Raw genomic sequence first — 452,533 nt, forward strand, 5'->3', positions numbered from 1 at the left:
TTTCCTGGGCCCTTCCTACACGAAATATGATTAAGATGAAACACATGCCAGGCGAAAATATCACAGCAGGAACTGGATTTCGGATCGGAATTGGAGCTGGGCAGAGACCGAAGCAGAAAACCATCAAAACGCCGCAGGTGATTTAATTTCCATAAAAAAATACACAAAGCCCGCCGAAAAAAAAACCGACACAAAGCCCAGCGCACAACAATATAATTAAGAGCCTTAAGTGTGTTTAAATCAAAAGGAAGAAAAAACCAAATGGAGCTAGTTGGGGGCAGGCAGGATCTTCGAGGCAGGCAGCGGCAGATTGGCAGGCAGATGTTTCCTTAAACTTAAACTTAAATCCCCCATGGAGCGAACAAGCGAAATACGAAGATGAAACATGAGTTAAGCCAAAATTCGGCAAGCTGCAAAAAATATGAAATGTGCTACAAAGGATCTTAAGAGGCATATGGCTTAAGCTTAAATGAAGCTGAAGACCGGCAAGTATCTATCTTAAATAAGAACTATAGGAAGTATATAAGAAGTTTTTCTTTAAAACAGTAATTCAGTTAACATTAAATAATATATCAATTTTCCTTTAGTTCTTCATTAGTTGAAGCTAAAATTTTTAATAAATTGACAGCCTTAATGAACGTCTTATTGCCTTTCATTCTTCAAACTCTTTAAGGAGTTAAACTTCTAAAGAAACTAAAACAGCCTAGGCAATATTTTACGCAGACGCAGAGGTAAAAGATTTACATCACCATCATTAGCTAAATCTCTTTATTTACACAAACATCTTTCAGGCCAGGCAATGCCGGGACATATGAAGTGTTGGGGAAATATGCCCAAGAGGCACAAAGAACCATCCGAACCGCAGAAATTATAGCAGCCAATGGACCGCGACTGCGTATGCGATTATTTTGATGAGTCCGCCAGTCAGTTCGACTTACGCCGTAAATATTGGAGAAAAATATGGCACAAGAGCAGAGCGCCCAGCGGGAATACATGGGGTATCCACCGCCGAGGATCCGGATCCCCCAAACAGACGCAGTATCGCGACGAGAACAGAGGGGTCTGGCCCCAAAAGATATTCCAGCAACGCCAACAACTCGCATGCCCCGATGCCCCCAACTCACCAGCTACCCGCGAGTTGCGTGTGATGTGCGTGAAATGCAACTAAATCATGCCGCGAAATAATTCAGGGATTGCTGCTCTCACAAAGGAGAACTGTAACGTACAGTTGGAAAAATTTCGATAATAATATTAACAATGGATTTGCACACTAACATTCACTATTTCTGAAAATGCTGAATGCTTTAGATGCTGAAAAATAATATAAAATTCCAATTAAAACCTTATTAATTGAGCCAGTAGTTTAAAGTTAAATATGTCACTTAAACACAAAGATACCTTGTATCTAGATACCTATCTTATAGATGTTCTGTGATGCGGTTGAATGGGCATGTAAATAAGTAGGAATACTTATATTTAAATCTCTTTCTTTCTTAGCTTTTCAATTTTAGATAAAATTCTTAAGGCATTATACTTTCCTAATTCTGCACCGCTGATCTTGAAGTCCGATTTTCGCGAAGTGCAGGGAGCAAACCCAGAACAAGCTCCCCACCAGGCGGCAGATGGCCGGTCGAGCGGTTCTTGTTGTTGTTGATAACTTAAATGCCACATTTAGATACAGAAATTTCAGTAAAGTCGACGCATAAATCAAGCGGCAAGCGGCAGGCGGCGAACTGCAGTGGAATGGGGAGTTTGGGATGGAGTGGGGGGTGCAGTGAAGATCACCAGCGGCAGGAAGCAGGGGGCGTTGCTATAAAGATGGAGCAGGCAAGAGCTCGGCTCCTAAGGGGATCGACTTCTGCAGGGACAGCAACTCGATCGCCAGAAAGTCGGAGGCGGAGTTCTGGAACTGGAAGACGGAAGAAGAAAGGGCTGCCATTCAGATTCGACCATCTCGTGCGCTTAATTATTGTCATTTTTTCTGAAAGAGTCTTTATTTTCCGAGGGTAAAAATCGGAGACGAGCCGCTTAGTCACAGCTCTTTATCATCATTCGTCGCCCTCGTCGACGTCATTTGACACTTTTCTGACATTTTTATCATTTAAGTCACATTCAGACACATTTTTGTTTGTTTATTTTCGATCACTCCCCCGGCAGGGAAGTGCAACTGGAAGGAATATGGCTTGGATATGACAGCTTTTCAGGGCCATATAAAGATATTTTATTGTTGCCCAATTCCGTTCTGTGCGTTCTGCGTTTAATGAAAGTGTTGAGTTTTAGTTTTCGCTGCGCTTTTTTTTTTTTATTCTTTTAATTGTTTGTTTATAGTCAACGCATTCGAGGCGTGCTCGTTAAGAGGGCTCCCTCCATGATAAATTGCTTTGGATTTGGGAATGGATTTGGAAAACCCATTCAAAATACGCCATAAAACTGCCTCTCTTCGCCGTGCACATTTCGAATTGATTTAAGTTGTTGCCCGTTGTCGAAACACGGAAAATCTATAAAACATCCCAACTTACCTTAACAACTCTATTAAAAAACGGAAAAGTGAGCGCGCGCATAATACTTCTCCAAGTCAGCATTTCAAAACATTTCAATGAGTTCGCCTTTTAGTGCGAGTACTAAAGAGCCGGGCATTAGCAAATACAAAACGTGGAGCAAATCATCGGTGGGTTATTTAAATGAAGGCACACAGAGTAAACAAATGTAATCCAATAAAATTTAAGTACTCAGTGAAATGAGCAGCCAGGGAATGTTGATTTTGATGCCGCTGTGATTGCCATTCAATTCTCGAAATGAGTGGAGAGAAAAGCGTTAAGTTAACACAAAGTCAGGGAACAGAAAATGTTTTACACACACTTGAAAAATGTTAACAACCCAACTTCATCAGCTTAGGAAAAAGGTATTCTTATTTACACTACAAAATAAAATAACATTAAATTTCTCTTCGCATTTTCAGTGTCGGCTTAAAGTTTAGTTAACTCAATTTTATGTCTATAGATAGCAAAATGTACATTTATTTGCAATATTTCAAGCAAAGTAAACATGATGCCATTTTAGGATAAACATATGAGTAAAAGTTCGTTTTAAAATATATACAGTTTGTTTATCTTTGCTTTAATCTTTTGGCTAACACCATTTTATGAAAGCAAATAAATCCACATTAAATTACACATTTTTATGGCCAAATTCCTATCAGATTATCTCGACTTTGGCCAAAGCAAATTATTTTCTGGCAATTAACTGGCAAGAGACCAGACAGCTGATACTTTAACTGGCTTTAACCACCATTGAACAGCAAACTACAGCGAATTATGTCCACTTATAAATCAAATACCCTAACAACATGGCCACTATAATTACGTGAAATTTATAAAAAATTACATAATATTTACAAGATGTTATCGAACTTAACTATGGGGGAGAAGAACGAACGGAGATAGAACATAAGTTAATTTGTCTATTAGGAGCAGTTGGCAGCCAAATGCAGTGTTTTTTGTAAATGGCTCTAATCAGTCAGCCAAAAGGGTAAGCCTATAATTTGGTAATTACGACTACCAACGGGCCAAAAGGAAACTCGAGGAGATTACCCTCAACCAACGTCATACAAATGAAGGTAATAAGTCAAAAAACGGTTGCATTTTGGTTGCATAATTTTGGGTATTCGAACTTCTGTTCCTGACTTTCTTCCCGTTCCCGTTCCCATGGCCTGCGGGTATAATTAGCAAGGCCCAAATGTTGCTGCTGCCCGCTGTTCAAAGGTTCCCGGATCGATCCTCCAAAGTGGAAAAAATGCAGTAGCCCCTGGATTTCCTCTTTTCCAGTCATAGATGATGATGATGATGATCCAATGCGCCATAGAGACATCAACAGCTGTGGGATTTCTGACAATTTGATTTGTGGTTTTACGGAAACTATTTCACCGGCATACATATGTACCCACATATAGTATGTTCATATATTTTGTGCCGCTCCACAAAACGTGCCCACAAGTTGAATATTCATTTTAACAATTACGTTGCGAAAACCGGCAACATTGTTTTAGAAGAATGTTTCTAAAAACCAAGCCGCTGGACCCAAAAACCGTTGACTGACCGCAGCCGTCAGTGGCAGTTGAAACCACACCGAAATTGTCGTCCTTCTGGGCCAAAACGAAATTGATAATTGCCAAGCGAAATAAATACACTAAAAATATCATATGACAAAATATAAACATTAGGAGAAAATAATAAAATTGTGGTATAATATATTATATAATATATATAATAAATATTTCGAAAAACCCGCTTTGAATGTGAATAAAATATTTATAAACTAAATATGTTATGTTATATATTATGAATACTTTTTATTACCCTTTAATATTTCTAAGTGAATAATTTCGCGATATAACAACAGCTACGAAAGAACTTCAAAGGGCTCAAAGATTAAAGCTCATTTCCCTGGCCAACATTCGTATTTCCCCAAACGGCCACCATGACCTTTTTGGGCCAAAACCCTGTTTTTGGGTCACGCTCACGCACTTTGGCGCTTTATCTAGAAAACATTTGCGCTGCGCATTGGAAAATGAAAAGGAGGAAATTGGTTGGATTTTATTATTATTTTTTTTTTTTTGGGAGAATGAAGGAAAAACGTTTTTCAACCCACATATGCTGCTGTTGCTGCCAGCGTTCTCTGTGTCAAAATTACTGTTTAACTTTTATGGTGTTTTGTCGTATTTTGTCGCATTTCGCCAGCTATTTATACTTGGCTGCCAAAGCTTTTGCAGCTTATTTCTTTGGCATTTTTCGGCTGTTCCGGCGTCTGACACAAATGTGACATAGAATTTTTGGGGTGGCACTACCCATACCCTATACCCATCCATACCATCCTGCCATCCGGAGTTTTTCCCCCAATCCCCACAATATGGCGCTTGTCTTTGGCCAAGTTGTTTGCTCTGGTTGCATGGCGTGTTGTGTGTAATTGCTGCAATCTGTTTGGGGGCAGGGTCTCATTGGAAATATAGGGAAAAATATAAAGCTAGAGGTGTGGCACTCCGTGTACGGAGTTGGGGGTTTGGGAAATCGGGCGACACACATGTTGTCGGAACAGCTTTTAAATTGTTATTGATTGGCAAAGCGAAGCGAAACGAAAACGAAACAAACAGAACAAAGCTAAAAGTGTGACATGTTTTCGGTCTAAGTGGCTGGGAAAAGCAAAAACAAGCCAACGCAAAAACAAACAATTTAATATTGGAAATCGGGTTATGGAAATATATACATATACGATATGCGTATCTGAAAAGTTTCAGCAAGAGCTCCTAACTGTGTAAACACCATCAATCAATGTTATGTAGGTATTGGCTGCGGGTAGTTTTATCTTTCGATGGGAAATTTCTGTGTGTGAATCTTTAAAGAAATTTATGCAATAAATTCGGGAGACAGCAATTCTTCGAGTTGAAATCACTAAAAATAAATTTGATTTATTTTTAGACATTTTGTTATTCTTTATAAGGAAATGTTTCACCGTTTAATCTTCTTTGAAAGAGACAATGATACAAGTTTGACAACTTGCTCCATGCTGTCAAAATATACTTTAAAATTTCATAATTTATTTCATAAAAATCCCTATTTTTATAGTAATTAAGAAAAGCGCCATTTGTTAGCCTTCTGAATGTTTAAGTATACAAATTTCCTTATCGGGCAGCTGCGGTGCATATTACACATGTCATATGCCGAAGAAAAATTAACTGAACGAGCGGGCAGCAGAGGAGCTGGCCACCGAAATGCACTTTTCTCTTATCTAATTGCATTAAAAGTCGATAAATTAATAAATAGCAAGCAATAAATTTAGTAAAAACAAGCCATTAATAACACTTTGGTTGACACGGCCAACGAGAATCGTTGGCCCTGCGGCAACGGATCCGTTGGCCAGGTCGAGTCATCCACTGGCCGGTGGTTTTTGGGCTCCAGAGAGGTCAGAGGTCAGGGTGCAGAGTGCAGGGGTCGCAGTCCGCCGACATGTGCGCTGAAAAGTTGAAAAATCGAGCGCGGAATGTTTTTGTCACCGCCAAACTAGCGGAAATTCCTAAGAAAAATGCAGCAAGTAATTTAATTTTTCAGTTCAGTTTTTACAAAAGAAAGCCGAGGGCACAAATTCGTTGCACTTGGTTGCGTTTCGTCGTTTATCAAACAATTCATTTATCAAACAATACAGCCCACAATGTGATGAGGTGTGGGCGATTTGTGTGCGAGTGGATCTGCCGACAATAAAGCGTAATTAAATTTTTAAAACTATTTAAATCAACGCCGCCGAACAATTGGAATTTTCACTGTAAATTAAATTTGATGGGCCGCGCGAAGCATGCGGGCCTTGATTAAATCTGAATCAGAAACTGAATTCGAATACGAACTCGCACCAAAATCGAATCCTGTTAACGCGTGCCACTTTCCGCTTTCCAATAATCACTATTTTTATGTAATAAAAAAATAAAAAAAAACTTCTCTGCTGCGCATTTTACAGTCCAAACTGTTGTTTGGGTAATTTGTTTAATTGGAAAAATCGTAAAAAGTGAGGGAATTGCCGCACAAATTGATTTTTACGACATTGAGCAATTGACAATAACGGTGGCAAACTAACGGATAATTTACGATACACGGCCTAAGCCTTTTGGCATAGTTATGCCAAAAAGGGTTGACAATGGAAAATCTATAAATCCATGGAAAGTATGCTCCGTACGAGGGAATTCATTTAAATGCCCATATAGCACAATTTATGTGAGGAAGCGATCGGAAAGTCAACAATTAAATGGGCAACTTTAGGCTATCTTGTACCGCAACATAAGCCAACGAGCTCGAAAATATATTTCCTGTTCTCGAAATAAATGTACAAACATATATGTACATATATTTTATCCATACCACCACCACAAGGCCAATTAAATCAGCAGCAAAAGTCTCACACTTTTGGCCAAAAAGGAGCATTAGCCTGCGGCACGTACCGCACAATGGGCCACAATACTGCTCTTCCAGCAGGGCCAGTTAGCTAGTCGGCTTTTCCCTGTTTTCCACAGCTTTCCCAGGCCCAGTGCGTAGAGGCAATCATCAGCCTCCCGATTTTCCTACTTCTCCTGCATTTTGAAAGGGGGTTGTGGGCGGCAGCTTGAGAGACAACCACAAAAATGCACGCCATTCTCCGTGTGTGTGTGAAAATGTCAGAAAAAAAGAAGGAAAATAGAAAACTGAGGGAACAGAATGGAAAAGTGGTGAAATGTATTTGGTTAGAGCCACAGGGAAACGTGTCTCTAACTAACTTGCTGACTGACATGGGACTGAGTGACGCACCGAATGAACCACTGTCAGTTCGTCTGACTGACTGGGTGCACAGAGAAAAACTAGGTGGCTAAACGGAAGAATAAATATATTTTAGTAAAATATATGCACTCCGAAGGGAGTCTATGAACTTTTCTCTAGTAATGGTATCATTGATAATATTTTTTATATCCTTTAAATGAGAATAAGAGAAAACCTCAATGGCATAGAATCTGGTAATAAAATGAGGCTTATTATTGAAAAAGAACATGCTTTTACTATTTTTAACAGTGTAGTATGGTGCGTTTCCAGAAGATAAAACAAATAGCATTTGGACACGCAATATGGAATTTATGTTGGATAATGCCACAGCGACTCGTGCTGCTTTCGACTGCCGATGCAGAGATAAAGTTTCAAATTAGTTTTGTGGCTGGTAATTAAATTTAATTTTTTTATTAGGCCAAACCGCACGGCGAACAATGTGGAATGTGTGCTGGGGTTAAATAAAATGAAATGATGACACTTTTAAATCGAAATGGGAGTTTCACGAAGGAACGGGAGATGCTGTTCTGATGAAAGTTGATAAAGGCGAGTATTGCCATAAGTTTTCCAATTGCATGTCTCAAAATAATTAGTAATTTGCGGCCATTCATCAACATCAGCATACTCCTACTGCGAATTTGCATTTACACAAACCCAAAAAGCTTTCAGTCGAACCATCTTGATTGCCATTTGATTCGTGATCTTTCTCAAGTCAACTGTCAGTTTACTCGACTTGATGACTTTGGCCCCCAGTTTTCTGCCAAAGACTGATTGATTGATGATGCCTCCAGTGGAGGAGGGAAGGTGTGTTTTCTGCAACTTCTTGGAGCACTCCTCTTGAATTTAAAGAGGAGTGGACTGCTTTAAGGAGACCCCTCCTTATAAGCCAAGTATTTTGCCCTGGCAACCTGTTAACCCACTAAACAAAAACCCCAGAAAAGTAAAAAGTTCCCCCAGCATTATTGTAACAGAAAACTCTGACAGGAAAAACACTGGAAAAGCTTGCCAACAAGGTAAACACGTGAAGCAAACGGAGCGGCTAAAACAATATTGGCCAAAACAAAAAAGGAGCCACCCAAGAAAATAAAATCAGCTGGGTCTGATAGCTGGCAAAAATAAAAAAAAAAGCAAAGAAAAAGAGGCTAAAAACCCAATAAAGTAGCAAACAAATTGGGGCACATACATATCTTCCGGACCAGACATAATCCACCGGAATGCCGGGGTTATGACAAAGTGTCGGGAAATTCCGAAGATTCAACCTGAGAGGTAATTGAAATAAGCGTGGAAATTTGTTAGGCTCAGGGAAAAGCTCTTAGCTGGAAGCTGCTCTTGCCCTCCTTTTTTGGTTTTTGAAATATATTCGTGTCTATTAATTATGATTTTCAGGCAGGCTCTCCTCTAATGGCAGCCACCTGAATGGTGGGGGGTAACCCGGGTAATAAATTCAATTTAAATGAAGCGTAAAATTCAATCAGTTCGGTGGTTTGGATAGGCACTCGGGTTCAGATTCTGGCGGAGACGGAGACTCAGCTTCTGCGGCTGCGTCTGCGGCTTCTTAGGTGGTAAATTGTTCTCCACGATGCTCGGCCCTCGAGTTCTGCGAAATTTAAGGCAAACGCCACAATAAAGAAGTCAATTTATATACATTTTCCACTCCTCAGGTTCTGCGGTTCTCGGCGCTCTCAACAGAAATGCAATTTACGAACTGCTGCCCCGTCCTTGGTTCTTTGTTTTCCCTCCTCAAGTGGTTTTCATTCCCTGCCGCTCGCTTTTCTTTTGTGTAATAAAATTAAGGAAAAAATCTAGGTAGACAATGCCCGGGTACCATATGTTATGCGGTCGAGTGATGCGGTATTCTTGAGTACCAGCCACCCAGGCATCCCAAGCGGCATTCAATCAAAATGATGTTGTTTTAATTTAAGGGACAAGCGGGATTTGCGTTGAGAATTTTTAATAAATGCTTTTTACGACCATAAAGAATTGCTCTGCGGCTGCAGTGGAGTGTTGGCCGAGGGTCCTTGCTCTAATTTTATTGATGGTGTTTCATGTGCACTGGTTTGTGCCCGGCATTTGTAAACTGAAATTGCAGAATTTTCGGACAAGTCAGTTGGCTTGAGTTGGGTTTCTGGCTTAGTTGCATATGTTGCTCAGCAAAAATGGGTAAATGAGCCAGAAAGGGGCCTACAACTCCAGATTGTGGAAGGAAAACTCAGTTTGTTGAGTAAATTGAATCAATTAATCTCTTAGAAATGGTAAAATACGAACAAGAGAATAAATATGTAGTAATATTAAAATAAATACAAATTTATATAAATATATTTTAAATAAAAAAAAAAAAGAAAATAGTATATATTTTTGAAGAGATAAATCAACCGCATGAGTTTTGCAAAAATTGTTTTAAATTTAAGATGGAATGCCAAGCTAGTCCCCAAGGCTAGAACGCACCTCATCAGAAGCCTTACTTTGCCCCTGGCTTACCCATGAGATCCCAATGCGAACCCTCACATATCCCACAAAAGCTTTTCATTGATAAAGAACAACAAATGTAATGGCTGTCGAAACTTAAGCTTCAATTTGACGAGCCAACAAAGGGAACCTCAGGCGGTCCTTTCAAAGTGGTGGTCCCCAAAAAGGTTTCCACCAAGTCCCAAGCAAATAAGAAATATGCTTAGCTTGTCCTCGTGAACAGTGCAAGAAATTAGATATAATTCCTACTGAAAACAAGGATCATATTTAATTAAAACTAAAATGAAATTTAATTAAACACATTAAATGAATAGTATTTCACTATATACTTTTCTTATCCCACGCTTTAATTTCTTAACTATTTTTGCACAGTGTGTATCCTGCATTGATTTGAAAATTGCAAAGCGTTCGGCACGCGTATGTGTGTTTGAGGTTTTTGTTTGCTCAACGCTTTCGGTCGGGGAAAACCCCAACTATTTAGAAAATTGAGACACCTACGGGCAAGTCTATTAGTCGCCATGTAGGGGCGGCTGGCTCGGCTCGAAGCTGTAAAACAAAATATTTACACGCGCCGCAAACAGCACGCAAGCCAGCTGAGAACCCTCCATTGGGCCGGATCTGCTGGGTTTAGTTCCCTTCAGTCCAGGACATGGCAAGGACATGCGAACGAGACATTAAAGCCAACAAAACGCTACAGAATAGAACACAACCGAGTTGAAGGAGTCTTCTTAGGCAGCCTGCAAAACAACAAAAAAAAAAAAAAATGAAAACGCTTTTGCCTGCCTCGCTTACATTTAAACCGAGACAGACAAACCTTCGTCCTGGCGCAGGCACTCCATCCCATCAACAAAACAGTGATGCCATCCTTGCAATTGATTAAAAATATTGGGAAAACACAAAATCCATAAGTCTTAAATATTAGGAATTTAAATATAGCTCAGCGCGAACTTCTGTAATAACTGTCCTGACAATATAGTTCATTTTAATGTTGCCTTAGTGAATATTAGTCTTACTTAGTCAATAATAATTAAATCAATTATATATAAATTATTTATATACAATTTTCTATATTTTTTTTTTTCTATTTTTCTATAGATAGATTTATATTTTAAAGGAGTGATATTTAGTGAATACTTTGTTGTAAATACCCAGTAAATCGCTGGAAATGCCATCACTGTCACTCGAATTGAAGACAAACTGGCCTGGCACGTCTGCTCCGACGCTTTTAGTCTAAATAAAGGCATTTAAAAGATTTAGAGCAAATGAACCTAACCTCCAGCGATGCCGGTTACCAGTTCCCCAGTTCCCAGTTCCCCATTTTCCCAGTCCGCCATTAATGGGCTGCGGTTTTGGCATTTGGCAGTGCGTAGGGCGTGTCACATAAAAACAAAGGACACGCATGTCCTTCCATGTCCTGCCTGTCAGTCTGGTGCGTCCTCCTTCACTTGTGTGACATTTTTATGGCGAATTTAAGACACGCAACTTTTTGCCTTCCCTCCTTTCTTATTCTTATTTTTTTGTCTTTTTTTCGGGCTGTCTTCTGCTTGGTGATTTGTCGGGAGTCGTCGCTTTAATTTCCTGATTGTACATATATATTTTAAGGGATTTCGGGGTTCCTTCGCTGATGATGATGACAAAATGACGCAAATAAAATTCTTCTGTGCATTTTCTGATCACATCCTGCGGTCTGCGTGCACGTAATTGCTTAATTTTTTATGTTTTTCTGCTTTCCCCGCTCGACTTTTCGCCGTTTTCCCTTTGATTTCCGGACTCCGATTTTTATTTATTTTACGCTCTTGGCGTATTTTTATTGCCACCTCCGTTTTGTGCAGATTTTCTGTTAATTTTTGCGCTTGATTTTTATCTCCCAGCCGCTGTAGTTAATTAAGTTATTAAGTGCGCCAAGGGAAGGACGTCACCAGCAACTTTATTTTGTATTACATAAGATTGTGTATGGTAATATCTTGTCTCCGGCGGCACATATCTTTATATATATATACACTTTTATGGCCACTGCCAGGGGCCTAGATCAAGCCAGTTGATATTGAGTCGGCGACAAGCAGAAGGTGGCCCAGCTGCCAAGGCTTTTAGCTAATTAAGTCGAGGAGCAAACTCTTAACGATTGAAGCTTACGAGCATAATTAAATGGATTCACCTCATTGGGGAATTATAATAGGGCCATAAATAAGGTTTTTCAAGAAAGGAGTATAAACCATTTCAGATTGCATCTTGGGAAAAACTAAAAGGTTCGAAGCTATTTCAGTCTTTGTATCTAGATAGTCAGTAATATATTTGCACGGATATGCTTTATTATGATTATGATGATTTCATCTATATGACTTCTATGACACATATAAATTACTTTATGGAAACCTTTATTATCTGCTAAGACATTTAAACATGTTTTATGCAAATTATGCCTCATCATTTAATTCTGAGGTAATAATTGAAAAAGCTGTAAAGTGTTTTCTACAACACTATCAAGTTTTCAGCAAGCAATGTTCCTTACCCAACTCATTAAACGATTCTTTGCCAGCGAGCACAACCGTCACTAATACTTTTCAAATTCGCAGAAAAACCCTTCATCCAGTGGAGGTATATATACCCAGCTATTTGTCGTGTCCACGCTTCAACGCCTACTCCAAAGTTTTAGCGCAACCAATGCATATTAGCATTAGCATTTCGGACAAGACAATGTTGTGCCATTAAGTTGCTCTCGAGCACTCCATTGTTATGCATAAAGCTGGAAAACCTAGACGCGACGTTGTCATGCATAATTCAAAGTGTCCGTCAAGTTGTCATAAACTGCAGCAACAAAGGAAGCTGAGTAGTGAGCACAGAAAACTGAAGCTGCAACTTGGAGCTCAAAGGAAATTAGCAAGCCCGAAAACAGAGCAGCCAAATTTGGCAAAAGGAAAACTCCTCGGCAGCTGGGGAAAAACTTCACTGCTGCTGAAAATGAGGCGAGTGCGAAAAGAGCAACTCTGGGAAAGTTACTCGCAACTTATTGGCAATGTAAATATTTTGTTTTAATTTTCGTAGATGATAAAAACAACTTCTCATGCGGGCCAGACATATTTGAAACTTCGAAAGTGGCATTGTGACGGTAACACGAGATAGACAGACAGCTCTCGAAAGCGCAGTGATATAAAATAGAATTATGAAAACTAATTATAGGGGTCCCATCCGCCGGGGGTTGGTTGGTCGTCTGAGGTGAGTCCTCCTCAGTTTTTCCCGTCAAACAGTAGCCGATATGGCCTAGTCTCTTCTTCCTCGGCTGCCAACGCAAACGTTCAAGATAATTAACCACTTATGTTTAAACAAATTTTAAGTGCTGCACCCCGCGCCCCTTTTTTCCCAAACGGGGGAGTGGCACATCGACGTGGGAATAATCAGAAGCACTGTCAAGCTAAAAGGAAATTTGATATCTTTAGAAAAGCGAAAGGGGGAATACTCTTTTTTTCTAATATATAAATAATGGCATTACCCAAAGGTATATTATTATGAATTATAATTCAAATGGCTTCAAAATACGTTAAATTTCGAAAAAAAAAGAAACTGTTTTAATGTTTTGAAATATGATAATTTAACTTATGTATATTCGTATGAGCTTATAGATCATGCGTCGTAAATTATAATCAAATGTAATTTAAATTTTATATATAATAAAAATTTATGAACTTTTCTACTGTTAGCAGTTTCAAATCACCAGGCTTAAGGATGACAAAAGTTTCGCCGCATAATTTTTATAGGAAATCCGTGACCGTATCAATAAAGAATCCTCGATCTACTTCCGTTGTGCGTCGCCAACACAATTTAAAAGTAATAATACCCATTATTCCAGACCGTTCTGTTCAGGAACTCAGCCACTCGCTCTGTGCAGGAACTATCCTCTGCTGCATTGCGGCGAAGTTTAAGTGAAAAACTTTTCTGTTTTTCCTTTTTTGCGTCGAAAGTTTTGCAGCTTGGCCGAGGAAAATTGCAGCGGCTGCCATTACAACGGCCAGGGAAATCACAGTTGGCGGTTAGATGTTGGCTGCCCGGGAGGGTGAAAGTGGAGGAAAGGAAAGGAAATGGCAGCGGAACCAAGGAATGTTAACCGAAAACAAACAGCAAACAGCGCGGTGACATTGATTTTTACGTGCCCCTGGACCAAACATACAACAGGCCACAAATGGCAGCTCAAGCCATCATTAACACGCACAGAGCCCACTTCCATTCTCGGCCTACACTGGGAAAAAGTATGGGAACTAGGATTTTATTTAATTTCCTTCTCACTTTATGGTATAAGCCAACCTACTTTAAAGAATCGACTTGCTTCATTAACTTGCTTCAGATATATTTCAAAATTAGAATATTCCCTTTGCATATTTTAAGTATAGGTTTCATAAAGGCCTTACCTGATTTATTTAGAACTTTATGTAAGATTATTAAATTTTTACAAAAATGTACGTAAGCTACTTATAACTTGTATAAATGCTAATTACACATGATATTATTATCAACAGTTTCACTTAAAAAATTAAATGTTTAAATATACAGTTAATATAATATCCTAATAACATTTTCTTTCAATGTACGCACCTTGTAACTTATCAGACTAGAAAATCTCACAGTGTGGGCCTGAGCTTGGAGGCAAAACTTAAGCAGCTTAGCAGGGTTGCATGCAAACGGAAGCACATTGTAGCTGCTGCCTCCAAACACAGGACCGTAGAAAGGACATTACACTCAGGACCCACATCGAAGTGAAGCCGGGCAGCAAGAACTACAATGTTGTCAGACATTTAGACAATTGGACAGCTCTGGGGAGTGGTAATGGTACTACTGGAACTAGAAGGGGGTGGCAAGGAGTTCGGGGCTTGTTGCAATTAAAGCCAAAGTAGTTTTGCCTTTTTAAAATAGTTTCCTTTTTGGCAAAGACAACGTCTGGAGTGGCTTCTACATTGAGGAAAAAATGCAAGAGGAGGAGACCTACAAAAAGGAAGTGGCAGAAATGTAGCAATTACTTTAATTATTGGCGGCAGGAAATGGGTTGACAGACAGAGCGGAAACAGCCAAAAAAAAAAAGAGGTAAGGGGCTAAGGGAAAAGAAAAGATCTAGGATGGACCAATGAGGACCGAAAATGCGCAGTTGTTAAATAAATTATTTTTATTAACAAATGCATCTTTACAGCTTAAAAATCAAAAATGTTCGCTTCTTTTAATTGATTTGTGTAAGATTTAGAAAATATTTTATTTTCGAAAATTATAGAATTATTATCGAATATTGATCATCAATTATGAAATAGGTTTTTTATTATGAAAGGCACATTTTTTGTCTGTAGTTTCCACTGCAGCCCAGTAAGTCCTCTTAAGTTTCCTGATCCTTTCGCAATTTGCACGTTAGCTAGCACTGCCTTCATTCCATTTACTTGCCAATCCACCCACGCCCATTCAATTACATGCCAAGGCAATTCCGCAATCGCTGGGAAAAAGTGATTTTACTTTGATTTTTTGTCTGCCAGCGAATACATTTTGGCGCCTTCTCGCTGATTTGTAATCGCAGGACGAAGGACCTCTGCAGCAGTACACTCCACCACCCACTACTTAGTTTGTTCCTTTGTTCTTCTGTTAATGCTGATGTCACGTAAAAAATTGGAGTGACCACCCGCTGATAGCTTCCCGTACTATTTGTTATTTGTTATTTTATATACTATACCACCCAAGGTGTTCGTTTTGGCACGCCCAGTTTTCCGAAATGGGTTTCATTATTTTTTGTAAATTGCTCGCACGCGTTCAATGCAAAACTTTAAGCATGATAAATGAGTGCAATTGTTGTTGCCGTCTTGGTGTTGCTCCTGTCAGGCAATTAACTTCTGCTTTTCCACCAAGTGAAATTTGATTTTTTTATTGAATCGCATTTTCCACCACCGTGGAAATCTCATAAATAAAGCAGTCAATGATGGTCGGAGCTGAAAAGGTAGGTAGACAGTTAGGCAGCCCGCATCCCTCGCAGTAGCTGCATTTTTTATACCCGCTGACAGCACAAAAAATAGGGAATAAAATTGAGTCATTGTCAATAGTTCGTTTTGACAGGCTGAAACACACAGGAAGAAATCTAGATTAATTTGATATCCCAAAAAAATATTGATTATTTGTTAATAACTTTGAATGATTTAACGAGCTACAACAGCAGTTTCAGCTTTTCATAAAAAACATTTAAGAATGGATATTAATGGATATTAATATTGACAATTCTTACACATTGATTGACTTATACAAATTCTAGACTTTTTGTGGATAATAACATTATTCAGAACTTAATATTCCCCAATGAAAATATTGTAAACAATTGAGCCAAAAATTTAAACAAAATATTTAGGATTACTTAAGCAAGATTGCTTAAATACATTATATTGCTTAAATGTTGTTTTTTTTTTAAAACTTGTGTATATTTTTTCTCTGTGCAGCTAAAACTGATGGATATTAGGAGAATTATGAATGAAATATTCCCCAGCTCAAATGCGTAATTCTTTTGGCTAAGAACTGTCTATCTCAAACGCCGAAAGAGAAGCCCAATCAATGTCTTTCCCTTCAGCATTGAATTTACCTTTCAATTTTACCTTTACCTTTACCTTTAACCACTCGGTTGTCTGCGAAGTTTGACTTTGACATTTTCGTTGGCATTGTCGTCAGCCGGCATCCAATGTGCAGCCAATTTGTCCGGATTTTTTGTTGGTCGGGGTGAAAATACCGGAGATAAGCGGCTTAGCTGGCTTATAAATGGAAATTGCAGCCAAGTTGCGTTTCCTGTTTATATAAGATCATGATCACAATGCTGCTGATGACGTTGCATGCTGACGATTTGAAAAATCAGATTAATAACCTGAATTGCTCTTGAGCTCACACAGAGCACACAGAAAACGAGTGTCGAAGGCTTAAGCTCCCTTTTCCTTCAATTTCGATCCCGATAATTGGCTCACGTTCCAGGTAAATACTGAAAAGAGCATATGTGAACCTGGCCTGGAGATGCAGAAGGATGAGTTTTGGAGTACGGAGCTGAGCTTGAAACTTCGAGGTGTGGGAGTGGGTGTGTCTGCGTCTCTGAATTTTAATTAAAAAATTTTTCTCCCAGCTGCACTCTGACAATTTTGATTCCAACAAAGGTAAAAGTGAAGATAACGAAAGTTATTTGAACAAGCTGGATGGAAGCCTGAAGAGCAAAACTGCCAAAGTTGGTAATCGAAATGAAATCACGTTTGCTATTCAACTGGAAGAAATAGAGTTAGCAAGTGTAAGTCAGTAATTTCTATCATTAATATAAATTAATTTATAAAATAATTAAATGTTTAGACAAGTGATTGTTTAAGCGCAATTGATCTTAATTTGCATTTTAAATATTTTTTCCTTCATAGAATAATTTTGCATATTCGTTTATAGATGAGATTCTAATTACTTAAGTATGTTATAGTTGTCTGCTATCTTTATAGCAAAACCGATTGCAGTTCAAAACCCATCAGTATCAATTTCACTAATGAAACGTTTAGAAAACTAATCTAAATTAAAGCCCAATCACTCCCAAGGCCCAAACAACCACTTTAATTTAAACCGAAATTAAAGTTTTATTAGCAACTGGGGAACGGCAGGCGGGCACACTCTCTCTCTGCGCAAAGGCATTTAATCAATGGAAAACCAGCATCGATCTGAGAACTGACCCTCGAACCAGGCAGCTGGCTACGCTTCACTAAATTAAGAAATTAGTACCAAATAGAAAACAAATTAGGAAAGGGTCAGTTTTGAAGAAGCGGCGAAGGCCATAAATGCCCGGGGGATGAGCAAACATCGGTCATCCTCCCCCTGTTCCAACGCCCCAAACGAATGACAAAATCAAAGTGATGGTCAGTTTATGATGGTCCACTGGGCCCGCACATCCCACAAACGAGAGACTTCGTTGCGATGGACATAAAAACTGACCACTGTCCAATGTCGTCAGTCCGCCGAGGAAATAGGAAATAGTTACCCCACACCCATTATTTGGCCCGTCGTGTGTCCGCCTGTCAATCATGTGGCCCATGGGCGATAATTTAACTATTTCCCGATAATGAAAACGGTCCAGCAATTTCTGTTTGCCTAGGCAAAAATCGGAAAACCGAACGAAAAATCAAATGTACTTTTGCTGATTGCCTTGGGGACCTGTGAATTGGATTGGCCAAGGGAAAGAAGTGAGGGGTGCCTGCTGATGATGCCGCATATGTAATGCCATTGATTAACTTTCATGCCTAAATATATACGTTCTGCATAATTTGACGGGGCGACAAGTTGACTAAAATTGAGTTAGGCATCATGTAAAAATAGCTCGGGGAGTTGCCCAGCAGCAGGACAATCGATGCCAAATTGGGGAGCCCAGGACCTTCGTCCAATCAGGCAGTATATATTTATTAAAGTCTATTATTAAAAAAGTAGGTAGCAATATGGGTGGATACTGGATTGAAAGTAGCTCTCTTAAATTTATAAATTTTCTATGGCTTTTGTTGACCTTAAGTTTTATTTATTAAAATCATTTGAAAATCACTTCGAATATTCGAAAAATTAAATTTTATAATTTCTTTAAATCTTTACTATACACTTTACAAAAGTCTGTGGTTCATGCCACACTTTTAAAACATTTCCTACACAACTTCTTGCTCAAATTTAAAGAAAACATCACTTTGCAGTTGAATTGTACACAGATCAATTAATCTCAATTTGTCCGACTCCCCCATCGCAGAGTTTTCCCAATCATTTTTCATGCCTAGGTGCAAATATAGAACTACATCATCCATCTGGGATTTCGGGCTTAGTGGCGTGAGAAAAGTGGGAAAAGTGTAACTGAATACAAGGCCGCCAGCGGCAATTTCCACTTCACGTCCCCCAATGACAAACCATTAGCATGTTGGACTCAACCCCAAGTATCCCAAATGTGCCACCGATTTTCGTAGGGGCCTTCAAGTTGGATATGCTCAATCCTTTGGCTGTCAGCCTAAAAATAACATTTTCTTTAATTTGAGCCAGAGAAAGGCGAAGACTTTAAGCGCCTTTTTGACAATTTTCACGTCAACTACAAATCCCCCATTGACTGAGAGGAATCCCGGGAAGAGCCAGACGAAATTTACATAGCCGGAGTGGATCGGGTAGGTGGGTATGTACATATATGTATATAGTACGTATGTATATGCATTATATCTGGTGTGCCAGTGTACATATAAAAATAAACACAATTTTTGTCGCTCGACTTCATCTCTATCTCTGTGGCCCTCTGGAGGCATTCGTTGATATAAAAATATGAAGCGGAAAATCAGTGACAGCAGCACGGCGAGGATTCCTCCTTTTCCCAGGTCGGGTTGGGCTGGAAGTTCTGAAGTGGAGTTAAATTACTTTTGGGTGGGGGTAGCAAGTATCCATCCAACGGATCGGGCTGGAAAAGCGGTATCTACATGAGATACCGGCATGTGCAATGCATTTGGCTCCGAGTTCCACTGTTTTTCTCCTATTTTTATTTTTTGTGTTTTATTGGAAACTTATTCCCACAGTTCGTCCGACTGCCGGTCCAATCTGTCTGTTAGCTTGTCCGATTTGACTGGCAGCGAATGAAATATGGCTTTATGTGTAAAAAAAAAGAAAAGATCGAAAAATATACACGAAAATCAGCCAAAAAGGCTTGCTGATGGTCTAGCAAATTGCATTCTGATATTTGGCAACTTCTGTTGGCTATTGATTTTGCTCAATTGTTAAATTCCACAGCTTCAAGCGATGGATGATGTCTTGGGATCGCCACATCGCAATGAAATTTGCCCAACTTATGAATGCCCTACCCTTATATTCACTTTCTCCGCCGCTCATTGATTTATGGGAAAATCATGTTAATTTTACTGGGCATCAAACTTGATTATTATTATTATTGATGAACTCCCCAATTCTACACCCAGTTTGATGGCTTTTTATGACTTTGCCGCTGCAATTAAATGATTTCTAATTGCTGACAGAAAATGAAATCCCTCACAAATGATTTGTTGATTTATTGTGCCTTGAGACTTTGGCTCATAATTTGTCATATTTTCCCGGACGGCCTGTTTTTGATAAAGATTTATTATGACATTTCCATTTTTTTGTTGCGTAATTAATTATATCGGAGTTGTAAATACGCATAGAGTGAAATTGGCTTGAGCAATTTTTATGCTGGAAATTGATTGAGTTAATCAAATGAAAGTTGATAGGCTAATAAAATCGGGATTGGTTTGGGCTCTGGAAATTATTGGGGTAATTCTTAAAGATGTCTTAGGGCCTTTGTGCAGCCATTAAAAGCTATTAACGTCTTAATAATGAGTGAATGTATGTAAATTTGTGAATGACTTTCTATTGAATTTGTACTGGTTAACAGCTGTATACATTAATTACTAATAAATCATTTTTTAATAGTTTTGGAAGACATAAGAATAACTAATTTTGTATGGAAAATCAAATGTTCTATGAGGAATGAAAGATCGCATCAGCTTCAGTAATCAGTAATATAATGACCATATTGTACTAAAAAAATAGTGTTTAATCCATAATTATTTAAATTACATAAATTACAAAATTACGTATAAACCAAAAAACTATTTTGGTTTTCATCAGTAGCCGTGCATTAAAGAAAGCCATATTTCTTCAAATTATTTCGCCCTGCCTTGTAACAAATAAAAATAATTTCTTTGATGATAAATGGGCGCCCTATCGGCAATCCTGAAAGCCTTTTCTCGCTTTTATGAGCGCCTTGCCAGGATACTGCACGCATTCTTGGCCAAGACGTGTTGGCTTTATCGGGGCCCCACTCTCCGAGCCGCAGAGCCCACGATATTTATACGGTGAAGCTTAACACAAAGCGACCAAAACCGCCAGCAATTCGGGCGACCAACCAAAGCCAACACATTTCGGTGATTTACATTGATAAAGTTAATGGAATGGAATGCGTGCGCGCTCGCTGACTCGACTGCGATTTCGATTCCGGTTCCATAAGGCGATATATATACATATATGTACATATAGGTATATCTGGATATATGTGGCACGAGTGTGTGTGTGTGTGCAGAAATTTGCATTTCTTGTGAGGAACGCCGACAACGTCACACGCCAAACGGAAGTTGTATACAAAGAGTTGCACTTAAAAAGCAGCCAACAATGCTCCCATTTCCCATCCATTTTCAAGGAACTACACAGCGGAATTGTTGGTTATTTAAAAGTAATAATACATATCATAAGGTTAAAACTAGCCATTATATATCTGCATGTTTATTTAGGATAAAAGTTATGTAAATCTAAATAAAACATGATATTTTTCTTAAGTAAAGTTCTTATTTTAATATATTTTCATAGGGTAAGAACTGCCTTTACTTTTTGAATACCTTCTAACTGCATACATATACCAAATATAACCACCACCAATTTTTTTTCCAGTGCAGCTTTCAGCATGCATACGACAAGCAGGACATGCAATTTTTATGGCTTGTAAGCTAGCTACCATTTTGGCAATTGAAATGGGCCCGTTTCATGTTTTCTGAGGGTTAAGTAAAAGTGGGTTTTTCCTATTTGCTGGTTAGAGCGGAAATGAAAAGCGCCTAATCTAACAAATTTTCGTGCTAATTTAGGTCAAAGGCGGATTTGCATAAATTTCGCCCCGTATTGCAGGTGTTCACCTTTTGCCACCTTATCAAAGTCCATTAGAGCCGAGCCAGCCGACATAATTTGTGATGCCGACGTCAGGTGGTACTCCACCGTACTCCTTAACCTCCCCTCTAGAAAAAAAAGAAAAGTATTTTCTCGGTATTTAAGTCATACTGACACATGACAAATTCCACATGAAAATTCCAAAACAGCCCAGGAGGGAGCCATAGGAGCCGATGCCAGAAGTCATTAGCCCAAACACCCAGTTCTCCGCCCAAAAACTCACCAAGTGGGCATGGCCCAAATGGAATTTTGTCATAAACGTTGTACTTGTTTTTGCCCTCTTTTTTTGCCACTCTTGTGTTGCCGACACTAGTGGCATATTTTCGTGCAAAATTTCACGTTCATGCATATTTAAAGAGAGAGTTTTTGGGGAAAAATCACACGGAAATTTTGAATCGCATGGGTGCGGCCTATTTTTGATGCGGCCCCTTGGTTTATGAATATTTTATTAATGGATATTGCACTGTTTGCTAAACTGTTATCATTTTAAAAGGTGTCTAAGTTAAACAACGTTTAAAATATATTTTAAAAGAACTAAACAACTAGTTAATACTAAACATAGGTATCCAGTTCTACCTTTTCCAATGTGACCCACAGTTCTACTTGGCCTGATCAACTTGGCCCTCTGGCATGGAAATGCGCTAACTAAATAAGTCCAAAATTATAAATTACCATTGGATAGCCGGCACGAAAGCCAACTTCAGCTGATACCGGGCCTTCCCCATAATTTTGCACTTTTGCAGCTGTCCGAAAAAAGGGGGGACATCAATCAAATGTCACGGGGAGAGCATTTCAACTTAGCGCTGAGTTATTGTTTGAAACCATTTTGGTTCGTATAGTATTTCTTTGTATTTTACGATTCGGTTTTTGGGCGTGTCCTTGCCAGGCTTTTGGCCGCATTAAGTGCACAGTTGCGTGCACACACGCCCAACCCGTTCGAAGGTGTAAAAGGGGGCGTGGCTGGTCGGAGGTGACGCCACGGGGCGCCCGGTAAGCAATTTACCTCAAATTGTTGCCATTTGTTTGCCAGGCGCTTAGCAGCGAGCCTCAAACACACACACCAACACACACAATGTTGCATTATTACTTCTTGTGTGTTTAAATTGCTCATCAAGTTGTGCAAATTATGGAAATTGCCGTGCGTGAGCCAAGGCGACAGAATCGCTGGGAAACCGGGATAATAGCTGCTGGAATGACATGGAAAAGAATTTCTGCGAAAGGAATTTGTGCGCCAGTATTTGCATTTCAATCGATGCAGGACGAAAAGATACGCAATGCAATGGCAGCCACTTTTGTATAGAGATATTAGCTGCTGGCTTGTGGGAAAGCTGCTTTCAATTGGATCTATCATAAAAATACGAAAAATGCGACTTTCTTGCATTCTTATATTTTTTATAAGATGAATATTTTAGCCTATTGATTCAATTCAAATATATACATATTTTCTCTAACTTAGCTATAGCATTAAAATCCGTTTAATGGTAAAATAATTGTTCTTGCGCATCAAGAAAATACATACATTTTAATGACCAATGATTAAGAATTTAACAAGGACCTACAATTTCTTTCATTGCTCCATGCACTTTTCTTGTTGTTTTCTGTAATTTCTGGACGTTGAGTAAGAATTATAAAAGTGCTCCACCTTGAGCTTACCCGACCCAGCCTGGCCCCACTTGTATTTATCAATAATAATTTTTTTTGCCCGACCTGCCGTTAAGCGAATTGCACTTCAGGCCTTTGCCTCTTGGCCAAGTCCTTCACGGTTGAATGCACCCGTTTCTGTTTGGGCTTAACCTCGCCTGACCTACTCCAGAATGGAGCCGGAGCAGTTGGAAAAGCTATAGCAGAAGTCCGCAGATGGCTGCTCCGGGCAGAAGGAAAATGCAATTTCCTTTCTCCATTTTTCATATGCGCATTAAGCGCCTTTTCCACATTTCAATTTGCCGAGCGAGCTGACTGCACGGCGCATTTGTGCCTTTTGGCCTGGCCCACAACTATTGCCACCTGGGCCGGTAAGCATATAAAAATTAATATTTGAATGAGTAACCCGAGCGAAGCACTACTGTGGGTTATGATTCCAGGCTCTTGGCAGGATCCGAAGGCTTCTCAGGCCACCGGCAACCAGGAGAAGGAGCACTCTGGGCATATATATGACCGAAATGTGGCTGCTAAAAAATGCATGAGAAGTCAGTCTGTTGGAAAACTGGGTGAAAGCAACGCTTGCACTGGCACAAACAACTTTATTTCCACTTAAGTTGTAAATTATACGAGAGTCTCTGGCGCCACTTGGGCCACCCACTCGGGCATTTGGCATTGTCCTTGCCCTTTTGACATATTGTTTTCGCAATTGTGCGACCACAAAAGGGGGCAGACATTAAATTAGTCGAAGGCCGAGGCCATCAAACTGTCCAAAATACACATAAATTCAATCGGGGAAAATTCTCACGCATTCACCTGTGGCTGTGGCAATCACGTCCCCACCATAAGGTACATCCATGCCACATATACTTAACAAAAGCGAGTTTCCCCTTTTGAAAACGTGGGCACACAAAGAACCACAAACAAAAGGAATTGGAACTCGATGTCTCGCGGTGCTGCAGCCTCAGAAAAAAAAGTGTACAAAACTCGAACAAAAAGATGACACAAAACAAAAATAATTTCATTTCTACTCCTCGTTACCAATTTCTATTCTTCTTTTTTTCTCGCTTTGTACCAGTTTCCCCTTAAAAATGGGTTTGACATTGTCTATGCGCAAAGTGTTGGGCCAGTGGCTACAAAAAGCCTTCGAACACACGAATATCGTGTTAAGCACACGTCGATCTATTGTTTTCGAATTTTCCCCGGGCATAAGGATCGTGTTATAAAATTGATTATACACACTTGCCCCTAGTACAATAGAGCAGCCTATAAATATAATTTATTATATGATTTCTTTGAATATGCAAGGTAGTTTGTGGGAAGATTGTCCACAGAGAAATCTTTAATGCAGTGCTGTAAGCCCCAGAAAGGAGCGGAAATGTGTGGGTTGTATTCCAGTTTCAACTTCATTTAAATATACCAAATTTCTATCACTTCCTCTCAATTGAGGCCTGAAGCGAGCAAAGTATCCGGCCAAAGTTTTAATTCCATTAAGGGCTTTGCTCACCTTTTTAACCCATGGTATCTTTAAAGTATAACAAGCATAATTTGTATTAGCAAGAAGAAGGTGTGTAGGACATATATATTCTAAACTTAAGTTGGAAAAATAAGATTTTGATTAGATGAAATTAGAAAAGAAGCCAAATTATTTACCTTAGGGTTAAAATGAAAGTTTTCTTTATTAGTTCCATTTACTCCCCTGAACTTGCGTTGTATCTTCAAACTTTTTTCAAGTCCAACCCGAACCGAGCAATCATCGTCAAGTTTGGCCCCGGAATCCTGACAGTTTTTGCCAACCACTAAATGTCAAACTTTGTGAGGTCCCGAGTGAGTGAGACGGTGAGAGTGCCGAGTGAGCGGGACAGCAGCCACGTCCTGTCTCATATGTGACATTCAAGTGTCATCAAAGGAAACGTGATGGTTTGCATTTTTATGAGAATGACAGCTAAATGTGCGGAATCCCTGTTCCTATTTCCAATGACTTGAGTGACTTTCAATAACAGTGAAGAACACTGTGAGGCCTAAGATTTAGCATAATTAAATTTGGAAAAAGTTTTCTCAGTGCCTTTTTTGTATCCGGAGCAGACAAAGGATCTGCGCTGCCGGGAAATCAGCATAAAATAATTGAAAATGTGTACGGTTCTGGTTCTATTTGAATAAACGCAATTTGAATGCAAAAGCACGAAGTGCAAACAAGATGGCAGACGTGAAAGGATACACAGTATGGGTGGTTTTCGGGTGGAAGCTAGGATCCGGAACGTCAGGATGACAGTCTCCTCCTGTCTGCCGTTGATAGATGGATGGCACTGAATGGGGTTTCTAATGGACTCCTTTTTTCTGCGAGCGAGGTAAGGAAAAGTCAAAAGGTGGGTGGGTAATCTCCGTCTTTGGTCAACTTAAAGTGCCTTGAATCTCAGGTTCTTTGTGCCATGATATTCCCCGTACTTCCTGCATATCTCTAATCAGCCTCGTTTTCCGCCCCTTTAACCCTCGCTAAAATCCTAATCTAATCTCATTTGCCAGCAGCAGACATGAAAAGACCAGCTGTGGGTCTAGGCCTAAACCCTTTGTTCCCCTATCCAAATCGCACATTTTCCGCACTTTTCAGTTTCCACTCTTTGGCAATTCACAAATTTCCACACCTACGCACACAATTGAGTGTGCGGGCAAGTGCAAAGAGCACTGTAGCAACAGCAACAACAACAACAAAGAAATTGTTAATGCCATTTGACAGTTGACAATTATAGCAATTGTCATAGCATTTAACACGAGAGCTGAGCACTATACGAAATGCGGAAAGGGATGGATGAAAGAGTCCATTGTTGTGTGCACGGAGAAAAAAGAAATGGCAAATGAATAAATTATACGGAAAGAAAAACCTGTTTCAGCATTATTATCATTATGAAACAAATTAAATTTATGATATATAAATATTTAAATAAGTAAATAATTTATGTACAAGCTCTTTTATAATGAAATCTTCAGTTATACAAATTATCCAATATTTTTTCCTGTGTAAAACTAGGCACGGGGATAGAGAAAGCAAACGAGGGTTAAGCGACAGAGAGAGGCGGATGTTAACCCTTGGTGGGTCGGCCTCACCCCACGATTCCTTTTTGTCCTGTCACTCATTTACCCTTTTTTGCATGTCAGCGGGCATTAGTTGTCCTTGCTGTTGCTGCTCCTGATGTTGCTGTTGCTGTCCTTGGTGCCCTCGGACTCTGCTTATCTGCACCAAATTTGCACAGTCATTGTCAGGACTCGAGGTCCTGGACCGCCTGGCAACCCCTCTTGAACCTCCACTTTCAACAGACTATCCGTTCTTTTTTGCTCCTCCCTTTTGTTCGCACTTTTTGCCAACTTTGCATATGTGCAAATAATTTAGCATCCCAGCAATAGCAAAAACTTCAGCAAAAACCAACAACATCAGCAAGGACAATTGTGGATTTACTCGAGATTAGGGATCTTTGTTAGTTGGTCTGCTGGTCTGTTTGTTTGTCTACTCCTTTACTGGCCGAATAAAAATTATAGTTGCCCGGTTCGCAGAGGGTTTCAATGTTAGTTGCTTTGTTGAAGGACTTGCCACTGGTTTAGGACAAATACAATTGGAGTCCGGACCGAGTTTTTGGACCAACTCCAAGGGGCGATGAGCCAGTTAGTTGTCCGAAAGTGTGATGGAAGAAATGAGCTGATGATGGTTATGTGATGTGGCTGCCTCCACACCCACCAGTCTCAAGGGAAATATGAGAATTATCATTAAATTTAATAGCATTTGGCTTTCCTTTTTGTTAAGTACTTATTGAAATTTATATGGAATATATACATATTTGGAATAAGAGAGTATAGAAGAGATTTTGTTTACTTGGCAGTCATCATCAGCTTAAAAAAACTAGCTTCTTAAGTTGAGTTTCTAAATAATGCTGTAATTGGTTCACTTTTTCTATGTGTATACTTAAGAAGATACTCAAATGCAGATCCCTCTTAGCAGCCACCATCAGAAAATCCTTTGGCGCCCCTTTTGGCTTATTTTCCTTTATATCTCTCCTGTGGATATTCGCACCCTTTCCTTTTCAAGTTCATCATTCCGCAAGCCAAAATCGCACAAGAGCCCCCTCGAGGACATTTCCTTGGGCTCCCAAGGAAAGTCGTGTGAAGTCAAAAGTGTCTCATCGCTGCTTATCTATACTGCAGAAATTGGCTGCTCAAAGTTCGACGAGGCGGGCAAATATGAAAACTTTCGGCTCAGCCATGCGAAATTCCCTTTTTCCAAAGGCAATCTCTCATCTTTATCTGCACCGCACTGGGAGAGATGAATGCAGCTTTCAGGACCCTTCGCTCACATATGCGACTCAACACTCCAGCTTGTGCCAAATGCATAAAAATTCAGAGGGCGCGGCGTTGGCAGAAGATGAAGAACGGAGCTCCTTGACAGCAAAACTGCATTCAGAACAAGAAATAGAAAGCAGAACACAAGCTACACTGCGATAAAAATATACAAATTTTGGTTTAATTAATATTGTTCCGCTTCAAACTCAGCAAATTCAACTTTAAATGCATGCCAAAAACGCATAAACCTATCAAAACATTTAAGTCAAAAACAAATGTTCGCTTTCAACTTAATTGACTTTGCATCTTACGATTCTCTTCTCCAATGAAAAGCTTGATCTAACAATACTGAGCCCAGATTTAATGGCCAAATTCTTCTCCATGTAGCAGTGAAGTAGGTCAGTTAAGGGATTTTCCACACAGGGACTTAAAGCACATCCTTGCTTATTGTGCAAACAACAAAGTGTTCGTCCATTTCCAACACCCAGTGGTGTTCGGTGTTTGGTGCTTGGTGCTTGGTGCTCGGTGCTCGGGATTCTGGAATAATGGCCAAGCATTGTAACAACATTTCAAATGCAAAATCCCATTTTCCTTCTAATTGCTTTATCGCTCAACAAGCTGTTGTATGTGTTTCACTCACACCCTCTCATCGCTTCGCTCATTTCTCACTAGCTCACTGCTGACAGGCTGACAGGATAATACCAACACACTCTCACAATGCCGCCCGATTAATTAGGGTGGCTCGAATTATCGGTATAGGAAACTAGAAAAATAAAAGCAAAATATATACAACAGATCTTTAAAATTTTGTCAAATATGAAACATTGTTGTTCCAATATACATATTTTTTTATACATACTATTTTGACATAACAGTTATACAAACTTTATATTATAAACATTATTTACTTTTAAATTTATGTTAATATCAACTCCTTAAACTAGCTTAATATTAACAAAATATGTTTCGTTTTGAAGATAAAACTGCTAAACTGGTTACATAATTTGACACAGTTCGCAGTGCCTTGTACCATTATAAAATATCTCCGAAAACCTTATGTCGTATCGATCCACCCTAGCAGTAGTAAGCCCCTTTTTAAGCCCCCTAGTTTCTTGTTTACGTTTGTGCTCTGTCAAATATGTTCGAATTTTCTAACGATTACAACTACATTGGACGCCTGGCTCTGCTGACCTGATTTTCCATTTTTCGCTTAGCCGTTTTTGGAACATGTGCTCCTGTTGTTGTAAGACCCTTTTGGGAGCTAGCTGGCCCGGCTTTTGTTTGCCAAACGTCCCGGGGCTAAACGGATTTGTCCAACCTGCCATCGTCACCAGGAGTCAAGGGTACCGTACTGCAAATCCCTCGATCAAATTGTTTGTTAATTGCGAAAAATTTTCGAAAATTGCGCATATTCTGGTCGGAACGACCTTTCCCATCGGGTTCTGTACGTTTAGTATATCTAGTATATGAGGCGAGTGGGGGCGGATGAGGTGTTTGGCCTATTGATCCGATGTGGTTAATGGTCGCTCCGCTTTTCGTAACAGTTGTCAGCTGCAGTTTAGCTAATGTCGAAAGCAATTTCCTGGATAGAGGAAAATTGCCGGCGGAACAAGGCAATTGAAGATTCAAAGTATAGAACTGGGCTAATGCCTCTGAATTTTCAGATGACTGTTGTTAAGCCCAATAAAAGCAAAAGCCAATGCCATCAATTAACAAAAGCATTTCGGCACACTAGTTAGCCAGGCAAATTGCAGAATTTTACAATCAGTATGGCTAATATTCCATAAACTGGGTCTAATTAGTAAAACTATTTAACAACCTCTACGAAAAGAACTAAACATTAGACTAAAAGATATAGATAGATTTCCTTGCTTTCTAAACCCTTTACTTCCCCTCTTGTTTTCAAAGCATAATCTGTTTTTTAGATTAAATAAAATACCCCAAATAGATACCCCTACTATACTTTCATCAGCCAATTAAAAGCAATATTATCACCATAAGTAGCGGACATCTTTCAACATCTTCCCGCATTTGTTGAAATCATTAGACAGCCCCCATATATCTTATAACTAATTCAGACCTACACGAACTATGTATCTCAGCCAATAATTGAAATGTCAAATCCCTGCTAATGACAAATGTAAGAGCCAAAAAACTTGCCGAACCGCAACCGAGCAGAACGCGGTCAGAAATTAATAAATGACACAGATTTTAGCACTTTAGTAGTCTCGAGAACGAGGCACTCCAGAGACAAAACTGCTATAAAAACATAAGTGACAAGTGTGGCAGACACATGTGAATGAGATTTTCGGGACAACCGAAAAGCGGGAAAAGGCAGCCGAGAAATCTGAAATGTAGTGGGAATTTTGACACTTTTGACAGGCGAGCTGGGTCCTAAGTAAGCGGCCATTTGATAGCCTCATTAGTGGCAGAGCCACCGCAGAAGGAGCCCACCGAAAGTGGCTGTCAAAGTGCTTAAGAAGGCTCCGATTCCTTGAGCTGTTTGCGTAACAGAAAACCAAAAGGATATCGACCATGACGCACATGCGATACTCGACCCCCGCCAATATCCAGAGACCTATAAATACAGAACGAACCGAACAGAAGGTAGGCGTAGTGCCCCCAAAAAAAATATGGAAAAATTAAAACATAACCCAGAACCAAAACCGAAACACGAAACGCAAAGCAACACAGAAGTGGGATGGTCCCCCACAAATTCAGAGGCTGACACAAACTTGGCTCCTCGCTCGGGGGCATTTAGTCATATTGAAACATTAAAAGAGTCAACACCCCCACATGGAAAACTAACAAACAGAACTTGACCGTATGGCTTTGCGGTTTCTGGTTATAATAAACAAGTCAAGGGGCCTTCGCCACTGGCCAAATGAATAACGCACCGCAGGAAAGGAAATCTGGAGCACATGGGGGTTTACTGGGGAAACTGAAAATGCCCAGCAGGTTTTCCATTAAAAGGAAATAGCTGGATAGAATAGTTCAAGCTTAATGGTAAAATATGAATAACTCTCTGAAAATTGAAATAATTGTACATGTGCATTGAGAGTTAGCTGGTATTTAGGTCAACAAAAAAATAAGGCAAACTTAGAATTTTGAAATATTAATGGGATGCTCTGTAAATTGTAAAATGTAAAGGCCTCTGTGAGGCCTGTAAATTCCTTAAGCAGATTATCTTGGTGACGCAAAATGAATTATTGTCCTTTCCCCAGAGATTGCCACAAACCTTTATCCTTATCCGCATGTCGATATATCTTAAAACATATCCTTATCACCCAACCGCAACTAAACGATTGTAACACGATCAGTGCTATAATTTAGTTGCTGACTTGGCCTTTAGCTTTGGGCACATGGGTTGGGCCTGGGCCTCAGTAAATGCCCAGAGCAGCCATAAAAATGTCAAAAATTTCTATGTATTCATAAACACATGTGCCGCAAAAGGAGGCAACTCACAGTCGATGGCAAGCGACCCCAAGGAGAAACCCAAAACCCCAAAAACACGCCAACGCATTTCGACCACAAAGTTGTCGAGGACACTCCGCACTTCGCTCCCCATATATGTATGTATTTATATCCAAATATCTGTGTGTGTCTGCTTGTTAGTTTATATATGAAGTGTACATAACTTAAACATCCCAAAAACCAAATGTCCATATGTGCATTTAACATGCAAACTACGCCCCGATATGAAAGGCTCTTCGGTGGGAGAGGGCGGTTCTCAAATTTCCGGTCAAGCAAGTGAATCCTTACAGCCAAACGACGAGGAGCATTCCATATTTTTGTTCACTGCTTTTTTCCTTGCTTTATTTTTTTGGTTTCCTCTTCTTGCTCGACGCCCACAAAATTTCTGCTAAATTAAATTATAAATACGGGCAAAAAGTCGACGATAAAGTGGCCCGAAGGCAAAGAATCCGAGGTCGGGGCTTCCATTATGATTCATGGCCATGTCTGGACTACTGCTCCCCACACCCACATCCACATCCACTTCCTGCGTTAGTTAAAGCTTGCCAAAGGATGTCCCTCGCTTTTGGCCGGAGTGCGTGTCAAATTGGAGAGGCGAGCCATTCAATCCTTTGACAAGTCTGCATAGTTTTTGGCTCCGATATCCTTGATGTTGTGCTCGAGCATATTTGCCGGTCTGGATTTGTGTATTTTGTGGGTTGATTTGGGTAAGGCGATGGCCAATAGGGGTGTTTGGATAAGCATGATGTGGGTTGATTGTTTCCGGTCAGGTTGTTCATCGGTGTGGCTAAATCAAGTTATTAAAGTATAATATTTTGGACCAAACTACTGAGTCTCAGTAAAATTAAATATATAATTTAAGATTTGCATATATAATAATAACATATACAAACCATTTTGCAAAAATAGTATACAGCTTATTAATTCAATTGTCGATGTTTCCCTCATTCCAATTGTTTGGTTTAGTTAACCCAATTTGCCTGTCAATCAAAAACCAAGTCGGTTAATGGTATCGTGGTACGCCTACGGAATTGAACCCCTAATCCTTCCACTTCATTGTGTGTCACCGCAATCAACATTCAAACAACACCTCAGCACACCTCTGGCACCCACAAAATTTCGCCAGGAAGTGAACAATTTTCGCACCAATTAATCAAATTAAACGAGGACATTCAGCGACGGGGCAAAGGGATAAAAGGTTAACCTCTGACAGAGTTAATTGAAAATTTTGCGGTCGTAGGTTATCGCCAAAATAGGTTAGCCCCTAAAGCTGACAAATGGAAAAATGTCGTGGGTGCAGCTGCAAGGATTTTAAATGCAGCCCCAGGATTCCATTAGGGATCAGGATCAGGCTCACGCACTGCGGCAGGACAATTACGCAGACGATTAGGCACGCCGCTAAAATCCAGAGACAGCAGCACAGGAGCCGCCAACAAGGACCTTCCCAGGACACCCTCGCCCGCTCCTCTTTGGGATCTGCCAAGTTTTATCAGCTGCAAAACAGTTGCCATTGAAATGGCGCAGAAAGTCGTTAGATAGATGGCCCGAAAGCAAAACAAAAAATAAAGGAGCAGCCAAGGAGTCGAACAAAGCAAGGACCACAAAGCCATAACCCCAAGCCCGAAACCCGAACCACTTTCAATCCGCAGACCTATCCCATTGCCACGCCCCCGTCAGGACATCAGGAGCACCAGAACCTTAGATTCTGCTCTCGTTTATAGAAAAAACATTGCGAAAATTGCTTTACAACTGATTAAACATTGAGCGGAACGCACGGCACGTTTAAATTTGGGTTAAATAGATTATATGAACTGGAAGTGTTATGAAATGATGTGCTCCGCCAGCCATAGATGCATTCTACAGTCCTCGATACTCGCTCGATGATACCCTGCATGGTGGGATGTGGGGTAAGTACAGTTCTGTCAAATCGAAACTGTTTACGAGTTAAATTCAACTGGCTTAAAACAAAAGATACAAGTGAAATAATATTTTTCTATATTATAAGTTTGCAAGTTCACATGTTTCGCAAGAGTTTATTTTATATGAATAGATAGTAGAGGGTATCCGAAAATCGTTCCAACCATCCATTCCGCTTCATCATTTTCTCTATTTTATTTTGCTATTCTCGCACTGTTGCTCAGCGCAGCTCAACAGGACTCAGCCACAGGACTCTGCCCCAGATCCAGGACTTTGGTCCTTGGGCAAGGCTCGCAGCTGCGGCGCCTCTTTTCACGCTCGAAGGGTGCAAGTTAATGGCCGGATTCGATTTGCTCGTGTAGATGTTAACCACAGTTAAGGATTTTCGGGTTTTGGGTTACATTTACTTTGGTCATTTTTGCGTTGGGGAGTGGGAAATTGCTGGACCTGGGTTAATGCGACCTTGACTATTATCCGTCTTGGCAAATCCATTTCAATTCAATTAACCAACTCGATTCTTTTGCAAGACCAAACATAGATATATATGTGATTTCATCTAGCGCATGATTAATGAAGTCTTAAACCGCGAAACCGAAACCCATTTTTCCGGCCCGCTGAAAAGCGAAAGACGAACGGAATCTGGTTGGGTAAACTTTTAAATTCCCTCAACGTTTTGCCATTAATATCGCATTTATCAATATCACAGTTTTTCATTTCGCCGTCCGGTGGAACGTATTTTACTCTATCCACACATTTTACCGACTCCCCCGCTAAACTCCATTTTCTTCACGGGCTCTTGTGCAATTTTCCTCTTTGGCAGTGTTTGCGAGTCGCTGGAGGAAAATGGGAAAAACCCATTTCCATTATACAATGCCACATTTCTCTTTTCCGGTTTATACCGTTTAGATCGATTGCATTTTATAGTTTGTTTTAATGTTTTTTCTTCCTTCATCTTTTGTCCTTTGCGATTGCAAGGGCATCGGAGGCGAGACTACGAAGCCAGGATGCCACAGGACGAAATTGTCTCCAGCAGGAGGCCTCCTGCTCATTCTTATTTTATTTATTTTTTACTTTTTTTCGGACGCCGGAAGCGCTACAAAATATATATTCCCTCTCAAGTCGGTCTAGAAAAATTATTTTATTGCTTCCCTCGATTTTCCGTCTCCTGATTCATTTAAAGTGAATATAACTTCCGTTTTGCCCGCACACACAATGGCCCATTGTCCTGGCTTCTTGTCCGAGCATCAAAAGATTTTAAGTGTTTCTTTGCCCAATTTCTGCTTCAATTTCGTTTTATTCTTTTTTTGCTACAATTCAATTAGTCAGTGCTCTGTGTGTGTGAGGAGTCAAAAGTGGGAGCACTTTGCTTTTTGACCATTTCCTGTTATTTAGATACCTCAGCAAATGGCACAGATGTATTTAAAATGATATTAGCACGATTTACAATTCAATTTGTTACTTTTAAGTAGAAAACTCGATAGGATGAACGGAAATGCCTTTAAAAATGTTCAGTTTTTAAGATTTTCCTAACATATCTTTAAATCGCTGTTCTACCAAATTTATATTTTTTTACTTATCTGTAAACAAACCTCAAAACTCCCATATTTTCACATTTTCCTATCTCATACGTATCCGTAATCTGGAGCTTTCATGTCGACTCCATTAAATAAGCAAAAAACTCCTCTTATCTTGGGCAAAACTTTTCCTGACCCCAAACGCAATATTGTTTATGCCCGTCAATTATCTCCAACCCCACGAAGGACACAAAAACCGAGAAGAAGGAGCTGAAACGGCAGCAAAAAAATAGCAAACTAAGTAAATCTCTACCATTGCTAACAATAATCTGACATAATGTTTCAATTATGCGTCGTTTAGCATTATACGGATGTCCCAAATCCCCCACTTTCGCCATCCGAAGGAATAAACAAGGCCAACTGCCCCGGCTCCCGGAAAATGAAGAAGCATTTGAAGAGCTAAGCAAATCTTACTAGAATAAACATTTTAGCATTAAATTTACATAAGAAGCGACAATGAGCGAGGAGGCGTGGCACCAAAAGTGGAAAAGGCGGAAGGACCCGTCCACTCCACAGACATTTTCATAAACATCAGTAGCAGAATTTTCTTACTTTTTTCCTCGCTTCAGCTTGATGTGTTTTCGCGTATTTGCATAAACATTAGCAAAACAAATTTGCACATTTGACTCACGCCCCGCACCTCCTCCACCCCCTCTGCCATCAGTCCCAACCGACATATGCAAACAAGCCGCAAAACAGCAACAAAGTTCACGGGCGTCGTGAAAATGAAGTTAGAGCGCAAAAGAACGGAAGTCTTTAGGCCAACGACTCTGGAAAAAAAAACCAAACAAGGCGGAAACGGAAGTGCGTGCCACGGAGGCTGGTTGGTGCCGGCGGGGCGGGGAAGGGATAAGGAACTCCCGGGTGAGGAGCCAAATATGCTAAATCAGCCAGAAATGTTTATAATCATTCAAAAGATGAAGACCATGATGATGATGACAGCGGTGGGAAGGGGAAGCCTTCAAGGGAATTGGGCCACACAAACTACTCAATGCTCTGGCCAACTAAAATGAAGAATTTAGTCAGTACACTAAATTGTTAATAATTGTATATATAAATATGATTTATAAAACAGCTTTTACTAAGGTGAAAATATAAAATATATAGATTTAATATTTAATTAAGTTCTCTCTTCTCTTATTACATTTATCAATTTTAAGTTGATAAGAAAATGACATTACATTGAATTTGGCATACCCCTCATACCCTGTAAATAGCGCCAAACTAACTTGCGGCTGTCTAACGTCTATTTCTATCTGTCTATCTCCCATTTGCTCCCCAGTCGCCTTTCATCTGAGTTCTTCGCCCTCTGTTTGTTCACTTTCTTTTGCAACTTTAGCGCCGTTTTCTGTTTGCCTCTGTGGCAAATTTTGTGGCACTTTGGCGCCCAAAACTCGGAACAAATGACAGCCAAATATGCGTTTTATTGAATTTTATGTGCTGGGCTCTCTCAGACGGCGCTTTTTCGCACGGTGCCTCTCCAAGGATAACGCTCCTTGCTCGTTGGCCTGGCCAGACATTATTTCCTTACAGCTTTTTTGGCGCTTAGCCGGCTTTTGATTTCCTTTTTACTTCATTTTTATTTTGGTAGGAAGATCACGCTGCGAGAGTGTAAAATACGTTTTTCGAAATTTTTCGGTTTTGGCCGCCAAGTGAGCATGAAATGAGCCAAAGGACTTTTATTTTAGTCTTATTTAGTCGCGTCGTCGAGAGCCCTTGAACTTCATATTGGGGAACTTCATGACTTTTGGCACGGAACTTGGTAATAAATTTTGATCAACGGAAATTGCAGGATGCAATACGGAATTTGGCATTTTAAGTGGAAAAATTCTTGTAGTGCCATAGAAACTATTAAAGAAAGTGGCAGCGATGATCTCGAGATAAGGATTTAGCCAAACTCATTAATTTAATTTATGGGAAAATGACAAAATGTTTAAGCAACAAAGAATCATAACCTTTTGTACATAATTTTAAGTTTGTAAAATGCATAAGTACCTCTAAGCCCATTTAAATTAATTGCAAACACCAGCAATCCTTCAAAACTAACGCCACTTGACTTTGGCCAATCGAAATGGAACCTCAAAAACTAATTAGCACAAGTCAAAGGAAACCCAAAACATTTTCATTTCGACGTGTGTGTCCGGGCATCTTTTGGTAATATGTAATCAATTAATCAACGCCTGAAACGGCACCCACAGAAACCAAACTTCAACAAATTTCCAAATCCTTTCGACAGTTGACCGCATCTGGATGGAACTTTTCGAAAACAACAACGACGTCAGAATGAAATTGGGGTTTGGTTTGGTTTTTGGGGGGAAATGCATAAAATTTCAATTTTCTGTAGCATAAACAAGCCAAAAAGGCTTTGGCAGCCGAGGGAAAATGAAATCAAGCCCAGAGGCAAAATTTAATTGCGTTTAACCTGAAATCAAATTTTCAAGACGATGCTGACCAGGCCTAGATTCAATCAATCCACAGGACACACTAACTGGAGGCGAAAGGGACAAACAGCAAATCAAAAGGGTTCGTGTTTATCCAAATATTCATACACTGAGAGAAGTGATGAAATCTGCAGTAACAAAAATGCCACATATGTATAAATCAAACTATTGTCCTGAACTGTTTCAGTTTTCTCTCTCTGTACATGTATGCCTGGATATTCTTTTTCCCACAGTAGAAAGGATAATAAAATGCCTACGGGCAAACAAAAATAAACAAGATGCGTACGCCCGGTTGGATGCATCCTCAAAGGATGGATCCTTGAGGGAAGTCGAGGTGAAGGCTTGGACTTAGATTGTGGCATTGATTTCATTTTCAGCTGTCTATCAAAACTAAATGGACAAGAACATTCAACAGAATCCAGGAGCACCGGCAAGGATGCCCGGAAGGCACTGTTTGCTTTTTCTTTTTTATTATTATTATTTACTTTCATTTTGATTACATTCTGGCCTCCGGCAAAGTTTTGCCCATTCACTTTTCATTTGGTAAAGCCCCAAAGGGCTGCAGGAGTTAAGGATCAGCGTGAGAGTTCACCGAAAGTTTTGGCCAAACACTTTGAACAAATCATCGACTAATTTGCCCCGACTCACAGCGAAACTAAACGGCTAAAGTTTTTTTATGGCCAGCAAATAAAATTAGCCGCCTTATCAACAGGTGTGTGTAGCCCCTAACAGATGTCCCAAATTCTCGACCTTTGTCATATATTTGTGGTTCCAGGTAAGAGACTACATAAAAATGAAACCTCAATTCCTTGTAGAACCCCTTTCCCGAGCACGATGCTTATCGCCGCAGAACCAATTCCTTTATGCCCTTTCGGGAATCATAAAATTTTGGTATTAATAAACGCGCGCCTGTCAAAAGAAATCTAATGGATTTTTGGGTTTCGCCAGAGATAGAAATCTCTGGCCTGACATCTTTGGTGGATAGTTTATGGTTCGGCCTTTGCATCAGTGACTCACATATGATCGTTGAGGCACATCTCTAGGATGCTGAAAACAAATGGAGTCTGTGGATATTTGGTAGAAATACTTTCAACAGGTGATGCGGGCTAAAATAATAAGGAACCCTAAAGATGCAATCAAAATATACAAGTAGATAGATGATGTATTTCCATATGAAAACTAGTGTGGGAAAACGAAATACTTATAATGAAAACGAACACATCTCCATTACAATGGCATTAAATTCTTCCTCTTCTCATTTTATCGGCGCTCAAATATCAAAATAAATAAAAGTAAATACTCTGTATGATGTAATTGATTCAATTTCACAATTTAATAACCAATAAAAACTGTTATAACTACCAATAATTTGGTTACAATTAAAATGAAATACACAGTTAACCGCTTTATCTTACAATCGAAATAAATTTCGTTTGCGCAAAGCCCCTTTTTTTCTGTATCCTTTCCATTTATGTCCTGTTAAACACCAAAAACTGCAACATTTTTGGCCAGATTCGATATTCCAATTCAGCCCAGCCAAAGAACATTTTGAATAAAAATAAAGAACCCTTTTAGCAGAATATCCGAAACTATAAATTATCAAGCCATTGAAAGTATCGCCGTGAAAAAAGTCACTGCCATAAATCCCCAAAAGAGCGTTTTTCATTTACAACCCAAAACGTAACTCATGAATATTTCAACCAAAATGGAAAAGCCCCAAAAAAAAGTAAATATATATAGAGAGTGAATTGGAATACCGGACATGCAAAAAGTGCGACAGACGCCAGAATGTAAAATCAACAAATAAACAAAAATAATAGACATTTTTATTTAGAAGTGGTTTTCGTTGGTCTTTCCATCGTTATTTTGTATCGGAATGGGAGCAACAATCACAAAAGTAACCTCAAAAATTTCAATAAAGACCACAACAAAGCAATTTATAAAAATGCCACAGAAAGTAAGGGGGGTTCGAACAACAAATAAAAGCTCGAATAGAACAGAAATATTGGTGGGGGGGACACTTTTCCAGGAGCATGGAAGTCGTGGAGTGGGTTGGGGTACCCGGCACGACATTTTAACAAAACAATAGAAATCAATTGATTGCGTTGTGGGAAGCTTAGCACTTGATTTCCGTAGAGGGAGTGTGGAGGGGGTTGGATGGACAAAGGGAGTCGAGGTGGATATATTGCGTGAAAGCCAGAGGAGCTTTTCCGCTTTGCGTACAGTCAAACTTCTATATGTTGGATTTTCAATGAGTATCAACTATATATTTGATCGGTAAGCGGAAAGAGGAAAAGCATGTTCTGTAGTTACAAAATATATGAATATTATTATTATTGAATATAACATTTGCTTATATTTTTACATTTATAAGAACAAGGATCAAGTATCTTAATTTATGTAGCTTTAAATAAATTGATTTATTGTTTTATGTTTTATTTATTGTTTTATGTTTTATGACCTATTGTTTTATTACTTAGCATGCGTTCAATGCAAGCCAAACTGTAGTGCTGGTTGCCACTGTTATTGGAAATGGTGGTGCGGCTAAAATTCTATTTTTCCAATTTTTGCGCAATTTATTGCATTGTCAAGGGATTCGCAGGAGTCAGGAGGAAAACGAAAGCAAACGGGGGAGAAAAAAAAGCGAGACACATCGAAAAGGAAAAACAAGTGAGCCAAATGCCAAAACATAGTGCGGCTTGTTCGGTTTATTGGGGGATGCGGATTGGGGGATTGGGGATCTTTGGGGGGGGCTTTTGTCTGGGAGCCAGCGCAAAAGTAAACAAGGCCAAAAGCGGAAACGCAAGTGAAATAATACCACAGCAGCAGCTCGGCAGCAGCAACTAAACATCAATAAGCATTGACTAACTGGATTCGCATTCCGGGCACAAGGACAACAACAACAACAACAGCAGTAAGCGAAGGATACGGCTCCCCAACTGGGGAGCACTCCCCAGCTCCTTGGAGGACCCCACGGCATTAATAGCTCCAGATTAAATAATCGCTCCTCAAGCGGCGCACAAAGAAATGCAAGAAATTGAAAAGACACTGCTGGGACTTGATTTCGAATTGAATAAAATTAATTTTAATTGGGTCTGCATTTGTGGGTATTGCTTAGGGGGGAATAAATATCTGAAAAGGGTGCTGGATACCAGAGCAGTTGTAGTTTTCTGCGGCTGATTGGATTAATTGTGGGGGTTAAGAAGAAATATTTGCGGTCTCTTATATCAAACTTTAGTAGGGTACACATATATGAATCATATCCAAACTACAGGATTTCTGTTCTTCTTTGAAATTAATTAATTATGGAAATTAAATTTTTTAAAATAGCTTAATATTATTTTAGACAAGGAGTTGTAAATAACAAGAATGTTGAATAATGCTGAAGCAAGCAATTTCTCCAAAAAAGAAGACATCAAAAGCGCAATCCCCCAAACAATATCAACAACAAAGTCATCATCCACTGTCGTATCTCCATTATCTCTATCTGTATAACTCCGATAAAGATGCAACATTACATCGATTATACGGCGTGGCAAGAAAGGATCTTTTTAGAGCGAAGAATGCATCGAAGGACAAAGGGGCGGGCTAACAAAATGTCATGATTATGGCAAATTTTCGGAGCTCTTTGTGGCTTTTCAGTTGCGCTTTTCCCAATCCACACGACACAAACAGGACCGACGGATCGAGAATCCTTACAATTCCAAACTGACAATGTCCAGCATTGAGAATCATCGACTGCAAAATCTCAAATGTCATGGGCTGCGTACCGGGGACGGCCCGTTGCTCCCTCTAAACTGTAGGCAGGTTTCACAAATTAGAGGCTCTGGCTGCCCGCCGAGTGTCCTGCCAGGATGTCCCTTCAGGGGCGGTCTCTCCGCTCCGTCAGTCTTATCTCCTTTGTCCAGGTCGGCTAGTTTTATGGTTGACGCGCGCATCTTTTGACTCCGAGTTGACATCATTGTCCCAGGATTTGCAGCTGCATCTATATCGGCTGATGTCTTACTCCCTGTCAGCTTCCCTGGTAGCATTTCTCGAAAATATTTAAAAAGAAGTATGGCCCGAAAAAGGACTGCTTTTTTGCGCAATGTTTGTTTGTCGTTCCGATGTCCTTTTCTCGATCCTCCCGTAGGTGGTTACTAATTGGGTTATTGTCAAATATTTGATAAGATTAGGCGGCGGCAGCTGCTCCGCTCCAGCTCCAGCTCCTGACCAATTAATATTTCTCTTGGCGTAATCATGAGCTGGAAAATTTATAGTTCCGTGGAAGCGCCGGCCAACATTGTTATCCTTTCCTGTTCCCCATTCCCCGCACACAGAAGAACACAACAAGAAATGGGTTTCAAATGTAACCCTCGCACAAAAAATAAAAATTAGTGAATAAAAGTGGCTTAGTTTAAGTTTTACATATAGCATGTGCTTTAAATGTAATAATGATGCATTATAAAATACTTACAATATGTATACGTGTATTATCCTTAAGGAAAAAGCGGACTTAAAAATGTTAATTTACTATAGCAATGTATCATAATAATCAGCATCATAATAATATTTCCAATTCCAATCCTAGGAATATGTGTAACTTTTTGAGAACCCAATGCAAATTTTTCCGAGTGCTTTTGAATATTAAATGAAAACGAGATGGAAATGAAGGCCCACCGGCAGGCCGAGTTGGCGCCTTGGCGTCATCATAATTTAAATCGCGCCACGCGCACCGAGCGAAGGTACATAAGTATGGAAAATGGGGAAAACTATGCCCCGGGCACTTTGCGCCAACGTCAGACATAATTTTCCAGCGAAACCGAATGAAAATGAGCATTATCCGCGCGCAGGTCGTCGGTCCTTCTGCCGCATATAAAATCAGTTTTTACCTGTTGATCGGTTGGGATTCAAATTGGGAACGGGATTGGGATGGGGTTTTTTGGATTGGATTGGATCGGAGCCTGCGGATGGGAGGCGCCTGGCGGAAGGTTATGACAATTTTACACGCTAATTGGGCACCAAACATTTTGAATTTATGGAAATTTTATTACACTGGAGAACAGGGTTGTAAAGGAATTGGTTATTGGAATGCTTTTAACAAGGACAATATCCGCCTAATATCGAATACTATTGTGCTGCTAAGTGGAAATATATATATATAATATATATATAAATATAACTTGCAGTTATCTCTAAATAATTAAGTAAATGAATCAATATATTAAGAGCACTGAATATAGTTTTAGTTTTAATGCAATGCTTGTAACCATATATGTGAGCTAACGAAAACCATAGCACGTTGTCTAGTGTAACGCCTCTAAAATGTTATGCATTTCTTTGTTTTTTTTTTCTAACCCCTCAGTAATATCCAAGTAGTTCTTAGTCACACATGTGTCCCCAGAAGATAATAATTCTCGATTCCTTGTGGGCGCCTCCTTTCCTTTCCTCTCGATTTCGTTGGCAGCGCCTTATGACAGTTTTATGGTTTTGGTGTTGGGTGCCCCACGCTACTTTGGTTTAAATGCAGGCAACAAAATCAGAGGACGTAGAGGAAAACGGGGAAATTATGCATAATTTAATTTGTATATAATATATGCATTTTCCGAGCACATTTCGAAATTCCTAGAAGTTGGGCGACGGAAGCCGCTGGCGACAGGCTGCCAACTTCGCTCCCCAACTTCGACCCAATCAACAAAATGTGTATATTTCTGCTGGGGAAATTTATTCATGTTTCTCGTTTTTTATTGTGTTTTACTCGTAATTTGATTTTGATTTGGGAATTTTAATTAATAATCATGTTTTTCGGGTGGAAACGCTTTGAATTTTTGATGAAATATGGTTATGAATGCGCTGCGTGTGCCACGAACATGTAAGTGGAACCGAAATAAAAATATTATGTGGATGGGGCGACACCTAAAGAGGCACCAAACAATATAATAATAATTTCATGGCTTTTAGAACATCTAATTGGCCGAACAAAAATGTTATGCGCTATCAAGCTTTTTAATTGTTTAAATTATATTTAGCGTATTTTTGGAAATCGCTCAGGTGTGCATTTCATTGGTTTTGATATTATTAAGATAAGGTACTTATTAATATTACAATACAACTTAATTTTTAATTGCGTTAAAATAATTGTTCTATATCAAATTGGTTTCTTAAAATATTATATATTATAGAATTTAACATTTTTCCTTTAATAGTTTTTGGACAAATATATGGGATACACTAGCCCACAAACCAAAGAACACCTTTCAATGCCCGATTAGTTCTGAAATTCTTTTCCAAAAACTTTTCTTTCGAACTCCATTGTCGTCGACTTGAAAGCGGAACGCGTGTATTGCATTACCGGCAATGATAATGGAAAAAAGGAGGAAAATCTCAATTAGTGTGCACTCGAGAGCGTCCTGAAAGGAGCAGAAGACCAGAAGCTGAGTAGGAAATTTGCAAAAAAGATCAATTTTCCAGCGAAACGGAAAGCCGGGGCGCACATTTTAACAGGATAAGATGCGTTTAAGCAAATGAACGGACAAAAAGGACAAAGGACGTGAGTCCTGGCCGGACCCATTGAAGTTGCAGGCGAACAACAAAGCGAAATGGTCAAGCCACAAAAGGCAAACGGTGCGGAGCAGCTGGCCAAGATGTGAGCAGTAGAGATTAGCCAGGAGCAAGACGAAAAAAAGGAGCAGCAGATCCTGAACACAATGCCATTTGGCAGAAAGGAGGGGTAAAAGCGGAAGCAAAGTCTTAAGACTTTTACTCGCTGCTCGATTTGAAAAATCTCGAATTAATCCCATTTGGCGGAAAACATAACCAGTAGGCAGGGGCAGGCAGTATCGAAAAGCATGGCGAATGGAATAAATGCCGCTAAAAAACAGATGGGCATCCTGCAAGGATGCGGCATCCTGCTGCCAACTTTAGTACAAATTTCATGCTGGCTTTGGGAACAGAATGCCGACTCTCTCAACTCGCCGCCGACAGCGTTTTGGCAAGAACTGTTGACACATTCAGCTGTCCTTTGATGTCCTGGTGCTAATATGGTAAGCAGCAGGCATCCCGAAAAACCGGACCATCTCACAATTCACGCTGCGAGCAGAGAAATCCCTTAACACTCCAAACAGATTTGGCTGTCATCGCTGAGTTTTGTCCTGCGGCGCTTTAGCCAGAGAAAATTCGGTATGTTGAAAGCGCTTTACTTGGTCATTCCTTGGCTATGTGATGTGGGAACACGTCCATATCTTGTGTCGTTTCATCAGAAATCTACTCCCTGCCCAAACACTTGACCCACATCTTTGGGCACCGAACTACCTATTTTAAATTGCGTAATCTATACTTTGCCCCAAAGGCAGACTCACGATCGATTACTGAGATACAAAGGCGGCGACAGAGGGATTTTCTGCTACATTGAGTTACGTAAAAGGAGGGATCCCAAGATATTTCTTGAAAGGATCTCTAGGCAGATGCTCAACTTATGTGGGCTCAATCAATTGAAGATCCTCGCTATCCAAGCGGATCAATATCAACATTGAAATTTTTCAACTGGAAACCCCACACAAAAACAGAGAAGCGGCAACGGAGTATTAAACAGATTATTACAAATCAGTGAGTTCACATTAGGATGTTTTTAGTTGTGAAGGGATATAATATAATTTTAAAATTATATTTATATTTATTCCAAAAGGTATTATTATTTTATTACGTATTATATAATGTATTTTATTATATATTTCGTATTATAAAAGAATTATTACGCTTTTTTAGTATTTAATGAAAAACATAAAATAAATTATTTATATCTCCGTTGATTTTTAACAACCTAGCTAAACAGCTTTTTTCTAGCTAAAATTAAATTACTGCCGACTGTCAAAAATATAATTTGACTAAAGTGGAGTCAGAAGCGTGCCAGAGCATATTAAATAAAAATTGCACTTGCAATATATTAAAATATATATTTTCTTCTGATCTTCTGCCATGGGTCGTCGCAAGTCCAAACGCAAAGGAGCCCCAAGAAAGAAAAACATTCAGCCGCTGCCCATTCTTTTCGATTGTCCTTTCTGCAATCACAAGCAGTCCTGTGAAGCAAAACTGTGAGTAGTAATCAAAATTTGGTTTTGCTCCACTAATTTCATAATATTCATAGGGATAAGGTGAGAAAAATAGGAAGAGTTACCTGTACCGTGTGCCAGGAATTTTTTCAAACACAAATCAACTTTCTCACGGAGGCAATTGATGTATTCAACGATTGGATTGATGCTTGCGAGGAGGAAAACTAACGTTTAACTCTTTTTAATACGCTTTAAAAACATGTAAACACTTTTTGAAAACTTATAAGCAGTAAACCTTAAGCAAACTGCTCTTATACTTCAAATATACATGGAATTCTACTTATACGCGTGTATTATACATAATATTTTACATTCATACATTTCTGCTGCATACTTTTGAGCTGTGACCTTACATTTTATATAACTAAAATTAAATGAACAATAAACAAAATGTTTCAGGTTTTATTCACAATATTAAAACTAGTTAGGAAATGGGTGTCATTAAATGATTAACTGGTTCTGCACCGAAATAACGTTAAATTTTGATAAGACAAATGTACTTATATTTCCAAAATTCTATACTGTATTTAAATGAAAAGCATGACTGTAATTAAAATGCTCATAATAGTTTCTTTTTTTTCTAATAAAAAGCACTCATTTACCGATTTGGAAGGCATGTGTTTGGATTTGTATGCACCTTAATATTAATATTAAGTATATTCAATTAGTGTATCTCTAAGATATTTTACTGCCACCTAATTTGCAACCCAATTTACAGCATTGAAACGTGGTTCTACCAACACAAATCACCCAGCAAACCCCGAAAGCTCTGACCTTGAGCACCCAAACTCAATAGCTATGCTAATATTTTGTTAGTTGTTTCTATGTAGAATTTTGGGGCATTTCGTTGATCTTGGGGTAGTCAAACACTGTCTGCTGGGTCAGACGATTCGCAAGGCATTTGCCAAAATTTGGGTATATAAGCTGAAGCCAAAAGCTCACTCAGCATCGAAAGCATCTCAAGCTACAATCAATCATCAAATATGCAGTCCAACAAGGTTTTCTTCGTGTTCTTTGGTGAGTTGGGAAAAGGAAGCCGACGAAAAGGATACCAAATCATCCAAGTCTATCCAATTTAGGTATCATCGCCATGGTGATCGCCGCCAGTCTCTCCTCGGATGTTGTGGACAAGGGTGATGATGTGATCAGCGATCGTCGTTTCCGTTGGGAATTCTCGCAAGATTCCGATGAGTCTGCCAACGACTTGCAAGAGGATGATGATGATGATGATGATGAGGATGCCGCGGATGATGACAGCGCATCCGAAGAAATTTTGATCATCGAGTATCCTGAAGGCTACGAAAGCGGCTCCAATGAAAGCGCCTCCGATGAAAGCGTCTCCGAGGAAAGCGCCTCCAATGAATCTTAATCATTTAGTTAACAGTTTTTGTAATATTTGTTTTTATAAATAGTATTTGTTGTTATGGCGAAAAGTTTTAAATACATAAGATATTTGCGAACGTAATCTGATTTTGTATTTCCCCCCAAAAGATACCGATACTCATGAATCATCCAAAAAGCATGCCCCATATTAGTTATATTTTAGCGATGATTACAACGATGTTTTGTATAATTAATTTTATTTAACATAATTTAAAGTATGTTTAATTCAATTTTAATATGGTTTACATACAATATTTATAGTGTTATTTGCATTAATTTAAACATTTTAGTATTATGCATTTAAATATATTTAAGGTATATTTAAACTATGACTAAACATAAATTTTACATGATCTTTTTTTCACCTCGCTAGTGATGTCGTTCAATAATTTATTTGCAATTTCTACTTAGTTGAAACCAAATGTTTTGGAATGATGGGACACAGGCAACACAATTAATTAAAAACGCAAAACGCTTTTAGAACCAATATACATTTACATACATTTAATACAAAAATGGTTTTTAATTTAATGATCTTGTTTTAGGGGGGGGCTTCTTTCTGATCGAGTAATTTGGATTGCTCTAGAAAGAGATCAGAGCTAATCGGATTTAAAAACTTTCGTTATCCATTTGCGTTGGTTATTGAACAATCAGAAATTGCACATGATTATGTTTATGATTGCCTGCCGATGTTCTCTTGGTTAGGTTTGCCCTTCAAATGTTGCGTTTTGAGTCTTGTTTTCTCACGGCACACCCAGCTCTCCGATTCCTCGAAATTCCGATCCCGACCTTGCTTCCGCATCACACATTGCTGTCCGTGCCCACGGCGCCGGTGAAGGAGAAGGGCTGGGCGTTGTTCACAATCCCCGCTCGATCGTTGGTTTGGGCAGGTGTGTTTCCTCCGAAGGTTTGCTGAGCAGCTGCCCGCATGTCCTCGGCGGATGCTCTGTTGGAAAAGTAAAAGTATCACATTAGTCTTTAGAGTAAAAAACATTGGAATATGGTTTCCAAAATTATACAATTTACAAGTGCTCAACTAAAAACTGTGACTTTGCCTACATGGAACCAAGGGGTCGAAAGAACAGGCCGGATTTTTCTAAAAGCTTTTCTAAGACAACCAAAAAAAACTAAGGCAGCATAAATACAGTATACAAATCTTACATAAATACCGGAAACTACAGGAACTAATCTAAATCTATTTAATTCTTGGTGTGCACAAATAAATAAATACGTCATCGATCATTGACAAAATCTACGGAAAAATATACAATTTACAATCGTTAGCAATTACAAAAAGGAAAGCTCAAAATGTATTTGCCTGTAGTGATCTCTTGGACGCAGCAAAGTTATGAACTCGTTAACGTAAATCGTATATTGTTGTTAATCGCTGTTGGCCGCCGTTGGATGTAGTTGGCTTTAACGGCAGGATTTTGGACAGTTTTCAGGTGGCATGTACAAAGTGTTTGATATTTGATTCATGCGCGTTCAAATTCTAACGAAATATTTTACATGTTTTCATTTTTAGTGTTGCGTTCATTGATTAACAAAGTTCAACAAATTGATTACGACTCTCAGTTGCTGGCGAAGTCTAAATTGTAGTAAATTATCGCGATTTTCTTTTAAATAATTTATATTTAAAGTTATAATAAATAAATTATACAATAACTTATGCGTAAGTAAACAGTTTTTGGAATGCTTCTTGTGGTAAGAATGCCAATAGGCAACAACAAAAATAATTTAAAACGTTTTTCTCAGACTTTCAAAGTTAAACGATTGGAATAAACTCTTATAAATAACTTAGGTATACTAAAAAAAAAGCATATACTTCTAGCAAACAAGAAATCATACGAAACCCGAAAACGAAAACCTATTAACCAAGTAATTGTCTAAGAAGAAATCCGTCTAACAATGCATCAAATTGAAATGGACACTTTTCGGTTACAACATTTAAAAAATATAACTGGTAAATTCTCAACTTGTTGTATATATATATATATTCTATCTGTATGCTTGATTATGTTCAATTTCAAATTGTGACTATCCCGCGAGCAAATCGATTCCCAAATAACGTTTAACATTTAATTTTATGGTTTACATCGAAGCAAAGCATATAAAGTTAATACTTTCTGAGTTGTACATATTGCTCTAGGTTCTCGACATTCACTTGTCCATATCATCAGTGGCTTTCCATTAGCATTAGCTGTGTGTGAGTGTGTGTGGAAGCTGTGGTTAACTTATAGGTTCGGTTCCTCTTGCATTCGGTTAGCTTTCAAATATAGTTTCTCACTAAAAATATATGCTTGCTGCAGTTTGACATGTGAGTTACGTTATTGTTATCAGTAGTTTCTCTATGCATATTATATATATTTAACTGTAGTTCTTAACAACACCAACCGCTCGACGAAAGATATTAAAAAATTTGAATACGAATATAGTACGAATGTCATGCAAAACGGGGACGAATGACGGAAATGCATTTGCCCAATATACACTTTGATGACTAACACTCTCGGTTTCAACAGTAATGAGAATTTCGTTCAATTTTCTTTTGTATTTGGTGGGGTGTTCTGTATACTAGTTCTCTGATGCCCTACAATGCTGCTTTGTAGTGATTTTCCTTCTCACTTAGTTGCATTTATCCTCGGAACGAACACTAAAAACTAGGCGCCGTAAAATATTTGTTACTCGATCAATTCTTGCATTGTTCGCATTTCTAGTGGAGTATTTTGTGTGTGAATCTGTGTATCTGAGTATCTGTGTCTTTATCTGTATCTGAGTGTGGTTTTTCTTTTGGCAGTTACTAATGGCGCGGCTAGGAATTTATGTGGGGCGCCAGACATCGGGATCTTCCATGAGTGTGATATGCTGATCGCCGCCCATCTGCATCTGACCGCCCGCCTGACTGCCGGCCATCTGTGTGGGCGATGTGGCAGCGGCGGCCATGTCCTCTCGAGAAGCTCTACGTGTTAGTTTATAGTTATTTAAGCGTTTTCACAGTGGCAAGCACATCGTGGGAATATAGAGAAAACATTTGGTTTCGATTAGCAAAAATGGCTTAGCACAACTAACTAAATCGCTCGCTCCTCCGCACGCTTAGCAACTAAACTAACCCCCACATTCGATTAATCGAAGTCGTCTTTAAATTCAGAAATTCTCCATAAAGCTTGCTTTGAATACCAGGTTAAAGTTCTAGGAACAATACAATTATAATTATAGCTACTTCTTTTAAAATTCATAGGGCTTCGCTGTGATTTTCTGAATTTAACTGCGATTTTCCGAGATGCCTACCGCCCCGTACTCACTTCTTGCCTAACGCCATCATGCCGTAGACCACGCCAGTGCCAAAGATCAGCCCACTGCCGAATAAGCTGGCCAATCCGAAGCACAGAATAATGGGCGGAATGGCCATGCTGAAATGGAAAACATAAACTTTAGGAAATAATGCAATTTATAAAAAACAATTCATTGGTTACTCACGCAATGTAGAGCCCGGCACGGAAGTACAAGGGCTTGGAGTCCACCTTGTCCGCGATCACGTTCACCTGCTCAAAGCAGACGAAACAGCAGGGCGCCTCCAGGAGCATCACCACAAATCCTGCCACCATTTGAATGATGCCAGCCACCAGGCAGGATACGCTGAGCGTGATGATGGAGAACACATTCCACAGGCCGAAGAGAATGGCAACTGGAAGGCAGACAAAGGATAAGAGATGTTAGTTATGCAATTTTTAATCTACTATATAAGTATAGTGATTCCTGGGCTATTGACTGTTTCCATGTAGCTCAAGTCTCTTACTGCTAACTTCTATTGATATTTTATTATTTAATATAAATGAAACTAATTTTTATGTTTTTACATTCCTATAATATGATGAATACATGAAGAGGTCAAGCTACTTTTGTCATTTTCAATAAAAGGCGTATATCTTTATCGCCAAACACTGACCAAAAATTCCAATCTCATACTCCCACTAGACCCATTATGTCGGGCCAACTTCTGCGTATGGTAAAAACGCGGAAACGCAATCTAATCTACAACGCTGACTCATATTGTGCCAATTTCTAACTTTTTATGGCCTTCTCTTTTATTTAAAAATTCAAAACAAAAACGAGCCACAGAAGCGTGACAAACAGCATGAAAAACAGTTGGGCAAATGGTTAGTTGATAGTAAGTAGTTCACAGGTAGAATTCACTAAATTCCATTCGATATCGCTAGAGGGGCGTACAAGTGAATTACATTAAAATATTTTATCAGCTGCTTTTGGCCTATGATAAAAGCATAAACAAAGAGTAAACAGCACATACGACTATAATTCGCAGATAAACAAATGACTGGGGCGTGATAATTGGATAAAAGTGGCTGGAAAAAATGCTGCAAAAGATCACGAGGAAAAGTTGAATTCTAAAATTCTGAAAACATAAGAATGAATATAAAGATTCCACGATTTAGGTCACTTTTAATATTCAGCTTCGCAAGTTAGGTTTTTCCTTTTGCGAAATCCGATCTGGGTTTTGAGGTTATTGCGGTTCTGAAAGCCAGGCAAACTGACCCAACCTGGGGAAGAAGTCGTTGTGCTCCACGGACCGGCTAATAAAATTATTTATTAATCATAGACTTTGGTTTTATTTTACGCAAACAGAACCGGTTCGTTGTGGAAGCCGCACGAGTGAGTTTGTGATCCCTTAATTGAGGTATTCAGCTATTTATATTGATTTTAAGTGGATGGTGTTCATTTGTTGGGCAATTTCTCCATTTCACTAAGCGACAATCATTGCCAGAATATCCAACAACAAAAGATGCGTTTGTACAGAGAAAAAAAAAGATGTACAAATGTTTATTTGCATATATTTTTATTTTAAATTAATAAATAATTGCCTTTGATCTCTAAAAATTCCAAGAATAATATGCGTAAGTGTACGAAGTCTCTTATCAATGAGGCATATTGTTTCTGTGGAATTTTCAGTCATTTCAATAAATTGAAATTATTTATTGAATTATTTCATTTTTAAAATAAATTTCATTGGATCTGAATGTTAAAATGTTTAGTTTTCATCCTAAAAAATAGTTTAAATCTAAGTATTCTAATGAAATGAAACCCACAAGCATAATCAAAACCCCAACTGCGATGAAAAAGATTGACTTGAGCTTAATCAAAGTAGATCACGACTACTTAAAAGTTCATTGAACTGCATTTCTTATGCATTCAGAAAGGTGATGATGAAATTGCAAAATAGATGACCCAATTGAATTTAAGATTCGCATACACTTATTACGATGTTGCACTTATAACACGTGTGACAGCCTAAGGGTTAAGGTTAAATGAGTCCAGATAAAAAAGCAAATACGCAAGCGGGTAAAACAAAGTTAAAAATAGAGATGGAAAGAGGGAAGCTGATACAACAAAAGGCAGTGCGAATTTCGATTGAATGGGCACAGAGAATTACATTCGATGCGGAAAGAAAAAACAGAGCGCCAAACTTGACACAGAAAAGCTCCTATACACACATGCAATTTCCTACACACGAAATAAAAAGTTATCAAACGAAATTGTTAGATAAGAGGCTAATATTAAGTGCAGTAACTCCACTTAGTTAAGTGGTATGTATACCACAAAAAGCCCTTTTATGACTTTGTTTTGCCTTAAAATTATACGTTTCTTTCTGAATTCATTTGGAAATTCACACTATGAATTTGATGTAAGCATAATCTTTAGCTAGATATATAACTCGTGTTTTTTTTTCAGTGTGTGAATTTGTGTATCCTTTTTGTGTTGTCTTTCCCATGTTTCCTTTCTCCGCTCTCACTGCCTCTCACCTCTCACTCTCCCTCTCTTGCTTTTCCTTTATCAATGTCAGAGAGCGTGCGTACACACACGAACACAACTGCACACCTACACCTACGAATAGATAACAGCAACAACAACAAAGGGTGGTACACAAAAATCGATGCAACATATTTTTGGGCCGCCCAATGTCACGGATGTTTTTTCCAACATTTTAATGGGTTAGGCTAGTAGATAACTTAGTATATATCCTACGACTTACAGAAGGCGGCCACAATGCCCAGCCATCGACTTCCATATTTGAGATACCAGGGCTGCTCCGGTCCAATTGGATCTTGTTGATTCGGCCGTGCCAGCAGACCCGTTATCTTTTCCGCAAACGACTGATCCGGGAAATGGGCGGAAATGGGGAAAAATCGAAATGCAATTAGGAAAAATCGAAGCACAATTTTGTATTGTGACGCGGCGGCCGCTTTTTTTAACACGCACACATTGCCACGACAAAAACACACACACCAGTTAACGCGCGGTTCACATGCATACACACTCACACCGCTCACTGCGTCAGCATTTTATCACAATCATTTATCTCAGTCGATCAACAACTACCTACCATGGCTATTTGTTTAGTCAGTTAGCTAGGCTTAAACTAATTCGAACAATTACTATGTGCACTTTTCACGTCACACGGAACGAAAAAAATTCTGTTGTACTTTGCGTTCTGCTGCACGCGAACCGAACTAGTTCGCTATTCTGATGGCCGATAGGGGCTATCGATACTCGGAAGTTATCGGAGGCGAATGGAACTAGTTTCCTGGAATCCTAGATTCTCTGAATCTAAAATTTTTAAATGTATATATCATTTAGTCATCGAAGCTAAGCTTTTGCCTGCAAAACTACAATTAAATCATAATTATTTGTAATTTCATGTTTTGGGTTGCGAATATTCAAATAATTACGCAAATACCGTTTTAGTTAATGGAAAAACTAGAGCCCAAACTTATAAATTGGTTTTTTGTTCGATTATGATATTAAACCATATTTTCCGATTCTCATAGCAAATGTTAGGCACATTTTTTTACACTGTAAGCTATTATAAAAGAAAAGTCACTACGATCGTAGATCGTTCCACCTAATTCCTAAATCTGAACAACTATCTCTATTCAAATCAATCAAAATTAATTTAGTTTTAGATTTGTATAAAAATCGAAATTTAAATTTTAATAATCGATTAATTCAATAACTTATCGACATTAAGCAGCTCTGGTTTATATCGATGAATTAAAGATAAATCGAGAGTATCGGTTCGAAGAAATCATTGAGAACTTGGCCTTTTATTAATTTGTTTTTTAGAACTCCTCGAAAATATAAGCAAAATGACAGAAGCGGAAATTTGCAAACTATGCAAGGATAACCGTGCAATTGATATCGATCTCGAGAAGCCCCAATTCAAATCGGTCAATAAACTCTTGCAAATACTGTTCGATTGGTACAAAATTGATGTAAGTTTTGAGAGTGAGTCCCAACGGATGTTGCATGCAATGATAACCACGTTTTTTAGGCTGCTATCCTGGGGGAAAATTCCTGCATTTGCGAGCGCTGCTTTGGAGAGACTTTGCGCATAAGCGAATCCCTGGAGAAGTGGGGCACGGTTCACGAAGAGTTTCACCACAGGCCCATCGAAATAGACGACTCCACTGCATTTCAGGTCAATTTGGAAGTGCCATCAGACAAAGAAGAGGTGGAAACGGAAATGAATGATGAGGAGAATTCTCTTGATCAGCATATCGCGGAGCCACTGAAGGAAGACCACGATCCATTGGCAAAAAACGAGAATATGGAGATCGTACTGGAAGAATCTTTGAAAACCCCGTCCGAGGATTACTTTTGCGTGGGATTGGCACGCAATGGCTTGGCAGTCACCAAGTTCTTCAAGGACAAGACCCAATCCACCCGGATGCTGTGCACCTGTTGCGGCGATGTGCTCGAAATCCTGAGCCAAATCCGCATGCATTCTTGGAAACGCCGCCCAAATCCGGTCTACTATTGCCGCGAGTGTGGCTCAGAGTTCCGCAAAATACGCGAACTACTTGAGCACATGAAGACGATGGAACACAACGAGACCATGAGCAGCGGAAGGGATTTGGAATTTCTGTGCCTCAGATGCAACCAGATATTCCCACGCTATTTCGACGTTATCCGCCACGAGAAAATGGTTCACAATCTATCCGATTTCATCTGCGAGGAGTGCAACGTGCACTTCGCTAACAAAGGATCCTACAGGAGGCACATGAGAGGCCACGAAGTCGAATCCAAGCAGAATCGATTTTATGAGTGCCCATATAAGAACTGCACCTCACGTTATAGCGTGTCGCAATTAAGTTGCCATTGCCTCTTTGCTGGACTCAAAAGCAAAGTGCCGCCTGCCCAACAGGAACGACTCCTTCGGCGGGGCAAGTTTATGACGCTGGACCCCAAGGAACGGGTTGAACCCGATCGAAAGGCGCGCTACCGCGGGAATAACTTTAACACTAAGGCAGATTTCCCGGAAGACCCGACGGAATGTACCAACGGAGGACAGTTCATCAGCCTGCCCAAGAAAATGTCCCTGCAGAAGGGAAAGTACATCAATGTTTCGGACAATTGAAGTCCTTAGTTTCCAACTAGCAAATAATGGTAATCTTGAAAACTGATTAAATATGTACAAATCAATACTGTGAAAACAAAGCGGTTAAAAGATGCTTTTAACCCAGTAGAAATAAACAAATTAAGTTTTAAAACTTGGTACATCAATTTATTGCCGGAAATTTTTGGGGGGAAAACGTTGGAAATATATATTGCCACAAATAAGTTATTTAATAATCTTTTTACGTTACAATTGTTCTTGATTGAAGAGTTAACTTGAATTTTGTATTTGGTTGTTTTGGCTTTAAATTCTACAAATTGTATTTTTGATATCGTATGATTTTGAAGGAGGTGCTTACACTAGAATAGAATTGCTCAACCAAAGAATCTGGATTTCTTTCAACTTTATTTTCAGGAAATCTATTCTTGTGCATCCACGATCTCGCTTTTGTGTTGGACGTGTTTACAGATTTGTTTTTTGGTTTGTCTATGTTCGATACAATGGTTAAAATGCATAGCAAATTTAGCTTGGAGCCAGTACTCGGATCACTCCAATCGTCGGGCGGTTCTGACTTTCAGGTGTTGGCAAGATTTCAATATAGCGCAAGTCCTCACGCATCCAACATTCACTTAGATTAACTTAATGTGGTCGGTTGTTGTTCCAGGAGCCCTTTACTAAAGTTAATTAATGCTATGTCTATGGTTTTTCAAAAAAATGAAAGTAAAATATAATGTGTGTCGTCTGTGGATTGGTAAAATTGTAATGGGATTGCAGTTCATCAAATGAAGAGTAGATTTCTTTTCTGTTTGGGTTCATATTTAAAATGTTGCTCTTTTGAGTTTGTTTCTTTCGTTTACAACAAAATGTTACAATATTTAATTCTTGGGTTTGTTGAAATTTTCAAGCTGTGTAAACAACGCTGTTCTTGTAGTTTGATATTCATTGCTTGCTGGATAAGTTTGATGTTGTTTGTCACTTGGCCCAGACAAATGACCAAAGAAGTTGAGTTCGTTTTTGGTATTGAGAAGAAAGAAGGCATTAAATCAGGATAGAAGGACATTGTTATCAATTTCGTTGGGCATTTGTCTGTGGCGCCTGGAAACGGATCTTGAGTGTTTCCAATAAAAATAAAACTTTAAACTATAGGCTTTTAATAAAAATGAAGTATAATCCAAATCCAAATAAGGAGAGAAGTGTTTAAAACAGATTTGCAGCTCATTAAGTAAACATATAAAATAAAAGTTAATATGGCTTTTCAAAAAGCTTTAAAAGTCAATGGTAAAATATTTAAAGCAAATGCAAATTTCTTACTGTTTTTGGCCGATACGCTTAGAGAACTACTTTCGAATTGAACACAAAAGGCCGAGTTACAGGGAACTTCTTTTGATTTTCGGTGCTGTAAACCTATTGGCTCTGATTTTACCACCTTGGAGACATTGCTGGTCATTGCTTAGTCTAAAGATAAACGCTAATAGGCAACTGTTTCACACATTGGAGACTACGTTTGAAGGAGGAATTAGTTAACATGCTAACATGACATGCCTACGAATTATAGGAAACTTGGCCTGGCTGAAAACCATCACGAACTCTACGCGTAGTTATCAAAAGACTTAACATTTCTTAAAAGGCTTCTCTCCCCCGTAACTTACGCACTAGTGGCTCACAAAAATATATACTCCCGTTCTGGTTGTTTCGTAAAATTACAAGTCGCTCAAACACATTTACCTCCCATCGTATATATCATACAAATTTCTTATGATGAAAACGTTTTAGGCATTCAATTTTAAACTAATTTAAATTCGTTAAATGTTTTGTTTTCTCATGTTTAGCTTCACAATCCCCATTCCCAAGTGGTCAATCAAAAATTGACGGAACACTTTGCTGCTGAGATATGCCTGATATTGCCCCTGATTGTGGGAAAGTGGGTCTTCATTTTGAACGGTGTATGTGCGGGGGCATTCTTTTGATTGATTAAAATGGTGTTGTGGTTCGCTTATAAAAGTTTTTGTAGTTGCCAGCCGTTTGTTAAGATCACAATTGTGCTAAGAAATACTATATCACAATTTAATTATTTACATTGTTATTATTTGTATTCTTTCTTACACATCTTTCTCTCCTCTCTCGTCTAACTTTCATAGGTGGGGGCGGGCAGTAAGTAATACGGCCCGGAAATATTATTTGTTAATCATCGTGTTGTTCTCGCCCCGCAGAAGCATTTCATTGCCCCTGCCAAGAGTCAACTGTGGACTTTGAAATCGAAGCACAACGTTCTGTACTTGGGGCGGTTTAAAGCTACGCTTTAGTTAAGTTAGATTTAGTTTGTTGTTGGTTTCTCTAAAAATACGTTCAAACGGCGAGCACTCTGCTCGAAGTAGGCTAGGTTCACTAGGCTCACAGTAAACACTTTTTAGCTTATACAGAAGGGATTCTAACATAATTATACTCAATTTGTTCGCTCTCACTTGGATCTTAAAGTCGAACAGCGATTGTAGTGTTATTACAAAATATTACTTTACGTGTGCTGAGCGGAAGACTCTCGTTTATGTTTTACTTTTCTTTTATTCTTTTTGGTATGAAAATCTTGTTCTTTCTCGTATTAAAAATGTCCTATACAATTGATCGCATTCAATTTTCGAGTTTAGGTGTGCTTGTAGTTCCCTAACGTAGAATATATATATGTCTGGAAAAGCTTGATCTCCAGTACAGAGATCGAGAAACTTTACTTATGTACATAGTCTCCAAGGCCTAGGACTAGACATGATTAGTTGTCTATGTAGTGTCGGTAGTTGTAGTGTTAGTTTTATAACAAATGAACTTGTTAAATGCAATTGGCATGCTTTCATTTACTGGCAAGTCTCCAAAGTTTATGTTACCCAAAGCGCGAGTCCTTAAACGCCACAGAGCCTCCTATACTATTTGGTGTTCCCGGTAACCGGGCCTTTTGCGCGGAAATGCATTAATTGAGAGTTTTGAAAGGAAGTGTGTGTGATTGACTCAAAGAAAAGTTTAGCAAAACACATTTGCTATGAAGTTCTTGGTAAAGGAGAAATTCGTCCACGAATTAAAATTTGGCGTAAAGTCGATTCCCAGCTGCTGCTGCTGCTGCTGTTGCTGTTCTAGTTGCAACTGTTGCTGATGGTTCTGCTGAGGCTGCTGCGACTGTGCCCGCTTCAGAATCCTCAAATTTGTGCCGGAGGCCATGCGCTGCAGCCTGTGCATGTCCTGGGCATCCGGAGCTGATGTTGTTGCTCCTGTGGCACTGCCTGCTCCAAGGTTAAGCGACACTGAAGCAGGTCGTGGTCGTTGTTGCTGCTGCTGCTGCTCGTTATTTGGTGTCTTTTGAGCTGCCGCCGCTGCCGATAGCATGGCTATCAAATCCATGCCCGTTGTGGGCTGCTGTTGTCCCAGGATTTTGACTGGCTGCTGTGGATTGTACTGCTTATCACTCTGCGACTTGGTGCGCGATCGTTGTTGTTGTTGCTGCTGCTGCTGTTGTTGCTGCTGCTTTTGCGCCTTAGCTGCCTTAAGTTGTTGCTGCTTCTCCTTGCGTATTAAATCGAAGGAGCTGACAATCTGCTAAAGATTCTCGGTTTTATGTACCCATTTTACAATCAAACACTGAGATAACTCACCTTCTCATTGCTTGCCGATTGCTGCGCATCGTTCTGACTTTGGCTATGGAACAGTTGACGCTTCGAGGATACAGTACCTCCTACGACGGCGCCATTTGACGTCACTGGCGTTGCTGTTGTAGGTGGCGTTGCCTGATTGCTGCCCGCAGCCACATTTTGTTTATTGCGTTTCCCATTGCTATTGCATATGTTCATCGAGTTGATGGCAGCGGTGGCGGTGGCGGGAGCTGCCGATCCCGCTCCCGTTCCAGCGGTCCCCTTGCCATTGAGATTATTCAATTTAACGCCATCCAGGTCGCCCATGGACTTGTGTCTCTGGCGTCGCGATTCATTTCGCACTCCGGCGACGTCCTTCTTGCAACTCCCGTTCATATTGGTGGGCGAGGACGCTTTTGGCGATTGCTGGCCAGAGAATTTGCGGCGACGCGGCTCGATTCCAGCCTTCCGATCGTTCACCCACTTCTTCAGGCGCTTCACAAACGGCATAATCATGAAGAATGAGTTGGACGTCTTGCCCAACTTGGCCTTTGATATGGCATCGTTCTTGTTCACCGGCAGCGCATCGATGCGGAACCAGTCACAGCACTTGATCTCGTTGCGTGTGCGAGGCGCGAACTGCGTGTCCATCGGTATGTTTCGCACCACGTACAGCCGCGTGTACTGGTAGTTGATGAACGCCTCGATATAGTCGTTGGCATCGATTAGGTCCGTGATATCGAACCCGGTCTCCTCATAAACCTAAAAAATCAACGGAGATTAATAAATTTGTTTGTCAATAATCCATTTACAGTATTTCTATTTCTATTTCACTTTTTTTTCTTTTTAAAACCACACTAAATGCACTCATTGTGCACAATATTTTCAGAATTCCAATATATTCCCGACTTGCCTCTCTCGTTGCACAATGAGCTGGATCTTCGTTCTCATTGATCTTGCCCTTGGGAAATCCCCAAGAGTTGCGCGCGAAGTACGACTGCACTAGCAAGCAGTGATTGTGATCCTCGGACACCAGAATAGCGCCATAAGTGGGCACCGACAGCTTGTAGTTCTTCCACTCGTCCAGGATTTGATCCACGGTGCCAAAATGTTTGTTCAGAAAGGGAATGTGCTGGTGAAAGAGTAATATAATCTATATAACTCAACGAACATAAGCTATCAATATCCGAAACTCACTTGGAACAACTGCATGGCAAACTGCTTGATGCCCACCGAGGGCAGCTTTCGTTGCACGCACTTCGGGGTCTCGCCATCCTCGCCAGATTCGGGGGCACAAAAGAAATCCAAATAGAACCAATGGGCCAGTTCGATTTGGAAACACATACGTATTAGATTGTTTAGCTCCATGTCCGGAACATTGATTATAAATCGACTGGCCAGATCATCAAGTATATCGGACGGAATTTTCGATTTCTCTGGCAACTTAATGCTGGACGCCTTCGTGGTACTTGCTCTTGGTGTTACTGCTGCTGATGTGACAACTGCACCTGCTCCCGATGGCGCAGATGTGCCTGCGGCATCCTCCGAGGATGAGCTGCCGTAGGAGGAGTTTGTCGATGTCGATGAGTGGGTCGATGATATGGATGAATTCAGCCGTTGCTTCTGCTGCTGCTGCTGTTGATGTGGCTGTTGTGTGTATGGACGTTGCTGCTGCTGCGTCTGCTTCTTCCTTTCGATGGCAATGGGCGCTGTGGGCGTGGCGGTGAAAACAGCTCCAGTTTTTAGCAATTGGTTTAGTACATCATACTCGCTTTTAATATCGAGGTTTCGTCGTTGTGGTTGCTGCTGTTGCTGCTGTTTTTGTTGCTCGTGTTGTTTGCTATTGCTAGTGTGGCTATGGTTGTTGTTCTTGCTGTGCTGGTTATTGTTATTGTTGATATTTAGCACTTTTTGTAAAGTGAGCGACGCGAGCAACGCTAGATTGTTGACTTGAAATAGAGAGGGGAACAATTGATAGATAAGAACACGGCCATAAGAAACTGATAGTAATATAAACACCACGAGGTAATGAAACTACAAAAACAGCTGATATATGAATAGACAGTTATGTCGTTTTAGATAAAAGCAATGCAACTATGATGTGTTTTATATCTAAACCCTACCTTACAAGCTGTATATGTGTTGAATCTTTGTTAATGCGTAGTAAACGTAATAGGTTTGGTAAACAATGCTATCAAGATAACTACGTTTTATAAATACTTTTATTGTTTCTATTTATTTTCCACGAAAATGTTTGATACATTTTGTATGTATGTATGTTAAAGCGTATGTTATTTAAAGCTTTTAAAGCAATTTAAAAGAAATATATAGAAATAGAAAGCAAATGTTTGTGTTGTGGCCTAAGATAATCTTTAATGGAAACTTTTTAGATATATTTTCTGAAAGAAGTTACGTTATTTCGACTTCCTATCAGTTTTACCTTTAATGGTAAACATCTCGATTCGATAAGCACCCATTGTAAGAGCCTAAAAATAACCCTTTTCGACCATTGGTTGCCATGCTGTCTCGGAAACTGAGCCAAATGCTATTGGAGCACCTTGAGGAACTGCTGAGTAATCGCAATCCCCTGGCCAATGATCTACGTACATTTCTGCGCTGCCAATTGCGCAACAACAAACAGCGAGACAAGCGGCAAAACCACTACTATTACTAGGCTATTGCCGTCGTACTCCGTTCGCTTGGCCTCTAAAAAAACAATTGAAAGCAGAAAAAACACACGGGCAGTTCAGCGACCCCGTTGAAATGTGTTGCACCATGCACACGCACACTAGAGTTGGTGTGGGTGACTACTTGTGCAATGTGCACTCAGTGCTACAGTACGTACTCGATAGCGTGGACTGGGGGCATACAGTTGATTGAAAGTTCTGTCTTCAACGTCATCGGGAGTGGAAAATTTTACCAATTCTATATTACACATTACACAACAACTCGCACTAGTAACATTGACTATATTACCTTAATAATATTAATTTTTTCTTTGCACTTTTGATAGTGAATTCAAGGCCGCTCCAATTTTTACTTTTTTGATCTTACCAAATAATAAATTACCCTAGTTCTTAAGTTTTAGTCTTAAAAATATACGATTTGGTGATGTAAATGAATTAGGCAATTACAAAAAGAAACGAATAGATATATTTTGATTGAAGCCAAATACTGAAGTTTGTAATTACATATATTTGTATAATTTCAATATTCGGACTATATTTTATATAGATTATGAGTTTCTGGGTGAGTGATATTCTGTTTGTCTACTTCGCTTTTGATTATTAAGGATTTTGAACATAATAATCATAAAATATGGCTAGAACGTGAAGTTCTTTAACGAGAAAGTGTGACTGTTTCGAGTACCTACTGCACCCTATGCTTTGTATTTACATTTATTTTATTATTTATATAGTTTATTATAAACCCACTGGAACCGCTTATCATCTAAAGACCCGCCTACCGTTATCATCCTTGCTGCTACTGCTAACGCTAGCAGAGGCAGAGACGGTGGCAGAGGCAGAGGCTGTGACGACAGCGACGGCGTTATTAATCAGTGGTGCGATTTCCATAATATTTATTTCGATATCGGAGCTCCGTTTGTTTATGTAATACACTTTATTGGCTTTACTTTTTGTGTTTGTCTTTTTCGCAAAATATTTTTGTTTGTTTGTTAATTCACATTCGCGTCTCTCTCTCTACCCCTCTCTTTCGGTACGCTTGTGTATTTATGTGTGAGAGAGCGCAACTGTGTGTTTGTGTGTGAGAGAACGCAACTGTGTGTGGGTGTACGAATGTGAGTATGTGTGTGTAAGCGTTTTGTCACGTATTTTTACAACGGCGTTGCTTTTGTAGTAAATATGGCTGCCAAGTTTCGAAAATTTCTGCAATCGTCCGCTTTTGTCGCACGAATTTAAATTTCCAATGCAATTTTTGTACTTGTACTCTAGTTATTCCATCGGTAGCATTACATTCTAATGCTATTGTTCTCTCGATTTTCGCTCTCTTTCCCTCAACATGTTTTGCATTTGCATTTAATTCTGTTGTTGCTATTGCTGTTGTTTTTGTTGCTGTGTCGTCGTTTTTGTTATTGCTGTAGTCGTTGTTGTTATTGTTGTTTGTGTTCCACTCCATCCACAAAATAATTGAGTGCGCTCCACTTTGGTGCGAGGGAGACGGAAAATTCTTCGCACGCACACAGTCTCACGTTTTCCGTTTTCTTTTCTCGCCCAGTTCACGTACTTTCCACTTTCCAATTTCGAATTATTTGCTCGCAAAACTTATTCGCGATCAAAATTGCCTTTATTTACACGTTGCACTTAAAATGAGCTACTATTTTGCACTATTTAACGGGCTTTTCAACTGCTCCAAAACTCGCCTTCCTCTTCAGCGTCGCGTATAGAAATAGTATGAGTGGTGAGATAAAAAATACCAGCGTGCTGTTCACGAAGATACCAAAATATACCGTTTCTGTTGCGACCAGGGAAGCCAAATACAGTTGGCTCTGTCATAAATGTACTCATACAAAGCCTGCCTTATAATATTTACTTACTTAGGCAGGAATATTAAAAAGCATTCTACTAACGAAAATTTTAAGAGATTATTATAATGATTTCAATAATTCACAGTTTGATTCCCTTCTGTTGTACATATTATTATATAGCTCAGTGCTTATTTTATTGTAAATTATATAAAAATAATGATTACTTATTTTCATTTCGAAAAAAAAAAATGTGAAGTCGTATTTCATAAAGATCTTGTTAAAATTAGTTTACGTATAACGTTTACGATTTAATAACAATATCGATATAACGAAATGTCCATCAAAGTATCACATTATAAATAAGTGTATTCTCGAAAATATCGATACACTCATAATATTATGCATTTCTCACATCCCTAGTACCGTACCAATCGTTTCGTGTTTCGACTTTTCCAGGGCAACCAAAAAACGATTTTTCCGTGCTGAAAAGTGCAATTCGCGCAAGGAAAATCTTCGATGTGGTCCTTTTAAGCCATCAAGATTGCATTTTCGAAATTTTCCGCCTGCAGCTGGCCCTGGACGTGCTTTGTATCCGTGGAGAACAGAGACGCAAAGGTTGGGACACCAACATATACATCGAAATCTAAACCAACATCGCCCGCGTGTGTGTGTGTGTGTGTGGTGTGTGCTTGTGGGTGGACCAGGTTACCTATCAGATTTAAGGTGTTCCATTGAGTGACTGTTGTAAAAGCGAATGAACATTTATCACATGGATAAAATAGATTTCAGTTTTAAAAGAGAAGTTTCAAGTAACAATCTTTTAGCTTAAATAAAAAATAAATAAATATTCAAGAATTATTAATATATGTTTTATATCATGTATAAGAATGGTGGATTCTTAAACCTAACGTGTGGAACATATACCCTAAATAACACTCGTATTAGTGTTTAGTTGTATCTTTAGTCGAAAGGTCCACCTTAGTATCCGCAGATCCGAAGTTGTGCATGTGCGCGTGTTACACAGCATGTCTGTGTGTGGGTGGTGCAAAAGGGGCGGAGGACAAGAAAAATAAATCAGAATTTCCACATCCAGTGCCCAGAATATGACTTTATTTATATCAAAACTACAATTGCTTAAAATCCGCCAATTCGGAAAAGTCGCTTCAATAGGATATTAAACAGTTACAATCAAGTTCAATGCCACCCTTCTACGCCCTACCTACGCATTGATTTGATTTACTTTGACTTGAACATTAATCACTATTCTACTTTATATGTACTTACATTTCTGCCCACAGATAGACGCCGTGTGGGGTTGGGTTGCTTCCGGCCCGCTGCGCTTAGCAGCGAACAGAATGGGCGACCTGCCGGGCTCGGGATCCACCGCTCAACCACGGGATGCTGGTAAGGATTTGACAGGAGCTTGGTTTGGAATTGAGAAGAGAGCAAGCCAGGGGAATCTTGTGTGCCTCATGTGACTTTAAATACTTCATATTCGTTCAAAAGACTATGATCTTTCAGCTAAAGAATACTCTTAGAAAAGGCTTTTACTTCATAAAAAAGTATTTAAGCTCATTCACAATTCAAATTAATCGGTTTCATTAAGTTTATTTGTACTATTACAAAACATATGTTATTTTTTTACTCAAAATCATTTTGTATGCCAACAGCTGTCACCGGTACCGGTGGTAATTCCACGGCTGGTGGCGGCTCCTCCGTTGGATCTACGGCAGTGGACCGACCTCCGTCGCCCGCCCGCCTCTCTCACACGTCCGAGAAACATCCGAAGGTCACGCTCACGGAACTAAATATGCTACGGCGCCATCGGGAGCTCTGCGATGTGGTGCTCAACGTGGGCGGACGGAAGATCTTTGCCCACCGGGTCATTCTGTCCGCCTGCAGCTCCTACTTCTGTGCCATGTTCACTGGCGAACTGGAGGAATCGCGCCAGACTGAGGTCACCATACGCGACATCGATGAGAATGCCATGGAGCTGCTCATCGACTTTTGTTACACCGCCCACATCATTGTCGAGGAGTCGAATGTCCAGACCCTCCTACCCGCCGCCTGCCTGCTTCAACTGGTTGAGATTCAGGACATCTGCTGCGAGTTCCTCAAACGGCAGTTGGATCCCACCAACTGCCTGGGCATACGCGCCTTTGCCGACACACACTCCTGCCGGGAACTTTTACGGATCGCCGACAAATTTACGCAGCACAACTTCCAGGAGGTGATGGAGAGCGAGGAGTTCCTGCTGCTCCCCGTCGGCCAGCTGGTGGACATCATTTGCAGCGACGAGCTGAACGTGCGCTCCGAGGAGCAGGTCTTCAACGCGGTCATGTCCTGGCTCAAGTACAATGTCGCCGAGCGGCGACAACATCTGGCACAGGTGAGCTACTGTAAACCATATTTGATTACTACTTGTTCCGTTTGATAATTACTTTGGAAAACATAAACCTAAATTTCTAATTACTGCAACTAACAAATAAATAATGAAATCATATTTCCGAATATATTCAGGTGCTCCAACACGTCCGTCTGCCTCTGCTCTCGCCAAAGTTCCTGGTTGGCACGGTGGGCTCTGATCTCCTGGTGCGCAGCGACGAGGCCTGCCGGGATTTGGTGGATGAGGCCAAGAACTATCTGTTGCTCCCACAGGAGCGACCGCTGATGCAGGGTCCACGCACCAGACCGCGCAAACCAACTCGACGAGGGGAAGTCCTGTTCGCCGTGGGCGGATGGTGTTCCGGCGATGCGATTGCCTCCGTGGAGCGCTTCGATCCCCAGACGAACGACTGGAAAATGGTCGCTCCCATGAGCAAGCGACGCTGCGGAGTTGGCGTGGCCGTGTTGAATGATCTACTTTACGCCGTGGGCGGTCACGATGGCCAGAGCTATCTGAACAGCATCGAGCGTTATGATCCACAAACGAATCAATGGTCCTGCGACGTTGCGCCCACCACTTCCTGCCGCACCAGCGTGGGCGTGGCTGTGCTCGACGAATTCTTGTACGCGGTGGGTGGCCAGGATGGCGTTCAATGCTTGAACCACGTGGAGCGGTACGATCCGAAAGAGAACAAGTGGTCCAAAGTGGCACCGATGACAACAAGGCGACTGGGAGTGGCGGTAGCCGTGCTTGGAGGATTCCTCTACGCAATTGGTGGCTCCGATGGACAGTGTCCGTTGAACACCGTAGAGCGATATGATCCCAGGTAATTCATAAATAAAGCATGTTAAAATCTTTGGACGTACAAGTACAATCTCTAGCGCTTGTAACAAATGACCTTAATGTGCATTGCTCTTGAACGTAGTATTTGTTTGATTTACATTGCCCTGATTTTATCATTACAGACACAACAAATGGGTAGCCGTCAGCCCGATGTCCACGCGACGCAAGCACCTGGGCTGTGCTGTGTTCAACAACTACATTTACGCCGTCGGCGGGCGAGACGATTGCATGGAGCTCTCGTCCGCCGAGCGCTACAATCCACTGACCAATACCTGGAGCCCCATCGTGGCCATGACCTCCCGCCGCAGTGGGGTGAGTTTTTTTCATACCTTTCCTCGGCGAATAGTATTGTTATAAATGAAATCGTACCATTTTAGGTTGGCCTGGCCGTCGTCAATGGACAGCTGTATGCTGTGGGCGGCTTTGATGGTTCCGCCTATTTGAAAACCATCGAGGTCTACGACCCAGAGACGAACCAATGGCGTTTGTGCGGCTGCATGAACTACCGCCGACTGGGCGGCGGCGTGGGCGTGATGCGGGCCCCTCAGACTGAGAACTATATGTGGTGCGAAAATAGTTTTAAGCAACCGAATTCCTGAAACTAACTCAACTCCCATCCCTTCCATTGCTGATGAAATGTTGTCTTGTCTCTCTTTTCCCCCCCGAAAACATGCTAACAAATTCAGGATACGGAAAGATTCTGTTGTCTGATGGGAACAGCAGCCGACAACGTTGCCCTCGCAAACGTTGCCGCCGCCGCACTTCTACTAACAATATCCGCAATCGAAGCCAAATCTAATCGACTAAACAAAACACCTTTTCGCCCCATTGTCTACTAGCAGTATAATCGCTTTGTATTAATTGTTAATTGTTTATTTGGTAGAGCCTAAAGCGCATGTTTGTTAGACTTTTCCAAAATAGTATTAGAGTTAGCATTGCCCCGCTCCCACGTTCACCTGCAATCACTCATCCCCATCACTCCTGTGCGTAATTATATATATATGATTCTACTGTATGTTAAGCAAGTATAGTTTATAAATAACTTAATATCTAAATGTTGCCGGTGGTATTTCATGGAAATCGCTAGCTCCATAACCATGCCTTCTTTCGAAAAAAACAAAACAAAATCAAATATTAACCTAGAAACGAATTCGATTAGTTGTAAATCTTTAAACGAAGAGCTCTAAAGTCAAGTAACAAATTGGTATTAAAATAATTTAGACTTAAGGAGTGAATTCAAGAAAGTTTGTCCGAAATTAAACATCACAATGGTGCAATATTTCGATCGACCAACTAAATGCTGTTGTTTAGTCAAGTACTACACTTTAAATCATTGCAAACATCTTCAATAATACCACGACTATATGAAGTGAGCCGAATAATTGCAAAGAATGAATATTCAGCCTGTCAAGCTTAAAAAACCATTAAGGTAATCCACACACACACACTATGAAGAAGTTAGACCTAGCCCAAGATAATTCAATAGTAACAATTAACAATTACGCAGCCGTAAGATCAACTTTAAGCTAATAAATTTTAATATTGTTAATACTAGATCGTGTTAACCGGTAAGAGTTTTCGACCGGAATCAGGTCAAGTTTTAAGATGAATTATTGTTAAACCAAGTTTGACCATCGAGCTGAATGAACCAACTCGAATTAATTGCTTAGATACGGGAGTTAAAACACAACCTGACTCTCAATAACAACACATTTTGTTTGTTGCCTTTTACACCAACACTATTAAACAATTATTTATTCAAAATTATTATTTATTACACGCTTTCGTATCTCATTTAGTATATTTTAGGTGCACATTTATACACTGTTGTTAAATCGAGCAAAAGGGAATGATCTTTGCTTCCAAAATGATGAATAAGAATAGCATTTATAAAAAACCAAGCTTATTTATATTATAGCTTTAAGTCAATGGTCAACAATTATACAAAAATTCGCATACCACACATTATGCGTAGTTAAACAATAACACTTCGTAGTTGTATTGAGTGGAAAAAAGTGCTTAACGCAAATAATAGAAGTGTTAACCTAAGAGATGATCGTAAACCCGTGCTATGTATAAGAATATATAAAAATAAAAATATATCAAAATTAAGACACTTTTCTGGTTTCATTTAATACATTACAGCCAAGGGTGGAAATACAGTATATAAGGCTGGAATTATAAATTAAAAATAAATATCCAGAATTACTATTTTGTTGTTTACGTGTTAAGTTAATTTATAGATTTTAAATGTTTACCGTTAGGCGGTACTGGATCCCGTACCAATAGCCGATACGCGAACCCGATTCCTTTTGTTTTAGGCTTTAATTCCCACAAACTGATTTGAAGGCACTGTACATATTTTGATATTTTCAGCTTTTTATAAGAAGTCAATTACTATTTTATAAAAATAATTGAATTGAATGCATTTCATTGCGAACATTTCGATATTCACTGCCGTCCAGTGTGAACGCTTCGATACGTGTAGAAACTTCAGGCATTTCAGCAATCGATAAATTTAAATGTCTATTCGATAGTTGTACGTTGAACAGCTGTTTATTCTGGCGCTCTTTCATACGTTCGGTGAAATAGTTTTGTATTTCTGGCCGTAAATGATGTCCCAAATTCCGGATTTGGCCGGCGGAAATGGGCAACAGAAGCGAAAGATTCTAAGCGGCGGCGAATACAATCAGATTACCCGGTTTATCAGCGGCTTCCACGGCCTGGCCATCGACTGCGAGTTCGAGTTGAGGAATCGCTTCAGGGACGTGGAGCCAATGGCATTGACATGCATCCTGCAGTCGGAGATCATCAACCGGGTGCGGGGTCACTGGAAGCAGGATCAGCGCGGGAAAAGGCTTCTCAAAGCGTAAGACCACAATCTCGTGTTCTTTCCTGACACCATGACCAATAATAATCCAAATTGCTTGGATTCAGCTACGAGGAGCAGAAAAACTTATACGACAATGCCCTTCTGATTCGAATGGCTTGTGCCGAGGCACTGAACCCGGTGACTCTCTGCAGGATGTTGCTGCAGGAGAAGTACAAGACTCGGCATCGATCACACATCTCACAGCTTCTTAGGTATCCGCATCTTATCGACGATCCGAAGCTGGCGGCCAATGTGCAGCAGTGCATAGTCAGCGACAATCAAGACGGATCCATAACGGACCTGCGACGCCGCATAGTGGGCGAGGAGTACGAGCTTAAGCTTAAGAATCTGGCTAAGGAGGCGGGTATACATTTCTACGACGAGCAGGATTTGCGACGAATGGGATATGACAAGACGCCGGACATCAAGATGATCCTGCCCTTCCTTTACAAAGGCTCTGTGATCAACTGGATCGAGAGCAAGGCCAATTTTGGGGACACCAAGGGACACAAGTCCAACATCCAGCAGCAGTTGCAAAGCTACTGCAATCGGTAATATGAAAGAATACCTCCTATAACCAATCTAATTACATATGTATTATTGTCAGTTTTGGTCCTGGAATCATAATCTATTGGTTTGGTTACCACGAGGAAACGCCTGCGCTGCCGGATAACAACATTGGCATTACAGTACTAGCTGATTTTCCGGCAAAAGAGGATTTGGTTTTCATGCAACTCGCGCAAGAAGAATGCCCAGCTGAGACTCCGACAACGAAAGAGGACAGCAGTTCCGGAAGTCAACCTATTGTAGCCGAATGTCCAACCAAAGAACTGAAAGAACTTTAATGAAACTGAAAGTGCAGGGAAATAGTTAATTTACACTTTTTAACTATAGAACGAAATGTGCTTGTTAAAACAATGTACATAGAAAGCCTAAATTTTAATTGGGGATTTGCCAAATGTTAAGTAGAGTTGAAACAATCAAAGACAGGAATGCTTTGCATTTATACACTAAACATAAGATTAGACAATGCTTCTGTGCAGCAATAACTTTCCTTCTTAGTTTTAACAATTATGTCGTTTTTATTGTATTTATAAATTCTCATTTACATGATGTATTCAAAGGTTTATAGTACAAAAAGGTTGATTTTATTTCTGGCATAAATCGTATACAAAACTACGACATTGTTAGCATCGTTGTTCAAAATAGACCAAATCAAAGACAAAGCACAAGTAATTATTGTTACTCGAATTGCTAGTTGCCTTTCAGGGAAAATAAAAAATCAAAACAAACGTATTTATTTTACTATGTGGAAATTTGCTTTGTATTGTTGTGTTAGCCATATGTGTTATTTTCAAAGTATAAACCAAAAGTCAGCAGTGTGTATATAAAAAATTCAGCTGGGCCCTTAGCTTTGGAAACTATGTTCTAACTTTATGCGCCCCCTCCTTTCATCGGCTTATATGTTGATGTCTTGTCGGGGCTGTTGTAAAGTTATTGTTGCAAAAGTTTCGTACTGGTAGGAAATTCGTCGATTTCGATCAGCTTGATATATTTATATATGCACCCGGCCACATCGGTCATCAGACCTCCTTCAGCTCCTCGGGCATGTCGTTCTTGGGATGCTTGTTCTCGAAATGCTGCTTGTACGTCTTGGGATCGGGCATTTGCGACTGAAATGGAGAAGAAACTCGATTAGGTTTCACATAAGCCACAAAGTACGAGTAATTAATATTTAGAGGGCATTACTATAACTTGCATCTGAATCGAATTCTTTATTTTAAAGCTCCTGAGATCTCGAATGTTCATTAATCTTAAATGTTAGTAATTGTAAAGTAAAGTAACTTATTCAAAAGATATTATAAATCGAAAAATATAAGTAAAGATGTTCAACGATAAATGAGCCAAAATGAATTCTTCTTTCTCTCGTAATATGACTTTAGTTGCTATCGGTACTAGGATTAATTAATTAAATATTTAAAATAAGTACAGCAGATACTAAAACATGGTTTTCAAAAGTTCAATGTTAAAGTAAGCGAGTTCCTGCGTAATTCTTTGAGCTGTCTCCAAACCATTTGATTAACCCACTGCACTTGCTGACTTAGGGAGGTTTCACTGTAGCTGGCTCACCTTGCAAACGGCGCACACATAGACAAGTGCCTTCTGGGCCGCCTTCTTCTGATCGTTGGCGCTGTGTCCTTGTTGCTTCTTCAGTTTGGCCTGCTTCTCGGAGGCCTTCGCCTGCGACTGGATCTTCTGGTGTCCACGTGCCATTTCTTGCTGTTTAAGTGAAAATGGATGAGTTAGCAAATGTATGTATATGGTCTATGGGCTTCACGGGATTCGCAACAAAGGCGGCAGAGGCGCAGTCACTTTCACTTTCTCCCACACAGCTGAATAGGTTACTCTTGGGGTTACCAAACAGGAAGCACAGCTTCCGGTCAGTATACTATAGTTAAGATACCAATTATTTATGTTTTGGAAAATCTGACACGACACTGTACTGAAACAACAACAAAGCACCCCCACAAGTGAAAATGTGGATTGCGACCACGTTCTGCGCTCTTTTTGCGAACCCACCGCTGCTTACCTAATTAACCCGATTAAATTTGGTTGGCTGTACTAAATGCAGGTGTGATGCAGCCTTTGCAGTTACGTAAAATTCGTTGTTACAAATTGTTTTGATTTGTTACCCGAAATTATTAACGATTAACCGTAAATTTTTATCAATTTGTCGGGTTTTGTTTCGCTGCCAGGATTGAATGGGACCAGAGCTGAACTATATCCAAAACGTTAGGGCATAAATATCTGTGGGTTCGCGTCTTGGACGAACAGCTATCCTGACTCAAACCACTTAACGGTACTCATAGTAAATATTGCTATTTCTAATTATTTGTATAATTTTTTAAACATTTCAAAATTTTTATTTTTCGTAATAAAATTAAAAAGTATTTGTTATATGTTCGTAATTTAAAAATATCATTACCTAATCCCCCAACACAAAAAAGTATTATTTTTATCTTAAACTGGAAGCATATCAAAAAAATTTTTAATTAAATTCTCATATAAAAACATATTGTATAATTTTAACATTTTTTATTTATAAATTGTCAATTACATAATTTAGTTATAGTACAAAAAGATTTATTTCCTTTCATTTCTGGCATAATTCGTATAAAACTTTCACGTGTAAACAAAATCCAAAACGGAGCTCAGAGTATTTATGGTGTTTTTAGATATATTCCTGTGTTTTAGGGGCAATAAATATCAAAATTAAACAATTTCTATTCATTTTGTAAGGTAGGTAGGTGTCTTTGTATTGATTTAGCCACACATCGAACAATCGCATACTGTGTTAATTTCAATGTATAAAACAAAATCAAAAATCAGCAGTGTGTATACGAAAAAACTGGCATTTGTATATTATTATTACGACTATTATCCATCCTCTTGGCTTCGGCTTGATTGTGGGCTTTCTTCTTAGGGCTGATGCAAAGTTATTGTTGCAAATGTTTCGTACTGGTAGGCAACTCGTCCATCTCGTTCAGCTTGAAGTAAAATGATCATCAGACCTCCTTTAACTCCTCCGGCATGTCGTTCTTGGGATGCTTGTTCTCGAAGTGCTGTTTATACGTCTTGGGATCGGGCATTTGCGACTGAAATGGAGAAGGCATTCGATTAGTTTTCAATCTAAATTGTTATCTACATACATAAAGGAAGTAGGGGTGCAAATATTGAAACTTGAGAAAGGGTGATCATATATCAATGTGTTATCATCAGCAGTGCTTGGTCAGCACTTAATTTAATATGACGTCGGACAAACAGATTCATTACTCACTGGTAAATATTCATAGTGAACTAAATTAATTGATCTTATCTAGGTGAAAAGTAAAAGTAGTTAATGTTAATAGAGTAGGAAGTTATACACTCACAAACATTGGTAAAAGCGAACACTAGTGTTACAACAATATTACAAGTATTTCTGATTTTGAAAGTTCATTGAATTTAGGCGCGGAACACCACTTTTGTTACGATCTATTGTATTGAACTTCATCATACAGAAGTAAACCTTTTGGATGAAATGCAATGGGCACTTTCAAGCTCTAGTTTGTTCGCTTTACACAGGCTCCACTGTAGCTGGCTCACCTTGCAAACGGCGCACACATAGACAAGTGCCTTCTGGGCCGCCTTCTTCTGGTCGTTGGCGCTGTGTCCTTGTTGCTTCTTCAGTTTGGCCTGCTTCTCGGAGGCCTTCGCCTGCGACTGGATCTTCTGGTGTCCACGTGCCATTGCTTGCTGCATGCAAATTCAAATGCAAATAGAAGGGTTAGTACGAGTGGATTGCCAAAAGGTCATTAATCATCTGTGGCCCAAACGGGATTTGCAACAAAGGCGGCAGAAGCGCAGTGGCTTTCACTTTTTATCCCCACCCACTTAAACGTAATAGCAGGAATTACCAGTCACAAGAGAGGATTTTACTCGATCTGTGCACCTCTTTCGATAAGATATTAATAATGTTTTAATCAAATCTGTTGCGTTACTGTACTGCAACAACAAATCACCACCACCACTAAAAATGTGGATTGCGACCACGTTCTGCAAACACATTTCCACTTACCTAATTAAGCTGATTAAATTTGTGTGGCTGTTCTAAATGCAGGTGATGCACCTTCGAATTTGATTTGTAAAGTAAGTGCTTTGTTACCCGAAATTATTGACAACTTGTCTTAAAATACTTTAATTTGATGGGATTTGTTTTCTGGCAGGATTGAATGGGACCAGAGTGCAAATGTATCCAAAATGTTCGTCGAGAAACATATGTGGGTTTGAGTCTTTGATTGACACTTACCCTGACTCAAACCCCTTAAAAAACTGGCATTTTAAAAGTTGTAAGTTTTAAGAATAATCTAAGATTAAGATTATTCCTATGGTTATTGAACGTTTAGGAAACTTCTCTTTAAAATCTGTAGTAAAAGAGATAGTTCAATGAGTAAGTTCCCTAAAAATAAATTACCATTTACAAATAATTTAAAACTTTTATAATTAAGTGATTTGAAATCATTAATTCTTAATAAGTCTTTCAAAAACCACAACCATTAAAATTCGTAATTTAAATTGCTTATACAAAATTTATATTTATTTTGGTAGAAAACTTAACAAGTTACAAATAATTGCAATTACACCAGCATACTGGCATTATTATCGCAAAACTCGTAAATATTATCAACAAACTGCATTTCCTGCATATTTTTAGCAACTTGAGGGGTATTTTCATTTTCCTGTGAGGGATGTGTTACTTTTGCTGCGCCTCTTTTACAGGCGGCATCTGCCTCCGATTCCTCCAAGGTCAGACGCTTTAAGTTATTAATCAGGGATATATCGTGCTTGATTTCATTTTTCAATTCGAGAAGCTCGTGTTCAGTTTTAATGATGTCCTCGGCATAGGCTTCGATATTTTGTTGCAACTGCCCGACCGATAACTCCATTTCCGGTCCCTTGTACCGTTCGTTCTGCAATCGGTACAGTCGGCACATTTCCGATAGCTGACGTGTTAGAGCGTGTTCCTTTTCATAGCGAACATTCATATCGGCATGAAGAGATGCCAACTTATATCGTACACTATTTCGCAAGGGCTTATCCTTTCGCCTCATTATGCAGTTATTAACATTGTAGTTATTGTTATTGCATTCGCTGGGAATCGCTGTCCTGAATGTTTCAACCGAGGCTTTGGTTATCTCGTGACGACTTCTTCTTCGATGACGCTGCTTGCTGATGCGATTCTCGGCCAGCTTATAAAGTTTTGATTTGGCAGTGTTTTCGGTACCCCTATACAGTTGGTCTGGCATTATAACCAGCACCAAGTCATTGGGCATCGTTTGCTTTTGGCCGTGCACTCTCTTCTCCTTCAATTTGTTAGGCACTTTCGGAGGCGTTTTTGTGGGTTTTGGTGGCGTCTTCTTTCCCTTTTTCAGATGCAGTAGCTTCTTTAGCCACTTGTACATCGAAAATCCTGTGGCTGGTTGTGAATGGGGCACTAATTGCATGGCAAGGGGATCTCTGAAGCTATCACGGTGTTTTAGGGAGATGCGGAGCTGTAAAGCAAGAGTTGAAATAATTATTCATTAATGAATTGATGTACTCAAAAATATATATTACTCCTTAAAAATGTTTTATTCCTCAATGTATATTCTTCTTTTTAAAGTAACAAATTGACTCTGTATTTATTTCTACAAAACCAGGTAAAACTAAATATCTCACTTAGATTATATTGTCATTAATACAGCTCTAACAATAAAACCACCTTGGTGCTTGTTCTTAACCCTTTCCATCCATTAACTGGATAAGATCATCAAATAACAATTAGGAGTTCCTTTTCCTCGACTAACATTATTCCCATTGTTAATAGTCCGGGTCATAAAACATTTACAACATAATTAGACCAAAACGAAAACATGAACTTTGATATAAAAATCAATAAGCAAATTGATTTCACTCTGTGCGTCATAAACAAATAAATACGAAAAGCCAAAGCATAAGTCAAATGCGAGTGGTACTATGTATATACATATGTACATATGTATATAATAGGCGCGGGTGTGACTTTGAAAGGGGGATATAGAGAACGTATGGAGTGGGTTTTCGAGAACGACATGAATTTCACATTTCTTGGCTTGCGTGTGGCGCCAGGAAAAAGCGCTTATTATGCAATCACTGTAGACTTTTCGTTCTTTTTTTTTGTGCTTTCGGGCCCAGTTCGCTGGTGTTTCTGTTTTATTTTGTTCCTTTTTTTCTGCACGCCAGGTGGGATTCCCCTGGTCCACCGACCGTTGCCATTACCTCATTGTGTACACGGCTCCAAGCGCGCCAAACGGGCAAAATGGCCATGTTGCCATCATAGCAGCGCTCTATTCCGCCCCAACTTTCCGTTATAATGTAATCGCTGTAGTCACGCGATGCTGCTGCCGTTTTCCTCTGGCCGCCATCTTGTTTTTCAAACGTGCGGAAAACGGGAAAATTGAATGAAACGGAACGAAACGCAAAATGAGAGAAAATAAAAGAAATTGTAAATAAGGAGCATAAATAAATAAAAAGTCAAATTGTGATGTAAGAAAAAAAAGTAGCAGTCACGACAGGATCGGCTGGGAATTATTGTTATTAACCTACCTTTCGGATTATTGCCGCAGTAGAATCCATTGCCGTTTCGCAGTTCGTCATCAATCAGCGCCTTGATTATGTCATCGCACGTCGTCTTGTTCGTCACTCCGGATACGTAACGAGCCTCTCCGTCGTCCATCCAGATGGGGATTTCCTTGTGGCCTTGCTCCTGAAGGGTTGCCAGAAGAACAGGGAAGTACGTGGATCGATTAACAGGGTTGTCAGGCTTTTAATAATGGATTGTAGGGTGGGGTATGGATTTAGAAGCAAGGGAAATTTTCAAGAAATTTCAAAGAATTTCGTTTTTTGTTCAAATAGTAAGGAAATAGAAATTTAAGGTAAACCCATAAAGAATAATACTTTTAATATTGGTATCCATATATAGGATACTGGATAGATATCAACGGGTACAGGGAATAGTGCACATTTGATAATAATTTTGTTTAAGCTCTATATATATTACTACTAATAAATGTAATTTTTATCTTATTTATTTATAAGCAAGCCCATTCAATGACATCCTGTTTAATAAACGATTCCCTTTTGAGTTCTAAGCCCATTACCAGAACTATTAGTCTAAAGAATTAAGTCTCTTCTTTTGATTCTTACAAAAACGCAAGGTTGCAATCAATTTCTTGAGTAACAGACGCACTATCGAAGTTTTCCATACCCCTATTTGTAAGTATAAGCCTATCCACATAAGCATATGACTACCGCCTGTGCCTGCCCACCCAATTAGATGATTTGTTTGATTTCAGTGGAAAAGCTGGCGCAACCGAAAATCAGGGGCGGGGACTGGAGTGGGGTGGTGAGTGGCCAAAGGAGCAAGAGGAGCAGGAGGCACTTACCACAGTGCTATTAACGCCATAGAGGGAAATGGAACGGTGGCGACGACTGGCCTGGCCAGCGTTTCCGTTTTCCCTGCCGTGTTTATTTTTGCATGCTTGCCGATGTGGTGGTGCTGGTGCCATGGGTATGGCCAGAGGTATGGGTGGTGCTAATGGTGGCTCCCCCACCGATGGCGGTTCATCCACCAAACGCTCCTCGAATGCAGCCTGCTTATTATTATTATTGTTGTTGGTGTCTTGATTTTGACATCGTCGCGGCGGAAGAATGGGACTTTCGGGTAGATTCAATAGCGATGGACAGCTGTCCAGATTATCATCGATGAATGTGGAGTTCTGTTGTTGCGGCGCCATATTCCTTTGCTCGCCTTTTGAAAAACCTCTGTGGCTAATTGGCACTGCAATGGAAAAGCGGTGGAAAAAATAGTTTAATACATATAGAGAACATGCAATATCCTTGTTAGAAATTTTGTTGGTTCAGCTGGCTGTTCGTTCGCCTACGCCTAACGATCAATTTAGATTTGTTGCCCGCGATTAAATAAATTATGCAGTATCCCTTTGCCGCACAACATGTGCACCTATATGGCACATATAGAACACATACATACACATATGTATGGAGTTGCACCTCACCATAGATACACGACGCAACCCCATCTAGATTCCTAGAAAATTGCCTACCAACGTCAGTTGGCGCCGGTGGCCCATTATTCAGGAACATTGCCGGCGTTTAGGCTGTCGCACCAATCCCCATACCATCCAATCCACCATTTCCCACTCCCCCCAGACCAAGTCAAGCCATCGGAATCCTACGAGGCCTACTAGGCCCCTATTCCCCAGTTCACGGCCCCTTTGGGCCCCCACACATAATTTGTTGTTCGGGGGGCGTTGTACGAACATTGCAGTTTGTATGCAAATTCGCTTTTCCAGCCAAAAAACATTTTCTCTTTTTTTTTTTTTTTGGATTGCAATTGGTGGCCTGACTACAGACTTATGAATTAATGCTAATTTATGCCGCCGGAAAATGCAGCGAAGGAGCGCAAATTATATAGATTGGCGGCGGTTAGAGTGCTGAAATATTTTTGGGTACCAATTTACTAAAATATAAGTGCTCAAATTGCTTGGTTTTTACGGGAGATCGAGAATACAGAATAGTCCTTGCAATGCAATAAGTTAAAACGATATATTATGATGTATTTTGTTATATCCTTTATAATTTTAAAATCATTGTTTTCAAATTCCATTCCAACTGCACTTAGGAGTATTTAGATCTTTTATGATATCAATATTAAAATTTCCAATTAATTCAAAGATTATTTCGAGAACTACATCTGAGGTGCACCCCAAGGACCTTATTTGTGCTCAAAACTACAATTGAAATGGAATTAACAGAAGTTTTCAGAATTCCCTCATCAAATATTTATTTGCTCTCTGGACAGGTGCCTTTAGCGATGGGCCACGCCCCCGGTTCTATTAGAGAAATGAGTTATGAGTGAAGCAATTTGCAAAAGGATTTCCACCTGGGCCAGTAGTCCTGCCGCTGGATATCCTTGAGCGGGGGCTGCCTTTGATTACGCTGGACACCTGGACATGTACAGTGTACATTTAAAAATGTAATTTCCAATCAAGATAAGTTCAAATGTAAATTTCCATTGGTGAGGTCAATTACTGAACTCTGACACGCCCTTTGCATTGCACTTAATTGTTTTAAAGGGGGAGGGCTTGACTGCCTCCCCTCATAATACATTTATGAGAGGGCAGTTGGCCAAGTTAAGAAATACTTTTGACCCCCCGAAAGTTCAATGTCTCTAAAGTTTAGCCAGCGATTGTGTCTCACTCTGGGCTTTTTGTTTAATATATTGTTTAAGTCTTTAACAATTTTAGCCCGTCCCCAATTAATTGCTCCTCTGAAATCCTCTCGATTTTTTCGTTGCGTGTTGGATGGAAATTAATTTTGTTTGGGTACTGCGCATTGGATTCTAAAATGAAAGTAGAGGAACCAACGCAGTCGTGACGTTGGCAGTTCAATGGGGTTGGTACCGGTGGCGTATGAGTAATATAGCGATGGCTGTGATTTGATAATGTATTGTCCAAGCTTGGATAAGAAATAATTATTTTAGGCTTAGGGAAACTACTTTTCAATTAAATATTTAAACAAATTTGACTTATATTTTCAGTTCATATGTTACAGAACATATGAAGAATTGTATATATAGGGGTTTTTGATTGTTTCTAAGGCTTAATGAAAACTCTTTCATTCGTTAGGATTGACCTTGAAGTCTTAAATGAAAAAAACAGTTAAATGTGGTTTCTTTAAATATTATTATTATTTTATTAATCAATTTTTTAGATCATTTTTGGGGTTGTTCCCTGTAAATTTAAACAATTCATCTACCTATGTATATCCATGTACTCAGGCTAATCCATTTACTAACCTAAGAATGCTCCACTAATTTTATGTTGCTTAAATTGTAATTGTTAAGAATTTGTTGTATAAAGCCGGTTTTTAAGTTTTGGCACCCGCAGAACCACAGAATAATCAAGTCAACTGTGAATTCTCCCAGTGCCAAGACTCAAAGTCAGCAAATTGAAGAGCTAGAGCTCTGGATCGCCAGTTTAAAAGCGAAGATCACCTAGGATCGCTTACCTTTAGATAGTTTCTCCAAATCTGGCAGTTGTCAGCACTTTTCAGGTTGATCCTTTTCGGTTTCTGACCGTGTTTTTTTCACTTTTTGGCAAGCTAGTGAGTAATTTGGTTCTGAAGATTGTATTTTGCAGTGGTCTTCACTGGTTCACACATGCTGCAGCTGCAAGGACATGCTAATCCTTTGAGCTTTGACACTTGACTGAAGTTCAAATTTGAATTTGCGGCTATGTAAGGTGAGCTAGGCAGCGACGTCGACGTCGACTGCGCAGTTGGCAGCGCTGCCGCCTACCGGCCGGATAATAAACGAGTATATAAAAAGGTTTCTAGATCTAGACAGGTGCTAATGTTGCTGTCCCTGTCGCTAGCACTCGATTCGAGCCTGGCACTGAAAGCCTTTCGTTCCGAAGCGGCACAGGTCCTTGCTGGCTGACGACTCGTGGTTGCCAGGAACAACGTTGCACAACAAATAACTGAACGGCGTATCCTTGACGACGGCAAGTGACTAACTAAAATTTTATTTGCTACCACACAAAACTTTAAAGCAAAAACGGTGCGAGCAGCTCGCAGGAACGCACACCGACACACCTGGCGTTGCGGGAAGGGGCAGGAAAGAGAGAGAGCGCCCGATCCGAGGGTAGGTTCCCTGCCCCTGCTGTCGTCATCATCATCATCGTCATCCTGCCACCGTCTTTTGGCCAACCACCAGCCACCACCGAAACTGAGTAAAAAAATATACCACGATATATACGTCGGCGTGTTCCTACCAATTTCCACTAGCCCTAGCCTTCTAGAACTACTCTCTTTCGGCCACGACCAATACCAATACCACGGGCATTTCCATCTACCACTACCAACTACCACGACCACTCCCTCCGCTCTTTAATGCAGTTTCAGCTATTCCATAAGCGAACTATAGCGTGTGCTGCCCGCCAACAGCACCACCAACACCAGGAAACACCAGGAAACACTAGGAACCACCATCAGCACCAGCACAGAAATGCACTGGGAAAAATATTTGCTGCCATTGTGATCTTAACACTGCTCACCCTTCTATGATTTTCAGTAATACATTTATTTTAGGGGACTGTTAAAATGTACTTATAAAAATACTGCAAGCTAACTTTCCTTTCTTTAGTGATTGATCTTCTTTTAGTCTATTTTACCATTGCATTTTTTTATTAACTTTTATTTTAATTTTAAATGCACTTCTTTGGTAATCTGATAATGGAATTATAAATTTACATTTAAATAAACACCATCAAAAGATACCTTATTTAAAATAGGTATGGATTCTATGAATGGGCTATGCTAAGTACAATAAAGCAATTTTTTTTCAGTGTACCAATGCCATGACGCGCACTTTGCGTTATTTGGTAAAACGAGATTGTTGATAACGTGCCACCAACAACAGCAGCAACAACGAACTATAAAAAACTCGCGGTACATAAAAAACGAATTTCTGCCTTGTTTTTATCCCCCCCCCAAACATTTCGCCCACTCTTCGACCAGCCTATTTGCCACCCCCACTGTTTTTTCGCTGTGTATTTTATTGTTAATGGGTAGCATTTGCTTTTCGATTCCATTTTTTTCCTGTATTCCTTTGGTTGTACATTTGTTGCTAACAGACTTTTTTCGGTCAGGATCAAAAAACTTAGGTGGGCAGAGGGAGCAATAATATATGGAATCAAATTTGGAAGGGGTTAAACAATGCTATCTAAGAAGTAGTGCTAATGGTTCTAGCCGCTGGCTTTTGTATCTTTATGAATGAGAAAGTAAAAGCCACGCTTGTGGAAAAAGTTCGATAAGTAATCCTTTTATTGGAGATTATACTTCCATATAGATAAGTTATATAAATTATATAAAATATATAGATTTTATTTTAATGATCGTGTTTTTCTAAGGTTTAATGTAATTATAAATGAAATAGTTGAAAAATATATTATATATTTTCCTAAGGCAAATGAAAGAATGGCATATTATTTATAATATGATTGTTTATTGAATTGAGAATGTAGCCATGAAAATATAATACCATATAGGGTCTTCATAGTAAGAAATTCTTTCAAATTGCAAAACACAATATTCCTTCAAAATGCATTACACTCAATCCGATCAATCGAGCATGAACTTGGTGTATATTTACCCTAGCTTCAACTGCTTTGCTTAGCCAACCAATAATTTCCATTGGACTCATTAGGATTGGGCAATACAAATATTCAATAATGTTCAAGCTCATTAGGAATCGATTGGATACAAGCTGAAATTATAGTTCCAGAGAAAGTGTGGAACCACCTCCAGCGAAGTTGATGGCAGGTGCCAACTTATCTGTGTAATATGACAAATTGCCCCACCTTGCAAGTCATTACAACTTTGCTCCGTAATGCTCAGGCAATTGCATTTAAGGGGGGGAGGGTGGTTTTCCACCCGAAAGGGGGAAAATAGAAACAATTAAAACCACGCAACCTGTTCATTTCCAAGGAAAAAGCGCGTGAAATTTCGAAAAGCAAATGTGGCTATAGCGATTATGTAAATGATTGATTTGGACCTGGAGCGGGTCAGGCTGTACTAACTCTGCGACTAGGGGTTACTTTCCAGGGTGGCTAACTTTTTCGATGCGGTTCAGCTACTTCATGGCATAAACAAACACATAGGGCTCGTAATATCCTTATAATGGCACCAGCAGCTCTCCAGGGGCATTATTACTACTATTCCAGCACTTTTCTCTTTTAGTGTGGGAACATTTCCTGGTGGTTATTAATTTTTATTTGGATTTTTCTTGGCCACCTGAAGCGACTAATTGCCACGCCCCCGTCGCCTTTGCTCCCTAATTTGGCAAGTCCTTTCTGTCCATTCGGAGTGTTAGTTAGTCCTGCATGCAATTGCCTGGCGCCACGTGTCAGCGGGGCATGGGGCGCCCAAAAAGGGGGGTTATTTGTGTGGGGGGTGAGGGGGTGGTGTGCTGTCTGGCGTTGCATGTGTCGCATATATGGAAATTTCCTAATGACAGGGGTGTACAAGCCACTCGGCACCCAAGTTCATTGTAGTCGAGTTCAGTGCTCAAGCAATGATTGAGTTTTATTGTTGATTGTTGAGCAGAGATTGCAGGTCAGCCATGCAGGGTCAGTTGTCAGTGGGCATTGAGTTCCATAAAGGGTGTCCTTAAAAGAACCATGCAGATATAAGCTGTCCTGAATGGTTATTAAAAACTTATATTTCAGTATATAAATATATGACAGCATAAGCATATAACTCTATATTTTATAAGTACATAAATTGATATTATGTTTTTAAAATGAGAAGAAAATGGTACCTACTTTTTAGGCACTTTTCATAGGGGATTATAAGAACCAAACAATCCATCATATAATTTATGTAAGCAGCATCAGCTGTTTTCTGGCATTCTGATCGTTGTCATGGCCTAACTCGCACATGTTCTTCTCGAAAGACTGACCCTGACATAAATATTTCCTAAGATCAATTCACATGTGTTCGATCGAATCCACACCCTCCACAAATTGTAACGTATTTTACCGCCAGCGAAACGAATATAATTCGTTTGCATCGAGTCCCGAAGAGGGGAGATTGTTACCTTCTTTTTGGCCACTTACTTGCAGAGGCACAAAATAATTACAAGTGGCAACCGGCAGACGACAAACGGCCAACTGCATCCAGGTAGAACTTGGCCCCATCCCCAGGGGTTGTGTCCTATACCCTTGCTCTTACCTCGGCCTCTACTTTTACCTTTACCGCGTGCCATCATCGCCGGCTGCTGTTGCAGGTGCACAAGTCAGCGAAGCGAGGCGCACTCCCGATCCAAGTTGAACTCAAACGGATACACTGGAAATTTTGTTATCAAACATACCAAAAATAATTACAATACATGATATATGATACAGAATCATGATTTAATGAGTATTCGAGTAGTTACCATAACTGCATAGTAAGAACTTGTAATAAAGAAATATATGAAATTTATTTAAATATGTTTTATATATTATATTTGAAAGTGCACAGACAGTTGCAATTCGAACAGGGCGGAAGGAAGCTGTTGCGCGGGTCAAAACACTTGTCCTCGTTCGCCGGTTCCGAGTTGGAACCTTTTGGCCGAACCTGTTTGCTGGTTTATCTGGCAAGGGCGGGCTCTGAGATCTGCCAACCAGTCAGATCCGATAAATACACTGGGAGAAATTCGATGGTACAAAGAGAGGAGAAATATAAGGATGAAACTTACTATGGGACGACTGGTAATCAAAGCAATCCTCTTAAGAAAAGTTTGATTCAGTTTTAAGCAACTATTTTATTTATCTTAAGCATAGTTAATGTAAAGATTAAAATATGACCCTTTATCATTTTAAAAATTCCACAATTGCGATATTTGTAATACGCACTTTTCACCTGCACACAAATACTTTCATAATATTTGATTAAAAATTAAATTCTTGGTATATCCGAAAGTTTTGTAATAATTTTTGTTTAATTTTTTGTTTGTATTTTTTCTCAGTGCAGGGACAGTTGCAGCACCAGCGCATTCAGTTGTCATTCGATGGGCAGGTTGTTTCCAACGTGTGGTGCTCGATTTTAGGGGTAGTCCCGTCTTAACGGCAACTGCGACTGCATTTGTGGCTCGTGTGCATTGACCTGAAAACGCAGCGCGCCTTTTTTCATATTTATGCCTTGTTGTTGTTTGAGATATATCCACTCTATAAGGTGGAAGAGATGCCAATCTAAAATCATATTTCTACGATTATAGATGGAACTTGGTTGATGAATCATTTTTGTAGGAACAGCCAATTTCCATTTATCATAAGTCAACTGGAAATAATCTATATATTATATATAATATATAAGATAAAACATATTCCTAAACAAAAGCATACTATTCATTTAATTCTGTTATAATATATTCTATAATATTTTGATAGCCTTTCACCCAATTACAACTTTTGCAGCCCAATAAAAAGCCAGATTATTTCAATTTTATTTAATAATTGTTTTCGTTTTCTGATTGAGACGATCTTTATTAATGCGAAGCTGCTTTGTTTATTAGTTTTCTGGTTGTTCGTTTGTTGTTTTCCAATTTATCGTTTTTTTTTTTTCAAATATTTACTCGTTTATAACTAGTTTTTGACTTGTTTTATGTACTTGGTGTATTTACATGATGTTCGTTTTGGGAATGCATTGTTAATAAATCGGTTTTATTATGCTCAATATTGTGCATTATAAAAAAGTTGTTATTATAATTATTACGTTTGGTAGCATTGTGGGGACTTCGGTTTTTTGTAATTGATCTTTAAGAAATCTACTCGTATGTGAAATAAATTGGACAACACAAATTGCCCCAATGGCTTAACTTGTTTTTTTTTTTCTTTTTCTAAACGTATTTCAGATATATAATTTTTTAACAAATCTCTAGCAAACAGTTCAGTTGAACTGTCATGGATTTAGCAAATATTGTTTATAAAGAAATTAGTTTAAAGTTATTCGATAAAATGAATTAACTGCTAACTGTCTTGATACATTAGTATTTACATTTCGTTCATAGCATTTACAAATTATAAAGCTTTGTAGTAATGACAATTTAAAAAGTGCTTTCTTGATCAAATGTAACAGATTGAAAAATCTTTTTTTTATAATTTTCTGGTTCCTAATTTCATTAATGCTTTTTCAAGTGTGAACTTTTATGGCTTTGCTTTGATTCTATTTAAATACATTTTTATAATGTTACTGGTCTTTGGATTAGCTTCTACTTCATTTTATCAGCAGTTTAGCTTGTGAGGAGTTAAAAACAATCCCAAACAGAAATCCATATAGGGCACATACATCACTCCATCCATAAAAACAAAAACTGTGTTTCGCCTGAAACCATCGAAGCAATCAATAAGTTTTTAATTTTCTCAAAGAAGGCACCTTCACTCAAATCGATTGCTAACTAACATTTAACGGAGTTACATGGTTAAGCTGTTCAAAGAACGAATCGAATATAGTTTTTTGGGGTCCATCTTTATCGTAATTAATTTGTACATTCCTTATATTGGCCACATATTCAGCAAATTCCAGTCACATTTCTTACCCTTGACTATATTTGCGCAACAAAAACATTTGTCATTGGACGCGATGAATTTTGAGTTCAGTTTTTTTTTGTGTTCTATATAAGCAGCTAATTATACAAAAAGGATTCTGAATTAATCGGCATTGCTTGTTTGAAAGATGACCTAGCATTTCCTTTTACTCAGATTAACTTTTTCGTTTTTGTAAATTGCAAAAAGATTGTCCTTGTCTTTGGGTTTTCCTTCTCGTAATTGCTATTTAGTTATATATTTTTTTTTGCTAAATGAGAATTAACTGCGAAGAGCTTGCAAAATGGCGAAAAGAAAATTTCCCAAAAATCTACAAATCTCTAAATTCATAAATGTATTTATTTGCAAAAAGCATTTCGTGTATACGCATATTGTGTTCTATATAGGTAATATTATTTAAACAATTGGTAACCGTGGCCCTCAATAACCTGCTCTCAATTAATTGCAATAAAACTTCGTATGCAAAGGTTCGTTTTTAAATTTAGGATTTTTGTTTGTGTTCATTATCACAAGGTTTAAATTTGGTTTAGGTTTTAGGTTTTAAGTTTTTTTTTTGTTTTTGAATTAGATAGTGCTTTTTTGGGTTTTGTATTTGTTTCTTAATTGACCAACAAACGCTTGCCAGCATTTGTGGACATACATTTTATCTAAAATACTTGGGTGTTGTTAGTTTTGTGAGTTTATAGTTGGGTTGGCATATGCTTCATAGCTACTTATGAGAGTTTCATAAAGATTCGTGTCTTATATTTTTTTTGTAAATATTTTGGTTAGCTTCGTTTATGTTTCTTCTATGAGCTTTGATATGTATTTTAATAAAAGTTTTTAGGCAATTCCTGCTGCTACTTAAAAAGGCGTTGATGGATCAAATGAAATGAATGAATCTCAGAAGGTGTACAAATTTGTTTTGTGTAAACTATTCTTCATTGTTACCTTCTATAATTATAAAATGAGTTTTTTTTATACGATTTTATTTCACCCGAATCTTAGTTTAGGAAAGCTTTAATTGTGGTCTACTTTGCGGCGGTTTCATTTCCGTGAATTTATGCGATGCTTTAAAATCAATGCTGTTTTTTATATCGAACATTTATTGAAAAAAATAAACAGAATTTAAATAAACATTAAATCAATAGTATATACAATAAAGCGTAACGTAAAAATCTGTGTGAGATGAGTAACAATTTGCGTGTGTTGTTCTGTTTCATAATCTTTGACATATGGGGAGGCATCTCAACTCATCGAATTGAATTGAACAAAACTGGGTTTTAATTTCATAATATTCGACTAGAGCTGGTTTGTAAATATATAACATCTATGTATATTGTGTATAAACAGGTTTGCATCATTTCGACTACTCAAATAGGTAAAGCCTTAAAGCTGTTTGGTTTGCGTTTCATATTTCATAGTTATAGGCTAGGTCTTTTTATCTTCTTGGATCGTGTTCTTTTTTGGTACTTTCAGCATTAATTTGTTTGCTTATTAAATTGTTTAAATATTATATATTACAATTGCTAGACAGTGTTTCTTTGGTTGGTATAATTAACTAATGCATTTTCGAGCATATGCAAAAATTTGCAAATTTAATTTAAAGTTTTTTTGTTGCTTTTTTGGTTTGTTTCTACTATTTTTAAAAAAGGCAGTCGAAAATGTTTCATTCGTATGTTTGCTCATTTGCGTAAATTTAACTTTCGTAAATATTAATTATTAACAACTTATTCATTTTCATTTTTTCCCCATTAACAACTCAGTTTAAACTAATGTTTTCATTTTGACGTTTTTATCACTGGTTTTGTCATGTTGTTGCCATTTAAATAATCGTTAATGAATAATTAGATGTACTTTGTGTTTCCCTTTGTTCCATTAAAATTAGATGACTTTGCAAGGCCCTAGAATTTAGCAAACGAGTTCTCATGTCGGTCTGCATGTTTCTCTACAAATTACATTACGGGTTTTGCTGGCTTTGCTTCGGCAATTTAGCGTGTTCAATTATCTATATATGTATGTTTATGCTTTACTTGTAGTGTTTTTGCTTAATTTTACGAAAATCCTTTATAGTGTACAAAGAAGAATATCAGAAAAATGGCATAAGCAGTTGGAAATGTAATTCTAGCGATGACATCGATCGTCTTGGCCACTCGAATCGGATGCGGTGGCTCCTTTTTCCGCACTTGAACGAAGCAGGTCTGTGAACAAAATGGAAAATAGTGAATATATGTTTTTTATATTCAGACTCTGAAAATAAGTTTCTTCTCTAAGAATATACCTCACTTAAACGACAAATTTTCTAGTATTTAATTGCAATTGACAAAATTATAATTTAATTTAATTTATTATTATAGTTGCCTAGTTATAGAACCCTTCTATCACGCTCGAATATTTCTCTATCTTCCCTGATGCAAATTTCAAATTAAAAAAGTTAAAAATTTGAAATTTTACGTAATTCAAATTAGAAAAAAATTAAATTAAATAAATAAATTAGAGGTATAATAGTTCGCGATTCTTTAGAGAATCCTGCTTTGAAAATATACCACAATCGTGCATTTAAGTTGTATTTTTTTTTGACGAAACTTATTTTCAGATTCAGTTATATAAATGTATAAGTATATATTCTCACCTCCGTGGCACATCCATTATTCGCCGAATGGGTGCACGGACTGTTGCTGCCGCCGCAGGTGGTGCATGCCACAATTTCGTTCGGTGCCCCGGCGTTTTGACGCTTTTCGCCCTGATAGACGGCGGTAAATTTAAAAAACTTATTTGTTAATTTTGATTGGACCATGGTGGTGGTTGGCAAACAAGTTGGCAATTTTACAAGTCAAATACAAGTGTTGAAAAAGGAGTTATTTACACATACATACACACACATACGCATACGAAAAAAAAACGTAAAATTGGTTTGGCGGTTGCAGTTTGGTTATATTTTGGTTGTTTGCATTTCGTTTTTGCAAAAACCCAGCAAAAAGCGTATAAGTATGTTAAAAATATATGAAAAAAGGTAGAAAAATATTTGATTTATTACAGTTTATTTGACATGTGGCGCAAAAATCGAAATTTAACACTACGAAATTTATTACGAAAGCGCTTGGAATGCTTTTACAAATTTAACTACAGAAATTATTTAAAAAATTAATTATCGTTAGTAGGTCAGCATACTTACGGGCTTTTTTTTATTTAATTTATTATTTGTATTTAAGTCAGTGGCAGCAGTTGAAAAAGCAAAAGAGACCAAATTCAATTTTAATACACGGTTTTTCTATTTATAACCACAGCGCATTTAATTATATTTATTGAATTTTTCTCAAAATGTTCTAATTGTATTTTGCACGTACAGTATTTTATTTATTTGTTATTTCTGTTTAAGCTATAGCAGTTTGAATAGATTTTTGTATATTTTGATTGATATGAGAATGGCATGAGAATTTTGCTGTGTTTTCATTTTGGGCGGGTTGAAATTAAAAGAGGCACAAATGTGATGAAAATTCAAATTCAAATTTAAATAACACTTAATGTAATATTGAACGCTTAAAAAATGTTGTTAGTTTCTGGTTTACAATGTAATTTTGTTTTTTTTTGTAGGTTTAGTGTGATGTGGAATGTTTATTTGGCTCGAATGTATTTAATGATCGATTATGAACACATACAAGGTTAGTTTAGGTAAAATTCTGTTGAGTTTTGTGCATTTTATTGTGTGGATTAAAGCGTGCTCTTTATTGAATGTTACGATAGCAAAGGTGTTGGTTTAAGAACAGGTACTTTATATACAGGCTGTTTACTATACAAGCACACAGAGAAAAATCAACTAATGTTGTGTAACAACTATATTTTACTGTGTAGATACTCGTATTTAATTGCATAACTACTGTTCAGTTCCTGCACTGTTTCATGAAAATTGCCGGCTTAATTAACATCAAAAATTTGCGAGCGGTATATAAATTGTCCAATGGGTCGTAGGTGGCAGGCTAAGAAATTAACTGCGTCCGCTCACAAGTATGCTACAATTTATTGCAGCTACAGTGGCACGTACTGCCCAAGTTGCATCCAAAAACCAGGGGAAAAATCAGAGGATTTTCCTGGGGATTGGGGGTTGGGTGGGTGGTTGGTTGTTTGGCTGACTTGTCTTTGTTTGCCATCAGCTGGCGGCCATTTGCCGAGTGCACAAATGCCGGCAAAGGTGGCCGGTGGGGTTGCGAAAATGGAAAAGTCTGGGGAAAATGGGAAAGTGGAAAAGTGGGCGGGGAGGAAACAGTTACTTAGGGAAGATGTATTATGCGGGTGTGTTTAAGCAGCCAGAGAGCCGGATAACGTGGCTGACCTAAATTAAACACGGTGGCTGTGCCAGAATTTTGCTGCTCGTTAGTTTCTTTAAAATCAACAAGGCATTTTTAATGATCAGTAGACGATTGGGAGTGCAAAGGATTGCTTAAAATAAATATTTTAAAAATCTATTCAAGGTTAATGAGTTGCTTAAAGATCGCACATCATAAGAAAAACCTATTTAAAATCTATCTTTAAAATATGGTTCGGGAAAATAGTCTTAAGCAATAAGAGCGCTCGTAAATTTAACGTTAAGTGGTTCCCAAGATGTTTCAACAGCCATTTAATTTTATTAACACAATACTTGAAAAATGTATGACAAGTGAAGATTTATGTGCCCAGTGCAATTATCATTGGGGGCAAAGTGTGAAGCGAAAAAAGCTTTCCTCGTGAATTTTTTCAACTCCCCACACTTTTCGTATTTGCATAAGACTCCAAAAAGGAGGGCGGAAAATGTGCTGCCAGGCTCGAACTTTTTCGATGGAAAATCCTTTTCAGAAAATTTTCGACAATTATGATGCATGTACCGACGATTTTTATTTTCGTTTTCATTTTCATTTTCATTTGCGTTTCGGTTCGGTTCGGTTCGGTTTTCTTTGGAGCCGGCTCGACCGCATCCTTGGCTGCCATTTGTTTGTTTTGCACTCCCGTGTCGTTGGTTTTTCCGCCGCTCTCGGGCTCATTACGGCATTTTCCACTTTGGGGCGCTCATGAATAATTATGTTGTCCTGTTGCGGCCCAGTCAGCCCGCTGTCCACCTGCCTGGGCGCCAATTTAAACGCGTACACCATTTTTAATTTACATGCTAATGGTGGAGAACATTTTCCCAGCCACCTTGTTGTTGTCGACGGGTTTTCCGCCTTTTCCTGGCTTTTCACTGGCCCGGTTGCAACTTCTGCCTGGGCTGCGCATCCTGGTGTTCTGCTACTGTCGGAAGTCGTCGTCAGCGTTTCACAATTTCCCATAAAATAGTTTTGCTTTTCGGCAGACGGGTATTTCATCACGCCCACTTTAGTTGGTTTTATTTGGCTTTGCATTTCTATCTTGATGGCGGTTTCTCCACTTCCATTCCGATAAGTTTGATTTACTTGGGGACTTTTGGGGGAAGTTTTAGTGATTTAAGCCCTGGATATCGGTTGCAAATCTAAAGGACAAAAAGTCGGATTCAAGTGTTCGAGATGTTCCACCATGGTATCAAAAAAATATATCTACCGTCTTCGTGCTACCAAAGTTTAAATTGGGATATATATTTCTAGAAATATTTAAATATATATATCCCACTTATTCTAAATTTCTTTTATAAAATTAAGTTTAGATATTAATACTTATTCAAATATGTTTGAATTTAAATCAAGCCACTAAGTCTTTAAGCCACTGAAAGCACTCAAAGTCCTAATGACTAAATCGCTTAGGTGAAGGGTAATTAGTTGAGAAAACATCTTCAATGCTTGCATTTGATTTGGTAAAAGACAACCCTGCCTGGCTTTTAGCCCTAATTGCTTAACCTTTCTGCTTCCTTTGGCTGCCAGTACCTCATGTCTAATGCAGTTTACTCTTGTTAGTCATTGTTAGTTTTTCATTTAAAGTTCTATCGCAAGTTCGGGGAAAAATCCAACTTTGAGTGTGCGTGTTTGGGGGTGTTTGGGTGCATTTAGTGGGTGTTTTTTTTTTTTTTTTTGGGCAAATGGCAATCAAAATAACCGCAGGCAATCAAGTTTGGCCAAACTTTCCTCTTGCTGACGTTTTGCTTTGGCTCGGTTTTTTTCATTCTGGTTAGTTATAGTTATTAGTCGGTTGTGCAAGCAACAACAAGAACGAATGTTTGTTAAGATTTTTTGTGGATATTTTTCGGTTAGTCTCGGGAGCGATTGTGGTATTCTGGTGCGTCCTTTACTCACTGTAGCTTCCACATTCTCGAATGCATCGCCGTAAACCGAGGCTGGTGAATTGGAGCGTGATGCCTTGCGACGCGGCGGTTTCAGTGGCAAGGACAACTGACGTTCTGTCATTTCCATATCCTGGATGGGCTTGGCTTCCGCCTCCGGATCGGTCTCAGCCTCAATCCTAACAACCAAAGCCGGTGTGCTGGTGGCCACGGATCGGCGTAGTTTGGTGCTGGACTCTGGCTCCTCCGGTTGCTCCTCCTTCAGCTCGTCCTTGAACTTTACTTTGGTACTTGTGACACCGGCTGTGGATCCACCGGGCTCTTCGTAGATATGCTCAGTGGGTCGTCCACTGGGATGCGGCGATATGGAAGTGGATGGACTTCTGGCCGCCTTTCGTTTTATCGAACGTGCCCGCAAATTCTGGACAGCAGCTCCAATGATTCCGCCATGGGCCTCCTGCCAACGCATGCCGCCGCCGAAGAACTCCTCCGGATCGGTGGTCCTTGGGGTGCCGGGCGTGGCCACCGAGGAGGAGGCGGCCGGGGTGCCACTGGACATGGGCGTGGCACCGCCCATCATCGACATGGCCGGCGTGGCAGCGGCGCTTGCCTTTTCGGAGGACAAAAGCGGCATAAAATTCGCGTTCGATTATTACCTACAGAGCAGGTTGGTTGAATGGGGATAGTTTTTGTCTTGGTTTGTTTTTTCTTATTTGTTCTGGATTGGTTCTAGCATTGGTTTCATTATAGTGTTTGGTTTTTGAACGCGGGAAAGAGAAAGACAATTTTCGGAGAGCGACACACAGGTGGTTTTAGTCAGGATAATCGAAGGCCACAAAAGTAATTGTGTTAATTGATGGGCATTATCAGGAGAGGTTACTTGGAATTAAGCAGTTGTGGTGAAATGGTAAGTTATATTGGTTAAATCATTCCAGTAGTTAATGGACTCTGGTTTCTCTTCTTGTAGCTGTTAGATTAAAGCAGAATATCTTTGGAGTTTTGTAAAGCGAGCTCTCACTTTAAAACTTCGCTTAGTTTTCAATATAGTTTCTGTAACTTTAGTTTTAATTTATGTAGTGTTACCCGCCTATGAAAAATAAACTGATATAATCCATTTTTATATTGTTTTTAGCTTCTTGGTTCCAAGCTATACATATTCGATGTTTTTAGTGTCTCGTATGTAGTGTTTTAATATCTATTGAAAAACATTCAAATGCACAAAATGCACTAAACTAAGCGCCTAAACAAAAAGCTTTCAAGCAAACACTGACAACAAAAAATAGCCAAAGAACAAAAATGCTTCAGCTACTACTTTTTAGTACCATAAATAATAGTGGCCAACATTTCCGGCCATATTTTTATTTTAGTAAGCCAAAGAAATATTTGTTTTTTTAGTGGTATAGGGCGTGTCAGAAAATCAATAAAGAACTTAATTTAAATGTATATTTTTTCAAGGCAAATTTCATATACAAAAATTAAAATGTAAATCAGGGGCAAATAACAGAATTGATTTATAGCTCTTTCGATATAATTTTGTCATATATGTAAAAAGGAGAAAGAATTTTTTTCCATAATTGGTAATCATTTTTTTTTTTTTCGCTTTTTTGTTACAATTTTCTTTCGTAACATTTTTCCCAATTGTAAGTGACCTTAAAGTGTGTTTTATTGATATAGATATAATTTTCTTTTTTTATTTTTCATCATGAGTATTTATTTGTTGTGGTTGTTGTTGTCGTTTCTGCTGTTGGTCGTGTGGAAATAGATTCTTCAAAAACAATTAAGCCACGCATATCAAGTATACGCACGATTGGCTGTTAGGTGTGTAAGTACGTAACGAGTTTGTTTATGATTGAAAACGAATTAAAATAATTAAATTATGAAAATAATCGTCGTAATAAATATGAAGTTATATACATTGAAAGCGAGTGCGAATCTACTAGGTAATTATTTAAATTTGAATTATAGTTATTGTTATTTTCATTGGTTTTCCGTTCTGGCTCGAAAATCAAATTAAACACTTTTTTTGTTTTTGGGAAACACAAAAACCAAAATCGAAACAAAACTTTTTCAATGCATTTCATCAAAGCGAAATTCGCATGCCATTTTTTCTTAGGTTTACTTTTCGCTGTTTTTTTTTTTTTTTGGCCTGGAGAGGGGAAAAGGACTTTTCGGTGGGTGTACCAGTGTGGGTGTGTGTTTTACTTGGATTGTGTGTGTGTGTGTGTTAAGTTGGTTTTATTTTTTGGCTTGCTGCCGTTTGCCGCTAAATGGTTTTGTTAAAGTTTTCTGTTTTCTCGGGGGGCGGGGCGGGGGTGGTGCATGAGTTGTGGTTGATAGCTTACCAAAGGACTTGCAAGAATTACTCCGATCCTGCTTAGTACTGCTGGAAGACGCTGCAAAAATGTACACAAAACAATGTTCATACTCAAAACACACTTTAAGTTTGATTTGGTTGTCATTTTGGTTGGGCTAAGTTTTGGTTTTCTGGTTTCTGGTTTTCTGTTTGCTATCGCTTGCTCAGTTCTCACTTAGCTGCTAATTTATTTATTGAGAGTAAGTTTAATTTGGCTGGAGGTTATAGTTTCGAATAGTTGCGTATCACTAAAATTGGGAACAATGTTCGATTCTTTTTTTGTCGTTTACGCTTTTCGTTTTTCGACTCTCTTGCATAAAAATGGGGTAATTGTATGATGCATGGGGCTAGAATGTGGCATTTATTTAAGTGGCATCAACAGCTTTGTTGATTCATGAGCTCTTTAAAATGATTTTAGTTTTTAATTTCGTTAGGTAACATGCCACTTAAATGAATTCCCATAAATAGGATTACATATTCGTAAATCACATCAAACAAAAATGCTTAACGTGCATTGTTAAACGATTTGATCTTAATTCGAAAGGTGCCTACGTAAAAACAAAATGCATATTTTATTGGTTTTATTTTGTATAATCAATTTTAGTTTTTGTTGTTTCATTTGCGTTAGAAAACAATGAAAACATAAATAACATACCTACCTACGGCATGTAAAACACTTCAATTTTTTTTATTATTATTCATTTTATGGTTGGGTTTTGTTAAATTATTTTTAAACTAATTGGCAATGAATAAAACGCATTGTTTTCCTTACGAACGATTGTATAATACAACATTTAGAAAATAATCGAAACATAACAGAAGATGAATGTTTAGATTTCTATCAAAGAGGAAGAATGGTCTGTGGGCATTTCTCGGGATAAATGTCACTTCATTGGATTAATAAAATGCAAACAAATAATACAACTGAGCATCGGCACAATAAATACACATACATCGACAGTATCTTCATATAGGACAAAAAACAAATTCAAATCAGAAGTGTGTGGACAAAAATCAAATGTTAATTTGAGTTATTTCGGTATTTTTTTTAGGGCACACAAAGTTACGTTTACTATAGTTTCAAAAGGTTGTTATACAAAATGCTAAGTTTCGGGATTAACACAAAGTGAGTTTTTATAGCGAGCATCTGGTTGTTGATTATGTAGATATGGCAATGGTTCTATTAACTAAGGACCATTAAATAAGACTGGACAGTACACGGTTAGGTGATCAAAATTGGGTGTACGCAGATATAGAGGAAAGAAGAGATATAGACGGATATAGAGCGAGACAGAGAGAGAAAGAGGGGAACGCAACACAATGGAGGATATTGAATTGTTTTCGTCTGAGTATTTTTTATATATATATTTTTTTTCTGTTTGTTTTCATGACTTGGGCTCAGGTGTTGCTGGCTTCTTAAACAAAGGAAGAACAAATAACTTGAATAACTTATATATAGTACGAATGTTGGTAGTTGTGTTCGCTGTGTGTTTTCTTTTTTTTATGTCATTTGCTTGGTTTTATTTATACATATAATATATATGTAGATACGATTTTTTGTTGGCTTTGCACGCTCATGTAAAATTCATATTTAATTGCTTTCAAAATGCATACGAAATTAGCTTTTTTCTTTGGGTCGGGGCTGCCTGGTGTGAATCGGATTAAATGATTATTTAATTTACCTGTGTTACGGGATTCTCGCCGGGCCGATAGACGACGTTGTGCAGGGGTCGCTTTCGCCCCACATAATTGACGCAGACGAATTCCAGCAAGGATGCGTAGATGAAGCACATGCAAACGCCGTCCCACACGTTCATCGCCGTCAGATTAGAAACAACCGGCAGAGTGCTCCGGAAACCGTTCGAGGTAGTGAAGAAATTCAGCATTGTTGTCACGCCTTCTCATTCCGGTTGTCAAAAGTTGTTCCAAGTTGTTTCGAGTCGTTGAAAGTTGCCGATTGTGGATGGTAATTGTAGAGAAAGTTGTATTAGCCGTTTGACACGTAATTAGAAAAGCATTGCATACTTTTGGGGCTGGGGACAAACGGGTGTCAAGGACGAAGGGATGTAGTATGTAGAATATATTTTATGTGGCAATTGAGTTGTTTAATTGGTTTTGGCATATGTACAAAAGTTTTTAGTTTTAAGTCCGGTTTACGGAGAGTAAAAGGGTAGTTATCATATCACATGGTGTTCGGTTTATCAGTTTGCTTTTATTTTGTGATTTATAAACTGTGCAGAAGCTAAAGAAAAGTAATCAATTCTACTTATTTGATAAGGAGCAGTATTTCTAATATATGTGAAAATGTAATGCTGTAAACGTTTTTTTAGTTTTATCAATGGTAATTTTTCAAAGTATTGTTCTATATGATTTAGTATCTTAGGATCGTTTATTTGTTTAATAAGCGCTTTTATCTAGAATGCATTTATGTATTTGTAATGTTTAATTAGTTTATTTATTTATTTATATTTTAAATAATTATATTTTAAAAATATAGAAACAAAACTAATTAAATGATTTCAATATTTGTATGCAATAACTTGCGTAATGGTAATCAATTAATTCACATTTTTGCACTTTATAATTGATGATTGTGATTAATAAAGTTAATAGGTTAATTTATTATAATGATTTCGTTGTAATAAACCTAAAGGCTAATGAGCAATAAATAATATTTGATTACGCATTAAGCGTTATAAATCAAAGTCATGTGTTAAATGATGTAAATCCATTAACACAGCATTGTGCTGCAAATGACTAAGTTCCTTGCTTAATTAATCAATTTTCCCCATTGTCCTTAGCATCAGCGCAAATAATAAAATTAATCAGAGGTAATGCTGGAGCATTTAATATTAATTATTCAGCTCACGACCGCGCGACATAAAAATGCTATCGGCCAATTGCAGCTGGATATGCAACATTATCCATCTTGGTTGCCTAATTAGTTGCGTCAACGGTTCTCCAACTAGTTTGGCATGTTGCAAGGAGCTCTTGCAGCATTCGCATCGCTGCATCCACGAACCACATCGATTTTCAATTTGCCAGCGTTCTGGTATCCGCCCTGCTCTTACCAAAAAAAATATATATATATATCGGAGGGAAATCTCAACGCTGCACTCAACTGCAAATGCTTCGAGGAAAAGCTCGAGCTGCGAGCGGGTCACAAATGAGGCAAAAAGGATGCTGCCATGCTAAGAAGGAGCTGCTGTAAAATGCATGCTATGTCAGCACTTTGACTAACAAAACGGCATCGCTTGCCTTGCAGCCATTTCGCCGTTTTTTGACTATTTATTTATTTAGTTTCCTTTTGTCATTGGAATGTCGTTTGATTGTGTTTGCTCTGCGCAGACAATGACGGCCAGAAATGGAATTATCCTGCCCCATCTTCGATTTCCACAATGCTATTTGAGTGCCATGTCGTCGTTTTGTCATCGAACGATTCAAGTGCATGATTACTGGAAAATTGTTCAAAACTCATTGCAGCAATTTAAAGACGACATTGCTTTATATTGAAATTGAATTCAATTTTCTGGTTATAAACTTAGGACTTTCACACACATGAATAATTTTAGAATCACAGAAGTTACGATATTAAATTCATTATTACTGCATATAACTAAATCATCCAAATGATTTGATCTTTAAGTTTACGAAAGTCATTTCCAATCTAGGTTTGTACTTTCAAACTAATTTTCATGGCTTTAGTATATATATTTTACTATATTTTAAAGTCAAGTCAAGAACTAAGCTTTTTCCATCCTTTCCGTAACTTTGTAGTTTTTGCATTTCACGCACAGAGCGCTTTCTGTTCTATTTGCCTAGTCCATGCTGGCCATATGGCTTATGCATAAATCATCGTGTATGATGTGACCACCGCTCCACGTCATCATCATCATGATCCCAGGGATGTGGAGTGTGCCACAAGCCGTGTAAAATGCCAGGATACGGCCGTGTCCGTGTTTCTGTGCCTCCTGTCCCGATGCAGCTGCCAACGACGTAGGATCCTGATGTTTCGGCTGACATTCCCTTTGCCGCTCTCATTATTTTCATTTCGGTTTCCCTTGCCCACATTTGGCCAGGACTAGGACATAGTAATCGCATTATCCTTGTCTCACTTTGTGACCAGTAGAGAACAATATACTAGTAGTGAGCTATGGAAAATATTATTTCCTGCTCCTAAAACAACGATAATACATGTTTTTATCGCAGCATACCCTTATCTTCCGTTTTGTTGTAACAAATAAGTTTTACTGTTTATAATAAATATTTTTTATATTATAATAATCTTTATATTTTTAATTTATTATATTTCTGGTTTTTAAAACCATTATTGTGTTTGTTATTTGGAGTAGTGGTACATTTTCTATTCAAATGTATGTGTTTCAATCTAATTAAACATGAATTGGAGTAGTCATTTGTTTAAGCATGATTTATGTATGCTTCAGTTGATTTTCGTATATGGTTTTACCAAAGCTTCTCAAAGTAAAAAAGCCAAAAATTGCCTAGTTTAAGTTAAGAAGTCATGCAATGCACAAGGACTCAAAGGAGTTTACCAAATACGAGTGCAGGAAGTAGAAAATACAAAATGAGAAAATCAACATTGGTAAAATCAGTCCAAGTAATGGATCGAAATGAAAAAAGGAATCCATTTAAATCGAGCGGCTAGCTAAACTTGAACTTTAAATGAGTTAAATGTTCCTAAGCTGTTCTAAGCTAACAAACTTCTAAATTATCATTGAGATTTGGCCAATTGTCTCGTGGTTGCGTTTAAATTTGGACTAAAACTTACTGGACTGCTACGTTTCGTTAAGGACTAGAATGTGATTTGGACTGTTTTTTCATTGGTTTGGAAGACTTCGATTTTTGTTGGGTTTTTCTGTTTGCTTTATTGAGAACTTGGAACTTCTTTCGAAAGTTTTCAATTTGATTTTATTCATTTTTTTATTTTTTACGTACCGATCATAACCCGGGCTGGGACTGCATTCCATTCCAGCCAAAATGTGATAAACGACGAGGTGACCAATATAATGCCAGGTATGAAAACGGTTGTAAAATAATACGCACGATCACGGGTAAATGTCAACTCGACCTGTAGGCAACTGTAATTACCTTAAGAAACAAGGCCGGAATTATGCGTTATGCAAATTCGGCCAAGGGTTAACACACGCACACACACAGAGACAGACAGAGAGAGATAGAGAGATATATAGATAGAGAGGCCTGATTGTTAGAACTATATTCCGAAAAGGACCTTACACTAGCCTGTACTTTTCCCGATTTTTCTTTTTTTTTTTTGGCTTACTTTGGCTAAACTATACTCATACTTTCAGAAGGAAACAAATATGTAATGTTAAAAGTGAACTAAACTTGTGGTTCGGTAATTTGGGTAATGCTTTCCAGATTTTTTGGGTGGAATGGCTCTCATTCAAGGAACAGAACCCATGCAGCAAACCTTATAATCTAGGATCTTTTTGGGTGTGGGCATACTTTGAGTGGGCACTGTATTTCAAATATATATTACTACTACGTTGGCCGCATTGAAATGAAATGGAAAAGTGACAATTAGAAATCATAAAATGTACAAATTACATTACAGAAGGGCAATCGAAAAAGGCAAATGCTACGAAAGGCGGAAAGAAAATCAATTCTCGATGGCGTATAAAATTGATTTTTGGTTCGGTTAATTTCTTAAAAGTATATATTTTTATTAAGAGTATTTGGTTTTGTTTGGTGTGAGAGATATAGAGAGCGAGGGCAAAAATTGGTTATGGTTTTTGGTATGGTTTTTCATTTTTTTTGTTTAAATTGGTTGGTATTGGTATTTTTGGTATTGTTACCTATCATCGATCTAGCTGGCACGGCATTCCATTCTAGCCAGAAAGTTATAAAGGACGACGTCACCAATATAATGCCGGGTATAAAAACGGTGGTGAAATAGAATGCACGATCTCTGGTAAAGATTAAATCGACCCTAAGACAGCTGTAGTTCCCTAGGGGCATTATTTTTTGCATTTCGGGTTTTGTAGCGTTTTTTTTTATAAGAGAGTAGGTGTGGGAAGGTAGACAAAGAGTAGACCATTAGATAGGCATTGGATTTATTTTTGTAGATTCTTTGCTAAAATGTATAAGCTGCAGAAGCAAGTCTAGCCGAGATCTGAGACTACGTAAGTAAATAAGAAAAATAATTATTATTTTAAAGCCAAGCCAAAGAATGGAGTACTAAACTGAGAAGGTCCGGTTTTGTAGGAAAAAAACCTAAAATAATTGTATCAAATACGCCATTTTTGTATGTTGTACAAAGTAAATACCAGTTTACCATCAAAAACACTACGATTACTAAAGAGCAAAACATTTCCCGGTTGTAATTTCTTTGGCTAATACAAAGTATAAGCAAATGAAGTGATTGGCATTCGGTTACTGGCAATTGCGATCCCAATGACTTACCTCTCCAGCTGTTCTGATCGCAGGCCGTCGTTTGATTCTTGATTAAGTACGCGTTCAATGTGGTCAGCGAAGGACTCTTCCGCAGAGTGTCCTCATCGTTTTTCCAGACGTACTTGATTTGGGCCTCCTCGTAGGAAACTGCACGGGGATGAGAGAGAAATTCAGGTTAAGAATCACTGCTTCGCACAATTTGATTAGATTCTCAGCCCTCACTCTCAAGTAATTCCATCACAATATTATTAATTAATTAGATTAATCCAAATAGGCGGGCACACACAAGTGCATATTGTCTGGGCCATTTGTTTTGGGGACTCTAGGAGGGCCAGACCCGGTAAATTAAATCATATTTGACAAACAAGCCGTGACAAGCGGGCAAAAGGCGAAATGCGAAAGGCACAGCACTTCGATGGATGTTTTGCCACTCATAGATGACAATCTCGGCAGGAACCGACATCATCATCATCTTCCTCTCAAAGTAATTTACGATGTGGCTCACGTTCTTAGCCGATGTTTCCGAGCGGGTTGGGAACCGGAAACAACTTTCGCAAAACAATGTAAAGACAAAAAGGCCACAACAAGGCTGACTGGTGTGCGTGTGTGTATGAGGATGTGTGTGTGGATATGTGTGCATGTGGCAGGCAGTCAGCCTTGTTAGTCACTTTGTCAGCTTTTGTCGTTTAGCCCTCTTTGCCACGCCCCCTTTGCCTCATCCATTGTTGCATGAACACACACCCACACACACACAAAGAAGCAAATAGGCAAATGCAGATGGTGGCTAAGATTTCCCATGAGTGGCAGTCAACACGCTCGCCTGCCCATCTTTTTATCATCAGGACGTCAACATCTTGAGGTTCCCGCTCAACACTTTGGAATTGTCACATCATTTATACATTAATCCCACTTCAGTTGTATTGTTTAAAAAATATTTTACTCTCAACACTTGCTTGTGACATCTTTCTTTGTGCAATCCAATATATTTTTAATTTCAATTTAAAATCCAGCCACCGTTAGAGGTATAATCATATTTTCATTATATTATGTTTCAATCAGTTATAATTTTCAAAATTTCATTTTGTCTATAAACTGGCCACCAGATATTCGTATATTTTTAGCCTTATTTTGGATGATATTTATTTTATGTAGTTGTTTAATAATAAGAATAACTTACTGCTCTCCATGGAGAAGGAACACTTGGGGTCATCGAATGGAAATATATGAAGACTTCCCTGGCAGGATAAGATCAGGTGACGTCTACAAGGATAATTGTACAAAAAATTGTTTAAATAAATATACAAATACATCACTTTTTGTGCACTTTTTTCTATTTTTTGTTCAATTTTCAAGTCAAATTTAAATTCAATTTATGGTAAATTTTATGGATTTCGAAAAGCTTTTGTCTGCCTTTGGGCTAAGTTCTCTAGCAATATATATTTACCTTTGAATAATTAATATATTATATCCTTAAATTTTTTTCTGAATTTTGTTTTCAATGCACAACTATAGTAAAATATTTTTGACCTTATAATTCTTTGAATTTTATCCCCGAGCAATTTCTTGCTTGTCTTTGCCACTTAATATCACGCTTTGTTCGGCAACATCAATTCATAATTTTCCACCCCGTGTCGCTGTCGCTTTTCCAGCAAGTTTTTCCGACATTTCTCCTTGTCGGCTATGCAAACAGCAAAAGGGAAATGCTGGACCAGAAAATGCTGGGGAAAGTAAATGGCAACTGCAACTTATTTTAATTGCTGGACGACACTTTTGCGCCATGCAGTCAATTGGAAAAGTTCTGTTGAATTAAAAATGTAGACAAGTTGGCAAAACGCGGGGCAGTGAGCTAGGAAAAGAGGAAGGAAGAGGAAGACAAACAAGACCGTCCAACAAATGTTGGTCATATTGTGAAAAGTTCCTTGCTTTTTTTTCCCTCCCATACGGGCCTGCATTTTGCAGCTGGCGAGGATTGGGGATATATGTATGTACTTTGTACCTGGGCAAATATTTACATACCTACTTTCACTTTACATTTTACTCATATTCACCTATTTTCCAGCCTTCTACATTTCTTGTGCTATTTTTCATTACGGCCTCGTATGTTTGCCGGTCTAGCTTATAGTACATATTTTGTGGGCCCTTTCCTCAAATTTTCCACTAGCCAGCGAGGAAAAAAAGGTGGAAAATTGAGCAAAAGCAAGTGGAAAAGCAAAGAGAATAAAAAAATATTGCCGCTTCGCCTGTCATCTTGCTATCCCTAATGAATATGAACTTTGAGCGAAAATTTGCATTTTCTGGCGCCATTAAAGCCGCTTAGCCCCGGCCTCGTCTCGTCGGATTTTGTATAAAAAATTCATTCATATTCAAATCGGGCTAGAGAGCAGCAGACACACACCTCATTGCGTACGTAATGGTCCCGTTCCGAAATATTCTTAAAGCGAAATGCATTGGTATGATGGGATCCTTGAAATCGCCATGCATAATAAAATACGTATCCGGCGTCCAGATGCTATCATGATGATGCAGAGCATTTAAGAAGTCATAATGAGACTTATTGCCATATTGCAGTCGCGGATCGTTCCATTGCTGGTTCAGCAGAAATTCAACCTCGTATTTCTGCAAGCAATCAATTCAATATAAATAAAATATATATTACATTTTCACAATTCATCAGCAGGACTCACCAAACTGCTTTCATCGGGCGATGCTAAGCTCAGGAGCAGCACGTTCACGTTCACCGTCAGAGTGCCTATTAAAAAAGGATTTCAATTCACACGGTTGTGGTCTACTTAACATATATTTTATTGAAGTGCCAAGTGCCAGAGGAATAAAGAAATTAACTACCCGATAAATGCAAAATGTCTACTGAAAACTTGATTATGGAAATGCACAACTTAATCATCTTTCAACAAAGACTGCTCCTAAGAACTCATCTTTAAGTAAAAGGATAAAATCTATAGAAAATCAAAAGGCAGAAAAGAAGACTTCACACTTGAAAATAAGATAGGTCATCGAATGAAAGTAAGAAGTACAGATACAAAGTGCATCTACATAATATAAAAATCCGCGAGAGTACACCAACCGCGATTGTGTGGTCTCCGTGCATTTTGATTAGTTGCCATATCGGGCGATTGCAAGCCACAGCAAAAGTCTTCATCTGCAAAAACGAATTGAATTAGATTGAATCATTTCGAGAACAAATGTTTAACTTTAATCTCAGCAGTTTTTCCGATCTAAACCATTCTCTTGCATTGTTATTTTATACTTTCCATTAGTAACACAAAAAAAAAAGTTGCAATTTTCCAACCGCTGAAAGAATGTCATGTAATGATTTTCCAAAGCATAAGCATGTCGAAGAAAATGTAATTGCATTGCATAGATGGTTTGGCTGAAGATAGTGGCCACCCGAACCCCAAAGTGTCCACATCTTTTGTGCATCACATCCATGGCAGTGGCGCCATTAACTTTAATTGATTTTATAGTGTCCATACGTCGTGGCCTGGCTCCTCCAATTGTTGTCTGCAGGATGTCATTGGGCAACCAACCCCTCTTACGAAAGCAACTCTTAATGGCACAAACACAGTGTGTTTAGTTTTTCCCCAGTCTCCACTTAGTAAAATTGGACATTTAATCGCAAGAATGTGAAAATGGCGGATAATTTCTGAAACTTCTTACCATTTACAGGCGGCAGTAATCGTTTATCGTAGCGCTTCTTCTCAAGCAGTAAATCTAATATTTCCTTATCCGAACTGGACTCATCAAATCTGTAGAACACGAGAAAATCATTATGAAAATTTAAAGACATTTTTACGATCTATGTAAACTTGTGTTAGTAATTGACAAAATAGTAAGTTGTTATTTTCCCAAGGAATCTTTTATGTACAACAGTTTTGTGTGCTGTTTTTAAGTAGATGGGAAGATTTAAAGCCGAACAATCAAAGTATAATATCAATGAACTCATAAGTAGGTAAGCTGTTAAAATAATAAAATTTTTGTAATTCCTTAATGAGAATCTAAGAACTGCTTTAGGTTTTTAGAAATCCTAAAAATTATCTCTTAATCCTGAGAGAGTAAAATAGTTGACTTGTTGGCAAAGCATTTTATTTTATGCAACTCATAAACTTTATTTCAAATTGCATGCATAACATCAGCAGAACGAAGCTGAGAAAAACCAATTACCTCGACGGGAAATCAAATGAACTCAAAAAAGTATAGTGTGTGCAGAAAACGAAACTTAATAATTCCAGAAAAAGAGGTAACCAAAACTCGAGTTTTCTCTTTTTCCGAATAATTCTCAGCTTTCGGTATTTCTTTTTTTTAGAGATGGAAGGAGGTGTGCATTAACTTACTTCGACCAATCGATGCCATGACTGAAAGAATTTCAAAAAGGAAAAAATAAATAGAACAATTTTTGTACGTGTTGTGAAAAGGATTGCCAGGCGATACAGAATGAAAGATACATTTATGAAAAGATAGAATGATAGTTGGAAAAATATAGAGGCTGTGTGGGCGGGTTGAAGTTAACAAAATCAAATGACAGTATTCCGAAATGAATTGGGTTGTTCTAATGAATGCGCCGAGTTCGCCTCGATTCTAGGATTCAAAATTTTTGATAAGTTCATAATATATATGTTCATAACTATATATATAATATAGTAATGTGATCCTGCCCGTTTCTACTTATATACAACAGTTTAATGCAGATAGCATTAGGACTAAGAGACTAGTTTTCGTATAAACGGACGGACAAAAGGACATAAGGACAAAAGGACTATATACTAACTATATCCAAACGATTGTTTATACTACATATATACTTCATATGGCAAATAAACTCTGATTTCCAAATCTAACTTCCTTCCGTATTCCTATTTTAACTGAAAGCAATCAAGGCGAACTTTTGGCTTGCGTGACTCTGTACTGATATTGTGCGATATATCCTGCACTCACATGGGATGCTTGTCGAGGGCACCCGTCTCCGACTGCGTGGCAGCTGCCGTGGACGCGGTGGTCAGATAGCAAAGCATCAGGAGCACACTGGAGGCCGCGTAGAAGCTGATCGACTGGCTGTAGTGCTTGTAGTGCTGGCCGAGATACTGGAAGGCGGCCGCCGAGGTGGCCGCTGCCGTGGCGCCGACATTCGCAATGATGGCCGCTGACATGGTGGCGGGCAGTTGGGTCTCGGCATACGGATGTTCTTGCCACGCCCGGTACGCTAGGGGCTGGCGATCCTGGACAGGACTCAGGTCCTCGTGCTTTTGGAGCGTTTTCGCTAGGGCGGCGAGGGCGTGAAAATGCAGGGATATTGCCGAAAGTTTGGAGATGCTCGCAGGATCCGCTGCAGGATCTGGCTGGCGCCTCCGCCGGCGGACATTGTGTTGCTGCCAATGCTGCCCATCCTCATGCCGCTCGGCGATTTGAATCGTTGTTGCCGCAATATCGATTCCGATTCTGCCCGCCGCCGTATCGACAATGGATCCTTGCCGCGCCAACGCGTCCTCGCCTTCGTCCTTGTGCGTTTCAGCCACTTGACTACTACTGTGCTTGTTGTTCTCCTGACGTGCCTGCCGTATCGTTAAAAGCACTTGAGCCGCCGCTTTCAGATGTTCGGGCCCGGTTGCTGCCTCTCTTTGGGCCTCAGCCTCTGTTTCAGTTTCTGTTTCAGCTCCTGCGTCTGCTGCTATTGCTACTGCTGCTGCTGCTACTTCTGTTTGTGTTTCGGTTTGCGTTTTATGGTTTTGTTGATAGTTATCCTTGATTTTGATGTCCTCAGCTGGCTTGTCGTTGTTTCCTCTGACAGCGACCTTGCCTCTGGTCCCCGCTGCTGCCTTTTCCGCTTTTCCACGGCATTGGTTGCGCCTCAGTTGCCTGCTTCTCGGTTTGTGGGGCTGCTCTTTGGCCGCTTCAAAGACGCAGCCCATGTTACGACAACTGCAAAGAATGGTGTACCAAAGAAAGGGGTATTATTTTTACGATATGTCAATCACTCTCCAATTTTATACACTTTACTTTAAGAAATACTAACAAAGAAAATATCACTTTAATAGTATTACGTTTCCTGACTCTTATTTAAGTATACAAAAATTATGAAGACATTTATTGCCAGTAAAATGAACTTTTTTAATTTAAAATATTCGATGGTATTTAAAATATTTTAAAATATTGAAAATATTTTTGAAATATTTTATAATATAATAATTAAAAGTCAGAATAATTAGATATTTTTTAAATATGATTTATATCTTTCAGAAATTCGTACAACAAGTAAACGACTGTCAAAATGATGAACACAAATATTTTTGAGAAATACTATGAGAAAGCAGTTTTGTCGCGGTTTCAATTTAACTGCCAAACTAATTAACCTCGGCGAAAGCAATTCGCGCGGCACAATCTGAAATAAAAATCTATCGTCACCCACTTGATTGTCGTTCCAATGACTTGGCTGCATCAACACTAGCGGCGGTACATATAGGATTTGATTGATGTGGCAATATTGGATTGCTTCGGCCCAACGACCACGCCCACCTGCGTGCACACCTAGCCGTAAATGTCAGTTGCCAAATAACATGGGGTTCTGTAACGGATTTACGACTGCCACAGGAAAACTTTAATTTTCCAGGTAATTTCAAGCAAAAGCTGGCACTTCGTAGAATTCCATGATATTAGTTGACTGCAGCGTTTTCCCAAATTACATGGACAAGTGTCCTTGTTGAGGACTCGTGATAGCCTAGATCATGAATATAATGAGGTATGTGAGCTAGAAAAGCTGCCGATAATTTGGTGAGTAGCCTATTATATTTTTTATTACCAGAAAATATATTATAAAATTTGCTGAAAAATCAGATAATTTCTAAAATATTTTCAGCATATTTACTTGCCAAAAATACAAAAGTTAGATTTCATATTTATTTAAGGTATAAGGAATGTACTTTGTAAGTCTCAAGCTGTTATCCCTAATTCAAGTGGAAAATGTTGCCAAAAGTGATAAAACTAGTTTGGTCAACCAATGTGCAAGCGGTTTAGGCCAGAACCAAAAAACGAATGTCAGTCAGCCAGTCAATGGGCCAAACGAATTTTTATTGTTGCCTGTCAAAGGCTGTCTTTTCGCTGCCTCTCGGTTGTTGCCAATTCAGTGGTTGCTGTTGTGGTGGTTGTCAGTTTGTGGCCAACTCAGGAAGGAATGCAATTTTCATTTCGACCAAAAGTGTACGTATGTATAGTTTTGAAGTAAGTACAAGTTGGGCTATATTTTGACATTTTTCCAACATGCAAAGACCTAAACGGCCATTGCTCCAACTTAAATGAATGCCGAGCTCAGAAATTCAATTTCCGCTTTTGCGCTAAATAAAACTGAAAAATAAATAAACGACATCCATTGAGAATGAGTGATTTGGGTCTGATAAGTTATTTTTGTACACATGCATGTTTGAACACATGTTTTTTAAATGAAATCTAATCGGCTTTTGTACAATTCGCATAAGCTGCTTAAGAAAACTTTATTTTGATACTGTTGGTAGAAGTTTACAGATTAAGAATCCAGAAAACATGGAAGCAAACCGCACTCAATTTAAACTTGATTGTCCGAACAGCTTATTCGCAACCATATGGAAAAGCCAGTGAAAAACTTTGACATGAGTGAGTCGGTTCTCTGTCTTTCTGCCCATTTCCACTTTTAATCAAAGAAAAACCGCAGAAAACGCAGACAAACCCACTAAAGCGGGTACTCAGTGGCTTTGGGTTATCCGCCAACGTATTCAGGGTCTTCATTATACATTTATTCGATTTTTACGTGACTTTGGCCATAAAGCACAAAAATAAACCCCAAGACAGTAGATAGCAAAAGTAATAGGCATAGAAACTAGGCAAAGCCAAAGAAGTCGGCTCGTAAATGGGTCCCATATACAAATTGCTACCGATACGGCTTATACGTGTTTTCCTTGACCCCATATACATATAACTATACCCACCCACATGTGTCAGGACAATTATTGGCCTCAATCTGTTTTAAACGCTTGTGTTCGTTCGACTTTCCTTTTGTTTCCGTGGTGTTGCACCAAAATTGTCAAAACTTTAACTGAATGAGCAAACTTTTCGAGCAAAGCAGAAAGCTTTGAACAGCAAAAAAAACAAAAAAGGGTAGAAGATATAAAAATGACTGACCATAGATCAGTTCACAACTGGCTTCCTTTGAATCCTTCCTGGCCCTCCCCGCTGATATCCTTCATGGCTTCCGGGGCATAAATTTACACAAACCGCGCTCGAGAGTCCGACGACTGCAGTTTGGCCAAAGTTAATCCTGCCATCGTCTGGCGGCCGGAAACGGCGCCAACTGACAGCCCAAGCCAACAACTAACCCGAAACACAACCAATCCTTCCACATCCCTTCGTCCTTTGCCTCTTTCTGGCCTTAGTCTATAGTCTATTTCGTTGTGCATTTCATTTTTCGCTCTCGAGTTTTTCATATTTTTAGTGGAACAACTTTTCATATTCCGCATCTGAATCTTTATTTTGTATCTCCATTTTGTTGGGCTGCGACTTGTTCAGTCAATTTAATAATTTGCTGCTAGTTTTTGCCTCCACTCTCCAAATTATTTGACACAGTGGGGATTTGCCAGCAACATTATTTGCATACTTTTTGGGCGAGCGCTTTTGTTGCGGTGGCCACATGTCGGATACTTAATATCCCTCTGACCAACAAACATTTCGAGCACGTTTTGTGCTGGATCAGCTTTAATGCCCTAATTTGCAATTTTGCCCAAATCAAGCGGCAATCCAATTAGATGGCATTCCGACACTTTTCAAGCTGGCCAGAGTTAATTGAAAATTCCATTAAATTTGATGGAAGCGAAACTATTTGTCGGGATGAGTAATTGCAATTCGCAGCTGATGTTTCAGTGGGAAAGAGTTCGTTGGTAATTGGAGTAATTCCAATTTGGTTAAATGAAGTTGCGATGATCTTAATTTTATAATGGATTATCAGCTTACGCTTCCATAAACCATGAAGCAAAACAGGTAACCAAATCTGCTGAATTTGGTCTTTAAGGTCATGCCATTTACCACAATCTCTTTTGCCGAAAAACCTTTTAAGGAAAATATCAAAAAATTTCCGTAAACGAACAAGTATCGGTCACAGACCAATGGATAACCTCAGTAAACAAAATAAAAAAGAAAAACTTTACCCACAACAATAGCAACAAGCAACAATTACAAACAACTTGATATCGATTTTTTGAGCTTCAGTGTTTGCCATGGCGCCATTGTTCGAAGTCACGAACTTTCCAGTGACAGAAAAGACAAGAGCAAAATAAAGTTGATTAAACCCATTGAAAATATTCCCTGACTTTTAACGTAGCCTATATAGCCGCGTACATATATACAAAGATTGTGGGCGGCCAAACCAGAAAGGCTAAATGGGGGCATTGTTGTGTTGAAGGCAGCTCAACGAATTATGAATGTGGACAACTCAACAAATTGTGAATTTATCCATTGTTCTGAACAAGGTGAAGTCACACAAAAAGAAGATCTTTTAATAATTAAAGTAGAATGACTACTAAATAAAATGATAAAGAAATGTTACGTTCCTATTAAACAGTTTACTCTTTATTACAATTATATCTGGCATTTTTATTTGAGAAGTGATTAACACCATTTGGATTTGATAGTTTTTTTTATGAAAATATTTTATTTGCGATGAAATTATAAAAAAATTCTCTCTGTGTTTTAATGGCCGTATATTAGGTTAATCCTTTAGTTCTGGTCATCATACATTTACATTGATGTCCTGTGCTTCAATCAAATTGAAACTGCATACATGAAATTCATATTTAATGAGCTTAGTTCACCGCTGGCCATAATGGACCATAATCTGTTGCATTAAAAGTTATTAAAATGTCATGGCAAATACCAAAATTGCATGGCCTGGCAAATGTGGTAATTGAAGAAGGGCACTTGACCCACTTTTCCCAGCCAGCCAGCGAATTGAAATTGGAAATTGGCAGTAAGAGCAATCTGCATGCTGGCATGCCTAATTAAATAACTCGGTGGCCAGATGCACAGCGATCCTGGAATGCAGGTGGTTATCCGGAGTGGAATGGCCCGAAGTGGAGTGCAGTTCATTCGCATTTCAATTAAAATGGGAGTGCAGACATAGACACTCGGCAAATGCAAACCACTCAGAGGGACGCTAAGCCGTTTAGGCTTAAGTCAGCTTATTGCTCGGAAAAGTGGAACACGCGACGACATGGTTGACACACGACGACGACCTGTTGGAGACCGAGAATTTTCCAATAATCGAACGTGCGCGTTTAATTAATGCCAGCCAAGTGTAATTGAATAAAAGGTGCTGCAACTCCTGCGGTTTTCGATTTCCATTGCATTGTACAATCTGCACCTTAGGTTAAAAGCCACGATATTGGTGCATTCAAAAACCATTAAAGACAATTAGCTAGTACAAGTTATTGTTGTATTGTTACGCTTTTAATTATATGCACATGTTGGGAATATATTAAATATACATTAAACCATATCCCTCTGTCCATGCTTATGATTCACCGCCGAGGTGAGCCATTTAACCAAACTAATTGCACATTTTGACAGTTTGCGGTGCAAACGTTTGCGCACAGTTAACCCAAAATGACAAACTGCAAATGTGCAACGCTCGTGCGGAGATAGAGCAGGAACTGCGGTTTAACTGGCTGGTGTGAATGGGAATTCGGATGGCTTGTGGAGCCAGTGGTGGTGGTGCACTTAGAGGATGTGGTGGCATTGCGAAATTCCCTTGTTTGCCTGCGTGGTATCACATTCTGTTTACAATAAGCTCCGGTCAGCTCGATGACGATGTTGGCCAGCACTGGTGAAAATCGAATGCAGAAATGTCGAGGAAGAGACAACTTGTTTTCTTCTGCGTCCCCGGGGAAATAAGAACAAAAATCGAACAGATGGCAGTCGAACATGTTGGCTTTCTCCTTGCTTATGCAATATGTTTTCAGTTGAACACTTTGGAAAAGTTGCGCTGGCATATTTTATAAATAATTAAAAGTGAATGAGTAAATTGCGGTGGATATTCACGGATGACCGCGACCACAGGTCCTTTAAGTGAAGCGGAAGTTTGTCATGCTCGCAAATGTTGCGTACACACTTGCGGTCAGAATTTTAAGGCTATCAGCTGAAGTTGTAGGTGATTCAAACGATTAAGTCATTAAATGGTTTGACATTTATATTAAATACCACTTTTGACGGAAGCGTATCTGTGGTATTGGTATGTAGTAGTCCTTTATTTCACTTAAAAGAAATTTCTACCAAATCCATTATTACTAGAATTATTAAGGGGTTTCTTTAAAACACCCTAGATTACAAGACTCCAAACTTTAACTTTACTTCAATATGTTTATTTTATGGCCACCACTCGCTGCCCTTTCATTGAATGTTTGAGTAATTAAACAATCGAATCGAGCAATCCCCTTGATCCCATTTTCAGATTGAACTTTTCGAGGCTGTTAACATTTTTTTTTGCTGCCCATCATGACCAGTTTCGTAAAAGGGCTTTGGCAAGGATTTGGTTTTTGTGCGTCGAGAGTCCTCCTAAAATGTCGAAGGGAGGAGTTTTCGAATGCTCTTGGTCCTGTCACAGCCACTTAAATGCCATGCATCATTGAAATTTATGTGAATAAATTATAATCAAGCGAAGAAAAACTTGCAGACCGTAATAATTCAGATTAAAAAGTATTTATACACATGACACAGTCAGTGGGGAAAATTCTTTACGGTGGGCTGATGGGGCCCACTGGGATGGGTGGGCTTATGCTGCTGGTCACGCGTGTTGGCCGCGTGTTGGCCGCGTGTGTCCTGCGCTGATTTCGCCATAATAAATTGACATTTTTTGGACATTTCTCTGCTCTTCGCTCTGCTTTTCGCTCGGAGAACTGGGGAGCTGTCTGTCATTTAAGCCCGCTTTTATTCTTTCTTTCCCCTTTTTGGCATGGTGGTTTCTGCCGTTTTTACAAGCGCCCTGGGCAAGAAGCTTACGGCGATATTGGCCCAAGAGATGAATTCAAGCCGATACGACAAGTGTAAAATTTATATTTTAAGTCGAATTGGTTCTTAAAGAATTACACATAATATCAAATGGGTAATGAGCGAAAATATTAGCCTACAACATTTAATCCTATAGTTAGTAAGCTAAGTTTGGCACTGTTTTGGATTTGAAACCAACAACATGAGTGCGCCGTGCTTTATACAATCTGGACTATCAAAATTCTCTGGTTTTCCCCACAAAACAACAAAAAACCAAAAGGAAAATGACAGGAAAAAGCAATAAGCATTCGAAAAACAAGTAGCATAAGAACAGCGAACGAGCAGCGACAAATAATTTGTCACAAAAGCAAATAAACAAGATAAGCAAACAAACAAACAAACATGAGGAAAAGACGTTGAAGAAGCAACAACAAATGGGGAAAGTAAAGACAAAAACGAGCCAAGTACCAAAGCACATAATGGCATAATGGGCGTGTTGAGAGGGGTGGCTGCTGCTGCTGGGGGGTCACATTGCCCCTATGCCATGTGGCCTACCCCTAGGCAACATCCCCCCTTTTCCACCACCCTCCCCTTGCCGTGGACATGACGAGCGCCAAAGAGCTTTTTGTGTTGGTTTCCCTCTGTTAGTGCTAGAATAAGCGCCACTTTACATGCACACGCATACGCACACACATGTACACTGGAAAAATATTCTGACGGAGTAGATTAAAAAATTATAAATAAGTTTTCTTGATTTACCAATTTACTATGATAATATCAGGCGAGTGCCATACACATAAGCTTTCAAGTTAAAGCTGATTAAAATTGTTATAATATATATAGATATAGCAAGTAAGTAATATTAAACATACAAATTTTTCTACGTGTAGAGCGTGCGATTTAAATGTAAGACTTATTTTTATTGATTTAGGGACAAAGTTTCGCTGCCGTCAGTTGACATATTTTTGCCATCGTCTTTGCTCTTAATCTTAAAAAACAACTTAATCTTTCGAAATGGCAATTCTCCGACTCCCTTCTTCGAGTGTACTTGCTGAGGGGCGTTGGCAAAAGAGAAATTAGGGGATGTCACCCATCCTGGCAGGATGCAGTTACCAGCTGCAGCTGCAACTGCGAAACGAGGGCAAAGGCACGTCGCCAACCATTTAAACTAATCTTGAGGCAGTTTATTTATATATCTCGAGGGTCGTTTGTTCTAACAATGTGCCCTGCTTATATAGGGGCAGATATATGCTCAGATACCTGAATATATATAGGAATATATATATATATGTATGTATATACCTGTTTAAGCGCAGGTGGCTTGTAAAAAGGGGAGTCAACTAAAAGAGGAGATCCTATAAAGAACCCCTTTCCATATGCAGAGATACATATATCTTTTTAAAAACTTTGAGTAGTGTAGCATAGTAAACATTAATTCAAGAATTTCAAGCATTCGGGAACACATGCCAAACAAAACTTTCAAACTGTCAAGCTAAATATCATGATCTAATTAAAATGATAAACGGTGCGTATACGCAATATATATTTATTAAGTTTTTAAGAATCTGATCAAACTGTTTAAGGAATATACAATTTTTTAAAATGTAATTGCACATTACCAACTTTTACATTGATTTGCCACGTATACGTTTCATTTGATCTGCTTAATCTGCATGAAAGGACATCAATTACACGAATTGAATGAGGTACCCAACCTCACCAGCCACTCCTTCGCCGCTAGTTCAATGGTTCCGTAAGGTCGAAGACGCCACACTTGACTGACCTTTCACTTAAGTAATACCGGTGCTGAAGCTATTTAATTTCTATATAAATATTTTGCCATAGACCACAAATCTGCGGGTCATAAGCCGCAAGGACACGACGCCGCAGGACACGCAGCTCCTTGGGAGCTTACGAGTCCGTCAGGCTCGCCAATCCTCGCCAAGCCTCAAGTGCATGCCCGGCTGAACTTGTCTTAAAGCAACCGGAAATTAAACACACAAAAGTTTTCCAAGACCTAGCCCGCACCTTCACAAATACACATGCACACGGCTGCACTGCAAAAAGCAAGGGGTTCATAAGAAGAGGTCCTTGTAAGTGGTATTTCTACCAAAGGATACAAGCTTTAAGAAGAGTTTCTAAAAGAAATCCTGCCATATATAATGCAAAAACCAAACAAAATCGTAACCCAAATAGAAATAATCAGATGAATCGAATTATGATTGCATTAATTCAATATTTCTTTTACCCATTTTAACCTTAATGATTTTGAGAAATATTCTGTATTTTCTCTTCCTGTAAGGCACTTCGTATTTGTGCTTTGCATTTTTTATGGCCAGTACTTTATTTTTATGTATTTTCCGTATGAGATTTTTTGAAAGCGAATGCATTCAGAGATCTGTTTGAGCTGTTGGGGCTTTGAACAAGTAAACGCTGGCATTGTGACTCAAAGGATAAGTTTTCGACTCACCAAATGTAACCCGGCAGCCAGTTCAATGGAATCCGCTATCGCCTTGTGTCTGCATAAGCGCACACGTCGCCAGATCGCTGAAAAAGATAAGTATCAATTATTAAATGGATACCATTAATGGAGTTTCGCACTTCAAGATTGTTTGGTTTATGTTTGGCATTAATTCCCCATTGTCGGGACTGGTTCTCAAAACAAAGAGAAGCAACAGACGAGGACGGCTTTTAGATAAAATTAAACATACGACTCATAGTCAAAAAGGAAAGGGGCTGAGACTTAGGCCCAGCTACTCATGTTGTCGGCATCATCAGCTTGGAATTCCCCAGCATGTGCCTCCGGCGCAAATGATGGAAATCACTTAACACGGAGTGCGGGGCACTGGATGACGATGACAACGAGCATATGACAGGGACGGGAGTGGGTTGTAGTGGTCCTGGTCGGAGTCGAGTGCTCTGGAGTGCGGGGATTGTGTCTGAGTTCTTAATGAGCTTTTGTCTGCTGCATACTTTTCAGCGACGAGCGAGCATTGGAGGCGAGACTCCTGCGTCTTGGGCATTGTGCAAATATTTGACAGGCGGCAGAGGGGCGGGGCTGTCCCTTGGCTATTATGGCCAAGCATCTCAAAGCAGAGTGCAGAACTAATGAAAAATCAGAGTGAAGGACCTTCATCGAATAATTAAGCTATGACGGACCCAAGCAGATGTAAACAAGCTCTACATTAGGGATAAACATCAACATATTGCATAGTAATGCTTGATATCTACTAACTATACTACTAATAATAATGGAAAAATTTAAAAAAAATTGTAGAATTAAGAACCATAGAAAAGATGATATATTCACGGGTATAAAAAACATAAGACCCCAATATTAATAAATTTCTGCAGAATAATTCTATGATAAAATGCACAAATGGCTTACTGAAATCATAAATCCTGCGTTGGTTGTCAACTTTTGGTTAGCTCTGCTAATATAACAATATATTGGCCATTGATTGAATAGCCGAATTTATTCGTTCCACCAAGGATAGCCAATATTAATTTCCGTCAGAAAATTTCATTACACTCTCTACGCATAATGAGTGCCAACTTAATTGCCTTTTTTTTTACATGGTTTTCCCTTTCAGACCTTATCCCACAATATCAATAACTTGTTTATGGGCACACAAAATTGAAATTCCCCCACTTATTTAATACACTTAAGCCATCAACTTGGACTTGGCGCACATGGCCACACGTACTAAATCACTTACGGCCAAGTTCAATCAGACGAGTTAATAACTTCCGCAATGTGGCAGCCAAAATTAACCATAATTCACATGCTACGGCCAACTAAACTGACCTATTAGCCCGACTGGGCTTCGGACTTTTGGGTTCGGAAGCCGGTTAGTACGCTTGAATGGATGGGCCGTGCTCCACAGTGGGCCACGTTGATCCGGGCCAAGAATTCTCGGAGGAAGGGCGACTGTAATATGGTAATTTTAGCGCTTGTCTCTCCACGGACTCACACGGCAATCAGCACACACAAGCACAGGTACACAAAGAATAAAAATGCCGGAGCACATGTCACATTTGCCACATGAGTTAACGTAGCTCATTTATCATGGCCCCTTTCAGCGTTCCGCGTCCTGCGACCTGCGTCCTGCGATGTCCTTTATCCTTCTGTCTCCCTGAGGCGACGGTTCAAGGTGACCAAGGCATTTGCCGGCCAATCTGAGGTCGTGTTCTCACGTGCACTTGGAAATCACAACGTACACTTTAGTCGGGTAAAAAGATGTAGAAATCACCGAAGCACTATGTTTAGGTGTAAAATAAATTGTTAAAAAATAGTTATATTTAAAAGCAACAAATAATCAGATATTATTTGCAAACTAATGTTGAAAAATGGAAAATGTTACAACAAATTTAATAAAAATGAATAAAAATTTAATGTTGATTAGGTAGGCAATATTTGCAATATTTTTGAGAGTCCTTTTGCATCCAAACTAAACGATTTTTTTAATATTAAAAACAATTTGGTGAACAGCAAGACCTTCTGATACCCTTTTCAAATCTATTTCCATATAGTCTCAAATAAAAATGCTTTTATTGCATGTAATTACATTAATTTTTTAGCTTCCCGTTTAAGAGACTTTTATTTAAGTGTAAAAATGCATGATTATACCTAACACCAAATTTCTAATTGTAGCCCCAAGGCATTGGCATAAGCAGATGGTGGAAGATCCTTAATTACGACAACCACGACTCCTCAAACTGAAAGGACTCCGTTGCCAGTAGCACAATGCAATATTTATTAGTGCGTGTGGCCGTGCTCCCTGGCCTCCACAAGTACATATATAATAGGCATATGTGCATGCGAACCTACACTATATACACACATATGGTATGGCATTATATGTCGCCTGACTAAATTTAGATATGCAAATCGATAAAAAAGAAATACCAAGGCACGCACGCATTTTTAGTGCCTAGAAACGTTTTTCCAGGCAGTCTGAGACAGGACTTCTAGGACTAGGACTCGTATTCGTATAAAAGGACTTTGACTGAGGGACATGTGAGCAAAGGTCGCGCTTTTGTTATAATTGTATAAAGATAGTAGAGGCCTTATTCCGGCAAAACGATTTACAAACCTGCCACGAGGATTCGCCCCCAACTGAGGCTTTAGATTTAGGCTAGCATGATAGCATTTCCCAGGAAATGCCAACTCATTTGTTTTGCTCTGATGGGTGGTTAGTGCCAAAGTCAAGCAGAAAGTAATTCCATGTGGGTTTTGTGAACAGTGCACAAATTAGGAACTTCAACTGATTGGTAATCAAAGTGATTTTATTGATACACACATAAATTAGCACTTCATTTAGATCAGAATTTTAGACAAAACAAAAGATGGCTAATATCAAAAAAAGAATATAGTTTTTAACCAATGGTATAATATGATATATGGATGTCGAGTCTTCTGTTTTCATCTTTTATCATATTTATATTTAATTTAAGTTTTATTTACATTTGTTTATTTTTTAATCCTTGCCAGGTGTTGTTACTTTCAGGATCTGTCTGGCCCTTAAATTACAACGTCCGTCGTCCTCTTTATCGTAATTATATGGTGGTGGCCCATGCACTTTAGCATTGTGGGAACCTTAACTTTTGTTTTACTTTCACTAATTGAACCAATTGGAGCACACAAACAAACGTTCATATGTCTTTCTCCTATGCCAGAGAGCTCTGTGCAATATTTATGGGCACATATTGATTAAATAATTAGGCCTTTGCAAGAGACCAATTCACATGGCTATAAATGAAATTTATGTCAAATGCCAGGGAATATAAATTAGTGCAGAAGTAAAATCTGCCTTTTCAGTTGCATTTCATTAAATAGAGCAAATTACCCAGACTGGACGAGTATAGCGACTTAATTAATAATTTATACGCTGCTTGTTAACACTTTTTTCCCCTACTTTTCGCCTATGCTTGTTTTTTTGCAACATTTTCCGTGTTTGTTACTTCTTTTTTTTATTTGTTGTTTTCTTTGGGGCAAAGCCCCAGGATATTTGAGCAGGACTCTCTGAAAAGGGGTTAAGTTTTTGAGCCAGACTCAGATAGACAAAGTGAATAATAAAGGTGCACATAAAGTGGAGCAGATTCGAGCAAAGTATGTGGTGCAGGATGAGAGAAACGCGAAATTTACAGGATTTGGTTTGTGGTTTCACATAAATAAACGAAGTTTCATTAGTGCTGTAAAATCAGAGAATTTTTAACTCCCAAAGGCATCAAATGGAAAGTAATGATTATACCTCATTTTTACTTTTTTGCTAGGTTTATAAAAATGCTGTTGTTAAAGTATCTGAAATGTACTAGGACAGAATTTTATGTACTTCCAAATAGACGGGGTTGCACGTAAATAAAATAAATAGGTACATACAGACAAAAAAATAGCTTACAACATTTTTTAAAGATATTTATTACAATATACTATTGGTTTCTTTGATCTCATGAAAAAATAGTTACGACATAAAATGTTTTACATTTAAAGATACACTCGCTATGGAAATTTGCTTACTATTTTGTACTTGTATTTCTTTCAAACATTTTCGAGCCTATTAAATTACTTTTAATAATTGCGGTTGATCCTAAATGCAATTTTAGAATCAAATTAGAGGAAACCCACAAAGCGTATCAATTTATTAGGCTTGCAAATCAACAACACAAAGCAGTTAATATTTAATTTGAGCAACTGCTAAGCAATTTAATCGGATAAAAACTATTTCGAAATTTATGCAACAAAGTGTGCATCGCATTTCGCGGTAGAGTGTGTGCTTTTATGTGGCTTCTAGCCGCATAAATTTATTAATGGCCGTTTTTGCCGGTATTTCAGTCAATATTCACCGCGGGGCCTATTGGAGTTTATAGTTCGTGGCGCGGATAAGCAAAAATCGCTCACTCACATACTGATGGATATTTATGGCGTTCGTGGCTGGGAAGCGGAAAAGCTTCAAAATACGTGCATGATTAAAATCCTCGGAGGAGCACACGGATATGCGGATATGGCCAGCGGACATGGCTCAATCAAGCCAGCCAAATAGCTCGGGGCATACCAAATTGGCTTTGTAGCTGTTTGAATTTGTTTATCCAACATTTATTTGGCCACATCTGCGGGGCAAAAGGAAACTGCAGTTGCGGGGTCATCTATCGATTTTCCCATCGAATCTCTGGCTATTTTAATGCTCTTTTTTGCCATTGCCAAATATTTGAGCCTATTGTTTGTGTTTGCCTATTTGCAAAAATATTTATTCTGCATTTGCTTTCGTTTTGTTTTTGCCGCTAATTGCTGGCATGGGTTAAAGCAGATAGTACGATTTGGGGATTGGGGAATTGGTTCAATCTGAAAGTCATCAAAGGATATCTGGCTAAATTTCTTGGGAATTAAATGTTGTTGTCTTCAAGCCTTTTAAATATCTATATCCATGGGAATTTAAATTATTTCAAAATAATTTCTTGGCTCCTCAAGGGTTCAATTTAAATTGTATAGCTACTTTGTTAGATAAATAACTTATCTTTCCGTTATAATTGCAATAAAATATATTTTATTAAGTGTTTAGTGCTATCTTTTAGTCCCAAATGCTTAATTTAAAATTTAGAGGCCATTTTCACCCGACAGATCAGTTGAATATCTCTCGCAAACATTCGAAGTGGTTATTCTAATTTGATTGCTCAGTGCAAATAATAAATTCTGCAGGAGCACAAACATTTCCCCTTGCAGTCGGCAAATAGCAAAGTTAATTAGTTTTATGCACAACCTTTGTTTGCGCAAAAAACTAGCAGACTAACGGAAAGCAGAGGAAAATCTTCAAAAAGTTTTCACATTTTCGTGCAAGGACATGCGTGACGTAGTTGGGTGACCCCTCAGTTTTCACACTTGCCACTTTCTCACACACTTCTTTATTTCGTTTTTTTTTTTTTTTTTTTTGGCCAATACTTGCACGAGTTGCTAGAAATTAAGAAAACGAACGAAAATATAATACGTATATGTATAAAACACCCAAAGGACATTACTATGATTAGCATTTGAATAGTGCTGGGCGGAGTCCTTGCTGGGGATATTATTCATAAGAGGCGATTACTTTTAATGCCCAGGCAGGTCCTGCTGTGCCAGAATGCAACTATAATTAGATGGCCAATTATGGCGTTGAAAAAATTGAAATTTGCAGCGACTGCAGTCAATTTGCGATACAAGGAGCACCGCGGCTACGGTGGCGTATACGTAACCTGCACTAGTTCTCGTGGTCCTCTTAGTCACGCGTTCGCATCTCGAAATCCTGGCTCAGAGGCGCCAGGTAGCCATAAAAAAGCGTGTCATCCGAGCGATTATCCTTGCGTGTCCATGGATTAATTTTAATGCTCAAAATGACGCACGATTTCGTCCTAATGCATGCGGCTTTAACAAAAGGATGTGTGGCCAAGGTAGCTAGTTAGTCCTCTGAGCAGAGCTGGGTCACCTAGTCTTTGTCCTGATCCCGCATCGGATAAAGACAAGCTATAGGAATGCAAATTTACCAGCAATTTAATGTACCTATTTCAACCGCAAAACATGACACGATTTAATCAACCTGCTACGAACCACAATCTGCATTTCAGTTCTTTTAGAATTGCGCTTCATTGCAAATCATGTTAGTAGGGTTCATTCTGATTGAATTTTAATTAAAAAACACCAACGTGTACAACAAGGAGAAAAAAAACCAACACGTCAAACTGTTTGGTAATAAAGTCAACCGGTTCATTTGGCGTTTAAGGCAATTAAACTACAATGTTTATATCAATTAAATTGGTTTCCACGGGTGTCCGCTGCGGACTGGTCCATCGAAATGTTTACATAATAAAATAATTAAAAGTAATTGTGTTGCATTAAGCGATAATGGAAAAGCGATGGTTGAATTTTGCAGCACTGACATTATAAAATATTAAGAAGAACATATTATAATTTTAAATGGAATAAACGTTTGTATATAAAAACTATATTAATTGATATGCAAGCTTTCAAAAATATAGTAAATTTCTTTTTCTAAAAAATAAAGAGTATATCTGCTTATTTTTTTTTTGTATTCTTTGCAGTTGAAGTGTACATTATCTTCTTCAAATAGTTCTTGATTTTCTAAAGAGGAAATATAAGTTGAAAAGTAGTACGTGGATTTTTACTTTGTTCGCCGAGTGCCACATCAAAGTGGGAATAAGAATGAAGTCGGAAAATCTTTAAAATATTCCCAACTCACACACGAACACATATGTGTTGCACTAACTTATTACCATACAGCATTTTCCTCGAACGCAGCAAAAATTGTTGCACAGCATGTGGCGAGGAAAATGTTTGGGGGGCAAAACGAGGACCCCGAGTTAGGATCCTTCGTACAGAGAGCATATTTGAGTTTCCTGCTGGCGAAGTCCTGCATAATAATCCAACACACACACATGCTCGTTGTGATACATACCTTACCTTACGTTGAGGGGAATGTAAACGAAAATTGTTGTATTGAAAGCATGGCTTGGATTTCAACGCCCTGCAGATGACACGATGTCCCCATTTCCACCTTTACCGCCCTGAATGTTCAATGAGTTTGACTTTCCGCCTGCTCCAGACATTTGCTGCCTTCTCTTGAGTTTGGGTTTTTTGATGACATATGTATGGCCCGCATCCAGGTGCAAAGATTAAAGGCACATTTATTACATTGAAGTCAATACGGTTCAAGTCATATTTCAATAAACGCCGCCATTCAACTTGTCAACGTGTCGCCTGCCAAAGTGGCTGTAAAATGCAACTCCCTTCGCTCAGTTTTTCAGCTCTTTTTTTCCCATCATTGCCCGCATATTTGCCCGTGCACTCGAAACTTGTTTTTCCAACGCGAATTTCCTTTGCGACGACATAAAAATCGCACGAGGATTGGAAAGGGTAACTCATTTAAGCCGTGACATGTGATACCTGCCTGCCTTGTTATGTGACGGCCAAGGGTGAAAGTTTTGCATAATTTACGCTGAGCGCGAAATGTGAAAGTTTTGCATCGCCCCTCACCACCATTTCTTTTTCGGATTTTTTTTTAGAATTTTCGGTGTCAGGACCGAAGGCAAAGGACTTCGAGCCCGCCAAGTTAAAATATGTCTTTTGCAACATTAATTAAACTTATTACATTTTGGAACTTCCTCTTTTAGATAAAGTTTTGAATGTGTTTTTACTAGAGTAGTTGCACTTAATATATGATTGATATTCCAATTCAAAATTCATGAAACTGCTGAAGACACGAATATCATACTAAGAGTCTTGGAATAAAATATGTTTTATTTTTACGTCTTTACTATAAGAAATATTGTGTTTATAAGTTTTTTTTTTAAACTTAATTCAGAGCTATTTATTGTCTATTTAAATGTAAATAGTACTTATGAGCAGAAAGTGAATCATTCGTTATAATGCCAGTATTTTAAGAGCAGTTCATTTGACTGAAAATGTCCAGAGAATTAATATTTTTCTATGAATGTCAAAACGAATATAAAGCTGTCCCGGGTCAGCAGAAATATCTATCCTAGATTTGCATGTTTTGCTTATTTGAAGCTTTGAGACTGCATTCGGCCGTGCTGAAAAACTCATAGTGACAGTTCTATATCCGCCAACCATCGAGTCCAAAGCCCGGTATCGTTTTCATTTTGGTTCTAGCAAGAACGCAAAAAATATCGAGCAAATATATATATATATTTATATATACATATATATGCAACAACGGCAGAAACAACAAATCAATTTCTGTTTGACCAAGCGCTCCACTGAGCTGGACATTGAGCTAACTGAAAGCGGCGGCGGCGGCAGGAGGAGATGAGGGCCAATCCAATGCACTCCACTCCGAGTTACCACCACCACGTCCGAGCGTTCCTGATTTGGTTTATGCCCTTCTATGCTACCTGCAAATAAACTTGGATTCGTTTGAGCTCCGGCTCTGTTTTTAGTTCTGTTTCTGGCTCTCGATACTCGTTCTCGATTCTGCCCGTGGCACTGAAACTGATTGCTTGTGAGCCATATGCCCGACTTGACTGCAGTCAAGACACGGCCATTATTCACTTGCACTCGCCACTTCAGTCGGCACTTGTAGCCTAAAGAAACTGGGAGGGCCAACATCGAGTTCTCGTCGCAACCTCACGGGTAATAGGCGACCAGCCGCAAAAGGAAAGCGAATGGCATTTCAACCAAAAATTCTGCGCACACTGAGAGAATACAAAAGAAATACTTGATAATGAATACATAAATAAATATTTGCACATTCAAAAATAAAGCATTATATATTTTATTTCCTGGTACAAGAATAGCTTATGTAACTTATAAACACAATTGCAGTACATTCAAATATTCAATTATTCAAATTCAAGTATTCAAAAGGTCTAGTTTTCAATATAAGTTGCCCACACTACTACACTTGACCAAGTTTTCTCTTTAATTTCAATTTTAAAAGATTTCTTTTCTCTGTACCCAAATCCTTTGGGTAGTGGGTGGTGGTGGTGGTGCGTTCGTAGGCTTGGCCACCGCGCCGCACCGGATGTCCTGGCATTTCCGCCATGCTAATACAGAGTCGCTATGAGTCAGCCATTGTTGGGCCATGTTTGCCTTCGAATGGCTCGTGCTTTTCTTAGTTTTCATTAGCATTTTCTTGCTGGTCTGTGGGGAAATATTGTCGTCAATTATGTTACATAATCAACAAAACAAAAATGTAGCAATTTCTTTTCGGTTTGCAGACTTTGACACGGTTCTTTGGGCTTTTCCCAGCAGATTAGTATTAATGATGTTAAGTTTGCACGCGCCCCGAACTAGGTTAACTTAATATTTGGGTTAATTTGGCTAATTTTTCTTACTTTTGGCACCAAAGCAAATGGATCAGGAAACTAGACCCGAATTACACAATTATTACTTTAGCAACGGATGTGAGCTGAAATTTGCGTTGCTTTCGCATCAAAAACTTTACCGAATCAAGGTTTTAGGTTAATTGTATTCCAGGAAAACAATATCACGTAGGCAGAAAAATGTTTCAACAAGTTTTATCCTTATTAATGTATAAGAACTTAGTTTGAAACTATAAGAAATGTATAAGTATGCAAATATGCAGTGGTTCTTGTTCCTAGGCTAAAATACTTATTTTTGGGTATATGCAAATTAATTCTATTCCAAGAAAACAATATCACAAAGGCAGAAATATGTTTCAACAAGTTTAAGCCCTTTAAATGTATAATAACTTATTTTGATTACTTGCTTACTTACATATTACAACCAAATAAGTTTGCAAATACTAAGCAGTTCTTTGTTCTTTTGCTAAAATACGATATAAATATTATCACAACGTATTTTTAAAATATTTTAGCCTGTTATTAAATATTGTTTTGATCAAGTTGTTATGCTGTTTTCGAAGCTAATGAAGCAAAATTTATTACCAAGGCTTTATGGACATAAACACAGTTCGCACATACTCGTTTTATGGCCAACAAAACAAAATAATGTGGCTGAAAGGCAGACAGAATCGGCTAATGTATGCAAGAGTGCGGCGGATGGAAAAAAAAGAAAAAAAAATAGGGGATGTTAAGGATGTCGATGCTGTACATGGCCAAAAAGTTGGTGGCATCTCGGCTGGTACGTGGAATGGATTTTGTCTGCATTAAAATAACTTCTAGATAAAGCGAGGAAATTGCTTTTGAATACAGGCATGCAAATATATTTTTGATGGCAAATTGAGACATTTTCTATGGCACTTTTCAAGTCGTTAAGCTGCAAGGCGCAGACATGACGTATACGCAATTTTCCACACTGCTTGCCACCAGGATCGATCGCAGGAAAAGGAAACAGGCCGAGAACATTGGAATCGCGCTTAATTTGCTTATGGGTTGCTTAGCTGCCTCGATGTCTTGCCAATTGAACGAGTGCCAATGGAAGAGACTCCCACATAGCAGCTCATAAATCTATGTCCCAATTAGAATTGCAGAACTGAAGACAGACCATAAATCCGAATTTGGCATCGCAGAAATCAAAGTTTCCAAGCACGCACAGTTAAGAAAAGAGCGTCATATCGCAGTTATACTTTTGGCCAAATAAACCCACTCAATATGCTGTGATATCTGGGTCATAGCATGAGTTATGGATTCTCCTCCAAGCTCGTAAGCCGCTTAAAGAGTTGGGCAAACATATGCTGGTGCAAATAAAATGAAATGAAATCTCCCGTCTGGCGAGGTCCTTTTTCCGTACCGTAACCTTGGCTAAGTCCATTCGAACTTCTAGGCTGGCCACACGCACACATAAATAATTAAAATGACCTCATAATGTTTCGATTTTCTGGCTTTTCCCTGGCCACCATTCATTGTTTTCCCTGTTCTTGTCTGCCGAGTGGACTTTTTGGCGCTTTTTCGACTTTTTGCCGCAGTCATTAATGTAATGGTCTGCATTATTTGCGGACATTCAGAGTGCTAGTCTCCATCTCAGTCCTTCTATTTATATGTCTTACTTTCGTACTCTGTTCTGCGACTTTAAACATTAATTCTAAATATTAGTGAATATTATGTTTTTAAATTACAGATCAGAATAAAGGGCTTTCTATACCTTTGCATATATATATCTAATATAAAACGAAGCCAGCCTTCATGATAGAAAAATCGTTGTGAAACCAGATCTAAGCGAGGGTTCAACATATGGAGGTTTGCCTGTAGACTTTATTTTTGGGCTCCTGGTCTTCTGCTACGATATGCATGTACTCGTATGTTCCTTTTAGCATTTTATTGCTGGTCACTTTTATTTTTGGTTCTACCGCCGCTCAGCCTTCGATGCGAAGCTTTCCTTTTTGTGTATTTTTTTTTTTTCTTTTCAGTTTTTTGAGCTACCGCTTTTCTCAGCACTTTTTCCGCTTGGCATTCGAGCATTTGAGCATTCGATGGGCAGTCATTCATGACGTGGCCAGCATTGCTCCGGCCTAATCCTCTACTGCCGTTTTGCCTGCCAAATCGGCTGTGCCATCAAATTAAACGACAACTAAATTGGCGCACATTTTGCGCTATTTGGCAGGCTTTTGTCTGCTTTTCATGGTTTACATAAGCGCGCAGAGAACCGGCCAACAAGAGGGCAAATAAAATGCTAGCAATGACAGCGGCTGACATTGATTGGGCCAACGAAGGCCGTCGGGCGGACGCAAAGGCGGGTCTAATGACTGTAATAATAATAAGTAGCTGATAATTTGACACTAAGCCACGGGGTTGCATGTGTAATGCGATAGAACATAGCCGGAATTGTTTTCAGCCGATAATCAATTGGTTGAATAGGTGAGACGGGGGAAAATTATGTAAAGCATTCAGGTTCTATAGATCTACAATAGTTGTTATCCTTACTATACATGTATATTATAACTAATCTAGTTATGGCTTAAATAGATGACTGTCAAAAGTTTTTCAGCTGAGCGGTAAGCTTTGCTAATTTGGAAATTACCAATTAAGTTATTAGGAGCTATTCGCAGTCAGCTCTTTCGATTTTCTATAGGGCTTCCGTGGGTAATTGCATCCAAATGAAATCAGACCGACCCTAATTTCATTCTGCTTTCTGTGCATCAAATCACTGAAGTCCTGCCACGCCAAAATGGTGAAAGGAACCACATTCCCGGTACGAATCTCTTGATTTTCCCACACCAATTCACCCGACACTTTCGCATCTTTCACCTCGGGAAACGTCGAGTGCAATTTCCCGACTGACTTAATTAGTTGCTGTCACATTTTCTGGCAGCCTGTTCTTGGGCAAGACGAAAGCCCCGAAAAGCCCGCAGCCCACGAGCACTTGCAGCTCCCTCGGCGCACATGGAAAACTTTCAGAATAGATTAAATTTGTTCTGGCTGCGGTACCAAAGAGGGGGGTTGCACCGCAGCTTCCAGTCCCAGAAGAAAGCGCCGAATTGCAAGAAATGGCTAAATTGAGTGCACACAAAGGGCGGAAACGGGGGGCAGGGCGCAGCGAGAACGGGGCAGATAGTTGTTGCACAAGTGCAGTTTTCCTGGCCCTGCCGCTGCTGCTGTCCAAACATAAAAAGGATAACACATGCAGTAGCCACAGCAGGGCCAATAAGTTGTCAGATAGTCCTGCCAACAGGATGAGCCGTTTTTCCTGAGCCCAGCAGCTTTACAGCTAGTACTCAGTGTTGCCAAATTGTGATTGAAAAAGAAACGAAGTTAAATTCAATAGTAAATAATTATGTGTAAAAAATACTCTAGAATTATATTTCATATTTTAAAATTTACTTTTATTTATTCTTAATCTAAAAATATGAAGTCAAAAACTTTCTTAAGCAAGAATGTATCCCTTCTAAAATAAATCCAAAATTGTTGTTACTTATATGAAATCTAATGGCTCACAGATTCACTGGTATGACACTGTTTTGATTAACTCAAAGCGAATTCAGTAGCATCACCATAGACTATAAATTAGCCAAGTTGCCAGCTTTGGACGTGATGCTCGTCCAGTTATGACAACAAAAGGATGCGCCAACGCGAAAGCAGAAAGGATACACCGAGGGGCAGCAAAACAGAGCCAGCCTTGTGGAGCAAAGCTAGCTGGTGGTGCCTTCGGGCCATTCAATTGTCCGCTTGATCCCAGAAAAAGAGAAGCCAGTTGCCCCAGAATATCCTGTTATATGCCTGCTGGCCTTCCTTCTCTTTGCTGTGGATTTTCTATTTGGCCCGAACATTGCCTCCGTTTTTCCCCGGGCTCCATGTTTAATGTTCTTGGCTTTCAGTTACCTGTGCCTTTATGTGGGTCAATTTAACCATCAGAGTCCAGGCATATTTTGTGGAATATAGTTCCTCGAAATGAGCATGAAACGTTCGTCATACAAAACAAACAAGTCCAAAAATTGAATACATTTTTTATATGATTCCTATAAACTGAAAATATTATAATTTTGCAACTTTCCAACGATTCTCAGTATAATAACTCGAGCTACCAATTCGTTTAACCAAAAACAAGTATATTCTGAAATTTCAGACCCCAATTAACAAGAATTTGAGGAAAAAATACAATTGAAACAAGGCAAAAAATGCAATTGGCTAGGTTCCCAGGAAACAGTGTGTTTTCATTGATGACCAGCGAAATACAACAAATAAATAGAAGCAGCTGGAAGACCCGGAAAATTTACAATCATTGAATGCAATTTATCATCCAGACATAATGCAATGGATGATTCTATTCAACACGAAATGAAAACCAAACACTGCAACGTCATTTCACCTGCGTGCATGATTATATGACCCCCAGTTCTCTCCTGGCACTTGTGTCAGGAAATTCAATTTGGCGCAACGCGGTTTTTCCGAAATGAGGAAAAATCGGCTCAACAGCTTTTTCGTTCTGCTCTGTACGTTGATTGACTATCGGGGGGAATATGCGATAAATGATTGAAAAGGAAAATTTCTCTTCTCTTTCGTTTCCCGAATAAGATAAAGAAGAAAAAATTAAGAATGATTGCGAAACATTTTAATAGCTGTTTAGCATCGTTATACAGTAAAAGTATCTCAAAAAAGTTAGTTAATAAATCAAAATACTGCGATCGGGGATAATAGAAAGGTACTTTCTGTAATCTGCATCTCACGATGAAATACATATTTAAAAGTAACCAATAATAATTAAAGATCACTATGAACTTAAAGTTATATCCATCGATAAAGCGTGTTTTATTTTATATAAACAATTATTTATTTATTTATACCATTTAAATAACTTGCAAAGAAAGGTCAAAATAAAATACGTTTACGACTTAAAATAAGCTAGTGGCCACGTGGCGTATGTGTAACATTTACTGCACTCGCGGCTGACGTAAATTGCCTTAATTAGAGGTCGTCCCCGAAATGAAATAATATGCCCATCGTCTCCTGACCACAAAGGACACACTCCTTGCGGCCGAATGGCAGTGACTTACCTAATTAGCGACAGGATTTCCAGCGGCAGCACGCACTGTTGTTGTTGCTCAGTCAGCTAGCTAGCGCCACCAAGCGGGCGACAGACGGACTAGCCGACAACGTTCATTTGGCCCTTTGGGCAATTGTTGTGGTTGTCGTTGTTGTAGAGTACTGCTGTAGCTGTTGCTAGTGTTGTTGTTGCTACTGCTGTTGGCCAACAATCTGGCAACGCCTTTCAGCCAGCTTACAATGTTGTGTTGTTTATACTGTTTTACCTATTTTGTTGCGTTGTTTTTGCTGTTGCTGTAGTTGTTACTTTGCTTGTTGCAACTTATGTGCAATTGCCGCTGGCTGTGGCCTGTGCGAGTGAGCGAGAAAAGGTGAGTGAGCGAGAGGAGGCGAACCGAAAGTTGCAAGGACACGCATCACATCGCCTGACGAACGACACACACACACACACACGTACACCGTGCTTCGCACTCACACACTCGCGTATAGCCGACAAGGTACGACACTTTGAAATGTATATTTCTCTTTTTTACGCTTTCGTAGTTTTTCTTTTGATTTTGCACTAGTGTTGGGGCGTTAGGTCCTTTGAAACCGCCCCTCGAACAACAAAAACAACAGCTTCTGGCCTCACACCCCCGGTTTTATTACACTTTTTATTTTATTTCGCCTTATTCTGGCCAACTTTTGACGCTTTATGCTTGGCCATGTGATTTGCTTTATTTCTCTCTCTCTCTGCCTGTTTTTTACGTTTCCTCTATTGTGTGTTTTGTTCCCACATTCGCAATCGTCTTTTACGATTGTTTTGTTTACTTTGACGTCCTAACTGCCCTGCAATGTATGCTAAAGTTTTCCGATTTTCCGTTTGTACGTTCACTCTGCTGCTGCTCATTTGGCGCCACTTTTTGGCCAAACAACTTTTGTATTTCCTTTGAGTAACTGATGGTCGAGCAGCTTATGTAAGTGGCAGCAATTTGCCAAGCAGTTAGCGGCAAAAGCTGCAAGGAACACTTGCCTTGAGGTGGAAACTTATGGAAAGTGATGTAGAGTCGGCGGGGCCCAGATAAAAAGTCGGTGGGAGCGACAGTCTGCGTCTTGGGGGAAAATTTATAATGGGATCTGGTAGAGTTGAAGAGGTCGAGCGTAGCTGAAGTTTTTAAAGTAAGCTAAAGTCTGGGCAGAACGGCAGAAAGTTCGTAGATCTGATTTTAACTTTGGATTTGGCTTATTGGTAAAGCTTGACGTAAAAAAAAATAAATTGACCAAGTAGAACAAAATTGTAAAACCATTGCTTGAAAAAAATAAGAATAGCAATAAAAAGTTTTACAATAAAAATAAAACTTGAGATCTGAAATAAGCTTAAACTGTTTACTGTTTAAAAGAGAGCTAAGCTAATTGAACTGTATACTGTATTTTAATGAAGGATATCAAACTCAAAGTAAATACAGCTTAAGAAAAAGAAAAAACTCATTTTAGTAGCTTATATTCAAAAAATAGTAGATAATACTAAATATTTTTTTATTTTTTTTTAATTTATAGGCTGTCTTACTTTTAAAATCGTTACCTTTTTCAACACTATGTCTAGATTTCTACGTCTTGATATTTTTCCCGAGTTACTCATACCAAAATCATTATTCTATTATTCATTTGGATTCAACTCAGCCACCTTAAACAATCCATACATACACCCTATATTTGTACACTTGCCTGTTTCCCAGCGATTCATTAATAAATAATTTCTAGCACTTCCTATACTGACATATATTTTACATACCCCTTGAATGTGAATGCGAATAAACAGCACAGGCTGTAAAAATCGTGTTTGTCTTCTGCCTCAATGAACTATTTTTATTTATTTATACACTATATTATCGCCAGGCGTATTTGCGTGAAAATAGTGCGCTTAAATAATATGATATACAAGAAAATAACCCGTTTGGCAGTGGACTCAATTGGCATTGCACCTATAAGTAATTGCGGCAAAATGTTTGCCAATTCGAATATATATGGTAGCGTTTACAATGCAGTTTTTGAAATTTTACTATCGAAATGGCCATAAGGAAAAAGGTAGCCCATTTGCATGTAACGAAGAGATCGTAAATAACCTCTGTCTTGGCCTTATCATCCATTTATTTCGCATCATCTGCGGCAGACAATGTAATAAAAGGGGAAAATTTGTTCGCACGCTCCGAGGAAAGATGTTAAAAATAAACCGAAGCAGTGCAAAGAGAAATGCAAAAATGCGAAGCAGCGGACCAAAGCAAAACCTAGAAAATATACCATGTGTCTGGGTGATGGTTCGGCATTTAACAAGCCAAATTGTGTAATTTAATTGTGTTTTTTGTTAAAAACAAATTCAACCGCTCGTCGCTACACAAATGCCGAAATGCTGAGTATATTTCGGTGTTTTTCATCTCATTACTGCGAGGGTGGCGGTCAGACAAATGCCTTTGTTTCAATGTCTGTCCTTAACACAGCATTGGAATGCCGGGAATTTCGCCGAAAACGACATTTTTGTCTAGCAGCCAACACGCCCCGAAATATGCAACATGTCGCCCGGTCCTGCCATCCCTCCCCTTCATTCCGCTTCCACTTTTCTTCTTTTGTGGCGGTGGCTCCACCCAGGAGCACGCAATGTGGCAAGGACGAGGACATTGCACTATTCAAAAAAGTTTCAAAATCGGCCAGTTTTTTCAAAGAATTTCTTTCCTGTTTTCTAGATATAATTTTAAATAAATTTATTCAAAGTAAATGGTAATGAAAATATACTTTATATACTGTAATTTATTGTTATTCAAGTTCAATTCTATTTTAACTTTTAAAAGCGTTCAGTCACTAATGTGTTTTCCTTGTTTGATTTTCTAAAGTATTTCGCTATAAATAAATTTAACTTTGTCACCTTTCTCTGAAAAGGATCTAAACTTAAAGAAAGGAACACTTAAAGCTTGGCTTATTTCGAAAATACCAAATTATCCTTAGAGTGTAGGTCACATACTGGCTGACGCATAAGGCTCGTTTTGGCTAATGATTGACTGACTGGCTGAATGACGGACGTAGTGACGAACTGACTGACTTATGAACGAACTGACTGACTGGCTGACTGACTGACTGAGGGAATGACTAACCAGCGTGTGTGACTTTTCCCAGTTGTGTGTGGGCTTTCGGCGACTTTGCGTGTAGTTCGTAATTTAAGTAATGTGGGTCGCCGCCTGAAAGCTGAGCCCTGCGTATCCTTGTTGTTGTTGCTAACGCGATTTACCTTCCAACGAAACACGCGCCGCGGTTCCGTTACGTTGGCATTAGCCGTTGGCTGTTGGCTTTTGGCTATAGCTTTACCGTTACCAGTGCTCTTAGCGTTGGCATATATAGAGAGACCTGCGGTTATAGCAGCCTAATTGTCATTGAAGGCAACCCACCCAAGACATAAATTCAATTTCTTTCTGTTCGATGTGACAAGTCGTGAGGAGATTCCCCCCTTTTCGCCCACTTGCCACCCCCAAATGCACCGCCATCGCCTCTACCCTCCCCACCCCACCCCTGCGTGTGGTTGTATTTGTTATTATTTTTTGATAGCCACCTTTTCGTGTGTTGCTTTCTCGCGATGTCGTCGCCGCCGCCAAGAAAAGGGGTTCCCCTTTTCTCGCCCCTTTTCTTGGTTCCTTTTGCGCTTTCTTGACTTGCTCTTTTGGCTCGACTGTCGCCGTCTCTGTCTCGGAGTCTATTTCCATCTCTGTCTCTATGCACTGGCTGCACCTTGACACTAATATTGTGCAAAGTAAAATAAACTTAAAAAAAAGACACAAAAACCAGAAAAAAGGAAAGCAAGTGCAACTAAAAATAGTCGGAGACCGCTAAAAGCGAATTGATTGGCGGTTGAGAGTGTGTGTGACTTTTGGGCTCTTTATGCGGACACTTGGCGATTTTATTGTCAAGTTATAATTGGTAATTGATGCCGATACCCAAACTGATTGTGTTATGATATACAAAGCTTGCTCAATGGGCTGATTGCCGGGGATTGAAGCGACTGCAAATGGTTTTTGATTGATTTACCCACGCGGGGTAAGCTGCGATAACTTGGGGCTTTATATAAAATAGTGTGGCTCTGCGGCGACTTTTCTTAACTTGAACTCGGTTCTGCGTGTTTAAGAAAGTTTTCCAAATTTAAGTAATTGTCTTGCAATACACTAATAGTAGGTAATCCTTTCTATGATAAAGGATTTGCAAAAACTAAAATATATTCATACTCAAAACACATATGATATATATTTTGAAATTTGTAAAATACATTTATATGATTTAAAAAAAAATGTTATGAGTATTTACTATATTCTTGCAGTTTAATTTTTAATTCAATTCAATTTAATTTCTATATGCTGCAAGCTGTGGGCTCTTGTGCGTATACTTAATATCTCGAATAAATGCTTTTGAGCCGCTATACTTATATATTTTATATTTAAAACTTAAAATTTCTTTGACATATTTTCCTCAAATAAATTCTATTAACTTCTATTATAAAACCATCTAAAGTTAAGAATTTGAATATAGTGCTCAATTTAAGGATTTTTATACCCACAATTCAGTTATTTGAAAATTGTTATTAAATCGAATATTTGGTTCTTATTACTTGGCCTTCAGACGGTTTTAAATATTTTTTAGTGCATCATAAACATATTATCGCTTAGCACGCCAAAATGCACTAAAATTGTTCGGTTTTCAAGTTCATGCATAAATTAGCAGTAGACCGTCGATGCGTATACTTAATTTTCGCCGCCAGCACAATCCTGGTTTTGAAATCCCAATTCTTTGCATCCTAATTCTCTTGCTTTAATTTTTAATGACCACTTTTTTGAAGCCACTCAATCTTGCAACACTTATTGTCGCTTCACACGCTCGCTGTGGTTGTTCTTGTTGTTGCTGGTGGTGCAGTTGCCACAATTGTTGTTGTTGTTGTTATTGTTGTTGGGGGCGGTGTGGTATGGGTTACTATCCCGCACCCAACGCGAAGACCGAAAAGAACCCAACACCAGAGCTTTACATAACTCACTCGCTCACTCACTCACTGCAAAAAATGGAAACACTTGGGTTGAGCGTTAAGAATTCAAAACACAAATACACATTTCAATTCGCACATTGCAATTTCCACGCGATTTTCAATCATTTTCCAACACATTAGATTAGCCCCTCAATGGGTTGGCACTTTTGGATTTCAATCCGATACCGTTTTCTTGCGAATATCATATATATATATTATATATATATCGAGGGCGGTGTGAAGTCGATATTACTACGCTGGCTTATTGTTTGGCCCGTCCGCTCTGGTGACGAGTTTTCTCCGCTTCCGCAGTGCTGTTGAATTGCAAACCCGACCCGAACTGAGACCTCAACTGACCAAGTTTTCCTTTTCATGCAGTTTGGCACGCATTTTCGATTCGGAAAAGCGGAAAAGCAGGATGACGAAGCGCGGCGAACACCGAAAAGTCTCTGGTGCGCCGCTTGCTTTTCGATGTCGCCTCCTATTTTCCGTTCGGAGCCAAAGCTCATCGCCGGCTCTCCGAAGCTCCTCGAATTGGGCAGCTTTCCGAGTGCCCCAAAGCTCCACAGCTGATTGCCGCCAGTGCATGCGGCATTTGTCCCCTCTCGGCCCCGCTGCTCCCCCTATGGCCACCAGTCATCCTTCGTCCGTAAAAACAGCTGATGCCCGAGGGTCAGCCTCCGTGTCGATGGAGACGTGGCGGCAAGTGACGTAATCCTTTGCGGATGCACGCCGCACAGTGGGATGAATGTGCATTCTAGCAATCAAATGTAATGAAATGGATATTTAAGATATTTTAAAGACCAAGGGTACAATACGCAAATGCTTCTTAATACTGAATAAATACATTTGTATTTTTAAATAAAATTTTTAAATGGGTTGTAAAAAATACAACAAGTATGTTAAAAATATATTAAAATAAGAAAATAGTTTGTTTTTACATAATAAAAATTACCTTCATAACAAACACAATTTCTTCAATCAACAAAAAATAAATCAAATAAAATTACGCATACGCCCCATAGGCCACATAGAACTTCCCATTGACATTTAACTGAAACGGCTTAGTTATTATTTGAAATATTAATTTTATTTTTAAATTGCAATTACAATCTGTTGTTGTTTGCTTGTCTGTTCACGGTTTGTTTTTATGCTAAGTGGTATTTTATTTGTATTTATATATATTTCACACATTTTCTTGCAAACAATATCAATAATTCTTTTAACCTAATAACAGATGCCATTTTGTTTGGTTTTTTTTTGTTTTGTTTCTTTGTTTGGTTTTGTTGTTTCCCTTACACTTGTTGGTTCTAATATTTATCTCTTGTATGGTTCGATCTCGGCCTGGCTGCGATTCTTCCACCTCAGACGCGATTCCTCAAGCTTAAAATTAAATTACAAAATACAATCATTCAACTTATATCCGAAGATACAAAACAAAGCGCACAATGCAGTATTTAACTTAGCCGTAATCACTTGCAGAACTAATTACAATATTACAATATTATGTTGAAACGCAGGGGAAAACGAAAACAACAACGTAAGAAGCGTAGTACAATACACAACATTACCCTCTAAATGTATTTTAATAAGTATGCGAATCGTTTATTTTGTAATGAGTAATAAACATTCTCCATTGCACTGCATTTGCATCTGAAGTAAAGCGCTTGCTTTGGTGTATAATGCGTGTATATGTATATATATATCGGGGTGTATATATATACTATAGATAGAAATATGTATACGTTGCATATAAAATTATCTCGGCGCAAATATTCGCTGCTCATTGCACAGTGCGAAGCAGTTAAAATGAGTTAGTTGGGTTTGGTGGTGATTATGTTTTTGAGAAGAGCGCGAAAGATTGGTTGATCATCTAGTATAGGCGTCAGTTAAGGTAAAAAGGTAGGCGTGGCATAATGCAGCATTGAGTATTAGGTGTTTGGATTGGAGTCCTTATAAAGCAATTATCGTTATACTTTTCCTCGTAGCCGCGATTGGAGTTTAGTTTGCAAAACGTTTAGTAATGCTTACGTGTAGTGTTATTACGTTTTAGTATCGAGTGAAAAATATGATCTTTACATTTCTTATGGTACAATTGTGGTGATGAAATGTAACTTGTATTAAATGCCCTTGTATGTAAATACATATATATGGATGTACGAATGCAGGTGAGGCATATAGATGTATACTTCGTATATGTTGGGTATGCTGGTAGGACTTTGTTCTTGTATATGAAAGTAAATACAGAATACAATATGATCGAGGTGTATATGATATATGCATGTATAAATATATGAATGCCATCTCTTCAAGTCGGTGAGCTTAATTTTGAATGTATGTTCAGCTTAAATGCGTTTCTTCTTGAGTATTTTCCATATGATGAGCGATAAATAATTTGATGTATCGTAGTTAATGCTAGAAAGTAATTTCATTTCAATATTATTGCATGATTCTTGTTTGAGTTCGTTCTCGTGTGTGTGTTTTTTTTCTCAAGTACTGATTCAATACTCTTAAATAGGTATGTTTAATATTTATTATGTGTTACGCGACCTTAACTCGGTTTATCATTAAGCATTTATTAATTTGTCGTATTTTGTCGTTAAATATTTGTTCTAATCACGTTTTAGTATCGCTTCATACTCCCCATCTGACTATTTTGATATTGCTGTCATACACAGTTTCAGTATAGATCTATATCCTTTTACACGTTACATACAATATTCAGTTTTTGCCTTACATTCATATCCAGTAGATTCCACAAATTGCTGAGGTGCTTCTACATTGTTGTTAGCTTTAAGTGGATAAATGGACGGTTTTTTGTTTGGATTTCATTAGCTTTATGTCGATTTCTTAAGTCTTTTAGTTTCAAATCATCGTATGCGTTATAAAAAGAACTCTGATTGGCTTGGGTGCTACAAAAGAATCTATAAACTATGAAAACCACTCAAAAGTAAGGTAGGGAAGGATTCAATGTGATTGTTTGTGGGTTTGCCATGCGAAACACGTCTTACACTGAGAGAAAGACTATAGTAGGTCGTCGACAGCATGCGATTTGTGCATTCTTGGACAGCTTTTTTGCTCTACTTGTTTTTCAATAAAAAATATACCACCTCCAATTGAATTTCTCTCCTAGGTTTTTTTTGTCTCTGATGCAACCCAGCAATTTGTACAATCCCCGATCCATTCTATACATAGATATATATTTCGTCCCAATCGATTTATACAAGTATCGGTTAAGAAAGCTTCATTTCATGCCCATGCAAAATATATTGTTTCTGGTATTTAATGTCGTTACTTTAATGTGCTGTATATGCTTTATTAGGGCATGTGCTGTGCCGTTTTAGTAATTCGGTGTCTTATATACATTATATATTTTGGTTTTCCTACTTTCCTGTCAATATCTGTTGAGTTTATCTACCGCACAACACTCTTTTGATCGTCATATATGCATGTCTGAAGTTCGAAAGTTGACGCGTTTTGTTTAGTATTTTGTTATTAGGAAAAATAGTTTGCTTTTTACGTCCTGCTTCGTCGGTTTTTGTTTTTATGGCTAGCAAAATAGTTATATCGATTTGGTTTGTTAGAAAAAACAGCAACGCTAAGGTAATGCAAAAGTTTTTTTGGTTTTTTGTTTCATTTCTGTTACTTTAGTTAGTATTTAAAGATCAGTGCATTTGCGTAATATCCTTCTTTATACACTCTATACAAATCGTCGGCGAATTTTCTTGAGTAGCATTCCTCATTTGCGTAGCTAAATACGAGGCCTAGTCTAGGTAAAGAAAATGACTAGAATAACTGGTTCGACTTAGGCTAGTGCTAACTTGATTTTTTTGTATATTTTTACACGGTGTTTTTATTTGCAAGCTTTTTAGGCGCGGCGGCAACAATGTCCCTCAAAAGAACACATACAAAAAGTCAATAAAAAAATTAACAATTAATAGAAAATCAAGTTCGATAAAAGCTAGAGCAGCTAGCAAAGTTCTGTTCATTCGTTCGGCATTCAAAAGTTCAGATTCAGATTCGTTTTACATATGTATGCTAGTTCATATTAATTCCACTATTATTGCTTTGGTATATTATTCGGATTTTCGTGTGTGTTTGTTTACTTAGTTTGAAGATCTCTGGCTGATGGTACTCTAGAAAAAATACTGTTTGAGTGGCTGATTCGTTCGCTAGTTGGTTTACAATATCTGTTCGCGTTTCTCGCTCACTAGTGCCATATCGAAACAAATGTCCTTGAGAAAAATGTAACTAAATCAGAGAAATAATTCTCATGCGATTGCACTACCGGACATCGTTGTCGCCTGACGCTCACTCTGCAGCTCGCGGTTGCGTTCGTGCTCAGCGGTCTCAGAGCTGAAAAATAAATGGAAACAATTAATATATTTTTAATATATTAATAATTAATTAATAATAATGCACAACAATTTATGTAGCTCCAAAAATATCTATTTTCTTTAAACCTGAAAAATTTGTGCTTCTAGAAGAAAGTTCTTTTAACAGATCCACTATTTTCAAATTTAAGTTAGTTTATATTTATATTATACTTGATTGATGAAGAAAAACAAACGATTGAGAATACTATTATAATACTATATAATATTTCTAATAATTCTCTTTAAACAAAAAACCTAAATCCAAAAAAAAATATTTTCGGAACTATACTATATTATAGTTTGCTCTCAAAGTGCGAACTGCTTACTTGGATCGCACTGCAATGGGACTTCCGGGAATGTCAACTGGATTGGCATTATTGTTGTTTGTGGTCGAGGCCCGACGTCCATTGCCCGACTTGTACGAGAATATGGAATCGTTCTCCATATCATTTTCAATCTAAATACAACTCAGTTAGTTTCACGATCTTGGGAATTGCTATAGAGAAGTGAACTCACCACCTGTCGCTTGTACGATAATCTCTCGCTGGACACCGATCCGCAGGAGGAGCTCTCCGAGACGGCCTGGGTCACGCTGGTCACCGTTGGCGGACTACTGGGACCCGGGAATCGTTTGGAACACACCTGGGATTGGATGTGCTCGCAAATGCGCCGAAAACGCCGAATGTTACCTGCAAAAACGGATAGTTTAAAAAGTCTGTATGCATAGTTTAGCAACAACGTATTGATTACCTGATAGCAGCGTAAATGTCAAAGCAAACAACATATCCGCTATGTCACCTTGTTTGCAAATAGCACTGATGTCAACCTGAAATTAGTCATATACCATTAGAGCATTGAATTCCTGCTGGTGGATTTTAAACTTACCTGGAACTTAACGTGACGCTGGAACATGACAGGTCCATTGCCATTCCGCTTGTACTCCACCCGAAACGAGGTGGGCGACACCACACTATGAGATAGTTCGGCCATCTATAAGAAAGAAATATTCGAAGTTAAAATGATAATGAGTCCCAAAAGATATAGATATATAGATAGCTACTTACGGATAAAAATGCGTGTATCAAATGCGCCTTAACCGTGGCAATGGGCTTGCCCTTGACCAAAATAGTAAAGGTTTCATCCTTCTCGGTTGTTATGAGATTTCCAAACCAAGAGCGCTTTGTAAGCTCTGGCGAAGATTCGGGCGTCAAGTGCACCTCATCGGCAGAAACTGTGAAAAAAGTTATTATCATTTTTCATTTTAATTTGGTTACAACACCTACCCTGCATTTTTCTGCGATGGAACCGCGGACTGCCCAAGAAACTGTTTTTGATGTTTGTCAGTCGCGTCTTCCACAACTGACCACCAGGTGTATTGCAAGGAGATCCGGGCATTCCCGGACTGCTGTTGTTCATCATGGGCGAGCCATTGGGATTTACAACTGTAAGTGAGAATTGTAAAGATTATTTCAGAACATCCTTTTGTACAGAAATCATGATTTTAGTTATCTAACCGATGTGTTTTATGGTTAATTTGATATGTTCAAGCACATGCTATTGATAAATATATGAATTAAGCTCATTTGATACTTGAAAATACTAAAATAGCCATTACAGATCGGTATAGAAAGTACATGAAACAAGATCCTTTATATTCTTGCTTAAATCTGATCTTGTTTCTGTATTGGTTTGCTATTTTTCAAGGGATCTACGGGGCATGCACACACCACTATTCGAATCTGGATCGTGGAACATACTAATGGCAATGGTCGGACCTGAGTTGGCACGGTGGTGCACCGACGGCGAGGCGGAAGTGGATCCGCTCGAGTTGCCGCCCGGACTGCCCGGCGGTATGCCGCACTCGCCTCGATCCCTCGGCGATCCTCCGCCGCGCTCCTGACGCAGTGAGTCCCTCCGCTCGATTCGCGGCTCCCGCACCACCACCACATCACCCTCGATGCTCTTCTGCGAACTGTGCGACGGTGTCCGGCTTACGGAGGAGTGGTGTCCGGAACGATCTCGATCACCGTACGTGGAGTGCCGGGTGCCCGCCGCCGGAGAAGATGGTCGGGATATGGCATTCGCCTGCTGCTGTGCCGAACTCATCGGAGAGTTGCAGCGCGTGGGACTGTGATATGAGGAGCTCCGCACCGACGAGGAAACTGTTGTGGGCGATCGGCGTTGGTGGTTCCGGGTGCTGCTGTACGATCGGAAACTGACAGGGGAGAATAAATAAGTTAGTCCGGTAATCGAGGAATTCAATTTCAATTAAGTTACTCACTTAAAGGCCTGTCGTCTTGGCGTGAGCGGTGAACCTTCCGAAATCTGTCCATAGCTGGGTGCATTGGTGCCATTGATGCGACAGGTGTCCAGACGCTTACGCGGCGGATCCACTGCGTCCAGTTCGCTGCGGGACTTTTGCGCTATCTCATCATCATCCTCCAGCGCAGGTCGTCTTCGTTTGCGCTCGAGCAACAGGAAATATATAACCTTCTCCGTATTGTGACTGTTATGTAAAACAATTAAGTTAGGTAAAATAAAATAAAATATTAAAGACATTCAAATTCACCTTGAACTGAGCAGCTCCTGGATGAGTTTCTCCTTCTCCTTGAAACAGCCCAGCGAGCAAATCGCGTTCAACACATCCGGATCCACCGCGGTGGCTGTGGGAATAACGTGTGTCTGCACCACCTCCATCATCGGCAGCTCCAGCTCCAGCTCCCCTTTGCCGCCAGCTGTGACCCACGGATGGCGGTTGATTTCAGCCAGCTGGACGCGGTCGGAAATGAAGCAAGAACGAGTTGAGGGAAGGAAGTGCAAAGGGGGTGGGTAAAATAGCTGGCAACGTTGTGACCCAAAAACCAACCAACGCTTGGTGGGGTGGCTTTCAAAATGACTCACCACCCACACTCGAAAAAAAAAACACGCAACAGGCTAGTGCACCTCAATTAGCTTTAAAAATTTATGTACTACATTAAATTGATTTTAAAGTGAAAATTATTAAGTTGAAGTTGAAACCGTTTTAATATTATTATTGAAATTTCTGATATAAAATAAAAATAGTTAGAAAAGGTTAAAGCAAATAGCTTCAATAATAAAATGTAATAATTATAATTAAATATTCATTATTTTTTTAGAGTGCTCTTAGCAAGACACCAAGTTTTGGGAATTGACATTTTCGGATCAGATCACCACTGACTGCATTTCGGGTGTGAATGTGTCGGGGATGACTCACCGTGAGCCGCCGGTCCGGATTGACCTCAATCATGCCGCGCAGCAGACTCTGGCAGTCCGGCGGCACAAAGTGCGGTATGTGAAAGACGCCCCGCTTGACTTTCTCCAGCAGCTGGCGCAAGTTGTCGTCGTCGAAGGGCAACGCACCCACCAGGAGGGCGTAGAGGATGACCCCACAGGACCAGACATCCGCCTTGCGGCCATCGTACTTCTCGCCCTGGAAAAATGATAATGGTGTGAGGGGGAAATGCGAAATCAGAAATTGAGACATTTCCAAGACGAGCATTTGTTTGTTTGTTTGGATATTCGGTTTATGTTTGCTTTCAGCTTGATTATTTTGAAATTCGATTGGCCATTGTGCGTGGCCCCAAATCGTTATCCCTTTTTTTTATATCGAACCGCATTCGTATGGGATTGCCATAATCCCCAACCGAATGCTTACTAATTTAAAAAGTTTTCTATTTAAAGACGGACAGAGGGGGTGGGTGGTCCGTTCAACTCGTTGACGTCCATTGACGTGTCCATCAAATGCCAAGTTTGCCCCACTCCGACGAATCGTGGCTTTCCTAGGGGACGGTTATTGACTTTGCAGGTAAATGGGACAATGACTCGTAGTTTGTTGCCCACTACAATGTGTAATTGTGTAGCACGATTGTAAATAGCTGGCCACGTAGTTACCCCTTAATGCGAGATATTTAAGACTTGCTGCACGAAGGAGTGTTATTTTTTAATGATTCTAAAAATAATTCATCGGATTTATTTGTACCCCACTGAGTACAAGGCATTTAAGTTAGTCAGCCTTTTACCTTACAATCTTTTAATAGTCTATTAAGATTCTAACTTTATTTTGAAGAAGTGGTCTTTTATTCCGTTGAGGAATGAATCGCTCTCATGACTCCAAGCCCACACATAACTCATAAACACTTTCCAATTACAGCTAGTCTCGAAACTCCAATTTGTAAGATTATAACTCTGATTTACGCTCGATTACCCAAACCAAGTTTTGTTTATCGGTAACCCTAAACCGGCTTTGCAGCTCTGCTTGTTCCAGCCACAACCCCTGCCACCTTCCAAAGATTGATAAACGACCACTTATGTGATTGAGTACATGGGCTTTCCACGCAATTTTCCCCTACAAATTGTCAAGGTTTTTGCCTGGCAGTGCAGATTTGGTTAGCAGTCATCAATTAGACGTTGTAAAGGAACTTCACCCAGTCCCCCCAGTGCTTTGACTGTTGAATATTTATAAAAGAATATACTCGTATGTGTGCAGATAAGCTAAACATCACGTAGCAAGCCAGATTTATAACCCAGCCAGAGTATATGATAAGACCGAACGAGGAGATATTTTAAAATTCCCCTTATGAATTTATTACGGGTTCAGAAGCTATAAAGATTCGCCAGAAGCTGCAGCAGCTCCGCTCGAAGGATATGATGCAGGGTACACTAAGAAAATTGTCAAATTACTATCTATTCATTCTTAAGGCTGCAGTAAGTTTATAATTTCGAAATATTCCTAATAAATTCCTAAGAAACAATTCAGAAGCTAATTTAGGAGCTAAGTAAATTGCCAGCTTGGTTTCAATTTTAAACGTTGTGTAGCAACAAATGAAAGTGATTCCCCTAATTGAAGGATGCTGAAAAGTAAAATAACTGACTTTTAACTAGCAATAAAATGTTTCTTTTGGGGAAACCAGAAGGACCTCGTTTATCCTTGGCGGAAAATCGAACGCTTTAAGGGGCGACTCGCAACTTTTTGCTGGGTGTAGAGAAGGCAGTGCATCCCGAGATGGGAAATCATATGCGCACATGACGTGCATTTGCATAGAAGGGAGCTGACGAAATTTGCATAGGAAAGCGACTCCAGGAGCCGCCTCCTCCAACTTTCTGCACAGTTGAAGCCACCGCTGCTGCATCTGAAAATGTGCTAAAAAGTTCGCCTTGATTGACGTTTATGCGTTTGCCGCACTCGTGCGGATTGGGGATTGGGAGATGCGAGTGGCTGCCTGGTTGGGCAATCTTTTGGCCATTTTTCACTGCGAGACTTACCCGTATGACCTCTGGACACGCGTAGTGTGGGCTGCCGCAGGAGGTCTCCAGCATGCTGCCAGCTGGCTGCAGGGAAGCCATTCCAAAGTCCGCTATCTTAATGTTATTCTTCTCGTCCAGCAGCAGATTCTCGGGCTTCAAGTCGCGATGGCTGAAGTGCAGAATAAATCCAATATTGATTGAAGTTCTGGGAGGCGAGCTTTCAACAGGGACTTACCAAATCGAATGCGAGTGGCAAAAATCCAAGGCGGAGATGATTTGCCTGAAGAACTTGCGCGCCTCTTTCGGCGTCAATCGACCCTTCTTCACCAGGTAATCGAAGAGCTCTCCGCCGGATACATGCTCCAATATCAAATACAAATACTTCTTGTTCTCGTACACATCGCTCAGGCCAAGGACGTGTGGATGATCGATTAGTTTCATTATGGCGATTTCACGTTCAACCTTTGCGTGGAGAGGAGAGCAGAGGAGAGTGGAGCACACAAGCGATTTTAATCGACTTATCGACAATGTTGCCAGGTTCCTCGTAAATCCCCACACCCACACTCGCAGAAAAAATAAACCAATCAAATCAATAATAATAACAAAGCAATATTTAAAAAAGAATAATATCATAATATCATAATATATAAAATTATTTAAAAAATCTATTTTAATCTTATTATTATTTTAATCTTATTATAATCTACTAAAAACAAATGTAATTTTTCAAATCCCTCTTTAAGTAGTTCTTTTTTTCTTCATGTATTTTTGAAAAGTGCACTTATCCTTAGAATGCATTCAAAGTGCCTGGTGCTTGGCCGACCATAATAGCCCATTGTTGTCCTCCGAATGGCGTCCGATTTCTCATTGCGTGTCCCGACCAGCTGGCCCTACAACATGAACACCACACGCAATCATCGGCGGTTCTTTATCCTCATTTGCACCCCTCGACCTCACCTTGCATTTCGATTGTGCTACATGTCTGAGCTTTCCTCAACCCCCCAAACCAAAAACTCCCGCCCCAAAAGTGGAGGACAGTCAATTTTGTTTTACTTTGTTGTCGCACGCACTAATTTGTCCCATGTCCTTTCAGTGTCCTACAAAAAAGTGCACCACATTTTTGGTAGATATGGCATAGTGGTTGTGGGGGTGGTGGTTCTATTATGACAGCAGAGAAAAGATAAATAGTTGAGCTTTACTCTGACTTTTATTGGAAGCGAATGAATGGTGGCGAGTCTGGGAATGAATGAAATCTATTTAGAGTGTTTGACACGCATTACAATGGACGTGGTGCGTTCTGGAGTATGGCAGAAAATCGATTACGGAATAAATGAATATTTACCACAGATAATTTGGTGTATTTTTGTATGATAATTGATATTTATGTAAGAGGAGCTCTCTTGCTTAAAAACTTAAGGGACAAAAGATTAAAGTCCCACTAAAGATGAAAAGTATTCTTTTGACTTTGCCTGACTTTGGCACACTGAAGCCGCCAGTCTGTTAAGTCCGCGAAAGCATTTCCCCTTTTCCCTATCATGTCATATAAGACCAAAAGTTCAAATGGCTGTAAGTTTGACTGCAACGCTACATCCCTTCATACAGCCCAAAAAAAAAAAAACAAAAAACACGTAACAATTCCATGGAGCAGGGCAATAAAACAACGAACCACAAAACAAATTTTATTGTCACAGTTTTTTATGACCCGTGCGCCAGGAGAAGACAAACAAGAAAAAAAATACAAAAAAAAAATAGGAAAAGAAAACGAAAAACAAAATCATAAACAGTGGGAAAACAATAAACCGATGCCAGCGAAAAAGTTTTCATCGAGTCGTGACCTTCGACCCCGCAAAAGTACTCACCTTCATTAGCACCGATTCGCTGAGTTTCTCGCGATTGATTATTTTAATCGCAACCTTCTTGCCAATCACACAATGCACGCCCAACTTGACGAGACCTGCGAAACAATAAGAATAAGTTTAAAATCGTAATTGCAATTAATTTTCCGAGAATTGCAGATATTCCTAAGTGGTTTTTGAGTTTCTGAGTAGGAAGGGGGTAATCCATTAGTATGGCTAATTAGGTGAACTTTATGAGTGACTAAACTACAATTTAATGGCAATTATTGTCTTATTGGGCTGTAGAGATTTGATAAATATTTAACTAATAGAATTGTTAAATTATCTACTGTTGTATTGCATCAATTTAATATAATTAAATGCCTTTAATGATTATTGAACAGTTTTATTACCGCGCGCTGCTGAATTTCAGAAATTAGAGCCAATTTGATTTCATTTGAATTATTATTATTATGTCAGATATGATGCATTTCGAATAAGTTGCTTTCGGGTTACAAATACATAGTTATAGCAGACTCAAGTGCAATTACAGTAAATAAGTCTCGAGTGAATAGCCACTTCGCCTGGCAAATGCAATGATACTACCACCACCACCCACTTAGTTACTCGTAAAAGGAAAGAGTTTTCCTGCACTTACCCGTTTGACCCTTGCCGAGGGTTTTCTCCAGGCGATAGGGCCCCACAAATTGGCAATTCTCCGCAGTGACATTGTTCTCCTTCTGCATTTTGCTGGCCGTCGCTTCGACTTCGTCCTGCGTCCTGCGTCCTTTCGTCCTGCGCCCTGCGTCCTTGGCGCCCGCTGCTTGGGGCTCCTGGGTGTTAGCTGTTAGCTGTTTGCGGCTGGCAGCGTCAGCTGACTCCTGGCCATGTACGCCTGTGCTCCACCTGGCCCCACTCGCCTCCTCGCCGCCTTGCCCCCTTGCCACGCCTACCAACTTTGTTGTCGCATAGCTGCAAGTGAGTATGGGTATTGGTATGGGTGTGTGAGGTCCTTTAATTACTTTTGTTCGACAAAAGTTTTATTGCGATTGTTAAGAATTCCTTTTTGCAGTTTGCAAATGATGCAGCGTTTAATTAACTTTTGCCTATAATTGTACTGCTACTTCCACATGACTTCATCACAAAATACTGCCTGCAATGGAAGAGCGAAAGAGATGGTGAGACGGTGAGAGAGAGCGAGACAGAGAGAAGGACTAAGGTCAATGTGATTACCAATGAATATTTATGTTCCCCTTGGCCAAACTGAATTTTTAATTGAAATAAATGGAAACTAACTATGTTGCCGTATAACTACGTTCGTGACGTTGTGTGTATTTTAGTTAGTCAGGTGTTCTAATTAAAACCCTCCAGCTGTGCTTGTGTGTTTGCCTCTCCTCTTGGCCATTTCAGGAGCGAATTTATGACCTCGACAGCTTCCTGCGAACAGGAAAAGCATCACAAACACACACACATACGCACACACACATAATCAAGTGAGAAGCACATACATTTTAGTGTCTGTTGGTGGTTCATTTAAATTTCGTAATAATCTCAACTCTTTGAAGTGTTTCGTTTTCAATTACTTGGCCATTAAGTTTAATTAAAGGTACACATTCTGTTTCCAGTAAATGTACGTGTGGTAAAGGGATTATTACTTTGGTAATTATGAGAAAGCCGAAACAGAAGGAATTTTTGATTGTTCAAACCTAATGGATTGTTTAACTGATAAGCTATTAGGCAGCTCAAAATATAATCAGTATCTAAATAATATTGCGATTTTGTGTCATTGTTCATTCCAGACATATATTTAATTATTTTTCGGAATAAATAAAACTATTAAAATATTATAGATAATTATCTCTATGATTATTGAAATGCAATACAATTTAATAAAATTACATACTGATATTAAATTATATTACCCAAATTAGCTCAATTGCACGTTGTTACCAAACTCAATTAATAAAATACAATGTTGATTTACGAGTTCCACCAAATTAACCCTTTAGTGCGAAGTCATTAATGGCAACTTTGTAGCCATTTTTAAGGGTCAAGAAGGGCTGACAAAGAGGTAGAAATAATTTCTGGGAATTTTCCTAGCAACTTCTTCGGCAATTCTCACTTTTCAATCTGCTGCTGGCCGTGAAGTGAAACGAAATCGTTTAAAAATTTCATTAGAAGAGCACTAAAAACACCCATAGAAGCAACAACAATTGCTCAACGGGGCGTGTTGGCATAAAAAGCGAGCATAAAACTTGGCCAACGCCGACTGCCTGCAAGATGGCCAAGAACAAAGGCCAGCCAAAGATAGAAAGCCAAGGGATTCGCTCTAAAGCACTGGACGTAGGGTGGTGAGGGGGCGGGGCAGGTAAGCATTATATTCAGATGCTGACGCAGTCGCTGATAATTCTACGAGATGACGTTGAAGTGCCAAGTCCTGGGACGGGTTTGAATGAGACGCCAAACTGACAGGACGATGGATGCTTACGCGCTCAAATTGAAAAATAAGTGCACATCAAAATGGAACAGTGCGCAAATGTGGATACACAGAGAGGAATATACATAAGATTTGCTAGATGTAAGATGATCTACTTTTGCTTTGATATCATCGACATTACGTTAGAATGCGAATTACAACCAATTCGAAATAGTTACACTTACTCATACAGGATTCTTCGAATTTGCTAGTCAAAACGTAGAATTTGTAGATTTTTTAGAGTTACTATTTTATAAATATTATTCTTAAACAATAATCTATAACCTTGATTTTTAGGACTACATATATAGCACTTTGACACATTTAAGACATTATTTATTACATAATCTTCGCTTTGAAAAACTCAACTGTCTTTTTTTTTCACTGGACTTAAAGAGGAGTACATGGGTGTGAAGGGTGCGGTTCTGGTTTGCCCCTAACATTAAGGTTAAACGGGCAGCAGATGGTGGCTTTTACGCAGGAAGCGCAGGAAGGAAGGATGCTAACAAGCCTACCGCCAAGCCCTTTCCCTTCCGCCCGAAACAATGGGAAACTTTCACTGGCACTAGCACCAGCACCACCATATCCCCTTGTACTCTTACACACGCACACCCCGCCATCCTAACATCCTTCCACCCTGCGCCCCTCCCCCTGCTGTTCCGCTAACCTAATTTGAAAAATGCGCTAAAAGTTGAGAACTGACATTGTTTGGCAAGTGCCAACAGAAAAAAAAGCGTCAAGATAAAGCCAAATTGAAGCCACGAATGGTGGATACTTCGCATAACTTAAAGTTTTCATTTGCATGTACTTTGGCGATTTTATCGCTCGGCAGGAATTTCCATTCCGCGTGATGTAGGTAGGTATTTTCCAAGGCAGTTTTATTTGGTAAAATAAAATCATTTTCCTATCATCGCAGCGTAGAAAATATAAGTGATTTTAAATCAATAATTCAAAATTCTTGTGGCTTGATAGCATGACGTGGATTTTAAATTCCTTATGCTTCTCCGAAAAGTATGCTATGATTTTTACATTTCACGGTTATGATGAAAAGCGTCCCATCAAAGGAAACCTAATGAAATAAACCAAGTGCTTGCCCATATAGGCGCACCGAGTATAAAAGGGGCGTGGCTGCCAACTGCCAACAAACAAGTCATCGTCATGGGTCGCCTTTTACAGTTTTTCTGAAGCTTTCGCACTTGGGGCTGCGGCAAAATGTCTACACAGGGTTTTTATATATAAACATACCATTTTATTTATATATATATATCTGAATAAGTTTGCGTTTGTGTGCGTGCAATAAAAATCATAAGCAAAACGTTTAGAGCATTTGGCGTTGATTTTGGCCTAGCCACGGGAAATTTATGCTTTTAGGTCGTGGCAACTAGGAGGAATTCACAAGGCAAAAAAGAAAGCGGAACGGGAAGGGGAAGGGGGAACAGCAAAAGTCGGTTATTGAGGCAGGAAGATGAAAATGGAGCCGACCATTATTGATGTAGGCCCAAAAGGAACAGGGGATCTGACCAACTTTTATGGCTCCATGCCCCAATAAAATGCCATCAACCATAATTAAGCGATTTGCAAACAATGCACAGCCATATAAAGGCAGTGAATAGTGCTGAGATATATCGAAGCTGGTGATGGCTTGATTTCGCATAAATTACTTAATGGCAAACATAATGAAAGTGAGACAATGTGTGTTGCAATCGATCGACGCTCGAGCGAAATTAGCAAAATAAATTGACAGCAAGTCATAATTAGAGATATTCGGCATTTATGCCAAATTTATAGCCAAATATATGGGATTGTGTGCATAATCTAAATACTTTAATTTACCTAAGCTTTTTACACAATTTTTAAACTAACTAAACAATTGTACAGAATCACTCACAATACGATCAAATATAAAAGTAAAAAATTTAGTAAATGCAAAATAAAACCTTTCACAAAGAATCTCTCAAGTTTTTGTTTTTATAAATCTTTATTATATATTATATATTATTTTATTAAATATTATCATTAGGGCTACTCATTAGCATATGAATTAACAATCAAAGTAATTTCTGCAACCAATTAAACTTTTCTACTCATATTTCATAGGACAAAATACAAGCCCCAATTACCAATTGTAAATCCCCCAGCAGCAGACTTTTCTAGTTTGCCTCGAATTTACATCTTATTAATGTTCACTCAACGGTTTCAAAAACAATTAACAAGCTGAGCCTCAAAACGAAGCTGTCAGATGCTGCCCATTTTCCATGTTCATTAGCCATCTCGCACAATTAACCCCGAGGGGGCACGAGCACCGGAAAATAAGGAGTTTTCCGTAGGCAAATGTGTTATCTAACCAGCAGCAAGATGGAATACAAAAAAGCAAGCAGAAATGACTTTGATTTCTCTGGCGAGCCCCATCCACATTTGCATACATCTGGCAGAGAGCTCGAGGGCTAAATTGCCTTTTGCAGCCGAGCCATGGCAAGACCCCAAAGTTTAACCAACTTTATTTTGGCTGGCAGGGGCTCTAAGAGCCAGAAAAACTCAATTTCAAAAACGACAGTCAATAAACGCACCCAGCGCTCACACGCACATTTCAGAGAGGGTCTGAAAAATTCACTGGAGCAGTATGCCAGCCAGCCAACGTGGCGTATGAGTGTTTTGGTTTCGCCCTCAACCCGGCGTTTTTAAAGTGCAATCAATAAAATGCTTTTGAGTTGTGAAAATTGTGCGTAAGTGGCTTTTCATCATGGGGCACCCCCTTCTGACAAGAGTTTTGTGAGAAGGCGAATTGAGGAAATTCTGAAACAGCAGCAGAAACCAAATGAGGAACAGCAAAAGGGCGTTGCTGCCAAGAGCATAACGAGAACTTGTGCACAGTGGAAGGGGTTAAAAAAATGGGAAAATCTATAGCAAAATTATACATAATCTCGTCAACTTAAATATTCATTCAACTTAAATTATTAAAAATACTAATCAGCATTTATTACAGATTATTTAAGAATATTTACTGTCCTCAAATTTATGATATTTAAAGATGAATGATGATGAATGATAATGAATTGCCGTTTGTTTCCTTCCATACTTCACTTCGTTTTTATGTGATTAGCTAACTCTATAAACCTTTGCCCACTGTGCCACTTAGAGCCTCCGTGGTGATGGCTCCTCAACACGATTTCTCGTTGAATGCCTGTTATTGCATCCGTTCCTGTTTGTGATGTTGCCCCGACACCATGTTTAATCAGAATCAGACACCGTCAGGAGCAGAGGTGATGGCGGCGCAGGAAATGGGGAACATGACTGCAACAGCTGGCTCCACATTCATCAACTAATTGCAATTATGTGGAAAATTAAAATCAATATTTAACTAACTTCCGCCCCTCGGATGCTTCAACCGACGGCTGTGTTGTCATTTGACACTGCCATTTAACATTGATTTCCACATTTCATGTTGGATCGCTTCTGCTGTGTCAGCAGCAGCAAAATATATTTTGTTTTCCGATAATTTCTCGATTGAATTCCTTAAATAATTGAATTGCATAAAAGCATGCAACGAAAAAGGGTAATGCTAAATTAAATATCTGGAAAATGAATGCTAAAAACACTTTTTTGCTAATCTGACTGTCTGAATGCCAATTCGACATTCAAAGAATTTAATTATAAAATAAAACGTATTTTTAGTTTGGCATTTCAGAAGTATAAAGAAAATGAAATTTTTAAATCTTAAATTATTGTTCAGGTATATTTATTGTTATTGACTTATTACTTAAAGTGAAACAATGCAATCAATCCAACTTCCAAAATTTCTAAGTGAAAACAATGTCAACATGCTTCAACGACAATAGAGCTTTCCATTCCATTAGATGTCTTTCAAGACCTATACAAACTAGCTTAAGTTTGTCAATTAATCATTTATAGAGAAAATCAATCAGAATATTCAATGAATTTGTCACATTGTTAGAATAGCCGCCACAAGTTGGTAAATACTTTTCTTCTTGGAAAACAAACAAGTTTCCGGGAGAATCAATTGCTTGAACGTAGAAAACAAAAACAGAGCCAATAAACCAAAAGACAAAAGGCCTTTTCAAACCAAATACGCCAACTTAAAGCTAGATTATCATTGGGATGAAAATGAGTAATGAAACCGCCGCTCTTTTCATTATTAAATAATGACCAGCATGGTGGGGGTGATGTTAAGCAGCTTACTTGCAAATCGGGGCTAATAAACCGCTTAGATCAACACGCAAAATGCAAAAGCAGCAAGCCAGATGAAAAAAACCTTTAACCTGGCCCCAGTCAACTGTTCAAAAACCCGCAGTTAGCTCAACAGCAAAAATTCGATTAAAAGCAACCAAAAACTAACACAGCTGCCGGAGGAGAAGGCGGCTTCTAGTTGAGGCTCCAGGACCTGGACCGGCACAAATTAACTCGATTCGATAGGGCCAAAAAGCCAAAGGCATCCACAGCAGCTGTTCCTGTTCACAGCAACAGGAACAAACAGCAAACAGGCACAGAGAAATAAAAAGGGGGATCTCAAAAAAGAAAAAAATACGATTAACATCGGAATAACAAAATTTCAGAATATATCTAGTTCAAAAAGGTACATCTTTTAGTTGAGATAAAAAATTAAGAAGTAGATTTTAACTATCTATATCTTGTAATTGCCATTTTCTCTAAGTGAACTGTGTTCGTTGCCAGTTTTGCTCATCTTTTTGCGAAACCAGCATCGAATCAGGTTTGTATTTGCCTACTACGGAGTGTCCACCTCTCGTCCTCGAAATTTGCCAGTTTATTTGCGCTGCCTTTTGGCAGGACGATTTCGATTACCACACACACACACACCACTGACTAACCTGGCCGGAAACTAAAAAGATGAAATGATTAAGGTCGCAATTAGATGGCTAACATCCGCACTGAACTCCAGTCTCACCGTTTTCAATCCCCCGAGCGGCGAAAAAAATTCAATTATTTCTTGAAAAAAAAAAAAGAATGCAAAGCCAGCCAAATAAAATGCAAACGCGAAAAATTGGGGAAAACTGAAAATTGGCATCGGTATAAAAGAGAATAGTGAATGGAATAGCTGGAAATGGCAGAGACTATGAAAAAACTCAATTAAAAACGAAGTCTAAAAACGCTGCATAGTAGATTGTTCAATTCAATCAAGGAAGATTGCTCTGGATAAGGATGAAATGGTTAAACGGAGCTTAAGTCCAAGGATATCCCATATTTTTGGTTCAAATTCTCTGCAGTTTTAAAGCCTTAAATTATCCATTGAAATATAATAAATATACAAAAAAGAATCACAGATTTTTCTCGAATTACCAAAAGATGATGACTCATCAGTGGTTCACATAAGACAATTCATTTTATATTGATTGAAGACCCACAGAAGCAACGTCCATGTGCCTTCCTCCCTTATTCCGATCACATTTAAAGGAAACTCCCCCACAAAGTGTTTTTCTTACAAAATATGGAAATCAAGTTTAGTTGTACAAATAATCCAGAACAGGAAAAAAGAGCAACAAAACGTAAACCAAACAAAAACAATCTGAAAGAACAGGGCGAAAAACAAGCAGGGCATTTTTCAATTTTTCGCGTCAGGCAGTCACCCCACCACGGATACCTCGGATATCCCCCATCACCTTGCCCGTGGGGCAAACAATCCGGACTCCTGAATCCACAATCCGGGGAACAAGATCTCAGGACACGAGCACGGACTTGGCAAAGCCCGCATTTGTTTGCCAAAGCCACGGGCTCTCGCCAGCCATCACCTCCAGCTGCTCCAATGCTCCAATGCTCCACTGCTCCGCTCCCAGCCCGCTTAGAATTCAATTAAGGAGTGCGGGAAGCAGCAGGAGCAGGAGCTGTGAGGACACTCGAAGAAAATGGGTCAGAGTATCCTTAATATTCCGATATCGCCCATACAAGTTGGCAAATAAATCTGTTGGTCTCAATCAACAAACATTGAAATTAGCTCACTGATATATTGAGAATTTATTTAAAAATGTATAATTTTACGTCAACAAGCTAAAAATTCATATATTACAGAATTTAGTTTTTTTTTAATAAAATTGACATTTAAAAAAGTTAATGTAAATTTAATGTAAAATGATAATATAATGTAAGAAAGATATGTAAACTTTTTTTGAGTGATTGCGATGCTTTTCTAAAAAAAAAAAGAACGAGAAACGCGTATATTTTGTGGTTTTGCCACCGCACTTAATTCAATTCTCATTTACTCAGTTATGCATGCGTGATGCCGGCGCCACGCCCTGCAGCCGCCCCCTTTTTGCCAAGGATGCTGGCCTGGCCAATTTGTGATTCCCAGCCTCTCGTTATTTTGTTGCCTTGGCACAATTTTTTTTCCGTTTTTCACAGCGCAGGACGAACGTGTTTACGCCTTTCGCGCGGCCACTTTGACGTTTTAATTCGCCGTCACTTTGGTTGGGTGTGTTTAATGCAATTTCTTGGCGGGATTGACGGCATCCAACTGGCCCATCTGGCGGCTGGAATTGCACTTCAGATGCGGCCTAATTGGCGACAGTCTACAAAACTTTTCAATTAGAATTTAATGATGTTAGGGCCAAGTGCCGTGGGCAGATAAAAACATTGTTGCAGAAAACTGAGAAAATTGCACTTGTCGCTGCGGTGGGTGAAATTATTTTGCCAATTATAACTGCAATTTTTGCACAAATGGAAATCCCCTGACAGACAACTGAAATATGCAAATGAAATTTATGACTCGACATTCCTCGAGGCAAAAAGTGCAAACTGTGAAATACAATTCTCGTGTTGCATACTTTTTGGTCGCAAAAAAAAGGGGCCTACAAATAACCTCAAAACTACAATGAGGCACGAACCGGCCTTTAATGGCAGGCTTAAGGCTTAAAGCACAAATAAACGGATATTCGGCTCCTTTTGCTGTCAAGGATTTTGCATTCCGGTGTTGGATTTTGTGTCACATTTGTGTAACGTGTATTTCCCTCTTTCCTTCCCTTTGCACTTTTTTGGCAGCCTGAGCCATCGCATTAGGGCTAAGCAGATGGCTCGAACCCGAGCCGACTGATGGAGTCTCTGATGTAAGCCCAGTTCTGTATAATTGATGACATCCGAGCGGGACCGCACAAGCAGGTCAAGGCAGGTGGCTGGGGGCTCATCCAAGGCCAGTTGGGCACCACGTCTTGCAGGTAAGTGAGCCCTTAAATTGCCCACACTTAATTTCACTGGGAATAACCCTTTGAAGTTTAGCAGTTGAATGATGGGGAAGATTCCAAGAAGGATAGCTTTAAATTATTATTTTCCAGAAATATTGCACATTTTAATAAGGTCAAATCTTTTATTCATTCGCGATTTTAAACTATTTTGTCATTTTGGTAAAATTCTGAAAGTTAAACTCAATTTTAATCGTTGAATGAATTTATAAATATTTTTTCGTGATTCCCTCTTGTAACCTTCGAATTTCTGCAGAAAGAGTCAAATAACACTTTCTAAGTTGCTTACCAAATAAACGCCTAAAATGTAATTTATCTGATGAGATATAAAAGTAAATGTAATTATCTTTTGCTGAGGCTAGCACACTAGACTTGCCCTTGATGCGGTAAACTATTTCGCAGCTCGCAGATAACCAATTTCACACCAATGCCAGATAGAATTCCCTTCGGTTAGTCCTGGCGAAAAAAATCGATTTCGTTGCCATTGGATGGGGATGGCCTCAGCTCAGCTCCACCGCTCATTCTGGCTCCACTCGTGCAGGCAATAAAGCGTTCCCAGGACCCATAATATTTGCCTAAACAAATGCTTCGGTTCCTGCATCGGAAAACCCTTTCAACGGATACTGGCTAAACCTATGACAACAACTAGAAAAACAAGCGGACAAACAGAAATTTATGCGGTCGGTCGCATAAACAAATTTCAACTTTAAAACAAGTCAAGCAAAAATTGCAAGCTGGCGCAAGCTGAATAGCCAATTCGATTTTGCCATATGCAATGTAAATCCTCCACGGATTTAAGCTGGGAGTACGTAGGGACATGCGGCACATGTTCCAGGCTCAAAAGATGAAGGGAAAAATGTGGAAGAAACGGGGAAAAAAACGTTTGCATATGCTTTAATCAAAGGCAGTGACGTACGGGAATGTGGTTCATTCTTAAAAACGTTGCCAGGATTCCGGAGAGGGTTATCGCTGGTTTGGGGCTGCGGGGGCTTGGGTCTTCGAGAGAGGGCTTCCTCCAGCAACGGAACTGTTGACAAAGCCATGCGGGTAGCTGCTCACCAAGGATTGCCAATGGACATTTGTGTCCGCTGGCAAGTTCAGCGCACGCGCAAGGGTTAATCCGGAGAGAGCGGAGAGAGCTTCGTTACTCTTTCTCTGCTCTGCCGCCCTTTCTGCGGCTTACACGCCCCACTGGGTGGTTGTTGTGCTCTCGGCAGGGTTGCTTTTGACATTTCGTTCGCCATGTGCCCCACTGTAAGACAGCTATGCACTGGGAAAAACTTTTATGAGTTGAGAGAAATGGAGGTTAAGTTGTGGCACAATTCTAAAGATAATATTTGGATTATCGAATACGATTTTATTTTATATCTATTCACACAATTTGTTTTTTGTAATAAGCAAATACTGTATTCAAACCATAGATTCTTGTACATTAAAAAAAACAGTATACAATTACTTCAATTTTTTGCAAACAACGTGAATTTCTTAATTTCTTCCTTAATCAAAACAAGAACATACACTCATTTCTTGCAGTGCACCCTCCCCGCGGCCCCATTTTGCACCCAACAACCCCTCGTTTCTTGGTTGCCGCTTATAGCTTTTTAATTGCAAATAGGAACTGTTAACATTTTTGTTTACGTTTATTAAACTAATTGGATGAGGCAATGCCGCTGCATAGTTTACATCCTGGTTACCTGGCCTTTGTTGGGGATTTTCGGGCTGCAGAAACGAGCGCCCACAGTTAGGGGACTCCCGACTTTGTCTACAGTGGTAATCCCCCGGGTCATTAAGGCGTCTACGTGTCTGCAACGGCAGCATCGCAGGATGCTTCCAGCCAGGACATTGTCGCCTGCCGATTGTCGCATGTTTTATTCAGTTCTGCGATGTTCTCCTCATCGCCGCCATCAGGTTGTAAATATTGAACAACACCAACAACAGCGGCGGGGGAACAACAACCGAGGACAGAAATCCACCGGAAGCCAAAATGGTGCTCATATTTTAAGATGCTGCATTTTTCATCTGACGCGACAGTTTCTCTTATTGCCCAAGACGAAGGACACCTTAATTGTTGGCGGCGAAAAGGATGAAAGCCAAAGTGCTTTGCTAGCTTAAGTTGCAAGAACCCCTGGGACATGTCATTGGATTTGAAAAAGAAATGGAAACGGAAACAAAAATAGAAATATAAAAAATAAAGGAAAAGAAATTGTAATAAAAATGGAGATAGAAATTGAGTTAGAAAAAGAGATGGCAGCGCAGATAGGAAAGGCTGAAATTATACCAAAGCCACTGGAGCTTAACATTTGGCATTTCTATCGATAAGCCAACTTGTCCGTAAGATGTATGAAGGATTTTCCTGGTCTTGCGTTTGATTGATAAAAAGTTTGACTCAAATGCCTGGTGAAAAGTTAGCAAGTTGTGAGCGCAAAGTTCCAAAGAATATGTCATAAGCAAGTTACATGAAATGTAGCACAAATGTTGCATTACAGAAGATTTGACATTTACTTTGGTCTGACAGTTGCGAAATTACCAACAATAATTTACTTCGAATAAATGCTTTTCCAAGCGAAACAATATTTGGTACCTTACAACATACATATATTGTGTTCTACTCATTTTTCGTGAAACATATGAACGCGAAATTCAATAATGTGTAGATCCCATTCCTTTTAGCCTTGCTCCCTAAAAACAATGTTCTGCCATTTATCGACTTTTTATTGTTGCATGGATTTATTTATTTATTTTTTTTTGTACGCCCGAGAGTAGAGTAGTTCATTAGGACAGTGCAATGTTGACAACAACATTTTGAGGGTTGAACTTGCCTATAAATACGAAACTATAATGCTCCCAAAAGAAACTAAGCTGACAAAAACAGACAACAAGACAGGGGATCATGGCTTGGGGTTGAAAATGGAAATGTTTATGAACTCACGTCCCTTAGTGTTTCTGGATAGGTCTGCGGTGACGTCATTGCCGCAGAAATATGATTGCAATTTATCGGGGATACTTGGTCGTTGGTACACAAAAGCATGACATCAATCAATTTCGAGTATTTATCATCATCTTAACTCGGCAATCCGCCGCCTCGTTTGTATATCAATATTTTGAGCGAGGACAATTTGATAACGAAGACGTTTAGCCATTTGCAGGGCCAACTTCTTCAGGCCCACAAGTGTCTCCTTCATTTTTCGAACCGCCCCCATCTCGCCCCATTCCTCATCCATGCCCCTTGATTAATGCCCTTACTGTCAGGGCAAACACCTCAAGTGGCCATTGAGGGCCGGCTCCTCTGCCACCTTTCTCGAAGCGCGCAGGTGAGCAGCACTCGTAAAACTCAAAAGCCACATCCGCCCGCCATATTAAATTCTGCAATTCAACTTCGTTTTCGTGCAGAAACAAAAAAACTGTCTATAAATACTGTTAAATGAGTGAGTTGAAGTCTCCTGCGTACAAGGACACTGAAAAAAAGAGGTAGCATCTCAGGCAGAGTGCATCCTAAAATTATTAGGTTAAATATTTACCCACTTGTTCTTCAGTCATCGCGTATTCTTATATTAAACTAATATTAAATTATGTTTAATTGAAAAAGTCCTAAAATATGAAAACTTGATTTTTTTCTTTAAACCCTTTTTCTTTATGTGTGTGTAGCCATACGTAGTTGCGGTTGCTTGTGGTTTCCCCCTGAAATAATTGTGGGTGTATGGGTGTTTGTGTGTGGGGACGCACGGATGGATGGTTCGATGTTGTTTCCCAGTTGTTTTTGGTTGAAAATCGATAGAAACAAAAAATCCATAAAAACAAAACAGTAAGAAACGGAAAAAATGTGAAAAATGCATAACATCGTTGGAAAATATGTGGTCTCTGTATGCCAACTATAGAAACTACGTAAATCCGACTACAGAACACTCTAAAAAAAATGTGGCGCTTAAACATTTAGCCACTCTTTATGAACAATGCTCAAAAACGCATTAAAATTTTATAATTGCATTAAATGGATGGATAGAGCACAAACTTAGCACCTCATACTGTCTGGGACACAGAATCCTTTGAATACTTCATTTTTTATCAATAAATGTAAAATATATCAAGTTTTTGGAAAGGTTAAACTGAAATTTGGAATTTGTATTTTATTTTAAAAAATAAAAGTTTAGAACGCAAATGATATCCTTTAAACCTAGTTTGCTGCCCAACAACCCCCTAAAACAAATCGGTAGCAATATGGCAAGAATTGAAACCTGCTATGGATAATGTATGGGCTCTACGTACCAACTATTTCCGCTCGGGTGTAAAATTTCAGAGGCTTTCGGCCTTATACAAATCACTTCCGGGATGAAGCGTTCACGTTGTTGCACCCACAGTGCACACATACAGACACCCGCTGCCGCTCACACACACACACTGACAGCTGGCCACGAGACACCAACACACGGCCACAATCGCCTACACCTACGCAGACACAAACACACTCACTCGCGAAGAAAAGGAAGAGGAGCTGCAACTTCTACTTTTCCTTTGTATTTGATAAAAAACCACTTTTCGTTTATTTCGTTGGGCCGCTCCTTAATTATATAATTTTGTTTCACTTAATGCACTTTACGATTTAACGCAATTGGCGCACATTCGTCGCATGATTTGCATAAACATTTTACTGATTTTTCCCACAGCACACACACACACGAGCGCCTTCTGTGACGTACGCACTATCGCACACACACAGGCGTACTTATTTTCTCCTTATTTTTTTTTGTTGCCTATAATCGCGCTGCCGTTTACAGTTGGAAATGGTGCTCCAACTAAAGTAGTGCTTGTCCGTTCTTTTTTGGCCACGGCAAACGTTGTCTACAAACTGAATGATTTTATGGAGCGAGGCTTGTGAAAAGCCGCGCTCTGCTGTATAACTGTAAAAGCGTGCCGTGCCAAAAGGAAGAGAGCGCTCTCTGAGAGAAAGCACTTGCCGTATTGTTGTTGTTGCTGCCGCCGTGGTGGTAGTTTCGCGACCACAGGGTGACTCCGGCACGTAGCGCTTACCCTGTGGAAGAGACAACATGCGCAAGGCACAGTGGGCCAATTCCAGTCGGAGTCAAATTTGAATTTCAAAATCTGTTGAAATTTGCAATGCATGTAACTACATTAGTATCCAGTCGAGAAACTCTAGGAGGGTGGAAAGGGTTTCAGAATACCAAGATCCGATAGTGCTTTATATGCAGCTTAAGATTTAAAACTTAAATTTGATTTATATTAGATATGTATCGTATTTTCTATTTATTTTTTTGCAATTCCTTGCATTTGTGTACGCATTTCGTTCATTTGAAAATTCCCTCCGATTGCTATCGATTAAAATCGCTTTCCACTTTTCCGATACACAAACCGGAAAACGGGAAAAGCGTTTGTGTCTAAATAAGGAAAGGCAAGCTTCCCAAACTTATAAGTTATAACGCCAAAGAGTTAAAAAGATAAATAATTATAGTTTTATGAGAAAAATAAAAGTTTGAAGCCTCCCTTAACTTTAATAGCATTATTAAATTCCATTTTGGCACACAGAAAAACAAGATTCCCTTGCATCGAAATTGATTACATTAATTTATAATATTTACTTAAAAATTCCAAAATCACATTTTAAAAAGCAATGCGAAAAACAAGAACTGGACCAAAATAATTTAAAATATATACCCGCAAACGTCAAACAAAGATCATGCTCGTCAGCAAAGCGACTCGTGCTCGAGATTTGACAGATTTACGGATCCAAAACTAATCCCCCGAAAGTAAAAGAAATATATTCGAAATTAAAATACAAAGGCTTGGCCAAATTTCAATTTGTATCACTTTATTCAACGTTTTACGTTAATATTTTGTTGTTTTTTAATAATATATTCTTTACTGTACTTTAGCTGTACTTTTATAGGTGTTGCTTTCTAGTTTTGGGGTCTGCTCGCAATTTGAACATTTAAACAATTAAGTATATATAAATAATTTTAGACGTCACTCGCTAGACATAACATTACGGGTATAAACTTATTCTTACTATGTACGGGTGTATGTTTATGTATAGTCGTATTTTATAATATAGTTTATGTATATATTAGCATTACATATCATTGCATCAACACAGCACTTTAAACACTTAATTGCCAGTATAAATAATGAATGTTCTTGCTGTCGCAAATTATACCAAAATTTTCAACAGAAAACAAAAAACTACAATTTCTCGGCTCTTATTTAGAAATCATTGAAGTACTGCAAATCTCTTTGGTCTACTGCCTTGGCGGGCTTCCAATCCTTTTCGGGATAATCATCAAAATTTTTGGTATCCCCATCGTGATGTACGTCGGGCAGAATTGGTGGCTATAAATGAAGAAAATTTGAAAAATTATTGTTTCGATTGTATATTATATTTTAAGCTAATTATCGCATATTTATGCGTATTTAAACTTGAGTAAAACCCCCAAAAACATGTTTAGGAAATTTGAAAATATTTATAAACAATAATTTATAAAGTTGACTTCCACCATAATTAGTTCTATTTGTTTCTATATTTAGATCCATGAAATGAATGCGATGTGATTTTGAAAATCACATCAAACATACGTGGCTGGCTGACGGATAAAAGTTGCGAAATGTGCGCAAAATTCAGCACGTTTGTAACAATCACCAGTGACGCATTTAACCCATTGTCTCCCGCTGGACGGAGGCGTTCATGTGGGCAATTAACACCTTCTCCTTCTTCAGATGCGAAATGCCCCCTCCTTTTGTTACATTTCACTCGCACTTGGACCAACTGGCCTGGGTGGAGGGAATCGCTAGATTTATGGCTCAAACACCCACCCAAAAGGCCGAAATAGACGCTGCGGTCATTAACTAAAGGCACAGCTAATTTGGAAAACTTATTTGTTTATTTGCTTTTAATTACGAGAACGTATGAAAATACATTGGCCGTCTGACAAAAAGCTGAGCCAAAAAATCAGTTTGCCAAAAGATCCACACAAAGTAATGACCAACAATTACTGATGAGATTAAAAAGGAAAACTCGGACAATAGAGTGGACCCTTGAAGCTTACCTTAAGTTTCTTGCTGTAGACGTCATTCCAATTCAAGTGCTTGAACCAGCGATGCCTCTTCACGTCATCGGCGCCATTCTGTGGAATGAAATACAAAATATTGGACATAAATAACGTTTTGCATTTGGCTAGCTCGTGTTGCAAAAAAAAAAAAAAACGCGCGACAAATCTATTAAAAAAAGCAAAGGCGTATCGACGAAAACGAAAATTCGGGGGTAGGTGAAAAATGATTTCGAAGAAAATGTATTAGGCTAACTGACACCGAGCATGTGCAGATCTATTTGTGATAGCCAACAATTAATTTTTGATATATGCGATGCAATTTTTAATGCCAGCAACAAAATCCGACCGCGACAAGTGTAAACAATTATCTATAAATATGCTGCCTAATAAGCCGGAAAATGTTAACGAAAGCCTTGCCAAGTATTTTTATGAGACTATCTAAGGAAAGGGTAAAGGAGATCGTAGGGGTGAAAACAAATAAATAAACTTTGACAGTGCTAATTTTAAATATCATTAAGAAAAAAATCGAATGAAACAGGCAGATGACTTCTTGATGGATAGTACGGCAGCTGAACAAACTTTATGCTCCGAATTATTTGTTTATCCATTCCATTTCCATGTTTGATCTTCGAGACTTTCTAAACTTATAGATTTAAGAATTCTGCATATGATTCTCACCTTCATGTTGCCCAGTCGCTTGGTTCTATCATTCACCAGCAGCTTTTTGATCAAGTCTTTGGCTATGGGATCCATGTGTCGCTCCCACTCAATTTTACCGCTCAATATCTTCTCGTAGATCCCAAAGGGCTGTTCATCGTAGAATGGTGGGTATCCCACGAGCATTTCGTAGATGAGAACTCCTATAAAAGGATTCCAAAATTACAATTTCCATCCTTGTAAATGATCGAATTGAGACTCACCCAATGCCCACCAATCTACGGCTTTATTATGACCCTTGGACTGGATTATCTCAGGTGCTATATACTCGGGCGTTCCGCACAATGTCCAAGTGCGATCCCTCAGCTTTTTGGCAAAGCCAAAATCGGTTATCTTCAAATGGCCATCGCGATTGATCAGCAGATTCTCTGGCTTCAGATCGCGATAAACAATTTGCAGTGAGTGCAGGTATTCCAGCGCACTCACGATCTCAGCCGCATAGAAATTGGCTAAAATCGAAATCAGTTTAGTGATTTTTGATTTAAAAGATTTAATTTAATAGTTACTTACAGGTTTGACTAGTGAATTTTCCCGCATTTCGCAGATATGTGAACAGCTCCCCACCGCAGACATAGTCGAAGATCATATACAGATTTGAGTCATCCTTTGTGGACCACTCGCTGCATGTAGAAATATAAATTATTAATGGAATGTATAAACATTTTTAATAAATTAACAACTAAAATAAACTGAATACCAAGAAAGAAGTCTTGCAAATTTTGTTTAAGTGATATTGACCTTTAACTTCTGCTTGAACACAACAAAAAATTGTTATACATATGAGCAAGTAATGATGATTCAATTTTACAATTTTGTACCCTGAAAATATATAGTTAAAATTGGTTTAACTTTAAAAAAAAAAAGTTTTGGTTTCTTTCGCGTTCTTTTTTTAAGAATATGACAGCTTTACTATCAATATTTTTTAAAATTATTTTAAAAATTAAATGTGCAACATTTTCCATATTGCTTTACTTACAGGCTGATGACAAACGGATGTCGTATTTCGCGCAATATATTCCGCTCGTTCTTAACGTGTTCAATCTGCTTGAGACGAATGACTTCGGTCATGGCCAGAATCTTCATGGCACAGTACTTCTCCGAAATGCGATCGCGACATAAGCAAACTCGTCCAAAGGTGCCCGTGCCTGAAAGGGAAAAGATGGTGGTAATGTAGGGTATCGTATAATCGAGTGCATCGAAGCCAAAACCGCAAACAGCGTTCTTAAATATCGGGGCATGCCCCATTTAAGTGTTTGCAAACGATATGGCAAAGGTCTCAGCTTAAACAAAACGTGAATGGGTGACAGACGAGGTAGAAATTATAGTGCTGAGCAAGTTAAAGTTTGATTTTACACCTATTCGAGCTATATAAATGCATTAGATACTTGTTTTTAAATTCTCCAGGATTGATTCACAATTAAATAGTTAAAAATATAATATTTATTTCCAATTACTTTGTAACCTTTAATTTTTAGCTTATGTAAGTTTTAAACCCATAGTTCTTGCAGTTCCCTATATTATATTGCCATTTAATGAGCGCTATTTTTGGAACCACTTTTCGAACCTCAACTGTTTGCATAATTACTGTTTTCACTGTCGAGCACGTTTTGAGGCTACGAAAGCCAGCTCGCTTCTACCACTACCACTACTACCTATACCACCAGGTAATATGACCAACATGGGTGTTGGCTTACACGCCCGCCCGAGATTTTCTCAACCTTGAGTTTTTAATTGGGCTAACGCCCGACTCGCTGGGCACTCGGTGGGCCAACGAGTGACTAAACTGGCAGGAAAGGAAACACGGAGCGTGTGAGCCTCTCGCATTTCACGTAAACACTTTGGCCAGATACACTTGTTGTGGCCAAGAGCGACGGCTGAAAATTTCTTTCTTTTCATTTTCTCTGTTTTGTTTTCCATGGCATGCCGAAGCAACAAAACGGCTACAAATTGATTTGTCTTATAAATCAAAAGCCGAAACGCAATCAAATCATTTCGAATTCGATGCGGCCGGGGGAGTAGTGGGAAAAGTTTCGCTTTCTGCAGCTGCTTTTAGTTTTTCAGCACGTTTTCCCTGTGTGTTCCCGTTCATGCCAACAATAATTAGCCGTGATTTTCAATGTAATAAAACAGAAGTGAGCAGAGTATTGAACTCGGCCACAGTTATATGCCACGTGCGTTCCTCTACGAAAAAATCAAACAACACAGGCCGAGCAACTTGCCAGAATAGTTGGCTCCTTACAGCCGCGGTCAGCAAAAAAAAACAGGAAAGAAGTCCAAACAACTAAATAAGTTTGCAATGCAAGAAAATTAAATAATTATGTAGTTAAAAAGTAATGACTGAGATAATTGCAGCTGAAGAAGTGGATTTTCTAAGTATTAATCTACTAATGATTTATATATTTCACAAAAAAATAAATTTATAGGTTCCAGCTTAGATATTTAATAGATTCAGAAACTATAGATAATTTTTTATTATTTTGGTACTAATATTTTGCCCACAGCTGTATGTGGGCGTGGGTGGTTGGGCTAAGTTCTACCCATATGGAAACACCTTGATGAGGCAAGCATTACGCGTGCAAATCAAAATATGATTCCCGACTTTGTAATAAATGAATTGTTCACTTCGATTACGTAGTTCAAATGACTCAGCAAGTCAGTGGGATTATATAAGTTTTTGGGGATGGGTAGGCGGGGAAAGTGAGGGTGAAATGTCTAAGAGCATTATTGATAAATCCCAGAGACAAGGCGCATTAATGAGCTCATAACACTTCCAGCGAAATGAGTTTGAAATTCATGCCTTAAAAGCAAATCTCCAAATTTCCAGAAATTCCACAGAAATATTCTATAATAGCCAAACAAATTGGCCGGGGAATGTTTAAAACATTTTTATAGGCACATTGTTCAAGTGCAAACAAACTCGAGCATGAGGAATCCCCAAAATCGAACTTTGAAACCTGCCACTACTAAAAGTTGCATTAACTAATTAAACCATCACAGATAAACAGCACATAAAACATGCATACGCGGCAAATATTTATAAGATAAATGCTTAGCCATTGCCTTGGCATTCAAAATTAATAACTTGGCTAAGCGGAAAATAAATATTTAATTCATGCCAAACGAAATAAATCAATCAGATATAACTACATCCAATGATGGATTATTTCACGATTTGAATTCAAATTTGTAGTCGAAATGGCAGACACCGGCACATTTCATGGTATTGTGATTACGAAGCGTGAAGAAAATCGCAGGAAATAATGAAAAATATTTGAGGAAAAGGTATGGGTAAAATCGAAAAGTTCTGGCTGGCAACAAGTTGCATGCCTTGCATGGTGGCACATGGCCAGTGTGGAATAATTCCGGCGGCTTTGCTTCGGATAAAATAGTTTTTTAAATATTTACACGCTGTTATAGTGGAAAATTTTGTCGAACCATATTCATAATTTCTGATAGGGAATGTAGAAGGGTGTTGGTAAAATAAACAACCGAAAGGCTTTGTTTAAAATCAGAAATCTCTAGTGCAGTTGGTACAGTATTGAGTAATCGTATATAATCATATCCGTATACCAAATTTCATTAAAAAATCTTTTTTTTTCACTGAAAAGTAGATATATTTTAGAGAAGTGAGCTGCCGTTTAATAACAGTGGATCCTAAGCCCATCCTAATGCTGAATTAACACCACATAAGCCACTGGTTAATGTCAGTACAATGACTATGTGAATGCTCAATCCACGCTTATAGTCTTAAATACTCTTGAAGTTGGCTTTCGAAAAAGAAGCAACATCTTCGCACTTGGCAAACATTTAAAAAGATCTCTTAGCACCTCATACACATGTGCACGATCCACTCCAGCTCAAGTCGGTCTCGACTAGTGCGAAAGGAAAGTGCTTTTACCAATGTTTTAACTACCACTTCCACTACCTCAGCCGCCAACTGGCCGCCGGCTGATCCTAAATGTCTGGCCAAAGTGAAATTGTGACAGCTGTGGAGCAGACAAGCTCGAGACTAAATACTGCACTGAAAAAAATCAGCAGGATTAAAAGCAAGAAAATAAAAAAGTATAAAGTTATAATAAGATAAATGATAATGAACCAGATTGAGATACATAGTACCCAAATTTAGAACGTTAGAATGCCTAAGTATCAGAAATACACAATTTTTCGCTCAGTGCCAGCTCAGTCTTCAGACGCAGCCGCAGACGAGCGACCAAGTCGATAGGCGGCCACAATTAAAGTCTGGCCGAGATGTGGCCAAACCTGTTGGCGTTGGAGAGGCAGACGGAGCACACAAAGTTGCACATATGCAACTGCAAAAAGTGCGTGGAAAAAGGCGATACATATTTTACATAATACACGAAACTTTCTATTTGACGAAACGATGCCATAAACTGTCCAGTGAAATTGCCATCCCATGGATGCACTTCGTCCGTCCGCCTGACAGTGCACATCTGATGGATGAATGAGTGGATGGATGGATGGAATGGATGCCTTTCGTTTGCGCTGGCAAATAAAAATCATTGCGTATCTGTTTCTGTATTTAATGAAATTGTGTGCGCCAAAAGTCAAAATACTGTAAAAAGTTTCGCGAAACGCAGAGCATGTAAATGCGAATATAAACTTGGCACCATTTGCAATTCTCGCCAGCTGCCGCACCAAGTTAAATAAAGTTAATTGCGTTTTATGCAGTTCGTCGAGGCAAAGTTTGTTTAAAGATTCATAAATAAAGGAAGACCGAGTGAGAGAGCTCGGAGCTTCAGAGGCCAGGTTAAAAATAATACTGCCACGATCGTAAGTTTAAACATTTCCAAATAGGCATTAAAATCGGATTTTTAAGCTGTTGTAAATAATAATAAACAACGCAAATTTAGGTCGCGTGATAATTGCTGACTGACTGTGTTCTAATTAAGTTCTCCGCTGAAACTCATTGTTGATATTGCAATTCGTACTTTTAAGATACGATCTTTCCGGCTTTTATTTATTTGCTTGCGGTAGGAAACAAATGGGTTACAAAACTACTCATTTCTACTCTTTGCTAATTGTAATAATAAAGGGGTGTCAAGCCTTGCACTTCAGTTGCAAATTTCCAGTTTAATTAAATATTGACGCATTGTAAAATAAAATTGGAATATAGCTAAAATATTTGCAAATCATATTTGCTCATGGTCATATATAAAAATACATTTTCACTGGACAGAGAATAAAATAAATTGATAAATTAAATTTAAATCCTAATTCTCAGAATCAATTGCAGTTTATTTCAATGCTGAAAATATATAGAACTGTGATCTTCTGGGAAATCATTTACAAAATATAATATTAATGGAATATATAGAACTGTGATCTTCTAGGAAATCATTTATAAAATATAATATTAATGGAATATATAGAACTGTGAGCTTCTAGGAAATCAGTTATAAAATACAATATTAATGGACAAACCTAAAATACATATATACACAAGCTCTTTTAATTTGCGTTCAAACAAACAAATAATGTATTAAATATAAATAGTTTATATTTATTTAAATACTATAACATGAACTTTCAACTATCTCTCAACTTTCTAGAAGGGTTTCTTTGCAATTCTTCCTGGTTTATAGCTTGCATGAATGTGTAAAGATCTGTACTGCGGAAATTACCTATCCGCCCACCGAACACCTCTCACCTTGCCCCATCACCCTTCCATTTGCGACATCCCAGTCATAACTTAGGCGATTTATGACACTTTCGAAGCAGATGTTTACCATTTACCACATGGCATCTAGAAATTAGCCCACCTGCCCCTGCCTGTCGATGATGTTTTCACATTTGTCAAGTTTTTACATCGCAGCTTTACAAGACCGCCAAGTGGTGGGGGCGTGATCGAACATAAATCTGATGTTGAAATATAGAAAATCATTCCGCCCCATTCCGTCTATTTCAATTCAATTTGCCTATATTCGCCAGTTGCAATATGCATTTTTAGGTCACCTTTTTAAATAAGACACAAAGGAGGCGAAAAGTGTGCTTATAACGCAGTTTTATATGCATATGCTAGTTTAATGTTTAAAAGACTTGGATCCCAACTGGGTCCCCAAAAACTCAAAAAAGGAGGGTCGAGTGTTGGGGGGCCTTTGGTTTTCGGCACATTGCCAAATAATATTTTTCTATAATATTTGCTTATACGCTGGCTCGATTTTGTTGAAATGAAATTCACATTTTCCTCGGGAGCCTCGCAAAGTTTACAGAGATCGGGCGAGACGAATCCAAATTTTCCATGCGATCGTAAATTTCCCGTTGACTGATTTTGTCTTTTCATGCGGCGAGCAGAGTCGAAATTATTATTACTTATACAGAAAAATACACATATATTTTGTTAGGCACTTAGCAGCACACAACAAAAAAAGCGACCAGGAATACCTATACCATTTTCCATTTGAACTATGAGTTATACTTTGCAGACGCAATGTCGACACACAACTTGTTGTTCTACATGGACCAACAACACGGGGACATGTGTTTGCTATCAGACAAAAAAAAATTGATTGGCCTTTATTATTTAAAAATCAATTTATGCTAAAAGCTCAAAAGACAGCCCCGAAAGGAATTCCTGCCACACACGCCGTCTGACACTCGGCGATTTCAATTCGATTTCAATTCGATTTCAATTTGATTTCAATTGGCAAACGGCATCGGACTCTTGTGTTTTGGCCAATTTTATGTCCCATCTGAATTGTGTTTCCCAGAATCGTGCGTAAATATTTATCTTTGCCAAATCCATCAATCAATGGGCAGACTAAAAGGATTGTTAGCTCAAAAATATACCTCAGCACGATCTATTGAAAAGTCCACAGAGTAGAGACACCCCCCACTGGGAATATTTGTCAAGTTGATATATTGGCTGTGGAGACCTAAGAGAAACATAAGGTCAGCACCTCAATTGTCAGAGATTTCCGCATTGGTACTACTTAGTCAAAAAAAGTGGGCCACCGAACAAAATTTATAACTTTTTCGCCGCTAACTGATGGGGTTATTGATCCTTTGCGAACATATAGCGAGCGCACTTTCCAACAATTTATACAATGTTTGAGCACTAGGCAAATTTGAGATTTTTTAATGACCCAATTGATCGCCCGAGAACACATTTCACATTTCCAAAGTAATGACTATCAGACCGTTTTGCGCTCTTAATTCAGCAATTTCGAATTTTTTGGGTGTGCCAATTTTCGGGATTTTGGCTAAGGATCCGCAAACGATCTTGGTTATTAAAGGAGGCATGTGTGCATCATTAAAAATAATTTAATGACACATCAAACGTTGCAGTTTAGTTTATACTTTGATGAATACAATCCCTCAAAAGATCCTGGTTTGACTTCTTAAAGAAATGCGAACTTTCTTCCCGGATACTTTAGCAATGATAAGACATGTACTTTCACTCAGATAAATGCATTGCTGCTGAGACAGGCAAGACTTCAACTTCAATCCAGTTTCCCGAGACGAGCATTTCCTTTTCGATTTACAGCCAAAGTCCATTCCATTGCGGTGTTAATTGCACCTGGACCTGGTTGATTTGACAGGTTTAAGGCCAAAGCTAATGGCATTTTCTGATTGTTGATCCATCGTATCACATGCAGCCAGAACGTGAACAAATAAAAACATGTTTTGTTTGTTTCCCGAGAGGAAAACAAAAGTTATACTGTGCTGTTTTCGAAAATTTGAAAACATTTCTTGGGAAATCTTCACTCACGAAAAACCCCCCTTTTTTAAAGGAGACCTGAGGTCGCTGGTTTCATCAATGGGATTTGCGAAACAACTATCAATATTTATAGTAAATCTTGAGGGGCACATGTTTAGAGTTGGCAAATGTTTTTGTTTCGTTTCAGTGCGGGTTTTGTTCATATTTTCTTGCCATATTGTTTTCAGCATACACTGGCTTTTCCTCAATTATGGCGATGATGTTCACTTCTATCCATCGCCTGTTATTGTTATTATCGGCAGGGGATTGGGGTAAACTGGACCGGCTGATTATCCGCATGCCCTAATAGAAGCGTGACTCACTGCCATTTATAATCGAGCAACCCAACCCAACCATTCCCATTTCATCTGGGATACCATGCACACGCATGGCATGATATCCGGTCTGGTTTATTTACTTCTTACGGATTTCTCTCGAAAATCGCACTCAATACCTTCTGGGCTCTGGCAATTGTTTGAAATCCATGCTATATTACTCATACGGCGTGTGGTACACTCTAAGCACGCTGGAAAGCAGATACGGAAGGGAACTCAGCGGAATTACTCATATCGCGGAAGTGCTGTTGATTGATTAACTTTAAACAATGATCGAACATAGTCGAAATGGTCAGTATATCTTATACCTTATAGGCCTAGTTTTGTAAGGAGGTATACAAGATAATGATTGACATTTATTATACATTAACTGACTGACCAGCATTTCATTTTGTAAAGATACAACAAGGCCTATAGCAAAAATTGTAATAACTAGTAATTGATAAATGCATTTGATTTCAGATTGTATCAAGAGTGCGAAATCTTCATCTCCATTAAATTCAATTACCTAGGAACAATGAAAAAGTGATTGCTAAATGAAATTACAATATTCCCAGAAGCGATTTTAAGTAGGCAGCTAAAAGCCATTAGCTCCCACAATGGATTCTAAAAACATTTAGCTTTCATTAATTTGTTAAAGTACAAAAAACGGCGAGAACATAAAACAATTTAAAAGGTAATTGCAGTCCGAAGAAAAGCCATTTGTTACTCCCACAATATTTCAGCGATTGTTTAAGTTGGCCTTACCATCTTGGAACCGAAACGATCGGTTAACAAAGCCATTTAAATGATTTTGATAGTAAGGGAGAACCAACAAATTGATCACACGTGTAGCCGAGGAAATGTTGTGGTAATAAATCAGGAAAATGCCCTGAACTCACCTCAAACTGAAGTAAATATTTATGCCACAAGGCTTAATGAGTGTTTGAATAGTATACTAAATTTAGTCGGCTACTAAAAGAGGGCCGCTTTGCTCACACCGAAGACGTCAAAATGGGAAAACAAATCAAAATATTATGGGCATTAATTGGCCGAGCGTCTATGGCGAGTACGTAAGACCCATTGATGATCCTAAGCAGAGTCCAAGAATATATAATCGTACGTAAACGAACTCACTTTAAATATTGTCTAAATTAAATTTTACGCAAGCCAGATCGCCGCGTAGCAATGAAAACAATTCCCTGGCCCGCTGTGGTGCGAAAAGCTCATAATAATCATAATACTCGTCCGAGCTCCTAGTCTTCCTCACTGCCTCATTCAATTTGCGTAATCAATAAGAATTTATTTATGCATAAAGCCAATAAAAAGCAATAGAAAACTGTAGCTGACGCTGAGCCATAAGAAGCTCAGTCATACCGACGTGCTCGAAAAATGAGGTAATAAATATTTGAAATTAAATCGTTGAGCGAAATCAAAGAATACCAAACAAAAGGCATAGAAAAAGTAAAACAATGGTATTTGAATACATTTTTTCCTGCTCCAGATGAAACAAGCGGGTATGAAAACGAATTGATTGAACAGGTGAGAAAACTCTTTTAATTAAATGGAATAATCAAAGTAAAGAAATTTCAGCGGTTTTCCATTTTTGACAGGAACAGAAGTGATTCCCACGAATTTAGCCAGAAATATTTGGCTTACTGCAAAACGAAGCAACCCAGACAGCAAGTGGATAATTGCTTTGAGGAATCTTGGAAATGATTTTATTTTAAAAGAGGGGTTTATACACATTTTTAAGTCCAAACATTTTTTAATAGAATATATTTTCCATTTTCCAAAACGATTTTACTACAATTAGAAAGGTATCAATGCAAAATCAAAAACTGGGTTATTTGGGTTAAAACAACATCCATAAATCAGCCTTTGACCTAATCAAACCTTGACTCTTTCCATCTGACCTAGAAGCGAAAGAGTATTGTTGGCATCAGTCTAAACAGTTTGCCTGGGAAAATCAACAAACACGCGAAACTATCGATCGAAACCGAACCGTACACTATCATCCGCAGCCGCGCGACAAGTTGAAGGTTGGAAGGCGTGGGACCTTAACATCAATCATACGCCCCGTGGGGCTAGTGTAAACAGCATCCGACTTACCCACTGTTTTGATTATCTGGTAGTCATCCAAGTGGTATTTGCGCACTCCCTTCGCGGTCTGGACACTGCTGCTCTCCTCGGACTCGTCGTCATCCTCCTCGTCATCGGTCTCATTGCCATCGTCCTCCTCGATGCTCTCGCTGGAATCGTGAGTGGCGTCATCCGCATCCCGGCCGTTGCCCTCCTCCTCGTCCTCGTCGTCCTCCTCATCCTCCTCGTCGACGTCATTGTCATGGTCAGCGGAACTGGTGGTGGTGGTGGTGGCGGTGCTGCTGCTCCGGCTGTTGGTCGCCGGATCGGGTCGCTGCTGCTCCTGCTCCGGATCCTCCTCGCTGTAATCGGACTCCAGTGGATCGGATGACTCGCTTGAGGCTACATTGCTGCTACTTCGGCCGTTCGAGCGGCCCAATTTGAATGTGAATGTTGTCTCTGTGTTGCTGCTGTCATTTGCTGTTGTGCTGTTGTTTGATGGAATTTTCTTCTTGTACGCCGACGTCATCGTGTTGCCGCTTCCGTTTCCGGTTGTCAATTTTGATGTGGATCCTGCCGTGCCGGATGACAAAGGCGTGCAGAAGCGGGCACAAGTCGCCGTGGACATCGCTGTCGCAATCCTCGCCTGCGGTTTCCCGATTGTCCTTGCCGGAGTTCCTGTCGTCCCGTTGTCTCCTGTCGCTTTTCCTGCAATCGAATGGATTGGAAATGAATTGTCGAGTTATATTTGGATAACAAAGCAAATAGCCGGGCGTGTGATTGATTGAAAGCAGTTCGGGAAAGGGGTTACACTTGCCGTAATTACAAAGCTGTAACGTTTCTCTGTTGGTTTAACAGTTCACATAACGATTTAAGTACAATGTATTATGGTGTCAAAATATAATTAACTACCCAACTAAATCATTTCAAGACTAAATAACCGTTTAAAAATTTAAGTTATATTTTTGTTGAGTGGAGTTGACATTTTGATATTCCTGAACAACTAATCAATACATTTATACTGTATATTTTATATATATATTGTGGTTGTGCACTATAGAAGATATATCTTTGCCTTTGACCTCAAAACATTTGAGGAAACAATTACGCCATTTCCACCATTAACCTGCATTCTTTTCATTTACTTCCCGTTCTTTAAGTTCGGTTCACATATCCATTAAAAGCCCAGTACGCTCGACTAAATGCCGCCTCCATTGTTCTTTCAAATTGCCTTGGGGTGTATTTATACGCCGAATCCCACCATCCAAACCAGCCAAGTCCAGTCCAGTCCGCTCCCATTGCCAGACCATGGTCGTTTAATTAACCAGCCGAGTATAGTGATGATGGCTTTGTATTTGGGCCCGGTCCACTCATCGTAGTGTTCGTAAATTGAAAGTGAAATGGAATGGCCGCCGGTCAGATGTTCATACATATGTATGTACTACTATGCATCGAGCAACAAGTGTTTTATCAACTGAGCGACAGGCGTCCGGACAAAAGGCATTATAAACTGTCAGCCTAGGAAAATTGAGTTCGCGTGCCAAAGGGTTTCCACCGCCGGCACAATGGAGGCTGCAGTCCCGTTAATATCACATACTAATATTATTAATAACAATGGCTGCAGTCTTGATTCAATTTGATGGCTGCCCGGCTGCCAACAAAAGGCAATCCCCCGACACAAAGGCAATTTCTTGAGGTTCGCCTTAATGCCCCACCGATGCATTTAACTGAAGAAATAATAAAGTCGATAAAACGGTATTGAGGTCGGTCCACCCGAAATGCAAAATCGAGATGGACGCATCCGACTATAAAATCAATATCCATCTATATGACGCTGCTATCCGCATATTCTTGGCTGGTGGCCTGAGTGGCTTTTATTGTTTAAGCGCTGGCCGGGGCAATCTAGGCCAGTTGGTCCATAGAAGAGCATTCGATTGACTCGAGGATGCACAATGGCGCCCAAACAAAATGTGCACTGGAGGGCAGGGATTGATGCGCATCATTAACTACAGCTTTGGCTGTTCGAAGGCCAAGAAGATGACAATAGATTAGTCAGGCGTGGCATTTGACTACCGAGCATCGAAAGGGTTTATTGCCAATTTCGGTGAAAGGGAATATATTTGCAGAAATGTAGAAACGTCAAGCTCAAGTGCAAATAAGTACTAAACAAAGGAGGAGAAAGTGATGTAATCGTAATATAGTTCACATAAATATATAAATAGCAATATTAAAGGGATTATATAAAATAGATAAGAACTTTATTCCAACTCGAAACTGCCTTTTCCATGAATTTTGATTAATTTAAAAGGGTTTAGTTTTTATACCTGGTATCATCTCGCTTAACTTCGCAGTTGTCTTACCTACGTAACAAATATCTTCCCCCACTGCAATTGACACGCCTCAAAAAGCAACCGCTGATAAACCTGGATTTACGTAAATATATTTAACTGCGCCTCAAGAAATATTAAGTATACGTATGGATATGCATATCTATATCGCTTTATTGTAGCAAACCTTGTAAGTAGAACGTTTTGATATTTGCGAAAAATACCAGCCGACAAATTCTGGGAATATTTCCTTAAGCCATCGCTTTGTTTTGCTTTTTTTTTTGTTTTTTTATTATTATTATTATTACACATACATTAATTTTATGAACGACTGTCACTCAGGATTATTTACGTACGCGTTCGAAATGTTTGCACTTTTTCGGTAGGCAAATATGAAAATGAAACGCCAACGCATTAAAGGGCGGAAATATAAATTAAAGTTGTCTAAGGCAAAGTGCATGGATTGTTTTGAGAATAATTTTTCAAAAATTATTGTAGACAATCACTCGGGCTGTAAATTAGCCAAGCGGCCAAAAGAACCAAGAAGCAGAAACAACCGATCTCAGACGATAGTTCAGTCCTATATGCAGATATATGTATATATATATATACATATATATTCACATATACCCACTTACACTCTGAAGATCGGCCCCATTCACCTTGGCGGCTGCCAAATTTGAAAATGGAAATGGAAATTGGGGTCGTCGTTGCCAGCCAGCCAGTCAGCCAGCCAAATGTTAAATTGTTGCCTAATCTTCCGGTGGCCAGCACTGTTTTTTTTTTATTTATTTATTTTTTTTTTTTTTTTGCTGCTCTTGTAGCCGCTTCCACTTTTCGTGAATGGAAAACGCAATAAAAAGTATATACTATATGGCTCGTACTAACGTTAAACTCAAGAATTAGTGCCTGCGAGATAAGATGCTAAGATCAGGTGGTGAATGGGGTGTGAGATTGCGCAAGATCAGGGTTATCTTCTTCTGGAGAAGTGGATTTACAAATTCTGATTAAGAGATGAATTCCGTATAAGGGTCAAAAAACGTTTTATGACGTTTACTTCAGAAAAGCAACTCCAAAAATATACAAATTTCGAATTAAATAAGGAAGGTATTATCCTATTTGCACTTTTTTTGCAATCCAGAATGATTATATAGTTTAATCCAGAGAGTGGAACACCTACTTATATTCCCATTCAAAATATTTCTGCACAAATCTAATTTATGAGCTAAATTCAATAAATTATTCGGTATAACTTTTATGCTTAAGAAAATTTCCCCGAAAAAATTATGAAACTTTTCCCATGGGCCTTATAGCTCACCTAACATAAAGACACTTGATTTATTTGGAAAATCAACGAATATATTTTAAAATGCTTAGCAAAAAAAGATTTCCTAATCTTGTGACTGCAAGCCAATTGACCTTTTGCTAGGGGAAATTAATTTGGGGTGCAATGTTTGCAACATTTATTAATTCGCTGGGCGACCCAGCGCATAAATTGTGTGCTTAATTAATTAAGAGCAGCGCGCGGCAATTTCTTTAAAAATATGTGCACGAACTTATAGATAGCTTATTTTTTTTATAAAAAGAAACCGTCTCATATTAATATCATCGTCATCGGTGTATTTTCGAATTTAGCTGTAGGCGTTGGCATTAATAATATTTTTCGTACGCCAGGATATGTAATTAACTGAATAAGTGCATTCACTTGAATTAATGATGGCGGTGTTACGAAAACGAAAATTCATTGGCCATTTTCGGTTGACGAAATAAGGATTGTCACCCCACTCCCATGCGTTTGTGGCTAATAAACCCCAAATGGCAATAATCGTCAAAAATAATGCCGGCTAAATGTAATCATAACATAAAGCCACACTCTTTGTTTTCCTTATGAGTATTTTCACTGGGAGTTGGTTGGTTTTCCCAAACTCACATAAGGGCGATACAGATTTATGGTCTTGGATTTGTTTTTATGGAGCAAGTACTTCCGTTGTCCTTGTGCTAGTTCCTCACTGTACTTGGTTAGGGAAACATATAAACATTTAAGCGTATGGAGAAGTTGGGGAATAGATTTCGAAAGTCCTTGGCTGAGTTGGCGGAGAGTTATTGAAGCGCGACATGAAGAAAAGCCATTTAAATGGGGTCACCTGAATGGAAATAGTTGGCAGATTTTGAAAGAGAGGGTACAAAGTTCATCTTTCTTGGGTTTTTAAGAATAAATCAAAAATTTTTAGAATATTTTTAATATTAAGTATTTGTCAGTGAAGAATCTAATAATTTATCACGCTTTCTGAACTTTGAAATGTTCAAGAAGATTCAAAATATTTTACACGCCTTTTTTAATTTTATCTGAGTTAAAAAGGTACTCTCTTCCAAATTATATATTATATAAGCAATGTTTTTTTCAATTTTTATTTCTGTGAAATATAACTTAAGAAACAGTTCTTATCAATCCCAAAAACAAATCAGAAATATTTAAAGCCATTTACAACTATAATTGCTTGTAACATAAAAACGAACATTTTTAACTTTTTATTCGTAACTTTAATTTTCATATTTCTTTTAACATTATGAGGAGTTAGATCTTCCAGCTCCATTTTAATGTTTAAAGACACATCAATCTACGAATCTAATGTGCTTAATGACTGCATTAGCAAGATCTCAAAGTATTTAAAAAAACCCACACTTTCCACTCCAAATATCAAGATTTAGCCCGCCATGTGAGGTGTAATTTGCTAATTGCACTAATTAAATCGGCTCGCCTAATTATAGTACTCGCAGCTTAATCATCAAACGAATTTATCTCCACATTTTGTTTCTATTTTGGAAAGCAAGGCATTTATGATTTGTTGCTGGCTGATGGCTGCTGGCTTCCACTTTTTACACTACCCACGATTACTCACCGAGCTAAATTTTGAGATCCAAAGTTGCCGGCCGTCGTCGTTGCCTTTGGTTTGGTTTTTGTTTTGGTTTTTAGCTTTTTGGTTTTTGTTTTTTTCTACTTAACGATCCCACAGCCGATCTATATTTATTGTTGTTGTCTGGTTGGTTGGTGAGTTCTGATTCTGAATTTTTTGCTGGAGCAAAATTTGAACGCTTGCGAAATTGTTAAAAATAAATATGTTACTTTAAGAGCGCACGATTTTCCGCGACTAGCCGTCGATTTCGATTTTTCCTTCGCTTCTGGCCGGCAATAATAACAGAAAAAAGGCGAAAAAACCGCTGAAGCCGACACAGAAACAGAAATAAACTCAACACTCAGCGTTTCTCGGCGGGGGGTGGGGGGTATAGGTATAGGTATTATGGGTGTTATAGGTATACGGTGGCCATAGGTATTATTTTTTTCGGATCGACTGGACACACCGATCGCGATTTGCTTTATTTGTGTCACTTTTTTCGTGGGTTTTTCTTCGGTTAATTTTTTTTTGTTTTGCTGCTAAAGGTGCCGCTTTGTTTTGTTTATATACGCTGGGATCGTGAGATCCGAGAGATCTAGAATTTCCGGTTTTACAGCGCAGCTTGCAGTTTTTCTTCTGTTTTTTTTAGTTAGTTTCCTCCGCTGTGCCAGCAGATTGCCAAATTAGTTCAACTGCGCGCAATTAATCAAACGTGATGATTGCAAACTTTGAATGTTTTTTTTTTTTGTTGACTAGTCTGCAGACCAATGTCGAGTTTTCCAATTTTCTTTCGGATGATTTCTGAGTGTGTTCTCTGGTGTTTTTCTTGGTTTGACCAGCCGCTTCCACGTTTTGCACGAAACTGAAACGTAAAATCTGCGAATCGCTTGCCACAGCTCTCGACGTCGACGTCGCAGTTGGCAGCGCAGTCGTGGTGGTTCGGAAAAGGGGGCGGCCTGGTCGGGAGGGGCGGGGCAGTGGCCAATGATGACGATGGTAATAATGATGCTTCTGATGGTGGCCAAGGGGAGGGGGGGAGATGGCTTCGGGATGCTCGCTTGATAGTCGGATGTGTTTGTGTTTGCTCTCCATGTGTGCAGATATTTGGTTTTGGCCAAGTGTCCCGAGTGCCGTTCCATTTGAGGGCCTAAACGCTTTGGCGGCAACAGGATCATCGCCATCAGGATGGCGGAGGCGGTCCGGAATCACCGATGGCGATAAGGCGGCCAGCATGGTGGGTGCCCGGCTAATTGACAACACCATCAAGGAACTGAAAGTCTTTGCAGCGACCAAAGTGTACAATAATTAATCTAGAAGATACATTGATAAAAAAGTAGATATTTTGTCGCTGTGTAGACAACAATTTACATATTTTTGATGTTTTTCATCATAATTTTACTTTGTCTTATAATAGTTTACATTGTTATCATAAATAAAAAAAAATACGATATTATATTTTTTATGAAATATCCATTTTAACTAACTTTAATACTAAATTTTATAGATGTTGTTATCTTATGATTTTACCTAAGTAATCAGGTAAAATCATAAGATAACAATAAATGTAATCTTGAACCCTGAGTTGGGTAGTTTATACAAGGATTGGTTTTCCTTAAGCTGCTTAAACAGACACATTGCCTGCGAAAAGTCGGAAAATTGTAATAAATGTGGGATTTTCCCAAGTGTAGGAGTTTCAGCAGACTTTTCGTCAGCAGGGAATTTTTAAATATTCCAAGAAACACTTATACCTATGTTTGTGTTATTTCAACAAATAAGAAGACTTTTGTATGGATATTATAGCAGAGATGGAACTTAATGCATACAGGAAAATACTTAAAGGATGTTATTCCGTTATGAATTACTTATGCTAATAAGTTAAGCCTACATGAAAAGTGAAAAACTACGATTGAAAACAGAAGCGTTTTGAGAAGCCGTTGTAAATCAAAAGGTTTATGGTGTGGTTTTATGGTGCGGGTGGTTTTTCTCAGTGTCTTGTTTGTTTTCAGTAGACTTTGCGGCAGCGGCGATTCGTTGCTCGGAAAATCTAGAAAATATGTTTTGTGTATTTACGAGCCCTCTGTTTCGGTTTTAAGCAAACAGCGAGCGCGCCTCTTTAACGGTTTTCGGGTGTTGCGTTCGCATGTTTATGCACGTTGATTTCGCTGGCCGTTGTAATAAAGGCCAACAAGGTCAGGTGCAAACGAAATGCGAGTACGAGTGACGCCTGCGTGCCACAGTCTCATTTCAGGTGCCGCATACAATTGCCGTGTGCATTTCAATTTGATGTTATAATTAAGCGAAGGCAGGCACGAGATGTCAGCAAGCTTTGCGTTTACGTTTTCTGTGTGCGACTTTTTTCCCCCCTTTTTAACTATTTCGTTTTTGAGGCTGCTTCAGCCCTGTTGTCAAGTGCAAGGACACTGCATGCACTCACCTCCTTGAGTGGGCGTGCCAAGTCCTGCCCGCAGACCGGAAGCCGTGTCATGGTCGCCACAGACTGTGAGGCATAAGAATGTTTAGTATCCTTGCCGCATTAAGTATAATTGTGGGTAACAACTCACATAGCTTCCAGCAGGAATATAAACCGCAGCCGAAATTTGCGAAGACACTTGTGCTGATTCTGCAAGCCACTAAAATATGTTCCAAAAATATATTCCACAAATCCATTTAAGGAAAATTTTGTTTATTCCTACTTTTTTGAATTTCCCTCCTCGATATATCGATGTATCTGTATTGTCAGTTATGTTTTGAGTCTGTACCAGATGGCGCCACTGTTCTCAATTCAATTTACTATTATAAATTTATAACATTAATTATAATACTCGCTGCAAATACCCAACAAGATTTTTATGTTTTTAATCATTTTTGTTTTGTTTTATAAATCATAACGTCATAAATAAATATTTGAAAACAGTTTTAGATTTCCAATTAGGATTTTTAAAAATGTTCAACAGTGCCTAAAAGTATGCCACCTCATATGCAGTTTGGTATGATTTCCGAGCCGGTTGGTATATTTGAACGATGACGTTTGGTCACACTGGTAGAACTATCTTTCACATAGTTTATTATTACGCGCAAACAACAAATAGCTCACCCTTTAAAAACGAATTAAACAGCGAACATGCAGTTCTCCTGGATGAAGGTGGCCATATACCTTCTAACGTTCCTAACCTACGCCTATTCAGGCTATGGATCCAGCACCATAGTCCACGTAAGGTGCACCTCTTCTCGAAGGGAATCTGTGAGAGCTGGTATCTGTTACTCCTGTATCTTCTCTCCCCGGATTTAGCTAAGGGATGCCATTATAGCCGCGGAGGCGATCTTTGGTGACGTGTTCAAGAACCTTATAGTGCTGGTGCGCAAATTTCGCACTGTCCACGAGGTTTTCGATGCGGCCGTGGACGAGAACTGCATATACCAGTGCCCCGCACCGGATATCGGAGGACCAGGTGTGGTGACGCACAACGCATTATGTAAATTGCCCAGCCTCCATATGTGTGTTTATCTTACAGCGCCCAGAGCGGTTCAGAATAAGTTCTATACCCCCACGGCAGATGGATGCGGTTCCCTGGGTCTGAGGATCAGCACTGACTATCTGCCGGCCAAGGAGATGGAGACGTGCTGCAACGATCACGATATCTGCTACGACACCTGTAATAGCGATAAGGAGCTGTGCGACCTGGACTTCAAGAGGTGCCTGTACAAGTACTGCGACAGCTACGAGAAGTCCATAGCCAGCGATCTGATGATGAAGGGCTGCAAGGCGGCTGCCAAGATGCTATTCACCGGCACCTTGACCCTGGGATGCCGCTCCTATCTGGACTCCCAACAGAGATCCTGCTATTGCGCACCGCCGAAAAGCTCCTCCTACAATGGCAATAGGCAGGGTAATAGCAATAGCAGGGAGAAGCAGCAACGCCAGAAATATGGATGGAAGGATCGCAACGAGATATAGTACAGGATAACTGGCTACGAGGGTGCGGGGCACTGGGGGTATCGGATTAAGCGTTAAATGTTTTATGTGTTGTGTTAGTCCATGAATTGGGGGTGGCCATGTCTATTGGGCTCCTTTTTCGACGAATTTCATTATTGTATACCAAATAGTGGCATGCCAACGGTCCAGACTGTTAAATACATTGATATTTTTACCTATTATACAGATGATATATTTTTAAATCAACTACGCGCTGATTAATCGCCGTAGGCTTATGCTGACGTGGTCCTTTGGGCAGGATATGTACATTATTTGTGAAATATATGATCGTCAAGGGGGTAAACATATTTTAACCAGCACAATGGTGTATTTAATTTTTTAAGTTGCCTGACCAAAACTAATTCAATAGTACAAATAAATATTTTGGATGTTTCAATCGCAGCCTATGAATGGAGAAGATCAAATAAAAATTCTATTATATCGAAAATTTTGACTTTAAGTCAAACTTTATCTTAAAACTAAGGTGAAACAGAAAGTATCTCAATATTTTCAAGCTAAACAGTTATTCTAAGAAGCCATTTCCCGCGGAATACAGCTAAAGTGCCATCCCTGCTTTCCAACACTACTCATTCACACTACACAACACTGCACTGACTGAACCGAAAAAAACACAGATTTTGCAATCCGCAGAAAAGAATTATTAATAGTATTTTTATGCGGATGGCCAGCGTACTGAGTACCTAGGATGGGTTACGATGTGAATCGCTTTCAGGGGGAGGTGGACGAGGAGCTTACTTGCCCCATCTGCTCCGGAGTGCTGGAAGATCCGCTGCAGGTTTGTTTTGTTTGCAAAGAACGCACACCACGCATCATACATATGCATTAAATATACAATCATACATATCTACCGATTCAGGCCGTGATGTGCGAGCACGCCTTCTGCCGCGGATGCATTAACGAGTGGCTAACCCGCCAGCCCACTTGTCCGGTGGATCGCAATGCCTTGACCACTGCCAACTTGCGAGCAGTGCCTCGCATATTGCGCAACCTACTGTCCAGGTGAGAAACACCCAACGCCTCCTACTCTCCACCCTTGTGAACCGTAACTAATCTTTGACCCTTGCCAACCAGACTGTCAATTACCTGTGACAATGCGCCTTATGGCTGCACGGCTGTTCTCAAGCTAGACGCCTACAATTCCCATTTGGAAGAATGCATCCACAACCCGAAGCGACCATTCCCCTGCGAGAAGGGTTGCGGCTTTGACATACCCAAGGATGAGCTAAAGGACCACAACTGCGTGCGGGAGCTGCGCACTTTAATTGTCAAGCAGACGGAAAAGATGGGTGAGCTCAAATCGGAGCTCACCGACCAGCAGCTGACTATCAACGAACTGAAGCGCGAGCTTCAGCTATTCAAGGACTTTATGCGTGCCATGCGCGTCTCCAATCCTGCGATGCGGGCCATAGCCGACCAGATGGAGCGCGACGAGGTGATCCGCTGGAGCAGCACACTGCCCCGGGCCAGGGTTACGCGCTGGGGGGGAATGATCTCTACGCCCGACGATGCACTGCAGGTGAAGCCCTAATCCTACATCTTTTTAAAAAGTCAACTCACATTTCATTTCATAGCTCATGATCAAGCGCGCTTTGTCCGAGTCGGGCTGTCCGCCACACATCCTGGATAGTCTTATGGAGTTCTGCCACGAGCGACGTTGGCCCCGTGGACTCAGTTCGCTGGAGACACGTCAAACCAATCGTAGGATATACGACAACTATGTGTGTCGACGCATTCCAGGTAACAAGCTTAAATCCTGAATTAAGAAGGCTTTTTCTTGAAACTTACTCTTCCGCAGGCAAGCAAGCTGTGCTCGTTTTGAGCTGCGACAACCTCCACATGACTGAGGACGTCATGATCGATCCAGGTTTGGTCATGATCTTCGCCCATGGCATCGAGTAGGCCCTCAGCCGCTGATTAACCACTTATCCTAGGTTAAATGCTAACTATATCGAACAGTGCTCAGTTTTGTTGATTCCTTAACGTAAGAGTAAGCATTAAAAACAATATTGTAAGGAAAAACTCGCAAAACAAACCATTCAAGCGCCTCATGACGACTTTCAAGTTGTACAAAAAATATATATTACTTTCGGTTCATTGTGTTTTATCCATTTAGTTAGTACGCAAATTCGTATACATCATTAATTCGTTCGCATATTACATGTTTGATTAAGCGATCTCAGCAAATGTCCCTTTGTTATCGTTCACTTCATTCTCATTTTGATGGAAGGCAGCTGTGAATGTCCTAATTCGCGTTTAAATTCGTATTGCACAACTTACTTAAATTTCTGAAATATTTGTCAATACTTTTAGATTAAATGTGAAACAATTAATAAACACTTTATTTAACTAATGTAATTATGGAAGAATTTATTACTATAATAAACCATTTGCTTTTATAATGGATTTCTTTCAATTATATAGTATGTTACAAAAAAAAATCCATTTATTCATTTATTTAAGTGCACTCCCATGACTTATTTTTCTGAAAGTTTGTCTAGCCTTTTAGATTAGAAATAGAAATAAAAGTGATTATTCCAACTAAACCGATGGTTCTAGCCTCTTATCAGCTGAAAGGGCAGACAAGCGCCTGCCTTTGGAAATCCGACACAAATGTTCACTGGGATGTACCCCCCACACTTGCAAGCACCAACTCATTTGGGGAGATCTGGCCGCCTCCACTCTGTGGACCCGTAAAAGTTCTGGACAACATCTGTTTCCCGAAATGGAAATCGAAAAGCAACAAAAAACAAGAGGCAGCTCCAAGCAACAAAATAAACAAAAGAAAACCAAACTAGTTCCTCCACGAGCTTTGGATGCCAACCGGTTTCGGCTTTTGTACACCCGTTTTGTTTTTTTCCTACATAATACAACGTTATACAAAGTTTGCATCGGTTACATGTGCCAAAAATCGTTTGATTATACAAGCCAGTTTTGGTTTTAATTTTTCTTTTTTTTGTTCATATTTGCCGAACATCTTGAATATTGATAGAAGCAATTAGCGCCATCCAGACCAAAGGGGCTGCCCCCTGCGGCGATTGAAAGTGAGAGTTGATCGGCCGATTGGCCGAGCGGACAGGCTGAAATATGTACATCCAACAGTTGATCGCGAAGCGGCGCAGCCAACGGACGTGTCCAGCTGCGATCTCCAGAAGGCAGCCAATCTAATCGAAGAACACGAAATGAATCTATCAATTCCGGTGCTATTTGTGGCCCTCATCTGTCTGGGAGCTGCGTCGGCGTTTCCCCAACTGAGGCAGCGCAACGAGAAGCAGGTCCAAACCGGCGATGATGATTTCCGTAAGTTGAATTCTAAACTTTAAGACTTTCGAATTTAGGGATTTACAAATATTAGCTTTTTTTAGATTGTTAAACTTCCTAAATTAATTTGGAAAATACTTTTCAAATCTGATATTCTGTAAATATATATCTATACATATCTATCTATATGTTTTTGTGTATACATATGTATAAATTAAGTATTGAGAACAAAGCGTAAAATATTTAGTAGAATTATAGATTGCTGCGAAATTTTTAATAATAAACTTGCGATTATTCAGCTTCTTTTAATTGAAATTAAAATAAATATGAAATAATTAATAATATATTAATTTGCATTTTACAGCTTCCAAGGGCGCCACAATCGAGGAAGTAGTGGTGGAATCAGCCTTGTACATCAAACCCAAGTCTAACCCACAGGTGCGTCGCGTCCGTTCGGTCCTGGATCAAATATCCGGAATCCAGGCCACTCACAAGAGGGTGAAGCGTCAGTTTGGACGACAATTTGGTGGTCAGTATGCTGGAAATCCCGGGTTCGGCGGCGGATTCGGTGGAGAGTCTGGTTTTGGAGGTGGATTCGGCGGTAATCAAGGATTTGGAGGCAACCAGGGATTCGGTGGCAACCAGGGATTCGGCGGTAATCAGGGATTCGGCGGTAATCCAGGATTCGGAGGAAATCCCGGATTCGGCGGTAATCAAGGTGGAAAAGTTCAGGCGGACACATCGGCCGGCGCTGGGGGAACCAAAGCGGGTGTTGGTGTTGGTGCCGGACCAGATGGCGGCAATGCCAATGCCAACGTCGAGTTAAATCCGCTCGGACCACTCGGACCCAGTGGTTACAACCAGGAGCAGGCCGCATCCAACGGAGCTGCCCACAGCAACTACAACAATGGACTCAACTCTGGATCCTCGGCCGCCAGTGGGCAGGCTCAGGGCTTCCAGTCACAGAGTGCCAATGGATCATTCGGTGCCTCTTCCGCTAGCACGGCCACTCAGTCCCAGAACACCAGCCCCTTTGGATCCAATAATGCAGCAGGTGCTTCGCTGAGTCAGGTGTACCATCTTCCCAATGGACAGACAATCAACTTTAGCTCCACGAACAGCTTCGCTAATGGAGGAGCCAATCGTGGCAGTAGCCATGGATCGGCAGTTTCTGTCAGCCGCTAAAAGCAAAGTCCTCCACACAGGGAAATTACCTCCAAGTTAATCTATTTGTCAGCAATCCTATGTGCAAATATCTAAAATAAAAAACCCAAATAAATATTTATGATTGAATTGAAGATAATTTGAATTAATTAATTAAAATCTAAACGGTTCCATTTTGATAATCCAGATTACAAATTATAACAAACTTGAATTGTTCCATATGAAATTAAAAAGCTTAAAAAAATATAAGAATTGACATTGTTGACTATGAAATATTTATCTTCTTGGTATCAACTAACGAAAGAAACTTGAACAATGTTTGTTATTTTGTTTTAATTATATTCTTTTTGTTTTGTCACTTTATATAATTATCCTCAGTGTATTTTTTTACAATTTGGTTTCTACTAAAGTAGTACACGAAATTATTATTGCTACAATTAATGCGCGTAAATTGTAAAATGATTGATTTTCATTTGCGCAGACATGTCCAACTGATGATCCTTAAGAAAACTAATCTGACTCGCTCTCGCTTTCCGACTGGAAGTCACCCACTTCGATGGAAAACTTGTACTCCTGATCGCAACCCAAATAGGAATCGCTCATGTAGTACAGAGTGTAATCGTGTTTGCCCGGACTAGGTGCCACAAAGTCCAGCTTGACCTTTGCCTTTTGCTGCAGCGTGAGCCGTTTGATGGAGAGCAGGGAGTTGGTCTTGGGATCGCCTATGACGACCCACCATCCTTCTTCGCGTTTCTGCGGGAAGAATGGAGCAATGACTGGCCCAGTGACCTCATCCTCACGTTCCAGTTGAACCACTACATTAACGGTTGATCCTGAGTTGATGCGATCCTTGTCCACCACCTCATAGTTCAGCTCAATGTTGGGGTATCGGTTGCAGAATCGAGCAACATCGGCCATTTGTAAATCGGAGAGCTGCAGCAGGCGAGTGCGATCCTCGTCCTCAAGTTCCATGATATCGAAAACAGTTTCGATTTTCTAAAATATACAACGAAACATTAGATAATCCTAAAGATTCACGTGTTGTTACTCTCACCTTCTCTGTGCACCGCTTGACAATCTCGGGACTAAAGTGCGGCAACTGCTTCAAGTACGAGTCCTTGCTCCACATGGCCTGCGTGACCATCTGAGCCAGCTCCATGGCAGCCACAGCCGGCGATAGCCAGCCATTTGAACTCAGCACATCTACGCAGGCCTGAATGAGGCGGATGGCCTTGCTCAGTATCTGCTCCGTATCGCCTTGCAGTTCAGGTCCCAATTGCAATCGCGAAAGATGAGCCTGAAGCAGCAAATTGGTCTTGATGTGCGGATCATTGAATCTGAAATAACATTAGTAAGATTCTTGTTGGGATTCTAAATATATGGGCTGCTTACTTTGGAGCCGTTTCATTGGGTCCTGTGAGTTTGTTGGGCAGTCGCTGAGAAAGCGTGCGCAGAACCTGCTCCTCATGATGCCTGACCACCACATCCTCGTACTCAGCTGCAGATGAAATAATTTCCAGCAGGCCACGCACTTTTGTTTTGCTGTTCAGGGACAAGCTGAAGAGCTCTGGAAAAAAAATGATAGGGAAATGAAGATGACAATTGCTTAAACTTAAATCTACTGCTTCATACCGATAGTTGTATAGTTGATGTAATAGTAGGCAGCAATCATGCCCAGATTGAGTGGCAGGGTGTCCATATCATCTTCCACGCTAATACACTTCGACTGTTCTAGATCGCTCAGCGTATTCTCCACCAACTCCGAAAGATGGTCGGAGAGATGGCGATGCGTTACGCCCTGCAAATTGTAGTAATTGGGATTTTGGGTCAATCTTCTGTAGAGGAACGTCCAGGTGAGATAATCAACAGCATCCTGTTTGTTCTCAATTGTCTTAGTGACCACCTCGGCGTTAAAGTGATCGTGCATTCTATGATCCAGATGACTTTCGATGGGCAGCGGCTCGTTGATGAATTTCTTAAAGAAGTCCTTCTTGCTGCTCTGGCACATCAGCACGCACTTGGCATCCGCATCCTCGTTGGGTCGATTGGCTCGACCAATCATTTGCAGCACGTCGGTAATGGGATAGTCCTCATACGAATGATTCTTGCCGTTGTAAAATTGTGTGTCCATGATGATCACCAAGTGAGCGGAGATGCTCATGCCCCAGCAAAGATCCCTGGAGACAACAGCTACTTGCACGGCGCCAGAGTCAAACAGCTGCTCCACCAGACGATGATCTGAGGCGGATAGGCCCTCATGGAGATAGGCCACTCCTTGCGCCAGGGTCTCCTTCAAAGTTTTATCCGTCATTCGTTCGAGGAACGGCTTGATGTCCTCCTCCTCAGCATGGAAGAAACGATTGGGTTGCAAATCCGAGGCTGCGTAGGTCAAAACATCAATTGCAGTGAGCCTGGCCTGTTTTCTGGACGAGACAAACACAATCACCGGCTTGTGGGCGCTGTACTTGAGGATGGCATTGTAAACAGGCTTGGACATCGTGGCAATTCTGGTGGCGTTGTGGGTTACATTATAACCTTGGATGTGCAGCTCCAACGGAATGGGACGCACGCTGGGGTGGAAGTTGAAAGTGGCATTGGGATTACATCCCAGCCACTGGGCGACATCCCTGGCATCCGTTAGCGATGCAGACAACGCCACTATTCTGATCTGTTTCTCAATCTGCGAGCTAATGTATCGCATCCTAGAGCATACAATTTCCAAAACAGGACCTTCTTCGCCACCCACCAACTGCAGTTCGTCCACAATGAACAGGTTCACCAGTTGTACGTTCTTCCTCTGCTTCCATCTGCGCGACAACACATCCCACTTATCCGCAGTAGTGATCACCAGCTGTCCCTTGGCAATCAGCTTAAGATCGGTTCCAGTTTCGCCGGTCAATTTAACCACTTTTATATCCAGCGATCCAAATTTGCTATGCCAATCCGCAAAAACTAAGTCCGCCAATGCCTCCTCTGAGACCAAATAGACACATCGTGCATCGGATTGGGTGGTGAACAAGCGCATGATGGCAAACTCTGCAATAGTCATCTTTCCGGATCCAGTTGGTGCTCCAACAAAGACATTCTCATCACTATTGTAGACTGCGTTGAAGACCTGTGTCTGAATGGGATTGAATTGCGGGAAGCGTTGCGTATAAAACGATTCAAACTTCGGCTGCCGCAGTGCACTAATAGGAAGCGGTTGGAGATCCAACAGCTCCGTAGGTGGCATATTCTTCTCGGGCAGAATCAAGTGTCGGAAAGAAACTGGTAATTGGGTCTCTGCACCTATCCAACGGTCTGAGACAATGCGAAGGAAGTACTGCGGTGGCAGAGGTTCAAAGACAGGCACAAAGAACTTAAGCTGGTGCTCATCCTGGGAATACTTCTGCTTCAGCAGGAAAAACTCGTGATGGAGAATGAGTTCCGAGTCGACATCTTCAATTAAAACCCAGAAACCTTCCGACTGGCCATGCACCTTTTCATCCCATTGGAAATCCGGTGTAATGGTGAGTTCCACTCTCAGAGTTCCCCTTGTTATGGGTTGAATGTGCGTGGAGAGCTCCAATTTGGGGAACTGGTGCACAAATTTGTGGATTGTCTTTCCTAACTTGGGCACTCTAATCAGCTCACCAAGTTCATGTGGCTCTAGATCGTAAAGCCTGCCCCAAGGGAAGTGTTTTTTCTCCAGCTTCTTGGCAATCTCATCGGGCATCTTCTTGAACTGGCGAAGTGGTGTCATCGATTGCCACATCCTTCTGTCGATCATCTTGCAGAGCGTCAACGTTTTGTCCGCCAATTGAGCCCATCCGCGGGTCAATACAATCTCAAAAATGGCTCTCATTAAACGGGCAGCGGATTGGGTAATGAACACCATGTCCGACATCAATGCAAAGCCCTCCAGTTTCAACTGGGAGATATAGGCTTGCAGCAAAACATTCACCTTGGCGCTATGCTCCTCAATGGACTCCTTAATGGGAATGGGCACTCGTTCCATGAGCTTCTGCAACTCCAACTTTTCCTCTTCTCGGACGGAAATATGCCGGAATTCCGAGGATAGGGAGAATACGCGGAACAACTCAATCTCACTAAGCGTTTGCTTGAGCAGCTGGTTGTAAGTCAGCATGGTTTCATGGGTTAGGTAATAGTGAGAGGCAATGCGTCCCAGATCAGTAACCTGGAAGTGTCCCGTCTTTCGATCGTATTTAATGAGACCACTCCTCTCCAGACAGCAAGCTGCGGTGTGCAGGAGATCAGCACGATGTTGCTCCAACAGAGGATCAGCCTTGATGGCATCGTGGGAAACTCCGTACAACGTGGGATTCCTCAACATTCTAATGTACAGATAAGTGTAGCCCAACCAGTTAACTGCATCCTGGAGATGTTGGACCGTTCCTAGCACAATCTCTGCATTGAGCATGTCAGGAAGCTTGGAGATGAATTGGGACTCAATCGGCAACTGCTGGTTGAGCAAGGAGAGATAGAACTGCAACTCACTGTGATTGGTTATAAGAATACCCTCACCCTTGGTATCATACTGCGGTCGTCCAGCACGACCCAACATCTGCAGAACATCCAAAGCACTCAGCTCCACCCAACGTCCTTTTTCCGGATTGTATACCTGCGTGCCCTTGATGATTACAGTGTGAGCTGGTAGATTGACACCCCAAGCCAGAGTGGCGGTGGAAACCAAAACTTGAATGTGCCGATCAGCGAATAGATCTTCCACCAAAGTACGATCGACGCGAGTCATTCCAGCATGATGAATGGCAAAGCCGTAGGGCAGTAACTCCTTTAGCTCTGTGTTCTTTACTTGCTCGGCTTCAGTCCGCAGCACTTCCATGCTTGCTGATCCTTCCTTAAGAAAGCTGCCAAGGGTATCCTGCTCCAGGCACATGTCCCTCACGGCCCTGGCCGTTTTTCCAGTCTCCTTGCGCGAGTGTACGAAGACCAGAACCTGATTGCGCCCAGCATGCTCCATGGTCTTCTCATAAACAATCTCGTTCATCACCTGGAACCGCTTTAGGGCCTTCTTCTCCGTCACACCGATATATTGCTGCTCCAGGGACACAGGCCGATAGCTGTTATCAAAGTAGAAGAGGCCTTTATCGGGCTTTACGCGTAGGAAGGTGGCCACGTCCTGATAGTTGGGCAGTGTGGCAGATAAGCCCACCAATCGCACCTCCTCCTGGGTAGTTTCAATATTCCTTATCGTACGTGCCACCAGGGCCTCAAGCACCGGACCACGCTCGTCGTGGAGCAAGTGAATCTCATCGATGATTACCAATCGCACTAAGCTCACAAAAGTACGCTCTCCTCCCTTTCGAGTGATGATATCCCACTTCTCTGGTGTGCACACAATTATCTGCGTGGCGGCGATCTGTTCCCTGGTCAGCTGGTGATCTCCAGTCAACTCGGAGACCGTCAAATTATAGCAGGCAAGGCGTCGTCCAAAATTGCCCACCATTTCCTGCACCAGCGATTTCATGGGAGCCACGTAAATGATTTTGAAATCCTGCGCATTGATGGTACCATCCTCGTTGATGTGCTTTCCAATCTCCCGCATCATGGTTAGCAGGGCCACATTAGTTTTACCAGCTCCAGTAGGAGCGCACAGCAGCATATTCTCGTCACTGTCCAGAGCGGCCTTGTACAAGCGACTTTGGATACGATTAAGGGTCTTGAAACCCTCAAACACAGGCTGCACATATTTTGGGAGCTTGTCCACAGGCTGAAGTTCCTCATTGGCATCAAATGGCACGGGTTTCAGTGCAGGCACGTGCACCTCCTCGTAGCCCTTTCGCTGTTTCCTGTAGGAGCCGTCGGGTAGCTGACAGCGCTTGTTGGCCATAAAGTGAGATCCTTGAGTGAATGCCATCTCTTCCAACTCGAGTAGCTGTCGCACACCGGCCACCTGCCCGGCAGCCGCCGCTCCACCATCCTCTGCATCGCCTTTGCCACGCTTGCTTCCCCGTGCTTCGCCTTCGTCTTGATCCTCTGACTTTCCAGTATCCAATTGCCGAAGGATTTTGGCCAACGCAGAATTTCCGCGCATCTTCTCGCGAATTCTTTGCCGCTCGCTGTCTGTTTGAGCTGAGGCGAGCATGGTGCAGTACAGGACCATCTGCCGGTTAAGCTTCAATTGCTTAATGAAGTCAAAGCAATCGTAGCCCAGCAGAAGCACCAATTGATTTTCGCAATCGCGATCGTCGGCGGCATCTTTGAGGATCTTCAGCACATCGGCGGCTTTGCTTTGCGACACCATGGCGTCCTTGTAGAACTTGCTCAGACAACGCTGCAACCAATACGCATCTATGTCCAGAGGATGCAAGGAGCGCTCTTTCTTTACATTATTTGCGGCTTCCTCGTTGGCCAGCTGTGAAAGCAAACACGAATTAGAAATGGGAATCGCAATTTTAACTACATTACTCACATTCTCTGCATGCAGGGTGTGATCAATGCGGGCCTCCTCTCCTTCATCCTGGGCATCGTCGTCGCGAATCTCACCATACATGTCGTTGTCGCTCTCCTCTTCGGATTCCTCAAACTGCACATTGATGCCGTAGGTTTCATCGATCTGCTCCTCGTTGTTCGGAGCAGCAGTCAAAGCATTCACCGCATCGCTGCCAAAGTCTGTGATTTTTTTGCCCAGGTTAACCAGCAGAGCGAATCGCTCATCTGTAACTGCGCCCAGCAAACTATCCACATCCTTCTTTCGCTCCCGATCCTTTAAGCGATCGTTCTTGAGGACAGCCAGAATCTCATCAGCGGCACCGCACAGGATATCCCTGGGCTGATCCCCCAGAGCCTCCTGGATGAAACTGAGCAGGACCTCGTAGGTCTGTCGAGTTTCCTGGGTCTTGGGTCGATACACAATGCCCACCATCTCGTCAATGCCCTCGGACAGCAGAGTGGCGCCCTTCATCCGCTCGAAATCGTACTGGGCCTCATCTCGCTTCTGACGTTTCACCTTGCGCTCCTCCGTTTTCTCCGGCTTCGTTCGCTGGTAACGATCTCCCATCCTGGTTCCGTCCAGCTTTCCCACCAGGGAACACACCTCGCCAGTGGCCTCATCACGCCGCGGACGTTCGATGAGTCGGACATCGGCTTGCAGCACAAGATTGGAGTTCTGAAAAAAGGAAAATACAATTAACGTGTTTGTGAAATTCTGCAGAGACGCCGCATGGAGTGGGAAAAGTTTTCCCGGACGGGATTTGGCACTTACCGCCTTGTACTCGTACTGCAGCTGACGTGCTGCGGCATCCGCCATGTCTGTTTAGTTGTTTTTACAAGTATTAAGCACTTAAATTAACCTATTTTACAACTTTTTTCGGAAATATTGTAGTGAAAAGCCGCTGTTTGTGGCTACGCGAGCTGCCAGATTGTCATAAGCTAAAGAGATGCCATATGTGCGAAGGCAACTGAAAATCGATATCAGGGCTGCCATTTGTAGGAAACCTATCGTTAGCGCGCGCAAATAAATTCTTAAAAATGTAGTCCACCAACATTCCGAGTTAAGATTTTGATACTGATTTATTAGCTTTTGTAAACACCAAGTTAAAAACATGTCTCTTTTTAATTTGCTACGCACTAACAATCCACAAATGAAAGTGCTATAAATTTGACGATAATTCCCATAATTGAGATATTTCTAGTATATTTTAAGTTCCGAACTGCGGCCTTCGGTCACACTGGCTGCGACGTCGGCAGCGATGCCGACGTCTATTTACAACGCATCGTTTTGTTTATTGTTCAGTCAGATCAGAGTAATGTGCTTATATATGAGGCTGCAGCTGGTTTAACTGGAAACATTTGTGGTCCGTCGACTGCTCGAGATCATTGCACACGGCTGACACAATTCATTACAAAGCAACCGAAGGGAAACCAGTGAAGAGGAACCAGTGCCGACATGCTGCTGCCGCCGTACCAAGAAGCATGCAATCCCGGTTTCTGCGATTGCCCGTTTCCCAACTCCATTGAGGTCACCAACCACAAGGGCCACATACCCGACCTGGTCGGGTGCCAATGCGGCGAGGATGAGCCCGGAAACGTGAATGCCTGGCGGTGGCACGCCACTGATGAATCGGATGCCGTGGTCACCGACCGGGACATCATCTTCCATCCCACCTACAGTCAGGGCACGGCGATTGTGAGAGGGGAACAGGCCCTTAAAACAAACATGGTGCACTTTTGGGAGATGCGCGTCATCACGACTCTGGCCGGCACGGATGTGGTTAGTTATCAGGCCGGCTTGGCAACTAGTTGGGATGCTCAGCATGATGAATGTCACTCAAAGTCGCCGCCTTAAAATAGAACACAACTAACCAAGCATCTGGTGTGCTCGATTCCATTGGAGACGGCTTGATTGTTCGCTTCGTTGTATTATGGATTACAGATTACAACGCGGCGATAAGATAACAGACGCAGCGGGAGAAGGAAATCTCAGCAGACACCCCAACTAGATGATAAGCCAGCTAAAGTTCAATGTAAATAATGTTCTCTTTATAATTGCCTTCCTTTTCTTTCAACTTTTCCTAGATGTTCGGCATCGGCACGGAAAGCGTTAATCTAGGCCAGTTCAAGTTCCACTTTGTCTCGGCCCTGGGCACCAATGCCCAGTCCTGGGGCTTCTCATATTCCGGAAGGATTCAGCACTGTGGCGAGCTACTGCCCTACGGCCAGAAGTTCTCACAGGGCTGTTTGATTGGTGTCTGTTTGGATCGAACGCGTGGGCACCTGGAGTTCTATTTGAACCGCAGATCGCTGGGAGTGGCCTACACCAATATCCCTACGGATCCGGATGTCAAAATATATCCGATGGTCTGCTCCACAGCCGCAAAGTCCGTGATCAGGCTGATCAACTGCACTTCGCAACCAGTGACACTGCAGCTACGATCTTTCCAAGCATTGTCCAGGCAGCCGCTCAAGTTGGCCGAACTGCGTCAAATGCCGGGTCTCAAAGGCATCCTGCAATCCTACTGGTTCCTGGCGCCACCAATTCGTTACTCCCGGAACTCCCGCGAAAACGAATTGGATCTGGGCGACGAAGCAGTGCTCTCAAGCTCCAAGCAACGCTTGAGGCGCAAACATAAATACCGAGGTGAGGTCACGGAGTTACGTCCACTATCATTTCTGCCACATCACTTTTGCAATTACAATTAATAGAAACCGACGATGCGGCTGTTGATGAAGACGACTTGTACGCCAATGCACACAAAATCACGTTGCGGAGCAGTGATAGCGGCGACGAGGAGCACACCGCCAGTGTCCACGAGATGTGCGACGAGTACTTCCACTACCTGCTTTAGTCTTACCAACCATATCAATATGTTTAAGTATGCATTTAATTGAAGAAGCGTAGTTATAGATGTATTAAGTAGCAATGCTGAAGCCACTTTTAATTACTTTTAGACTTCCTAAAATACAACCTATTAATTAAACGAAAATTTACCTATTTTTATATATTTAAAACCATTAAAACCATATTCAAATAAGAACTTTGTTACTAGTCCCAGCCTAGTCTAGGTTGAACAATCTTTCAAGAAGCAATCCGCCGTCCGTAAATATCAAGTTTTTCGATTTACTTTATGTTAGGTATGCATTTATTTTAAAGCACATAATTATACAATCAATAGAATTGGGAGAAATAAATGGTGTGTGCGAAAATAATTGAATAGTAAACTTAATCGAGAACCTACATACAACTAGGAAAGATGTATAGATAAAATTGATAGCATGATAGGTTAGATGGTTAAAAAAACCCGAACGCTAGGGTTTTGGTAAGCATCGTCCTTGAAAGTAAAACTTAAACTAATTAATAATCAATTGCCCATGCCTTCGACATCCGACGATCCGCGCTTGAAGATCACTCCCAACGGTAGCTAGTCCATGTCATCGTCGTCGTCGTCTGAAATAGTGTACTTCTTCTGGGAGCGCTTGCGACGCGTCTGCTTCTTGGATGTGGTAGCCGCTCCGCTGCTCACATTCGACGATGATTGCGTGGGCGTAGCGGGCGCACTAGCCAGAGATTTGTTCAGTTTGAGCTTCATTTTGACAGCCGCCGCTGAAGTGGTCGCAATCTCCTCGTCGTCGGAGCCGTCATCGCCGCCATCGTCGTCGTCGTTGTCCGAATTATCCGAACCTCCATTGCCGTGCGCTTCACCCGTGTTATCTCCGGCTGCCACTGCGGCTGCATCCGCTGCAGCTGTTATCCTCTGCCTGGCCCCAACGAATACCTTTTGCAGGGCAATCGAGTCCAGGTAGATCAGGGAGGCCTCTTCGTTGTAGATCTGTGCATTCTGGCATAGCTGCATAAAGTCCTTCTCCAGCTCGTTGAGATCGGCATACTTGCAGTCCTCAATGCGCTGCAGGATTTTCTTAATGTCAACTGGCCGCTTAATGATCTCGTAGTAGTCGGGCAACCGCTGCCGCGAAGGCAACTTCATGAACGGTTCGGACAGGGTTCGTCCATCTTGGTTGTGCTTGATAACCGCACTCATAATTTTGTGCATCTGCTTCTTGGACCGCTTGTCCAGATTTTGGCGTCGTCGCCGTTTTAGTATCAACGAATCATCGTCGGACTCTTCCTTCCTATTCTTGCGCTTTCGTCGCTTGCGTTTCGAATCGTCTTCCTCCTCTTCCTCGTCGAACTCAGCGCCATCGTCGATGGCTTTCAGCCACTCCTTTTCAGTCAAACTATCGGTGTAGTCTACTTCCTTTCGCTGCCGGGAGCCTCGACCTAAAGCGGAATAGTTATCGTAAGAAAAATGGTTAAGTAACAGCGAGCAGTGTAACTCACCTAGAATGGTATCCTCGTCGTACTGATAGTGGAAACGCTCTACCTCGTCATCATCCTTTGTCAGCCAGTCGGGTAGCTCGGACTCATCGATCAGACGTTCCCTACCCGGATGGATCTCCTCATCCTCCTTCTTGCGCTCTGCATCCATGCGCTTAAAGATTTCAATCTCCTCCTCGCTGCGGGCAATCATCATGTTGATCATTTCGTCATCGGGCACCTCATTTTCCTCCTCCTCTTCGTTGTCATCCTGGTGCAGAATCGTCTGTAGGAACTGCTGTCGCTCGCTACCCGTTGACTTCTGATCGAACATACCAGCCTGGATGACCTTCTCGTCCATGTTCAGTTTGTACCTGGCTGCAGCCAAGATGCGCTCTTCCACGGAGTTGACTGTCATTAGTCGCAGGACGCGCACCTCGTTACGTTGACCAATACGATGGGCACGATCCTGGGCTTGCAGATCCTGATGGGGATTCCAATCGGAGTCGAAGATTACTACAGTATCGGCGGTCTGCAGATTAAGACCCAAACCACCGGCTCGGGTGGATAGCAAAAAGACAAACACATCCGAGCCCTTGGCATTGAATTTTCGCAGTAGTTCGCCACGATCCTCGGCCTTCGTGGTACCATCGAGTCGAAGGTAGCCGAATTGGCGCCATCCCAGGTAGTCTTCGATGATGGTCATGCATTGGGTCATCTGACAGAAGAGCAGCACGCGATGGTTGGTCGCCTTCAGCTTGGGCAGGATGCGATCAAGCAGCTCGAATTTGCCAGAGACACGATACAAATCCGGACCTTTAATATGAAGAAAAGTATACGAACGTAAATATAAATAAACCAAAGAATTAAAAAAGGTAAACTTACCGGACACAACTCCATGACCGCCAGTGTGGTCGCAGTACTTCTCTTCTATGTGCTGGAACATGAACGGATGGTTGCACAGCTTGCGCAGCTGAACGATCGTGTTCATCAGCGCCTTAGCGCCTCCCTTGCCGTGCTTGCCCTTCTCGGATCCGTCGGTGAGCAGGACACCCTTGCTCTGCATGTGCTTGTAGAGAACGCGCTGCAGCGCGGACATGTCACACTTGATGATGTACTCGACCTTGTCGGGCAGCTGGTGTTCTACCTCCTTTTTGAGGCGACGCAACAGGAAGGGACGAAGAACCTTGTGCAAACGACGAATGATAAGGATGGTCTCCTCCTCGTTTAGCTCGACCTTCTCGCCAGTGGTGGCAAATGGCGCATTGAACCACTGTTCGAATGTGGAGCAGGACTTAAAGATCGAGGGCAGCAGGAAATTAAGTAGCGCCCACAACTCGGGAAGCTTGTTTTGCAGAGGTGTACCCGTGAGAAGTAACCGATATGGGGCAATGTAGTGGGTGTTCAGCACCTGGGTGAGTTTGCAGTGATGGTTCTTCATGCGGTGACCCTCGTCGATAATCATGTATTTCCACTGGATCTTGGCCAGCACCGCCTTGTCCTTAATCACGTACTCATATGTGGTTAACAGCACATTGAACTTTGTTGCTCGCATTTGATTTTGCAGCAATCGCCTTCCCTGCGGGCTGCCCTTGTAGCTGACTACACCCACGGCTGGCGCCCACTTCTCGAATTCCAGCACCCAATTGGGCAGGGTGGAGAGTGGTACAATAATCAAGTACGGACCCATAACCTTCTTTCGATCCATAAGGTAGGTTACCAGCGAAATGGTCTGAATGGTTTTACCCAAACCCATTTCATCGGCCAGAATACCATTTAGATTGTTATTGTACAGCGAAACCAACCACTCCAAACCTTTGATCTGGTATTCCTTGAGCGTACCATTGACCATGATGCTGGCCTGCTCCACAACCTTTTCATGAATGGTATGAGCGATGCTGTAGTACGTCTGTTCCTCCGTCCTGTACTCATCGTCCTCCACCTTGGCCTTGGTTATTAGATCCTTGGGATCCTCATCGTTGCCCGTCGCCTGTGCTTTGTCGGTGGCATCTTCTGCTGCCGTTGGTTGCTCCTCCACCTTAGGTTTATGATCGTCGTTGCTCCCACAGCTGTCCTCCTCGTCGTCGATCCAATCCCAGCCAGGATGCATATTCAGCCAGCGGTGCAAGTGCTTCAGCATGGGGGCATCATCGCCGGTGAGTTTCTTGCCCGTGCACTGTTCCACCACATGGACTCGCATATCGGCAACAATGCTGCCCTCATCAATGCCAATGTACTCTCCGCTCATCAGCAGTTCCTTTTTGAACTGTATCAGCCGCTTGCCCTCCTCCTCCTTTTTCTTCATCTGGTCGTCCTTGTGCTGCTTCACCATCTGAGTTAGGTTGCTAATATACTCATCTGTCTGCGACAGTAGGAAAGCCAATCTCTTGTCCTTCTTTTGATCAATCAGCTTGCGGTAACCCTCCTCATCCTCGGCCATCAGACGTCGCATACGTTCCTTCTCGATGCGCTCTTGTTCCTTCTTCTGTTCGCGCTCGGCATTGGCGTGGTGGTTCATCACGGCCTTGTTCATCCTTGCAAGCTGGGCCTTATTATTTCTGTGGAACTCCCTCAGATCCTTGCCGTGCTGAAGCACTGCAGCCAAGAACTCCAGATGCTTTTGGCGACGCTTACGCTCAGCCTCTAGCTTCTGTTGCTTCTCTAGCTTCTCGGTGGCACGTGCCTCCCGCAGGCCCTGCCGCTTGGTCCTCTTGTAGAGCTTAATGTTTAACGCTGTTTCCAAAGTGGTATCTCGTCTCGTGCACTGAACAAACTCCATACGCAGCTGTCGCTGGAAGTTCAAGACCCTTAGGGCCCTCAACTCGATAGCCGCTTGCAGACGCAGATCCTCGGACATCGTCGCCGGCAGACGCTGCAACTCCTGCATGCGCAATGATATCCTGGCTGCTATCCTATTCTCCCTTTCCTGCAGCAATGTTATGGGATCCAGACCGACGGGTTTGGCCACCGTTGTAATGCGATTGGGTTTGGGCATCGGCATGCCCGCAGGTGGAACCTGTCGCTGAGGACCTCCTCCTGGTTGCGGAACCTGACTACCTGGCGGCATTCCTGGCAGTGTCCCTCTCACTTGTGGCTGCATGGGTGATGAAGGTATCAGTGGTTGCCCGCCAGATGGCCCCATACTCAGGGGTTTGCCTCCGTTTGGCAACTGGTGTTGATGTGGCTCCGGTGGCGGGGGCTGCGACTGTTGTTGCTGCTGCTGAGGTGGCTGCTGCTGTTGGATAGGCGGGGGTCCACCCACTTGTGGCGGTTGTGGTGGCAATGGCTGTCCCTGTTGCATGTGTGGCGGTGGTGGCGCTACCTGCATTTTCTGGCCAGGAACGGGCGGTCCATAAGGATTGCTTGCGGGCGGCGTGGAGCACTGGGGTGGAGTTCCTGCTGAAGGTGGCGGTTGTTGCTGTTGTTGCGGCGGCACGGGCGGTTGTCCTGCATGCTGGCTCCCTGGTGGCGGTCCGCCTGGTGCTCCAGGTGGCCCAATTGGAGGTCCTGGCGGCGGCTGTTGCTGTGCGGCCTGCAACGCCTGCTGCATCTGCATGGATATGGGCTTGTTCCGTGCCAGCAACCGATAGGCGGTGATCTGTGTGCGCAACAAGTTAACCTGATTGCCATTAAGGTGCTGATGCTTCGAGGTGGCTCGCATTGCCAGCAGCTGGGAGTAGCGAGGATCTTCCTGCAGGCCCTTCTCCTCCATTGAATCAATGGCGCGTTGAAGGGCGTGAAGGTTCTCCTGGCTCGAGCGCTCCGGAGGTGGCGGGCCGCCAGGTGGGCCACCAGGTGACACTATGCAGGGTTGTGTGGGTGCCTGAAAGAGAAGGAAATTTACATTAATAACGATTTCATCAATTACTTTCAAGTATAGTAAACTGCTTTTAAAACTAGCTTAAAACATTGTCTAGCCATTTAAATGTTGATAAAGAAGGATAAGAATTTTGTAAATATTATATATTTATATATTTGATATACGTACTGCAAAATCCATTTTGCACAAAAGCTGACTTTAAGTGCAAATAAATTAATAAAAGCTCTCACTCGCCCAGAATCTCAGTTAGCGAATGCCACACAGTGAACCAAGTTACTGAACTGTGAAAACTCGTTCTAACGACTGTGCTCAGTGCTTTATTCACTCGACACGAAGTCGGAACAGGTGCAATATATCGCAAAAGCATTGTAAGATACACAGATAGGTAGATAAGCAGATTGGACAAGCAACTGAGATGGCAGCCAGTAAGTCCCAAATTGAGGAGCTGTACGACTTTATCTATCCGCTCGCAGTGAGAGCTGGGGAAATCCTGCTAGAGGGCTATCAAAATGCTGGCAAGGCGGTGGCCCTTAAGGACGGTGAGTTCTACAATGTGGTCACTGCCTATGACAACCAGATAGAGGAGTTTCTCGTGGAGAAGATACTGGCGCGCTACCTGGATCACAAGTTCATTGGGGAGGAGGATACACACAAGAACGACAATGTAACGAAAGAGCTGACGGATGCTCCAACTTGGATCATAGATCCCATCGATGGAACCTCGAACTTCATCAAACAAATTCCACATGTCTCGGTTTCAATTGGATTGTCCATTAAGAAACAGATCGTGCTGGGTGTAGTTAACAATCCCGCACAGAATAAGTTATATACCGCAAAATTGGGTCAGGGTGCCTTTTGCAATGGAAAACCCATTCAGGTGAGCAGCTGTGAACATCTCAACGATGCTAATGTGGCATACGAGGTTTGCTTGCTGCACGCTCCAAAGATCCGGAACAAGCACATCAAAAGAATCTACCATGTGGGATCCAATGCCAGAAGGTCAGGTGGAAACCTATATAATAAACTACACCTCTTATAATTTCTGATTCCTTTCTAGACTCCTGGCATATTCAGCTGTGGTGGATTCCCTTTGCATGGTGGCCGCTGGCAACTTGGATGCCTTTCATATTGAAGACATGTATCCCTGGGATTGCGCAGCTGGCTATTTGCTCATCCGTGAGGCCGGCGGAGTTGTCACCCATCCCTACGGTGGACCCTTCGATATCATGAAGCCAGATCTAATCTGCGCCGGAACGGAGACACTGAGAGCTGAGATAGAGCATCTTATTCGGAAGGCTGATCAGGAGAAGCATGTGGGAGGAGAGTGAGATTTGTGAGCCATAGGCAAAGAGCTTTCGTCAACAAATAAAAGTCTAATGATCAACATAAAACAAAATCTTATTTAAACGCTGGCTGCTCATATCAGCTCAAATCATCCAGTCACGAATTATGAAATTACAAAACACAAGATAGTCATTAATAACCATCATACAATAACAAGGAAACACAGCTTTACATCTTTTCAATAAAGAAAATATATCCTATGTATGATACGTAATAATAGAAGAAAGAGTGGGATATATCCTAACATTTAAACACTTAAATTCGTATATCAAAAAATATAGTAGTAGATCATCATATAGGGTATGATGATCAAAAACGTTTTCTATAAAATCTTTCCAACAGTTTAAATGCACTTTTAATAGAAAAAAATATTGTCTTAAATTTCGAAAGGAATTTCCTTAGCATTGACGTATTTTTAAATATGAAAAATAATAGTAATTTCTGATTCTTGGCTGACTAGTGTAGTAATATCACACCCATAAACTTGGAACAACGGTTCGTAAGCAACTCTATCTCGCTCTCCCAAATGTCCAAAGTTCTATTGCATCAATGAAAGCTTTGGCAGAAAGCTTTCCTCTGGCGTCGTTACCATTCCACAGCTGACTCGCGTCTATATAGTTCTGCTGCTCAGTCGGAAACCAACAGAAATAGCAATGAGTTCCGCGGTCAGCGAGTCCAAGCTCAAGGAGTACTACGATGTGGCCCTCAAACTGGTCCTCCAGTGCGGGCCTCTGATGCAGGAGGGCTACCAGAAGGCCAAGACGGACTACAAGGTCAAGGCGGACTTCTACGACCTGGTCACCGTGTACGATAAGCAAATCGAGGATATTTTAACCCAGGGATTGGTGGCCGCCTTTCCCGAATCCCTGATCATTGGCGAGGAGGAGTCGGCAGCTTCACAGCGCCAGGCGGAGCTGACCGATGCGCCCACTTGGATCATAGATCCCATTGACGGCACCACCAACTTCATCCACCGCATTCCGCACTGCTGCATCTCCGTGGGCCTGGCCATCAACAAGGAGCTGGTCGTGGGCATTATCTACAATCCGCCGGCAAATGAACTGTTCTCCGCCTACAAGGGACATGGAGCCTATCTGAATGGCGAACCCATCCACACATCCAAAGTGACGACGGTAAGAGAGTGCTTATATAACCCGGGAGCAACAATACTATGTATAGCGTCAAACCAGATAAACGAAATTCAACAAATAACCGTGCATGACATTATTCCTGCAATCAGGTTTATCGGTGCACAGCAAAAAAAAAGTTGACTAAAGTTAAATTTGCATTTCGATAGGAGTGTTTGAGAAATTTGATAAATCTTATAAAATAATTTATTTTAAGCGCTTTATAACAAAATTGCCATACAATTGTTATAACAACTTTTTGGAATGGAAAAATACAATATGCTAAAATTTTGTTCTGTGCACCGATGGCAATATCATTCCTTGGTATACCGCCAAACAAAAATAGCTCTCCAAAATTACGCACATATATTCTCTCACAACTAATGTTCCCCTTTCCAGATCAAGCAAGCAGTGATTGCCTACGAGATCTCCCTGATCCACGCCGCCGGAGTGAGGGACAAGAATGTGAAGCGACTGTACAAGATGGCCTCGAATGCCACGGGAACCCGGTGTTTCGGAAGTGCCGCCCTGACCCTGTGCTACGTGGCCACGGGCCAGTGCGATGCCTATCATGTGGAGGATCTGAAACCGTGGGACATTGCTGCCGGAGCCATCATCCTGACCGAAGCCGGCGGCACTGTGTGCCACACCAGCGGCTCCAAATTCGACGTGATGAAACCGGATTGCGTGTGCGCCGCCACGCCGGAGTTGGCCAAGAATGTGATTAGTCTTATCGAAGAGGCCGGTCAGATTACAGAGTACACATTTAAGTAAAGACAGTTAATGGCTCAGTATGCAAAGACAGTATCCACATTTATCACTTGTAAACTATTCTAATCGCGCGCGAGATTGCAGACAGATATTCCAGTACAATAAAACGAACTAAGTACATAAGTATATGTATCTCAGAACTTCAGGAGCTCTATCTGAAAAAGCTTGCGAAGAAAGCTTTACCATAATGTCAGCTGTGTTTCTAAATTAAATATTAGTTTCTATTCTGATCAGTCGATAGAAGAGCCATGAGTTACCAAATCAGCGAGACACAACTTGAAGAATATTACCAGGTATCCGTGGAACTGGTCAGGAAGTGCGGTACGCTCTTCTTGGAGGGTTTCCAGAAACCAAAAACCGATTACGAAGTCAAGTCAGCATTCTATGACTTGGTCACCGTGTACGACAAGCAGATTGAAGCCACTCTAACAGATGGTTTGCTTAATTCCTTTCCGGAATCCAAAATAATAGGCGAAGAAGCTATGGCCAACGCCAAAACACCGCCCGAGTTGACGGATGCCCCCACTTGGATCATAGATCCCATTGATGGCACCAACAACTACGTGCGGAAGATACCCCATTGCTGTATTTCCGTGGGCTTGGCCATTAACAAAGAGCTGGTGCTGGGGATTGTTTACAATCCATCGGCAAATGAGTTGTATACAGCTTGGCAAGGTCATGGAGCTTTTTTAAATGGACAACCCATTGAGGTTTCTAACGCTAAAAAGGTAGGTTTCGCGAAAGTTATGAAATAATGCATTATCTTAGGGATTTGGAGCTGATAAGACTCCCTCAGTGGTAATAAAGAAAAGTGAACCAAGCACTTTCGAAAACAATTGCAGATAAACCAAGCACTGGTGTGCTATGAGATCTCCCTAATCGTCGTGTCCAAGGGGCGGGACAAGAACGTGAAGCGTCTCTACAAGCTGGCCTCGAGTGCGACTGGGTGAGTGACCCAGAGATCTCTGATCTATTCCCCATCATCTACACTGCATTCCGCTATCAGCACCCGCAGCTTCGGATGCGCAGCTCTCACGCTCTGCTACATAGCCGCCGGCAGATGTGACGCCTATCATGTGGAGAATCTAAAGCCATGGGATCTGGCTGGCGGTGCGGTAATCCTCAGGGAAGCCGGTGGCAGGGTATATCATACAAGCGGAGCTAGATTCGATGTGATGAAACCCGACTGTGTGTGCACCAGCTCTGAAGAATTGGCCAAAAATGTAATACAATTGATAGAAGAAGCCGACGAAATTAGCGGCTATACTTTTAAATAAATCATAAAGCTTAAGATATGAAGGCTAAAAAACTGTATTCAATAGATTGGAAATGATGGATGTATGAAACAATACAAATATTGTTAATCATATTTCATAATTCCATAGGTAAACGAAACAAAATCATTATTTACTCACAAAACATTCAAGGGTTTTGAACAGCATAAAGGCAAAGTTCAGAGATAATAAGACAAATGATTGATCTTTATAATACAGTTCTGATAAATTTTAACATAATATCTGCAAGGTTTCTCCGAGTATAATGACTTGCAGCTCGAATGTGTAAATCATCCAATAATAAAGTCTCAGAGCGTCGAAAAATGCTGATAAAAACGGGTTTTACAACTATTTGACTGGCTGTCTGTGTGGAGATAAAAAAGAGTATGTCTATTTGTGTACATCAAACCAATTGAGATAAAACAGAGGCACGCAGCCAGGTGAGATGCCAATTTTTAGTACACCCCTATGGGGCGATGTCGCAGCGATCATAAAAACGCGAGGCAGGCAAACAATCATAGAACGAGTGAATTGTAACCGAACAGAAAGCACTTCTCCAGCGCCAGCTAGACAAAATCAGCCGGAGCGTGGAGCTACTCCCAGTGGGGTGCAATCTCTCCGATTAGTTGGCACCGCGAGCTGAGCAGCGACGGATCGTTTTTTTTGCCCAAGAAATACGCATAGAAGCACAATGGCAGAAGTGAGACAAGCGGATATCGAGGAGTTGTACAACTTTATCCATCCCCTGGCCATCGAGGCGGGCGAGATCCTGATGGAGGGCTACGAGATGGCCAGTAAAAACGTCTCAATCAAAGGCGATTTCTACGACGTGGTCACCGACTACGACAACAAGATCGAGGACTTTCTCATGGAGAAGATATTGGCCAGATATCCGGATCACAAGTTCATCGGCGAGGAGGAGACGGCCAAGAACAACAACGTGTCCGGAGAGCTGACGGATGCTCCCACCTGGATCATAGATCCCATCGATGGAACTTCGAACTTTATCAAGCAGATTCCGCACGTTTGCGTTTCAATCGGTTTGGCGATCAACAAACAAATCGTAGTGGGAGTAATCAACAATCCTGTCCAGAAAAAGCTCTTCACAACGAAACTGGGCCAAGGCGCCTTCTGCAATGGCAAACCCATCCACGTGAGCAGCTGCGAGAGCGTTAAGGATGCTAATGTGGCCTACGAAGTGTCCCTGCTGCACGTCCATTCGGTGGCCAACAAGCACATCAAAAGGATCTACCATGTGGGATTGAATGCCAGACGGTGAGTAAATAATTTATTAATTTGGAGCTACTTCGCATATAAAGAGTGGTCAAAAATCTGTGCAATAAACAAAACAAAAGTATTTGAGTACTAAACAATTAACCAGTCAAGCTTTAATTGTCTTTTGTTCATGCAAATTCTCTAAGACAATTAAAAAGATTTTAAAGCTTTTTAAAAAAGAAATGACCCCTTAAAAAATATTCCATAAATCTACAGACTTGTTGCCTACTCCTGTGTGGTGGATGAGCTGTGCATGGTGGCCGCTGGCAATCTGGATGCCTTCTACATTGAGGACATGTATCCCTGGGATTGTGCCGCCGGCTCCCTGCTGGTTAAGGAGGCGGGAGGCGTGGTAACACATCCCTTTGGCGGACCATTCGACATAATGAAGCCGGATCTGATTTGCGCCGGCACAGAGAAGTTGCGCAAGGAGATCGAAAACCTGCTGCGTAAGGGAGACGAGGAGGAGTCAGTGGGAGGAAGGCCGGTGCAGAAGTAATTTAGACAAGGCAACAACGATCTTAATTAAAAAGCTTGGGGTCAGCTGCACTATCAATTGGCGCTCGAAGCTCTGCCAATGGGGAGCTTTTGGATGTATTCCAGCTTTAATCGCCTGCAGCTGTTCCACGATACACGTTAAAAAGGCGGGAAAGCCAGTCCATCTTGAGACTTTGAAAAACAACACCATATGATACCAATTATTTTAAGCATTCAGCTGGCAAAGAAATTAATATACAGATTACCTACATGGTAATTTAGTATGTCTTTACTAATTTACAAAGTTTCGGGAATTATCTATTGTTTATACCTTTTTCATATAACATCCCGCAGAAAAATGTTAGTCTAACATGGAATTTAGATAGTTAGGTACCCATTCCACATCTGTATATAAAGTAAAGTAAATAAAGAAATTTAAAGAAATTCCTAATCTACCGTTTACAATACTATGTAGATTTTAAAGGATCTTTTAAACCTATTAAGTATTTTAAAAACTTGCTAATTACTGATTATAAAAACATTGAAAGTATCGATGTAAATATTTTCAATGTTTTGTAGCGAGCTACTGTTTGTCCAAATGGCATAGATTTGAATGGAGAACTGAGACATCTAGTAGGCTTACTATTCTGATTCCTACGGCTAGACTTGGGGATCACTTACATTGGGTGGCATTCCGTGGGTTTGGTAGGGGGACATATTCGGACCCGTCGGCGGCATCTGCATTCCCATGTGTGGACCTTTTGAGAAAACTACGGATAATTACGTGCGACTGAGGCGATTGGTGGTGGGTTGTTCAAGAACATACTCATCCCCTGGTGGTGCGGTGGCATATGATGGCCGGGTGGACCCTGGCCGGGTGGTCCGTGCTGCATGGGATGTCCGTAGGCACCGGGATGTCCGGGTGGCGGAGGTCCTTGCAGTGGACCCGGCTGCTGGTGCGGATACGGGCTGTGCGGCGAGGGGGCGGGACTCTGCGAGGGCGGGGCCATCGGACTGGGCGCCTGTGGCGGTGGCATGGGACTGTTCGCCGGAGAGGGCGAGGCCATATTGCAGCTCCTTTTCTTAACTTTATCCAATAGCGATATCCAGCAACTGCTGCAGCCTAATCTGCAGATGGAACACACGTCAATGCACTGTATTTACCAACATTAAAGAAGCTATAGCCACGATATGTAATCGTAGCTACCGTTTTGAGTGCCTCTTTTGGCACACTTTTTTGCGCAGCCCGGTGCAAACTCAAAATTAACGGCCAAAGACACGCCAAATCGGCCGAAATCAACTGCACGCTAATCGCACGCGAAGAACGCAATCGGATTGCTCCATTTGGCACCGAAAGTATTACCTATTAGCACTGTTTTCAGAAGGTTTTCTTCTCTTTTCACAATGCGACGCGACGGCAAAACTCTAATGGCGGCCGTCTCTATAACAAAAGTCACGCAAGGGTGGCAACTCTGTGAACCGGCAATAAAGGTGGGCGCGTTCAGCACAAGTCACAGTGAATATTTTTATAATTAATCTGTATGCATTCCTTAAAATGTTATTTAATTCAATTTAATGTAAGTTTTTAAACGTATTTTTAAAGTTATTGAAATATTATTATTTTAAAAAATATATACGTGCTGAACGCACGCTGTGACACGTCATGTTCGCGTAACCTGCGAATGGCAAAAACGAAACCATTCTCCAGCCCAAAAAAAGTGAAAACAAGACTTCTGCGATTTTGTATTAATTGTAGCACCACATACAATTAACTAAACTTAAGCATTTAGAGGCAGCGCCAGCACTAGACAAAGTTCAGCCGTAATCATGGGTTTGTACAGCACGGAGCATGGACGTGGGGAACCTCCCCGTTCCGGCGCCACCCGGTGACGAAGTCTGGTCATAAAAATCGTACGTTCTTCCTCCAGGTGGGGTGCTCAGCTACTTTCGCGGACTGCTCGGCTCCCGGGAGATGCGCATCTTGATCCTGGGCCTGGACGGCGCCGGCAAGACCACGATCCTCTACAGACTGCAGGTGGGCGAGGTGGTCACCACGATACCCACCATCGGCTTCAACGTGGAGCAGGTCACCTACAAGAACCTCAAGTTTCAGGTCTGGGATTTGGGCGGACAGACAAGTATTAGGTGAGTGGGTTACATGGGAGCAGTACTGTGATGGCTTTTACACAACTTTACCCAAGTCTTAGCAAGAAATTATTGAAATTAGGTTCATTTGGAAGACATATTTTCAGTTGCAGTTCAGCAAGCCTTTTGGGTTTCCAAAAAAAGCATTATAGTTTCAGCTGATAAGATAAGGAACATCTAATTTGCTTGATGTGTTCGGAGATAGTTTTAGATTACTTTTATAGAATATGATTTAAAAAATAATCTTTAGGAAAAAAAAAGCGTTAAAATCTGTTATATTCATGTATTAAAAATCCATATTAGAATATCACCATATAAATTATAAATGTTCAGCTTGAATCTCATTTCATCATCACTAGGGCTATTTTTATTTCATGTTTCAACAATCGGCCGCTTTTTATATTGCTAACACGTTATTTCCCAACCGTCTTTTTTATCTGAAACATTTTTAGTTCTTCGTCACTAGGAAACTTAAATTTAAAGCTTTTGTTATTACAAAACTTAACTTCAAATAGCTAATTTATTATTCTATTATATTATTTATTATAGTTATTTCTTTAGGCAGGCTATGTTGCCTTTAAGAATCAAGAATCCCAATCTCAATTCATGCTATTTCCATTGTAGACCTTATTGGCGTTGCTACTACAGCAACACGGACGCCATCATCTACGTGGTGGACTCGGCGGACCGGGACCGCATTGGCATCTCCAAGGACGAGCTGCTGTACATGCTGCGTGAGGAGGAGCTGGCCGGCGCGATACTGGTCGTCCTGGCGAACAAGCAGGACATGGACGGATGCATGACTGTCGCCGAGGTCCATCATGCGTTAGGACTGGAGAACCTAAAGAACCGCACATTTCAAATATTCAAAACGTCGGCCACCAAGGGCGAGGGACTCGACCAGGCCATGGACTGGCTGTCCAACACCCTGCAGAGTCGCAAGTAGATACCTAGCCAGTCCTCAGACCCCCAGTCCCCTGTGTAAAAAATGTGTGTCCAAAGCATCGCCAGCTAGGAAACGTCAACAGCTTTTTTCAAATTGCAGATTGCGCAAAAAATCCACGAACCGAAAGAAACTTTGTAATAACTTCTAGTAATATAATTATTAAATTATAGGATTAAACAATTCAGTAAATTCATGCATTGGTTACCACTCGGCCAGGCCGAATCGCATCACCCGCTTCTCCTGATTGTCCAGATCCATGCGAACCTTCTGTCGCATGTAGAAGATGGGACAATCTCTGTTGGAGCAGATGACCTCCTCGTGCAAGGATTCCTGGCATCGCTGGCACTCGGTCCATAGGCGAGAGAAGGTCTCCTCCAGTTCCCTCTTTGCACCCACCTCCTTCTGATACAGCTCACTCATTCGTGGCTCGCAGTGTGGACACAGGCAGGCCTGTTCGTAGCCCTTGGGCATCAGGGATTTGCAGCCCAAACATGACGTTTTCTTGGTCATAAATCCAGCAAGTCCGCCCACTTTGGAGGTTACCACGGTTCGTGTGCGCGTGTGTTCTCCTTTTAACAAAATTGACTCGGCATTGTCGCCCAAAATGGGTTCAAAGATCCTTAGCAGCGGCTTGGACAGCTGCTGTTCCAGATAGTAGGTGGCATCGATGGGCACGCTGTTTTCCAGCACATACAGCGGATCCTCGGCCTTCTGGTAAGCGGGTGTGTTTTTTGCTGCCGCACAGATTACATACGGAACTCGATCCCCCAGTTTGGGCGCCGTACCGGGATCTCTTTTCTTCATCTTGGCGGCCAGCTCAACGTGCGCCTGTTTGGCAGCGTAGTCCGTCTTGGCCAACTCCTTGGTTATGACCAGGTGCGAGATATCGATGCGATTGCAGAGCAGATCCGCAATCACCTGTTTGACATAGGCAACTGCACCATCGGGATCCCTTTCGATGAGTAGTTTCTGCAGGCAGGAGTTCATCAGGTTGGCCACCAGCGGAGAGTTGTCTCTCCTCACGGTTTCAATGCCCTTGCAATCCATTTTATCGTAGGTATCTGGGCGCGTAAAGTACAATCCCGCATAGCGTTTCTTGTTAATCAGGAGGTAAGGATAGTAAACTTTCTCGAATTCCAATTTGATGGGATGCACGAACTTGGAGCTGACCAGTTCGGCAGCCTCGCGTCCCAGCTCCATGCTGCGCTCCAGGGTTTTAACTCCGAAATTAACCATCACAGAATCAGTGTCGCCGTAGATGACCACTGCATTGTTCTCGTAGCCATTGGCCTGTGTGTAGTGGGATTCCACTTCGTTCTTGGTCAACTCGATCATGGTACGGCCGTAGGCGGTGACGCTGCCCGAGATCTCTAAGCATGGCAACTTTCCCACCTGTGCGCCAGTAAATCCGTACACGGAATTAGCCGAAATCTTCAGCGCCAGCTGTCTGCCATCCAGAACCTTTCTTTTAAACGGATCTGTTTCCACTTTTAGGTCGTTTTTGGCACGCTTTCTGGCCGCCAAAAGAGATTCCAGAATCTCAGGGAGCAGACCACGACGCACCTCAGACTTCACAAAGTAGTTGTTTGCGGGCGTACGTTCCACTTGATCGTCCTGCAGGTTCTCCTGCTGCCGCAGCTTCTCACGTGTTCCACCCAAAACCAAGGTGGTGTAGCACAAGTTATGCGCCATCATTATACTTGGATACAGAGAGGCGAAATCCAGCGTGGAGATAGGGTCTGCATAGTAGCCCCGTTTTGGTTCAATCACAGTCGCTCCTTCATACTGTTCATCCGATCCCTGTGAGGTGTACGAGGGCATGATGAATCCCTTCGTTTTGGCCTTGCGCAGCAATTGGCTTAAAACCTTGATCTGTTGTCCGCGGGTGAGCAAGGACTCCAGTGGCACACCCGTCACCCTGGCCATCTCCATGTAGTTGACAATGGCCATTAGCTTTTCCAGCAATCTTAGCGGTAAGTAGGCATCCTTTAGACAGTACATGGCCAAACGGCGACGTGTCTGCTCGTCTCCATTCTGAAGATCTGTGATAATGCTATGATGCACATCCTCCTTTTGCTCCTGCAGGAAGTGATAGCTCACAGCGTTGAGAGTGTACGAGCGTAGTTTGTAGTCGCGCAGCAGGACAAAGAGGAGATCGAAGGGAACTCTACCCTCAAAATTAACGTATTGGTTTTCCCTGCGACCCATCTGCTTCGACTGCAACATCTGTTCCTTGATCACCGAACGAATGTTCTTAATCCTGCCCAAATACTCGAAGTTCCTGACCTTCAAGTGAGCAGCTCGGTTAATCAAATAGGGAAAGTCAAAGTTGTTGATATTATATCCGGTCAAAATGTCCGGGTCAACTTCCCGGACAAAGGCAGACCACTTGTCCAGCATCTGGGTCTCCTTGTCGTGGCACAACACCTGACTACCTATGATCGGAGCGCACTCATTTAGGGTAAAGACATTCCTGATGAAAGGTTCTCGTTCTCCCTGCCTGATCACCATATTGGCTATCTGGATGACTGGATCCATTTTGGCCTCCGGAAAGATTCCTTTGCGACCAGCGCATTCAATATCAAAGGAGAGGATCCGGAATGGAGCCACCTTGGACCATTCACCTTCGGGCTCGTGGGATATAAATCTGTCGAAGGCCACGTCTACTTCAATCTGGCAGCGGGATTCAGGCAACGGCTTGCTGTGACTGTTCCTTATTCGCCAGTGACCCATGGGAAGCTCTATCCAATTGCAACCCACCACATCAGTGTCCACCATGAAGCGAATGTCAAAGTCTATGTTATTCTCAAAGGCGCGACAGTCCTGGAAGTCAATCTCCGACATGATCACCTCCTTTTTGAGGAGACGTGAAGCCGCAGCCACAAATCTGGGCAGGGTTACCGAGATTTTGATGTACCTCTGCTTCTTGTCTCCATTGTATCCATGGATGTTCAGCTTCTCCACCAGTTCCACCATGAGCACAGCCTCCTGGACATTATCTTTGTTGTTGCGAATATCGGCAATGACCTTTTGATCCAAGGCTTTTTGTAGTTTCTCGCAGTGGTGCTCCTCGAATTGATTGGGCGCCTCTATGTAGAAGTACGGACAGAAGCCATGCACATGGCAGCACACAGAGTTACCCTCCATGGTGACACCAAACATTCGGACCACCGGCACGGGCCCTATTTGGGCACCTGGCATTCCCGGCAACGGCTGTCCCAAATAGTTTTCCACGTCCAGCTGCTGAAATTCCAAGTTGTGCTTGGAGGGATCCAGTTCTGGGGGCGGCGGACGGGACCAACGCTCGCTGGTCGTTTGGTTCTCGGGTCCATCGCCCATTAGCAGAGTCTGGTCCATGTCCTCGGAGTTCTCGAAGGCGGCCAGCTCCGCCTCAAAGCCCATTTCCTCATCGTCATCGGGATTCCTGCGTGAACAATTTTATATTGACTTGTATTAGGCCTTTCAAAGGGTTACGCACCTGGGCTTCTTGGCATGTCCATTGGAGGTTCCATTAAACTTGCGCTTACCGTCCATTTTAGGTACCTTGGTGAAATGTTATTTGCAAAACCATAAGACAAGAAGCGATGCCAAAAAAATAAGGCGCGCTTTTGTTGGTGGACAAGTCAGTGTGACCGCAGCTAGATGTAACTACTCTGTGAAACTTTTCTAGTGCTCAAAATATTTCAAAAATTATCAACAAAAAGGAGACTTTAAAATGTTAACTTACTAATATCAGTAAAGGTAGTTAAGATCAATTATTTCCCATGACCTAAAGATAAAGTGAAGTACTTTTCAATTGCAAACATTAACGTTTAATTTCCTCCAAAAATTTGACTATAAAAGAAATACGAACAAAGATAGAAATTAAAAGACAAAAATAAAGTTTAAATGGGGCTTGAAACCAGCGAGTGTAACTACTATAATAAACAAAAATGATTTATTTTTTAAATATTTGCCTTTAAAAATACCACATCTCTTCTTAAAAATACCAAACAAGTTGCGAAATTCCCCGCGATAGTGTTGGAAGTCGCGCCACACATTCAGTGCTATCAGCTTGCATTGTACCACCAAAATTGCTTCTAGTCCTCCGAAATTGGCAGGTAAAACGCATTAAACTGATAGCCACGATAGCCGTGTCGTCACCAGCAGATCCGGCCGAGAAACGAGTGCCAGAGCACTGTGGAGAAAGCAGCTGCCGTGGAATACTCCGGTGAAAATGACAAACCTGTGAATTCCTCGAAACTGTTCCTGGTGGGGGTGTCTCTCCTGCTCTCTCCCTCTCTCTCTATCCGCTCACCCCTCTCGCTCGCTCGCCCGCTGGAAGGAGGGGGATGGACGGTTGATGTTACGACGAGCACCTCAGCGCAGTGTGAATCACGTTTGGAAGACCCCAAGGGAACGGCGACCGAGAGAAGCCAGCGATGTACCAGAGTGCCTGCCAGGCGGCCACCACGGGCTCCTGTGTCCCGGGAACCGGTCAGCAGCCGGACAACGAGCGACAGTCGGCGCTGATCGCCCAACAACCCCCCACCGCGCCCGTGGAGCCTGATTACAGTGGCTTCGATATCGTTAAGGCCACCCAGTACGGGGCCATTGCCCGGGTTCGAGAGCTGGTCGAATCCGGCTGGGATGTCAATCAGCCGGACAGCGAAACGGTCACCCTGCTTCATTGGGCGGCCATCAACAATCGAAGGGACATCATCCGGTACTTCCTCGAGAAGGGCGCCACCGTGGATGCCGTGGGCGGCGAACTTAATGCCACGCCCCTGCACTGGGCCACTCGACAGGGACATCTCGGCGCCGTCGTTCTGCTAATGGCTGCTGGTGCAGATCCGAGAATCAGGGACGCGGAGGGCTGCTCCTGCATACACATCGCCGCCCAGTTCGCCCATACCGCTCTAGTGGCCTATTTCATAGCCAAGGGAGTGGACCCGGATCTCCAGGATCGAGGCGGAATGACGGCGCTCATGTGGGCAGCATGGAAGGTAAGCTTGGTTTTGAAACCACATTTTTACGGGCTACACGTAATATTATGTATGTACATATGTGTGTATAGAATTCTAAATTTATCCACAAAAAGCATTTTTCCAATCTTTGGGGAGAACTTGAAATTTTAAAAAGTTCATTGGAATGTGAGATAAGAAGTTAATGTACATACATACATATTTAATAAGTGTGTCACTACTTATAAACTGTTTTTTTTTTTTAAGGTTTGCGCACTGGATCCCGTGCGCTTGCTGCTGACCCTTGGAGCGAACCCCGCCATGGTTGATTATACGCATGGAAACACGGCCCTGCATTGGGCTATCCTGGCCCGCAATGCCACGGCCATTTCCACACTCGTGCTCAAGTCAAAGGCCTCGCTGGATGTACCCAATCTGCGGGGTGAGACACCGCTCTCCATGCTGGAATCCCAGACGGGAGCCATTTGGATAGGAGCGAAGGTGATGGACCGCGTGAAAGAGGCGGCACTTACCTCGCAGCAAAGGCGCTCGCTGCTCTCCAAGCTGCGGCATGACAAACGCCTGAGGTGGTGGTCCATGGTGGCCTGCCCCTTCACCGCCTTCTATCTGGCTGGCATCGTGTTCACCGTGAACACGCTGTACATTATTAAGTTTTTCCTGCTGGGCTGCTTGTATGCCATATTCCATACGATCGGCAAGGCTCTGTTCGATGAGCACCTGATGGCCTTGCTGCCTCTGAGTGTTTACCTGGCCACCAAGGCCTGGTTCTATGTCACCTGGCTGATGTACATCGACGATGCCGTCTCGTTTACGGCCACCGTTTGCTTCCTGATCTCCTCGCTGCTATTGTGGGTGTGCTTCCTTAAGTCGTGGAAGGGAGATCCCGGTATCATTCGACCAACCAGAGAGCAGCGATTTAAGGTAGGTGTCTGTTTTCTATTAACTCGCCATTAACTAATGCGATTTCTTATTTATAACCTCATAGACCATCATTGAGCTGTCGGAGCGGGGTGGAATCGGCTTTGAGCCCGCCTCCTTCTGCTCTGGCTGCTTGGTGCGCCGGCCCATCCGCTCCAAGCACTGCTCCGTGTGTGATCGCTGTGTAGCGAGGTTTGATCACCACTGCCCCTGGGTGGGCAACTGCATCGGGCTGAAGAACCACAGTTACTTTATGGGATTCCTCTGGATGCTGCTGATCATGTGCGCCTGGATGCTGTACGGAGGCTCCAAATACTACGTGAATCAGTGCAATGTGCGATTTGATGGTGAGTTTAACGATTGAGCCTTCAGAATCCTTCTTAAATTGCGGTCGCCAACAGACTTTATCGGTGCCATGCGGGCCATTGGCAACTGCGATGCCTGGGTGGGCTGGGTAATGGGTAACGCCCTGCTGCACATGTCCTGGGTCATCCTGTTGACGATCTGCCAGACATATCAGGTGATTTGCTTGGGCATGACCACCAATGAGCGCATGAACCGGGGTCGGTATCGCCACTTCCAGGCCAAGGGCGGCCACAGCCCGTTCACACGTGGTCCCATCCAGAACCTCGTGGACTTCCTCGAGTGCAGCTGCTTCGGATTGGTGCAGCCCAAGCGGGTGGACTGGATGAACTACTACGACTACGATGCGCAAACGCATCAGACCATAGAAAAGGAGCCGTTGCTGAGCGTGGATTGCCCAGATGGGATGGCTGGCGATCACCAGTATGTGTAGGATAAGACCTATCGGGATGCGAAGACGCTTCAGATGCCCATCGCGCATGTTTAACAACCAACACCAAACGCTTTAGAACGTCCGCTACTGCTTTTTCTCTTTCCCAAAAATCCAATCCGTTTCATTTTCGCAACCATTTTAATTGGTCCCCGCTGATCTGCTGCAAAAATATATATAAACTGCGATTCGCAAACAAGAATTCAACACAACCAAGACAGAAGCGTCATCGCTGACCGATATCGGATGGACGAGTTGGGGTCCAGGCCCATTGTGGCTACCCTTCACTAACGTACATATTATGAATGTATTACTGTAATTACTCTGTATATTTCTGCGTATTTCTTACTCTTCGATCATAAGCCGAAAGTACACAAAACCTTTTTGTCCTTCAAAGTATTTGTATACCAAAAAACTAAATGCAAACGTAAGCAAATGAACACCGAACAAATTTAACAATGCAAACATAATCAAACCAGAGTTTGTTTAATCGTGCAATATTCAAGATTCTAATTCACCTACTGAGATATTAACAAATTGTAAAGCGCACACAACAAAAGGAAACACCAAAAGTAAACTGTCAAAGTTTTAAGAGATTTGCACGGAGGTGTGGACTCTGGGCGAAGTTCGTCCTGGCGGGCTGCTCATTGGAGCCTTATCTTATGGAGAAGTGTATAGTTATACCAAAAATTCAGGACTACACAGCTCTCTAGGATCGACGACTTCGCTTCGGGAACGGCACGCAAAGACTTTTCAAATATCACTAATTAAAGTGGCAAAAGCAGCGAAGACAACAAATTAATCGATTGATCCCAAGCACTAGCATACTTAAATCAATAATGAATTAATTCTAAATGCGATCCAATTCTAATTATGCACTAGTCTAGTCAGAAAATTATTTAAGTAAAATGTTAAAGTGCAACTACAGCCACAAAATCGATAAATAAATTGCATATTTATATAAACCCATATAGCTATGAAATGATCTAATTATAATGTAAAAGGAATTTCAGCAACCTGAGAACAAACCGCATAGCAATGAATAAAATATGTTGTAATTGTAACACGTTACTTAAATGCATTTAAATATTAATTCAAACGAAGTCTACAAAACCATTTTAATACAAACAATCGCTAAGCAAACCTTTTCAACTATGTACTGTACGAAATATTGATAAAACAAAAAAACACCACTTTTTCGACGTATTTTGTATTTGAGATTATACAAACGGATGGATGTGCGGATGAAGGATTTGCTATGAAGTTATATGTTTCAAATCCATTTTGTATATTCCTTTCGCTCACACTGCTAGAAGATGAAAGCTTTCAAAAGACTATATAAACCGAACAAGATCTAACATCAAGCTAGCCCCTACGAAGCATTGCGCATATTAACTTATGAACTAAGTGTTTTTGGCCTATTTAATAAAGCAAAACAAGCAAATCAGCCCCATTGCCTACATCTTTAGTTTAGCGACTAAGTTCAAGACAAATATATTTAACTAAAGGTATATAAATGAATGTATTAAATAGTGTGTAGAACGATGGAAATTGTGAGCTCGACGAGGTGTATGTGTATGTGTAACAATGTGCGTTAAAAACAAATTAATAATAATAAATAGACCTTTATTCCGTATTCAAAAAGCGCGAGTTTGCCTAATTTTCAACAGATTCTTGTGGGCTTAACACAAATTAAAGGCGTTTCAGATTGGGTTTTAATGTGTTTTTATTGTTTGATGACATAATATTGTAGATTTTAAATTTCATTTTTTGTTTTTATTTTTATTTTTTCTTTTTTTGTCGACATTGATGCATTACATTAATAGGCTCACTTTAAAAATAGAATTTCTTCCCTTTTATGATAAATTAAGTGAATGGTTTATCGATTGGTTTTCGTTTTGCTTTTACAAAAAGTAAAACATTTAAAAGTAGGAAATTTAAAACGAGTTCTTGCGATTTACTGCGCTTAAAATTTCGTGATTAGTTGCAATTAATTTTTAGCATTCGCCTTAGACTTTTGCAGCGGGTGTAAATGATATACAATACATATATTACTTTAGCATTATGTATAATTTACTTGCTTGATTGCAAAAAATATGAGAATATCGCGCGCGTTTGCAACGTGCCAATTTTTGTATCCTTTCAATATTATTATTTTTAGTTTAAGCAAATTAGAAACACAAAGGCTTATGCACTAAATAAAAGAATGGTTGTAAAAGTTAGTTGAGAAATACAAGACATTGATTACACATAGAGAAAAGGATTAAAAGAAGTTCTGTCTGGACTGGTCTGTGAGCGAATCGTGTGTGTGTTTCGGATAGCAATAGCGTCTTTTGTCTATATAATATATTTATCAGGTGGGATTTCGGCGTGGCCAGCTTGAGCTCAGTATATATATATATACTATATAATGATTGATATTTGGTCGGAGTGGAAAGAAGCTATAGGTGTTTCATCGTTTACAATCATTTCCCATTTTCACATGCACAACACAGAATACAGAACGCGGCCGAAGGTGAAGTTCATGACGAAGAAGGGTTAAATTAGGCGTAAATATATATATATATATATTGCAATGCGTTTCATAAGCGCACTTGATAAGAGGGGAAAATTAACATAAATCGGTTAAAATATATAGATGTATAATTTTCCATTAAGCCTAATACAATGTTTTACGACTGCGCCTGGCCGAGTTCCAAAGACGGCAATTAGAATTTGCGCTAGGACAGTGGGCTAATTGTAATACCAAAACGGACTAAATGTGTGTACAGAACAGGATCGAATGGAAACAGCCGACTTTGGACCAGCGTCAAGCGCAGAATAAGCGAATCTTTATATATTATAACTACGGACGCGCCGCAGACTTTTAGATGCTTTACAAAGTGGCTTACAGATAGCCCATTTTCACCCTCTTGCAATGCAACTTGGCTAATTTAAACGAGGCCCTATCCCACTCACGACTGAGAGACATTTCAGGAAACCAGAATGTGATACGATGAAGCCATTTATGCGACAAACCCGATATACCAACTTTGACATTTGCCAGTGCCAGCGATCAAGCGTGAGTGGGAGACCGCGCTTAAACTTAATTCTTTAATAAATATACGAAATATTATACATGCCTAAGTGCTAGAAACATGTGTAGACACATGCCTTAAATATATATATATATATCCATGTATGTATGTATATATAAATTTGTTTTAGTACACGTATTATATATATATTGTTTTTAGTTTTCTCTTTTCTTTTCTTTTTTTCTTCTCCCCATTTACTCGTATTTCTTTTTGTTTTCTTGTTTTTTAATAAAAAATATATATAAATATAGCTATTTTGAATTTGATTTTATCTCTCTGTTCATATGTATAGTTATCATTTTTGTTTTATGCATTTAAATCTTTTGCTTGCTCAGTTGGTTTACCATTAAATATGCCTACAGAGTTATGATTATTGGGTAAAAATAGAGGCTTATGCTTGGATTTAATATACCCCTTAGTTGGGGTACCGCAAAACGCAGTAAGCAATAAGCAGTTGTTTAAAAAAAACACAAAAAATAATAATTATTATAATTGGGATAGAGCAAAACAAGAATAAATAACAAATGTGCCGTGTAAAATTGGGTTCTGTAAAAATTATGTATATCATATAAAACTTATGCTTAGGCCTAGGTGTCGAGCTGGGGATTATAGTTGATAGCAATTGGTAGTTGGTTTCATCTCGTCGCCCCATTTCCATTCGTCCTGGGGTACTGAGTGAACTGCTTGGGAAAGGGATGTTTTGTTTGCTTGCTTATCGGCTTGCTTGGTCTTGTAATATGTATACAATTTATCATATATTTATAAACATTAGTTCCCACTGATGTTACGTCTTTTGCAGCAACTCGCTTTGTGGGCTGGGCGGACTTGTCTGCTGCTGGTTCAACATGGTCGGAGCAGACAGAGTGGTTGCCTGGGTAATAACTGTCGTGGCAGAGATGGTCTGTTGCTGTTGCTGCTGCTGCTGTTGGTGCTGCTGATGCAGCTGGTTCGGCGCCTGCTGCAGCTCCTGCGGATGCTGCTGCTGGTTGGTCTGATTGTTCAGCGGCTGGTTCGAATTGCAGAGCACCGAGTAGACGGAATCAACTTTGCTAAGCTTCTCAAAGAGCGGGATCAGTTCGCGCAGTTCGCAGTCGGTGACATCGTCGAACCAGGATTTAACAGGAACCTTTAATGGGAAATGAATTGTTTAGTACGGGATTTATATACTGTTTATATTCTACTTACTGCATTGTCTGGATGAAAGATATAACTGGCCGGTGAATTGTCGACAATGACAATCTTCTGAAGATCCCGCCCCAGACGATTCAGATCCTTAATGTAATTACCCCTGTAATAAACGCATGATTCCCTAAACAGTCTTGCACGAAACACATTCCACCTGCAAGCACGAATGTAACAAGTATTTTGATGAGTAAATTCAATACAATATATTCCTATTTCAACTCACTTGTCTAACAGATCGGCGACGGGATCTGCGTATTTGGCTAGTGATGCTGTGAACAGAACGCACTCGTATAGTTCGCCCATCTTCTGCAGAAACTCGTCCACGTGCGGTCGCTTCAGGACGTATACCTGATGTACGGTTCCATCGATCTCCACGGGAACTATGAAATCAGCATTCGGTATGGGCTGGTAAAATACGAAATAAACTCAAATGAATATGAGTAACACGGGGGCATTAACCAAATGTACTCACCTTAAAACTACTGTGCACTAGCGTCTCATCCAAATCGATCACCATGCACTTTCTGTGCATATCGGTAAGCCTAACCTGAGGTAGTAGGTACCTTTGTTGGTCCGGTAATGGTGGCGGTGTTGTCGAACCATCGATTTGTGTGCCATTCTGGTTGGTTTTCGTTCGGTTTCGTCGCCAGCAGCAGAGCAGAGAATGGAATAATCCTCGCTTCTGTGGCTTTAAACGATCCACATCGTCTGAAAATGAAATCAAAATCAAAATAAATAAATCGAATATATTGGCTTAAATATAAATATCATATTTAATGGATTGGTGGTCAGTATTATTAGGATCCTTCCTAAAAGTAATCAATTTGTATACAATTAAACTTAAATCTCAAATTTGTTTGAAATTGCAGCCACGTTTTTCAAATAAAACAAACTAATTTTCAGCATGTGATGTAGCTAAGCACCTCATAAATCTCAATATGGATAGCCAAATACCGAATACATTCCACCGCTCAAACATCATATATTTGAACAGCAATTCCGAGCATTTCACCGATGACTCCTCCATTAATTTGAACAAAATTCTAGCCGCCTCATAAAAACTTCTCGCGCAATATTTAAGACCCCTAAATACTCGTCCGCCCACAATGTTTTCCCATAACATACGTGCGTATATATATATATATATTTTCATTCCATTTTCGTCTGGCTGTTTCGCCTTGCACGGATTACTATTTACAGATTGTCAGTTTTGCTACACATAGTGGCATAAACATTGTCTGCTTTGTTTGCCACATTTGCATAATACAAATATAGATCTATTCCAATTTCTATATCTGGTTAATACTGCAGTACATGCAATGCAGACAATTTGTTATAGTTTCTCGTTTGGCCGACACTGTGTTTTGGTTTGCGGTTTGTGTGTTTTTTTTTTTGTGCGAAATTGTTTAAAAATAGAAGTCAAAGGCAAAACTAGAAGGCAGCAACACGGTGGCTCCTTGGGGTAGAGGGGGTTTGCGGTTCAGGGGGTGGAAACATGCGTTTAATCGATGGGAAATGCTATAATTGCATACAAACACAAACAAAGGAGGCAGAGCAGGTGAGCTCTACAGTCCAACTTCAGCATCGCAAACAGCAATTATAAATTTAATTAATATAATAACATATTTTATTACTTCAACTAATTTTGGTAATAAAAACAACAAAGTTGTTACGATCGAAGTTTTCAATTTCACAACTGACAAGATTTTATTTCAATACAAATTACATATAATTATTAAGTTTTTTTGCGCTAGCTCATAAAAATTCTTGATGAATGTGTAACAATTATATGACAAAGAGTTGGAAAGTTGTGTTTCATTACTACTACTAGTCAATAAGTAATTTGATTAATGAAATTATATCTTACTATATTTTCCAGTGCAAACTATCGAAGTTGCACTGTAGCAGATACAGCGAGCAGAGAGATAGTTAGTCGGATAGAGAGATAGATGGATAGAAGGTCACGGGTTGACCTTTAAGCTGGCTTGAGGTGCGGCCACCTTGGCCAAAAGGGATGAGGAATGGGTGGCAGATGGGGAGCCAGCGATGGAGGATAGCGGGAATGCGTCCGTCCGCCATTTGCATTGTGTGGCAACAAAAGGAAACAGCAGTCAAACATCACTTAGCAGGGAAAACAAGCTTCAAGTGGGTGATGGCAGAAGGGGATGGGGGGGAGCGTCCTTCTTGCTGGCTAAGCTAGACGTAACGGTTCATTGAACCGTTAGCCAAGTGAAAACTGAGCTTAGGATATGTCGAGCATTTTCTTTCTGTGTCCCTCTTTTCACCATACCCTTTTTTCAGAAAATGCAACCCGTATCTATAAATAGCAATCTATTTCGGTGTTTTAGAACACCATTTTTGCTTGGTAGAAACTTGAAATATAATCAAGTATATAATTAATAACTAACAGATAAAACTTTTTCCAAGCAAAAACATCTTGATATTTTAGAAAACCACTGAGATCTTACAAAATAAACGAAGTCCTAAGAAACTGCCTCTAATATTGGTCAAAAATATAACCTAACCTATGCTAGTTTTTCATTTAAACTAGGGAAAAACGTTTTTTCTTGTTCATATGCTGAGTTTGCAAGGAGTATTCTACGAAGGGTACTTAAACCTAGCGTTACTCTTTCTTGCTTTTTCCTAATGCATTTTTTGTTGCACATAGAACCCGTGCGAGTGAAGTGCAAATGCACTTGAATATTTTATGAGCGTGTGCTCTTGTTGTAGTTGCTGCTGCTTCGCTAGCATAATGAAAGCTTTTTCCAGCGTCTGGCATTTGCAATTATTAGGCAGGTGAACCCCACCCGCAATCCCCGCAGCCTTCACCCCTTTTTTTCCGCTCCTTTTCCGCTCACCTCTCAAGTTTTTGCATAACTTTGCATAAAAAGGGGCCAACAGCCAACGCGAAACACTCAACTTGTTGAAAGCTGCTCTGTATCCTGGCTGATTATTGATAGGCAATCTATATTTGGGTCGTCAGTGGAGCAACACCTCCAACAACCAACTAACTAACCAACCAACCCACTCTAATCCGTTCCGTTCCCAAACAAAAACCCACCCCACTCCCACCCACATCACACTCAAATAGGCTTTTGTCCTATTTTTAAGGTGTTCCAAGCAAACCGGCGATGGATTTGTGTGGGCAGTCGCTTCACATTCCTCTTGCGCTCGTTTCCAGACATATTTAGATGACCATATTTATAGCTCATTATTGGGCAGGCAATCTGTCAAGTCTCTGCCAGATTTCTGGTTTAATAGACACCCAAATATGGCTAAAAAAAATGCGAAACGAGTCTGTCACGTTGAAATACTTAATATTTCAATGGGCTCGAAATCAATTATTTGTGTCAGGTTGCCTTTGAAGAAGGCAAGTACTTAATAAGTTACGTACGAGACGAGTATAGGACCAGTACAGAATAAATTATTTAAAATAAATTATAAAATGAATTACTTATTTAATTAAAAAGATCTACAGAGTTTTTTATGCAACTAAGTGTTTAGTTGCTACAAACAACAAATGAAAAATGATTATGATTCATTTATTTTATGACTTCTGTATAAGCTAATAATAATCAAAAACAACTGATTGGATATTTTTTTTATTTTACAGAATTAGTAAATTTTATAAAAGTTAAATTCCACTTGTATTTAAGCAATAAAAGATACATTTTCTCAAATACTAGAGTAAATGCATCGGTTAATAACAGCAAACCACATTCAATACAGATAAACTCAGCTGAGGTCAAGTGAATAAATTGCAGATTTATGTAAAATATTGAAAAAGCAAAAAAAAAAAAACATGCAGCCAAGGACGAGAGCAGCTACAATCGGTGCATTGAATTATGCAAATGCGATTCCTTCTCCGCCAGACTGTTAAACGGCCTTACGCGTCAATTGGACTTGATCTGCAGGACGACCCGGCAACCAAATAGATCCAGAAAAGCCAAACCAACCGTCTATATAAATACAAATATATATGCATATATATAATATATATGTATAAATGGCCATTACCAAAGATTTTCTTTTGTTAGAAGTTGAGCATATTAGTGTGACAACTTTGCGTTCTGTTCTGGCGGGCAAGGTCTCTTTTTTTATGTCAGATAAGCAGGGGGAAACACGTCGGGGGGTATTATTTGATAATTAATTTAAAGCAAATAAAAGAAAAATTCGTAAGAAATCGAGACTATAATTGCCCACATGCCCCATACACACAATTGAGCATTTTTATTCGGTGCTCGCTCGGCCACATACGCTTATCTAATCGAAATGTTTGTTATCTGGCAGGGGGCACACTATGATATCATTCTCGGCGATTCCAAGAGCAACAAAAATGCCACACAGTCTCGACCTTCAGCATATTTATGAAGTTTTTTTGTGTTCTTTTTCACTGTTTTTTCAACTTCACGATAGAGGCAGCTTAAAATTTAAGCCGCGCCGAAGAAGATGGCAAACAAAGTTAATGGCACGTGATATAAATGGGCAAGAAACAAGTGTCAATGGCAACAGTAAATATTGGAAAAAATGAATTTATTATGCTTTAACTGTGCAAATTAAATGTTGTTGATCAATTAATTATTTTTTAAATATTTACTCAAACTAAAAGTAAAGTAACAGTTTTTCTCACTGTGTCAATTGGTACACCTGCTTTAGAATTTTTGAAAACTGAGTTTCCTATCTGCCTCGTAAAAATGGCTGTATAAATTTGCAGCACCCCAATCCCGCCTTTGTTTTTTGGGGGTTGGCCTTTGTTTAACCCCCATCGTAGTTCAACGAACCCATATTAACCATGGAGATAAAATCTCCTTGTACACAACTCGTTGACCTTTATCGATTCAAAAGGGAAAAGCTAAAGGCATCTTTTTCAAAAGTGTTTCTTCGGTTTCTGTGAGCAATATGTATGAATGTATATAGGAAACAGCAGCACACAAATCTTTTGCACGCAGTCCGCTCATCTTGTGCCGTATATAATATTATTTTTCAATAATTAAGCATTGCATCTGCATCTGTTCAATGTCTGTTTCGTGTTTTTTCGAGCCCATTATGTCGTAATTTAGATACACTTATATATAGAGGGAATATTGTTGCTAGAACTCAAATCTTCAGCCACTTTTTGTCAATTAAAAAGGATTATTAAAAACAAAATCCAATAGCCAATTCGTAAAATGGTATAAACAACGTTCGCTTATTGTTCTATTTAAAATTGTGTCTTATTACTTAACCATTTTTGGGCTAGCGCAATAATTGTAAAAAAAAACGAGTTTGCTTATACAATCAAATAAATAAATTTCCGTAATTTACCTTCACGTTAAGTTATTTTTGGATCTGCCTAAAAATTGCATAATATAAAATGTTTATACATTTAAATTATAAATATTTCAGAGCGTACAACAAATGTTTATAGTATTTAACGTTACTATTTTCGGTGTACAAGCAATAAATGAAATAATAAAAAAAAATTCTATATATTAGAACAAGTGATATGTTTATGAAATGAAAAGTATAAACATTTCAGCGTGCCGCAGTAAAATTTTCAGCATTTTGTCCGATCCAGTTTTCCCATTTTCCCCAAATTTGTTTATGCACGAGATCTTTGAACTCAATTCGCACTCTTTAATTTAACATTATTGGCGCTATTTTTAGAGCCCCCCAATAAATGTGAAAAATAATAAATTTTTTGAGAAAGGGCGTTAAATCGAAGAAAAGCGCGCTGTCTGCGTGTGCACGAGCAATTTGCCTTCCAAGACCTTGAGAAAATTGAAAAATCACAGCAGTTCAGCTGAGGCGTCTAGAAATGAGATACTAGAGAGCATTTGCGTTTGCCCATAAAAACAATATAGATGTATTTATAAGCGAGGGGGAGTCCATGGGAGGGGGCGGGAAGGCGCAGGGGGGTTGGCGGTATGGCGAACACATACATATCTATATAAATATTTATACGCGGTGAGCAAAGCAAAAAGCACTTAGGCGGCGGCGGCACCCACTCTCAAATAAAAAAGAAAAACATATTTCAACTGTTGCTGTTCGCTTGCCGGTTCGCCCCTATTGCCGTGCTCTTCACACGCACAGGCGCCCCATACACCCACTCGCTCTCGCACGAAAAACAGCTGAGATCAGAATAATAGTAGTGGACTGTTTTTAAAGCCTAAAAAATACCCATTGTTGCTTTTATTTTATGGTAATATACATACTTAGCTACATACGTACATGGACATTTCATTTTACTATAAAATAGAAATCAAACGCAGAGTAAAAACGAAGCTAATAACAATCCTAATTACAAACTTTGAGATAGCGAGTTGAAAATTATTACATTTTTATTAGTGTACTACAGTCTTGACCACAAGTGTAATACATACAGTTACGGTGACGTTTTGCTCATTATCTCACGCTCTCTCAGTTGGCCAAAGCTCAAACTAGTAGAAACCGCATAGATCCCTATTTGGAATGCAATGGGGGATAACTTGATTTCAAGATGTAGGCTCCCGAAGCGATTTTCAATATATATATTTATTGCTGGTGACACATATAGATCGGCGGATCGATAAAGAAAGACATTTATTTGCGGCAAACTGGCAGCACAGTCGATCAAAATCAAAATCAAATTCGAAATCAAAGTGAGCGAGCGACGTCGATTAGCACCTAACCGCAAATATTTTGTATATAATATACCAAATATAGACCGTACATGTGTGTGGACATATGTATAAAAGGTGCAGCGGCGACCGCAGATTAGATTAAATTAGTTATTACTTTACTTTAAAGCGTTCATCGCGTTTTTTCCTGCGCTCAGTCGGCCCCACCCTCCTACTTTTTTATTGTTCACTCTCTGCACAAATAAAAATATCTAAAATCTTAGGTCAAGTACACTTTTTTTATTCGATATGGGAATGATAGTGAATGCTAGGTTTGGTCACGTAAGTGGCACTTGTTTCTGATAACAAAAGTCCGGGTTTAATTAATACTCCTGACCATTCTCTCAGTTTGATTAATAAATATGTAAATACTTCACGGATTGCATTGTAAATATAATGTTATTAATCTTTACTTTTCTATCGCATTTTCTTCTTATGTACTTAACCCGCTCTCTTTGCGCTCTCACCATTCATTTATTCATTCATTCATTACAACCATATCGCAACCTTTAAGCTAAGCTTTTGTTGTTCGTCTGTTGCTTTGCTTGTTTGTTTGTTTGCATCACTGTAAAAAAAACACACACAACTAGTTTGATTGTGCTCTCTCTCGCTATCTCTCGCTTTATACCGGTTTTCCTGTATTTTTTCTCAACTTTTTTTTTACGTTTTTTCCGCTGCTTTTTAGTGTGCAATTTAATTGGCAGTTTCTATTGTTGGACCCTCGAAAGTAAACATGCAAAGGCAGTTAGGCAGTTAAGCGAACGAGAAGAAAATAAGATGGGAGGAAAGTAAAGGCTTTCGTGTCGAAATTCAATGACGTCACATGCGCCGAAAGACGTCATCAATTGATTACAGGTGGGAGTGGGCCAGTGGGTGGCAATGGGGCGATGATGGGCGGTGGGTGGTGGCTGGCTGGTGGCAGAGTTGCAACTGCGTCGCAAAATAATTCAATAACCACAAAGCGAAGCCAGCAAGTGGTTAGATCATTCACAATGGCCAACGAACAAGAAAACACTGTGTGCTGAATAAAAAAGGGGCGAAACAAACACAACAGACAGGCACAACTGGCGTGAAAATAACACTATTATTAAGTGTTGTTATTCGTCGCAGTGAAAACCTGTGCAAGCCCATTTATTTAAATGTGAATGCATGACTGGGGACATTTTTGATTAATAAATTGAGATCTTTGAATATTTAAACTAAATTTTTGCTGGCATATTACAGTTGCTAAAGTCGAATAATCTATAAAAGAAACATACCTATTCAATTTAAGCCTGGTTTCTACCTTGAATGTATTAAACAGAAAAAGTACAGACATTTGAAATGGAAATTAGATACCCAATTAAAGAAAAGAAATTGCCATTTAATTGGTTTCAAATTACAGAAAGTACGGCAAACTGGTCACAGTCGTGCAAACAGATAATAGCTAACGTTAATTTAAATATTTAGCTTAGGCAGAATTGAATAACTTTTTCCAGCTACAAGTTAATTGCATGTTGTTTTTTCAATATTTTTCAAATTAAAAGCACTTTTGTCTTTTATCAGTTCGTTTATGGAGTGGTTCCTGTACAAATTAAAAAGGCCAATGCCATTTAACTCGCTGCGACTTTCGAAAAGTACGACATATGTACAACTAACTTATTCCCACAATTATATTGACCGCAATTGGGTGAGTTACAAAGGTCAGCGGGGAGTTGGGGCCTCTTCTTTGGGGGGTAATGGTGGGTGGTGGTTGGTAAGTGGGGGGAACTTCTTGGCAGCGGACAAGTGTCCTTTCGTCTTTGTTGTGACGCCTTCGAGTGGCGATGAGTCATGAAGGGAGCTCTATATATATGTATATGTGTATGCGGTCTGGGTTTTCAGCGATTTCCCCAGTTTTGCCCCCATTTTTTGTTCTCACCTTTGTCATTGGGATAGCTGGGATAGACGTTCAGTTGCTCGTCGTCGCGGGAAACTTGCGTTATTATTGATGTTGCATCCATTTAAGCACTCGGTTTGTGGCTCCACTTCGCTTAACAGGTTGATAAATCGGATTCGGGTTCAGATACTGATTCAGATCGGTTTCGGATAGGATAGCTGCAAAATGTTGCACACACATGAGAGATAGATAGAGATACATTGGATATGGCAATTATCGCGAGATGATTCCATGTTTTCTTCGCATATATGGTAAGTGTCGTGCAGTATATATGCCGTACATATATACATCTACCACGTATATATAGCTCACACACACACACACATGCACCAATTGATAGCCTGCCCCAGACAGTGGAATTTTACAATTACGCTTTGGCCGTCCGTTCGCTTCGTTTTATTTCTCGATGCAAATGGGTTTTCCCTTTGATATTCACCTCGCTATTTATCGCTCTCTCTTTCGCTCTGTTGCACTTTCGCCTCTCGATTTTAGTAAATTTAAAACTTTTCAACGAATTTCAATAAAAAACACTTTCTATCTTTCCTTCGCTCTTGTTTTTGGTTGCGCTCATTCTTTTACTTCTTTATCCGCGTCTGCTTTTCGCACACAGCTTCGCAGCGTTTTATTTATAAACGCCCACACAGACACAGCACTCACACACACTCTCGCACGCACACTTGCTCGGCCGCTGGTGTTTTCGTTATTTCGTCTCGTTATTTAATTTTTTTCTAATTTTTGCCATTAATTAATCGCGCAAAATAACAAAACGCGTGTGTACGTCGAAAAAAAGTAACAGGAATAGCGCAAAAAACAAAACGTGTGATTAGTGTGACCGCGGAGGATGCGAGACTTAATACCAAGTGCAAAGAAAAAGTGGTAACATTTCGTATTTAGCTAAGATGTACAGGTGGAAGAACGGCTTGAATTTAAGTTAATTACTTACAAGGAGAATGTCGGATTATGTATAAGGAGCAAAATGTTTGTAAAGTACCTAATTAGTTTAATATATTTCCAAATTTGAAAATCAAAGGTCATACTTTTTGGTGCAATGGGCTGCCAACTGTGGTCAAGTCAATCTAGACAAATTCTTGATTTAAAATGTAATTTTAGAAACATTTTATTTTCCGATTATATAAAATAATATAAGAAACAAATGTCTATGCAATGATTAGGTTAGTTAAGGATATTCCCAATCAAGGGATAAGATAAATGAAGTCAAACAGAAAATAAAGCCAAATTAAACTATAAACTAGCTTAAAGGGCAGCGCAAATAGTTAATCAAGTCTGGCAACTCTCCGACGAATTGTTGTTACGCGACCGATTTCTTTGGTTTTATTTCTAGTTAAAATTATCAAAGAAATATTATAAAATGTTGGCCATACGATGTTCCCAGAGATTGGGCCTACGGTAGGCCACCCGTCTAATTTGAAATAACCAAAAGGAATCCGTCACCTGACCCCTTATTTTTCAGTTCCCTCCTACCGGCTGCCTTCAAAAACGTGGGATTGGTCAACTACTCCTCCTCGCAGTCCAAAAACGACGATGGATACTCCTCTTCGGACGACGAAAAGCCCACGAAGAAGAAGGAGAAACCCGTGGAAACGGCGGCCCAGCGACTGAACCGCCTGTTGGGCACCATGCAGGCCACGGATCAGCTCTCGGCATCGGACTTTCCACGTCCTGGCGATGCCAACAGGAAGCGGAGGGAGGCGCAAAAACAGGAGGCGGCCGCCAAGAATGTTCTAACTGCTGCCAAGAATATTGCTAGCATGCTGGGCACCAGTGAGAGCGACAAGAAGCAGACAGAGTCGGAGCTATTGGCCAAACTCCTTGGCCATGGAAGCGAGTCCTCTGCAGCAGCAACCGGAGGAAATCAGACGGCAGATACTTCGGGATCTCCTTCTGGTGATAAGGAACTAAATCTGAGGTGGGTAAAAATCATTTACTTGGATTAATGGATAATCCAATTGAATTTATTTTCCTTACACAACAGTGAGCTAATCGTGGGCATGAAGATCGACCGTCGTCAGCAGCCGCAGCAGGTGGAGCAGACCCGCGGCGAGTACGTTCGCCGCTCGCTGGCTTCCCGAACCAAGCCACAGAACCGAGATGGGGCTTACCAGCGGCCAAAGAGGCAAACCAAACGAGAGGCTGAGTCATTTACAGGCAGTGTCAATTTGTATGGCGGAGAACCGTTGGGCATCTTCAAGGATACCCAGCTGCCAATTTCCAACGACATCCTTTCAACCTGGTCACAGCTGAGTGAGCGGGAGCTTAGTCTACAAGCTTCCCATCCCCCGGCGAACTACTTCGAACAAATGGTCTTGTGGACGGATCAGAAGAAGGTGTGGCGCTTTCCCATCAACAATGAGCAGGATTGGGAGGACGAACATAACGTGGACTTCTCGGAACATATTTTCCTGGAACAACATCTCGAGGATTGGTGTCCTAGCAAGGGACCTATTCGCCATTTCATGGAGCTCGTCTGCGTCGGCCTGTCCAAGAATCCCTATTTGACTGCCCAGGAGAAGAAGGATCATATTTTCTGGTTCCGTGACTATTTCCAGGCCAAGAAGGACATTCTGAGGGATCTGATTAGCAAGGAGCCAAGCAAAAGTATTTCCGCTTAATGTTTTTGTTTGAATATTTGTTAAAAATATATTTTTGCTTTATAAGACCAATCGATATATAGTTATATATATATGATATTCTGTGTGTATATATGTGTGTATAAGAATGTGAGTCCTTTAAATATCCTAATACTTCGAAGGCTGTGCAGACTGTGCGCGGAATGTGTGAGCCGGGAACGGGCTTCAGAAGAGCAGGATGCGTTTTTCCACGGTCTTGCGGCAAATGGGACACCCCTCAATCTGGTCGCCGCACATCTGGCACGTGCCGTGGCCACATAGGAAGACCATGTTCTTTATGCGGTCGAAGCAGACAGGACACATAGTCTATAAGATAGATATAGGGATCAGTCACTGAACATGTTTTCAATCTAATTTGAGCTCACCTGTTCCTTGATGTCCTGCAACTGCTGCTTTAACTTTTGGACATCATCCATCTGGAAGTTGTTGACATTGGAAGGAGCCACCATCGCGTTTCCAGCTGCTGCCAGATTCGAGACATTCGAAGAGGCTGCTGCAGCGGCCAGAAGATTATTCTGGCTATTCAACTGATTGCTGCTGCCCGCCACCGGAGTAACCACGGTGTTGTTCATGGCCACGCTATGGCCAGAGGCATTGGCACAAGCTGCCGCTGCTGCAGCTTCCATGAAACGATCGTCGGGCAGCGGCAAGCCCACTGTTGCCATCGCTCCAGCTGCCACGGACACCTTCTCCGGTCGGCCACTTCCTCCGCAGCAGAGACTGAAGGATAATATCTCATCGATTTGCGTGCGACACAGGACGCACTTTTTCATCAAAGCACTGCAGTGCTCACATGCGACCATATGGCCACAGGGGCGGAAGAAAACGGCTGCCCTGCGATCCGAGCACACCAGACACTCGTCGATCTTTTCGCGCGAGGAGACGGTCTCCCGACAGATGAGGCACTTCTTCACCCTCGGAGCGCAGGTTTCGCAGCAACTGACATGGCCGCAGGGTTTAAACACCGTATCCCGCTTGGCATCCGAGCAAACCAAGCACTCATCCAGGCTGGCTGACGATTTCGGAGGATCCTCGTGCAGGGACTGGCTCATTTCGTTGGCGATGCCATTGAGCGCAAATATGGAAGATGAGGCAGCTGGGAAAGTGGATGAGGCAGCCAGGCTGGAGAGCGGCATATTGGCTGAGGAGGACTGATTTAAGCTACCACTGGCTGCTCTTGCCCTGGCATTTGAACTCGTGCCAGCGACATTTCCGGGCAACTCAGAGTCGTCGGTCTTCCTTTCGTTATAGCACTTGACCAGGGTCTTGCAGAGATTGGGATCCGGGCACAGGTCAAGTGGGGTCTGCTGCTTGCGATTCTTCAAAGTCAAATCAGCTCCATTGGCAGCCAAGAAGCATGCAATTGAAGCAGAGGCCTTCTTGTTATTAGCATTCCTCAGGCCCATTAAAAGCTTACCAAATCCTTCCACATCTTGCAGTTGCTTCAGCTGCGAGAGAGTGTGATGTCGCAGCGCTTCATGCAGCGGAGTATCCCCGTCTTTGTCGGGTATGTTTAGATCTGCACCATCCTGCACCAGCAGCTTGACGATCTGCACATGCTGACGCTCCACCGCTAGATGCAAAGCCGTCTGGAGATTCACATTTTGCCTGTCCATATTGGCCTTACCCATATGCACTAGTAGCTCAGCAATTTCAACGTGGTTGTTAAGTGCTGCCAGGTGCAGTGCTGTGTAGCCATCATCCTTCTTCTCCTCCACAATCCACGGACGGTTCGTCTTGGTGAGCAGGATCTTCATGGCACTGGGATTACCCTTGAGAGCAGCATGATGCAATGCATTGAATCCATTATTGTTGTTTAGCGTGATGTCAGCCCCGAAGTCCAGCAACAGGGACAGCATCTCGTCGTGCTCCTTAGATATGGCATCGTGTAGGGGGGTATCGCCCTCAGAATCTTGCAAACTTGGATGGCAACCTAGCGTTAGAAGCGTCTTCACTACGTTCAAATGGCCCTTATTGACAGCAATGTGCAGAGACGTCTGCCTTCGCTTATTGCGAGCATTTAAGTCCGCACCGGCTTTGGCCAATATCTCGATCACCGCCGCCTCGTCACCAAACGCGGCATGGTGGACAGCGCGATCTCCGTCCTTGTCCTCAATTTCTACGTCGACGGCGTGCCGTAGTAGTACCTGTATCACTTCAATATGGCCATTCTGGCTGGCTGCTTGCAGAGCAGTATGTCCGGCAAACACACCATTCACATTGACATCCGGTCCAGAACTGGGCGAGGCACTGGAGGTCGAGGGTTGAGCTGCGCCAGCCAAGTACTCCTCACAACGTGCCTGGAAATGCGAGACAATTTATTTAATATGAAGTGTTAAACGTATTTTCGTGTACTTACTGCAAATCCATTTGCTGCTGCCTTGACAAATTCCTCAGTGGCATCGCCGGAGACATTTGGTTCGAACAGCTTTTTGAGAATGGCCGAAAGACGTTCACTACTGGGGATAACTGGAGCGCAGCTCCCATCGGAGGCAGTGGAAGAAGCCACCTTGCAAACGGCCAGCGGATTGTAGGTCCACGAAGTATTGCCCACCTCCACTTTAAGGTCGTTATCATGGTAGACCTGCTGCACGCGACCGATCTTTCCCAGAGTCAATTGCATGGCGTCAGCCCACTCGCCGTGTCCTCGCTGTAAAATCTTGATGCTCTCCACATCCGAACAGATCTTGACAATGTCGCCCACTTGAAACTCGGGCGGAGCAGTGGTTGGCGAGGATACTTTTGTGAGGACGGCTGGATTGAATGTCCAGCGATTTCCGGAATTGTAAGCCACCACAATGTCGTGATCCTCATCGATGCCCACGACCATTCCTGCGTTGCTTAGGCACTCGAACATGCCATCGGTCCAGCCACCATGTCCATGCTGCAGAGACTGAACGATTTCTAGGTCTAGATCCACGGTGACCTTGTCGCCGATCTGGAAGCCATGCGGTCCTTTTCCGGGTCCGTTTTCGCCCAGCAGTGGCAGATGATCCCGGTAAACGTTACTACCCTTGGCATCGTTAACGACCTTTAGATCTGCCATGCCCTCAAATCCCACGCGGTACAGATTCTTGGAGCCATTGTCCCAAATCACGTAGGCTGCCGATCTTGGCGATGCCGAAGACCAGTCCTGGATCTCGTTGACCTTGCCACGCCGACCAACGCCTCCGTCCTGATCCTCCCACTGCCAATCCACGCCGCGAACCACACGAGCTCCCGGGAATATGCCTCTGGCGAGCACTTTCTTGGACTTACGACGCGGTTCCAGCATGGTTCGTTCTCCTCCTGGCGTGGTGATCCTGTAGAAACGGTGCCTCAGATGATGTTTATCTCCGTGGTAGCAAATGGAGCACAAATCGTAGTTAATGCACTCGGCACACTTCCAGCGGATGCCAAAGATCGGTTGCTGGCGGCAAGTGTCGCACATGGTGCCCTCGTGCTTTACGCCCGTGGGTGCACTGTCCAGGATGCGCAGATCATAGGCTCCGGCGCAGCGGTAGTTGGCAGCAGTTCCATTGTCCCAGACCACGACCACCTCCTCGGCGGATTCGAAATTGCGAACGGTGCCCACGTGTCCTTCGCCGCCGTCCTGCAGAGAATCGAAACGAAAAAATATTCTATTAGTGACTCAGTCAATCTTTCGATTTTCCATTTCGTAACCCACGCTGATTAGGATGCGAAAGCTATAGCCGAAGTGCATAATAGCAACTAACTAAGTGTTAAGGTAGGCAGTCGCTACAAATTCGTTTGGCTATCTCTAAATGCGATCAACAAGTCGAAAATAAATAAATAAATCTAAAGGGAATGAGGGTTTGCATACCCTCCATTTCTATGCAATAGGGTTCTATTTGTTCAACGATTGCTAGCAGCTCATTTAAAGCATTTCGGTGTAAAATATTATTAAGTATTCTATGTTTTCTGATTTAATAAACTTATTTGAACAAATATTTTGCTAAACTAGTAATACTGTTAATACTTGAATGTTGAAATGCTTCTGCATATTGTAAATGCACTTAAATTTTTATCTGCATTATGATTAGTCAAATCGTGTCACTGATTATTGGCTCGGATATTTCATCATGCTGGTAAATCTTCATCAAATCAGTTAAAGAAATTATGTGCGGAAATGTCTCTACTTTAATCTTGCCTTTTTTGTATCTTTCTGCACTTTCAAATCGTTTTTCCGCGCTAAAGCAAACAGACTTTCAAAGCTTGCATCAGAGTTATGATGTACATATGTATGAGTTATGACTCACAAGCCATTTGTTAAGACATAATTAGGCAACCAAAGGTTACACTTATTAAATGTAAATGTAAGCTTGGGAAGAGATGAATTGAGTACATGAATAACTTAAAGTGTTAACTACGCTATGATTCTTGCGTAAATTGAAATACTTTCTTGGTCGTGCCCTTTGATCTCACTTAAATTGCAATGCTATCAAAGTAACAACGATAAATATTTATAATCTATTAACTGGATTTTCTCAGTGCACCTAAGTAGGACTTCATACCCACTTTCTAGGATCAGCATGTGTCCCCAATGGGATTCTGGTTAGTAATCCGAAAAGAGAAACTTGACTAGTTTGGCCAGATGTCAAGAATCGAGTTGCGCGGTGTGCAATTAAATTAATTGATCGGTCAATTGAGAACGGGGAGAGTTCTTTTCTCACTGGAAGTTAAAGCAAAACCAGCTGGGAGCCCCCCTTGATCATGCCCACCTGTTTGTTCCACTTCCAGTCCGGTCCGCGGATCACCCTGGCACCCACGCCCTCCATGGAGAATCTTCGGACGAGGGCCGCTGCCGAATTGCCGCCGCCGCCCGCTGCAACGCCACCGGTGGCGGAGGCGGAGGATGAGGAGGCGGTGCCACCGGGAAGGGAGCCACCCCCACCTCCTCCGCCGCCAACACCTCCGCCCGCTGCACTGCTCACTACCACACCCACAGCTGTGGACTGTGTGTTGGTGTTAGTGTTGGTATTGCTGTTTGTCGGTGCTCCTCCTCCTCCTACACCACCACCACCGCTGGCATTTGCATTGGTGGAGTCCTTGGCCGACGAGAGGGTGGCCGCACAAGACATTTTACCACTCCGCAAGGTCGCTGGGCGGGTGGACTTCGCTTTCCACGGTATATTGCACTCTTTCGTTGGGTAATTCGCGTTTAAAATCGGAGTCGCTGCGAAACACTCACGGAATTTTTACAACCACCGAACAATGTGACCGTAGTCGCGCAAGCGATAGATCCCGTGCGGTGCGATAGATTAACAGTATGACCATCGCGCAGGTAATGTCAAGTGTAGTTGCTGAACTGTGGTCACTCTATGCCGCACAGTGGAAAATGTGCGACAAGTTGCCACAAAAATGTAACGATTGAATGTTACCAAATATAACGGTTTCTAACACTTGTAGTTTCTACACAATATTTTACTTTACAGCTCATGTAGATACGCGTGTAAAATTACTTTAGTATTAGTAAGCTACTTAATTATTTAGTATCGTCATAGATTTTTAAATCGCAGCTTAAAATGACTATTTATATATCCTCTTATTTGTTTTCATAAACAATTTTGTATCTATTTTTGACTATACTCTCCTGTTCCTGTATGTCACATGAAAACTTCAGATTTTTTTTATAACTAACTTATAATTCCTGTGAAAATACTATTGATGTGATTTTAAGTTTAAAATTTTATTGGGGGAGGGGAGGGTTCACCTTAGCTTAACGTAATTCATTTCATCCATCAAAAAAATAGAGCCGCGTTCGGTAATTAAAATCCTTGCTGCCTAAACAGCATGTATAATTGCCACCGTAAAGTATCAATCACAGATTTAAGTAATTTCCAAGCGTCCCCCTTGGCCGCAGCTAATCAGTTTAATGGCCCGAAATGGCCAGACTCAAATGATCTTAGCGGGCGAGATGAAAGGCTGGCACGGACAATAGTCAAAAGTGTCCTCGTACATCAGAGACATCAGCAGACACGCTTCACTATGGGCCTAATTGCTTTAAAATAAGCCACACCCACGGTGCCCGAAAATCCATCTTGCACGCACATTACGAGCCCATCGATCGACCGTTAGGCGAGTGACTGCATCTCGGACCTTTTCCTTTTGGCGGAGGAGGAGGACTGAGCGTGCGGGCGGCCGGCGGCTTTGATCTTAAGGATCAGAGCGGTATAGGTATGGATATGGCATAGCATGGATATGGTGTATAGTAGGGTATGGAGTGGTGCATAGTGCGGTGTGCGGGGCACGCTTGTCAATTGTGGTTGGCTTCAAAAGCGGCTTACTCAGCCCCATGTCCCGATACCAATACCGTTTTCAATCCCAATCCCAGTCCCAATCGCAGTCCAAGTCGCTGTCCCAGTTCCCCGGGCGAATGAAGTGTGTAATTTGAAATTAGCTCAGGCTCAGCGGCACCTTTTGAGCCCGGCCGACTTGACTTGGTGCACCTGCTGCTGGCGGAGATTGTGATGCTGATGCCGTTGCTGATGGTGGTGGTGATGGTGATGGTGATGGTGATGGTGATGGTGCCATGGCGATGGTGACGGTGCGGCTGTCCTGCGGCGGCTACTTAGTTACGCAGTCGCACCGCAGCGTCAAGGCCACATACCGTCGTCCCCCGCATCTCGTCCAGCTCGCTTCGATGCACAAAGAAAAATAAGTAATGGGTTTGGCTTTACAATTATGTAAAAGAATAACAAACTATTTATATTATACACATATTATAGTTATATATTTATTAATCAGGTTGAAAAATAAAATTACTTTATGAATATGAATATATAAACCTCTTTGTATGTATTACCACCTAATTTTGGAAAACTTATAAACTTGAATTGATGAAAGTAAAAGTTTTTCAAAATAGTTCCCTATAAAACAAGTTTCAGTTGCATTAAAGTAAAATAGATTTATTTTTATCTTAAACAGTAGATTTAAACAATTTTCAATCTTTTTCTACCAAATTACTAATTTATACTGCGAATTTACTGCGAATTTCCTTAATACCGGCAATGATATATCAAAAGCACCAAATGTTTCGTGCAGTGTACCATTTCATTTTCGTTTTCAACTCCATTCAGCAAATGAGTGCCACTGAGATATATACGCAAATTTATGGCCGCACATATCTGTATGTACATTTATAATGTGACTAATTTGCGATCTCTCGATTTTCCAAATCCCAGACTCATCCAATCTGGGCTTCAATCTTCTATGCGTGCATTAAGTAGCCGAGTGGTAATGGGGGAGGGGGTGCTAATCAGGTTTCTGGCCCCAAATTGATTTCATTTTCATATTTCAATTTCGAAAGACGGTAGCCGGAGGTCTGTCGAAAATGCAAAATCAGTAAGACCAGTAGTCGCGACATGATATAAATTAACTGTTTTGACTTTGTGAAATGAAATGCCGGCCTCCTTTGAAATGCAAAAGGCCGCAAACGCGAGAAGGCGAAAATATCGAAAATAACAGCCAAATCGATTTCTGGCTCGAGAAACCCAACAAAATTCAGAAATTAAAAAAAAATTCGAGAAAAACAAAATAAAATACCATTCAAAGTGGCTGCAAGTTGTTTTTATCTCGTTAGAGTTGCCAGCGCGCCGATTTCTTTTCGGCTTAAATGGTTTATGTGCGTTTGCAACCAGTTTTATGGACATCGCCTCCGCAGCCTGGCGGAGCGGCCTGATTATATGTATATCGATGCCGCCGCTGGACTTGCGGGATGCGGGATCTTGGATCTTCGATCTTCAATCTTGCTGCATGTTGGATGCCGCCAGATTGAAGCCAGCTTTACATTTAGGTGGGATGTGGCCGGCGCCTTTGATGCAGCGCGTCTACCACGTGCCGTGGCATTCCCAATCCTCTCCAGCTTGAGCCGCTGATCACCCACCCACATGATCCAATCGAATCGGCGACACACAGACCCCCATTTCGAATTAATAAACAAAGAAATGCTCATAAATAAATATACATTTTATAAATGTTTATTTATATTGTTTTGGCTGATTCCCCGCAGCCAGTTTTCAAGTCGAGTAGCGATTTGAACGATTTTAATGATGTGTTCAACGTCTTATGATTTAATTATGCCGTTTGTTGCTCCGCTTATCGTTTGTTATCTTCGCTCGGCTTTGTTTTTTGTTTGTTGTCTCCGCCTGCTGCCTTTTTAAAAATCGTATGCCCCATATTGAAGCCGGATCGGCTATTTATTGAGCCTTAATTATGTGCGATTTAAATTCTTAATGAATGCCGCCGCTTTTGGCCAGATCCGCCGCAGATCAGCTCCCGTTTGGCGTGGGCGCACATGTGCCGATGATTTAAATGATAACGAATTGAGATATCTGCATAATGCCAACTTAATGCCAATAATGTGGGTGGGGGCCCAGATGAGCAGGCGCCAGCCGACTCTCGAGATTCCACGAATTCGGAAATTGGTGAAAATATATGAATATGGTGATATTTTTGGGTTCTCCTGGTCATTAAGCTATATTTTATTGTATATAAATTACTTGGCTGTTTATAGATTAAAAAATTGATAATTAACTATTCTTAGGTACATAGGTACACATAGGTAACATAGGTACACTGTATAAGTTTGTAGAGTTTTAATATTACTAAAAATAGTATAACAAACACTTAATGGAATGACAACTATTTGATTATTCATTTTAATTGTTAAACAAATTTTAATTATGTAAACAAAGTACACTTTCTGTACCAAAGCAAGATAAGTCTACAAACTCATTAACCAATAATAAAAGTTAAATCAGATCTCTAATCATAAATTTAGTTTGTCTATTCAAATCCTTTTTAAACTTTCAGTTAATGGACTTTCGCTATTATAATAATAATTATAATTAATAATATACTTATATGCTAGGCAAACAACAAATGGTTAATTAATGACATACTATTGTTTACTATTGTAAAAAATGCCCATAGAACATTTGATCCTTTTGACGAGATCAAAGTGGTTTGCCTCTGAAACTGGAGAATGTTATTTTTTTCGGCATATGAACGTGGAAATGGAAATAGAGAATGGTTCCGGGTTCTGGAGAAGAACTTCTGGGCGCGGCGGAGGGGCGTGGCAACCGGTGACATATGTAGGTTGCGCTTAGTAGCTTAGAATCAAAGTCGGATCAGCGCAAAATTCTGTGATCTTCTCTGATCTCCAGCGATTGCGCTCTGCCGACGTCGCTGCCGCTGCCGCTGCTCTGCCGCTGTCGGCTGAACACTTTGATGTCCTAATTGGTTTATTACTTTGTCGGCATCTCCAGTCTTCTTTGTGTTTCTGTTTTTTTCTCTCCACCTATCCAGAACGCTCTCCCTCTCTCCATGCACTGGGAAATATTGAGTACTTGAATGCGTTACAGATACAGATATTTTATAGTTTAAAGTTAAGAAAAGCACTAATAATTAAGCATATAAATTTAAATAAAGGATAAATAGTAAAATCATGAAATGAGTATAAATATTATAGTCAATTATTGTCTGTCCATTATTCATATATAATAATTACATTATAATAACAATGAGATTCTAAAACTACATTAAAATGTATCTTATGTATGCATATATTTAAATATTTATTCCAACAAAACTATGAATTTAAAGTGTTGCATTTTTAAATTATTTTTCAAAGAATGTTCATATACTTAAATACTCTCTGAAATTTAAGTTTACATAGAAATATAACCAGCATATAAAAAGATTTAATATAATTTTCCCTATGCAATATTTTCCGGTGCACTTTCTGCTGTGGCTGAAGTCTGTTTTATGCCGTTGCCTGTTTTATTTATTTCTTTATTTCCCTGGGCTTTCATGCTGCAGCCAGGGACTTGGGTTGAGATACGACCTGGGGCCCGGCTTTGGCCCGAAATGGAGCTTAACGAGTGAGCACGCGCACAGAACGGGATGGTTGATGGCTGATGGTCGATGGTCGATGGGATGGTATGGTATGGTATGGTCGCTGGGCCCCGGGGCACCGAGATCCCGAACTGGAAAACGATCTACCCAAGCTCCCCAGCCCAGAGCCCAGAGAATTCCCCATTGGAAGCCCCGACCCCAGCCGCTCTTAGCCTTAACAATGTTGCCGCGTGTGCGCTCAATCAACATGTTGCGATATCAGCGCAATTTGTCATCTTATAAACAACAGAGAGCGCGGCTGAAATTCTCATTCTGGCCAGGTCCGATGGCATCGTGATCAGAAGCAGTTTAGCCACTGCCCGGGCTAAAAGCAGAACAACAGCAGAAAAGCAGACCATCGGAACATCACAATGGCCAACTACCAGGAAACCGTTTTCCCAAATCGCCCATCTTCCATCTTATAGCCCACATATCCCATCCCATCCCATCCCACAGCTCACATCTTATATCTCAGTTCGTTTGCTGTGCGGTGGTCCTGTGTGAAGTTCGCCGTATTCAAAGCACAAGAAAACTCAATCAAGGGCCTCGTAAATCTTGGCACAATTTGATGAGTGCACAGTGGGAGACAATGGGCATGGGCCGTGACCCGTGCACAGTGGGCTTGCTACCATTTTATGGTATGGCGTTAAGGATTCCTTACAGCAACTTCAACTGTCTAGAATATTCCTGCAATGGGTAGCAGTTTTTGACAAACATTTCTAACTAATTGAAATAGTAGATAAAATGGAATTCGTAATTTAGAAAATAATCAAAATTTATGTAATATCTAACAAAAATTAAAATAAAAAAGAAAAGAAAATAAAGTTTTTTAGGGAAAATCGTTTTGGTTGTGTGAAATTTATTAAACTTCAAAGCACAGATTATAGATGACTTATTGACTTATAAAATCAATATATAAATATATATATGTAATATATAATATCAATAGATTACTTTCAAATCAAGGGAAGTAAAATTTTTAAGCAATTGACTTGTGTATCCGTACCACTGTGCTGCCCAGCAAGTGGTTCCAAATTTCTCGGCTTATTGATTATGGCCGACGCATCGGCGCATTGGCGCATCCAGTTCCATTTCCGATTCGTCATCATTGCCACCAGCTGTGAGATTCTTGAGGATTCAATCGGAGCTATGATGGCGCGATGTGTGTGGCGGATGTGTTTTGACATTTCGAGTTGCTCGAAATGGGAATCTCGTCGTCTTCCAACCCGTAGTCGGATCATCAAAAGTGATGCGTCGAAGTGGCGAGCGGGGCTGGTGTCGATTCCGCCGCTGATCCGGGGCATTATTGATCGTCCCCGGGTGTCCCGCTGTTGTGATCCGGTCGCAGCAGGCGTTCCTCCGATCCTCCGGCTGCAACAATGGCATCGTTGTCCCATAATCTACACACCACCATCGGCGGACCTTTTGAAGGTCCTTTGGGCCAAAGGCGAACACACACGCCGCCGCATAGCAGCATATGCAAAACACAATGAGGTTCTTTGAAGCGCATCGCATTCCCCTCCTTCAGGTAAGCGACAATTATTTATCTTACAAATTTACCTGAAATTAAATACTTTCGTTTGACGGCGCTGCTGCGCAATGCAGCGCTACACAAAAGGCGACAAATTCCCCCTTTTTGCCATGTGTGCGTCGTGTTTTCATTTTTTTGTCTTTAATCAGCGGCTGTTGCTTTGATCACCATCTCGGGATCGCCATTGCCATCAGCACCACCTGACAAGGTGCTACGTTTAAGTCCCTCCCTGCTTCCTGGCTGCCCACCTATGTACCTGCGCTCGAAGGTGTGACAAGTCAGCGGATTTGCGTGTTGCTTCTTGCGAAATATTTAAAATGCAAGATTATCGCCCAAAAAGGCTAGCTTGCCGCACATAATCCTGCCGCTGCAGCAGGCTCTCCAATTTTAACCAACCAACTTACACAGAGAATATTTATACTCGGCTATAAAAAGTGAAAAACTCGAGTTAAAAAGATGACTTTTTGAACTATTTTTGAATTATAAGATTTTATTTGATATCCCTTACTTCAAATAATTACACTGTTAAATGTTAAAGTGGAAAAACGAAATGTAAAACATAGTTTATATTATCTAAAATGGTTAAAAATGTATTAATAACAAAAGAAAAAGCTATTTCCTTTGAAATACTCCATATTTCGGAAAATAAATATGAAATATTTCTTTGTTTTCATTTCTCCCTGTGTACAAAATAATGCCGTTTTTGATCTTGCCGTGTGCTCGACTAATTAGCAAAGAAAGCCACAGAAACAGCGAAGAGAGCGGTGGATGTAGGAACAAAACCATTTCGATTAAAGCAAAATCCACCGACAACTAATTCAATCCAATAATAATCGCGCAATCATAATTACACGAATCTTTCGAAAGAGTAATCCAGACCCAGTTTCAGTCGCAGTCCCGATCCCGATCCCAGTCCCAATCCCAAAGAAAGACACAAACGAAGATCAACCGACCGACCGACCGACCGGCTGAGCGATCTTAGCCGGAATTCTATTGCCGCCTGTGGCAACAACAACAACTGCAACAAGAACAACAGCAGCGGCAGCGGCAGCACTAACAATAACAACGTCAACAACAACAGGTTGCCGCCGCCTGAAGTGCTTCGTGGCCCAGACAAACGTTAAGATTGTAATAACCATGTTAAAAGCAATTTACGTTTAAAGTGCTACCGTGATACGCCGCCGATGCGTTTCTTGATTAAGAACAGAGGGGATGCTGGAAAAAGAAGGAAAGGGAGAGGGGAGAGAGGAGAGAGGAGGCGAGGAGGTCCAGGAACTGGACTTGCATTTATTTGGCGGCAAGAAATGCGCATACCCGTTACCTGACCAACAATAGGGTATGTTGCACTCCACATAACAAACGAGATTAAGAAACTATGGTGTTCCTAAAAAATATTTAATGCCATATCAATCTGATTATTTATATTTTTTAACATTTATCTAAAAGTGTTTAATTATTAAGCTTTATAAATGTTATATTTAGTGCAATTGATATAAATATGGGGTGTAGCTTAAAAGGAATATCGTGTATCTTACAAAGATATATTATCTCGAGGAATCCACGAACGCTCATAAGTATGCAACATAATGTATATTACAGCATAAATAATAATGTTTATATATCTAAAATTCTAGAATCATTATTACTAAAATTCTAGAATCATTATTACTATAGTAAGTTTTATGTTAAGAAAGAAAGCTGCCATATAAAATTCCTTTTCTAGTTAGCTAAATACAATTAATGCAAGTAAAAATGCAAGTTAGTAGTTGGTTGAAATGACCTTAAGGGAGAAAGTAGAGGGTATCCTATAGTCGAGGCATCTTCTTCTTTCACGTTTTTATTTGGCTCCTTTGGGAACTTTCCTTTCATATTCACAGTCCACTTAACACGCGCGTCGCACAATGCGCCTCAAAACACAAATGAGCAGAGTTCTGCGCATGCGTCGCTGTTGCTGCTGCTGTTGCTGTTGCTGATGTTGCTGCTGCCCCAACGGTGGCGTTGGTAACCTCAGAAAATCTGTGCTGGCGGCGCGCTTTGATGTTCGGAATGGCGTGTGCCCCAATGCAGAGATTTTCGCTTTGTTGTTTCGCCGACTTTGTCTACGTCTTCGTTGCCGGCCAACAACAACAACATCGCCATGCAACAGCAATTTGCCGCCAAGTGGACCGCAGCAGCAGCAGCAGCACAAACCTGAGGAGCGTGCAACATTGGAGTGTGCGATCCGAGAGAGTGCCACCAGAAAGTGGTTGCCCCATGGCCAAGTGTGGAAACCATTTCAGGCATCTCTGGCGGTCTATGTAGCTACCATAGAGCTGAACGCTTATTGAACAAATCAGTTATTTCTAAGAGATAAGAAAATTAATAGAAATTTAATCAGAAATTAAGGTTTAACAATAACTTTTGTAAAATCATATCCAGATTTATCATAATGATTATCTCTGCATTTGCCCAAGGGTACGTTCTTCAAATATTTTAAATCTTATATTCCTAAAAATCAAATAATTTTCTAGTTTCTCCTTATGAAGATTGCTATTGCTAAAACTAGTAAGTTTGTTTATGAATAAAATGTTTACCTTAATTTACAGTATTTAAATGATATAACTATATTTGCATAAGTCACACATACCTGAAATATAACTTTTTAAGGATTTTAGAATTTGTTCTAGTGGTTTTTCTTTATTTAAATAAAGTTGCAATAAAAATATAGTTTCAGTAAAATCCTTTAAAATTTCCATAAAGCACCTGGTGACCATGCCACATCACTGACCTCCGTCAATTGAGAGCAATGCAATTATGAATCCCGGCTGAAATATATTAGAGATGCTCGCTCCGCCGGCTGATGGATGAGAAATGCTGCTGCCGACTGGAGTTTGGATGCTGGATTCTGGATGCTGGATGCTGGAGCCTCTGCGCACCTGTTGCGTTTCCCACAGCGAGCGGCCGCTTTGGTTTTTCGCAAAATAAAGATGAAGAAACGCCGGAGAACAGTTGCGCAGCGGATCCTGAAATCGGGCAAAAGGATCAAAGGACGTGACCGTGACTGGGCCGAACCGATAATAAAGTTGTGCATTAAATGAAATTTTAATTGCTTATCGGCGACCGGCGATCCGGGAGCCCATCTGTTGGGATTAGAGCGGCCGAATGGCCGACTCGATTGATGTCAAGCGATCGGTCGGTCGGCGCTTTGAAGATTATGCCCAAAGTTATGAGGCTGAGGTAGAGGCTCTGTATTCCAGGTGCTCCGTTCTCCAGGTGATCGGATCGGCCTATGCGAAATTATATAGCTCAGCAGCGGTGGTAGCGATGTAGCAGCTTTAACTACGCAGTGCCTGTCGCTTCCTCGCCGTCCTCTTTCTCGTCATCGTCATCGTCATCATCCTCATCATCATCATCATCGTCATCATCTTCCGCTGGGGCATCGCATCAGCTGGCGCTGCTGCTTGTTGCTTGCTGCTTGCTATTTGCTGCATGCGGCAGAAGATGAAACGCGGCGGCAACACTTTGATGCGGCCAAGATCAAAGCCGCCGATTGTTTACATAATAGTGGCCTTTGAAACGGAACAATAGAATGCCAGGATCAAAGACACCGACCAGTTTACCCGGTTAGTGCGCTTAAGCGAAATGAATGTCCATGTCCGTCCGCCCGTGATCTGTTTTTCCTGGCCCCACACCGCAAGAAAATTTTGGCTTTTTGGGATCAGTAAAAATAATTTGAGTAAGCTTTATCAAATTGGCACAACAATTACCATCTAGTTTTTTCAGTGAGTACTTTTATTAACCAAGTTAGCTAAAATTTTTAATTAATTAATTTTGGACAAAGGGTTTTCCCAGTGTAGTAAAAGTAGCACACCTTGCTGGGGTTGGAAACAACACCGCTTTGCGTGCTGCGGTAAAGTAAAGTTTTTAGGCGAACAACGAAAATAATACAAATTGTTTTTGACACTTATCAGAATACATAGGATTTGTGACTTTCGTTCAAAAAAAAACATTTTATTGTATTCCGTAATTAAGAGTTACATTAATTTAATAATAAATCAATTTCAGTTAACTACATAGCTTAACAACATTTTATATGTTTTCTTAACTATTTTATAATTTATGTTGAAGGTCTTGTTGCTACAATAAATATAACTACATATTTTATATAAAAGTTTAGAAAATTTAAAGTCGCATTACAAATATAAAAGCACTATTCGAATCTAAGATAGCAAGAAATAAACAAATCATTAAAGTTTAAATGCAACAATTTGTTCTTACCCAATTTTAACAAAAAAAATATATTAACATTAAAATATTTTGTTAATGCCACAATATTTTACGGTGCAGTAAAAGTAGCACTCATCACAGCCAGATGATCATCCCGATGGCAAAATCGTCATGGAGTGTCTTTGAATTTGTGCTGCTGTAATTGCTGCAGTTGCTGTTGCAGCAGCCGAAGGAGTTGCAACTGCAACTGCGACTGCAACTGCTGCTGCTGCTGATTGCGCGTCAAATGTTTATGGCATTCATCGCGTGCTGGCGGCGTTTTAATTGCTGGAACGGCACAAGCGCCAAGTGGCTGGTAGATGGTAGATGGCCACGCTGCGTATGAGCAATGCGAGCATCAATAATCTCCTGAGATGCTGCCGCCGCCGTTGTCGCATAATAATTGCGTGTACTTAATGCATAAATATTGCACTGAATCGGACTGGTCGACCGGGTCGGCTCCTTTCTATTTGCCACTTTTAAGTTTGCCGCCGCCGTCGCCGCCAGTTGGACATCATTTTTTCAGGCGCTGTTTTGTTTTTCTCATTTTTCTCTCCTTGCCTTCTTCCTTTAGGCCTACAATTTCTATTGAAGCAGCGCTGCGGCGGCGGCGAACAGCTAAAATCAATTTGGTCAGTGATAAAATTTTTCGCAAAAGCGAATCAATTTTATGCTTGTGCCGGGGTGTTGTTGAGGCGGGGGTAAATCGTAAAAAGTATTTCGATTTCGGGGCCAAATACGGCAAAAATCAAAAGGCCCAAAACCCAAAAAAAAAAAAGATTTTTTAATGATCTCTTATTAATTGAGTTTGCTTTATAGAAGAAGAAGAGTGTGGCAAGGGTCTGCTGGCGGAACGGGGAATTCGCCTTTAGATTTACAATTAGATAAAAGTCGCTGGCTACTTTATTGAGATTTTATGTCTTTAAGCCGCATCCAAGCTGCCGAATGTCCCATATCAAAATTGCTCCGTTTCCACGAAACGCCGACAGCCATAAAACACCAAATGACCCAGCCAAAAACAAAAAAAAAATAAAAGGGAAAACAATAAAAGCATATATATGCGATGAGCGAATTATGAGAGAGAGAGCATTATAATTGCAATTACACTAAATTAGCATTAACCGCGCAAAACGAACAAAAAATGAGGCGCAGTCAAAAAACAAAAGACTTAGGCAACGAACTCGAGCGAGAAGACCAGAAGCGCGTTGAGTTTCATTTCGGCATTCGATTAAGCAGATCAAAGGGAACCTTAATACGCTTATTAACAAGTAGCTGCTGCTGTTGCTGCTGCTACCGTCGCTGCCACTGCCACCGCCTCTCAGTTGGCGTCGCAGTTGCAGCGCTGCCCGCGATTCTCTCAAATTGCATTGCCCTGCAGTTTATTATTAGTTTTGTTATTATTTTGCGTATTCTAAACAAAAACGCAGTACCGCCGCGAAGCGAGAGCACGTGAGAGAGAGGGAGAGCAACGACGTCGACCGCAGCAGCGAAGGCGGCAGCGGCAGCGGCGCTAGCAGAGCGGCAACAGCAACTTCGGCACTTCCACAGCGCAAGGTAAAAATTTCATTCCGTGGCGAGCATTCGACGTGAGCGGACGTTTTGAGCGCGTGTGCCGTGCCGCAGATAACGAAACATCGCAGTGCTATCACCAGAATTGAAAACAGAATCGCATCAAATACATTATACTTCACAGTTGAATGACGAGAAATCAGAAAAGAAAAAATCCCCCGCCCATTTATAAAAAAATCAAAATCACAAGTTGATAAGTGCCAAAACAAAAATCAATACCGATCGCATACAATGCAGCGCCCCAAAAAGTGCTCAAAACTGTGCTGAACAAATATTATAAAAAAAAATAACAAAATAAGCAAAACAAACAACAGAAAATCTATATTTAATCTATACTATATCTATGTGTAATCGAATCGAAAATGGCAGTCGAACAAATTGATAAAATGGCAGCTAAAGCCGGAGAAGCTACAAAAAAATGGATTAAGCCACAGCAGGTGAGTTATCAAAAGCGAACGCCGCAATACGGTAGCCCCACAAATGAAATATGAAGCTGCTGCGAAATATTATCAAAAAATAAATAAAAATTAATATAATCGAAAGAGCGGGGGGATATCAAAAGTTGCCGCTTAAGCTGAAAACCCAAAAAATACAGTAGCACGTCAATTAAAATTAATAGCTTCCGACTTAAGCCGCTGGCCAGGTTGTGAGAACTCGGTGGAGAAAACACCGAAAACTGAAAACCCTCTACAGCTTTATTTACGACATTTGCATAGTCGGGTCGAAATCAATTTGAAAATCCTTTGCAAGGGCATAAAAAACGAGATTAAATTTGCCTGCGTGCGCAAAAAGCCACAGAAAAGGCGGAAAACAAAAACAGCAAAGAAAAATAAGTTGCAGATTGGCGATGGGATGGGTGGGGAGGGGAGGGGGTAGTCGGCTGGTGCGGATGGGAAGAAAACAAAAAGGCCGACAGAAATGAGCGGGGAATGGGTCTTTAAGTGTAGCTAACCAAAAACCCTCATCAGCAGCAGCAACAACAAAGTGCAGGCCGCCTTCGTGCGCCCCACTTCGCTCCAAACTGGAGATCCCCCGACATCCCCAGATCCCCACATCCCCATAGCCATGCCACAGCCACATCTACTCCACTCCTCGGCCGTAGTAGCTACTGTTTTCAAAGTTAAGATCAATGAGTGCGACGACGATGCCTTGGGTTTTTGTAGTTGGCCCGAACTGCACGGCAAACAATTTTATTGCTTATATAAAACCAGAGGGATTTTCAGTAATCTGAATAGCTTGCTGATCATTGCCTGCAGCTTTGTCTTTAACTTTAAGGTGTTTAAGGTATATAAAACTTAAACACAGACTGCTAAACGTTTTAGATTAAATCAGCCAGCTGAATACATATATATACCATATATATATAAATGCTGTGTTAATTGATTTTAGTTACTTAACTATTAGCTAGTACAACTTCTAATAACAAATAGATTTCATTTAATGCTTCGATTACATTTGACCCTTTATTAACTAACTAACACTCTGCATCAAAAACTATGAAAATCATTTTAATGTTAAAGATCGCCCCCAAAATTTCTCTCGGTGCCCTGCTGGCCAGCTTCGATCTGCTTTGCAACATGCCGCAAACATACACGAGTCCATGGGCGGCAAAGTACAAAGCCGAAAACGGCACGGGTTTAGCGCGCTCGGAGTAAAAAGCGATCAGCGGGCAGCAAGCGGTAAAGGCGACCGCTTGGCAGACGTGCGCACATCCACAGATACAGATACTCAGATACAGATACAAACACAGATGCAGATACTCAGATCAGGCCGGTCTAATAACGCTGCTGTTGGCACTGGCTACACGTTTCGGCGGCTTCGCTTTTGTTGTTGCCGCTCCACTACCGCTTCATACCCATACCCATACCCATATACCCCTTCGGATTCCCATTCCCATTCCCGCTGGCCTGCGGCTTCATTTGAGGCTGCTTCCGAATTACCTGCGCCTTTGCCATGCCAGCAATGCAGTAGCAACAGCAGCCACTGCGTTATTTCCCTGCCATAAAAAGTATTAAATTGCCGCAAACAGGTGTATTTTTATGCCCGCCAGGCAGAGGAAAACAACTGAAACCATAAGGGGCGGAGCGTTCAGGTTTCGGGAACTGCAATTATGAGCGCCTAGGCCCGTGGCTTTAACTATTCTAAACATTATATTACAACAACAACAGCAAATAGCGCAATTCAGGTCACAAACGCTGAACAAATCAATCTTTTACAGCTGGCCAGGATTAGGCAGGTAAAAGTGGGAAAGTTAGCAAATTGCCATGGAAAATTAGCACGCAAAGTTATGCAGTGCGAAAAACCATAAAGATGACTAAGTGTGGATTTTTATCTTTCAAGTTATATATAAATTTTCAAATATTAATTTAATAATTTAAGCGAAACATAAACATATTTTTCTGACATTATTATACTATATAATCATTGTTGTTTGGTAAATTTGAAAACATAGATACTTTAGTTTCTGTAACTCATAAAGGCTGCTTAATGACAAATAAATATTAATAAATATTACTATTGTTCTCTGGTTTTCTAATACGATCGCTTATATTTTGGCAATATTTTTTTTTTAAATTTTTTATTTTATTTGTTAAGAGCGCGCTCTCTTTCGTAACGATTCTGGTTACGCGCGCAAACTGAAGGCAATTGTAGCCGGCAAACAACAGAGAGACCGGGACAGAGACAGCGATATGGGTGGGGTGAAAGAGACGGGGCAACGCAAATCAAACAAACTGGCAGCAGGAACCACAACAACAGCAAATAAAACAATAATAACAATAACAAGAACAAGAACAACAAGTGCCATGAGAACGGCAACGGAAGTTTATTTATGCCCCAGACCGCTGTTTGTTTAAGCGTATTGCGATAAGCTGCGAGTGACTGAAAAAGCGCTCGTCCGTTTGTAGTTGTTGTTGCTGCTTGTGGCATTGTTGTTGCTGCTGCAAGTGCGCCAAGAATAACAACAACAACAACAATGGCAGCGAAGTGGAGCTGCCTCCACTTTTCCGATCGCAGCGACGACGGCCTCCCTTTGATTTGGACAAGGTCGTTATGGATTGTGCTTAGATAATTCAAAGTACAGGCAAGCCTCGCTAAGTCAAACAACTAGCAGAAATTATTCAAAAATTAATAAATTTTTGTATGTACGTTAGATTTTTTTTAAAGAATTTTTATTTATATATGTTACTCATTTTAAAGCATATTGTTTTTAAATTAAGATCTCAACTTGGGTATATTTGTATAGTCCATGGAATGACAAATTACAATTGAAATATCTGAATAATTGACATTAATTTATATCAGCCATTGCAAATATGGTTTAATCTATTTGAAATCGAATCAACTTTCACGAATTGCCATAACTCGCAATCCCTAAGCTAATGCAAATGGCAATTCGATTAAAAACACTTAAAAGGGGCGCACATTTGCAGTCAATTGCCACCGCAATCGAATCAAATCGAATCAAATCGAATCAAATCAATTCAAGTCGCAACGGGGCGTATACTCGATTTTTTTAATAAATGAAAAATAAAAAAAAAACCATGCATATAAAGAACGCTTAGCGCCATCGCGTCGCAAACGCGAGCGAGTATTTGCAGCAATTAATAAAAACTGACAATATAATCGGTGCGACAAGTAGTTGGCTGCCAGCCAGCAACCCAGACATTCGAATCGAATAAAATCGAATGGAATCGCTCCTTTGTCGGCTTTGCCAGTCGGCAAGGGAGGGGGGTAGGGGTAGGTAGCTAGGTGTATGAGTTAAAAAAAGGTGGAAAAAAAGAAGAAAATAAGGCAAAATATTAATAAGCAGTGCCCGCAATTAATAGCGCAACTTAAGACTCTATATAGGGTAATTAAGCGGCGCTTGTGAACATTTTTCCTTTGGCCACGCCGCCTCTGTTTTTGTTTTCTGTTCGTCGGCGCTGCCGTTTTCTTTCGTTTTTTTTTTATTTTGTTATTATTATTATTTCCCCCCACAACAGGTAAACAACAAGTGCAACGTACGCTCACTCGTATCTCTAGGTGTATCTGTATCTGTATCTGTATCTGTTTCTTTGCCGGTGTTTACTCAAACGTAAATCCGCGCACGCACACGTGAAATCTTTTTATTTGTATTTATTTTACTTGTTTTTTGTTGGTTTTTTGTTTTTTTGTTGTTTTTTTTTTGGTTGGTGGTTCATTGTGACCGCAGTTGGCGCAGTTGAACTAATCAACAATGGAAACTACTCATCTGGTGCTGAGGAGCGAGCTCTTGTCAATTTCGTTGTTTGGCGGCAAACATCAGACGGCGAGCGGCTAAGACGACCCGAAAAATATCCAAACCTGTTGTGTAAGCGAAGTGCAGAGTGAAAAAATCTCAAGGGGATGGGGTGAGAACTAGAAGAATGGGGCGGCAAGTTAGGTCTGAATAAGCTGGGCATGGAAGTACTTCCTAAAAAGTATACATAATTAAAACAAGATTTGCTAACAAAAAAGAAGAAAACTATACCTTTTTTGTTAAATAATTATTATGCATGGGAATAAAATTGATTTAAATTTATATTTTGAACTTAACAAATTGATGGCTTTCATAAATCAAGCTTGCGCACATCTTAATCGAAATTTATAAAGCATACTGTCAAATAAAATCAATTCACCATTATTAAAACGTTATCAACTTGGGTATTTGTCAATGATTTTGTTAAACCAAATTTATCTGAATTCCTGCATTTTGCATAATTCATTTGAATTGAGGAGGGGAACCAGATTGTTGGGTTTATAAATACATAAGTGGCAAAACCACCGATATATATGGATATATCTTAATGACGGCTAGCCGGCTACCGTTAGTACCACTTTGCATTCGAATTGAGTTGGCCCAAACGAAATTATACTTTGTAGGCCTTTGGCCAATATAATTGCTAGCGTTTTTTGTTTCGTTTCGTGTTTGTGTCATTTGCATTTCGCTGTCTGCAAATTGTCGTGGCTGGCGGCAACGAATCGGCAGGAATCGGCGGACTTCAAAGGCCCTGTATAAACATTGATTGAAGATTTCTTTACGATTTCTGAATGGTTATTTATGCGGAGGCAAGACCGTAGACAGAATTGACAGACTGACACACTGAGACACTAAAATCGTTGCCCATGCTGTCGGCAAATGTGTTTTGTTGTTCTTATTGTTATTGTCTTATTTACAAATTGCTGGAAAATAGCTAAACAAAAACCCCAACTCGAACTCGAAGTCGAGAATCAGCGAAACGACGAGGCAAATCGCCAGATAGCTCATTTGATTGATGTGTGTAAGAGAGAGAAAAAAAAGGGGGGGAAAAGAAACAACGAGGCGACCTTAAGTTCAAAGCCAAGAACTGGTGATTACCACGCGTCAGCGGCCATGACATTGTCAAATTGAAATTTGTTTGACTGGCCCACGGGGCGTATGATTAACAACAATTTCTTGCCATGTTTGACTAAATACCTTAAGGTTGTCTCTCCTCGCTGCTCTCTATGTAAAAACCAAAAACAACAAGAAATTTACCAAAAAAAAAAAAAAAATGGAGACAAAGGGAAAGGTGGGGGAAAACAACACAACGAAACGGCAGGCGGCAAAAATTTCTTTGATCTTATCGCAAAGCTTCTTGCTCGCATTTTGATCAAAGCAAGTTTTCCGCCAAAAACACACACACAATGGGTCGCGTGAGAGAGCCGTGAGTGATTTTGCGGCCCAAACAGAGAGCAGCATCTCTTCGCTCATCTTAGCCATGTATTGTTAACTTTGTTAACTGTGAACCCACACTAAAAGCAATTCTCTTTGCCGCTCTTTTCTCCATCAGCCGCTGCTATCGCTTTTGCTGCTCTTGGCCACGTTTAGTCAGCTGCCGGCCGTGTGCAGCAGCAGCATCTTGGATGCAGCGAGTCTGCAGGAGAAGGATCCGTTGAGGGACACCAGCATGAACATGATCCAGCGCAACTACATGGTGATGCACTCGGCCAGCGGCTCCGGTGACCACAGCCGCTCCCTGAAGCGCGCCTATCTGGCCAACTCGAGCATCACCTGCAACGACGGCAGCCATGCCGGCTACTATCTGCGCAAGCATCCCAGCTCCAAGAAGTGGATCGTTCTGCTCGAAGGTGGCTGGCACTGCTTCGATGTGCGCTCGTGCCGCTCCAGATGGATGCGACTGCGCCACCTAATGACCTCCTCCCAGTGGCCAGAGACGAGAGATGGTGAGTCTGATACATGAAATAAATTAAATAACAACGATTTCTAATCATTTCATTCTTCGATTTCCAGTTGGAGGCATTCTATCGCCCCATCCCGAGGAGAATCCCTACTGGCACAATGCCAACCATGTGCTCATCCCGTACTGCAGCAGTGATTCGTGGTCGGGAACGCGAACGGAGCCGGATACCAGCGATCGGGAGAACAGCTGGCGGTTCATGGGAGCCCTGATCCTGCGCCAGGTGATCGCCGAGCTGATTCCCGTGGGATTGGGTCGTGTGCCCGGTGGCGAACTGATGCTCGTTGGCTCATCGGCTGGTGGCCTGGGTGTAATGCTCAATTTGGATCGCATTCGAGACTTTCTGGTCAACGAGAAAAAGCTACAGATCACAGTGAGAGGAGTGAGTGACTCGGGTTGGTTCCTGGACAGAGAGCCATACACGCCGGCGGCAGTGGCCTCCAATGAGGCAGTGCGTCAGGGTTGGAAGTTGTGGCAGGGCTTGCTGCCCGAGGAGTGCACCAAAAGTTATCCCACGGAGCCATGGAGGTGTTACTATGGATACCGACTATATCCCACCTTAAAAAGTAAGTTGTCTATGACTTGAAGAGATTATAGACTTTATTTAACCCACATTTTCTCCTGCAAACAGCTCCCCTTTTCGTTTTCCAATGGCTTTTCGACGAGGCCCAAATGCGAGTGGACAATGTTGGAGCACCCGTAACGCCGCAGCAATGGAACTACATCCACGAAATGGGCGGCGCCCTGAGATCCTCGCTGGACAATGTGAGCGCAGTGTTTGCACCCAGTTGCATAGGTCATGGGGTGCTCTTCAAACGGGATTGGGTCAATATCAAGATCGACGATATATCCCTGCCCTCGGCGCTGCGCTGTTGGGAGCACTCAACGCGCAGCCGGCGTCATGACAAGCTCAAGCGTTCCACGGAGCCATCGACGGCGGTCTCGCATCCAGCACATGCCAATAACCAAAGACACCAGCGACACCGTCAGCGGCTGCAGCGCCAGAAGCAGAACAATGTGGCCCAATCTGGAGGGCAGCAGCGTAAGCACAATCACCTGAGCAAGGAGGAGCGAGAGGAGCGGAAGCGATTGCGCCAGGAGCAGCGACAGAGGCGGAAGCAACGCCGCCGCCAGCAGCAGCAAAAGAAGGCCAATGGCGGGCAGGAGCATCGGAATAAGAAGGACAACAGCCCCAAGTCGAGCAATGGCAATGATCAGCGGAAACAGCGACGGCGCCAGCAATTGACAGCCGAGGAAAGGCAGGAGCAGCGCAAGCGGCGCAGGAAGGCGCAGCAGCAGCAGATGAAAATGCAGCGGGAACAGCCGGCGGCGGGAGTTTTCCTGGAAGCGAGTGCGCCCCAGAAGACACGCTCCTCCAACAACGCCTCCGCGGGCACAAAGTCCAAGAAGCGACATCGCGTTCCGCGAGTGCCGGAGAAATGTGGCCTGCGTCTGCTGGAACGCTGCAGTTGGCCGCAATGCAATCACTCGTGTCCCACGCTCACCAATCCCATGACCGGCGAGGAGATGCGCTTCCTCGAGCTGCTCACCGCCTTTGGCTTGGACATCGAGGCGGTGGCCGCCGCTCTGGGAGTCGATATGCACACGCTCAACAACATGGAGCGCACCGAGTTGGTCAACATGCTCACCCAGCAGGCCAACTAGGCTCACCAAATACCCTGTACCCTTTTGAGGGGATTCCAAAGTGGGCATGTAAATCGTAGGAGAAGGAAAATATGCACAATTTCTTAGTTTCTAACTTAAAGCAAACAAAAACTGACTTTTTAACTCTGACAAATTAGTTCAAAATGCTTGAATATTTTTCAAACTACACAAAAGTTTTTAACCTTAACGATGTTAGCTATTCTTTAAATCATTTATAAGAAGTCCTTATTTTTAGTTTTTATTATTTTCGAGAAAAGAGTACCCTACGATTTGCTCGCACTTTTTGGAGGTCCATAGAACTCGAGCCACCCTACTGTAAATAGGCGCCCTGTATATATATAGTTTGTAGGTGGGGCCGCTCTGTACATATTACATAATACCGCCCAAAAAAAAAACACACACACTCACATTAGAGGAGACAACTCCAATTCCTAGAACACACCAAGAAGAAAAGACATGCGCATAGTACCCAGTAATTAAGCAGAATTTATTTATAGTCCTACTCGAACTGCAACTCCTATTCGTATTCGTATTCGTACTCGTACTCGTATTCACATTCACATTCGCCACATTTATTCATTCGCATTCTGCAATCATAATCAAAGAAATGAAATCTGCTTAACGAGAAACTAAACACAAATGCAACCACAAGACTGTTTTTATGTTTTTTTTACATATATACATATATATTGATAAATAGCATAGTTTACATAGATATGGTATGCTTAATGAACGTAAATGTTTATGTAATTTATTTGATAATTTATGGCCCGTTTAGGATTTTACTTGTGTGTGGAATCTAGACTGTTTCAAATGCCCCACGCATATGATTATTATTTTTTTATGTATTTTTTTTTATATACATTTATTTTGTACCTACCTCAGATCAGTAAGAATGAATGAAATTGATAAACAGCTGCCTTCACATATCATTGCGTACCTGTGCAACGAAAATCAAATACTTAATACTTAACTTAATACCGCCCGCATTCCGTTAAATAAAAGAAATAAAAGAAAGAAATAAATAAATACAATAGCTAACCAGAAGCGAAGTGAACAAATCGAATAAATAATTGTAGCAATGTTTGTAAAGAATTTCTAGATAAGCGAGAATAAATCGCACACAAATTAACTATTTAACGCTAGTAACTTATGCTAAGCCTGTACAGAACTGGTTGAAGTTTAGCCCTAAGAATTGTTGTACTTAAACTTAGTGATAATCATAAACGTAATGCAATTCGCAAGCTTATTAGCTTTTGTTAGCGTTGTTCAAATGAACTGGTTATCATTTTCAAAAGATGAAATCGACCAATATTTGAAACAGGAAACCAATCCAATAAACCCGACAAAATAATTAAATGCAAACTCCGTCTAACTATCTATTTATTTATTTATATACACTACTTTTTATATATTTAAACTATTTTATCTTGGTCGTCGGCAGCCTTCACATAATGCTTTTGTGCACCAGCGATTATTATTGCCACCACATCCCAGGTAATTGAATTGTGTGCAGTTTTTTGTCAGTGCATTGTAGTGCCACATATTTTTGTTGGCCGATTTCTTGCACTTGCTTTTGCGATTGTTACCGCCATCCAGATTCCCGGCACACTTTGAATCCTCTAAACAAAAAAAAAGATTCGAAATATAATTCCTGAGTATATTTGCTGTTAAAAACTACTTACTGGGCTTCCCCTTGCATCGAGTTACTCCAGTTACATTCGCAAAAAGGCAAACAGTCATAACCACGGCGATGAGAATCAAAGTGCCATTCCGCATTTTGGCCACAAACTTGCATTCGTGATTTACGATTTTAGAATAAGGCATTAACTTGGCTGGCGCGCCCTTTATAAAGTCCAGTGCTAAAAATATTTATTCAACTTTATTTTTAGCTTGCGATTGTTTTATACAAAAGCTGTGAGGCAAAAACAATAAACCTGCACGTGTTTGTAATAATAGTCTTTTTATAATTCGAAGAACAATTATTTAATATTTCTCCTTTACGTAAGTGAAGACTTTCGGGCTTAAAAGATTTCGTTGGCTAACAAGGTGAATAAACTCAAATTACTTATATACTTTCCTTATATAAATAATCTAGCGAGATTCTAAAAAGCTCTTTACATCAATAGATAAGAGTTAAAATATCGATATTATCGATCATATTTAAATTCCGCTATCAAAATAAATGTCTAATTACATCAGATTTTAATTAGTTGTCTTGTCAACTTTTTCACAGTGATTATATTAATTAAATAATAACTAATTTTGATAATAACCAAATTTGTAAGTCAATGATCCTATAATTCATCACTGCTTTTAGGCTGAACTTTAATAATTCTTCACTATATAAATAATGAGATTCGCATTTTTAGCAATCATTTCAAATCGCCTGACAATGAATTTCCTTTTAATTCTCGCTTTTTTCACTCTGAATGTGGCCATTGCCAACTCGCAATTGCGATGCCATGCTCGATTGCGTAAGTCAAATACATTTCTAGTAATTATGAAATTTAAAAAAATATATAATAAAAAATAATACGATTCAGCGGGTCCTCCGTCATGTTCTGGATCTAGGAACATTGGAACTGCGCTTGGATTGCGATGTGCCCTGAACTTCATGCCCCTGGTGTGGTACTACAACGACAAATCCAGGAGATGCGAAACGATGCCGTATCTTGGATGTGGCGGAAATAGCAATAGATTCTGTTCCCTTCGGGACTGTCGATCCAATTGTTTATAACTTGAACGTTTAAATGAAACTAAACAAAGTTATGGATGCGTCTTCGAAATATTCTACAAATTCATTTGAAAAACTTTATTAAATTGAATTATTTAATATTCAAACTGGAATGCAGAGTTTACTTTTATCACTCAATTGTTTTTAAAAGTAGCACACTTATGCGCTTTATAAATAGCTAACAAAAGAAGCAGCAAACTAATAAAATTGAGCACAGTTTTAAAAGTGCAAATCTAGGACAAGCTCCAATTAAGCCATTGTTTTTATAGAAATTGCAACCTTTTTGTACATTTTCCTATAAATGCCTAAGAACTCGAATGGCGGAACAGTTTTCATCGAACACCCAACCACAAGTGAGGTATTCAGAATGAAGTTCCTATTGATCATGGCCTGCCTAACTCTGTGTGTGGCCTCCATAAATGCACAGATTTGCCAAGGTCGTCCAGGTAAGTAAGAAGATATAGGGATTTCCTAGAGATCCTTTGAACCTCGGCCACGTATTAAGTCTTTCAGCTATGCACTGGCGGCAGGGATGAAGGCAATCGCAATGGAAGATTTTGCGGCTTGACTGCCCAGAGTGGCATGTGGTTCTATAATAGCCGGAGCAGAAGATGCGAAAAGATGAACTATCGCGGATGTGGCGGCAATGGCAATCGCTACTGCAAAGTGGAAGATTGCAATCGGTGCAGGCGATAAACTCATACATTTGGAATTTATTACACTAAATTTGAACATCAAATAATCGAATAAAAGCAGAAAATAAAAAGGTTAAAAACAAGCAGTTTCAAGACTAAATTTATAATAAAAGTGGAAGTCTTACAAGCAACTCAGGATTAAATCGAAGCAATTTTTAAGCTAAGATATTATCTATGGGTTAACACATTGTTTACGAATTTATGTATTTATTAATATCTATTTATTTAATACTCTTAATTAGTGGAAATAAAATACTAATGAAATTAAAAGGTCACCATAATAGTTTTAATTATTAAACAAATATTACAAGTCATTAGTAGTGCTCTATATTTACATCAAAGTTAGACTAAAGGTAAATAGAATTTGAAATATTTTTAAGTGGAAGTCTTAAAATGAATCTGTGAAAGTATCTACTAGTTTGTTTTATCATAATAAATGTTTTGTATAATGTTTCTTGTCTCAACTGTGTAATTTCCATTTGAAATACTCTCTCGGGTCAAACGATCTGAAAGCTCAGTATGCGATTAAAGGCGTTGCGGGGGCGAAAATGGTTGATTCAATTGTCGCCGGCTAACGAGATACATATGTGGAAATGCACGGATGAGAAATGTATCTCAATTCGCCTCAATTAGGCGCTGGATGCCGAGCAAACAACACGCCAAATCGATTATTCAAAGTGCACGTTATTTCTAATTGAGTGTCAAGTTTAGAGATGATAAAAGAGTATATATTTTTGGTGCCTTTGCTGCAGTCAATTCTTTTGATTGGCTCCCTTGAAGGTAAGTATTACTCACTAGTATCTTTGCCTTAATCTTTGTCTTAGTTTCACGTAAGCTTCGTCTTGTATGTATATCTCACTTTACCATTGATTTCAGCGGGCTGTCCTGTTTACCTCACCATTTCGCTGACGGGCAAAACCCTGCAGGACACCTTTCTCGAGATCAACTGGGGCCCGAACTGCTATGGACCACCCCAGTGGGTGGGTATCTACAGCCAGGATCCGGCCATCTCCAACTTTCAGCCCGATCTACGCATCAATGGAATTTTCAATACAACCGGCAAGATGCTGACGCCCATCAAGCTGGGCAAGCTTCGTTTTCCCGGTGGCTGGAATAAGAAAGATAGTAGCGATCAGCCGGCAACGCAATATCTCAAAGGCAAGTGCCTGCCACACTATGTGGCCAGCTACAATGGCACCGAGCTGCTCACGGTGGATTGCCTCAAGATACAGCCCAATTGGATGGGTCAGATCAAGGACATCAATCGCATGGCGCTGAAGGACATCTTCCTGCCCGGCACACATGCCTCGGCAGCCGTCTTGGGCTCCAGCTCCAGTAAGTCCAATTCGATACTGGTCAGGGATTACCTGGTGGCCCAGCAGCTCGATGTTTGGTCGCAGCTGGTCTTTGGCATTCGTTATCTCGATTTAAGCATAGGGTAAGTACTAACAGGAATTATTATTTCTATAATTAATTTTATTAATTATTAATTTCCATTTGCAAGATACAAGAACATGAACACCGAGAATGATGCCGATAATTTCTGGATAGCCAACGAGAACATGCTGATTACACCACTACTCACAGTTCTGCGTGATGTTCGTCAGTTTGTTAAAAGATCTGGCGAAGTGTTGGTTCTGGATTTTAGTAGTTTTCCCATTGGCTTTTACAAACACCCAGAGATCTACAGCTCGCTATTCCGGCTGATTCGCCAGGAGCTGGGCGATGAGGCCTATCGGCGTAATGTGGGCAAGGACGAAAACTGCGCCAATCGAAATTTCAGCGAAATTCTGCTGCAAAAGAGGCATCTGGTGATACTATTTCCCACGCAGGAGTTGCCCTATCCGGAGAAAGGTATGTCGTATGAAGTACTTAAAATGATCTTATAATTTAAAAATATTTTTCAAAAACCTTTCCAGAATCGAACATGCTCTGTCCGCCGTGGCAGCGCTTTAGCACCAGCTTTATGAATATTTCCCAAACTCTGGACTATATGCGTCTGTTGTTCAGCAGGAAGCCGGATTCTCCAGTTCGGAATGTTGGCTGGATATTCACGGCGGTGCGGAGCATGGAGCAGACACTGAACGCCCACCAATTGCAGACCGCCAAGGAGCGGGCGGCGGCGCTGAATCCCAAGATAAATAAGTGGCTAAAAGGACCTTGGGGCAATAATGCCAATGTGGTTGCCATGGACTACTTTAGCAATACGAATATCGTGGATCTGGCCATTCAAGTCAATGCGCACAAGGCCTTTATCATGGCTAACCGCGATTATGTCAATTTGGAAATATTTAACTTGTTCTGAAAGGTTTAAAACTATAGATAACTGTTTCAGTAATAGATATAGATATGTTAATGAACAAAACACACAACTAGGAGTAATTTTGCTCAGTGTTAACTGAGCGTACGTTTTAAAAAGGTTGGCAGCCCTTGTAGCTTACTCATCAACCAATTTGTCAATGTGCTATTACCCAGTACATGAACCGATTGAAAAACATTTAAGACACGAACCAAGCCAATAAAGTTGCGTAAAATAATCGATTAAAGTCGAAATTGGGATGACAGCTCGGAATGAACGTTATTTTCAAATTCTAACATATTTCTTTGTCTACATTCCTGTAACATGAAATACAATTGAATTGATTAATTTCTGAAACTAGTTCTCAAACATATTTTATAAAATACACATGGCAAGTAAACACAGTTAAATGTTATACACATTTTTGTTATTTCTAAAGCTCTTCAGTAGATTTCTTAGTTTAGATTAGATGTAGTGTAGTTCGTGCTTTCCCACATAAATTGAGGCAATTTTCGCCGGGACCTTCGTGTGTTAATTGAAAACCTCACGCAATCTAAGGTCACCGCCTGACTTTGCGATCGCCAGCAGTTGAATCTAGATCAGCAATTTGCATACTTGATCAGCAATAGTCAAATGCCAATCCAGTTATGATATCTCTCTGATATTTTAAGAGTACTAGCAAATGGTATGTACTTAGAACTGATGACTCAGGCAAATGTTTCATTCATATGGCATTTCGTAATTAAATTTATTTACCTGGAACGTGTGCAATACCATATGCACATTCATAAGGGTGTGATGCAACCGATAAGTCGCACCTACCCGTTCGCAGGGTATGCAGCACTTCTCACCTTGGCTAATCCGAAACCGGATCTGCATATATATCTATACTAATTGAAATGCACTGCGAGCTTATCTGATGAGGTGGAAAAAGCTTCAATCCAAATCTGAGCTCCAAAAACAAATACCGCAGTCAAAAACCTGACATTTCAGCATTCGTATGGCTTGACAAACGGAACAAAGAACGCACTGCGCTTGTAATTGCAGTGCAATACACTTTGTTTAGGCTGGGCGGTGTAGTGATAATGACAAAAGCTTATAAATCCAATGACTGATAAGAGCGTTTATTCAATTCCATACTAAAAGATCAGCTCGGCGCTCTGTGGACACTACTTGTTGACGTACTTGTTTTAAAACAAAGAGTATCTAGGCTTTATCTAATCAATTTTTAAAGAAAGAGTGGTTATCATTGTATAACCTTTTAATCTTTTATATATGACATTGTGTCAACATCACCAATATTTCAACATCATCATCCACCAGGGGGGAATGCATGATTATTAAGACCATAAAAATATTTTCTTTGATTCATAGTTCCAACGAATTCATGTTGGCTTGCCCACTCTAACAGCCACAAACCAAAAAGACAATGAGTTTTCGGTAATATATTAGTTTTATTATAAATAACGCATAGAAGTGCTGCACTAAACTAATATTACAATGTAGGCTTACGATAACTGGCAGGCTTTGTGATCTTCTAAAGTACAACGGCCAGCTGCCGGGCATCCCCACAGCTGGCCGTTGCGATCGCCTGTTGAACCAGGATTTTTTCCTACGCCTATATTTAACACATTCCGACATATATTTTTTAGTTATGTTTATTTTGAATTTGAGGACTTGGGTGCGCATTGGGGCTATTAAGAAAAATATACGCGCATCACATCGGTGAAGGGCTTCCGGCACAGCGGGCACTTTGTCACAGAGGAGGCGCACTTGGCGCAGGCCACCACATGACCGCATGGCAGGAATGCCGTATTGTACTCGGCGCCGTAGCAGATCTTGCACAGCTTCTCCTCGGGTATGGAGGTGGAGCCGCTGCTGTTTGTCGAGGGAGGAGCCACCGCTGTCGCCTCGACGATCTTGTTGAAGATGCGTGTGGCTGCCGTGGGAGCTACGGACGGAGCAACATCCCCCGAACCGGCCTCCCCCGATGTCTGCTGCTCTTCCTCTGAAGCCTGTGTGCTGGCCATCGAAGAGCTCTCCTCCTTCTCCTCGGCCAGCTCTGGTTTGGCGGCCACCGTATCGATATAGAGCTGACCCTTCATCAGCTTGACGAATCGGCACTGACTTAGCCAGAGGGCGTGCTGTTCCCAGGGCTCGTCGTTGTCGTTCCAATCCATGAGACCACCGCCGCAACTGAAGCAGCGGACGCGATCCCCAACGCCTGTGTAGAAGAATCCCGCCTCGGCCAGCTGGTGGGGCTTCTGTTTCAGATTCCTCGGCCAAGCCTCGAAGGTGCGCAGGCGTGCCGTCTCGATGGCGTATTCGGGATACTGGGGAAAATAATTGCCACTGGCGGCTGCTGGACGACACGTCTCCGGCTGGACATCGCCAGTGGCCTGCGTCGCCGTCGACGCATGGGTGGCGACCATTACCCTCGGTTGCGGGGATGCGGTTCCAGTTGCACTGGTTGCCGCATTTGCTGTATTCACGCCAATCGACTGAATTAGCTGCGACATGGGTATGGCGCCTTCTGAGTAGGCATGCTCCCTCATCTCCAGCGTCGAGTCGTTGGCGCCGCAGATATCGTAGCTGATTGGCGGCAGGATGCGATCTAATGCTTCGCCATTGATCGGTACATTGTTGGTAGTGCGCCGGCGCAACAGTGGGCAGTTGGGAGACCATCGCTGATGCTCCGGCACGGGCTGATCCTCCTGCTCCCAGCAACCGATTTCCACGCCGCAGAAATAGCATTTAACTTTGTCGCCGGTGTGTGTAAAGTACATGCCCGTTTGGGCCAATTGGCGTTTATCCAGCCAATCCAGCGGCCAGTCGGTGAAGGTCTTTAGGCGCGCCTCCTCGCTGTTTAAATCGTTCATTCTGGTTTTGTTTATATTGTTTTTGAATAGCTGCGTCGCGTTCGTGTTGTTATCCACCTGATCGAAAGCGATAGGTCCATAAGACAGAAGATCGGCTACCACAGATGCCATTTTGTGTTCCGGTTGTTAGCTCCTTTGTTGGTCTGATTCTTAATTTCTTCTCTGGCTCCTTTCCTCTGAAGTCGAAACTGAATAAAAAGAGAGAATCCAAACGTTAATATTTTTGTATACTGCTTTATACTGCTTATAATGGCCAACTGGCACGTACTAAAAGTTGCAAGCTTAATTTATAACACAGATAAGGTTCAGGTTATATTTTAGACGTCAATGGAGATAAAAATACATTCCTAAGTAACTTATACATTTGGATGTGAATAACATAATTTTCTAAAACAACTAAGCTTTTTTACGCCAATTTCCTTATCACAACAAGTCAATTAGGGCAGCACAATATCCTTATCTTTTTTTAATTAAAATTTCCATTGAAAATAATCCAACAAGTTTTCGTTATCGTTGATTTCATATTTAAATCGATCAATCACATTTTGGTATTATTTGTACCTTTTTTTCTGCAAAAAGGACAAAAATGTTCACGAACAAAACTTCCAGACACTTTGTAGCACGACTTCTACGTCTTTCAGAGTGTGTATGTACAATGCAGGGAAAAACTGAAACGCAGTTCAAGAAACTGGAGATGCAGCATCAACGAACTTTAAGAGCCCTTAGATGATGGAAAACATAGCGGTTGTCCCGCTCGCTCTCGAGCCAAGGGTGGTTTTTCCTTTCGGGAAAAACTCCCGAGTTGCGACTACAAAACAAAATATTCGTAGTGCCATCGAGTACGCAATGTTACAACCGCTCGTTTTCCCAGTGCGCCGAATCGCAGTGAGTATTAGTATCCTAATCGCAAAACAGCACCACCGGAAGGCAAAGCTAAGTGGGTGGTGCTGTTTTCTTTTTTTTTTCTATAGAAAAGTCGGTGGCGCCAGCCAGACGTGGCTCGATAACGATACTCGATCTGATTCACCTGGCAAATAATTTCAATAATAATAGCAAAAACTTGTAGTTTGTTGCTGTGTTGGCAATTATAGTATTGACAGGAAAATCATATGCACAATATATCGATTACTGTTCATTGAAATGATAATATGTATATTGCCAATCGATATATTTTTAATTAGCCTACAATTCGAACAACGATAATAGATAATTTTATAAGCAAATTATTAAGGTACATTTAAAGCTTCTAAAACCGTAAGTAACATGATATCATGACTATCGACTGCTGCCTGGGAACCTAAACTGTATCCGCGGTGGTCTCCTCAAAGGAGATTGTACAGCCGTTTATCGACATTTACTCGCCTGCCTAAGCCAAAAAAAAAAAAATTCTGCACGACCGCTGAGTTGGGCCCCGAGTGTTCAAAGTCCATTTCAACCACAAACCAGCCAAACTCGCCAAACAATTGCAACGGATCGGGCGGTGGAGGTACTGGGGGGCAGGAGGACATCGGTGGGTTGGCTGTCAGTGCCATGCACTGTGGAGCACACAGCGAGCTAGCCGACTGTGAGAAAGTTTTAATGGAATGCAGTCAAACTCTGGCGACGGCGCACTCGTCGACTTCGGCTGTAGCTCCACAGCTCCAGCTCCACCACCATGGAGAGCCCGACTTGCAGCATAAAGCGCAGCATATAATGCACATTGGTAGCCAGGCGGTGCAAGCGAGACGGCCATGTGGTGCAAAGACGAAACCATCAATGGGAAAAACAACTAACCACAGGGAAAACAGAGTGCAGCAAGCGCAGCACTAAAACAAGAAGATGGAAAAACAACAAAAGCAATTGTAATTTACAAATGCTGACCTCTGGACCTCTGTATGCACATACATACTTATTGAGGATGCTTCCAGATCGGGGGATGCTATATAAATGGGGTCTGTTTCTCTACAGAGATTGCGCTTTGTTTTGAAGTGGAGCAGTAAAAAAAACAAAACGCACACGAAGAGCTTGTGATGCTGTCTGCCATTGTAATTGCAATTTGTCGACATTGCAATACTGCAATACCTTCTAGCTTTAAAATCAAATATTTCGCACATTTGTACAGATAATTCCATAATACTTGAAAGATATTTTTATAATATTATAATTTATGCTTTTACAAAGTTTCATATCAAACCGAAGTGAAAATTTATTTGCGAGAGTATTCGAATTTCGGTCTTTAGTGCAGCTTATTATCATTATTGTTTGCTTCTTTAGCCATTACAAAGTGCAATTGCAGCTGCCTCTGCCTACGTCTGTTATTTGTTATTGTGGAATGCCAAGCCCATTAACAATTGTAATGCGAACCGACTATTGGAATTTCACCGGGGCTATCAGGAAATTCCGTAAAAAGTTCAAGAGCCAGACAATTGCATATACTCAATTATGCAGGGTACTACTTCATACACTTACCAGTGTCGTTCAAAATACAAAAAACTCGCTGAACTTTAAAATTGATTTATTCCACACAATTATTGTACGGCAGACAAGGAACTACACTATTTATATTTATATCGAGCAATGGATAAACCGTGAGCAGCGCCTTCACCCAACACCAACCGAAGACCGACTGAAGAGAAAAGGCCTCCTGGGCGGCGCATGAATGGCATGGGAGCTCGATCCCAGAGACCAGAAGAAAATACCACTCCGCAGCAAAGAAAATCATAATCAAAGGCCAAAGCAAAAGGCTAGGCCTAGGAGGCATGGCAAGGCAAGGCAACAAACAGAAAACTCAAAAAAAAATGTAAAAAAAAAGAGAAGAACAAACGAACACGAAAGACAAGACCAAACCAAAACCAAAACCAAACCAACGAACCTCCAATGGAATGCAGTCGGGCCACTTTTATACAAAACTGGCTTGGAGTGCCACCATTGGAGTGGTTGGAGCTGCCTTTCGAGTTTTCTGATTGGAATAAGCCCAGCCAAACCAACCCAAGCCAAGCCAGCCAGCCCAGGCCAGTTCATACCATTCCCAGTTGGTAAGTAAAGCTGGGGCCCAAGTGATTGGAGTTCTGCTGCTGCTATCATTGTAGTAAGTGAAGGTAACCGCAGAGGTCCAAAGCCGTGGAGAAGGTCTGCGTTCTGTAACTACAGACGCGGGCAAATAAATGGGGTTGCACGTAGTGCATTCTTCTTAACATGTTAGGCTTATAAATAAAGATTGCGGAACATTCATATCAGAAAGAATTATTTATAAATAACTATTGTAGTACATATATTTCGTTATAATTTCTAAAATAAAGTACTTAACATCAGAGTAAGCGAAGTAAAGATTTGTTTCCTGCATAATTGAAAAATACCTTTCCAACTGAAAATTGATTGGTTCTAAACTTTTTACCCCAGCTGTTTGAGCTCGACTGTGGGAAACTATTATAAACACTTTACCATTCTTTTAGTTCTTGCTGTTGTTGTTGTTTTCCACAAAAAAAAAAAAAACGAGATTGGAATGCGGTGATACCAGATACTGCAGGGGCAACAACAACAACAGCAAGCTAGGGTTAAAAGGGGAGAAGCGGAGGGCATCGTGCTCACAACTGAAGAAGAGGAAGATGATGATGCTAAAGAATCCGAAGTGGAAGAATCCGACGATGAAGAGGAAAGAGGGGAGCACACAGAAGGAGGATGCAGAAAAATAAATAAATGCAGCACAGACAAGGAACATTCTTGCATGATCTCCAGCAAACTGTGTGTGTGTGTGTGTCTGTGAGTGCGTGTGTGCGTGAGTGCTGTGGCCTTCCAAGAAATGCAGCACCAACAAAGCGACCACGACCGCCGACGTCGATAATACGAGAAGAAAACAGAGATGGGATGCTGGCCAACAAAGGGCAATATTGTAATCATAATAAATGCGCCCCGATCCGAGCTGCTAAAGAATGCATTAAGATCGTCTCGTAGCCATGTAGCCCTCTCTCTCTCTCATTCCCATTGAACATTGATCGATTGTCGAAATAACTAACGGCGGCTTGGTTCAAAGTAACAGAACCGCCGACGCCGCCAGCGTTTTTCCTCGGAAAACCAAGGGAAAATTGTTCTCAAACCCAAAGAGTCAAGTCGTGTGCGAATGAGATGGCGAAGCATTTATTATCACAGCAGCATCATCTCCATGGGACTTGGAATGTGGGTACGATCTCATGGAAAAGAAGTGAGATGAAGATCAGGCGTGGTGCGGGGAGTGTGGAGGGAGGGGTGGGGGATGTCCCCTCGTTAGTGGAAATAATGGTTGAAAGGTCGTTTTTCACGCGGTCCACGCTCAAAAGGTCGTGTAGGCGACGCGATGATTCAGCTGGGCGAGCATCGAGAATTCCGGGAATTCCGAATTGTAATTATCCTCATCTTATGCCTGGTCTTTTCCGGGATTCTCTTTCAAGGGCCGCTGTGGACTGGTCCATTTCCATTCATGTGCTGATTGCCGTCGCGTCTGCTGGCGATAACAAATGGAACCCAGACGAACAAACAATAGATCCTATTTTGCTTTTCGGAAAAAATACTACTCCCAGCATTTGTGTACGTGAGAACTGTTTGTTGTGTCTTAAGCACCTTATCTATCGTTTTATTAACGAATGGTCTCGACTCCTCTCGAAATCCGATTCGTGGGAGTGGGAAAAGGTGGGCGCAGGGACCACCATCGATGCTGTGTGGGTGCGGCGATAATGGAAGTGGAAGGAGTCGCCATCGAAAAAACAGGCCAAAACTTGAAATCCCTACAAGGAAGAAACAGCGAGCTTCGGCGTTTTTTAAAGTTTATTCGTTCGGTTAAAATAACTTTATGCCTTAAAGTATTAATAAATTTTCTTAACATCAAAATGGAATAATAATAATAAAATCCTATCAGCTGTATTAACAACTACGAGCATATAACACCACTTTAGTACTGATACAACGGTTTCCATAACATGATATTGCGATTGCTATGGTGAGCTATTTACAAAAGTCGGACCGTATTGAGCTGTAAGCCGAAGCCCAGACTCACTTCGAGAGAGAGAGAGAGCAACTGGCGAGACTTTCTCTTTGTTCGGCGAAACGAACGAATAAAAAGCAGCGCAAGTGCGCAAAAAATAAAAAATTGTATATTATAGTTGCTCAAAACGCATTTCAGAGTCCTCTTCTGCGGCAATGGTAAAAAACACGCATGAGTGCACCACTTCCGTTGGCAGCGGATGTGCCACAAAGAAGCTAATGCTCCATAGTCCGGAATTGGTGGTGCTGACGATGACGATGGTGGTGGGTTGGGCCGGATTATGCCACTGAGTGTGTGCGTAAAAGAGGAAATGCCTTACACACATTGTAATCGTATATAGCGTATGGAGTACTGTATATGTATGTATGTACATATATACCCAGAAAACTGACGCGTCATATGTTTATGCGGATGCACCGTAAAAAATACTTTTAAGAAAGTATATTTTAAACTGTTGTTTTACTTGTTTAAGCAAAACTACTCGTTCATAGGTTTTACAATAATATAATAGCCTTTTTTCGTGTCGAAAACAATTAAATTTATCTAGAATATTATGAAGTTCTCTACTGATGGAAGGATGACACATAAAATGACCTTCGAATCTGCTAAACTGGTATATTTTGGATGCTTTATGTAGTCATCGCTTAATTTAAGCGTAGACGAATACTGTGAATTGCGTAGTCCCAACTTTGGGTGAATATATAAAATGAATGGCATTTCATGGTACAATAACCGCCCCTTATTCTTCTCCAGCCAATCATTTCCAATTGAGTATGTTGTTTTTAAAACAGCATTGTTGATCAAGGGGCAAGTGCGGGGTGTGGAATTTTGGATGAAATCACTCGATGTGAAAACAGGGTTACCATATGGCCAGAAAAGCCGTGCAAACAAACGTGTGTCATTTTGAATTGTTGTTTACCATTAACGAAAAATTCGCCGAATTTACTGGATAAACAAAAGTTTGTAATTTTGTAAATAATTTAAAATGAAATAAGAGAGCGAGTATTCAGCAACTCTACGGTCGCCATCTTTCAAGCAAGCGAAACGTGAACACATAACAAACGACGCACACCCGACCAAAAATAATAAAACGTTTTCGATTTAAAATGAATTTAAATTTAAAACCATTACAGTTAATTTACATTTATGTACTGCTGCAACTGTATGTATACTCGATTTATTTATAACAAATGGAAACGTAAATAACTTATGCAGTTAAACCACATGTGACAACTTTGTCTTGTGTGCACTCGTATTCTCGTTTGCGCCTGTGTGGTTTTTTTTACTGATATAGTGTGTGTGTGTGCGCGAGTGAAGATACAGGCAAAGCAAACAAAATATATTTCAGCTTTTGCCTCTGCCTTCTGACGACACGTTTTCGTTAATTTGGGGTTATTTTTCGGTTGGGGTACACAAAATACTATACACTATGAAACTGGGGCTCACCTTGACGGCTTTTCTCTTTTTCTTGAAAAACTCAAGTTTGCACTGGAAAATTTCCTTTGCGTTGAGATTCGACGATATGTTAATCGTGTAAATAATGCGCTTTCACAATCACTATTGATTTTCCGTGAACACGAACGGAAAAACACAATAATGTTACACTTAGACAAGCACACGTTTTCTGTTATCTTCTACGCTCTGTATTTGCTTTTGTTGTTGCTGCTGCTATATCGCCAACAATTACAAAGCCAACTATCACATTCAGTCCCGTGGAATACTTTTTTTTTTGTACTAAATTTAAATCGAGACAGCGCTCAAAGCGAGTGGGCCATTGTGTCTATACGAACTGAGTTTCGATTTCCAACTGAAACGAACCAACGAGACGAGCGCTGCCGAAGTCGACTTCGGAATCGGTTTCACGCTGTACACACACACTTAAGGTTATTTTTGTCAGAAAGAGAGCGGGAGACACCCAACGTTGCAGCTGCCTAGCTTTGGAGAGTGAGCGAAAGGTACTATATTGAATGCAGTTGTTCATTCGGCCTTCCGCACCTTCAATATTCTTGCTATTACTGAAACTTTATTTAGCCACTTTTAGTGAAGGCCCATAAACGTTGTTTAAAATCAAACAGTTTGGCTTTTATTGTGGGCAAGTTGAACAATTAATTAAATTTGACAAATGCAAGTGCATGATGTTGTTGTACTACGACTAGTATTAATACGTAAATCGTAATAGACGTACTACTGTTGCCTGTATGGCTATCCCTTTCGCACTCGCAGACGCCGCAGCCAGGATCATTGATTTTTATGCTCCTGCAAGAGAGCGAAGAGCATGCGCCGCGCGCGTGTCAATGCACCGCATTTCCACCTCTCTCTCTCTCTGTCTGTCTGTCTCTCCTTCATCGTCGCCAGAATTTTCGCTGCAAGCAAAGGAGGAGGGAGGAGCAGCTTGAACTTTTCTGACCGTGCCGAAACCGAAGGCAGTAATGCAGAAATTTTTGCAAAAAAGGACCCATTTATAAACAGAAACTGCAGATTTAACATTGAAAACAAAATGTTTCTGTTCAGGCCAATGATCTTGCCTAGCCACCTTAACTGTAATTTTTAGATGGTAGTATAGTATAGTAGTATTTATAGTATTATTTTATATATAGTAGTATATATAGTATTTTTAAGTGCTCGCGGTGTCTTTTTCATTTACTTATAATTTTTCCCCAATCAGTATAGATATTTTCATTATCATGTTATCCATATTAATATTAATATTTAAGTAGATAAGGTTTTATTTCTTATTATTGTTAATGTAGAAATCACAAAAAATGTTATGTCATTAAGCGTGAAATTAATAAATTGAATTGATTGTAATAAGGATTAATTTCTTATTATTGTTAATGCTGAAACTAAAAAAATTTGTATGTCGTTAAAACTGAAATAAATGAATTGAATGTATCAAAACTAAAGAAAAAAAAACTAAAGAACAAGATTTAAAACTCTTATCATTTTAATGTTGAATCAATTTCTTCTGAGTAATTGCTACAGTAAATATTACATAATTTTATGACTAGAATATTCAAGGCACTCGTAAAAAAATTGCTCATAAAGACTAATAAATGCAAAGAAACCACTGATTGTTGAAATATTTGTTGAATATATTTATATTATGAAATTTACAAATATATGTCTGAATTGACGTTTTTGTCTAAAAATTGATTTCGCTCCATTCGAGACAGCCTCGGTCAAAGTATTTGCAATAAACTGTCGATAAGTAAAATATTTTTAAACAAACACGAGCTTTTCTGATTAAGCCCCTTTCAGTTATATATAATTGCTTTATAGTGGCAAGGGAAATGCCAACACGTTCTGGTACTGTAGAAACAAAGATTGCGCCAAGTTTGAATCATTTATGGAAAGCAGCCCGGCTACAGTGCGCGACATGTGCATATGGCGTCCGCCAGCAAACGGGTTGAACTTTTCAAATTTTATAAATACACGCTGCTAAATTTACCACGAAAATGTCGCGACACATTTGAGAAATTTGCCTATAAATGCGAAGTCTAGACGACTTTGACATGTTGCAAGGCGACACTGTTTGCAGGCGGTCTTCTGCTGTAAATTAAGCGAAAATGTGGCGGCTATACAAGCATTCTATTTGCGGATGCTGCCGGAGGCACTTCGCTTCTATTTCATATTCAGCTTGAAAAGATCACTCCGCTGACCACACAGAGTTTGGGTCTCGAGTCGCCGGACAAGTTTCAGTTGAAAAATACGCGGGCTCAGAGCTAAACGGCCTTGCAAGGCCTTTTAGAGTTGTTGCAATCGCCCTGTTCTTGTTGGTGCTGCCGATAATTGCGAATTCACCCATACACTTTATTTGATGCACAGTTAAAATAGGCTACAGCGACTTAACTTAATGTGTTGACAGCTGTTTAAGCTAGTTCAAACAACTTGAGTCACTTTGTTGCTTTAATAATGAAACCATGCCAGCACTAACAACTATGACTCAATAGGAATATACCTTAATTTTATCTATATATGCATGTTTAATATTCATTTAAGATAAATATTAAGAAGGTCTCCAAAAGATTGCTGCTACTTTGTAATTCCTAGGTTCCTCATATTACATTTCAAAAGCTATACTCTAAAGTTGATTTTGTTTATGTTACATTTTATTACTTTTATCGAAACCCAGTTGTTGTTACTGACGTTCCACTGTAATGTGGCTTTTGCTAGCTATGCAACTGCATCGGTGCTGAAAACCTGTTTGCCATTTTTGCATTCTCTTCATTAATTTGTGCAAAAGGTGGCATAACAACGCGTTGTGCACGATTCAATTAGATTGCCCCCTACCCATTGCTTATAACATGTGCTGCCTGTAGGTCCTTTTTCTAGCCAGGTATTTACCTGCTCCAATCAAAAAAAGGAAAAGAAAGCACCTGGATCGACAATTGTGGACGTGTGCCGGCAGCTGCAGCAACTAGGTATTAACCAGAGGATCAGAGGATCGCCGAAAACGGAGCCAGCAACATCTGCTCCTGGGGCAAGGGTCCTCATTCTTATTGTGCCCGCTTCCAGTGAAAGGATCGCGCGGCACATGACGTCGCCAGCTGCCGTCGATCCTTTGTCAGGATCTTTTCGATGTGTGGATGTGTGGAACAATCCAATAATGAGCCTACCAAGCTAAGGTGTCCTGCGGATCTTTTGCTGTCAAATGATGGAGCCTCAAAGCAAATATACTATATCGTTAAATGTATATTGTATATTTAAGTTTATAGTTAGTGTATAATGACCTTAAAATAATTTTATTGATTATTCCTTGGGGAATGCCAAGTGAACTTATCAGTAAATACCATATGTACATATGTTTATAGATAAAATTTGAAATAAGAAGTGACTTAATTTCCTGTGAACCCATCTAGTCACCGTTACTAGGTATAGATTAGGCACTTATGACAGTTGTTTTAAACAAAAATCTGACAAAACAAAAAATGACGCAAAGCAGAATGCAACGAGGATAGATGCATTTCGTTCTAGTAAAATAAGTGAGGTAAGCAGCTGATGCTATAGGCGAAACCCCATCAATCATAGGAACCTACGCAGCGCTGTAAATGGAAATGACATTGAGCGGTAATTAGAAATTGGAAAATTCTAGCTAGTAGTCGCGTTCCACGAGTGGGTGGGTTTTGCACCATGGGGGTGGGGTTGATTTCATCATGAATGAAATGCGATGCGAATGAGCTCAGCATCGGCGGAGATAAAAGGTATATTCTTAGTTAATATCCAGGCACAAACATGTGCGACAGATAGATTTCAGGTTGGGTGTGCAACCACCCCATCCAGATTGCACACAAAATGCGAGGAAAATCTCCATCAAAGAGCGAATAAGATAAGACGGGATCCTGACATATGTATCTCGGCCTCCAGATTGTTTTCGAAATCACTAGCGGAGAGCGAGAGATGGAGAAAGAGAGAGAGGGAGGGATATTGGTGGTGTCCGTGTGGTGGTGTTATGTGGGTAAGGACATGAATGAAAAAAGGCGTGTTGGAAAGAGATGGGTAGTCAGGCGGCGCCTATTTGTATGCAGCATAATTCAAGTATAGTAAAGTAAATCCATTCTGTTTTTATGTTTCTGTTTTTTAAAACGCGGGAAGATTGAGCAAAAGTTAATTATTTAACTGAAACAAATAAAATAATGACTGCCTACTTTCTAATCTATAAAAACAGTAAATCTTTACAAGCCTTGCAAGCAAAAAAAAAAACAAATATTTACTTACCATAGACATATTAAGCAGTGATAACGTTCCAGTTTAACATTGGTTTTTTTCCCCCTTTTTTCGGGGTTAATTGCTTTCGTTCACTTATAGCACCGCGATAAGATTATAAAATCACTTTGAAGTTAATTAACTTTTCTATACAAAATGTTTATAGAACTGTGCTCACGTCGACTGGTGAGTTTGAATGCCGTGCAGCGACTACGCCAAAGCTATGCGCCTATATAGCCCACTTTCCTATAGGTATTTGTTTTGTCGGTTCTGCGTTCTCGTTTAGTTTTGTTTTGCTTGGTTTTCTATAGAGCGAGAGGGTGCTGGCGGGGGAAAGAGAGAGAACTAGCGGGGCGGAACGGTCGAAATAGTTTTTTGCCGCCCAAGCGATGCGCAATTATTTTGGGGGTGGGATGTCCGCTCTCTCGTTTGCTATTTCCAGCTGTCCGTCACTAAAGCTGGGATGTTTTCTTTTAACTTTCTTAAGTTTAATAAAGAACTGTATTGTGAGCTATGTATATTTCTAAATATAATAAAATTTCAAAACAACAACCGTAAGCACACGAAGTCGTGTTTAAAATAAATGCTAGATGGGGTCACACTGTTTAAGATTCTTGGCTCGCTGGTGTATCGATACGTGCCAAAGAGATATCGATAAGATGTCTCAGTTGGATGAAGTCTTCGCTAGGCCGTCAGCAGAGTTTTCAACCAACATTTATCGAATAAAACGGTTTGGAAATCGAAACGGTAGTTCAGGTATAACACATGTACAAAATTGAGCCGCTTATAGAACAGTGGTCTGTTAACCGGTCCAGTAACATCGCGAAAACAGAGTTCATTTCGATTCATTAGAATTAGAGTTAGCGGTTAACTAATACTTTCTCTTGATTTGACTAGAAAATTAACGGCACAAATAGAAGAAGCACAACCTTCGGCATTCCGATAACTCGCAGTAAAAACAAAATACTTGGCTCAGTTTGGAAATTTTTTTATCATCAATTGTTTCTGTTATCGGCTTTAAAATATCATTTTTCTGAACAACAGGCTTAAGCGATTTTTTAGTTCTATTCAGTAAAAAAAGAGATATTGTAATCTTCTTTAATAAACGATCCGCTTTCGGGAATTCTTAGTATCAAACCAGGAATAAATCCAAACAAAATAACAAACAAAAATAATGATGATAGTTGAATTAACATCGTTAAATATATCGGTCCATAACAGCACTGCTAAGTGTTAACATAACTAAAGCGCCATCTACAATTTTGTGAGCGGCGTTAGTGTGACCAGGCGAGAAAATGGCTAAATATACCGCGCATTGCCCTCCGATTCACATCGTCAAAAAATTTTGGTCTGTGAACTTCGTGCGGATGAAATTCCATTTGAACGCCAGCGAAAATATGCAAAATAAAGTGAAATACCAGTGCCTCGCGGACGAGGAGCGCTTCAGCGGAGAGTCCTGCAGCCATTAAAGCCCAGAGAGCACTGAAAGTTCTGGGAATTTCGCGGGAAAGGTGCGTTTTTCGCTTGGCCTTTCGGTGTGTGTGAAAAGTTTCTACTGCAATCCATTTTTCTCTACGTGCGTGTGCGGCATACGTGTGTATGTGTTGCGTCTGTGTGCGAGGCGAGTGAATGTGTGTGTGAGTGTGGAGTGGAATGTAAAATGTGGGGCGATGTAAAAATGCCTTTACATAATTGCACTCGCATTTGCAAGAACTTTTGTGCAATACCGCCAGCCTGCCCAATTACATAAAATCATCGCAATTTAGTGCGTGAAAAAATACGCGGCTTCCATTTTCGTTCTATTTACTCGCGACGTCAGCGTCGCGGCTGTTGAATTTATGTCAAATTGGTAACACACACACATGCAGGCTCAACCATTCGCGCTCTCCGTATGCAAGCCCTAACTGCATGGGTGTGTGTGAGAGGCAGAGAGAGAGAGAGCGCGAAAGGGAGAATGATAAACAAAGTGTAAAAAAAACAAGCGGCTGCTAAAATGCCCGCAAGTGTTTTTAATTGATATGAAAATGTGTTTGCTTAACACTATGTAGCCCAGCAGATGGTAGCTCAAAATAAAGCAGTTGCAAAATATTAATTTCCCCTATCGTATTTCCTATTTTCTTGCCCTATCCTCTTGTGTAATTTCCATTAAATGCAACAACAAAGGTGCGCGTTAAACAACAACAAATAGCATTGTTTTGCGAGAGAGCGAGTGAGAGAGAGGGAGCGTTCCCGATTGCGACATTGTGTGAGTGAGCGGAGAAGAAAACGCCAAGAAGTTGGCTGATAAAGCAAACGCACACGCACGCACGCACGCACGCGCACACACACGCAAAGAAAATAGAAAAATCGTAAAATAATAATAATCAGCAAGCAGGAGAAGAAGAAGCAGGAGCAGCAGAAGCAGCAGTACAAACAACAAAAGTGTAGTTGTGATCGAAAATCGAAAGTGTGAAGCATTTTCTATAAATAGTGCAAAATCAAAACCCAATTCCCACTGCAAACAAAAGAGCAATAAAGCAATAACGATAGAGCAATTGCTACATACAAAGGCTACTACACACATCTGGAGCAGTCGAGCGATCTCACAGAGCGCGTGCTCTGCAGCAAGTAGCAGGATTATCTGAAGGAGCAGATCGTTCGTTTGGCCAAGAAGGATCTGCCAAGATGTCCTCGCTGGACGCGCGCAACAACTCGGCGATGATGAAGCGCGCCGAGCAGCTGAAGCGCTGGGAGGAGTCGGACACCAACCGCGCCGCCCCCACCCCCCGGCACGAGCACGGGCGCAGGATTAAGTTCAGCTCCGGCTGTGTCTTCCTCGCCGCCTGCCTCTCCGGCGACAAGGACGAGGTCGTCCAGCTGCTCGACCAGGGCGCCGACATCAACACCGCCAACGTCGATGGACTCACCGCCCTGCACCAGGTGAGTCTTCCAGTATACAACATTCTTTCACACTTTGGAATAGTTCTTATAGGGTTGTATCTTAACTACTGTATATTTATAACTAAAAAAAAGGAAAATATAAAGTTTGAATGGTTCTACTTTGAGGAAATACTTCTAATTATCCAACAATGTTATTATTGCTCAACTAGTCAATTTGTAAATAAATAAAACATAAAGGCATAAGCAATTTAAAAAAAAAACAGTCGCTGGAAAAAAGAAAAAGATAATAGTCATAGGGTTATGGATAATTCTCGCTTAAGTAATCGTTTGCAAACATACAAATTACAAAATGAAAAATATAAACTTTGCTATATAATCAAATTATTTGCTTGTTGTTTGGGTGGAAGTGGCGAATATTGGAAATTCTATTAAGGGTTGCATTTTTAGCAGGTGCAATATTCAGTTAATTAAATGTGAATATTCACACTGCATCCCCTGGCACCAGGGATTGATTTCCCCACTTTAGAAGGCGGCTAGGCGTTGCGTCAGTCTGCTGCAACTGCGATCACGCGACTGGGCGAGGGGGTGGTGGGTGGATTGGGGGCGGGGACGGGGTGGAACGGGCGCAGGGAGCTGCAGTTTCGACACTGTTGCGTTGCGTCCAACTGTGGTGCTGACGTGGGTCGCACTGTGGGTCAAATTGCATGGGGTCATGGGATGAAATTATTAAAAAACTACAAGAATATCTAGCAGCAAACGAAAAGAATTACCAAATTGTTTCGTAAGGATTAAGCATTTAATTATGCCAGATTTAATATTTTTTATGTATATCTAATTTATTTCATTTTTCAAGCGAAGAAGATAAATAAGACAGCAATATGGAATTTTTATAGCATATCCAATCAAGGTCAAGAATGATCCATTCTGTTTAGGCCCACTGTGCAGGGGCCGTTCGCTAGACGCTCGACCATTATTGTTGTTGGGTATTTCGTGCTCTTTCTGCGGTTTCAACACCGCCGCCGCAACAACAATTCGAATTTCGAATATTAACAAATACAGCAAATACATGGCTAATGCAAGCCGACGATTTACAAGTCGAATGGCCAGAACGGCATGGCCAACAACAACAGCCACAAGCAAAAGGCAAACGGCCAAAAGCATTAAATAAGAAAAATACAAAATGTTCTATTTTTAACAAGCAAGAAAAACATACAAAACCCATACACACGAAAGCGCGTTTACATATTGAAAGCCCAAAGATTTTCGCAAAATCATTTTCAGTTTTCCTCCCATTTGTTTGACTCGATTTTGTGGCATGTCGAAGAATAGGAATTTAATGATACTTTGCTGGCACGGAAATGAAATAAAAAGCTTAAATTTTCCGTACTTATCAGGGAAATTCGTTCCATTGTTCTAGATCAAGAAAAAGTTTTACTTAATTAGTAGAAAATAATATAAAGAACAAATAAAGATTTGTGATTTATATCATATCATTTAGTAACTATTTAATGGAGAGTTTATTTAACGTTTAAAAATAGTTATTAAATATTATTAAGATGTGCTGAAAGAATACATCAATATTTTGGGGTTTCAATTAAATACTGTTCTTTAAAATGAATTTCCCTTTTTAAATTTCCCCTGGAATTCCTATACAAATTTCCTAGTCGATTTCCTGTCCACTCCCTTCTTGCGCTCACTGTACTCTCAAATTTAATTTGTTATTAGCTATAACAGAACAACAAATTAAATCTGTTTCATCAACAAAACACATTGTAATTTTGAAAATCAAATATAGAAAAGGCCGAAACAAATTCCCGAGTCAATTTGCAAGAGTGCCGCCTGTCCACACCCATCTTGCGCTCACTGTGTGCGCTCTGCTCCAATTCGATATAATTGATTCTAATTATGCTGCGCCAGCGAAGAGTCGTAGATTTTCACCGTTTAACCGCGGTGGCGCACTTGTTAACCAGATGCTAATTTGTTGAGTGCGGGATAGTCGGGCGGGCATTGCGGGGAGGCTTCACTGTCTGCGAGTGCACTGTAATTACAGCAACAGCGGCTGCGAGCGAGCAGCACAATAATAAATAATAATAACAATGGGAACACAGTGCAAACGTTTTGAATTACCTGCCACATTGTTTGCGGTGCAAGTGCGGCCGCAACCTGCGGCTATTTGCTTCACTTGCCGCTGTCGTTTTTTGCTCGACCGCAAAGCAGAATTTCGATTGCATTTATTAAAATAATTATCTTATCGCCTGCACTTACAAGTCCTCTAATGGTTGCAAAAGTACGCCCCCGCCCACCCTTTTCTTCGTAGACGCCTTCCTTTGCCCCATGCCGCATCAACTTCACATTCACATACATACGTACGTATGTGCTTGCAACGTTTTGGGCCTTCCATTCATGAGCATTGACAACGACAGCACCACACCTGCACCTGCAACACATTTTCAATGGCATGCGACACGATGGCTGCGAACAGGATGGGCCACAGTGGTTTAAAGTCTAATAAAAATGGTTACAAAATGTAGTCTCCTGCAGCAGGTTACTTTTTAGGCGGCCTCAACTGCGCAGTTCTTAAATATTAAATATTTATTATTTATTTATTTATTTATTTATTACAAAAATAAAAAGTTTTTAAAAATGCTATTGTTACATTACAATGTAATGCAAGATAACGTTTTTTTCATATTTATAAACTATTACTAATCATGTGATGAAGCATTATAAGTATTTATAAGCATAACTCATGCAAGAAAAACAGCAAGAAATATTAAAACATAAAATACAGAAAATTCTCGCTAAAAGAAAATGAAACATAACCTTTGAACTTGGTGATAAATACTTGTTATGCACGCAAATGAGATTGAATTGTGTATTGCGTCAACATCAATGTTTGCTTGATAAATAAGTGGAGGGAATGAACTGCTGGGTTATGATGGAGCATAATCAGAAGTGAGAAACCTAATTCTAAAATATATTAAATATTTAAAGAATCACCAGTTCCACTGTTTACCGCCGCTACCTTGGTCTTTATACGAATGATGTTGACTGATGGAGCGGCAGATAGGAAAGCGCGAATGGGGAGGATGGGAGCAGGAGGAGGCTGTTGCAAGTGACCGTGTATATCCATGCCGCTGGCTGACTTTGATTTTTCATGTGGCCTACAAGCGGTCGCTGCGTGCATTGACGTCCAAACTCGCTGGGGGACAAGTGGGAAATTATCAAAGAAATGGCAATAAATTACGGCTGTTTACAAGCGTTCCGACTCAGATATCTACGTTTAAATGCAGTTCAAGGATAATGCGTCGCTTTTTGCTTGAAATATATTTTATAGAATTGTATTTCAAGGTCCACACCGTTTCACATGAATTAGATGTGTGTGTGTGAGGTAAAATTAGAACTTTTGGAAATACGTGGGCTTTTCCGCAATATTTATGGTTTTTGTTGTACTGTGTTTATTATAATCAAATGAATCATTTTGTAGCTTTGAAGTGAAACTATTACGGTGCGTTCCAAAACAGAATTTATTAGGAACACATAGAAATATCAAATCAAGAAACTATATTTAATTGATGCTTCTGTGAATAAATGCTTTTGTGAATAAAAATCATTTAAATATAAATATCATTTTGCCTAATTTACCCATCTGTATAAACTCTTTCAAACATCCAATCAGGTTTTGGTCCCCTGAGTGCGAATCTGTGTTTCTTCATTAATCAGCCTCTATCAATGATTTGCTCAAATTAAGAAATTGATTTATATACATACATTTCTGCCAATTAGCAATTGATATATTTCGATTTTTATAGGAGGTAGGGGCAGGCCAACTGGCGCCGCATAAATTAAGAAATTATTCTGTCAAGACTTCTGTTAAATTGAGCTATAGTCAGAGCTGAGTGCATAATAATGGTAACAATTGTCGATCCGCTGACATGACGATCGTGATCGCGGATGGATGACGAGTCCTGATCGAATCGAATCGAATCGAATCTGTGTGTTTGGGGAGTTGGGAAAAGCTGCGTGAGTTTTCCCAAATCCAAAATGAAAACACACACCGCTGGTAGATTTGTTGCTGTCGGCTAACGCGCTTTATTGACGTGTTTTCTAACCTTGGCCCGGTTCTCGACGGACTGACGGGACGGACAGCTGTTGAAACGCACAAGCTACAGACTACAAACTACAGACGCACAGATTCACAGATACAACAAATGGAATATCCTCAAGAATGATCTGTCTGGATGTATCTGTTTGGGCTTTGGTTGTTGTATATAAATGGATGCGGTCGCTACACTTGATTTGATTTATTTCTCGTTTCGTGCTTTACACCCAAAATAACAAAACGAATGCGAATGATCAAAATGAAAATTCGCTCTATGCCAGATACAATTTGATGTGATGTCTGCAGTCCGTAGTCCGCAACTCGCATTTGTATCTGTATCTGTATCTGCTGCCAGTATGTGCGTTGCATAATACCATTTCTAGCCATAGACAGACGCGAAATGTATGCCATTAAAAATGCCTCGTTTTACAACCGAGTTCCTTCGTCTTAGGCGGCCTAACCAATCTTTTATTTTCCATCATTTCTGGTTGCCAATTCTATTATAATAATTATTATTATAATTATTATGTACATTTAGCTCGCACGCGCCGCACACACCAAAGATTTGAAATCTGCTTGTTTTATGGATAAAGCAACCGAAACCAGCGGGAACTATACGAAAAAATACGATAATTTTTGCCAAGCCATGACGACATGAGTTTAGAAATAGTTCGGCGGGAAAAATATGTTCAATTCTATACGTGTTTAATGAAATTATTGTTGTATTTTTTGTTCTTGGCAAATATTGTTGAAATTGTAGTAACTTTTAAACATTTGCCAGCAGGAAATGTTTTCAATATCCATCATAGTTCTTGGAATTTCTATTGCACCTTTACGATTTTTCGTGTATTTTAGAACCATATATATTTTTTATCAACTAAAACTTCGTAGAATAGAAAACTGCACAGGTGAAAGTTTTAGACTGATTATAATATTAGCTTATTCACACTTGAAATCTTGGGTAAATAAACATTGAAAGATAAGATTTTATTGTGAAAAGCTTAGTGCAAGCAAAAGCTTTGCCAAATTTATTTCTAAGAACCTCGATTACATTTTACATAAGACTTAATAATATACACCTGTGTTTCGAATGTTATAATTACAATGTAATTTCGCAAGCAGACCATAAATCGTTGGAATCATAAGGAAATTGTCTAGATTCTTGTTTCCGTTCGGTTTTTCTTTCGGTTTGTTTATTTTTTTTTTTTCACTGTGGAATAGCTGGTGTTCATGATTTTTCACACTTCTAGCTTTAGTCCAGCCAGATGTCTGGCCGCACCTGGTGGACGACTGACTACTCGAAAGAAATTAGAAATAAAAATATATTCAAAGTCGGAAACAATTTGCATTTGCTGACCACCAAGAGCACCTACTCAAATGGCGCCGTATAAATCGTTATACAATTTGGCAAAAATATGCCAAGCATTTTTAGTGGCAAAATGCTATTGAGCTACATGAGATACATGCTACCCGAGAGAAAATAAGCGAAATAGATACGATCGAAATGTTTAAATAGGCTCTGCAATATGTTAGAACATTTCACACAGAGCAAATGCCTCAAAATCGGCGGGATATAGGCACGTCTAGGTATATATGCATACATACATATATATATTTTCTATATGTGCGCATATATATCATATGGTTTATGTATCTTCTTTGCACTTTTATCTTGTGGCGCTAATCCAAATTTGTAATTTATTGAACTCAAGCGGTTGTGCTGTTTTTTGGCATTTCAATTATAATATATGCATATTTGCTCGTTTCAACGAATAATTGTATACTAGGGCGGTGGGTCAATGAGTGCCCAGGAATGTTTCTTAAAACGTATTTTAAAATACAATAAATTGTTGAAATAACGATTTTAAACAAGGGGAATATATGTATCCACGCATAACGGGAAGATGATGAAAATTTAAATAATTTAAGCAGAATAATAATAAGTTCGTTGTAATTATTTTTTAATTATGTAGTTTCTTGATTTAGCAGTTGAACAAACAAGACAACACAAATTTCAAAGGATTAATTCACCTAATGAACGATTCATTAGTTGAAAAACTTGGTTTTGCTTGAACTTGTGGTGAAGTTGTTTTTCTTTGCAAAGTTCATCTGCAATGTAATCGGTTATGACTTGAATATTTAATAGCCTGTGCTAGTTAAGCCAAAATCCTTCAGACCTAACTCTGAAGTAGTGTTTAACGTGAAACTCTCCTGCCTGCCTTCTTCATCAGGGGAATTATGCAGGCTATTGAGTTATAAGCCAGAATTATGTGCATTGATGGTTAACAAAAGCCAAATGGGCCAAATGGAGCTTGGCGCCTGGCAAACTGCCGCGTAATGAGCCACGTTAAGGCTGGCGGCCCAGAGTCTGAAAGCCGTCTCAACAAGTCGCTGTTGGCTGCTGGCCTACGCGGCGTATACGTAATGCGGCGAGGTGAATAACATTTGGCGTGCAACGGCTGAAAATGCCGCTCAATGGCGTGCCAAAACAAAAGGCTAAACTTAGCATGCATTTGTTTTTTTTTTTACTTTACTTTCTGCTTTTCGCGTTTTTCACCGCTTTTTCGGCTTGGCCATGCAAATGGAAATAGCGTAGAATCCGTTGCTCTGCTGACATTAAAGGCCCAAAAGTCTGGCGGCGAATCGAGGGAATTTTTTCGCTGATGGAGTAGCTGGTGTCAAAAATGTTTGCATACCACAAAAAATGCCATTGGACATTGTCGTCAAGTTGATTTGCGGATGGTCACGCGTGGGCGTTGTCTTTTCGCAAAACCCCTTTTTCCTGCCGCTCGGTTTATTATCAAAATTGTTCATAATTAATTAATTGGCTGCGTTCCAGATTTACAAATTGTTTGGGCCCACCCGCCGTCGTTTTGCTCACTCTTTCTAGCCTTCTTCAGAGTTTTTTTTCTTTTTTTTGTTTTTTATGCGTTTTACTGCGAAATGGAAATGGCTTTTGGATTTTAAAAGCAACGGCAAAGAAGTCACTTTGAAGCTCGGTCAGTAAAAAATCGGAATTAACATATGTATGCGGTGGTAGGGGACGGGAAAAAGAAGAGAATGGATAGAGAGAATCGGTCATTTGATTTGTATAATGCCCCACTCCTCAAACGGGCGCTGTTATCAAATGCGAGAGGGGAGGGTGGGGGCAATACACTGGGGAAAATATGATAAGGAACATTTAATATCTGAAAAACTTAAATATTGAATAAAAATCGTTCTATGTTATAAGTAATTTGTAAGTCATTTATAAGTAATTATAAGTTTATAAGTAATTTCATGTTCATATATGACTACTGTGAGCAACAGCTATAAAGAACAAACCAAATTTTCTGAGTTAACTGTAGCGATTGTGTTCCGTCGATAAGCAAAATATGTTAATAGCCTTGCTTCCAAAAACTTGCCAATAACATAAGCCCTATTGAATGAATATCTCACAGATAAGAACCCATACAAAACACAATTGGAATGTGAGTCTATTCGAATTTTTCGTTCTGTGCATTGATAGAGTCTAGCGCCTTTTGTTGTGGGCCTGTTCTTTTACTTTCTTTTCTTTCGGCGGAGCTGTTGCTTTTGCGCCCAAGAATGCTTATCGGCATTTGCAACTACGAGGCGTTGTCGTCTCCACTCGCGTCGCACACCGACATTGTTGTGGGGTCGGATTGGATTGGGTTGGGTTGGGTTGGACTGGACTGGGCTGGGTTGTTCCTCGCTGGTTCCCAGATAGCAGCGGCCCCAAAGAAGCGCCGGAGTCGCGCCGACGATGATATCATCGTCGTTCGGTGGCGTGCATGTGCCATCCAACCATCCAGCCAAATGAAGAGATGTCTAGGCGGGTTCAGCGGAAATCCGCATAAACAACCCAAGCATGCTGACTGAATACGCTCCGCTTTGGCTTTTGCCTTCTGGCTGTTTACTTTAGCGTTTTAGCAAGATAAACACACACAAATTTTTAAAACATTTACTAGCTCTCTTATAAAAGCAAATCGAAGGCAGGCGGCTGCAAAGCGAATCTCTTCTACGAAAGTTGATTCAACTTTTGATGCACTGCATTTACGACTCTGGTCGGGAAATCGAATTGTTTTTCTGGCCATAAAAATTTAAATAAATACATTTCGTTTGGCAAAGTAGAACGCTTTCAAGGATTGATGTTTATGGCTTCGACCTTTCAATTTGGAATCACAATGGGGCAGTCTCATCCAGAAGATGAGTAATTTACAATGGATAGACGTTTGTAATTTGTGAGAAATTTGAGACTTGAGAAAATATGTAGTTTATTTTGTTCTTAATTGATGAAAATCATAGACTTTAAAAAATAATTCCATTCCGCTTACTTAATCGAATACTCATTTTGCTATTTTACAGGCGTGCATAGACGACAATCTGGACATGGTGGAGTTTCTGGTGGAACGAGGTGCCGACATAAACCGCCAGGATAACGAGGGCTGGACGCCCCTGCACGCCACTGCCTCCTGCGGGTGAGTTTTCAGTCCAAATTGCAATCAATTTCCTTACTCATTTTGTGCTTAATTAATTTTCTAGATTTGTGAGCATAGCTCGGTATTTGGTGGAAAATGGCGCTGATGTGGCCGCTGTGAACAGCGATGGCGATCTGGCCTTGGATTTGGCCATCGATGTGCAGCACATGGCCATGATTGACTTCATGGAGAAGATGGTGCAGGAGCTAAACATCAACGTGGATGAGGCTCGAAAGGCCGAGGAGCAGGCGATGCTGAACGATGCCAAAAAGTGGCTGAGAAGCGATGCCGCCGAGGTGGATAGACCGCATCCGAAAACGGGAGCCACAGCCCTACACGTAGCCGCCGCAAAGGGTTACACGAAAGTGCTCGGTCTGCTCCTGGCCGGACGTGGCAATGTGGATCGCCAGGATAACGATGGCTGGACGCCACTGCACGCGGCATCGCATTGGGGTCAACGGGAGACGGCCGAGATGCTCGTGGAGTCACTGGCCGACATGGATATACGAAACTATGCCGGGCAGTCATGCATCGATGTGGCCGATCGCAAAATAGTCAAATTCCTGGAAGAACTGCGGGCCAACAAACGCAACAAGCGGCGACCATCTAGTCAAATAAGGTGAGATTATTTAGGTATAGCAAGATTTTAATGAAAACGTAATGAAGAGGTATTTAGCTTAATATATTGGCAAACATTTGAAAGCATATTCCAAAAGCGTAGTATTTTTGTTGTATCACATATTCGTCTTAATATTATTTTACTGAAAGTTACGCATATTCTTCAAAAATATTATGTAAATGTTTACTTTTTAAAAAAAAAAACATAACTAATCCATCAATTGTTTTTACTTTTCAGCAGAATCTCAGATGCAATGGAAAATCATGTGGACAAGACGCCCACTAAACTGGTGCGCGTTGAAGTGAGAACTGATGCCACAAAGGATGGTGCGTATGCCTTCAAATTGGAGCTATCTCCAAGTTACCCTGGACTCATGATATAAACGAATAGCTTTCTTTGATTTCTCGCACACACACACTCTTGTGTTCGTCCTGTTTATTATCCTGTTTAGGTTCTCATGCGCGATAACCTTTTGTTGTTGGAGCATTTAATCGTAAAACATTTGCCACTGCCTCTCGTATTTTAGTCACTCAAGATCACATTGTCCAGTATAATAATTTGCCTTCATCACGATCATGATCATCCATCAGTGGTATCCCCTCTTTTCTCTCTCTGTATCTGTATAGTGTCTCTATCTATCTATCTGTATTTGTGTATTGTCTCTGCTTGTAAATCACGCACACTGCAGCTGCCAGTGGCTCAAGTGAAGCTACCGAAGCTAATTCTTCGATTCCAAACGCTGCTGCTGATGATAATGATGATGGTGATAATGATGATGATGTTGGTGGAGTTGGCGAAGTGGTGGCCAGTGGCCAGAGCGATACAGAAGAGCTGAGTGATTCCACGGAAAGCTCACACTTGACCAGCCTCTCCGAGAGCGAAGGTAGTCGGCATTTGTTTTGCGTCCTGATTGAGGAGTTCCTCGCCGAAACCCTTCTGTGATAAGCCCGCCCAATAGCCACTAACCTAATCCTAGTTGTAAAATGTTTTCGAGGTGTATATTAACACTTTTCACCTGTTGCTCTTACAGCTGAGAACGTGAAGCCCAACCAGCAGATCCACGCCGTCGAGCATCCAGTCGAGGAGGAGGCGCCATGGCGACGCAAACTGCCACGCACTCCCAGCGACAGTCCCACTAATAATCGTAAGTCCTAACGGAGCTATGAAGTGCGCTTTAGGGTTTGCAGATAAAAAGATATTTCTAAATAAAGTTAAATTGTTTCAAAAAGTAAATACTATATACGTATCTATTTCGAGATCATGTCGTGTTCTAGCTATCTGCAATCTCTTCAAGCGCACTGATTGGCAACGTTCGTAATCGAATCAGATAGTAATAATCAATATAATTACAACTTTGCAGAAGTTCCTGATAGAGAGCTCAGCAGCAATAGCTCGGAGACCGCCAACGACGTCATTTTGCGGCGCACGCAAAGCTTTGAGAACGATCAAAAGTGAGTTGAATCCCAAGAAATTAAACATTGCGTGCCGCTCACACACAAACACCCAATCGCATCTCAGATTAACCCACATAAACAATGATTATGTACTACAACGATCGGCCAAATTGCACCGAAAGGTCTTGATTTGATTTATTGGTTGATTTTTGCAGTTCGCTTTTCACTTTTGCCGATTGCATTTGCTTATCATAATCATCACACACACATTCACGCTAAAATTGTTAACCACTCATTCAGCTATTCACGAAATTCATATACTGATAAATTGTTTAAATTTACCCATGATTGTATCATGGATCTGGGAAAGCTCTGAGAATCTTTATGAATCACAAGCTTTGCGTTTATGAGCTTTTTCCATAACACACCATTCGCATTTTGGCAAAGTGAAGCGTTGACTGCAAAAGGCAACAAATAAGGGAAAACAAAGTATTGTATTGATTTTAAAATTTTTGTTTTGCTTTATTTTTTTTTCCACCCAATTTTTTCCAAACAACAATCAAAAATCGATCAAAAAATAATTGCATTGCCAACGCACCACAACCAACCAAAAACAACAAACTCATCAAAACGCTTATCCCGAAATCTAACCTGCCCGCTCGCCCACCTGCTCGCTACGACCACCCGCCCGCCCACCTGTACGCCCGCCCGCACGAACGTTCGAAAAACGCTCGAAAACGCACGGTCCTCGCTCGAAAACGTCCAAAATCGAATTGAATCGAATCCGAATGACAGGTTCTATCAAAAGTACAATGAGCTGCGGGCACGCATAAAGGCCAATTCCTGTCCCATTTTGCCGGCGAATGCGAATGCTAATGCCGCTGCTGCCAACAAATCCAATAACAATAATAACCTAAGTAGCAATAACTATCATAATAACAACAATAACAACAACAAAAGCGATCTGCTATTGGGATATGCTGCTGGCACCACAACGACAACAAGCACCCCCACAACAACAACAACAACATCCAGTACATTCAACAACACCCACTCGAACACCAACAACACAAGCACAACACAACAACAACCAGTAGCAGCAGCAGCATCGGCAGCAAATCAATTATATAGCGTACAAAGATCGGCCTCACTCAAAGATAACTCAATGTATTACAGGTTTGTTTTGCATTCAACACATCCCAAAAAATACAGACTAGATCAGATTTGTTAGTTACATTAAGTAGAATTTGTTAAAGTGTAAAAAGGGAACTAGTATTGTATGTATTTCTATGTATTTCATTATTTGAATTTGTTATGAGTTTTAAATGGGAATTTCAAGTAGATTTGATATAAATAAAAATAAAAGGTATTAAAGGCCATCTTCATACTCTAGTATAATGCAAATTGTTTAATGTATATCTAAGCTACTTGATAGATACAATTATGTATTATTTAAACTCAATAGGAGCTAATAAGTATTCGAATTTGTCTGTCCTAAAATCTGATCTAGTTTAAAAACCATGCCTACTCTCATAGCTGTTAACCCAAGCCTAATTTGTTGTAACTATTAACCTGACTGTGCTTTTGCTTAGCTTCTTCTCGTCTACACCTTCAGTATAATAACTCATTGCACCAAACTATTTAACATATTTTCCTAGGCCACGCACCAATGTCGTCTACCTACTCTTGGCTGTATTCCCAGTTCAACTTTGAATCCTTCTCTAAAATCTTTCTATTTTGATTATCCTCAGGAAACCGACCGTTACGATTGCCACGCCCACGAGCACAGCAGCCACGGCGATCAATTCTCCATCGACAACTGTACAGACCCCACCAATTCGCAGGTAAGTTTAATTTGTAAAATATGATGTATATTACTCCTTAAAAAAAACTCCATTGTCGATCAATTAGCCAAGTTACAGCGAAATTAGCAGAAAAGAGCAATAATGGCAGCTCGTCCACGGCCAGTGTCAGCGATGCGGAGAGCTCCAAGCCACCGCCCAAACAATCCGCGAGCAATATGATCAAGAACTTCTTCAAGTAATGAGCAAGATTTAATGGTTGTTTTCGTTGACGTTGAGCTAACCCCGCTAAAAAGTTGCTAACCCGATTTTTGCTCCCAAGAAAGCGAAGTTTTTTGTAGCATGATTTTATGAGGCTGACTTTGAAATTCCGATCGATTGAATAACCATGTGTTAATAAAGATTTTAAGGCTCGATGTCTTGCTAATGACTTCCAAAAGCTGCAGCCGCTCTCTAATTTAATGCAATGTATAATAGTTAGTGTTGAAGCAAATTCTAAAACTACATATTTTCACTCAACCCAAACGTAGATCCTTTGTGCCACCGGTGCGTGATGAAGAGAGCGAAACGCAGCGAAAGGCACATGCTAAGCGCGTGAGGGAGACTCGCCGGTCCACTCAAGGTGTCACCCTGGACGAGATCAAGAGTGCCGAGGAGCTGGTTAAGAAGAAGAACATGGGCATGGCCAACAACAACAATAACAACAATATCAGCACCACCACCACAAACACGATCAGCAACAGCGGCGTAAGTAGCCCAGTGTCCAAATGGACACTCTAACCAGATCACTCACCCCAGGCTATCACAACAAAAACCAAACCGAAACATTCACACTCGAGGAAGCTCTCTTCATAGACTCATTGTTAGATCTCATACCTGTAGTCCTAGCCGGGATTACAGGCCCCATCCACACACGATGTCCACATGCAGTTCACAACCACTCAAACGTTGAGCAATACACACCAGATCAAAAACCGAAAAAAAATATATGCTTATGGTTATGGTGTCCCCATTGTTTGGATATCCCTTTCTGTTTATGTGTTCGATTTTGTTCACTCACTCCAAACGCAATCATTATATATTTAAACAATAGCATTAGTTGTTCGTGTGAGTGAGTGAAACATGTACTAAAATAGTGATTGTAGTTTAGAAAATATCGTGTAGTAAGCAGAATGCAACAGGTTCCAAAATGCCCTAGGAAGTATGCTATGAATATAATTGAAAAGTATTTAAATTCAATGAACTCATTGATGTGCTCTTAGTAAATCGAGTATATCAACGGTTTGCTAGCAACTTGAGTATTGATCTTAATACAGAATTTGTAAGTATTTGTTATAATTGAAACCTGCTGCATTCTGTTGTCTCATTCCACAAAGAAAGCAGCCCCAAGCTGTCATCATTTCAATCAGATCCAGTCTCATCGATCAATCAATGCTCATTTAGCGTACGTTGGCTCCCGTTTGATTATTATTATTATTCGTTCGTGATCGATCGCAGTATCGCATTTAACCAATCAAGTTGAGTTCAGTTTCTGCGTAATGCGCCTACGCCCAGCTCCGCTCCGCCCAGCCACGCCCTTTGACCCGCCCCGCATCCGCCTCATCGATTTTGAGTACTCTATATAGCGTAGCTTTATATTTATGTTTTCCGATCATCAGCAGCTTCAGATCAGCGAACCATAGCGTAATTACCATTCCAACTTACATATGTTACAGCTCTTAAGTTATATCTATGTTCAGTTCTCTACTACTCACTAGGTTCTATATTTATATATTTATATAGCAATAAACTGTATGTCTATGGAATATGTTGATGATTATCATTTTGCATGTCCCATTTGCATGCGTAATCAAATCGGGTCACCCTAAGTATCATTATAGTATGCAATTGATATTTACATATATGTTATATAAATAGTGAGAAATTATTTGATTTTTGTTTGAAACACACTCGCGTCCATCGCCTTAGGACAACTGTTTTTTATTTGTTCCGAACTAATATTATTAACAGAACGAAACAAGCTCTGCATCATCGACATCTGCTCCAACACCATCGATCCTCGACACCAATGAGCAGCAGGACGAACTGCAACCACCGCCACCGCCCACCACACCACCGCCAGCTATAATACCCACCACAACAACGGCCACCGATGAGACGGAGATTGAGGAGGTGGTGTCCAGTCCTACAGCTGGCCAGAGTCAGAACGATACCACAGCTAGTTTTACGCTATCCGCTCCCGTGCGAAGATCGCTGTCGACCGAGGGCGAAGCCGATGCCAATAGTGATCCGGAGGGTGATCAGGATCAGACGGTGGTCAGTGCCAGCTATACGATAATGCCCAGGCGGGACAGGCTTCCCGAAAGCTCCGATAATGTAGAGAGCATAAGATCGCCACAAAAGACTGACCCAGTTGCCAAAAGTTCCAGCGAGGAGAAGGCCGAGGAGCCAACACATGTCAGGCCCACAGATCTGCCACTGATTCCGGCTCCTGCTGCCCCGAGCACAGAAGCTATCAAATCATCCTCGGCGGCCACCACGCCCGCTGCCCTCGAGAGTCCAGTGCGCTTGCGGGACAAGCGAGGCCTGTCCGGCAGCCAGGAATCGGAAACGAAGTCCGATACCGCCTCGCCCGTGTCGTCACATCCGGACTTCAATGCCCGGGACTCGCTACTCAGTCTATACGCCCGACGCACAACGGACAGCAGCGCGGGAGGAGGAGGAGTTGGTGGTGGTGCTGGTGTAGGAGCAGGTGGTGCAAGTGGAGCTGCATCCTCGTCTTCAACTTCGGCAGCGGAACGGCGTCCGTCTTGGCGCCTGAAATTCGATGCCGGCTCCAAGGTATGCCCACACTACCCAACTACGCCTTCTAAGCGAATCCGATAGCCTAATCCTCAATATACGTCAAGACTATTTTTTCGATCGGTTGCCAAATTCGTGTGCGCCGTAAATACTTTTGTTAATCTCTAAGTGTGTAGCATGGATTTATTTTGATTAGTGTATGTATAGTTAATGGAGAACTTCTGCTTAGAAAAATGTGGAATTATCCCCCGCTTTGGTCGAATTCATAAAATAACCCCATCGTTTCCATATTGATTTTTGAATTTTCGCAATTTAATATAAGGTCATTATTTTATATCATTTCGATTTCGTCTCTTATTCATATTTTTTGATTGTAGAAACTTGGCTTTTCGACGAAATATAATTAATAAAGTGATTCGCTTACTTCAATATGTATTTTATGATTAAACACGCCAGAATGATTTATTTTAAGATCTTTTGCATTTAGTTGTATCTACGCATCTGTACTTATTCATGTTTTTATTTGCGCGTAACTTGTGCTTGATGTACTCAAAAAATAAGTAATTTTATCATTAAGTAAATTCTTATTATTATTATTCACTTTTTATTTTATATGGTTTTTGTATGTATACCAATACTATTCATTTGGCTGATAAACATTTTGTATAAATATTACATGCTTCAAAATATCTTACCAAATTGGCCGATGATTTGCATTCATGTTTATTAATTTATTAAAATGACTTTTTTATTACATCTGGTTTACCAAAAGATACTAATTATATATTATAACTACTTGCATGTTACTTTATAAACATTTACATTTTTGTTCAACTAATTTAACTACACTATACTGGTTCAGGGAAATGCAGAAGTGCTTAGCTTAGGTAATGGGTTGCGGGCTCTAACTGATGGATGCAAAATGGAAATGGTGGCTGATACGTGTTGATTACTACTAAATGTTTAGTATAAACTAACTCCCGCTGCATTCGAATGATTCAAGACACGGCATAGCTTCTTGTAAGAACAAATACATCGCACACAACCCAAACAAATACGACAATTATAGAGAAACATTTCAAAACAAATATATTATATATTTAACATTGTATCTTCATAACTGAATTGAGCAATTGGTAAATGGTTCCTTATCCATGCAGTTCAAGTTGGAGGACATAACCAGCGGTGGCACATATCCGCCCAACAACAGCACCATCATACCCAGTGCTCCGGCGGTAATGGCAGCCGCCAACTTATCAACCACCACTGGTGTCCAGCGGCGCATCAGCAGCGGTCCCAATGCACGTAAGTTATCAAGGATATTTTCTGCTCAACTTTCGTATAAATAGTAATAACTACTTACCTTACAGTAAATGCTTCCAATCAGTCGCTCAACTCTGTGGGTCGTCCAGTTTCCGCGCCCAGCGAGGGCACCAACAACAGTGCCTATGTGACGCCCTCAGTTCGCAAATTCGAGACGAACGCCACGTCCACGGGGGCGACCACTGCAGCGACCACGACTAGCAACTCAACCTCCAATTCAGTGTCTGCAACCAGTGCCAATCATACAGCGGCTACGGCACCAAATGCCACGTCAAACCATGACGATAAGGGTAAGGAAAAGTCGAGGAATGCTAGGGAATCATGTCCAGCAACTGTTGTAGTAGTAGTAACTACGGCTACATTCACTTGTAATGTACCAAACATAACAATTCATTGAATTAGTTGTAAAGCTAGAGCCTAAGAATGTGTCTTATTTATATTTGAGTATTTAATAGATTATTCTCTGAACAAAAGATTATTGTAGTACCTATAGTTAAAGCTGAATCAGACTTTTCGCTTACTAACTTGCTTTTTTTTTTTAATTTTTTAACAGATAATGATAAGGAGAACGACAATCGCACACAGACGGTCATTCAGAGGCGGCGCAAGCCGAAGCGCAGATCAACGGGCGTGGTGCACATCGATATGGATGTAAGTATGGCTGGGAGATACATCATTTGTGTGCCTAATTGCCAGGCAGTTTGTCAGAATAAATGAGCCATGGTCGAAGAGCCGTATGCCAACTATTCTCAGTCAAATGGCTAATTAGTCGGAAGAATGGGAAAATTCTAAATGCTAAATTGAAAATATCTTTTGTTCTGCTGCAGGAACTGGATCCCGAGCGACAGAACGAATCGTCCAACAACGACAACGAGGAGAAGGAGAAGGAGGTGAGTCTGTCCACCGATAATTAGTGCTTACCATATGTGAACTACCAACAAGAACAACAGCAACAGCATCAATATTATTGAATATTTCACACCTTGCCAAGCAATTAGAAAATATATTTGTGTCAGCCTTTAATTTTCGAGCTGCACCTGACCACCACATGTGTTCGTTGTGCCTTTGCCTTCGTCACACCTTGTCACAATTTTAGAGCACTCCGCGTCCTTCAAAGTAGCTAGTGTGTAGTGCCCCTCCTCCATGCATTTAGTTGGCCCACAATTTTCTCGTCTCCATCGTATGTCTGGTCCAATTAGCGGACGACCCAAAAAAACGAAATTATGATTTGCCACTTTGAATGTGCGCACGTGGCATTGTGGGTTCTCGGAATCCGAGTGTAAGTGCAAGGCAACTGCAAATCCTTTCATGGCCGAGGTCAGAACTATTAGTGCGCATCCAATTTGCGTCCATAGAAATCACGAGTCTGTCCCGGCCCGAGAACCTGTTAACAATTTATCTGAGCAAGTGTCAGCGCCGGTGTCGCCTATTATTAAAATCTGACACAATTTCTGAGTGCATCTTGTCATTTACGTGCGCTCGCTCTGCTTGTTCCTATAAAAAGTTATTAATTGTTTCGAGCATTGGTCAATTGAAGACGTACCGTAAATCTTACATTCGGTTTAGCATTGATAAATGCTAAATATTTTGATATTGTTTATATTGGTTGATTTTAAAAATGGGATGTAGGGGATGTGGGTTCTTTAAGAAGATAGAAAAGCTATAGATACTCTTCATAAATGACCACTTTGTTTAACAAATTTCAAATAGCAATTCATATTTCCCCATTGTGAATTATTGCTACAAATACACACAATCATTAAAAGCGAACTTAATTGGTAATTTACTTGTCTGAAATTTTGCTATGGTCTACATCCACATGAAGTGAATGATGCAACACAATGTCTAAATATGTTTGATACCTTCCTTTTGAAATGGAATTTTCATTTTGAGAACTATATTTTCCTGGAATTTGTGGCTTTAACTATTCGTTTGCCTGTGGCGTGAAGAACTAAGTAATAGTATGCAATTTTCGGCATGTGTTCCCCCAAACGATCCATCCAAAGTGACGGCAGACCATCTGACGCTCTTTGATTGACGATGTCAAGTGTGCCATTGTGCATTTATTCTACTTTTTAGTTTTCATCTGGGGGAAATCACTTTCACAATCGTCTGCGCAGACAGTTTTGCATTTTATAATAAATTGGGCAATTACAGAGGCACGACCCAAGCCGAAGGAAATATCTGATTCTATATTGAGAAGCGCATAATAATAAGAAGAAAAGCTGGCACACGTCCGTTGAACTTTGCAGAAAAAGCGAGAAAATGTGCGGTTAAATTTATAACAGCTTGCTGCAGGCATTTGCTTCCTCATTCTCTCTCCCTGCGGCGAAAGGATCGTCATGCGGTATTTTTAGCCGGAAAATGCATCCAACGAAACCATAAACTCTGCACGAAGGGGTCTGATTTTGGCCCAGTTATGAGGGGTGGGGAGGTAGCAACTCCCCAAATTGGATTCTCCTGTCTTCTGTCGCGCACTTAACGCTAAATTTAAACGCAAACAAAAATAGTTTTTCCTATGCTCGCGCTTTCCTCTGTCTGCTTTTTCACGAATTTTCCCAGTTACGTTGCAGTCATGTGTCAATGACTGTGCTTCGCCTTTTGGCCCAGTTTGCAGTGCTCTCGTTTGCGTTTGTGTTTCCCTGATTTCTTCTGACCCCAGCATAGTTAACAATTTTGCGTCTCGGACATTGGGCCAAATACGTGTGCGATTTACTAAATTTAGATGTGGGCTCAACCAGGTGAAAAACTCGCACAACGAATATTTCGTGTGCGCAATTTCAAGTGAAAATTTGGCTCCTTTCCCTGCTCTTATTATTTCTTGTCTTCATATTTGAGTTGAAAATATGCCGCCACATTTTATTTCTCAATTTTTTTCTTCATTTTTCCGGCTTTTCCGCTCTTCATTTGGCTCTTAGCTTCATGTGGGCACTCTTTCGCTGCTCTTTCGTGTTTATTTCCGATCGTTCGCTTTCAAATAAAACATTTCAAATCGCCTGCGAGCAACACAGTTGAGTTTTGTGCGCCCAGCACAGCGGATCATCTCAGTTCGATTCAGTTCAGATCACCCGAACCCAGCTAATCCAATCAAACAAGTCTAAATCTCAATGTAAATCCCAATTAAACTCAAGAATTCAATACGTCAAGTGCAACGAGAGACCAAAAACCACAAGACCTGTCAAATGTGTCAAAGAATCAACTGCTATTGCAGTTTAGATCAGTTTACCCCTGGGATCACAGGGGCAGCTGGAGGGGATTTGCCAAACCAAAGTTGATGATTTGACTGCCGGCCGCAAAAAGTTGAATCGTTTTCAGTTGATGGAATCGCTCCGCGTTGCCTTTTTTGGCCAACTGCGCATAATTTTTGGACATTTCAAGTTGATGCTCCTACCAGGTGGCTTTTGCAAATATGGTCAACTATTTTGATAAGTTTTTAATTTGATTTCGTGAACGTGCCTAATTTATTTGTATTTTTTTTCGTGGCCACAAATGTTAAAGTTTATCAAGAGAACTGAAAAAAAAGTATATTAAAAGTCAAATTTTAATTCAAAATATTAATTGCTTAAACAATACTAGCATTGAATTTTTCATTTAAAGTTTGCAAGTATTAATCATGTTTTTATAAATACTTGTCTTGAAAATTGCCAAATCATTTCGCTAGTATTTATCCTTTGACTTGATTTACGTCTATTTCCTAATCTTTTTTATGATGCCTCTGCGACCCGGCTAGTTCATTTATCTTCGCCATGACACAACAGAAAATTGTATTTTTAAAAGCTTCCTTTATATACATTTTACGCGATATTAGCCAAGCAAAATGTTTGAATTACCACAATATACAGAAGGCATAAATGGGGGGAAATGATTGCAAAAGACCAAACATTAAAAAGGCGCTTCATTCATGGGCGATTGTCCTATAGATAGAGCCATTTAAACGGGCAGATACACAGAATGAAATGAGTCTAGTAGGAAACCGAGACGGTTCGTCATGAATTATATGCATTGGAAAATCGCTTGAAAAGAAAAACGTTTTCTGGTCCGACGGTCGGTTTCATGTTTGTTGTTTTGTATCGCGTGGGCGGAGGATGAGAGGCATCAACTTAGAGGAACAAATAAATACCAGGCCGGCAGCGGGATATTCGCATCCATATATCACGTTTTCTATGTGTTTTCAATCCCAACAAGAGCATCCCGTCGAGATCCAACAGACCCACCTAGTGCCAGTGGAGGTATATGAACATAAATACGTCTAAAACCGAAATGAAAATTGTCAAAATGTATGCCTTGACGTCATTTTTGGTTTTCCCGGTGCACGTCCAAAACCGATTCCCAAACCACATGTCAATATTGCGTTTTCCAAATCGAAAATTTATACGTCTAGTATACAGCCGAGATATATGGACACATGTAAACACACCGAAAAGCTGTTTGTTTTCCTTTATTTTTGTTTATGCCGAATTCAAGAACATTTTGTATGTTCGCTTTGATTATAATTGTAATTGCCTTTTGTGTGCGCGTCTATAATTGGAACACAAATCGATCAGAATCGAAGTTGAAATGCCCTCTAATTGGGAATAATTCCCAGGGGTATCTATCGTTCAAATGCGTTCTTAATATAGCATCTTGAATCCAAAGTCGAACTAAAGTTCAAAGAGTCATTTTTGAATGACAGCTGTCCATATTCATGAACGATTTTTCTTTCAATTAAAGATATTTTAGCGATTTCTTTCTTTGAGTAATTAAATGGATTCTATTTTAGTTTATAGAGTACTTTTCATTGAGTATATTAATTATTTAAAACCTACTTAAGGAAAGATGTGTCTAAGCAATTAATGGTTTATTTATGCGAAATTGGGAACGATTTACCAAATATAAAGTCTTTGCAAACCTGTGGCCAGATGGCTATTACCCTCCAATAGGAAAGATCATTTAGATCATGTGGTTTTTGGTCGAACTGTTTAAGCGTAATTGTACTTTGGCACTGACGATTGATATACGAAGAGCCAGGCGAGATGGCAAACTAATGGTGCCCACGTTCTTATAGTTTCCATCAGCGATATGTCCTTTCGCTCGAGATCAAGAACTCAGGCGCCGCTGTCCAGTCGGCGGCGATCGTTGTCCTCCAGTTCGCGAATGGCTCCGACAAGTGGTGGTTCCGGAGCCTATAACTACAACGGAAGTAGCTATAGCAGCTCCGGCAGCACTGGTCGTCCCTTGAGCACGGGCTACTTTCCCAGCAGCAGTGCCTCCTCCAGTTACCAGAGTCCCTATGCCAGTGTGTACAGCTCGAGGGAGAGCTTGTACGGCGGAGGAGGTGCTGGTCGGAGTTCTTATGGTAATGCGGGCAGTCGCTACGATTACGGGGCGTCCAAGTATCAGCTCCATCAGCAGCAGCATCATCATCATCATCTTCATCAGCATCAGCAGTTCACCAGCACCAGCAACCACTATTCGAATCAGCATTCCCATCAGCCAACCGCAAGCAGTGGCCCATCGACAGGTGTAACCTCATCCGCCTCCACATGCCATGCCGCATCCATTGCTTCTGCGTCCAATGCCGCCATGCCAGCAACTAAAACGCAAACGCACCAGGGCAATCGCTACTATCTGCAGCTCCAGCCCACCGCCAGTTCATCTGCTTCGGGTTCGGCGGCCACAAGCGGTGGTCATCACTATGGCCACCTGGTGGTGGGCAAGCATATAAGCCAGAGCCATACTTACGGCCAATCTAAAGCCTCTGCTCTCTCCTCCTCTCTGTCCACCGTTTCGTCGTCGTCCTCCTCCTCGGCCTCGAATGGTACAGGCAGCGGTGGCTACGACAGTTCCAGGTACAATCCCAGCTCCTATTCCTCGGCGGGATCTTCGTACTCCACAAGCGATCGATATGTCAGTCCCTATTCGAGTAGTTATGATAAGGGTGTGACCACCGCCTCGCTGACCTTCAAGTCGCCCGGTTTGAGTTCGTCCAATTCGTTCAAGAGTTCTCGTTTACTGAAGACCAAATCGCTGTCGGCATCGAATAGCAGCCTGAATGGAGCCTATGGTGGTCCATCCTCGAATGGGGTAACCAGTGCCGGAGCCACTGTGGCCGCCATCGCAGCCACGAGGAGCAACTCTCTGCGGGAACAGGAGCGCAAGTCTCGCAATCGCACGCGGTCGAAGAGTGCGGCACAGAGATCCATTAGTGCTTCCTCGGAGAAGAGTGAGGGATATGAAGTAAGCAGGTGTACTGGTTAAGTCGGTTTCTATTGAATTACTTATGCTGTTGTTGTTGTTTTTATTGGTATAAAAATAAGTTCTTACATATCTAAATTATTATTTTGAAATTTTTTTAGATTAGGAAAGATATTTGAAAATTATAAAATACTTAAATATTATTTGCAATTCAAAATCGTGAGGATCTTAAGAGCAAACTTTAAAATTAAAAAAAAAAAAAGAAGTAGTGGAATAGTAATTGAAATTGTCTAAAAGTTGATTTTCCAAACTTTACTTTTTCCAGTTGCTAAAATTAGTTAAATTTTCTTTTTCTCCTTTACAGAGTGGCAGTGAGCGGACATCCCGTTCCCGGCTGGGCAGCACCGCGAGTACGGCCACCACCAGCGAGTCAAAGAGCTCCAGCAGCAATGACAAGACGGAGAATGGCGATGGCATTGACTACAAGGCGCTCTGGGAAGCGGAAAAGTGAGTGAAGCTCCCCCCCAAGAACCTCAAAGTACAAAACCCGAATATAAACGATAATCCTTTGCAGATTGGAGAACGATAAGCTGAGGCAGATGCTCAAGCAGAAGGACGATGAAGCCGTCCAGACACGTGCAACGCTCGAGAGATTCGCCAATGCCGTAAGTACATGCCACGCCCCTAACATGCCACGCCCACATCAGCCCACTATAAAAACTAAAAGCCGATAAACCAATACCGAAACTGCCAGCAGTAACCAACAACAAAACAACACGCAACACCATAAACTTAGTTCAAGGATGCCACCAAAATATATTTACTATATATCTTTAACACACAAAAACCACCCACCTCGCTGCCTCTTTTTCCCCCTCATGTGAAGCTTACTGCTCGCGCTCTCTTTCGCTCTTTACACCCCGCTCTGTCGTATATACATACATATATATGTTTTTTCGATCCGTTGAACAAAAATATGAATTCCCAACAAACAACTACACCACAAAACTGAACAAGAAAAACCAAGACCCGAATCAAAATCGAAAAACAACAAATCGCAAAACCACATCTTGTTTCATTTCACATTCGCAGACAACGAAAAATTCACTATCTGAACTTGAGAAACGCGAAAGAAGAGCTATGGAACGCAAGCTTTCCGAGTTGGAAGAAGAGCTCAAGGTAATTACAAAAGTGTCCTTTGCTAACCGTAAGCGTTAAAAGTGCCGCCGCTGTTGCTGTTTTTGTGTTCTGAGAACAGGACCCCCACATTGATTGCTATATTGGTTTATTTTTATTTTGATTCCATTCCCCACATGATTTGTCCAAGAGTTTGTGATACTTTTCCCCCAGAAAAGCCTTGTTGCATGTCTCAAATTCTGATTTATTAACCCCCCCTTATTATTAACTCGAATTGAGCTGTTCTGTTCTTATAACCCAAAGCCATAATACCCCTTTCGCACTGAGTTGGAGCACAAGTTTCTCTCACCTTTATAGTTTAATCTTTACTTTTATGATTGCCTTTCCCTTTTGGCCACCATATAGAACACCTAGTTGACTAGCCGTCTTCTGTGTGTGAATGCCATGCCACTTGATTTGAAATTGATTTACCAAATTGCCCCCGTGTATAGTACTTGTATTATTTCATGCCACCCCGCTGTACAGTGAAGCGATCGCTTTGATTTCCCATGCCAATTTATTTTTGCTCCACCTTCGCCTCGTGATCAGATCATATATTTGTTTTCTATGGTTATTTTTTCATATCACACCACAGCAACAACAGACATCAGACATGTTCTCATCTCAAGACCATTATGTTTCTCTGTCATCATCGCATCTCAATTCATCACTCGCTCAATCTCTCGCTGTGTCATTCGCCACCTTTTATGATTTTTGGTCACTGTTCCCAAGCGTTTATACGTTACACGTTTATCGTTATACGTCTACCAATCGCACTCACCTAATTGTTACAAATTTTAAACAAAAGCGCTCTCATTGAACAATACGCTCACTCAAATTTGATTTTCTTTTTTCTCTCTCTTCCCACGCGCCTCATCGATCGAACAAACAATCGAAACAATCGATTATCGGCAATCGCTCAAACGAAACCATGCCTATTTTCCACTTATTTTTCTTGCGTCGCCGCTGTTGTCCTTATTTTTTTGTGTGATTTTAGCTATTGCAGAAGCTAAAGACTGAGAACGATCGTCTGCGAGCCGAGAATCGGGCCCTAACGCGGGTCGTCTCCAAGCTGACCACCTCGGCTCAGAGTCAGCTGGCCAAGACCAAATAGGCGCAGATCAGAAAAGCATTTAGATTGCCCAGCACCAGCCCACATACACCCCAAAATTCTCACGCCCCCTTGCTCACAAAGCACAATGTCGCGAATATCGTTTTATCGTTTCTATTAGAACTAGAAAAGCATCGATGTTTTTGCCAGGACTACATCGATAACCAATAATCATCGATGTTTTTCTTGCTCCTGGTTCGTTACAATACAATACTTAACACACTTCGATGTCGTTAAACATATTATATGGATATTTAAGCATAACCGAAATCACAATAACTAAATGTATCGTAGCTAAATTTAAGTTAACATTGAGCTCATTGGCTTTGGACTGGTCACTGGTAATATAAAACTTTAACAATACTATATACTACTACTCCCTGGGAGTTACTATATACTACGGACCCTTTGATAGAACCGCAAACTTCAAAAGTAGTTAATTTTTGAATAGTAAAATATTAATCACACGGCTTGTTCGTTTTTGGTAATCTACTAAATTCGCTAGGTGCAATTGTTGCGAATTTGAAATGTAATTTATATCAAACTATATAATATGGTAACTACAGACCACTGTACGGTTGATAAGTACTTATAAATCAAAAGTTAGCCCACTCTCGAATCAAAGTAAAGCTCATCGAAACCAACGAGATCAAACATCAAGTCCCCACCACCAAAAAAGAAAAGAAAAAAAAGAACAGCATCGGCGATTAGCGGCCCACGGATCTGGAGACTTCATATAGGGTCTCCAAAAGTCGATCATCAGGGAGAGCGAAGTGGTCTAGTTGGTGATGCTGGATGCTTAACGGTAAATGCCCCACCACTGACACTCAATTGAGCCATTCTAAGAACCTGCGCCCCAATATTATGAGCTGGCTGTTGTTTTGTTGTTATACACATACCACATATAAAGAATATAATAAAATATATTTAGCTATAACTGTAACATGGAGTGTTTCAAACTGATGGAGAATGGTGTAAATGGCAAACTTTTCAAAATTTATTGCGCCTTAAATATCAATTATTTAATTTGTTTTATTAGGATAAAAAGTAGAGAATCAAACCATTGTTGTAATAAGTGGATAAGATATGAAGCTGCTTTCAATCAACCAACATTTTGAAACACTCTTAATGTACATATAAACAATACTTACTTAATACTCTACTCTTTAAATAATGTCTATTAAACTATACTATGGATTTATACCTCTTGTTGTTACTATTGTTACAAGTTTTATCTGCCATTTTGTTTACCCTTCTGTGTGTTTTCAACCACAAGACCATCGACCGATTTTGAGTTATATATATATACATGCATATATCTATATGAAATAAACAAAATTTTGCTCACTGTCGATCTTATTCGATTACTGCTGTTTATTGTTTGAATACGCCACATTGGGTGGGTGTATATCTATGGAACACTCGCATCAGGCATCCAAATTCATGAGATTCATTCGACATTATATGATCGATTCCGATTTCGACTATAGCTCGCTTATCACAGCACACGACACGCGTCATAAAGATCCCACGAATCTGATTTCACAGAGACAATTATCTAAGCGCCTATGTTTCGAGTGTAGTTTTGTGGTTAAGTGCATGCTATCTGGTTTTATTCTCGAGATTAGGGCGTCCAGATGAGTTCCATTTTTAGGTAATTACTAATTGTTTCTTGTTGTTTCTGTTGTTGTTGCTGCTGTGGCTGCGGCTACCGCATCCCCAATAGATTAACGAAGCATGCCCCATGCACATCTAACTCCAAGATCTGTGCCTCCCCCGCCATAAACGTATACCCATTGGGATATCTCTATAAACTGTACTAATTTGAATTTCATCTCATCCGTTCAACAGCAACTCGATGCCTACAAGTCGGATAATCATCGCCTGAAGGAGGAGAACGCCGCGTTGATTAGAGTAATTAGCAAATTAAGTAAATGAAATTATGTTTTACTTTCAGTGTATGTATGTCTGAGAACCTATATCATCGAGAAGCAACAATTTTACTTTAGTTACCAGCTGGAAGAAGGCTGAAAAAGAATGAAAATGAATGTTAAAGCAAGCAAGCGATGCAAGCGAAAGCCGGATATTCGCGTGAAAATTTCAAAATTTGTTTATTATTTGTGTTAGGCCGTTAAGCATTAGGTGAAACCATGTTTCAAATATCGTTGAGAATTGTTTCGTTCGTTTTATATAAAGAAATCTTATGTATTTGGTCAAATTTTATATACGAAATAGAGCAAATTATAAATAAACTTACACAAATCAAGCTTAACTATATTTACATAAGCATACGCGTTATGTATAACGATCAGAAGATCAAAAGAAATGAAATGGAAAGCGAAAACCTTTACATACAAACTGAGAACATAATCATCAAATGAGCCCTAGTTACATTACAGATTAGTTTAACTACATGATACATATAAATACATAAATATATATATATATTTTTTCATATATAAATTATATATACACATTACATAATACATATATATATTTAAAGCAACAGAATCATAAGTTCAACATGTCAATGTGTAATATCATCGAGGATCCAGACCGCCAGTTCATGAGACTCCGGAGATGTGCCGAAACCAGCCCACGCGTCAACTTACTAAGTGTAATCATTATCATCCAATTGTAATTGTTTTTAGTGCTGCATAGATAAAGGCATCGGTGATACCATCAAAAGCTATAGTAGCTACGTATATAGTGTACCCTTCAACTGAGGAGACAACTTCGCAAAAGCTCCATGGCGCTATCCTATAGATCGGGATGGGTTCTTCACTGCGTATGCCCAATTATTTCTATTATATTATTATTTGAGTACGTTAAGATAAGCAGACACTTTTAGTTCTCTCCTTCACTTCGAAACGTATTATATACATTTACATCGTACTATATTTTACTTTCGCTTATAACGAAACAAATGATCATACGCATATGCATATTTCTGTTATTTATTAAATTCGCCTAAGAGATTTTGTGTTACTCGTAAATGGAAACGATAATCAAGCATAAACAACCATAAGAACGTGAATTGTGTAATATGTAAAATTGTGTGAGAAAATATTTATGAAAATTTGATTCAAATACGAAACTTAATAAATGTGATCGCAAGCAAATCCAAATTGTTTTCCTTTCGACTTTCCAAGGATGAATGGGTGTTTTACACTAAAGGTGTTTCTCGGAATTTTACTTATTTTCGCCTAGATAACATGCTGCCAATTATTTTGAAGGTGATATCTTTTACTCGACGTATATTTTTTATTGTCTGCATTTAGTGGTTTTTATTTATTTGTTGATAAGAACAACCTTAAGGTTCACATGAGAAATTTATTTGGTACTTGTTGTTTTTTGTTTGTTTTTTATTCTTCGTTTTGTAAATAATAATACACAAATCTGCAGATCGTGTTTATGTTATGATTCATGATTTAAGTTAGCAAATGTGTGGAATCTATTGTTATTTACAAGTCAGCCTTTTTCAGCGTCGAAAAGCTTTTAATATGACTTTATTGATGTAAATTTACAGGTGTAACCAAATCTGACAAACAATTTTATCAGATTTGCCATAAAAACGTCACTAAAAGTTGCATTTCCTAGCTATATAAGACTGCAAGTGCATTGAACGAAAACGTCAAACTATTTTGGGGTTTTACCAGAGAATCTACTGAAAGTCCTTGGGAAAAATGAAGCGAACTCTCCTGATTTTGGCCATTGTTTTTTGTGGTTTAGCTGTTGTGAAGGCATTAGAGTGCCAGGAGTGCCTAACGGATAACGATGTGTACTGTGTAGACCAAACTTCCTATAGGAATTGCATCAGTAAGTTAAGAATTAAGTTCCATAGTACCTAAGTCTGAAATAATTTAATTTAGAAAGTAAACCTTTTGGCAACGTGATAAGCTGCCCCGCCGATACGGTTTGCACAAACTCGAAAAATGTTTGTGTGAAAAGTTCTGAAATATCAGAACCTGTAGTCGATGTCTGTGGAACCTCCGGTGGAAACAAGTGTGCATCGTGCACAGATCAGAAATATGCTTGTGTTAGCAAAAATCAATTTGCGAGGTGTTCCGAATCGGTTTTGGTCGATTCCAACATCTATGACTGCGATGCTGATGAGATTTGCAGTTCGGAAGCACTGGAAAAGTATGATAACATATGCACGCCTTCTTGTGTTCTCGATTTTGTAGGTATTCCGGGATAACTTAATTGTGTTGTGTTCTTATCCTTTTTTTATTGTTTTTTTTTGCAGCTCAACTTGAGAGCTAGTTGCAGCAACAGTGAATACACGACAACAACTACCGCAGCACCGACAACTGTCACACCCAGTACAGAGCAGAAAAATGTTGCCTGTACTGAAGCTGAAAAAGATCTTAAAATACCTAAGGAAACCTGGTACTTCTTTACGATCTATAAGGAGGATACTTCCTGTCACACTTATCTTTACTGCCAAAGAAATGAAACCACCACATGGGACACCGTTTATATGTCCTGCCAACAACCCAAGCCATATTTCGATTCTACGACCAGCCTTTGCGTATCGACAAAACCAACTGGATGCTCCTAAATGGACTAATCCTCTATTTTCAGAACATATACCACTTGGCGATCTTAAAGTCCATTACTTTTGAATATATATGTAAATTATATTATGGGATTTGGAAAATATGTTATGTTTATTCTAACTGCTGCTAAAATATGTGTGCTCTGTATATTAAAAAATAAAGCAAGTTAAATAACTAGAAATAAAGTTTTAAATTTCAGATTTTATAAAATATCTGGTTAACTTAAAGGTTTGAAAGCATGTATTGCGAAAAGACATGACTCAAAAGGTAACAGAAATGTCAATAGACCTTCAAAAATACCATATATACATATTTGTATGTACGATTACACTTTATGAACCGCATTTCCCGGTATGAAGTACGTAAAATTAAAAAGCATGTTGCTGTCATTTAGATCGCTTCAATATTACTTTATGATGATAGACTTTTGGCAGGCATAGACAACGAAATCTGACAAACAATATTATCAACCCATAAACAATTGAAGGTTAATGCATAGTGAGCTCCTCCGCTATATAAGACGGCAGATGGATGGTTGGGATCATATCAGTAAATCGTTCAGGTGGAGCAGCAATACCGTAGCAAAAGGTGCGAAAATTTTAGCAGGAACATGCAGAGGATAATCGCTTTGGTGGCCATCATGGCATGTGGACTATCGTTCGTGGCAGCTCAGTCTTGTCAGACGTGTCTGGAGCAAAACGATGTGTACTGCGTTGATCAGAATAGCTATCAGAATTGCATGAGTAAGTCCTGGCCCGTAGTCCTTTCATATTAACATTCGATTCCTTGCCTCAGAAAATGGCCCAGTTGGCGATATTATCGAATGTCCTGCGGGCACCGTTTGCTCCAATTCTGACAGCGTTTGTGCTCTGGTCTCCGAGCTGAATTCGACCATATTGGACGTGTGTGGAGGCTCTGGCGGAAATGGAGTTAATTGCGAAGTGTGTTCCTCAGGCGCCAAATACGCCTGTGTCAGCAGCACCCAGTATGCCCGTTGCTCCTCCAGCGGCGATGTGCTGACCAGCAGTGTGTACAACTGCGGCACGGATGAGATCTGTAACATAGATGCTCTGTCGACATATCAAACCATCTGTGTGCCGTCTTGTGCCTCCGAATTTGTAGGTTTTGTTGGACTTTAAAAATTATTCATACTAATGTGTTAACTTATAGCTTGGACTGGATGCCACCTGTAGCAACAGTATTTATCAGCCAACCACAACAACTACAGTGGCTCCAACGACTACTCCTAGTGCTGCGCAGAAAGAGGATTTATGCAGTGCTGGCGAGCCTAGCACCAATCCTAGTTACTTCTTTACCAGAATAACCGACGACTCCACGTGCAACAGTTACCTGTACTGCCAGAAATCTGGAACCACCTGGGTTGCCCTCTACATGACTTGCCGCGCTTCCACGCCCTTCTTTGACTCAGACACCAGCTCATGTGTGACAACCAGGCCGACCAGCTGCTCGGTTACAACGACTCAGTCGCCCTCCGATTCTTCATCGACTGCTTCTTCAACTGAGTCCTCCTCCGAGTCTTCATCAACGACTGCTTCATCCACAGCTTCCTCATCAACGGAATCTACACCGACGACTGCGTCCTCCTCGTCTTCTTCATCTACGGAATCCTCCACCGACTCTTCATCCACGACTGCCTCCACCACGCAGTCTTCTTCTACTGAATCATCCACAACGTCTTCATCAACAACTTCTACGACTGCTGCTACTCCTTAAGCAAATTATATACCGGAAATAGTTTTCTAATTAAAGCATTAATATGGTTTTTACAACCTACTAAAATAATAAAACGATATATATTTGTAAACAATCTTTGATAGGCATTTAATAAGTCCGAAATAATAAATACGATACATTTCAAATTCGTCATTGGTGATAAATCATTATTGGGATATAACTGGCGTTAACTATGACTAAAATGAAGGACACGATCTTAGGCAGTATTAATCATCATCTAATGGAACTCACTTCTTGCTGTTGCATGTAGTTTGAAAAAGCCTCGAGATGTGTAGCATTCTATATGCCATGAAATACCATAGGATTATTAGCTGGAACCCCATAAACGGAGAAATGGTTACGTATGAATGTTTTGTTTAGAAGAGCTCACGTCATAGGCGTATGTGTATGTACATATGTGCAAATCGATTTACGCTAAAAAGTAAAAGCATTTTCACAATTTTCGTGTTGAGGACAACTCGCGATAGTAGAGACCTTGATATTGTGTGTGCATGCTGTGGCTTCTGCTTAGCTAATATTAATGGGTTAAGTTCTGTACATTGATGGCCGTAAACACTTGGACATAAACACACAGATGCGCACACAAGGCAGCGCAAGTCTAAATATACAAACGGATACAAACATATGCCCCTCGAATATGATATTCCGAACAGACTCGCATGCCGCCGGCTGATTTATCTAGCGCACCCGGTTCGACGAGGGATACAATATATTCGAAATCCTATTTCATTGCTACTACTACTACACATTACGATCTACGAGATTTTTACAATACAAATTTTCGCTTAATTATCTTAATATTTCGCCGAGAGAATAAAGCATATACACATAATGCTGTCCCAGCTCCTCAGGCGCCTTCTGCTCCCATGCGTCATTGGCAGCGATTGTCGCGGCAATTAAACATTAAATCAAATGAATTGCAGATGCAGAGCAGCGGGGCTAGGAGCTGCAGGAAGGTGCTGGGGGCTGCGGCTAGTTGGCCAGCCCACATTTAAATGCGCAAATGGAAATTATGGCCATTGACGACGCACGATCGGCCCGGGACGCTGTACGTGGGCAGCGGCGAATGCACAAACTGCAAATATAAACACACACGCCGAATTAGTTATATGCAAAATCGGAAAATGATGGATGGGTGTACGAACCTTTGGCACCCTCTGGTTGGTTGCCATGTAGCCGACACAGAACGACTGCGTCGTGTGGCTCCACATCACCTCGCCGCTGCTCTGGCCCGGATAATAGAGCAGCGTCAGAGCTCCAGCGTACAGATCCTGCTGTCGGGGCAGCAGCGGGGAGTCCAGGAACTTTTGCTTGAACGTCTTGTGCAGACTGGTCACCGCACAATCACTGCTAAAGGCTCCGTGGCAGATCTCTCGGGCCAGCAGCGTTTTCATCAGGTACTCGCCGTTTCCGGTTGTGCAGGTGGCTATGGCCAGTTCGTCCGTATCGGTGGCCCAACAGCCGGCACCGTAAGTAGCCGCCTGGCCCACTCTGCCCGGAACTTTGAGCAGTATGCCTCCGGAGCTACAGCCAGCTGCTGTGTTCCCTGCCCCATCAACACATACCGCTCCCACGGTGTCCAAAGCAGCGGCAAGTTCCACCTCGTTCCCAGGTTCTGGCACTTGTACGGGCTCCTCGGACGTTGCCTTGTTCAATCTGCTGTTGACCACGAGGTCGTACTTGCTTTTGTAGTGATTAAACTGGAACTTGGCCTTAGATGAGATCAGTACGCCGGGCTCCACCATGGAGCAACCCACCTCGTCGGCATAGTGTTCCGCTCCAGTGCCGGCGAGGATCATCGGTGGAATGCGCTCCAGAAGCTGCGGACTGGACTGGGCATCGCAGATGCGTCTTGCCAACTGAATGGGGTTCTTCACCCGACTAACGTTCGTGCAGGCGCCAAAGTTAAGCGTGGAGCCATCCATTATAGCCGCATCGCACTGCACAGAGCCGTCCATGCAGAGATTTGAGCCATAGCCGGCGTTTGTGTAGCCGCAGTTCTCCAGCCGCACAATGGCCGCCTCGCAGGCATCGACGGCGGATCCGCCGTTGCGTAGGATCTCTGTGGCGCGCAGGCAGGCCTCCTTGATCACCCGCTGGTACTTCGTCTCGTCGATGCAGTTCCCAGCCCCTGAGAGCAAGTGGCGGTCATCAATCATCTGGCTGTCTGCCCGGCGGATCGGAACCGCCATGACCAAGATACGTACCCGTGTGCACCGCGACGAAGCCGGCCATGTTGGTATCGCTGTTTATGCTCGCGCCTTGTTGTTGGCCCAACTGCAATCCGTGCGCTGTACGGCGTAAACAAATTGATCAGAGTGACCGTGCGGGCCGAGTTGAAATATACCACGTAGAATGGTTCGCTGGCAGCAGGCCACATTAGAAATATACCAAAACTACACTCAAAAAAATTTAGTTCTTTCTATAAATTAACCGCTTTATTTGAAAACTGAATAAATACATTTTAAATATAGGCTATTATTAGTATCCCTGAAAAGATGCTTACATTCTGTTAACCTTGAAAAATATGAAAACCTTAAAATAAATATAAGTTAATCCTTATTTTATTGTCGGTAATTTAACTTAATTAATAGAAGATTAGTTGATTGGTTTGTAAGTCGGAGGTATATTTTTACTTTCTATATTTCGTGCAATTTTTTTAAATCCCATTTAAAGGTTCTTAAATTAAAGAATTCTTAAAAGCACCTTAAGTCTCTATAAAATGTACATTACTTTATGTAAGTACCTAGTTTATATCGATTTGATATATTTCCATGTTTCATATTACGAAAAATAATTTTGAATATTTGATAATCGTTCATTTGGTAAGCTAGCATTTTCACTGAAAACGTTTTGGATGGCTTAAATAATACATTCAAACACACTTTAATTTTACACTAATGTCGTTCGCAACCCAAGCTGAATAAGTAATAGACTTAACGTAAAGTCTGTAAAAAGTTGTGAACTTCCCGAACGAAGTTCTTCATTATCAGTGAATAAATAGTTCAAACAAGCTGCCGGTGGCTTTACGTACGCTGTAAACTCGGGATAGCGAATTATTTCCGAAGGAATTGATAATGAATCCTTGGATACGCGACAAAACGTCATATGTGTTCCGGTTATAAATGCTTGTTCAACACGTTTCGTAAAGAGAGGATCATGCCAAGGCAACTGATTTAAGTGCGATAGAAATGTGCGATCATGAAATTCGGCTGGGTCGGATATAACAAGCTTGTTTAACAAAGACTCCTCGTAAATGACGTCATCTTTGGATGTTTTTCCTGAATTTGATATGTTTGTCGCATTCTTCGCCTGTTTATTTAAGTCGGTGTAGTCACTGTTGTAGAGAAACATGTTCTCGACATCGGTCATATTTAAGGAATAGAATTGGTACACACGGAACATCTCAAAAAACTCGCGCACTGGTGTCATACTATAACATCCGGACATCTCAATCTTTGGGTAATAAGTAATAAAGGTGAGACACATCTCCTCCTTCGTGGAATAACCACCGAATGTGGGTCGTTTTCTGTACTTTGTCTCATAGGAACAGTCTGTAATTAGGTAATCCCCTGGCAATACGACCGTTTCATTGGCAAGCTGATGGACTTTTTGGTGCCTGTAATCGTAGTTTTCGTCAACAATGATGGGATTTAACTCCTTACCAGATCGAACATGCCGAAGACTTATTGTGCGACCAGCTTGATGGGAGTGCAACGTCCCGGATATTATTTTAATACCATCCTTAGGGAACATGACGCTTGAACAAGACGGCCCACAGATGCCGACGGATCGATATTTCTTTTGACCAGGCGGAATGAGTTGCGTTTCCGAAATGGAAACACCACTTATTAGAATTCCGGAATCGTAGGTTCGCAGATTGGGTGTGTAGTGTATCCGAAAACCGGAATGATCTACCGATTCCTTTCCATCGGGATTATCGTAGTGTATTTCCAGCATATAATAGCTAGCTCCAGATGCTCCGCCCATTGGAATCCCTGCGTGGGGAGGTAGAAACTGTCCATCAGATCCCAAGGACCAAACTGCAACTGGCGTAGAGCACGAATCCCAGTCGCGTGGTGTCAGTTGGTTGCTGTTGCACACTGTGCCGGCACTCCTTACCCAAAGGTCCCAGGACGAAGGATCGGATCCAGAGAATATCTTGGACTGACACTCAAACAGGGTCATGTGGTGAACCACATTCCTTTCGTATTTACCAGACAGCAGCGGCTCATAACCAATTATGTGCTGTTTACCAGTTAACTCTGGTAGTCGCACTATTTTACACCAGTATAGTGTATCCATTGACCGATCAATTGTTACGTTGTTCACAGTTATGTCCCATTTTTGGGTGCCTTCGATCGGGTGACTATTTTTCGTAAACATTGGCGAAAACAATTGCAAAGCTTTCACGCCTCTGCTCTGACCATGCCAATCCAAGTTTCCATGAACAGGATCATTTTCCCCAATGGACCACAGCACTTTAAACGTATCAGCCTGCAAATGATATTTATATTAGTTTCCTATTCAATTGATTGTGAAGAAAACTTACGGAGAGTGGAATATCGAATGGGTCACAGGTTTCAATTTTGCGTTTAAACTTCATGATTGTGTGCGTCCCATTTTGTGTGCCATCTAGGACATCGTAGTTTTGAGTATCGTCCTGCAGCGGCGGTCCGCTCGAAGGATACAACGCACCATGGCAGTCCAAGACGTTCGGATGTCCTGTGGCGTCATCCACCCACAACAAAACCATATCCGCTCTGGCCAGCCGGCCATCCTTGGAGAAGCCCAGGCCGGCAAAGCCTCGCGTGTGAACAGTTACTTCGAAGTAAATGCTATTTTCGTTGGCATTTATCCACCATTTGAGCCAGTACAAGCCCAAGCTGTCCATCATTTCGTTACGCACCCAGTTTTTGTGGTGTACAGAACCATTTTTATCGACATCATAGTCCTGCGTCCTTTGGTTGTTTTCAAAATACGCAAGACCAAAACTCAACTGCACCGTGAGTACGATCCATAGTACGTCTTGAACGGACATGTCGGTAGCCTTGTACTTTAGCGTATGTGAACAATACGATTCTCTTTTAGGCGAAATTGAAACTTGTTTGGTGTTGAGTTCGCAAGTAATTCGCGCGTCTGCATTTTTTTCATTGAACTAAGTGATCGCGTCGGGATATCGTGCCTATCGCTAATGATATCGACTACTTTTGCAATCGATTCCTGTTCACTACACTTCGTGCGGTATTTCAGCAGCTCGCCCGGTCTGGTCACACTGACGGTTCGCAAATAAATTATTCGCACACAAAAGTAAGCACTTTACGAAAGTAATGTGTACTATATAATCGATCAAATACTTGTTCGAGCGCCATCCCAATGCTTATGAGATCGAGCTTACATCCGCGATTCGAGTGAAATGGAAAGAAAGTGATTGCATTGCCGATTCGCCCCACGAACAGTTGTTTGTGCGTGTGTGTGTGTGTTTGTACTTAGTGACGTGCGCTCGCTGCGCTGCAACTGCGCTGCTGCTGCGCCGCTTTGCTGGACTGCAACGCAAAAAGGGAATCCAAAATATTGGATAGCTATCCATAGAAATTGTCCACGTAGGATCGCCTGATCGCAGGATGGAGAAGTTTCCGCTGAAGGGCAGCAGGGAGGCCGCCGCGGAGGGCAACAGCTACATAACCGCCTACCAAACGGTCATGAAAAAGGTAGCTCACCATAAAACCCACTGGGATTTCCCCCTTTCACCTACGCAACAGAACAAATGTCTGTTAAAAAACTTGAAGTGCGGCTTAATTTTAGATAAATATGGTGGAAAAATACTTAATATTGCTGTTGTGCATTGTCTCTTTTGGATAATTATGCTGGCACTTCTTCTTCACTTTCCTCTAAAAAGTGATATTGTCTATTAGCAATATTTGAAATCCTTACTTCACCGGATTTGCCATATTGGGGTTTCCAAAAAATGGCATAAAGCCCAGCACAGAAGTCTCCTTTATCCAAATTCTAAGCGAATGCTTAGCATTTAATTTGAATAGACTGCTGAAGTTTCCCGGATAAGGGCGAATCTTCTGATAACAGCAGTATTCTACGAAATGACACAGAAACATCTGGCACAAGGGGGCGGAAATGCTTTCAATTGTAATTCAACGTACAGATGTGTGTATTATTTGAACGGTGTCGCTGTGTCCGAGATCTTAATCTTATCATTGCGTATGCATAAACAAAGCGTAGAGGCTAGCTAGCTCTCCAAATTCACAAACCTTATCTTATAGCTTTTCGCTTATTTCGCTTTTTCAGTCGAACGGCCACACAAACGGAGCCGGCGGCGACGGTGACCTAGACGGAACTTTTCGTGACCATCCGCTGGCGCAGCACACCAAACTGACCACCTCGCTGACGGCGGCGGGCACCGACGACGAGGATATGATCGACATCACACCGCGCTCCAGTCCGGGCGATGTGATCGGCGGCGGCGGAGGAGGAAGCAGCAGTGGCTATCACCGGGAAACGGCCACCGAATCGGACACCGAACGAGATTTCGGACACTCTGGCGGCAACGGCGGCGGCAATCACCACAATCAGCGGACAATGCACCAGCATGTGCCAACTCACAGTGCCTTCGGCGAACCCATGGACGGTGAGTTCGGAGAGATCCATTGCGTAAAGCATCCACTGTCGCTGTCTGTGGTGTTAATCAAGATCATGAACATTTGTGTAAGGCGACGTCACCTCGCCGCATTGCCGGTTCCGAATATTCGGTGGCGTGGCTCACAGCTGTACTCATTCGCTGGCAATTCAATTAATATGTACAATCATTAGCATACAGACGTATTGTGGAGACACCAGTTAAGTTCATGATATATGTACATACATACAGCCACCATTTACACACGTGATGCTAACTTAGCAAAATAATCACTGAGTTGTCTAAACAACCAGCTGGCATTTCTATTGGGAATTATTTATTTAAACGAACAAGAGTCAATTATAGTTGTTGGGTAAATACTATCACATATGTGATGATAAAAGCAATCAATGTTAGCAATACGCTAGAACGAGTAATATCTTTGAGAACTTTATTCGAGAAATCTGTTTAAGAAAATCTACACGATCTTTTTCTTGATACCTGAATGAAACACAACTAAAATACTCATAATTATTGCACTAATGTTTATAAGACTGTGTTTCTCTTTGGACTTTGAGTCCAAACCATTATGACAACATGATTCAAAGCTTACAGTGTCAAATCCGAAATGTTTATTGTATTCTTTATCATTGCTATATAGGAGCACTATCCTTCTATGGTTCCTCGGACGTGCAAGATGATATTCCTGGCATTGGGCAGTACGAAGATTTTCACACCATTGATTGGCAGCGGGACATTGCCCGCGATCGGATGAGACATCGCTACATCGTCAAGAAGCGACAGGACTCCTTGTGGGATCTGATAAAAGTATAAGATCGTTTATGATTTGAAACACACTATACTAATCAATCATTTTACTTATAGGGCTCCATTGATGCCGGATCTGGCTGGCTATGTGTTTTACTCGTCGGAATTGCCGCAGGCTGTGTGGCGGGCATGGTGGACATTGGAGCTAGTTGGATGTCGGATCTAAAGCATGGCATTTGTCCACCCGCCTTTTGGTTCAACAGGGAACAATGCTGCTATCCGGCCAAACAGTCAGTGTTTGAAGAAGGCAACTGCTCGACGGTGAGTGAAACTACATTTTCTTCCCGATAAGACACTTAAACCGCATTTATTTTCAGTGGAAAACCTGGCCAGAGATCTTTGGTTTGGATCGAAATGGCACCGGACCGTATATCGTCGCTTACATCTGGTATGTGCTGTGGGCTTTGCTATTTGCTTCGCTCAGCGCCTCCCTTGTGCGAATGTTTGCGCCCTACGCCTGCGGATCTGGTATTCCCGAGATAAAGACCATCTTGTCGGGCTTCATTATACGCGGCTACCTCGGAAAATGGACGCTGCTGATCAAATCGGTGGGTCTGATGCTGTCTGTGTCCGCTGGCCTCACTTTGGGCAAGGAAGGACCCATGGTCCATATTGCCAGTTGTATTGGAAACATATTCTCACACGTTTTCCCAAAATATGGTCGAAATGAGGCCAAGAAGCGTGAGATTCTTTCGGCAGCAGCAGCGGCAGGCGTCTCGGTGGCTTTCGGAGCACCAATCGGTGGAGTTCTCTTTTCGCTGGAGGAAGTGTCATACTATTTTCCATTGAAGACATTATGGCGCTCATTCTTTTGTGCATTGATTGCTGCATTCGTTTTGCGATCACTGACTCCGTTTGGCAACGAGCATTCCGTGCTATTTTTCGTGGAGTATAACAAGCCCTGGATCTTTTTTGAACTTATTCCTTTTGTTTTCCTCGGAATTATGGGGGTAAGTTCAGTGTAATTTGGAAGCTCTACAATTTATTAATATAATATTTATTACAGGGTGTTATTGGCACGTTCTTTATCAAGGCGAATTTGTGGTGGTGCCGCTACAGGAAGTTCAGCAAGCTCGGCCAGTATCCAGTGATGGAAGTGCTCTTCGTTACCCTGGTCACTGCTATCATTTGCTACCCCAATCCATTTACCCGAATGAACATGAACGAGCTGATATTCTTATTGGTTAGCAAGTGCTCACCCGGAGATGTCACCAATCCGTTGTGGTACGTGTTTTGAATAATAATTGCTTTTAATCATTATAATACCTATTTATTTCCTTATAGTGATTACAAGCGCATGAACATTACATCGGGCAACAGTTTCATTGAAGTTACGGAGCCAGGTCCCGGTGTATACAGCTCCATTTGGCTGCTTATGCTTACCTTTATCCTTAAACTGGCCCTGACCATCTTTACCTTTGGCATGAAAGTGCCCGCTGGTCTGTTTATTCCGTCCCTGCTGCTGGGCGCCATTATGGGCCGCATTGTTGGAATCGGCGTGGAACAGTTTGCCTACAGCTATCCCAATATTTGGTTCTTTACCGGCGAGTGTGCGGACAGCAATCTTATCACACCCGGACTGTATGCGGTTGTAGGAGCAGCAGCTGTGCTGGGAGGTGTCACTCGAATGACCGTCTCCCTGGTAGTGATCATGTTCGAGCTGACAGGCGGAGTGAGGTATATTGTGCCCCTGATGGCTGCTGCCATGGCCTCCAAGTGGGTAGGTGATGCTCTCGGCAGGCAAGGTATCTACGATGCGCACATAGCGCTGAATGGTTATCCGTTCCTAGATAGCAAAGAAGAGTTTGCGCATACAACACTGGCCGCAGATGTGATGCAACCAAAGTATGTATTAATAACACATTTTATCCTCAAGATAAACTAACTTCTAACTTCATTTTAGGCGGAATGAAACTTTGAATGTCATTACCCAAGACTCCATGACGGTGGACGATGTGGAGAACCTTCTTAAAGAAACGGAACACAATGGCTACCCGGTGGTGGTGTCGCGGGAGAATCAATATTTAGTGGGCTTTGTGTTGCGCAGGGATCTCAACTTGGCCATAGGTGGGTCATCCATAGCTACGAACTTGGATTCCATAATTTAATATTTACATTTTTTATAGGCAATGCCAAGCGTCTGATCGAGGGCATTAGCAGCAGCTCCATAGTATTGTTCACATCATCCCAGCCCATTCAAAATCTAGGACCCCAGCCGCTGAAGCTGAAAAAGATCCTGGACATGGCACCGATCACAGTTACAGATCAAACGCCAATGGAGACGGTAGTGGACATGTTCCGAAAGCTGGGACTGCGCCAAACATTGGTAACACACAACGGGTGAGTTTGTGGCCAGAAGCAGTTTAACCAGTTTCAAGTTATCTAATCTAAAATCCATTGCAGTCGCCTACTGGGCGTAATTACCAAGAAAGATGTGCTGCGCCATGTGAAGCAGATGGATAACGAAGACCCCAATACGGTGCTCTTCAACTGAATTTATCAGCCAATCAGAAGTTGGGCGAGCGCTGCTTCTAGTTATTATTGTGTGAACTATGTGCAAAATGCAGATTGCAATCTAAGCTTAAGTGAAAAGTTGAACGAGTGGATGCAGATGATTAGGACAGATAGGATCGGACGTTTGGACGTGGGAGATTTAGCAAAATTGTGTGCAGTTCTATTATATATTTATATATCGCATATATCTCGTTAATGTTAATTATATAATTTATTTTACTGTAGGCAAATGGTTATAAAAGATTAGTGTATTCATTTATTGCCATTTTGTAATTATGTCATTGTAGCACTTTTCTACACACAGCATATTTCTTTTTATATGTTCACCTACAGCTTTGATAACGAGTGTACACTATGAAATGATCAATAATTGTAAAAGGAACGTTTTATTTTGTGAATCGTATGTGAATCGGTTTTAACGAGATTCCCACAGAGAAAGCAGTCTTATTTTACGCCAAATTTTCGAAATGGCTTTACGTTTTTGCATTTTGTTCAAAATTCTACACAGATAAAATGTCTTGTTTATACAATACATAGTCTATATTTACATGTGGTATTTGTTAGAGATCTGAGAAATTTTAAAATAAAATTGTGTATATAGCAAACCTAAGAGATGATAAAACCGTACATATTAACATAAGCAGTCATGCAAATACAAGCGATTATTTCAAAACTGAGAACAAAATTCAATACGACTATTTAGTGCTCTATGTAGAATATCTGGAACTCGTCGCCATAGAGGCCTGCAATTAGCCAGCGTCTGTAAGATAATTATTATTCACAATTGTTGTTTTAATGACTTCCTTCGTAATAAGCTCACCCATTGTCGCTACTACGGATAAGGCTTCCCTTGCCGCGAAGTCCTCCCTTGACGTGGGCGTGGGCACCATCGCTAACCCTATAGTATTCCAGTGACCCATCATTGGCTGGGCAGTAGATGATGTTGCCATCCCGACTACAGGCGATTACGTTTTTAAAGGGAAGTGGGATTTGTACTATCAACTGAGCCATATCCTGTTTATTATTTAAGAGGAAATAAATAGTGTTCAGCTCGTTTGTTTGCCATGTAATCACCTCATCCACAAGCCGCATATCGTGATAGAAGGCCTGTCCACTGAGATCGCAGCTCAGGACAAACTGGTTGCACTCCATTTCGGTACGGAGCAGCGTGGAAACCATGAAACGATGTCGCCGTAGAGCCAACAATTGGATCTGCTTGGTGGCTGCGGTTTGGCGGCCAGTGTTCCAACAGCGATAGACGCCACCATCGTTAGTGCCCACGACGAAGTCATCCAGACCAAGGGTCACCATTGCCGTTGGCTCTGAGCTAACCGTTGCGGGCAGGGAGTACCTGGTGGAGTTCATTAAATTAATACCGGGAAATGTTCTGTTTTGTGTTTATGGAGACTCACTCCCAATCCAGAACCATCTGCCTGCTTAGATCCCACTGTCGAACGCTGCCATTGGCATAGCAGGCCAACAGAAGATGTTCCCGCGGCCAGTCCAGAGCCACTGCAGCTCCCTGGGCGGAGGATACAGTGTATAGCTGTTTGATATCGACGCTGGAATCGGAACCCCTCGCCTGCTCATATAACCAGACGAAGAGCTCTCCGTCCATGGTGGAACCAGCGAACATGGTCTTGTTGTACGGATTTGTGCACAGACTTCGCAAACAGGATTTTAGGGGTAGAGTCTTGGCCTCTGTGTAAATCACCAAGTTGCCAACGGACATTCTTTGGGGAACAAAGAGCTTTAGCTGCTGATCCACATGCTCGCACCAGTCATCATGGGGAGCTACCGTGGTGGCCACCAGAACTGGGGCATTATTCGTATGCACACACAGCCAGATGGCCAGTCCTTGCGAGTTGTCCGCACCACCCATTGTCAGTTTCTGGTACGTGTACACCTGCAGTTCCTCCTCCAGGCGGCACTGGCTCATCGTTAGATCCTCCATCAGAGGCGTGGGATTCATAAGCTCCCGTTCGACCATGGGGCAGATCTGTCGCATCCATTTGGCCAAAGCCCTCTCATCGCATTCGACATCCCTGCTGCTAACTACTCGTTGCTCTGTTTGTGTGGCCACATGCAGCTTCATCTGCGTTCCAGTGGCGGCATCTTTGCTGGGAGGCGGTGGATCGGTGCCCGTACAGTTGTCCACCAGGGCATGCTGCTTCTCCAAGGGCTGCGTGGCCGGAAATTCAACTAAGGGTGAGCTGTAATGCGATAGTACGTCCATTTTCCATCAGCTTGAAAATCTAACTGTTTTGGCTTCAGTTCTTTGTGGCTATCGGTATCCTTGGAAACCAACTGATTCAACCCTTAACTGGGCTATAGAATAACTTATCTGAAGATCGATTATAAATTCAAGCTTAATCTATTTTTAATGAATATAAATAAATACATTATAAAATTCTTTTTATATTTTTTTATTTAACGACAGCTCAAGATCTCAAAAGTTTGCATATTGCAAAAGGGCTAATTAAGAAAACTTTATTTTTTCTTTAGATTGGAAACTTTTAAGAAGTTTTAGAAAACAAATATCGCTAAAAATAAATAGGTGACAACCCATTTAAAACGCATTAAGGGAATCCTTTTCAGTAGGCTTTGCTGTCATCTGTCAAAGGAATCTATCATTACAAGCAATTTTGATTTTCAGCAAAGACGTCTAAGCAGCGAAAGAATAAAAAAAAAAACTAAAGTGAAAATGTTGGTATCATGGGCTAAAATGGCTACAGGTAAGAAGAATAAACCAATTTCACATGACCAGCTTGCTCTGAAAATGAAAAAACCATGTTAGCATGTGCAAGGATTGGCCTGAAGATGGCCCCGGCTACCGGGGGTTACCGGGGCAACTATCTTGGTAATCCTGCGCAGTTTCCCAACTATGCCCGCTACCTTCATGCCTCCTTGTCCCTTTGGGATGACAAGGATAAGAATAAGTCGGGCGATGAGTGCGAGCCCGAGCCGCAGGAAGTCTGCAAGACGGACGCGGAACTGGTCAAGAAGAAGGATGAAGCCGAGGATGAGTGTGAGGAAAAGAAGTCGGACGGCGGAGGCAAGAAGCTGGAGAGCAAGGGTCGCAAGGGCGTCATCCATGCTGTCATCGGTCCCGTCATCGATGTCTACTTCGAGGAGGAGGTTCCGGAGGTGCTCAACGCGCTCCAGGTGCAGGATGCTCCCATTGCTAACCTGGTGCTGGAGGTAAGTCAAGGGATTGACCAATTTTATGGCGGACGACATTCAGACATTCCATTATCTAATATTTAATTAAATTTTAAAAAGGATTTTAACATAACTTGTATACATTCGAAAAGTTTCAATAATTATTAAACTTAACTTGTATTAACCAATTTCTGATTACATAGGTATTCCACCACCTGGGCAACAATATCGTCCGTTGCGTGGCCATGGATTCCACCGAAGGACTCCGTCGTGGTCAGCCGGTGCTCGATACCGGCTACCCGATCCGTGTGGCGGTGGGCAAGGCCGTTTTGGGACGCATCCTCAATGTGGTGGGCGATCCCATCGATGATCGCGGTGAGGTTAAGTCGGATTTCTACTCCTTTATCCACAACGAAGCCCCGGAGCTGACCGATTTGAGCGTGAAGCCAGAGATCCTAGTCACTGGCATCAAGGTGATTGATTTGCTGGCACCTTACGTAAAGGGCGGCAAGATCGGGCTGTTTGGAGGCGCAGGCGTGGGCAAGACCGTGCTTATCATGGAGCTGATCAATAACATAGCCAAGTCGCATGGCGGTTACTCCGTGTTCGTGGGTGCAGGAGAGCGTACCCGCGAGGGCAACGATTTGTACCACGAGATGATCGAGTCCAAGGTCATATCCCTAGAGGATGACTCCTCGAAGGTGGTTCTGGTCTTTGGCCAGATGAACGAGCCACCGGGCGCTCGCTCCCGTGTGGTTCTCACCGGACTGACCATCGCCGAGTATTTCCGCGACGTGGACGGGCAGGATGTGCTGCTCTTCATTGACAACATTTTCCGTTTCACCCAGGCGGGATCGGAGGTGTCGGCGCTGCTCGGGCGCATTCCCTCGGCGGTGGGCTATCAGCCAACTTTGGGAACCGACATGGGCACCATGCAGGAGCGGATCACTAGTACCCGCAACGGTTCCATCACTTCCGTTCAGGCTGTCTACGTGCCCGCCGATGATCTTAGTGATCCCGCTCCGGCGGCTACCTTTTCGCATTTGGATGCCACCACCGTACTCTCGCGTCCCATTGCTGAGTTGGGTATTTATCCGGCTGTGGATCCCTTGGATTCCTCGTCCCGCATCCTCGATCCCGATGTTGTGGGCGAGGAGCATTACAATGTGGCTCGAGCGGTTCAGAAGACTCTTCAGGCCTACAAGTCGCTTCAGGACATCATCGCCATTCTAGGAATGGATGAGCTGTCCGAGGAGGATAAGTTAACGGTGGCCAGGGCCCGCAAGATGCAGCGCTTCCTTTCGCAGCCGTTCCAAGTGGCTGAGATCTTCACTGGACACCCGGGAAAGCTGGTGCCAGTGGAGAAGTGTGTGGAGGGCTTCAAGCGTTTGTTGAATGGCGAATACGATGATATCCCGGAGATTGCCTTCTACATGGTCGGAGATGCCGAAGAGGTGCTGGCCAAGGCCACCCAACTGGCCGCATCCATGTCAGGTGATGCTCCTCCAGCCAAGGCGGAAGCCAAGAAGGACGAAAAGAAGGACGCAAAGCCAGAGGAGGGCAAGAAGGAGGAGCCGCCCAAGGGAGAAGACAAAAAGGAGGAAGCAAAGGATGACAAGCCAAAAGAACCGGAAAAGAAAGATTAAGGAATTCGATCAGCAATTCCAACAACCATTAAACTTTATCAATTACAAGAATTTTATAATTGTACATTTTTGATATCTTTAAAAATAATATTCATTTAATCAATTCAACTTATTGTGTATTTATTTTGACTTTACATGAAGAGGCATTCAATTATATACAATGTATATTAAAGTAGTTACAGAAATAAGTAATATCAATTCAAATTACATTTTAAACTTACAATCCACATTGCGGGTTGTGTGAACAGTGCTTACGTTCCACAAGACCATATGACTTCCACTTTGCCGGCTGTTGTTACGTTTTGTCTCTTCTTCTTATTCGTCAGCAAAATGCTTAGGATTTTCAATTTTCGCGTTGGAAATCGCTTATATTCTGTGAAAGCAGCCAAAAAGGATGCAAAGAAATACACAGACACCATAAACCTGCCAAAGACCAAGTTTCCCAATCGTCTGACCGCAGCAAAACGCGAGGAACAGGAGCGTCTAGTTCTGGAGGCATGTTCTTGGGGATATGTGAAGTAATCAAATCTTATGTATCATATTATCACATTGCAGAACAAGATTGCAGTTTCCTATGCATACCAGGAGCAGCGACTGGCGGAGAAGGGGAAACCCACCTTCGTCCTTCACGATGGACCGCCCTACGCCAACGGACAACTACACATGGGCCACGCCGTCAACAAGATCCTTAAAGATATCACTCTGCGCCAGCGGGTAGCACATGGTCAGCAGGTCAACTACATTCCTGGCTGGGATTGTCATGGCCTGCCAATCGAACTGAAGGCCACAAGTACTGCTCCAGGTCAGAGTGCTCAAGAAATCCGCCAGAAATGTGAGTTATTCCCATTGCTATAGATTTTTTGTTAATTCTTTATTATTTTCTACAGCTCGTGCCTTTGCTTTGGAGACCATCAAGTCGCAAAAGGAGGAGTTCAGCAGCTGGGGCATTTTAGCCAACTGGCAGAAGGACAATATCTACATGACCTTTCAGCCAGAGTTTATAGTCAATCAATTGCAAATGTTCTACAATCTCTACGAGAAAGGACTGGTCTATCGCGACTTGAAACCAGTTTACTGGTCACCTTCATCCAGGTGAGTTGAATACAACTTAAATTGATTCTTTACACTGTCTTATATTTTATTAGGACAGCCCTGGCCGAGGCGGAACTGGAATATGATGCTAATCACATAAGTCCTTCGGTGTATGTGAGATTTGCTCTTAATCCAAATAGCTTCGATATACAGGATAAGCAAATTTATGCCCTAGTCTGGACCACAACTCCGTGGACCTTGCCGAGTAACCAAGCCATCTGTTACAATGCCTCGTTGGAATACGTTCTAGTCAGGTTGTCGGATCGCAACCAGGATGAGCTATACCTCATGGCTTCAGCTCTTATGGCGGACTTTGAGGCCAATACTCAGCTAAAGTGTGAGATAGTGCAGCACTTGAGTAGAGAATCATTGAGCAAGCTGAGCTATAATCATCCAATTGACAAAGAACAATCGAATCTGCCCTTTTTCGACGCCAGTCATGTGCAGGATAGCAAAGGAACGGGCCTGGTGCACACAGCTCCTGCCCATGGACCAGAAGATTTCCTTGTTAGTCTGACCCAGAAAATTCCTGTAAAATGTTTTGTGAATGAGGAGGGCACTTACACCACGGAAGCTCCTGATTTTCTACGCGGAAAATCAGTGTTGGATCAGGGAAATTCCCTAATCCTCGACCGCATAGCAGAGGATGTAGTCCACTCCTCCAAGCTGGAACATTCCTATCCCATTGATTGGCGCACAAAAAAGCCTGTGATAATTCGTGCCAGTGAGCAGTGGTTTATTAATACCGAAAAGCTGAAGTCGCCTGCTGCCGACGCCTTAGAGCAAGTGGAGATCTATCCTAGAGCCAATGCGGAGGCCAGCAAGAAAGCATTGCTCACACAGCTCCAGAAGAGACCCTATTGGTGCATCTCCCGGCAGAGAGCGTGGGGTGTACCCATTCCTGTTCTCTACAGTCGGGAGTCCGGAAAAGTGGTACTCAATACCGCTCTTATTGAACATCTTTGCAATCTGCTGCGCAAGGAGGGATCAATCGACTTCTGGTGGGTAAAATCCGTGGAGGAACTTGTACCCGAGCATTTACTTCGTGAACTTCACCACGAAGCCAAAGATCTTGTCAAGGGCACTGACATACTGGACATTTGGTTCGACTCTGGCAGCACATGGTCTGCTGTGCTGGGCAAGGATAAGATAGCCGATCTGTATCTTGAGGGTTATGACCAATTCACAGGTTGGTTTCAATCTTCACTGCTTATGAGCATTGCTGCTCGGGAATGTGCACCTTACAAGTGAGTAAATACGTAATTCATTTTAATAAGAAACCTCTTCAATATTAATATCCAATAGAGCCCTCTTTGTTCACGGATTTACCGTGGATGAAAAAGGATACAAGATGTCAAAATCGTTGGGAAACGTAATTTCTCCAAAGCAGATAACCAAGAAATATGGTACAGATGCACTGCGTTGGTGGGTTGCCTCCCATGGAACGCAGCACATGTCCATTACAGTGAGCGATAAGCTACTGCAGCAAGCGGCAGAAAATCTGAGCAAGATCCGCGGAACTCTGCGATATTTAAAAGGCGTAATTGGAGAGAAACAATCGGGGGAGAATCTAACACGAACTTCGGATAAGAGCTATCTTAACCGTTATTTGTTAAGCCAGCTTGTTGAATTTGAATCTGAGGTAGGAAACTTTGTACATCTTAGTTTTTCAACTAATCATGGCATTTGCTTTTAAGGTGGAGAAGCTATACCAAGCTTATGAGTACAATCGTGTTGTCGCCTGTGTTCAAAACTTTATTGCCAATCAGGTGTCCGCCGTCTATGTGCATCTCATCAAGGATCGCCTTTATTGTGGTGATGATCTGGAGCTACTGGCCATTCGTCAGACTCTTACCCACTGCTATCAACAACTCTGCAAGAGCTTATGGCCCATTGTTCCCTTTCTGGTCGAGGAAAGCTGGAGCTACTATGACACCACAGGTGGTGCATTCCACGAGCAGATTGTTCGGACTAAACCTGAATGGCAGGACACCAAAGCCACTGAAGTGATTAACGCAGCGTTCGATGTTAAACGTCTTATCAACCAGCAAGCTGGAGATGTTAACACCTGGCACTTGGCCGTGACCATCAAAGGAAAGGAAAGCGGCCAGCTGCATTTGCTGCGAGAACTTCACAGTAGCCTTGGAGAGTCTGTGAGCAATTCTGAATTGTGCGAGATACTCCAAGTGGGATCAATTACGCTTTTACAGTCCAATAATAGCGACTTGGATATTGCTCTAAGTAAACTTCAGACATCACTGTGCCCACGTTGTCGTCGCTATGGTCTAGAGGATGAGCAGGAAACGTGTCGACGTTGCTCTGACGTTATGGAGGCAAAGAATTAAGCGTTAGGAAGTGTTGTTATTTAGGTGTAAGGAATACATTTACGTTTTTAAAAACTCTGTAAGCATTTCATGATGGTGTCTCGCAGCTTAAGCCGGGTTGTTGGCTTTCCGCCGCATATAATATGCGTCTCGTTGTCCTCGAACTTGATAACTGTGTCCTCATTGACAAGATTCAATGTCAGAGCGCCTCCAGTGCGGTCTAGCTTAATGTTGGAGAAGCCATCTTGCGTCAGCCTCTTCATCACTGCATCTACATCGATGCTGCCAAACTCGTATTTGACGTTCTTTAGCACATCCTCCTTTGTCGGAGCGCTGTTACTCGAGGTAGTCTCGTCTTTAATGCTATCCGCACATGGCTGGATGCAGTGGACCTTGTCCTTAACTTGCAAAACTCCCGTCAACGTGGAGAAGGTCACGCCGGCCGCCACCTCCTTTGGCGATATCTTTTGGGCCAGTTCCGAGGTAATGTAGATTCGATCTAGCTTCCGTTTTAATGGCAGACGTATAATCTCGCCGCACTTGAACGTTATTATCTTCTTATCCGGCTGTTCGATAAATAGATTTGGAGCTGAGGGATGTGGTTTTGTGTACGCTTCTGGGATGACAAGCACATTTGGTTTCAACTCCTTGATCAGCTTATTGGCCTGCTGATAATTCAAAGAGGTGTCGATGGGACAGTAAAAAGCCTTCATGGCCAGTGGTTGGAACGGCGCCAATACTTGCAGATACGGAAAGTCCGGCTCCGTGAATATGATGGAGTTGTTAGGGTTATTGCCCCACATCTCGATGAAGTGAACAGCGTCGCCGAAACGCAAGCTAGGATGGCCACAAAAGACCACGCAGGGCTGAAAGGAGGACAGAGGATTTGTAGTATGAAGTTTTTACAATATTCTTAGACAAACCTGTCGGAAGTCCTTGCTAAAGCCCTCGGAGAACACATGGTTATAGTGCTTCAGCTTGTTGTTGCGAAGGTAAAAGGCATGTGGGAAAGGATCGTCTGGAAGATACACTTTGTTCTGCTTGGCGGAACTCAGCCACTCGGCCAGGATATTAGAATACGCCAAGGAGCTGTCTGCCACGGGGGAAATGAAGAACATGGGAACATTGTTGAGGCCAGCGTTTTCCAAATTCTGTGTGAGGCACTCAAAGAGATCATAGACAACGCCCGAAGGATAACAGGGAATCAAGGCAGACCCATTGTTACGGATCGTCAAGGCCACATTCATGCAGAGCTCGCCCAGCTTCGTGTCCGGATTGACCGTTGGCGCCTGCGTCAGTCCGGTCATGATGAGTACATCGGCGTGCTTCAGCGCAGACTGATTGATGGGCCGCGGATGTGTGGTCAACGTGGAGGAACCACTGACATAGCAAATCTTTTCATGCGCCGTGCTCAGTACCCAGTTGCTGGAGCCCAGGCAGTAGCCCGAGCTGACAGGAGTGGCGATAAAGGCCCCAAGGATGTCCAGCTTCTCGTCGTAGCCCATGATGGTCACCTTGGACAAACTTCCTTGGACATCCTTAAGACTAAAGATCGTACGCCACTTCTTGGCACGAAACGCTTCGCTCAAGGGACTGGGCAGCAGATGAAGCTTCTCCTTCCACAAGCGCGCGGTGCACGCCTTGGGCGAAACTTCGATGTAGTCCACAAGCTCCTCCAGGAAAAATCGGCCGATCTGCAGCGTTGGCTCCGTGGCATAGACTTTGCCCTTGAACCCCGTGTTTTCCGTGATGTACGGCAAGGCCAGCATATTAAGATAATTCGAGATAAGTATCACATCCACTTCGCTGAAATCCAGGATTTTGTCCATGGGTAGATTAAACTCGGGCGTCGAGTCCACGAAAACCCGGCCACAGCAGTCCTTCAACTCGCCATCCATCTGGGGATCATGATCCCGACTGGGCACGAAGTTGGGCAGATTGGACCACTTCAAAGACTGAACGAAGGGCAGCGGAAGGAAATTCAGGACTGTCTGCTCCGTGAGACCGCAGTCCAGCATGATCCGCAGGCCCTTGAAGGTAATGATGTAACATGGCTTGGCCAGGTCCCCGCTGAGACAATACTGCAAAGTGGATAGTCACTTCCGCTGATTAGGTTGCTATTTACCTCTCAGGATGACTTACCAATCGCATTTTATTTAACCGCCAGTGCCGATTAGACGATGCAAGTTTGTTTATATTTGGGCCAGGGATGGGAAACGATTGGTTATCAATTGGTTCACTTGTGAACCGGAATCAGCACCCGACTGAATCATTAACCATAGGTACCAAAATTAGTTAATTAAAAATTTTATTTAAATATTTTACTGCTTGTTAACTTGTACTCATCGCGCTTTAACATTTATTCAACCACATTTGTATTCACTCCACTGGTTGCAGTGTTGTTGGCTTCCATCCCTGGTCTGTTTATTTGATTTATTGCAAATTTGAAAAATGTCCCCGCAAATTCGTGTGGTACAATGCATTCAATGCAAAATGTACCAGGTGAGTGCAAAAAAACTAAAATATATCCTAGAACTCACTAACTACTACTACTACTAAATATATACCTAATTTAAACAAGGTGGACTTCGTGAAAAAGTCAAACACATGGCAGTGTAAAATTTGCCGCCAAAAGCAAAGCTTGCTCAAGGAATTCTTTCGAGGATCGGCAGCGGAATGCCGGGTTAAGGTGCAGCATCTCAACTTGGAGCGCGGAATGCGGGAGGAAAGCCTGAACACGGGCTTATTCCGCAAGGCAAAGCAGCAGCGCGAAGATGAGGAAGATTGCCAGGATGAAGAGGAAAACACCACACCTCAGAAGAAAACAAATAAATGGGCAAACTATGTGGATAATCCCACTGAAACTACCAAAATTTCTGCAAAAGAATCTAAGAAAACCGAAGAACTTTCCGAAGCAATCTCTATGAACTTAAAGAAAACCAGGAACACAGGACCACGATCCTCTAAACGTTCCGCTGAAAATATGCCATCAGTTACTAAGAAAAGTTGTTCTAAGTGGAACGACTACTTATAATTCCTTAAAAAATATATTAATATATATTAATTAATTATTTGCAATTAAAACTTATTTATAAAGCAAAGAATATTATCGCTGATCATTAGATTATCTGCAAATAAGATTTCCAGTTACGTGAATGAATTAAACTTATCTTTATTAAAAAAATAATTTCATTATAATTGTTCAATACGTTTTATTAAAATCCGCTTCGTTCTTGTATTTGTGTATATGAGTGTGAGGGCCATAATGTTCACATTCAAACTGAATACATTGCCTTGCCTTGCACTAATGCTAGAAAAATACAAGTTTTATGATCCACTAAATATTGTTAGTTAAAGTTGTGGTAGTTTGGGATTCACTAAACGCCGATTGGGCAACATGTTGGACATGCTTAGCTCCTTGTGCCCCAATCGGTTTGAATACTCGTGTACAGATTAGAGTTGGTTATAGTTAAGTGACGCCTGGTCGCGCATTTATCTTGAGAGAAATTGTAATATTAGTAGCCGACTACGTGTATATAACCTATTCTCGCCGCTTAGGTGCTGGCAGGAGTGCCTCCGGCACCCTCCTTCTTGGCCACCTTCTCATCGGAGCCGGTCTCATCGATATCATTGGACTCTGCCTCCGTGCCGGGTGCACCACCTGCCTTGCCCGATGACCTGCGTCGCTTGCGGTTGACACGCCATGGACGCATGGGAAACTTCATGGCCGGCAGCGGCTCCATGCCGAGCACTTTGTAAATCTGGCGGAAGGCAATGTAGCGCAGGAAGAGCTGTGCGGACACAGTGAGATCCTCGCGCTCCTGTTTGGTCAAGTCGAGTAGAGCGTCTGTGGGGTCCTTCTCGCAGGGATCCAGCAGGCCCGGTCCGTTGATTAGAAAGCCCGACGATAAGGCCTCCATGATGCGACGCATGCAGTCACCGGGTGAAATGGGAAAGCCAGCCGACGAGATGACCTTCTCTACGAGGAGCTCCAAAGACCACTGGGGCAGCGACTGCCAGGAAGAGACGCGCTGGCACAGATCCCTGAGGATGCGTATGACCATGACGCACGACTGGAGGCCTGTCGCTCGAGCCTGGAACCATTTGGCGTGACGCAAATCAGCCAAAGCCTAAGCAAATATTCATAATTAGTTAATCAATTTGTTAGTTGCTTTTTGGCGAAACTTACACGTAGGCAGGGCTCACGAGCCAGGAATTCGGAATCGCCCTCACCTTCATCAGTGGCGGAAGCTTCCCCGGGATTGGCATCGCGCAGCAAAGGCGAGGTGAGGGTTATCTTAACGGAAACAGACTCATCCAGCACAATTAGGGCGGCTTCCTCGGCGTTGACCTCCACGCGGTAATTGACCTGAGTGTCGCCTGAAATCAAGAGAGCAATGGAGGAAAATATGACAAAGACGTTTTCGCAGGAAGCTCAAATCATCGAAATACTAGATTCGACTTGGAAAAAGAGACAAACATTGTGGGTGAAACGAAATTCCAGTGTGGGCCCGCAAAATACACGTATGTATACATTGTAATATAGTGATTAGCAACAATTGAATATAGATATATATATATATATTGATATTGTTCAAATGGGGACTTGATGCACGGTATGAAAAGCACGAATAATGTTTGTTTCTTCCCACGATCCTCGTATTCGCTCGGCTCCCAGCAAACAGGAGATTCGTTCGACTTGCGTGCTGGGATCGGTATCTCCTTTTGGGGACTCGTAAACGGAATTGCAAGCTCGAGACTCGGACTCGGCGTCATCCACCCGTTGCAATTCCACTTAGAGCGCGCACTTCACTGTATTTTACTGAATTTCGACTTGAACTATTTAACGGAATTATCTTGATTTCTTTTGTTGGTTAGTTTAGTTTGCATTAAAATATTGAGCGAAATTTATGGCTGCGGGATACGTTGACCGACCAGACGTCTCTCGTCTTCAGTACTCTCCATTCGCGGTGCGCAACGCAAATTTCGGTCGCAATTTTTGTTTGCATTTTTAGATATATGTAATATAGATTTTCTATATTGGACAATCAAGCTTGATACACACAATTCGGCCGCTTGGACATATATATATGTATACGAGATTACTGAGTATAGATATATTTGCTTGGTTTCGAGTGAAAGATGTGGCAGGCAGCACGCACATCGGCGCTGCAATTTTGTCCCAAGCACTTGCATTTGCATATGGCAATCGCGTCTCGTGTGTGGATCAATCGCATTGCTTCTTGGCGTGTTGTTGTGTTGTTCAACTTCTTGGCCAGGCCATCAAAGGACTTTATTTACACAAAGTTTCATCCGGAATCGAAACGAAGGCGCGCAAACTTTGTATAAATATATTCCTTTGGTTCGAATTTCAGTTGGTTAAAGAGTTTGGTTTTGACTGTTTCATCAAGGACACCACACCACATTAGACTGCAGGAGGCTGGACTTGTGGCACCGAGTCCGCGCTTGTTACCGTGACGATCCGCTGGTGGTGATTTGATTGGAGTGGAGCGGAGCAGTGCAGCAGCAGCCGTGCGGGAAGAGGAGCAACCTGGGAGGGCTGAGCTACAGCTACAGATGGCTAACTGAACGACACACTCAAGACTCTAGACTCACAGAGCTTCTAGGCTAAGGCTCAAGGCTCGAGGCTCGAAACTTATCCTGCAGAGAGAGAAGCTGAAAACGGCAAATACGTTTTTATTCGCAATTAGTTGCTATGTTGGCTGGGGCGTTGGGCGCGGTTTGGCGGGCGTGGCAATCTATATCCACCGCAACAACAGGGCTCAACTCTAGTTGTCCTAGTTTCTATGTACAATAATTTTATATAGTTAAATTTGATTTATTTTGCTGACTTTTTCCACACAAATTGCCCGTCGAACGTGAACGTACGTAATGAATAGCGAATGCGAACGTATCGGGAGTTGCGTTCGTTCATCTTGCATACTTAGCGCTCCGAAAATCGATTTATTTTCGTTCATTAGTTTTAGTTGATTAGTTTGAGCCGCTTCCAATTTGGCCAAATTCACCTGCGCAGGTCAGTGTGAAATTGGCCAAGCTAAGAACGTGTTTATGTACTTTTTGTTTTGATCATGATTCAGTGATGCTTTTCAGCCGCATTTATCACTCAAGCCATTTCTCTGGAAAAAGTTTTCTTCTGTTCCTCTCATTAGGACAACCAAAATGTCATTCAAGAATAGTGGTATGCAATTTCTACGATGGCAGCTGCCACATCTCCTCACTTACCTGCCACCTCCTTGAGTTTGTCGGGCAGCACATTGGCCACACGCTGCAAAAGACCCGAAGTCGGCTTCTCCGCGCAAAGGACGACCAGCTCGACGGCGTTGTCGCCGTGGAGCAGCAGCCCCTTGGCCAGGTAGCCCACTCGCATCACTCCCTTCAGGATGCGCACGACATTGCCACCATTGTCGGCGTCTTTGTGGAACGAGAAGATCTGATTGTCGCGTCCGTCCTTCTCCGACGGCTTGTCAGCCTTGTCCTTCTTATTGGCCGCTCCGGCATCACTGGGCTGCTCGGCCAGGGCATCGGAGACCAATTTTAGGGCCCTCTCGGTGTGCGAAACGATGCGCTGGATGGTCTGCAGCTCCTCCTCCTTCGGATAGATCTCGGCGTGACGGGCAATGGCGTGGCGATCATCGGTGCTTTCCGGACGACGAACATTTCCGCCGGGCATCATGCCAAAGTGCGGCGGCGGTCCATTGCCCATGCGCCCAAAGCGCTGGGCACCTGCAATGGTAATTTGAAATATACATACATTTGTGCTCACAATAATTAGCCGTGTTCCAATTTTATGCTATTCCACTTGAATACTTAAAATAGGTTGCAGTTTATATTGATTATTGAATTTTTTACGTTACAGCCAATAAACTGAACAAATTCCAAGCTATTTGTATAGACAAATGTTATTTATCTTATATCTTTTAAATTGTGGCAACATAACCTAGTGCACTGTTCCACCCCAAGGATTATAACGTATATAATAACTCACCTCCGAAACTGCGCGACATCCAGTTGTTGTAGTCATACTCTTCGTTGTATTGTCGGTTGCGCTGCTCCTCCCAGTAGCCGCCGTCGTGATCATCACCGCCGCGATGCGAGGACATCATGGCCCGGTTGGCACGGGCCTCAGCCAGGCGGCGCTGGCGAGGAGTGGGCTTGAAGTCGACAACTAGATCTGGCTGCACCTTTCGCTTGTACTGCAAGCGATGGCGACGGCCCTTCATGTGCATCTCTTTGGCATTCGGGTCGTTGAACTTGCAATCGCACAGCTTGCAGTTGAAGCTCAATATCTTGCCCTCTTCGTCCTTGACCTCTTCAATATACTCGCCGCCCACTGGCTTAATGTTGTCCGAGTTTTCGCCCAGCGAATCGTCCAGATTATCATCAAGATCTCCAGCTGCATCGCTCTCGTTCGCGCCGCCTTCGGTCTTGGCAACACCAGCTCCGCCAGCAGCAGCGGGCACAAAGTTGATCTTGCCCATCTTTTTGGGTTCCTCCGAGGGAATGGGTTTGCCCAGCTTCTGGTGCAACTTGACCACCTTCTGATGCTTGGCTCCACGCACATGGGCGGCATATGCATCCGTACCAGTGCATGTTACATCGCACAGCTCGCAGTGGTAGTTGTTACCACGATTTTGTGTAGCACTGTTGGCACTAGCGGACATCTTCAGCGAAGCCTCGCGTTTCTTGTGCTTCTGACCCTCCAGATGCTCGCGATAGGTCTGAGGTCCGGCGCACGAGATCTTGCACACTTCGCAGTAGTGCAGCTGCTGGGGACGTGGAGGTGCCTTCGGACGCATACCCCTTATGGCCGGTGCTCCTGGTATGGTGGGTTGCATCTTGCGCTGATACCAGTTATTGGCGCCGCCATTTGGCTTTTGGTTTGGATTGCCCTGATGCTGTTGGGCCACATACATGCTTGCCGCATTGTAGAGCGCTGTATCATAGCCACTGTAATTGTTGCCCGCCGGAGGAGCCGAACTAGGGGGCTTGGGACCACCATTAGACTTGTCCATCTTGCCCTTTACCTGATTCTTGACTGGCGGAGCCGAGTAGTGCGTCTTGCTGACCGAGGCTGTCGAACCGGAGGCGTTGTAGCTGGCCGACGACTGCTGGTAGAATGTCTTGGTAGCGTCGTATTGCATGGCACTGCGATAGTCGCCGTAGCCACCATAACCCCCCGCCCCTGGGCCAGAGGGGGCGCCAGCGCCCGCTCCTGCTGCTCCGGCGTAACCACCCTGTCCGGCGGCCACAGCGGCATTCTGATAGGCGGCCGCATTCGCGTAGGTGGCATTGGTTACCGCCGGGTACGAGACCTGGCCCGTATTGTACTGGGTGCCGCCGTAGTTAAACCCGGCGTAGTTGTTGTTGGCCATTGTCGGTGTGCTGCAATTACGAAAATCGAATTTGTTTGACAATCTGTCTGCGGTTTACTAGTTTACCATTGGCATTTGCATTTGCATTTTGGATCTGCCCCCATCCCCACCAAGTGCTCTACTTACATTAGCTGTCCTATCCGACTGACTGTCAATATTTATGGGACTTCGAATGCGGATTTATTCGGGAATTTATATGTGCTTTCCGCGTAATAGCCTGTTTATAGCTGTAAAAGCAAAGTGGTCTTAGTCACGTCATGTTAAAAAGGAGCTCCCCCACCACTTTCCCATCCGCTTTTCATCTGCTTTTCTCTATCGATTTTTACCCTGCAGCTTTGGACGCACTTTTCGCGTGTCTGGCCCACATGCGAGTAAGCACACGTGGCGATCTCTTTTCCAACGGCACTTTATCCCTAGTTGCGCATGGCTAAATAACAGTTAATACAAATGGCAATTACCTGAAATCGGTTAAATAAAATTTTTCTTCTGTCTATATGGGCCGGTACTAGTGTGACCGCAGCGTATTCGGATAATCATACTATGTTGAGCCCGACTTGAAACAAATACCACTTTTTATCTTTCGAAGTTTTTGGGAAATATACCATTACACTATTACACTATTATTATTATTTAATGTATTTTTTTTAATATTACAATTGGTATGGTCTTTTTTATAAAGACCGCTATTTGTAGAATTTGTATAGAATTGAATTCTTTTGCGTTGTTGTGCTGAAGTTTAGCATTTCTCAGATACCGAAAACTAACAAAAAATACCGTCACGTTGGTGATGGGACGTTACAAAGTACTACTCCTTCATTTGAATCTATATGATTGAGCAAACACCGGCAAAATATAAAAAATAATAATATTTTTAAACGTATTCTTCAAACTTACATTCATGTTGCTTACAGGCCGTGGCATATACCTAACATTCAGCTTTAAGTAGTACTCTAATAATAGTTTCAAAGGTTTTAAAATGTATCGTATTCGAATGCATTAAAATGAATTCATTTTAGGGATCAATTTTGGTTTATTACCCATATAAAAACGAATGACCATAGAATTAATTTGGTATGCGGTATAAATCTGATGGCATCAAAATGCCAGCAAACGTTTTTGGTTTTGAAAATGTGCGCAACAGGACTATGAAAATCGACATGTTATCCAAGTCACTACTTCTTTTCTAGTATTTTATTTTGGTATCGCGTTTCACACGATGATATTCTCACCAACGGTCACACTGCACAACTCGTCCGTACCTCGGCGGTCCGTAAACAATATTTACTCGGTTTTCGGCTAAATCGCCAGAGAAACGCAACGGGAAATCGTTTAAAATGCGCCCCAGTGCACCGAGTTTGAACGCAAAATGAATTGAAGTGAGTGCATCTGCCGCAGGGCCTAGAAAATTTCCCCCGACATTGCAGGCTGTACAAAACTGATACTGAAACACACGCACACAGTCACACAGACACGGACTTGGGTTTATGCCACCACCCGCTGGCCACTAAAGTAGAAATTACTAATACTACGGCTGGCACGATGCTCCATATTGCCACTCGAGCCATGTACAAGTTGCATTCGATTTCTTTTCGTTTTAAATATTTTTATGCGGCTTTTCGAAAAATATGAATTTTTCCTAATAAAAATCATCAACTTTTAAGTGCTCCACTTTCGAGTTGAACTTTTTTTAAATTTAGTGCATTCACAAATATTGCACAGTCGCCACCCGCATAAACGCGCGGCATTGCCAGATCGTTGGTTACGTGTTTTTCGCTCGCTATCTGGCAACGTCCACCACCCTCGATTTTCGCTTTACACGCGCATTCGTGAAAATGGCGGCGTTCTGGCACCGTCGCTGCCAAATTTTTTGTACATCAAAATAATCAAAATAAAGCATTCTTCCAGTGCTCAACAATCAGTCCGTGCGAGCACGCGCGTGTGTGTGTGTGCGCAGGAAAACCCGCCGATCGGGAAAAGTGTAGAACGGCTTAGCGAAGCAAACAAAAGGCAGCGAATTAGCGAGATAACACACACGCGACAACGACTGCAACGGATGCGCCAGGAGAAAGGCCGACGACAGTGACGGCAAAGGCGAGTGCGAGTGAGCCAGCGCAGCACCAAGTCAGCGGAGCACCCGCTTTTTTGGTCAAGGTGAATGCGATTACCTGTGCGCGGCATCCAGGTGTACGCAGCATCTGGTTTCTGGCGCACGGCTGCCAGGTAGCCGGCGGTCAGGTAGCACCTCCACTGCCTACCTGTTTCTCCACCGTCTCGAGCCGAATCTTGTATAAATACTAAAAGCGCCTCCCCTTGCATTGCAGTTCGCTTCTGGAGCGCACAGCATGCAACAACTCCGCCAACACCAACACAGGATGTGCGCAACTAGTTGATCGGAACAGGATCGCTCGCCCACACCAACACACAGAAGTCAGTGGAATAGGAGGAACACACTCGCCAATAACATAAACACCACACAGCACGATGAACACCAGCCAGACAGCTGCCGGCAATCGCATCACCTTCACCAGCCAGCCGCTGCCCAATGGCACCATCAGCATTGCCGGCAATCCCGGCGCGGTCATCTCCACGGCACAGCTGCCGAACACCACCACCATCAAGACGATCCAGGCGGGGATCGGTGGTCAGCATCAGGGACTTCAACAGGTGCATCATGTCCAACAGCAGCAGCAGTCGCAACAGCAACAACAACAACAGCAGCAGACGCAATCCGTAGGTGCCACCCAAACACAAACCCTAGTTATTAAATCCAACCACCATGCTGTCACCCTGCCGGCGGGTCTAGTCTCAAGTGCACCAGCAGGAATCGTAACCATGACCAAGACCATCAATCAGGTATCCATATTAAAGCTAAACCCACTCTTCGGGCGCTAGGCGATCGCAACTCGGGCGTATCACTTCGTCCAATCTGATCCCCAATCAAAACCCCCTCAATTCCTCGCTCGAATCGGATAGTAGTGGCCGCACACACTTTGGTTGTATACTTTTATTATGCTTTCATCTGTCTAACTCGCTGCCCGAAATTCCCTTATCCTTATCCAAATGGGTTTAGTCCCAGGCTTGATAACGTATTTTCCGCTTAAAAAAGTCCTTAATTCCAGGCATATATCCTATGAACATTAATGTGAAATCTGAAACTTATGTCTGAGTTTTTTTTACTCATTTTTATATTATATTTAAAATTAATTTCTTTTTTTACGAATGTCATATCAATTCACTTCATTGGAACTTAAAGCAGTTTAACCACCATAAAAGACATCTTTAATTTGAAATACTTTATCCCAATGCCGAAAATTTTCCCAAAGATCGAATCCCTAACAACTGTTCAAAAACACTCAACAGAAACCTTATTTTACACCAATATCCAAACCATTACATTTGTAGAACTATTGCTTTCAATGCTCGCTTTAAATAGAACAAAATATAGTAGATCACACGCCTTCAAATTTGGTTAGCACAGAGAGAATCAAATCTGCACTAATTGGGGTCCTTTGCCGAGCGATTAAGTCAACTGCTGCATGATGTAGGCTAATTTAGAATCCCGCAAAACCTTTCAATGCATCCTCTGGTCCAAATAGACTTTGAAAATGTGATGAGATGAATTGATAGACTAATGATAATGTTGCGTATTTGCCAGGCCGGTCAACCGCTGCTCAACTCAATGCTGCCGGCAGGCGTGGTGGTGGGCATGCGCCACCAGGCGCCGTCACAGCAGCAGCAGAAGAATGTGCCCACCAACCCGCTCAGTCGTGTGGTGATCAACTCACACATGGCGGGCGTGAGACCGCAGAGTCCATCGGTGAGTATGAAGGATAATGTTGCTATTACTACGGTTGTTGTGGTGGGTTCTTCCCTACTAACTCACAAAGCTCCCTAACCCAGCCACGCTCCTCACAAACACGCATGTGCACAGCCCACCATTCACGCACACCATACACCATACACACCATGCTCCAGCAGATGAAAACCGAGTCTCTCTGTGTTCTCTCTTTACTTTTAGATAACTTTAAGCACACTTAATACGGGTCAGACCCCGGCATTGCTGGTCAAGACGGATAACGGATTCCAGCTGTTGCGCGTGGGCACGACGACGGGTCCGCCGACGGTGACACAGACTATAACCAACACCAGCAATAACAGCAACACGACAAGCACCACAAACCATCCCACAACCACACAGATTCGTCTGCAAACTGTGCCGGCTGCAGCTGTAAGTAGATACCAACAACAACAACAACATCAGCAGCAATCGCAACAGCAGCAACAATCGCAACAGCAGCAACAAGCAACCAGCACAACCGCCAGCACTAGTATTGCACTGCGCAAAACGATTGTCCGTACATCATCCACAGTCCCATCCAGCAATAATAACAATAATAGTATCAATGCCACCACCACCACCAACACCACCACCACTACCAACAACAACAACAAACCCGCTACTAACCAGCAACAGCAGCAGCAGAAGCTCCAACAGCAGCAACATCTGAAGGCCCAGCAGCAACAGAAGCAGCAACAGGCATCCGCTGCCGCTGCTGCTGCAGCAGCTGCCGCCAATGTGGCAGCCACCATAAAGATCAAGCAAAACGTAAACAGAAGCTAGCAGGATATACTCCTATTCGAACATATTTTTTGCTCTTCTCTCCTCTGTTCTCCTTTGTCTGTTATGCACTTGGATTTGATCTTCTTATTTATATAACTTATATATAACTACGCCTACGCTTCAGTTCCGTTTTGGTTCGTCACAATCGAACACTTCATTTTGATTTATCCAAAATACTTTCATATATGATAGCATATATAATATATATATATATTTATATATGTGTAAATGTACTGCATGCTGCGTTGTGTAACTGTCTGTGTATTTTCGATACTCCTTATTTCGATTCGATTTAGTTAAATGCGCTGTACAAGAGTTGCTGTTCCAGGCCAAACATCATGAAATAGGCCTGGGTATCGGGCTGCACCGGGATTACCAATGATGTGTGCTGGGCTGTTGTCTAATTCCCGAAAACTTCTTCCTTGATTAATATTTTCTAACCCAAATCCTTATGGCAATGCTTAGTAAGATCTCAGGAAATTATCATTCGTGTAATAACAAACACTCCTTCACAACGCGATTATTTCTTCTAGAGTATTCAATATAATCAATTAATTTTATTTTTCAAAGAGCTTTTCATTTATCAAACGTTGAGTATTTAAATGTTAATAATCCACTGGATTTTCACAAATAAATATCTTTGTGCTTCGAACAAAATTAACCTTGCTCCATGGGGCATTTTACTGTATTGTAACCAGTTCACCTCATTATCCATGCCCCAGCCATAGCCCTGCCCCTTGCACACATACTTGGAGACCAGGACCTTAAACTCCATCCTGAAAAAAAAGAACCATAATCATCTTTATTCCGCTATGAAATATTTTTAATAATTATTCTAACGCTTTTTGGTCTTAATTTTGCACTTCTATATATGATTTTAATTTATCCAAACAAGCCGATAACTTTTTACCCATTTTTCTGCCGCAGTCTATGACCAACACGACCGCCACCAGCAACATTATTGTCAATTCGGTGGCCAGCAGTGGATATGCAAACTCATCGCAGCCGCCCCACCTGACGCAACTAAATGCGCAGGCGCCACAACTGCCGCAGATTACGCAGATTCAAACAATACCGGCCCAGCAGTCTCAGCAGCAGCAGGTGAACAATGTTAGCTCCGCGGGAGGAACGGCAACGGCGGTCAGCAGTACGACGGCAGCGACGACGACGCAGCAGGGCAATACCAAAGAAAAGTGTCGCAAGTTTCTAGCCAATTTAATCGAATTGTCGACACGGGAACCGAAGCCGGTGGAGAAAAACGTGCGCACCCTCATCCAGGAGCTGGTCAATGCGAATGTCGAGCCGGAGGAGTTTTGTGACCGCCTGGAGCGCTTGCTCAACGCCAGCCCGCAGCCGTGTTTGATTGGATTCCTTAAGAAGAGTTTGCCTCTGCTACGACAAGCGCTCTACACCAAGGAGCTGGTCATCGAAGGCATTAAACCTCCGCCGCAGCACGTTCTCGGCCTGGCCGGACTCTCTCAACAGTTGCCTGTAAGTCGACCAAGCCATTCAACTATCTGTGAATTGGTTTCATTTGTGTTCCATTTGTTTTAGAAAATCCAAGCGCAAATCCGTCCGATCGGTCCCAGCCAGACAACGACCATTGGACAGACGCAGGTGCGTATGATAACGCCGAATGCCTTGGGCACGCCACGACCCACCATTGGCCACACCACGATATCGAAGCAGCCGCCGAATATTCGGTTGCCTACGGCCCCGCGTCTCGTCAACACTGGAGGAATTCGCACCCAGATACCTTCGTTGCAGGTGCCTGGTCAGGCGGTAAGTTGGCATTTAACTTCTTATAATTTCTTTCTTTTATATATTACATTTTTATTTTATGAAAACTTTGATGTATCATTATAAAATTAATATATTATTTACATATTAATTTGCAGAACATTGTGCAAATACGTGGACCGCAGCATGCTCAGCTGCAGCGTACGGGATCGGTCCAGATCCGGGCCACCACTCGTCCGCCAAATAGCGTGCCCACCGCGAACAAACTCACTGCCGTCAAGGTGGGACAGACGCAAATCAAAGCGATTACGCCCAGCCTGCATCCACCTTCGCTGGCTGCCATCTCGGGTGGACCACCGCCTACGCCCACTCTGTCTGTTTTGTCTACATTGAACTCCGCCTCGACCACAACGCTGCCCATACCATCGCTACCCACAGTCCACCTTCCTCCCGAAGCTCTTCGAGCCCGTGAGCAGATGCAAAATTCGCTGAACCACAACAGCAATCACTTCGAAGCGAAACTGGTGGAGATCAAGGCGCCGTCGCTGCATCCGCCGCACATGGAGCGGATCAACGCATCTCTCACACCGATTGGAGCCAAGACGATGGCAAGGCCGCCGCCTGCGATCAACAAGGCGATAGGGAAAAAGAAACGCGACGCCATGGAAATGGATGCCAAATTGAACACATCGAGCGGAGCAGCGGGGTCCGCTGCAAACTCGTTTTTCCAGCAGAGCTCAATGTCCTCGATGTATGGTGACGATGATATCAACGATGTTGCCGCCATGGGAGGTGTCAACTTGGCGGAGGAATCGCAGCGGATTCTCGGCTGCACGGAAAACATCGGCACGCAGATTCGATCCTGCAAAGATGAGGTATTTCTCAATCTGCCCTCGCTGCAAGCCAGAATACGGGCAATTACTTCGGAGGCGGGACTGGATGAGCCGTCGCAGGATGTGGCCGTTCTGATATCGCATGCCTGTCAGGAGCGGCTGAAGAACATCGTTGAGAAGTTGGCTGTGATAGCGGAGCACCGCATTGATGTCATCAAGGTTTGTTGGAAATTGTTTTATGTTCATATGAAAATATTGATTTCTTATTTCTTACAGTTGGATCCACGCTACGAGCCCGCCAAGGATGTGCGCGGTCAGATCAAGTTCCTCGAGGAGCTGGACAAGGCCGAGCAGAAGCGACACGAGGAACTGGAACGTGAGATGCTGCTGAGGGCAGCAAAGTCACGATCGAGGGTGGAAGATCCCGAGCAGGCCAAGATGAAGGCGAGGGTGTGTTCGCAATCGCCTTTCCCTGTAGCAGTTTACTTAAGTCCCTCTCTTGTTGTTTAGGCCAAGGAGATGCAACGCGCCGAAATGGAGGAGTTGCGTCAACGAGATGCCAATTTGACGGCGCTGCAGGCGATTGGACCTCGGAAAAAGCTGAAACTGGACGGCGAAACAGTCAGTTCGGGAGCGGTATGTATTATACCTACCACTTATACCTAAAGACAGTGTCTAAAATTTAGGCTAGTTGACTGCCAGAACGGTTATTAATTAAGCTGTGTTTATCCAAAAAGGGTTCAAGTGGCGGCGGAGTGCTAAGCAGCTCGGGATCTGCGCCGACGACGTTACGGCCTCGCATAAAACGTGTGAACCTGCGCGACATGCTCTTCTACATGGAGCAAGAGCGAGAGTTCTGTCGCAGTTCCATGCTGTTCAAGACATACCTCAAGTGATCGCTGCTGTTGCCCATCAATCGCACCGTCTTCTCCTCGCCGATCCTCCTACTCCGTGGACTGTCGTGTTGTTTTATACAGCTCTACGATTTCATCCACTTGCAATATATTTTAGCCTCAACTTTAAATGCGTCGCGTGTCCCCTGTTGTTGTTTCTTTTTAGTTAGGCGGTTCTATTTAATTTCTATTTTTACATTTATTTACATAAATCCTAAATTCTAATCGTATTTGATTTTAAGCCTAATTTAAAGCTCGTTTATTTTTCCAATAAATTCTCTGTAAAACTTAAACCAAACCAATCCAAAAACAAAACAAAACCAGAGTAACGTAAAGTAAACGAAGAGAATAAAATAATAGAGAGGAAAGTAAAAGAAGGTAAAAGAGAACGCGCAGTCAGCGGGCGTTTGATTTGTAATTTGTAACATAATAATGTTTGCATCAACTGCATTGACGGCCTTATCTAAACGATATAAACATAATTATTAATATTTAATTATTTAGCTTAGTTTGTTAAACGAAAACGAACCATAATTCCTAGATATTAAGCTAAAACGCAAGCGCGAGCGAAGAGAAATCGAAACCGAATTACAGATAAAGGTTTTTAAAACCAACTAGATCGAAACAAGTTCAGCAACAGCAAAACAAAAGAATACATCAAAAAAAGAACCGAAAACTATCCATTTAAACATCCATTGAATTAGGTTTAGTTGTTTAAAAAAGATGTAATTTTTAATTACCTATAATGTATAAACGGAAATCAATCGTTAGGCAAGACCACAACAAACCCAACAAATTGTAAATACATGCTAGGCTACGGTTTTTCTAATAGATAACTAGGTAAAAACGCAAACGTAATTAACAAATTATCGATGGCAAGGAGCGATGCGAGCGCAGAGAACTTGGCACACCGAAATAAAATATTATGTTTTTATTAGTGGCGCTCGTTCATCCATCAAGAATCGCGGTTCATTAGGCTCCATAGATCCGTAAATCCCCTAATCCAATCTGGACTACACACAAAATAGACAAATTTTATACAATTAGCTCGATAAATCTTGTAAAATAGAGTCCCATAAAAAAATTATAACAAATAAATTGACAACAATTGATGTAATTCAGTAAAACTAAGCAAAAAGTGGAACCATTCTAAGCAAATTCTTTGTGTGTAAAAATTAATATGATAAACAAAATGCAGATGCAACCGTAAACAGCGCATAGTTTGGTAGGCATATAACTGAATATATATATACATATATATTATTATTATTATGTTTTAACATTAAGCAAAAAAATAAAAGAAAAAATTCAGAAAACTTCAACTGAGCACGAAGAATTATTAGCTGGGAAAATGCAGAATTTACTTCAGTGCGCAGTGTTTGCTTTTGCATATTATTATTTTATGTCGTATGTCGTATGTAACGGTATCTCAGTTAATTAGCTAGTTAAATCATTACAATTTATGTAGTTGAATTAATTAATTTTATTGATATTTTTATATTCATTTATTATGTTAATTAATCCTACTGAAACTTTGTGTAGCTCCCATAGAATGAAAATCTAACACAAAATAAATAGAACCAAATTCACGTTTGGATTCAACCAGAAACACATAACGAATTGGCAATTTTCTTAATTTTAAAATTGAAATCGTGAAACTAAAGTCGGAAACCATTAGATCTCCCATCATTATTTCATTTTTATGCATTGAACAGAGTTATTAGGCCAATTTTTTTATTTTATCAATCCATACAATAGTAGTTTCAGATCTCTTTTCAATAAATTTAGTGACTTTTGATAAATTATGTACCTCATAGGTTGTTATCATCAGTTTTTCACTTCAAATTTATGCGCCAACATTTCGAAGTTTATGGTAACTCTATATCAATAAAATAGTGTGACCGGACTTAAGTAAGATTACTGCAGGTAAGACACTAGTGCAAAAAATAATTGATATGACTAAATGAATAGACAATATAAACAAACAATAACATAATTCGTGGAGTGATTTAAAGTAAGTAAAGCTTATGAAATAATATAATGTGATTATAGAAATTTAGATTTCTCCAGAGAGGCACTTGTTGCAATCACAGAAATCAAGGAAATGCATAATGAGTTTTCTGGATGACAATAATGCCTGTGGGCAGAATCTGCTGAATATAGTGTCGGTGGGTAATTCTATAATAGCGGAGATCCTGCGGCTCAAGGACTACGTGCCCAGTATTTATAGGTAACATAGATTAAAAACCTGCAATTATTGATTAATTGATGACCACTCCTCCTCAGATTGGACAGCAAAGCTGATAAGGCGAAATATGGCGAGCTTATTCTGGATTTCAGCTACTTCAAGATAGCCGAGGATCACGAGAGGAGGATCGAGCAAAGTCCGGTAATGTGATGATTATATTCCCGACACCACACCGTATTAAACCCCCTGATCTCCTCCAGGAACTGACCGAATTGGATGATGAGGCGCGTGCCCAGCTTCCGCTAATCACACGATTTTACCTGGCCTTCCAGAGCATCCATCACTATGCCTCCGATCTCCAGCAATATATCGAGGAATTGAACACTGGCTACTATATACAGCAGACGCTGGAGACGGTGCTTCAGGAGGAGGAGGGTCGCCAGCTGCTCTGCGAATCCCTGTATCTCTTTGGTGTCATTCTCCTCATGGTCGATTTTCACATTCCGGGAGATGTGAGAGAACGGTTGCTGATCGCCTACTATCGGTATAGTGGGGGAGATGCAACGCCTAGCGGGGACGAGAGTAATATCCATGATGTGTGTCTCCTGCTCCGATCTACGGGCTATGTTCATCCGTCGATTGCCGCTAAAGTGCTCGGTTTGGGTGGCAAGCAGGCAGGCGCTAAAGCTGCGAGCCTTGTGGTTCCCCGATACCCGGAGGCCTACTTCTCTCGCTTCCCTTTCGATGAGAATTTCGTGGATCTAGTGGTGGCTCGTCTGCGGTGCGATGATATATACAACCAATTGAGCCTTTACCCACATCCCGCCCATCGCTCCACGGCTCTGTCTACTCAGGCGGCCATGCTGTATGTGTGCTTGTATTTCTGCCCGAAAGTTCTCCATTCCCAAGGCTCCCAGATGCGTGAGATTGTGGACAAGTTCTTTTGCGACAACTGGACCATATCCGTGTACATGGGCATGACAGTGAATCTGGTGGATGCCTGGTTGGATTTCAAAGCCGCTCGATCTGCTATTGAGAATGTGGTAAGTCCACCGGCGATCAAAGCACTCTGTCAGCAGCAAAATGAGCAGTTGGGCAAGATCACTCAAAAAACCCAGGAGATTGTTCGTGAAGGAGTTCTAAATGACAACTTTGTTTTGGAGCACGCCAACAAAATCATACTCCTGATGCGGCAATCTAATGTCCTGCTCCGCTGGTTTTGCCTGCACACCTCAAGGGAGGTTTTCATCTTCGCTCACGCAGCTACTTTGCCGGGTCAAGTGCAAAAATGTGTGCTCCAGGAACTACAATTCGATCGGAATACGTTGTATAACCTAATGCTAAACTGCAGCCAAATGGAGCTGAGCGTGCGGGAGTTTCTGGCAGAGATTCAGCAGACTAAAGAGGAGCGCTGGACGAAAAGCAGAGAGGAGGCCATGCAAAGGCTCAAAGAGTTGAGTGAAGCCTTTGCCGGCTCCAGACCCTTGTCCAAAATTGAGCAGAATCCTCAATTGCAGCAATGGTTTGGCGAAGTGGCTGGACGTCTCCAAAAACTGGAATTGAGCAGGCCGCAAAAGTCCGGACGGCTGATTATTCAGGTGATGCAAGCACTGGACGATGTGCAGGAGTATCACAACCTTCATTCCAACATGCTGGTGAAGCAACAACTGCAGGAGACGCGGGACATGGTCAATCGAATGGCACAGCTAATAAACCTGAAGGAAGACATTGAGATTCACATCCAGATGATCACGGACTTCAGCTATGCTTGGCATCTACTGCAGTTTGACTTCACTCCTCCAATGCAGGAACACATCAAAAGGCAGCCGCAGGCGGTGATCGGTATACGAGCGGTGTTTCTCAAGTTGGCCAGCACCCTGGAGGTGCCGCTGATGCGGATCAATCAGGCCAGAAGCGAGGATCTGGTATCAGTGTCAAACTATTACAGCACCGAGCTTGCAAACTTTCTGCGTCGCGTTCTGCAAATTGTTCCAGAGACCATGTTCAGTATTCTGGCTAAGATCATCTATCTCCTTACGAATGTTATCAAGGAGTTTCCCACTAAAGTGGAGAAGGAGCGACTAAAGGACTATGCCCAGTTCGAGGAGCGGGCCAAGGTGGCTCAGCTTACAAACTCCATTGCTGTTTTCACGAAGGGAATTCTTATGATGAAAACAACTCTAGTGGGAGTAATCGAGCTGGATCCTAAACAACTATTGGAGGATGGGATACGCAAGGAGCTTGTAAATCATCTGGCCAATGCCTACAATCTGGGCCTGATATTTACGCCCGAAAAAGGCAAGACTCCTGTGCAGCTTCTTCAACAAAAACTGCAAGCTCTGGCGAAAACAATAGAAGGATATCGTAGATCCTTCGAATATATAGAGGACTACTTAAGAGTTCAGGGACTTCGAATCCTGCTGGAGGAATCGCAACGCATTATTAACTACAATGTGGAGAAGGAATGCAATGCCTTCCTCCGCAACAAGGTGCAGGAATTTCAATCGGAGCACCAGAGTCAGATCATTCCCATTCCCAACTTTCCACCGCTGCTGGGAGATCCTTCTAACAACTTCATTGGCCGCCTGGCACACGAAATTCTGCGCTGCACAGATCCCAAGCAAACTATTTTTCTGGATCTAAAGAGCACTTGGTATGAGAAGAAGGCTCCTCACCAGGAAGTTCTGGCCGGCTCTGGATTCTTTGAGATACTTAGAGAAGCGTTGGCTCCGGCAGGAATGGTGGGATTGGAGCGACTCTACGCTCACATGTTGGCTGATGAGTTAAAGCGCAACTTGGAACGGTTACAGCGTAACCTGACCTCGGATCGTATGTGGGTGGATACGTTAGCGACTCTGACTCGGGAATTGGAGGCCCGGGACTTTCCAACTCCGGAGGTGTCCAAGCAGCCTTTGAAGTATTATCAAACTTACACCCAACGATGGCTGAAAGTGTGGCCCACACTGCTGGATTGGGTTTTGTGCATTGGACAAAAGCAGCTGCTCCGCAGAGAAATTGCAGGAGAGCTAAGCTTTAGTAGTAAATGTGATGCCAAGTTGCTGGAGAACACGGCGGACACCCTGAACCAGTAAGTCAAACTATAATATCCTAACAATATTTATATATTTCCAATCTCTTCCGCACATAGAGCACTTTTACTAGAACTGTCCCTCAGCAAGGATCTCTGTGATGAAAAGGGCGTGGTTATGCTGACTGAACTGCAGGAAACCCTACTCTATACGGGAAACTTTGAGCCCCTGGAGCAGGTCTTCCTTATCACAAAGAACACCCACAACATGGCCCTCTTTATGTTTCTTTTCACCATTGCCCATTTGGGTCGTCTGCAGCATTCCACGATTACCGATTGTCTGTTGCCAAAATCAGCCAAAGATAACATTGATAATGTGCCTTTTATTGTGGGTCTAGTAACGATCTTGCAGCAGTTCCACAAGAATGTCAAGATGCTGTATATATCCTACATGAGTCAGTACGTGGTGACTGTATCGGAGGCTCAGTTACTGTGAGTACCCTACATACAAGATAATCCAGGAATATAAGATCACATACACTATTTCTTTATTAGGGATAAAGAAATCCTGGGTCCCGAGGTGGTCACCGCCCTGCACTTCCTGCTAGCCTTCATTCGCATTGCTCGTTTGCCACTCAGAGTTCTGGAGCAGCGCATTCCCAATATGATACTCAGCGAGTACGAGTATCTATCCACACCGCTAAAATGAAAACTAGCCAGCAGGTTTGGGCTACACAAACTTTAATAAATCCGAAAACATAACAAGGAAATGCCTCGCTGAGGTACAAGTGGAGATTGTAGTTGGATGGGTTGGTAATCTCAGTGTTCCTTTGCCGACAGGAACTCTTTACGTGATGACCGTGGGTGCGTTGCGTCCAGTGAACTTGGGCAGCTGAGAGATCTCCAGGGCGATGTCGATCAAGGGTTTCAGCATCACGCTGGCCTGACCCAAAACGTTCTCCTTCTCATAGGAATCAATGTACAAGCTAAAAAGGAACAATTCATCGAATATTGAACGCAATTATCTGATTAAATCTCATCGTGACTCACCGAACAGTTGCTCCCGAGCTTCCAGTTCCACTGAGGCGCACCACAATGCGGCTACCATCCTCGAACACAATGCGCAGACCCTGTTTCGTGGCCACCGACTTGTCGACGGGATCTGTGTAGCTGAAGTTGTCGGCCTCCTTGACCTTGTAGGTTTTTCCGCCGCTGGAATAGCTCTTGCCTACGAACTCTGGAGCAGTTATGGTCTTCTCCATGGTGGCCACCATCTCGTTGCAAGGATCGGAAGCGCACTCCTCATAGTCGTAGCGGGTAAAATAGTTGCGTCCATACACAGACCAGTGCTGCTTCAGGATGTCTTCGATGCCTTTACCCGTGTGCTGCATCACGGAGATCCAAGCCAAAACTGCCCAGATGCCATCCTTTTCGCGTATGTGATTGGAGCCAGTTCCAAAGCTCTCCTCTCCGCACAGACACAACCTTCCGGCGTCCATGAGATTGCCGAAGTACTTCCATCCAGTGGGAACCTCAAAAACCTCCTTGCCCAACTTTCTGCCCACCAAATCCACAGCGGATGCAGTTGGCATACTGCGGGCGAATCCTTGAACACCATTCTTTTGGAAGTACGGTATGGCCTCTAGGTAGTGGGCAATCACTGCCAGCGAATCGCTGGGAGTTACGAAGAAGGCCTTGCTGCCAATGATCATGTTGCGGTCACCATCTCCATCGAAGGCAGCTCCAATGTCATAGTCTCCCTGGGCGACAGTGTCAACCAGGTCCTTAGCGTATGTGAGATTTGGGTCAGGATGCAGACCACCAAAGTCGGGCAGTGGAGTGGTGTGGACCACCGATGATTCGGTGGCACCCAAGCGGTTCAGGAAGATCTCCCGCACATAAGAGCCAGTAACTCCGTTCATTGCATCGATGCGCATCTTCAGAGGCTTTCCAGTGGCTTTGCCACTCACGAAGTCCTTCAGCTTGGCAAAGTCGAAGATCTCCTCCATGTGGCGCACATAGTTGGCCACTGAATCAATCACCTCCACGGTAAAGGGCTTTCCGGCGATATCGAACGAAGTTACACCCACCTTTGAGATGTCGATCTGCAAGTTGCGCACAAGCTTGTACTCCTTGATCTCGGTGGTGATCTTGTAGATGTGGTTGGTGAACGCATCCGGGGCAGGTCCTCCGTTCTCGCAGTTGAACTTAATGCCGAAATCATTCTCTGGACCACCGGGATTGTGGGATGCAGTCAGAACAATGCCGCCTACAGGTTTAAAAAGTACTTTTAAAATCGTGCATATTCTAAAACAATTTTATATTCTAAAGAGGCACCCATTATTGTGGATAAAATGTTTTAGTAAGTACAAAAGCTCTGATTTAAATATTTGACATAATTAAGATAATAGAGATATTGCAATATTGCTTCTATATTGCGAAATAATAATGTAAGCTTGAGAGATGCTCTTTTGTTAGTATAAGATAGATAGATAGATAGCAAATTTGTATTCTAAATTAGTATACAACTTTATAAAAAGTTGGTCCGATTAGCTATTGCCCGAGTCCCTAAGCCAATTTTAACCGATTCAAATTTCGTTGCCCGAGTAACGAACTCTCTGTTAACCGATTGAATCCATAGTTATTATTCGACCCCAGGGACCTCTGTCAACGAACAGCCGCCACCCGTTGATTGTGTGAAGATGCTTCTTATCAATTAAAATCTTTACGAGCACAGTGAAGGCTGCCTGCATTGAACTCACCCAAAGCCTTGTTGTGACGAATCAGACTGGATACGGCGGGGGTGGACAGGATGCCGTTCTGACCCACCAGCAGCTTGGAGACGCCATTGGCAGCGGATAGCCGCACAATTAGCTCGGCAGCCTCCTTGCAGTAGAAACGTCCATCGCCACCGACTACGAGGGTGGAACCTACCAGAGCAGCTCCATTGGCCTCTAAGATGGCCTGGACAAAGTTCTCCGTGTAGTTGGGCTGGGTGAAAACCTTAACCTGAGTTTCGGAAAGGATTTCAAAAGTTATGAAATGCAAGTGCGAGCTCTTTCTCTATCTGAACCTTACCTTTTTGCGCAATCCACTGGTTCCTGGCTTCTGACCCTCGTAGGGCTTTGTGGCAACAATTTCCACCGTTAGCGACATGTCACTGGAGTTTTCCGGCTGCTGGCTGAATTCCAACTGGACGACTGAACCGCGGTTGCGTGCGATGAAAATTGAGTGTCAAGCACAGCACAGCGAAATTCGCCTCCCACTGATAAGCCAAATCGGTTCGGTCATGGCGATCAAGATAACCTCTATCATTGGTGCGTGCTACTAGTCAGTCGTAATCTAGTGTTGGGGGTGTGTCTTTAAAATGTTGAATAACCCATTAATCCAGTTATCTACTGTTGCCCCATTGAATTTTAATTCTTTATCGTGATTTGAGGTAATTTTATCATGATGCATTGGTGAACTGAGAGGCCGAGAACCTTGATGTAGGGTGCAATGTCATTCAAGGGCATTCCCGGGTGCCGGCTAACAGCTGTTCTAATCGAAATGTATGCCAAATGTACAAACAAAACCAGATAAAATGACTAACTATCTAAAAAGCGCTTAGCGAAGCATTAGTTAAAGTCATAAAAGGCATAAAAAGAGTTTTGTTTACATTTGTTTATAGTGTTTTAAACAACAGCTGCTGCTTGTTAACATCGTATTAACAGACGCTGGGGCGCGGAGTTGCCGAATCTCCACGAGTAGTTGTGCGCTATTCAAAAATAAATAAAATTCAGAAATAATTACCATTTCATACTGTCTTACTGCTTTTGCATGCAATTTAAATTTATACTAAATAATACATGAATACAAAATAAAAAACGTCTTAATTTTTTGCTTAAAGCTAACTTAAACTTTGTAGAAAACAATCTGAAACTGATTTCAGTATAATTTAATTTTGCAAAGGTTTTAGTGTGTACCCACATTAAAAAAAAACATTTTGTTATTACGTTTATATTCCTTTTTTGTAGCACTGCACACAGCTACAACACAGCGGCTTCTAACGGTTTTAATTTGTAACTATTTTGTACTTTATTTATGATGATGTTTTGTCTTTGTGGCATGTCAATACTAACTCAAACTGATTATTACTAAAAATATAAACTTCTGATAAAAAAATGAATTAAGCCTTAGAAATTTCAGAAAAAATTTAGTTGTGTGAGTTCATAACCGACGAAAATACTATGGTTTTGGTATTAATATACTGCCGACAGCCAGCAGATACATCGATATGTTGATGCAGCCCTGGCACCACTGACGCACGAAGTTTGACAGCGAATCCATTCCACGTCACGAACCGAGAAAGCGGCTGCCTGCTACGACTGCTGTTTAGTTGCACTGAAATACTCGAGAAAGAAATAACCAAATTCAAAGTAAGTAGTTAAATGATGAATTAAAATGTGCACGTATATGCGGAACGTGCGCTTGGGGCAGCTTTGATGCGTGAATGGCTGGAAACTACACCGGAAAAGTGGTTGCCCTTTTGTGCCGCTCGTTTTTCGGCGACCCTTCCACGTCAACAAAAAAAGTGAAACGTGAAAATAAATCTTCATATTATCTGTCATTGCAGAATGTTCAAGCACCTGCTGACTTTGTTCGCCTTGTGCGCGGTGTTTAGCACCTGCCTGTCGGAGGACGAGACCCGTGCCCGTCTCCTGGTCTCCAAGCAGATCCTGAACAAGTACCTGGTGGAGAAGAGCGACCTGTTGGTGCGCTACACCATCTTCAACGTGGGCAGCGGTGCCGCCACCAAGGTGCGATTGGTAGACTCCGGCTTCCACCCGGAGGCTTTCGATGTGGTTGGAGGACAGCCCACCGCCGTGGTCGACAGGATCGCTCCCCAGACCAACTTCACCCATGTCCTGGTGGTGAGGCCCAAGGCCTTCGGCTACTTCAACTTCACCGCCGCCGAGGTGTCCTACAAGGCTGTCGAGGAGTCGGAGACGGTGAGTTATAGCTGAATGTGGGGGCATCACATCTAGATGTCTGCCCTGAAGAATCTTATCTAATCTCAGTGTTACAGAAGTTACTACAAAAGCATACTAAAATGATTTACTTTAAAACATTCTTAACTAATAAGTTAATGGCTACACAACAATCAGACTTTTAAAAATGCCCGTTACCTGTTCATCAAAGAATCTATTAGCTATCTGTTATACACCCACCGACATTTTGTACAGAATATTTAACCTAATACCCAACCATTCTTGCAGCTCCAACTGGCGGTCAGCTCTGAGCCCGGTGAGGGTGGAATTGTCAACCTGAACGAGTACAACAAGCGCTTCTCCTCCCACTTCTTCGACTGGGTGGCCTTCGCCGTGATGACTCTGCCCTCCCTGGCCATTCCTCTGGGTCTGTGGCACCAGTCCAAGAGCAAATACGAGCGCTCTGGAAAGAACAAGAAGCACTAAGCTGCGGGACGGACGGTTTCCTCGCCACCACCAAGAGATTTCTTTGCAAAGACCCATTACAAATTCCGTATATTTTGTTGCTTTAGTTTCAAATTGATTCCATGCGTTGTTCATCTATTCAACCCACACATCTAATTTACTCCAGTCTGGGACTGTCGTCTGGAGACGGGCGTTAAATCGTTTTAGATTTGATTCGAGGGCGCATTGAGTAAAAAGTGAATAAAAAAAGTCCATCAATGTTAAGCCTAGGCTGCTTTTCTAAATAAATTAAATAAAATGTAAACTAGATTACTCAATGGTTGCGGGTCTGTTCAACAGTATGATCTGAAAAACAGAAATGATTCACAGAGTGAAGAGGAGTTATCCTTTTAAATTAGTTCAAGTTTTATATTAAACAGTTACTTATTGGCTACAGGTTTTAACAAATTTAGGATAACAAATACTTCCGGCCAAAGATCTCTGACTTCTTCTCAAACATCGGAGATTTAATCGGTGTGTTGATGCGATAGAAGGCATTCATGGAGTGTTTGATATACGTGTCATACATCTCGTTAAAGAAGTTCTTGATTCCCTCGTCGTTTTTGTTGTCATGAACGATGAGGAATCTTATTTGGCTGGCTGTGATGAAGGCCGAAACAAACCACTGATTGAATCTATCAATGGATTTCAGTTGCATATTGGCCGTCTTCCATTTGTGCTCATCCACCAAATCCAAGGCGGCATGGGCAATAAACTGGGTGAGGTGTCTGTGGTCCTCTTTCTGCAGAAGTAGAAAGTATTTACTCGATTTCATGAGAGGTTGCCCCGGCCTACATACCCTTAGTTCCTTGTTCACCGTGCTGAATTCCTTCTCGTAAATGGGATTATCATTTTGCCCCACAATAACAAAGTAGTATGTGGACATTTTCACGAAAACCAAAACAGTGTAAATGGCAGTGTGACCAAATCTGGAAAAGGTTCCAATAATACCAATACGAATCAGGTCACTTAAATATACCACCAACAGCTGAGGTAATTTAAATAGGAACAACATTTCATATTTTATGTTGAATATTTAATAAAAATGTTAAATACAATGTGTAAAATTATGCTAAGAAAAAAAATAATTGTAATAAATATAATAAAAAGTATAATTAAATATTAGGTGATTCTTACAAATGTATTTCATTTTGTTTACACCTATAAATTTGTACTCTACTAATGGGTCTATTATAATTATTCTGTTTCTCTTACTTTAAAAGTATATGTATCTGGGAATTATATAAGACTATCTTACATTGCTTAAATAAAAATATAAATTTACAAACAAATTAATAAAAAGCAAGTTGGAGACTGCTAAAAATGAATTACTGCCTGACCGACAGTGCTGGAATCGTTACCCCTCCACCGTTTACCAACACTGTTTCTTCGCGCCTTTTTTCCCCCCAGCACATTGTGCTAACAATTTGTACCTTAATCAAACTTGTATAAAATGATATTTAGCGCATAACGTAGACATCGGAAAGTAATAACATATTGAGGCCCAAGCACCGTTAGAAAGAGGATCGCGATCAACGGGAAGCCAGTGCGATCGCGGCAGTGTGTGTGCGTGTGCGGGAGTGTAACAAATACGAAAAACGAAAAGTCGCTGCGAAGGTAGATCTCATTATTATTGTATTGTTGTCATGTTTTTGCTTTGCCCCGATCTTCATTTGCGATCTTTTGAGTTTGGCTTTCGTATTATCTGTAGATATATAAATTGCTTAAGTACTTAGATCTTACAAAAGAAAACCACATCATACACAAACACACGCACACACTCAGCAATATGCATTAAATTTAAACCAAAAAAGAAATCAGCAAAAGAGACCCACAAAAATGACCGATGTAAATTGTCTTACAAGTGAGCACATTGCACCCACAACCACCACTGCGAGTCCACCAGGAACTCCCTCCAAAAATGGGGCCGCGGATCCCGTCGAGCCCACATCCCCGTTCGTTCTGAGAGCACCGCCCAGCGCCAAATCCAAACTGATACTCCAGAACATGGAGGAAGTGCTGAACTCGGTGAAGCAGAAGCATCGGGAGAAGCATAAGCGAAAGCGGGAGGAGAAGCGCCGCGCAGCACTCATGGAGGATCAGAAAAGCACCGCCGAAGAGACCAAGGCGAATGCCAAGGAGAAACCGCAGCCACTGCGCGAGAAATCCTCCCAAGAAAACGGTCTCAAGAACGGTCGGCGGCGGTCCAGTCCGCTCAAGTCCAGCACTCCGGTGGCCGACAATCAGAGCATCATGAAGCACTTCGCCAAGGCGGGCAAGCCGGAGAACGTGGGTGCTTCCCCGGTGAACACAGCCAAACCGAAGCCAACCACCAATGTCTTCGAGTTCATGATGAATGCTCGGAATCGCTCTCTGGGGGTTAATGAAGGTGGCGCAGAATCTCCCGCGGATCAAGAGGTCGGCAGTGAGGCAGCAACGCCTACTACCAAGCGGAAGCTACTCCTCCAGGAATGGAACGAACGCAAGGGTGGAGCCAAGAGAAGACTGGCGGACGAAGCTCGCGGGGAGTTCATTGAGCTGCAGATGGAGCAAAGGGCAAAAAGGTGACTTTGATTATGAATTAGGTTCAGAACGCAATAAAACAATTTATTTCTCTAGATTGCGGAAAATGCTGACCAAGACTGACGCCAAAGAGGTGACGGCTCCATCCTCGGCACCCACGGACCCAACAGTCAAGCGTCTAAGAGGTCGACCGCGCTCTCGACGAATCAGTTCCATGGATGCACAGGAATCGAAGCCCCCGGTCGTGGAAGCAAAAGCTGAAGATCCAGGAACAGAGGAGTTTCTCTCGAAGCTTTCGTCGCCCACAAAAAAGCGGGACAGCCTGCTGGGCTACTTTGCCAAAGTGGAATCCCCGAAGGAGTTGGCTGAAAAGGTGATCATTGCGATAGAAACTCCACCCATGGAGACACCCAAGCGAAGAACGCTGCGCAGAAAGAGCCAGCAGGAGACACCCATTGTTGCCGAATCCACTCCCTCGTCAAGACCAAGACGATCGTGTGTGGGCAAGGCGCGCTACGATTACGATCTGGAAACGAGTCCCGGCAAGCAACAAAAGGCGAAGCCCCAAAAGGCAGACGAGTCTATAGAGATTATTGACCTAGACAATAGTAATCCAGCTGCCACACCAAAGAAACTAGCGCCGCTATTCGTCCGTCAATTGCCAAAGCCCAGCCCAGATCCGTCGGTTTTGAAGGCTCGACAGGCGTTTCTGCAATCCGGAGTTCCAGACAAAATTCGACAGGAGCAGATCCGTCAAAAGAACCTCGACCAGATGTACGAAGATAGCTATGAAGTGTTTCCCAGACTGGCGCATATAGGCTGCGAAAGCTTTGGTTCAAAAAGTGGTCCTCTGGAGTTTCCCTTTGCTCTGAGGGCAGAAGAGGAATATTCAGAGGTTACGAAAGCGTTACCCGCCAACAAACGACGTTCCAAAGCGAGTAGCATCACCAGCTGTCTGCCCGCGGACTTTACATCCAGTAAAACAAACAAATTCAACTATGCTACTTTGCCACAGCTGGAAAACAAGCGTGGCTTTGTGAAGCTCTGGAAGAATGATTTCGATCGGTTTCCCACCTTTAAGTGCTATAATCAGATGAGGGAGAAGTATCGCCACTTCAGCGCCATTGACAGTGCACAGGATACGCAGCAAATGGGAGAATCACTGGTGGTCACGCGCCGCACTCGCCGTTCAATGGAGCAGAATATGGCACAGAACGAAGAGGAGGCGAAACCACCGCCTTCCGCTCCAAATGGCGAGCTGCTCTTCACGGAGAAGTACAAACCGCTGCTGTTCGAACAGGTTCTGGTGAATCTGACGCCAGTGCAGGAGCTTAGGGAATTCCTGTCCAGCTGGAGTGGCAATGGTGGTAGCAATCGCAACTCACAGGGCATGGATGACACCTTTGACATGAGCAACGATTCGGCATCAATGGGCTCAAATAGCAACACGATGGTTCTGGTGGGACCTTCATCGAGCGGGAAAACCAATGCCGTCTTCACTTTAGCCAACGACATGAACTTTAATGTCTTGGAGATAAATGCAGGGATGAAGAGGACGGGCAAGAAGCTGATACAGGAACTTCAAGAGGCCACGCAGTCGCATCAGATAAGGAAAGACAGTAAAGCGGGTGGAGGATCCTCACAGCAGTTGCTTCAAAAGTTGCAAAAGAGTGGATTAAAATCAAAAGCAGCCGCAGTGGAACCTCCTTCCGAAGTACGGAAATCTTTGATCCTAATCGAGGATGCGGATATCCTGTTCGATAACTTGGACGCTGGATTTACGGAAGCCATTTATACCTTGGCCGCCAGTTCCAAGAGGCCGGTTATTGTGGTTGCCACGGATCCGAATTGCGCGCACTTGCAGCGCCTAATGCAGCAGAATATAATCCATTTCCAAGCTCCGAACGCATTGAACATCTCCCGATTCCTGGCCGTTTTATCGCTAATGGAAAACTGCCCCATCGAGTTGGATGAATTGATATCCTTGTATCTGTACAATCAACAGAATCTGCGCAAGACGTTGATGGAACTGCAGTTCTACATTCAGAGTGGTGGAGATTCAACTGGGAGTAGGACTGGCGGTGGCACTAAATCACCAACCAAATCCTCAAATAGCCGGCTAGCCACCGTCAATGGCAGTCGAATCCATCAGAGATTCTTTGAGTTCTTCACAAGTCCGCAGAATGTCCAGTATCGAATACCCTTTCCCGTTGACTTCAGCCTCTTGCGTTTGAATCTCCCCGATCTTATGGCTAGTTCGGCGCTGCTAAAGGAGCAGCAGGCAGCGGGCGGGGGAAGTAGAACCGCTGCCAAGCGGAAGTCCCGCTCACCAAAGAAGGCCTGGCTGAGCAGCGCCACGGGACAGAAGTCCGATGGGCACAGCTCGTCGCTCGCCACATTAGCTTCCTTCTATGACAACATTTCGGCGGCTTCGTTGATGGACTCCGATTGCAGTGATCGCTTGCAGTGGCACCTGTCCGAAGAAATCGGTCACCTGCTGGTGGAGCAGGCTCTCCAAACTGGACTCGCGACCAAGGAGTGCCCCTACAATCTGTTTGATAAGCCGGGTCAGAGGTAAGACTTTTAAAATGATGAGTTACTCTTTAACTAAGCCAAGATCCAAACACCTTAATATCAAAAGATCTATATTCGGTTCTCAAAAAATTATTAAAACAATATCTATCTATATATATGTATGTATATATTTTGCTTTAAACATATTTTAAGGCTTAATAATGCTAACTTAATTAGCTGTCATGGCAGTAATCGATGGAAAAAGGAAACCGGGGTTTTGTTATCATCCAGCAGTCATAATAACCACCAGTCACAAGATATCTTTAGCGTTCGGAATTCTAATAGACTTGTCATAAAAATGACCGATCTTATAACTATCTTAGGAACACACCTATTCATCAAATTATTGCCCAGACTATTTACTAATTAGAAATTTTATTTTCTTATAAACTTCCGAATTTTTCCAGGTTTTCAATTTTCCAGCACCTGGGCAACGGAGTTCTCCGTTCCGAATCCGCCAAATCGCTGGACTTCGAGCCCGCCCTGCGCTCCATATGCCGCAGCGAGAAGGAGCGGGCAGGACTGGAACGGAAGTCGAGTAGATTCTATCATTATCTGCGCAACCACACGGTAAACGTGACCAGTTTCACGACGGATTACTTCGACACTGCATGCAGTACGTTCCAATCTGCTGCCCCCAGCAGCGAGCCAACCGAGGAGGCCGAGCCGAGAGATTAGGCATCATTTGTATTTAGTTTAATTTTTTGAAATTGGTGGAGCAGCTCCGCCGGCTTTGTTTGCAATTTATTCAGATCGTTCAAGAAGAGTTGATCTTTTTTAGGATAGCATTGTGGACATGATGATGTAGCTATTATGAGATAAACCTAGAACTATTTACAATTTAACTACGCTAAACTAACTACGACCTCATCCTATGTTAATAAATCAATCAAATGACATGTAAACCTATGACTAGCAGCAACAGAAACCGGAGGAGCTCTTCTTCGCGGGTTCGGGATCGCCGGATATTGTGTTGGCCGCCGGCTTTGCTGAACCATTGGACGTGGGCTGCACTTGAATGGGCGCAGCTGAGTTGATTTCTCCGATTTTGTAGTTCTTCAGATCCTTTTCGGCATCGGAGGAGTGGCCTGCCTGCTTGAAGGCCTTGGTGGCATCCTTGCCGCCGTATTCGAGCAGTGCTTCGCCGCCGCCAGGATGCTCGCCCAGGAACTTGGTTACATCGTACACGTTCCCCTTGATGATCAGCCAGCAGGGCTTGCCATTCTTGCCGTTCTGCTGGGCCACCTCGGAGAGATCGTACAACTGTGACATAGTGCTGATTCGATTGCCTAATTGCTTTCCGCTGTTCGGGAATGTCTTTTAATGGCTGCCGTTAATTTGGGTTTGATAGATTCACTAATTTTAGGAGCTGTTAACCGTTGGCCGGACTGGGAAACACTGGACGCGTGCCATGGGGCGACCCTTGCTTATGTTTAACATTTATCAATAGTTCAAACAATCGCCTAGATCGCTTGTACTTGCCTTGTACCTGCTCTCCACCATTTCCCCCTCGACGGGCAATTACTATTTGCTGTTTTATTTCAGTTATTTCCACAATCTGTCTGCATTGTGGCTGATAAGAAATACGTGAGAATTTCACCGTCTTTCAAGGCGACCTACTAGTAGTGTGGGCAGTGACCAATTCCCTTTTTTTGGCTGGGATTTGTGCAAATCATTAATGCAAATGGATGGCGCGAGTTGTCATTGAGTGGGTTTCTATCGTTGGTGAAATCTAAGCACAGTTTATGATTCACTTGAACACTTCCCGTTGATTAATTTATGGTGGGAATTTTCTTTGAGTCAGTTATGTCCATTAATTTCGTTACTATTTATTGATAACTTCAACAATGCATGATGCATCGTTGGTAGTTAGGGTTCATATCGTGCAATCAGTCAAACCCAAAATGCGATAATGTGTGTCAAGTGCCAATCAAAGCCAAAAGTTTCCCGTTGACAACAAACTTTCTTGCTTAAAGAAAAAACGATTTTTATGTTTTCAAAGTTATGTTCTATATATTTTGGAAATATATTTTAAATTTGCTTTCATTTTTCCCATTTTTGTTTTTCGCTTTTAATGCTTTTTCGTTTTATATGAGACAACAACAATAATTGGTATTCAATTAATATATATATGTATTTAGATATATATCGATTTTTATTCCGATTTTTGTATATTAGACGTTTTGCATAATGCGCTTTAAAAAATTTCGCTAGTATTGGGTGCACTTTGCCTGCAGGGATCAAAAATCAAATTTGATTTTCAGGGAAGTGGGAGATGGTGGATGGGATGATTTTGATCTCGGATGGTTTCGAAAAGTTTGGAGGAACTGCTTGGGATTGGGTGTGGTTACATTAACATAATGCTCCGCAGCGCATTGTCCTGCATTCGGTGTATTTACAAATGAATCTCTATACTTTTCTTGTTATTTACTTTATTTATTTAGCTTTTATTATATATATATGTTTATATATATATATCAGTCGACGGTTTTGCATTTTCGAAACGCAGCTCGTGTGCGCTTTCATTTGTATTCTCGATCTAAATGTACAGATACCATATAGTAATAAATATCGTATATATAAAGTGTAAAATTAATTACTTGTCAATGATTGTTGATTTATTGAATTAATCGATCTGCTTGAATTTAAAAAAATCGTAATTCAATCAATTGATTTACTATAATTTAATCGATTTGTTTCATTTCATTTGATTTACTTAGTTTCCGTTTAGTTTTGCTAAACATAATTCGTAGACTTGATCTTCGTTTAGAATTTAATTTTTAATTTAAAAAACAGTTTTGGAGGTAGTTGAAATTAGGCCTGTTTGTATAAATGTGTATATGATTCTCCGATCAAACGAGTTCAATCGCTTCGATATTTAGCTGGACTTAATTTGTTTAGAACTAATTAAGTGATTAAATTCTACGCGTTTAATTTAGTTATTCATTGTCTCCGGTTTTCTCTTCGTTCTGTGATATTTCGGGCTATTTCCGGTTGCATTACTTTAAGTATTCTTTGATCCATAGACATCGAACTATATCGTTATGTATTTAAAATGTAGGCTTGTAGGACTTGTTGGCGTAGTAAAGTGTTTTCGTTTTCCATTATTTTGCATTTGTTATCATATTTTCCTAGTTTCTCGCATTCCATTTCTCATCTAAATTGTTGGTTAAATGTGGTTTAAATTTGATTTAATAGATCGTGAGTTCTTGAAACCATTTTCCGTTTTCCTTCTCTTTGATAATTTCATTATAAAATGTTTTGGGGCAACAAGGTGCACGGGTTGTCTGAAAAATTACGCATTTTTGAAATTTCAGAAATTCGTGAAAGTAAAGACTAATAAATAAGGCTGGATATCTAAATAATAAAAGCTCTGAGTTGCTTAATTGTGCTTATAATATACATTGCAATGGGACCTTTTCTTAACTTTTTGATTTTCCTAAACTCAGAACGTACAAATGAAAATCAATCAATCTCATTTTAAATAAACCGCCATCACTCGACCAGAGTTGCACTTGAAAATACACGATCGCCCGTTGTTGCCAGACTGAAATTGGTTATCGATAACTTCAGGTTCATCGATCGTTAGGTTATAAATTTAAAATTCAAAATGTGTCCCGCTAAAATCCGAAATCAAGATTAGCTGCAGCCAATTCAAAATGAAAACAATAATTTCTCTACAATTTGGTTTACATAGATTTCATTTCATTTTTGTTTTTTTTTTCTTTACATCGTAATTCCGTTAGCAAATATACAAATACAAATTTCAATTGAACTAAAAATTGTTTGTTTGTGTGTGTTTTCGTGTGTTCCAGCACATGGGCCTTGCGTACAATAATAATAGGGGATAGGGGGACTTGGATAGGGGGTGGGGGGATAGAGTATAGTTAAGAGTTGGTTGGCTTCGATTTAAAACTAGAGTTATTGAAACTAAAGTGTATACAATATTCATTCATAAAATTACAATTACATATTCACTTATGTTTTGTTATTTACTTTCCTCATTCCCTCTCTTCAGTTTTTATGGTATTGTGTCTGTCTCTTTCAAGTTTGTTGCTTTCTTGGTTTTTTACAAAAACGTTCTCGACTTATTACTTTAATCAAGCGACGAATGGAAATAATGTTACATAACTTAAAAATGAACCTTCTACGGTCTGTGGTGAGTGCTTAAAAAGGCGGCAGCGCAACTATACATATGTCTTCTGCGTATCATTCTCTAACTTTTCCTCCCTCTCGTTACTCAAATTTACAAATTAAATTCTGACTAATAAACAGTCTTTTCGTACCAGCGCAAAAGTTGGCGACAGACCTACATTAAATAAATCTGTTAAACTTTAACATAATAGATAAACATAGGCTAACATAAAAAAAATATATGTATATATATATAAGTTTATGCATATATATATATTGGAGGTGCCGCACAAATCTCTGGAGATTCGACAACAAAAGATAAGTATTTCACTAAATTTGGCAATGTTTTACCTCAAGTAAAGCTTTTTAGACACAAGACCTGTGGTAAGTTTACAAATTATGATCAAATACCGAGCAAAGTCTTATGGTTTGTGAAGTTCAAATCGGCTAGTGAACTGTTGAAACTTAACCAATGTTCTAAAATCTCCAGTGGTTTCCGCACCACCAGATTTGTTTAATGTAGTTAAACTTAACACGAGCTCAGTTATGAGTTGGCCGCACAGTGGCTGCAATTCCGGCTATTGCAGCTGCAGTGGTAGCTCATCATGCTAGAGTTGGAATTATTGCGGCTCATCGTGGTCAGCGGGAGATCCCCCGTCGCTCCGGCGGCAAAGGAAGACTGAGTGGTGGCTGTAGTTGTGGTTGTCTCGACGGCGGCTAGGCTGGCGGTACTGCTGCTACTCCCGCTGCTGCTGCTCCTCAGCGGCTGTAGGCCAGCTCCGATTGGCACGGAGACGGACAACGGTGGTGTGGGTATCCGTTCGGGACTGCAGTTGCCGCTTGTACCGGTTCCCAGGCTCGTAAGCAGTTGCGTGCTCGGTCCCAGGCCTGCGTAGATCCCGCTGGGATTTGTGCCATAGCCACAGGCCGTGCTCTTCAGCAGGGATGCATTGGACACCGGCAGCGTGGGTGCAGCAGCCAGTGAGGAGGCCGACGACGAGGTGGACACACAGGCGGAGGAGGCTAGCGAGGAGGCGGACGACGACATGGAGACGGAGGATGCTGGGGAAGCTGTGGCGACCGAGGTCATTGTACAGCTCGGCGGCGACTTGGGCGAACTGATCCGCGAGAAGAACTTGGTTATGGCATTCGGCTTCGATTTGCTGGACGATGAGGAGGCGGACACTGACACTCCCGCTGGCGTGTACGTGGAGGAGGCGGCCTGGAGCGTGGTGAGACGGTAGCTGGAGCTGGAGACGCCACAGCCGCCCGCCGAGATCTGCTCGGGCACATCCCGCACCGTCTTGTTGGGCGGCGGTTTCGTGTACGATCTGGTGATCTCCGATTGCTGTTTGGGATCAAAGCCGATACTAATTAGTATACGAATTGCGCTGTATGGCGTATTTAAGGTAACCCACCTGATAGCTGCTCCTGATCTGCAGGTGTCGATCCTGTCCGTACTCGCTGTCCGGCAGTGGTACGTGATGGGGACAGCGGGGAGTTTGCTGCTGCTGCAGCTGGTACTGGTAATGTTGGTGGTGGTCGTTGCTGTGGCTCTGCAGCGAACTGCACGAGGATCCGCTTGAGGAGTTGCCGCAGTCGCCCTTATAGCAACCACTACCGCTCCCGCTGCCCGTGTTTCCGTACTTCAGCGTGGTGGCTTCTATGCCGCCGCGCGCCACATTACTGCTAATACTATTGTTGTTGTTGCTGCTGCTGTTGTTGCCCAGCTGGTGTTGGTGATGGTGGTGTTGGTGGTCACCGCCTGCTGCTCCTCCTCCTCCTCCGCCGCCGCCGCCGCCGCCGGAGTTGTGCGTGCTTGGAGTTGTCATGCGTTGTTGCTGGTGGTGGGAATGTTGTTGCTTGTTGCTGCTACTGCTGCTGTGATGGAGATGGTGTTGCTGCTGGTGCTGATTGTTGCCGGCGCCGCGAATCACAGTCTCGCCACGTACAGCCAGAAGCTCACGTGCCTGGAGCGCATCCACGCGCATTCTACATCTAAATTGATCCCTACAATTAAAGTGAAATTAAATTAGCATGGATATATGTATTAGGAAGTATTTCATTTAAGATATTCTCCGAAGTTGCTGCTTTGCAATAGGGACTTCGACTGCGACATACCTATCATCGGGTGGTGTGCTCAAAGATGTGCGGGTCGGAACGCCGAGCCGCTCCATTCCCGCGCAGCCGGCCGTCTGTACCGATAGCATCTGTAATAAAGTGAAGCCACAATTAGCATAAAGTCAACTGATGGGCTTAACAATAATGTATTGTGAGAGACCTAAAGGTACAGGCCACCAGTCTCCCCCAGCTCGTCCTGACAGCTCTCCACATCGCTCAAAGTCTGAAAACCCTCCAGCATGAGCCATCTTTTGGCCACCCGCAGGGTGCACATGACCCAATCGTCATCGTACTCGCTACCCTCGTAAAACTCAATACATATCTCCATTTCGTTGAAGTTATTCGGTTTTAGTGTCTTGAACTTCAGGTTACCCGTGTAGTGATGTTTTTTTCGCATTACAAAGGGCTGCTCCACAAAGAGCACGGATTGCATCCAAAGCGATTTGAAAGGCGACTTTAAACAGGGATTACAGCTCAGCTTAAAGTTTAAGCTGCTACTAAACTGCACTTCGAAAAAGAGAAGAAAGCACTCGAGATATCCCTCTCTACTGACACTTAGTCTAATGTTTCGGTCTATAAACAGATCCTCTCTCCTGGCTCTTTTCAAATCTAGCCTGAGAACGCAATGAGCCATCGTCAGAAGTTTTTTGCCGGTCGTTAGGGCCACACAAGGTTCAGCCAGCGCATATCGACGTATGGCATTCATATTGAATCCGTAGACATTCCGCCAATGATTGCATCTGTCGCTCTTCAGTTTGTGTTCCTCGGATGCAACCAGATAGAGAGCACCCAGATCGGGTAGAATAAAGCCGCCTTTCTTTAGCCAGCGATCACGCGCCGCGAGCACCTCCAATATCTCCGATTCGTAGAGCAAACAGTAACCCATCCAGTTGCATATGATGCCATCCACTTTCGTCGGGAGTTTAAGATCCTTCATGCGACCATTCATGACCGTGATCACACCTTCATAGCCATTTTGGCGCACCACCAAGGTTGCATAGCCAGTCACCGTCGAGTAGTCCACGGCGTACACCCGTTTTGCTCCCATTCGGGCTGCCATAAGGGCCAGTGTTCCAGTGCCACAGCAGAGGACCAGGATTGTGCGATCCTTGATGAGATGCCGTTGGTGATGGATGACGTTTTGAAAGAAGTACATGTGTTCCTGATCCTTCTGCCGGTTTCGCATTACATCCAGACGAGCGGCGGTGTCGTGCCGAAAATCCGCTGAAGTCATGCGATCCAGATCCTCCAGTTCCTTGGGCACCTTTCTTGGCGGCGTGGGAATCCGGCGAGCGGATCGAACTCGCTTTTTGCTCCGTCCTTGGGTTGCATCCTTGGGATTAGGTCTCTGCAGTAATGTTATTTTGATGTCGCTGTTTTCGGGTTTTACGGATTGATTTGCACTCTTGGAATTATCCGGTTTTTCAGAATGATTCTTTCGCTGTGCCACATTTTTCACGGTACTTTGAAATACCCCTCTCGCTTTGGTAGTGGCTCCATTCTGAACTATAGCACGTTCCTCCTTTTGGGCAACTATTGAAAGCTTTTCACAACAAACGCCACGACCACGAGTTCCATTGGCCATTCCACTGGCATTCCAGAAAAAATGTTTACGGTTCTCCGCGCTCGTCTTTTCACAAGACTTTGCAGTTTGCATTTTATCCAGCTGATTGTGAAACTCGGCCAGACTTAGTTTTACAGGTTTCTTTTGATTGACTGCTTTTTTACTCTTCATTCTAGACATTGCAGTATATTAAGAGAGAATAAATAAGCTAATTAAGTTCCCAAGCGAAATGAAGTAACTTTCCAAGTGGGAAAGATGAAACCGATTGGGAAGGTGGCGCAGGGAAAAAGTTTGTGACGTCACTTTAAGGACGTTGATCAACAAAATAAACATCATGTCGTGATGCGACCTTTGTAGAACTGGTCAAAGAATATCTTATAGTATTCAACAAAGATATTTTACATAACATTTTAGGATTTCTTATAAGAAATGTCTTATAAACAACTATATTTTATTGTTTGCATCATTTGTAAAAGCGATATATCGAATATATTAGTGTGCCCAGCTCCATCTCAATCTAATTAGTACAAAATAGTGGTAGGTAGTGCATAACTGTTTTGAATATCGGGTAAAAAGATTTGTGTTGCAAATGTTTTTTATTTGTGTACATTTAAAAAAAACTAAATTTTCTTAAATTTGGATGGATGTTATGTTCAGTAACCATTTGGTATATCCTATGTGCACGATTTATACACAGTATGTTTTCTGCACAGACGATTCGCATAACTCAGCATGCTCCACATTCCGTTGGCCACCTTTTTCAAAGTTTTTTGCATTACTTTTTATTTATTTTTTTTCGTGTGTCTTAACCCCCTAATGCCCCACCACACCACCTGGCGATTGATGTGTGCAAGCGAGCATGAAAGAAATGACAAATCTCTGCGCTGGCAACAACAAATAATAGAGCACACAAATATTTTCGGCGACGTCGGGGGCCGCGTACTTTGTAAATTATACAAATATGCAAATGCAATTTTGTAAATTAAAAACTGGTGAAACTATGTGGTAAGAGCTCTGTGGGCAAGCATGTTCCTTATAATTTGATTGTACAAGCCAAAGTATTTAACTTGAATTTATTTTCAGTTTTCACACTTTTCTAATCGTTGCTTCTGCCAAGACGCATACATATATTCATAGTTAATGTACAAATTTTCTTTTTTTTCGTAATGTGTACTTGCACTAAGGGTTACCACATAACTATACTAATAATGTTTTTATGCTAGCGCGAAATTTCCCAGTTTTAATAGAAACTATTTTCTCTGGGTACAAAAATTATTACCATTTTAAGGCGGCCCATAAAGTTGCTACATGTGAACTTTAACAGCAGTAAGTATTTTTAATGGTATATTTTTTTAGTGCCATTTTAGGTTAATCTATAAACTTGCTGTGAATAAACTTATGGGACTAACTATCCGAATAAATGTGAACCCTTGTAATGACCGGGATTTTTGTATAACTTTCTATAATATTCAGATACATTTACTTGTGTTTCTTTCCCAATGATATTTGAACTAAAGGGTTAAATTTGGTTTTTCAGATGCACAGTTTGCATTATGGACGCCACACTGTTTCGGTGTTTTTGCAATATTTCCCTTCGTTTTGGGTAATCTGAGGCACCAGAAAATATCGCATCACATTGTCTGGGGCGTCTCCGCTCGCAAACATACATACATACATACAATACATGCATATGTGAATGTATAGCCCCCAAATCGTCCCGCTCCCGTGGCAAAAAATTAGGTTAAAATGTTTACTCGAGCATTGCAGACGGGATTGGCAATAACCTCATTTTCCGTTTGTGCACTAGTGTGCGTGTGCCTGTCTGCATGTGTGCATGTGTGCGTGTGGGCCAGACTCTCTGACGTAAGAGAAATGTCTGCCTTTTGTTTTTGTTCGTCGTTGTTGTTTTTGTTGGCCTAAGCCCAGCCATAAGTTAACATACTTTCCCCGACTGCTCTGCATCTGTCGCATGTTGTTGTTTATCTTTTTGCTGGCGCTTTTTTTATGGCCAATAATGTGACATAATATTTGGGGTAAACCCTTGTTTTTTGTTCTTGCCTCCGCTTGTTTGCCTTTGGCCTTGTTTCAATCCTTGAAAGTTTCCGACTTTCTCTGCGTTTGCTTAGGCTACCCAAAGAAGTGCCTGAAATATCCAATGTTTGAAATGTTCAAACTGGCGCACAGCAACAGATTTTCAGCATACTGTTGTCGTATTTCAATACTACTGTAATTTTAAATTATAACAGGACTTTAATTTTCAACCATTATCAATACTACTGTACTACTACTACTGTAGGACTTTAACCGAATGTATTCAAATGCTCCTTTAACTAAATATTTACGTTTTAATATATTGTAATCAATTGGGATATACAATTTACTAACGGTATTTGTTTTCAAGGGGGTTTTTCCGCTAGATGTGTACAAATCATTTTTCCAGGCCGCCAAAAAATTCCAAAACAGGAACAGCTGTCTGTGTGTGTGCGTCTCTCTGTCTCTCTCTCCACTGTAATTGTAATTAATTTATGCACGTCTGCGTCTGGTGCGTGCGTCTGGCATAGATAACGGTTTTAATGAAAGCCCGCTCTCACACATCCACATGCACATTAACATCCACATCCTAATGCTGTTAATGTTAACGCCCACCGAAGTTCACACACTCCAACACTGGCGCACATGCGAGCGTACATTTTAATAATCAATTTGAATTATTCATTGGCTAACGGCGGCAAATAAAATTCGATTAAAACAGAACGCCGCTGCCGACGTCGCTGCTTCTGATTCTGCTAAACGCCTTGGGTTATTAGCGGCAATTGTGTTTCACATTTCCCGCCAACCATCCCGCCCACGCACTTACATACATACGTACGTATGTCCCCACCGTTTCTATATCAACATCCACATCTATATCTACCACACCATAAACGTAAACGTTTCCACATTGCCATCCGCATCTTGGGCTCCAAATGGGCTTTTGCCCACGTTTTGGAGGGGCATGTTGAGAAGCATTCATTTATTATGTTCTCACTACAGTGGAAACACACATCGCTTTCTATTCGACTCTTTGTTGTCCAAGAAAGCAGATAAAACCTTAATCTTTGTATGATCTCATTATATATTTAGATTTTTAATCACTGTGACCCATGGCTTTGAATGCCCAATAATCGTAAAATAACCTAATCCAATAACAAGTATAGTATATAAATTTAGATAAATAAAATGCCTATTAGTTAAACCCCAAACCTTGCCCATTTATTGAGTGCCCACCGTATCCGTTGTGTTTCATTCATAATGCTGAATTTTGCGTGGGCAAATTAAGCAGGGGAAAAAATATGAAACAAGATTCTCGATGTGAAGAATGAAAATGAAACAAATGAGCAAATGCGCACTGGAAGATGTCAGCAAAGCGAGTAACAATTTGTCAAAGTTGCCGACTTTAATCTCTTGTAATGGGCGGCACTCCCCTACACCCCTAATTCCCCACGATAACCATTAATGGGAAATCTTAAAGCCACAATCTGAAAAGCCGCATTAACAACTTTTGGCCCACGAGACGAGAATCCACACGTGTGTGGGCGTCTAATTCGTTGGGAAGAAGATTGTCGCCTTCCGTCGCCGGAGTTAATCGCATGGCCTCAAGGTTAATGCCGGTGTCTAGTGCAAATTCAATAAGCAAATGCGCAGATGAATAAAATATATAGACAAATGGCAGGCATTTAAAGTCGGGCAAATGGACAAAATAAAGTGGCGATGGAGAAATTGAATTTGTCTTGTCCATTAAAATAAAGACGCGCACAAGTGCCAGACACAAAATGGAGACTCCATGCCACCATTCACTTCAAAAAAAAAAAAAAGAAACACAACAAATAGAAGAAGAAGAAGAAAGAGAAGGACGTGCTGTGCATTCCACAAACGTTGCATAACACTCGGAATACACACGAAAAAATTGGACTGGGCAATTGTGGAGTATGTAGAAATCGGTGTAGGCGCAGTTACATAAGAACTTTTGCGTTGGCGCCGACGAGAGCAATTTAGGCCTGTCTGCCACCCACTTTCCCCGCCCAGCAAACAGCCCCTTTTCAAGGACTTTTACTGCAGTGACAGAGAGCCGAGTCTCTCTCGCTGTTCCCCACCATTTTTCCCGTCTGCCGCTGCCTCTCTGTTTCGCCCCAAAAGGGAATGATGCATAGGATATGGGCAAGAGCGAAGGAAAAAGGCAAAAGGGAGTGCAGAAATAATGAAAAAGGAAACTTGCGACACGTGTCTCCTTGCTTTTACGGCTGTACTGAGAGAAAAGTGTGTGCACACATTTAAATTGGGTCAAAAAGGTAATTGGTAATAATGAACAGCGCCAGCACGTAAAGCCAATAAAAATATTTTCGCCTTAAATAGCTCGCTTTTTGTAATCTTTGTCAACCGTATTTCAAGTCAATTTAAATGTTGAAAGGTAAGCAGATTACATATAAAAATAGCAACAAATAATTGCTTTAGATTTATGATGAACATTTTGTTAAGAAGATGAAGCATTCTCAAAAAACAATGACGCCATGTGACCTAAAAGTATGCAACAAAATTTGCAATGTATTTTGTCCCACGGTAAGCTTTTTCAAACTTAAGAACTAGCTCTGCTATTTTGCCCAGTGCAGTTTTGAGACAGACATGCCCACCCACTTTCCCGCCCATCGGCTGTTGCAAAACTTTTTCTTTTCCATTCCTTGCCTTGCCTTTCCTTTCCCACCCGCATTTTCTGGCTTTTCTTTTCCTCGCTTTTCACGTTTTTTTTAGCGTAGGGTAAGTACTTACGGGTACAGAATGTTCCGGCTCGGTTGGCAAAAGTGTTGTTGTAACTGTTGCTGCGGCTGTCGATGCTGTTGCGGCTGCTGCTGCTGCTGTTGTTGTTGTCGCTGCTGCTGCTGCTGCGGCTTCTGCTGCAGCGGAGGCGGCGTTGGCGGTGGCGGCGGCTATAGCTGTCTGATCCGCTGCTGTGGAGCCCGATGTTGGTGGTGCGGTTGCCAGTGGCAGGGCCAGAGCCGAGTTGGTTTCCAGTCCAGGCCCGATCCCGATCCCGATGCCGCTCCCGATCCCAGATGACAGCACCGCGTTGTTGTTGGTGCTGCGCCGTCGTTGCGACGAGCGACGCTTGTGCCGTATCCTGCGCGTTGTTGCCGCTTCTAATGTTGCTGCGGATGTTGCTCCTGCTCCAGCTGATGCTGATGTCGCTGCTGCTGCTGCTGCCGCTAGTGTTGCTGCTAATGCTGCTGTTGCGTTGGCCGAGCGGCGCAGGGCAATCGCGGCCACCAACACACTGCCACAGGCCAGGCACACGGATAAACTAATGGCGATTAGCAACAAGCAACCTAAAACGATTGCCAAGCGGAAAATAAATATTAGTTGGGCGCCATTCATGTGCATTTATCGGCTATACGCATACATATGCATACGTAAGTAAGTAGCAATCTCATTTTCTTTCTCTAAGACTGCCATTTACTCTCTCTAGAAATAAGTTATAAACTAATAAGTAATATTAAAATTCTCTTCTTATGTTTTATTTTGTTTATGTTCAATTTGTAATGTACTTCATAAACATATTCTTCAGTCGCATATTTTTGCAGACACTCAAATATTTCTTTACATTTCTGCAAGGTGAAAATACCATTGCATTTCCTTCAATTTTTTCCGCAACACTCGATCGCCCATTCACTCACTTGTAACTACACAATTTGTTTTTAATTTTCGGCTTGTTTGTTGTACAATTTAAATAACTTATTCCCACTCACGAACGCCTTTAATTACTATAAATAAACGCAAAACAAAACGAATGCGGCCCACAGCAGCGACCAAATAACAATGAAAATAAAAGAGCAAACGACGTGCAACTGTCGTATTTTGTATTCCGTAGATACCGATACCACCGACCCGCACGTATTTCAATCCGTATCTACAAGGTGCGCGCCGTTCTCGGCTCTCTCTCGCGATGATTTCGCCCTGTAGAAAGACCCCGTGCAATGTCTACGTCTACGGACGGATGGCCGGCGGACACGCCGTACGTCGTACGGCTACGGCTACGGCTACGGCTATATGTGTGTACATATGCGTCTAGACTAGATAGCAGACGACTTAAGTGATACAAGCACACATGCGCAATCGGGGCGCAGCGGGTGCGAGCGAGCCGGCAAATGTAGGCGGACAGCAGTTCGATAAAAAAAAACAAGAAAAAACCCATCGAAGGGATTGATTGACACGTTAGCTACCCTGTAAGTGGGAAAGTGGGTTCATGGTACACCATTGAAGCCATGAAGTATTTCATAATCGAGTAGCACGAGTACAAGCAATCGAACTGCCCAATGTGAATCCCCCCTTCCAAGAAATCCGCAGACCATAAAAGAATAATCCAATTTGCGATCCTTTGTGCCGATAGTGGCAATCACAATTACAACCATTGTAATACGAATTCTATTTTGGTAAACGTACGTACAGGCTTTCACCGCCAAAGCTGCTCAGCATTTAGGGCTATTTTTAAATCCGAAACGCTTCAATTAGTAATGGGTATTATATAGACGTATATCGTACGGCCAGACATTACTACTGATAGAATGCCAGACAGACGGAGGCCACCCGTCGCGGTCGCAGACCCTGTAACAGAGCAAACTCACGGATACAGATACCGAGCACAGTTACAGCTACAGATACTCGCCGCGACTGAGATACAGATACAGATACATGCGAAAAGCTTGCGCAACAAGACTTTACAACTACATATAGTGGAATATATCATGACGATCCGTCGTCTGATATACGTTTTTTCAAAATTCAACAGCGATCCGCAGCGCAATTTCATCAAGGCGAAAATGACGCAGCTATGTAAACGTTGCTATCTCTGTCGCTCGCTAATCAACGATCGGTGGCGGCTGAATGAAAGCATAAATGCTTGGATTTTCATTAATTTATGATCTGTGCACGGGCTGGGTGGCAAAGAGAAAATGTACACATACTCTGAATGCGAGCAGACATGAACGAATTATTCACAAAATTCCAGACTGGAGTTAATCAAGTGAAATTAAAATGTAGCTACTGCGAAAGGCACAAAACAACGCAGCCAACCAATTAAAATATGTCAACAATTTCTATGACTCTTTCTCCGTCCGTCTGGCTGTCTGACTTCAACCCAAGCGAGACAGACAACAAAAAGCAATCAAAAAAAAAAAAAAAGAAAACTAATATTAACAGGTAGGTACAACAACAAGTGGCACTTTAGACTTTTGCGCATTCCCAGCCGCTGTCACTCGGATTCAACCGTCTCAGGTGACTCAACCTGGCTGCCAGTCATTTGCTTTCGTTCGTTCGGTCTGCCTTTTATGGCCTTTGTTTTCAGATAATTATTTTTTTTTTTTTTTGCCAACTCAGCTACCCTGTACCGCGAACCGTAGAGCGTGACAAAAGCTGATATGTACGGTTACTTGGGGCTATCATAAAACCTTAAATCTGAATAATTTCACCACCTTAAAATATTGTTTTAGTTAGTATTTGGCTGGCAAATGAAAAGGTTTACTATTTCAAACTATAACCACATTTAAATATTACGAGCCATATCAGTTTAAGCACAATATGATAATATCATAAAGTTTGACTACCAAGTACCCTGCTTAATTACATTTACATGTTTTGCGCATTTCTGGTAAGTTTCCGTTTATAGTTCCATTTTACTAACCATTCCCCGATCGTAAAAGTTTATCGATTTTAGCACTAGTCAGTCGGGTGGATTTAAGGCCGGTTTCATTGGACCAAAGGGTACTAGCTAGTTTGATCACTCCCCAATTTGATCGTTATTTTGTTGTTTTTTTTTTTAATTGTGCCGCTCGTTTCAGCTTGTTGCAATTATTTTTATCGCAGGTGAAATGATTGAGCACGTCTGGGGACTTCGTTTACGTCTGGAAACATGAACATGGATTTAGATACTATATATATATATATATATTCGTACATGTGCAGCTAGACAAATCACCTGATACCCTAGAAAAGTCGGACCGGCGAAAGAGAAAGGAATACCTGGCAACAGTTCAACTGCCCGCCCGGTTTCTATGCGATTGAACCTCTGACGCACGTGTGGTCGCCAACTATTGAAAAAGTGCTAAAATAATTGAGCGAATATACAGATTCAATATTTGAATTGATCACACCAGACGCAAATCGGCGAATGCCAGACCTCAGACCTCAGATCACATACTATATGTACATCCCATGCAAATAGACCAAATAGACCTCGCACCCGGCCAAACCACATCGAATCGGACCAGCCCGACCCACCGGACCAGACCAGATCAGACAGACCAGACAGACAGACAGACGGACAGACAGACAGACAGATCAGACAGTTGGCTAACACTTTCAGCGGTGCAAACGGCTTTCGTGGCTATTTTTATGGTGGAACGGACATTGAACGGACACAGTGGGCAAGCTTACAAATCGTGGGGGAACTTGTTTCGATCTCGCTCTCTCTAAATTCGTTTGACTAGTTAGTTAGTTAGGGGTTCCTTGACCGCCGCCCATATCAAATCAAATGCCAGTCCTTTTCCTTTTTGTTGCGCCAGTACGGTGACAATTGCACTTGATTAAGTGCGCGATTTGAGGACGCGAACGAAGCTCACTTTCGATCAACTTTCCTTCTTACGCTGGTGCACAACAAAAGTTATTAATTCAATGATTATGATCAACGCGCTAATGACAGTCAAGTGCAGCACTTGATCCCACCCACCTCCTCGCATAGAGAAAAGTGCCGAAAAAAAACATTCGGAGGCGATGCCATTGACACCTTGATTGGATGTCAAGGTTGTGCGCGAGGATCATCGCATTCTCGCCGGGTGCTTAAACTAACTGAGGCCATTATCATAAGCTCCCAGCAATCATAATACATTGAGGTGACATTGAACTTGAAAAATCCAGCTGAATTGTGTGCCTTTGTTGTTTGACGATCAGTTTAGATTTTCGCGGTATCGCGTGTGATATTTTTATGCAATTTAAGTGCGATTTATAGCATTGGATTAAAAGGGATTACTACAACCTTGTTTTCAGTTTTTTTTTTTAGAATTAAGCATTAACAAAACATTTTTTTAAGTTATCTATAAAATTTTTTATAGTAGTTGCCAAATCTAGCAACAAATTTCATTTGGTCAATTTATGATCAAGTGGAAAAATTCATATTTTTTTTCGAGAATGAACTCGTAAAAGTAGAACTAATCGGTGAAATCAAAACAGGTTTCAAATCTTAAACGTAAACAATAATATTAACATAAACTTTTGGCCTGACTTTGAACCAAATTCTATTGCAATTTTAGATTTCGACGTCTTGTTTACTATAAAGTTTAGCCTTGGTGCAAAAGGGATTTACACTCTATATAGGAAGTGGAATAAGCAGCAGCAGCAGCAGCATCAGCTGACGTCAGCTTCGTCTGCAATTGGATTTCTATTTATTTTTATTCTGCTGACTTGTTTTTTTTTTTTTTTTTTTTTTTGGCAACAATTTTTGTCTAGTTTGTGCAAAATATTACAATGTTGTCTGGCGCAGAAGATGAAAAGTCGGAATGCCTGCTCCCGTCAGCGTTTTACCCCTTCTTTTTTTTTTTTTTAATTCCTCTGTGAGAGGCCAACCCTTTTTCTGTGATTCTGATTTTGTTTTTTTTATTTATTTTTTTTGCTTGCAGCTAGACTGCGCACGGCAACAGACGGAGAAAAAAAAGCTGGGAAAAATGAGAGGCAGTGGCAGGGAATGCAAATGAATGAGCTAAATGCAAAGAAGCAAGCGCAGAGGGAAAAATGAAAATAAAAACTGAAATAAACCGCAGACAGAGAGAACGGCGACGTCGACCTCGCCCAGCCAGCAGTGCTTTTCCCATCATCATCATGATGAAAATGGTAATGATGATGATGAGGATGTCGTTTGACCTTTAAGCGAAGCGAGTGCATTCCATCAACAACAACCTGGCGCAGAGAATCCCATTTTTTTTTTTTTTTTTTTTGCCTTTTCCAACACTTAACCAAGCGCTTTCCTTTGCTTCTGGGTGTATTTTTTTTACTTTCATAATTCGCAAACGCATTTAATTAATGGGAAATCACGTGGCGAACATTGTGCAAACACCTCGTATGCGCAATAATTCAGCTGCGTTACGTATACGCAGCGTATCGCATTTGGTGTGTTTGCTATTTCATCATCTTTCTCGTAGCGACGACTTGATAATAGAGTAGGCAAATTCTAGATGCATTGGGAGGAGGTGCGCCTTAAAGGAATTCAAATCCCTGGAAACAAGCATTTTTTGCAGTGTTTTTTCATTGCTACTCTTTTGATCCTACTTAGACAATTTACGCATTATTCCGTGTTTTTCTATACTTTGCCTAAGTATCCACCCGCACCTTGCGGCTCCTTTATGCTGGTTTCCCCCCTGTGTGTCTTAGTGCAACATTGTGTCATACTTTCTGTTGATTTTGTCTCTCTGTTTATTTGCCGATTGGTTTTTTTCCCCATTTGGACTTGACGTTGGCTTCGCCACGGCTCCACTTGCCCCGCTACCCCATCCTCCACATCGATAGCCCAGAAATTGATGTTGATGTCGACTTTTGTTCTGTTTGCCTGCGCCACTGCAGATGACGATGGTCACCACCACGCTGATGATGATGCTGATGATGACGGTGGCTCCCTGGCTGGCAAATATTGACAGAGGCTTCGAAATATTACGCAGAAAAAAGGGAAGTGAGATTCACATGTTTAAATGGCCACGCTCTTGTGCATTCTATATTCTAGTTTTTTTTTGTCTTATGCACCATAGACGCCTCCATTTTTTACCCCCCAGTTTGCTTGCGGCCAATGACTCATTGACCTGGTTTAGGTTCCCTATGTCTAGGATTTGCAGTTCTCCAGCGCTGCTTACCCCACATAACTGGGTCAGTGGGCGTGTCGAAAGGGGGGGCGTTGGATGGCACTCAGACCGAAAAATCTAGTTCATGTTTGCCATTTTTTTCTCACTGCATTTTCGTGGACCCTTTTTTTTTTGCCAACAATAGAAAATGTATCCTCAAGTAGCAAATTTTCCACCAGCCCCCGGTTAAAGTGTGTCAACCGCTGGTGGTGTACAGCACTGCTGTCTGCGCTCCAGTTTCTTCGGCTCGGATGATTTTCCAGCTCGGAATGATATATGGCAGTTAGCTGGGCGTATACGTAATCCCATCGATTACTCATACGCCACGGGTCACAGCGCCGGCGAATTGCGTTGTTGGCGTTACAGCAATTGTCTGCAGATAAGCAAAGCCATTTCAATTAATTTCTTCTTCATATTTATAGAGCTATTATCGCAAGTTTAAAACTCGCTCTCTCTCTCGGTCTGTTTTTAGTATACCAATCAATCAATCAGTCGACCGTCATCATTCTGTCATTGTGATGGTCACTGCTATTTATTCGCCACTTTTATTTATGATACCCCTTTTTTTTTTTTTTGCGATTTTTGCCATATTTAGCTTTTATCTATCGCCTATCACAGAGTTGAGGCGTGCAAATTGATATCAGCGCGTGTGGCTAATTTATAATTTTCAACCGTCCTACGTTTTATATAAAAGTGTTGGCTTAGTTTCCGATTCTGGCCAAACAAAATGATTAGTGAAAGCCTATTAATGGTTTTTAAATAATATTAATTGATTGATTAGTCGCCATTTTGTGTATACGACGAATGCCAGGCATCATCAATGGGTGCATTTGTATGCCAGATCAGTTGACCACGAAACAATAAGCCTCATTAATCGCTGTTGGTAATCAACAGTTCTCGTCTGGAATGCTTTTAATGTTTAGTTTGGTTTGCCATGAATGGGTGTACGATTAATTATACGTTTGCCCAAAAATTCCCAACAATTACGTAGTCTGGCTACTGCTTTAGAAAATATATACTCAAACAGAAATAAACAAAAAAGTAAATTGTATTAAGACGAGAGTACATTAACAATTTATCCATTAAATTAGCTAACTTTTACAACAGCGTTTGTAAATATGCCCGTGGCAATCGATTTTTCTTACAAGTAAATAAACAACTGAGACAGCAGTAGTCTGAGTAGAAAGGGATGGGGCGAGGTGAAGAGAAAGAGACAGGACGCTCGGCGCGACAAGCGTCGGCGCTTCCGCTTTGAAGTCACTCTCTCGCCATTGTAATCCAAGTCGTTTTGCCCAAACTCGGCAGCACTTGAAAGATGAAAGCCGAGAATGTTGTTTGCCACACAGCTAGAAAAATAATCCACTCTAAATACCAGTTACGAGTAATCCTTTCATTAAAATGAGTTTTTTTAATTAAGTTATTATTTGTTTTGATATTCAAAGATGATTGTTTCTAATGATTTTGCATCTATTTGTGATACAATATTTTTTTCACTGTATCTTTGAGATGTTTTTTTTGCAAAAAAGTCGTTCAAAGATCGCAGCAATCAAGCCGGCGTCTTGGAATTTCGATCTATCTATGCTAATTGCATTTCATTGAAATTAATGTTGCCGCGTGCAACTTCGAGCAGGGTCAACTCATTTATAAGCGCAGGAAGGGGAAGGGGAGTGCTGCACAGTTAATCTGTCCAAATGTTGCAAGACCATAAATTTCTCGGTAAGCCAAAGAGGCAAAAACAAACGGACAGCAACAAAAGTTAAAATGCCAGACAAACAAAAATGTGTATATGTATGCAATGTGTTTTGTTGGTCTTGCTTTAATTGTATTTCCCTTAGTCTCATTGCACAGTCGAAAGGAACAAACAACAAAGGCATTTGACAATGTTTTCAAATTTATTTTTAAATGAATTTTTAGCAACGCTTTTGTTTTATTTGTTGTTCCTAGCATGACGCGACAATTTGTCTGTCTATTTTTAACAATATCACCGCCGTCTGTCTATCTGGCCGCCTTACTCTTTGGCGCGGTCGGAAAATTGTGTCCGACATTTCGGCTGAACAGAATAACATTTTTTTTTTTTGCTATATACATACATATGTATATATAGTATATATGTATGCAGTGCACATACTCCTCCCCCCTTTCAGCCACCTCAGAGATCATTCATCTGCACGAAAGCGCACAAACAAAAAGGAGAAATGTTTTTCGAGGCCTACATGAGACAGCCAGACATAAAAATACATTTTTGCGGAATTTTATTTTGATTTTTTATGAGCAGGAAAAACAAAAAAAAAAAAGAAACAAAAACAAAAAACACAGGGGAAAGAGTGAATAGAAAGAGAGACCGCCGCCGCTTTTTGTTGTCAAAATTTGAATTTCAAATTTCCACATTTTGGCTGTTAGTTTCGCACGTGGAATTGCTTGGTGTGGCAGGGGCCTCAATCCCCCCGATTTCCACCTCCACCCTCACCTCCCCCCTGCCGCCTGTCTACGGGCATTATCAGCAGACATATAGTTTGGTTCCATTTGTAATCGCTCATTGATTCAGAATTCCGAACTCACAATGCCGAGTTTCCACTGCACGTGTGCGTTTCCATTGCGATTCCATATCGATTCGCGATGGAAGCGGACATAAAAAACTGACACACAGTATATAATATATATATGTATGTACATACATATATACAATATATATATGGCCGGTAGGTATTAACTGAACTATGACGCCATGGGGCGATTGTAAATGGGTTTTTAGCGCTTTGTGGCGGCGCTTTGAAGGGATTTCCTTACCCAGAAAATTATGATGGGCCTTAATTGCTGTCTGGTTGAAAAACTAAAACTCATGTGCCACCAGACAGAAATAATCTTACGTAATATCAGGCGGAAGATAAATATTTGACCTACATTTGCGACGGGGTGCAGCTAGGTGATAGAAGGGGTTGCGGAGCGGGGTTAAAGCAGGGTGTGTGTGCGTGTGTGTGAGTGTGCGAGGGACCGAAAACATTCAAGCAGGAAGTTTCAGCAGGACACAGACACACGCGAAACGCAAATAAATCATTGATGAAGCCAACACACACACACACACACACACACATCTGCACTTGGGGAGCTTCAAGTCATGGGTTCGTGCCACACGAAAATGTAGGCCACAGGCAGCCAGTGGCCCTAAGCTCAACTGGGGTGGGCGTGGCCGCTGGGCGGTTGCCAAGCCGAAAATAAATGTGCACGCAGAAAAAAAATGCAGTGAAAAGAAAAGAAATAACCATAATATAAGATGCTTATTGCTTTTGGTCATTCATCTTGTTTATTATGTTTCTTTTAATATTTTGAAAATTTAGGTTTACTTTTGAGCTAAAGTTAACTTGCAGTTGAATGAATAATTGCTTAAGTGTTATTTACATTTTATAATACACAAATACTGTCATTGAAATAGTAGTGTGCCATTGAATTGATTACCTAATGGCATTCCCCTCTTTTTTTTCTCACTGTGTAAGAAACCCAAGAATGTTGCCTAAGTCATGGGAGTCTGCTGATTGTCGAGACAAATTTCCAAGAAGCGAAAGAGTTTCTGTCGCTTTTTTTCCCCTTTTCTTTTCTTTTCTAGAGCTATCGCGCTATTGTGTGGTTTATTTAGTTGGGGATGGGGCAGCGATATATATGTATGTATGTGTGTAGGGGTAGCATTAGTCAAGTGTCTGGGCCTTTGCTGCACCCAGTAGATCTGCTCCAATGGCTCCACACAGCGATAGCCAGCTTCCGTTTCATTTCTAGGCCTCGACTCGCCTCTTTACGGCCTTATCAGGTGGTGGGCCCCCCTCTCCTCTCCCCGCGCCAGCTCCACCCCTTTGCGAGCGGCATCCGCTGCTGTCTGGCTGTCTGCTGACTGCTCACCATCTACTATATATGTACATATATGCCACACTATACCATACCCTCTACTGACCACACACAAGCACGGAGCACGGAGCACGGAGCGAGTGGCATGACGTGGCACAAGTCAGGGTCGCTCCAAGTAATCGGATACTCCTCTGGCCCAGACATGCTCCACTCGCAGATTCAGCTGAGTTTTCTAGAAGGATACTATGGGACTGGATTAGTTCCTAAACTCCCTGCTTGATATTAAATATTACTGGGTTTATTCTCCCTCCAAAGAAAATGTATTTGCATTTGCTAACAAATTCGTGGTTTAGAACATTATGAAAATCAAATATTAAAGTAAAATATATTATATTATATTATTATATTATATAGGCAACTTGAATTTCATCACATTTTGATGTATTACTTTTAGGGTCGTTTTGGGAATTTCCACTTATCAATATGCTAATTTTTTAATAAAAGAGATTGTGATCAGTCAATTTATAATCAGTGAAATGAAATTTCTTGATTATTAGGACCTATCTGAACAGAACATTCTTTTTGCCAATCTAGCTTGGCTTCTACTTTCAAAACTTGCAAGTCATTGTTACATCCACATGGATAGATTGTACATATACTATTTTATATTATAAAGTGTAAATTTTCCACCTTTCGTTTAAAATTTGTGCTTAATTGCAGGTTTTTAGCCCATTATCTCCGTGCAGTTTAGTTTAATTTCACTTTTAAATCAGCCCTTTTCCTTCCCTCTATACCGACAAATGTACATATATACTATATTTAAATATTTGTTGACTAATCTCGGCTGTCTTCTCATTTCTACATATCGCCAGCTCTGCGAATCTCCTAATCTGTGACTTTTCAGCTGGACTCTTGGGACGTCTTCAAACAATCAGGCAAAGACCGCATGTCAATCGATTAGCGATTTCGCCGCTTGTCTGTCCAGTTTGGAAATAGCGTGTGTTTGTTGTTCCTGTGCAAAACACAAATCTCGATTTGTTGTATACGTATTTTTTGAATGAACAAAGCTGATAAGCTGTTGGGAATGAATGTGTGTAGACTTTAGACAAAAGAAAGCCCCCAAATTCCAGATATTCGGTGAACCTTGTGCGTGTGTGTGTGTCTGTTTTTTTTTTTTATATAGAAACTAACAGAAATTAGCATTTATTAGCCGACGGCGTTGGTGAAGTGAAAATGTATGCAGGCGTCTGGCGGATATCACAAAAAGTTGAGTTCAGATAAGAAAGGAGACGAAACGCAGATCGAAATATACAAATGTACAAGCGAAAACAATGGAAAAGACGACAAATGGCGAAAGGAGGCGAAAAGAAACGAATCCGAAAAGTAGTAACAACAATCGCAGAAACAGTAAAATCGAAGCGAAATAAAACAGCAAATTTCAGACTTCGACCCAGACAACTGGCCGATTTCGATTGGAATGAACTGATGACTATATATGAGGCTTCCAGTCGGCGTGTGTGTGTGTATGTGTGTGTGTGTGAGTAAACTTGATTACGAACTCCAATGATTCGCTCAATTTAAAGGGTATAAATGCGGGAGCTATGAGTCGGGTATGCCTAACTGGTTAGTTAGTTCGTTAATTTGATCTAAGATACATTCTTAAATGAGGCGTATCATGTAATATTCCTTTCTTCCAAGAATCCAAGAAGAATATGGAATTCTTGGAATTCATGCTAAAAGCATCACTTTCAAATTGTTGTTTAACAATTTGTAAAAGATTACGAAAACCTTGTAGTTCGAAATGATTTTTCGCTGAGCTGCGAACACTGAAAATGTTTCTAATTTAAAGCTCGCAATAAAACGTATGTTTTCTCTCGCTACACTTAGTATTTTTTTTTATTTATTATCAACTCAAGGGAGTAAGAGATTGGAAGCCATAACCATAGCCACAACCACTCGACTATTTCACCAATTTTTGGGGGTCAATCAATGAGCAGTCGGCATTGGCGTCGCAACACGTGATTATCTGGCTGGTCATCTCGCTGGCGATTTCCTTATCGAAGTGAGTGCGCTCCCTCTCAATCAGTCGCCGCCCGCCTGCAGCGGGGCTATCCCACCCGATGCCACCCACCTCGCCAGTCGGACTGCTCCACTGCAGCACTATTAATGACCTTGGGGAATGTTGTCGCCCGCCGTTCGTCAGTTGCTGTCCGTTCTCTAATCTCAATGCTCGCTTGCTGTGTGTGTGTGTGTGTGTGTTGGTGGTGCACTCGCAGAAATTAGAATATATTTCAAAAGCTAAGCTCGAATCTATTGGATACACTATCATGTATCTATATAGAACTCAATAGTATCTGTGTGTAAATACAACGAAACCAGAGTGATTTCCCATTTGGAATTAGTATCTCTGAAGTAAGTAAGTATTATTAATCACAGTTATCTGCAATTCCAATTTCCTTTTATGAAATTCTGTGGAAATACCGAAATGCTACAAATTCGAAGAGCTCCCTTCCGGAATTCCATGGGTTCAATTTTTTCGAGTGTGTGGTGTTGCTCCGCTGCTCCGATGTTTGGTGCTGCTGCTGATTCCGTCGTGGTGGTCATGTGGGTGGCGCGGGAAGTGCTGTTGACGTCGTCGGCCCCGTCGGACAGGTGCTCAAGTCCATGGGTTCTATGGGTATCTCTGTTTTATTTTGTGCGCCTGTGTTGTTGGGACGCAAAAACAAAAAAATATAGAGAAAAGCGAGAAGAGACGAGAACTCTGGTGATAAGACCGGCTGCCTGGCTGCCTGGCTCCACCTTTTCTCACACCGTCCAGAAGCCAAAGAAGCGACGCAGAAGCAGGCAGAAGAACCAGACCAGACGCTTGATAAGCGGCCATGGGGCGTATGAGCGATATATTGCGCGACAGGGACGGCGATATGGCAAAAACAAAAGACCTTGATTTAGCCCTATAAATGTATGTGTGCCTGCTTCTGTGTGTGTGTGTGTGTGTGTCCATGTCGTCAGCTGTTTAATTACCTTTCGATTAATTTTCTGGTCAATCGAGCCGCTGTGGCCTGCTTCGCGATTTTCTCATGAACTTTTGTTTTAGTTTTCGTTTCGGTTTAGCGCAAATTTTTGGCATTTTTGTAAACGACTGGGGGCGGTAACTCAAAACATAATAACCATTTTAATGGCCAGCCGTAAAGATGTTCGGAATGTGCCGGCCAAGTGAGTCAAATTTTCCGTGACAACATACGAGGCGTATGCGTAACATTCTTATGCTCTTGGGGGAGGGAGGGGGGTGAATTGCAAATGGGAGAGGGGAAAACCCAAGGTAGGAGGCCATGTGGATGTGTAAAGGTAAGCCAAAGACGACAAAGCAATGGGAACTCTTTTACTTGCACGTGTGTGCGACTGTGGGAATTTCCTACAGTCGGGGAAAAGACTTTAAGATCGATTTCAATGAATATGTAACTCATACCAAACATAATAAAGGAAGATATTTAGGTACTTTTTAGCATTAGAGTATTCAACGTTTTTGTTAAGCAAATATTGACAGTCTAAAACAATTCTCTGTGTTTACACATTTCTTTCCATTGAGAGCTAGTTTCGTATTTATTTTTGTTGTTTTTTTCCTAACTCTAGTTAAATTTGAAGTTAAGCGCTTCTATTGACTTCACCACATCTGTATGTAAAAGGCGAAGAGAAAAAAACTGAGACTGAGCCACATGTGAGGGTCTGTGTGTGTTCCTGACTGTTGGTGTGTGTGGTGTGCGAGCGCGCGTGTGTGCATGTGTGTGGCATAGCCAAGAGGCAATGGCAATAGCAATAGCAATAGCAAAGGAAAAGCAAAAGGCAAGAGCAAAAGCAAAAGAGCTGATGAAGAGCTGGCTTACGCATGGGTTCATTGAACGGAAGTGATTTGCCTACTGCTGTGCGGCAGAGAGGGAGAGAGAGAGAGAGAGGGAGAGGGGCGAGCCACCTAGATAGAGAGGGGAGATACTACACGCGACTTTGACTTGGTTTTGTTCGGTTGTGGTTCCTCCTCTATCAAAACTCCATGGCCCGGGCCTTTTGTCTTCACAGCCATATAGCCATATAGCCATAGCCATAGCCATAGTCAAAGCCAACGCCAAAGTCGGAGCCAAAGCCAAAGCCAAAGAAAAGCCAGAACCTTGCGGCTCCGATAGAGCAGAAAAGATAAAGCTCTTCTGGGAAGTTCTTAGCTTTTTTTCTCAGCCAAAAAACCGTCTTTGCGAGATCTAATCAAAGCTAAGTCAGGCGCTTTGTGTTTCAGGTGAGAAAATCCCGATTTTATGGCGTTCTTTCTAATTAAACTTGAGTTTTTCGCTTTGTTTTGTTAGTAAGAATGGAACAGAGTATGGGGATTTCATAGTCACAAATTCATTTGAAACAAACTTGAAGTCTTCTGTAAATATTTACACTACATTAATGTAAGCAATAAGAACTGTTAGCCTCTTTTTTAATTTTAATGAATCTAGATATTAGAATAGACAGTTTTTATAGCCCCAAATATTCAATTCAATTTATTTAAGTCTTTTTGGATTATTTATTATTAATTATTATGAAACACAGCCCCAAAAGTCTGCCAAAGGCACACCCCAAACCAAATATTTGTTACGTCTGTCTGCCTGACCAGCAAACAATAACTATATATATATGTATTTTCCGGTCCCGCGGCTAATTTATTACAAGATGCTTTATGACAGCCACAAAAAATATTAAAGGGTCTTAAAAGCATTCAAAACCGCTTTAAAACAAATGTTATACGTGCCGTAATACTCTTTCTTCGTATTCCTGTCTTTGGGGAACGGAAATCTTTGGCGAGGGGGTGTGATATCTGTCGTCTGGTTGGAAATAGTGAAAAATACCAGCGCTGATTTCAAAATTTATTGCATTTATGTGGACAGTGGACGGTTTTTGACTGGATTTCGTAGCTCTTCCTACGATTTTTTATTGTTTTTCGCTTGGTTTTTGCGCTGGTATATGAATGTTGACAGGAAGTCGCCGGAATGCGATTTATAGAGAGCAGATTTTGGATGGAATATGAATAGCTTATAATTAGATAGCGCCCACAGTGCGGCTACCGAATATTGGGCACACTTTTGCAGCTCCAAAGTTCAATTACGCTGTGCTTTTATGGCTAATCGGCTTAAAAAAGGTTTTTCCCCAATAAAAAAGTGCTTCGCTCACCTTTTATCGACGTGATACTCGCTATTATTTCGATTTTTTTACTTGTGTATTGGCTTTAACTATATCTTTTAGATTACAATTGATTTAGGAATTGCGCTATGTTGCGGGCATTAATTTCCTAATTTTGTTTAAACTTGCTGATTTTCATTGACACTTTTTGTGACACTTTTTCGTCGAATTTATCTAAGCAACACTTATATACATGGCTCTAATTTCGATTTTAACTTAATTTCCTTCAATTTGTTTATTTTGTTATTTTTGTTGAATTTTTGTTGATGTTATTTCTGCTTTCTGATGCTTGTTGTTATTTTTTCTGCGGCGATTAGGAATGCTTTTGAGTACAGGAACGCTGGCTATGTGTGTGTGTGTGAGTTGAATATGTTGGCTTTGTGTATTTATTTATTATTTGCTGCTGCTTATTTTGCTTCACTTTGTTTGGCTGCTGGTTTGCTCGGTGTAAGAACTCTGGCTTGTTGTCATATTTTTTTGTTGCCGTTTCCTACTGCTTTTCTGGGTGTTTTCTGCTCGAGTTTAAATAATTTTCAGCGCGCACGGAACGAACTAAACCGAAAAGCACGCAAAGTTTCAATGAGCGTAAGCGGAAAAACACACGACTGCGACTCGATATTCCATTGCGATTTCGCGCGTTTCACCTTGACCACAGAGCGAGAGCGGAACGGGTGGCAACGGAACAAAGTTGCCTCTCTCTCTCAATCTCTCTCTCTCTGTCTCTCTTCGTTTTATTTTAATAATTATCGCTGGCGAAAAGCGCAAAACAATTGTTTTCCCTCATACACTAGCATCGAAAGTATGCCAACGCAACAACAACAATGGCGACAGCCATGACGTAACGCCGCCGTGTTGTTGCTAATCCTCCAGTTACTTATTTATTTATTTATTGATTCCCAATAAACTAAGGCACAATCACAAGCACAGCAACACACAAACATTATCCATCCCGCTGTTGTTGTTGTGGTCGATCGCTGGCTTTTTTGTTGCTGTTTTGGCGGCGAACGAAAAAACACACACGTCCGCAGCGTCGGAGAGTTTTTGGCGCTTTGGTGCAAATACAAATACAAATCGGACTCGAACGAAACGGTGGCAAAGAAACAAGTTTTTGGGGTGGCAGAGCGCGCAAGAGAGCGCAGAAGAGAGAAAAAGAGTAGGCGCAAAGAGAAGGAGGTAATTGGAAGTTTATAACCAAAATTACCCCAACTCTTTTGTTGTTCGATGCACAAATGTATTTTAGTAGATATGTTTTTTATACCCGTTACTTGTAGAGTAAAAGGGTATGCTAGATGCGTTTGAAGAGTATGTAACAGGTTGAAGTAAGCGATTCCGATCCTATAAAGCATATACATACATATATTCTGATGTCCGTCTTTCCGTCCGTTTGTTTGTCCGTATAAATTTCGAGATTTTGGGAACTATAAAAACTAAAATTTTAAGATTAGGCAGATACTAGAGACGCTGACGCAGCAACCTTTGATGGCCAAGCTGCTGCCTCACACTCCCACAAGCTGATTAACGGGTATGAGATAGTCGAGAAACTTGACTAGGGATTCCCCCTTTTTTTTATAAAACCTTTTCTCAATATAAACATTACATTTATCTTTAGCTTCAGTTAATCATTTGTATGACTTTAGTTAAGTACTTCATTTTCATATTATTTTAAAAGCATCTTTTAAGTTTTTAAATTATTTTCTTTTATTATTTTTTGTGACGGAAAATAATAATATATTCTAAAAATAACAATTATAAGTGCTTTATTCATTTTTATATATATTTTTTCTATTTATATTTAGTATCAATTAATTTGTTATCTTCGAATTCAATGCTGCTAGCAACTGTTAGAACACTTAAAATTTTAAAATTTTTAATTTGGCATACATTTTTAAGTAGCTTCGTTTATGGGTTTTAAATTATACCCTCTAATTTCGCCTCATATTATGCCCCACAATTTGTATTCACTTTTTCATCTTACTCCACTTGCCACGCTTTTATTTGCGTATAAATATTTATTTCGCTTTTTTTTGTTGTTAAGCTGAATTTCGGTTAGCTCATTGTCACTCGATTTTTTTGCAGTTTTTCTGTTTGCCGACTTGAGCCGCCGTGCAAAGTCCAAGAAATTAAAGTGTCAGACGGTCGGTCGGGGTGGTGGAGCTGCGGGGGGAGGGGCGTTGGCCACCGCACGTTAATTAAATTTATTTATGCAGCTTTATTTCGCCTTTATTTTATTTTTTGTTTGGTTTTATTTTTAATGATATGATTCACATGTGACATTCCTTTGATGATACGCGTTTCGACCTTTTTTTGCGCTCCAATTACTGGGTGATAGTGGGGTATATTACTTGAATGCCCCACCACAAGTGCAATTCAAAGTAATAAATTAAAATTTAAACAATTTGGCCCGCTTGGGATTTGTTGATTCAATTTTAATTAGTTGATGCGAGTGAAGTAATTACGGAGAAATACCATAAGCCTATAATACATAGAGGTAATGAATTTGTAATTTCCGTAATGGGTATCATAAGGTTGATATGCTCTATTGCATAACGGTATTCGGAATTTGATTGATAGAGTATTGGTTTGCATATTTTATTATCCTGCTTCTTAATTTAATGAGGTATGTGCATCAAATTGCAGAGCATTTTAAAATTACTAATTATGCTTACTAGCAGTATTTGTAATAGGTATTTGTATCATATATACTCCACGTTCTACAATCAAAACAGCAATGGGTAGCACATATTGTCTAGATCTGATAGTTGATTTCCATATTGGTGGGCCAGACATTGTTGCTTTGTTTTAAAATAGAAACTTCAAATATATTAGCATGTCTGCGGATTTGTTATTTTGTTGCTGGCTAGCCGGTTGTTGTTAATCGAATGTGTCGTGTCGCTCGTAGTCCCCTCAACCCCCAAACCCCTTCCCCCTGATAATCCCCCCCTTTAACCCCCTGCATTGGCGTGTTCCGCCCCTGCAACTACAGCACCCCCGCTGCGCACTTTTCAGCCGACTGTCGACAGTCGACGACGGCAACAATTGAGACAACTTATCATGAAGTGCTAATTAACATTGTCTGGCCGGGGTCTCTCACGTATGCCGATGTCTGGCGACCTACCTGCGGTTACTAGGAGAAACGCCCACCCGCCCTGCAACGCCGCCCCTCCCCCAACGCCCCACAAACCCCTGCACCACCTCACCCCGCCGGTTGCACCATCGCCAGCACCTATAACCCAACCAAGCGAAGTAAAAACCCGCAATTCACCCAAAACTGGCACTTGGTCGCGTCTCTCGTCTGTGTTTGCTTTTTTTGGCATACAAAGAAATACATTTTTTCTCATTTTTTTCCTACCATGAATATTCCCCAAAAAAAAAAAAAAAAAAATTGGGGAAAAATACATAAAAAAAATAAAAGAATTGTGTACACACACGACGAGACGGAACATTTTTGTTTATGTTGATAATCTAATATGTGCTGACGTATCTTCCCTATTTTTTTTTCTCACTTTTTTTTATAATTTTTTTTTATTTTTGTAAGGGGGGAAGACGATTTGTGGGTCTCAGGTTGGCGATTCGCGGTGGCAAATTGCTTTCTGTTGACTTTTTGGCGGCTGCTTTGAGCCACCTGGCCGTTTGATTCATCGGATTGATCGATTCGATCGCATTGGATCACATAGAATCGATGGGATCGATGCGATCAAGTGATCGTGCCAAGGCTGTGAGCTGTCTGTCTGCATTTATAAATAAATTGTGGCAATTAAATAAATAAAATGGTTGCATATGTATGCATTTTTAATTGTCAGCCAGCGCTGAGGCGGTGCACGTGTCGTATACGTAATACGAGCTAGTGAACAGCCTTTACACCATTACCTCATGCCCCACGGCGATCGATTAAACTTTGTCGCAATTAAAGTTGCTTGATTCCGTGAAACGGAATATTGTAAATTAAACAACGGCAAATTAAAACAAATAAATCACTTATTGAATAGCTTTAATGTTTCCGCTACTTGCAAATAATTTGTTAGCAAACTTTCACTCCTCTTTCACTTTGATAATCTGATCTGATCTATCTGATCATCGCAGACACTTGCTGCCTATCAAATTAGCCAGCTTCTAGGAAACCAAACGAGCAGCATGGTCTTTTATAGGGTTTTGTATAGTGTATCGCCCACATATGTGCAATAATCTGCATGGCAGAGTGTTAGTCATTAACTTGCTATTGTTGTGGCTAATGCAAAAAGACCACTTTTGACTCATTGCGTCCGTTGGCAGGGCGACAACCGACCGATTCCCATTCTGAATGTGATTGTGATGCCTATGTACCTCAGCTCTTTCAGATTTCAGATGCTGCTGTTTTGGCCTGCTGCGATTGTGATAAGCAGACTGTGGCGAGACAACAAAAGACACATCGCAGACCAGTTTGCACTTACTTCACTTGCACCGATGTTGTGATGCGATGGCTCTGCTTTTGATATTTTTAGACACCGCCAGTCAGCCTGCCGTGGCAAAAAAAATAAATAAATATATATATTTATATGTGTAACAAGAAAAGTAAAAAACAAAGGCAAATGGCGTTGGCACATCTCACACACAAATCGCATCGCCTCACATGCTGCCCAGACAATGAGTCTAGTCGGGCATCGGTTCAGATTCAGATTCAGATACAGATACAGATACTGCTGCAGATACAGATACAGATGATGATTGCGAAACACACGACTCTTCACTCGGTTCATTCAAAATTTGCCACAATTGATGAAGCATCGATAAGTTTGCACACGGAAAAAAATTGGGTAGCAAACAAATTATGATCACATTGGCATTATTTATTTTGAAATTTGAGTAGTAAAAAATCAAAGATTTTTAAATGGTATTTTTAATAAGTTTAATTGTGTTTTTATACGACTGCCTAACTATTAACTATAACCATTGAAAACAATGAAATACTTAAACCAAAATTGGGGTTTTAATTGTATCTATTGAAACCCATGAACTACTTAACCCAAAATTGATAATTTTACTGAAATACAATATATATTTATATATAAGCAGTATATTTCCTTCCGTGCATAAAGTTCGATTTATCAATGGATGCAACAGGTACACATACCCCAAAAAGGTTTCTCCGCACTAATGAATTTCCGTTCGCCTTTCTCCGTTCGGAAAGACAGCCAGCTCATTAAGCCCTCCATTGACTGGCTAAAGATGGAACAATGGCCAATACAAAGAGCCCTGTCTCGAATCATAACTCATTGAACTTTTGCCGGCAGCAGCAGCCGCTGAAACATAAAAAGTGTCAATCAGTGACTCTGCTGTGGCAACGATGGCGACGCCTCCAAAGTCCCATTACAATGCCATTTTTATGGACACCGCTGGCGGGGATGCTGCTCCAGCTGGAGCGGAGTGAGCAGCTCCATCTGGAGACGAGGAGTGCAGGAGTAGAAGGAGCAGGAGCAGCAGCAGACTGCAGGGTCGTAAATGTAGTAATAATAGTCGCCGAGGGCCAACGCCAACGTTTGCTAGCTGCGGTCGAGATTTTCTGGGGGTGGGTCGGCGCATCAGTGCACTGAGCGAAAAAAGGTGAAGTGAAATTTTAATAACTATTCTTTTTAAGGAAACTTTTGTTAATTTAGTCGAGTGAAATCTACATATTTGGGCTAAAGTTTTAATGTGAAATTTTAGTCCTAATAAATATGAATAATGTAGATATTACGTATACGCCTAGTTTATTTGAAACATTTTGTAATTATTATTATTTTAGTTATGTTTGATTATTTATTTGTTTTAGTTATTTCTTCATAACTATGAAAGCTTTATAATCCTAGTGAGATGAACTTCATTATTCCATAGATTTTTTCTACAATAAGTAGACCTTTTATTTCGACGAGTTGCAAGGGATTTTCTCTCAGTGTTGTGGTCTCGCTTGTCCATTGGCTGGTGTGGAAAAGCAAGACATAAATGTCTAACATATGCTGAGGATGGCTTTTGGAGTTGGCCGGCGAGGCGACAGGTCTATTACCAAAAGCCTGCTAATGACGGGTTATTGCACGCTTTACCTAAAAGACCACAATCCCTAGCATCACTTAATAGATATAGATATCCATCATGGAGAAGTAAGGTATAGGATTATCAATGGAAATAACCAAACACTTTATTCATTCTTCATTGCTGCAATATAAATCACTGTAAAGTCTAGATGACTTTAATGCATTTAAATTTCGAGTTATTTAGAAAATTATATCAGTCACAGTATGTCCTCAATAAACTGAAAACTAACATTTGTGGCAAATTGGGGCTTTCCATAAAACAGCCAGTCGATGGCCAGTAAATAATCACCCGTGGGCAGGGGAAGTCGCATAAGATCCGTGGTCAAGTACATGTCCCTTACGATAATGTCACCCTTGAAAATGTTAATATAAATATTATAATATATAGATAACTGAATATAAGAACAGACTCACTTGCAGCGGACAGGTGTGATTGACATTGGTAAAGTTCTTGTAAATATTAAAAAGGAAAATACCAAGAGCATCGTAGGGCTTTCGCAGAAATCGACATCCATCGATACGAGTATTAACGAGCCAAGGCCTATAGCCATTCTCCCTTTTAAACATTCGGTAGTGAGAAGTAATATCCTTAGTTGGATGCAGGAAGGTGGCATTGAAATTGAACACAGTCCTATGGCGATTGATCGCCTTCAATCGGCAATGATTGATTCTAACCCAGGTTATATTATAACTGCCGCAAAGGACATTTGTCAGCTTGAAGACGACTGGGCTCTGTGCGTTTTAAGTTATTAATGTATTTTATGAATTCAAAATATTTAACAAAATACCTACACTGGGCTCTAAGATCATTAAGCACAGAATGGTTAACAGAACGACAATTTTTAGGACCGACTTCATGGTTACAAAACTAATAATATACTACCATCAAATACTTTTCATTTATTAATAATGCTATGCCATGATATATTTTTAATTTCATTTTCAACCTCTTTTCAATTTAATCTCTTTTATAGTAATTGTCTTTTAATACGTGGAACATGTTATGTATTAAAAAATCATTTTAAAAGCTGAAATTCGAAATTATGTAATATACTAATTATTACGATTAGGTAAGCTGTTTTTATAGAGTAAAGGGGAATTCTGCATGCTGTGAAAAGTTTGTAACAGAAAGTAGGAAGCGTTTCCAAAAGTGTATATATTTTTTCTGAATCGATAGCCGGATCAATAATACCATATCTGTTGAGAAACAATAATGTTCTCACTTGCACTCCCACCAGCTGAGTAAGAGGTATCTGATAGTCGAGTAAATCGACATATTATTCATAATAATTTATTATTATTTGTAATTGAAATGTACACATGTGTCTATGAATTATTCAACATTTAAACGGATATATTAAATACAAAATACAATTGCATTCCAAATTTACATCACATTACATTTTTGTTAAGATATTTTAATAATTGCAAATAAATAATATGCATTATAACAAATTTTCAATAAAGTCGTAACTAATATTGGTTACGAACTGAAGTTTCTGATAGAATTTCCAGTTTATCTGCAGCATATATTTTCCGGATGGATACGGCATTGCCTTAATTTCAGTTCTGAGATACATTCCTCTTATTAAAATGTCTCCCTTCAATTAAGGATTTTAAGAATTATTACATATATTTCGTATTTGCACTACTTACATAGTACGGGCAAGTGTGATTGATGTTTGAAAAGGGCTTGAAAACCATATATATCAATATTGACAACATATCATAGGGTTTTTTTATAAATCGGCATCCGTCGACACTCTTTTTGTACAACCATGGCTTATATCCGTTTTCCCTTTTTAGGAATCTATAGTCCACTACTACATCATTAGTCGGATGATGAAAGGTTGCATTAAAGTTGAAAACGGTTCTATTTCGATTGATAGCCTTCAAGCGACACTCATTAATTGTAACCCATGATTTGTTGTGGCTAGCGCAATTCACATTTGTAAGTTTATAGGTGACAGAATACTGCTAGTAAGTTGTTAGGTGTTTATGCAATATATACATTTGTATTTGACTTACACTGAATCTCCATGTCAATATAAATGTAGCTAGGATAATAACTATTTTCAACACGTTCGACATGGCCTTTGGATCTTAAATGATGGTGCAAAATAAATGTACCCTTTAAAAATACACCAGACAGCACATTTGCTCAAAACTGCCATTTAATTTAACCAATGTTTAATTGTTTTCATGATTTAGAGTTGAATAGTTTTTAATACCTATTCTGTTTATATAAAATTATTATTTAATACATGTCGGGTAGTTAAACAGATTATTGAAATGGAAAATAATTAACAGCCGTTTTGAGGCGTGAAGGACAGCTAAAAGTTAAGCTGCGATATTTTATTATTCGTTGCTACGTTTTATTATTATAAAGAATATATTTACGTTTTCACTGCAATGTTAAAATGTGTAAATTTGTAATTTTTAATTTTCTTCTAAATATTTAGAACGCTTAAGATTGAAACTTAAATTGCACTGAGCAGTGTTAATAAAATCAAATTAATAACCCAGAAGGAGGATGCGAAGAACGTCTTTCATGGCCACAATAAAATCCAGATGCCACCAGTCAATGGGCACAATGAGGTGCTGAAAGTCAAAGGAGTTGTGTGCCAAATGCTCATTATACAAATTGCACCAAGGAGACGAAGGATCCTGTCACAAAACGCAAACGAGAATGGGAACGAGAACGCTAAGAAGTCAGCCAAAGGCCTCTGGACAAGACACCTTTGGATAGCCGCAGAGACATTGACGGAATGACTGACAGAGCCGGCAATCCTGCGAAAGTCGCACTGAATTCAAATTCAAATTCAAATGAACCCGCAGCCGGGCGAAAAGAATCTATTAAGATATTATCAGGAGGGGTGAATCACAGTGCACACAACCCATGCTGCACATTGTTGCTGACAATTTGGGTCGGGATGAATCTGCCGGGCGGGCGATGATTCGAGGAGGCAGCCCACAATTGCGGCCATTAGTGCGGATCGAGGGGCACGAACAGCGGCCGTCTGCCACTGGATCCGAATCCGCATCAGAATCTGAATCTCAGCCTCAGTCTCAGGACGAGAACAAGGACGATGTGGTTGAGGTTGAGAATGGGGATGCGGATGGGGATGGGGTTGAGGACGCGGCTGAGTAGGGTAGTCGATGCCGGAGCAACCCTTTTTCTTGTCTCGCCCGGCGTGTGTGTGTGTTTTTTCGTTCGTTTTGTAGACATTTTTCGTATGACAACGACAAATATTTGCCGGATAATATGAATAACAAAGCAGAAGGCAGTGAAGGCGAGAGAAGAGGCCACATCAGAGGACGGAAAAGGGGGAAGGGGAGGGGGTATGGCATGCAGTGGGTGGTCGGGCGGTTAAGCGGGTGGTTGAGGGCCGAACACAGGGTGGTTAGCCAGCCAACCTACTTAAGCCGCAGTTAGAGAGACTCAGACTCTCGTCGTTTCTCACTCCCCCGCTCAATATTCGTACACTGTCAACAATTAGAACAAAGTTGTTGAAAATTTATATATTCCAGAATGATAAGTGGAATATATCGAATAAAAACGAAGTTAACTAACTTTTAAAATAACTGCTAAGCATAATGATCAAAGACTAACCAAAATTTAAAGACTTCATATTTAAACAACGAAGGATATACACTTCTCAGCATATATACTTATATATATTATACTTATATACTTACTTATAATATATTACTATTTTATAAATTATTTACCATAACGATAATTGTAGCATACTTTTAAACTTAATTTCATACATATGCATAGGTATGATAATTTCCTTAGCACATTTAAATAATTTTAAGATAATATCTAGTAATTGGTAAATAATTTATTTTACTTTCCAATTTCCTTACTGTTTTTCTCGCAGTGCATTCCCGGCCGGGGCCAGACGACTACAACTTAAACTAAAAGGCTGCACCACGTTGTTGCTGTCGCCGATGTTGCCGCTGTGTTGTTGTTGTTGTCGCCGGTGTCTGAGACGCAGACAACTTCAAAATGGAGCGGATCTGGAGCCGGAGAATAGCACCGGTGGCCCTGCTCGTCGACTGGCTGGACTGACTGACACAAAAGTGCTTTTGTTGCAAAGTTTAATGAAGAAGAACGCGACGGCGACGAGGGGCCAGGGGAACAGATTTGCCAGGACAAATGAGACATGCAAAGCTTGGGTGAAAGTATTGCATAGAAAGGGAATAATTAATGCTGTTGAACAGAATAGGACATTTTTTCAAAAACCATGTGACTTGCAGAACTGCACATAATGAAGGAAAATAGTTGCAAAAATATAGAGATGGTTTAAAATGACTTCAAATGGGAAATTATTAGACAAAGGATTGTATCTACTATAATCCTTATAAGTTGTACACTCTAAGTTTCAATGAAGTTGCAGGACTCATTACACATCCTTTGTCAACTATTTTCTGATTTTGTTTTGCTGTTCATCGAAAGCAAACTAAGATTATTGAAACCCAATCAAATCATCTAGTTACTCGCCATTTGTTGTGACACTAAGCCGACTGATGCGACGCCACAATGCAGCAAATGGCAGTGGCCTCTGGTCAACAAGCCCATAAACTGCGATCTTTTCTGGACACGAAAATTGCCCACTGTCTGGACAACAACCAACAAAAAACAAAAAAAAAAAAAAAACTAAAGGGTAAAAAATTAAAACGTAAACTCGAAAAACAACGGACTGCAAAAACTGCATGCTGAGCTTTGCAGTTGCATCGGTTGGTGTTGCTGTTGTTGCTGCTGCTCCTGATGTTGCTGCTGCTGCTGCTCTTGCCTCTCCTGGCGATGCACTTCAGACGGCGGCGACGACGACGACGACGACGCTTTGTTGCAGCCCAATACAATCGACACACAGACAGGGGCGGTGTGAGGGGGTTGCAAAGGGAAAAAATGCAAGGGGGTTGCAGGGGACATCGCCAACAGACGGGGTCGCGCGGGGTTTTTTTCAATGGTGGGGTGCGGCGAGGAGCGGGACAGGAGGGGTTCCTGCGGGGGTAGAACTGCAGACAAAACAATATGTTTGTTTGGATTATATCCTACATACACACACGTGCAGCGCGCACACACACACACACACCTATGTACACACGCACACAGTTGCATCGATGCGACGTGGCTTCTTTGTATGCGCAAACAATTGGAGCAGGCGGAAGTTGCATGGCGGCGACGCTTGGGTCGTCGGTTGTCCGCTGTCCGTTTGTCCGCTTGTCCGTTGTCCGGACAACCAGTGAGAGCGAGCGGTATGGCCAGAAAGAGACGAGAGCAGAGCGGCGAGACAGAGAGAAATAGGGAGCGAGAGAGGGGACGAGTCACGACCGAACGCCCCATGGTGCACCTTGAAAATGCGTTTTTTCCCATATTTTTTGTATTTTTGCACGGTCCCAGCTTCACTTCCCTACGCCTTGATTAACTGTCAGTGACTGAAAAGTGATTTAATCAAGGCAATGTCCAATCAAACACACAAGAAAACAATAATGAAGGCAAAGTATGGTTGATTACGAAGACATCAAGGTGCCTAAGATGCTCGGTACTGAAATGCAACCATGCCCTAGATTTTAAATCGATTTATGTTTAAATATATTTTAAAATTAGTGGCGGAAGTTATATTTTTTCATATTTATCTGTTTTCGCAGGAATAAAAATAATACTCACATTACTACGAACTAAAGTATTTAAAAATTGTATTTTGTAGAAGAAGTTCAACTGTTTTTAATTCTATAAAAAACCATATACATTTTTCCAAATTTTCAATTCTTTTTGATTTAAAAAGAATATACCCACATTATGCATAGCAAAAGGGTAGAGAAAAACCAAAGTCAGAAGCAACATGTGCTCCATTTGGGGCAAGACGAGGACCTCGATGCGGATTGAGAGTCAGCCCAGGCCCAGATAGGAAATCGTACTTTACCCACAGTAGATCAGACATGGACACGAACTCGGGGCTACCAAGTCCAGTCTCGGGACTGGCCCAAACCGACCAGGCTATTCCCCGGCAGCCAGACCACATCAATCAACTGCTGCCCCTCAAGTTTGCTGCTCCCTCAAGTGAGCATCCTTCAAGACACTGCTCTTAGTCGAAATCCACTTGCATCTCCGCTGATGTTGCTGATGCAACTTTCGTTGCTGCTGCTGCTGCAGTTGCTGTTGCCGATGTTGCTGCTGCGTCAACGTCGCCCATATTTGACATGACCATAATTACAGTCAGTCGTCTGCTGGACTCGCGACGTCGTCGTCTTGGTTTTGCAGCTGGACACGGACACGGACATGGAATTGGGATTGGGATTCGGATCGGGACTCGGATAGGGATAGGGATCGGGATCGGTAGAGGGAACTGTTGCTGGGGGACTGGAGCTTGTTTTGAGCGCGCTTTTTTCAACATATTTGTTGGCGTTTCATCCTCTCAGCGAATGTAAAAAAATTATGCACAGTGTGTTGAAGTGGATCTAAAAATGCGAAAAATTTGGACATTTCAAATTTATAAAATTTACTTATTTTTCATACTATTAGTCGATTTAAACAAGAATGAACCAATTATTTTTGTCATAGTTTTTAACAATTTTGCTCTAAAGTTAATTTGCTTTATTTTTAAACGTTTAAATTCCTATTTTGCTGCAAAAGCTATCAGTTTGTTGTTAATCTTATATATTGGTAAAAATAATGTGGCAGTGCAATCAGGATCTTTCATTATATTTTGTATACAATTTGATTTATAAATTTTAGCAAAACATTGATTGACTTAAGCCCACTGTGCCAGCATCGTGGCACATCTGCAAGCAGCCTATCAATTTTTGACGAGACAATCTCAGAGTCCAAAGGGGCACTGCAAAAAAATGCAGTCGGAGCAATTGGCTGGCGGACCAGGGGTCGCTCGAGAGGTGAGCTTACTGCGGCCAGGGGCGTGGGGCAGCGCTGCAAGAGGGGCGGGGGGTGTTTGAGGGGATGGGGGCCGGTCAGACGTCTGCGGTCTGTGCATAAAATTACGATAAGTGCAGGCGAGGCCGCAGTCCAGAGGGCAGATACTCAGACCCAGAGACTCACCTCACTCACCCATCCTCCTCAGCACCCTGGTGTCCTCCCCCAAACTGCCAGATGAACTGTTGACTGTTGGGCTTCTTCCTTTCTTTTTGTGTGTGTGCCCTCAGCTCTGCGGACTAACGTCATTGTCAACGGCTCCTCGCTGGGAATGTGTGTCCTTTTTTTCTTGCCTTACATAAGCCTATTTGCTTATTATCCTATTAAATGCCAGGCCAAAAAAAGTCACAAACGTACACAGAGAGAAGTTGGGATGGTAGAAATAACACTATAATAACAATAAAGGTAATTTGTTAAAGTAAAATAATAGGTTCCTCATCTTGATTTATCAGAAAAAAAGTTTGAAGCGGTCCAATTTGAGATGGAAACACAATAATTTTAAAAAAGTCTTTGTGTAACAATTATTTTTATCAATAGTATTTTAAAAACACTTATTTTATGACTGCATATACATATTTGGTGTAACTTTTTAAGCTTGCCCAAATTTAAGCTAGATGTTTAGCTTTATAAAAGTACTGATCATTACATTACATTTTAATTTACATTTTATTTTTTTCCAGTGCATCACGGAAGAGTAGCAAAAGAAGACGAGAAAATAACCGGAGAAAAAGTCGAACAAAGCTTAAGAAAAGAACACTTGTATGTACGTTCTCTGCAAAGGATACACAAGTGTCTCATTAAAAGAAATAAAGGACAAGCCAAGCGCCGACGAAGTCCTTAAAGTCGAGACTCGAATCCCTGGCAGACGACAAGGACGGGGAGACGGCGTAGCGAGCGAGTGCGAGCGAGAGGAGTGGCGGGCAGACTGCAAGGAAAGGGCGATTGAAAGGCAGTCGCAACGTGAGCGACTTCAAGGACAACTACAGCCAACAACAAGAACAAGTGCCAAAAAAATCAACGAAAATGCGCTATTAAGGCAATTTTTTCGGTTGGAATCCAACCAATCCCCGAACTTCTCCAACCCACGAAAACCATAGACTGCACAGGAAAAATGTATGTTAAGTTATCCTTTCACTTTCTTTATAATATCATATACAATGTTTCCTTATTTTAAATGTAATATTATAGTAAAGAATGCATCAGTTCCTCGTTTCTTTTAAAGCATAGATGGCTTATTTTCAGCAGGATTCCATTCGAATTTATTTCATTGCTGTCTTCATAATAAACTTAACTTATGGATTCTTAGTTTCAGATCATTGGGGAATATATTCTTTCGGTGTGCCCACGATTACAGCTCTCCCCGCCAGACGGCGGCCACTGACGATGTGGAGAGCATTCGTGGTGGCGAGGGGAGAGCCGGGAGACTGCAGACAGGAGACTGGAGACAGGAGACAGGCGACCGGTCGCAAAGTGGCTCAATGTCAGACACAGACACGGGTACAGACAGCGAGACACAGACACCAGACGCCTCAGCCTCAAAGTGATTCAAATGCTCTGCTCAAACACAGGCTAGGCTCTCTTTGCGCTCTCATCGATGCAACACCAAATGCATGGAAATTTTCGGTAGGACACAAGCGGCAACTCGACGCGATGGATACCCAGCTTTCATAAGCGGGCATGAGGCTTTGTTCCATGACTGTACGAAGTAAAACACTTAAATGTTGCTATAAATCTCTTATATCATGTAAAATAAATTATATCTTTTGCACTTTAGTATACTCAGCACTCAGATAAGTGAAATATTTTTAACTTTATTTCTGATATAACAGTGGAATCAGGCGACCCTTGCACTTTCTATCTCGGTTTATAACCACAATTAAAGAGCGAGGAACACGAGAGACCTCTTTTTTTTAAGATATGACAGTTTTTATGGTTTGACGTCTCAAACAAAAAATGTTTGTATATATTCAAGTAGAATAGATAAGCTACAAAGTAAAGTAACTTATTATTTAAGCTGATTAATTAACTGGCACTTCGTATATAAGAGTAAAATATGTTTCAGATTTCCCTAATATTTGTTGTGTTATTTCAAATTCTTTTTTTAATAGTTAGTCTTACTTTCAATTTAATCAGGACTTCCACTCTTCTTTTCAATTACAGGGTATGCTAAAAGCTCTCTGCTAATGCCGAAAAGGGATAGGGGTAGTCTGTCGCAGTCTGTTTTCCTTCTCGCTCTTTCACTCTGCACTCGTGTTGTTTGTTAGTATGTGTGTGTGCAGCAGCAGACGCATGAAACAAAATACCGAAATTCTATGCGTGACCTTGAAAAGTATTCCTCGTCTGCAGACCGACAACAACAGCAACAACAACAACGTGAGCAAACCATAAAGTCTGCTGCTTCACTCGGTGGTTGTTTGTGTTTGTGTTTGTGTTTGCGTTTGTTTTTGCTTGCGTTTGTGTTTGTGCTTCGCTGTCGTCATCAGCGTCTCTTGCCGATATTTGCGTTTGCATCTTGTTGTTGCCGTCTGCATTTTCCTTGTTGTCTGCTGGGCACAATTTGTTGTTGCTTTTGCTGTTGTTGTTGTCGTTGCTCTTGAGGATTTTTTGGGATAGGTTTTTTTTTCGAACTCATACACTTTCAAACCAAAAGGGTTTCAATAACATATTTTGAAATATATACTGCATACCATTTATATTTTGACATAACTAATTAAGAATCTAACTAACTTACTATATCATAAAATTTATTATGCATACTTGTTTTATGTTTTTAATTCTTTTGGAATGTAAACCATATACTTTAATAATTGTGTTAAATTACTAGAATAATTATTAATTTACCAATTAAATATTCTTGGAACAAGTAAGCATTTTTGATGCTTATAATTTGAATATTTGATGTTAAAAAATCGTACAATTTTTACAGCTATATTTTTGTAAAATGTTAGGATATTTATTAAAAAGCCAAAAAATTTGTGCCATTGCTTTTCGCGTGTACTTTTGATTGTCGTACAACTGAAGTTGGCTTTTGAGCAAAAACATTTTTTTTGAACGCGCCACAAAATTGCAGAGGCGACTCCAACTTGGTTTTTTCGGTTTCGTTCCCCACTCACCCCTCCCCCCATTTCCCGTCTGGCTTGCATTTTGACGTCAGCCGCCTATTTTTGTTGCAGGAGAAGGGGTTCAAAAGAATCGACCAGACATAAAAAAAATATATCCAAGAAATACATTGAATTGAAGGGTTGGGGTGAATTTCCAGTTTGTATCGTGTAATTGCATTCGCCGGCAATCAATTGATAAACGTTAATAAATTTCCCAGAGAAGGTAGTTGTTATTCTAATTGGCCGGCGATTAAGAGTCGTGTATTAAATGCCACAAAGTAACCAGTTTTTTTTTTATATATTTTTTTTCTTCCAGCTCGAGAGCGCCGCGCATGCCCAGTAGCCGATGATGAAGTTGATGATGATGCCACCGCTTCTGTTGCCGTTTTGGGGCAGCTTGTTTATAATTAGCATCTTGCAGTTGATAAGGTCTGGGATCAGTTGCCAGTTGCATGTGTGTTTGTGTGTGTGTCCAAGATTTATGGCAACGACTGGCAACAGGATATTGGCAGGGCTCTCCCCCAAAAAGAATCGCAGACAAACATCCTGCAATCGAGATGTGGCGCAAAAAGAGGCCACATGTTGCACATTGCCATGTAACAAATGCACATAAATTTCAATGTAATCACATTCACATGTCCAAGACTCCTTCCTTGGCTTCCGTTTGCCAGTCGCCTCTGTCTCGGTCTCTCCTGCGTGTTTTGCTTCTTTGGCCTGTTTCCTCTTTGCATTTTTTGTTTGCCAAAGGGTTCGGGCCACATTTCATTCAAGTTAAGACGTAGCAAAGGCAGCCATTCGATTGTTTTTTTTTTTTTGTTGGGCAGTTAAAAAGTGTGGCCTTAAGGCGTTTTCTACCATTGTTGAGTTTTATTTGGAACTGGCAGGACTGCAGGTTATTATTGATTGTTTCCGTTTGGTAAGTAGAAAAAATCAAATTAACAAATTAAATTATTATTAGATATTCCAAAGCCTACGCCTAATTTCCACTTATGCAATTGCATTTTGCAAATACCCAAACCAACTTGAAAAAAGGGCCCAAAAATGTGTGGAAAACTTTTCAATGCCAAAACCCAGACAGTCGGGCAGACGGAAGTGGGTGGAGTGTTCGGTTTTCGGTTTTGGCCATTTCGGATGGGTTGAATCTCCGTGGTCCAAAATGCGAGGGGGTTGCTAACGGTCTGGCCCCAAGGTGGAATTTACTTTGGCATTTTTTCTCGCCTGTTGTACCTTTTTTGGACTTGTGTTTTTCTTTTTGAAAATTTGATTTCGGAAATGTGTCTGGCTGGCTGGCATTTGTTGTTTGCGGACAGGTTGAAGGTCGTCGGGCGTCGGGCAAATTAATCACGATATTAACTACCCTATCTGTTCGTACGGGGGTTGTTATTCGCACTCATGAGTCGCATGAGTTATGACTCACGGCGGCACTTGAATTGAATTTTAATTGCCGGACCTGTTGCCCGCTAGATAAATACGGTGGCCATATGCCTAATGGCCAGCTAATTAGGGGAGAGATATCGCCGGCGGCCATGGAAGGGGTAAGGGGGGTGGGGGGCAAACTTTCCGCCTGTCTCCGATTTTGCAGCACAATCAGAGCTGCTGATTATACACAATAATGCCAAGCAGAGCAGAGCAGCACAACACAACACAGCACAAAAGGAAAGTAAAACAGACCAGACAGAGGGCCTCAAAAGCCAGACAGACTTCCCAGTCCACCAGAAATTGTCGTCGCTCTTACCCAATCCCAAAATGTCTGGCGGCTGCTGTCGAACTGCAAGCGAATTGAGACTACAAAACGCATGAAATGTTTCACCGCCCACACACCGGGTTAATGGTGGCAGGGGGCGGGGCGCATGGGGGCAGGTAGGACAAGGGAATCACTGAAAAACATAGTGCAACACTTTGAAAAGAACATTTCTGAACGACAATCTGCGTAGTAACGAAGCAATAGTGATTATGGATATAATAGTGTTAAGAAAGTGTATATGAAATTGATAATAGAGTGGACTAGATTATAAGTAAGATATAGTAAAAAAATAAAATAGTAGCTAATATATACATTTATTTATAAATTTAATAAAAATTCTTAGTTTTAGAGTTTATTAAGTCATATAAATAATCTTATTGTGGCCACTAATAATCTAGCTTAAGATAAATCAAATATCTAAAGTGATTTCTTTCAGTGCATCCAGCATAAGAGACACTCGTCGCATGTGCAACGCATGCCATCTCGCTCTCGCCCACAGCTGCGTGTGCTGCGCCTTTGTGCAGGCAACAGAAAATAAAGTTTATGACTTTGACTGCCGACGGCAGCGACGAACGACGAACGACCAACGACGAGCGATGAGTGGTGAACAACGAGCGGAGAACGAGGACGTCTGACGATGTCTGCACCGGCGTCTATTATTGCCGATTTGGCATTGTTGTTATTGTTCTGCACGTTGTTGTTGCTGCTGCAGGGCGGCACTTGAGGCCTCCACTACAGTGGCATGCACACCGAAATGGCGAACTTCAGTGCCATCACCAAAAGATGGCTTTTGGATATGGATTCGAACTCAAAAGATGTCACCAGAACCACGGAACTGCAATCTTAATCGCTTACCAACTCAATACAATTTAGATTATATAACACTATAGAACACTATTTGGAAATCTAGAAATTTGTTTTTTAACTATGTAACTAACTTTCTCTACCAAATGCCGAACTCATGCAAGTAACCTATTCCTAAGATTTAGCTGTTTGCTCAATATTTAAAAAGTGTATTCTATTTACGTACTATTTACTTACTATTTATTTAAATTAAAAACCATATATGTAAAGAACTGAATCTTGCGAATAACATTTCAGCGAGAACCTTTTCTAAGCATCCCCTTCCCTAAATTGACTATTTTAACTTTACCGACCACTTTCATCTATCAATTTCACACAATTTGGAACTTGGCAAGTGAACTACGAGTTTCCTTTAACTATTTGAACTGCCATTACTCTTTTTTTTCCCCCGCTCACTTCTTGGGAACTCACCTAGTAAATCACATTATCACATGTAACTCGCACTCTGGCGGGCAAACTCAAGTACACGCCGAAAAATACAAAAATTTGAGACGACGACGGCGACAATCTAAAATGCCGCAGGCCACTCCGAAAAAGCCAAAAACAAGAAAATCACGAAAATAAGAAAATAAAATAAAATAACATGAAATAAAATAAGTAGAAAACGTCGAGGAGTAGACGAGCAAGTGCAAACAAAGCCAGAAGGCGTTGCGAAACTTTGGCGCGTCATTCATCCTCATCCAGAGTCGAAAATATTGCACCCTCGAGCCTGCAAAGCGCACACACACACACACACAGAAGCTCAGACGCAGACACACAGATACACAGAAAGTCACACATTTATAGCCCGAAAATTAAGTGAAGCGTAAGCTGAAATGCACTCCCACTCAACGAGGCACCGCAGCGCTCCACCCCCAAACCCCTAACCCCTAAAATCCCATCACCCCCCAACTGCCTCTTTTCCAATTGCGTCTGGCTCGCCGTCTGCCACTTGGCGCTCCTGAATTGGTATAGGTTCGTCTGTGCCTGTAAGTCTATGTGTGTGTGTGTGCGTGTGCTTAACCTTGAAAAACGAACGAGTCCAGTCGGACCCCAACCCCCCGCACAAAGCCACCCCCTAACGACCCACAACTCCTGGCGAGTTGACAGGCCGGCGACGATTTTCATCCTCTCGCAGCCGGGCGAGTTGGTAAAATGAAATTTACGAAATATGCTACAGTGGTTATTCACTAAATGAAATGTTTTAAATTACATTTTTCATCACTTTTTTAAATTTGATACATAAATCAGTGTTTGAAAGATAGAAACGATTTCGAAACTATTCATCTTTTTAGAAATAATTAAAAGTATATGAAAGTTACAAATATAATATATTTTATTTCTGTTTTTTACGATTATTTATGGTTGCTTATTAAATTTCTAGCAAAACAAAACTTTACTGTGTAAAAGGTTATTGGGTTACAAATTTTTGAAAAACAATTCAAATTTAGAAAGCCCTGCCAAATTTCCAAAAACCTGAAACCCATTCAGATAGCACTGTAATTATTGTTCATCCTGTACTTTGTTATTATATTGTTATATTTTTTTGGCCACTTCATCATCGTCATCTTTTCGGGCATTTAAAGCAACAGAAGCTGTGGCTGAGTTTTCGGAATTGAATTCAATATTTTTGCGGTGGGCGGAAGATTGAGATTGGGATTGCGATTGGGAATGGGACTGGAATCGAGGAGCAGAGCAGAGTGGCGAGAAGTGACTTTTGCACCCCTTTTAAGCGCTGCCTTGAAAGTCTGGCCAGCAATCCAGACAGCCAGACAGACAGGGGTGGCGGGGTAAAAGGGTTCGCCCCCGCTGCGCCCCTGTCCATCATTTCGATTGAGAAATACTTTGCGGACCCCTTGGGCCAAGTTAAAATGAATTACAAACACTTTTTGTTTGTCGTTGCCGCTGCTGCTTCTTCTGCTTCTTTCACTGACTTTGCTTGCGGATTGATGTTCCGGGAAAATGAAAATGTCAAAGTTGAGCCAAGGCCCGGTCAAAATGGCAACTTATTACCATTACGAAATCTAAGCTAAATTGAGATGAGTTTTTGGGACGTAATGTCTCAGCTGAAAATTCACAAGGAAGTTTTTAATTGTGATTGGTCGTCTTATTTTGCGATAGGCGAGATTTCATTTGGGTTTACTTTTGTAAGTTGTTGGGAAATTCCTTTTCTAAAAATGATATATAAAATGGATATACACAATTAAAGAAAATAAATATTCTGTGATAGTTTAAAGGAGTAGTTCTTGAGTGTACTTTTGCTTGAAAGTTTAGTTAAATTGAAATACTTTTGCTATTAGTTGGCAATCATTCATGAGCCGACTCGTCTTGGTTTTTTCTCTTGATTTTTTTGCCTTTTCTTATTCCCCTGGTTACGTTACGTGGCTTTATTTATGAGTTTGTCTGCTCCCTGACAGCCGTGCAGCTGCAGCGTACTGGCCCCCACCCATCCTGCTCCTCCTCCTCCTCCATTATGTCTGTCCAGGATCATCGAGTCCGCCACACGTCAACTTCATTCGCCCCGTCGCTGGCATCGCTCTCATCGCTGTCAACGTCATCAGTCGTCGCGCTGTCGCCGCCGCTCGCCAAATGCATCAATAATGCTTCCAGCGGATCCAATTGTTGTTGCTCCGCTGCAGTGAGTTGCAATTGTTGTCTGGCCCACAAAGTAACGGGGAGGGGGTGTAAAGGGGGCGTGACTGCGACTGGTCCATATGCTTGCCTCGCCGACGCCGCTCAAATTAATGAAAACTAATGCGACACTGAGAAATTGATGATTGCCGGCGTCGTCTGCAGAAAAGCGACCAACATTACACTTGGGAAACTTTTTTCTACGAAAAATAGAAAAAAAGGATCTGGGACTAAAGCCAGAGTCCTGCATTTAACGCCTATCAAGGGTTCTAAAAGATCTTTTAATATTTAGATCAATTTTTTATTTATTTTGTTATGGCGTAGAAAGTGGAATAATAAAAGGAATAGTTTAATAATACCCAATAAAGCGGAATTTTAGAGTGTATTTTTATAATTTTTTAAAATTCTTTTTAAGGTAATTTGTAAAATTAGGTTACTAGGTTTCCCTGGTGAAAGAGCTTGGATTTTAAGCTTATTTAAGCTTTTTTCTGAATTGAACCAATACCTGTGGCAGGTAACTGCGATTTCTTCAGGTGTATCACCGTCTGCAGTTGGCTCGTTGCCCCCCAGCACCCCACCTTCTTGCTTCTCCCCTTTTGCTTTTTGGGGCCGAGACATTAAAAATGACTGCGACTGCGGCTGCTTTTCTGTCTGTGTCTGTTTGTGAGTCTGAGTCCGTCTGCCGCTGCACTTTGGATCGCTTTTGCTTTTGGGGCAACAAAAGGGACCAAAAGCCGACCAGACGTAGTCGGGATGGCACCGGGAATGGGGTTGAGGTTGAGGATGTGGATAAGGTTGGCTTTGGGGGGCGGGGGACAGACGGCGAGGAGACTGATTGATGCCGTCAAATAAAAATTTGTTGCGAGTGGCAAGCGGATCGGCCGGACTCGCTGACCCGTCGGCGATTGCGGATCCAGCTGTGGGACTGTACTTGGATAAATAAGAACTAAAGTACATACTTAAGCAGCAAGAAAGATAATTATGTGAAATCAAGTTAAATATCATCAATTATAAATATATAAATATATTTAAGAGTTTCGTTCTTTTGTATTAATTGTGCCCTACTTCATCAAAGTATTAAATACACTTATGATTTTACGTATGTAATGTAATGTAATGTAATATGAATGTAGTATTTATGACAGTATAAAATACATATTCAAAAACGTTTTATATTTTATATTTCTATTAGAATTAATACTTTCATTCATTATTAAATTGATTTATTAATTTATATTTTATATTTACATTTTGATTTTAATTATTGTAATAGTGTATTACACTATAATAATTAGAAGATAAAATTAATAATATAAAATGATTTTTAAATCTATAAAAAGGCTGCATTAAAACCCCAACTTATAGTGCATTATGGGTTCGTTTCGACTTTGTTTATCCCTGAGTAGCAGCATCGCTCGCCTATTAAGTTGTCAAACACAACCCAAGGGAACTTTGCATTGTGTCGGTGATGTAGCTGTTACGCAGCTTCCGCTGCTTTTGTCACTAGCCAGACCAGACTCACCCAGCCACCACCCACCTGCCCGAGCACCTGACCCACCTGATCCACCTGTCTGCTTATCTGGCCCACAATAATTTCGCGAGCAGCGGAAAATTGTGTGCGCGCCTATTCATCGGCTGGCTGCGACTGTGACTGTGACTCCACCACTTCCGCCGACACAGTTGTTGTTGGCGCTGCGCTTTTTATTTGACTTATGACGACGGGACTTTGTTCCCTATCTGTATTATTTCATTTTATTTTATTTCACATTTTTTTCCAGCCGCCTTCCGCGACTGACTCTCGCTGGTACTCGTGCTGGGTAAAAGGGGTGTCTATTTGCCCTGGTCCGTTGTCTCGCTTAACTTTTTTATTGCCAGACGAAGCGCAAACATTTGCGAGTATTAATTAACGCTTTGTTGAAGTTTGCGCTTCGATGTCGCCGCCCAGACATCGATGTAGACCTAGACGTTTGACGTAGACTTTGTCAAATGTAATGCCGGGCAAATATTACGTAGCCGACCCGTTGGCGGCCCCCATCATTCGGTACAGTAGCTATTGCTCATAATTATTGCGAGATTTTACAAATTTGGGTCATACGCAAATGCATAAATTCACTGTGTACATATGTTTATTTATTTAAATTTGGCAATCAATAAACTTTAGACACGTTTTTAGCCTCTTTCAATTAAATTCAAATCATTTATAATTGCATAATTATATGCAAAAGATGTGCTTTGCAATAAATAATTATTGATATATTTATGGAAATTTATTTATTTATTTAGATTTGGCAATCAATAAACTTTAGACACGTTTTTAGCCTCTTTCAATTAAATTCAAATCATTTATAATTGCATCTAATGATAATTATATGCAAAAAATGTGCTTTGCAATAAATAATTATTTATATATTTATGGAAATTTATAAAAAAAAAGTTAATTGTTTTAAAAAGCATTAGGCAATTCAGCGAAATGCTATTTACTAAGAATCATTAATCACTTTGATATTTTTAATAAGAATATATAACTATTATCACATTTAGCATTTAAGCGACCACTACTGTATATTCATAGCTCGTTTTAAGCCTGTGATTCAGATTTAGATTGAGATACGGCTTTCCGTAGTCGTCGGCTGTGGTGCTCACTCAATTATTCAGGCATAATAAGCAAATTGTTTTAATATGCATAAATATCTTGTACGCCATTTGGCAAACAAGTCAAAACTGCCAGACAAACTGGCAGGCAGTGGCGCAGACAGACAGCTGCAGGGGGGGAAGGGGGTTGGTTCGAAAGGGGGCTTACAACAACAACAACAACGGGCGACTGCATAATGCCCATGGGATATACAAAAGGTGTGCTTACATATATTTAACCTTCAAGATCCGCAGACTAAATATGCCAGCAAACATTTTTGCCACACAAACAACTGACAATGTGGACTTTCTCAATGCCCTGATATTGGTTTTTCAATTCATCATTATGTGACACCTAATCACTTAATAATATGTTAATTTTCTGCATTTTATTTTGGGTACAAGTATACCTCAACTTTGCCAAAGTATATATTATTTTATGGAGATTTTATTAATGATTGTTATCATAGGAAGTATAGAATTCATATGGATACAATTGTGAAATATACTTGATTTATATAAAAAACTATACAAAATGTTAGAAGAAAGTTAAGAAAGTGTATATGAAATTGATAATAGAGTGGACTAGATTATAAGTAAGATATAGTAAAAAAATAAAATAGTAGCTAATATATACATTTATTTATAAATTTAATAAAAATTCTTAGTTTTAGAGTTTATTAAGTCATATAAATAATCTTATTGTGGCCACTAATAATCTAGCTTAAGATAAATCAAATATCTAAAGTGATTTCTTTCAGTGCATCCAGCATAAGAGACACTCGTCGCATGTGCAACGCATGCCATCTCGCTCTCGCCCACAGCTGCGTGTGCTGCGCCTTTGTGCAGGCAACAGAAAATAAAGTTTATGACTTTGACTGCCGACGGCAGCGACGAACGACGAACGACCAACGACGAGCGATGAGTGGTGAACAACGAGCGGAGAACGAGGACGTCTGACGATGTCTGCACCGGCGTCTATTATTGCCGATTTGGCATTGTTGTTATTGTTCTGCACGTTGTTGTTGCTGCTGCAGGGCGGCACTTGAGGCCTCCACTACAGTGGCATGCACACCGAAATGGCGAACTTCAGTGCCATCACCAAAAGATGGCTTTTGGATATGGATTCGAACTCAAAAGATGTCACCAGAACCACGGAACTGCAATCTTAATCGCTTACCAACTCAATACAATTTAGATTATATAACACTATAGAACACTATTTGGAAATCTAGAAATTTGTTTTTTAACTATGTAACTAACTTTCTCTACCAAATGCCGAACTCATGCAAGTAACCTATTCCTAAGATTTAGCTGTTTGCTCAATATTTAAAAAGTGTATTCTATTTACGTACTATTTACTTACTATTTATTTAAATTAAAAACCATATATGTAAAGAACTGAATCTTGCGAATAACATTTCAGCGAGAACCTTTTCTAAGCATCCCCTTCCCTAAATTGACTATTTTAACTTTACCGACCACTTTCATCTATCAATTTCACACAATTTGGAACTTGGCAAGTGAACTACGAGTTTCCTTTAACTATTTGAACTGCCATTACTCTTTTTTTTCCCCCGCTCACTTCTTGGGAACTCACCTAGTAAATCACATTATCACATGTAACTCGCACTCTGGCGGGCAAACTCAAGTACACGCCGAAAAATACAAAAATTTGAGACGACGACGGCGACAATCTAAAATGCCGCAGGCCACTCCGAAAAAGCCAAAAACAAGAAAATCACGAAAATAAGAAAATAAAATAAAATAACATGAAATAAAATAAGTAGAAAACGTCGAGGAGTAGACGAGCAAGTGCAAACAAAGCCAGAAGGCGTTGCGAAACTTTGGCGCGTCATTCATCCTCATCCAGAGTCGAAAATATTGCACCCTCGAGCCTGCAAAGCGCACACACACACACACACAGAAGCTCAGACGCAGACACACAGATACACAGAAAGTCACACATTTATAGCCCGAAAATTAAGTGAAGCGTAAGCTGAAATGCACTCCCACTCAACGAGGCACCGCAGCGCTCCACCCCCAAACCCCTAACCCCTAAAATCCCATCACCCCCCAACTGCCTCTTTTCCAATTGCGTCTGGCTCGCCGTCTGCCACTTGGCGCTCCTGAATTGGTATAGGTTCGTCTGTGCCTGTAAGTCTATGTGTGTGTGTGTGCGTGTGCTTAACCTTGAAAAACGAACGAGTCCAGTCGGACCCCAACCCCCCGCACAAAGCCACCCCCTAACGACCCACAACTCCTGGCGAGTTGACAGGCCGGCGACGATTTTCATCCTCTCGCAGCCGGGCGAGTTGGTAAAATGAAATTTACGAAATATGCTACAGTGGTTATTCACTAAATGAAATGTTTTAAATTACATTTTTCATCACTTTTTTAAATTTGATACATAAATCAGTGTTTGAAAGATAGAAACGATTTCGAAACTATTCATCTTTTTAGAAATAATTAAAAGTATATGAAAGTTACAAATATAATATATTTTATTTCTGTTTTTTACGATTATTTATGGTTGCTTATTAAATTTCTAGCAAAACAAAACTTTACTGTGTAAAAGGTTATTGGGTTACAAATTTTTGAAAAACAATTCAAATTTAGAAAGCCCTGCCAAATTTCCAAAAACCTGAAACCCATTCAGATAGCACTGTAATTATTGTTCATCCTGTACTTTGTTATTATATTGTTATATTTTTTTGGCCACTTCATCATCGTCATCTTTTCGGGCATTTAAAGCAACAGAAGCTGTGGCTGAGTTTTCGGAATTGAATTCAATATTTTTGCGGTGGGCGGAAGATTGAGATTGGGATTGCGATTGGGAATGGGACTGGAATCGAGGAGCAGAGCAGAGTGGCGAGAAGTGACTTTTGCACCCCTTTTAAGCGCTGCCTTGAAAGTCTGGCCAGCAATCCAGACAGCCAGACAGACAGGGGTGGCGGGGTAAAAGGGTTCGCCCCCGCTGCGCCCCTGTCCATCATTTCGATTGAGAAATACTTTGCGGACCCCTTGGGCCAAGTTAAAATGAATTACAAACACTTTTTGTTTGTCGTTGCCGCTGCTGCTTCTTCTGCTTCTTTCACTGACTTTGCTTGCGGATTGATGTTCCGGGAAAATGAAAATGTCAAAGTTGAGCCAAGGCCCGGTCAAAATGGCAACTTATTACCATTACGAAATCTAAGCTAAATTGAGATGAGTTTTTGGGACGTAATGTCTCAGCTGAAAATTCACAAGGAAGTTTTTAATTGTGATTGGTCGTCTTATTTTGCGATAGGCGAGATTTCATTTGGGTTTACTTTTGTAAGTTGTTGGGAAATTCCTTTTCTAAAAATGATATATAAAATGGATATACACAATTAAAGAAAATAAATATTCTGTGATAGTTTAAAGGAGTAGTTCTTGAGTGTACTTTTGCTTGAAAGTTTAGTTAAATTGAAATACTTTTGCTATTAGTTGGCAATCATTCATGAGCCGACTCGTCTTGGTTTTTTCTCTTGATTTTTTTGCCTTTTCTTATTCCCCTGGTTACGTTACGTGGCTTTATTTATGAGTTTGTCTGCTCCCTGACAGCCGTGCAGCTGCAGCGTACTGGCCCCCACCCATCCTGCTCCTCCTCCTCCTCCATTATGTCTGTCCAGGATCATCGAGTCCGCCACACGTCAACTTCATTCGCCCCGTCGCTGGCATCGCTCTCATCGCTGTCAACGTCATCAGTCGTCGCGCTGTCGCCGCCGCTCGCCAAATGCATCAATAATGCTTCCAGCGGATCCAATTGTTGTTGCTCCGCTGCAGTGAGTTGCAATTGTTGTCTGGCCCACAAAGTAACGGGGAGGGGGTGTAAAGGGGGCGTGACTGCGACTGGTCCATATGCTTGCCTCGCCGACGCCGCTCAAATTAATGAAAACTAATGCGACACTGAGAAATTGATGATTGCCGGCGTCGTCTGCAGAAAAGCGACCAACATTACACTTGGGAAACTTTTTTCTACGAAAAATAGAAAAAAAGGATCTGGGACTAAAGCCAGAGTCCTGCATTTAACGCCTATCAAGGGTTCTAAAAGATCTTTTAATATTTAGATCAATTTTTTATTTATTTTGTTATGGCGTAGAAAGTGGAATAATAAAAGGAATAGTTTAATAATACCCAATAAAGCGGAATTTTAGAGTGTATTTTTATAATTTTTTAAAATTCTTTTTAAGGTAATTTGTAAAATTAGGTTACTAGGTTTCCCTGGTGAAAGAGCTTGGATTTTAAGCTTATTTAAGCTTTTTTCTGAATTGAACCAATACCTGTGGCAGGTAACTGCGATTTCTTCAGGTGTATCACCGTCTGCAGTTGGCTCGTTGCCCCCCAGCACCCCACCTTCTTGCTTCTCCCCTTTTGCTTTTTGGGGCCGAGACATTAAAAATGACTGCGACTGCGGCTGCTTTTCTGTCTGTGTCTGTTTGTGAGTCTGAGTCCGTCTGCCGCTGCACTTTGGATCGCTTTTGCTTTTGGGGCAACAAAAGGGACCAAAAGCCGACCAGACGTAGTCGGGATGGCACCGGGAATGGGGTTGAGGTTGAGGATGTGGATAAGGTTGGCTTTGGGGGGCGGGGGACAGACGGCGAGGAGACTGATTGATGCCGTCAAATAAAAATTTGTTGCGAGTGGCAAGCGGATCGGCCGGACTCGCTGACCCGTCGGCGATTGCGGATCCAGCTGTGGGACTGTACTTGGATAAATAAGAACTAAAGTACATACTTAAGCAGCAAGAAAGATAATTATGTGAAATCAAGTTAAATATCATCAATTATAAATATATAAATATATTTAAGAGTTTCGTTCTTTTGTATTAATTGTGCCCTACTTCATCAAAGTATTAAATACACTTATGATTTTACGTATGTAATGTAATGTAATGTAATATGAATGTAGTATTTATGACAGTATAAAATACATATTCAAAAACGTTTTATATTTTATATTTCTATTAGAATTAATACTTTCATTCATTATTAAATTGATTTATTAATTTATATTTTATATTTACATTTTGATTTTAATTATTGTAATAGTGTATTACACTATAATAATTAGAAGATAAAATTAATAATATAAAATGATTTTTAAATCTATAAAAAGGCTGCATTAAAACCCCAACTTATAGTGCATTATGGGTTCGTTTCGACTTTGTTTATCCCTGAGTAGCAGCATCGCTCGCCTATTAAGTTGTCAAACACAACCCAAGGGAACTTTGCATTGTGTCGGTGATGTAGCTGTTACGCAGCTTCCGCTGCTTTTGTCACTAGCCAGACCAGACTCACCCAGCCACCACCCACCTGCCCGAGCACCTGACCCACCTGATCCACCTGTCTGCTTATCTGGCCCACAATAATTTCGCGAGCAGCGGAAAATTGTGTGCGCGCCTATTCATCGGCTGGCTGCGACTGTGACTGTGACTCCACCACTTCCGCCGACACAGTTGTTGTTGGCGCTGCGCTTTTTATTTGACTTATGACGACGGGACTTTGTTCCCTATCTGTATTATTTCATTTTATTTTATTTCACATTTTTTTCCAGCCGCCTTCCGCGACTGACTCTCGCTGGTACTCGTGCTGGGTAAAAGGGGTGTCTATTTGCCCTGGTCCGTTGTCTCGCTTAACTTTTTTATTGCCAGACGAAGCGCAAACATTTGCGAGTATTAATTAACGCTTTGTTGAAGTTTGCGCTTCGATGTCGCCGCCCAGACATCGATGTAGACCTAGACGTTTGACGTAGACTTTGTCAAATGTAATGCCGGGCAAATATTACGTAGCCGACCCGTTGGCGGCCCCCATCATTCGGTACAGTAGCTATTGCTCATAATTATTGCGAGATTTTACAAATTTGGGTCATACGCAAATGCATAAATTCACTGTGTACATATGTTTATTTATTTAAATTTGGCAATCAATAAACTTTAGACACGTTTTTAGCCTCTTTCAATTAAATTCAAATCATTTATAATTGCATAATTATATGCAAAAGATGTGCTTTGCAATAAATAATTATTGATATATTTATGGAAATTTATTTATTTATTTAGATTTGGCAATCAATAAACTTTAGACACGTTTTTAGCCTCTTTCAATTAAATTCAAATCATTTATAATTGCATCTAATGATAATTATATGCAAAAAATGTGCTTTGCAATAAATAATTATTTATATATTTATGGAAATTTATAAAAAAAAAGTTAATTGTTTTAAAAAGCATTAGGCAATTCAGCGAAATGCTATTTACTAAGAATCATTAATCACTTTGATATTTTTAATAAGAATATATAACTATTATCACATTTAGCATTTAAGCGACCACTACTGTATATTCATAGCTCGTTTTAAGCCTGTGATTCAGATTTAGATTGAGATACGGCTTTCCGTAGTCGTCGGCTGTGGTGCTCACTCAATTATTCAGGCATAATAAGCAAATTGTTTTAATATGCATAAATATCTTGTACGCCATTTGGCAAACAAGTCAAAACTGCCAGACAAACTGGCAGGCAGTGGCGCAGACAGACAGCTGCAGGGGGGGAAGGGGGTTGGTTCGAAAGGGGGCTTACAACAACAACAACAACGGGCGACTGCATAATGCCCATGGGATATACAAAAGGTGTGCTTACATATATTTAACCTTCAAGATCCGCAGACTAAATATGCCAGCAAACATTTTTGCCACACAAACAACTGACAATGTGGACTTTCTCAATGCCCTGATATTGGTTTTTCAATTCATCATTATGTGACACCTAATCACTTAATAATATGTTAATTTTCTGCATTTTATTTTGGGTACAAGTATACCTCAACTTTGCCAAAGTATATATTATTTTATGGAGATTTTATTAATGATTGTTATCATAGGAAGTATAGAATTCATATGGATACAATTGTGAAATATACTTGATTTATATAAAAAACTATACAAAATGTTAAGTAACTTATACATAGTTTTTATAAAAATCATTAGATTAATTTATTCATGATTAATGCTACATCGCATGGACCTGAATGTATTTCATAATCCAGAACTTGAGTAGCGTGACCGAAATCTACCTTATTTTCCATGGAATTCCACAAAATTACATTACACCGGAGACTCCTGTTGGACCACCCACCACCCACACTGAAGTGCCACCCACTGCCACCCATACCACTCCATTTGTTTGTCTGTCTGTGTGTGCGTTGCGGCATCGGCATTTTGGAAGGACCAGACACAACGAGTATGGGATTACCGACCGAGTGGCAAGGAGCAGGATCGGCAGGACGAGATGGTGGTCGTCCGGGTGGCACAATAAAATAAAAGCTTAGGCCACAAAAGCGGCAGACAACTAACTACGCATAAGCGAGGATGACGACGCAGGATATGCGCTTCGAACGCGTTAAGCCGAGCCTGCAAATGGAGGTTAGGTTGGAAAAGCCGGGGGAAAAACGGGAGAAAAACCGGAGGCTCACAATTGAGAGCTGAACGCAGCTGATAAACTTGGAGTGCCTACAATGCGGAAAATGTGGGAAAGGTGCTGCTGGGAACGGTTCTCAAGGACACAGTCGAGTTTTGTGTGTATGTGTGCGGCCTACGCATATTTGAGTGCTCTCTTCCCCTCTCTCTCTATATCTGTCTTCCGATTACCTCTCTCTCTCTTCCGGTTTGGCGCAGACGGTGGCGTATACGTAACGTGCGTGTGCGTTGCCCAACAAAATAAAGCATACGCAACGTGTTTCCCTCCCAACGACGCCGTTGATGACGTTAAATTTTCGGGACTCTGGCGGCATTCAACGAAAGTTATGCCGCAAAAATGCGTTCTTGCCTCCTAAACAAATACCACGTGGCCTCACTCGAAAAATAAAGGTTCCCAAATGCACACGTGTGTGTGTGTGTGTATTTTGAGCTTTGCTATTTATTCTAATATATGCCGAAAATAAATGACAACATAAGAAATGTGTTTGATGACAGCTCTAGACATGTGTGCGCATTTATGCTAAACTGTTTGATTTCAATTTTACAGGAAGCAATTTTTTTCTCCAGGAAGAAAACATTTTTTTTGAGCTGAGCGTTTACATGTCCGCTTTCTAATGGATTTCTTTGATGTAAAGGTTATCTCTTATTAGAATCTTCTTCTTAGAAAAGTATTTTTGGTTATAAAAATAATTGAACGCAATTCTGATTAAAATAAGCATTATTGCATTAGAAACAATGTGAAAAAATGCTATATCTTGAATATGTAAATGTAAATATGTAAATAATAGCAAATAGATATTAGATATTCTGTAGCCTAGTTAGCAAGTTTCTATTGAGCTGTTTCTAAAAGTATCTAAAAACAAAATGGAATGATAATTAGATTGTAAACCGAATGGAATGCGACACAATTCAACGTTTGCTCAGGACCTATGACAATAATTAAAGTGCCAGCTTTTTTTTTTCAAATTGCCTTAGAGAACTGAAGCACCCTGAATATGGTTATATATGTATATATAACAATATATACATATTCTTTAGCCAGACATTCGATTGCTGCAGCCGGCAGCGGCAGCAAAACAAGGGCAAACAATAAAATAAACAAACAAACAAACACGCAACGCGGCAGACGCACACATGACAGACTGGATGGGTCGTTGGATATGGATGCGGAGGATCGGGAACTACGGGTAGACCTCTAGACAGCCAGACCTGCATTAAATAAATATGTGCGTAATAAAAGGCAAATAAAAAGAAGGAAAGCCAAGGGAAGCGGAGGAGCTGAAAAGAGCAAACCAATTGAAGTGTGTCGCGCCAATCGAGCCGAGCCACAACACACACACAACAATTGCAATTTGTATTAATTTTATTGGTTTATTATTATCAACGGGGCGACGCAGCCACGACACGATGCCATCAGACAGTGTTTAAACGTTGCTCGATTGAAAGCGAGTTAATTTCATTTACTGATTTGTGGGTAGCGACGTCAATGGTTACAGGGCAGGAGGATCAAGTGCCGGGCCAGGCGAAGCTGGAGGGGATCTGTAATCCAGATTGCCTGGCCCATTCATCGACTCCACTCTCTGAGTTGTAATCAGTGCCGCTTTTCGTTCGATGAACTGCACTTGGCCTGCGATTGTGATAACGCACTGTCACAGCCAAAATTTCAAATGGCAAATGCGCACGTGTCGCCGTTTTTTTTTTTTTTTTTTGCTGGTATGAGTCATTCGCTGATAGCTGGCGTTTATCTTTACCCAGTTAAAAGTGAATAAAATTGAATACATTTCCTTTGAATGCTCGTCGAAATACTCGCGTAATGTGGGGCTTAAATGGCATGGAAGCGTAGTCGTTGTAAATTAAGTTACTTTTTAGAATGTGCAAATTAAAGCGTCTGACGACGAGTTGTTAAAAATATATATAATGTACTCGAGGCATTGTAAAGCTTGGATGTAGCCCTAATTTCTCAACTTCCTAGAAACTCCATTAGCAGCATGATTAAAACTTTCCGTAATAGTGAAAAGAAATCGAATCGCCTACATGCTAAAAGCAACATGATATCATTTTATTAAATATTATATAAAAATCTGATAGCAAAGTAAAAAGTAACAAAAAACCAGGTTACACTTTTAGATTATTTAATAATTTCATTTTTCTAAAGAAGTAAAACTTCTGTGTTGTAACTTCTAGTATTGTAAAACAACACTATTACAACATTTCTCAAAGTGTTCCAAACTTAATTATTTCTATATTTAATTGTATATTTTATTAGCCTGATATAAATTTAAGTCTCGTAGGATTATAAGATTTAGTAACAATATGTTTATTATTGCATTTCCTTAATACTTAATGCAATTTTCTTTTAGTGAATCCATTGACCCTGCTCCATAATTTCACAAAAGTGCCAATCGGCCAGTTATGATATGGCCAGACGATGCCAAGGGCGTGCGAAAACAGGCCCGCTGACTCAAGTTGGTCGCCCCCAATAAACCCAATCCCCAATCCCCCGAAAATCGGCCGATCCACAATGTCCGGCGTTATCGTCTGAACATTAACCATCCCGATCGTTGCTCCGCGAAGCGTTCATTGAACGCACTTTCGGCTGCCGACGCACGCGTCGTTAACGAAAAAATGTGAGGAAAATAAGGGAAAAGAAGCTCTCTGTCTCCGGATACTTGGGCTGTGTTGTTGCATACGCGTGCATAATACAATAATAATTTCGCTTTACAAAATGAATGCAAAAAATAAGCAAAAAAATGGGGGAAAAGAGCAGAAAGTATGTACACAAAATAAGCGCAGCCAATGGCCGCGGCGAGGAGCTGGACAAGGAGGAGTCGGAGGAGCTGAAGCGGCAGAAACTCGCCCAGACAGCGATCCCAATCCCGATCAATGCACCTTTGCCAAAGGTGCAACGCCTCGAAAAGTCGGGTCTTTATATTCCAGCACATGGCACACAGTATCTGCGCCTGTGTGAGTTGTCTGGGCATGCAGTGACGCACGAAACGCGATCACGTTCGCATTTATTAAAAGATGGTTGCTGTTGCAACGGCGACTCGATGGAAAGGTTCGGGATGGGATGGTATGGGATGGGATGCGATGGTATAGGGTGGGATGGGGACCTTAGCGAGGCCTCGAACTCGGACCGCAGCCAAAAGTGCAACTGCTGCTGCTCAAAAGGCAGATGTGGGTAGCTTTTGCTGAGCAGGGTAACCACAAATGGATACTCAAAAGAGAAACTAGGTCTGGGAAATCAAATAAGTATCTTTGAAACATATTATATACTTCGATTGGAACAAAAAGTCTTAACAAGAGCACAATGCAAAAATAATGCAAATAAAAATAAAAATTATAAAATAAATTATGGCTATTAACAACTTCAACTGTTAAAAGATTTTGTTACCCGATTGTAACTAATTTTATTCAGTAACATAAATATTTAATTGTTAAGAACGATTATGCCTTTGTACTCTTTTTTCTCATTATATTATATATTTAATTATTAAAGTTGATATTAATAAGATTAAGGATTTTCTTGACTTGGTACTTCAAGCTGCTATAAAATCTAGAATAAACAAATATAATGATTTTAAAGTTTACAATATGCGATTAAATTGTGGGATACTTTCGAAAGCTTAAATATCATATCCTCTTAATATGATATTACCCTATCCAATATCTAATTGGTATAGATACATAAAGATAAAGATAATATATAGATACTTTTATAGTCTACGATTTTTAAAATTGGTAGTTAACCGAATTTAGAAACCACTTTAGACGACTTCAGCTTGAAAGTGCTAAAAGCGGCAAAGAGAGTGAAAAACTTGACCAACATGTGGCACGTTGGCTGCTGGCTATTTATAGACGGTGCACTATCTGTGCGACTGGCTGGCTGGCTGGCCATCTTCCTGCTGCACTCCAACCAGATGCACACTTCCTTTGCGAGCTGGAGGGGCATTGGTCGGGGTCTTGGTTCATTAACTGGGACCGAGTTTTAATCAGATTTGTGCGTGAAGTTCGGCACTCACCCGCGAGCACTTTCCGCAACAAGAAATGGGAGGGATGCGGTGCATCGGAGTTGTGCAACAATATTTTAATGGTGAACTGCAGGGGGGAGGAGGTGGTGGGTTGTAGCTCTTACAAAACGTCTCTCGCCTCCAGAATGGCAAACTGTGTGTTTCCGAACCAGTTCCAGACATCTAGACATCTGCGGAAGCGTGGCACTATAAACAATATTCTTTTAATTTCAGTTCTCTTGCTTTTTCTGGTCTTCGGGTCTGGTCTCGTCTCGCAGATTTTGCGGCAGACAAATTTATGAGCGTTAAGTGAAGGCCAATAAAATTCTTTTTGTCTGGAGTGGATTTTTGCGGCCGCGACTGCTGCTGCTACTTCTGCTGGCCAGTTTTATTTCCATTTGCAACTTCCCAGCCGGGCCTCACTTAAGTCATCTCTTCCGCGGGCACATTTATCTTACGGATACTTATTCGGTTTCGTCTGGCTTGAATAATATGCAAATTCAAAAACGGTTTGGGAACGTGTCTATAGCCATAATAATTATGATCTTGACCAGATGGATTTGTCTGCTTCACAATATTCATTAACTTGATACTATAAGCATTGTTGCTATATAATATTTGAAAATTTTATACGAAAATATATGAGCTTAAAATATATATTTCATACTTTTTTAAATTCCTGATGCAAAACGAACAAAAGAGAACGCTATAGTTGAGTGTCGCGACTATTAGATACCCATTACCCCAGCGGTAGATGCAACGGAGTTTACTTCGAGATACGGACAAACGGGCGGACAATTGGGCGGACAGACGCACATGGCTATATAAACTTGGCTAGTGATTAGTATCACTAACTTTTCAACAAATCTAGTATACCCCTTTTCGTCTACGAGTAACGGGTATAAAATGAAAATCTTTGATTGAGATCTCAATATTAAGAGCTATTAAATACGATATCATTAACTTGTTCATATGCCATAAAATGTATCATATATGGATAATAAGGCGATTTCCTGAAAAAAGCGTTCAATTATTAGAAGTTTCAGTTCGCAAACGAACCAAAGATGTGGAGGATCATTGTGATTTTAACCTGCTTGGTGACAGTAAGCGTAATTAATATAACAACCAATCATATTCCCAATTTTCTTCATTTAAGTTATCTACAGCTCATTTGAGCTTTACGAATCTGAAGTGCGAAATGATCGACCGTACGTTTGGAAACTTTGAAATGTGCCGCATCAAGGCGGTAAATCGAACACATAAATATATAGATATTGATTTAAAGTTGGATATACTTCCCATCAATAATATAATGGTAAGTGCGCTAAATTTTATAAAAGTTGTAACTATTAGTTTTAAAATTTCTAGATTAAATTAGAATCGAAGCGGTATAACAATGGATACCGCCCGTTTTTTATGTCCTTGACTTTCGATTTTTGTAAGTACATGAAGAATCCAAACCAGCGATCGATGATTTTTTTAAAAGAAATTCACGCAACCTTCATCAATGCCTCAAACTTAAATCATACCTGCCCGTACAATGTGAGTAATTACGTAATACGTTTTTGAAATATGCGCTCTCCTAATAAATTATTTCGACTTCAGAATGGTATATTGATTAACAAGTTTTGGACTGGTAACCTGGAAAGAGCATTTTTGCGATATCTTCCTGTGCCCAACGGAGACTATGCCCTTTTTTCGACATGGTATTCATCGAATGTTCCTCGACTGTTTGTCAACACGTTCTTTCAAATAAAAAACTGATAAAAGAATAAGGATTTGGTTAAAAACAAAGTATTACGAACGTTCCAAAATGATTTGTAACCACAAAATAAATGTTGGGCAAACATTTCATGTTAGTTTCTATATGTTGTACATACATACACAGATAAGACATCAATACCTATTGGATTAATTATATTTTCTATTGTTAATGCGCCTGCTCATTACATTTAAAATAACATTTGTTTCAAGAATTCAGTGAAACATTATATGTAGTTAGCTTATAATTGAACTGTGACGGAGTGTATGGTAAAATGATTTTATTGATTCTTTCGACAAGTTATATATATATATATGCACAAACAAATAAAACGAATAAAATAAATCGCAAATGTGAATCATTATAACTATGTTTTGAGTAGAAGTTCTGATATAAATTTTATCTGTTCAGGGATGAGGAATTGCACGTATTGTAAAAAAATATACTTAAAAAAATAATTAAACATATGAAAACAAATATTTAAAATTTACGAAATATTTTTTTTACAAGTAAGCACCATCACTGAAGTGAAACTATCTTTATACTCAGATCGTTTCAAAGTAATTTATTTTGATAATAGACTTCGTCATTATTCGAACCAACATTTGTTTAAACCATTAAGCTCATTAGTATGAGCTTAGTACCCAACATAAAAAGATCGCCATGCGAGCGTTTTTTCTTATATTAATTATTTTGGGATATTTTGCAGTAAGATTCTTAAGGAGATAAAAAAATATAACTTAGTAACCTTTTTTTACGGCATAGATTGTTTTCAACTACGTGACGTTCACAAATTTAAAGTGCGGAACACGAGGCGAAAAGTTTGTTGACTTTGAAAAATGCTTCATTAAAGCTGTGAATCGCACTCACAAGTACATAGATCTTCATATAAAACTGCATCAAAAAGTAGTAAATAATGTCACAGTAAGTTAAAAATTCACATAAATAAATACAAATTTAAAAGTTCCTCATGTGGCTAACAATTTGCAGGCTAATGTCAAACTAATGCGACACAATAATGGCTATAAACCATTTTTCGTAGATATAACTATTGATGTTTGCAAGTTCTTAAAGGATCCACGACAGTCGATTGTTAAAAAGATCTATGATATATACAAGAATAGTTCGAACGTCAATCACACATGTCCTTATGAGGTAAGTTTGTCTAGTTAAAAACATTTGATTTACACAAATTAACCATGAATAATAATACAGGACGATGTCATTGTGGATCACCTTTGGACTGGAAACTTGGAGTCAGATATTATGAAATTCATTCCATTGATTGATGGCGATTACGCCATATATTCCGAGTGGTCTGTTTATAATGTTGCTCGTGCCTTTATAAATATATACATAAGAGTGTCAAAAATATAAATGTAAGGAAACATATATTTATGTAAAATATTAAGAAATATCATTACTTTTTAAATATGCATTTAAGTTACAAAGTAAATGTGTCCGTCCGTCTGAACATCGAGAGATAGCCAACAACTGTATTTTTGTTTAACAATATATTCTATTTTAATATTTTTCCTCTGTGTACTGATGTAATTTTGATATATCGATGGCTGGTAATTCACCTGGTCATTATATAAAGTGAGATTTGTTCAGAATAATAAACGAAATATATTGTTAGCTGTGCGCTCAGTGGCGGAGGTCATCATGCGAAGACTTTTTAATGTTTTTATTATAATGGGATTTCTAATGGTAAAAATTTGAATAATGGTAAAATTTAATTAAGTACAGGTAATTAACGTCAATTTTTCCACATAGGCCATCCACACACATATGACGTTCACCAATATAAAATGTGGCTCAAAAGACACCGAGTTCGCAATTTTCAAAAAATGCCTCATTAAGGCTGTGAACCGTACACATAAGTACTTGGATGTTTATGTAAATCTTTTTAAGTTGCCGATCGACAATATAACAGTAAGTTAAGAAAAAACTAAATAGCTGAAATGATTAATTCTTAATAACCTCGTTTTTTACAGATTTCATTTAGGCTTATGCGTCATGATCACGGCTATAAACCATTTTTCTTTGACTACACCTTCGATGGATGCAAGTTCCTTAGAAATCAAAAGCATCCGATTATAAAACTGTTTTATAAAATTTACCAAGGCAGTTCCAATATCAATCACACGTGTCCGTATGACGTAAGTAAATCGATACCAACTCAATGTTTCTTACTAATAGAACCACTTTTAAGCACGACATCATTGTGGATCATCTTTGGACGGGAAATATAGAAACGGATTTCTTGAAGTACATACCAATGATAAATGGCGACTATGCCGTTTATAGCAATTGGTCGACTGATAACATTATTCGGGCATATCTGAATCTATATTTTAGAGTTACGGAAAGACACAGCTAAATTGTACAGGAAGAACCAAGTAGATACATTGCACAATTATTAATGCATATAACATTCTAAAAGATATACAAAAATATATGTTTAATAGCTTAAACAATTTCTTTTACCAAAATCTTAATTTCTATAGCCTTTTATTGCTTAAAAATGGTACCGATTTCAATATTTCTGGTTTTCAACACAAAAAAGCTCAGGTGAGCCTGGTAGTTCGGCTTTCTTATGTATTTTTTTTCTTATGTTTTTATTTAAAAAATTTTAAGTACATTCAATGAAAAATAAAAAAAAAACATTTATCTTATTAAGTAATTTACATAACGATTTACGGTGTTTAAGCGAACTAATGAGGAATATGTATTCAACGTGGAGCAAACCAATGATTAAAAACAGTTTCAATAGAAATGTCGAAGTGGCTGCTTGTTAAATTTTGGCTGACTTTACCAATGGTAATCGGAAAGGATTCTTCAAACCAATAATGAAAGATTTGCTTTATTATGTAGATATGTTTCTGCCATGTTACATTTACCAACCTTAACTGCAGTTCGTATAATCTGGACTTTATGAGTTTTCCCACGTGTCGCATCAAGGCGGTTAACCGAACCCACAAGTACATAAGTATCTACGCGAAAATTAATCAGCTACCCATTGTTGATGCGAGGGTAAGTTTTGGCCAAATTAAAGTGATCGTTGAGCTTAATTACCATATCATAAATAGGTGACTGTTCAATTCAGGCGGTTTGATAGTGGCTACAAGCCATTCTTATTCGATCTATCCTACGATGGCTGCCAGTTTATGAAAAACCAGAAAAATATGTTTGTTAAAACGTTTTATAAAACTTTTCAACGTAACACCAATATGAATCACACCTGCCCCTATGATGTAAGGAATCCTTTTTTTTTAAGGAAAAAGAAAAACATTCCTATTCATCACTTTTCCAGCACGATATTATTGTGGATAAACTCTTTACCGGAAATTTAGAGGAGGAATTCGGACGATATATTGTAATACCAAACGGAGATTATGCCATATACACCGATTGGGCCACAAATAAAGTGGCACGAGCATCAGTTAAAATTTATTTGAGGATATTGAATAAGTAAAGCTCATCATTTTTATTCGCCTTAATAATGTTTCGAGCTAGCCTATTTGATACCCTACAAAGTCATAACTGTTGTATCGATTGTGTTGCAAATTTTTTGGTTTTATTAAATTTCTGCGGCGGCTTAGTCTCCGTTTAATTTAATTTACTCTGGATCAGCATTTTTCGTTGGTAAGTATTTCTTTTCCAGGAACGTCTGAAAGCATCACTCGAAATAATTCATCAAAAAGCGTGCGCAGGAGCAAGGTGGGTCCATCCATTAATAAAAAATTAAACATATTCCCCGGCACGCCTTTGCCAGTCCCAGCGACACCAGCTCTCCGCATCCTCCTCGTCCGTCTGGTTTCTGGGGATCCTGGAATGGTTTTTGTTGCTCCTGCTTTTGCTCGCCTAATGACCTAGAATACAAATTCAGGCTACCTCCACATCCCCGTCTGCCGATTAGTGAAATCCCAGGGCTATCAAGGCTGCCAAGTCATCCACAGGCAGTCGCTGAAACGGAAGCTAATCGCTTGACTAAGTTCCTTAGTGCCCACTCCCCAGCATGACCCAATCTTTAGCGGATTGCGTAATATATACAGACGGGGTCAACATAATAGGCCAAGTTTGGAGGCAACTAAGTGGTTAGTTAATAGGTCTAAACATATACAAAGACAAATTTCCCCATCGGTAAGTAATTTAATAAAAATATATTTATACATTTTTTGGAATTATTAACTAAAGTACTGCATATTAGTAACTTTTAAGCAACTTATCTATTTGAAGTGCCAAAATTTTAGATATAAACTACCTTTTATTTTCTTGATATAATTATAGATGTTAGGTGCTGTTCAAGGCAAGTTCTTGAGATGGAGCTTTCAAAGAAAGAAGAAAAGATTGCATCTTAAATTGCTCAGCCCTAATCGCCTGACCGCCACTGTATACTATGTGTGCACTGCAGATGCCGACGGTCAAGGTGGAAGCTTTGTGGCTTCGACTGTTTGTCTGTCGGATTATAAATGATTTGCCATTAATTCTACGCAAATGCCAGGGGCAGGCAGACAGAAAGCAGACCGGGAGAACATTAACATTTGGCATTGGGCAGGCAGGCAGGTAGTCAGTCCGTAGTCCGTAGTCGGCCAGTCAGACAGAAGTGAATAATCAATATCATTTGATTACATTGATAACGCTTTTTTGTGCCGCTTTATTTTTTTTTCTTTCCATTCCCATTTTTTGCGGCTTTGTTCTGGGCTCTTACTTTATCGCACTGCGATTCCCGATATCCAAATGCTTTCGTCACTGGCGGCATGGCCGAATGTCTAGACGATAGCACCATAAATGTATTATTGCCTCATTTTGCTTTTGCTTTCCAAAGCGCTACACTCAGTCGAAAGTGAATGAAGCGGGTATATCAGCTACAGCATGCGAAATGTTACAATGGGCTGGCATTTGTACAGTATCTATAAGGAAGTTACTGAATAAGATCACTAATGTTTTTGAAAAAATCTTTAAAATTTACAAGAAGAAGGGAAGAGTATCCCGACTTGGGTTTCGCATAATCATCAATTTCTTTGTATTGTAGTCGGCGCAAGATTTGTTGTTATTATTTTCGGCTAGTGATTTGAATATTATTGAGAACGTCTGGCTGACGGCGCGACGTCAGAGTTCTGACGCGAATCGGTAGGAATAACCCGTAACCCATAGCCCATAACCCATACCCCGCAACCAATATCCGATACCCAGCACCGATGGCGGGCCAAAACAATGCAGCTGAAGTCGAAGGAAGCCGCAGATGATCAGAGGCCTCGAATGCCGCTGGCGACAGTTGCAGTCGATGTGGAAAGGAAGGAATAGGGTGTGCATTCGGTCAGGGGATGGAGGATGTGTGTGTGCCTCCTTTTCCCCTGCGATAATAAAGACAAACCAACTTTTTTTTATTTTTTGTGCTGCATATTAAGCCGATGAAATGAAGCGCAAACTGATTGTGCTCGTTTTCTGCTTATGGTGGTGGGGTTATGGTCAAAACGATTTGCTGGACATGGCATTAATACCCTTATGCCCGCCCCTTTGGATCTGCCGATCCGCCTGGACTCCATTCCCACCTTTCACATGTAAGTGCAGCTCTGGGCGGCAACTACAAAAGGCGGCGAGCGACGACAGACAACGACGACGATGACGACGACAACGTTTTGAGTATCTGTATCTGCCGCTCTGCCACAGCCACTGATAACAACTGGAGCGGCAAATCAAGAGGGGAGCTCAGCTTGCAAATCCGAAGATTCAGATACACTTGCGAAACCAGCATTATTAATAATAACACATGACATGAGTTTAAATTTTTCATTTAATTTCATGAAATAACTTCTAATTACTTTTAATTTATTTACTTATATGATAACCCCTATTACATTTGCATACCCTGTAGAGAAAGGGCATAATGAAAACCTCGCAAATAAGGTGCTGAAGGGTGGAGGTGGGGGATTTGGAAGGTGGATGCGGATGAGGATGGGCTTGGGGACGAAGGTAACTGCAGCGGTGGCGGCGTCATCAAGAGATTGGCCCAAGGAAACTGACACACGCACCGAATGTCGCCTTTTGGCTTTTGAAGTTGCTTGTTTTGTTGCAGTTGTTGATTCTTTTTTCTTTCGGACCGAAAGAAGTTTCGGATTGCAAAAGAGCCAGGCAAATGAGATGGGCCTTCCCCTTTTCGGCCGCCTGACGTCTCAGGTGTGTGTTAATTGCATTAAAATGTTTGTAATTGCAATGCAGTCAGCGGCTGCCTTTCTCTTATCTGCGGGAATCTGGGATAGAAGTCGGTGCCACAAACAAACATACATACGGAATGGTTGGGGGATTGGGGGAATGGAGCAACTGCAGACATGCCAAGCTGTCGTCGGGCCAAAAATTCCATAGATGCCGCCAAAGTCGTGTAACTATAATTGCCATAATAACATAATATCTCGAGGCAGCGGCAGCAGCAGCTGCAACAACAAAAGCCCCGACCGAAAGGTGTCGAGGGACATATTCTCCTAGACAGATCCCCCCTCTCCGCCTGCGCCGCTCCAAAAAAAGGCATCAGAATGCCGGAATGACGAGCGGACAGCACCAGACAATTGTCCCCGTCTCGGTTCGCAAGTCCATATGCCCCATATCCCCCCATCACCATCCCAATGTAGCCAGATCCCCGGGCTTTACGCTTTGGACCCGAGGCCATGGAGGTGACATTTTTCCCGTGCCCAGCGAGGCAAACAGCTAAATGCAGTTGATGGAGCGCCGTCAGCAGAAGGAGTTACCAGTTGGAGTCGGCACAGTGGTTGCGAAAAGTAGTTGCCCACATAAAGTCAACTAAATATGGTTTTAACTCAGAGAGCTCGTTGAATGTATGATTTTGGTTTTAAAATATATTGGTAAAGTTTTAAAAAAGTTTAAAAACTGCTTAGACGATTAAAGAATCTACAATCCTATCCTGTTCTTATTATGGATTTTTTTGGAAAGGATCCTTAAAACATCATTTTTGTAGCATACTTTTTCGAACGGTTATAAGTTGAATCCTTAAAATTTCTTCTCTTTATAGAAAATGTTATATCTCTTTTATGCTTAATATTTATTTTAAAGATACTTATGTATATAGATTGGCATTTATTCAGCTTAAGTTCTCTGCATTTTATGTATACAGAACCTAAAACTATAGCTTCAATTTGTTTCCTTATGTTATATATATTTATATTGTTTACTCAGTGATATACATGTATTTACATATATATATATATATATAATTTATTTAATTTATATATAATATATTTATATATAGATATATATGTATTTTGTACCATATTGTCACAGCTTTTGATCGCCTCTGGCTTGTCTGGCCCGACTCTCCGCATGCTTGGCTCACTGCCTGACTTTCTTGCCTGTCTAGCTCCAAAAGTGGAACCCCTTCCGCTAAAGTCCCCCACTAAGCCCACCCCCCCTACCAACTATCCCCCCACATCTGACTGACTGTCTTTTGTGTGTCCATTTCGGTTGTGGCGGCGTTTAACTGGAGTCTGTCATGCCTCGCTCAGGTTCACTATCTCATTGCAGTCGTTGCCGTTTTGTCGTCTCACTCGAGCTCAGCTCCTTGGAAAAGCCCCCCACATGCCCCTTCAGACTTGCGCCCCCCTTCGGTCCGTCTGTCTTGTTTGTCAAACAGCAACAGAAAAACAGTTAAATGCCAGTTTACCAGTTAAAATCGGAATCAAAGCGAAAACAATGACACAGTAGCTTTAGCAGAGCATTTAGTAAGGGGAGTCAAGCGAGGAGAGGCCGTTAAAGGAGGGAGATAGCTAGACGGCAGCAGAGGGAGAGAGAGACGGCGCGATGGGTGCGAGCGAGAGGCCAGACACTAGCCAGGTCGACAAGTGAAGTGAAGTAAGCAGTAGCAGCAGCAGCAGCAGCAAAGGCAGAAAAAAAATCGTCTAGACACAGACTAGACTCCATAAAAATAATTATTATCGGCTGCAATTTCTGCTGCTCAGACTGCTGCTGTTGCTCCACCCCCTCCCCACTGACTATTCCCCCCACCCCCCTTACAGTGCCACCACATACCTAAACTCTTTCTCCACCGTTCGACGCCTCCAAATGTCCATGTCCATGTCCATGTCCATCCAGTCCCACTGACTGAAATCGTTCGTCTCGTTTGCCCGTTCGTTGGTCGCTGTCCGTTTCATCTGCTACACATTACACCAGTTTCAGTTCCAGCAATATGCACTCGAAAAAATATTTATTTCTATACTTAAAAAATCTTTGAAAGCAGTCGAAAACTAAAATATTAGATATGATGATGATGCTATGAGAAGTGACGAAATATCATCATAAAAACCAGAATTATAAAATCTTAGTTATATTAAAAAATTAAATTATAAAAAAGTTATATTAAAAAAAACTTTATATATAATTTTGGGTTTTAAACCAGTTATTACTTTTTTTTACAATTATTTTGAATATTTAAATATATCTATATCGAGACGGAATGGTAAAAACATGATGATAAAACCATTTATTTAAACTTTAATTTACTAATTTTGTTTTATTAATATTTCATTATGAGTGGTTTTTTATGTATGATTGATTGACTTATACAAATTACTGATACCTTATTTTTTCAAGTGCTTCTGCATTTTGCGAACTCTTCTCAAATCTCCTCTATTCTGTTCACCCATTGAAAAGTTTATTCTTTGTGCACGTTTTGTTGTTTGTTAGGGAATGGCCACAGACTCTGCCACTTGGCAGTACTCCCGCTCCTTCAGTAGGGTCTCGAATCTCCAGGCTCCTGCATCACCAGTATCACCAGCACCATCATCATCATCATCATCATCACTACGATGCCATTGCAATGGGAAACGGAATGAAACCAAGACGGAAACGCGATGCAAACGCAGACGTCCGCTGCAGACGGAATTGAATATTTAACACCAAATCCCCAGAATGTGGCAAATTGCCTTTGATATCCAATTGCTCACTGGGAATTGAGAATAGGCGCCTCCGGGATTTGAGGGGGTAAATACAGCATAGGAGTCTCCTAGGACCTTTATTAAGTCACTTTAAGTTGGAAGTTGGCAGTTAGTTGGGCAATAGAGAGATATTTAACAAGAAATATAAAAGTCTTGTAATAATTTAAAATTTGAATTCTCATTAAAAAACCCTACTATTAGTTTACAATCAATAATTAGCATAAACTATAATAATTAACTATGATTATGGTATAAGGTATCTTATAATCTTTCAACCCCTTTTATTGTAAGTACCTTTAATACATATAATTGTTGCTACCATTAAATCGCTTGTGTTTAATTTAAGTTTAGAGTATTTCATTCCCCTCCACTTAAATGAATTTACGTTCCATATCAGTTGTTCAAAATCAGATTTTGCTTTTCCACCCGCAATTATGAACCATTCTCTGCAGCCCCAACTCCCCCAAAAAATAAACCCTCTAACTGCTTAGTTCACACACCATCCACTTATGGTCGCCTCACTTTGATAACCAATTTATTTCCCTGATTGCCGGCAAAATCAATGCCAATGCCCGAGAGCCGAACACAAATTGCAGGTGGTCAAGCCACAAGGCACCACCTTATGGGAACCCCAGCCATTTGGACGATCTGCCAGACGGATTCGACGAGTGCAGAGTGGGTATTTTTGAATACAATTCGAGACCATAATTACATTTATTGCAATACAAAAGCTCACTGGGATGGGGGTATTTTCAGTGGGTGGAGGTGGGACATGAACATGCATTGACAGATGGACAAAAGGGAGTGGGAGTGAAAGGGTTGTGGGCGGGGCAGGCGGGCGGGAAGGTGCAGGGTTGGGGCGACATGTCGTCACGCTTCGTTGGGCAGACATGCAGTGGACATCGGTCTCTATTCCATGGATATGGAGCAGGGCAATGCAAGGGGACGCATAACCCATGCAAGATACACTTCGAAAAAAAGCATATTGTGTTTAATAAAAATATAAGAAAAAAAAATTCGAAGTGTCTTAAAAAGTCGTGAACTTTGTGACATGAATTAATTTTGCAGATAGCGTACCTAACAACATAAGCATTTTTGAAAAATAAATTGTATATAATATGTAAATAAGAAAAAAATAATATTTATAGATATTTTTAAACATCCATACATACATATATAATATATATTTATTAAACAATAAGACTAAGATGTCTGTAGATGAAATAGAAAAGAATATAATTTAACCTCGAAATATCAACATTTCAATCCGTTTATATCTGACATCATATACCTAATAAAAATGTTCTTCAATAACTACCCACTATTTTGCTCAGTGAACCTGCACGATAATTGCCACAATTTGCTTGTTGCGTGAATGGACAGACGGAAAAGTGCCGGCGATTACAAAGGGGGAAGGCTTCTCTCGCCGTTGGAAGGGTGCAAAAAGGACAACTTCCGTTGGCCGGACACGCGGACATACCCCCTCACACATATATGTACACACATGCAGGGTTCTTTTTTGTCTTATGTCCACCTTGTGTCATATTTGAGGTGAGCATAAAGCCACTCAACGCCGCCATAAATCAACTGCACTCTGATCTAAGGCTGTCAGCGCGGCGAGTCAGCAGACAGCGCGACTGAGCGACAGATAGCGACCAAGAACAGTCGAAGTAACTAAGATTAAGCTGGACAATGCTCGACTTAACAGATACCCTACAAGATCTATTGTTAAATTGAATTATCATGGTAGCAGCCAAAGCAAAGAATTTGGGCGTATTAGCTTTGCAGAAAGAATCATATTCAAACTTCTTTTGTAACTATTACTTAAAGCTTACTTAAAAAATTAAAAAAATATATAATATATATCAAACAGATTTCGAAACATGGATTGATTTAAAGAGTAAGCTCCCTATTATCAGGAACAATTCTTTATGTTTTAATGGATACCGTCTTCACCTTGTAGTGAATATACCATTCGGCAGAGCATGGCAACATCCAGTGACAGCGACAACTTTGTCCCATAACTTTCCAGACGACAAACAGACAACATCGCCGTTGTCGTTGATGTGAATGTCGATTGCGATGTCTGAGTCTGGGTCCGCTCTCACCTATAGCTATATGGGTACATGGCCACAGACCTGGCCGTAGCATCGACTTGGACTTGGTCGGTGGTGCCGGGTTCCTGTTCTGGTTCTGGTTGCCAAGCTCGTTCCGTCTGGGTTTCTCACACGCGGAGGCTTTCCAGGTCGCTGATGCCCGATGCCTTTCTGTGGGAATGCACCTGAGCTTTGGGGTTCGCCTTGTTTTGTGCCGCCTTTTTTTTCGTGTTTTCATTTTCATTTTTTTGTTGTATTTCGTTTGGGTCTTCAGCTGAGTTCGACTTTGACTTGTGTCTAGACTGCTGACTGCTGACTGCAGACGGCAAAAAGGAAACAACAGGAAACGCCGGCAGACAACAGACGGGCAGACCTCTTTGACAGCTCAAACAACTGAAACGAGCCGACTTGCAACCAGCCAGCAGCAACTGGCAACCTCAATTGCACAGTTGCAACAGTGCAACAGCAGCGGCAGCAGCAACAATGGGTCGCCACATCCACATCCACAACCATGTCTACGTCCACATCCGAGATATTGGGCAAACATTGCCAAACTGCGCGAACCATTCTCGGCTGTCAATATTGTCTGTCAACGTTGTCGTTTGAGCCATCTTTCCATTCTTTATGCTGGCCTTTTGTTTCTTGTCAGCTTTGTTCTTAAGTCATTTTCTTGGGTTTCTAAAATATGCCACATGTCTGCAGCTGAGATTAGTTTTGGATTGTTTCTGAGTTTAAGCTTGCTTTAAAAAATGTGCCAACTGGCCACAGAGATTTGAATCCGATTTGAATAAATAGTTTGAATAATTTTTGAAAAGATAACATTATTTGAGGAGGAAGTTATTGAAGTCATAATAATAATATAATAAGCCATAAGCCTAGCTTTTAACTCCGAAACCCTTCAAGCTGTCCTTCGAAAATCAATACTAATACTAATCAATTTATGACATACATTTCCATAATTTTCTCATGGAAATCCCCGACTTGCAGCAAGCGAGACATTTTCCTACTTTTGTGACAACCTACTTTGCCAACTGGCAACTGTAATTCGCTTTAGTGAATTAACCAGCTTAATTAGTTTAACTCGAGTCGAGAAGACTGGAGACTGGAGCGTGGAAATGGAAATGGTGAGATTCCCGGCCAGTGATTTGGCAGTTAGTCGAGGACATTGCATTCCTGTCTGTCTGGGGGCTTTCCCCCTTCATCTGGTTTTCGGACTGGCAGCCATTTAGTCCGACTTGATGTCGATGTCGTCGTTGTGTTTAATTATTCAAAACCATGTCATGTCTCTGTATAATTTTATGCATTGGCCAAACCAAGCGCCATGATGAAACCGATGGTCATTACGACCAATGATGATGATGATGATGATGACGCCTACACAGAGGCGCAAGAGGTAGACGGCAGACAGCTGACACCAAAACTATTGGCTACACAGAGCGAAAAACATTGCAGTAAGATATTTCATTGAAACTATCATAATAATATGTTTTAATAGTTTGGTTATCTGGCAAATCCTTAGACAGTTGAAAGTTTACTGATTTTAAAGATTGTAAATGTTTAAATTATATTTATTCGATCTTAAAAAAAGAATATAATGTTTTTAGTTGGTTTTAATTCATTCGAACTTTTTGTTTTTATAACAATTGCAATGTTTTTACTGCCCGAAAAGATATGCAATGCTTATTGATACATTATTAACTTATTTTAAAACTTTCTAGCCCCTGCTACATAGCTGTAAAATAAATTTAAACCCTTTTTTCAACACGATATTTAATAATATTAATACGATAATAAATGCACTTTGCTCAAACAGCTTGTCTCATATAAATATTAAGAAAGAAATAGTATTTTGTAAAGTGTACACATAACTACAACTATCTTTCGACAACGCCACATGTGGCAAAGGCAGCAACCGCAAAACAGACAGAGACGGCGCGACGTCCGCAGAGAGAGACGGGCAGTATGGCAGACAGAGACAGAGAGACAGAGCTGGCTGCACTGGCAAAGTGGCATACCAGACAGTCTGACGCTGTTGGAGCCCACGAATGGCCCCAGTTCCCTCGGTAACGACCCGCCGCCGCTCCTCCCGCCTGCCACGCCTCCTTACCGCCCCCCGGTGGCCAGATCTTGCCGTCTGGACGAGTACAACGACAACAATAACAACAACGTCGACGGAGAGCACGACCACGGTCTGTGGCAGACCGAGACTATCGAAAACTCGAAATTTATTCGTTGGAAAAAGTTGATTTCTGTCGCCTTCCTTTTTTTTTTTGCCAACTTTTTGTTTTTTTATGAGTGGATCGAATAAAATCAAGGGGTATATGGGTAATTAAATATTATAAAACCGTATGCCATTTTTAGAATGCCTACACTTTGAAAATGGAAATCTCAATTCTTGAATAAGTGCCTATTTTGAAAAGAAAAAAAAACAAGCTATATTAAAATAGGAAGTTTGTATTTTAAAATATTTTATAAAACCCTAGGATCATTAATAAATTTATAGCTATAACAGGCTTCAAACCAAAAATTATTATTACCAATTTTGTCTTTTATATTATTTATATTTTTATTAGAAATTATTCAATGATATTATTATCATAATTACTAGATAGCAAATATCCCTCGACAGCTGCATTCTCATTTCTTCTTCTCCATAATCTCCAACTGTCTCTTTCGCTCTCTCCCCGTCCCACTCCCTCTGCCTGTCTGTTGTTTTTAACGTCGTTTTTCGCTTTATATTCCCTTGAATTGCAGAACAAGAACAACAACAAAAAAAGAGAGATGCCCACGAAAATTATGTTAACCAGCCAGCTGTGTTAAAAATCCCACATCATATCCATATATCCCCATCCCCCCCAACGCCAAACCCCCCTTTCGCCACCCAAATTTTTATTTTCTGACGACAAATGCCATATCGCATAAGGCATAAAATTGTTCAGATACGATGTCTGGTACTGGAACATTTCAGGGCAATTGTTGCTGCGATTTGTTGCTTATTCCCGTTCCTTTTGTTTATTCTTTCCCCACTCTTCTTTTAACAAATGTGACATGCAAGTGGAGTATGTTTTTTTGGCATTGCTATGCTTCGTTTATTTTTAAACATTTGTCGCATTCGGATGTTGTTTTTGACAGGTAAACGAACTACGGAGTTATATTTAATGTCATTGAATAGGTTAAGTACATATATGTTTTTATAAAAAGCTTTCTTATTAAAAGTAATGGCAATAAAATGATGAAATATATGTTTTTATAACAAATAGGACATGATAGAACATCGTTATATTTGTTAATTTTTCAAAACCATCATAAAACTTCCCTTGTCTTATTAGAAAAACCCAAGTAAATAGGTATAATAGGTGAAGCATATATGTGAAGCATATTTCAGCATATTAAAAGTACTCCCAATGCCAAATATCTTTCCAAATTGTAATGATTTATCAAATTTAATGTTAAGATTTAATAATGTTTATATAGTTTATTAATCACTTACCGTAATTCTGCCAGAAGGGTTCGTCGCTGCCCACGTTCGACTTCGGATGGAAATCGCTGGTGGAAACCGAATCCTCGTCGACTTGGTAGACTTCCGTGTACAGTATGAATTCGAGTCGCGATCTGCGCGTGGTTGTTGTGGATGTGGCTGATGTTGCTGCTGCGACTGTTGGATGTTGCTGCGGGGTCAAAGGTGATGCAGTGGTCGCTGTTTGGACCGTATCACGTTTGCGTTTAAAAATACGAGGCACGGCACGCAGAGATACGTTTGCTGTTGTTGCTGCTGTTGCTGCCGCTGCCCCGGGCACATGTGGCAATGTAGTTGATGTTGTTGCTGCTGTTGCAGATTGCTGCAACAATGTAGCACGTTGATTAATTTGATATGGCAAGAGCATAGACGCGGGCGATGCGGATGCAGACTGCGACGCGTCGCGAGAACGACAACGACAACCACGATGACGATAATGACGTTGACGGTGCTGGCTATGACGAGGACGATGGCGATGCCGATGCCAGTGACGATGAAGATGAAGATGACTATATGAACACGGCGGACAGGACGGGGATCGCGGTGAATCGGCCGCGGTTGTGGTACGAATATTTGTCTCGGCACTTGGACTTAAGTGGCAATCCGCACTCGATGCTGGTAATTTATTTTGCAAATTTGTGCCAACAGCGAAGCGCTCCCCTCGCTTTTGCTGCGACTTGCTCAGAATTAAATTTAACTTACGCGTATTATTTGCACTATTTACACTGCACAAAATTGCACTACCACTATATACAGCACTCTGCGCCGGCGCACTTGGCACAGAACTCGAACTCACACTTTCGCCGCCGCTTCCAGTTGCATTCGATATTGAACTGCTGATCGAATCGCTGCTCTGGCATTTCAAACACTTGCCGCCAACGCTTCTACTTGGCCGCTCAGCGCGCTCAGTTCGGCTAAGTATCTCGATGAGCGACCACCACGTCGGCGTGGCGGATACCTGGTGATCCTGCTGCAGGGCGTGTCTGGAACGGGGAATCCCCGATCCCGGCATTGGCATTGGCACCGCGAGGGCTGAGGCTGAAACTGAGCCCGGCCGGAGGAGCGTCGTCAGGCTGATCGCAACCAGAACCACTGTGCACCACCACCACCACAATGTGCAGCGGGCCCCCGCGGCGCCACTGGCTGCATGCGTGGGGGCCACAGCGTCGTCCGCCGCCGGCGATCGGATTGTTTACGCCGTGCTTTCCTCCGGAAATGCCCCAAATCGCATGGTCAATTGCGGTGCAAATACCCGATCAATGTGCCGTGATTATAACTGCAAGTGTAAGAGAAAATAATAATTTATTTTAAAGAGAACATAAGCATGAAAGGTAGATATATAAAATGTAATAGACATTTAAGACAGCGTATAAAGGAGTAAAATAATATTTTTTAATGAGGTCCTAACGTCACTTTTTAGTGTACTTCATATATTTTATTAATTAAGCAATCTGATTTTTAACTAAATGATCAGTACTAATTATCATAACAAATCTATTAATTTCAAGTTAAATATGTTAATTAAATTTAATTAATCTTTGGTTATTATTGTTTATAAAAAATTCTCCCTTAAACCAATCTATGAATATACCATGAAAGCCCATATATTTATTGTGTTAAATTGTATTTATTGAATGAATATTAACCTCTTATAAAGCATTAATTTAATCTTATAACGTTGTTTTAGTGCATGAAAGTGCATCGCTTTTCTTGCAGTGTGCTTATGCTGTGTGGTCGCCTACTTGGCTCTTGTGTTTTCTTATTTTCTTTCCCTGTTGTCGCGTTTACTAGCTGCATTTGCTTTTGTTTTGTGCCAGTCTGTCCCAGAGTCTGTTGCAAAGTATCCACCATCCCACAATGATTCCCCCCGAACCCCCGACGAAAATACATAGTGACTCATGGGCGGGGCGAATCGGTGAAAGGGGGGAAAGGGGGTCGACAAGAAGAGGGGACAGTGTCTGAGCATCGCCCTGTGGGCATAAATAACCCCAAAAACTGCAACACGAACAACAATAATATATGTATGTTCAGATGCTGCGGCATTGTTGTTGTTGCACGTTGCGTATGCGTAATATTTTGCAGAAATTTATGTTGCACTTCTTTGCGACTTCGTTTTTATTATCATCATCATCATCAGCATCGTCGTCGTCGACTTCTATATTTAAAGCAGATCAACAGGAACACAAATAATGGGAGGGTGGAAATCCTTATCGTTTTCCTCAACTTATTAAAGCAAAAAATGGGCCAAAAAAATGCAAAGTAAATATAATAAATTAAAAAAAAACTTAAAAAACATTAATTTTTTTAGCCATTAATTTAATTTGTATAGTTAACAAAAGCAGCTAATCCAATGACTTGGTTGCATGTTCACAAAAAAAGGTTTTATTGTCCCATCAGCCACGAAACCTTAACGTTAATAATACCCCTTTGTATGCTTTTGATAGTGCAACAATGTTGCACCCCAGTGCGTCACAGACAGATTGATGCCACAAAACAACGAAGGCATTAAGATGGATCGCATTGTGGAGACGAATCATCCTCATCAACATCAACAACTTCAGCATCAGCCTCATCCACATGACGATGTGCGTCTGATTCTGTTGTTCGTCCGTTGTTCGCTTATTTTTATTCGCTTTATTGAAATTCCTTTCAAGTGTCGGAGGCGATCGTCATCATCCTGCTATATCCTCCTCATGATCACGACCACGACCATAATCATTAACAGCCAAACAACCTTTGCTGTAGTGTTTGTGTTTGATCTGTTTTTGTTGCCCCCAGACAGGATGAATAGAGGGGGGTAGAAGGGGGACAGGCAGACGGACAGGGACGGTGGGTTGGGGGATCGCTACTGTTTCCCCCTTTTTGGAGCCCTCTTGAGCCGCAGCAATTTATTTGATTGCCTCTTCATTTTGCGCCCCTCACTTCGCTTGGGCACCGGACCTTAAGTCGAAATTTATGTTTGCCATAAAAACACGATCTCCGCTCCGGCTCGGAGTCATAATTAATAAAAAACAGCAAAATAAAGAGGACCAAATCCGAAATGCAGAATGCAAAACAAAAACGGGCCGAGAAATGTGGCCATAAAGTGCTGACAAGTGCTTTCTGCCATCCAAATGCAGATCCCAAACAAAAGTCTCGCGTGAGTCAAGATCATTTTGAGACCGGGTTTATTTGGACCTTTTTTTTGTGGCACCAGCTGCACTGAATGCGATGGGAATGAAAGGTATAAGTGCGGAACTTTATGAAAAGAAATTACCATACAAAGTAAACGCAGTCGCTGGAATGTGGCAGTAAAAATAAAGTGTCTCCATCGTGAAAATAAATCTTTTCTTTTGGGCTTCTCAAAGCAATAAATTAAATGAGAAGGATTCAAAAAATTATATTAATCAAGTACTTTTCATACTTTTAGTGCTAAAATATAACCAGGTCTAAAAAAACTATTTTTTTATGCTTCTTTGAGTTATAACTATTTACATTTAAAAAGCCTTGCGTTTAAATATAAGATTTCAATACTGTGACCTTCAAAATGCCTTCATAGAAATTAGGCATGTGATTTCCAATGCTGTCGATAAACTTCATTAAAAAAAAACTACCATGCAAATCACTATTAAACGACAAAAACCATATAAATAACCATATCAATAAGCCGAAACAACAAAAAAAAAAAGAAAAATCCCCAGAGCATAAGCATTTTTATCTAAATCAAACACATTCCAGTTTATTTTTAAACAAAACGCCACATTCTTAAGTTTATTTCGGTGCCGGCAAAAACAAAATCGAAGGCTTTTATTTTCAATTTGCAACATATCGAGCATTTCGAAACTGGGTGGGGGGGTTTTGGGGGAAAGCCCAAGAATTCGCGAGTAATCGAGAAAAGCCGGCTGTTATCGATATAAAAAACAAAACGAGCAAAAAGCGTGCATTGGCATTTGCCAGATAAGCGAGTAGCTTCGCACTCGTACATACCAGAAGGTCGAACGCTCGATTTGACATTGAGCAAACGTAAATTCGAAGAATTCCGGCCCAGGAAAAGTTTTTCCCAGCGCCGAGGAGAAGGAAACGCCCCTCGAAATCCCCCGATCACGACACGAGTTTTTTTTTTTTTTTTTTGTATCACGCACGACTTTCGAACCCGTGTCACGCCGCAAATATCGAGCACGCTAATCCAGGAATTTCGCACATGACAACCAAGTATTTGCGATTGCTCTCTCCCTTTCACACTGCACTTTCTCTGCCTCTCTCGCACTCTCGCATCTCTTTCTTTCGATTTCAACAATTATTGAAGATCAATTTGTATGGATTTGTCGCTTTTTCGTACTTTAATGTTGCAAAAAAAGTGAAAAAAATTGCAATCACTTGCTTGTGAGTTTCGATAATGATATTGTTGAGATAACACACTTATATGCCCGTTATTCCCGATACCATATGGCCATATAGCTTTCACCGATCCGATCTAGCCGCCAACCTGCGCCGCACTGAACTAAATGCGATTTTTTTCGCAGCTAACATAAAAACTGCCCGTTTGTCTCCAATATTTCACACATTTCGCACACTCGGGCCACGGCGTCTATATAGACGATATATGTCCCTGCATCGGCCGGGAATATAGAAGGGGGCTGGGCTGGTCGGGCTGGGACTCCGACGCGGCGACAGGCGTGCCTTTTATTTATACCGCTCACGTTGTTGTTGCTCGAAAAGCCGAATGGAAAACAAAAAACTAGAAAGTAGCAAAATTATTTTTGTACTTAAAAATAAATTGAAAAGCATTTTCTTCATCTGTTTTTGCAACAACGGGCGCAGGAAAATCAAGCGTGAAAAGTGCTGCCACTGCTCCCCACGATTTTCCTCTCCACTCTTAAGTCTCCACTCTACAATTTACAAACTGTGAAGGGCTGCACTTGAAAAAAAAGCTGTTGAAATACTACATATTAGCGAAGAAGAACATAGTTTTGCAAAGCTTTTACACTTACCATTTTCTATTTAAAGGTCATTATACTAGATGTTTTTATTAAAAAATAATACAATTTTTGATTGACACATTTATTGGCTCAGTGCATTGCAATGTTTTCCTCTCCGAGGATCGGCAACTGTCTCCCTGCCGCCGTCTCCGTCTGTCTGCCCGTCTGTCCAAATGTCTGGCCCTGCTCATTATTTCGCTATCATCGGGAGAGACGCGAATCGGCGACAAGAACAACAACCTGGTCCAAAAATACCCTCTAACGGTGGGGCAGAGTGGCATGAACGGCGCAGACACAAGCAACATCATTTTTATTCAAGTAGAGAATAAGAATGTTGCAGAATTGTTGCACAAATAAGTGGAGGAGGCTGGGGAGCAGAGGTGGCCAACAGGGCGACAACCAAAACAACTTACTTAATGACATAAAACCGATTTTTAAATGCTCTATATGCAATCAAATGTACAAATATACAAAATATTATACTATAGTATATAAAAAGATGTTAAGATATTGAAAGTTGGTATCAATTTTGTACCACATTCACCGAAACCTTTTTGCACAATCTCTTTTATATAAATTTTTTGCGTGTTTTGAACGAATTTTGGTTAAAAATGATTCTTTAAGTCTGAACCTAAAATAGCATATTATGTAAAAGCGCTTTAATATATATAATTTATAGTGTAATAGAATCAGTTCCTTTTTTTAGACAGCAGGATTTTCATATTTCGTTTATGGCCTCTTGTGTTTTGTTTAAGATTTAGTTTAGTAACAACTTTTAATTCAAAAAAATGAACAGATTGGATTTTTTGAATTGATATAGCATATATATAATTAATTGATTACAATTCCTACTATAACCTGCAATATCTTCCATAAAAACAAAAGCCGGCAACATAAATACCACAAAAGATGCGAAGGGAGTGGAGTGAAGCATAATTCTCTGTTCTCGCGGATAGGGTCGCCGAATGGGAGTCCATGTGTGGGGATTCTTGGGCTATTTTCAGACCCATCTGACTCATTCGCCCCCAGCCCCAGCCGATCCTCTCGCCCTCCCCCTGGCTGTCTATGCCGAGCTCCCCACGAAAAGAACAATGAGCTAGCAGCAACCGCTGAAAATCTTCCACTTGCACAACCGCACAAAAGTAACGCCTGGCCCAAAAAAAGAAATTTTGCAATGTGAAAATTGCATGAATTAGAAAACAAAAAAAAAAAAAAGAAGGGGGAAGAGGAAACTGCCATTCCTGCTGCTACTGCTGCTTCTGCTTGTGATGATGATGATGATGATGGAATCGTGGAAGGAGCTGCCAGGCAAAAAAATCCACTCAGACGAAAGTCCTTAGACTTTGCATTTCGGCAAATATAATGCACAGCGGGCGGTGCTGGCAAAGGGGGCGTGGTCGGGGAAAATCAGGAAGTTGCCACTGCAAGATGCAGCGCAGGAAACAGCCAGACGGCGACGTTGGCTGGCTAAGAACAATGCCGGGCCACACAAAAAAGTAAACCAAGAGCGAAAACTAAGCAAACTTGCTGATGCCGACGGAAGAACACTGAAAAAAATGGTTAGATAGCTTCGAAAAATGTGACGAATACTAGAATAAATTGTTTGAACTAAAGGCTAAACGAAATATCAACGAAACATTATGATTTCCTTAGAAAATGTTAATCTGAGCTCATCTTTTCAGATATATAATCTCTTATTAAAGATTGAAAATATTTTTCCTAGTGCATCGGCAGAACCAACTATGTACATCCAGCCTCCTAACAACAATAATACATAATTACAATAAAGAACTGCACTTTATGCAACAGCGCAGCGCACCAACAATATCCACATCCACGTTGACGTGGAAAACGCAATCAGCGAAACTAAAACTAAAGGAGCAGAATATCTCGACTGCCAAGGATCTCTGGTTGCATTGCCAGTAATTTGATGGTGTTGTTATTGTTCAGCCCGGCGATATTTTGGCGAAGGAGTTGGTGGCATTCATTGCACTTGTCTGGCAATTATTATTGCTCGATAAGTGCTTAAAGAAAAGTGATTCCTTTTTTCAGATGCACAACGGTGCGTATACGTAATGCATGTGTGGAAGGGGAAAACAAATGTGAAGTTGATTTGCAGCAATTATAATGCATTGTGATTTCTTTCATTGAAAACTGGATAAGGAGGTTACTTTTTAATTTTCAGGGAGTGAACATTAGGGTATGATGTCTGAGTGATGAAAGTTTGTTTTAAATATCAGATTAATATTTAATTTAATTTTTTTTCTAAGTTTTATCTTCAAGATAAGTTCTCTTAGATTAGTAGAAATTTAAGTATATTTTCTTGCCTGTATTTTATATTATATATTAATTTTATTTATTTTCAGCAGTGACTTCCAGCTTAACAGCGTTTTCAGTTGTGTAGTTTTAACTTTTTTAAACTGACCCTGACTTTGGTCGCAACTTTTCCTAAACTTTTTTCCAAATAGTTGGTGGTTTTCCATGGAAAAAACCGTATAAAGCAAAATACCGAAGAAGAGATTCACGAACCTGAGAAAAACAGAATCCGTTGATGGTTGTACATCATTAGAGCGCTATCCTGGCGCCAGTTGACCAGACAGAGACTTCCTCTGCCTCTTCTTAGCGCTCTCTCTTTCTGCCCCTCTGTTTCTCACCCCGTCTCCCACTTGTTGTCTCGCTCTGACGGTAGTTGCATCCTGTCCCGCTGTTGCAGCCACGACTGGAAGTCACGTCATATTGATTGAAATTTAAAATGCAAATCACTTAAAGCGTTCAATTTAATCAAATTATTACAACAACCAGCTGGAAAGCCACAGAAAAAAGAGATGGTAATGGGTAAATAATAGTTAGGAAAGGGGGGGAAACCGCTGGCAGCCAGAACAAGCCGCAGCAACAACGAAAGGAAGGCAACGACAAGTCATTTTCCACATTTTCCGTTTGCGGTCACTCGAGGAGGCGCCGCCGAGTGGCTTTCCATAAAAGGGGTGAAGCCAGTGGTGGGCAGGGGTGGTAACAGGAGGAAGTGGTGGCCACATGAGAACGTGTCTATTAAAGTGATAGCCTGGTCTGGAGTTGGTCACTTCTGGACAAGGCATACACTTAGAAAAATTATGGCGATGCCCTGTCTCGTGACAAAAGAGCTTAAAGGCAGGCTGTAATGGATCCAAAGAAAATGGTATAAAATATATATAAATATAATAAATATTTATTATTTAATACCAATTTTTACAGTTTTCCTATATTTCGAAACTGCAGACTGACGAAAATTTGTAGAAACGTCTATTTGGAATTGAATAAAGTCGCGATTGTTGGTAAATTTTTTTTTAAGTGCACTGTGCTAGAAAGTAAACACATTGCCCTGACATCAACAACAATGTTTCCAATGCTAATGTTGTCCAATCTACCAGGCCGGCGTCCATCAGGCACGCCCCCCTCCGCACCTCGCCCCACCGCCTTCCTGGGCGGTTGCTGTTGGCTTAATTAAATTGTGGTTGCAACTTGCGAAGCGGAGCGCGTACACAAAAATTACACTCAACAACAACAACAGCAGCAACAACGACAACAGGGCGCCTGCCACTTTATGAGTGCAATTGTTGTTCTAGCTGCGGTGGCTGTGGTTCGTTTGCAACAGGCAGCTGTTTTGCATAAAACACCCTGTGCTTAATCTACAATCGATACGCGATCTGCAGCTCAAATGCAGGGTACTTTACTTAACTTTCAAAACTAGATCCTCGTTCGAAGATCCAAGTACCTTATATTGCATACTTAAAAACTAACATCATCAATTGCCTCGGTGGCGCAGTTGGCAGCGCGTAAGTCTCATAATCTTAAGGTCGTGAGTTCGAGCCTCACCCGGGGCATGTACGTTTTTTGTTGTTTTTACCTGTCTTAGAAAAAAATATGTACATATATAATTGACCGGATTTTAATTTATATTAAGTACATACGTGTCATCTTAAGTTCGCTTGTTATTAAATCTTCAAATGAAACTTTTAGATGACTTTAAGATTAAATGTGCAAACAGCGGGGAGCTGTTTTTTGTCAAAACGGGGACATTTTTATATGATATATAATTCTTTTATTTTAGTAGTCGTCTGAACAGTCATCATCATTATTATTTAAAGGGCAGCACGGGGTCTGCTTACTACCACAACTATTATGTTTTCCCCTCATTAAATCTGCAAACCGCAGAAATACCACATTTATAAAAACCGCAATGAGGGCAACGGGCAAAAACTTGGCTAACATCATTATGAAGATTATGACGTTAGTCACATTATGCATAAATCTGAAAACAAAACCAACAACAACAACAACACGACGGCAACAACAACAACAACCAGGACAGTAACTGCAATTAAGTTAACTAGCAAAAATAACAGTGTTGAAGACCGCAGAGAAAAGTTGGAGTCACTCGATTTAGCAGGGAAGTTAACTGAAATTCATGGGGGAACACTTTAAGACTTAAGCCAAATCCAGCGGGAAATGAAATGCAATTTCCAAGGACTCTCAGACACGAAGGAAAGTCGAGGGAAAGCTCAACTCGGCTCTCTCTCTTCATTTGCCGCCCCAAAAAGTATGCAATGAAAATCGAAGCAAACGAAGTGAAATGCTCGTAAATTGTAGTTGGCTGACAAGTTGACTCCTGGCTGGATTCTCCAGGAGGAGTGGCGCCGCCAGCTGGGCGATGGGCGGTGCGTGGTGGATGGGCGCCAGGATGTGCCAGGATGACATTGCACTCGACTCGACTCGACTGTGCGACGAGTGCAATGAAACTGGAAAACTTACTCCAGACGAGCCAGGAAGCGTCAGGCATATCAAATTGTTGGTGTTTGTGCGGGCGAACGGAGCCCCAACTAAGCTCCACACTACTCCTTGTTTGCTCCTTATTTGCTCCTTGCGAACTCCCCGTTCAATGTATCTCGCTTTATTGTGCATTTGTCCTTTGGCAGCGCAGCGAAGGACAAAATTCAATGAACGTTTTCCTGTCTTCGCTGATGCACTACAAGAATAAACTTCCGGCATTTGAAGAAATCGAATAGTTGCATCTTGCACTAAATTAAATTTATACGAAATGCATATCCGTTTGTATTAATAAAAGAATAATGCATAAATTATCTAATAATAATTACCTTACAGAAATATCTAATAATTTCATCATTGAATTCCCATGACACTTAAAATTTATTAGTTATTTCGATTTTAATAACTTTTCAATACAGATAGATATTTTCTCAAGTGCTTTGAGTGCCAATGAATAAAAATCATGACCAAAAATAGACGGGAGGAATGAAATAAAATCGCTTGATACCCCCAATTCGGTCATAAAAAGGATTTTTATGAACCCGCCGCCACTTGAGTTCGCCAGAGGTCCCAGCTGACCTTTCAGCGGTGGTCATCACCTGCACAGCTGCACTTTCATTAATATTGTGTTTTTGTTGCGGCTTCCCGAAGAGTTTTCTTTCAGACCAATTAAGTGCTGGCTTTCCTCCATTGCTTTTGCCTCATTGTTGTTGGCGAGCATAAAATTCAATCAAGTTTTGTGTTGAGCCAAAAGTTACGATGCCTCAGACGAGAGCGCAGTTACC

At 41.0% G+C, this 452,533-nt stretch overlaps 60 protein-coding genes, 3 long non-coding RNA genes, 1 other non-coding gene and 1 pseudogene across 160 annotated transcripts; 37 read left to right on the forward strand and 28 right to left on the reverse strand.

Moving 5' to 3' along the window:
* Nucleotides 1–27,632: 27,632 nt before the first annotated feature.
* LOC27207591 lies at nt 27,633–28,612 on the reverse strand. 3 transcript variants are annotated; one of them, XR_006541717.1, is made up of 3 exons: nt 28,510–28,612; nt 27,791–28,242; nt 27,633–27,727 (listed from the first exon to the last, which is right to left on the reverse strand). It is a non-coding gene; the product is annotated as an uncharacterized LOC27207591 (long non-coding RNA). The 3 variants fall into 3 exon arrangements; XR_001600485.3 differs by lacking the exon at nt 28,510–28,612 and adding an exon at nt 28,339–28,478; XR_001600486.3 differs by lacking the exon at nt 28,510–28,612 and adding an exon at nt 28,388–28,456.
* A 16,119-nt stretch (nt 28,613–44,731) lies between these two features.
* Nucleotides 44,732–45,322, forward strand: LOC6738198 (transcription elongation factor 1 homolog). The gene is made up of 2 exons (XM_002084975.4): nt 44,732–44,954; nt 45,008–45,322. Exons 1-2 carry the CDS (start codon nt 44,839–44,841, stop codon nt 45,138–45,140), a joined length of 249 nt encoding a protein of 82 aa, XP_002085011.1. The 5' UTR covers nt 44,732–44,838; the 3' UTR covers nt 45,141–45,322.
* A 557-nt stretch (nt 45,323–45,879) lies between these two features.
* On the forward strand, nt 45,880–46,437 carry LOC6738199 (rRNA-processing protein EFG1). Its single transcript, XM_002084976.3, has 2 exons — nt 45,880–45,989; nt 46,052–46,437. Exons 1-2 carry the CDS (start codon nt 45,956–45,958, stop codon nt 46,339–46,341), a joined length of 324 nt encoding a protein of 107 aa, XP_002085012.1. The 5' UTR covers nt 45,880–45,955; the 3' UTR covers nt 46,342–46,437.
* A 288-nt stretch (nt 46,438–46,725) lies between these two features.
* Nucleotides 46,726–52,912, reverse strand: LOC6738200 (calcium channel flower). Of its 2 annotated transcripts, none has more exons than XM_002084977.4 (5): nt 52,753–52,912; nt 52,402–52,522; nt 49,833–50,040; nt 49,658–49,765; nt 46,726–47,301 (listed from the first exon to the last, which is right to left on the reverse strand). In XM_002084977.4, exons 1-5 carry the CDS (start codon nt 52,753–52,755, stop codon nt 47,157–47,159), a joined length of 585 nt encoding a protein of 194 aa, XP_002085013.1. In that variant the 5' UTR covers nt 52,756–52,912; the 3' UTR covers nt 46,726–47,156. The 2 variants fall into 2 exon arrangements, with proteins under 2 accessions (XP_002085013.1, XP_016032025.1); XM_016169477.3 differs by lacking the exon at nt 46,726–47,301 and adding an exon at nt 47,887–49,314.
* A 482-nt stretch (nt 52,913–53,394) lies between these two features.
* On the forward strand, nt 53,395–54,919 carry LOC6738201 (histone-lysine N-methyltransferase PRDM9). The gene is made up of 2 exons (XM_002084978.3): nt 53,395–53,641; nt 53,701–54,919. Exons 1-2 carry the CDS (start codon nt 53,516–53,518, stop codon nt 54,784–54,786), a joined length of 1,212 nt encoding a protein of 403 aa, XP_002085014.2. The 5' UTR covers nt 53,395–53,515; the 3' UTR covers nt 54,787–54,919.
* Nucleotides 54,920–55,151: 232 nt separating this feature from the next.
* On the reverse strand, nt 55,152–62,842 carry LOC6738202 (chromatin modification-related protein EAF1). Of its 3 annotated transcripts, none has more exons than XM_016169476.2 (5): nt 61,840–62,842; nt 59,571–60,322; nt 59,287–59,505; nt 58,398–59,135; nt 55,152–58,338 (listed from the first exon to the last, which is right to left on the reverse strand). In XM_016169476.2, exons 1-5 carry the CDS (start codon nt 61,946–61,948, stop codon nt 57,772–57,774), a joined length of 2,385 nt encoding a protein of 794 aa, XP_016032029.1. In that variant the 5' UTR covers nt 61,949–62,842; the 3' UTR covers nt 55,152–57,771. The 3 variants fall into 3 exon arrangements, with proteins under 3 accessions (XP_016032029.1, XP_016032027.1, XP_016032028.1); XM_016169474.3 differs by having other exon boundaries at nt 55,152–58,341; XM_016169475.3 differs by lacking the exon at nt 61,840–62,842 and having other exon boundaries at nt 55,152–58,341; nt 59,571–60,082; nt 60,142–60,266.
* Nucleotides 62,843–63,239: 397 nt separating this feature from the next.
* Nucleotides 63,240–68,200, forward strand: LOC6738203 (kelch-like protein diablo). Of its 2 annotated transcripts, XM_016171542.3 has the most exons (7): nt 63,240–63,474; nt 64,158–64,263; nt 64,530–65,248; nt 65,380–66,071; nt 66,211–66,400; nt 66,466–66,653; nt 66,775–68,200. In XM_016171542.3, exons 2-7 carry the CDS (start codon nt 64,215–64,217, stop codon nt 66,797–66,799), a joined length of 1,863 nt encoding a protein of 620 aa, XP_016032030.1. In that variant the 5' UTR covers nt 63,240–63,474; nt 64,158–64,214; the 3' UTR covers nt 66,800–68,200. The 2 variants fall into 2 exon arrangements, with proteins under 2 accessions (XP_016032030.1, XP_016032031.1); XM_016171543.3 differs by having other exon boundaries at nt 66,466–68,200.
* A 395-nt stretch (nt 68,201–68,595) lies between these two features.
* On the forward strand, nt 68,596–70,252 carry LOC6738204 (CDAN1-interacting nuclease 1). Its single transcript, XM_002084981.4, has 3 exons — nt 68,596–68,957; nt 69,026–69,511; nt 69,568–70,252. Exons 1-3 carry the CDS (start codon nt 68,701–68,703, stop codon nt 69,803–69,805), a joined length of 981 nt encoding a protein of 326 aa, XP_002085017.1. The 5' UTR covers nt 68,596–68,700; the 3' UTR covers nt 69,806–70,252.
* A 4-nt stretch (nt 70,253–70,256) lies between these two features.
* On the reverse strand, nt 70,257–71,761 carry LOC6738205 (zinc finger protein 706). 2 transcript variants are annotated; one of them, XM_016169472.3, is made up of 3 exons: nt 71,551–71,761; nt 71,091–71,236; nt 70,257–70,633 (listed from the first exon to the last, which is right to left on the reverse strand). In XM_016169472.3, the coding sequence occupies exons 2-3, from the start codon at nt 71,232–71,234 to the stop codon at nt 70,544–70,546; spliced, it is 234 nt and encodes a 77-aa protein (XP_016032033.1). In that variant the 5' UTR covers nt 71,235–71,236; nt 71,551–71,761; the 3' UTR covers nt 70,257–70,543. The 2 variants fall into 2 exon arrangements, with proteins under 2 accessions (XP_016032033.1, XP_016032032.1); XM_016169471.2 differs by having other exon boundaries at nt 71,091–71,240; nt 71,551–71,757.
* A 280-nt stretch (nt 71,762–72,041) lies between these two features.
* Nucleotides 72,042–73,776, reverse strand: LOC6738206 (zinc finger protein 706). The gene is made up of 3 exons (XM_016169470.3): nt 73,579–73,776; nt 73,107–73,256; nt 72,042–72,616 (listed from the first exon to the last, which is right to left on the reverse strand). Exons 2-3 carry the CDS (start codon nt 73,248–73,250, stop codon nt 72,527–72,529), a joined length of 234 nt encoding a protein of 77 aa, XP_016032034.1. The 5' UTR covers nt 73,251–73,256; nt 73,579–73,776; the 3' UTR covers nt 72,042–72,526.
* A 293-nt stretch (nt 73,777–74,069) lies between these two features.
* Nucleotides 74,070–80,111, reverse strand: LOC6738207. Of its 2 annotated transcripts, XM_016169467.3 has the most exons (5): nt 79,608–80,111; nt 76,964–77,358; nt 76,125–76,284; nt 75,798–75,943; nt 74,070–75,052 (listed from the first exon to the last, which is right to left on the reverse strand). In XM_016169467.3, the coding sequence occupies exons 2-5, from the start codon at nt 77,312–77,314 to the stop codon at nt 74,138–74,140; spliced, it is 1,572 nt and encodes a 523-aa protein (XP_016032035.1). In that variant the 5' UTR covers nt 77,315–77,358; nt 79,608–80,111; the 3' UTR covers nt 74,070–74,137. The 2 variants fall into 2 exon arrangements, with proteins under 2 accessions (XP_016032035.1, XP_016032036.1); XM_016169468.3 differs by lacking the exon at nt 75,798–75,943 and having other exon boundaries at nt 74,907–75,052; nt 79,608–80,108.
* A 4,465-nt stretch (nt 80,112–84,576) lies between these two features.
* LOC6738209 (glutamate-gated chloride channel) lies at nt 84,577–135,085 on the reverse strand. 27 transcript variants are annotated; one of them, XM_044922772.1, is made up of 17 exons: nt 134,801–135,084; nt 129,597–129,934; nt 115,151–115,227; nt 105,619–106,599; nt 105,018–105,038; nt 104,344–104,432; nt 103,751–103,825; nt 103,353–103,417; nt 103,064–103,284; nt 101,846–101,928; nt 100,678–100,815; nt 99,190–99,342; nt 95,916–96,130; nt 94,223–94,273; nt 91,894–92,490; nt 88,296–88,406; nt 84,577–87,864 (listed from the first exon to the last, which is right to left on the reverse strand). In XM_044922772.1, exons 4-17 carry the CDS (start codon nt 106,587–106,589, stop codon nt 87,718–87,720), a joined length of 2,937 nt encoding a protein of 978 aa, XP_044778707.1. In that variant the 5' UTR covers nt 106,590–106,599; nt 115,151–115,227; nt 129,597–129,934; nt 134,801–135,084; the 3' UTR covers nt 84,577–87,717. The 27 variants fall into 27 exon arrangements, with proteins under 27 accessions (XP_044778707.1, XP_039150005.1, XP_039150004.1 ...); XM_039294071.2 differs by lacking the exon at nt 99,190–99,342 and adding an exon at nt 100,071–100,223 and having other exon boundaries at nt 134,871–135,082; XM_039294070.2 differs by lacking the exon at nt 99,190–99,342 and adding an exon at nt 100,071–100,223 and having other exon boundaries at nt 134,868–135,082.
* Nucleotides 107,068–116,941, forward strand: LOC27209309. Of its 5 annotated transcripts, none has more exons than XR_006541692.1 (4): nt 107,068–107,287; nt 107,345–107,416; nt 116,274–116,680; nt 116,764–116,941. It is a non-coding gene; the product is annotated as an uncharacterized LOC27209309 (long non-coding RNA). The 5 variants fall into 5 exon arrangements; XR_001601308.3 differs by having other exon boundaries at nt 107,069–107,217; nt 107,288–107,416; XR_006541690.1 differs by having other exon boundaries at nt 107,068–107,416; nt 116,740–116,941.
* A 597-nt stretch (nt 135,086–135,682) lies between the features above and the next one.
* Nucleotides 135,683–160,680, reverse strand: LOC6738211 (serine/threonine-protein kinase BRSK2). Of its 3 annotated transcripts, none has more exons than XM_039294090.2 (16): nt 160,032–160,680; nt 146,749–147,243; nt 146,115–146,209; nt 144,491–144,717; nt 144,274–144,424; nt 142,226–142,441; nt 141,560–141,759; nt 141,272–141,496; nt 140,748–141,205; nt 140,274–140,432; nt 140,055–140,221; nt 139,876–139,980; nt 139,741–139,816; nt 139,507–139,679; nt 139,317–139,447; nt 135,683–138,970 (listed from the first exon to the last, which is right to left on the reverse strand). In XM_039294090.2, the coding sequence occupies exons 2-16, from the start codon at nt 146,834–146,836 to the stop codon at nt 138,886–138,888; spliced, it is 2,556 nt and encodes an 851-aa protein (XP_039150024.1). In that variant the 5' UTR covers nt 146,837–147,243; nt 160,032–160,680; the 3' UTR covers nt 135,683–138,885. The 3 variants fall into 3 exon arrangements, with proteins under 3 accessions (XP_039150024.1, XP_039150023.1, XP_039150025.1); XM_039294089.2 differs by having other exon boundaries at nt 140,718–141,205; XM_039294091.2 differs by having other exon boundaries at nt 140,766–141,205; nt 160,032–160,679.
* An 892-nt stretch (nt 160,681–161,572) lies between these two features.
* Nucleotides 161,573–181,591, reverse strand: LOC6738212 (cAMP-dependent protein kinase catalytic subunit 3). Of its 3 annotated transcripts, XM_016169429.3 has the most exons (9): nt 181,436–181,591; nt 181,309–181,371; nt 173,684–174,361; nt 164,517–164,685; nt 164,051–164,160; nt 163,744–163,989; nt 163,502–163,683; nt 162,821–162,898; nt 161,573–162,107 (listed from the first exon to the last, which is right to left on the reverse strand). In XM_016169429.3, exons 1-9 carry the CDS (start codon nt 181,539–181,541, stop codon nt 161,982–161,984), a joined length of 1,758 nt encoding a protein of 585 aa, XP_016032074.1. In that variant the 5' UTR covers nt 181,542–181,591; the 3' UTR covers nt 161,573–161,981. The 3 variants fall into 3 exon arrangements, with proteins under 3 accessions (XP_016032074.1, XP_044778753.1, XP_016032075.1); XM_044922818.1 differs by lacking the exon at nt 173,684–174,361 and having other exon boundaries at nt 181,436–181,585; XM_016169430.3 differs by lacking the exons at nt 181,309–181,371; nt 181,436–181,591 and adding an exon at nt 178,881–179,762.
* A 275-nt stretch (nt 181,592–181,866) lies between these two features.
* LOC6738213 (group XIIA secretory phospholipase A2) lies at nt 181,867–183,029 on the forward strand. 2 transcript variants are annotated; one of them, XM_016171544.3, is made up of 3 exons: nt 181,867–182,090; nt 182,164–182,323; nt 182,387–183,029. In XM_016171544.3, exons 1-3 carry the CDS (start codon nt 181,896–181,898, stop codon nt 182,827–182,829), a joined length of 798 nt encoding a protein of 265 aa, XP_016032076.1. In that variant the 5' UTR covers nt 181,867–181,895; the 3' UTR covers nt 182,830–183,029. The 2 variants fall into 2 exon arrangements, with proteins under 2 accessions (XP_016032076.1, XP_002085025.1); XM_002084989.4 differs by having other exon boundaries at nt 181,875–182,085.
* A 303-nt stretch (nt 183,030–183,332) lies between these two features.
* Nucleotides 183,333–185,267, forward strand: LOC6738214 (E3 ubiquitin-protein ligase NRDP1). Its single transcript, XM_002084990.3, has 5 exons — nt 183,333–183,643; nt 183,725–183,867; nt 183,940–184,384; nt 184,440–184,605; nt 184,664–185,267. Exons 1-5 carry the CDS (start codon nt 183,554–183,556, stop codon nt 184,765–184,767), a joined length of 948 nt encoding a protein of 315 aa, XP_002085026.2. The 5' UTR covers nt 183,333–183,553; the 3' UTR covers nt 184,768–185,267.
* A 583-nt stretch (nt 185,268–185,850) lies between these two features.
* LOC6738215 (circumsporozoite protein) lies at nt 185,851–187,424 on the forward strand. The gene is made up of 2 exons (XM_002084991.4): nt 185,851–186,165; nt 186,491–187,424. The coding sequence occupies exons 1-2, from the start codon at nt 186,048–186,050 to the stop codon at nt 187,309–187,311; spliced, it is 939 nt and encodes a 312-aa protein (XP_002085027.1). The 5' UTR covers nt 185,851–186,047; the 3' UTR covers nt 187,312–187,424.
* A 118-nt stretch (nt 187,425–187,542) lies between these two features.
* On the reverse strand, nt 187,543–194,713 carry LOC6738216 (putative U5 small nuclear ribonucleoprotein 200 kDa helicase). The gene is made up of 6 exons (XM_016169428.3): nt 194,516–194,713; nt 193,724–194,419; nt 188,923–193,666; nt 188,683–188,857; nt 188,345–188,627; nt 187,543–188,286 (listed from the first exon to the last, which is right to left on the reverse strand). Exons 1-6 carry the CDS (start codon nt 194,558–194,560, stop codon nt 187,801–187,803), a joined length of 6,429 nt encoding a protein of 2,142 aa, XP_016032077.1. The 5' UTR covers nt 194,561–194,713; the 3' UTR covers nt 187,543–187,800.
* Nucleotides 194,714–194,978: 265 nt separating this feature from the next.
* Nucleotides 194,979–196,736, forward strand: LOC6739652 (SPRY domain-containing SOCS box protein 3). Its single transcript, XM_016174365.3, has 3 exons — nt 194,979–195,523; nt 195,829–196,390; nt 196,456–196,736. The coding sequence occupies exons 1-3, from the start codon at nt 195,200–195,202 to the stop codon at nt 196,596–196,598; spliced, it is 1,029 nt and encodes a 342-aa protein (XP_016032078.1). The 5' UTR covers nt 194,979–195,199; the 3' UTR covers nt 196,599–196,736.
* Nucleotides 196,737–196,869: 133 nt separating this feature from the next.
* On the reverse strand, nt 196,870–209,662 carry LOC6738219 (ATP-dependent helicase brm). 4 transcript variants are annotated; one of them, XM_039293122.2, is made up of 6 exons: nt 209,516–209,662; nt 208,979–209,280; nt 208,834–208,910; nt 198,950–201,887; nt 198,089–198,880; nt 196,870–198,028 (listed from the first exon to the last, which is right to left on the reverse strand). In XM_039293122.2, exons 2-6 carry the CDS (start codon nt 209,217–209,219, stop codon nt 197,172–197,174), a joined length of 4,905 nt encoding a protein of 1,634 aa, XP_039149056.1. In that variant the 5' UTR covers nt 209,220–209,280; nt 209,516–209,662; the 3' UTR covers nt 196,870–197,171. The 4 variants fall into 4 exon arrangements, with proteins under 4 accessions (XP_039149056.1, XP_039149054.1, XP_039149055.1 ...); XM_039293120.2 differs by having other exon boundaries at nt 208,834–208,922; XM_039293121.2 differs by having other exon boundaries at nt 208,834–208,922; nt 208,979–209,275; nt 209,516–209,643.
* Nucleotides 202,148–203,291, forward strand: LOC6738220 (inositol monophosphatase 1). Its single transcript, XM_002084996.4, has 2 exons — nt 202,148–202,883; nt 202,942–203,291. The coding sequence occupies exons 1-2, from the start codon at nt 202,300–202,302 to the stop codon at nt 203,210–203,212; spliced, it is 855 nt and encodes a 284-aa protein (XP_002085032.1). The 5' UTR covers nt 202,148–202,299; the 3' UTR covers nt 203,213–203,291.
* LOC6738221 (inositol monophosphatase 2) lies at nt 203,798–205,252 on the forward strand. The gene is made up of 2 exons (XM_002084997.4): nt 203,798–204,361; nt 204,755–205,252. Exons 1-2 carry the CDS (start codon nt 203,882–203,884, stop codon nt 205,127–205,129), a joined length of 855 nt encoding a protein of 284 aa, XP_002085033.1. The 5' UTR covers nt 203,798–203,881; the 3' UTR covers nt 205,130–205,252.
* LOC6738222 (inositol monophosphatase 2) lies at nt 205,369–206,637 on the forward strand. The gene is made up of 3 exons (XM_002084998.4): nt 205,369–205,854; nt 205,969–206,072; nt 206,133–206,637. Exons 1-3 carry the CDS (start codon nt 205,375–205,377, stop codon nt 206,401–206,403), a joined length of 855 nt encoding a protein of 284 aa, XP_002085034.1. The 5' UTR covers nt 205,369–205,374; the 3' UTR covers nt 206,404–206,637.
* Nucleotides 206,828–208,603, forward strand: LOC6738223 (inositol monophosphatase 3). The gene is made up of 2 exons (XM_002084999.4): nt 206,828–207,675; nt 207,892–208,603. The coding sequence occupies exons 1-2, from the start codon at nt 207,092–207,094 to the stop codon at nt 208,172–208,174; spliced, it is 867 nt and encodes a 288-aa protein (XP_002085035.1). The 5' UTR covers nt 206,828–207,091; the 3' UTR covers nt 208,175–208,603.
* Nucleotides 209,663–209,823: 161 nt separating the features above from the next.
* LOC6738224 (ADP-ribosylation factor-like protein 1) lies at nt 209,824–211,436 on the forward strand. Its single transcript, XM_002085000.4, has 3 exons — nt 209,824–209,983; nt 210,081–210,297; nt 210,922–211,436. Exons 1-3 carry the CDS (start codon nt 209,980–209,982, stop codon nt 211,241–211,243), a joined length of 543 nt encoding a protein of 180 aa, XP_002085036.1. The 5' UTR covers nt 209,824–209,979; the 3' UTR covers nt 211,244–211,436.
* Nucleotides 211,382–214,900, reverse strand: LOC6738225 (DNA polymerase delta catalytic subunit). Its single transcript, XM_002085001.4, has 2 exons — nt 214,722–214,900; nt 211,382–214,667 (listed from the first exon to the last, which is right to left on the reverse strand). The coding sequence occupies exons 1-2, from the start codon at nt 214,775–214,777 to the stop codon at nt 211,445–211,447; spliced, it is 3,279 nt and encodes a 1,092-aa protein (XP_002085037.2). The 5' UTR covers nt 214,778–214,900; the 3' UTR covers nt 211,382–211,444.
* A 339-nt stretch (nt 214,901–215,239) lies between these two features.
* On the forward strand, nt 215,240–218,887 carry LOC6738226 (palmitoyltransferase Hip14). The gene is made up of 4 exons (XM_002085002.4): nt 215,240–216,228; nt 216,454–217,128; nt 217,193–217,472; nt 217,527–218,887. Exons 1-4 carry the CDS (start codon nt 215,665–215,667, stop codon nt 217,919–217,921), a joined length of 1,914 nt encoding a protein of 637 aa, XP_002085038.1. The 5' UTR covers nt 215,240–215,664; the 3' UTR covers nt 217,922–218,887.
* A 2,354-nt stretch (nt 218,888–221,241) lies between these two features.
* On the reverse strand, nt 221,242–231,612 carry LOC6738227 (phosphatase Herzog). Its single transcript, XM_016169426.3, has 6 exons — nt 231,173–231,612; nt 230,719–230,894; nt 222,653–222,888; nt 222,404–222,585; nt 222,181–222,334; nt 221,242–222,121 (listed from the first exon to the last, which is right to left on the reverse strand). Exons 2-6 carry the CDS (start codon nt 230,798–230,800, stop codon nt 221,780–221,782), a joined length of 996 nt encoding a protein of 331 aa, XP_016032080.1. The 5' UTR covers nt 230,801–230,894; nt 231,173–231,612; the 3' UTR covers nt 221,242–221,779.
* On the forward strand, nt 230,953–233,417 carry LOC6738228 (28S ribosomal protein S31, mitochondrial). 2 transcript variants are annotated; one of them, XM_039293126.2, is made up of 3 exons: nt 230,953–230,987; nt 232,208–232,663; nt 232,730–233,417. In XM_039293126.2, exons 1-3 carry the CDS (start codon nt 230,968–230,970, stop codon nt 233,364–233,366), a joined length of 1,113 nt encoding a protein of 370 aa, XP_039149060.1. In that variant the 5' UTR covers nt 230,953–230,967; the 3' UTR covers nt 233,367–233,417. The 2 variants fall into 2 exon arrangements, with proteins under 2 accessions (XP_039149060.1, XP_002085040.1); XM_002085004.3 differs by lacking the exon at nt 230,953–230,987 and adding an exon at nt 231,991–232,143.
* A 6-nt stretch (nt 233,418–233,423) lies between these two features.
* LOC6738229 (E3 ubiquitin-protein ligase mind-bomb) lies at nt 233,424–238,637 on the reverse strand. Its single transcript, XM_039293124.2, has 4 exons — nt 238,106–238,637; nt 235,744–236,976; nt 233,750–235,684; nt 233,424–233,690 (listed from the first exon to the last, which is right to left on the reverse strand). The coding sequence occupies exons 1-4, from the start codon at nt 238,463–238,465 to the stop codon at nt 233,550–233,552; spliced, it is 3,669 nt and encodes a 1,222-aa protein (XP_039149058.1). The 5' UTR covers nt 238,466–238,637; the 3' UTR covers nt 233,424–233,549.
* A 5,476-nt stretch (nt 238,638–244,113) lies between these two features.
* LOC27208956 lies at nt 244,114–245,209 on the reverse strand (annotated as a pseudogene).
* A 5,389-nt stretch (nt 245,210–250,598) lies between these two features.
* LOC6738233 (palmitoleoyl-protein carboxylesterase NOTUM) lies at nt 250,599–259,874 on the forward strand. Its single transcript, XM_002085009.4, has 4 exons — nt 250,599–251,063; nt 256,437–256,830; nt 256,898–257,410; nt 257,476–259,874. Exons 1-4 carry the CDS (start codon nt 250,989–250,991, stop codon nt 258,507–258,509), a joined length of 2,016 nt encoding a protein of 671 aa, XP_002085045.1. The 5' UTR covers nt 250,599–250,988; the 3' UTR covers nt 258,510–259,874.
* A 7-nt stretch (nt 259,875–259,881) lies between these two features.
* Nucleotides 259,882–260,352, reverse strand: LOC27209344 (kunitz-type serine protease inhibitor PILP-1). Its single transcript, XM_016184779.3, has 2 exons — nt 260,195–260,352; nt 259,882–260,131 (listed from the first exon to the last, which is right to left on the reverse strand). Exons 1-2 carry the CDS (start codon nt 260,334–260,336, stop codon nt 259,935–259,937), a joined length of 339 nt encoding a protein of 112 aa, XP_016032082.1. The 5' UTR covers nt 260,337–260,352; the 3' UTR covers nt 259,882–259,934.
* Nucleotides 260,353–261,407: 1,055 nt separating this feature from the next.
* On the forward strand, nt 261,408–261,996 carry LOC6738234 (kunitz-type serine protease inhibitor A). The gene is made up of 2 exons (XM_002085010.4): nt 261,408–261,692; nt 261,752–261,996. Exons 1-2 carry the CDS (start codon nt 261,548–261,550, stop codon nt 261,940–261,942), a joined length of 336 nt encoding a protein of 111 aa, XP_002085046.2. The 5' UTR covers nt 261,408–261,547; the 3' UTR covers nt 261,943–261,996.
* Nucleotides 261,997–262,560: 564 nt separating this feature from the next.
* On the forward strand, nt 262,561–264,657 carry LOC6738235. The gene is made up of 4 exons (XM_002085011.4): nt 262,561–262,721; nt 262,818–263,379; nt 263,446–263,795; nt 263,861–264,657. The coding sequence occupies exons 1-4, from the start codon at nt 262,655–262,657 to the stop codon at nt 264,244–264,246; spliced, it is 1,365 nt and encodes a 454-aa protein (XP_002085047.2). The 5' UTR covers nt 262,561–262,654; the 3' UTR covers nt 264,247–264,657.
* Nucleotides 264,658–265,674: 1,017 nt separating this feature from the next.
* Nucleotides 265,675–278,066, reverse strand: LOC6738236 (death-associated inhibitor of apoptosis 1). Of its 3 annotated transcripts, none has more exons than XM_016169424.3 (2): nt 277,828–278,066; nt 265,675–267,307 (listed from the first exon to the last, which is right to left on the reverse strand). In XM_016169424.3, the coding sequence occupies exon 2, from the start codon at nt 267,228–267,230 to the stop codon at nt 265,938–265,940; it is 1,293 nt and encodes a 430-aa protein (XP_016032085.1). In that variant the 5' UTR covers nt 267,231–267,307; nt 277,828–278,066; the 3' UTR covers nt 265,675–265,937. The 3 variants fall into 3 exon arrangements, with proteins under 3 accessions (XP_016032085.1, XP_016032084.1, XP_039148943.1); XM_016169423.3 differs by lacking the exon at nt 277,828–278,066 and adding an exon at nt 273,559–273,960; XM_039293009.2 differs by lacking the exon at nt 277,828–278,066 and adding an exon at nt 269,568–269,741.
* Nucleotides 278,067–279,111: 1,045 nt separating this feature from the next.
* On the forward strand, nt 279,112–308,798 carry LOC6738237 (protein phosphatase 1 regulatory subunit 12C). 29 transcript variants are annotated; one of them, XR_006541791.1, is made up of 22 exons: nt 279,112–279,326; nt 280,183–280,734; nt 289,163–289,275; nt 289,340–289,894; nt 290,132–290,220; nt 290,583–290,777; nt 290,925–291,038; nt 291,255–291,345; nt 292,084–292,464; nt 293,040–293,132; nt 293,200–293,328; nt 293,621–293,837; nt 295,101–295,931; nt 297,053–297,197; nt 297,263–297,505; nt 297,769–297,866; nt 298,043–298,105; nt 303,754–303,896; nt 303,964–304,054; nt 304,482–304,568; nt 305,563–306,481; nt 307,528–307,756. XR_006541791.1 is itself a non-coding variant. In XM_039293014.1 (21 exons), the coding sequence occupies exons 2-21, from the start codon at nt 280,480–280,482 to the stop codon at nt 307,612–307,614; spliced, it is 4,020 nt and encodes a 1,339-aa protein (XP_039148948.1). In that variant the 5' UTR covers nt 279,112–279,326; nt 280,183–280,479; the 3' UTR covers nt 307,615–308,798. The 29 variants fall into 29 exon arrangements, 28 of the variants coding, with proteins under 28 accessions (XP_039148948.1, XP_039148945.1, XP_039148944.1 ...); XM_039293014.1 differs by lacking the exon at nt 305,563–306,481 and having other exon boundaries at nt 307,528–308,798; XM_039293011.2 differs by lacking the exon at nt 307,528–307,756 and having other exon boundaries at nt 279,112–279,350; nt 305,563–307,035.
* Nucleotides 308,799–309,334: 536 nt separating this feature from the next.
* Nucleotides 309,335–310,275, forward strand: LOC6738238. The gene is made up of 3 exons (XM_002085014.4): nt 309,335–309,495; nt 309,549–309,859; nt 309,926–310,275. Exons 1-3 carry the CDS (start codon nt 309,363–309,365, stop codon nt 310,238–310,240), a joined length of 759 nt encoding a protein of 252 aa, XP_002085050.1. The 5' UTR covers nt 309,335–309,362; the 3' UTR covers nt 310,241–310,275.
* Nucleotides 310,276–310,662: 387 nt separating this feature from the next.
* LOC6738239 (uncharacterized protein DDB_G0271670) lies at nt 310,663–312,106 on the forward strand. Its single transcript, XM_002085015.4, has 3 exons — nt 310,663–310,981; nt 311,034–311,356; nt 311,409–312,106. The coding sequence occupies exons 1-3, from the start codon at nt 310,849–310,851 to the stop codon at nt 311,970–311,972; spliced, it is 1,020 nt and encodes a 339-aa protein (XP_002085051.2). The 5' UTR covers nt 310,663–310,848; the 3' UTR covers nt 311,973–312,106.
* LOC6738240 (threonine aspartase 1) lies at nt 312,054–314,359 on the reverse strand. The gene is made up of 3 exons (XM_002085016.4): nt 314,201–314,359; nt 313,139–314,124; nt 312,054–313,068 (listed from the first exon to the last, which is right to left on the reverse strand). Exons 1-3 carry the CDS (start codon nt 314,226–314,228, stop codon nt 312,985–312,987), a joined length of 1,098 nt encoding a protein of 365 aa, XP_002085052.1. The 5' UTR covers nt 314,229–314,359; the 3' UTR covers nt 312,054–312,984.
* Nucleotides 314,360–314,539: 180 nt separating this feature from the next.
* On the reverse strand, nt 314,540–317,176 carry LOC6738241 (MOXD1 homolog 1). Its single transcript, XM_002085017.4, has 2 exons — nt 316,546–317,176; nt 314,540–316,490 (listed from the first exon to the last, which is right to left on the reverse strand). Exons 1-2 carry the CDS (start codon nt 317,032–317,034, stop codon nt 314,886–314,888), a joined length of 2,094 nt encoding a protein of 697 aa, XP_002085053.1. The 5' UTR covers nt 317,035–317,176; the 3' UTR covers nt 314,540–314,885.
* A 68-nt stretch (nt 317,177–317,244) lies between these two features.
* On the forward strand, nt 317,245–322,576 carry LOC6738242 (H(+)/Cl(-) exchange transporter 5). Its single transcript, XM_016171569.3, has 10 exons — nt 317,245–317,704; nt 318,297–318,636; nt 319,286–319,452; nt 319,510–319,713; nt 319,770–320,402; nt 320,459–320,676; nt 320,737–321,297; nt 321,356–321,519; nt 321,579–321,792; nt 321,856–322,576. The coding sequence occupies exons 1-10, from the start codon at nt 317,618–317,620 to the stop codon at nt 321,944–321,946; spliced, it is 2,679 nt and encodes an 892-aa protein (XP_016032110.1). The 5' UTR covers nt 317,245–317,617; the 3' UTR covers nt 321,947–322,576.
* Nucleotides 322,573–324,290, reverse strand: LOC6739653. The gene is made up of 4 exons (XM_002076513.4): nt 323,379–324,290; nt 323,041–323,317; nt 322,787–322,980; nt 322,573–322,726 (listed from the first exon to the last, which is right to left on the reverse strand). Exons 1-4 carry the CDS (start codon nt 324,200–324,202, stop codon nt 322,666–322,668), a joined length of 1,356 nt encoding a protein of 451 aa, XP_002076549.1. The 5' UTR covers nt 324,203–324,290; the 3' UTR covers nt 322,573–322,665.
* A 266-nt stretch (nt 324,291–324,556) lies between these two features.
* Nucleotides 324,557–326,838, forward strand: LOC27207145 (ATP synthase subunit beta, mitochondrial). The gene is made up of 3 exons (XM_016182877.3): nt 324,557–324,701; nt 324,764–325,167; nt 325,332–326,838. Exons 1-3 carry the CDS (start codon nt 324,671–324,673, stop codon nt 326,772–326,774), a joined length of 1,878 nt encoding a protein of 625 aa, XP_016032111.1. The 5' UTR covers nt 324,557–324,670; the 3' UTR covers nt 326,775–326,838.
* Nucleotides 326,839–327,044: 206 nt separating this feature from the next.
* On the forward strand, nt 327,045–330,267 carry LOC6738243 (isoleucine--tRNA ligase, mitochondrial). The gene is made up of 6 exons (XM_016171570.3): nt 327,045–327,269; nt 327,330–327,606; nt 327,662–327,866; nt 327,920–329,113; nt 329,172–329,508; nt 329,564–330,267. Exons 1-6 carry the CDS (start codon nt 327,045–327,047, stop codon nt 330,209–330,211), a joined length of 2,886 nt encoding a protein of 961 aa, XP_016032112.2. The 3' UTR covers nt 330,212–330,267.
* Nucleotides 330,208–332,488, reverse strand: LOC6738244 (integrator complex subunit 9). Its single transcript, XM_002085020.4, has 3 exons — nt 332,333–332,488; nt 331,114–332,271; nt 330,208–331,056 (listed from the first exon to the last, which is right to left on the reverse strand). The coding sequence occupies exons 1-3, from the start codon at nt 332,339–332,341 to the stop codon at nt 330,259–330,261; spliced, it is 1,965 nt and encodes a 654-aa protein (XP_002085056.1). The 5' UTR covers nt 332,342–332,488; the 3' UTR covers nt 330,208–330,258.
* Nucleotides 332,489–332,505: 17 nt separating this feature from the next.
* Nucleotides 332,506–333,350, forward strand: LOC6738245 (MRN complex-interacting protein). The gene is made up of 2 exons (XM_002085021.4): nt 332,506–332,692; nt 332,772–333,350. The coding sequence occupies exons 1-2, from the start codon at nt 332,642–332,644 to the stop codon at nt 333,222–333,224; spliced, it is 504 nt and encodes a 167-aa protein (XP_002085057.2). The 5' UTR covers nt 332,506–332,641; the 3' UTR covers nt 333,225–333,350.
* A 213-nt stretch (nt 333,351–333,563) lies between these two features.
* LOC6738246 (zinc finger RNA-binding protein 2) lies at nt 333,564–339,196 on the reverse strand. 5 transcript variants are annotated; one of them, XM_016169420.3, is made up of 6 exons: nt 339,042–339,196; nt 338,710–338,810; nt 337,197–338,593; nt 336,434–336,934; nt 334,380–334,570; nt 333,564–334,320 (listed from the first exon to the last, which is right to left on the reverse strand). In XM_016169420.3, the coding sequence occupies exons 3-6, from the start codon at nt 338,581–338,583 to the stop codon at nt 333,745–333,747; spliced, it is 2,655 nt and encodes an 884-aa protein (XP_016032113.1). In that variant the 5' UTR covers nt 338,584–338,593; nt 338,710–338,810; nt 339,042–339,196; the 3' UTR covers nt 333,564–333,744. The 5 variants fall into 5 exon arrangements, 4 of the variants coding, with proteins under 4 accessions (XP_016032113.1, XP_016032115.1, XP_044778850.1 ...); XM_016169422.3 differs by having other exon boundaries at nt 337,197–338,626; XR_001599747.2 differs by lacking the exon at nt 333,564–334,320 and adding an exon at nt 335,664–335,866 and having other exon boundaries at nt 334,436–334,570.
* A 587-nt stretch (nt 339,197–339,783) lies between these two features.
* On the forward strand, nt 339,784–347,992 carry LOC27208652 (transcription initiation factor TFIID subunit 4). Of its 8 annotated transcripts, none has more exons than XM_016184214.3 (11): nt 339,784–339,959; nt 340,478–340,734; nt 340,905–341,436; nt 342,239–342,400; nt 342,602–343,189; nt 344,132–344,695; nt 344,759–344,986; nt 345,103–345,996; nt 346,054–346,227; nt 346,288–346,413; nt 346,515–347,992. In XM_016184214.3, the coding sequence occupies exons 3-11, from the start codon at nt 341,065–341,067 to the stop codon at nt 346,671–346,673; spliced, it is 3,267 nt and encodes a 1,088-aa protein (XP_016032122.1). In that variant the 5' UTR covers nt 339,784–339,959; nt 340,478–340,734; nt 340,905–341,064; the 3' UTR covers nt 346,674–347,992. The 8 variants fall into 8 exon arrangements, with proteins under 8 accessions (XP_016032122.1, XP_039148959.1, XP_039148960.1 ...); XM_039293025.2 differs by having other exon boundaries at nt 340,489–340,734; XM_039293026.2 differs by lacking the exon at nt 340,478–340,734.
* Nucleotides 347,993–348,557: 565 nt separating this feature from the next.
* On the forward strand, nt 348,558–352,656 carry LOC27209380 (WASH complex subunit homolog 5). Of its 2 annotated transcripts, none has more exons than XM_016184812.2 (6): nt 348,558–348,684; nt 348,741–348,900; nt 348,957–349,059; nt 349,119–351,946; nt 352,007–352,378; nt 352,442–352,656. In XM_016184812.2, exons 2-6 carry the CDS (start codon nt 348,782–348,784, stop codon nt 352,593–352,595), a joined length of 3,576 nt encoding a protein of 1,191 aa, XP_016032126.1. In that variant the 5' UTR covers nt 348,558–348,684; nt 348,741–348,781; the 3' UTR covers nt 352,596–352,656. The 2 variants fall into 2 exon arrangements, with proteins under 2 accessions (XP_016032126.1, XP_044778849.1); XM_044922914.1 differs by having other exon boundaries at nt 348,567–348,684; nt 348,731–348,900.
* Nucleotides 352,611–355,093, reverse strand: LOC27207525 (phosphoglucomutase). The gene is made up of 4 exons (XM_016183211.3): nt 354,965–355,093; nt 354,649–354,895; nt 352,937–354,155; nt 352,611–352,872 (listed from the first exon to the last, which is right to left on the reverse strand). Exons 1-4 carry the CDS (start codon nt 355,040–355,042, stop codon nt 352,734–352,736), a joined length of 1,683 nt encoding a protein of 560 aa, XP_016032127.1. The 5' UTR covers nt 355,043–355,093; the 3' UTR covers nt 352,611–352,733.
* A 1,052-nt stretch (nt 355,094–356,145) lies between these two features.
* Nucleotides 356,146–357,625, forward strand: LOC6738247 (translocon-associated protein subunit beta). Its single transcript, XM_016171571.3, has 3 exons — nt 356,146–356,304; nt 356,502–356,877; nt 357,145–357,625. The coding sequence occupies exons 2-3, from the start codon at nt 356,503–356,505 to the stop codon at nt 357,340–357,342; spliced, it is 573 nt and encodes a 190-aa protein (XP_016032128.1). The 5' UTR covers nt 356,146–356,304; nt 356,502; the 3' UTR covers nt 357,343–357,625.
* Nucleotides 357,626–357,705: 80 nt separating this feature from the next.
* On the reverse strand, nt 357,706–358,316 carry LOC6738248 (probable trafficking protein particle complex subunit 2). The gene is made up of 2 exons (XM_002085024.4): nt 358,160–358,316; nt 357,706–358,102 (listed from the first exon to the last, which is right to left on the reverse strand). Exons 1-2 carry the CDS (start codon nt 358,244–358,246, stop codon nt 357,770–357,772), a joined length of 420 nt encoding a protein of 139 aa, XP_002085060.1. The 5' UTR covers nt 358,247–358,316; the 3' UTR covers nt 357,706–357,769.
* Nucleotides 358,317–358,693: 377 nt separating this feature from the next.
* LOC6738249 (ATPase family AAA domain-containing protein 5) lies at nt 358,694–363,362 on the forward strand. 2 transcript variants are annotated; one of them, XM_044923079.1, is made up of 4 exons: nt 358,694–358,977; nt 359,072–359,924; nt 359,980–362,457; nt 362,865–363,362. In XM_044923079.1, the coding sequence occupies exons 2-4, from the start codon at nt 359,200–359,202 to the stop codon at nt 363,133–363,135; spliced, it is 3,474 nt and encodes a 1,157-aa protein (XP_044779014.1). In that variant the 5' UTR covers nt 358,694–358,977; nt 359,072–359,199; the 3' UTR covers nt 363,136–363,362. The 2 variants fall into 2 exon arrangements, with proteins under 2 accessions (XP_044779014.1, XP_039150088.1); XM_039294154.2 differs by having other exon boundaries at nt 359,226–359,924.
* LOC27206220 (cytochrome b5) lies at nt 363,148–363,889 on the reverse strand. The gene has a single exon (XM_016169419.3). It carries the CDS (start codon nt 363,727–363,729, stop codon nt 363,370–363,372), a length of 360 nt encoding a protein of 119 aa, XP_016032129.1. The 5' UTR covers nt 363,730–363,889; the 3' UTR covers nt 363,148–363,369.
* A 2,002-nt stretch (nt 363,890–365,891) lies between these two features.
* Nucleotides 365,892–446,902, reverse strand: LOC27207496 (mucin-19). 5 transcript variants are annotated; one of them, XM_016183177.3, is made up of 5 exons: nt 441,961–443,020; nt 375,080–375,633; nt 368,713–368,801; nt 368,010–368,601; nt 365,892–367,939 (listed from the first exon to the last, which is right to left on the reverse strand). In XM_016183177.3, exons 1-5 carry the CDS (start codon nt 443,003–443,005, stop codon nt 367,136–367,138), a joined length of 3,084 nt encoding a protein of 1,027 aa, XP_016032138.2. In that variant the 5' UTR covers nt 443,006–443,020; the 3' UTR covers nt 365,892–367,135. The 5 variants fall into 5 exon arrangements, 4 of the variants coding, with proteins under 4 accessions (XP_016032138.2, XP_044779015.1, XP_016032130.1 ...); XM_044923080.1 differs by lacking the exons at nt 375,080–375,633; nt 441,961–443,020 and adding an exon at nt 369,722–370,555; XM_016169416.3 differs by lacking the exons at nt 375,080–375,633; nt 441,961–443,020 and adding an exon at nt 368,873–369,010.
* On the reverse strand, nt 396,431–397,233 carry LOC6738252. The gene is made up of 3 exons (XM_002085028.3): nt 397,062–397,233; nt 396,684–397,001; nt 396,431–396,622 (listed from the first exon to the last, which is right to left on the reverse strand). Exons 1-3 carry the CDS (start codon nt 397,125–397,127, stop codon nt 396,467–396,469), a joined length of 540 nt encoding a protein of 179 aa, XP_002085064.1. The 5' UTR covers nt 397,128–397,233; the 3' UTR covers nt 396,431–396,466.
* LOC6738253 lies at nt 397,546–399,103 on the reverse strand. Its single transcript, XM_039294156.2, has 3 exons — nt 398,298–399,103; nt 397,926–398,243; nt 397,546–397,870 (listed from the first exon to the last, which is right to left on the reverse strand). Exons 1-3 carry the CDS (start codon nt 398,358–398,360, stop codon nt 397,715–397,717), a joined length of 537 nt encoding a protein of 178 aa, XP_039150090.1. The 5' UTR covers nt 398,361–399,103; the 3' UTR covers nt 397,546–397,714.
* On the forward strand, nt 402,996–405,165 carry LOC120284816. 2 transcript variants are annotated; one of them, XR_005544071.2, is made up of 3 exons: nt 402,996–403,172; nt 403,890–404,322; nt 404,522–405,165. It is a non-coding gene; the product is annotated as an uncharacterized LOC120284816 (long non-coding RNA). The 2 variants fall into 2 exon arrangements; XR_005544070.2 differs by having other exon boundaries at nt 402,997–403,172; nt 404,516–405,163.
* LOC6738254 lies at nt 426,729–427,443 on the forward strand. Its single transcript, XM_044923092.1, has 4 exons — nt 426,729–426,767; nt 426,821–426,979; nt 427,033–427,206; nt 427,270–427,443. Exons 1-4 carry the CDS (start codon nt 426,729–426,731, stop codon nt 427,426–427,428), a joined length of 531 nt encoding a protein of 176 aa, XP_044779027.1. The 3' UTR covers nt 427,429–427,443.
* LOC6738255 lies at nt 428,090–429,090 on the forward strand. The gene is made up of 5 exons (XM_044922873.1): nt 428,090–428,134; nt 428,192–428,350; nt 428,417–428,581; nt 428,642–428,805; nt 429,066–429,090. Exons 1-4 carry the CDS (start codon nt 428,090–428,092, stop codon nt 428,801–428,803), a joined length of 531 nt encoding a protein of 176 aa, XP_044778808.1. The 3' UTR covers nt 428,804–428,805; nt 429,066–429,090.
* Nucleotides 428,668–429,867, forward strand: LOC6738256. 2 transcript variants are annotated; one of them, XM_002085032.4, is made up of 4 exons: nt 428,668–428,805; nt 429,203–429,361; nt 429,424–429,588; nt 429,642–429,867. In XM_002085032.4, exons 2-4 carry the CDS (start codon nt 429,218–429,220, stop codon nt 429,807–429,809), a joined length of 477 nt encoding a protein of 158 aa, XP_002085068.1. In that variant the 5' UTR covers nt 428,668–428,805; nt 429,203–429,217; the 3' UTR covers nt 429,810–429,867. The 2 variants fall into 2 exon arrangements, with proteins under 2 accessions (XP_002085068.1, XP_044779016.1); XM_044923081.1 differs by lacking the exon at nt 428,668–428,805 and adding an exon at nt 429,077–429,136 and having other exon boundaries at nt 429,642–429,848.
* On the forward strand, nt 430,013–430,923 carry LOC6738257. Its single transcript, XM_044923082.1, has 3 exons — nt 430,013–430,462; nt 430,519–430,683; nt 430,743–430,923. Exons 1-3 carry the CDS (start codon nt 430,364–430,366, stop codon nt 430,902–430,904), a joined length of 426 nt encoding a protein of 141 aa, XP_044779017.1. The 5' UTR covers nt 430,013–430,363; the 3' UTR covers nt 430,905–430,923.
* Nucleotides 446,903–450,732: 3,830 nt separating the features above from the next.
* On the forward strand, nt 450,733–450,805 carry Trnam-cau. Its single transcript has one exon. It is a non-coding gene; the product is annotated as a tRNA-Met (tRNA).
* Nucleotides 450,806–452,533: the final 1,728 nt, after the last annotated feature.

The sequence above is a fragment of the Drosophila simulans genome, chromosome 3L (assembly GCF_016746395.2).
Source record: "Drosophila simulans strain w501 chromosome 3L, Prin_Dsim_3.1, whole genome shotgun sequence".
Classification (NCBI taxonomy): Eukaryota; Metazoa; Arthropoda; class Insecta; order Diptera; family Drosophilidae; genus Drosophila; species Drosophila simulans.

What these genes read in the sequence shown, in the direction of transcription:
- LOC6738198 (XM_002084975.4), top strand. Translation starts at nt 44,839, where the DNA reads ATGGGTCGTCGCAAGTCCAAACGCAAAGGAGCCCCAAGAAAGAAAAAC. An exon ending in CAGTCCTGTGAAGCAAAACT is followed by an intron (nt 44,955 to 45,007) that starts GTGAGTAGTAAT and finishes TAATATTCATAG; the next exon opens with GGATAAGGTGAGAAAAATAG.
- LOC6738199 (XM_002084976.3), top strand. Translation starts at nt 45,956, where the DNA reads ATGCAGTCCAACAAGGTTTTCTTCGTGTTCTTTG. An exon ending in GGTTTTCTTCGTGTTCTTTG is followed by an intron (nt 45,990 to 46,051) that starts GTGAGTTGGGAA and finishes TATCCAATTTAG; the next exon opens with GTATCATCGCCATGGTGATC.
- LOC6738200 (XM_002084977.4), bottom strand. An exon ending in CGTGCCGGGCTCTACATTGC is followed by an intron (nt 49,766 to 49,832) that starts GTGAGTAACCAA and finishes TTTCCATTTCAG; the next exon opens with CATGGCCATTCCGCCCATTA. An exon ending in ATGATGGCGTTAGGCAAGAA is followed by an intron (nt 47,302 to 49,657) that starts GTGAGTACGGGG and finishes CTTTTCCAACAG; the next exon opens with AGCATCCGCCGAGGACATGC.
- LOC6738201 (XM_002084978.3), top strand. Translation starts at nt 53,516, where the DNA reads ATGACAGAAGCGGAAATTTGCAAACTATGCAAGGATAACCGTGCAATT. An exon ending in TCGATTGGTACAAAATTGAT is followed by an intron (nt 53,642 to 53,700) that starts GTAAGTTTTGAG and finishes CACGTTTTTTAG; the next exon opens with GCTGCTATCCTGGGGGAAAA.
- LOC6738202 (XM_016169474.3), bottom strand. Translation starts at nt 61,948, where the DNA reads ATGGAAATCGCACCACTGATTAATAACGCCGTCGCTGTCGTCACAGCC. An exon ending in TAGCAGCAAGGATGATAACG is followed by an intron (nt 60,323 to 61,839) that starts GTAGGCGGGTCT and finishes CTCTATTTCAAG; the next exon opens with TCAACAATCTAGCGTTGCTC. An exon ending in TTGCCATGCAGTTGTTCCAA is followed by an intron (nt 59,506 to 59,570) that starts GTGAGTTTCGGA and finishes CTCTTTCACCAG; the next exon opens with CACATTCCCTTTCTGAACAA.
- LOC6738203 (XM_016171543.3), top strand. Translation starts at nt 64,215, where the DNA reads ATGGGCGACCTGCCGGGCTCGGGATCCACCGCTCAACCACGGGATGCT. An exon ending in GGCGACAACATCTGGCACAG is followed by an intron (nt 65,249 to 65,379) that starts GTGAGCTACTGT and finishes GAATATATTCAG; the next exon opens with GTGCTCCAACACGTCCGTCT. An exon ending in TGACCTCCCGCCGCAGTGGG is followed by an intron (nt 66,401 to 66,465) that starts GTGAGTTTTTTT and finishes GTACCATTTTAG; the next exon opens with GTTGGCCTGGCCGTCGTCAA.
- LOC6738204 (XM_002084981.4), top strand. Translation starts at nt 68,701, where the DNA reads ATGATGTCCCAAATTCCGGATTTGGCCGGCGGAAATGGGCAACAGAAG. An exon ending in GGGAAAAGGCTTCTCAAAGC is followed by an intron (nt 68,958 to 69,025) that starts GTAAGACCACAA and finishes GCTTGGATTCAG; the next exon opens with CTACGAGGAGCAGAAAAACT. An exon ending in TTGCAAAGCTACTGCAATCG is followed by an intron (nt 69,512 to 69,567) that starts GTAATATGAAAG and finishes TATTATTGTCAG; the next exon opens with TTTTGGTCCTGGAATCATAA.
- LOC6738205 (XM_016169472.3), bottom strand. Translation starts at nt 71,234, where the DNA reads ATGGCACGTGGACACCAGAAGATCCAGTCGCAGGCGAAGGCCTCCGAG. An exon ending in ATGTGTGCGCCGTTTGCAAG is followed by an intron (nt 70,634 to 71,090) that starts GTGAGCCAGCTA and finishes TCTCCATTTCAG; the next exon opens with TCGCAAATGCCCGATCCCAA.
- LOC6738206 (XM_016169470.3), bottom strand. Translation starts at nt 73,250, where the DNA reads ATGGCACGTGGACACCAGAAGATCCAGTCGCAGGCGAAGGCCTCCGAG. An exon ending in ATGTGTGCGCCGTTTGCAAG is followed by an intron (nt 72,617 to 73,106) that starts GTGAGCCAGCTA and finishes TCTCCATTTCAG; the next exon opens with TCGCAAATGCCCGATCCCAA.
- LOC6738207 (XM_016169467.3), bottom strand. Translation starts at nt 77,314, where the DNA reads ATGGCGCCGCAACAACAGAACTCCACATTCATCGATGATAATCTGGAC. An exon ending in ATGGCGTTAATAGCACTGTG is followed by an intron (nt 76,285 to 76,963) that starts GTAAGTGCCTCC and finishes GCAACCCTTCAG; the next exon opens with GAGCAAGGCCACAAGGAAAT. An exon ending in CTGCGGCAATAATCCGAAAG is followed by an intron (nt 75,944 to 76,124) that starts GTAGGTTAATAA and finishes TTGAAAAACAAG; the next exon opens with ATGGCGGCCAGAGGAAAACG.
- LOC6738209 (XM_044922772.1), bottom strand. Translation starts at nt 106,589, where the DNA reads ATGGGCTGCGTCTTTGAAGCGGCCAAAGAGCAGCCCCACAAACCGAGA. An exon ending in GCCCTCGACAAGCATCCCAT is followed by an intron (nt 105,039 to 105,618) that starts GTGAGTGCAGGA and finishes AAATTCTTTCAG; the next exon opens with TCATGGCATCGATTGGTCGA. An exon ending in CATGGCATCGATTGGTCGAA is followed by an intron (nt 104,433 to 105,017) that starts GTAAGTTAATGC and finishes CGTGTTCTACAG; the next exon opens with ATTTGATGAGTCCAGTTCGG.
- LOC6738211 (XM_039294089.2), bottom strand. Translation starts at nt 146,836, where the DNA reads ATGCAGAAGGAGAACAATGTCACTGCGGAGAATTGCCAATTTGTGGGG. An exon ending in CCTCGGCAAGGGTCAAACGG is followed by an intron (nt 146,210 to 146,748) that starts GTAAGTGCAGGA and finishes ATTGTTTCGCAG; the next exon opens with GTCTCGTCAAGTTGGGCGTG. An exon ending in CGATCCAGATTCGAATAGTG is followed by an intron (nt 140,433 to 140,717) that starts GTGTGTGCATGC and finishes TCTCACTTACAG; the next exon opens with TTGTAAATCCCAATGGCTCG.
- LOC6738212 (XM_016169429.3), bottom strand. Translation starts at nt 181,541, where the DNA reads ATGGATTTGTGGAATATATTTTTGGAACATATTTTAGTGGCTTGCAGA. An exon ending in TGGCACGCCCACTCAAGGAG is followed by an intron (nt 174,362 to 181,308) that starts GTGAGTGCATGC and finishes ATTCGATTGCAG; the next exon opens with GAAAAGCGACAGGAGACAAC. An exon ending in CGTAGATTGGTGGGCATTGG is followed by an intron (nt 163,684 to 163,743) that starts GTGAGTCTCAAT and finishes ATCCTTTTATAG; the next exon opens with GAGTTCTCATCTACGAAATG.
- LOC6738213 (XM_016171544.3), top strand. Translation starts at nt 181,896, where the DNA reads ATGACGTTTGGTCACACTGGTAGAACTATCTTTCACATAGTTTATTAT. An exon ending in AGCACCATAGTCCACGTAAG is followed by an intron (nt 182,091 to 182,163) that starts GTGCACCTCTTC and finishes CCCCGGATTTAG; the next exon opens with CTAAGGGATGCCATTATAGC. An exon ending in ACCGGATATCGGAGGACCAG is followed by an intron (nt 182,324 to 182,386) that starts GTGTGGTGACGC and finishes TTTATCTTACAG; the next exon opens with CGCCCAGAGCGGTTCAGAAT.
- LOC6738214 (XM_002084990.3), top strand. Translation starts at nt 183,554, where the DNA reads ATGGGTTACGATGTGAATCGCTTTCAGGGGGAGGTGGACGAGGAGCTT. An exon ending in TTGCGCAACCTACTGTCCAG is followed by an intron (nt 183,868 to 183,939) that starts GTGAGAAACACC and finishes CTTGCCAACCAG; the next exon opens with ACTGTCAATTACCTGTGACA. An exon ending in CGCCCGACGATGCACTGCAG is followed by an intron (nt 184,385 to 184,439) that starts GTGAAGCCCTAA and finishes TTCATTTCATAG; the next exon opens with CTCATGATCAAGCGCGCTTT.
- LOC6738215 (XM_002084991.4), top strand. Translation starts at nt 186,048, where the DNA reads ATGAATCTATCAATTCCGGTGCTATTTGTGGCCCTCATCTGTCTGGGA. An exon ending in AACCGGCGATGATGATTTCC is followed by an intron (nt 186,166 to 186,490) that starts GTAAGTTGAATT and finishes TGCATTTTACAG; the next exon opens with CTTCCAAGGGCGCCACAATC.
- LOC6738216 (XM_016169428.3), bottom strand. Translation starts at nt 194,560, where the DNA reads ATGGCGGATGCCGCAGCACGTCAGCTGCAGTACGAGTACAAGGCG. An exon ending in CATCAACTATACAACTATCG is followed by an intron (nt 188,858 to 188,922) that starts GTATGAAGCAGT and finishes TTTTTTTTCCAG; the next exon opens with AGCTCTTCAGCTTGTCCCTG. An exon ending in CCCAATGAAACGGCTCCAAA is followed by an intron (nt 188,628 to 188,682) that starts GTAAGCAGCCCA and finishes ATGTTATTTCAG; the next exon opens with ATTCAATGATCCGCACATCA.
- LOC6739652 (XM_016174365.3), top strand. Translation starts at nt 195,200, where the DNA reads ATGCTGCTGCCGCCGTACCAAGAAGCATGCAATCCCGGTTTCTGCGAT. An exon ending in CTCTGGCCGGCACGGATGTG is followed by an intron (nt 195,524 to 195,828) that starts GTTAGTTATCAG and finishes AACTTTTCCTAG; the next exon opens with ATGTTCGGCATCGGCACGGA. An exon ending in GCGCAAACATAAATACCGAG is followed by an intron (nt 196,391 to 196,455) that starts GTGAGGTCACGG and finishes TACAATTAATAG; the next exon opens with AAACCGACGATGCGGCTGTT.
- LOC6738220 (XM_002084996.4), top strand. Translation starts at nt 202,300, where the DNA reads ATGGCAGCCAGTAAGTCCCAAATTGAGGAGCTGTACGACTTTATCTAT. An exon ending in GTGGGATCCAATGCCAGAAG is followed by an intron (nt 202,884 to 202,941) that starts GTCAGGTGGAAA and finishes ATTCCTTTCTAG; the next exon opens with ACTCCTGGCATATTCAGCTG.
- LOC6738221 (XM_002084997.4), top strand. Translation starts at nt 203,882, where the DNA reads ATGAGTTCCGCGGTCAGCGAGTCCAAGCTCAAGGAGTACTACGATGTG. An exon ending in ACACATCCAAAGTGACGACG is followed by an intron (nt 204,362 to 204,754) that starts GTAAGAGAGTGC and finishes TCCCCTTTCCAG; the next exon opens with ATCAAGCAAGCAGTGATTGC.
- LOC6738222 (XM_002084998.4), top strand. Translation starts at nt 205,375, where the DNA reads ATGAGTTACCAAATCAGCGAGACACAACTTGAAGAATATTACCAGGTA. An exon ending in AGGTTTCTAACGCTAAAAAG is followed by an intron (nt 205,855 to 205,968) that starts GTAGGTTTCGCG and finishes AAACAATTGCAG; the next exon opens with ATAAACCAAGCACTGGTGTG. An exon ending in CTGGCCTCGAGTGCGACTGG is followed by an intron (nt 206,073 to 206,132) that starts GTGAGTGACCCA and finishes TTCCGCTATCAG; the next exon opens with CACCCGCAGCTTCGGATGCG.
- LOC6738223 (XM_002084999.4), top strand. Translation starts at nt 207,092, where the DNA reads ATGGCAGAAGTGAGACAAGCGGATATCGAGGAGTTGTACAACTTTATC. An exon ending in GTGGGATTGAATGCCAGACG is followed by an intron (nt 207,676 to 207,891) that starts GTGAGTAAATAA and finishes ATAAATCTACAG; the next exon opens with ACTTGTTGCCTACTCCTGTG.
- LOC6738219 (XM_039293120.2), bottom strand. Translation starts at nt 209,219, where the DNA reads ATGGCCTCGCCCTCTCCGGCGAACAGTCCCATGCCACCGCCACAGGCG. An exon ending in CCCACGGAATGCCACCCAAT is followed by an intron (nt 201,888 to 208,833) that starts GTAAGTGATCCC and finishes CTTCTCTTTCAG; the next exon opens with GCACCCACACAACCCTGCAT. An exon ending in CGACGAGGATACCATTCTAG is followed by an intron (nt 198,029 to 198,088) that starts GTGAGTTACACT and finishes ATTCCGCTTTAG; the next exon opens with GTCGAGGCTCCCGGCAGCGA.
- LOC6738224 (XM_002085000.4), top strand. An exon ending in GGCGGACAGACAAGTATTAG is followed by an intron (nt 210,298 to 210,921) that starts GTGAGTGGGTTA and finishes TTTCCATTGTAG; the next exon opens with ACCTTATTGGCGTTGCTACT.
- LOC6738225 (XM_002085001.4), bottom strand. Translation starts at nt 214,777, where the DNA reads ATGGACGGTAAGCGCAAGTTTAATGGAACCTCCAATGGACATGCCAAG. An exon ending in GGACATGCCAAGAAGCCCAG is followed by an intron (nt 214,668 to 214,721) that starts GTGCGTAACCCT and finishes TTGTTCACGCAG; the next exon opens with GAATCCCGATGACGATGAGG.
- LOC6738226 (XM_002085002.4), top strand. Translation starts at nt 215,665, where the DNA reads ATGTACCAGAGTGCCTGCCAGGCGGCCACCACGGGCTCCTGTGTCCCG. An exon ending in TCATGTGGGCAGCATGGAAG is followed by an intron (nt 216,229 to 216,453) that starts GTAAGCTTGGTT and finishes TTTTTTTTTAAG; the next exon opens with GTTTGCGCACTGGATCCCGT. An exon ending in CCAGAGAGCAGCGATTTAAG is followed by an intron (nt 217,129 to 217,192) that starts GTAGGTGTCTGT and finishes ATAACCTCATAG; the next exon opens with ACCATCATTGAGCTGTCGGA.
- LOC6738227 (XM_016169426.3), bottom strand. Translation starts at nt 230,800, where the DNA reads ATGGATGCAACATCAATAATAACGCAAGTTTCCCGCGACGACGAGCAA. An exon ending in TAGTGCACAGTAGTTTTAAG is followed by an intron (nt 222,586 to 222,652) that starts GTGAGTACATTT and finishes GTATTTTACCAG; the next exon opens with CCCATACCGAATGCTGATTT. An exon ending in TCTTTCATCCAGACAATGCA is followed by an intron (nt 222,122 to 222,180) that starts GTAAGTAGAATA and finishes TTCCCATTAAAG; the next exon opens with GTTCCTGTTAAATCCTGGTT.
- LOC6738228 (XM_002085004.3), top strand. Translation starts at nt 232,106, where the DNA reads ATGTTGGCCATACGATGTTCCCAGAGATTGGGCCTACG. An exon ending in TCCCAGAGATTGGGCCTACG is followed by an intron (nt 232,144 to 232,207) that starts GTAGGCCACCCG and finishes CTTATTTTTCAG; the next exon opens with TTCCCTCCTACCGGCTGCCT. An exon ending in GATAAGGAACTAAATCTGAG is followed by an intron (nt 232,664 to 232,729) that starts GTGGGTAAAAAT and finishes CTTACACAACAG; the next exon opens with TGAGCTAATCGTGGGCATGA.
- LOC6738229 (XM_039293124.2), bottom strand. Translation starts at nt 238,465, where the DNA reads ATGTCTTGTGCGGCCACCCTCTCGTCGGCCAAGGACTCCACCAATGCA. An exon ending in ACTGGAAGTGGAACAAACAG is followed by an intron (nt 236,977 to 238,105) that starts GTGGGCATGATC and finishes GATTCTCTGCAG; the next exon opens with GACGGCGGCGAAGGACACGT. An exon ending in CAGCAGCAAATGGATTTGCA is followed by an intron (nt 235,685 to 235,743) that starts GTAAGTACACGA and finishes TCGCATTTCCAG; the next exon opens with GCACGTTGTGAGGAGTACTT.
- LOC6738233 (XM_002085009.4), top strand. Translation starts at nt 250,989, where the DNA reads ATGGCAGTCGAACAAATTGATAAAATGGCAGCTAAAGCCGGAGAAGCT. An exon ending in AATGGATTAAGCCACAGCAG is followed by an intron (nt 251,064 to 256,436) that starts GTGAGTTATCAA and finishes TTTCTCCATCAG; the next exon opens with CCGCTGCTATCGCTTTTGCT. An exon ending in ACTATATCCCACCTTAAAAA is followed by an intron (nt 257,411 to 257,475) that starts GTAAGTTGTCTA and finishes TCCTGCAAACAG; the next exon opens with CTCCCCTTTTCGTTTTCCAA.
- LOC27209344 (XM_016184779.3), bottom strand. Translation starts at nt 260,336, where the DNA reads ATGCCTTATTCTAAAATCGTAAATCACGAATGCAAGTTTGTGGCCAAA. An exon ending in TCGATGCAAGGGGAAGCCCA is followed by an intron (nt 260,132 to 260,194) that starts GTAAGTAGTTTT and finishes TTTTTTGTTTAG; the next exon opens with AGGATTCAAAGTGTGCCGGG.
- LOC6738234 (XM_002085010.4), top strand. Translation starts at nt 261,548, where the DNA reads ATGCCTAAGAACTCGAATGGCGGAACAGTTTTCATCGAACACCCAACC. An exon ending in GATTTGCCAAGGTCGTCCAG is followed by an intron (nt 261,693 to 261,751) that starts GTAAGTAAGAAG and finishes CCACGTATTAAG; the next exon opens with TCTTTCAGCTATGCACTGGC.
- LOC6738235 (XM_002085011.4), top strand. Translation starts at nt 262,655, where the DNA reads ATGATAAAAGAGTATATATTTTTGGTGCCTTTGCTGCAGTCAATTCTT. An exon ending in TTTGATTGGCTCCCTTGAAG is followed by an intron (nt 262,722 to 262,817) that starts GTAAGTATTACT and finishes CATTGATTTCAG; the next exon opens with CGGGCTGTCCTGTTTACCTC. An exon ending in GTTGCCCTATCCGGAGAAAG is followed by an intron (nt 263,796 to 263,860) that starts GTATGTCGTATG and finishes AAACCTTTCCAG; the next exon opens with AATCGAACATGCTCTGTCCG.
- LOC6738236 (XM_016169424.3), bottom strand. Translation starts at nt 267,230, where the DNA reads ATGGCATCTGTGGTAGCCGATCTTCTGTCTTATGGACCTATCGCTTTC.
- LOC6738237 (XM_039293011.2), top strand. Translation starts at nt 280,480, where the DNA reads ATGTCCTCGCTGGACGCGCGCAACAACTCGGCGATGATGAAGCGCGCC. An exon ending in TGGTGCACATCGATATGGAT is followed by an intron (nt 297,867 to 298,042) that starts GTAAGTATGGCT and finishes GTTCTGCTGCAG; the next exon opens with GAACTGGATCCCGAGCGACA. An exon ending in ACGAGGAGAAGGAGAAGGAG is followed by an intron (nt 298,106 to 303,753) that starts GTGAGTCTGTCC and finishes TCTCCTTTACAG; the next exon opens with AGTGGCAGTGAGCGGACATC.
- LOC6738238 (XM_002085014.4), top strand. Translation starts at nt 309,363, where the DNA reads ATGAAGCGAACTCTCCTGATTTTGGCCATTGTTTTTTGTGGTTTAGCT. An exon ending in TTCCTATAGGAATTGCATCA is followed by an intron (nt 309,496 to 309,548) that starts GTAAGTTAAGAA and finishes AATTTAATTTAG; the next exon opens with AAAGTAAACCTTTTGGCAAC. An exon ending in CTTCTTGTGTTCTCGATTTT is followed by an intron (nt 309,860 to 309,925) that starts GTAGGTATTCCG and finishes TTTTTTTTGCAG; the next exon opens with CTCAACTTGAGAGCTAGTTG.
- LOC6738239 (XM_002085015.4), top strand. Translation starts at nt 310,849, where the DNA reads ATGCAGAGGATAATCGCTTTGGTGGCCATCATGGCATGTGGACTATCG. An exon ending in TAGCTATCAGAATTGCATGA is followed by an intron (nt 310,982 to 311,033) that starts GTAAGTCCTGGC and finishes TCCTTGCCTCAG; the next exon opens with AAAATGGCCCAGTTGGCGAT. An exon ending in CGTCTTGTGCCTCCGAATTT is followed by an intron (nt 311,357 to 311,408) that starts GTAGGTTTTGTT and finishes GTTAACTTATAG; the next exon opens with CTTGGACTGGATGCCACCTG.
- LOC6738240 (XM_002085016.4), bottom strand. Translation starts at nt 314,228, where the DNA reads ATGGCCGGCTTCGTCGCGGTGCACACGG. An exon ending in CTTCGTCGCGGTGCACACGG is followed by an intron (nt 314,125 to 314,200) that starts GTACGTATCTTG and finishes ACTTGCTCTCAG; the next exon opens with GGGCTGGGAACTGCATCGAC. An exon ending in CCAACCAGAGGGTGCCAAAG is followed by an intron (nt 313,069 to 313,138) that starts GTTCGTACACCC and finishes TTATATTTGCAG; the next exon opens with TTTGTGCATTCGCCGCTGCC.
- LOC6738241 (XM_002085017.4), bottom strand. Translation starts at nt 317,034, where the DNA reads ATGTCCGTTCAAGACGTACTATGGATCGTACTCACGGTGCAGTTGAGT. An exon ending in CATTCGATATTCCACTCTCC is followed by an intron (nt 316,491 to 316,545) that starts GTAAGTTTTCTT and finishes TATCATTTGCAG; the next exon opens with GCTGATACGTTTAAAGTGCT.
- LOC6738242 (XM_016171569.3), top strand. Translation starts at nt 317,618, where the DNA reads ATGGAGAAGTTTCCGCTGAAGGGCAGCAGGGAGGCCGCCGCGGAGGGC. An exon ending in CTTCGGCGAACCCATGGACG is followed by an intron (nt 318,637 to 319,285) that starts GTGAGTTCGGAG and finishes ATTGCTATATAG; the next exon opens with GAGCACTATCCTTCTATGGT. An exon ending in CCTTGTGGGATCTGATAAAA is followed by an intron (nt 319,453 to 319,509) that starts GTATAAGATCGT and finishes TTTTACTTATAG; the next exon opens with GGCTCCATTGATGCCGGATC.
- LOC6739653 (XM_002076513.4), bottom strand. Translation starts at nt 324,202, where the DNA reads ATGGACGTACTATCGCATTACAGCTCACCCTTAGTTGAATTTCCGGCC. An exon ending in CAGATGGTTCTGGATTGGGA is followed by an intron (nt 323,318 to 323,378) that starts GTGAGTCTCCAT and finishes GAACTCCACCAG; the next exon opens with GTACTCCCTGCCCGCAACGG. An exon ending in ATCCGTAGTAGCGACAATGG is followed by an intron (nt 322,727 to 322,786) that starts GTGAGCTTATTA and finishes ATTATCTTACAG; the next exon opens with ACGCTGGCTAATTGCAGGCC.
- LOC27207145 (XM_016182877.3), top strand. Translation starts at nt 324,671, where the DNA reads ATGTTGGTATCATGGGCTAAAATGGCTACAG. An exon ending in ATGGGCTAAAATGGCTACAG is followed by an intron (nt 324,702 to 324,763) that starts GTAAGAAGAATA and finishes AAACCATGTTAG; the next exon opens with CATGTGCAAGGATTGGCCTG. An exon ending in TTGCTAACCTGGTGCTGGAG is followed by an intron (nt 325,168 to 325,331) that starts GTAAGTCAAGGG and finishes CTGATTACATAG; the next exon opens with GTATTCCACCACCTGGGCAA.
- LOC6738243 (XM_016171570.3), top strand. Translation starts at nt 327,045, where the DNA reads ATGACTTCCACTTTGCCGGCTGTTGTTACGTTTTGTCTCTTCTTCTTA. An exon ending in AGGAGCGTCTAGTTCTGGAG is followed by an intron (nt 327,270 to 327,329) that starts GCATGTTCTTGG and finishes ATCACATTGCAG; the next exon opens with AACAAGATTGCAGTTTCCTA. An exon ending in TCAAGAAATCCGCCAGAAAT is followed by an intron (nt 327,607 to 327,661) that starts GTGAGTTATTCC and finishes TATTTTCTACAG; the next exon opens with CTCGTGCCTTTGCTTTGGAG.
- LOC6738244 (XM_002085020.4), bottom strand. An exon ending in TTAGCAAGGACTTCCGACAG is followed by an intron (nt 331,057 to 331,113) that starts GTTTGTCTAAGA and finishes TCCTCCTTTCAG; the next exon opens with CCCTGCGTGGTCTTTTGTGG.
- LOC6738245 (XM_002085021.4), top strand. Translation starts at nt 332,642, where the DNA reads ATGTCCCCGCAAATTCGTGTGGTACAATGCATTCAATGCAAAATGTAC. An exon ending in TTCAATGCAAAATGTACCAG is followed by an intron (nt 332,693 to 332,771) that starts GTGAGTGCAAAA and finishes AATTTAAACAAG; the next exon opens with GTGGACTTCGTGAAAAAGTC.
- LOC6738246 (XM_016169420.3), bottom strand. Translation starts at nt 338,583, where the DNA reads ATGGCCAACAACAACTACGCCGGGTTTAACTACGGCGGCACCCAGTAC. An exon ending in GATGTCGCGCAGTTTCGGAG is followed by an intron (nt 336,935 to 337,196) that starts GTGAGTTATTAT and finishes TTACCATTGCAG; the next exon opens with GTGCCCAGCGCTTTGGGCGC. An exon ending in CAAACTCAAGGAGGTGGCAG is followed by an intron (nt 334,571 to 336,433) that starts GTAAGTGAGGAG and finishes TCTTGATTTCAG; the next exon opens with GCGACACTCAGGTCAATTAC.
- LOC27208652 (XM_016184214.3), top strand. Translation starts at nt 341,065, where the DNA reads ATGAACACCAGCCAGACAGCTGCCGGCAATCGCATCACCTTCACCAGC. An exon ending in TGAGACCGCAGAGTCCATCG is followed by an intron (nt 342,401 to 342,601) that starts GTGAGTATGAAG and finishes CTTTACTTTTAG; the next exon opens with ATAACTTTAAGCACACTTAA. An exon ending in AAACAGTCAGTTCGGGAGCG is followed by an intron (nt 346,414 to 346,514) that starts GTATGTATTATA and finishes TTATCCAAAAAG; the next exon opens with GGTTCAAGTGGCGGCGGAGT.
- LOC27209380 (XM_016184812.2), top strand. Translation starts at nt 348,782, where the DNA reads ATGAGTTTTCTGGATGACAATAATGCCTGTGGGCAGAATCTGCTGAAT. An exon ending in TACGTGCCCAGTATTTATAG is followed by an intron (nt 348,901 to 348,956) that starts GTAACATAGATT and finishes ACTCCTCCTCAG; the next exon opens with ATTGGACAGCAAAGCTGATA. An exon ending in ACGGCGGACACCCTGAACCA is followed by an intron (nt 351,947 to 352,006) that starts GTAAGTCAAACT and finishes TTCCGCACATAG; the next exon opens with AGCACTTTTACTAGAACTGT.
- LOC27207525 (XM_016183211.3), bottom strand. Translation starts at nt 355,042, where the DNA reads ATGTCGCTAACGGTGGAAATTGTTGCCACAAAGCCCTACGAGGGTCAG. An exon ending in CCAGTGGATTGCGCAAAAAG is followed by an intron (nt 354,896 to 354,964) that starts GTAAGGTTCAGA and finishes TCCGAAACTCAG; the next exon opens with GTTAAGGTTTTCACCCAGCC. An exon ending in TCGTCACAACAAGGCTTTGG is followed by an intron (nt 354,156 to 354,648) that starts GTGAGTTCAATG and finishes TTAAACCTGTAG; the next exon opens with GCGGCATTGTTCTGACTGCA.
- LOC6738247 (XM_016171571.3), top strand. Translation starts at nt 356,503, where the DNA reads ATGTTCAAGCACCTGCTGACTTTGTTCGCCTTGTGCGCGGTGTTTAGC. An exon ending in CTGTCGAGGAGTCGGAGACG is followed by an intron (nt 356,878 to 357,144) that starts GTGAGTTATAGC and finishes CCATTCTTGCAG; the next exon opens with CTCCAACTGGCGGTCAGCTC.
- LOC6738248 (XM_002085024.4), bottom strand. Translation starts at nt 358,246, where the DNA reads ATGTCCACATACTACTTTGTTATTGTGGGGCAAAATGATAATCCCATT. An exon ending in CGGTGAACAAGGAACTAAGG is followed by an intron (nt 358,103 to 358,159) that starts GTATGTAGGCCG and finishes CTACTTCTGCAG; the next exon opens with AAAGAGGACCACAGACACCT.
- LOC6738249 (XM_044923079.1), top strand. Translation starts at nt 359,200, where the DNA reads ATGACCGATGTAAATTGTCTTACAAGTGAGCACATTGCACCCACAACC. An exon ending in ATGGAGCAAAGGGCAAAAAG is followed by an intron (nt 359,925 to 359,979) that starts GTGACTTTGATT and finishes TTATTTCTCTAG; the next exon opens with ATTGCGGAAAATGCTGACCA. An exon ending in TTTGATAAGCCGGGTCAGAG is followed by an intron (nt 362,458 to 362,864) that starts GTAAGACTTTTA and finishes GAATTTTTCCAG; the next exon opens with GTTTTCAATTTTCCAGCACC.
- LOC27206220 (XM_016169419.3), bottom strand. Translation starts at nt 363,729, where the DNA reads ATGTCACAGTTGTACGATCTCTCCGAGGTGGCCCAGCAGAACGGCAAG.
- LOC6738252 (XM_002085028.3), bottom strand. Translation starts at nt 397,127, where the DNA reads ATGAAGTCGGTCCTAAAAATTGTCGTTCTGTTAACCATTCTGTGCTTA. An exon ending in TAATGATCTTAGAGCCCAGT is followed by an intron (nt 397,002 to 397,061) that starts GTAGGTATTTTG and finishes TAAAACGCACAG; the next exon opens with AGCCCAGTCGTCTTCAAGCT. An exon ending in ATCACACCTGTCCGCTGCAA is followed by an intron (nt 396,623 to 396,683) that starts GTGAGTCTGTTC and finishes AACATTTTCAAG; the next exon opens with GGTGACATTATCGTAAGGGA.
- LOC6738253 (XM_039294156.2), bottom strand. Translation starts at nt 398,360, where the DNA reads ATGTCGAACGTGTTGAAAATAGTTATTATCCTAGCTACATTTATATTG. An exon ending in TATTGACATGGAGATTCAGT is followed by an intron (nt 398,244 to 398,297) that starts GTAAGTCAAATA and finishes ACTTACTAGCAG; the next exon opens with TATTCTGTCACCTATAAACT. An exon ending in ATCACACTTGCCCGTACTAT is followed by an intron (nt 397,871 to 397,925) that starts GTAAGTAGTGCA and finishes CCTTAATTGAAG; the next exon opens with GGAGACATTTTAATAAGAGG.
- LOC6738254 (XM_044923092.1), top strand. Translation starts at nt 426,729, where the DNA reads ATGTGGAGGATCATTGTGATTTTAACCTGCTTGGTGACA. An exon ending in TTTTAACCTGCTTGGTGACA is followed by an intron (nt 426,768 to 426,820) that starts GTAAGCGTAATT and finishes TCTTCATTTAAG; the next exon opens with TTATCTACAGCTCATTTGAG. An exon ending in TTCCCATCAATAATATAATG is followed by an intron (nt 426,980 to 427,032) that starts GTAAGTGCGCTA and finishes TAAAATTTCTAG; the next exon opens with ATTAAATTAGAATCGAAGCG.
- LOC6738255 (XM_044922873.1), top strand. Translation starts at nt 428,090, where the DNA reads ATGCGAGCGTTTTTTCTTATATTAATTATTTTGGGATATTTTGCA. An exon ending in TTATTTTGGGATATTTTGCA is followed by an intron (nt 428,135 to 428,191) that starts GTAAGATTCTTA and finishes TTTACGGCATAG; the next exon opens with ATTGTTTTCAACTACGTGAC. An exon ending in AAGTAGTAAATAATGTCACA is followed by an intron (nt 428,351 to 428,416) that starts GTAAGTTAAAAA and finishes AACAATTTGCAG; the next exon opens with GCTAATGTCAAACTAATGCG.
- LOC6738256 (XM_044923081.1), top strand. Translation starts at nt 429,092, where the DNA reads ATGCGAAGACTTTTTAATGTTTTTATTATAATGGGATTTCTAATG. An exon ending in TTATAATGGGATTTCTAATG is followed by an intron (nt 429,137 to 429,202) that starts GTAAAAATTTGA and finishes TTTTCCACATAG; the next exon opens with GCCATCCACACACATATGAC. An exon ending in TGCCGATCGACAATATAACA is followed by an intron (nt 429,362 to 429,423) that starts GTAAGTTAAGAA and finishes CGTTTTTTACAG; the next exon opens with ATTTCATTTAGGCTTATGCG.
- LOC6738257 (XM_044923082.1), top strand. Translation starts at nt 430,364, where the DNA reads ATGAGTTTTCCCACGTGTCGCATCAAGGCGGTTAACCGAACCCACAAG. An exon ending in TACCCATTGTTGATGCGAGG is followed by an intron (nt 430,463 to 430,518) that starts GTAAGTTTTGGC and finishes TATCATAAATAG; the next exon opens with GTGACTGTTCAATTCAGGCG. An exon ending in ATCACACCTGCCCCTATGAT is followed by an intron (nt 430,684 to 430,742) that starts GTAAGGAATCCT and finishes TCACTTTTCCAG; the next exon opens with CACGATATTATTGTGGATAA.
- LOC27207496 (XM_016183177.3), bottom strand. Translation starts at nt 443,005, where the DNA reads ATGCCAATGCCGGGATCGGGGATTCCCCGTTCCAGACACGCCCTGCAG. An exon ending in AGCCGGAACATTCTGTACCC is followed by an intron (nt 368,802 to 375,079) that starts GTAAGTACTTAC and finishes ACTTTATTACAG; the next exon opens with ATGCTATCGGTACAGACGGC. An exon ending in AGCACACCACCCGATGATAG is followed by an intron (nt 368,602 to 368,712) that starts GTATGTCGCAGT and finishes CTTTAATTGTAG; the next exon opens with GGATCAATTTAGATGTAGAA.